General features: G+C 39.4%; 15 protein-coding genes and 2 long non-coding RNA genes across 58 annotated transcripts; 8 read left to right on the top strand and 9 right to left on the bottom strand.

The window, feature by feature from the left end:
* Window positions 1-82,743: 82,743 nt before the first annotated feature.
* SPATA18 (spermatogenesis associated 18) lies at window positions 82,744-100,446 on the bottom strand. 7 transcript variants are annotated; one of them, XM_052683373.1, is made up of 13 exons: window positions 100,078-100,446; window positions 98,033-98,138; window positions 97,811-97,926; window positions 96,825-96,928; window positions 93,453-93,548; window positions 90,031-90,165; window positions 89,144-89,381; window positions 88,034-88,192; window positions 87,337-87,512; window positions 85,397-85,520; window positions 84,909-84,974; window positions 84,649-84,698; window positions 82,744-84,180 (listed from the first exon to the last, which is right to left on the bottom strand). In XM_052683373.1, the coding sequence occupies exons 1-13, from the start codon at window positions 100,162-100,164 to the stop codon at window positions 84,168-84,170; spliced, it is 1,470 nt and encodes a 489-aa protein (XP_052539333.1). In that variant the 5' UTR covers window positions 100,165-100,446; the 3' UTR covers window positions 82,744-84,167. The 7 variants fall into 7 exon arrangements, with proteins under 7 accessions (XP_052539333.1, XP_052539328.1, XP_052539327.1 ...); XM_052683368.1 differs by lacking the exon at window positions 93,453-93,548 and having other exon boundaries at window positions 100,078-100,435; XM_052683367.1 differs by lacking the exon at window positions 93,453-93,548 and having other exon boundaries at window positions 84,653-84,698; window positions 100,078-100,227.
* A 528-nt stretch (window positions 100,447-100,974) lies between these two features.
* SGCB (sarcoglycan beta) lies at window positions 100,975-107,254 on the top strand. Its single transcript, XM_052683384.1, has 6 exons — window positions 100,975-101,112; window positions 102,107-102,316; window positions 102,708-102,893; window positions 102,985-103,176; window positions 104,379-104,510; window positions 105,154-107,254. The coding sequence occupies exons 1-6, from the start codon at window positions 101,089-101,091 to the stop codon at window positions 105,355-105,357; spliced, it is 948 nt and encodes a 315-aa protein (XP_052539344.1). The 5' UTR covers window positions 100,975-101,088; the 3' UTR covers window positions 105,358-107,254.
* Window positions 107,255-107,361: 107 nt separating this feature from the next.
* Window positions 107,362-115,823, top strand: LRRC66 (leucine rich repeat containing 66). Of its 3 annotated transcripts, XM_052683363.1 has the most exons (5): window positions 107,362-107,515; window positions 107,742-108,236; window positions 109,438-109,607; window positions 110,537-110,867; window positions 112,502-115,823. In XM_052683363.1, the coding sequence occupies exons 2-5, from the start codon at window positions 107,747-107,749 to the stop codon at window positions 115,111-115,113; spliced, it is 3,603 nt and encodes a 1,200-aa protein (XP_052539323.1). In that variant the 5' UTR covers window positions 107,362-107,515; window positions 107,742-107,746; the 3' UTR covers window positions 115,114-115,823. The 3 variants fall into 3 exon arrangements, with proteins under 3 accessions (XP_052539323.1, XP_052539324.1, XP_052539325.1); XM_052683364.1 differs by lacking the exon at window positions 107,362-107,515 and having other exon boundaries at window positions 108,115-108,236; window positions 109,530-109,607; XM_052683365.1 differs by lacking the exons at window positions 107,362-107,515; window positions 109,438-109,607 and having other exon boundaries at window positions 108,115-108,236.
* Window positions 115,824-119,440: 3,617 nt separating this feature from the next.
* DCUN1D4 (defective in cullin neddylation 1 domain containing 4) lies at window positions 119,441-156,386 on the bottom strand. Of its 9 annotated transcripts, none has more exons than XM_052683379.1 (12): window positions 156,270-156,386; window positions 147,110-147,180; window positions 146,256-146,295; window positions 140,345-140,374; window positions 138,894-139,008; window positions 131,344-131,435; window positions 129,026-129,096; window positions 127,380-127,471; window positions 126,402-126,510; window positions 124,397-124,501; window positions 123,852-123,957; window positions 119,441-123,741 (listed from the first exon to the last, which is right to left on the bottom strand). In XM_052683379.1, the coding sequence occupies exons 1-12, from the start codon at window positions 156,292-156,294 to the stop codon at window positions 123,686-123,688; spliced, it is 912 nt and encodes a 303-aa protein (XP_052539339.1). In that variant the 5' UTR covers window positions 156,295-156,386; the 3' UTR covers window positions 119,441-123,685. The 9 variants fall into 9 exon arrangements, with proteins under 9 accessions (XP_052539339.1, XP_052539334.1, XP_052539335.1 ...); XM_052683374.1 differs by lacking the exon at window positions 156,270-156,386 and adding an exon at window positions 155,830-155,983; XM_052683375.1 differs by lacking the exon at window positions 156,270-156,386 and adding an exon at window positions 155,830-155,978 and having other exon boundaries at window positions 123,852-123,954.
* A 5,703-nt stretch (window positions 156,387-162,089) lies between these two features.
* CWH43 (cell wall biogenesis 43 C-terminal homolog) lies at window positions 162,090-185,450 on the bottom strand. 2 transcript variants are annotated; one of them, XM_052682442.1, is made up of 16 exons: window positions 185,348-185,450; window positions 184,460-184,651; window positions 180,841-180,961; window positions 180,526-180,680; window positions 179,101-179,302; window positions 177,736-177,824; window positions 175,976-176,230; window positions 172,247-172,372; window positions 170,941-171,020; window positions 170,170-170,275; window positions 169,000-169,135; window positions 167,485-167,634; window positions 165,839-165,983; window positions 165,186-165,247; window positions 163,976-164,131; window positions 162,090-162,489 (listed from the first exon to the last, which is right to left on the bottom strand). In XM_052682442.1, the coding sequence occupies exons 1-16, from the start codon at window positions 185,388-185,390 to the stop codon at window positions 162,399-162,401; spliced, it is 2,109 nt and encodes a 702-aa protein (XP_052538402.1). In that variant the 5' UTR covers window positions 185,391-185,450; the 3' UTR covers window positions 162,090-162,398. The 2 variants fall into 2 exon arrangements, with proteins under 2 accessions (XP_052538402.1, XP_052538403.1); XM_052682443.1 differs by lacking the exon at window positions 167,485-167,634.
* Window positions 185,451-193,179: 7,729 nt separating this feature from the next.
* Window positions 193,180-200,573, bottom strand: LOC128080130 (uncharacterized). 3 transcript variants are annotated; one of them, XR_008206499.1, is made up of 4 exons: window positions 200,429-200,572; window positions 198,866-198,930; window positions 195,986-196,082; window positions 193,180-193,291 (listed from the first exon to the last, which is right to left on the bottom strand). It is a non-coding gene; the product is annotated as an uncharacterized LOC128080130 (long non-coding RNA). The 3 variants fall into 3 exon arrangements; XR_008206500.1 differs by having other exon boundaries at window positions 193,187-193,288; window positions 200,429-200,573; XR_008206498.1 differs by lacking the exon at window positions 193,180-193,291 and adding an exon at window positions 194,971-195,408 and having other exon boundaries at window positions 200,429-200,570.
* Window positions 200,574-206,295: 5,722 nt separating this feature from the next.
* On the bottom strand, window positions 206,296-219,664 carry OCIAD1 (OCIA domain containing 1). The gene is made up of 8 exons (XM_052681956.1): window positions 219,523-219,664; window positions 218,715-218,799; window positions 216,914-216,967; window positions 216,428-216,475; window positions 213,270-213,399; window positions 210,917-211,122; window positions 209,698-209,847; window positions 206,296-206,738 (listed from the first exon to the last, which is right to left on the bottom strand). The coding sequence occupies exons 1-8, from the start codon at window positions 219,571-219,573 to the stop codon at window positions 206,701-206,703; spliced, it is 762 nt and encodes a 253-aa protein (XP_052537916.1). The 5' UTR covers window positions 219,574-219,664; the 3' UTR covers window positions 206,296-206,700.
* Window positions 219,665-220,090: 426 nt separating this feature from the next.
* Window positions 220,091-376,590, top strand: FRYL (FRY like transcription coactivator). Of its 9 annotated transcripts, none has more exons than XM_052681908.1 (64): window positions 220,091-220,106; window positions 235,036-235,243; window positions 286,921-287,120; window positions 293,716-293,769; window positions 296,470-296,609; window positions 297,086-297,182; window positions 299,616-299,695; window positions 300,352-300,432; window positions 300,846-301,014; window positions 301,956-302,048; window positions 304,615-304,713; window positions 305,753-305,854; window positions 308,439-308,483; window positions 310,946-311,049; window positions 311,667-311,775; window positions 313,416-313,502; window positions 314,154-314,325; window positions 314,992-315,124; window positions 315,360-315,467; window positions 316,272-316,509; window positions 317,132-317,317; window positions 317,431-317,517; window positions 318,174-318,442; window positions 318,833-319,028; window positions 320,408-320,532; window positions 321,913-321,970; window positions 322,964-323,055; window positions 323,419-323,591; window positions 324,021-324,181; window positions 324,702-324,812; window positions 325,710-325,864; window positions 326,102-326,201; window positions 327,333-327,501; window positions 328,707-328,966; window positions 330,061-330,201; window positions 331,876-332,044; window positions 333,117-333,201; window positions 334,703-334,815; window positions 335,740-335,890; window positions 336,248-336,351; window positions 337,046-337,231; window positions 338,894-339,095; window positions 339,961-340,082; window positions 340,566-340,756; window positions 341,411-341,505; window positions 343,383-343,990; window positions 344,639-344,736; window positions 345,725-345,895; window positions 346,873-347,013; window positions 349,138-349,335; window positions 350,196-350,357; window positions 350,645-350,719; window positions 351,161-351,337; window positions 353,896-354,099; window positions 354,934-355,101; window positions 358,930-359,183; window positions 360,147-360,354; window positions 362,275-362,424; window positions 365,136-365,234; window positions 368,754-368,822; window positions 371,558-371,575; window positions 372,504-372,614; window positions 373,943-374,139; window positions 374,494-376,590. In XM_052681908.1, exons 3-64 carry the CDS (start codon window positions 287,001-287,003, stop codon window positions 374,750-374,752), a joined length of 9,099 nt encoding a protein of 3,032 aa, XP_052537868.1. In that variant the 5' UTR covers window positions 220,091-220,106; window positions 235,036-235,243; window positions 286,921-287,000; the 3' UTR covers window positions 374,753-376,590. The 9 variants fall into 9 exon arrangements, 8 of the variants coding, with proteins under 8 accessions (XP_052537868.1, XP_052537867.1, XP_052537869.1 ...); XM_052681907.1 differs by lacking the exon at window positions 220,091-220,106 and adding an exon at window positions 222,334-222,484; XM_052681909.1 differs by lacking the exons at window positions 220,091-220,106; window positions 235,036-235,243 and adding an exon at window positions 222,334-222,484.
* A 1,593-nt stretch (window positions 376,591-378,183) lies between these two features.
* ZAR1 (zygote arrest 1) lies at window positions 378,184-380,523 on the bottom strand. The gene is made up of 4 exons (XM_052681955.1): window positions 379,753-380,523; window positions 379,588-379,680; window positions 379,442-379,516; window positions 378,184-379,376 (listed from the first exon to the last, which is right to left on the bottom strand). Exons 1-4 carry the CDS (start codon window positions 380,521-380,523, stop codon window positions 379,233-379,235), a joined length of 1,083 nt encoding a protein of 360 aa, XP_052537915.1. The 3' UTR covers window positions 378,184-379,232.
* Window positions 380,524-380,857: 334 nt separating this feature from the next.
* Window positions 380,858-382,501, bottom strand: SLC10A4 (solute carrier family 10 member 4). Its single transcript, XM_052681953.1, has 3 exons — window positions 382,122-382,501; window positions 381,764-381,974; window positions 380,858-381,628 (listed from the first exon to the last, which is right to left on the bottom strand). The coding sequence occupies exons 1-3, from the start codon at window positions 382,499-382,501 to the stop codon at window positions 381,113-381,115; spliced, it is 1,107 nt and encodes a 368-aa protein (XP_052537913.1). The 3' UTR covers window positions 380,858-381,112.
* Window positions 382,502-393,184: 10,683 nt separating this feature from the next.
* Window positions 393,185-425,759, bottom strand: SLAIN2 (SLAIN motif family member 2). 4 transcript variants are annotated; one of them, XM_052681924.1, is made up of 9 exons: window positions 425,346-425,755; window positions 417,415-417,563; window positions 411,393-411,557; window positions 409,926-410,087; window positions 408,788-409,147; window positions 406,978-407,115; window positions 402,330-402,407; window positions 397,271-397,589; window positions 393,185-395,795 (listed from the first exon to the last, which is right to left on the bottom strand). In XM_052681924.1, the coding sequence occupies exons 1-9, from the start codon at window positions 425,690-425,692 to the stop codon at window positions 395,729-395,731; spliced, it is 1,785 nt and encodes a 594-aa protein (XP_052537884.1). In that variant the 5' UTR covers window positions 425,693-425,755; the 3' UTR covers window positions 393,185-395,728. The 4 variants fall into 4 exon arrangements, with proteins under 4 accessions (XP_052537884.1, XP_052537886.1, XP_052537887.1 ...); XM_052681926.1 differs by lacking the exon at window positions 402,330-402,407; XM_052681927.1 differs by lacking the exons at window positions 393,185-395,795; window positions 397,271-397,589; window positions 402,330-402,407 and adding an exon at window positions 403,595-405,493 and having other exon boundaries at window positions 425,346-425,759.
* Window positions 425,760-425,870: 111 nt separating this feature from the next.
* On the top strand, window positions 425,871-439,940 carry LOC128080097 (uncharacterized). 2 transcript variants are annotated; one of them, XR_008206486.1, is made up of 4 exons: window positions 425,871-426,217; window positions 432,323-432,498; window positions 433,140-433,312; window positions 439,477-439,940. It is a non-coding gene; the product is annotated as an uncharacterized LOC128080097 (long non-coding RNA). The 2 variants fall into 2 exon arrangements; XR_008206487.1 differs by lacking the exon at window positions 439,477-439,940 and adding an exon at window positions 434,930-436,015.
* Window positions 439,941-441,003: 1,063 nt separating this feature from the next.
* Window positions 441,004-483,209, top strand: TEC (tec protein tyrosine kinase). 3 transcript variants are annotated; one of them, XM_052681921.1, is made up of 19 exons: window positions 441,004-441,084; window positions 445,988-446,149; window positions 457,079-457,261; window positions 468,790-468,891; window positions 469,374-469,455; window positions 470,774-470,902; window positions 471,780-471,820; window positions 472,059-472,240; window positions 473,413-473,478; window positions 474,552-474,606; window positions 474,759-474,838; window positions 475,202-475,335; window positions 476,459-476,533; window positions 477,287-477,458; window positions 477,595-477,811; window positions 478,329-478,393; window positions 479,137-479,255; window positions 479,599-479,756; window positions 481,978-483,209. In XM_052681921.1, exons 3-19 carry the CDS (start codon window positions 457,124-457,126, stop codon window positions 482,053-482,055), a joined length of 1,893 nt encoding a protein of 630 aa, XP_052537881.1. In that variant the 5' UTR covers window positions 441,004-441,084; window positions 445,988-446,149; window positions 457,079-457,123; the 3' UTR covers window positions 482,056-483,209. The 3 variants fall into 3 exon arrangements, with proteins under 3 accessions (XP_052537881.1, XP_052537883.1, XP_052537882.1); XM_052681923.1 differs by lacking the exons at window positions 441,004-441,084; window positions 445,988-446,149 and adding an exon at window positions 450,042-450,125; XM_052681922.1 differs by lacking the exons at window positions 441,004-441,084; window positions 445,988-446,149 and adding an exon at window positions 456,910-456,989.
* Window positions 483,210-483,330: 121 nt separating this feature from the next.
* On the top strand, window positions 483,331-503,670 carry LOC128080083 (tyrosine-protein kinase TXK-like). 4 transcript variants are annotated; one of them, XM_052681931.1, is made up of 15 exons: window positions 484,782-484,952; window positions 489,225-489,279; window positions 489,537-489,639; window positions 491,201-491,406; window positions 492,463-492,528; window positions 493,504-493,558; window positions 494,325-494,404; window positions 494,821-494,948; window positions 495,668-495,742; window positions 496,684-496,855; window positions 497,688-497,904; window positions 498,474-498,538; window positions 500,630-500,748; window positions 501,161-501,318; window positions 501,817-503,670. In XM_052681931.1, exons 1-15 carry the CDS (start codon window positions 484,889-484,891, stop codon window positions 501,883-501,885), a joined length of 1,632 nt encoding a protein of 543 aa, XP_052537891.1. In that variant the 5' UTR covers window positions 484,782-484,888; the 3' UTR covers window positions 501,886-503,670. The 4 variants fall into 4 exon arrangements, with proteins under 4 accessions (XP_052537890.1, XP_052537892.1, XP_052537889.1 ...); XM_052681930.1 differs by lacking the exon at window positions 489,225-489,279 and having other exon boundaries at window positions 483,331-484,952; window positions 500,657-500,748; XM_052681932.1 differs by lacking the exon at window positions 489,225-489,279 and having other exon boundaries at window positions 483,331-484,952; window positions 501,161-501,247.
* A 2,543-nt stretch (window positions 503,671-506,213) lies between these two features.
* NIPAL1 (NIPA like domain containing 1) lies at window positions 506,214-515,754 on the bottom strand. Of its 6 annotated transcripts, none has more exons than XM_052681951.1 (6): window positions 515,734-515,754; window positions 511,457-511,708; window positions 510,501-510,557; window positions 510,006-510,096; window positions 508,715-508,875; window positions 506,214-507,921 (listed from the first exon to the last, which is right to left on the bottom strand). In XM_052681951.1, the coding sequence occupies exons 2-6, from the start codon at window positions 511,689-511,691 to the stop codon at window positions 507,317-507,319; spliced, it is 1,149 nt and encodes a 382-aa protein (XP_052537911.1). In that variant the 5' UTR covers window positions 511,692-511,708; window positions 515,734-515,754; the 3' UTR covers window positions 506,214-507,316. The 6 variants fall into 6 exon arrangements, with proteins under 6 accessions (XP_052537911.1, XP_052537908.1, XP_052537909.1 ...); XM_052681948.1 differs by lacking the exon at window positions 515,734-515,754 and adding an exon at window positions 515,436-515,609; XM_052681949.1 differs by lacking the exon at window positions 515,734-515,754 and adding an exon at window positions 515,344-515,422.
* A 9,373-nt stretch (window positions 515,755-525,127) lies between these two features.
* On the top strand, window positions 525,128-530,667 carry CNGA1 (cyclic nucleotide gated channel subunit alpha 1). Its single transcript, XM_052681958.1, has 7 exons — window positions 525,128-525,247; window positions 525,547-525,609; window positions 525,974-526,003; window positions 526,181-526,279; window positions 526,992-527,099; window positions 527,235-527,341; window positions 527,770-530,667. The coding sequence occupies exons 1-7, from the start codon at window positions 525,141-525,143 to the stop codon at window positions 529,185-529,187; spliced, it is 1,932 nt and encodes a 643-aa protein (XP_052537918.1). The 5' UTR covers window positions 525,128-525,140; the 3' UTR covers window positions 529,188-530,667.
* A 773-nt stretch (window positions 530,668-531,440) lies between these two features.
* NFXL1 (nuclear transcription factor, X-box binding like 1) lies at window positions 531,441-574,761 on the top strand. The gene is made up of 22 exons (XM_052681920.1): window positions 531,441-531,707; window positions 532,360-532,530; window positions 532,903-533,012; window positions 534,024-534,157; window positions 535,234-535,412; window positions 535,587-535,748; window positions 535,873-535,973; window positions 536,809-536,923; window positions 537,246-537,370; window positions 538,189-538,311; window positions 538,662-538,752; window positions 541,387-541,507; window positions 542,094-542,250; window positions 543,015-543,106; window positions 544,604-544,625; window positions 549,636-549,776; window positions 552,980-553,146; window positions 553,995-554,064; window positions 561,141-561,245; window positions 564,201-564,287; window positions 567,569-567,622; window positions 571,569-574,761. Exons 1-22 carry the CDS (start codon window positions 531,548-531,550, stop codon window positions 571,740-571,742), a joined length of 2,661 nt encoding a protein of 886 aa, XP_052537880.1. The 5' UTR covers window positions 531,441-531,547; the 3' UTR covers window positions 571,743-574,761.
* The last annotated feature ends 1,955 nt before the right edge of the window (window positions 574,762-576,716 follow it).

Below are 576,716 nucleotides of genomic sequence, written 5' to 3'. Positions count from 1 at the left end.
ATGTCACAGTCTTGTTTACAGCTCAGCCTTCTTTGATTTAAAACACAAATTAATTTGTAAATGAGTGACCTAGTTTCATCTATTGCCCTTCAAAAATGCATATCATGGCATGCAAAGATGATTTCAGCCTACTCAGAAACCCAGTTACTTCCAGTCATTCATCAAAGCGCTAATACTGGTCTTTAATCAGGATTAGAGCAAAGTTGTAAGAGCAAAGCATTAGTTTCATGCACCATTAGCTAGGAGTGCCTCAGGCTGTGCATCACATGCTTAATTAAATAGCATTCATGCTGTTAGGTATACCAGAAAATCAAGGCTTTAAATATTACCTTTCTTAGAGGGAATCTCCAGCACAGTTGACAAGGTCATGCATATTAATATAGTCTATTTGGATTTCTGCAAGGTGTTTGATTTTGGAGCACATGACATTTTGTCTGCAAGTATTTTATGCAGAAATAACAGAGCATACATTAAAATAACTAAGAACTGCCTCATCAGAGAATCTCATCATGTCTTGATAAAGACGTATTTGTGACTGAGGCCATTCCAGCCTGCTTCATGGGAACCAGTCTCTGAGCCAACACTATTATTTTATGAAATAATATTTGGAAACATAAAATTTTATTTAGAAACATAAAATATTTACTCACAGTATCCACTGCAGCTAAGTTTAAGATAGTAGGATAGCAGAATCGTGGAGACAGCAATCCCAATTGTAAGTTGAGATGGTCATCATCCAGCCTGCACCTAGGACTTGGGGACAAAAATTATAGCCACTCTTGAAAGAGATGTGATTCTCTTAAAGATAACTGCCCCATTGCAATACTACTACTAAAGTTTACCATAATCCTTGAATAAATGCAAAGGAAAATAACAGAGGTAGCAAAAATAATCAATTTCGGTACACAGCACCAGTAAAACTACTATGGAGAAGTTCACTCCTTCCCTGTGCGTTGGGAATGATGTGGGAATAAAGGAGCACAAGGTCACAAAAATATTCTGAAATTGCTCAGCTCCTCAAATAGATAGGATATACTATATAACAGATTTATAATGAGCCGCGGGAAGAAAGAGAGTACAGATTTCCTCATACTGGAAATAGCTTACGGTTTATGACTTGTGCTTAGGTATGAAACTTTTTTTATACTCTGAATTGCCTGGAAGGGGAACAGGGAAATCATTACAAAATGCACAAATGAGCTCCCCAAGTTGAGGAAGCCAGTGCCATTCTTTAGGCCTCCAGAAATTCAGCTTCATTCCAAGCTACTGGTTCAAAGGGCTCTGGTGTCCTGCAGCCCCTGTGAACAGAGATCATCTGGCCCTGTTCTTGTTCCAGGTGCCCAAAGACATCTCTGGCAGCATCTCATCCTATTAGAGTTTAATATGAAATCAGACTGATCCAATGGAGGTAGTTCATGGGCTCTGAGATGATGACTGGATGCCAGCATGGCCACCCATAGATTCTTCTCCATGTGACCAGGGTTCTCTGCATCAGACCCCTCCCTATGCTCAGTTTGGGCATTCTCAGCCTAGTCCAGGCATTCCCAGGGATAAACCAGAGCAATGGTCAAAATCAGATCTCAAGGTTTCAAGGCTTCTACTGACCTTCTGCACAGCCCAGGAAGGCATTTTTCTGGTGCTCAATGACTGATCCACTCATTAAAGTGGCCCAAATATGGACCTGGAACTAACCATACTGCCAGAAGTGTCAGCTCTTCCCCTTATGCACAGTTTGAATCATGCATGGAACAAGGGATATGATAAAGTAGCTATAGCAGATAAGAATAATGTTAGGCTTTACTTACTTGCACAGGCTGCAATTGTGTTAGATTTGGGATCAGAAAGGAATTTTCTTCAGCTTACACTGACAAGGATCAGAGATCTCATCTGCTCTCTCCTCAGGGCATGTAATTTAATCTCTGAGTTTCAGTCTAAGGTCTTTGGACTAACATAAAAACAAATGGGTGTAATGTCACTGACATGAGTCATAAACTCAGTTAGTTTTTCTTCTTGACTTTAATCCCTATGGGACCAGTATGTTTCTGGAGCATAACTGAGGTGAGATAGAACAAAAGTAGGAGAGACAAAATAATCAATCCAGACTGTAAAAAGAATAAATGTCAGACATGGATACACCCAAGATGCACAGCAAATATAAAAACATACACTCCTGAATCTTCAACAGGAAGGATGATGGAATGGAAAGCACAGTTCCAATACATCTGAGTCACCCTCAACCAAATACACACTTTCACATGGTCCAGTGAAATGCATCTTCACACTCCCAGAAGAGGATTCACTCAAGCAGTGAGACTGTCAGCAGATGTAAATACAAGGCTTCACAAGCACAAGTGCCAAGTTCAGATCCAAAAGGAGAACTTCCCTTCCTACTTTCAGAAGTGCATAAACACAGAGGTTTGTAAGAGAAATCATCCCACAGCATAACCATACAGCTTTTAAAAATAATTATTTCTATCTTTCGTTCTTATATCAACTACTATCTGCTTCATTCAAAACCACTGACATCAGAAAAACCACCACAATGCATGCTTTGAGATTTTGTTTCTTGCATTCTGCCATTTTCCTTTGGCCCCACACCAGTTGTGGCACAAAAGGGAAGATCTATCTATCATATTGCTGAAGATTGCTCCTCATCTTGCTAAAGAAGTCCAGTCATATGTTAGCATCTCACTGCTCCAGGATCTGCATAAACATGCAGTGAAATATTGATACCTAAACCAGGGTTTGATTGGAAGTTATTTGCAGTCCTGATTGTAAAAGGACTAGCTTCACCTAGGAAGAAACAGTGAACAAAGAATGATGTGAGAGGGATACTTGTGCATTTGTCTCAATGTTATAGAATCAAGGACATTAGAGTAATTGAAAAAAATCTATGAATACATATCAATCTGGACATTACCTTGCCTTATAGCACAGATGGCATGGGGCAAACCCTGTAGCACACCCACAGTTTGTGGTTTGTTTGTTTGTTTGTTTCAGCCAAATCCTGTTTGCATAGTTTCCTACTTTTAATTCAGGATTAGAACTTCTGCTCTCCAGAAAAATAGGAGAAGTAAAAAATCCTAATTCTTTGGATGTGAAATACCTGGTATGCTCCCCATGCTCCTTTCTATGCTGGAATTCTATGCAGGATCCAAAAAGCTTCATCTAAATGCCTCATTAATATTTCAGGGTCTTTATTTCCCAAAATGATGGTCTTGCACCTGAAAGAGCACACTGGGATCAGCCCCACCACTATGGCTTGTTTTGGTAGTACAAAGCAGAGAGCAATAAGTATTCTGAAAGCAAAAAGGGGGAATTCCAATATTTTGTCTTCAGATCTTTCAAAGAGTTCATCAAAAACTTATTTTATCTCAACATGCAGTATGAATGGTGTACATTTTATCACCAGAAAACCAGATTTTCCTAATAGCTTCTGATGTCCTTAAGACCCTGACAAACCAGCAGATGACAAATATTGTAGCCCCATTTTTTGTCCAAGGCATTTAGGGCCCACTGCAATGATTAAAAAACCTAGCTTGGAGATATCCAGGAATTATAGCCTCAATTCTGATCTGCTCATTGGTGCCTATAATATCCACAAAGCAATGTTTGTTGCCCTCAACACTTGATTCAAACTTGCTCATGCTTGAGTAGATGGGATTGGAATATAGGGAAAGAAGGGACTACTATTACAAAGATAGTAAGAAGGTCCAGGAGCCATGAAATTTCTCTTCAGAACCAAGCAGCTGAAACAATACAAGGTTGTTGAAAGCATACTTGCCAGCATTCCTCATAAAGAGGAATTCTGACATTGAATAACTTAAGGAACTGTCATGACTCTTCTTTTGAGGGGTTTCAGTCATCCATGAAGAGAGCTGGAAATACCTGAGAACTAAGGCAGCTAAGACACACCAGACACGAACAGATGTACCATGTTATTCTGTAAAAACATGGAGACTTTTAAGATTAAGGGCTAGCTGTGATTGATATCTGAAAGCCAATGTATTTCTAGTCATATTTTTTTCTTATATGATGGTGACTGTGGAATAGCTTGAGGCTTTTCTATAATACCCATGAAATGCCAAGAAGAATTACACAGTCTAGTACCAAGTCAGTTGTAGAGACTCAGAAATTCAAATAAATCCTTGTTCCCATGGATGAGAAAAAGAAGCAAGATAGAAAGGAAAAGAATGGTGTCCTGGTAAGATGGCACCACTCCAATTTACTCAGGGTTTTTACTGAAGCTGACTTTGCTGTGTAAAGGGGACAACTTTAATCCAAAGATCTGCACATCATGTTTTGAGAGAAATGGGGCAGGATAAGCAGTTTCTTGTTTTGTCTAAATCATTAGTATTTCAGGCTGTTTAAATAAAAACCTGCCTTAGAAATCATTTTTGTCACAAAAAGTATAAATCAAAACCAAACGTTCATTGAAGTGAGTGCATAGGGATGATCAGTGAGAATGCTGGAAAGGCTGAAGATCTTAACAGTGTCTCCTCAGACCAAACAAAACAACAAAACATGGGGTAGGTTCACAGCATTGGCCTCAAATACAGGATCCCAGGTGAGCTTCCATCATCGGGGGAACAAAAAGAATTTTTTGGAAAAAGAATTATTTCCCATTTGGTCCATCCCATGCTCAATTTGCAGGTTCCGTCCACACCAGAAAGTGGCTACCTTCTATAGGGTTCTCCCAACCCTAGAGAACATCACATGGGACTCCATTATCAAGTAAGCACCCACCTGGGACAAAAAAACCATCAACTTTTATGGTATTGGGGTTCTGGGAGCACTTTAAGAATTGCATGTCCAACTGAACAGCCTGCCACACCAGTCGTCTCTCCCTTGCTGTTTCTGAGTTCTTAGGCCTGAAATTCCCTTTGCCTGCTAATAAAAACAAATGTATTAAGTAGTTGAACACGTCCCTTTGTAAAACTTCATTCAAGGATTTTTTCTTTGATTTTAAACAAAACCAGACCAAAACACAGCATAAAGTTGTTAATCCACAAGCAAAATTCTTTGTACTTGACATAGAAACCATTCAGTTGTACTTGTGATGATAAAGTTGCAGAAATTAGCTTAATTCACTGGGAGACAGATCATAGCTTCAGAAAAAAAACAACTGACTGGGCCAGTGAAGATAGTATAAGGAAATAAGCTTTCAGCCTCACTTAGGGAGGATGGATTAACCATGAGTTATGATCTGGTTTCCAAGATACTGCCTGACACTTATAAGTTACACCAACTGCTTCTGCTGAAAGCAGTCTTACACAGAGAGTGCTAAGAGGAAAGAAGTAAAGAGCAACGGCAGGCAAGGTCAAAATTAGGGAACGCTTGAAAACCTTGTCCCAGGTGATATGACCAAGCCTGTGTAGGGAGGGAGTGAGGACAGGATTAAAACTAAAGCTCATGGCTGCCATATGTGCCTCATAGAGACACGCCTGTTGCTGCTTTTACTGACTGATCCATTAAGCTTCACGCCAGAATCTGTCATAAAGACAACTGGGTTTGGGAGGAACCCCAAAGGTTGTGGTACTTACAAGTCCTTTCTTCCTGATGTGGAGAAGAGGCAAGTCCAGTCCCTAATCCACCTTCCAGTGAGGTGTCTTGGTAGAAAAATCAATCACTGTGAAAATCCAGTTGGGGAAAAGGACTTTTTCATGATAACAGGTATTTTGATATCTGGGTGACACGTCCTGGAAATTTACCAAGAAGCAGACTCCTGCTCTAGGTGAGAAGGCAGATTTCAGCAAGTAATCTATAATATATGCCAAGAACAGTGAGAGAAAGAAACACTTTGTAAGCAGCTAATAGCACAAGATGAAGTTGCAGTGTTATGCCTAAAGGCAAAGGTACGCTGCTTTTTCTTCCAGCTCACTAACAGGCACGTAGAGGCTTTCACTGTGCAACGACACTCCAGGGAGGGAAATAATTAAGGAAAATATCTTCAACAGAGAAAGAAGTCAGTTTGGCAAAATACAGCCTGCAGTATATTTCATGGATTTCTACACAATATTAGAATGGATTTAATCCTGAAAATTCGTTTAGGACTTGTTCCTCTGTTTGATAGCAGGACACAGTTAAAATTCCCTACATAGAATCCACTCATATTTTGTTTACCAGATGTGTAATTTAATCTACAAATTTATTACCAGATTTATGAGAAGTATTCACTGTTGTCTGAGATGAAGGAATAGAACTTGCAGTCCATTACCTGTTTTTCACTAGAACTGTTTAATGGTAGAAATTCATATCTAATTTAAAATTATATTTCATTTCCACTCTTTATTTTAGATCCCAGAAGTCTCTTGAAAATCACAACTACAATGGATAATGTAAAATGGAGCATGCTTCCATGATGCAAGCCTTTGATCAATAAGCACTACAACAGAGCTTCAAGACAGTGGGCTGCTCCACAGGGCCACCTCCCTCCCAGCAGCAGCTCCATGGTTTGGGCTGGCTCTTGTCTGCTCCAGAACATCTGATGGCACTGAACCACACGGAGATATTTGGCATGAAATCTGTCCATATTTTTGAACACAGCTCATCATCAAGGAATAGAAGCAGCAACAGCCTCATTTAGCAGACTATTTATTATAGAATCATAGAATAATTAGGGTGGAAAAGACTTCTAAGATCATTTATTCCAGCTGCCAACCCATTCCCACCATGTCCGTTATCCATGCCCCTCAGCACCATATCTATGCATTCCCTGAACATCTCCAGGGACAGTGATTTCACCACCTCCCTAGGCAGTCTGTTCCAAAGTGTAACCATTCTTCTGACAAGAAATTTTTCCTAATGTCCAACAAAAAATAAAGCAGCATTTGGAGAGCATTATGGGAGAACATAAAATCATTTTACTAAATCAGACTGGAGGTGTCTCTTACCTGCTGCACTCACTCAAAATGTGCTCTACCATACTGAGTGCTATCACATTGCATGGGTAAGTCTGTTAAATACCACAGACTCCTCTACTGAGTGTTTGTGTTTAAGTAAAGTTTAAGAATTTAATTCAGTTTGGAGGGATCGTAGAAGCAAAGTTCATCTTGAGAGCCCCTGACCACATGGAACAGTGCCCAGCTGTTGAACCAAGATGTTGCTCAAGGAGCTTGGGGCAGAACCAGAACAGGGCTGTGCTCCCACCAGTGCCCCCACCATCTGCCATCTGGTGCCAGGGCCTGGCCCAGGCTCAGAGCAGAGCAGGCTGCCTGCCAGCAGCCATAAAAATAAAATATAATATCTCAGCACACCTGTGATCGCTTAGAGGGAACAACATTTAGTAGCAGCTAATTTACAAGAATTCAAGCTAGGATGTACTTCTCATGTTTCAGTGAAACTAGATCAGTCAGATTCACTCTGTTACATGCATATACAACAGTGCTCCACACCAGTTTATGAAATTAAAAAGAAATTAAAACCACAAACCAGCTTAAAGCACTCTCTTTATCTAAAATATTATTTTACTACAAGTTAAGGTACTTTTACACTGTTTTTCATGTTCTATTTCCTGCTTCACCACCCCCACGTGCTTCTCAGATCATGTAATCATAGAATGGCTTAGGTTGGAAGGAATCTTAAAGCACATCAAGCTCCCACACCCCAGCATGGGCTGGTTGCTACCCACCAGCTCTGTCTGTCCATTGTCCCATCCAGCCTGGCCTTGGCCACTTCAAGAGATGGGGCATACACAACTTCTGTGGGCAGCCTGTGCCAGTGCCTTACCACTGTCTGAATAAAGAGTTTTTTCCTAATATATAAACTAAATTCCCCCTTTTTTGGCTTAAAGACATAAGCCCTTGTCCCATCACTATCAGGCAGAGTAAAAAGTCTTTCCCCCTCCTGCTTATCAGCTCCATTCGAGGACTGGAAGGTGCAGCACGCACACACAAAATGGAGGATCAAACTGTTGGAAGCCAAGAATGTGGCTGCTCTCTCTCATACAGGAGTGAACGTCCTCAATTATTTTGTTGGCAAAATAAGTCTCTGTAACATGAACATTATGCTGAGTTTCGCAAGTGCTCGTTTAGAAAATAAAAAATTCATCTGAACAAACAAGCATAATGACAGGAAAAATCATGTCAAGAACAACATAGCAGCAGCAACAGCCCCTTTTCTTTGTCCTTCAGTACAATACATTTTCCAAACACCCATTTCTTTTCAGAGAGAGCACAGGAGAGAAAGAATGCAATTCAGCAGCTTTCATGATTGTATTAAAAAAAAATAAATCACTTATTCATAGTCCTAGCAAGTGGTACATTTTGCTGCCCAGTGAATGATAACCAGAGCTAATTTCAGACTCATTACTCTTTAACGTGAGCGTGACAAAATATCATAATGGCACCCTTGTTAACTGGCCAGAGCAGCATGATTTCCCTTCAAATCCACTCAGCAACATACAGCAGGGTGAGGCCAGGTTGCATTTGCCCCAGTGCTGGCCTGTTCACAACCACGGCATCAAAGACATACTAGTCAGAATTTAGGACACAGCCCGGCTTATGAAACCGTCTTTGCTTTCTCTTGCTGCCCTCTGCTGTCTCAAGCCCGAACAGTGCAGAGAAGACTGAAACCCTGGGGAAAAGAAGTAAAACCTATGTTTGAAGTTGAGCCACACATACGGGGGAAGCCAGCTATAGGCTCTGAAAAACCAAATGCTCTTGAGCAACTCTGAGGTTTCTCCCATGTGGAAATTTGCTCAAACTTTTGGTGTGCAACGTCAGGCAATGGATGTGACGAGTGAGCAGTATACAGGCTTGATGTTGTGCAGGGATGCAGGAAGAAGACCACACAGGAGCCAAGAGGCCTGCAGGCTCTTGGCAGCTTGCATCAAATCCTGCATTGCAGCTGTAACTCACTCAAAGGTTTTCAGCACAGAAAATATGGATATATCCAAGAAATAAGTGAATCCAACAAGTTCGAGCCACGTTACTTTCACCCTTAGAAATTGTATTAAATGGCAACCTAACAAGTACATTCTTTCAGCATGTAGAAGTTCCTGGGTCAGCCCCATCTCTTTCTAGAAATGTGCTCTTTCTACATTAAGAAAGTTTCTACCCAGACCAGAGCCATACAACCATTCTTCAAGCACTTTCCAAATGCACTCAGTGGGCTCAGACACTGCTTGTTGAACACCTAAGGACCCTATGTGGGGCTCTCTCACTGTTCCACCCAATGCCCGATACCAACCAAAGTCATTCTTGTGGCACTCAGTGGGCACTTGAAATTCAAAGGAGGCCACCTTGGGGCAACTGCAACCAGAGTTCACTGCAGAAATTTCCCCCTCACCTTTGCTTCAGGCACCACTCGACATTCATTCTCCTCTAGGGAGGAAGTAGAGAGCTTGTGTGAAGAGACACCCACCTCTGCAGGCATTTAAGTTTGGATGGAGCCCTGGGCAGCCTGATCTGATGAGTGGCAACCCTGTCCATAGCAGGAGTTTGGAACTGGATATTCTTTAAGGTCCCTTCCAACATAAGCCATTCTATGATTGTATAAGAGCTGGGGTGCTCCATATCAAGATTTGGTCTTGTTTGAAAGCTCATTTCAATACACACTCTCTTACTGCATTACAAGGCACAGCTGAGCAAATATTGCAGGGAATATTCAAATAACACTAGAATTCTTAGTGTAAATGCAGACCTAATATAATTCTCACCTGTCCATTGACTGAGTCAAGATTTTTCTAAATCAAAAAAAACAACACATAACTTGTTATATCTGGAGTGTAACTCAAGTTACATCATGCCCAGGAAGCTTTAAGACTCTCCCTGAAACACTTCTCAATACAGTTTCTCTATCATGTCTTCTCTCCCATTAGCATTCTTAGTATTGAAATGGCACTGGGAAATAAGCAAGTCTAGAGCAGCACCCAGATCAACAAATACCTAGAATGCTCTCAAAAACAACTGATGAATCACTAATTCTTATGCAATAATCTAAGATGGAGATATTATTCTTCCAGTGTGTCCCTTTCCCCCCTTACCCCCCCCAAAAAAAAAGTCAGCGTAGACTCTGCAGATTATGCAGAGCAGTTCAGGGTAAGCAAGTACTTTTTATTTACAGCAGTGAAAATATACAAGACCTCCTGGCAGTTGGTTCTCAGGCATCTCTCAAATGTGGGAATTTTACAAGAAGAAAAGAATATCTGTAAGAAAGCTATTCTTGCCCTGGAATATGGATGCCAGTGAAAACTACTTTCAGTTCTAGGCCCTAGTTTTAAAAAAACTACAGGAAATCTGGTTTAGTCTTTGAGATCCTGAAACCCTACAGTCCAATTATCAGTCAAGTTTCCTCCTGCAGATGTCAAGGCATCCATGACAATGGATGAGGGAGAGACAGAAACAAGGAAAATTTGTCACTTGGCTTGTGAGCTCAGAGATGAAAGTACAAAAATTGTGAAGGAGATCAGACTGTGATAAAATGTCCAAGCAAAGACTGGGAAAGAAAGCAAAGGGGGGAAACTTAGGGTGGGCCAGTGGTGAGATTGAAGAAGGCCACTAGAAACAATGGGGAGAAGAGTGCTTGAGGACACTCTTGCCTCCACACCCTGAAATCTACCTCAGTTTCTCTGAAGCAAGTAAACACTCACCCAGTGAGACAAGCCTCCCATAGATTTTTTTTAAAAGCAGAATCATCCCCAAGGATTTTCTGAAGAAAAAAAATTATAAATGTACCCAAAACCATAAATACAAAAAAACCCCAAACCCACCACATATCATTAAGAAATTAAATACTGATTTCACCCTGACCTTTGATTGATGAAGGAGCATGCAGCAAGGGAAGTATAGACCATACTTTCAGCCAACTAAAATGGAATGTTGAAGCACTACTCATAGACTTCTCCGACAGCACTGAATGAGGCCAAGGTTGCCAGGGGAGAGGAAAAAAAAATTGTATCATAACATATGCAATACCTAAGAGAACCAAATTGCTATTACATACTTAATTTGGCATTTTCTAGCTTTTGAAGGTAGATTTTTCGCAGCCTCTATTACAATCCTTTCTTGTACCTCATTCAGTAAGCAATACACATATAAGAAAAGATCTGGACTGGAGCTCCAGGGACTTCAGGTCTGACAGGAAAGGATGAGATTTCTTCCAAGGTTTTGGTGTTGCAGACCCAAGCGAGTGATACAGAAACACAAACGTGAGCCCATCTGCCTTTGCAGCTACCCTTGGAGATGAGATTTGTTGTTTTGTCTGCGTGGCAGTGAGCACAAAGTAGCCCTGGCCTTTAAGCACTGTTACAACACAAATAAATATTTGAAGAATAAATACTATCTTGACTTGTTACATACTGTTGGAGTTTATTTTGTGCGGTCTCATTCTTTGCTCTGAGTTTCCTGTTTGCAGTGGAGCTTGCTGTTGTGTTTGCTTATCTCAGACAAGAGGAAATCTATATGAAAATATGCACAAGTAGAGGACTTGCAAAAGAATATCACAAATAGAGCAAGAGTCCTGGGCAGAGCCATTTACATTTGCACATGAATCATTCAGCTCAGAGGCTGACTAGGCCCTGAATGAGCATAAGTAGCTCTGCATTATTCTTGGCCAGCTCTTCTTGGCATATGCACATTAACAAAACAAGAATGAGGCGAGCCAAGGTATCTATGCACAGCACTGCTAAAAGGGTAATACAATATAGAAGATTCAGTAGGCCATTTTTTTTAGTATGTAACTAACTTCTTCAATTATTTCAGATGTAAGGGCACTACAGCTTACATTCCTAATGCCATGGATGGTACTCTAGGCTGCTTTATGATCAACATATCCATTCTGTTGCTTGAGGGAGTTTGGCCAGAAGTCACTTTGGTTTTGTTGTGACTATTTATATATATAAACCTGTGAAGTACATTTCACACTAAAATCAAGGACACAGTTCTTGAAGATTTAAGCCTCAAGGCTTCCATATCACATAAAAAAATTAAAATATAAGAAAATATTTTGGAGTGGAGAGGAATGAGGAAGAATTTGTTCCTTTTTTTATGTGACAGAACAAAACAGAATCTCCTCATTTTTTAAGAAATAAAACAAATCATTAAGGTAGAACACCAAGCTGACTTGCAGCATGCTGGAACTTGTTTAAAAGAGTTGCTAAAATACAAATACTATAGGCTTAAACCGTGCTATTTTTTTTTTTTTTTTTTTACTAAAACAACAGAAAAAGAAAAGTTGATGCAAAAGCACGTAAACTTTATCACACAGATTGTACTGATTAGAACCTCATCATAGTAGGAAAATGGAGTGCTTATTCTTTAAGGAATACAGCAACTGTACCACAATGGAACTCACAGCAATGACAGCATAGCAGCAAAGACCTAGGCTGCAGCAAGTGAGGACAAAACCAAACGCAGCAGCTGTGAATACAGAAACAAAAGAATCTACTTACTCTCAGAGGGCTTCAGGTAGGCAGGAACCTTAAGCAAGATACCCATCCCTCATTACCAACCCTTAAATAAGATCTGGGAAGGGGTGGATTCTGGCTCCACCCTTCTGATCACTCAGGTGCCTTGCATACACCTGATCTCCCTTGTGCTGGCCCTGCCTTCCTACCAGATGCTCAAACTCTATTTCAGGCTGTGACTTACCATTTCTGCTACAAAATAAAAATATTTTTCCTTTTCTCTTCCCACACTGTTCTAAGCTGGGGAACATGTTAAGCACTTCTATTTTCTTGTCCTGGCACTGTTTTGTGCATGGGACTTATGCAATTTTTGCCCTACCTGGGAAAACAGGCAGTGAAGCTCCTGTCCTCTGTTATAAAAATTGATGGTCACTGAGGAGCATCACCCTCTCTATTCTCTATGCAGTGTCTGAGCATGGCATGGGGTAGTGAAATTGGGCTGAGATTTTTGGCCAGTGAGATAATTTTGGTGGTGAATACAAGCTGAAGTTGTATCACACTTTTTCTTGTGGCTCTGTATCTTGCCTCAAGTGTGTCTTCCCAGAGCAGCTCTAACAGCCAGCACATGCCTGCGAGTCAGAGCATAGCTCTGCCTGCAATCATGCCAAGACTACAGCTGTGGGGACATCAGGATGGGTGCTAACACAGAGGAAGATGGGGAGGTACAGGGTTACCTGAGTACTTCCCTTCCAATGCGATTGTGCACTGAAAAAAATTTTAAAAGGAGAGAAAATACTTCCTTAAAGCAGTGTTTCATTCAATGTAGGCTGCAGGTGTTCTCTTTATAGGCAGAATTCTATTATCACTCTCTTTTTTCACATATTCTTTACAACATACTCAAATTGTCCTTTACAGAATTTAACAGAGAAAGAAATGAAAGATGTACTTATTTCCCCAGATTTTGTCTGTTTGATTACCAGTAAAATTCTCCTTTAATATTCAATAGATTTAGAGTGATGGGAAGAAGCTGTTTTGATGGAACCTTAAAATAAGCCCCTAGCACTCCTGTGAAAGCAGATCACTAGTCCAAAATCAGCCCCTTGATCTTGCATACACCAGCTTAAAGCTGGAATTCCTCAAGATTCAAACCAGAATTTCCAAGATCCACGTCTGGCCTTAAAGATTTAAACCATTATATTTTTGGATGCTTGATGCTGATACTGGCCACAGTTTGGTTTAATTTAAAGTAAAAAGATACTGTTTGAACTGCTGGAGAACAAACCCCAGAACAAGCTCACACGATGTTATAATTGCTCCCATTATGCAGTGTAAATAACTGTAATACTGCTCTGGAGGTGAAAATCCACTTTTCCTGGAGTTTTAACTCCGAGGTGCAGCCTTCCACTTTGTCTGTCTTAAAATCAAACAGGGCCAACAAAAATGCCTATATCCATCAGTATCACCAGTACAGGCAGTTAGGGGACATGCTGATCCCAAAGCCAGTGGGCAGGCACCACAGGACAGAGAAAGCCAGGTGAAACTTCTGCACAAACCTTAGCCTTTGGGTGCTAGTGGGCAATGCAGACCCTAAAGGTACTGGCTTCCTAATTGCACCACAGGGATCTGATAGGATGAAGCAGCTGAAAAATTAATTACTGCCTAATAAGAGAGAAGCGGAGTCAATAACCATTTGTCTTCATTTCCTTTCTGTGGTTTTCATGCTCATTAGTTAGATTCTAAATCTTCTTCCCCTTTCAGATTTGTTTACAGCAGCAGAGAGCCAGTAAAACACTGCAGCAGTCATTCAAAAACACGCTTGCCAAAAGCACTCTCACACTAGTAACACACGCATTTTCAGACATGTATTTGCTTTGCCAGGTCCTTAACTCTTGATCTTTGTCCAAAAAGACAGTGGAAAAGCTGAGGATATATCAGGTCTCATCATATGGTGAAAGACCTGGATTCTGTAAAACATTTTATCAAAGCAGAAACTTCATGGAGGTGTCTCTTTCTTTTCACAAACCCATTTGTTTGCAGTGTCATTGTTTAAAGTAAAAGAGAAAATTTTGCACTAGGTATGTCAGAATACACTCTTGTTTCTGAAAGATTCTGAAAGATTCTGTGGAGTTTTCTAAATAGCCATGGACAGCTGGAAAGAACAATAACCATGACTTCTTATTTGATCATCAGCCACAAATACCATTGCTATCTATCAAATCCACACATGCTAATAAGATTTCCATTTACCTCTAACTTGGAATCAAGCAAGAATCTATTTTCTGTACATAGTTTGTACATAGAGTCAAACTGCTGGTGGAAAAGAGGAACAGAAAATGCTGATGTTGCACAAATTCTGCCATTAGGGCTCAGATGGACAAGAAAGCGCTAGTTCTTTCTCTCTTGTAGAATCATTAAGGATAGAAAAGGCTACTAAGATTATCTAGTCCAACTATCAACCCATTACCACCATGTTCACTAACCATGTTGTGATCCCTGAACTGCTTGTTTTTACTGGCAAGTTGAGCATGTCTGCTGGGATATCTCACAGTGCTCAGTTTATGATCAAACTAGTAAAGGTTGCCAGCATTACTCAAGTAGTGGCTCTGCCCAGACTGTGGGAGATGAAGAAGCAAAGCCAGACCAGAAGCTACGTTTGATGTAGGTGAGGAAGCAGCACAATGAGATCAAGAAGCAGAATCTACAGCTGGTGGGGAAGGAGGATGTAGCAATACTACCAAAGCATGGGGAAGCAAGAGGAAAAGCAATGAAGGTAGCAGCAAGAAATTCAGCCTGCAAAAGTTATTGGGAGCCACCTCATTATTTTGATTTTATGCATGGTCAAGGCCAGTGTCTTTATTTGTCATTCCTCTACCCACCTCTATTCACTACTGCTCATTTGCAAGGTTTGGAAGGACATTCACGGTTATCAGTAATGAGGATTTTCATTATGAAAACCCGTACCTGCACTATACCTCACACTGTAATTTCTACCATGAGAGGCACGTACTGTATCTCCAGCAGAATTTTGTCTGGATTTGGATTCCAGAGATGAAGACTACTTGTGCTGTTATAAATCTCGAGTCATCTATTCTCAGAAAAAATAATTTCCTTACATAAGTATTTTGAGACCAAGATAGAAATCTGTTAACTTTTTCTTCAGTCTCATCATGAGGAAAATTTTCCAGACTGAATCATCCCTTCAGTTTTCTTCCAAAAAAAATCTTCCAACTTACTAAAATTATTTTCAAAAAGCATGGATTCTGGAAAAAGTCAAATGGGCTAAACATACATATATATGTACAATATGTACATATATATACAAATTATGCATCAAAAAAGTCCTGATTTTGGCCTAAAAGCTCACTATCCAGCACAATCCTAAGCACCCAGCTTGTAAAACAGTACTGAAGCAAAGAGTTACCTCTGACTGTCACTCTGTTCATACATCAGAAATTGCCTCCTGGTGGGATTAAAGATCTTTTTTAAAAGAGATATTTTGACATCTTCATCATAATTGTGTTTTGGCTTTGTTGTTTCCAGATGAAGATGAGATTTTAATACTGTCAAATGAAAGCCAAAATTGTTTTGGTCTCAAAGGAGGGACCTAAACTTTGCTCCTTGGCACACCACCTATTTAAACTTAAATCAAAAGAAAGAATCAGCTATGTCTTTTTGGATGGAAGTCTTAAATGCTAGGCTCATCCAAAGAAAAAGCTGATTGCTAACAGACTGACTTTTCCAATTTGAGAAGCTGAAGATGACTTAATTTTGGTGATTGCCACCTGATGTTCTATTATAGACCTTCAACAAATTAATTTTTGATATCTTGTCTTTGAAAGGACCTCACATTTTCCTAATATTTTACTATAGAAAACATTACCAGATGAAGGGTGTTTCAGCAGAAGTTTGCACTGACCTTCAGACAAAGCTTTCCTTTGTTCTTTACTTGTCTTCTCTTGTGACCATGGAGAGAATGTATTCATTTCCATGGTGGGATACCATGAGATGACCAATTCCTCAGAGCTCATGAGTGATGAAACTGGCAATATAACAGTGAGCTTGATGACCCACATCCCAAAGCAGCCTTCCTTTGACATCTGCAAGCAAGCATTGAGTAACTGCTTAGGCAGTCCAAACCCAGCAAGAGGTGTGCAACACTTTCACCTTCAGACATCTGTAACATCTCTGCAAGGGTGACGTAGTGCTTGGCTGAGACCAGCTCAGGGCTAAGGGATAGCTGAAGTTGTGCTGGGAGGAAAGAAGCAGCTTTTAAAGCAAGCCAAACCAAACCTCCACCGTCTGAAAATGCATACATATCACTTGGATTACAAGTGCTCCTGCTCTCCATAATCTTTCCCACTGCTTTCTTTTGAGATTCAGAACATTGCAATGGCTGAAAGCCTGAATTTGTTATCTTCTTCACTGCCATTCTCCACCACTGATGGAGAAACTGCCCTCAGTCTCCTCAGTGTCCCATGCCTTTACCTCAACTTCAACTGTCCAGGAACATGAATGTTTCCAGTGCAATCCCAAAGTGCATGAAGCAACGGAAAAACCATACCTAGTAGTTGCCCCAGGAAAACTGTGACAAACCAGGCACAACCAGGCACTGTGAAGTCAGTTTGTAGCAAAGACAGCACTTTTTGCATGGCTATCTGGGAACCGGGAATTTCTCAGAGGCTATCTCTTCTTCAGAAGAGTTACCCTTCTGCCCTCATGAATACATGCTCCTATCTGTATTTTTAAAGATAACAGAACAGTACCAGGCTACTCCACACTTGCCCCAGCAAGGAACTGAGGAAAAATTACCTATGCACAACAGTCACACTGTTAATTACAAACTATGAATGAATAGAGAAAACTCATGCTTAAGAAGTAAGCAACATTGCACACGAAGTGCAGTGACTGAAAAAGAAGTTTGGAAACACTCAAATGCACAAAGTACATTTCTTCAAACTTCTAAGTTACAACAGCCCTGAGGAAGAACATCAAGCTCATGGCTGAATGGAGCACAGAGAATGCATCTGAAAGAAGATAAAAGGTCCTTTGTTGTCTGGTTTTGTTGTCACAGCCACGAGTGCTATGACTTCGGTGTTTCTCGGTGCTACCGAGAAATTGAGAGTCCAATTTTTCATCAGTTTTGTTAGTATTTGGGGTAGAATTTCTGTAAATAAAGGTAAACTTGGCCCTTATAGCCTTGGAAGAAAAAGGAAAGTTTATCATCAGGCCAGGTAACTGAAACTAATGTGGCTTTCCTTCCCATCACCAACACTTGCCACTGTCCGAAACAAGGGCGTGTGAAAGACATGTGGGAGGAAAGGTTTCACTGGCCGTTGTTTTGTGACGAGTTGGGTGTTTGAAAGAGGCACATAAAGATCAAAGGAAGAGACAGACAGTGTCGGAAAAATCTAGTAATGCAGACAATGACAAGGGCCAGGAACATGCCTCCAAAAGAAGATAAGAAAAATGGATAAAAGACTTTAATGCCATTTATTGGAAAATAGATTCGAGCTGTAAACAGAGGCCATGCCCCTTTTGTGATTCTTGCAGTGTTAAGAGGGCTTTGTACTGTCTCTGCAATTAAATAGGATTGCATTAGGGAAATCTCATTTGAGAAAACACTAATTTCTCTTCCCAGCTGGAACCATCTTCCTGACCCACCCATCTTATAAAAGCTCATATCCAGACAGCTAGGAAAGAGATAGTATTGTTCTATTTAATTCCACAACAAAGCACCCAGCTCACAGCAGTTGGTGAGTTGTGCTTATAATATGCCCTATTTTGGGGATACTGGAAGAGCTGTAGTTCAGGAAGGTTTCAGAACAAGCTGCTGATACAGCCAGGTAATCATGCACCTACAAACTGCACAGCAAAGAGTGCTGGTGGGTTTTGAGTACCTCTTTCTCATATTGTTCATCTTGTTTTTTGAGGAAATTCTAGCAACTTCAGACCTACAAATCTACTTTGACTTCTGTGCCATTTTGTATGGAGCCAGGAGCTGGATTCAGTGACCCTTGTGTGTCCTTTTCAATTCAGTATATTCCATTATTCTGTGATTCTGTGATTGTACAGTTCTATGAAAAGTGCAAAGCCCTCTGACTGACAGTCTGATGTCTTGTAATGAAAGAAGAGGAAGGACTCTCTTTCTACTTGGGACACTGAATAAATTCAGAAAATTTTCTTTTTCCTCATTTACGCACACTACTCAATGTCCATGCACTAAAGCTACTGATATGAGAATTTGGGGGAATTTGGTATTGACAGGACACATTCACACTTGCCTTCAGCATGCATACACTGCACAAAAGGGACGCACTTTAATGAAATAAGCAGTTCACTCAGTACTTTCAGAAGCATTTACTTATGCCATGTTTCCTGCATGCTGTTCAGAACCTCCTCTGAAGGCAGTATCCTTCTTTTCCATATGGGGTTTTCTGTGAGTGCACAGCTTCCTTACAGCTGATACCTTCACTTCTACCTTCCTGCACAGCACTGCTTTGAAGTGAGAGGCTGGCAGCATCCCTACATACAGGAAGCTGCTGGGTCTCAGGAAGATTAGGGCTGAACATAACCATGTTGGTCACAAATCTCAATCCTCCAAATCAAATTTTTGGAAGATTATTTTGTGTTCTGAGCACAGCTCCCGCTGACTTCAAGCTGCAGCTGTGAAAGTTCAACGCCTACAAGTTCTGCACCAAGAATAAAACTAATGTAAAACTATTGACAGCTTCTGAATAGATTGGCTCAAATGATTTAGCTGTCATCACACGGAGCTGTGTGACAGGAAAAGAGACTGTATCCAATTCTCCAGGGTAGAACATCATTCCCTTGCCATATTCTCTCTTCCCAAATTCTGCCTTATTCTCTATACTGCCTCATATTTCTTGAGCCAAAGAATTGGGAAGGGGTCCTGCAGTGTCTAACTGTACAGCCATGATCAGCTCCCAGAACTTTCCATACAGCTCACAGAATAATCCCCACTATCTTGTCATGAAAGACAATCTATGTTCACAATCTGCATGCACATAAGTACCGGGCCTTGCAGCTTTAATGATATTTTCCTCAGTTGTTAGGTATTTTTCTTTTATTTCCTAGAAAGCTGAAAGAAATTCCCTTGTGTGGAATTTTGGTGCTACTCATAATCACTACTAGAAAGTAAATCACCGGCATGGATTTTTTCTGTCTAGTTAGTGGTATGACAGAGAATAAAAATAGGTATCAAAGACCACCACTGAGAGCTGGGACATGCAATTTGCATGCCTGCCTCCCTCCTCCTCCGATCTCCTCTCAGTTCCCCCAGCATTGTTGGGTCCTTATTCTCATCTTTTCCCTGAAACAATCTCATTTCTCCTCCTCTGAGTACAGTACCCTACATAGATCTCTCTCAAGTCTCAGATGTGGGCTTTGGTTTGAAATTCCTCAGTTACCTCTGGACATTGGCTCTTTCCCCTTGCAGAGACAGAATTGAATTTCCATATCACTTGAGAGGCACCAAAGGAGTGAGATTTTCCCTGTACCCATTTCTGTGGTCTCCATCATCACACTGGTAAGTGGCAACCTTGCCCATGGCAGTGGACAGGAGCTTGATGGGATCTAAGGTTCCTTTCAACCCAAACCATCCTATGATTCACCACATCTCCCTCATCCTTCACTCTTCACTCAAGAGTTGGACTTGATGCTCCTTCTTGGTCCCTTCCAACTATGTATATTCTGTGATTCTATGACTCTTCTAGTGACAGCACTCCAGTCATTCAGCTGGCCCTCATATTTTCCAGTCCTCTGCTTTTTTCTGTTCCTCTTTTCAGGAGCAATCTCATCCATCATGCCTGTAGTCTACATAACTATAAGATTTTAGGGGAACTCAAGTATTTTCCTAGGAAGTCAAAGCCCCACCACCCAGACATTCAGATTGTAATCTGGTTCATTCATTTTCATGGCAAAAAGCAGAAGGTGCCTTCTGGTTGGAAAGACACCCTCATTTCCTTATTTTCAATTATTCCATTTCAAAACATGGAGCACTAAGGCTACTTTTTAAAAAGCCTAGGAAAATTTTTCATCTGCAAAAGAATCTTTTGTCTCTTGCTTTGTTCTTAGCAGCATGTTGCAAGTTTACAGAAAACTTTCCAGCATAAAAAGAAATCAGTCTAGAACCTAGACCTTTATACTGGAATAGTAAATGTTTGACAAAATTATAAGTGACTGTAAAACAGGCAATATGTTAGGAGACAATAATAGGTCTTTCTGCACTTTGAATAAAAGCTGTCTGTTTGAAACCTTGATTGTATTTCTAACTTCTTGAGCACTCTCTATTTATGATAGCTATGACGATAAGAGGCATTAGGAAAAAAAAATGGCCTAAATAAAGCATTAAAGATTATATTAAAATTCTCACCCAAATTTTTCTTAGTTTGGCCTTAACACTAGAGTAATTGTTGCCTGTAAATATCACATGCAGCTTTACTTCCTGCCCCACAATCCTGAAACATGACCAGAAAAAATGTATCTCTATAGAGTATCTTTCTCTGCCTGAGACAGTTACTTCCAGACACTGTATGGATAACACCCATAATAATCTCACTTCCTTGAGCTGCAAAGAGAGGAAGGAACAACAGTGACAGCAATTTCAACTGCCTCATCAAAGATGGCAAATTGATCCCCATCATTTGCAGAGGATTCTGGCCCTAGTTCTGTGAAAAAGAAGAGGAGGCAAGAAAGCAGACAATTTCAATATGCTGCCGTCCATGCAGGTTAATGTACTTCTTGGAAGGTGCTTGGCATAATGCACCACAAGTGAGATGCAGAGTTTGTGATTAATGTCTTAGAAAGTACCTGAGTAGTACTGTCTCAGCTGTACCTTAAATGCTAAGTGCCTCAGTCAGTCTTTGGGAACATTCTGTAAGACATTATTGATTTTAGGCATCCTTGCTGGTTGCCTGCTGGTAGGCTTTTGTTTGTTTTCAGTGATGAGCACTTGAGACCTGACATTGCATAGCCACACATCTTTCCAGAGACATTATTCCCCAACCTGCAACCCCAGTCTCTTGTTTCCTTATTGCTTTTCTTTCTCTTCATTCAATCTGAGGAAACGCTGAGTAAGAGATGTTTGTTTTGGGAAAAGAAGAGAGAGTATACTCTGGATGAGTTAAAAATGAAAAGATGACTACACAGGTTTCAATAAGGAGCAGCTTAAAAAAAGCTGAAGAGCTCATAGAGGTGTTTTGTTGAGTTTTTTTTTCCCTTCAAAGTTTTTGGAAACAGCTGGAGACTGTAACTGAGAAAACTGAGAAAGTCAGATGAATCAAACTTCCTGTTTTCCTCTCCTATCCCAACCTGCAGGGGACAGGAGCTGTGGATAACCTTCTCAGCTCCTTTTCAAAACAGATGGCGGATTCCCAAAGGGCTCAGATTTGGGCTCTCTTTCAAGCAAAAATGTCAACTGCTCTTTTGAACAGTGCTCTGGTATCTTCAGCTCATACACATAAGTATGTGTAGAAGATTCTGCCACTAAATTCTGATTTTCATACATATACACAGAAAGGAAAAAGATATTAATGAACCTTCATGATTAAGGCTAATGTAAATAGCAATACTTTCAGCTCTCTGCCACAGCAGAACTTTCCTACCTCAGCATCTTGCAATTAGCTCCTGTTACCCTACACACTAGTGCTACAGTTCACTGATGTGGAAACCCAGTTATAAAATTTGCCTCATGAAAGTTATTAAAACAGGTAATAGGGTCTCATTCTGTGTCATTTCCTCATGTTTTTTCAATTAGCCCTTTGGGTGCAGTATCTGAGTCATCTCAAGGCTCAGAAAGATAACAAAAAAAAAAAATATTGAAGTGTTTCAAATAAAGCACTCCAAATTTAAGATTATTTTTGCTTTTATGTTGATTTAAACACAGGTGTGCCACAGTTACAAGGTGGTGCGGAATAAAGGTATCTTGGCTCTTCTCAGAATGTTCCACTGCCATAAAAGCTGTTAGAACATCACTCAGCCCCTCAAAGAAATGGCAACATAGAAATCCATAAAAGTGAGTAGAACCAGAAGATCTCAGTTCTACTCCTAACAGTGTTATTGAACTCTGAGAGCCTGGCTGAATGACTCAACACCCTCACATCCACAGCTGAGAATGGGGAAATATTGACTCTTCTGTTGGACGTTCTGAGGCTCCTTCTCAAAGGTTTTAGGTTTGTTATGAACACAGAATATGGGCCTGAAGTCAGCGTGGAAACAATGAGAGGTTCTTCTCTCAAATCAAATGTTTCAAATATTCATCTCCTCCTGGAGAAAGCTATAACCATTTTATAAAGTAGACTCCCTGCATTATTAACGTTTATGTGGCCTAGGCACACTGTTTAGTCACTGAACTTATGATGGCTTATTTTTACTAATTTTTATTGTGAATGCCTCAGAGATTTGAAAGAAAAAAAAAAAAAAAAAAAAAGAAAAGAAAAGAAAAAAAAAAAGATGTTTGAAAATATCTAACATATTCTGTCACAAGAAGATTTTTGACAGGTTTTCCCCCATAATACCCCCATAATATCAGCTCTGCATCTCATTTTGTAACTCTTATTGAATCGTTTGACACTTGGACAATTAGCATGTTAATTATGTGTTATCCCAGCACATAAGGCCAAACATATGTTCAGAGTAAGAAGAAACTATAAAGTTAATATTTTAATATGGAAAAAAAATACCTCTACCATCACGTAGAAATTGTATCCAGATACAATACTTCAGAGTCGGTATATTCAACCTCACTTTCATAGGCTCTTTTCTTCACTATCTCTCCCAGGATAACGCTGTTTACATTTTTAGGATACAAGACTTCCATGTAGATTACATCTGAGGTTTTATATAAAGTTCTCCTCTAAACCCCGCATATGCACATAAGCTCCTCGATCTGCAAAACACCCAAAAGAGATGAAAAATTCCCAGTAAGTCAGTGACTGGGTTAGCAACCACTAACACCAAGCACATTTGAACACCATTTGTATATGATAGAGCAAGTGCATCACCTGTAGCCACAATCTATAACAGGGAAGACAGAAAATCAGTGCAAGCTGAGGAATGATTCTTTGGGTTTTTCCCATTATCTACCAAGAAAACATTGCTTTTCTGTTTTGTTGCCAGGGATGTCTTCTTGTTTAACTCTGCAGACTGAATCCCCAAGTATATCCATATCTAAAAATGTACGACTGTTATTTGGGCCCTTGGGTCCTAGAATATTTTACTTATGGCCCACAGCCATGCAAATTTTATCCTTATTTCATTCAACCATATATTCTGGCTCACTATTTTTTCCCCATGCTCACAGAGCTCAGCTGGCCTCAGCTTTGGAGCTGGCAGAACATTTCTGCTGATCAGTTGCCAGACACTGTCGATCATGTGCCAATTTCATTTTTCATATGAAAGAGTATGTTAAGAATAAACTTCTCATTCACATTGTTTGTTGTTACATGCACTCAGAGGAGTGAAGGAAATAGCAAAACAGTATCTCTAAACTTCATGCAGTTAAAACCTCTTTTGTACCTGCAGCAAACCGCAGAAACTGCTCTTTGCCTGCTTCTAGTTGTAGGATAGAGTGTGAGATATTACCGACTGACTCAAAGAAGCTTGAGGCTGAAGCCAATTCCTGCAGGACCCAAGGTCCTCACCAAAGCAGCAGCCTGTGACCAAGACTGCAGTATAGCTAGACATGCTCTCTTTGGGCCAGGAACCCCTAGTGACAGTGGCCACTGTTCCTCTTCTCTGCAGGTTCGTGGCACTTACCTCCTTTCCCAGGGAGAGCACCTGGCTCCAAGTTGTTCTCTTCAGGGAAAAAGGAAGTGATTTCATTTAAAATTTTCAAGGACCCCTGCCTGCTGCTGCTCTGCTGAGTGCAGATGAAAGACCAGCACAAACAGACAACATTTGGACTGGCGCTACGTGCACTTCCCCACCCACACCAGGGCTGCCAATGCACTGAGGATGCTCACAGCTCTACTGTGCATCTTTGCATTATTACTGCTTCCCTCAGGACCTGCAGGATACTTTAAGTTGCTCAATGGTAGAGCACGGACTTGCATTTTCTCTCCACATTCAATTTTTTTGTGAATTTTGGAATGGGACCAAGCCTATAATTGGAACCAGATCAAGATTTCACATAAAAAATTAAATTAGAGTATTATTAGAGTATTATACAGACTAAGCACACTTGTCCAGTGATGTTTTTCCACTTTCCTTGAAAGAAAAGAAGAAAACTCTGTACTCTGATAGAGAAGGTAGCCAGTATTTGTAGTACTGCAGCAAAGGTTGCTTGTAACAGCAGCAAGGTGTTTTATCTCTGTGTGGCTCAGGAACGTTGTTTCCTTGATAGCCTTATCAGTTGTGCTGAGCACAGTATAAGAGCATTCATGACATCTCCCAGAAAGTGCACCAGTTTCATCGTGCACCTCATCAATGTGAAATCCTTCCTGTGACAGAGTTCCTATGGAACTTGCAGGCTCACCTCCAATCACAGTCAGAGCTAATGAGGTATCAGCCTGGGGCAGTGCTGAAATGTTGCAGTGGGACTCATCTACTTACTGGGCTCTTCACACCTACAAGTAAGGTGGATTTTGCCCTAATTTATAGCCGTTCATCTGGTTCTGAGCAAAGAAGTTAAACAGCTTCTCATCCTGTTCCACTCTAAGAATATCACAGATGTCCAAAGAAGTAAATTGGGAAGGCTGTTTCTGACTCATTAAAAACTTACATTCTTTGGTAAACCAAGTTTGAGGAAATCTCCTTGTGTTACTATATGTTTACTTCTCCAAAGTCATCACTGGGGGCATTTGTTTGAAGGAAGTTCCCTCTCAGAAGACACAGGAGGGAGTCAGTCCAGGAGGAAGAGCTGTAAACTAGTCAAAGGTTTCCATTTATTTTACACAAACAAAAAATACATCAGACAGGGCCATATTTCTCAAAGGAAAAGTAAAAGCTTATAAACCTAAGGTTAAAATCCAAATTCTGGGGGAAAATGACTTAAGATTTCTATATGACAGCCTGACGAAAAATGCACTGAGCTGAATGCAAATATACTCATCAAATTCAGTAGGCTTTGATAAAACCTTGCATATTATTTTAGATATGGATGCAATTTTTTTCTAATTGAACAAATATTTTTTTCCATTTCAGGACAGAACTTAGCACTGAACTTGAGGAGAGAGAATCACATTATAGAACGGTTTGGGTTGGACGGGACCTTTAAGATCATCTAATTCCAAACCCCCTGCTGTAGTCAGGGACACCTCTCTCTAGACCAGGCTGCTTAAAGCTCCATCCAGCCTGGCCTTGAAGGCTTCTAGGGTGAGAGCATCCACAACTTCTCTGAGCATCCTGTTACAGTGTCTTATCACCTTCACGATAAAGAATTTATTTCTAATATCCAGTCTAAAATCAAACCCTCTTCTAGTTTAAAACCACTTCCCCTCATCCTGTCACTACTGATGCCCTTATAAGAGGATCCAAAACCAGAGGTTGAGACAAGTCTTAGTGTCACATGCGAGGATGTATTACTAAATTGATTCAAAAAGACAAGTTTATTCCTAATAACCAAACAGAAGGATATGATGCTGTGTGAGCCTGAAATAAGTGCAGTTACTCCCAATTTGTATCAGAATTAGGAGGCAGAAACACAGAGAAATTTTTTTGGTGGTCTTGCTGTTTACTGAAAGAACTCCTTCATTTTCTTAAGAGAAAAAAGAAAAAAGTTTTGTCTTTTTCTCTCAAAGGCAAAATTCCCAAAATGCAATTCTAAGATATGAATTATGGTACATCACAATTTCTCCTCATTCCACTCTTAGATTCTATTCCAACAGTATAAACTGCAAAGCAAGTAGGCTTTAACTAATTTTCTGACAATCATGCACAACAACTTGTAGAATACTGGTATATATATGACACATTTTTCTGGGCTTTTCCTATCAGTGGATTCCTTAAAAGAGCACTAGCTCTGGTGAACAATTTGCAGTCTCATTCCAGCAGGAGCCATGCTATTCACAGGTTTTGCTTGGCTTAAAATAGACATTAGGAAACTATTTTCCCTCTTTCCCAGTGCTACTCAATAAGAAATAAATCTGAAAGGAAACCCTATCACCAGCTTTATTGTACATTTTAAACCCACAAGCACCAAGCTATAACAAGGATAATCAACCTTTTCCGTGAGGGTGCAATCCTGACACCCTGTTGAGTTTGTCCTGGTCTAACAACTGCTTCTTAATTCTGCACCAACATAAAAAAATAAAAAAATAAAAAATCAAAACAAAAACAAAACATCAAATAAAACATCAAATAAACATCAAAACAAAAAATCAAAAAAATATCCTCCAGAGAAGCTGTACTTTTCCCATGATTTATTGCACTATTGTTCAAGGCTTTTCCCAGCTGGGAGGTGACTGCTTGTAGAGTTTTGAATTCGGTGGGAGTGAGACATGATACACTTTCTAAGACAAGCACCATCAGTCATCTCAATCAGGCAGATATTTTTAGAACATTAAAGCCTCTGTAAGGTACATTTTCTGAATTGCAATATTATACCATTATCTAGTAAATGGCCACATGCTTTTGATACTATACCATGCAATTTGAATATTTTCAATTTGAAGATATCAAGCGTTTATCAGATGTAAAGGTTTGCTAAAATTGACAGAAGATGAAAGCAGAAAGAATGTGTTTCAAAATAACATAGGAAATAATTCAAGTACGTTGCCCAGAACCCCAAAATCTTCAGCACAAAGAATATCCACAACAACTGGCATCCAAATCCAATGTAATACTAAATTATGAGTAGTGGTTTTAAGGAGACAGTTTTAAGTACTGTAGAAAACTGGATTTCATATTGATTCAGGCCTTAAAATATTTGGTGTCTCATTTAAAATAGAAGATTTCATACTTGAAAATATTCAGCAATTAGTTGTGCTATATCTGTTTATTTTACAAATGCTATCTGCTATGCTCTGTAGAATTATAAGTGGTCATTACAAGATGTTTATCATGTAAACTGTAGAAAATATTGTATACAAACCGAAGTAGTGGAGATAGGTCACCTCGTTGCCCTTCTAAGTCATTCTTATTATTTCAGCCTGGTTTCCTGAGGAATTCTATTTTGTTTACTGGCGTGTATATTTACAGTATGTAACCCTTCCATCTCCCCTCATCCCAACAGCTTTGACCCTGCTATCCAATACAAGAATGAAGTTGCTGGTAGCTGGTGGCAGAAGGTAACCATTCAGAGGACAGCATTCCTCTCTGACCTTACACAGACAGGAAAATGCTGTTAGGACAACCGTCAGCACAATGTGGAACACTCTCTCAGAAGAGGACTGTCAAGACAGACCTAATTCCAGTAAGAACTTCTGTTGGGATATACATTTTATAAATCACGAGAGAATCACAGTAGTTGGATTATGAGCGGATAATGGATTTCCCGGTGTCCAAAGAGCCAGATTGAAGCTTTTCTAACTTATTGCAATATTCATCAGGTCTTGACTGACAGGAACACACTAATGCATGTTCCTGCTACAGTCTTCATTCACAGTCTTCATAATAATTCATTGTTCTTGCACTAGAACAGGAAGAGTGAAGTCTTGGAAGAATAGTTATTGCCAGAAAGGGAGTAGACTGAATATCTAATTTTTAAGGAGTTTGGTGAGACAGATCCTATTATGCAAAAGAGCATGGAAGGAAACACATGCACCTCAAAGGAAGAATGAACAAGCATCAAAAATAGCCTCCATATGGGAAGTGAGGAAAGGACTGGGCATGACATGGGAAGTTGCGCAGTGTGTGGAGCAGAGAGGGGAATTTTGCCAGAAGTTAAAACAGCAAAGAAAATTCAGGGTTATTTTTGATCCTGTCAATAATCTGTACAAGTCCTCATGGAGAAAGACGCCCAAGAGATGACTGAAAATGCAAGACCTAAGAGTGGTGCAGGGAGCAAAATAGCTGTCCTCTCCTAGCAGATTCCTTCACCTTTTTTATATAAGTCAGTCCACCTTGAAAAATTACTTCTCAGGAGAAATCGGGAAGCTCTGAAGCATCAAAATCTATAAATGGCAGAAATCAGAAGCCATCCTCATGTTTCCTTTATGTAGTCATTCTTGCAATTCCACACCAAAGTGGCAAGAAAGATTAACTGGATTAAATGTTGGTGTCACCTAAAATTAAAATGTTTCTCAGCAGTTTTTCTATGCTTTTTCTATGCTATGGTCTAGAGAAAAAACCTTTGCCCAGAGTTGGCATCCTGCAAGGTCAGAAAAATGATGTGGTGAATAGATTTAGGACTTGATGAGGTACATGAAGGCTGACATACTGAGTCATCTTTTCAATAATTACATATATGGGAAGACATTACTTTTTGTTTGTCTGAATCTCCAGATCAAAAGAATAAAGTTGGAATTTTGCACTCACCATTGCTATTTAGCCACACGGATTTTTCCAAATTCTAACAGGAGCTTTGAACATTTTGGATTATCTGTTGAAGTGAGGACATTCTTGCTTTGTCATGCTGTAAAACAAGGAAGGAAACCCCACTCTCCTACGCCCAGGAGCTATCCTTCATGCTGGGAGGGCTGTATGTGGAAGAAACTTGCACCAGAAGCAGCACTGCCAGCAGCAGATTTTCATGGAAAGAAATTAAACAGGTGTCAAAACCAGAATCCCAGAAAGGATAGTAAAACAAGTAGAAGAAATATGGAACATGAGATCTGAACATCACATATCTGATTTACAGTAATCTATCACCTTCTCTTGCCCAAGCCAAGAGTATAGTCTTCCATTATTACCTCCAATGATTTGTAACATATTCACCTTCCCACCACATTAATTTTAAAACGGTCAGCCAACATAAACACATATAGGAAAAAAAAAAAAAAAGACAACAAAGCCCTGTGTTTTTTTTTTAAAGGGTCTTCTGCCTTTTTCATCAGCTTTGCCATTCAAGTGCGCGTGTCAAATGAAATTCCAAGCAATAGACTCCAAGTGTAGAAACTATGAATCAAGCCATTTCCAGGGAAAGGAGCTGCGGTCCAGATGAACATCCCACCTTCTCGCCAAAATCCATCCCACAGCAGAGGCACTTGCTGTAGTCTCACATTGGAGCACTTCCCAGCTCTTTGTAGCAGGAGAGAGAAGCTCTGCAGTGCACCATGCTAATCCTCATAAAATAAAGTAATGGCTACATGAAATTTTTCAAGGAAAAGACAAATCTGTTGCAGCCTTTGGAAGATGGGCCAATACAACAAGTGAAGTTTTGTTTAACTTTGCCAGTATAGCCTAGCACAGACAGTTTTGGAGGTATTTAAGGAATAACAGAAATCTGAGATTCTTTTCATCAGCTCAAGCCCTTTTCTTAATTAAGTGTGATATCCCTTCCCTTCCTTCTCACACCTACAGATATTTCCCATGAAAATCCTTGCTTATGGCTGATAGGAAAAGAACTCTCAGACCTGCTCCTGAGCAAAGTACCACTGCAATGCTGCTGGATCTCAGTAGCAGCAGTGCATGGATTTCACTGAGACCCCTGCAGTGGTGGGAAGAAAACAACAGTGACTACCATCTTGTATGTGGCATATTGATAAGGCTGCGGGCACCCAACATGGAAACGAAGCAAGGACTTTAGGAAGCTTTACAGCCAGTGGTTTGGCAGTGGTAATAGAGAAACAATGAGCAACTCAGCAGGGGAAAAGTCTGTGGTGGTCCTCGGTCTGTTTATAATATAGAAGGCTTGTTGGGTCTTATTTACAGTAAAAGGCTTGTGCACAACCGAGGTTTTATTGGCTTGTATAATTACGCTGACCAAGTTTTTCAGCATAGACTTTATCACAGTACTAATGTTCAGATGAGCATGGCATCCCACCAAAAACTGTGAGGAGATGTAAGAGCTTTTAGAGCTGCACCTGAATAAGCTATTTTATCTACATGCTACTGAGATAAAGCAGCATAAAGTGATCCAAAAGCCTTGGTTTCAGACAAGGAGAACCGAGGGTGGAGGTACAAGGAGACGAATAGGATGGAAATTCCACATGTATATGGAAAAAAGGTTGAAGCTCTTGTGTGCACATTTCTGTACTATCTCTGTCTTGAAGTGATACAAATGTTCACAAGTTAATTCAGATAAGGAAAGGAAAAAGTTCAGATATAAATGCACTATTTTTAATCAGCCCTTTTCCAGTAGTTCCTGACGGTGTTTCAGTAGCTGAAGGAGACTATTAAAAAAGGATCTGGAAAAAAATCTCTCATCCCTCATCTTCTGAACCTACTTTATTTTCTTTACAGATTATTTGTATCACAACTTTTTCTCTGTAATCTCTTTGGACCTCTCTGCTACTGAGTTAGGGTCCTCTGAACTGAAACTGAACAGTGGATTGATTGCTACATGAACGATGAATTTAATGTGCACAAGGAACTACCAATTAGCAGTTGCTTTTACCATTATCATCTTCGCATAACCCTGCTCTCATTTCAGGGGAACAGTACATTTTATAAATGTTTTCAACTTAAGACTGAAAAAAAAATGTCTAAGTTGTGGCTATCCTTATTTCAGTTATGATGAAAGAAGAATCTTTGAATTGAAGCCTAGTTCTCATGAGAAGGACCTGGAACTGTGGAATGTTTCTTTGTACTGTAACATCATCTTTCAAATCAATTCTTAACGTGTATCATTCTAACCACTATGCTAAAGTGTTTCACAAAAATCCTAGAAATACGTGCACAGTTGTGAATACTTGTTTATTTGATTTTAGAAGTAGTTTCCTTTTCTCAGTTTCCATTTGCTACCATATTGGATCTAAGTTTTCCATCTGCACATAGCACTGAAAATTGATCTGATTCAGAGCTTTTATCCTCCTAAACCATAAGCCTGCAGATGACAAATCTGAAAAATAGAACATTTTTCTCTCATAGATCAGAGTAGTAGCTACTTCTAAAAAACAAGAACATTTGCACAGGCACCATCTACCTGGAAAATGAGGTTTTGGGTAGAGAAAACATTCTTTCCATTTTCTTACCATGAAGACAATATCTTCTGCTAATGAGTCTGAAGAGGAAGTGTCTGTAGTAGTTCTCCTTTTCTATTCCTCCCTTAGCTGTTGCTCAGTGTCATATCTGATGCATCCTCTTCAGTAACATAAAACACTAAGTCAAATTCAGAAGGAGGTCTGAATCGGGAGGGGTTTGGATCCTTATCCAATCAAACTCAGTTCACAGAAGCTGGATGGTCACCGACCTGGTGCCTTCTCCTCACTGCTTTCTCACTGCTTATGGAGGCATTCAAAGCCAGTTTGGATGTGGCTCTGGGCAGCCTAGTCTAGTGATTGGCAACCCTGCCTACAAAAGGGGGGTTGAAATTAATGATCTTTGAGATCCTTTTCAGCCCAGGTTATTCTATGATTCTATGTTTAATCCAAAGAAAGGAGACCACAAGGTGTGCCAAGGTTTGCTCTCAGTTGCAATTGCTGCCTGGAAGGCACATTGGCTCCAACAGAACCAGAGGAGAAGGAAAGAGCATACAAATGGATGGAGCACAAAACAGCGTGTTACTCAAAACCCATCTGCTTCCATTGCTTCAAGGAAAGTCATCTATATTGTTCTCACCTCACTCACATCCCTGGAAGCTACTCATAGCCACAAAAATTTGGGAATGAAAGGGTGCTACATCAATATTCCAGATGAATCATCCTTTACTAAAAAAGAGATTTAAAAATTCTAAAATAGAGATCTCATATAAAGCTAGTGATTTAAACCAGAACACCCTTTCCATTCTGTTTCCTGAAGAAATTCTCTCTCTTTATCAAGCACAGGTTGGCTTTGGATATCTGAGTTAATTCACGTCAAGGCTAGAACATAGCCAAGTGCTGTATCCTGGCTGCAGTTCTACTTGGACAACAGTAAGGCATTTTATTGCACTCTGACATTGTTGTACATATCAGCACCTGTTGCATGCTCGTATTTTAATGTTTATAGTTTTATTGCTTCATTGTAAATTTCCTGCTCTTTCTTTATTGAAAGCAGATAGCTGTGATTTTTCACACTCATTTTTAAAATGCATGCCGTGGTTGTCACATTTTCGCACTTCATATGCAAGAAGTTTCAGCTTCCTCTCTAAAAATCGTCCAGAGATTTTATCACCCTGCAATCCTATTTATATATTTAAAACATAAGTCTACACTGAGACTAGTGTGGTTGTTCGTTTCTTATTAGAATTTTTAGAAGAGCTGTTCTTTGAAAATATTCACTATAAGACATCATGGTATATTTTTCCTATTGTTTTTCCTTACATAACTCAATGTTTTTGACAAGAAGAAACTTAAAGGACACAGTTTTGATACCACTGAACAGAAATATTTCTCTAGAACTAATCAGAATCTGTCATTTAGTAAAAAGATCTGTTGTGATTCGTCCCTATTTTGAGATAAGCTGAAATATTAGATTCATGTAATATTTTAATATGTTAAACTGCTAGCTATTTTCTTCACCAAATTCAACACTGATTTTTAGATATTTCAGACAGATGACTGCTTCTATTTAATAGAAGGAGTTGAGCAGATCTAAATTATTGTTAAAAATAAAGGCAAAAAATCTATTTCTCTGGGATGCATCATAGGGCTGTTGATGCATTCCGTGTGCCAGTGACAAGGATCCCTATACCAACATGCAGACATGGTAAAGATAAAATACATGAACTTTCGGTGGTGGATGGAAAACAGCCCCAAAAGCTTAATACTGAATTACCAATACCAAAACATCAAATAGGCTAATGATAATATTTCTAAAACTACCTTCAACTAAAAGTGAACAACATTCAGTTTATCTGAAAGGAGTGTTTTAGAAGGAATAAAGGTCAGAGCTGGATTACAACAAAAAAATTGACCTGCTTTCTCATTGCCTCTCTTTAAGTAAAAATTATCTTTACTGCAACCAAAAACTTTGCATCAAGACTTTTACAGAGGTTAGTGGGCACCACCTCTTGAGCAAAGTGTGCAGCTCTGAGCAGAAGGTAGTATTCCAACAGTACCAGACAGCATTTGCAAGTTCTTCCTGCTGGATGCATCGGTCTCTAAATTGCCATTTAATCTGAAATCATCTTTCCACTGCTATTCTGTTCTAAACTAGGGCTTCTTTCAGCCTTTTCATCAGGAGCAGGTGTACTGTAGGAATAGCATTGCTACAGCTTGGATAGTAACTTGCCAAGCTGAGAATATTCTGGAGAGAGTGGGACCAAAATTCAAGCACATTAACTCCCAAACTCCCAAATTAACTCCCAATGGCACTCTTCTGTCTGTGCCTTCAGTTGGGTACTCGTCTATACAATGTGGATATGAATATTAATGACCACAAGAAACTCTACAAGAAAACCAAGAGTCTTACACTTGGACAAGAACAGTGCTGACTGTCCCAAGCAGCCACTTTGAAATACAATTGGGACAGGAAAGACACAGCGTGAGAGCAGCCTGCCAAGAACAACTCTATTTAATTCAGGGGAAGAACCAAAAATAGAGATTTCTAAAATAGCCTGGTCAGACATCATCTTGCAAAAGAGATCCCACAGTGTGCTCCTGAGATACCCTACACAGCACTCACTGCCAGGGCTGGGGGACATTGCAGCAGGGCAGGGTCTCTGTCTATAGAATAGCAACAGAGCAGGTCTCTGATTATAGAAACTGGATCGACTTACCCAAATCCTGTTCCTGTTCTCAAGAAGAAACACGTTATTTTATTCTGACTTTACAACCTGACCATTCTTCCACATTCATTCATAAAATAGAGGAGGACTTGTGGGGGGGAGGAATGGATGCGGTTTTTTTTCTTAAGCTGGTCTTTGTCTCCTTAATTCCCTTGTTCCCTTTTCAGAAAGAACATTTTCCCCACCTTATTTAAGGCTGAGAAGCGTAGGAAAACTCTGTATTCAAACAATACTTTTGGCTACCATACATATATCCTTGGGCTATTTTCCCCAGTTTTAGCTCCAAAACAAATGATGATTTATTTTCTGGTTGTTACACAAATGCGTATAGATGTGATGTTCGAAGGAGCCTCATTTGTCATTACTCAGGACATTCTGCAATCAGGCATAAGAAACTAATCAGAGTGGCTCAATGATGTCAGCTGACTATGATACTTTTTTCCAGATCTTTAAAGCAGTGCTCTGCAGCTGTGTGTAAGTAACCTTTCCACTGAGAATTGATGTCTTTTCGGGTTTTGCATTTTGGAGAAACATGCGTTCAGGGACCTCACCAGCTGCCTATGGAAAAGCATTTTGCTCCTAAAGCAAAACCATATGTCAGGCCAAGGTAAGGGAAGCATTTGAAAAAAAAAGAAAAATATCTTAAAAAGCGATGCTGAAAACTGTCAGACAGCCAGCCATGCTCTGAGGGAGGTGGTAGCAGATTAGAGTTCTCCCAGAGCTGCAGGAAACCAGGGAGTTCTCTGCAAAGGGTTGAATTTTGATTCCTAATGTGTGAAAGCAGGACGTGGGGAAATAGCTGCAATTAGCTGCTTGGCAGCAGCTCTGTTTTGACTGAACAAGGCCCTGCAGACTCTGTTTGCCCACAGCTTCCCTTGGTGCTGCTGGCATCAGCACTTCACACTTGAAAACCTGAGATGTGGGCAGCTGGTGGCCAGGAGAAGGCTGAAGAAAATTGAAAGAAGTAAAAGTTCATGGTGAAAAAAGAGCAAAGATTAGAGTGGAAGTGTCTGTTCAAAGAGCCAAGTCTGGCATGTTGTTAGCAAAGCCCTGTGACATGGTACTTAGAAGAGTCTGAGCTTGTGACACCCACACAAAACAAACATACCAGCATACAGGTTTCTTCAGCAAATTTTGAGGGGGACAATTCATGCTGATATCAATCTACAAAAGAATTGGCAAGAACATGTTCAATGTCTTCTCTATTCCCGAGCCTGCTTTCCTATGAATTATTCCAGTGTGTGCTTACAAGAACACACAAGATCCAAACAATCCTGTTTATTTGTCATGTGCTTTGGTGACGCTATTGCAACACTGAATGCAACAATTATCAGTGGTTAATTGTAGTTCAGATAAGCTATGTACTTGTAGTCTTCCACTATGCAACATGAGCCAAAAGAAGAGACAGACTTTCAAGTTCATCACATAGGTCATATAGACACGTCAATAGCAGACACAGCAATAAAAATAACACGGCTCCTATATCTTTCTGAATACTTAGAGAACAACAGCCATATGAGAATAATACAAATAGTAATGATATGTTGATATTGCTTTTCATCCTGGTGTCAAACAGCAACAGGAAGGTATTTCTTTCTAGAACAACTTGCTCTGCTGAAGCAATATGTCTTTGTTGTAGCAAAAAATGTAAAAAAAATAAAAAAGACATCTCCCACCAAGACACACTCCAGCACCTGACTTGAAGACCCAGTTCCTCCTCAGCATCCTCACTTCCCAGCATTACATCCTAACCTCCATGCCCAGCCAATCCCTTTCTCACCCTGCACCCTAGCAGTTTGATTCCCATAACCTGGTTTCACAGTCTCTCTAAACAGTGGTTTCTGTCTGACTAAAAGAGAAGACTCAGAAAAGATAGGTATCCAACACCAGCCGTGTCTGACCACACTACAGGCCAAACGGTGGGAAATAGTCATTGCAAACCCTTCTGGCCCCATCCCTGCAGAATGCCATTTGAGGTCAGTCCAGCACAGGAAACTGTGGGAGCTCCAGAACACCACAGAGATTTTAGTTGCTAAATTCTAACAAGTTTCTTCTGAGAATGAATAATTTGCAATATTTTCAACTGTTTGTAACTTGGCAAAGCATTAGTGAATTTTCCCTGAAGGACCAAAAAGCACATCCCTGACAAAAAGGCAGCTCTTGTGCCAAGCCAAGAGCCCCTACTGCAAAGCTTCAAGGAACTCAAATTTCCCAAAGTAAAGGTCACCTAACCTCTTTTAGCATTGGACAGCAATGAATTGTTTACCCTCAGCTTTGTTCTCATAAACGGCAGAACCTCTATCATTTGTATTTTGAGAAAGGAAAAGCCAGCCCAAGGCATGGAAAATGTGCCTAAATTAAGTTTTGGAAAAGTTGTAGCAAACAAAAGCCACGATTTTACTGTGGGAAACAACAAGTAGCTTTGTAAGTGGGAACGCCAGTCTACCTCCTGCCTCTACAACCATAAGTAGATAATTTGTGCTATAGTGATGGCGTAACACTGTTTCCCCTTCCATGGGCTCCCACAGTCCCTGTGCTCAAAGCCACAGCCTGCCCTGCAAGGACACACACAGATGGGTTCTCTGACCCCATCCCAGTCTATCATCAGCTGTGGCAATCAGGGGATGTGGATCAGGGAGACAATGGCTACAAGGTGATCATCATCTGCAGCAGAACATGGTGTCCTCCTCATTAGACACTCAGTGCCACAAGCAACTACGTCCCAACACAGCTCATAGACTAAATAGCTAAATCTCTTTCTTCCTCCAGATCTCCACGGGCTCTCAGGGCCGTAATACACTCCATAATGTATTCCCACAAAGTCTGCAATAATTCACTTGTCATAACACACCAAGCACACAGGCCAAGAAAAGCAGATTTGTGTTTCATCTTACATTCTGATCTCTGAAGTTATGCTAAAAAAAAAATAAAAATTGAAATGCAGAGGCCCTTTTTTTGGAACCTGTTCGTGGTTTATTATTACAATGAGCTAAACAGGCAGAAACCTATGATCTACATTGAGCAGGCTTTCACATTAGCCAAAAGATCACTTCTGCTATTTGAAAGGATGAACAAAGATTGGGTTTGTTCCAGAGGGTGGCAGGAGTAAGGTGTGAAGCCCAAAGAGTAAGAGCCTTTTAGCAAAACCTTTTACAGAAGTAACAGAAGAACCCTTCAATGTGTCCTCTGTGTTTCCACAAAGCACGAAGATCAGTAGATTCCTTTCTCCTTTCTCAGAAATCGTCAGGTCTGAGATTAAAGTCACATACATTAACATAAAAATCAGATCACATCATGAAAAAACATTCCTTCCATTTAAAAAGCACACTCATAAAAACATATGGAGAGAGCAGACTGGCATATCTGTTCTTATTTAACTTACTCTGGCATGAGTGGAAGTAAAATATTTATATTAATTTGTTCTTTATTACAACATTATTTAAACTGGCATCTTTTAACTAGCCATGCATACAGATTCTATTCTGGCAACTTAAGAACTGCAAACACATTTTTTACTGTTCTTCATCCGTGCCACTCTTCAGACAAAAAGTCATGGTAAGAATTCGATCTGTAGCTCAGGATGTGCGGTATGTCTTTCCTAGACATCTTCAGTAGCCCCTAGATATCTTCAGCCCTTTACCTGATATCAGGTAAAGATATCAACCATCCTCTAACTCCTAAGACCTTCTGTTGGATAGTAATACATGAAGAAGTTCATTTCTAGTCTAGTACAATCAATCAATTTTGTCCAGTTAGAAGCCAGCTAGGGAAAAAGGATTTATTTTTTTTTTTAATTTAATGTGCATGTATATGTACACACCTCCTCCATACATTGCTGCATTATGGTTATGGGCATTGATTTATATATATATATTTTGTGTGTGTGTGTGTGTGTGTGTGTGTGTGTGTGTGTGTGTGTGCCTCAATCTTCACATCCCACACAATAATGAAATAGTAAAAACATTCAGAAGAAAATTAGGACTTGTAGAGATAAACACAATTCTGACTTGTCACTGAAGTGACAGTTATGTAAGTTACACTTGGATGTTTACTTGGACGAGTAACAGGAATAACAACCAGCCCACTAATACGCCTGGAAAGAATGAAAGTTAAATGTACTAAACTAAAACTCATCATAGTTCATACATAAGTATCTTATTTAGACTAGTTGTAAAGAAAATTCCATAATTACAGCACCTACTGACTCTTCAAAGTTTTTGAAACGTATTAGGTAGCCCACCACATGAACGGCCCTGCTCTGGTTTGGTCTTCTGCTGCCCATGTGGAAATGGGTCACCAAATTACAGTCCTGCACAAGTGCAATAACTTTTTTGTACTCCATGTGGTTGAGGATACTGATAATGCTATCCTAGAGTGCTGTGGAATTACATAAAATCTTTACAATAACTCCAAAGCTATTAATTTAGTGATGTTCTCAATCTAAAAGCCTACATGAAAAGGATTTTACAAAAAAACAAAACAAAACAAAACAAAACAAAAAAAAAGCACCAACCAAACAATAGAAGTGACAAAAACATTTGTTTCCATTAGAAGTCATCCCCATATACTTATGCCTCATGTCAGAATGTTCACTGTTGTTACTTGAGATGGAGAACTTCATCTTTTTTTTTCCTCTCTCCTTTTGTTTAGCCTTTCACAACTCCTGACCATTTTTAGTTAGAACAGCACAATCTTTTATACATATAAATACACAAATGGATCTTCCAGAAATGTTGTTACAGGCCCAGCATCTCCCATCCTTTGGGAAAACACAAGCAGAAAACAGGATGCTACTCCACCTTCATCAGAGCCACCGTCCCTCCCTGCAGGATCCATTTTTCATGAATCCATATTTAAAGCCAACAAAGCCCAGTCTTTCCTACTGCTCTTCATTTGCTTCAGCTGATTCCTTTCCAGCCTGAACTCAGTCACATTGTGGCTAAATTAAAATCACTTGCTTGTGTTGCACACAGTGACTGGAGGAAAAGTTCAACTGAATCTCTCTCTCTCATCACTACGGCTGGGCCCCATCATTCTTTTGTACACGTGTGCAAGGAGCTTTCTCTAAAATTCATACAAAGTAATACCAGGTTTCTCATATAAATCGCATGGAACATCTCTCTGTATACCCTATATTTTATATTGTATTTGTGATTCCAGGAAGGAAGCATTCACACTGTAAGTTTTTTGGTAGAAGAATCAGGCAAAATTCAAAATGCATGAAGCCTGGAAGCGCAAATGGAAAGCAAGAGGCATTGCCAGAGGCATTTCTGAGAACCCCTATTAGATACTTAAGGTTTGATTGCAAGTTCCCTCCTCAGAAGCTCCTGTGGTAAAACTGTGTTTCTAAATATATTGCTGCAAAGCCAGAACAGGGCTTCTCATAACAAAATCCTAGAACAGTGGGAAGAAATCTTCCTAGCAAAATGTTGTAAGAGGGGTCACAAAGACATTTTTATTTAAATTACATTAAGAAAGTTATTACGTAGGCAAGATGCAAGAAAGAAGCACTGATTGGACGAAGCCATGGCTGTAAATTACCTGTGAGATTTCTTTTTATACACCAGCTTTGTGTAGGAAAGACTGAGACTATCTGGAAATCACAGGAGGTAGAAGACTGAAGTTTTTGCCCTGCATTATTATTGCTTACAGTTTCTGTTCAGAAAGAAAACGTTCTCTATTGAAAATCTTACTCCACCCAAAACATGCTCACAACTTGAGAACGTTCTCCAGCAGCTCCTGAGATTATCACTATGAGGCTAAATAAGAAACATATGGGTATGGCACTGAGAGACATGAATCAATGTGGTTGGGGTGATGGTTGGACTAGATGACCTTAGAGGACTTCCCAATGACTTCTCACGACTTTAAATAAAATGACTTCTGTCACCAGATCAGGACCAGATTTTCTCTTTAAAGGAGTTGCACTGACAACATGTCACAGGTTGACTCACACACAAGGTTTCAGAGAGGGATTAAAGGTGACACCATCCTGCCCGTACTGCAGAACTTCACTGAAGGAAGCCCAAGGAGGAGCCACCAGGGGATAAACCTCAAGGAGACCTCAGAGCAGTTCAGATTTAGCTGGTGATAATCTAAAAGTCGGACCTAGGGAGAATCATCACCTCCAGAATAGAGTTTAAGAAGCTATTTATTCTCCAGCACTCAGCTATAGCAAGTCATGGGCTGTCTCCAGGTCCCTGGGGATAAGACAGTACTGCAGAGGTGTTGGAACTGCACATGCCTCTTGCCTTGCTGTTGTTTCTGATTCCTGAGTATAGAATCATAGAATCATTAAAGTCTGGAAAAGACCTCCAGGATTATTTGATCCAACCATCAGTCCAGTCCATCACCACATGATAGTAACCACATCCCTCAGGGCCTCATCCATGCAGTTCTTAAACACCTCCAGGGATGGTGACTCCACCACCTCCCTGGGCAGCCTGTTCCAATGTCTCACCACGCTTTCTGAGGATAAGTTTTTTCCCAATATCCAACCTGAAACTGGTGCAACTTGAGGCCATTACTTCCTGTCCTATTGTTAGTTTGTTGCAATTATGCCAGATTTACACTTTTTATCTTAAATGCCTGTCCCCAAAACCATGCAACATCCAAGAATCTAAGCAGTCATTATGAAATATAAATCAGTAATCCTCACTAATCCATTTTCAAAAGTTCAAAAATAGAAAGGAAATTATGAAAAACTTTAAAGTCAATTTCAAATACCTGATGTTGACAAAAAGTCTGAATCCTGAAGTCTGAAGAATATTTCCACTCAAATTTCATCTGTGAAACACTACTATATACAGCTATCAATACTGAGTAGAAATACATAATTGCATTTTAAAAATATCCTGTATTCAAATCCAGTTCCACTTTTTAGTACTGCTGTTGGGACATACACGCAGCAATTCATACATAGCAAGGAAGTACAATCATGTAGATAGGAATTCGAGACACTGAGTAAATTAGAAGTGTCTGTATCCATATTCCTCAGACTCACTCTCTCTGGCTTAATATCCCTCTAATTTTCCTGGAAGTGTTCCTGCCAAAGGTCACAGCCTGATTCTTAAACACTGAATGTTACACAAGTCCCTAGCAAGAATCAAATGTTTAGAAACATGGGATTGCTTCAGAAATCTGTTTGATAAGCCATACATTTTTTTTCTTTTGGAATGTGTTTTTTTCCCCAAGGAAGATGAATGCATTAGCATATGAAATCGATGCATTGACTGTGAACTTTTGTGCTGTTTCCAAAAGGGATTTTAATGGCTGCAAATTATTCATCAATGCATAAAAAAGTCGTATGCCTATTTGCATTACATGCATCAAAAACCTTATTTTGACAACTCATTTAAGAGTTGAATTGTAGCCATCTACACAAACCAAGTTCTGCAGCTGCACCAGCAAAGCAGCAGAACCTCAACCATGAAGGACAAATCCTACTCCTAAGACTGAAGCATCCTGTGGAGACTGGGATTCAGCTTTAGGTGAACCTGGAGACATTTCATTGTAAATCTGTAGGAAGTTTTAGGCATTACTATGACAGCCTGTATTGCTTAAAATGAAAATCAACAATTTGCATTGATTTTAACCTACCGAACCAAGAATTAAGGATGCTCCTGCTTACAGAAACCCACAAGCTGACGTTCAGCACATATATACAGGCATGTCCCATCCACAGTGGCTTTCATTTTTGCTGAAGTGGAAGCAGCCCACTCAACTTCTGCAAAATTCCTGCCTAAAACTCAGAGCCCATCTTCATCCAAAGGATACCAAACCATGAAGAGAAGGATTTGCTGATGAGATTAAAGGAGGTTGCTCTTTTCCAGGGTGGCATAACTCCCAACAAAAAGTTTATTTTCATTTTCCTCTGAAGGAAATGAGAGGCAAAGTCTGACCCAACAGCATATTTACTACTTAATGCAAACAAAAATAAACTCCAATCTCCAATTGTTTTCCTTGGGCCCTGTCCAAAGCATTATGCAAGTGCACAAACAGTGAATAAAACCCCACAGCTAAATCTCTCTCTGCAGATGAACGATGGAGTTTCTCTGACATCTAGTGGCATGCAACTGTGAGCTTTTTTCTTCAGGAATGCACTTTTGGAACTGAACTAGTTCTTCCTAGAATTTTTGGCAGTGTGAGGCCTTCAGAAAGTGAACTGGACAACAGGTCAGCAGGTCAGTCTTCAAGTTCCCTGCTGAAGAGTGCATTTGCTGCACTGGGTACTGAAGGCCCACAGGGCACAGCACCAAACGCAGAGGATGCAGGGGAGCCTGCAGGTTTGGTGAATGCTTTGTTTCCAAATGCATCTCTGAGGTGATCCGCAGGCTTCCTCCTTCTTAAGAGCAACTGCAGCTGGCCCTTTCAAGCTCCCCACTTGGAGAACTGCGCTATTGCTCTAGAAAACACTTTCCCACTCATTCATCAGCAGTGGTTGAAAGAGGCAAACCCTTCCCAGAACTGGCTCCATGTGAATTCTGGGCATTCCAAATAAAGAGTGAATGTTACAGAGAATTTGAGTGGATTTTCCTCTCTCCTGAAAGTACACCTTAAGGCAGCATCTACTCAATTTGAAATAGTGCACTTAATTATTCTTTGGTCTCCTAAAGCTCAGTAAATGTCTGGACTTCTTAAAAAATGAAGGATTGAAACGCATCCCACTTGAAGTTCAGGGATTAACACACTGTATCAACAGAAGTTGTATATGGAATGTGAAAGTGACTGCAAAGAAATTTTTCTTCTTTAACATTTTAGCATCCTGTATTCCACATTTCTCATGGTTTGGATCCAACCACTTCCCTGGGACTATGCATACATGAGTAGATAATGTTGCTCTACACAAGCAAATCTGCAAAGCAGAACAGCTGGTGATGAGGATATGACATCTATACAGCTCCCAGCTCCAGGGGATCAGCAAAGAGCAGCTCAATTCAGGTGCATGGACACAGGAGCCACGAGAGGCTGCAGCACCAGCAGTGCTCCTCTGCAGTACATCTTCCAGCTTATCCCCATCCTGGAGGAATGCACTTTGCATACTCTGCATTTAAAACACTAACATGAATGTATTTCAATATAGTTACCTCGTGAATGAGCCATGCTCATCACTCATCTGCCTGCAGCATGCCAGGAGGTTGGGCCAGCTGTGCACATGCCCACCCCTTGTCACACTAGGTACTCACAGCTGCACTGCATTCCCATGCTTCTGCCTTGGTATTGTCCTCCTCTATAAAGTGCTCTGAATTCTACAGGTTAAAAAAAAAAAGTCAGCTGGATCTGTTGTTGTCCAGCATAAACACTCAGCCAAGAATTATCACTTCCATTAGAAAAAAAATAGTGCAGATAATGAGTAACTAAAAAAAAAAAAAAAAAAGTGAGAGAGATACTGATTGCTCCCAGAAAGATGGCCTTCAGTGCATGCACTACTGCCAAGCAATAAGATAAATGGCAACTTTGAATTCCCTTCACTAACCAAAGGAAAAGCATAACCCAGCTTTATATGAAGCTGTGTCTCCACCTGCTCCTGCATGACCGCAGCAGAACTGGTTCCCTGCCCCCTGGCCCTCATCCCTTTCTCCTTGCTCTTTCCTACCAGCTTCACGCTGCTGAGATCTTCTTATACATAACCAAATGGAGAAGCAATCTCCTCTTCCTTATTCCTCTGTCACTGCATATTACTAAGTCTTTTGGGCAGAATTAAAGATAGATTCTGGTTTCCTTACTCATAAGTACCATCCCTCTAATCGACAGAATTGGTAATGCAAAATATTTCAAAGACACAGAGATAGAAATAAAGGCTTACCCTTTAAACAACCTCTGTAACTGACATAGTTTTCCTTTTTCTTTGCTTAAACATACAAATGCACAGCAAATGAATATTGCATTTGTTGTGGTGTTTTTTTTTTTCCCCTAAGACAGTGTTCTGTTCACATTATTACTTTATTTTAATCTGTAACTCATACACAAATGTGGAATGCCTGGCAGACTCCCAACAGTATTTAGAAAGATTTTTCAGGGAAGAAATGCTGATGCAAGGCTTGCAGCAGGATAGAGCATCAAGAATCACCATCCTTGTAAAGAGGTGATGATTTAAAGGCTCTATTCTGGCATATGCAAAGCACAAGAGAGTTTTCATCAGTATCCCAGGCTCCAACAAGATGTACAGATGGTGCAGAGGGAATTACAAAGTTTAGGAATTCAGACAGTGCTGCGCACATGAAATACAGAACCTACAGTACTTCATGATGTGCAGGAGAAGAAATCTTACACATCAAAGAGACTTATCACCTTGACAAAGATGTATTGATGCATCACATAATGTCTGCAACACCACTTAAACACAGAAGGTACAATGAGCCCTGTTGTAGTTCTGAAGGGAACATCCTGCTCTGCCTAGTATCATTGCAAGGCAGGAGTCATTCCTCTGAAGCCTTTGGTGTTAAAGAGATATGTCTCTTTAGAGCCACTATGATTTTCTTCAGAACAAAATCTGCTAACTGCCCAACCTGCAGACCTTGCAGTTCAGCATCCTTTCCATGAGAACTGCAGTTATTACTTGGGCTTAAATATTCTTATAGACAATTACAGAGCTCCTCTTCAGTCACTGCTGCTATTTCAATCATCCACAACTGATTTATGCTTGAAGCTGTGATCAAAGTACATTACAGGCAAATGGGAAAATGAGACCTCCCCACTGTATTGACTATTTCTGTGGCCTTCTAGAAGTGCGCTAGCATTACATCCAGCTAAATCATTTGTAAAAGGATTTGGAAAAAAAAATGTAAAGAAAGGAGGCATGAATGAAAAAGGACACCATTTCTTCCAAACAATGTGTTCCAGAATATGGGACATGGTTCTTCCAAGTCTGTGGTACTCCTAGTGCTGGTTTGGCTGAATGGGTTCAGGCTTTCATGTATGGGTTTTCCCTAATGCAAAAACATCTCTATCAGATTAATCTCTACCAAAAAAAAAGAAAATTAAAGTGCACAGTTGACTGCTAAACCACACTGCCAAGAAATATGCCTCCCATTAAGAGGGACCTTGATAAACTCAAAGGCAGGACTATGTGAGCCTAATGATGTTCAAGAAAGCAAAAAGCAAGGTTCTGAACTTGGTTCAGACTTCTCCCAGATACGTATACAAGCTGGGAGAAAGACTCCTTGAGAGTAGCCCTGCTGAGAAAGACTTAGGGGTCCTGATAGATGAAAAACTTAATATGATCCAGTAACATGTGTGATTGCAACCCAGAAAGCCAATTGTATCCTGGGTTCCAACAGAAGAGTGATGGTCAGAAGTGTGAGGGAGGCGATTGTCCCTTCCTGCTCTGTCCTCATGAGACCTCATGTGGAGTATTTTGTCAAGGTCTGCGGTCCCAAACACGGAAAGATACAGAGCTTTTTGAGAGGGTCCAGAGGCCTTCCTCCAAGAAGATGATCCAAGGGCCTCTCCTATGAAAACAGGCTGAAGGAGCTAGGCTTGTTCAGTCTAGAAAAGAGAAAGCTGCAGGAATATCTCATTATGGCCTTTCAGTATTTAAAAGGGAGAATTTAAACAGGAGGGGAATCAACTTTTACGCATGAAAACAGCGATAGGACAACACTGAACTGTTGTAAGCAAAAGGAGGGGAGAAGTAAATTAGATGTCAGGGGGAAGTTTTTCCAGCAATAGAGTGGTGAGGTGCTGAAACAGATTGCCCAGAGAGACTGTGGATGCCCTGTCCGTGAATGTTCAAGACCAATTTGAATGGGGCCCTGGGTTACCTGATCTAGTACTTGATCCAGCAGTTGGCAATCCTGCCTGTGGCAGAGGGATTGGAACTTGACAATCCTTGAGGTCCTTTCCAACCCAAACCATTCAATGATTCTATGATTAACTCTGGGACTCTGAAATGACACCTATTTGAAACGGACAGGAAATTTAGACTTTTTCCAAGCACTTTTCCTTTTTTTTTCTTTTTTTTTTTTCCAGTCTAGTATCCTACTGAGAACAATTTACCCTCAGATGCTGGAAAATCCATGCTTTATTACAAACTGGGAATTTTCTTTGCATGATGAGTGGCTTTTGCACATATTAACTGAAATTTCATGATTCCCAGAGTAGCAATTGAGCTAAGCAAGCACCTGCAATGCAACATCTCCAAACTTGACCAGATCAAATTATGCTTATTAGTTGGGTATTGACAGCTGAAGTATAAACTGTGGAACAGTCAGTTTCACTTAGTCCTGATGCCACTTTTTAAGGGTCAACGGAGTATTTAAAAGGTGATATTTATGCCACAGTTCTAGAGTTGACTTCTAACCTCCAGATGACAGTTCAAAGTCTTACCACCAGATACAAAATCAACCAGCTGTGCTTCTCAGTAAATTCCTGTAAATACTAGCAAAATAATTTGGAAAAAAAATCACGTACTGCTAAATGTCGACGGTAATGAGAGAGAAAAATACCTGCTTTGGAAGGAAAGCTCTTCTGTGTGTATTACCTATAGCAGTGGAATCGGGTCACAGTTCTCATTGAATGGAAACAAAAACCTCTGCATTTCAATCATTTTTCTGCACTACATATACAACACCGTCAGCATAAGCAAGAGCTGAGAGTAACCCAAAATACTCAATGTCCATTTAAAATATATGACCTGCTGAAGCAAAATACATTCTAACTAAGCAATTCATTGCTCTTCCACAGTTAGATATCAACCATGTAAAATTCACATTTGCTCTTCTTTGCTCATCTGTAGCAGGAATAAAGCCCTGCTAATACCCCAGCTGAGGAAATAATGTTGCTAAAGAGATCTCTGTGGTCAATTGCCAACAGACCGGTGACAACATAACAGTGACTTACATATCCAGTGTGGTTGGTTAACAACAGGGGCAAGAGCCGTTTTCTGGCTAGTCAACTCAACCAAGACACTTTTGTTCTTGTGTTCTTTGACACTTTTAATCCAAAAGACATCTCAGACAATAGCACAAAGATTGTTTTCTATCCTCAGTCTTGTTTTCAGTCTGCTGTATCCCCTGGTAAATAATCCCTCTTTCACCTTCCAAGAAACACAGCTGAATGTTAGACTGAGCTCTGGGTAACAGATTACCTAATGTTGTTCAAGGCTAGGAGAATTACCTGCTGGAAATTATCTGAAAGGTTCTTAATGAATACCACAAGGTTTCTACTAAACAGACGTTCTTAGACAGTCTAGAGAGAATCTACCTTGGAACACGATTAATTACTTGGATTTCATAAGGTGCACCAGATGTCAGGGTCAGCAAGTCCTCTTGCTGCTCCAGGAATATTGCCAAAAATACCAGCTGGCTGTGTTCCAGGGGGCTGATTTCATGCAGCAGCAGGATAGCAGTCACCAGTTGTCCCATAAAGACTGTAATTTCAAGTCCTGATTTTTGAAGGTGAGAACTGTAGATAAACAGGAAGCTGAAGGGTATTTTGTGCCTGGAGGAACACACACCTACCAAAATTAATTCATGCATTGCGAAGGATATTTAGGATCCTTCAGCCAAGATATGGCATAAACACTGCTGGTGAAGAAAAACAGACTGGAAAGACAGGAAGATGTTTTAATTATTCCCAATCACGTATGAATTAGTGCCTTTGACTGTCTTTTCCCCTTCCTGGAGAGTTCATTTTGGGAGCCTCACTATAAATTAATGCAGCCCTCTAGCTGTAAAAACTCTCCTGCTGCCTAGGTTCAAGTCTTGTCAAGCTGATAAGTTTTCGCACACTTTTCTTTCTATTGGAAGTGACTGCAGGACTCTCCCACTCAAATCTAAAATCTAGGAGCATTCAAAGGCCATGAGGCCAAGGCAGATGGCCTTTGTGTTTTTCCCAAGTAAAAGCTGTCCAAGCTGAAGGAAAGGGAAGTCTGTTGGTCCAGGGATCTCAAAGGCTCCCACAGGCAACAGCTGGCCTCAGTAATCCTTCTGTGGGACCGAGCAGAAAATAACTCCTAGGGAGGGCTGGAGAAGCTGCCCACCATTTTCATCTCAGCAAATGGTGGTGACAGCTCAAAGCAGCATGAGGCAGAAAGGCAAGTAGGAACAACCAATTTATTATGACAACAGAAAATTGGAAAGTTTTGTTGTGTTTGTGTTATTCACTCAGTAATAAGGACTTCATTTTTATAGTTCAAAATCTGATGGTCTAAGGCTAAACCTGAACCCATGTTGTTTTTGCTTTTTTTTTTAATTGAAGTTTCTGGAGGAGAGTACAGATGTCATCAGATGAGCCCTTTCTTGCATCAAAGTAAAGTTTCCTGTTACTTTATGTCATTTTTGGAGGGGGAAAAGAGCTTGGAGGAGGTAAGAAAGATTGGCAGGATTAGGTTAGGAAAAAACATAGGTCGCATAAGCATCATCCACAACAGTTGTAGTGAACTAAAGCAGCCAAACAATGAAATTTTTAGCACTGCACTGTCACAGCTACAAGCAACAGTATGAGAGCCTACAAGAGAGAAAAGGTCCCTTCTAGAAGGATGAGATACAGAGGGCTATTTCTATTGCTGCTAAGGCACTTTTTCAGTGATTTAAAACATTCATTGGATTAAAACCAGTGCAAAGAACAACAAGAGACCATGTCCACTGCTACCACATGCACAGCTCTAACAGCAGAACCGCAGCCAGACGGCCAACTGAGACAAAGTATTCATCATATATTTTAGCCATCTATTCCCAGAGAGCATGCCTTAAATGCTCTGGGCTGTTTTGCCCCTGGAGAGCTTCAACTGTCTTTAAGTAAGTTTGTGATTGGATAATTTGCTGTAGGTAAAATAAAGAGAGTAAGATGCTTTAGAAAAAATAGAACTGCCCCCACTGGAGAGTTTACTTTCACTATGGAAAAGTCATTCATTTCCTCCAACATTCATGACTCATTTACGAGACTAAATTATTTTTAGTTTAGGTGGTTGTTAAATATGGAATTATAGGAGGTAAATGTGTGCCTGAGTGCTATTCCAATCACATTTCCTTGACACTGTGAATTGATACTACAGGCATCATTAGATGGTTTGTACTTTAATAGGTAGAAAGCTCTTTTAATAAACATATGCTTAATACTCAGCCTCCTGATAGACTTTTTCTGGCTCATGAATGATTGACTTTAAGCTCCTTGACTCTCTGAAAAGTATTCAAAAACATCCATTGCTTTTTCAAATGAAACAGGAACCTACAATAAATTAAGTCTCTGGAAAGGAAGGAAAGTGCCACGGGAATTGAGTATTTCATTCTATAGCTACCCTGACACATCAAGCCTGTCTGTAAATTTCAGTAGACATCAGCTTATGGGTTAGTACCAAGGGGATATAAAGAATTAAAGCCCATAATCTACTCCATAGAAAGGAAAGGGAAGCAGCACTTATAGTTCTAAAGGATTTCTGTAAGACAGACTCCAAATTTTTAGCCATTTCACAATGGGCTCACTGTAGGTTTTCAATATGTTATTTTAGACTGACAGTCAGAAAAACACGAGAGTGTAGTCTATATACAGCAAAAGTCATGGCAATAAAATTTCACAATCAAATTAGTAGAAATATTCATGTGTATGGCATTAATTTGAAAACTTAACAGCTTGGCTTTCCACTACACCTTACTGTTAATTTCACACTTGTCTGCTACACAATCTGTTGTCATAATGGCATTCAAAATTAAGTTGGAAGACTGTGATTATCCATCTGATCTTTCTGGGAAAACATATAAAAATCATTTAATCAAATTGATTTAATCAACTGATAAATTGATTGGAGGGTGTTTTTGGCTACCTGTCAGGAGAGATAATTATGTGCTAATAAGCTATTTTACTGAGTCAAAGTTACAAATGTATAAATAAAATTACAGTTGCAGCTAAAAACATTTCAACACAACTCTCAAGTCTGTTTGTAATGACTGATAGGGTGAAAAAAATCAACTCATTGTACACCTTTGATACTTCATTAATCACAAGACCATGAGTGACAGTCAATAATTCTCATCAAGTCCATGTTCCTGCCCCAAGAAGAAACCAACGGTATCTGCTTATTTCTAAAATTGGTATAAATAATTGTATTTGCTGGTTGATTATTTCAGGTAAAAATTGTGGAGTAAAAATATTTTTTTAATACCATTTGGAAAAGTGGGATCTCTCCTTCCACAGAGTAGAGTCATGTGTAAGGCATTTAGGTTTGTACATCCTGTTGGATTTCTCAGCAACATCAAGAAGCCTCTGGAGGCATCATTACTTCTTCCTACACAAATCATCTGCTAGACAACCTACTGTTAAGGCTGATACCAATAGTATCTGTTGTGCTATAATTACTTGGGCAGTTAAGCTAAATTTCTGACTGGAACAGAAACATGAAATCATGCATATTTAAGCAACACAGATTATAGAATCATTATGGTTGGAAAAGAGCTCAGGTTCAGAAATATAGCATTAAGACTTCAGCTCTGAGGAATATTTTGTAGAGTGCGTTCAAATTACCACTGCATCTTAGCCTGCAAAACCTGAGCTAGTTTTCATCTGGAAAAAAAAAAAAAGTATTCTTCACATACATAGAGACTCACAGCAGTAAGTTACGTTCAAATTTGCTTTCAAAACATTTCAGTTGGTTGGGTTTTTTTTTTGTTTTTTGGTTTTGGTTTTTTTTTTGTTTGTTTTTTTGTTTTTTTTTTTTTTAATAAACTGAGGTGGGATAGAAGTTATTTTAGCTAAAATCTGATAAAGCCTTGATTTAAGATGCCTGCTACCAAATGACTGGTATCATAATTAGGTGTTCAATGCAGCAATACCCTCTTTCAGTGGCAGCAAAAGTTGAAGATACAGTTTTAAAATGTAATGGAACACTGTCATCTGGTGGCAATTTGAAGAGAGTACAGACTCTGTTTTTTGCTTTACAGGCTTCTTCCATTTGAAAAGCTATGTTTTAATAATCAATTAATTTACTCCTAATGATGTCGATCTCAGCCCAAGGTCTGGATTGTTCACATCATTAACATAATCATAAAGCTTGGCACCACAGATCCTGCTAGTCAAGCCAGAAATAACTCATCACAAATTACAACTCATACTGGAAGCAATACCTTAATATTTTGGTTCTCAGACCATCACAGGCTCTTGCAGCAAGCCAGCCAAGTTTTTCTACTGGGCACAGAATGAATTTGTGCACAAAGTTCAGAGAAAGATGTGGAAATTATTACAAATCCAAAAAAAAAAAAAGAAGAATTTGCATGCTACATGCAGGTTACATCTTACTTAACTAACTGCTGAGCAGGCATCTGTCTTAGCAATTCTTTAAGCTGCATGTACTCTTTGAACTCATGTTTTAACCATGAGAAATCTTGGATCCTTAGGCTTCCCAATGGCAGGGAAACAACATCATTGGAAATATTTCTGGATTTTAATTTCAGAAGTAGATCAGTAAGTATCAGTTAAGAATTCAAATATTAGCAGATAACTTCGTGATCAAGTATGTGCCTGAATATCTGCTGCTGGGAAAACCTGAGGGCTGTACAGTACCCCAATCTACAGCCCAAAATAATAAAATACATGAGTCAGCCAGTTCTAGGCCCATGACATGGACAGAAATGCACAGGAGAATCTTGCTACATTTAGCCACTCATTTTTAGAAGAGAACAAAGCATCATCAGCATGATAGGAGCTAGCAAGACTCGCTATTATCAAATGTTGCCACTATGCAATGCTCTGGAAGCAAGGATGAATTTTAGAATCAGAGAATCATAAAGGTTAGAAGAGGCCACCACAAAGATCTAGTCCAGCCATCAACCAATCACTACCATGACTACTAACCACATCCTCCAGTGTCACATCTACACTTCTTGAACACCTTCATGGACATCGACTTCACCACATCCTGTTGTAATAAAGAAATAAAAGTGCAACAGAAGGAGATACACCAAGAGGTCCTTTGGAAATATAGATTTATACTATGTATTTGGGTGCCCTGAATATGGTCACAGAAACAAAGCCTTCCTGAAATTGGACTGAAAAACTCAGTAGTACATCTCTAGGATAGTGCACATCTCTATGCATGCACGCAGTGGGGACATCTGAACAGGTTGTGACATCTCAAACTGGCTTTCTTCAAGCTGATAAGCAGAAAACTGAACAGCATGGATGATTTCATCAGCAACAACTTGCTGCCAGGATCTTCTGGTCCTGAGTTCCCACCCAAAAAGTGAGGCAGATGCTCTTAGATGCTCCTCTCAGCCTGTTACAGTCCCTGGGGCACACTACTTGGAGACCTGTCCACTAGTTTACTGCCCTCAGGATCACAGCCAAAGCTACAATGCATGCAACCCCCAGAAAGCTATGGGACTGAATTCTATCCTTTATTACATTTACTAAAGGATGTCTGCAAGCAATACAGGGCAAGAGATAGTGGGTGTCACTGGAGGATGCAAGTGCTCAATGTGTTATGACAAAGCATGTTTGCAACATTGACACAAATTCAACCACAAATGAGGGGAGAAGAAATATATATATATATATATATATATATATATATATATTTTTTTTTTTTTTTTTAATGAGTTCCTCAGCACACTCAGAAAAGCATGGAAACCAGGAGGAACAATAAATAGGTCCATACGCTGAGCAGGGAGATGGAAGAGGACAGGTAGCCATAATCCAGCCAATTCTGTAATGCAAAACCACTTGAGGACTTATAAGAATGATACACTATTTCCAGCAGACTTATTAAAAAAGGATTCATTCCTAAGTGTTTGCAGTTCTCCCTTGCCACATCAAGATGAACAAGAAAAACAATTCTGGCAGACTAGAAAAGCATCAAACAGTCTTCAGGTTACAGTTGATGTAGAACTATTGCTGAGATTCTTATTTGGCTTCTAGTCAAGCAAACTTTTGCTGCTAGAGTTTTGCAGGCAGAGAAAAAGAACTAGATAAATTAATCATAGGTTTGTACTTAACATTTCGGGCCTTAGTCATATGTACAGGCTTGTTTGCCGACAACTAAATCCCCTTTGGAGAACTGGGTAGTTATCATTAGCGGTCTGGTCACAGCAGGAACATGGGTTGAGGGAGAGTTATGCAGTTCATCATACAGTGCTGTTCTGTGGCAGGATGACCACACTATTCACTGGCAAGAATAGCTTTAGAAATTCATTTTTAACTTTTCTTACTAGCATTAAAATTGGTAGTTCAAATCAAGGTTTATAGCTCAGTTCTCAGTTCTTATGTACTGCATTCAGCCAGGATTCAAAGCAGGTCAAAGTCTGTTTCTGATCCTGTTTGCTCTCTAAGAACTGGATTCATTCTTTGTCTTCACAGTCAGACTGTCAAGATTGTCTATAAACTAACTTGAGTTGCTGCAAAAGAAAGGGGAAAAAAACGCAGTAGCCACCATATTAAGCTTACAGGAAAGAATTCAGAATGTCTGAATATCAGTCGTGACAGAATGGAATTTAGTTGCCTGTGTTGATGTTATACACAAGATGCTATTTGGTCTATCTGAAAACACCTCTGTAGATAGCACCAGGAGACTCAGTGTCTCTCTAAAAGCTTCCCCACTAAGAAGAGGGTTGTCTAGTTCCTGTCTCCCCCTCTATTCCATCCTCCTTAGCCTTAATCTCCAAAGCTGATGAGTCAGTGCAAATATTAAGGACCAAAGCCAAGCAGATCAGATTCCTTCTATTTCATAGTTTATTACTCTAAGTAAGGTTTGAAATAAACAGTATTCTTTTCATTGTTGTTTCAGCCTCCCTGGTACTGAGTAATCAGCAGGCAGAAGAGAGGAAGAAAGGAAAAGGGGGTTAAGCAAAGTCCTCAGCTGTAATACACTGCTCCTTTCTTTTCAGCATTATGATATTATTCAGTCCTGGTTATTGGTCAGTAATTTGCTCCCAGCTCCTAGGCTTTTTCACCACTGTTATGAATAATGAATTTGTAGTCTCTACTATAAATCAATTAAGGCCAAGGGTCACTTGTTATTCCTCAGGGACAGAATATCTTTAAACTACAAAGCTATTACTTACCTCTTGTTCTTGACCTGAATCATCCCTTCAAGATCGGATCTTCTACCCACAGAGGAGACAAGAGAGCTGACTGACCCTCAAGAGGAGCAGTTCCCTATGCATGTTTATGGAAGGAACAGCAAGCCAGCTCTACTACTCAAGTATTTCCCTTTTCCAAGTGCCTGACAAGCTGGGGGTTAGGAACTGTGCAAGTGTGTTTGTAGGAATACCTTGAGAGGAAGGAATGAAATCCCAGTGCCTCACAGCCTCTTTCTTTTTAGTTTTTGAATTGAATTGAAGAACAGCTTCCTGCAGATAAGTGAAGTTAGAGACTGAGAGTAGAGGAAAAGAACTAAGCCAAAGAAAGAAGCAGAAAATTCAAATCTCCAATAGAGGGAGAGAAATATTTAATAGCTAGTTGTCATTTAGTAGTTGATATGGACATTTCTAAAATACATCAGGTGAAAGAGTGCAGTAACAGCTGCCATGGACAATGATGACCACAGCAGCCAGTTTGTAAACAGTGGGGACAAAACATTCGAGAAAGCTCCAAAAGCTATCACAATCTCACTGATGCATCAGTAATTGTAAGCAAGGTCACACTGACAGGTCCTGTGATTTGTGTAAACTGTGCAAGGCTGCTGCACATGCAGTAGCATTATCTGAAGGCAAAGCTAGTCAGTAACAGAGTGGCATTTGAAAGAAAATACACAGGAGATTAACAAAAACAAAAGGGTACTAGAATAACAGATTGGTAACAGTCCAGAATTTGTTTAAGGCCATACCCCAAACATAGGTGATGATCAGGCAACTTAAGGAAATTGTATTAGTTGAATAAAGAAATCATGTGAGTCATACATAAATTGGCTGAAGGCTTGGAGTTTTATTTTAAACAAACATAGGATAAGCAGAATAAAGGTGAAGGACGCTTTATAAATGAGACATGGGAATTTGTTTAGTAAGCAAGTTTTTCTTGCTGCTAGCAAGACTGTGAGTGGCATTTTATACATCCATAACATTGATGTAGTACACTCAAACAACAAAAGGTATTTATAAAACTTGGAAAAGTATCCTCTATATTTGACAACAGCCTTCAGTCTCATCTGAACATCAAGCTTGCAACAGAACTGGTGGACGTTCTGGGTTACAAAGATTCCATTGGCTTACATTATCAATAAGAAAAAAATTATATAGACTGAAATTCAAGCCAGTATAGACAGTGCACAAGTTCCACTTGTTGATTTAAGACTTAGGTCAAACAAGACCTGTGACAGCAGTGAAAAATACATATATATATATATATGTATATATATATTTCCTATATATATATATAGGAAATTTGCTAAAGCCTATTGAGCCAAGTTATCTTCTAAGGAAACATAGCCAGGTGAGTTAAGCAAGTTACTACCAAGATATTAGCTGCTTTTATACAGTTTATTTCTTAGCATTTTGCTACACAAACTTCTATTGAGGACAGAGACAGCATTTGGACTCCAGGTACCTTTAAATTAACATACCTGTTGCTAGAATCAGTGATTTCTTATTTCTATTTTATGAAGCAAGGTCAAAGTAAGTATGATGCACCAGAGTCCACAATACTAAATAGTAGTTTAACACATATCCCATGAAGGTAATGTTATCTTTTCTTGTCAGGACTATTAACATTATAGCCCAAACAGCCAAATTCTTGGCCATCTCTTCCAGAAAACCACAGGGTAGTTGAATAAAAGTCATACATTAGATGCAAAAACCACTTTAAGCCATGCTAATGAACTTGCACTAAAATAAGATTTTTCTCCTTTCTTGGCTGGGTTATAAGTAATAATAAGAAATATGATAATTGTCATTGCAACTTTTGCCTTCTGGAAAAAAAAAAAAAAAAGCTTTGAGTCAAACCTTTTTTCCCCTGGACATTTAAAGTATTTAATCAGCATGACTTTCTTTGATCACACTGTGCTTTTCACATCAAAGGGGAAAAAAAGCACGATTCTTTCTACAAAAACTATACTCTAGCTTCTCCCCATTCACTGTAGATTACTTGCCTGCAATCAATAGCATTATGTATACACTCACACTGGAAACTACATATACAAATGGCCTACAAGAAGATTCTCCCAGCTGTTGAACTGTAAGACTATCAATTTCCTCTGGCTAGCTAGATTGCACATCTGTCATCCAGCATAGCAAACTGCCATCAACCCAACTGTGGGTGTATATCACATCTGAAAGACTGAAGATCCATCATTTTAATATCTGTCAAAATAACTAAGTGCAGCTCACACAGAGGTGTTGCTGATGTCAGTACACAGTACAGTTTGATCACAGGATTCTGTGGTAGCTCTTGTTGGAAGGGACTACAGGAGGTCTCTAGGCCAGCTGTAGGGTCAGATCTGGCTGCTTCAGGCTTGGTCCAGCTCCATTTTCAAAATCTCCAAGGACAAAGCCTGCAGAAACTCTGGGCTGCCAACTACAATACTGAACTCTCCTCTAGAGGTCCCTTATCTCAAGTTAGATAATAATCCCATGGATATGGATGGCTGCTTTTGGATCCCCTCAAAACCATCTATTCGAAGTCAAGCAAGCTCTCTGTTAACTTCTCCTCATAGCAGTGCTCCTCCTTGAACAGGTTGGTAGACATCCTCAGACTTGATCCCAGTTGTTAAAGTGTTCCTTTTAATGTCCATGGATACACAAGGTGAAGCAAAACTAGATGCACTATTCAGATTTGATCAAACACTGAATGTGGGAATAAATCACTGTCCTACATTCCACTGCTGTTAACGCAGCAAAGAATGCTGCTGCTTCTCTGCTGCCCAGGGTACACTACTGCTTGTGTCCCAACATGTTCCCCATCTAGTCAATATCTTACAAGGTCTTATCTTATAAGGGCTTATTCCTTCCCAAGGTCATTCCTTGGTTTTGTCCTTCTTGTCATACAATTGAGAAAAGTTTTGAGAAAATGATTATCCAGTTAGAGCATTCAGTAGCATTGTTTGCATAAAAGTAAGCCATATTTTTTCAGCAGAAAGACTGCACAGGAGTCATTTATGCAATTATTCCAGGGAATCATGACTCAAAACAGAGGATGCACTTCACTGGAATTTCCCCTCCTTCAGCCAGGCATCCAGCCTCGTTTAGAGCTGCTTTAGTAGGAAATTCTTCCACACATTTGGCAAAAGTGGAACCCAAAAACATCGCCTTCAGAAGTGATAAGTAGAAGTCCAGCACTTCTTCATTTTACACCTCACAAGGCCATACATCCAGAGTACTGGGGATTTTTTTGTTGTTTGTGTTCAATACTAACTATAGCATATTGTATCCAGTCATTCTTCTCTTTCTCAATACCTCGTCTCAGATAGCTGACAGTTGGTCTGTAGTACTTCAGCTACATGGACAATTTGTTCATCAACCCCTAAGCCATGGGGGAGCCTAGACAATAAATCCCCTTCACAGTGAAATGCTACACACGTCATATTTGATTTTGGTTTAGTCTTGCACAGACTCCTCCTTTGGGAGGTAGGACAACAGGAATTATCTCAAAATTCCTTCTGTATGCTTTACCCCATTTAAAACTAAAGTTTCATGTCTGTCATCTTCACAATGGAAAGTATATTATTTGAGTATTTCTTGTTATTGTGTAGCCCTCTATCTCACAATGGATTGGTCTCTCCCCAGAATCCTTTAGAGACAACAAAATGTCTTAGAAAACCATACACAGCTAAACTCAGTGTTGCAAACCTGACTTAACCTGCCGCTCCAGCAGCCTCGTATTACAGATGCTGGGCCCTGCTGTGAGAGTATGCCTCAGCCAGAGGGGACAAGCAGAAGCTCTGCTCTTGCACCTTCATGGCAGCAGGTAATCTGCTGGAAAGCAGTCTGCTCATTCCAGGGACATTTTCCTCACACAGGAATGCAGTCCTTGACTGATGGTGTGATCTCCATCCCCCCCCCCCCCTCCCCCCCCCCTAAACAACAACAACAACAACAACAACAAAAAAGCATTGGTGTTTCCTCAGGCAGGGTAACCACATGTTAAATGTTAACAGGCTGCATCTGCAACAAGGTAACTTTATGGGCTGGCTAGATACACAGGCAGCTGTAGTCAGGCTTTCAAAACAATCCAGAAATTAATGATTAGTGACATTACATAATAATTCACAAAACACTGGATAGAAAGAGTGGACAGGAGTACCGTAACACACAGCAGGTCCTCTGTCTCCACACAGATCCAGAAAAAGGAAGCCTGCCTGGCTCACTATATTTAGGTCTCAAACATATCATGCTTAAACTGCCATATGCTGTGGCTAGCATTGGGAGCTTCCAGAAATCACTTCTAAGCACAAAGAATTTGTGCATGTAATCAGTTCTTCAGTGTCTCCTTCACAACATTGCATAACTCAATTTAGTTTCAACTTTGTGCAGCAATCGATCAAACAAGTCATTGACAAGTTAATAACTTTTTAACTTTCTACTTCTTACCACACCCTGTTTTGAGTGCTTTTTTTTTTTATTATTTTTTAAATTCTTGAGACTAAGCAAATGAGTACCACGATTGTGTTTTGTCCCAGGGAAGTGAACAGCAGCCCCTTCAGACGAGACCCATATGAGATGCTTACAGGATCTTCCGAGAGCTCTGTATCAGAATTAGCTTTCCTATTAGGAAACATTCCTATTAGCACACTGCAAACAACACTTTTCCCTCACTGTAAAACAGAAATGACCTTCTCCAGGAGCTCTTTACAGGCACCACACCACATCCTCACCAGAAGCCACAGGAAGGGTAGGAATAGAAAGGGTCTGAGCAACACTTTCCTTTTCCAAGGGAGAGAAACCCAAGCAGATAGCTTGAGGAACCAATCCCTAGGGAACAAGATCTCACTTACAGATGTTTGTAGTGTAAGTAATATCACCCTGTCTGTTGTAAAGCCAAGTACAATCCCAAAATCCAGTGTGGGAAGATGCAACAATAAGCATTCTGTCAGAAGATCATATGTTTAGTCACTGTAGTATTTCTAAGCAGTAATGAGTAGTTGAGAATGTTGTTCCACATCAGACTTACAGGGAATGTTTATTAATGCCATTAGTCATAAAATCTCCATGGGACCTGCATGTCATTTGACTTTCATCTGAATGTCAGTTGTCATACACAGTCAACAATCTTGTTAAAGCTCCATTAGATTATAGCCACCCTTCTCTCTGCCACTATCTGCTAAGATTAAAGGCAACATCAGATTTAGCTTGCCTACAGAGCCTCATGAGATACTTCCTGCCCTTTCAAATGATAACTGACCTCAGAAAGCAGAATCAGCACAGCAGCTGCAAGTCAGCAACAGGCCTCATCCAGGGATGAGGCAGTGAGCAATATAAACTTCTGGTATCATTTGCTCAGACCTCAAGAACATTCACGATTATAACTTTGCAAATGGGAAAATTAAAGGTACAAAAGTGAAAGCTTCATGCAAACAAGGAAAAAGACACAGGACAAAGGAGTATGCCTTCAAAATTCAACTTTCAGCACTTCTTGAAAATAACTGAAAAGAGCAGTGCTGTGATGAACTTTCCTACAGAAAGCAACAGAATCTACTTCCAACTTGGTCAGATGTCAAAACTCCACAGGTCTTCTTAAATATGAACATATTTTGGTGTGCATTGCTAAAATAGATAATGTTTATTACCCCCTGAGCACTTTGCTTGCTTTTTCCTTCATGTTATTCTTTAAAACAAATTGAAGCACAGACCCAGTTTAAGTATTCCATGCCATAATACAACATTTCTGCCTGTCTTGTCCTTCCAGTAATGCAATGTTAAGGAAATAGACTTTCAAACTTACTGTAAACACAGAGAATATTATGTGAACTTTTTCCTACTTACCATGGGATAAGCAGCAGCAAAATATTCGGCATCCCAAGAGACAAACTTAAGCCTGTTCAATTGACCACACACCCTTTTGCTTGGGCAACCCTACCCCAACCACCTCACCTCAAGTATTTGATTCTTGTCTCACCAATTAAATGATCTCAGACCTCAATTCAGCTGATCGATCTGCACTGCTACTGAATTACAGCTGTGATGACAAGCAGCAAGCACATTTGCTTTTCAGGAACAAATGGTGCCCAGTTGTGGTTAGAAGCAATTGTGGAACCACTGCTAACAAAACTGCTGTTACAGAGGCTTATTTTTCCAGAGAGTTAGGCAGACTTCATCCTCTAGAATTACAGTTCAAAACTCAAGCTCTCAGGCTTGTGAGAAATTATGAACATACTTCAAAATAGATGCTAAATGCTATGCATAAATCATAACATCTTGCCTAGTAGCACCCAGAGAGCTCTCTGCTGACAATAACCTGCAAGAAGAATGGAAACTGAAAGGAGAAATACATCCTAAAGTACATGATGATCAGAACACTGTATTGCTATTGGCAATAGTAAGGAAGATGAACTCATAATGCACAGCTCTTAAAAAGGAATAAGAAAATGAATGAAGCTCTGCAGTGCTTTGAAGACAGCTTCAAAAATGGATAACATCTGACAAACTGCAATTTAGCTTATGGCTTGTTCAGCAGGTGTAAACCATATTTCTTCCCACACATTTTATTGTTTCCATGGAGCTACAGCTGGTTTCTGAAGTCTTCAGATTGATCCAGACAATGAGGATTGAAGTCATTCAAAGTGAAGGTGTATGAACTCAAAGCTTTGATTTCATCTGGCTCAGATCAGTTGTAGTAGAGCAGGTTTAATTAGCATGTGAGTTCCTAAGGGAAATAAGGTGCTCTAGATCTTATTTCACTGAAAACTGCATGCCAGATGCCATGGAAATCCATATGATCCATGCCAAAAATAGGGAAAGAAAGCAGAATAATAATAATTATTACAGAAGATTCAGTGGGATCCTGGAATTTCCTGCTTTTCTGCAATTTCAAATAAATTTGGTATGGAAACTCCCTTTCATAAAAACAACTAGATCAGCTACTTTTCACTGGTCTGAAGTTTCCTTTTTTCCTTAGGGGCTAAGGCTTTGAGATATGTCCCTTACCATACAACCAAGCAAGGAGCCAGACAGCTGTGTGCAGTATGAGCTTTTGGGACACTCTCTCAAGGATCAAAGGTCCCATGTCAGGTTTTGTCATCTGGCTCCATATTCCCACTTTGACTTGCCAAAGACACTGACCATAGCACATCTCCAGATCCCAGGTGCAAGTCAGATCATTCTGTTCGTGATCACAGGGTTCACAGACAGCACATAAGGTGTTACTGTTTGCCTTATTTGAGGGCGTGAGCAGTCATAGAATGATGAAGTCAGAGTAAAGTAAATCTCATCAACAGGATGATTTCTCTCTTCCTTCACTGCCTGCAATAGCAAATGTGTCTGCAGACTTTTAGAGATGCTGACACCCTTAGACTTCCCCTGTCATCCAGCTCTTCACAGCACCCTGTTACAAACCTCAGTACCCTCAGCACTTATATGGGATCCTGACCTTTGCTGAGAGGCCACAGTATACAAGACTGAAAAAAAATGAAGAATGCTTCTTCAAGAACTAAGGATCTTGATTTGTAATAACAGTTTCTCACATTGGAGACTCATTTTCAGTCTCAGATGACCTAACGTAAAAGAAGTTACTGTACTATTACTTTTAAGGTCATTTTCAGACTATTTATGCAAATACTAGTATGATTTCAACAGGAACATTGTATGAAAGAAGAAATAAAGAGACAATGCAATAAATAGTGGTAGTCCGAGGGTACAATAGGAAGAGACAACAGAATTCTTAGCAAGCTTAAAAAATATTACTAAGCTCTCGTCTAGACCACTGCCCTGGAAATGCTGCCACAGCTTAGCAAGAAGCTTCATTGCCATTATTAGGTAGACACAGTGAAAGCACTGCAAATCTTCTTACCAGCTGCTGTACAGGTGTTGCAAGATTTCAGATGCTCACTGCATTCACACCTTTCAGCACATGTTCTTATTTTTATTGCTGTTCCTAGCTTTGTGATCAATTGCAGTTCCTAGATACAGGCAACCCTCTTTATTACACAGTATTTCTGAGCCTCTCTTCATACTCATAGCCAAATATAATTTCATTCCTTCTGATCTCACATTTAACAGCAAGCTCAGCTGCCAGTAGAAGTATATACTGATGTTAAAACAAGTACAGCACTTGAACAGATACAGTGTTCTTTTAGACTTGTGTTGAGATTCACTTTTCCCTACTTTAATTAATTGAAATGATTCTTAAAGATCAAAATATCATCCATAGACTCCACCCTCACTGAAGATTCAGCATAAGGGAAAAAGTCAATATCTATTCTTTATTAGCTCTGATCCAGACAGCACACAGTAAAAATCCTCTTTGTCTCCTTATCAGTACTACCACCATGAACTCTGGAGAAACAAACAGGCTAAAGATTCACAACCTGATACTGACAACACTTCTTCACCTTGTAGTGATCATTAATACCCTCAGTACTTCCTCTCTTTCATCTTTCTCCAATTATTTCCCACAGCCCAGGAGAATTATTTCTGGAGCTCCTAAAACTCCCTACGTATCTATATCCACAAGCAGACCTAGAACCACTCTCCTGCCCACAGCAAGATACCCCCAACTCATCATTTTCCTAGGCCCTCAGCTGCTTTCCACCTCAGACCCATTGCTCCTATTCTCTCTCAGAAATGAGTTTAAACAACACACTTACCTCTAACAAGGCAGACACTACTCTCATGGTCTCCAAACTCACCTCCATGCTTTTTCTAGTAGCCTCTCACCCCAGATTCTCCCCCCAGTTATAAGCAACCAGGCAGACAAATATATAATTCCATCCTTCAAACTACCTTTCTTTTGGGCTCCCAGCTGGCAGCTGCCTCTTATAGCCCTATCATTATGTTAATTAGATCTCTCAGGTGCATGACTGTGGGCTGAGTGATTTTCCAATGTGCTACAGCTGCTTGCTGGATCAAGGCTCTCTCTCTTGCAGTACTACTCAGAGTCATGGGGATCCAAGCAAAAGGGGATGGCTGGTGACGGCAATGTTTGCGGGTGGGATGTCTCCTTCAGTCATCAGTAATCTCAGGTGTTGAAAACTGGCTGTAGAGACTTGGTCCCAGAACTGCTGCAGCTGTCATGCACAAGCACACTCCTTGTCCATTGTTTAAAAAATAATAATTAAATTATTAAGATAAAACAATTCCATTAAATGCAAGTGAGCTTATACCTGTAGAGGAATTACAGTTCACGAGGTTCAGTAGAAACAGGTGAATAAAGGAAAACCGGCTGCTCACCCCTGTAGATCAATGACTGCCACAGTAATGCCAGCATACCATGTTAAATGGTTTATGTCTTGGAACACTAAACAGGAAAAATCTCAGTTCTGTTGCAGCTGTTAATTTCAAAGAGTAAACGAACAGTGTGGTTAAGTACTCTCAGAGCAGTCTGGTAGCACAAGGAATAATGCTTCTGTTTTGTCAGAAAGTCTAGTAATCTTTTAAGTTGTCCTCCCTAACTGTAATGAAGACTCAGAATTTGATTGTTTCCTGCCAAAATGAGGTGTTTTCGAAAGAGCAAAAAAGTTCATGCTGGTTTTCTGAAATCAAACTGAGCCAGCAGTCGCCTTGAGTCCTTGAGACTTCTCTCTGCCAATCACTCAAATAAGCTGTGCTAAGGATGCAAACACGGCTGTGCAATCTGCCCAGCATCCTTGCGTGCATGACCAAGCAAGGGAGGAGGGACAGGGATCTGAAGATAAAGAGTCAGAGGCCAGCTCCCAGCTCTTCTGAATCCCAAACCAGATTCCCTGTCTTCCATGCTTTGAAAGACAGAGAAAGGTCTTTCCCCAGTCTCTCCAAGGTTCCCTGCTTCCTACACAAGCTACCTTATGGCCTCCGGACCCAAAGATCCCCTGCCCACACAGCAGCTAAGAGCAGATAAGTCAAACTGCTACAGTCTGTAGGTGGTAAGGGTATAGCACATCTCAGCACAGGACATTCACCCAAGGGAACAGAGCTGTGATTTAAAACACAGAAATGCCTTGCTGCTGACTGTTATAAAACTTATTATTCTGTCAAAGGAAAGCATCTCTGGGGGCCAGAGGCTGCTGGCAAGATGTGAGCCCAGATCACCAGCTCCACCAAGAGCTTGGAAGTATGGGACGAAGGCCAGCCCCATGATGGGACTCACAGCAAACAGTTGGCCCAGCACACTGAAGCTGGGACACAATGCTCAGAGAGCTCTGAACTAGAACATATTTTCACACAAGCCACATTTGTTCATCACTGCCAGCTTAGATTTGATACAAATTTAAACACTGAGGTTATGTCTACCTAGTTGAACAGATAAGTTCAAGAAAGCTGCACCTTCTCTGCTGGCCAAGAGAAACAAGGGCACAGGGTGATCTAGGGCCCCATTCCTGCAGTACACTCCTATAGACAGACCTCTGCCTCAATGGGGCCACCTGGAACTCCCCTGAGTGTATTGGTCTTTGAGAACCTCCAGGTGAAAAGAGTTTGGTCCAGATAGTTCAGTAAAGGACAGTCTATGTTGTGATGTGGCCTTTAAAGGTCATGAGGACTAGAAAGTGACCTTGTCACAGTGAGACACTGCAGAATTTACAGCACACAGAGAGGAGTCTCAGTTCCTTCAGGCATACCACGCAGCTCTTTGAAAGTCTGCCACAACATAGTGTCACCCATGGGACAGTCCTCAGCTGTGGGTGGCAGCCAGGGGCACACTTGCAGAAAGGGCTCACAGTGCAAATACCAAACCTTCCCAAGTGCTCTTAGGATGAAGGTTGAAATGACACCTTGTGGATGTACAGTTGCAACTGAGGGATGAGTTGAACAAACATTTGAGTGAAACTCAGTTTTGTAGAAATCAGGTCTCCACAGGCACTAACACAGTACAATAAGCATCTTTCTATGGTCTTAAGGCGAGATTTAAGTTTTAAAAAAAGTGAAAGTCTTGAAATAAGTTTTACTATCTTCCTTTTGGCTAGAAATTCAGTTGGCATAAGTTATTCAAAAGAAATATATTTTAGGAAAGGGAACATATGTGCCTAGAAGATAAAAAAAAAAAGAAAGAGAAAGCATAGATTAAAAACTTCATGAACTCATTTGGATCTTCTTATCTCAGTTACTGTTATGGAAAGCTATAGAAAGTCTATGCTACTGAATGCAGAAGAAAAATATCTATGCATTCAGATATAATTAAAAAAAATACAATTGAAAGAAAAAATAGAATTCCTTAAGCTAAAAGTAGCCAGATGCTAAAAACATGTATCCATTGCCTATTTTGTCAATAATTATATAACCAAATACAGAAAACAGAATATTCCTTTATGTACTCTCTTCCATTAAAAAGGGGGAGGATTTGTTCTTGCTTGGATTCCCCAAAAAACATTTGCCATTGTTTACCAAACATCTTTTCAACTGCTTTTGAACAATTAGGCATATCCAAGGCATTTATGCCAAGTTATTCTTGTCAGATCTTGTCTCTAAAATATCTTCCCTCTCCATATGTCTTGTTATGAGAACCATAGTTTTCTTAGACGTCCTCCACACTATTTCACAGGACTGAATTCCCCATAGAGGACAGTTTGGTTTTATGCTCCCTAGATTGATTCCCTGTACTGAGATGCTGGAGATTGCTCCTGCATATGCAGGAAGTATCTCTGTGAACTCCAGACCCAGGGAACAGGAAACCAATAAGTGTATTGCCAGACCAGCCAAACAAGGGAACCAGCACACATCATAGCAGAAAAGAAAAAGATATAATCAGGTTGGGAAAGCAGTGATTTCATTCCAGGTTGTAAGATTTGTGAGGGAATGTCTAATTTGTTTTTGGACTGTAATGATTATTTACAATAATCAATTAAAAACAGTCAAACAATGAAGAGTCATCAAAATATCATCTGGGATGGAATCTCCCTTGCTTTGGGAGCAACTGCGATTTCCCAATTATTTCATTATCCCATTTTCTATATCCCATGTGGCAAAATATCCCACATATATCTGTCAAATATCCCAAAATATCTGTCAAATATCAGCCTTATCATAATTTCAAACACTAAAGACCCTTAACAGGACAGCATTTCTGCTATCAAACTATGTAGTCAAAATGAAACCTGAGCTACCACTTGCTGAAGCTTTCTCTTTTACAGATGAAGATTTCCCTTTTTCAATTCTTATCTCAAAGATCATTAATATCTTACCAGCTTCTATTGCATAAGACTGGAAGATATTTAGCACCTACTCCAATGCATTTTCTTCATCCTCTAAAAGGAGGTCCCAGAGCTTCTGTAAGTCAGTCTGCCTCTATCAAAAGCAGGGGGGCATTTCTTGCCGTGCTCACACCCTCTCCAATCCTTTCTGCATGGCATATTTCTAAGACAATCTCCTAACTGCCTTCAGCTGTAGGCTTGTTTTTAATTTTACATCCACCCAGTGCAAGACTCTCTGTGGATTCCATGGGCAGAACACAACACACATTCCTAAACTTGCTCTGCTGCCCATGTCTGGTAGAGTTGGCCTCAGTTGCTAGCCTCCAGCTTGGGGATATCATCAAAGCAGAACACCCTGGCAAGCATGTTCTGTGCTCCTAGCCTTTCATGACAGGGAGCTGGACACAGCCTATGAGCCAACTAGATATTTCTGAGCTTCAGCTTTGCAGCAATTTGTAGTGGTGATGAACTGTTGCATTTTGCTCCCTCTTTTTGCTTGCTATACTGGTCTTTGGGCTACCCAAAGAATCAATAATCTTATTTTTCATGTACCATGATCCATCCATGGCACTCATGTTGCTCAGCACCACAGAAAATGCAGTTGTTAAAATCTGTGGCGAGTTTTATTCACAATGCTTTTTTCAATATGAAAGTACAAATAACAGCAATTTCTTAAACCCTCTGGTATCCATATGGCTAGAAGCAGCTTAGTCCATCTCGTTCCAAAAGGAGTTATTACTTGTATACACCGTAGGTTTCTGGTAATGGATTGGCCAAATAATTGCTTCCAGTTCACACTTCAGCTAAAAATAAAGGATGTCTGGAACACAGTTCTTGTTCCACTTGGTGGAGATTATTGAGCAGATCAGCTGAGGAATAATCCTTTTCTCCGCAGCATCCACCAGAGCCCCTGTGGATTATATCTTTCAGCCTTGAGAATGATATCACAGGTTTAAATAGCCTGTTGTTCTTAAATGAGTGACGTAAGACTTCCGAACGCCCAGAGCCACCTAACTCCCTGTCTTCTCTTCAGGCACACCTCTTCCTGGGTGGGACAGATTCAAAGTCCTTGGGTGCTAAGCAGAGATAATGCATGTAGAACTAGAGAAAGAGACAGTAAGCTTCTGAATGTGAGGTTTACTTCTCCTTATCAAAAATTCTGTACACAAACCAGATCTATGTCCAGAGCTTCGTCTCAGTTCACAGTAAGCCCTTAAGAAAGGGTATGTGCAGCTAATGGAAAACAAATGTCTATTTTGGCAGGGCTTGCAGCTAATGTCAGTTTTTTTCTCCCCTTTGCTAAAGAAATAAAGAAATTGTCAAAGTAAAAGAGGCTGACTGAAATGGTCTGGTTTTCTCTTAACTGTTTGAGTTCTTTTCTAATATGCAACTTATGCAATGGACCTTATCTTAGTGGTTCATGAAGAGAAAAAAAAATGCTGAAGAAATCATGTTATTTTTCATTAAAACATATAATGTTCTCAGGAAGGAAGTTCAGAGTTGAAAACATAGATATGTCTCACAGCCTGGCAGTTCTCAGTAAGGACTGGTTTAATTATTGTAGCTTCTAGACTTGGTTTAGTTGGAGTCTGGCCAAAAAACCAAACAAGAGTACCAAGCAATCTTGAAACAGTTTTTTAAAGAAAACAAAGCCTAGGGAGAGCAGAATTATTAGCTGTGGCCTCATATCTCCAAGCTAATTAATACAAAGTATAGTCATTGTTTATTATTCGGGAAAGAACAGTACTGCCAATATGAGTTTAGAAAGCTCCAGAAATTAATTCATCATCGTAATTACGGTCGCTATCTGATATAAACCATATTATCACCGGAAAGGGACACTGGGGTGACCATGATTGCATCAGATACGACTGTCGTCTGCTTAGACTGCTCTCCAAATACCAAACTGAAGACTTTCATAATAATAAAAGCCTTCAGTGATGCAGAGGGATAGACAGCACTGAGTAACTCCACGTGCACTTATTTCTTTATTATGACAGTGTCCCATTGTGAAGCTGAAGACAGCTGTAGCCTCTTGGTGTTAAGTCAGAAAGCATTGTTTTATTTTCTGGAAATATGTTGACAATAGAGGTCAGCTGTAGCCTCAGCAAGTGTCCTCAGGCCAATGTAAGGATATAGGAGAAGCTGCTCCCAAATGTAAAGCATATGGACTTAGGGGTTGAGCATTAACGAGGTGTTACATCATCAAGAGAAGAACAACAAGAGAGAAAACAGGCAACAGGCAATGAACTACATTTCAAAGCCAGTTTGGAAGACAGAGGAAAGCCTTCTACTGAGTCAGTAGAAAAGTCTGTGGTCACAGCAGGTCATAGGACACAGATCACTTTCGAATATCAACCAGCTGTTACATGATAGGCCTCTCTAATTATCTTTTATTACATTAAAATTCTCATTCCTAAATAAATAAATAAATCAGAGAAATATAATCAGCAAGGAGGGAATTTCCAGCAATAAAAACAAAATGAAACTACACAGAACTGGCCAAATATCCAGTCATATGGATGTGCACAGCTTTGTAGTGTCATACCATGATAGAAAGCTCATCTGGGATTTTAACAGGATCCTGGAAAAGCTGCATACACATAGTGAAAATGGGAGAGCATTTGTCTGGTCACCAGACTGAGAAAAACATTTCTGTAATTTGGAAAATCCTACATGACCTCTCCTGTCTTGATTTTCTTGTGCCTCACAGCTTCTAATATTGCACCCAGATGCCATCACACGTGGCCTGCGGGCAGTACTATGACACAGTACTATGAGAACAAAAAAACCTTGAGAGAATGGTGGACCATTCTCTCAACATCACCTAGGGCCCCACATTTAAATAACGAAGCCACCCATGAGAGGCAACTCAGTGTACTCTGCTATTGGAACAGCTTGTTTGGGGCAGTCTGATGTTCAGGATAGAGCCCCTTTCTTTCTGAGGGCTCTCAGTCTTCAGAGGTACAAAGGGACAATTTGCAAGCTGCCCAGAAAGCTGAAGCACTGTGATTTTAGAGACACATATAGCTTAGGCATGAGCACGATCAGCCAGACTGCCTTGGCATGAATTGAAAGGGATCTTGCAAGAGGAAAAGACTCGATAGGTTTCTCAAAAGAACGGGTGGGCTTGTGAAGAAATGGTCCTTCCATGCCTTGTCATTATTTGTAGAACAAGAAATTTCTCCTAGCTTCTCTGGCATTTTCTGGCAAGTGTGGGATACAGCAGAAAATAACCTCAGAGAAAACAAGAAGCAAAGACCGAGAGCAGCAGAAGTCCTCATGAATCGATTTTGTACCTCCATGAGGATTTTCTATGCGTTGGCATAGTTTGGCACTTTAACAGGCTCCAGTGACTTACAAAACTCAGGGTAGAGGAGGAACAGATCTCCCACCCAGAGAAGAAAAGTGCTGTGAAGGAACATGCCTACCAGTGTTCTAACTTAGCAAATTTAATTCCTGTGAAAAATAAGAGATGGGAACACTTTTATGGAGAAGACACATGAATGAAAAATAGCATACATCTTCATTCTTATAATCTGGAAAGCTTATGGAAAAGATAAAATCTTTTTTATTCATGTTACTGAAACCAAAAAGTCTTTGTTCCTTCACTCCCCTAGCTAAAGATAGGACAAAATATATCAAAAGATCTCTGCGTGGCCTTCTGTCTCCTACTCCTCCTCTGCCTCTGTCTGCAGCTGCAGGGAATTGTGCTCATCCACCCTTGTACGTAAAAATGAAGAGAGCATTTGTAACAGTGCACTTAGAGCAGCTCTCTATGAGTTTTCCCAGCAAACCATTCTCAGCAGTCCTCTGAAAAAAAGGTATGAAACAATCTCTCCATCTTAGCATTACATTATTTACGCTTCATTCCAGCTATCTCCTTCTTTCCTGTGGACAAGACATTGGTTTATGCAAGCTGTCAGGCAGTTTTCTCTGACCACGTTTCCAGTACAATACTGAAAAGGAGATTGACCCTCCTTTTCCCCATATGTGCAGTTGTTCCAGCTCTGTGGCATCTGTGTCAGTAACAGCAATAAACTTCTGACTTCCAGATTAAATACAGGGAGGTTTTCTTTCTTACCACATGCTCAAGTGCCTTACATCAAAATGCACTGAAGGCATCTTTGTATTTTTTTTGTTAAGAATGTGTTTTGCATGCTGTTCATCAAGGAACTGAGTATCTGCAAATCCAGCCACCGTCAGAGACATGGAACCTTACAGACCCTCTCAGCAGAGGTTGAGGTTGTCATGTTCCCACCAGGGAATATGCCAAAGAAGGGCAGAGGTCTGGGCTGCTCAGGTGTTAAGTGAGACTGCAGCTACACCTGGCTCTGCTGTGAGCACGTCGCTATTATCTCTTCCTTATGAGATAAAGAAGGGTGCTGTCAGAGAGATATACTTACGTATTAGAATATTGGCAAGTTTAATATGCTGTTTAACTAATAGGAACTATTGAAGTGTAAGGTAAAAACAAGAAAAGAAAAAGGGAGAAGCAAAAAAAGGAAAAAGAAAAGAAAACAAGAAGAATGAAGAGAAGGAAAAACGAAACAGGAATAAAAAAGAAGACACTGCTAACTTGATGCCTAGTGATTAATTCCCTGAAGTCAATGATCCTCATTAATATTATATAGGAGTCAAAACAATGCTTCTGTTTAACTCCATACCCCAGAAATGGCCTGGAGGAAGGGCACCAGTGGAGCTCAGCTGCCTTCAGTAAGCAGTGCACCATCTGGAAAACTCTTTTCCACATAAGACATGTTCTGTTCATTACCCTAATGAAATTTTTTGCTCTACTCCCTCATCTTGCACAAAACACACTGTTGTACTTGCACTCACAACTTGCTGAGAGGTAGAGAAAGGGCTGCAAGAGTAAAACCAAATATGGCTGTGCAGGGCATCTGACTTGGCTGGGTGAGGACAAGCAGTCCAGTTCATGCACTTCTGGCTGGGTTTACAAGCTGCCTGAAGAAGGGTTCCTGCCTGGGACATGCTCTGGTTCTCCTGATGCTTCAATGCTAGATTTCTCAAACACAGTAGTGTTTTAATATATGTATGTATAAGTGATGGAGTAGTTCTTCATTAAACCCACAGAGATCACTCCTTTTCAGCTCTGTGTTTAACCCTTGAATTATCAGGACTCACCAGTGAGAGCCAGGAGACTGGTATTACTGCCCTGAATTGGTAACACTGCTGGAAGGAGAAAGCACTGAGCTTACAGACAGCAGAGACCCGCAGGCTTAGTTTGTGCGGCTGTTTCTTGGTTCAGTAACAGCTGATTTCAATCAGTTCTAAACAAACTTCTGAAGTATTTTGCACACTCGGCTAATGTCTCTATAAATATCTTCTGTTTAACTATGGACAAATTTTCTCCCAGCTTGAAAACCAAACAGGGTTTGTTTGGGAGGGGATTGTTTCCTTCATCTGTCTACGACAAATAATTATCCATCAGAGATGAAATGTTGCTTTGGAGCCCACGCACAGCTGAATCCCACCATGTATATATCTATGTAGATATACAGTACAAAACTGCACAGACTTACAAGGCTTTGCAATCCTGGAAAAGCCCAGCAGCTGTACAATCCAACCATCTTTTGGCAGGACTTGCTGTTTGAACTAAACCACACAAGCCAATAGTGTCATAAACTCATGATAAAGAGAAGGTAGACTTTCTGGCCCTGCTTCACTATAGAGGAGAACCCATGGTGTCCTTGGGCCAGAGCAGATCCTTTGCCAGCAGACTACCTGCAGAAGGAACTGCCGATCTGCATCCCATCACAGCCTGGGATGTGCTTCTCTCCAGCAATGTGGTGGGTGAGCCAAGGCGATGTAATACAGGCAGCATCTTCTTGTGACCACTGTGCATCTTGTCTTGTCCCCTTCAATCCCCTCCTGTGGTGTAAGACCAAACAACATATGTTGGACATGCAAGAATTTCCTGACAAGTTTTACTGTAAAAAGGACCTTTAAAGTGATTGTCATAAAAGCTGATTTGGCTGAGTTTGTTGCATATTTTATTTGAGCAAAAATCGAATCTTCAACTTCATAACTTCTGGTAAAGAAAAATCTCCCTATAAATACTGATGGGAACTACTGTAAGGACACTGGTATGTTACACGTACCAGCCAAGGCAGAGAGAGCCTGCATAACTGCAGCCCTGAACAAATGACCCAAATCACAACCCCCTGTCCCAGTGGGAACTGTGGCCATACCAAAGAATGTAATCCCTGACAAAGGATTTCACCACTTTTTAAAAAGAAAGCTTCCAGGGCTAAAATCTGAGATAAAATGAAAGTGGTTATTCCTCTTTCTTAAACTCAAAATACATGCTGTTTCAAATGTGCCATATCCAAATATCAAGGAATTGTTGAAATCTCGATTTATGCCACAGTTAAACCCAGCTTTAGAACATCTGCCTACTGCCATCTCACTATGAGCAGATGCTGCCTTCAAAGGACTAAACTAAATAGTGTGTGTGTACACACATACAGCAGTCAAGGCCAGTCGCATTTGAAGGAAAATATGGAGCTATGCCACAGTACTCTGGCATAATAAACATATATATGAATATAAATATCCAGCACATAAGGGTGCTGTAGCATAGATTCATAACTTAACCACAGTGCAACTCCTCTTAAGATCCTGACGGTCTTAATATGCTTCAGAGAGTTTGGCTTTCACCGTATCCTGCAGCTGAAAGAGCTTGGCAAGAAATAACTCAGCAGAAAACTTCAATTTTCTCCTCCATATACTTTATTTAAAGAGGGAGAGAGAATTTTGGCATACTACCCAGGTTTAAATAATAAAAAATGTAGCAGTAATGAAACCAGCATCTTGCTTTTATCTGCTGGCAATCAGTAGCAAATATGCATTCTGTGTGTCTATTGCTTTCTGTTTTCTTCCTTTTAAGGAGGTGTGGGTAAGGCAATCCTTCTTGTGAGAGAGAAAGCAAAAATGTACCTGGATCCCCTTCCTTTCAAGCTGGATATTGTTGTGTGGAAAGCTGCTGTGCACCACAAGTAGCTGGAATTTTGCTATTATTATTATCACAAAATTATCTGTTGCCAAGCAGCAAGGAACACATCCGGGACATGTCCAGACAGAGTCCAAAAATAATGTACCTGGATGGTCAAAGTCCAGAAGACCTATTGTCACCATTCCATAACAACACCTTTATGAAAGGTGCAGTTGGAAATTTAGCTATTAGGTCTTCGCAAGTTTATGGTTTGCAGAAACCCAAGAAGTGTTTGCATTACCACAAACAGGCAGAGGAACTGATAAGGACTGCCAGCATCATCGTCAAGAAGAATAAGTTTGGATTTTGATGTTCTAATTCAGCTTTGGCATGATAGGAGAGTACTATTGACTTAATAATGGAAAAGCTGACTCTGAATATCAACTTTTCTTTCAAGTGATACAAATAATTTGTCTTTATTGCTGAGAAGGGGCAACTCAAGTGACTGCATCCTCTTGTTGCAGGACCAGGGTTTCTCATGACATTTACCTGGGTAAAAGAACGGTTAAATCCAGACCTTGAGTCTGCTGGTTTTATCAAGCTGATCTTGTGAATTACATCTCCTCTTTCACTAATGAGCTTGCCCTCTCCAAGTGATGCATAATTGCTTTTTGTCAGCATGTTTGGTTTTAAGACGTGTATTCATATCTTGTGCCATGCCATCAATTGCCAAGGAGTTTGTTTTCCAAAAGAAACACTTCCTCATGTGTCCACAGAACTTGAATACTCATCATTAACACCAGTGCACAGGGGAAAGTATTTGTGCATTTGTTTTAATTGTAAAGATACTTTAAGATTGATTTGATAATTTTCCATACGAAAATATCTAATATGGCCCCTTTTTTTGTCTCCCTCTCTCACAAAAAAGGATGAACAGAAATTGGGGGGTCCTCCATGTAGCCATGTGCTCAAGCAAGTGGAATATATTCATAAAATACCTGTGCTTTCAGAGTTGTTCTACCCAGCCAAACTTTAGAAAATGAAACCATTGATACACTGAGTGCCACTCTTTAAACATTGTTAGAAAATGGTTTTCCTCTTATTAAACAAGAATTCTTGCAGCCCATGAGACTGAATGATAAAAGCTGGGTGTGCAGCTGTAGAAACACTCACTGCCCTCTGCACAGCCCTGGGCTCTCCCAGTGGCAAGAAGGCTCCAGCAGTCAGGCAGCAAATCAGCTCTAAGAGAATCTTTTATAATGGGGTGCTGAAAATTAATTGTCACATCTTAGAAAAGAATTGCATTTTATTCCAGTAACTGCCACTAAAATGCTTAAAAGTTAATGCAATCAAGTAAGAAGATCCCTTTTGTCTGCCTCTTGTAAAAAATCCTACTGAAATCTGATGTTTTTCAGTTAGCTATTACCATCACCTTGTCTGTTTATAAAAGTGACAGAAAGAAACAGAAATTCCTGTTTCTGCATCTCCATGACAGCTATAAAACTGGATAGATGGAAAGGTTACAGTGAAAGCCAGAACACATTGCAGAATAAATGGTCCATCCGAAAAGACTTTAAAGGTGGTTTCAGAAAATGTCAACACATCTACATCTTTTAAAATGATAAAAAGCCTAAGTATCTAAAAGCATCTGATTTATGCTGCTTGGGTGTTCTCAAGCCAAAAGGGGATATTACTCATAAAAACAGGAATAAAAGACATTTCTATACTCTTAAAGCAAGATAATAATACACTCTTCTAAAAGCGAGTCATTATGCTGTAATGGATTTTGCTGAGAGATACCAAATCTGGAAAACACATCACATAGCTGGAAAAAAAAAAAGAAAAAAAAAAAAAAAAAAAGATTTTAATGATAATGCTCTACAGAGAATGGTGAAAAATGACTTCAAATAACATGCCTGGTCCATGCACCTGGTGGCATGTGTCTGCGTGCTGGCTTTGTACGAGGTGAAAAGCAACCCAAAAGAAAAAGAATAACATCGTAGAATAAATCCCACCAAAATTTCAGTTGAAGAGACTCTGAATCAAAACTCCTGATCTGAACACCCCCAAAAAGTGTCCCAGGAAAAATTCCAATCTTATCTACACAGATGAAGTTGATTTTCAATTTCCACTCAGCACAAGTCACTACGAAGAACAAACCCAAACCAATTTGTTATCAGTTTCACATCCACCCAAAACACCCTATGAATAAGAGAGGGATCACATAGTCCAACACAATAGGTATCCTCTGCACAAGCACAGCATTTGGAAGAATCTCAGCCCATGAGCTGTCAGAAGACAAGCCACTGTACCATTCCTGATAAAGAAAATGATGCTGAAATCTCCCTTGTAGAGAAATTGCAGCAGGTAATTGCAAATAATGTAGTTTTTCAGGCAAGAGCAAACTTCATCAACCCTAAAGTCACTAAGGAAATGAAAGAATTGCTAAACTTGGTTTCAGCATGGAATATCTGAGCTTTATGTGTTTAAGGAAACCAGGTGGACCATACTACCGAAGTGATGATCAGTGCTGGCTGGCTTTTAACTGGTAAAAACTTCGGTCATGCTGTGCTTTAAGAGGAACTGGAAACACTGATATCTAAATTAGACAGTCAAAAAATACAGTCCAAAGCTTCTTGAAATCTATCCAAATTCAAGCCAACTTTATGCATTTGTTAAAAGCTGGAGGATGGCTCAGCAGCCCAGCATCTCCCTGATATGCACAGGGCTTCTTCATCTCTCCAGGCTGGCCTGACCCTGAAGAGTGTCTTCTGTTCCTTCTTGTTTCATGCAGAATGCCTTCTCTTTTACAGCACCTCACCATCTGATCCAGCCCAGACGTAAGTCCCTGCTTTATCAGCTCAGCATCTTTTTTCACAATTTACTTGAAAATGCACATAAGAGATAAGGAGAAATTAATTCCAGGTGTCAACAATGGAAAACGAACAAATCCTTGTATGGAGAGAGGTGATATTATGCAATGGGAACACTCCAGCATAATTAGAAAGAGAAAAAGGTCTCCTCTCAGAGATCGGTGGTTAAGTTTCCTTGAAAATATTTTAACTATTTCACGTCTCAGCAGGATTTCCAGCACTATCTTACCCAGAATGCATCTAGCCAAAGCACTAAGAACACTTCAGAAATATGGTCTATGTTTTGAAGAATGCCAAAATACAAACACAAGAATGACAACTCAGCCCTAAATCCAGAGTTCCAGAGTGGTCCTGGGGTCTGTGCTGTCCATTCTGTCCTGTCCTAGGCTGAGCCCACTGCAGCTTCTCTAGAGTAACCAGGCATATCACACCTCAACAGGCATCAAATCAGCCTTCACATTACAGGCCAAGGAATGGACATGTAGCTACAAGCTCTCTATTATATGCAGGCCATTTTCCAGACACACGTCCTGTTTACTTGGCTCCTCACCAGCACAACTTTCAGTTTAAAATGGGAACAAAACAAACGCATTGCTTGTTCCAAAATCCTAGCACAGTAAATGCACACAATTGAATAATTGCTACCATGGTAATGGTTTATGACTTACTCTATTTAGCCTGGTTCTTTGTAGCTGCCTGAATATATATTAGTCTGCTTTCTGTGGGTGTAAGTCTGGTTTTGATTAGCCCTGTAGAGAGCTGTCAGAAAGTCAGACTTTAGCAAATAAGCCCCTGTAGGTTCACTTGGAAAAGCCTATAAAATGTCTGCTGTTCATTTAAATTAGGTTCAAAAACACAAGCCTGAAAGCTGCCAGTGTTTATATGTTTGATTATGGGTGCTTTTTCTTGAAGGGTAGAGGAGGCTGGGAGAAGAGTTATTCAGGGAACAAACCTCATTAGGGTGGTGTAGACCGAGCCTCTCACTCCGCATATGGAAGAAGGGACGTAGGTCCAGCTACTCACTCCTATCCATGAAGTGAGGGACACACGAAGTGATGGTTGCATTTGGCTGAGCACACATGCTAATTGGAGGAAACAGTTCACAGGCACCAAGAATCATCTGCAGCTTATCTAATGCTGGCATTTTATTAATTGCTCCCAAAGACTGAGGTTTTTCAGACTTCATTTTAATTAGAAGGAACAGTTGCCAAAAGCAATTTCTCCCAGGCAACTTTCATCATTTGTCAAAGTCTTCATTTATCTCATATTATTACAAGGCCGAACTGAAAAAATAATCCTAAGAAGAGCCCATCTGTTCTGATTCTGAGAAGTCTCTTTGTCAGCAGTTGGAGTGAAAGCTTGTCTTGCGAAGACATTCTGTCCTCGGTTCAAGAACATCTCCCAGGTGGCTTTGTTTACTAAACTCATGTTGCCTGCTTGGCTATTACTTGTTTCATAGTTTGTACATGAACTGATGGCATCAAACCACCCCTTGATGGGGGAAATACCATCTGACCAAGGGAACACAGCCCCCGAAATTATAGCTAGCTTTGGACTTGCAGGAAACAGCACAAACCTGGGAGAGTTGCAGAAAATTTCACAGAGGTTTTTGTTTATAACAGCATACATATACTGCACAGATGGCCACCACATCCCTTGGAGAATTTAAAAGACAGGTAGATATGACTGAGAAAAAAGCATTTCTCAAGAAATTAGAGCCATATTAGAGTCATTCCAGAGTTAAGAAGCAAAAAAAGTGTACTGATGGATTGACTTTCTAGAAAAGAAATGAATCATGAGTTTGAAACAACTGAGGATAATGAAGCTTCATAACTGATCACACATATTGAGACATTAATGTGTGCTGGAAAAGATTAATATTGTCCTTCAGAAATAAGATCCTTTGTGGGATTTCCTGTGGATGCAACAATGCTATAATTAAAATGAAAAACATCATGATCCAAAGCTCTTGTTATGTCTTGTGCACCATTCCTAGTCAGCTGTACTCAGGAGAGATGGATTTAAAGAAGAATATACGCAGGGGCTGTCAAACAGGGTAATCAAGGCAGCAGAGCCTCTTTCTGCCAAGATGAAAAGATTTGGTTTTTTTTAAGCTGAGAGAAACAAACACCAAGCTGAGAGGTGAGCTTGGTCTACAGGAGCACATCTGTAGGGTAAATACCTAAGGCAGGAACAAGGACATCTGTACACAAAGAGCAGTGCTGACAGAAGAACAAAGAGGTACAGCCTGGAAGTGAGCAAATTTGGGCTGGGACTCAGAAGAAAACTTCTAAGCTTCAGAGTAGTGAAATTCTGGAGCAACACTGCAGTGAGACAGGGCATGGCACAAAGCAAACTTATTTTTTGAACAGCAGCTAATCAGTTTGAGAACATAATCATCCAAAGCAGTTACTGTGGTGGCAATCAGGTTCCATACAGTGCTGCTTCTTCCAGCACCACACTGGTGGCTCAGGAGGCACAGCTGATCCTGATTAGAAAATCAACAAGAGATACAACTCTAAAGGAGGGAGTGCGCTGCTGATTTAAAGACTAGCAAAATTTATTAGACAAACACCTCTTTCGATCATAGGGAAGAACAGAAAAGCTTGCCAGACAGCCATCATTGCTCAACAGTCTCTCAAAATATAAGAGTTTGGACACTTCTTTTTTTTTTCTTGAAATAGTTAAGAAATCGAAATAATAAAAAATGGACAAACATTAAAAGCAGTTCAAACAGATTTTCAATGTGATTTTCAGTTGGGGAAGAAGGTACGCTAAAGCACAAATTATTTGAAAAGAGCAGTTTGAATATTATCAGATAAACACCATTTCCTTTGGAGAGCCCATTATTTCCTTTTTAAAACGACCCAAAACAGTATAGACCTAAACCAGCTTCTTCGAATAACAGATTGGTAGTGACGTTCATCAGCCATGTGTCAGGATTTTCCCATTCTTACCCGGCAGCAACCTGCATCAAATCACTCAGCAAGCTAACTCTCTGCTTCACATCTGCTCATACTGCTCCGAGCTGCAACACTCATACACGTACCTGAGAACCTCTTTTGGCAGCCGTCTCTTCCGAGGGCCGGGAGATGCTGTGCCGGTGCATGAGGCAATAGTGCCATCTCGTGGGAAATGCTCCGCTCCATCAGCTCCTCAGCTGGGAGCCTTTCTGCAATCTCCAAGGCTTTCTCCAATAAACCTATATGCAGGTTTTAATTTTTTTTTCAAGTTGACCCCTTAGGGTTAGCACATAAACTTTCATCTAACATGCCTTCTGTCACATTCTGAGTGCTGTGATAAGGTTTCCTATGGTTTTTATTCTGCTCCATGCTAATCTACAAACCTAGCTACACCTGAATGCTTTGCAGGGCACAAGGATGCTTCTGCATCTTTCATTTCTCCCTGTGGAAGGAGAAGCAAGAGATGTGTGCAGGAGCAAGGGCTTTTCTTCTAGCTAGTTCCCAGTGGCTGGCTACTTAGTGAAGGCAGAACTGCCCCGCTGTGTGCTTCAGCCTTTACAGCAAGGTTTCTCTTCCTGCTGCCATGCTTGCCAGCTGTCAAATGCTCTAAGGCCACCCCAGCTAAAATTCCAGCAAGCACTTGAGACCTGGACTTGAGACCTGGACAGCCTATTCCTTTGCAAAGAGGGTCGATTTAGATTGAAGATATGGAAAAATTCTTTTACAGTGAAGCTGATGAAGCATGGGCAGAGGTTGCCCGAAGAGGTGGTGGAAGACCAGTTCCTGGAGACACTCAAAGTCAGGCTGGAAGGGGCTCTGAGCACCTGATCTATCCCTAGGTGTTCCTGTTTGCTGCAGGGGAATTGGACTAGATGTCCCTTCCAACTCTAAGGATTCTATGATTCTATGGTAGGGGGTTACGGAGCTATCTGATAGACATTGACGAAAAATAGGAATTAAACAGGAGCATGCATTCATAGCAAGTTTCTTCCTGCAAGCTGTGCTCAGTGGATCTGAACACAGCCATGCATGAATCTCAGGCACAGACTGGTGGCTCCACAACACTATTAATTCAGCATTACCAATGAAGCCAAATGTCAGAAAAAATTGGAAGAGATGACCTTCACTTACTGCTTGTACACTCTTGCCAGTGTGACAAAATTTGTACTTATATCTCACAATACAATTATATTACAAGTATTATAAAGTACGAAGAAACTGTTCCAATTATCTCTCTTGTCTTCCTGTTCAAGGCTCTGGGGTTTTCTTGCACTGTTGCACATGCACTGTCAGTTAAACACACACTGCCTAACTGAAAACTCCTGTGGACAATCAGTCACAACTCTAGATAAATTATGCCACCCTGGTTCCAGTGATACCAAGAAAACAGAACACATGCTTATGCTGAACAGATGTCACCATGAGGTCTAGCATCAGACATCCATTTGCAGCAGCACCAATTGAGATCTTCCTCATTTTTATTTTCTTATTCTTATTTTAAAATAAATTCAGAGCTGGTCAGGTGGTCTTAGCATTAAAAAATAAATAAATAAATATTTCAGGCTTGATATTTTATTAGTTCTTCATACTAACTAATTAGCAATACAGTTTCGAGCTACCAGTTTAAAACACACTGTTTATCCAGAATAACTGAAGTCGAAATGTTATTTTGATTGCAGTTAGTCATCCTTGAAATTTTGAAATTTCAGTCTGAGTGAGAAAAACGTATGGTACTAACTGGTATTAATCAATTCAAAATGCTGACATTTAAAGTTTCATACACAATTCATTGCTTTAATGGCTGACGAACTTTAGAAAGTACTTCATTTAAACCACACGGTTTTTAGGTCAAGCAATACACCATACACAGATAGACTGGAAATGAAAATATGCATTGCATTTTTATATAAAAGGCTGGTCCAGCTCTATCTGCACCTGATTATAGTTAGGTAGATTCCTGCCCAAATTATAGTTACCTGTAGAAATCATCAAGCTAATCTTTTGTCAACTGAGTCAGCCATAAAGGATACAAACTGTATGAGAAGTCATAGGGCAAAAAGGTTCCTGTGAACAGAGGGTGATTCTTCCAAATAATAAGTGTTACTCTTGTCCATGCTGTTGTCTGTGTGCATGTATCATCAACACAGAGGTAGACTTTCACCGAAGGTCCTGAAAGTAGTTTACAAAGGTAAGAGTTACGTCTGCTATATGTGTTTTGAGTATATTCCCCTAATTGGAAAGACTGAACTTTCAAATTTTCATTTTCAAATACTTAACATTTCTTTGAGAATTGTCTTTCTGCAGTGTATACATGTATTAGAGAATACAGCTGTATTCTCAAAGTACACCACTCACTTCACTTGTGTCATGCTTTCATCTTCTAAAAGTAAAGAAGCATGGTGGGCTCTCTGTTTGTGCTCAGCCTATTGAGTGAAACAGCTTCCATGTAGATAACACACCTGCAGATCAGCACAAGCCTGATAGCATTGCTTACTTGAAGCTATCAGAAAACTGTTTCCAACATTTCAACCATAAAGCAAACTTTTTTTAGTATAAGTGATCAGTACGCTTCATGACTGAAAGAAATACAGTATAGTCCTAAAACTAAAAATGTTCAGTCTGGCACACACCATTAGAGCTCGAGGCCATAACAAACCAATTTTCAATGCTTTAATATAATGCTAGACTACTTAATGCTGCAGTAAGAAAATCATTGTATAATTCACTCATCAAAAGTGACTCATAAAGGTTACATAAAGATGAAGAACAGTATTTCCAATGGCACTGTTACAGGATGACAATTTTTTCTCATATACACAACTTTTTTAATTGGCCACCTATTAAAATCCATCCTAATAGTATTGTTCCTACTTTGCTCTATTTATGAGTGTAGCATTACTCAGGCTTGCAGATGAGAGAAAAGAAAAAAAAATTCTTATGATTTTTAAAGCTCTTATTAAATTACCAAATAATCAACTTGATATTGATAATCCATTCTTTCATAGGGTCTTACAAGCTTTTACAGCAGTCCTTTTTTACATGCTCTTTCATATTTAATGGTTAATTCGACATAAGTTTTATTGTTATGCATTCTCTGCACTGTTGTCATGTGTATAAAAAGAAGCACAGGAGCTATTCATGTCTAACCTGACACGAAAAGCAATCCTGACTGACCTATGGGTTTAATTGTCTGTAAATAAGCTGTGCAGGCAATAAGTACTGTTGTCTCTTTAAAGGAACATACAGGCTACTGAGTGCAATTCAGTACAGTAACCATTGCTTGTAATTAAGTGCTGCCGTGCAGCAGACTGACTTTCTACTTTACTAAGAATTGTTTGCTCTGAAAAAAAAAAAAAAAAAAAAAAGCATATAAGAACTAGAGCTACTTTCTCTAACAGCTCATCAGCTGCTATTTCACTAGGTTGGTTTTTTTTGTTTTTTTTTGGTTTTTTTTTGAGATTACTAGCTCATCCCCATACATGTGGGACAAGATGAGGTTGTCCGCCAAGCAGCGTTAATCTCACTTTTACAGCCTTTTTCAGGTCTTTGGGAATACTTGTTCCTACTGTGATCATAGGTGTGTGCAAGTCTGGAACTATGCTGCCTCTCATGCTTGTCAGAAAGAAACATGTTCTTGATGTCATCTTAATTTTCTCACAGTTGGAAGAGAAACTTACCTCAATTCAAAATAACACATGCAGATGAAAAAATACACTTTCTTATTTAAAAAAACAAACAAACAAACAAACTTGCATTTCTTTAGCCATTGCTAATAAAAAGGTTTTGAGAAATTCTTCATTTTGTTGCTCAAAATCATACTTGGGATACCTAATTATCCTGTTGCCACACAATCTGCAGGTGCTCAGTTTTTTCCACAGCTGTGGTGGTTTGAATTATGAGATCAGTGCAGAAATATGCAGGTTTGCCTCAAGCCCAGATCCGCAATGGCTCTCAGTAGGCTCTTAGAAGAGGACTCATATCACTTTGCATTTTCTCTTGATTTTCTCAGATAAAGCAAAGCACATAAAATCCACACACCTCTCACTTGTGTCTTCTTCATTCATTCGGGGAAACTCTGTGAATGGTCTTTAATGTATGAGACTTCATTCTGCTCTCACTGGCTCCTAACAGGCCTAATTCCAATGAAAATGTATTTGTTGAACAAGAGTACAGCTGATTTATAACTCATGCGGACCAATGCTAAAGGCTGCCTGAAATCTGTGCCAAAGAGTTTAGTGCCAAGGTCTTAAACCACACAAGAAGCAGTGAGAAGGGGTGTGGATATATGAATCTGTACAAGATCTCTGGAAAGAAATCACAGAATTTGTTCATGTAACATAATTTTAAGTACAAAATAATTTCAGAATCATTTAAAATATTTTTGTTCATGCTATTACAGGAACAGCAATGAACTGTCATGTTCCAGTGCACAGGCTATTGCAACAGGAGGCAGAAATAAAGGATTTTTTTTTTTTCCTTCTAATCGTTTACATGCCCAAAACCACAGAGATAAATCTAGGGAAAGCTGTAGACTTAAATATTGACTGGAATGAAACAGTGAACTTGGTGAATTATGTATCAGAATTACTATGACGAATCTTATATTTCTATGTAAAAACTCAAGACCCCAGACAGTCATCCATGTGACAAAGAAGATATTTAAAAGGATGTGTCTGAGAATTTCACATCTCATTTTCTAAAATTGTAAATAAGCACCAGCTAATTAAATCATTTTCAAGAAACAACTAACATCAACATTCCGTAACATCCACCATCTAAGTTATGCTAAAGATTCTATCAAGATAAAATGAAATATTTGGTATCTAGGGAAACCATTCTACAGTTATTGCATCTGTCTCCATCCATAATTACAGCAAGGGTTCCTCAGTGCTCTGTAACCTTTGCAAAATTGATATAACATATATGGCACTTTTTTTTTTTTAATTGGAAGGGCTGAATTAGTGTCATAATAGGTCATAAATAAGACTTCTAAAGTTATAAAAACACACTGAAAAAAAAGCAACATAATACAGTCCTTTTTGAGTTCACAGCCATTCACATTATTGCGACATTTGAGGTATTCCTTGAAGAGGAAAAGGCACAAGCAATGTTGATGGATGCAGATGTACAAAATCACAGGAACTTATCCAGTTATCTTAATGCCCTGTTGAAGAAAAATACGCATTTCAGCACAGTAATTTTTCCTGTATCTCTATATTCTCTGGGCTTCAAGGTGAGTGCAAATTCATATTGCTTCAACTCCTCCCACATCACCCTCCCCACTTAGCTACCTCTTCAGGTTTGTAAAGGCATGGAGCTAGCCAGCATGTAGATAGATAACTGTCAATCTTGTGCAAGGGGGAACAAGTTTTACTTAATAGAGACTAGGCCAAAGCAAAGGCAACCAGCAAAAAGAAAGCATGTGACAGTGGTCTGAGCAGAGTGAAAAGTAATTTCAGATACAGAAATTTCAGCCCCTTTTCATACACAGAAAAAGGGCTACTCATTTTAAGAACAAGACTTGGACAAATATTTAAGAGTCAAAGACATTCAGCATATTTTTTTCATCTCTTTGCTCAGTCTTCCAGGGGCTTAATGTGAAAATCATAAATCATTAAGAACTAATTCCCACCTACTTGGACTTCCACTTCTCCGTGGTGAAGGACTACGGCTTCGAGATAACTGCAAGACAAACAGAATGGAGAATTCAGGTGTGCTAAAGATCAGTAGCCAAGAAAGGCATCTGGGAACCCACCAACATTTGGAAAATTTGCATACTTTACTCTCTAGTGCAGCTCCAGTGGTTCAAAATCAAATTCAGCAAGTCCCTACTATTTCTGAGTTTAAAATATCTGATGTTTTTTAGACTACCAGCATTCAGTTGAGGCTTACGTGAGACAGAAGAGGACTCACGCTACGGCTGCGATTCCGACTTCTACTTCTGCTCCTGTGAGACCACTACGAGAGAAGAGATTAGCAAACCTCTTTTAAGAGAGTGTTTACAAAAAGCAGACTCTGCAAGCAGACTTGTCATGCTGGGACAAGGTGTGAGGACACAGAACAAATACTAAATACAGTGAATTTTCTTCCTATAAAGAGCTCTGTCAGGAGTAGCACAACTTTTATTCCACGACAAATCTACTAAAGTAAATTGAACAATTCATCTTAAATACACTATGAGAATTTAAATCTTACATTTGACATACACCACTCCAGCCATATAGGGAACAACGTAGAATTCATCTTTTTAAATTTAAAAAAAAAAAAAAAAAAAAAAAAAAAAAAGCTTAAATCCAATTACTTCCCTTAAGATGTTGATTTTAAAATAGAGTTTAAACCTAATGACTTCTCTTAATACACTCCTCAAGGAAAGTACATACCAGAGCTCCTCTTTTTGTGACTGCTTCTCCCTTCACAATCACAACATCATTTTCCATTAGAGCAGGCCACACATGATAGGCCACCAATGCAGCTGTATAATCTGAGTCAACGCTACGATGATACCTGTAGTAATACAGTGTACAAGAAATATCTGTGTTTAAGTGTGATATGATTCTTCAAGTAACCAAGGCTGATAAAAAGCCTTGTATTAGTATAATTCATAAGCATCTTTCTTGACATTATTTGCATATCACAAAAATAAGTTTTGTTCAAGTGAATCCATAAAAGAAATCCATTCACAAACCAGCCTTGGTAGAATAGTTCAAATGTCTGGGAGGCCATGTATTTGTATATCCCCCACAGAAGTCAAGGCCCTTGGGTTCACTGACAGATCAAATCTCCAGAGCAGTTTTTTGACAGTCACATTCATCGAATCTTCCTGAAGTATCTTGTCAAAACGAGACCCTTATAAAGGATATTACAGAAATGTTTGGGATACTAGGATGTAAATTTATTATCAAGATTATGTGACATGAGATTTTACTAATTTTACTAATGAGATCCTCAGATACTGATAATGAAACAGTGACTTTCCTAAAAATTATTTGAAAGGGGTGTATTAACGCAGCAGATATATATTACCTCCCAAACTCTGCAAAATTGTCTGAGTAATAAATGCCTGGTTTTGCATATTCAAACTCAAAACAAATACCAAAAAACTGAAACAGAAAGTAGCAACGCATATATACATTACTAAAGTATATACAATAGCAACTCATATAGAAGAACGTCATAAATAAGCAAGAAATTCTGCTGGAGGAAGACATAAGGTAAAATATGGTTTGTTCAATCCTTTTATAGAATGCCATAGCATATATCTATGCTATATATGTAAATGTATTTATGCCATACATATATCTGTACAGGTAGACAGATAGATGTAGGCGTATGTGTTCATACACATCTCCCACAGCCATACACATTAAGCAGGTGTAGAAAACATGTGAAGACTATTCTCTAGCATTGCTGCCTTCATACTTCAGCCAGTTGCTTTGGATATAAAATAGCTAACTGACCAGTATTTGGACAGTTCTAGTCACGTATGACTTAGTACTCTGTTGAAGGGTTACTTTTGTTTTTATTTCTCTTCTTGGCTTTCAAGATCCTCTCATTTGAGCTCCATTCTAATTTATTTTATTATTAGAAGCCTCTCTATTTCTGCAGCATTTCTTGCTTTCAAGAGCAGCTTTGTTTGAGCTACCAATCCCATTAGTTTTCTTGAAGGCTTGGGAATATCCTGTCAGCCAACATAGCAATCAACCCTAAACTCATGGAAAAAAAAAAAAAAAAAAACGATGTTATGGTGTGTATTTTCTTTAAATAAAAAAAGGTGTTTTCCTTTTTTCTCAGCTCTAAACTAGAAGAGACAGGAGCATATTATAATCCATACATCATATATCAGCCACAGCCTGAAAATCACAGTATAGATGTTGATAGATCTTGGTATCAGCCACCAACTGACAGATGTCAGTAAAAATGACTTACCAAATGGACTAGGGAAAACAGAGCAAAGATGCAGGCATTTTATAAACACTGGACAGAGATAGAGATTAAGCAGAGAAAGGAAGAACAATGATTTTCCTCTGAAAAGATAAATTGAATAAAATTAAGAGATTAAAGCTTATCTTGAAAATTGCTATGCTGATCATTAAAAAATAAGCTATAAATGCTGGCCTATGTCCCAGCATTTCTATATAATTATAAACTTCAAAAACATACAGAATTCACCATAGACCAGGAATATTTGCACCAAGTTAGTGTTTTCATCAATCTTAAACCTTTATATTAGTTAGGAAAGAAATAGACTATGCAATCTGATGGATTTTTTCCATCTTTGATTTTTATAACAAGAGTCTCAATGAAAATAGGGCATTCTTACTTGGTCTCACTGAAGAGCTCACCATCCATACCAAAGGCAATATCAAGAGGAGGCGTGAGTGTCTGCATTGAAAAAGCCACACGGCATAGCTCTCGAATAAAACTGCTGATGACAGCAAAATCAAATTCTGGTGTGGATGAAATCTTTGGGTTGATGCTCATGGAGCGAATCACTTCCTGAAAATAAACACAGAGTAATTAGAGCTCACTACTGCTTTTATTCATGGGAAAGTAAGAAAATCCATCTGAAATATGCGTCTCAGCTTCCCACACTTAAAAATCAATATAAAAGGCTCTCAGAATTGTTATCTTAAGTTATTGCAGAAAATATTAGCTTCATAAAGCTAGAGAAACAGAAATAGAGTTGACATCAGTCTTAAGAGGGAGGATACAGTTTTTCAGTACAGAGCTTAAGAAAAATAATAAAATTCACCTTATATTTATGTGATTCATACAGTAACACTGCATCTAATCAACACTATTACTCTGACAGAGATGTTAGAGTTGTAGGCAAATAAAACAAGAGACGATCAGGCCATAACAATATTATTCTGGAAAATAAACTGCTACAGGACATAAAATCCATGCAATAAACTTCTCTTCCTGCTCCAGGGTACACTGCATTTCTAGTTTACACAGTGAATTTATTAGCTACTGAAATTGATCAACACATCCCTTCCCTGCTGCCCTCGACTTACATTGACGCTGGCTTGAACATCGTACAGATCCTCATGGCGAACTATATAATCCATAACAGTGTCCTCCAGTGACTCGGGCCCTGAGTGCCCTATAGACAGTGTCTTTCTTACACGCATTTTGAACTGCCTGTAGGCCATCTTTGCTGCTTGGAAAGACTCCTGGAAATATATAGAAGGTCCAGTTAAATGCAGGAGATTGCAAGGTCAGATTTTTGTCGGTCTGAAAGGATAACTTTAACCCGGTGTTATAGTTTTAAGGAGGAAGATAAAACATTGCTGTAGAGGTGATGGCTGAAAATACCTCTTCTGGAGGGACTTCTCTGATGAAATCAAATTATGATTTATTTTTCAAAGGTGGGATTGAAAAGCTTCACAGGTAACACTCCAACTTGGCATATAGGATATACAGATACACATATACACACAGTAGAAGTACATTCCAAGACATCAAGTACATAATTTAATAATTGCATTTTGGTGCTACAGTCTAACATGTCAGACAGCAGTACTTCTTGTCTGTTGGGAAGAATGTTTGGGTAAAGACAACTGTGGAAAAAGAAATTGCAGTAAGTTAGATGTGCTTGGGATCACACACATTAAAAGATGCACTGCCTCTCTGACACAGGTATGGACTACGTGAATTTCATTAGACAAGAAAATTAAACACAGAAAAAGGAAAACAAATTTCTTCAGGCTGAGCTCACAGTGAACATGAGGTATGTAGGTAATTTCAAGGGACTCACAAAACTAGAAAAACATATAATTACAGGCTAGAAGGAATCATGACACGAAACATTTTCAGCTCTGTATAATGTAATATTTCCAAAAGTATTCATTTAAATGGAACAGTGATGCTTAGTGCAAGAATCATCTGCCTTTCCAGCCATTCTAAATTTTCTTATGAGTCTCTCTTAGCACATGTACTGCAGATCACTGACCCTGTTCTAATGCAAGGGCAAGACAGAGGTAAAAGGACATTAAACTAAGTTTAATGTAGAAGTGGAAGGGAAGGAAAAGTAAAATGAGAAATTTTCTTTTTTGTACTTCACAAACATAACGTAATCCAATCCAGTCATAGTATTTTATGAAATGAGAAATATTTTTTCTTACCACTGCTGCTGTGTATATTATCCTCTGCACCACCTCCATATCACTGATGTACATCCTCAAAATTCTCTCTGCATCAAAGCGATCTTTAGAATAAATGTCCCCAAAGCGAGCAACCAGGAAGGCGTGCCGTGAAGCATTTGTGCTCCTGGCTCGGCCAGGTGAGCAGCTCCTCAGGGGAAGAGGACTAGGTGACCTGCTCCTCATGCGCCTCGGGGAAGGAGAGCGGCTCCTTGCAATCCTAAGTGAGACACACAACAAAACGTGCAGTCACTTCAGCATCTGCAGATGCCTTGGCCTAGCAGCAGCTTTACATCAATTTAATTATCATCAGGAACACTGAGATTTGAAGGCAAAACAATCAAAGTAAAGCTGCAGCTGATTTAGCATGAAGGCATTTGTGTCAGTGTATTTCATGGGCTAGATCCTAACTGATAAAATAAAACAGTTTCCAAAACTGTATAAAGCTATTCACTTTGTTCTGGCTAAACACACATTGAACTATGAAAACTTCAGAGATATATTTCTCTTCCAGTATCACTGGGAAGCTGTGAAGTTGAACAAATGAGAATAATAATTTCTGCCCCATAAGGTACAGTATGCAAAGAGGACTTAGAAACAACAACAAATCATCTGTTTTTATTCTGTACAGTTGTTTTCAATGAATTTTTTTAAAGCTATTCAATTTGTTATGAGCTCAGGATAACTGTAGAAAATTAAAAGTTAACGCACTAGGAGAAACCAGCTTAAAGCTGGTTTATGTTCCTCTGCAGCCAAAGTACAGAAGTTTAACTTCTGTTCATGCTTCACATTAACATGAGGAGCCACCTCATGCCACCTAACCTTTACAATTTCTCCAATCCTGTGACTTCTTTGAAAAATGGCCCTACCTGCTCTGCAAAACAGACTTCTGGGCATCCAGAATAGAAAGCTCATCCCGCAACATTTCAATCTGCTGCTCACAGTCATTCAGATGATCTAATCTCCTCAGAGAGTCCTCCTCCCGGGCACGGGAAGCCTTCAGACTTAACCACATGGAATAAAGTCAGTCATGAGATGCCCTTCCACCAACAATGCAAATCGTCTATCAATTAACCCTTATCAAACACGAACAGGACAGGAGACTCTTTGTGCTGAAATACAATAAGATTAAAAGATTAAAAAAACAATACTCTTAAGTACACTTTAAAGTGCAAAGGTGCCCTGTGGCAGGAGACAGGATACACTGCGCTATGTTACAGCAGAGATGACTGGCTAACTTCTGGTGTCCTTGAACTACCTTAGATCATGAGGTCGAAGAAAACCATTGGTTTCTTTCTCATATTCTGACTCATCTAGAGTCAGAACTTGAAGGAAATTATAGGAAAGAAAACTGAGCTGACAGTTCTTTTCTCACATCAGGTCCTCAGTTACTTTTCTTCAATTATTCTGCTCAAAAGACATCACTAATGCTGTTATTTGAGTAATACCAGAAGCAAATGATTCCTCTTCCACTCCCCCCCCGCTCCGCAAAGAAGTGTTTCTCAAACATCTGCAAGTTTACAGTCTATTGCTTACTCTTACATAATGTTAGGAAGCATCTCAACACCTCCACTTCCCCTGCTAGCACAAACATCACTCTTGTTTTCCTCTTTCTAAAAAAATACCAATGCTTTCTATTCATTTTGGAGGCATTCAGTTTGTCCTCCCTTCTCTTTACTAATGAGCACTGGTCATATTTTCCACAATCTGAACCTGAATGAAAGTTATTACACCTATCAATTGGCAAGCTTTCTGCTCAGGAGAAGTTGCAGGAAAGCTTTAAGGAGCAGGACTGAGAAGATCACAGGTGATAAGATCAGCAAATCTGTCACAACTGTCCTTTTAACCTGGTTAGAAAAAGCTACAGATAGAGAACAGTGTTTTATATCCACTTTTATTTCCAGTTAAGGCTAGAATCCATTCCTTGATGTTTGAAATTCCACCATTCCACTAGGAAAAAATTCAACAGCCTTGAGAAACTGTCAAGAACTCTTTGGATAAGAGCATCTCACTGCTAACCTCCAGTTTAGAACAATTCAGTAGTTACAAGGACTCCCCATTCCACCACTCCTTTAATTAAGCTTGATTCACACAGAAATTCAAGGCAAGAACAACACACTTATGTATTTTTTTCCACACCCATTTTTTTTCTCTATTTCTTTTTAAGAGTCCTCTCTGACAGAGAAAATACAACCTCCTAAAGTCACTGACTTCAGGTACCATAAAGAACGTTAATAATTATAATCACGTTTATCAAAACTTCTTTCTGCTAACCTACATAATATGTCCTCTACAAAGCAGATGAAGACAGAAAAGCCCTCATGACCTTACTTTCTTCAGCAAGTTGTCTGGCTTCACTCAGTTTGATTATACCTTGGCAAAACTCTAAATATCCGAGGAGTGAACTTCCACTTATAATAATACTAATAGGATTTTGTTCAGTCTGCATATGACAGCAGGTTTTCCACGGGAGACCCTGAAAAACTTCCAATTATATTTAAATATTGATTACTATTTATAAAAACAAAACAAAAAAAAAAAAAACAAAACTATTTTTGTTCATAATGCTGCAGTAAAAAACTAAATCCTGCTATAATGCATATCCCAATATAACAAAGACTTACACTGACTCTGCAAGTTAATTATATTGAGCCTAGAACACATTTGCTCTAGCAGCCCAGGAGAAAGAGGTGTCTGGCAAAAAAAACGATTGAAGTATACAAGACAGATAAACTACAGATAAGATAGATGAGTCCAACAGCTATTCCAAAAAGAAAAAAAGAGTCAAAAGCAAAGGAGAGTCCTGGGAAACTGCTATTTCAGTAAAATAGATAAACAGATAGAGACAGATATATAGATAACAAGACAGAAAAATGGATAAACCTGCCCTGGTGTCGCAGGCAGGTGAAGACTCGGCAAATCTGATTTTACTCAGCTGAAATGGTTACAGTTTTTATAGAATCATTTGAGTTGGAAGGGACCCTTAAAGATCATCTAGTCCAACTCTCCTGCGATTCTGAAAAGATGTTTCAAAGAACACAGAAATTGCTTCAATCGGAAGTTCAGAACCCAGACAAAAGACACAAAGACAGAGTTGTCAACTAAACTGAGCGTGAACATGAACAATAAGCGCATGGAGATTCCAGAAATCCTGAATTCACAAAAAGACAGGAATGTTTTATTGTCTGTCACTAGTACAAATGTCGACACGAATTTCCATGCAGTCTGCATTAAGACCTACACACGGAATTTGTGAGAGGCTTTGTTCTCAACGAATTGCTTTCATCTGGAAAACAGTAGTCAGCTTTCATCTAAGAATTAAAATATTAGTATGAGCTACTTTTCAGCTAAAAAAAAAATCAAAAACAGAAACATTTTATGGGAATGCAAGTCTATCTTCTACGTATCCATTCAAAAAGTTAAAGTCTGAAGTGATGAACACCTACCAGGGAAAGTCCACAGATGAAATCCATTAATTTGCATTATTCCAGAAGCAACGATAGGCATTTAGAATCCCTACTACTCTTCCACATTCTTTTCTGATAATATAACCATTAAAAACAAAAACAAAAACTGGGCTATATTTCATAACAGTGAAGAATTACAACTGCTTCTAGAACTGTAGAACCAGCCACAAAAGAAAATTAGTTTTAAAGGCTACCGCACTTAAGTGGAATGGGAAGTCCCCCCAGTTGCTCTATTACTGATCCAAATTAACTCTCCAGATGTGACCAAGACATTAAGGAACTGTAAAAACTTTTAAAGCAGAGACAGCAACATTACTAATACTCATGTACAGTTCTGTGCAGACAGGCAAAAGGATCTGGAAAACACTCTGAAAGAAAAAGCCTAATAAATAACTTCACCTTAAGGCAGAGAAACCAAAATGTTTTCTATCTAACATATATCCTTACTTTCAAGAGCATCATAGCAGGAAATCCACGTCTGTAGTTCACTACATTCCAAATATAGTTCACTCCTACTAATTTCATCTACAAGACTGAATGCTATCAAGCCGATCATTTCGAAGTAACTTTTCCTCTAACCTAAATAGATTAGAGGAACCTAACCTCTTGAAGCAAGAATAAAGTTTCTTCTCACTTGGGTTGATTTGTGCTACTTCTTCCTAGAAAGCAGAGAAAAAAAGCTCCAGGATGTCAAGACATAGACATATTTTCTCTATAGCATAGGACAGTGTAGTAGAATAAACAGCATCCACTCAGGTAGAAGACGGACAGTCTTTGCATGCTGACTTTCTGTCACAAATGCAGCAAGATTAGATTTTTCTTACGCTGCTCTTAGCTGAATAATTTCATCTGCTGCTGTCAAAAGAGTAGTGGCTGATTTGGTCTTTGTGTCTTCAAGAGCCAACTGGGTTTGTGCCAGACTGCAAGAAAAATTAATAACCTTCATGGCAAAGGCAGAGATTCCACCAGAGAATTTAATATAACTGTTTCAGCAGACCATATCTGTACCAATTTAACATATGAAAACCATCACAGTGGTCTTTGTGCAGGCTATCGGCACACAACATAGTTTATAAAAGTCATATCTAACTAAGCAAAAGAATTATTTTGCTACAACTCATGTTTTTTTCATTAAGGCTCAACCAGTTTTTCATCTATTCCAACAATTTACAGTGCTCAGAATGACTTCACTGTCTGTAAATGGGGTATCATGGGACATGAATTCTTTCTTTTGCATTTGTCTCCTGTTATCAATAACTACACAATAACGACCCGTAGCATCATTCATCCTGAAAGGATAAAAGCACAACTTCTCTTCTGCCTGAAATACCTAGAATTACTTCTTTTGAGCTTTCTGCCTTCCGAAGTCCTGCCTTTGTAAAGCACAGCCAGCCCCTCTCTAACTTGACTGCACAAAGAATCCCAGCCCACAAGGCTGTGAAGAATCTTTGCCACTTCTTACAGAACAAGCCTAAACCTGCCTTGTTTTGTCTGCAAACTGCCACATGCTCAATCTCTGTAGTGAATAAATTTCCTTGTATTTCTCAACTTGACCATCCAACACTTCTCCCCAGCTCAGCAAATAAAGTCTATCCACACAGGAGCATAGGATGAAGTGCTTCATGCTTAAATCAACCTTTATATACACAGAACTTCATATGTACATAGAACCACAGAATAGCTGAGGTTGGCAGGGAGCTCTGCAGCTTGACTGGTCCAACCCATGCTAAGTTAAGGACACACAGAGCATGCTGCCCTTTTGAAGGTCTCCAAGGAGACCACAACAGTGCTCAATTGCCTGCACAGTGAAGAAATGCTTCCTGATGTTTAGAGGAAAACTTCTCTGCTTCAGTTTGTGCCCACTGCCTCTTGTCTCCTCCTCCAACACCCAGCACCACTGAGAAGAGAGTGGCTCCATTTTCTTTACACTCTCCCCTCAGGTATTTATTTATATACATTTGTAGTATCCATTAATCATACAACTAAGTCAAGCTCCAAACCCCTGCCATGGGCAGGTTGCCTCCTAGCAGATTAGGCTGCCCAAGGCCCCATCCAACCTGGTCTTGAATGCCTCCAGAGATGGGATTCCACAGTTTCTCCGGGCAGCCAGCACTAGTGCCTCACCACTTTAATTTCCCACTGCTCTTCTCAATGGTCAGAAATATCAACACATGACAACTCCTTTGCTTATTAAATCTTCCAGGCTGGAATTATTTTCGCAAGATTACCTAATTCTGGCAAATTTGTTGGACAAGGGGATTGAATGCAACTTCAGTAAATTTGCAGATGACACCAAGTTGGGAGGAAGTGTGGATCTGCATGAGAGGAGGGAAGCCCAACAGAGGGATTGGCTGAGGCCAATGAGGTGAAGTTCAACAAGACCAAATGCTGGGTCACAACAACCCCATGCAATGCTGCATGCTTGGGAAACTGAAAAGCAGAAAAGGATCTTCTGTGTTAATTGACAGCCAGCTAAACACGAGCAGTGTGCCCAGATGCCGAAAGAGGCCAACAGCATCCTGGCTTGTATCAGAAATAGCACAGCCAGCAGGAGCCTGAAGGATCATCCCTCTGTGTTCAGCACTGGAGAGGCCGCATTTCAAGGACTGCGTTCAGTTTTGGGCCCCTCACTACAAGAAAGACATTGAGGCCCTGGAGATCCAGAGAAGGGCAAGGAAGCCGTGAAGCATTCAGAGCACAAGTCTTACAGGGAGTGGCTAAGGGAACCAGGATTGTTTGCAGTGGAGGAGGCTCAGGGGAGACCTGACCTCTCTACAATGACATGAAAGGAGATTGTGGCAAGGTGGGGGTTGGCTGCTTCTCCCACATAACAGTCACAGGATGGGATAACAGACATAATGGCTTTAAGTTGTGCCAGGGGAGGTTCAGGTTGGATAGTAAGAAAAATTTCTTCTCTGAAAGAGCAGTAATGCATTGGAACAGGCTGCCCAGGGAGGTGGTAGAGTTACCATCCCTGGAGGTTTTCAAGAAAGGCATAGATGCAGCACTGAGGGACACACCTTAGTGAGCATACAGTGATGGGTGGACAGTTGGACTAGATGATCTTAGAGGTCTTTTCCAACCTTAATGATTCTAAAGAATGCAAGAATAAAATAACCCTTTCTTCCAGATGTTGTGCAATCTTTGTTTCACCTCTACACTTCTGATACTTAATATATACTGACTGTAAGACAGTCTTTCTGTTGCCTTATCTTCTTTCCAAGGGGATGCACAGATCTTTAACTCAGAAATGAGAGACTTCCTTGATAGTCAAAAATCAAAATGTCTGCATTTATCCAAAATCCAGATACTTGGGGAGTAGCAGGCATCTGCCAGACTAGGATACATGATGAAATATTCTTTCTACTAAACCGCTTTTTCAATTCTAGCTTATGCAGTTCTCAGACCTGAGAACTTGATGTTCTTAGAATTTCTTAATAAAAGCATTAACTTACACCCCTTTTTGTATTAACCAAATGATCAATGATTTTGTGATCCTGTGATTGTGAACATTCATTTTTCTCACACTAAATAGAATACAGTGGAAAATATCTGCCACTTGGAGTGGCCTCAGAAATGTTCTTGGAAGTGGCACAAACTAGACCAACTTGTTCATGAAGCAGACAAATATTTTGCAACTACAGTGCTCCATAAAATGTGCTTCATGCAATCCAAAAACTGTTCAGTCCCATTGGACTATGTGAAAATCTGCCTTTCTTCTTTCATCTTGCCATAACGGCTTTAGATCTTAGAAAGCCATGTACTAATTACATATTAATTATGATACGCTCTACATCCTTCAATAATGATTGCACTGAAGCTACTTTATTTTTTATCAATGTTTGCTCAGCCTGTAAAAGTCTATGAACTATAATTTAAATGAGATGGTTATGGTCTATACAAGACTCTTGTCTTGAGTACTGCCGTGTTTGCCAACACTTCTTCCAGAAGCAAAACCTATCAGGTCAATCGAGGAATCTAAGTATGACTGTATCACCTGTAGCCCACTTTGAACACAAATGGCATATTTTGAAACACTGATTTTAAGCCAGAAATGAACAATTTTACAAATCTCCCAGTATTTAAGTATCACTAGAAAAAAGTACTGAAGGAAAAAAAAAAAAAAAAAAAAACAGGGAGGAGAGGGGGAAGAGCAGGATTCTTATGGGGAGTTAACTCCCAGTTAATTCCCCTACTCTTGTTGCACATGGTCAAGTTCCAGACGAGTTGATGTCAGTTCTTCCTGCAGCTCCTGCAGCTGAAAAGTCTGCCTCAGTTGTCTCTCTTTCTCAATTGAATCCTACAGTGAAACAAAATAACAGTTTCAACATTCTACCTTACAGAATCCTTCAGTAATTTAGCAATCTTAGCAAGCGTGTTTCCAAAAACTTCAGCAAAGTCCATAGAATCATAGACTTGCTCAGGTTGGAAAGGACCTTAAAGATCATCTAGTCCAACCACAGCCTAACCATACTAACCATAATAACCATAACTAACAACCCTCTGCTAAATCATGTCCCTGAGCACCATATCCAAACAGATTTTAAACGCATGCAGGGATGGTGACTGAACCACCTCCCTGGGGAGCTTGTTCCAGTGCTTATCAACCCTTTCTGTAAAGAAGTTTTTCCTGATATCCAACCTAAACTTACCCTGGTGCAACTTAAGACCATTTCCCCTCGTCCTGTCACCAGTGAGAAGAGACCAAACCCACTCTTGCTGTAAGCACCTTTCAGATACTGGAAGAGCAATAAAGTCTCCCCTCAGCTGCTTTTCCCCAGACTAAACAGCCCCAGTTCCTTCAGTTGCTCCTCGTGGGACATATTCTCCAAGCCTTAACCATTTTAAGGTAACTGAAAGAGTTTTGACTGACTATGCCATCAACAAGAATAGATTTGTGAATTCATGCACACGAAATAGAAGAAATACTCACTAAAACAAGTCAGGTAACCGTTATATTTCAAGAAAGCTGCACGTACAGCAGCGTGCCATGTTTTTAACAACCGATAGATGTGCCTTATGGTACTAAACTGGTAACTGCACAGCAGGCTTTTCTTCAAACTCTGAATGTCACGTGCAGTTGTTACCATGAGCAAAAAACAACATATTTCATTCAGCAAAATGAGAGAGAGAGGCTATTATTCCCTTAAAAAAGTCCCTTAAAAATAGACTTCCTACCTACCTGATTCAAGGAGAGGCTAGTTTCAAAAAGCCTTCCTGAAGTAGCATGGGAAAACCAAGTCCCTAACCACGGCAGGAGACGAGTTTTTATTGTCTCTACACCTGCATAATGCCCACCTGGGAAAATACAAGCATTAGGAAACTGTGAGACACACAGAGAGGCAGAGCTTAAAGAGATGGCACATGTGAAATGTGCCAGTAATAAGGCAAGGCATTGATTTACCATCTTGAGATGTCTCATTGAGGATTGTGAAGAGCTGCCCTTGAATCATAGATGTCATTTCTATTAATTCACAGCACTGGTTCAGATTTTGATCACAGGAATTGATCTGTAAATTAATTGGTATTAATAGACCTGCCTAGAATTTCTTGCTTAGAATGATTCCTGTTGTGATCATGACAGGAAAGGGTTGGCTCTTTATGTGACTTTATTATTATTTCCACAGCTATTTCTTACTGCACCCTTCAGAATAACCATCTTCAGAATGATCATGTTGCTAATAAACACACGGGCTACACATCAGGATTCCATGGCCCCATTAAGTCACCACCAGACAAAACTAACTCCTTTCCCCAGTGACAAACAAGCTGCAACCATAAATAAAAGAATATAAAGATGCATTCAAATCTTCTAAGAGTTTTTTGTTGTTGTTGTTGAGTTTTTTGGTTGTTGTTTTGTTTTGTTTTACATAGTACATTGTGAGACTGTTGGATGAATAAAAATTAATTCAAAGTACAAATTTATGTATTAGTGGAAGTAACACAAAGAAGGCTTTTCTTAAAACAACAACAACAAATAAAACTTTATCAACAACCACAAGAGCTCTTTGTAGTTTCACCTGATTTAAGAGTTATCAGCTGAAACAAGCAATACTCAAGTCTGGGCAAACCCCAGCATTAAGCTAGAAAACAACAGAACAGTAAAATTAAATAACTTTCAACAAATACAATTCCCAAAAGGAAATTATGGAGCTCAACTTCTCAGGACACTCCTGCACCTGCCAGGAAAAAACCACATCCTTTGTACCCACTTCCTTCATCTTTACTTGTAACACAGCTATCATCTTCACCTTGCATTGACCACCAGGTCCTTATGCTTCCATGGCTCCACGTAGTTGGTAGGAGCTGTGAAAACAGGAATGACCCTCACCTGTCCATAGTCGCCTCAAGCAGCAGGTTTCCTCTGTCCTCAAGAAGTACAGTCTCACCCTGCTAACATTCACCAGAACACCACTGCAAATTGCATTTTTCCAGCTCATTACACTGACATGACACCCACAGTGCTCCCATCTGCCAGCTCTGCTCCTCGCAGCAGAGAGCTGCTCGTCTCCATCTCCAGGACCTGTGGACTGCACTCACCCATCTCCTGTGCTGTTGAGCAGCCCCAAGGCCTGCTGCCAGCACTCACATGCAATGTATAAGGTGAGTGCTCCTGTTCCTCCTGGTGCCCCATGCTCTGCAAACATTTACCAGCCTCCTTCAAACTACTCCTTAGGATTGCCCTCGGCCAGGAATCCTGCACAAAGGCTGTAACCCTGCATACAACAAGGCATGCACAAAAGGGTCGCATCTCGGCTCAAGACCTTCACCCACCGGTCACAGCAGCAGGCTGAGGGCAGCCGCAGTGCCCTGAGACACAGGAGTGAGGATGTGGCCATCGTCACTGCTGAGAATATTTACAACTTCCAAGCCTCAGTTCCCTCCATCGCCACACCTTCCCCTCGACGTAACCCTTCCTGTCCTGCTCACACGGTTTCACCCCCTCCACCTCCTGCCCTCTTCTCTCTTCACACAGCCCTGCTGCTGCCTTGCAGGCGAATCCTCCTCCTCCTCCATCCCCTCCCGCCCGCCTCCAGCTTTCTCTTCCCCGTGCAGTTCTCTGCCCCCAGGCCCCTGCGCAGCACTCCCCGAGCACCCTCTGCCCTTCCCTTGGCCGCTGTTTCGCCCCGTGCCTCCTACCACCTGCGCAGCAGAACTCTCTTTGACTTTGTCTCGGTTACTGCAGCGCGCAGATCCCTTCCAGCTTTCCACCCTCGCCACAAGCACAGGAAAACTAACAACGTTGCAGCTGTGCACGCCAGGAGGCAGCAGTGTGTACACGTGCGCGTCCCAAAGCGGCGCTCAGAGGACAGCTGCGATCACCGCGGAATCACAACTCGGCGGGCTCCGGGCAACCGCCGCCTCCCGACGCCCCTGCGGCCCCATGGCCGCGCTGCCCGCGGACCTCGGGGAGAGGCAGCCGATATGGGTTTCCGCGGCTCTCCGCACCTCATAGTCCTTAGACCAGCTCTCTAATTTCTCTTGCATTAGCCGGCAGCTCTCGGCTTTGACAAGCTTCTTCAAGCTGCCAGCCATGCTCGTGGGCAGCTCTCTCACGGGTGGGCGCGTGACCGGGACGGGCTACTGCGGTCTCGTTGTCCTGTCCTGTCCCGTCCACCCGCGAGCCCTCCGATGGTAGCACGGCAGGAGCTGATGCCTCCCGCCGGGGCTCACGGCTGTGGGCGGCGCCACGGCGCCGCTGCCTTTATAGCCGCGATTATAACGTAGGCCGGCCGCGGCGGGTGCCAGGACGACGCAAGCAGGGCGCGCTCTGCTTGTGGCAACGGGGCGGCCACCCCGCGGCGCCATTGCCCTCCCCGGCCGGGCCCGGCCCAGCGCGGCGGGGAGCGCAGGGGCATGCGGTGCGTCCGCCAGGTGGCGCCATAACACTTCTATGCCGTCTGCAGTCGCCCTCGCTGCTGCTGCCTGCCCGGGGCGAGCGGTCGCCCCGCTGCGACGGGCTTGAGGAGGAGGCGGCGATGGAGCAGGAGCGATGTCTCACCGCGCCCCTCGTTTTCATTTCCTAGCGTGGAATAAACAAATAAATAAATAAATAAATACCCCTGTGGCTTAACGCAGAGAAATCCTTGAGTTATTTGCGAAGGGACCTGTGGCTGGGAACGCTCACATATGCGCTATTGAGGGGCTGCTCGCCACGTGCGTGGATAAGCTCCTTATTCCAACAGCCTTTTGCCAGCCTCGAACGCTTCACTGCGGGAAAACCGCTCCGCAACGCGCGGTCACCGCGGGGCCGGTCCCCGCCTGACGTCAGGGCCGTGCGAGTGTGGCGATGGGCTCGGGGACGCGCGTGAGGGTCACGGCGCTGATCCGCAGCGCAGGGCGCCGGGAAGTCGGTCGGCGCCCCTGCGGAGAGCGGCGGGCCGTCGGCGGGCAGCCCCGCCGCCTCTCTCCGGCAGGGGGAGTGCGGAGCTGCCGCAGCAGCGGCGGCACCCGAGGAAGATGGCGGCGGCCGCCTCCGAGCAGGTCAGTGCGCGGGGCGCGGCGCGGGACGGCCGGGCGGGGGGCGCGGCTTTCGCGGTGAGGGTCCGAGCCGCGCTCGGGACGGGGATCCCGGCGGCCAACAGATGTCCCCCTCCGAACATCTGGGGTCGGCGGGAGGCTGACTGCGCGCCGTGGTCGTAACAGCAGCCGGAGTGCCGTGCACGGGCCTGGGGGGGGGCGAGGGGGAGAGCGAGAGGGGAGAGTGCGTTTGGGAAGCGGGGTGTTCTGACGTGCTGGCACGGAGCCGCGGCGGCGCTGCGCGAGTGGGAATGAGACGCTGCTGGGTGGCGGAGCGGCCCGTTATCCGCGCCGTATAAATAGAGCTGCGCCTGAGTCACCGCGCTCGGCTCGGGGCGTGCAGGAGCGCGGGGCGAGCTCGGCTGGCTTCGGCACGTCAGACTGTGCGCAGGTCAGGCGCCTTTCTCGGTACCGTTTCCTGCTCGGCTCCAAAAGAAAACAGAAGGCGTCTTCGCCCCCCGCATCGGTACATCCGCGTGCAGGTACAGGAGCGCACCGCGCAGCTCCGGGATCCAGCCGAACGCACCTTGTGCCGTCAAAAGACTGAACCCCTTTTTGGACCTTTGCACAGCGACCTGAGTCATTCAGTTAAGGTGGAACAAAGCAGTGTACAAAGCTATGGAAATAGCCAGGAAAATCAAGCTTTTTTTCCCTATGAATGTCTATGAGAGTTTCTGATATGCATTAATAGGACTGTTTGCAGGGAAGCACCTTGCAATCCAATCACTGTCAAACAGTAAGTTACAGCCAGCCAGGCCCATTCCCCCTAACAGGTTGGCTGGCAGTGGCTTTATACTGTAAGTACAGAGTGGAGGGCTGTAATAAAACATAATCAACCCTGGGTGGAATATAATATATTCCAATGATCAGTTGTGTATTTTTTTGCATACGTAGACGTGTATCACTTTGGTGGATTTATACACACCTCGCAACAGCTAACCCGTGTTTTGTATCATAGCAAAGTTCCAATGGGCCAGTGAAGAAATCTATGCGTGAGAAGGCTGTAGAACGCAGGAACGTCAATAAGGAGCACAACAGTAACTTCAAAGCTGGGTACATTCCAATTGATGAAGACCGACTCCATAAGACAGGCTTACGTGGCAGGAAAGGCAATTTGGCCATCTGTGTGATCGTCCTTCTTTTTATTTTGGCTGTCATCAATCTGATTGTGAGTATAATAGTTAGGCTGTAAGCAATGTTAGGATGTGTTTTGTTTTGACTGTTTATTAGAGAAAGAATACTTGTACTCCAGTATGGCTGAGAAGGACATAAAAAGTACTGAGGGAGGCACATAATTTTTTCCCTCTCCTTTTTGCTCCTTTGTACTCTGAGCAGAATTAGACAGAAGAATCCTTCCAGTTCAGTCATCCGTATTTCACTGGCACAGGCCCAGCATGAGCCCACAGGAGCAGGAGCCTTGATGCTCTTTCTCCCTTCCAGAAACTCCGCGGCAGAAAATACACGGAATGTTATTAGTGCAGTACAGATGTATCCAGGATTCACTGTTAAGCTACCTGTAATATTGAAGTCATGTCTGACAAGGCGTGTTTCTCTTTCAGATTACACTTGTTATCTGGGCAGTGATTCGAATCGGCCCCAATGGCTGTGACAGCATGGAGTTCCACGAGAGCGGCTTACTGCGGTTTAAACAAGTTTCTGACATGGGGGTGATACATCCGCTGTATAAAAGCACTGTAGGGGGCAGACGGAATGAAGATCTGGTGATCACTGGAAATAATCAGCCTGTAAGTTATATCCTGAGCTGGAATGACACTCGGGTTATTAATAAACGTAATGTTTGAAACGTCATTAACTTAAAGACTCTTGCTTCTGAAGATTGTATTTCAGCAAGGAACAACCAAGCTTAGTGTGGAAAAAGACAAAACTTCCATCACCAGTGATATTGGCATGGAATTTGTTGACCCCCGGACACAAAATACTCTGTTCAGCACAGACTATGAAACTCATGAGTTTCATCTGCCAAATGGAGTTAAAATCTTGAACGTACAAAAGGCCTCTACAGAGAGGGTATGTCTTCTTCAACTTCTAAAAAATTAACTTCCTTAAGTACTCTCTGTAAAGCTAATTACAGAATTGTCTTAGTTGGAGAATACGGAAGAAATTTATTAATTTCATTTTCCAGATCTAGAAATGTGACTGAATATAGCTAAAATTGGCAGCTCTGAAAACCAAACGCGTCCTAAAAATTAGAATAGAAATGAAAACTGACATTATTAAGCAAGTGTAACATCTGGAATACCATGCTGGCTCCATCATCAGGATTAGGAAGCCCTGCGTGACTTTGTGTTAAGCATCTACATACATTAGCTTGTACGTGGAGAGCTGTTTCAGAAATAAAATTCCTATGAAAAGCTTTTCTTTTTTTAGTAACAACTTTCAACGTCGTGCATCGCTTTCGTTCTATTGGTGATAAATGTCAGTACAATCAGAATTTCAAAGAAGCATAGAGAACAATCATGACAGTATGAGTTTTATTAGTTCATGGCTTCCAGGTTGAACATGTTCTTAGTTTGGTTTCTACATTAAATATACTTTATTTATCAGAGAATCAAAAACCTGTATATTTTTGTATGCATAATGTCAGTCTTCATGTCAGACTGAAATTTCTTTCTTGCATATCAGTCATAAGAAAGGTTTTCCAAACACAGTACTGCACACAGTTCTGTTATGAAACACTTAACAGAGTGGTGTCAGTGGATTTATTGAGGGTTGCATGTGTCTCAGGACCAAGAAAAGACAGTGGTTTTCATTTTCTCCCTTATGTTTTCTCTGCTGGCTAGCAATTAAAAAGTGTGCAGCAGGGAGAAAAATAACAAGTAGAACTTTAAATATGTCAGAGCAACAGGTTAAATAAGAACAGAGGAACAAGTTTACATAATTAGTCCTTACATGGAAGGCTGCACTTGCTTGCAGCATTGATTTTGTATCCCATGCAACTGTCAGGTGAGTTATTTTTATCACAATCGAGTGATACACAGACAAACTATGTTACATACCTTCCAAAATTAAGTAAGCCATGCAAATGTAAATGTAGAAGATAACAAACAGGCAAAATCTTCATAGTTATAATGGGAGAAGGGCACAAAACACGTTGAAGTTTTTTTATTAAATTATTGAGCAATGTTTTCAAGATTATTAAAGTTACTCAGATGAACGCAAGTGGCACATTTTCATTGATCTGTAATATTTGTGTTTGTGTACGTTTTTAGATTACTAGCAATGCAACCAGTGACCTAAACATAAAGGTTGATGGCCGTGCTATTGTCCGTGGAAATGAAGGCGTTTTCATCACAGGCAAGACCATTGAGTTTCGAATGGGGGGCAACATGGAGCTTAAAGCAGTAAGTATTTCACAACAGCATTTTCTGAATGTCTTTCTTTCAAGTTGAAGCTGATTAATTCTTTTTGTTTTGTATCGATTCAAATTTTGTATAAAATAATAATTAATAAAAGTTTGGTTGCAGTCAGCATATTTAATTGGATTTTTTTAAAGGTAGATTATTATTACGCTTTTAATTTGCGGCTTAGCAGTGTTCAGGTAATGCTGTTTTAATACTGTAAGACACTAAAATCCCATGAAGAGGTTCAAGGTAAGCTATTGTTTTTTTGCACTGAAATGAACACCAAAAGGAATACATGTTCTTTTCCTGAACCTTTACTGTGGACGGCGACCTTCAACAGAAGCACAGAGACTAAAATTAGTCCATTTCATTTATTTTTAATTCACTGCCTTTGCTTATAGGTCTGTGAAGAATTGTCTAGCATGTTACCACTGCTTTCTAAGTACTGATCTACCACTAGAATAGCAAAGTACCACGGCCGTAATGGAGAAACTGATGGGTGTTATTCATTAATTTAAACAATGAAACCATCTTATGTGTTATGTTATATTCTGTAGATTTCTACAACCTTCCTAGCAACATAATTTGTAGTTAAACTAGCTTGTCCTTCCTAAAAATTCTTTTTTTCCTTCCCTTTTGAAAGGAAAACAGCATTATCCTGAATGGAACTGTGATGGTCAGCCCGTCGCGACTGCCGAGCTCTTCTTACGGGGAGCAGTTTAACAACGGCAACTGGCTGCGATTCAAGCTGTGTATGTGTGCGGATGGAACACTGTTCAAGGTGCAAGTGACAGGTCACAACATGGGTTGTCAGACCTCTGTCAATCCCTGTGGAGCCACACACTGAAACGCAAAGCGCTACCAGAAGAGTTCTCTTATGTGTTTACAAGTATTTGTATGAAGTAACTGCATGCCTTCAAGGATTTCTGTTTCTACAAGAGTTTATACTAACATTTATTACATAATATTTTTAAGCACAGGCTGTTACATTCAGCAGTTTAACGCCATCGTCGTGCTAGCCATAATAGCGACACCGATTCAGCGAGCTTTCAGTTTATGTGCATACTGAAATGCCTTCCTGAATTGGGATCAGCAGAATGTGTTTAAAGAACTGAAATATAACTGTAAGCAGCAGTGTCTTAAGGTCAGGTCACCTTTTTTTTTCCTGTGAATTGTCAGTATTCAATTCTGAAGTTAAAGTGAAGTCTGCAATTCTTTGTGATGGTATTGGATCCCGTGACAGCAGAGTAACCACAGGTTTATCTGAATTTGTCAACAGTGAAACTACATCTATGGTGAGCTGGGGCCTTATAAATAAATTACTGTAGCCTTAGAACTGCTTTTGTAGAGGGATGGTGTTCTGTGCTAAAAAGAGATCAGCTCATTATCCTCATTCTTCCTCCGTGTACTTTTCTTCTGTTTGAAATAGGTTTGCTGTGTGTTTCGTTTTACAGTAGCATCAAGTAATCTAAATAGAGGAGGCCACAGTAGTGACTTTGCAAGTCATTTTGTGACAAGTTTTTTTAGATAAGCACATATTTATCTCCCTAAAAGTTGTGCAGAAATTAAATGTTAACTTCAGAATTGGGCATTTGTTACGGGAATATGAATTACCTACCTTTGTTTTATAGCTCTCAAAGTACGCTGAATTCCAAAAGACAAATCAGCTCCTGCTGCCATTGAATTACATTAAATATTATGGGAAATACAAACATAAAGTATGTTTTGCATACTGACTTCATGAACTTCATAGTTTAACTACATTTAATATGTATTAATCATACTGAAAACATGCATGTTTGTGGCACTAAGCAGTTCCCAATGAGGATGTTTCACCTGAGGAGATAAAACTGTTACATTTTTAGATCTTGCACTCACTTGATAATGGCACAGTTTGTCACTTTATTTACACATATATATATATGTGTATAATGCATAGTTATATGTACATTTTAGAATGCTGCTTATATTCATATATATTACACAAATATGCATATACATGCAAATACTGACATACATAACTGACATTAATACTGGTGTGTGTATTTATATATAAATATAAGCAGCAGTGTTCTCAAAGCTGAAATTATAGAACTTGGTAAATTACAGATACTGCCTTGGTCACGTAGAATACACATGGAGAGCACTTTATAGCTCTTCTCTGCTTGATATCATGCCTACGTTCCAGGATTGGATTCCAGACCTATAATTATCAGGAATTCTTATACTACACACAGCATAGCTGAGAGACGTGTCACAAAGGTACTCTTAAATCATAGTCTGGAGAATTGATTTTGAATTGTGGATTTTTAGTCAAAATGTAGCAAAACCAGTCATATAAATGCCCAGTGATATGAGTTACTGTCTTGCTGGCCACTATTTATGCTTTGGTAAAGTATTTTGTTGCCTTCATTACAGTTTGAGAAATGTTGACATCGCATACCCCGTGTTGTGCAGTTATTTGTTGTTTACCTTCTAACTGCCTGAAGTACATTTTTCTATGCTTATTTAAAACACTGTGTGGCACACTGTTTATTTCAGTCCCACAGAGTCACTTGAAATGCCGTGTTCTACATGCTTCTGTGTAAGATACCTACTGGGGACACCAAAGCAACGCACTTGTGGTGAATTCTCAGCATCTGTAAAAGTGGTGGTTACTTCAGTAGCTGGAAGACAGTTGCATTTCTAATTTTTGTTTTTAAATGAAATTTGTTTTTAAATGAAAAAATAAATTTTAAGACTCAGCTGTGGTTTAGAGTTATTTGTAAAAAATGTTTTTTTCATTAAAACATATTATTGTGTTGACAGTGAAACTGGTACTGTGTTAACTGTAAGTATGAAAATCATTCCACAGCTATTTGTCATAGGTTATATTTGGTGGACTTTGATCAGCAATAGCTGTAAATTATACCTGAAGTCACAGTTCAAAAGTCTCTACTGTGGTTAGTTCACGAGTTCCTGAGAAGCTGTGTTTCTCAACTGAAGGGCTGGAAGAGAAAGAAAAGGTTTGGATTGTCTTTGGGAGAGGGGGAGTGAGGGGGAAGCTCCCCAGCTTATGGAAGTACTTCTTTCAAAAATATCTAACTCTCTAAAGCTGTGGGTTTCAGACAGAACACTGGTAATGGTTGGGTGTTTGTTTAGTGTTGATTTTTTTGAATGCCAAAGTATTTCTTCTTTCTGTTTCGCCTCTTGTTATGCTGAACTTACCGTAATTTTACATCTTACGTACAGCCATTATGGATAACGTTCACCTGAGTGTCACAGCTGTGCTGCTCCTTTACTTTAATCACCCTCGATCAGTGGGAGCCAAGCAGCTTCTTAATACACATCGCCATACAGACTGCTGGTGGGATGAGAAGTTCGTAGTGAATTGCTCTTTCATGGGACTAGGTGCTATTCCAGAAGATATATCACTAACAGCAGTAACAATGGATCTAAGTTACAATAACATCAAAACTTTCCTGTGCACCCCTGGGAGAAATGAAGACTGGATGCTGAAACATCTGAACCTCAGTAACAACCTCATTTCTGACATCTCCGTAACTGCTTTTAGAAATTTACCAATTTTGGAAACTCTAAACCTCAATGGTAACTCTATCAGCATCCTCACACTGCACCCTCCTACACCTGCACATGGGTCTAAAACACTGGGAGAAATCCACCATTTCCTGCCTGCCCTGAAAGTACTGTCAGCTGGAAGGAATAACCTCCATGCAGTTCCAACAGGTGAGCATTTCAAAACATTTAAGGACCTCACTCACAAGGAGTAAATTAGTTTGGGATAAAATTCAGTACATCTTACTAGATTTAGAATGAGACTGTTTTCGTTGGTTATGTGTAAGATGTGGCCAGGTTTCACCTGTGTCCAAATAGAGATTGAAGATTGTTCAGCAACAAATGGGTCGTTTGGGATGCATTTGGTTCTATACAGTCCTTGCAATTGTAATGGTTAATGTCAGTCAAGTATAACTAAAACTTACCCCATGAGAGGCAAGGAAGACCACTAGCCTCTAGATCTCAATTGTGAACATTAATATCTAAGAAAATTACAAAAGCAATTTCATGCTGCTCCTTAGAATAAAGTCAATGCTATTCTAAATAAAACTGGCCCCAAATTCAGCATTTCGCAAAGACAGGAAAATACGTTCAGTTCATTTGAAACAAACTTGCCATCTAGCACCCCAATTGACACCTCCTATTAACAATTATTTAAGACTTTGCTAAACTGGGGCTCTTAGGGGCTCCCTGCACAGTGTGTAAGAAAACAAGACATCTTCAGCATTCCATAGAGCTGCTTATGCAGGGCAGACGCTGTGCTAACGAGGGTTTGCTGAAGGACACACTGTCACACTTCATTCACAGGCACACAGGGATCTGAAAGCAACAACATGCTTTTGATGTCAGTCAGGTGTATGTATGTCCTATGGTTACAGTTCAAATAATTCCCCATCTGAAAAATGTGTGTGAACATGTGGATGGTAGTGAAGAGGAGAAACTGCGTCAGCTTTTGCATCCCCATATTTTATTTGCAATTAAATTTGAAGTAATTAACAGAATACAGTCCATCTCTTCAAACCATTCCTTTGTCACCACTCATTCTCCAGAGAAGCATGCTAAAAGTACAGAGATCAGGATGATTTTCGCAGCATGAAGGAATGTTCCTGCTTTTATGGAGATGCAATTTAAAAAAACAAAAAATCCTTTGATTGTGAATATATGACAATGCCTGCTGATGCCTGCTGTTGATGTAATACAGCTTTCAGGATGGGACAACTATTGTGTGGAAAAGGCACAGTAAGTCAAAGCCTGCAGCCACTAGTTACTGCAGGCAGCAATGGAATTAATTTTGCTGCAAACAATTTTTTAAAACCACCTGACAACTGGGAAAACAAGAACATGAAATGTAAAATAATTCTGCTCTTCCTAGGGCTAGGACTGCTGCAGTCTTTACAAACTGTCCATTTGTCATTCAATGGCATACTACAGATTGACCTGAGTGATTTTCACAACTGTTCGCAGCTGAAAAATATCTACCTGCAAAACAACAAGATAGCAAACATTCATCCTGACGCCTTCAAGGATCTCAACAAACTACAGGTAGCACTACAACAGTTTCAGTGTTTTGTGCTAATCGCCACTAAAAGATTCTTGAATCAGCTATTCAGTAATGATTATATTGGTCTGATTATTAGTACACAATTATAAAAATCTAGGCAAATAATTTAAATAGTCATTACTTGTATACAGCACAACTGCTTTTATACATAGGAACATGTAATTGTAAATATACAAAATACAGCCAAGCAATTACCCATTTAACTATGCCACAAGTCAGCACATAATTCCATGGGCTTCTTTCCCCCATCCCTTCCACGTGTGTTCAGACACACATGCCCTTTCCACTCCTCAAAGAAAGGCAAAACACTAAAATGTTATGATGGGCCTTTTATCAACTTTGGCACAGTCCAGCTGAGAAGGAATTGCACATGAGCTGCAGAAGAAATGAGGCTGAAGAGGCTATTTCTGAGGAGACAAGAGAGTCATAAAAAGACTGAACAGCCCTTGCATTAACTGCAGGCATCCTCTGGCAAGAGCCATGCAGATTCCTAGCCACACAGAAGTAGCCTACAATAAAAGGCTGCCAAACCCCTGTCCTAAAATCAAAAACCTCAGTGCAGTATTTCTGACATCTCTAACACAGATATTGTTCCTGATACTTTAAAAATGCTCTCTTTAATAAAATAAATGTTACAGTTGATGTTGCGATTCAGATTCTGTTCTGTTCTTATCAAATGATTAGTAAAGACTTATTCTTAGAAAGAGTGGTGAGGCAATGGAATGGACTGTCCAGGGAGGTAGTAGTTACCATCCCTGAGGTGTTCAGTAACTGCGTGGTTGTGGCACTGAGGGACCTGGTTAGTGGGCATGGGGTTACTGGCTGGCAGCAAGACACGGAGACCTTATAAGGTCTTTTCCAATCTTAAGAATGCTATGAAATTAATTCTGAATTAATTACTTCCACGTAGGTCGTGGATCTCCGTGAAAACCCTCTGACAACCATTCTACCTCACCTATTAATCAATTTGAACATCTTTCAACTCAAAGTGGATTTGTTCAACAATTCCTGGATATGTAACTGCAGACTTCATGCTTTGAAACATCTACTCCGTTTTTTTTCTGCCTCGATGAGAAAAAAGCTGATTACATCTTGCAGTAAAACTGCCACCAGCTCACAGAAGCCTTTGCTGTACCTTTCAAGTTTCCACCTGAACTGCAGTGACAGTGTTTTGTCCAGGACAGCTGTGGTCCCACCGAGGGAGACGTCAGTGCTGCACTGCAGCGTGGGTAACGCACTGGGTATGTGGAACGAGGCTGTGCCCCATGCACTGCTAAAATCCTATTGCATGCAGAATGCTCACAGAAATCTGGTTAGGAAAGTGGGTTTCTGAAGATGCTGCTTTAAATATAACCAAGTGACAATTTAACATGCTGATTAATAATTATTACACTAAAAAATTTGAAAGTCATATTTCTCAAAAGTGGAATTATAGAATGGAATCACAGAAATCATAGAACAGAATCATAGAATAGCTTGGGTTGGAAAGGACCTCAAAAATCATCTAGTTCCAACCCTCATGCCTTCATCTCATTTCCTGTGTTAACTAAAGAGTGATGCTAAAGTCCAACCATATACAAATTCCAGTATGCAATACGTTGCAAATGTGTAAGTTAATTATTGAATGCAAACAAAGCACAGAATGGGCTTTTCTCTTATTGCAGTTAACAGCTGTGAGGTAGCAGTTCCGGAGGAATGTAGAAAAAGGAGAAGGATACAGCAGAGTGAAATGAATCATAGAACAATGGCCTGGGTTGAAAAGGACCACAGTGATCATCCAGTTTCAACCCCCTGCTATGTGCAGGGTCACCAAAAACCAGACCAGGCTGTCCAGAGCCACATCCATCCTGGCCTTGAACGCCTCTAGGGATGGGGATCCACACCCTCCTTGGGCAACCTATTCCAGTGTGTCAGCACCTCTGTGTGGAAAAACTTCCTCCTAATATCTAACCCCTACATAAGTGCAGCCCCCATGGACTGCAGCTTGCTCAGTGCAGAGTTCAGCAGACATGGGCACAGCGCTTGCAGTACAGGGGACAAAAACCTGCAGAGCTCAGATTTTGCAGAAGGAACACTGCGACGAAATCCAAAGGAGAAGAGGCATTTGGCATCAACCACAATGCAATACAATTTAAAGAACTAATAGTACTTTGGGGTATAAGGCTTTCCCTTTGGAACACTTTATCCCCAAATGAAAATAATTAATCTATCAGAAATACCACCCTTCTGTTCTGCTTTCCAAATAAATCACAGAAAATGTGATCAGGGTTCAAGTCAACAGACTGTATGGCACCTAAACTCAAGTGGAAGCGTAAGCAGTCCGAAAGCAAAGCTGTACATACAACATTGGAATACATTCCAAAAGGCAGAAACCAGCCACATCCTACACTTGCTAGAGGCTGGAACACTTGGGTGCACACAAATTGCCTTGGTTTGCCAACTGTCTTTGCTGCAGCCTGAGCAGTAGCCAGAGGAACAACGCAGCAGTTAAAGCACTGGCAAAGACCTGACAGGTTGCTCTCAGGCACTCTTGGGATGCCAAGTGCATCCTGCACCACGCAGAGACACAGTGGTTTATAGCATGGCAAAGACCAGCCATCAGCCCGGGGTCCTCCTCCCTCATCCACATCATTCTTCTTGTAAAGCCTGCTGTTAACACACTGCACTTTCTGTATTTTAAATGCATAGAAAATAGAAGCCTATTTAACATATATTTGGCACAATTATAAGTGAAAAAAAAATTGATTTTCATAAAAATAACACAAAAATTATCACTGATAGGTCAGAGTATGCCTGTATAGAAATAACCTGACTCCACCAGCCAAGTATACTCTGCTTTTAAGAAAGTTTCAATTTGTGTTTTCTTTCATTTCAGGTAATGGAGTCTCATGGTGGACACCTAAAGGCAAAATTTCAAAGGAAAGCGGTCTTCCTCATCTATACATGTGTACTTTCAATACAACAAGGAAGAAGTATCTCATCTACAATGTACAGGTAAAAGAAAAGGTTCCAGCACCTCTGGTTAGAAAAACTCGGGCCACCAATCCAGGTGTTAGAGCAGGAGGAACACAGCAGGACCTGACGCTGGCCGTATGCCTCTCGGTGTTCATTACATTTCTCTGTGCCTTCTGCCTGGGCGTCCTGGCCAGGCCCTGCCTCACACGCTTGTGGATGCGCATGTGCAGGAACAAAGCCCCGGCTCCAGAGCACATCTATGCTAACCATGCCTTTTCAGGTGAAACCCCAAGCAGAGAGCACTCTGTGAGCAACCCAATGGACACACAGCATAATGAGTTTGTTTTTTATGAGAATTCTTCAAGAAGCACTTATGCTTCTCCTACAGGAACTGCTCGGTTGTATGAAAATGTCATTGGTGGCACTGGACGCACGCCGAGTACTGAGGAGTTCCCAAAAGAAAGCAATAATGAGATTAACATAAAAAAAAATAGCGTGTCTTTCAACACCAAAACTAATAGCAGTGATGCCATGTACGTAAACACTGGACAGCTTACTGCAAGGATGGATTACGAGAACAGCAATGAAGTAACACCAAGGAAATTAATGGGGAACAGCTTGTCAACATGGAAAGACCCAAAGTACGCAAACAGCACAGACTCAGAGCAGAGCAGAGTCCCTCCCGTGCCCAGCAGACACAACACTGGCTCTCACTCAGTTCATACAGATCCTGCAGGCACAGATTTACCCTGCACAGGAGATGCTGGCTTCCCACTTCCCGCAGTACAACCCCAAACCAGTGTGCAATATTCCAGGGACAATGAGGTGGGCAACAGATCTGGTCAGCAGCAGCCAGAGGCAACACCTGAATACAAAGGGAACATTTTACATCATGAACCTACAAGCTCTACAAAATGTATGCCTGGAAGGCAAAGCTATGATAGAGAATTTGGTCTAAATAGCAACGTAAATATGAACAGTGACGTGGCAAATCTTATTTTTCCCAGTAGCTCTAAGAAAGATACAAATACTGAGAACTTAAGCATTCACCAAAAACCTGAAAACACTCCTCATACAGAGCACAGCTGTAAAAGAGATTGTAGAAATGAGCAAGGTAATTTTGCAGATTTCTTTGGTGACAGTTCTTCAGATGAAGGGACTCTGTTCACAATGAGTGACTGCAGCTCCTTAGAAGACTTTGACCTGGAACAAATCAGCGTTAGCAGCAACTTGCCAGCTCCTCTGTCATCACTGGAGAAAGCTGATGCAAATGGAATTGGTAATTTCTCAGCACCGCTAGAATCCCTGAGCATTGCTGCAGAACTTCGGCATATTGGAAAAAATGGAGATAAGCACAATGCATATTTTGGAACCACTACTGATTACGGGTCAGATACCATCATACCTGAAGCAGCATCAGCTCACGCTGCCAAATGCAGTGGTCATGTAAGCACATCAGATTCAGACTCAATTAATTCAAGTCCAGAAGTTCCTGATGCATTTGACTATTTTACCAAGGAGTCAACAGCACAAAACTCAATTTCTGATTCTCCCTACAAGCACAACACAGACTTCAGCAACACACCACTTTCATTAAAACATTCTCCTACATATGCAACAGATACCGAAAATACTCCTGAAGATGCTGAGCTGCAGCCACACCAGTTTTCCTTTCAACAACAGCACCTCCTCAGACACAGTCCCACAGAACAGAAGGAACACGCACCAGAGGTAAGCACAGAGCAGCTCACAGATGAGAGCTCCTCTGAAAGTGACCATTGGGAAGGGGACGCTGCTCTGAGATGGAACACGAATACATCTGAGAACAATCATTTTGTTCGTACTCCTCTCGATACTGGTTTGAATGCAACTGTTAGCAAAGCACCTCTCCCACATGCCAGCACAGCCAGCAACAAGTCACCTCATCCATCCCTATCTGAAAACACAACTGAAAAACCTTCTACGGTTATTATGGAGAAAAAGTCATTACCACAGGGTGAGCACATTAATTCAGCTAGAACTCACGAAGATAAAACACAAAGAGGTTTCAGTGAAGAATGTGATGAATACAGGGAATTACAGGGCAGCAACAACTGTAGCTCTTCTGATGAAATGCAATCCTACAGTGTTATGACAAAATTGCACCTTGAATCTCCAGGGAAAACACAGTCAGTCTTCAACATAGACAATTATTTCCAGTTGGATCCAAGTGAAGAGAATGTGTATTCCTCACTAGTCCCACTCAGCTCCCTGAGCAGAAGCACACAGCACAGCTCAGGTCCGTTCCCACAAAAGACTGCAAGAAACAAAACCTGCCCAACAACTGATCCCAGTGAGCTGGAGGGTGACACCTCTTTGACAGCACCAGAGAGCAGTTCTACAACAGCTGCCAGCCTCCCAGATTCCAGTGAAAAATGCTGTCAAAAAGCTCAGACCAGTTTAGGACAGCGCCAGCTTTTCATTAAGAAGAAAAGAGCATTTGATGGATTTGCTAATATTTTGGAAAGTAGGAGAGCAGACTCCGATGGTTGAGACACAGCAGTGCATTGCTATCCTCCTACAGGTGCAAAGTGACTGCGTCTTAGAATGAAGTTACTGGGTTTTTTGCTTATCTTTGCTTAGTACAGCTATCTGCCTTGAGCTTCAGAAATGCAGGTTATGGAACTAGACCTGCCCTGCGTGATGTGTAAAGCATGGATTCATCTAATTCAGAAAAAAACTTACTCCAGGCTGACACAGATATTTGTGTACATACAAGTCAGATACAATAAAATTGTACTTGCAACTCTATGATACCTGAATGAGCAAACTCCTCAGTAGTTATGTTTGCTAATAAACCTTTAACTGAGGTCTAATAATATACTTGCTTACTGTTGGTACTGAAATATTAGTTTCCTTTGCAAATTCTAACATGCACAGTTATATTTGTCAAAAATAAATGTAACACTGAAATTATTATTACATCATTACTTTACTGCATGTTTGCTACAGGAATCACCCTATAGGTGAAATCAAATATATTACCACCTTCTGCTTTTGTGAAACAAATTTCTGGATTACAATTCTCTGAATTTCCCCAGCTTTGCAATATTACATAAAATCTAAGCAGTATTCAAATGCTGTATTCCTAGAAGTCTCTGGGATTTGAATTCATTGCAAAACACAGAAACAGTACATTTAGGTAGAGGGGCAGAGGTTATCCTCAGTAAAGACAATGAAGACTACTTTACCAATGCTTTTAACTTCTGAGGATTATTAAATAAATGTTCTACATAAAGAGAAAGCACTGCTTGGCTGCTTTCTTCAAGAAAAACTTCAAATTGAAAGTATAAAAAAAAAAAGACATGGATAACAGTTTGGGTAAAGCAAATCACTTATAGGTCACAGAAGGTAACAGTGGCCACAGCAACTTAAAAAATGGAATACGTTAAGACAATGTAGACTTGCTCTTTATGTTATGCACTGACTGACCTTGGGTTGTACTAGCTGCTAACACACTAAGACAGAATCTAACTACACAAGTGAGCCAATTTTGTGGATCATGGCAAAAAAAAGAAAAAAAAAAAAAAGGTGTCTGTGTGACTCTGTTGGTGTCATAGCAACATTTGCTCAGATGCTGCTACTACAGTTCAACAAGCTTTCAAAATATACATTGGCAAAATTGTTTCTCATCTTCTCCAAACACCAGAATGCTGCAGCAGCATTATATACAGTACATTACTTCTGAGGAGCAGCAAGTGTTCCTTTTGTGCAATAACGCTTCAGAAGATTACTTGCTGTTCTCATCAGATCCACAAAAAAAATACATTTGCTCCTTCAAGGAATTTTTAACACGTGCCAAATTATTTCCTTCTACTGTCACAATATTGTTGTGAAACTGTCTGAAACTTACCTTCAGATTTCTGCATAATCTTGCACCCTTGCTTTGCTACTGTTAAAACACAAACATTCCACTTCTCATTCTTAATACTTCCTCACATCATTAGCAACTGCTCTTAGAGATAATGCAAAACCTTTTACATTTTCTGTGGCTTCCAGCCAAAGCTCTTCATATTTTGTGTCCTGTTCTCCATTCACCCTATTTCTCCAGGCCCTCCTCCAGGTACCCAAAGCTACAAACCTCCTGTTTCCTGAATCCCTTTGGGATTCTATTATCATTCACTTTTCTTTACAATTCAATTGTCTGTTTGTTTGTTTTTTTTAAATCAACTACATCTCGTTTGCACAGAAAACATCATTCATTTAATCACTGAGCATTTTCTAGAATACCTATTATTTTTTCCTCCATAGAAGTCATACTTCCTGAAAGGTATAACTCAATTGCTCTAGAGACATTGAAACTTCTATAGCTTCATCACTAACTTCAGGTAAAAGAAAAATAAAAACAAACAAAAAAAAACCCCACCACCCACAATCTGAACAGATACTGTATGAATTCTCAAAGAAAGATTGAAGGTCTGACAGTATGTTGGTAATGGTCTGGGCACACCTTTCTTATATGTGCTAAGCTAAAGGGTTGAAAAGACACTGTATCCCTCAGTCAACAAGTGCAGGAAAAAAACTTAAGTCTTACAAGTTGGTGGAGAAACTCAGAGTGAAACAAAACTTGGATTTTCAACTACTTGTTTCCAACACAGTGATAGTTAACAAGTTGTCTGCCACAGGCACAAAGCATTTCAGTCTTTCCAGAGAACATTAATTACTGGGCTAGAAAACAAACCTCAAATACAAAGACATTCACATTTAATCTACATATGATTAACATCAGAAACTATTTGAACAGCAATATAGAAATTTTCATAATACAGAAGACTGTGACTCACCTAATCATAAATAAAAGGAGGAGACAACATTCTTACGAGTGCTGAAGGCGATTCCAGCTTTGATCATCAACTTGAATTTACTGAAAAACAGCTTCCCAAATATAATCTCCACATGAGAATATTACTTAAAGACATTTACATTAAAATATTGTCAAAAACCTTCAGAGTGATAGCTTTAGTGCACAAAATTTAAAACAAAATCTTGAGGAATGTGCCCAAAATGTATATTTTATTCATTTTGTCAGGCTTTAAGAGACTGTTTCCCATTCAAAATTAGATACGGAACTCTGAAAGAAATATAAAACAGTAAGATTAACTAATGATTCCTTTTAAAACTAAAGCCAAGAATGTGTAACATACATTTAGGCTGCAATTTTCACGTCCTAATGCTAACAACTTTTCTACACTTCTGCTTTACAAAGACCAACTCAAGAGCCCATTGTAAGTCAAATAATCAACAAAGTCTTCTAAAAGATAAGAGAAAGACATGTATTGAACTCACGAACACACTTCCAGAAATAAATACCACTACATTCAAATACTAGTAGACTGGTCTTCTCTTCCAGTGTTACATTTGAATAATACCTGGAGTTTTCTTTAGCATATGCTCCACATCACAGGAAGGGAGGTTGGAAGGGACTTGTGGAGGCCATCTGGTCCAGTATCTCTCTACTCAAGCAGAGCAGGGTGCCCAGGCCCATGTCCAGGAGGCTTTTTTAGATCCCCAAGAGGAGATTCCAGTCTCCCTGGACAACCTCTTCCAGCAGTCCTTCACTTTCACAGCGTAGAAGTGCATCCCAGTGTTTAGAGAGAACGTCCTGCGCTCCAGTTTTTACCCATGGCCTCCTGACTTAGTGCTGGGCACCACTCAGGGCAGTCCAGCTCCCTCTTCTTTGCACCCTCTCCTCACATACTTGTACACACTGATGGGATTCCACACACACTAAATCTTCTCCTTTCCAGACTGTACAATCCCAGCTCTCAAAACCTTCCCTCATACGAGCGGCACTTCTTTCCCTTCATCAACTTTATGGCCCTCCACTGGACTCTGTCCAGGAGATCCATATCTCTCTGGTACTGAGGAGCCCAAATCTGGACAGAGCATTCCAGGTAAGGCCTCACCAGTGTTGAATAAAAGGGAAGGATCACCACCCTCAACCTGATGAAGACACTCCCCCTCATGCACTCCAAACATTAATCTTCTCTACCACAAAAACACATTGCTGACATGGTTCAACCTGGCATCCCGCAGGACCTTCAAATTCCTTTCTGCTAAGCTGCTTCTCAGTCCTTGTATGGCACTTGGGATTATTCCTCCAAGGTGCAGGACTTTGCATTTCCCTTCATTGAACTTAATATGTTTCATACCAGCCCATTTCTCCAGCCTGTCCAGATCCCTTTCAGCGACAGCACAGACCTTTGTTGTTGCTCAGGGTACGCTGTGCCCATCATCCAGGCCGTTAAGGAGAATGCTCAAAAGGACTGAAGGCCAGCCCGGATCTGGGGTACAGCACTAGTTACAGTCCTCTAAATGGGCTCTGTGCCTCTGATCACAATCCTCTTAATGCAGCCTTCAGCCAGTTTCCAACCCATCACATCAGCTGCTCACCCAGACAGCATTTCATCAGCTTCTCTAACAGGATCTAAGGGGAAGACAGTTTCAAAAGCCTACGTCAAAACAAGCAGGTAACAAACATACTACTTTAAGATTCCATCCTATAAAATGACAGGCAATTTCAGCAGCTTGCTGTTTAAAAAAAAAAAAAAAAAAAAAAAAAAAAAAAAAAAACAAAGGTACAACAGCACTGCTTTACATTCACTCACCCCATTTGAAACATACCTGTTTTCAAATGTTTCAGGTATTAATTTGCTGTAAGGTTGTGAATAAGAATCACAAGACTGTGTATATTCTCCTTCAACAGAATTTTGGAGCCCAAGGAAGTTCTGTGCTAGATGATAAAGGTTTCCAGTGGAGGAGAAGCACACTCACATTAGAGAATTTCTGAAGCATGAACCACAGAAAAATCTTAACTCAGTTTCTGAAACCAACACAAATACTCTTTATTTGTGGGATTCCATTTTACATCAACACCAGCAAAAGACCTAAAAATGAACTCGTTAGGTGGCATAACAGCATTTCCACCAGTTTGTAAGTCACAGGAGTTTAGCACACCTTATGCGTGTAATACCCAAATAACTAAGACATAAAGCATTCACAGTTACAGGTTAACTGCTGTTCCAACAGCAGCTTCATTAGGAACTACTTGGTGACAACACACATACATACACACACACGCACATATATAGAGAGGGGAAAAAAATAAAACATATTTTGGTCTCAGTTACAGACAATGACCTATTTAGTTGGTGAGTGGGTTCTATACACTTACATAGCAATTAGAATGGGTAAAACATAAGGCTTATAAAGAGGTATTTCAGCACTTACAATTAAAAGCAGGGCACATGGTAACCTTTAAAGCTGTCTATATGAATTTCAAGAGCATTTAACAACTTGTTAGACTTGTGACTAAGGGTCAACAGAAATCCAGGAGAACTCTCACATAACCCATTTACATAATTCCATTTCTTTCCCTCCAGAAAATGTAATTCAGGAATATTAACCAAGTAACAATGAGATAAAATCAATTTTGATTGTGCAAATATTATTTGTGTTAAAATAAAATGCGTTTAATTGTGATAAAATGGGAGATGCCTCCAGTTCTCTATATATGTCAGAAAAGGCCACATAAAGGTGACTAAAATATTTATTTTAGCTTAAAGACAGCCTTAAACAAGCTTTAACTGAAAGCTCAAATATATAAAGCATTTCAAGAAATTCCATCCTCCTCTACTTGCCTTTCTTGAAAACAAAACCTAACAACAACAACAAAAAATCAATAAGAATTAAAATTAGTATTTTAAGTTACAATATTTTTGCTGTATGATTAGATGTTCCTCAAATTAAATCTATGTATATTTGTTACTAATACTCTCTACAGCTATTGGGACAGTAAAGAGCTCTAAAAAGTTTGTTACCTATCAGCTCCTGTCTAATACTTAGTCTCTGGTTTTCTTTAATTAACTGTCTCTTCATTTTACATCTTCCAAGTACCAGGCAAGAACTGCACATCAATCATCAAGTTTCTGCTACAAATGCAGTTATACTACATCAAAAGGATAAACACACGACCCGTGAACACATCTGCCAGAAAGACCTCCCAGTATTCATGAAATTAGGATATTCTGTACACCACTAAAGTGTGCATGGGGGCGGGGGGAAAGAGGGCAGAGGGGAAGTACATCAACAGTATGATAATATAATGAACTGAAAAGGAAACACCAAACTCGTACTAAAAGCAAGGTAAATTGAGTGGCTTAGTTAAGCTTAAACAAACTCAGTTAAGTTTCTACAATTATTTAAATATGAGAGAATTCCTTCAAAATGCAAAACCTTGCAGTGTTAGGGTTCTCTGGGGGTCAGAAAATACAGCAAAAACAAAAGGATGGATAACAGGGATAGTTATTAGGCCTTTTTTTTTTTTTTTTTTTTTCCAGACCATTTCTTTCCATTCCTGTACATTTTAGTAAAGTTGCCAACAAGCTGTAATTGCATTTGTGGTTTACCTTACTTATGGTCATTATAAATCAGTCACTGAACACAAATTCATCTTGGCTGTGAATGGAAGACAAAATGGGCAATATCTAATCTGTTCCCAAACACATTCTTCCTTTCCATTGCTCCCAATTACTTTTATCCAAAGAGGAAAATTGAAAGTTTACTCACACAGAGTGAGCACTTTGACGTTTCTTTTTCTCTCTTTTCTTTGCTTTCAAACTTTGTATCCTGCAAAACATTACGTAAACCTTGAAAAAGAGCACCCAGTTAAGCTGAACAGATTTCTGCTGACCCTATTATGTGAAAATTACACCTGTAACAGTAATAGATTAAGTGTCTTTGGCTCTTGCTTCCATTACTGGAAGCCAAATTTTTGTGACATACAAAACTTTTAATGCAAACCTTGTATTTTAGCACTTTCATGCTAATTTGTGCTAAATTCTATTGTCAGTAACTAGCCTAACATTTAAGAAAATTACAATATTTCACTTAAGATTTTAGCAAAGACAATGTAGCCTGATGTTACAAGTTATATTGCTTCCAAAGTCATTCTTTAAGAACTAAATCAGCAGTTCCACTGATATTTACTTATAGTTATTCTATGATAATATACACATTTACATCAGAAGTCTTATTAAAATGTGTAAGAGGCTTATTGTAAACATTAAATACCACACTTCACTGAATTAATTTCTTGTGCAAAATTGGCATCAAACATGGAATTAAGATTATGTGTATTAATAAGGAGAAAGCAACGACTATGTATGTTTCACCAATACTAACTTTAAAGGGTGCTATGTATTTATTTAGTGTCATGGAAATCCAAAGGTGACTATTTCATGGGCAATGGTAGTACTTTCTTCTTAGCTTCACGAAATTCCAGGTTTTGTATATGTATACATAGTGTATACTTATGTATATACAAATACACACAAACACACACGAACAATTTTTGTCTTTGGCAGCTTAGTCTGACAAACAAAAACCACCAACTAAACACAGATTTGACCACAATTAAACCACCCATACCAACAGGTACAACATCCCAGACCAGGGCAGTAAACCAATATGCTTCTGCAGAACTAATCCTGAAAGTAGCCGAGTTAGTGACAGTTGTTCCTGACTTTGGTGATATCAGAATGGGACAGCTGGAAATTTCACATTCAACCTAAAAACACACCCTTCCCCTCACATACCCTGGATTGCGTTCTGAGAAATATCTAAACTGCCAATGCCTCATTAAATATTTCTACAGAAAAGTAATGCTGTTCTTCGTGTTGAAGTGTCCACTGGCCCTTTTATGTTACATGTTCCATGAATTAATATGGAACATTTTATTAAATGCTTAGAAAATGAAGTTTAATAGCACCGGATCCTTCAAGAACTGATCTATAAAAGTTAACGCTGACATTTTTTAATAAAGAAGAGTAAGGCAAAGACAAGGCAACAAAAATATAGCAATTAAGCATCATCCCACTCACTCGGTCATTTTTTGCCAAAGTAATCGCTAGAACTGTCCCACACAGATAAAGAAATCAGAGAAGTAGGAAGTGGTCCCTAATAGAAAGTAGTCATTTAATACTGGTGTTTAACGTGCCCATTGCCTGCAATGGACATCCTGCTAGGGAATTCCAATCCCCTGCATGAAAGAAAAAGCAACATTTTGACGATACGTTTAATTACTCAGAAACACAAAGTTAGAGACCACGTGAAAGACCAACGTCACAAATCAGAAAAGAGAAATCTCTATTACCTATTTGCTAGAGGTAAGCAGATTTTATTCCCCAGACCACTATTTTTAGCGAGAACTTTCACTATATTGCAACAAAATCCAAACACTCTTGGTACAACAAAAATTAAAAGGAGTATGCCAAAGGCAATTTACAAAAGTCTAAAACCCATTTTTTAAAAGGTACTTTAATTTGTTCAATTGTACCTGTAACGACTACTGCAGTTTTAACATTAAAAAGTCAGTACTTTTTCTTCAAATGGAAATAAACTGTGGCATGTACAACTACTACAGTGATTTAATATTTATATATGATTTTTGTTGTTGTTTTTAAGACATCAATGCTTCATTCCTATTAAGCAATAGGTCAAGTTTGGCGAATTTCCGTTAAGAAAGTCACTGCATGTCTTCTCCCCTCAGAAATTGGCATCTCAAATAGTAACATGAAAATTGACAATAGTTCTTCATCGTAACTATGTCCGAGCAGTCTGTCCATTTTCTGAAATGCTACATTTGAGACCAAAAGAAAAGCAAAATAACTAAAGTTTCAACAAACATGTAAGTGATGATTAGAAATATGCCACAAAATTATTTTAACAATACATTTCTGCAGAAATAATCCCTAGTTGAAGCTTTTTTTTTTTTTTATACACATATACAAAATTTCGACAGCAATATACACATAATCACAGTGAAGACGCTGGCAAGTCCACCAATTTGTAGTGTAAATACAAAATGCAAAGCAGCCTTCAAAGAGAACAATGCTACACAGCAAGCATAGCTAGCTTGTTAAATGGCAAACACCAAAAGTTCCCTGCAAAAGGAACGCAGTGCAAGAAAAGCAGCATGCACTTTGATACAAATAGCAGTTTATGGCTAATGGTTGACATAACTGTGGTAACAGTGACTCTTGAGTGGCTGTGCATAGTTGAACTCCTACGTCATTTGTTTTCCTTTATACCATTCCACAAACTCATCCAACAATACTGGCCCTGTAGAGAGATCAAATAACTGCATTTTACAAAACTTCATAAAAGAGCACCAAATGACTAAGCTCAGAGAAATAAATTATTTTAAAACACCAACATATGGTAGTACTTACAGGCTCCATCTTCATCATAATTACTGAGGTCAAGGTTGATTGTTCTGCTGAATTCAAGAACGTTACACCATTGGTCCTTATTGATAACTTTGTATTTTGATTGCTGCTTGAGGGAAGAAACAGAAGTTACTGAAACGCATCTTCAACTCCTTCAAATTCAGTTTTCATGCAGGAAATTTAAGCCTTGGAATGAATTATTATTATTTGCATCTTATCTAAAATTAAATAGGATTAAAAAAGCCACTAAACCATCAAATTAGTATTGAATAATGTATGTTTCACTTTAAGCCACCATTTAGTGGACAAATGCATCAAAAAAGAACAGAAGTCAAGAAGTAATCAAAGACATTTTATACTCTGTCTTGCACCAAATAAAGATCAACAGAATAGGGATTTGAAAAACAAAAAGAAAGAAATTATAACCAGTCACAAATGCCATTTTGGGAGTGTTAGTATAATTTAATTCAGAAAAAAAATCTATTCATTCCATATCTAAGTCAAACAGCGTCAGACAAGACAGACAAAGTCTGCTTCAACATCCTTACCTCTAGAAACTGATGAAATACTGGAAAAAGAGACCATGTTTTTCCTAAAAGAAGGCCTAACATACATTTGGCAGTATTTATGTCTAGGCTGCGCTGGTCCTTTTCCTGCATGAAATGGAAAAAAGCCAAAAGGGGGAAAAAAAAAAAAAAAAAAAAAAAAACCATAAGAAACATTTATTTACAGCAATATCAAACACTTTTTTTTTGTTTTTTAATTAAAACCCAACATTCCTCACAGCTAATGGCTTGTTGTAGAGGATGCCTTCCATAGCAGTGACAGTTATTTGAGAAAGTCTTACTGATGAGGCATGTATTTCTGTTTGTGACCTCCCAACTTTCTAGAAAAACAACAGCCATACCCATGTTTGTATGCATGCATCTGCACGGCCATAGGAGTCTTAAAGCAGCATCACTGCACATATTTCCTGAGGTTTTCTTACAACATGAACACGACACGACCTGTCAGAAGGTAACTAAGCAGCTATCAATTGACAACCACTATGTGAAAGTGATCAGAGGAGGTTCCTTGTTCTACTGATCACATTAAATTCAGATTAAATGAATTCTCAAACAAGCACAGGTAACACGATACTGTAACATATAGCAAATGGAGACTTCTCTCAAAACTGTTCCAGCTTTATGCCAATTTAGCAGCAGTTACATTCAGGCTTGCAGGGCCAGGATTTAATTTCTTCTTGTCTGTTCTTGCTTGTGTGTTATTTTGTCTTTTAAAGAAAAAACATCACCATCTGTATCTAGCAGATTCATTACACCTGACTAGTAGGAAAGTTTTAGTAACTTGAAAACATGACTTTGGTACATCTCAGAAGTTCTGTTGATAGGATTTGCAAGTTGCAATCTTATCAACTTGCAAATCTACAGTTTTGTGGTTTTTTGTTTTTTGTTTTTTTCAAAAGAAGTCAGAACATCTGACTGTGTTAGAAACCTTTCTTGAGAGCACTGTTTGTCAGATCCATTTGCACCTCTTGAAAACCATCCACTGACCTCTTCAGAAGTGATTTGATGGCCTGTCATTTATTTTTGATAGGTCACCAGCTGACACAGATTTGCTATTAGTAAACTAACTTTTTTTTTTTTTTTTAATCAATTCAATATATTTCACCAGTATCTTGAACTTCCTTGGCAATGTTAAGTACTTCTAACCTGTGTATTTTATTTTCAGCAGAATTACCAGAATAAGCCTTCACACAACATACTTGGTTCTGGCTGGGACAGAATTAATTTTCTCCAGAGCAACTTGTCTGGTGATGTGTTCTGTGTCTTTGACCAAAATAAAGTTGATAATACAGCAATGTTTTATCCATTGCTAAACTGTGTTTAGCAGTCAACAAGTCCTTTGCTGTTTCTCCCTCTGCCCACCCAGTGAATAGACAGAAGATGAGCAAGAGCTTGGGCAGGCAGATGTAACCAGGCAGAAGACCCAAATCAATCAAAGAGATCCTCCATGCCTTACAGCATCATGCTCAGCAACAAAAGCGAGAGAGCAGATTTAGGGAAGTTATTCATCTGTCTAGGTCTACCTGTGGAAGACAGTGAACAACTGTCTTTGCAGCACTTGCTTTTTTCCATTTTTTTTTTCTATTTCCACTTCTCCTTCACTTAATGAACACTTACCGCAGCTCACACATTTTGCTTGCTTTTACTCTTCGCTCTGCTGATATCAGGACATTGTTTTCATGTTGTTTCATAAATGTTAAGAACATAACTGATGATCGTCCAAGACTTTTTAAAACCAATAGTTATATTATAATCACCTCTCAACATATTTATTATTTTTACCACTTGCAGAAAAGGTTGAAATGCCTTGCTGTTTTGAATGTTTATGCATAGAAAACTCAAACAGTAAGAAAAAAAAAAAGTGATTATAACACAAACATTTGTTAGAGAGAATCTTGATTGATATCTTAAGAGAAACATATTTACTCTTAAGCATTACCTATCAAATAAAGTTTAGTTTTATACATTAGCATTCTCCAGTACTTACCCGTGCAAAGTCAAATGCATATCTATAAATAAGTTTAAAATTGGTAGGCTCATTTAATAAAGATCTCAAGCAATCCAGAGAATTTCTCAATTTTTCTGTAGTATCACATCTGGAAGAAAAGCAAAGAATGAATTAATAGTCTACATTCTTACACAGATGCCTGATGTTCTTAGAAAAAGAATCTTAACATATATCCCCAACACTGCATAAAATACGAAGGCATAAGTTTGCCTGCTTAAGATGCCTTGATTTAACCCACAGGACAAAACACGTAGATAAACTAGCAAAGTCTTATGCTTGTACTGTCATAAAAAATTGTTTGAAGCTGTAGAAAATGCACTTCCCATGAAATTAAACCACAAATTCGCCTACAAAAGGAAACCAACCAACAAACCACAGAAGGGAAACAATACTTCCATAGCTTCAGCAAAGCTATAGAACTTCCTAAAGTTTTGGTGATCTGTAAAGATAAGCCAAAACATAGTTCTTTCCCCCCAGCTCTATGAAATGTAGTTATTCAACTACTTCTACATTAATTATGCCATAAGACCACAACTGGAGAACGCAACTCCTAGAAAGAACACAAAAATGCAGTCACAAAGAACGTTTGCAATGTTTAGCATTTATTTTAAACTGAATATGCTCTAACAACATACCAATATCTAACACTCATACAACGACAGTAAAGCTCAGAAATAAATAGGTCCTACCCAGAGACAAAGACAGATGTCCTTGCAAATGTCCCTCATTGTATTTCTGTTTTCTTGAGGCTGCAGACATTTTAAAAGTATGTCAAGCAAGCAGCAGCCAGGTTTCAAGTTATCTTTGAATGAGCCATATCACCAGAAGTGACAAAGTGACACTGCTTCTGCTCTAAAGTAGAGCACTCTGTTTTAAGTTATGATTAAAACATCAAAGTGCATTTTTTCCACAACAACCTGTATTTACTATTAGAAAGAGTTTTTTCAAAGCACTTACTGTAATGATGTCATTCCTTTTAACCATTCTTGTAATGTAAAGTAGCCCATGTTTTGTGCATCCAACTTCCATGCTAATACAAGCATTACTACCTATTTCAGAGGAAAAAATAGGAAAGCTGAAGAGAATCAACAAAACTATGTGCATATTTTTCAGTTGCTGTTTAGTAGGCTACAAGTACCTTCTGTATTCAAATAAACAAAACATTCAGAACTTTGCTATTGGGCAGCTATTTAAAAGTTAAATCTGAATACAACAAACCTGCACGATTCAAACCATAAGATTCCAGCACGAAGATAGAAAGTCAGTTAGGTTAGTCACATTACTTCAAGGGAGCATGCACAGAATGTCACAGTAGTAAGCTAGTGTGCATTGCAACCATGAGGAAGATGAGCCAGCACAGGCTGCAGAAAATGTTTCCCAAATTTATTAAATCTAAGCACTAACTTGAGACAAGTTACGTTTGTTAAATTCATCTAGGTGAGCATCCATTGCAATCCATAAGCTTTATGAAATTCAATTGTTCTAAAGGTGATAATGATCCCACATGAATCCAGCTACCACAAGGTACTGTCAACTCCACCTAATTCTGCAAGTCTGAACTGAGGTATAATTCAAGTAGACGTTAAGCACACTGAATGAACTAACATTAGCACATATCAATCCACAGGCTGATTCATAATTGCTTCAATTTTGCCCCAAAGGAAACAGAATCCTTTTAATATCTCACATAGAACACAGAAGCAATGAAGAAGCAATAAATTTGGAAAAGGGATTTGGAAAAGGGAAAAAATTTGGAAGATTACTGTCATATTCAGGATACTTAAGACATATGCATGGAAAAAGTGGCAGGCAACTATTCCTGCAGACTAGAAAAAAAAAAGTGTAATCAAGCAATTTCAATTCGCAACTCTGGCTAATACTAGTGCAGCTCTATACTGTTAATGCAAAGTCAGGATATCTACTTATATAACTGAAATGTGTCTATCAATCTCGAGGGTTTACCACACTAATAAATTCCAAGGGTAGCAAATTTCATCTTATATTACCAGCAAAACATTCAACTTAAATCTCATTTTAACCAATGAGAGATGATTTACAAATCTTGCAAAAGATGGGACTTGCACATATGTTTTTAAAAGTATATATTAGACACCAGAAAAATAGCTGCAAAAGGTAGAGCTATTTGTTTCCTAAAATTCCCTCTCTCCTTCATGTATATATAAACATAAAAATAAAATTTCACCTTACTTGGGTTTTGAAACAGCATAATAGGATTGCTAATACTGCTCACAATATTCAAACCACCTTTCTCCCATTGAAAACATTAGCTGGTAGTTGTGTCAAATCTCCAGTGCAGTCTCTTCCTAAACTTTTATTTCTTTCTTTCGGTAGGAGGAGTAAGGGAAAAAATGGGGGGGAAGGTGTGGCAAAGGCAAACTGAGCTTTTAGTGAACTTAACAATTCTAGTTTCAGAACAAAGGCAAGTTGGTTCCAAATGTGCACTTAAACCTCTCTGGTTTATATTTCTTTCTCTCCCAAAAATTCTATTTGAATTTCTTTTATTCTTGATGGAAAACAAGGAGAAGTTAGGTTCATCAACATCGTAACACACTGTGCATCTTCTGAATGGACTTCAAACTTACGTTTTCTGGTTCAACTCCAATGTCCTCACAAAATTTCTCCATACCTTCCGGCCCTACAATGTCATCAGTGCCTGCAAAGAAAATGCACTTTACATATCTCTGAGAATTATAATGGACTGATCTTTAGAGCATAAGAGAAATTTAATCACAGTGATCACAATCTGAACTTTCATAAACTCTAGGTAGGTTTATTTGGCATGCAATAAGTATTTCCCCACTTACACTCAGACGTGGATACACATGTATCTTTATCTCACCTTTGGAAACAAAGACAGAAAAACTATAGAACAAATTTTCACACTTGCTAACATCTTTTATTCCACCCAGTTACCAAGACAATCTTAGAGCAGTACATGAATAAGATCTTTAACAATACAGACTAGCAGAACATCCAGGTAATATCAGCATGGTTAAATGAGTGAACAATGATTACTGAAATGATTACTGAAACTCATTTCTTAGCTTGAATCTCTACTGTTATCATAGCATTGTATCACGTAAGATTACGGTATCTAGATATCTATGACACAAGAGACTCATTCCCAGAATCTTACTCTACTGTTTCATTCACACGCTAACTCTATAAAATGTTACTACCAAAAAGACTCTGAAATAAAAATGTCATGTTCCTATTTATCTATATGGCAGTAATACTACAGCTGCACATTACATGAATTTTAGTTACTGCAGGGGGAAATGAAAATATGAATTACACATAGCTGTATCTTTGCTGACTTAAAATGACTGGCATTCTGGTTCAAAACCAGAAGTCATTAAAATACTCTATTTTTTTAGATGTTTGTAGCATCTACATTACATTGAAAAAAGTTGTAGGCATAATTGTACTGCTTTTTTTTTTTTTTTTTTAATATACTACATATTTGGACTATTTTTTTTAGAATTATTTCATTCACATTAAGAAGGGCTTACTTTGCGAAGAAAAGCATTAGAGGTTGACACCCGTACTTCTATTCAATACAAAGAGTACAAGAAAGAGGTATGAAAAGGAAAATAATTCTAAGTTTTACAATGAGGCCACCTACTATTCTAGAAATAACAAGGTTTTATTAAATATTTTCCATCTTCCTATGACATCCTCCCATTCACACTTCTGACTGTAATCAAACTCCTTCAAAATAAAATTAATTCTGTAATAAAGACACACTAGAGAAAAAAAACAACAAATCCAGTGCTGTCTGCAGATGTAAAGGAGAAGACTTTAAGAAGGGAGCACAGAAGAGATTATAACTAAAAAAAAAAACCTTTCATTTTTTACAATGTTATTCAGTACAATAAACAAGATCATACTCTCCACTTTTCTGTTATAGCTTGGTGCATGCAGGCAATGGAAAAATCAAAAGATCTTTCATACACATCCTTCCTTTCATCCCTTCTCTTCACCAAAGTCGTGATAAAAATGAGTTATTCCTGTTGCTAGAGTAAAAAAAATAAATCAATCAAGATGATCAGAAAGGTGCAGAATCTAACAGGTAAGGTTTGGCTTGAAATTGTCTGAATCTCTTTTCACAGACTGCCACAGATATGTGAGATCTCAAACTACTTAACTTTATTAGAAGAAGAAAAATAATTTATTACATCAAATTAAGTCATTCTTCATTACATATGAGGAAAGACAAAAAAGAACAAACTGTGAGCAATGTTATCCAAAACAACAGCAGAAAGCTTTAAGATGACCTTGTATCCTTTATCAAACACCTATTTCATTTCCTTTTGGTCTTCTTTACAGTCATGAGATTTTTTTTTCCCCATACTTGAAGTTCTCCCCGTCAGAAAAGCACGTGTAAAAACAATGAAAACAAATCATGACCGATGACTTCACTCACTGTTAATGGACGAGCTGTTGTGACCATTGATCATAATCAATAACCCTGCAATACCTGAAGGAAGTTCTCATACATTAAAGCAATAGTAAGTAATTTGGTTGACCCTCTTTGTACCTTCTAATGGAATACTATTCAAAGACTGTTACAGGACGCTTGTGTTTCTTTGTTTCTATGTTCGAAACCAGAACCACCAGATTTAGCAGCAACAGTTAATATTACTACCTCTGCTACCTTTTTATTTAGTTCAGTTATTTTTACATTACAAACGTACCTTCCCTAGGAATGGTTTTACACTACTCAGTGTTAACACAGCAGGTGGAGTAACTTACAGAGACAGAGAGGCAACACTGTACAGAAGTACAATTTTAAGTATAAATTAGAATAGTTAAATATGCTCTTTCATCCAGCTCACTTAATGCAGTTAAGTTTATAGGTTAAATTGTTATTGAGAAGAAACTTGCATTTCACACTTACCTGCATATTCATAGAACCATTCTAAGCATCTTTTACTCGAAAAGACTTCCTCTTCTGCTTTTATTCTAGTTGAATCATATTTTCTATACATTCTTAAAAAAAAAAAAAAAAAGAAAGAAAGAAAGAAAAAAAAAAGAAAAGAAAACAAATAATTAGTACTGCAAAGTTTAAAAAGCAACAGTTTAGTCAACAGCCATTGTAAGCATGAACCATCCTAACCACAAAAATAGCCCGGTCCAGATTCAACCCCAAATATCATATATGCAATATATGCAAGTCCAAGTAAGACTTGTGCATACTACTAGCTACCATATTCAACTGACAGGCTGCAATTTGGTTGTGGGTCTAAACCCACAGTAACTCCATGTTATTGTTAGCTGTAGTCCTACCTGTAGGTGTATGCAGACTTCATGCATTATTTATTAACTATGGAGAACTGAACACTCTTTTTGCCTCTTCAAAAATTCTAGAAAAGGCATAAAGAGCAAAACAGGCATAACCCATAGTAACATTACTCTACAGGCAGTAAGTTGGTAACAAGATAAAACAAAACAAAAAAAAACAAAAAAAATCAAACAACAGAGAGAGGAGGTCACAGGTCCCCACTGACAGTAATTCAAAGAACCCCATTCATCATAGGTTGTATCAACAGTTATCTGAAAATTTAAATCAGTAGTGCTTCCTTCCTCACAGAGATGACCGACAAGGTAATGTACCCCTCAGACAAACCTAAAGAATTTTAACTGCTTTCAAGAAATAACACTGAAACACCAGCCTCCTGAATTGAGTATCTGAATCATATAAAACATACACAATGTGTGACAGAAATTACTCGATCCTCTTTAAGCTTTTCTGGATCAGAAAACACCACTTTGTGGGAGATTGTTAAAGAGATAAACTCAGCAATGCAAGTAGTTGTTCAATGCTGCACAGTCTGATCCATTTCCATCACTCTACAATCGCTTAGGCTAAAAGATGGAAAAGAGCTGAGGAGCAAAGATGAGAGAAGCAAGCCATGAACAGTTCTGTAAGTGCTCCCAACATGCAGCCTTTCCTCTCAAAGTATCAAACCTTGCTGGAGCAGACAACCAAGCTGCTAACTGGTTTCACGATCATTCTGAAACAACTTTGTGAAATTAAATGGATTTGATTTCATCACCATTTTGTCTTTCCAGCCAGACACGTACAAGATCTCTCTACTTACACAACTGAAGTACAATCATTTTCTGCTAGCAGCATTTTCCACCCAGCTGTATGTTTCTATCCAGTAAAAGGTACATATTGCACTGACAGTAGCACAAAGAATTATTTTATGTTTATTGTCATCATTTTTTTTTTAAAGCAACTATTAGAAAAGTAATAATGGTCACAAGAAAATTATAACCTACTAATTAGAAGAAAAAAATAAAGGAAGATCTTTAGAAATTTCAAGATTGAAGGAAAAATCTACATTGCACTAAAACATGCTGACCTTCAAGAAACAAAAACTCAGCAGACAAATGAGCCATGCATCTCAAAAACACATATTGATATACTCAAGACTCAGTTTGCTCTTTATTTGATTTTGGAAACACTTTTTCCTAGTTGAACTACATAATATGCATAACCTTTATTGCAGTTGCAAAAGAACAGGACGACTTTGCTGTCCAATAAGGAATCAACCAAGCCAGAAGGTATTAGGTCAGATAAAAACAAAGCTGGAGCCACCTCCTACCTTGAACTCTCCCCACCTACTTTTTTTTTTTTTTTTTTTTAAGCAGTCTGAAAAAAAAAAAAAAAAAGCTTTCTCATAGTTGCAGAATTAACTATGATTAGGAATGACTCATCCAACATGTTTCAGGATATTCTGAATTCAGAGGAAGCAGAAAAAGAAAGCATAGAGACAAAGAAAGGCATTCTGCTACATTGATAAAAGTTTAATTATTCAATATCCCCTTATTTTTGTTGCAAATATGACAAAACTCTAACTGGAATATAAACTGGAAAATTGATAGCAGCAGGAGTTTAAACATGGAAAGCTAGTGTAGCTCCCTAAGACAGAATGATACTCACTGCAAGACTGGGGCTGATAAGAAAGTGCCTCCCTTGATTCCTCATTTAACTTGTCTACACAGTGGCTATCAGTAAGTGAACAGTGGGTCTGGGAAGGACCCCTCAAGAAACATACACATTGACAGAGCTCTTGATCATCTGAGTATTACAGAAAAAGAATTCCTGCTTTTTCAATTGGCAGAATTAAATACTGTAGCCTGAATCAAGATACCAGTGATGACAGGCAGAGTAAGAGGAACAGAAAATCGAAACATAACAAAATACCTCTTTTTATCCATTCACTGTATCTACATTTAGCAAGTTTTCATAGAACCGATGTGGATTTGCTGTGTTTAAAGCTAAAGTCACTGTTTAGGAACTGAAGGAAACAATGACAATAGTAAGTTCACATGTCCAACATGTGACCAGATAACTCCATACTTGGCCAGTGGAGTCTGACTTCTCAGAACCCAGAACTGATCAGATACCTCAAGCTATGATGCTAATAACTAACTACTTCATAAAATTCAAAAATTAGAAAGGATATCATCTTGGGCTGCTCTCATCTCTGCTGTAAACTACACCCATGCAACAAAGGTGGCTGGATGAATTCCACGTCATTCTCTCAGTCTAAGGGAAGTAACAACACAGCATATATTTTATAAGACATGGATCATTTGAGAAGGAAAATGACAGAAGCAAGTACACCAAAGCAAACCTGATATTAGTTAGCTCTCACATATAGAAATGAAGCTCATCCTCACACCACCTACTGTAAATAGCAAATGGGTTTCTCCTTCCAGTCTAGACAAACCAGCTATTTCTATTAGAGAATCCTAATCCCTAGAGTGCATTGGGAAGTGAGATGAGAGTAAGTTACAAACAAGTAACTGGGTAAGTATCTGAGATCACAGCCCAGGACAGTTCTGTTCAATGTCACTGCAAGCTCAACCTGGTAGCACTGGGTAAGGGTGGTTCCAGAGACTGTGCTCTCTGAACTGACATCAATATAGATTTATGTGCACAGAGGAAAACCACAAACCACCAGAAAAGTCTGGCACTGACTTTGGATAACAGAATATTTATTCTGTCTTCAGAATTTCTCTGCACACACTATAAGACGATGTGTTTTGTGCTAAGGATGGTGCCCATTGCTACACAAATGAATACAAACTGCCGGAGCGCACAGGTTGGATGCCTGAGAACTCTTTGAGAACCAAACATCTACCAAACAGATCTTTGGTTTACTCAAGTCCTCAATGGCTCACAGTTTTCTCACAATGCCAAGCATCAGTACCTTAGAACAGATACACAACAACTACACCAACTACGTCACAGATTAGCAATTTGCTTATGCACTGATGGTCCATAAGAGAAACCTATACAATTTCAGGCACACATCAGAAGCAAAAGAACACACACGTATTCACTCAGACTTCCAATTTTAGCAATTGCCTCATATGTAACATAGTAAACCACGTTTAAAAAAAAAAAAATGTTCTACTATTAACAAGGTGTGACAAAGACTGTCCAGAGCAATACTCAGGATAAATTCACTTGACAGATAATTCTTTCCTATCAATGTGCCACATTCCTCCCTAAATAAAAGGTTCACAGTTATCTCTTAAAACTTAAACTAACATTTTAAATTTAACAAAATTCACTTAAGGAATCATATAAGAGCATATACCCTGACAGTCACACATCTAGTTTCTGCACAACTATTAAGTCCAGCTCAATTAAAAGGTACAGAAACAGAGAAAATTAGACCCACGCCTATTTGAAAAGCTCTACTTCAAGGAATAAAATCTAGACACCTATGATAATTGGCAACACAAGCTGCCTGCCTGCAGTAGAATAAAGAAGCCTATCAACACTACTGATTTTGAAAACTTCCAGGGTTATACCCTCCTGTCTTACTTTCCCACATTAGTAGTACAGCACTGACTGTGTTTTAAAAATTTAAGTTTTTTTCACTACAGAGTATAGAGCTTGCAACTCAAGTAATAAATCTGCTTTTCATATCATCATTTCCTTATGTGGTCCACACACAGCTTTCAGGGAAGCAGTTGTATTTCCCCAGTTTTCAACAGTCTAAGGTCCAAATATACATTACTGTCAGTTTTTTCCCTCAGCATGATTCTGGAGAAAAGAGTAGAAATATTTTTAAATGAGACTATCAGAAAGAAGACATTATGTTACATATCTCTGTTTTTTCCTATGGAGCAGACATTCTTTGCTTAGAGACTGCATAACAGATATGCAGATAGCAGGGACTAAACTCTTACCTAGCAACCATCTTTACATGAAACATTTAACCCTCTGTAAGACCCTTAACATTATGATGAAAGAGCAGCATGCAGAACACATATTTTTAAGTCCAAATTGAGAATACTCTGGAGTGTGAGAATTCGAAGTCCAATACGGTCAAGACTGCCAAACAGAGAAGGAAATAAAATGCCTTCAAGTCATTATGTTCTGATAGGTGTGCACTGAAAGGTCTACTTTCCAATACAATTCTCTAAAATGGGATAAATCTTACTGCAATCTAGAGATGAACACACTGAATAATTTTCACTGTTCATCTTCCAGCAAAAAAAAACAATTCCTCCCACTAAAATATCACATTCATGTTTCAAGGTGAAATTATGAATAATAACTAACAGAATTCAAGCTCTTATTGTGTAAGGATGGGATACTAAAGAAAGAAAGAATCTTTGTTTTCCATAGTTAGTCTACACATGAAATCAGTTCTCCAAATAACCACAATAACATCTAGATTTGTTTCTATAAATGCTTTTCTTCAAAAGGCATCATCATCATTCTACTGGTTATTCCAAAATGAGAGTGTATCCCTAAAAAAGTGAAAATAGAAGTGAAACCAAAAGTGAAAGCTATTATGAGTTCCCTGGTACCACATTTGTTTAGAGTTTATGAAGATAAGAGTCTTTCAAAATCTTTTTTCAGTACAGAACCCTGCTGCAATAAGCTTTCTGCAAAGAATATGCACCTTGAAAGTATTCCTATTAGTACTCCTATAACTGAAGGAAATATAGAAACACAAACAGTGAAGATTGAAAAGATCATCCAACTATTCATGTAAGGATTATATATGTATGCTTGTGTGTGTGTAGAAAAATCAGGTGAAGTTATCAACATTTGGTTTTTGCTTTGCTGACACCCTTAACAATGACAATCCATTGGTAATCTTTAGAGTACCATCCAACATTTTCACACTGAAAGCAAATGGGAGATGAGCAATTACTGAATTCGTTAACATTCCTCTACAACATACAAAACTTAGATAATTCCAAAAACATTTCAAGCAACAAATGCTCTCTCTGATAGGAAATATCATTTCTCCTGTAGATAATACATTTTGCTTTTCATGAAAAGTAGACATTCAGGAAGACCCTGACTACCTTTTTTCACTTAACAGTACAGATTCCATATAGGCTGATGTCCCTTGAAAGCTTATCCTGAGTTATCAGTACGAAGTTTCAAGCAAGTCTGCATCTAAAAAGAGAGCAATGGTAAAGAAGCAGACCTAGAAGCCCCTTAATCTATATACACTGGCATTAAACTGCCTGCACAATTTTTATCATATAAAGCATCCACACATTGTCAGAAGCAATAGCTTTAGAGATAAGTAGGCTCACAAGAGCACACTGCTGCAGAAATTCCTAATTTCATATTGGTTTCTGTCTAACACACTGAAATGTCCAAACTTGGGGGGGGGGAAAAAACAAACAGGAGCTCTATCCAAAAAGCAGAGAAGAAATGACTTGCTCAAAAAACATTAAGCCAGATTTGAAGAAATACTCAAAAGAAAATACAGTTCTAAAATAGAGCTGAACATTCAGGAAATTAATTCATATTGCCAGGTCTGGTGAAACACAAGCTATTTTCTTGAAGATCAAAGCAAGAGAAAGGAAACAAAGGGAAGCTGAGCAAGCCCGAAAACCTTAGAAGTTAAGAAGGAAAACAAAAATTGGAACCACATCAGAGAAGGATATTCCCCTCTGGCCCACAGCTGACAGAATCTGGTTTCACCTGCGCTTCTAAAAGCAGGCAGAGGTTTTCCCCTGAAGTAAACTTTAGATGGCAGTAGAATGAAGACTAGATCCATTAGGTACAAACTGAAAGGCAGACGGAAAAAGCATTCGAATTATGCTTTCAAAAAGCTCTTCGTGATTACATGAACTACTAACAGAGTAAGAAATCAGCTTTTCATCATTTTCTTATATGAATTACACGGATCAGTATCTTCTACTACAGACAATCTTCCTAGGGGTGTTAAATTGTCTTGTTTTGCTGTCAGGGTCTCGCCAAATGGAGGTTATTTAAATTTTGTAAACATCTCTACTTAGATTCTAGAAACATTTAATTCTATTCTTACTTCTAATATTTCTCAAAAACCAGCAAAAAATATTAAGAACATGTAGTGTTTTTCTGCTCTTGCTAGTTTTACATACTCAAAGCAATGAAAGGGAGTTTTAAATCTTTCTTCTGCCTCAGCAGATCACTTAATAAATTCCAGGGCAGCTACAGTTGTGCAACCCTATTGAGCACAATGGAGTTATAGAGGCATAACTAGAGTCTTAATTTGGCTGCTAGCATTTTTATTACTCACACTAGTGAATAAAAAGGAAAGTATGCAGCCTCATTTCAGGTTGACAGGGGAAAGGCATCTTTTCACCTTTCTGAAGGTGCATGTTACAGAAGCTTGAGTAATAAAGCTTACGTTCTATTAGCAGATGCAGCCAAATATTCTGGTAGTACACAACACTTTCCAACACCAAGATACTGTTTAAGTATGCTATAGCCCTCTCCCTAGCATGTGATGGCACCTACAGTGCAGGAGCGCACAGTCTCCCACAAGTTATGATCTTATTTCACATAAGTAATTGCACAAAAGGAGCACACTCAGAGGATGCTGAAGGACTGAGGCTGACTGAACATTCAGAGAAAATCTAGCATTTCCAGAACAGTCAGCTATGCAGCACCTGTGACAAAAGAGCACAATGATCCTCCACAGTTATAACCCGCATGCACTTCCATTGCTCAGAGGGAACAGCACTGCCTCAATCAGTGCTCCACCATTAACCTTGCCCGAGCAATATTCAACTTTCTCTTGCATCATCAGCATAAAACCACCAACACAAAAGGGAAAGATTAGCAGAATTTCAGGTAAGACTGTGGCTGCAAATAGCCCACAACCACATTCACTTTTTTTACATATGAAGACATTACTGTATCTCTTACAAGCCTTTGAACAAGCAAGTACATCTATTTTGACACTGGCAAACAAGAACGTAAGTTCCCTACAAGCCTGTTACACGGCTAGAAAAAGGTGAGAAGCAAACTGAAAATAGATGTTCACATGAATCACAGGCAATGGTTCCACATCAAGAAACCAATCAAATTTGAATATCATTTTGATTAGTATTTAAAAACATGATCAAATCAGCTATTCATCTTTAGATATTCCAGTCTTAGCCCATGGTAAGATGACATACCCATCATGTCTACTTTTCTTAGCAGATAAATCATCTCCTGCTGCAGGTCTCCTCTTTTTCCTTGGAGGCATCACTTTACTAAAGCAGTCTGATGAACTGCAAGACCGGAGACTTCCTACAGAGGGAATTAAAAACACCAGTACAAGAGATGAAACTATTGCAGACCAGTCAAACTGTGTCCACTAATAGGCATATTACAAAGGAAAGGGAAGGGAGGAAGTTAGTGGATTTATAAATTAGAAAAAGCCCCCTTTCCAGAGCAAAATCTGTTTTCCATGGTATTTCTCTGACCAGATTTCAGTTAAAGTCAGTAGCACTATGCCAAAATATAAAATTACACCAATGCCACTTCAGCCTAACAAAAGGCATGAACTAAGTCTATCCTGACATATCTAAGCTTTCAGTCTGACTTTTTTAGTAATTAATTCAGATCAGAACTTCTGAGAGTTGTCCATTACTTTTTGAAATACAGATGCAACCCAAAGATTAGAGCAGCACAGGTCTAGAAAACAGAACCTTTTTATTTTTAATCCACACTTTTTTTGTGATACTGATAGCAAGGAAAGGAGGGCGTTTTTTTCCATTTTTCTTTGATTTGTTGTAGGAGGTGAAGAAAGGGGATTCTTTTCAGGAGCTTTTTGTTGTTGTTGTTGTTGTTGTTGTTGAGGTGGTTGTTTGAGTGGCTGCTTTTTTTATTTGTTGTTTTTTTTTTTTCCTGTTTGTTTTTTTAGAGTTTTTTTTGTTTGTTTGTTTGTTTTTGCAAAGAGATGCTTAACAACCATTAGGAAAAAAATGAGTATCATTTTGCTCAGGTAGTTCTGCAAGTAGAGAATGGCCAATTTAAAAAACTGGTGCTAGCTGCACACTCCTACTTGTTCCTTTTGCCAGTTCTGGAAACTCTTCAGTGTGCTAATCCAGCTCACCAAACCTGTAATTAAACTGAAGGGAAAAAAGAAAAAAACAATCCCCACATAAACCATTCTGTATATTAGTACAGCAAGTTGTTTAAATATCTTTGCTGCCTCATGAAAGCAATAGGCTAAAAAGTCAGGCAAAATTTTGCCTTGCTTTCATATACTGAAGACCACATGGACACCAGAAAAAGGTATGTGTAGGAGCAGCTCAAAGAGCTAACAAAGCTCTAAATGTTACGCAGAGAAATTTTAGAAGGAAAAGAAGGGAGAGGTGAGGTATAAAATTCTGGAAACAAAGCGATGCCAAAGAAACTTGCAAGAAAATATGAAGACCTACAGCATGCCTGAGCTACCTTCTCTTAGCTTCAACAGCATCCAAGTTTAGCTCTGCTTTACTAACACGTTCACAAAATCTTTTATTTTAAATCACAGCACAGAATTAAGCAATAAAACTCGTACTACCATTCGACACCAGGGGAACAGACTGAAATCAGAGGCCCAATACCCAACAAATACTAATGGCAATCTTATGCTTACCTATTCTTCGTATCTTTGAAAGTCTCTCTCCTGTTATAGGAGAAACACATGTAAGGAACCTTACAGCCTCACAGGCTTTGCTACATGTACTTTATTTTAAACATGCACTGAAACTATTAGACATATAAAAGTAAGGATTTTTCTGACAGTAGGCAATATGGTCACACCAGTTATCAACATTAACAAATCTGGTTTCAGCTAACAAAGTTTTAAATTTAGCATGCCTTCTTTGGTCTTACCTTTACACTCACTTCCGTTAAGAAAATTCCTCTCTCTAGTTCAAGAAATACTCTTTCCAATTTATATCCTCTTCCTATACTTTTTTCCCCCCTCCTCTCTTTTGTCCGCTAAGCTCCCCTCCCTGGATATACCTGCACTATCTTTTAGTAAGAAAGCTTTAAGAGTACTGTGCATTTACAATATAATTTAACTAGTTATTAAAAAGAAATCCAGCATTGTACTCAAACTTCTATCATAAGAAAATATAACAGCTATATGTATACAGTAGAATGTACTTCAAAAAGCATTACCCTGAATATATAATAAAAGGATATTAACAATTATCATATTCTCAAAAATAAGTATAGTTGAAACAGATAAGCCAGAGATCACCAAAATTTCACAGTACACCCAAAGCATTTTACTACCCAGGTTAAAGAAACTAATGAACCTCATCTTACGACTGCATTAGTTCCATCTTATTATACCTGCAAATTAACAGTACCACAAAATTCTATTCCCAGAAATTACTCTAAGTATGATGTTTTATGGATTTTTAAATCAAGTTTCTAAATAGTGTTCTGATATTTGAAAACCTACACAAACTAAGGACATTTAAGATGACAGCCAACAGATTCAGAACTACAAACAAACTCAGACACAAACTTAATAAATCAAAGCGTGTGCTAACAAATAGATTATTTTGGAAGGTAAGTATGTACTTGAGTACCTGAACACAACCCACAGTCACCTCATTCCTTTGAAAACTAATTTTTTTTTTTTTGTATGCCTATTTAGAAATCTATTTATGATGCCATAGACACTGGATTCTAGTAACACGTAACCCAAACTACCATACCAAACCCCCTAGAATTTGTCCAGTTTACTCCTGCTAATGCTTGTTATTTTACTGGGAAAAGAAATATGCAAGGCTACTGTGAAGAGAGATGCATAGCAGAAGATGAAAACAAATAAAAGTTACAGAATGGGAAAATCATTTTATCAGCTCTGCAACCCCAGACAAACCAAAAAATTTAATCCAAGAATTCCTGTTTGAAGTCTTAAAATGATAACAGAATTCATCGCACCCCAATTTCTCCAACAACTCATACAAAAAACTTACACCCTTTCTTGGTTTGAATGTACCTAGTTGCAGTTATCAAACTGACAGAAAAGGAAAGAGAAGAGAGCTCAGAAATTGGTAAATGGCTATTAAATGCATAAGACACAATGTGGACAAACATGCTCTACTTGTTTTCAGAGATTAAACGTCTTAATAACTTAGTTTTGGACTAAACCTTCAATATGTTTTAACTGTTGAATGATCTATAAACTACTGAAAACCACACTGCAAAAACATTACTCGAAAAACATTTACTTTTGTCACTAGAATTAGTGTATATTGAATTTGAAGGGTAGTTATAACTTTCTCGCAGTTTCTAAAAGTTAAAAAAGCAGGATATTTCTGTTACTTTCATCTAAAGTTAAAACCTATCCAAACGTAGCTTCATTTAAATTCTTTCAATTTCTTATTTTACAGCGTAGATCACTAAGTAGCATTAATATTAACCTTTTCTATACAGACCTTACTGATATCTGGGTTTTTCCAACTAATTTTGCTTCTCACAGGTCTGATCATCTGCAAACGCGCATGCAGCTCTCTCTGACTTCATGCAAAGTTTGACAGGAACTTTACTTACCAAGTGCAGCTTCTCTGACGTGAATGTGATTATCTTCAAAGTTTCTTACTCCTGGGTCTCAACTCAAGATTGGCAGAACCCTCCTAGTCCTCACTATTTTTTTTTGACACTTGAAGCTAGCATTTGCAAGGTAGAGCCTCCAAATGGCTGCTGAATAGGCCATCACCAGCCAAAAGCCTGCCGAGTATAAATGTTGTTTGCCAAACGTTCTATTCAGTACTTCCAAATTTGCAGGAAACAGTTACCAGAGATGCATCAACTCAAGAGCTAAAACTCACCCCAAGAAATATGAAACAGTATGTAAGATAAGCACCACAAGGGAGAGACACTCCTAGAATAACAACAAAACCAGAAGAAACAAAAAAGAAAGAACAGTGGTCAATTAAAAAGAATACTGCAAGCTGTGTCCCTATAGAAAAGATTTAAAGACGCATCATTTCTCCTACTCTCTAGGTAATGACTGTGAACACTTCTGCTCTTCTGACAGAAGATGGATGTTTCAAAAGAAAAATAATTACAAATTGTGCACGCTGAACTGGAAAAGATAAAGCAACTCAGTGAAGCAACAAGACCACCACAAACACTGTTAACAATCATCATTTTTCAGATATGAGATGAGAAAAAAAACTAAGGTACTCATCAAACCACCAAACCATTTACAGTCTTCTTGTAAAACTAGGAAAAGAAGAAAAAAAAAAAAAAAAAAAATCACCTCCTCTATCTTGAATTCCACAGTACAGAACTGCTTTGGTCTTACAAGGGTTTTCTTTTCTAAAACAACCAAAAAAAAAGGGCAGAAGTAAATAATTTTCCCTCCATCCCCTTCCAAACTTCAAGAAAAGCAATGAAGCCTTTTTTTAAATTTTATTTTATTTTTCCTGAAGTCATTACCTCTTTGTGTTAGAACAGTCAGGAGAAAGCAGGATATGCACTTATACAGACATTTTAGTCTGCATAAGTAAACAAGTCACAATTTAATAATCAAAGTAGGACTTTAATGTTAGTTATTGCTCAATTTATAGGTGGTTCAAAAATGACTAATATTAAATTCAGGAGAGAAATTTCCAAGTTAATACATATAAAAAGGAGGGGGAAAAAAAGAGCAAACAGTTTAATGAATCCAACTGTTTGTGATTCTTACCCTTAGAAACAGCTGATAAGTTAAAGCCCCATGACACATTTACAGTCTACCTTATTTTTCAGATATATATAAACACACTCAATGCTAACACATTTTATGAAACAGTAATTGTAACGTGAGGTGTATTTTGGAATAAAGTTCTGGATAGTTCCCAAATCACTGAAGAAAATCTGAAAAACCCATCCTCCAGCTCTTAGATACTTAAGATACTCAGATACTTAAAAAAAAACAAACAGTAATACTTAGAAAAGGTAGAATTTGTCTAAAATAATTTCAGTGTCCGGCATATTTATATAGCTCAGAAATACATGCTTTGAAAGAATATAGTAAGCATTAAAAGTTTATTATAAATAAAGGGTAACCTAAAATTGAATTCTCCGTTTTCCAAGCAGCTTTAGAAGTCTCAACTCAATTTAGATATAAGTCACTGTTTAAGGTGACTTAATACATGACTCCACTGTAACAACATTAACCAGGATACATGTCAGAAAAATAACAGTAATCTCTAAGGATAAGATATGCTTCAGAAGGCTCAAAGTGTGAAAAACATCTCAAAAAACAAAACAAAACAAATCTCTAGATGGGTCTGATAACACCCAAACAAACCTTCGCAACAGATTTATTAACATGACTGCCAAATGAGTTCTAGACGTAGAATCTCAAATAAACCCACAAGATCTATGCAGTTCTGTAAGCTGCGTAATAAAATGAATAGGTCTTGACATTTCTTACTACCAGAGAACAGAAACTATGTAAAATTAAGCACAATGATATCAAATGATTTGGAAAAGATGGGTTTGATTTTTCCAGACTTAAGTAAGACTTTCCTGTATGACGTTTCACAAGTGTCAAGTCCCCCAACAAGTGGGCACACGAGACATGACTGCACTATATTCACAATGGCCAAAACAGCCCCCTGAACGTCTACTTGTCCTCACATGAGGAAGGACAAATATACTTTTCAACTGAACTCAAGGCTGGAAGTCATGCAAACATTGGAACTTCACCTTTTCGTGCAAAGGGATATAAAACAGGGCAGAAGCATAAGAAACACTAGAATGAAATCTGAATATAAGAATTTGCCAGTAGCAACTTCTACTTTCAGCTCTCATTTCATACTTTTTCCTGGTTTGAAAGGCTCTTTTACAGCTATTACGAAAAAAAAATATATTATTTACTGGGATTTTGTGTCCAAACTCATTCAATGAGTATTGCTTAAGCTTTTAAAAACAGCTTAATTCAGACAAACACAAAGTAGGCAATAACAACAAGTGTCAGAATAAAGCAGTACGTTAAAATCAACAACATACTTAAATATGTTCCCAAGGAGATAATGGGAATGCTAAGGCTGATTTCTTAACTGACCTTTTATGATGGTAGTGCTAAGCAAGAGAGGAGAAATTCTGAACACCTTAAGCACAGCTACTTACTTTTATTGATTAGTAACAGAACTTGACTGCCTCAAAACCAATAGTTGATGCTTCAGAACAGTTTTGCAATCAAAAGTGAGAAAAGACTATAGAACACGTTTTCACGTGCAAAATAAGGATGCATACAGGTTTTGTTCAAGAAACTGGGTCACAAAGGGAAAAATTCCAAGTCTCCATTGGGAGAAAGAAGAGGACTTCAGTTCTAACAAATGGATGGTAACAGGTCTGCCAAAACTACTTGCATCTGACAACCTCTTCTGCAGAGCTTTTATACAATGAGCTAACTTCAGGTAAGAAATCACCAAGCCCACTGACAGAAAACATTTGATAGAAACCTTCTGACAGGGTATGACAGTGCAACTACAAAACAAAATCAGTATGGAGGAGGTGACAAAAGGCACAGGTAAGTTCTGTCAGATCCCATCCCAGTGTATTTTTTCTCATTGCTCTAAGCCAAGAGAGTAGTAGACTTACAAGTTTGCTCCAGAAATCTCCAGGAGAAGCAGACAGCTCTCCTCACTTTCTTAAGCGCTCAGGGTAACATCAGCACACATAGCTAGCACCTCAGGAGAAAGAACAACTTTGAGACATGACAGGACAGATGTGGGCAGTTTTGAAGAACTGCTCTGCTTAATATCAGAGCTCAAAGCCAACAAGTTATTTTCCTTCCTCCTTAAGTTTCATGCTTGAAACACAGAAAGAAATGGAAAAAAAAAGAAATCAAGGAACATGTCAGCTTTAAGGAACAAGCAGAAAAGGAGGTAGCACATGTTAAAAGATATCAAGCCACAAAAAGCAGAAATGCAGATGAATCAAGAATTGGCAACAAGCTAATACCACACGTGAGATGATGGCCTCAAAAACAATGGCATTTTGTAGAGCGGAAAACAGACTGGGAACTAAGAAATTGCCCTTAGATATTTACTGAAAAACTACACGAGAAATAAGAACAAGTTCCATCCAACAAAATCACTTGAAAGAAAAGAGCTGGGTTGTTTGGAGCACAGCATTTAAACTCGGTCACAGGCAACACAATAGCCATGAGAGGCTTTGCTTTTGCTCTGTTCTCACTAATGCAACTTCAAGAGTCAAAACACTCTAAGAACATGGATATTCTGCTAGTCTGATGGGTTGAGTCCAAGGAGTGAGAGGAATTTGTCATAAGGTCTTCTTAAAGAACTTACGCAAAGAAACTGTAAAATAACATACTGCTGAAACCTGTCAGTTCTTCTCAATTGGGGAATTTAAAAGCACAAACATTTTGAAGAAATCTTTAAAAAAAGAAAAACATGATTCTGTAGCTGCTTCCTAAAACTCCATCAGCTTCCTAAAATCTCAGTTTCCATAATGCTAGAGACACTTATTTCACGAATCAAGATTAAATTGTTGTGGTCTATTTCTACTGCATCCTTATTAAATACCTGTCTGGCAATCGTCTTGGCCAACGTCCTCCGTCAGATTCTGCAAGAGAATAGGAATGAATACAGTTTAATAAGATCATAATCTCCATTGTTCAGTAACCTTTTAACCTCTATTCCATATTAATATTCATTTTCACTACTTAAGGAGCATTTAGCTGAAACTGCAGAGGCTTTTTGTTTTGGGTTTGTATTTACCAAAACAACTATACTTGCAAATGTATCTAAAGAGTTCAAGGATAATCTGCAAGTAATTTGAAAAATATTTTTAAACACTTTTTTAAACTCAAAAAAACAAACAACATCTGAAGAGTAGAAGTAACCATGCATTGAATGGGCAATTTTGCAGGGCTTTTTTAAAAAAACTCTATGAATAAATGCCATATTAGAAAATCTGAATTTAGCCTTTACCACAGTAGTGGCACTGCTTACGGCTAAACACACACATGCCAAAAAAAAAAAGCCCGGTTAAAACTCAGCTGGATAACTTGGAAACAAGTTATCTTTTTTTTTCCCCTTAGGAAATGTCTTATCCACCACATTTGCAATGTACAAACGGAAGGCATAAGTGTAAGAAGGATTGTCATCACCTGATCATCAAGGAAAACTTGTTTGGGGAAAAAACTTCAAATCCAGTGTTGCACGGAACGTGGCTAAAACTCCACTCTGAACCCTGGTGTATAACCTGTCAGCAGTAGTTACTGTTTACTGCAGTTCCCAGATTCAAAACCCACAGCCTCTCAGCCAGACAAGCAGCGATAGTTCTTAGAAGTGCAATCACTAAAGGATTTCAACCACAAAAACATTCTGACCTATAGCCCTAGCAATTCCACCAAGAGAAAATGGCAAGTCATTACCAGCCTATTGAGAGTGTGGTAAATCTTGTGAATATTTGCCAGTGTTGATAGGTGAGAATTCAGCTGAAAATCTAGAGGAGGGGAGAAAAAAAAGTTTTAAACTTCTTGGTTTCCAGCTGTAACAATCAAGATCTTCATAAATTCTAGTACTTCAATCAAACCGTGACCTGACTATAAAACAAAAGCCAACCCTTTTTCAGCACCAACATTTTCAACACATAATGGAAAACATTAAGTCAAATCTCCAGAAGAAATCCTATATATGCATTCTTCTTAAGGCATGGATGATATCCAGCAAAGCAGAACTATAGCTAAATATGCAACTATATTAAATGTGATAAATTTAAATCATTTACAACTTTCATCCTCAAGATGAGGAATCATTATATAGTTTCCATGTTACTCAGTCTTCCTCTGCCACCTACTCCAAAAGCAATTTAATTACCACCTAACATTCTAAAATGACCACTGAAAACACTGTTTTTTAAAAGATGATGAAACAAGAAATATACTCATATACTAATATACTCATTTCCTTGTAAAACGAAATTACTGGAACACACACAGCTGAAACATGACTTCTGCATAATGAACCCCAAGTCACTATACAGCAGTTATGACCAAAGCCAATAGAACCTAAAATGTGGAACTCTGACACTTCATGAAAGTAGCCCTAACATAGATACTGACTTTGCTTCCTTGTCTCACAAATGAATACTTGAGTTTGCCTCAGCTGATACAAAGAGACAAGCTGGTCCTTCTCTGTTCCATTAAGTCACCTCTTTTTGCTAGAAACAAGTCCAGAATAAAACTAGGTAAGAATTAATTCACCAAAAAGATCCATTTTGATCCAGTCAGAGAGCATGCAAACCAGCATGAGTCTCAGAAGCTGGGCACAGAGCAGTTGAGAGAGGTATAAGACATCAAATCACTACAAAATACTTCCATTTAAAACAAAAGCAAACTGGCAGCCCCACTGGAACTTGGGCAGAAGAGAACACTGACAACACAGAGACACATCCTATTTGGCAAGCAAAACACTGCAAGCAGAATGTAACTCTGCATGCCTGGTGTCACTGCTGTGTGCTAATGGCTGCAGTGCTTCTGCCAGCAAATGTGGCTTTCTCCAGTTCCTCCTAAAAGATACAAGTAAGGAAAAAATGTAATTCCCACATTTCATTTCAAGAAAATGCTCCCAAAATACACTGAAGATGACCCAGGATCTAAGGATGAACAATCTGCATTAAACAGCAGATCCTTGGGAGAGTGGAAATGACAAATTGAAGGAGCACACTTGCTGCACACATCAGTACAGAATTCTCTCAACGTGCTGAATTAAAAGAGATATTTCAAGGAATCACAGGCTCTATTTATTGTCTTATCTGGAGAATCTCATTTCACCAATAATTGCTTATTTCTTACCCTATACTCTCTCATTCCCCATCACAGCAACACAATTTCTGCAAGTCAGATACACCAGAGATGGAATTTCAAACTTCAGATATATTTATCTACACCAAGACAGAAACAGTCTGTCTCCTCTTACTGGAGAGGAGCTGGGGGTGCAGAGGGGAAGACAGGTTGTTATTCTGAGAAGAGCAAGATTAAAATGAGGAAAGGTGTTTTTGCTAATGCCAGCCCAGACGGAGCTCCTCAGAACACAAACATTACAGTTTCCCCTGTTGCATAGCTTACGACCTACAGAGAATGCAGGTCTTCAGAGAAACCAGTGATATCTGGAGCCATCAAGCATCTAATACTAACCAAATATTTCTTCTAAATTAATACTAGGCAGTAATTTTAGATATTATCTACAACAACAGGAAAAAAAGTATTCTAGAAACTAGGATTAAGTCTACTAGGCACTGCCTTGGAAATAAAGCATTCCTAGGCACTTCAAAACACAGCATTCACACCAGAACGTTTCACACATCCATTGGAAACAGTTTACAACTTTAAGCTTTTACTTCAGAAAACCTTACACAATTATGATGGTCTTGGAGGAGCTGCAGCAATATATTTTAGAGCTCTTACACGACAAGCATCACACCTTGGCTGTGCACAGACTGGTATATCCACATGAATACTAAGGCTTCTAGAACAAAACAGGAATCCAAAGTTTTGTCTCTCCACAGGGGACGCTTCCAAAGTGGGGCTGTGATCCAAAAGCAAAAATAAGCTGCTTTGTCAACTATTGGTATAGAAGCAAACATGAGTGGCAGCCAAAATAATTGAGAAATTTAATTACAGCTCAAGTTCCCTTTTGAACTTGGTCACAGTGTTTGTTGTATCCACACTGCAAAGAACAGGCACAAAACTATTCCACAATACTGAGAAGCTATACATCAAAAAAGCTGCTTTTCAATGAACAGCATCTGAAAAATACTCCCTCTCACACTCTTGTGATACCACTCGGAAAGCCAGCAGAAGGCACAGACACACATTAAGCACTGCTGAGCAGCTAGCTGCAGCCGGGCACCTCAAGGCACTTCATCAGCTGCCCAGCCAGCTGCACCTCCAGGAGCTCCGCACCCAGCAGCAGCTGGTACAGGTTCCATGTGGAGGAACCTGTGTGAAACCATTTGTCATCTGAACACAAGAGTTTCAATGCAGATCAACCAGCCTGGAATGATGAAAATGTAACAGCCTTCAGTTGTGGCAGGGGAGGTTGCAGGTTGGACAGTAGGAAAAATTTGTTCTCGGGAAGAGTGGTGAGGCATTGGATGGGCTGCCCAGGGAGCTGGTGGAGTCACTGTCCTTACAGGTACTCAGGAACTGCACTGATGAGGAATGTGGTTAGTGGGCATGGGGTGATGGATCAATGGTTGGACTAGATGATCATAGTGGTATTTTGCAACTTTAACTATTCCAACCTTCTATGATTCTATTCTGCTTTTATTACTGCAATAAAAGGAAAGGAAAAACAACCTGGGATCAAGTGGAGGAAAGCTGCTTGTTTCAGGAATGCTGAAGAAAAGACATGCTATGTTACAAACCCTACGCTTGCTTTTGTTACAGATGCCAGCCTACCTTTAGCAATGGACTGAAGCAATGGAAATCCCAAATGCTATTAAATAGTTTGACATAATCCACAACACAACAGCTAAGGAAAAAAAAAATCTGGATAAAATAATTGCAAATCCATCCAGAAAGGAAAGAAATGCCAGAACCAGCCTCATAAAATGGAACTTCACCCTTATCCACAGTTCAGTGTTAAGAACAAGTACTAACATCTGGGTTATATAACTAGTCCCAGTCACATACAAATTAATTTTAGAAAACAAAAAGATTTAAAATAACCTTTAAAATACTTTAATATTAAAATTTACAAAATTTAGACCTGACAGTTATGACCTGACCAGGAGAGGCAAAGAAGAGAGCAACTGGTTGGGCATTTTTTTTTTATAAAAGTAGCTCTACATCCTTCATTGAGACAAATGTAAGAAATGCAATGAGACACAACATAGTTTATTTCCCCTTCCCCCCACCCCATTCCCCTCCAAAAAAACCTCTCTATATATTTTAAATATAAGCAAATGACAGAAGTGAATGGAAGCTGCATATTTTCTACCTGAAATGTCAAATTCAAATCCATGAAATCACATTTTCAGAAAAATAAATAAATAAATAAATAAATAGTTTTTATCACAGGAAACCACGTGCTGCCAAACTATTCAAATGAGACCACAAATGAATACCTAAAGAGCATTTCTAACTCTGTGCCCACCCACACATGGCACTTACCTGCCTGACACCTGTAGCTTATTTCCTGCTGTTAAAATTATCACTTCAAAGCTCTGACAAACCACAGCCATTGGGTGCACCATCACCTACCATCAACCTGCACCAGCGCCAGATCAGACCAGCAGTAGGCTCCCAGGCTTCCATTAAAAGCTTCTAGATAATGTCAGCAAATAGGAAATCTCTAGTAGCAGTAGGTCTAAATCTACCAGTCTGTCTAAAAATACGCCAGACAGACGTGACACATGAATGCTACAGATGCAACTCTGCGTTAAGAACTTCAGAGTGGAAGGAGTCATTGCAATTTTTATGACTGTAAAGTTCTATACAACAGTATAAATGCTGTCATTTGCTAAAAGCTTCTCGGAAAACAATTAGACAGAAACATACCGGGCAGACTCATGCCCTGAAAATTAGAATGGAATGTTTCAGCTTTTTTTTTTTTTTTTTTTTAATTTAATACAGTTTCTGGCTTCAAACAGCAGAAATGGAGAAAACTTGTAGCAATAGGAGAAATATTAGTCCAAAGTATCACCTCCCTAACTGATCTTGAATAAACCTTACTTATCCAATAAAAGAATCATGTAATCATTATGAACTACATCATAACACGATGTTATGCTCCCTGATCTGCTTACATAAGTGTCCTAATGGCACAACAATTTATACTGACCAATGAGTTTAGACGTTCAGATCTGACGCCTATGTTTGGTGGAAGCCTCCAGTACTTACATGCAGAAAGTAGAATTTCTATATTTGAGTGTAGAAAACAAATGAAAATGTTTTGTCTTCATTTACAGGAAAACAACACACCTAACGACAGAGATCCCCAATTGCAGCACAATAAGCATATGGAGCAGCCAGGAACTGACACTGCATTCCTGCCCAAGGATGAATGAAGTTGCTTTGTGAGCCCACGGCCGACTCGAGGCCACCTTAAACAAAGCGACTCACAGGGACTCCTCCCTGGCACTTGGGTACAACAGGTGTTGGCTCTACAACTTTTACAAGAGGGTTACAGTACAGTTTTTGTTCTAAGACCTTTGCAAGATTGTTACACTTTTGTTTCACCTCTCTTTACCAATCAAAAAGTGAGAGAGAAGGCACAACCTTACAGATCCTTACAGCCTTGTCACAAAGTCCACGCCAGAAAGAAACATGGCACTTTATTCTCACACAGAGTCTTCCTTGAGTACCACAGAATCATAGAATGGCCCGGGTTGAAAAGGACCAAATGACCATCTAGTTTCAACCCCCTGCTATGTGCAGGATCACCAACCACCAGACCAGGCTGCTTAGAGCCACATCCAGCCTGGCCTTGAATGCCTCCAGGGATGGGGCATCCATGATTCAGAAAGAGAGCTCAAGTGAATTCCTACCCGGAGTGCAAGGGCTCCCGATTGAATGGAAGAGAAGCAGGCTGAGCCCTCCTGGCTGTTGTGCCATGCTGCAGGGCACAACCCCTGCGGGCACGTGTGCACCACAGCTCTGAACTCAACACCCAGCACTGCTGATGCCAGCACAGCACGAATACATGTGTGAAAGCTTGCACGTGTCTTCCAAACCCTACACCCTAAAACATCCTGAAGCAAGACAGTGGTTCATACTATTAAAATAAAGCCCTGACAACAAAATGTGGCTGAAATGACAGCACACTGAACTTAAAGGGTACCATCTTAACACAAATCTTCGCCACAACATTTGGTATTACATCAGCAGTCACTCACAGTACTTGTAGCAAAGCACTGTGAAACTACTGCACGCTCTGCAGATAGGGAAAGGGAAAAGCACTAATCTTTCCTTCATAGGAACCAATCCTTCTTTCACCCAGGTATGTAATAAGCACCCTGATCTGGAGGCTTGTTTACAGAAAGAGCTACTGAGGTTTAAAGTTCACTGAGAATTTCGGAGCAATTTAAGCAGCAGACATGTTACATAGCCATTCCTTTCCTTTGAATGTCCATTAATCTTTAATTTAATTAGAACAAATCAGAGCTACTCTATCATATACACTTTAAAACAAACTCTGTGCACCGGCTCATGTTTTGTTTTGGTTTTTAGCCAAAGATCTAACACTGTGTGCATTTATGGTGTAATACATCTGTTTCTGTTGCTGCAAATACCACAGCCTGCGTGCCCACTAAATGTGCCCGATAAGCATTCCTAGAGGAGATTCTTGTCAGGATATCATAGAAATGGAATGGCCAGGCACAGATGGAAAAGAATGAATAAAGCTGTGGGCAATTACACCTTTTTTAAACCTATTTCTAAAGCATACATTATAAAATCAAACAGTATTTTAGTGGGCTCATGCTCCTGACATCATGAGCAGAACAGAGGAAATGCAGCTATGAGGCATTTAATACAGAGCTAGCCTGCACAGGTTTGCTGTGTGTACTCATCCACTCTCTTACTCTAGCATCAAGTTCATTCCAAAATAAGTCAATGAGTTAACTTTGTATCACTGGATGCTATGGCCACAGCACAGACTGCCAGCACTGCTCCAAACTTCATGCCAGATTAGGTATCATTTGCCATCCTACAAAGGGTATAAAGCTAATAAAAACTTTGTGTCTTGTGCTCCAGCTAATTCAGCAGAAATGAAACCCTGGTATGCACTGCTAGGATGTCCAGCACGACACGTATCAGTACATCAGGATGAAACTGCAGCAGCCTACAAACAGCTACACCAGGAACAAGCACTGCTGTCCCAGCTGCTTGCTTCTCTCTTCTCTGCCAAAAGCTACAGATTCTATGGCTCTGCCAGCAGCACAGGTCATGGGCATGTTCCTTAATCCACTGCAGGCGAAAACCTACCATGTCGGTTGAGCCAATTTAAGGAACTGGCAAGAGTTAACCCAGATACATTTGACTGGTGGATCAGAGAGTGCTCCTCTGTAGCCCTGCACCAACAGAGCCACAGAAGCTGTAAGCTTCAGCTATGAGCTGCAGCAGTGCCTGTGCCCTCACACACCTGCTACAAATGGCACTGGAACATGGCTCTCACAGCAGTGTATATTTTAAAATCAAATAAAAGTCACTGCATGAACTGGATGTTTTTTGTTGCTTTCTCTTTTTTTTAATCTCTTTATGAGCCAAAATGAGAAATTCTGTTTAATCTCGGATTTACATTTTTAAGAAAAATGTCTAAAATGGACAATACACGAAAAGCATTTATACGAGATCTGCAAGTAGGCAGTTTTAAAATAAGGCTTCTGCTTTAAGTCTTTGTGAGCAGCATTACTTCTTGCAGAAAGACACACATCCCCACCATTAAGGTCTCTAATACCTAAATTGAGCGCAAAAGGTGAGCACTTTCCTAAAATTCTTAACCCTATTTCCCAGCTCTTTGCTCTCCATAAAGCACATTATAGAAATCAAGCGTGATTTCCTCTTCTGCTTGAAGAGGCAAATACATGAACTGGGATGTAACGATGGGGGGGGGAACTATTTTCCCGATTCCAAAGCAAGAGGGAAAAAGTAAAGAAGATAGAAAATTAACAACTCGCCTCAAGTTAGCACAAGTTACCCAGACAAAAACAAACCAAGTACTAAAATAATACGAATAAAATCCCATCCTGATACAAAATAATAAAGAGAAACACTGATAGGAAAGCTGTTTTCTTGCCTTACTCAGCTTATTGCCTTTCATTGACTTACTGCATTGCAAACAGAAACCATCTTTGATCACACTGATTGGAGCTGCAAGAAACTTTTAAGAGAAGAGGAGAAACGGAAAGTTGTGCTTCTCATGTAATGTGGAAAAAAATCACTCATAGAAAAATTGAGCAAAAATGTATTAATGGAATACAGAGGAACAACAAGAAGACTCAACAGAAACATTAATTCTAGTTTCAAGCATTTCCACAGTGGAAAAAAAGCAAAAGAAAAGAATAAATAAAAGAAAAAGAAGTATGAATCTACAGGTAATGATACAAGTTAATTTAGGAAAATTCCTATTGAAAATATCACATATACACATATGGGCACTTCAAGGCTTTGCCATATAATGTGGTGGAAGATGGAAATTGGTGCAAGGGACCTTTTGAAGGAGAAGACAGCAACAGCTGAAGCATGAGCAGCAGTACTCAGTGTGTTCTACGCAGAGAAATTAACAACCACAAATCACTGCACCACCTCCAGCACCCTCCGTTAGGGAGTGCTGGAGTAGCGGCAGCTGCAGCCCACAAGTGCGTAATACAGACCTGCACCTTCTGGTTTTTAGACAGAGGATACTGCAAAGGGAGCAAACAAAAGGCACTTTCCAGAAAAAATATCCTTCTATTTCCAACATAAGGTGGCTGTTTCTGCTTCAGCTGGGAGCATTCGATACCACCACATAACGATAAACATTAAGGTAGACTAATCCAGGACTGCTAAAGACATTACATAACGTCACCGTGAACGGGCTCTGCACCTCCCTGCCCAGTTTCCCCCTCTGAGCAGCACCGAGGGCTCGGGGAGCCCAGGCCCGCTGACGCGCTGCCCCTCATAACGCCTGGCGCCCATTGCCCTGCCCGGCAGCGCGGCCCCCTCTTACCGCGCAGGGCCGCAGCCCCCGCTCGCAAAGCCCTGCAGCGAAGAGCGCCCCGGGGCCGCGACTCCCAACACCCCCCCCCCCTCCCAGGAGGCTGCACAGCACCGGGAGCACCTCGGGGAGCGCGGCGAGGGGAGCCATCCCACACACAGACGAGACCCTCCCAATGCCCCGCACCACCCCCAGCGCCACGACCGGGCCCGGCGTCTCCGCTCGGCCCCGGGGCGGCGAAGCAGCTCGCTGGGGGCGGGGCTCAGGGCGCCACGGTGGACGCCGGGAGTTGTAGTCCGAAGGCCCCCCCGCCCCCAGCCCGCCCGCGCGGAGCAGCGACGGAAGAGCCTCCACCTCCCACAATGCGCCGCCCGTTCCCCCCTCGCAGCCCGTTTCTCCCGCACCGGCCCGAAGGAAACGCTCCGCCCACAGCCCCCCTCCGCGCACGCACCTCTCCCGCGGGGCAGCACCGCCGCTGCCCGCCTACCCTCGTTCCCTTCTCCCCTTCGCGCCGCCGCTCCGCTCGGGCGGCCCGCGGCCCCCAGCCCGCCGTTCTCCCAGCCGGGCCGGGGAAACTGCGTCATAGCCTCCGAGAGCCGCACGGCGCCGCTCCTGCCGCCCCCACTGCTGCACGCCCCTCCCCGCCCGGCCCCTCCCGCCCGCCCGGAGCCTGCCGAGGGCCGTCCCCCGGCCCGCCATCCCCGGCCTGCCCGTCGTCGTCCCCGCGCCCGCCGGCCCGGCGCTCTCCCATGCGAATGAGGCGCCGCTCGGCCGCGCCGCCCCAACCAGTTGCGGAGGAGACGAGCGGGCGGCAGGGCCTGGCGGCAGGCCGGTCAGGCAGGGCCGCTGCAGAGCGGGCGAGGGAGCGCGGCGCGGCCCGCCGCTACTCACTGACAGCGCCGGCATCCGAGTGCATTTTCGTGCGGCGCACACACGGCCCTGCCCGGCCCGGCTCCCGCTGCCCCTCTCCCAATCACAGAGCCCAGGCACGGCCGCCCCCGCCCCGCCCACCGGCGGTATCCATTGGCTCGGGCTGCTCAGGGTTCTGCTCCCCTATTGCTTCAGGCTCCCGCCACTCTCCTTCTGCCTGCCCCGTACCGCCTCCCTCCCCGGCTCTCGCCCTCCCATTGGGTTTGCGGCCGAGCCAACCCCGCCTCCCTTTATTACGATTGGACGTTACTGCTGGCAATCTTTTCTGGTCTTGAAAGCGCGTGCAACGAACTCTACTTTGTGTCAGCCGTGCCTCCGATTGGCAGAGGAACAGAAGGGCCGCGCCCACGGCCCCGTGCGATTGGCTCAACAGGGTGGAGGGCAGGGCCTCTGCTGCGAGGGGCAGAGCTTCCTCGGGCACCGCTGGCGAGGTGTTGCAGAGCCGTGGGGAGTGGGAAGGTGGAGGGTTGCTCTCGTGGGTCGCTTTGGTCGCTGGGGGAGGCGGCTTCGGCGAACCGCAACCGCTTTCTCGATCCTTTCCTGCCGGTCCGAGTCCAGGCTCTGCGCCTTTCCGCCATGCCTTAGCTGCGGCGATTGAAAAGCGAGCGCACGTGGTGTGCGGCCCAAGAACCGCCGCGAGTCAGGGAGGATCCGGCTGGGATCCCGCTCCTCGGCGGGCGCTCACCCACCCGCCTCTCCCCGCAGGAACGCCAGGGAGCAGCTCCGGGCGCTGAGCGGGAAGGCAGCCGGAGGGCGCTGCCGTTCAGAGCGAGCACCGCGCTTACGTCCGTCCAGGGACGGCCCGGCTGCACTGCGCTACTCCGTATTGCAGCGCTGCTGAAAGGAGAGTGCTGCGGCACTGCCTCGGCAGGGTAGTATAGAAATTACCCGCCCACAAATATGCGTATGCTTCCGAAAGGTTAAGTTAAAAGAAAGTGAAGGGCTAACCTTAAGGCCGTTGGCACTTAGAGGCAGTGCATGAGCACGCAGCCTTCAGTTCATTGCTCACACACTTGGTTGTTTTGTTTTGTTTTTAAACGACCCTTAACGACTCGGTGAGGCAGTGAGACGCTCATGTCTTACCTCTCACTGAGTAGAAAACTGAGTAAGAGATCTTGAAAGATCGCATACTAAGACATGGAAATGTTTGAAATTTCAAGCAGTTAAAAACAAGAATTATTTCTTTAGACCCTCCTGCCCCTCTCTTAGCAGTATTTTACAGTATAAATATATTTTACATATTTACATATAGAAGAAATGTGTATGGTAGCTTAAAGCAGCCCAAAGCCATAAGCTTTGTATGTCATCCCAAAGGCTTTTACCCAGTAGGAGCACCAAGTTGTAATTCAGCTGATCTGTTCCAATTCTGGTCTGAGGAGCAATTCCTTTAGGAGTACCCATTTGTCACATTGAAGTACATAGACCACCATTGGTTCAGAATAAAACAACATTCTCTCTCATACAGGCACACTAATCTTCTTTTAACTCTCATGCAGCTGTAAACTGATAATATCTAAAGAAAGGCATCTCATACAGAAAGACAAAGTTTCATCTGAGGACATTTTGACCCTAGAAAGTTTCAGGTTTTTTTTTCCCCCTACTTACATTAGTCTAAAATAAAAGGTAGTATTTGGCTTTGCAAATCTTTCCTTAGACTACACAGCTTCCATCACTACTGCTATTCACAGCTGTAAAACAAACAGCATTAAAGTTCAAAATATTTTTGAATACGTGAATGCCCAAGTATAACCTCTGATCCATAAAACTAGATCTGCAAAGAAATCCATAGGGAAAAACAAAAGAGACATTGTTTTCCACTTCTGCCTGCTAAACAATGGAATGTACGCTGCAGCCAGAACAGGCCAGTCCCACAAGAACCAGCCCATTATACCACATACCTTCACTCCAAACTCAAGAAGGTACAAACCTCCCCTTTGTTACCATGCGGTGTAAAAGCCTCCAGGCAGGGAGATATTACGTCAGCAAGCCCATATTTATTTCCAAGTCCAACTCATTTCTTTACGTCTGAGTTTACAAAACAGAAACACTTTACATAAAGCACACCAATTATTTCATGATTCATCCAGCATTCTCCCAAGGACAGAGACAGTTTAAATGAGTTCCTCTTAATTCTAATTCTTAATCCTCCCAGAATCTTTTGTGTCAATACAACCATTTGGACAGTTAGATACCTTGCAACTGCTAGATCAAAGAGTAAGACTGCCTCTGCCCCACAAAAAAGGTTGTCTAGTTGTTTTGGTTTGTTTTTACCACCAGATCTTCAGTCTCACACAGCTCCCCATCTATGCATGCAAATGTTCCTATCAACACCCAAAAGAGAAATACTTAACCAAGAACTGGAGAGAGACAGGAAATGCATCTACCAATTTACATCCTGCTAGGTCAAACTTAAAACTGCATTCACTTTCAAATGCCTTCACAAAGAGAAAGTGCACTTCTTTTTTTCCCCTGAGAAAGACTGTTGTTTACCTTTCTATATTTGTGTTGCTTTTTTTTTTTTTTTCCTTTTACAATTTTTAATGGTAATCACATGAAAAAACACCATGGACTGTGAAAAACACTGACTAATGTGTAGAGAGAAAAAAACAACTCAGTTTTCTTCTTTTCCACGGGTTATCAAGCTCAAACCTGCTCAAGTCACTGTCTCCCAAATACCTGCATTCACCTTACTTAGAAATAAACTTGAAGACTCATGTCAGGCACCACAATCACAAATCACTACGTGTTTTTGAAGTCAGAGAGGGGAAGAGAACTGCATTGAAAATACGAACATTAACTGAACATTAGCTGAACTTGCTAAATGTTAACAAAGCAAATTAAGTATCAGCAAATCACTTTACAGGGCATTGTAAGAGATGAGAAATTGTCAACCAAGAAACCCAGCAATCACAGTTCTAAATCATTCACAGATATGAAAAGGTAACTAATACCCAACTTAATACAATAATGCTTCTGAAAAAAAAATTCATTTTCAAACCTGCAACAAAGCATTTTAACTGTGTGTTATTCTTGTACATACCGTACTCTGTCAACAGGACACTACTGATCAGGGATAAAAGAGGACCTCAGGTGGCAGAAAGCAGCAGCTGCAGATTATATAACTGCTTTCAAGACACTCCTCAAGTAACTCAGCCCACATTAAGCGACTATGTCCCATGAAATCATGCTATGCTCCTTGCTACTTACTCCACAGATGTATGATTTTGACCCTAAGGGCCCTCCTGTTACACCATGCAAACAAATGTGATATTCATTTCTTCAGGGCAGTTAACACCTCATATTTAATATCCTCAAATTGGATTTCTAGTTCCCTTCAACTTCAGTTTGAGATTCTTAAAATGATCTACTTAACTAGTAATTAGAATGTTTAAGCAGCCAAGATTCAGAGAACAGCTCTGAATTTCTGCCTGAACCCTGGAGGCACCTCAAATCAACCAGCACCTCTGTCTGTGACCACAAAGGTCCCTTCCTTTAAGAGGCCTGAATGTTTTCCGCATCTGTTTCAGTGAGCTGCACCTGCCCACTATAGCAGAACCAAACTCATTTGTTTTACTAACAGCAAGTCCAGCTGAAAACTGAAGGGTGCTCACAACTTTGTTTTAGGAAGCTTGTAGCTGCAACGCCCCTGAAAATAGAAAATATAAATTTCAGATCCTTCCTAGCCCAAGAGGTCTGAGCTGATCGCCCAGGTCTCAGGGTGCTCTGTCACAATCCCTGGACTACTGCTTCTGAAGCTGAGCTTGCTGTACACACATTAACATCAAGGGCCCAAAGTGGAAATGTACGTAAGAGGAGTATGGAGCCTCCACTCTGCTGAAGAATCCAGTACAGTTCCACTCAGAATTTTCTCTCTCACACATTAGAGACCTTCTTTCTTATTCTGAGATACAGTTAGGCTTCTGACAAAACACCTCTTCCTGTATATCCCTAGAAACTTTAACCTACACAGAATGTCAGGGAGGATGGAATTAGAAGTACTACCAAACACACTGTTTGGAAATCATAGAATGGCCTGGGTTGAAAAGGACCACAATGACAATCTAGTTTCAGCCCCCCTGCTACGTGCAGGGTCACCAACCACCAGACCAGGCTGCCCAGAGCCACATCCAGCCTGGCCTTGAATGCCTCCAGGGATGGGGCATCCACAACCTCCTTGGACAACCTGCTCCCAGAGCTTTTGCTGACAGGAAGAAAAAAAAAAAAAATCAAGTATTTAGAAAATAAAACATGATTTTATACGCTATCTCTGAAGATACAGTTGAAGACACCCACATACATTTTATTTCGTAACATACTACCTTATGAAAGCTGAGCTGAAAAGAGTATGATTAGAAAACAGCAAGATCAGTCACATGCCCCTGCAGCAGGACCTGTTCTAGCACATTTCTTTCATAGTTTGAAGCATTGATTGCAACTAAGAAACGTGTTCCACATTTTTCTAAACTAATCAGATGAAGGGGATTAGAACAACACAAAGTTTCAAGGACAAATCAAGTATAGCTTTAGCTTCCCAATTCTAAATGCAGAGTAGAAGCGCTACAGCTCATGGTCACTGTTTCTCTCTGTCATTCTGAGATAATAATCCAGCTGTTGATATATAACTGATACACATCACATTTGCATACAGCATGATATTTAGACATTGTGAGGTACGTAAGCATTACATTGCATAAACTGCTCAAAGGAACAGAGTATTTACACCTGAGGTTTTAAGCATGAAGATCTCTAATAAAGAAAATGTTTCTAAATCCTGAGAAAAGCCATTCAAATATGTACACAGACTTTGACTATCACACACAGAGATGACATATAGTCTGATCTGCTATGACAAATCATGCTTTGGAGTCTGGCTTTATGAAAAATGCCCTCATTCTGTTTTTAATAGTTTAAAAAAAAGGAGTTTCAAGCTTTTATGAGTACAATTTCCTTCATCTCACATGAATAAACTGTTCATATTACAAAGTATCTGTAGAGTCAGACTGTGGAAAATAACAAGTAATGTGGTAAGCTAATGTTATGTTTTGTACAGGCTGTGGAAAGGCAAACCTGTGTCTGGACATGAGTCAGAGCTAGCATCAGAGCACACTGCAGAGAAGTGAGCATACTCTGTACTACTGTGCAATGTTGGTGCCAGTGCCTCATGAAGGCTGTGAGAAGGGACAGGCTGCTGACATTTGCAGATGAAAACTACTGTAAGCACAGGGAAAAGCAGTTGCAACACACTTGTCTCCCTTCACAGAAACTGCATTACGGTAACTTCCATGCTGTGTTCACAAATGTCATGGAACAATAGCTATTCAGAGGTACCTCGTGCACTTTGTAAAAACACTGCAGCGTCTAATATCTTGTTAAAGTCTGTAAGAATAACAGTTTTTATCAATACTGTATCAGTCATCTGGAAATTGTCTTAAAACTGCATTTTTTTTTTTAAGAATATAACGTGGAATGAAAGAAGATAGAAGTGAAAAACGTGCACACATTCAAACACAGTTTTTGCATGTCTCCTAATTAAAAATAGTCTCATTTCTGTTTTGGAAAAAAAAAAAAAGAAAAGAAAAGGCAGCCAAGTTTGTTATTGCAATAGCAACAGAGTGCAGCATGTATCAATAGATTTTCTCCACTCCCACATTATTTTGCTTTGTCACCAAAAAAGCGTGGAAGTTTGCTGCAACTCCTTGCTTATGACTGTTCCAAGGAGCTATCAAGAGAGGAAAGGTGTCATATCTTAACACTGAAGAAAAGGATAGATCCATTAAACACTGAAACAGTACAACATATGATACGTTTAATAAAATTGAGTAAATTATTGCCAAAGCAAGTTCCCATTTTTGCTTTCATGCATACAAAACAGATACCTGGCTCAAGAGGATTCCAGTTTATCAAAATATATGCAATTTCCCTCTCACAGCAATGATAAATCAAAAGAGCCACCAACTATTACACAGACGTTCACAGTGCTATTCAGCATGGGACTCCTCATCCTTAAGCAGTGTATTCTTTGTGGCTGCCAGTTCAGTAGCAAACAACAAAACTTTCTTGTTGGTCCCCATGATACATTATTTTCTCACTCTAATTCGTTTGTTTAAAATATTTAGGGGTGCTCATATGAAAGTGATGAATACTCTCATCATAATTATGTCCGTCTTTATAAGATCCAAACCTGAGAAAAAATATTCCATAAGGCAAAAACATTACAACAAAATTTAATTCATGCAATTAAATCATACACTTCTGTAGTATAGTTAATATTTCTTCTTAATGTTCTAGACAGTTGATTTCAGAAACAGGCCTCTATCCAGCTTACACATAAATCACAACCTAAGTCAGCTACCTACTTAGAGGTCTGTGAGGACGGAGACATTTAATTATACTGATTGGATTAATGCCATGGGCACTCTATAAATGGAACACCAACTGACCATGGTGAGAGATACTTTTATACAGTAAAATCCTATGCTCTTTCCCACTGACTTCAGTTGGGATATTATTTCACTCTCCACTGTATGCAAATACTGAGCTCTACTGTTAATATCGCAGATCTCTCAAAAATTATGTCAACACCTGTTTACATTCTGTTTAAGCCTCAAGATTTTGATTATTGCCTATGAGGCAGACAGATTTGAAAAAAGAAAAATACAATGCTAAATAAAAGAAATAGTTGCAATACACTTCAAAAGAAGCGCAATTAATGGGAAAAAGTTAGACCAATTCCTAAATGCTATCGTTTTTTTGGTTTTGTTTTGTTTTCCTGCTTATAGGCAGATGTAAAGGAACTAGACAAAAAGTCTCAACTGAAATCAATATGAAAAGTCTGAAATCGTAGTTCTAACCTTGAGCAAGTTTCATCTAGGCAAATCTCTGCTTAGACAGGAAGCCAGTGATTGAGATATAAACAAAAAAAGTACACCTACTTTAACTGTAGGTGTATATAAAACACGTATCTCCACATGTATTCTGTACTGTGTAAATTACAAATAAGTTAACTTAGTAAGCTTGGCATTCCTGGAAATTGTTCCTCTGTGGCAAGACATTTCTCAAACCTCATGATTCTCCACTGATACTCAATCTAAAATAAACACCCTTCTCCCTATTTCTCTTGGTCATGCAATGCCAAAAGAAAAAAAAAAAAAAAAACAGCAATCAAGAAATAATTTCTCATGTTAAAGTCTTGTCCTTTTTACCTCCTGACACATGTAACAAACTGCATCAGATATCCTCCTTGACATTTGCTCAAGTTACATAATGTATTTTAAAATACTTATACAAAGTGCATTTAACACAGATACTGTATTTTGTGTTCTACCTAACTGTGTGTTAAGATCCTGATACTCAGAGAGCTGAGAAACATAAGAGATTTGCCATCTATAAAATGAATTACCACATCACTTGGCAAACATCCTTATCAAATAATCTCAGAGGTTAATCACCTGGGTGAAATAACCATTACCTTCAATTTATGGTGCAACACGGCAGGCTGATTTTCCCAAGGCACATGCCAAGTCAGTGAAAAAAAGTGGAATCAGAATTCAGAATTTATTGCCTCTTTACCTTCTGCTTGATTTGGTACTGACCACCTTAAGAACAAGCTTTTTCATAGACATTGTGTATATCATCTCCTTAATTTTTTTATAAGATATGATACTGACCTGGGATTGAAATGGATGTCTTCAGGAACTTGGCTGGGATCAATGACAACTCTGTCATTGTCAACATAGTTATCTAAGTTATCTGGGATTCTAAATTTCGCCATTTGGACTTCTGAGTCGCTTAAACCAGCATGAGATATGCGGGCATAGCCCAACCTATCAGATACAAGAAGAGTTAGCTTGAAGAAATAACTCAAGGCAGCTTCATCACACTCTTAATTTATGTTCCTTTTTTTTTTTTTTTTTTTCCTCCCAGGAGACATTTAACCTACCAATACAGTTTGTCATTTCTGACTGTCACCTTAAAAATCTTGAAGTGCACTGTGAATATGAGCATCATTACTCGATGTCACAAGCAGAAAAAAACGAGACATGAACCTATGCTTGACAACAAAAATAAATTAAGTTTCTAGATCTGGGATTTAAGTTTAAAGTTACAGTTTTAGTATATGCATACTGGTGTAAGCTCACCAATGTCACTGAAGAGATTCTGAAATTCAAGAAGGGAACTCAGGTATCAGTGGCATGAATAACTAGAAAAATGAGATTGCAAATGGTGGGGTATTTTTACTCAGTACACTTACTTATAACAGGTATCTAGTTTACTGGGTATGCTTTTATTACCACTGCAGAATTTGCAGTTATTTTGGAATAAGCTGAATTTCATTCTGGCACAAACATCAGCAAAAGAAAGATTTATGAGCAATTTGGTATTACAAAATATGGAGTGCATACATCCCAGGCGGAGGAAAATACTTCAGTATGGGCTTTACACTGTTAAAATTTCCACTAAATCCAGCATAAAGCTTGGCTGGATTAGATCAGCATTTTATTTGAACATATCCTACAATCATAGCTCATAATTTATATCTTCTGTGTCACATACAAATTAGGGCTTAGCCTTCACATTTTAGAATGAAGCTGCAAAGCCAGAGCTTCGATCCTGGAGAAAAGTGCTCTTATATTAACAAACCAGATTAGATCTGATGGTTTTTGACATAGAAGGATGAAACTCCTAACACTGCCTTTGCTAATTATATTTAGAAATACACCAATTCTTCTCAAATTTGATGTTTAATATTACTTCATTGCATACTTAACTGCTCATACACATCTGTTAAGGAATGTAAGAATCTCATACAATTAGCTACAGAAAAGTGTAAAATCTTTTGTCAGAAGTTGAATTTAATACACCTCTTCTTTAACATACCTTATTATTCCACGATACATAATATAGCTACACCACCTGTCACGATCTGTACTGTCAATATCCTATGGGCAAGAGAAAAAAAAAAACAAAAAATCAAACAAGGCAAACCTTCCTTATGACTAGGCTTCAAATCAGTAACAGAACCAATGCAACCAGTGTATAAACCTGCCGCAGAGAAATGTTTTGCCTAAGACATGACTGCAAGGCAGAAAGGGGAAAACAAACACAGTGTCTTTTTGACAAAGTGCAAAACTTAAATTTAAAACAAAATAATCATATAATTTAACATTAGAAGGGGCCTGTGGAGCTCACTCACTTTCAACCCCATGTACAAAGTACTTATAAGTGTGTTGCTCAGTGATTCCACAGCCACGTTTTTAATATCTACGGGGATCACTCTGGGACTCTCAGACTTCAAAATCCTCATTGCAATTTGTTCTTCTGCTAACTATTTGGCATTTCCCTTGTGGCAACTGATGTACTCTGATTGCCTCATCCACTCCATCTACTCTACACATTTCATTAGGTAGCTAAAGACTCTGAAAATGTACATCTCTCTTTGTATGTCTAAGTTACCCATTTACAATCCTGAATTTAATGTTTCAAATACTTATTATCTCTAACTGTTAAAGGAAGCACTGTTTTTACATTACCTGGACATTTCCATTTTCTATTAATTCAGTATAGTCTCTGGATCCAGGAGCTGAAGTGATATATCCTAGAAATACAACTTGCTTAGAGCTTGTCTTCAACAACTTTGAAACAGCTATAGCCTGAAGTTTTCTGTCCAAGTCCTCTCTGAAAGAAGTAGAAAATAATTTAATATACGTTTATTTTAGCTCAGATTCTTTCTGCTATATGACAGTAAAACAGAAATGAGGCTGACGCCTTTTTATTTATTCCTCAGCAAAATGGGCACAGTGTTGAATAAAAGCCACATGGTAGTGGTAGACGTAATCAGGGTTCTCTGCCCAGTTATTATATGAGCAACAAATTTCTAAACCAGAAGTTTTGGTTTTAATACCTATCTCATTACTAGGCGATGTGAGAGTAATTGCCTCTGGTTACCTGAGGCTTTGTCTCTGCCCGCACTTGAAATTTAATTGCGCTACCACAGGCTGTCTGGTGTATAATAGGGACTTGACATGCCAACAAAACCTTTTATACTCTTATGATGGACAAATCATAGCAAAAAGTAGTCTTAAAGTCTGGGTCACATGGTTTATGAAATGTGATTTAAGACCTATGTCATCCCATCAGCATTTACAACATTTGCCAAGTATTCTCCACCTTTTTAACAGATTTACGCAATAGTTCCAACATGACCAAAAGTAATAGTGTAAGTACAGCCTGGTAAAATACTGCCTTGGAAAGCTGCCCTCGTCCTTGTAATAATACCCAAGGCACTTCTCTTCCACTGATTCTTCAAATTAATCACTTTAAACACTTGGTAAATTGGGCTACAGACCACTGATTTTAGAATTTGTAATCCCAAAATAAGATAGGAATTGAAACGCTGCTGTGCTTTCTGAATAGTAGTAATTCTGACTGGAGCAAATGCATTAGGGACAAGGAGCAGACAGAGAGAAGGTGAAGACTATTTAAATAGCAGCCTGACCTAGATATATGAAAAGTTGCCAGCTCACTCAACAGCTCCTTCTAGAAATACACTTCTCAAGAAGTTGGGTTCTTTTAAAGAACACCATTATAGAAATAGTCTTTAAAAATCCCTAGTTGTTCAGTCTCTTAATGCTGATTAGGATGGCACAAACTAATAGATGAAAAAAAGCAGCTGTGCCTGCCATTAATTATGAAATTCACTAATCTCAAAACATAATCTAATTTGTACTTGTTTCTCATGTGTCTCCCCCTATTTTCCTCTTCATCTTTATCTCAGGTCTCTGTGGGGAAGAGCTATTTTCTTCTACTTTCACAGTTTCTCAGAGAGGCAATCATCCGTGTGAGACACAGAAGGGAATTTCTTTCCGGGAGCAGTTTCTGACATACATGCTTAGTAAAAGGGAAATCCGTAAACACACTTGCAGCACAGCTTCTACAATGGGGAAAGGGAAGAAGCTCAATACAGGACAACGGGAGCTCCTACTGCTTTCTGAGCAGCTTCTTTGTGTCGTATAGTCTGTAGCCAATTCACAAATTTATGTTTTCAAAAATTAAAACAAATATTAAGGAATTAACAGAAACAATCTTAGATACTGCCACAAATAGAAAACGCAACAGCATAGAGCATCACAAAAATATCCCTCATTAATATTCACCACATTCAAAAAAGAATACATACTCTTCGTTTCCAAAGTGTGCAACAACAAAATCAACCAGTCTCCCTGTGAAGTTGACAGTCATGGAGATGGCAGGTGCAATCTCTCCCTCTGGAGAAGGGAGAAGGTGATGGGTAGATTTTACAATTGGATATCTTGACAGTGCCATAATCCTGTATGAAAAGATGGAAAGAGTTAAGCTTGCTAGTTTCCTTGCATTGCTAATCTGAACAAAGCAGATAAATGTGACCAGACGTCTAATGGTCCCTAAACTCAAGTATTAGATCAGAATTTATACCATTTCTAGTGGATATTTCTGAACTTCCACATCTGTAAAACACAACTTAAGCATGAGTCTAAAAATGCTTACTAAATTCATTCACAATCCAAAGTTGGTAACAAAGGTATATGAGTAGTTTATAAATAATGCAGAAAGAAGAAGAAAAAGATATACATAAGCTCAGACATCTTTATAGATGAGCTGCGAATGGAGCAGAAAGGAATGTTGCTTTGGTATCTCAGAGGAGCACATATTCAAGCCCAGACTGTCAACAACCAAGGACACACATCCATCTACAAAAGAATGGTGGTCTTCTGATAGGTGTATTTATAACGTAGATGAATTCTTACTTTGAAGCCCTTCAAAATTCACATTCCCAGGCAAAACAAAATAGTTTTATACTACCAGTAATTTAAAAGCATTTTATTTAAAGCAGAAGCAGGTGGAAATACATCTTTAAAGCAGGAGATTTCTCATTCTTTCAGCCTCTGATTAGAATCAACCTTAAAGCCATTCTGCATTAGGTGTTTCAAAATAGGTAATGAAGAAAATTTCAGAGTTACCTGTCTGTCCCATTTTGCATCATTTAAAGGCACAGGCTTTGAGAGAAAAAAGTTTCTGAATTCCCTGCACATACAAGGAAATTTAAATAACCGCTGCAACAACACTAGAAGTTCCACCTGCCATACAGATCCGTAAATCATTGAAACAGAAAAGCACACATCATAAGACACTATTTTTCAGACTGCAGAGATGTTCAAAGACATCCAACTGGTAACTGTTCAAGCATTAACATAAAAATAGACACAAAAAGTTCTGAGCAAATACACACGTGCTCATTTCCCAACTATGCAACCCAACCTGAATTTAATAAACTCAGTGTTTCTAATTACAGTTACATTTTCCAATTACTATCACATTTTTAAGTCTGAAATCTAAAGTTGTAAATGAGAAAGGCCGATCTGATATTTGAAATGTCATACTGCCAAATCTGTACATAAAGGCGCAGGATGCCATTCTCTGCATCACCAATACTGAAGTAGCTTGCAGGTACAGGCATCAAGAATGGGTTGCTGTTAATCTGCATTGCATTGCATTGCATCTGCATTGCATTGTACTGCTTGTGAATCAGCACATGCTCTTGAAGTCAAGCTCCAGCAAGCAACTGTTTTCATAATTATTCCAATTATTCTTTGTCTGTGTTTCGGTGGAGTATTTCCACTTATTTACTTTCCCCATGCACGTAAAGATGACTCACCCCCAAGTGTGATCCCTCGTACTTGGACCAAAATCTGTGTAAAATCCTAGTCTTTCTCCTAGCCACATTGTTGGGTCATTGTTTCCAATGAATGGTTTAGAGGCATCACTTTCCAGAACAGTGATAAAATCTGCACCTAAAATGGGAAAGAAAGAACTAGTAACTGTGATTTGTAAACATCATTTATATGATTACAGAACATAGTTATTTTACTTTTGATTACACGTGGATGGACACAAGTTCTTCAGGAGTCAATCAGGGCCAGTCCTACACTGGTAACAAACTGATGCCCAAACTTTTGGTCACCACAGGCTACAAAGCCTCCAATGGAGACATACTCATGCCTGGATGCCATAGCTCCTCCCTGCCACATGGGCAGGCACACATTAGACTGTGCTGTACACCTGGCCTGCGCATACATAATGTGATGCATTTCAAAAGCATAAGGCATTCATTGTGTACACAGATAAATAACACAGCACCAAACCTACTGCTTTCAACTTAATTAATGTGTGCTTGCTACACAGTACATCTGCACTTACCTCATCTACCAAATCCAATTCCTCTCCAAAGGGTCTTACGCAAGAGGAAGCAGGCTGCTGCTGTCCAAATAATTCATTAGCCTACAGCAATTTCCATCTGCCAACAAGCATAGTGATAGAAGGGTTCCCAGTCCCATTTCCCACAGAAACCTCCCCTTTCCAGGGCACCACAGGCCTACTATATTAACATGTTGAGGAGTAATTTTGTCACATAACAAGTCCTCCTGCAGTTTTGGCGACAACAAACAGGAAGAGCTACCTGGTTCCTAAGGGAAGTAGCCGCTAGGAAAGGCCCGCCCATGCTCAAAGGAAGGTTATTTATTATTTCATTTATGCAAAGGCTTTTTCTATAGATAAGTGACTTTTCAGCAATACAAGAGAAAAAATGATATTGATGATCACAAATATTATTTCCTCCAAACAAAAACCCCTTTAATATCTAAGGAAAAATAACCATCTCTGCAAATGGATTTTTAACTGAAGTGATTGTAGTGGAACAGCTCACAAATTCCAGAAAAGACAATAGATCTTATGTTAAAGCAAGAAAAGACTTAGCAGACATTCCTGCTTCTTTCTCTTTCTCCATATGAAGCCTCTCAAATATAAATGAAGTGGGGAAAAAAGTTACCTGTCTGATTAAGTAAAGTAGCAGATCCCTCCAAATTGGACCACCCTTCATTGTCATATGCAAACCTAAAAGGCCAGATCATAGCAGAGAAATCTCTTTTTGGAACCTCAAAAACAAGATAGAAAAAGAGTCACATTCTACATACTATACCTTTGCATTCAACATCAGATACACAGTGCTGTAAGAGACACCCAGTGGAAATAATTTAACCAGTATGTTTTCCTAAGAAAGCTTTCAGAATCACAAAGCCTTTAGGTATTTTTGGAAGAATCAGCAGTATTATCTGGAGGCAAAAAGTCACTGTAGTTCAAATGAATTTGCAACAATTATAGTAAATACATGAATATGAAAAAGACAAAGAATATTTTTTATCTTTCTAAGAGTAACTAGCTATTTTCTGTACTACACGTCTCAACAAGTTCTAAAAAGAAAGCCAACTGTATATGCATATGCACACACATACTTTCTACTCAGTACTCAATATTTTCTGTATCTTTTCCTGCTTTTGCCATCAGTGTTCTCCCTAGGACAAAATTCACCGACCAGAGAAACATGTCAAGAGCAAGTTTCAGATGGCTATGTCAGGATCAAAGAAAAAAGAAAGCAAGTTTAAGTCATAATTGCAACCATTTGCATCAGAAGTTTAAATTTAGAGGAGTAATCAAGTCACAGATTTATATATGTACTGATATAAAGACTTAAGTCTGAGTTATCAGCTACACATTTCACTGTATATTTGAAAATGACCGCTTTCATACACACACTACTCACCCCTCGGCCCAACTTCTTCTCATAAGTCCTATAACGTAGACCCAATCCTAGCAAACCAACACCAACAAACAGCCACAATACTTGAAACAGAAACACAGAAAAGCTGTTTTTAAAGCAGGAAATAATGCTACTGCAGTTAAACAGAATTGGGTATACTGTCATTCTAAGGTCTGCTACACATACAATGGGGAATTGACGTATTTATATTGCCACATTTGCCAGAAATAACACAATTTCAAAGCAGTGTGTTTAATATCTGTATGCATACAGATACACTCCCATTCTCCAAAAGAAAACAGGCTGAGCAGACACATACACCAACACTCCTTGTAATATTCATGTAAAAAAATATACTTACTGAAGAAGAATACATTACAACACATAAGTAAACATCACATAAACTTCCTCTCCACGCTCCAGATACACATTTGTAGCATGCAATCTTTATTTTGTATTAACATAATGTGTGGAAGAAAACTTAGTTTACTTCTCAAGTCTCCAGATGAGAAAAAGATGTGATCCCTGCCTGACTTTCAGAGTAGTCCTTGTTTAAGTGCACACACTGACAGGTGCTTGGACAAGTACTGCAACTTCACAGAATGCAAATTCAGAGCTCACATAGCCCCCCACATATCCACAATGAACACTTACAAGTTGTCAGGGTTTGGCACATTGTAATTTGATTATCAAATCCCTCTGTGGTTATTTTATTTATACAGTGGCATCCACAATCTACAATGACTTTGGTAATCAATTGCAAGTCCTTCCTCATTGTACTCAGACTTGTATAATCTCTCATCTGATCCTGTAAGCATCTTTGCATCTTATGAAGTTGCTTAACGTTTGCTAACATTAGGAGTACATTCTTTCTTCTGACATCATCTTCCACAATAAAATTTGTATAAATCTTCCATAAATTTTTTTCCAGAAAGCTTGCATGAAAATAATTACATGCAATTAAATACATAGAGGCCTCCTTCTCTTGTACCAAAATGAAACCACAAATGATACCAAATCCTTGTTTACATTTTCTTTTGTCCCCATTTGGTCATCATTTAATATATTCTAAGAGGTAGCATAGCCTCTCTCACCACCATGATCATAGTGAATCAGCTTCTACGTTAGTGTATACCTTAATCAAAACAGGAGCTAGGGCAATACTGGCAATACCAACTACAGGCCTGGCTCTAGAACTAGCACCAAAAAACACTTCTGAAACATCTGAGCAAAACATTGCACTACATTATGCTTTGTCCTCAGAAAGCATCTTACAGTCATAGAAGAAATGAAGTAAAATTATACTTACGTAGTTTAATGTATTTTGTACTCATCTTAAAAAATGACTTTTGGTTGCTTTTCACTTCAAAGATGGAGTTCAGATCTTTCTTGGATCCTGTTAGAAAGTCTAGCCCAATGCATAACATAATAAACCCTGTAAAAACAGTTTATTAGCTTTTTTGTAGAGCTCTAACTTATTAAACATTGCTCATAAATGCATCATTAGTAAACTTCCAGCTACTGTGCAACATTCAAGCTTACAAATCCAACAGCAAAGACAATTCAGTCAGAGCACAAACAGATAAATGCCATAGCAAATGCAGTGATGCAGGCAACATGAGATTAATTAAAGGAGACTATCCTACTTATCACTGTGAGAGTAGTCACCTTAACTGCCTGCAAGGTCTTGTAGGCATACTGCAAAGCAGTAATAGTTTTAATTTACATTGATGACACAGACATTGCTCCCTTTAAAATCAGTTTGTGACATTAAGCACGACACTGATAAGTATTTCAAAATAATTATTTCCAAACAGTAGTACTGCATTTAGAATTCAAAGCCAAAAGATTATTTGAACCCTGAATACACTTTCCACAGAAAAATAATGACAAAAAGATTGTGAAGCTCAAAACTATAATATTTGTTGGGTATTTTTTCAAATAAGTTGCACCTAAGCTTTAATACATGCGAATCAGAGGGATGAACAAACAAATGGGACCTGAGAGACAGACAGCATGCTGCAAACCTATTAAGCCTGCTGATAGCTTTAAGTCTGTTCTAAGTTAACAAAAATACCTAGCCAAAGCCCCTTTCATATCATGAACTCTGTCTTCACTACAGTGAGCTCCAAAACACAGACCATTTTGGGGTTTTTCAGGAGGAGAGCAAGGGGGGCTGCTGACACTGATGCAGCTCAGAACTGTTCTTGTTCTTCCCTTGCTACCCACCAAGATCACAACATCACCAGGTAACATTTTGGTCCCCAGCATTAGACTGCACTGGGTGCAAACTACAAGCTTCAGAGCCTGTCTCATTATTCACTATGGAAACACAGATATTTTAACTCAGCTGGTACTGGTGGGTACCACTGTGGAACATTCTATCAGTCAATGAAATACTTGTTCAAAGCCACATTTCCCCTTCCTCTGTTCATGAATCAGCAGGGATGAACAACATAAAACAATGAACAAACAGGGATGAACAAAATCAAAGGATTTTAATCCTTTGATCTGGAGCAAAGCCATTTCAACAGACCTCTCCACTTCTGTGTATCCTAACACCTACTTCCATAGCTCCCCAAGCACACTCAAGCCAAGATTGACCTTTGTAGCACTGCAGTACCGTTGTAGGGTCAAAAAGGCTTGTACAGGGTGGATTCTGTATGCTAAATACTTCCAGGCTCCCAGTGACAGCTACAACTCTCACATCAGCTCAGTGCTATCAAAGCTTACCAGAATTAACCTGAACAAGAACAATTAAGTTACATTACATGTTATAGATTCTTAACATACGAGCTTGATGAAAAATTACACTGCTGATTTTAGATGTCTGTTAAACTGCAAATGAAGTGCTTCGTCACCAAGATACAATTAACATGTTTCTATATAGGAACTCCAAGAGCAATTGCTCAACAATAATCCATAAACAGTGTAAGCAGACTGCAGCACGATGAGAAGTAACTGCTGCAATATGTTTTCCTTTGGATAGGTACTGCAGATTAAAATAACAAGCTCTTATCTCATCCCTTAGGAGCTTTAGTGTCCCATTATCTGCAAAGAAAATGTGGGAGCGTAATGAACAGGGTAAGAGTTCTGCTGGTGGAAGCACGTCTTCAATATCTTTGTGTCGTAGTTAATTAACTGCAGAATTCATTTTTATTTCACAGTTATAGCTAAAGATAAAATAACTGTTACTCATAATTTTCTTATGGGTCCTACATGCTACATTAGGTGTAAAAGTTGGCAAACAAAGATGGGTGTAGTGTAATACAGAAGTGGGTACACACAAAACCCTTCTCAAAGGGAGCATACTTCAAAGCCATTAAAATTGATGGGCGACCAGAGATTTGACCCCCTAGCATTATGTTACATCACAGTGAAGTAGCACAGAAGTTTTGAATATAATGATCTTACTTTCATTGTCACTTCCCCCAGTGCTGTTCCCTACCCAAAACACGGCAAGAGAAAGGCAGGATATTGGACAGGAGGAGAAAGCAAGAAATAGCACTTGCACCTGAAAGAAACCAGAATTAAAAAAAGTAGTTTGCCAGAAAGCCAGGCTGTAAAGGAAGCACAGCAATAAATACATAGCCTCATAATATAACTTGTACGTCTTTGATAAGCAATGGAATGGCATCAGAAAGCCAAGAATTGCATTTTCACATCACCTGCTATCACCTGACACAGGTTAAGTTCACAACTTTGTTTTTGCCAGAGAGAAAGTTATGATCAGCTCTGTGTTTCTATTCAGTGATCCTGCCGGGTGAATCAATCACAAGAGTATATCAAAGGAAGTGATAGAGAGGGATTCTATATAATAGCTTTTCTTTTCTCAAAGCATTATCCAAAAAAAGCATTTAATACTTCCCCACCATGTGCTTTCTTCCAATAACTCCAAAAAATAAAATTAAATGTACTGGGGTAACAATTTCTGGAGGTCCACTGGATTGCTTACAGAACAAACTACAGTAAATATAATGTAACCCTCCTCAAAATATAACAAAGCAAAATCCTGAGTGATTGCTGAAATATGTAAAGCTCTGTATACAAACTAAGAAACTAGACTGGAGGAAAGTGGCTGAAAGGCATTTCTGAAATTTGAAACCACTGAAGCAACAAGTCAAGCATGGCATTCATTAATCCTTTTGAAGGACAATATAGGATAATGTGTCACATTTTCATATGCACCACACAATTAGCCCAAGTTAATGCTTAGCACTCCTTAAGTGTTATTAGTGAAATATACTATTGAAACACATTAATACCTACTAAGAAAATTATTTCAGAGACAAAACTAGAAAGGGCTGGTTTCATTTCCACCTCCTCACCTATCAATGGATCATTTTGCTAAACCCTTTATATTTGCTCACCTCAATTCTTCCTCATTGGCAAATATCTGACAATTTCTTTTCTTCTCCCATCCCTCTTCTGTACGCATATTTCTGACACTGCAGGCTTATCAACATTCCTCCAAACATGCTGGTATGTCCACAAAATGTAAGGTACAATTATGTGGAAATGAAGCTCAGGTCTCAAGTGCAGACTAGCTAGATGAGCAGGATGCTGCACTTTGGTCCTCGGAGCAGAACTAAATAATGTGTTGAATTACATTACAGTCCCTGAAAGACTTAATAGCCTTCCTATACCAAGTTCCCAGCAAGCACATTATTACCTGAGATACCAAAACACTATCAAAGATAGCTGGCACACAGATGCACTCATACCCTGGATAGCAGTGCAACCATATTTTTGGGATGCCTGATTAACAGCTTTCTTTCTCATGTACTTATTTATCAGGCTTATTTATCCACCTTTTCATTTTCTCTCTACTACATTCCATTTTCTGCCCACATTTTAAAGTATGTCTGACAGTAAAGGTACAAGTAGATTTTTTCCATATTCCACTAACTTTCTCATAGGAACTCTTATCACAGAGCATTTGGAAAAAAAAAAGAAACCCTATACATTATGTATATTTTAAAAATCTGACTGAGGCTGAAACAAGCATATTAATCTTTGTTCACAGTCATACATGTACCTAAAAGAAGATGGGAGCTTTCTCTAGCATAAACTCCTCCAGGTACAAATTTATAAGCTGTACACCACACACAGAAGAATAATTCAAGAACATAGGTGAACATGGCTGTACTCATGGCTTTTCCGGGATGCAGACAGCCAACAAAGCGCCCAGCCAGCTGAGGCCACACACACATAGTAAAGACAGCAAGAATGTTGCCTGCCACAGCAGCACTCCAGGTGTGTAAGTAAAGGAGACCAGCTGAAGATGCTATGCCTGTGAAGAGACAGAAAAAAAACAAGTCAGTCACAGTCAGCTGTTATCTGCCCTCTTCTTTAGAACATTCTCCACCAGGAAGAAAGAAAAAGAGTCCTGGGAAATGTAACTGTGCTTTGCAGTCATGGTACCACTAGAAGGATGGTTACTGTCTAGTTTTCTCAACATCTCATTCTCTTACAGGTTGCTTATTGACTTGAAGGAGTGCAGCAAAAAGACTGCAGAGAGACAATCTAAAGAGCCAAATCCAAACTGCCTTTCTTACGCAAAGCTTTTCCAGCACAACAGTTACTATGCAGTTTATGCATAATAATAGATTATGTAGTTTAAGATGCTTATAGCTCTGCTTGTTATATAATGCTTATCAACTTTGATGTGCTTACATCAAAAAAAATCAAATCTCATACATTACAGTCCGAACACACATTTCTTAAAACTAACACCTGCACCAAGAGGTTAATTATTAGGGCAAATGACAGTTTGAGCATTGCCAACTCTTGTGCTTTTACTGAGACCGTCCTGGTATTTGTTATTTTATTTTGGCTTCTGAAGAGAAGCAGTTCTAGGAGTAACTCAGTTCACGTAAAATTTCCTGTCTTCACAATTGTGAAGAGTAACTTGAAAGCATTGGCTCCTCAATGCTTCAAAAGAGAAGGTAAGAAAAAAGCAGAACAGTGTGCATGTCCTTTGGTTTCCATATTTTGAGGTCCCAATTATTAAACATTTGTGGAAAGTGCTGCTTTCCTGATAAAAACGATCCACAAGCAGCTAGCAAAGACCAAAAAGAAGCAGTTTTGTTTTTGTTTTTTAAACAGCATTTATGCCAGTCAATTTCTCTTAGATGCACCTACAGCCTAAACCAAGCTGCACCTATCCATGCTGAGAAAGTATGGAAAAAACACCTCCTATGAGAAAATTACAGAACAATATTTGTCTCCTCTATGGCTTGCTCCATGGCTTTTATGGCACATCTATAATTTCTCTCTGAAAATGGATGTGCAGATCCAGCACTCAGACCCCTTTTCCCACCAGACTCACTGTACACAGACTGATTCACAAACACATTGCCTCAGCAGAACTGCTTTTGCTTTCTTATTATTTTATTGCCAAGAAATCTTGGCAACTAAGGAAGCAAACCATAACCTTGCCTCTAGGTGAACTTCTCATCACATTACAAGTTACTGTGCCTCCTGCAGAATCCAAGGGCTTGTGTCACCTCAGCCTCATAACTCTAGCTGTAGCCTTGCACAATACAGATGATGAGAACAGAAATGCTGCTCACAGGAACAGAACTTCAACAAGGGATTCTTAAGAGAACAGTGCTGCTCTGCAATTACTTGGAGATTTGGCCAGTAACCCTTAGTCAACTGGTTAGATATGCACATGCTGCAGCCAGTGATAAAGTAGCTCTGATTAACAATTCACTTTTCTCATATGGGAAGTCGGATCCAAAGGCATGACTAAAGGTAATAAAAACAAAAATTCTGCTCCAGACTTGCTCCTACCTATAAGAAACCAGGCAAAACTGGCAACAGAGGACCAACTCCAAAACGAAAGCATCAGTCCATGAGCCAGACCCAACAGAACTGTACCACTAATAAGAAAAAAGAAAAATGGAAGAAGAAATCATACATTACTTTAACTTTATTTTATAAACATCTGGCATTCAGAAATAAACTTTTAGACATAGAAGTAGGGGTGGTTGGTAGTATTTTATAATCCTTTTATTTTAAAGAGTGTTTGACTTCAGTGTAAAGTATCTTTGTTTCACCCCCTGCTACACTCTCTCCTTTACCCAATGTAAAAAACAACCAAGATCCAGCTGCAAATAACAGCTATTCAACACAGTGTATAAAATGAGCTGCATTCAGCAGCACAAGCCTGCCACTGAAGCCATCCTAAAAAGAAGGATTCTGGTCACTTCAGAGAGGCTCCCCAGGGCAGTGGGCACAGCACCAAGCCTGAAGGAGTTCAAGCAGCATTTGAACAACACTTTCAGACATAGGGCCTGAATTTTAGGTGGTCCCCATTTGGAGCCAGGCTCAGTGATCCTTGCAGGTTCCTTCCCACTCAGGATATTGCATGATTCAATGAAATTAAATAGGGACTGAGTAGCATCTAAAACTGCTAACAATCTTGAGTAACTCTAAGTGCTAATTCTAAATTATTAACTAACTCACCTACGGCTACACATAAGTGGCTATCAGTAACTAATCCACTCTCTAGATTTTGGAACTTAGTCTTATGCTGTCAGTTGCTCAACTAAGTTCTTAACACCTAAAATTTATACAGAAGCATATCCTGTAATATTGCACATAGATGTTTAATAATAAAAGAGGGAAGAAAAGCAAGCAGTTTCCAAAGTACACAATTTCTTATTACCTTCTTGATGAAATCAACTGCTAGATTCATTTACTGTCTTTTATAGATGCATCTCATTCACAAGCACTTCAACTTCAGTCCTAATTTTAAAGTAATTTTGCAGTCTGGCTGATCAGGTGTTATTATTACAGACATAAAGATCATTTTTTAACAGAAAAAAAAAATAGGATTTATTTTTGCAGATGCAGTGCTTGGAAATATGAGAAAACAAGTCAGCACTACTTGACCCCTATTCTTAAGCTCTCTGTGAGAAGTATCTTGCACCCAATTTATTCTACACAAACATTCATACCATCAGCCTCTTTCTAGTAACCAAGCTCCGTCCAAGAACACACTAAGTAATGTAACATGTCTGTTCCCTTCCTTTTGGAAAAAATAAGTGAAGTTGAACAAACGTTTCAATTTTCACGGTGACACTGGTTTTTGATTATTGTTTTCAATTATTTGAACAAAACAGAATAACAAACCAACCAACCACAGGCACTTACCCATACGGATTAGGATCTGGACCTGTATGTGGGTGCCCACTTACTGCCCATCTAGAAATTAGCGAGACCTCCCCAAATATCCAAACGGTGAGGAACATGAGGCTGCCAAAAGCAACTCCTGACAAAAGCCAATTAGGCTGTGAGACTGTCTCCTTAACTGTGTTACCAGTAGTGTTTGCTCTTCGCTTCCTCTCGCCTTCAACTAGAATAAGAATAGGAATATAACGGAGCAACGTGTCAAACAGGAACAAAAAGGATTCTTAATAAACAGCCAAGATTACAAAGCTACCAGAACAAGTTAAACAGCCACAAAAGCTAACTTGTTTGATTGCTCATGAAAACTGATAAGACAAAAATCTCTAGTAAGATTCCTAGGTCTACCAGGAAAAGCCATTGGTCTTAAACGTACAAAAATGGCAATCTGCCCATATGATTATTCTTCATCTTATTGGAATGTAAAATATTGAAGAGGCTTTGAAAATCAGCAGAAAAGTTATTGGAATTTGTTCAGAGGATTCTGTTCTCTGAAACTCTAAACTCTGATAAGAACACAACCTGACACTTCCAAAGAAGCCAGAAAAACTCTTCCTTCTCTTCTCCTTTTTCCTCACTTATTTGAGGAGAAGGGAGTGCCTTTAATTGCATTGACACATTGCTTTGTCACATAGGAGGAAAGTAGACTCCATTTCTCATTTCCCACAGTAGATTCCCTTTTAAATTATTATGAAAGTCAAGGCTTAGCTTAAGTCAGAAAACACAACACAAACACACAGTGCCAACTTATACCCACGTACACATAGACAAGGTTTTATCTTTCAATTAATTCATTCATGTTATACTGAGAAGGAAGGAACTTCTCAGGATTTCACATGAGCTGCCCTAACTAACCAAACCAGCCTCATTGTCTTTGGTGATACTCCCTTCACACTTCTAAAGCATGATTACCACTTGCCAGCACCAACTGCCATGCACTCCACCCAGATGCTGCAGCAACTTGTATGAATTTTGACTAACACAATTTGCCCGTTATTCCAACTCTTTTTGTCTGCTTTGCCACATCAGCTGTTCCTTAGCTTTATCTCATTTCCCTTCTCTGTCAAAAAATTTGTACTGATGGAAAGAACTGAAAGAGCAGATGGAATTAGGAAAATAACAGTAACACCACAGATGTTTTCTGCTGCGGGAAGGATAATCCATTCTGGTTTTAATGACATATGTTATTTCTTTATTTCACTGCTGCATTATTGATGCTGCAATTAGTTGGCATGTCTAACTTACTACAGCTTGCAGGGTTTGAAACACAGATTCTGTCTTGTTTTGAGAAAATGAAATATCCCATGGTTTGTAAAGTCTGTAATACTTATACATAGACAGGTACACCTTAGGACACCTTCATAACTGCTTTCTTTGTTATAATGTGTTTACCTGAATAAATTCGCTCCACTGCTGCTACAAAACCAATTGTCAGCATGACAGTATTGGCAGCTCGTGAGCTCCACACTGGGTTCAGTGATGTATACCAGATTCGAAGGACGAGGAGCATCATCTTGCCTAGAATGAAGCCCCATATCCTGATGAACCTGCAAGAATCATTTTTAGATCACTGACACATTTGAAAAGGGGGAAAAAAAAAAAAAAAAAACAATCTTGTTTTCTCCCTCAGAAAACAAAACCATAAATATATATTTTAAGATAGACAGACATCTTTCATAATTCCATCAGTATAAAAAAAAAAAATACCTTTGCAAACTGTTTCCTGACCACCATGTTACTGTTTGAACCAGCAATGAGGAAGAAACACCAGCAGCCAAGATGAACAGTCTAATGGAAGCATTTGGAGCCTGGTATGATGCTAAGCTCCCTACAAACAAACACACGCAGAGGTTGCTTTAGTGGGCAACAGGGAACTGGTAATGAGGATTTCCTGTGCAATAGCTCAATCTTATCTGTAATTCCAATGGCTATGCCATTCATCTGCAAACACAACACTATGCATTTTTTAATAAGCTAAAAAGGTTTGGACAGGGACTGGGGATATATGATATTGCCACAGTTAGCCTCTTCAGGAAAAAAAAAGGAATAAAACATGAAGACGTTACCCAAGATTGCAGCAATTGCCTTAGTTTACACACTTATGGTTATTGATTCCATAAATAAAATATAAATAAAGTATCTAAGCATACAGACATTTCAGAACTGTGCACTTGGCTGAATCAAAATCATAAAAATTGAGATCCATCTTTTTTTTTTTTTTTTAAAGAAAAAAAAAGCAGTCACAATGCTTTGCACAAGGATTAGAAGGCAATTGGTGCGAACAAGACCTGCTTTGGCCCAGCATCTTCCTCCAGAGTCACCAACAGCCTGCTCCATCTTGTTACTGAAAACTGTAACTCCCCCACTTACCGGAAGAGACACTGCGTGCGTCTTCCATTTCTCAAGGCACAGAAATCTCATTTTTATAAGCAGTTTCAAACAGCAGGTTTTCTGTTCAAGTGGGGTCAGTCACATGCTTTCATGTAACTTCAGTCTGCATGGCAAATTGTGACCCAGCACTAGGGACAAACAGGGAGAAGAAGCACTGCTTGCTGGCAGCCCTTTGCTAAGTCAGTATGAGTTAAAGTTGAAAAGATATTAAGCAAGGAAGGGTAGAAATGGAATTGCTGATCCTGGCACTGCCCATTTGCCCATTTTGCTTACAGCAAAAGGCACAAAGATAGCAAAATGAAATCACGGAGTGTAGTGAATGATGTTTGTGCACGGACTTTAGCACAGGTTGCACATACAACACACACAGATTTCTCACTTTCATCATTTGTGCCAGCCAGGTTAGAGTTAGCGTGGGTTTGCCTGTTTACATTAGACACACCTTTGGCTGCTGAGCAAATACACCCAAAATGTAAATATCTAACCAAACATGTAAATCTACTGTATGCGTTGTCTGAAGACAAAGCCTCACAAGTGCACTGCCAGAAGGGTTGTTTGCTGGTTTGTTGTTTTTTTTTTTTTTAAAGAGAACACAAAGTAGCATGAAAGGATATGGAAATCAAAACAAAAGCTTCAGAGAAAATAAAGCTTCCTGGCAGGACAAAAAAAAAAAAAAAGGCAAGTGACAATAATGAAGGAGAAGGGAAGGTGTTTTTTTTTTTCATAAATAATAAAAAAAAACAAATTTTGAGAAGTTCTAAATATTCTGAGTTCAGCTAAGCATGAATAGCTTCCCAAATTTATTTATTAATTAAACACTGTGAAATTAAAGGCTGGCTATTTCCAGTGGAATAGGCTGCAGCAAGCACAGGGTCTTTCCGAGATGATAAAAAAAGATTCAAAGAGAAAGAAGCAAGAAGTGCCTAGCCATGAAGATGGAAAGAAGGCAAAAAATGAGGGGAGGGACAAGAGAGAAAGAGGCACATTATGGTAGGACTGAAATATTTAAAATACAAGTGATGAAAACCAAGTAAAAGAATTGATGCAGATATTCCTAAACCCCAGAGCTGCCTGTGCAAGTGTATTTGGTAACTTAAAGGTGTTTGAGGACCTTGGGAGGCAAGAGTGAGAATCACCACTTGATGCCAAACTCTTTGCTAGGACCAAAGAAGGCGAGCAATGTCCTTTCACATCTTTCCCAAACGTGGATGTTTGCTGAAGAGTACTGAAAGGTGAATACAGTACATCAGAACTGGCAGAGAACATAGTGTACAGCAGCCAAGGGGATACAAAATTAGGAGCGTTTGGAAGGTGAAACTAGCAGCAGACACAATCACTGATAACCTAGGTAGGAATGAAGGGGAGGCCTCACCTATGTACAGCAGTGCTCAGGATACCCTGTCTGAGGATGCTTACAGCCTCAGCCTCCTCAAGCTCTGGAGCCCTCCCGTGAGCATCTTCATTAACACATCCTTTCCCACTTTATTACTGAAGGTGCTGGCTTTTCATTCAGTTAACACCTCCATGATTGTGGTGAGTAAACAAGTATAAACCAAGAGACTTCACAAAGCACAACAAGCCCACCATCGCTCTTTTTATTTAGCAGATAAAGAACTACACAAACTTCAGCAGTTTCCACCTCTTCTGGCAAAGTGAGCTAGTAAATGCAACAAGATGATCCAAATGACTAATCTTCAATAAACACAGCAAATTGTGTATTACTGTGATATCGGAAGGAACACAGAGTGCAGTTTGAAATGCAAGCTCATTTAGAGTGAGCTTGCTCACTCTAAAAGCAAATCTTGTAGAAAGCAATGCACTGAGGAGTGCTGCAGAAAGGTGAAGTGCAACACTCCACTCACTGAAAAGCTTATTAAAAGGTATTAGAAATGATGGTACAGAAAGAGCAGAAAAATAGAAGAACTCCACTTCCTGTGAAGTCATGACACCAATAAGCTGGGTTCAGTTCTAAAGGTAAAAAACAAGGAATCTTAAAAAAAAAGAAAGCACTGCAAACAGAGTAAATAAGATCTTCCTTTTCTGTTCTCTACCAAGAAAAAGAGGAAAGTGATTCCCTGGTTATCATCCTAAACTGATAAATAAGGAGCTAGGAACTGCAAGCAAGAGACAGGAAGCCACCTATCAGCAGCACTCTCCCCCTGTGCAGGATGGATACCCTCATCTCCTCTGACCTCATACAGGTGCTGCAAACTCATCAGTAACAGCCCTGCCTCCCGGCAAACTTCTAGAAAATCAACAAGAAGTAAGACTTGCACTGGTTTGCTGAAGAATGCAAGGGAATCCAGCACGTCCTGGCTTAGGGCAGAACACGTGGGATGGGTAGTGAGAAATTCTATTCTGAATTTATGGTCAAACCCTTTTCTTGTGCAACAGAACGTGAGTCACTTCTCACCCAGGGTGAGCCTATAACCCAGCAATACAATGCATGCATACAGATACACATAATGAAGAAAAAAGTCATTTCAGAATTTCAAAAGTAGATCTACTAAGAAGAACACTTAATTTGTGGCAGATTAGGTTAATACTACCCCCAAATTTATCTGTTGTTAGACACGAAGAAATGCTATAGAAAAAAAAACACTTGCTTTACTGATTTCTGTGCAATACTGAAAACCTTTTTGCTATTGGGCATTTGCACTAATTTAAAAGCTTCTAAAAATAGAGGGTGAAATGAGATTGCATTTAATTATGCAGTACTAACCTAAAAACTACCACAATGGATGCAAAGAATATTCCTTTGAACATACTCAAGAGAAAAATAATGCATGAGTTTGAGAGGAAGAACTTCTTATTCCTACATCATTCCACAATCATTGGAGTCTTGAGGAAATTCACAGTGTTTATTCTTATGCTTTGATAAGAACATGGGGGGGGGGGTGGAGGAAATCTGTAACTCACAGCAGTGCATGCTTACCAACCACAGTCAACCTCAGAAGAGCAAGGATGTACTTATTGTTAGCCAGCCTCCAACAAGGACCAATTACCAGGAATATTGGAGACAAGAAGGCAACTGCAAAAACTTCTAAACCAGTAAGTGCCAGTGTCTGCAGAGGGAAGTAATAAATCATCGGTGGCAGGGCATGGTACAGAGACCAAGAAATGTAGCCTAAAAGAGAAGAAAAATAAATACATATCACACATAGTATGGTTTTATAGCATACTATGTATGGTACCATAAGTAATTTTGAAAGTAATTCGGGTAACAGCAGGCTGTAGTTACCTTCAAAGAAAGCATTTCTTTACAGAAGTATTTGCCATTTCAAGTTAAAAGAACACATCTTCCCACGAAACAGGATAAGAAAACACCTCTTCTCCCGTGTGACGACAGCAGCCGCTGCTTCGGCCCCGAGTGAGGGTCGCCCAGCCCAGGGAAGGGTCAGCTCGCAGAAGGAACAAACACCCCAGTGAGCAACCCGCTACGATCCGGGGCTCCTCAGTGCCGGGCCGGAGACGACGAGCGCTGTGACACACCTCGCTCCGGGCACAGGTTGGGCACTGACCCCCAGCCTGAGGGCTCGTTGGCTCCGCACGCAGAGGCTCGCGGCACGGCGCTGCGACTTTCTGTACTCTTTGTAAGAGGCGCGCCGAGCCCGAGCCCGCTGCCGGCCACAGGCGCGGAGCTCTGCTGACCGCTCAGCGCTGCCGCTCCGGACCTCGGGGCGAGGGCTCGACGGCCCCGGTGCCGCGATCGCCGCGTCTTCTCTCTTGGGGCACGCGACGGGAGCCGGCTGCTCCCGAGACGGCGCCGTCCCCCCCATCTCCGAGGAGCCGTTAGCCGCCCCCCGGCCCGGCCGCCACCTACCGAGGAGGCTCTCCGAGAGAACGGCCCTCCACAGGGGATCCATCGCCCCGCCGCGCCGCCCGCAGGCTTCGCCCCTTTCGGCCGAGAGCCGGCAGGACGCCCCGCCTCGCCCGGCACGCGGCCGCCGCCGAACGGGCACCACAGCGCCGCCTGGCGGAGCACCCGGTCGGGTCCTGCCCTGCCCCGCGGGGCTGCGGGTCGCACCGCCGTCCTGTGGCAGCTACGCAGCGATCATCGCCGCGGTTGCGGGAGCCGCTGCCTCGGCAGAAGTTGCCGCTTTCCCTCTAATGCCCTGTAGAGCACGGACCGCTAAGGCAGGACGGCACTGTGCCATCTTAATTTAGCCGTCCATGGTTTACAGCAGGCTAAGGGCTTCTAATAAGCAGTACCGCCTGCAGCAATCGCTAAAATAAATATTTCTTCTGCTGGGATTTCTCGGTTGAGGTTTAAGCCCCGGTGCTTGTTGATTTTTAGAGGAAGCCCTGTTTATAGGAACCCAGCCACGGTCATTGCTGCCAGCTTCAGGCAGAAGAATTGTATAACAAATGCTGAATTTTTTTAGTATATGTATATGCATAAAATTTAAATTTGTAGCTGTGAATTTTTTGCATCATCTTAAGTTCTATTAATCGTACATTACCCTAGGAAACTGCCAGCTGTATCTTCTCACTTCTACTTACTGCCCCAGCCTACATTAATTTTATAGCAAGCATTTGCTTTGCCTTTCCCATGAATATCCCAGTTTGCTCCTGGGGACTTTAACAGACTCAACACCAGTATTCTGACAGGAAAAAGAAAAAAAAAAAAAGAAAGAAAATGAACCCCTCTGGAGGAGGAAAACTGAGATTCAAAGTTGGAAGGGACCCTTAAAAGCCATCTAACCCAACTCCCCTGCAACAGGCAGGGACAGCTACAGCTCCATCAGATGCTCAGAGCCCCATCCAGCCTGACCTCAAGTGCCTCCAGAGTTAGAGCATCCAACACCTCTGTGGGCAGCCTGTGTCAGTGATCTGCATAGTCTTAACAACCCCCTAATTTTCTCTGCTTCAAGATCCATATCACTAAACGCATCCTTTATTTTCCTCATCTGAGTAAACTTCACTTATAGTTGGTGTAGGACTATGCAAGTGGTGACAACATTTCATCTTGCCAAAAAACCTACCTGGTGTAGGGAACCTGCTTTGGCAGGGGGGTTGGACTCAATGATCTCTGGAGGTCCCTTCCAACCCCTACAATTCTGTGATTCTGTGAAACGGAGCATGTAAGATGAGCTCCTTGGCCAGAGTAAACCAGAACAGCTGCCTCTGTAGCTGCACAGCAGAGGCTGGTGCTCACAGGCCAGGTCCAGACAATAAATGATTTTGCAATACTTTCAGTAATTATTGTATCTTACTTTGTGGTTTAGAGGTGGAGTTCCAATAAAATTAGACATGCCTGGAATCACAAACCTGACATGCTTGTGTGACTTCCATTCAAGTGCCAAATATGTAGCTGATAAATGAAGCAATAGGAATCCAATAACAGCAAACCAGCAAAACCAAGATAGCAAACTACAGTGAGAGCTTTTTCTCACAGAAAGAGCATCTTCCTTCTATATTAGTGTTCAGTATACTCTGAACTTAAGGCAGACATAAAATCCTGAGTTAAGCAGAAGTCGCGGCTGGATGTCTGCGTCAGTACTGACAGGGGCAGACCTCCCTATGGCTAATGACTGTAAAGTCAGTGCCTTATTTGGGTTCAAACTGTAACGTGAGCATGTTTTGAATCCCAAAATAAATTCTTCAGGGTTCTGAAGAACTGTTAGCTACTTGAGAGAAGATGTCTTTGCATACTGCCCAGCAGAGCTGTAGAGCTGTGTCTGGCTAAGCATGACAAAGGTGCAGAAGAAAGAAGAGTAGTGAAGAACAGCATAGAAATACTGGTGCAAGATAGGATTAAGTACACTCTTCTGGAGAAGCACAGGGGTGGGTGAGCTTACTGTTAGGCATCAGCTACAGCTACAGTGGGGGCACAGACTCACAGGTCAGCTGGAGCCCATAAGGGCATATTTGTTCTCATAAACATTAAAGAGATTTGGGTTGTCATTTTCTCAAGGTTACAGTAAGTTGGCTACAACAAGACACCATTCATTTGTTACCTGAGCTGAACCATAACCTCACCTCTTGTAAGTTACTCCCAAAAGCAGTAAGCACCTCCCAAAAGCTGTGGGACATACACTAACCTTGCCCCAGAAGCACTCCACTGATGTACTCACTACAGCATGCCTTGATTTACTTCAGTGTGTGTTAGAAACATCAGTATAACCAAGTCTGACTGCAGTACACAAGCACCTAGAACTGTTGAAGTCTGCTCATGTTGAAGGGCTTACAGTAGAAAGTTCAGACAGTAGGAAGTATGCACATAGCTGTTCAGCTTTAGAGAAGACAGAACTGTGGTCATTGTGCTGCTTTCTTCACACTGAGAAGTGAAATCCTAGATCTCAAATACCTGCTAATTATCTGCCGCTCTTCCCTATTAAACAACAGATCAAGCCAAGAGTAAAATAGAAATTAGTCTATTCAAGAGTCAGATAATAAGCCAGGACATAAAAATCCCTATAACACTTTTTTTTTTTTTTTGTGTGTGTGTGTGTGCATAGTGAGGACAGAGTTTAATGCTTTACTCAGAAATACGTTGACTGTTTCCTGCTGTGACTTTTGATGTCTTTTCATTCACCCTTAACTTCTATTCCAATTAGCATGAGAACAGTGCCCTGTGGTGTAATTCTGATGTGGTTTTCCATACTCTGAATATTTTTATTACTGATATTTATTATTTTAAACCACACTTTCTTACATTACTTCAGGTTTTCTTCTCCCTCACGGATCTCTTTAAAAAGCATTTAACATCATTGACATTCTAACAGACAAACGGACCACGATTTATGACACTTTATGTCAGTTCTTATTTCACGTGCTCTATGAACACACAGTGATTCTATTTAAGACTTTGTTAGGAAGGCTTAGATATTGGTGAATGTGGTCAACCTCAGGGTGTTGGCAATCCTGTAGCATCTTCTAGAAGGTTTTTCAGACAAACAGCCACAGGCCCTAAACATCTCCTAGACTGTAAAGTCTCAGCTCCTCAGCCTCCTTGTAATCTGAGGACTGCAGATCTCATTGGTTGTGACTTAGGCGCTTTGTTTTCTTTTTCCTAAGGCACTAGCATTTATTGCTTTCTGCCTACTGTCTTCTCTACATTATCACAGTTCTAAAGTGCTTTCATGTAAAATCTTAAGGACAAAGTATGTGAGTAACTTAATTACCATAACCAACATTTCCTGTGAAGTTAAAATTATAAAGAAATCTAACCTGGTTGGAATGCTATGACGTAATGGAGATTACAGTGATAGCAGCGGGGTAGCAAAGTCTTTGGCTGTAGCAAATGAGTGCAAACCCAAATGCAGCACCACAAATGAAGAAACAAAGAGATAAAGCTACTCACCTTTACAAGGCCTCAGGCAGGGATCTCCAACAAGCTACCCTTGCTTCCACTGACAGTCCTTAAATGAGGTCTGGGAAGGGATGGATACTGGCTGCATCACTTCTGATCACAGTTTCATTGCTTGCACCTGAGCTCCACTGGGTCAGCCCTGCCTTCCCACCAGGTGTTCAATCACTGCTTCAGGCCATGACTTTGCATTTCTACTGCATTGATTTTTAATAGGCACTGCTGCACAGGAAGGTGCTGTGCTATCCCCAGGAGCACGTTTGCACTATGAGGAAATTATTGTTCCATTGCCCTTTTATTTTGTGACCAGTTTAAGCCAAACCAACTAGGAAATTATTGGGTTTTAGGGTTTCGTGCCACATGGGATTTGCTTGTACATTTCATTTTTCATAATAGCATTTAGTGAGTACCTATAAATCTTTCTTTCATGTGTGATTTCAGGGATATCTCTTAGCTCATAAGAGATGTAGGAGCTGTTTTAGGACATGACCTTTGCAAAACCTGCACACAGAGAGGACATTTAGCAGCTGCAGAGCCAATGGCTGGCTTGGCTGGTAAGATGAGATAATGCTCTGGGGAAAGGGGCTTCAAGCAGCTAAGGATTTCAGAAGATGAAAGGCTTCTTGAACTTAGCAAAATAAACTGTGAGATAACTGTCACACTGATTATGAAATACAGATGCTGAGGTCATACAACAGGAGGAATTACGATGCTGATCTCACCAGCTATTCAGTTCATGGCAAGTGCTGAAGTGCCGTTAGGGCATGCTACCCAAAACGACAGTCTCCGTGTTGGAAAAAGAAAAAAATAACAGCAAAAACAAACAAACAAAAAACAAGAAACCACCCCAAACTGCTTTCATTAAAGACAAAATGCTGCAGGACCCCGCACGGCCCTGCAGGTATGGCCACAAGGTGGCGGTGGAGCCCGGCAGAACGCATGCAAGATCCTCTGGCGGGAGTCCTGTGTGCTCTGCGCTCATACAGCAATTCAGTTTGAGAGTATTTTGCTGATACGGATCCTGTCCCTTCGCCATGTTCTTGCCAGCAAAGCTTTCAGCTTTCATCCCAAGTGGGAAAGCTACCAGGAAGCTGCTTCATGGGCCATCGCCATTCCTTAAGAGTGGCTGAGAACAAAGTAGAGCCAAGTACTGAAAATAGTTACCAGTTCTGCAGGTTAGTGTGAATGCAGAGCTTAACTGACTTTTTACCAAGGTGAGAAAAGGTCGTGTTGCCTCTGCTCCCTCGCTTAAGAAAGCATTGCAGTCTGAATGTCCAGTGTGTGCGAAGCAGACACTGCATGAGCTTAACAGCTGTGTATCTGACCCCAAGATAAGTGCAGGAAATGGTTTATGCTGTAATATTCTGAGTGCCAAAAATCACTCAGGTTATTAAATTGTTGCAAAATGTTTCCTGTTTAACTCTGTCCTTCCCAGTTGCTTTAGCCTTGCTCAGTGCCGCAGTGCTGAGAAGGTACTTTCTGAAAAGCAGCAGTGCTTTGTATGTTGATAAAGAAAGTGCCAGACTGCAGCAAAATGCAAGAACCAAGACTGTTAATTATCTACAATGTGAAATGGGTGGCTGTAAGCAATAAAAGCATCTAATTGTTATGCTTACAAAATTACAGACCAGTCAGGCATAAAACAAGTCAGAGTTCTGTAGCAGACAAATATTTTCTTTTTCCCAAGGCACCTCTTTTTTTATGAAGCTTAAGTATTGACTTTCAGGAACAGATATGATGGTAGTGGTGTGCCCTTACAGAAAAACACAAGCATTGCAGCTAGTTTTAACTCACAGTTGCTGCAGAGTACCCGGAGACCAAATTTCAGATGACAGCTGTCCCATACATTTTAGATGCCCAATAATGATATTGTAGGTATTGACAGAGATCTCTTAGAGAGATGATCTATTGATAATCACATTTTGATACTATGGGTGGTAGAATGGAAGGACAGAACAGTGGTAGAATGCAAGAATATTAATGCTTTTTTCAGCAAGCCAAACCTGATGGCAAGCTAATTATTACGAAGGTGAAGCCCATGCAGATGGAGTCTTTTGATGTCATAGGTATGTTTAAACTGATCAGAGACAAAGTCAGGCAAGTCAGGGCTGAATATTTGCAGTTTTCTTCTCAGAAAGCTGCAGTGGCTCATGAGAATTAAAAGGCTGACAGAAATAAAGCAATGCACTTCAGGGGTAAGGAGCAACTGTGTTGGGTTTGGAAAGTATAGATCAACAGGATGTGCAATTTCAGCCTGGGTAGTTCTTTCTGGTTTTGCATTGGGTATTAAAGTATTAAATCACACTGCTAATGACAAAACGAGGAGTTCTGTTTGTTTGGATGCTGTAGTATTTGTCTACTTTAGTTGATTTACTTATTTCCTCCTGTGAGGTTAAATTCAGAAACCCAACTCAGGTTTATACTTTCAGCCAATGCTCTGTTGTCCCATTTCACAAGCTCACAATGCTGGAGAAATTGCAAGGGTCTATGGAGAATGTAAAAAGGAAAGTTTCTGGTGCAGAGATGAGTGATCCAAACTTTTTCTTAACACACCAAGAGTGATTTCCTGATGTCATTGTGAAAATTGGCTGCAAAATGCCATGCCATTTATTGCAATGCATCATTTCTTGTCAAAATGTTACTGAGTTGACTGTTACCCTAGTTTGAGCTGAGTGGTATATAAGATTATTGGATCAGACTGGATCATCTTATAGCATAATCATTACAGGTAAAGGTGGTAGAATTAAACTCTTGCTTAATGAGAGCTTGAATAATAATAGAGTTGGCAGTATTCATGAAGCCAGTCATTAAAACAACATTAGGAGTTCTTTATCACATTCCTGTGCATTTGAATGAAAGGGAGGCGTGGCTGTATAGCTTGAGATTGTGTAATTCTTTAGATTTTAGAACATCTTAAAGGTTAGATACTCAAGGGTTCAGTGCCTTTTTAGTCCAGTGTCAGGTTGTCTCTAAATTATATATTTTCTGAAAGGAGAAAATTGAATATAATGCATTTGTTCCAGGTGCCACAGAATCTGTCTGGCAGAGCATGAACACATCCTCACCTCAAAGAGATAGTAATCTGAACAAGCAGGTGTAGCAGGTAATTTAAACAGCACACTAAATTAGTTTTTAAAAGATGAGTAATATATTCAGCACTATAATCATATAAAACAAGTGTTTAACATATGGAAGTTAACAAGTGAGTAACAAATTCTGTCTAATACTGTACATTTGTTCTTTTTGTTCTTACTGCTCTTCCTTTGTCTCTTGGGATCGTGCTTGTCACCCAGGGGCTGGTCCTTAAAGGTAAATAGAAAGAATACACGGTGGGCATAAGTTACAGAGTTCAGACTCAAGAGTTAATACTGAACTGCAAATTTCCCTGTAGCCTGCTGTTTTCCAAGATCAGCATTCTTCTCGTTCATCACCATCACTGTTATAACGATTTGATCATTGTGTATTAATTGCTGCATTCGTTCATTTGAAAGAACATGAGCTGTAGAGAGAATTCATGAATTCAAAGACTGGCCACTAGGCCCTGTTGCCATGCTCATGTGTGCTTAGGTTGGGTATTCCCTGGGGCTGCTGGTGGGGCAGAGCACTGCACAGCCTGAGCAGGGCGCCAGCATCTGGTATGCTAACTCCCTTTGTCTATTCTAAAAGGGCAGGCACTGTTCTTACAGTGACCACACACTGATATGAATACAGCTTTGGTGCAGAGAGACAAGGAATCCTGCCAAAGTGAGGACACAGAGAGCTCTTTATAGAGGTGGCTTGCAATCTGCAGGCTAACATAAAAGAAAATTGTATTCTGTTTATGTGTGAGTGAGCCTGCTTCTACACATTGCCCCTTGAGGTTCCCCCTGGGGATCACGGCTAATAAGAAGCTTGAAGATAGCATTTTGGGTAATGGGTGAAGGGCACCCACTCTAAAGTTTGCCATGGTGGGTGCATCCCATTGGAGAAAATGATCTGCTCCTCCAGCCCATGTCAGTAGCTGGTTACAGGAAACCACGGGGCACAAAGCACAAAAGAGAAAGGAGAAAGTGAATAAACATTCTGACTTTTTTCTTTTATTATAGACATTTTTGTTAGCAAACCCAACATTTGGAGCATTACCTAAGACACCAAGTAAGTTGGATCTAATTCTAAAATAAAGGAAAGATTAAATGAAGAGATCTGCAGACCTTCAAAATCTCTTTTCAAAGTCTCTGTTTTTGAAATCTGTGAGATATTACCAAAGTTATTTAGGAAACAAGAATTCTCTTGTGTTTAAAAATAAATATATGAAATGCAGTTAGTTTCATGTAAACATTTTCAATGGTAGCTTATATTTACATACTTATCCTCTGATATTGTTTTAACCTTTGGTTTAGAAGTAATGTCTGCCCAGTTATCATCCATCCTCAGCAGATCATTAAGTTTTGGATATCCGTGGACCATCATAGTCTGCTACAAAAAGGAAGATAGGATTTTCTGTATGTTCATTTGATGCATTGTGTTTAATTTGTAATCACATGATAGAATGCACAATACTGTAATTGGGCTTTTAAGTGGCAAGGAAGGAAATTGACTCCCTTTTCAGCAGACGTTTGGTGAAAAACTGGCCATGCTGAAGTAATTTTTTGTTCTAATTCTGTTCTGGTTTCACAGAAAAACTGAAAATTTAGTGCTACATTGGCAATTGCCAGAAATACCACATCGTGCATACAAGGGTAAGGGAAATTAGTGCTGACATTGTGATTGAATTTCATCACAGACTCTCTATATAATCTGTTTCTCTGAATCTGAAGTCTTGGAACTCAGTTGGCCACTATCAACGTTTCCTGTATGCATTTTTCAGGGAGCAGTTGCTGTGGTTCATCATTGTCAAACACTTTTCTAAAAATCCTCTCTACAAAAATTGATCTCATCTGTCATTTCATATATTTCCCACAGACTTCAATGTGAACTTTTATGCTTATGAAAATGCCTTACTGATAATGGAAAGCTTCTCTGTTTTTGTATCTCTCTCCCACCATTTTTCCTCACACACTGCTACACGGTGGTTATTTGACACTCTTTTATATTATAACCTTTGCTCCTAACTCTGCTTTATCATAGTGATAGGCACAGTGGCAAAGAATGCTTAGAAATTCCTATTATATTTTGGTAATTGCAGGAAATGGTAGGTAGGAGTAATAAGTAATGGAATCACATTGATCAAGACATTTAGATATCATCTTTTGCAGTTTATGTGCAATTAAGTAGTCACAATATTTGGAAAACATAGGGAAGAGATTACTTCCTCAAAATGTCAGTATGCAGTGTGGTTGCATTGGGAGAAATCGAGCAAAATTCTCAAATGCTTTGTTTGCTTTCAATATTGTAGGCATCATACTTGCAAAGAATGAGAAGCAAAATGGAAATGAAAGGAAGAAGGAGGTTCAGTTCCTTCAGTATCTTAGTCTCACACAGACAGCTTTCACATTTAAAATGATTTCATTTTATTTTCCATGCCAGATTTATTTTTCATAGACCCTCATTTCTGAAGAATTTCTCATTTTGCTGTTTAAGAACACCTCACATCCACCCAATTGGAATTAACTTGTATTGACTACAAGCATGAAAACACATAATTCTGTACTATTTCTAACTTCTTAATAATAGAGTAACTACAGATAACGTTGATATTTCAAGAAGCATTCAATCATTAAGATTCTAAAAGCAGACAGAGCTGGAAGTGGGTAGTACATCTCATATCATGGTTCGGCCAGAGCCTCAGCAAGGATGCTACATGAGCAATGCTATCCTGGGAAGACATGGGGGTGAGAAATGAAAGAACCACGTGGTTGGGTGGGGGACATGAGCCATGCAATATTTTCACCCCAAACAGGGGAAAGATCCTTGTGAGGAAAAGTGGGATTACAGGCTGAAAAACAGGGGAGTGGTTAAATGAACTCCCACTCTTTGTCTACAGAAAAAGAGGCCAGCAGCTGGGCTCTCTAAAAACGTTTTCACACATTCTGCTTGTGGTAATCTGTCCTACATTTCTCACAGGCAGGAGAATGTGTGAAAGTGTTTGCAAATAGCTTGGCTGCCTAGAAGAGGGGAGGGCAGAGGCCTCCTTGAAATCCTGCCATTTGAGTTCCTTAAGGCTCCAGCTGCAGCTCAGGGCAGAAGTCTGATGTGGAAATAATTGGATTGAGTCTCTCTAGCCATTATGACATAGGAATTTCGAGAAGAATGTTTATAATGGTCCCTTTCTTGCTCTAAAGCTTATTGCTACAGTCTTGTAAGGAACATCCTAGCAGAACCCACTTAACTACTCAAAAGCAGAGATTTAAATGAACATTACAACAGTAAGGATTGTTTTGAAAGAAGACATTAGAACAAATTCCCAGTTTTAATCAACTTTGCTGTTTGAACATTTTACATCAAGAGTGGCAAGCGCTCAGCAACTGGTAGAAAACGCTTTTTGGCTCAGGGTTACACAATAGGGATGGCTTTCAAAAATCAGCAGTGCTTCTCTTGTGCCAGCTGGAGAGATCCTGAGCAGCGTGGTCAGTCTGATCAGTTTGCTGCTCCAGCTGGAAATGAAGCCCCTAAGGAAAGGGGAAAAAAAAAGCAAAAAAAAAAAATCTTTCTGAGATATATCTTGCTAGTAACAACATGAAGGGAAAGTGCCAGACACAGCTAACTGTGATTGAATGACACCTTGAATCGACCAGCAGTCATGGGCTTCATTAAAGCCTCAGCCAACTGTGCTGATGAAATGCCTTTGAAGATTTTCTCTCAAATTAACGTTTGCTTACATAGGCCAGTATTCCCACCTGTTTCAAATAGACCCCAAAACATATTTAATTGAGGATGGTCAATTACAAGTAATTACCCGAGTAGTGCAATACAGGCTTTGATGGCTGCAATGGGATTTGCCTTCACTGTTTGTCAGAGCCCATGCTTGCTGAACATTAAAGCCAAATACAAGAGACCTTTACTTTTTCAGCCTTTTCACTCTTGCAGATAACCCACGCGCTGTGTGAGAATATTTTCTCCTGTATATTTACCAACTAACTTTTAAAATAATTTTGTCTCAAATACAGAGAAATCTTGCAGCTATGTGAAGGGAATAATGCAGGATATCACAGGTGTCTGTATTTGAGTTACTCTTATAGTGGGTCCTGGAACTTCTGCTGTGTGACCTGCTCCCTCTTCCAGCCCAGACCTTGGCTGCTGCCCTTTTAACCAGGTACTTAGATGGTGTCTGTTTTTCAAGAGGATTAGAAAACTCAATCAGAAATGTACTTATCTTGCAATTGTTCTTAGACAAAATTTTGACCAATTTTTGATTGCTGGAAGGAAAAATACCTCATATTTAGCCAGTAAAGTATTTTGAATTTGCCAGGAATCAGTTTTGATGCACAAATTTTACAGCAGCCCATGTTGAAAGCAAACTACAGTCAGATTTAAGTGATGCGTCCCTTTGTCCAGTTTAAAGATGTAGTGAAGATGACAAAAGTTTTATTGATCAGCTTCTTTCAAGTCTTTACTGCATAGATAAGAAATAAGTAGTTCAGTGTAAATCTGTTTGTCTGAAATAGTTCTGTAATGTTAACATAGTTAACATTAGTGAATAACATAGTGAATAACAGTTTCTTGTCGTGCAATTTTTAATATTTTGTCTGTTTGCTGCATATTATTGGTTTCTTTCTACCTTTGATGCTATTTAGATCTTAGTGCTGAGAAATTAAGTTTGTCTTCAATACTTAGATGCTGGTAGTACTTTGTGTAGCTAGGAAAGTGACATAGGCTGGAAAGTTTGCAGTTAAGCAGCCATTCAGACCCTGAGCTGACTGTTTACAGAGTGGTCTGAAAGTAAGCTATGGGAGTTCATTAGGGTATGATCACACAGCAATTATTGTGCCAAACCAACTTTTGATAGGCATCATATTTAAAAAAGCATCAACAAAACACTTTACCAAGGGTATCAAAGGGATGCCACATTCTTTGTAGACCAAAAAAAAAAAATATTTTGGAACTGTTCATGGTTCACACACAATCCAAGACAGGTTTTCTCCTCAACACCTACCAGAGCGTGCATTCTGTAAATAAACAGCATGACATACAAACTTTCAAGGAGTATCTCAGAAAATCAAGAGCAGACTTTTCACCAAACAGTGATATATTTACTTGGAAACCAAAAGTGCAGCTACTGAGAAGTTTGGGCTTCATGGTCAGTTAGTGAAGCCTGTCTTCTGTGGTTTGGGGCTTTTTTTCTGTTTATGTTATGCCTACAGCTCATTGTGCCTCTAGTTTGTACCCATTTTGATCCATCTGCTTTGGCCATTTCTATCTGGACAAAAAGAGACTCTGCAGTCAAGATATATAGGATGTAAAAGTAGAAAGTAACTACTAATAGGTAACAAACAGAAGACATTCCAGATTTACCAGCCTTCTAGATGTTGTTGGCTATCAAGATAACAGTAACAGGCAGCACCAACTCACACTTGGGTTACCTCAGGCCCTTGTGGCAGATAACATTTCATGGCAGACTCTCAGGGGCTGCTCCTGTGGTCACTGGTGTCTCCGGGGAGTTACTGCATGGGTGAAAATAGCTGAGCAGTAACAGCTGCTTTAAGTGTAACATTGTTTAGGCTTCCTATTACTCTGTTGTAATAAGTCTACTGTTACACAAAGCATGGATGTCTTTTTCTCTAAATTTACTTCCATACTCCATTGCCTATTGAGGCAATAATATTCTGAGGATCTAATCATGTTAGCCTAGGTTAGTGACTTATTGTGCTACAGTTGTGAGAAAAGGCCTTTTACAAATCTAAGCTGCGTTAGCATCAAACTTGTGCTTTTCAAATTAAAACAAGCACAGATTTTGGGAACATTATTTTTAAAGGTGTTCAAAAGTTTGGTTTTTTTTTTGTACCTTAAAGAATACAGCCAAATAATTCTCTAAGCTTGCCAAGTTCCACATAACACTCCTTGGTTTGAGAATTAACAAGGCTATAATCTTTGGTAGGGTTATTATTTAATTTTGTGAAAATAGAGCTCCTCCAGCATTGCAGAATGAACCAATCTAGTCAAGGCTGAAGCTGAGTAACAAGGCTCCATTTTAACGGCATTGCAATATTTCTGAAGTATAACTTCAAAAGTTTGTCACAACATAAATTCTAAGTTAAGTGGCTCTCCAAAAAGCAAGGAATAGAATAAGACAGGGAAAATTCACAACACATTTATATACCATGATAGTTAGTTTGATGAAATGGGAGCCAAGTAGCTTTCACTGTGCTTTGAATTCCAGGTCTGTTGGTGTTTTTCTGATGGGTGAGTGCACATCCTAGGGATGGAATCAGATACTGAATATTTAAATTGAGTTGTTTAGAAGACTTAGCTGAAGTTTTTCAGAGTGCAAGAGTATCTTGTAAGCTGATAGTAAAAATCTGTATAATAAGCAGATGTCTGGAATGTTAGTAGTTACAATGCACGATGCAGAAACACTTCAATGCGTATTGGTTATCCTATGCTAAAGAAAAGAATGACAGGAAGGGCTGGACAAAACCTACTGTGCTTTTATAGTCAGACCCTCCACATTTTTCTACTTGAGCAGATAAATTCCTGATGATAAGTAGAGTACTGTGAGAAGTTATCAGTACAGCTATTTTGTAGCAATTATGCACAACCTCATTAGCTATCCTATGTTAACTGCTGTTACTGGTAGTTTCCATGCAAATTGGTTAAAGAATTTATTTTAACAAAGAGAAAAATGAGTACACTGAACTTAAGGGTTACCTATTAAAAACAAAAACAACAGAGAAAGATTTAAGGTAATCAGTTACTTCCACAAAATGTATTTGTCTAGAGGAAGCCTCCAGGAGAAAAGTAGTTATCAAGTATCGTTTATATAGTGCTAAAACTTTTTATAGTGTTCTCTTGTAGTGTATGTTCTGTATTGGCAGGAAGATGTTTCAGAAAGTTTACAATATCTGATGAACATTGATTCCCATTAACAATTGGTACCTGGAAAGCAGAACTAACTTCATCTGAAGATTAAGGAGTGTAGCTGTGTGTTCAAAGATATCACAGCTTCATGAAGTCTGCAGCTTGGGGAGAAACGAAGCATTATTTATTTGATTAGTAACATCAAGAAAGAAAATACAGCCTTCAGCTGCAATGCATGTAAAGGGATAGCCTTATGTGAACCTCAATCTACTGCATGAAATTATGAATAGAAAAGGATTGAGAGTAGAAGAAAACAATGTATTTTCTTCTTTGGGGAAATTTCTATTGGTTGTTTTAAATAATTTCACTAACTTTATATACAGTTTTAAAAAGTTAAGTTGTATTTTGTAAGTGAACTATAGATTGAAAAGGAAGCAGATTCCTATTAAAACATGAATTTATTTTAACTTTGAGTGAGCTAACTGGACTGCAATTCTTTTTTTAAAACTGAAAATAGAAAGACGAAAGTTGACCAGTCAAGTATTTATAAGTCTATACCAAAAATATTTTGAACTTATCCTATTACTTTTTGAGAGGATGTAGCATTATAATGCCACAGAAAGCAGAGCAGTAATAGTAGGGTAGCAAAGTCCCAGGCTACAGTGAGCAAGGACAAGCCCAAATACAACAGTTACAGAAACAAAGGGGGGAATTTTTATTTATTTTTTTTTTATCCTTGGAAGGCCTCAGGTAAGCAGGGATCTCCAGCAAGGTATCCTTGCCTCCACTGCCAGCCCTTAAATGAGGTCTGGGAAGGGGTGGATCCTGGCTGCTTCCTTTCTGGTACCTCAGGTGTATTGCATGCACCTAAGTTCCCCTGGGTTGGCCTTGCTTTCCCACCAGGTGCTCAGTCACTGCTTCAAGCCATGACTTGCATTTCCACTATAGTGGAGAACAAGATAAGGAGCATACTGAGCCCCCAGAGCTAACAGATGGGCAGAACTGTGGTTGGAAATGTAAGTAGAGCACACACCTGGGACAGGAGCCTGTGGGGCAAGGACAAAGAGGATGGTTGAAGGCACAGCTAGATCGGGTGCTGTTCTGCTGCCTCTAAGAACAGTACTGATTTGGGAACACAAGCTTCTTTGACTTGACTTTCATGACTGAACAGCTGTTGGTTGTTTGCCCCCATAGCTGATTTGCTTATATGGCATTGCTGCCAGAAACTTTGCTTGGGAGAGTGAAAAAAAGGATCCAACTTCTGATGCAAGCATTGCAGCAGGTCCTTGGAGCTAGTAAGCTGCTTTTACTCATGTGCTTGGCTTATATGAAGCATCATTTTCCTAACTGTACTTCATTTGAGGAACTGTCTCCAGCACTGGTAAATCTGTAGAGACTGAAATAATTTCAAACATACCCATGATATTATGATTAACAGTTCTTTGTGATACCTCCTTATTGTGAAAAATCATTACAGCTTTCATAGAAAGGATGTCAGTGTCTTATAAGGCTATCAGATTCTGAAAGAATGGATGTGTGTGAACAAAGGGATCTATTCCTGTACAATCAATGAATATTAAAATGCTATAAGTATGAAATAAACAAGAGAGTTTGACAAAGCAGATTAGGTAACAAAAGGAGAATAAATAGAAGGCTTACCCCTATCCTGGGCTCACTCACAAAACTCCAGCAGAGCAGATCTCCAGAAGAGATCCTTCCCTACTGGTAGCCAGCTCTTAAATAGGTCTAGGAGCAGCACAGGTGAATTGTTGAATTGCCTTCACCTGTGCTCCTCTGGCTGACTGATTGCTCGCCTCAGGTGATCAATCAGAGGTTCAGGCCCTGACTCAGCAGTTCCCATGCAACTCCATACAGTGCTACTACTTTATATAGTCTGCTATATTTACTTTTCACTGATCATATTTTACTTAGTATAGGCTTTTTGTTTGTTTGTTTTGAAAAGGCTTTTAAGAAAATGAGGTTCTCAAGAAATAGTGAGGCAGCTCTTAAGGGCAGTTTAAAATCTAGAAGGCTTGAGAGGGCTTTGGGTCAACATGCTAACATTATCTGGCAAAGGAAAACACAAGCACGTTTGTATATGGAGAACAACTAGAAAAGTCCTTGCTACTGTGAGGCTGAGTGCATGGGAACTGCTGAGTCACGGCCTGAACCTCTGATTGATCACCTGAGGCGAGCAATCAGTCAGCCAGAGGAGCACAGGTGAAGGCAATTCAACAATTCACCTGTGCTGCTCCTAGACCTATTTAAGAGCTGGCTACCAGAGGGGAAGGGTCTCTTCTGGAGATCACCTCTCTTGGTGTTTTGTAGTGTGCCTAGCCAAAGAGTAAGCTCTTCCATCTTCCACTTATTCTCTTTTTGTTATTGTTGTCTACTTTGCTTAACTCTCTTGATTATATTGTCATTATAACATCATGATATCTATTGATTATACAGCTGAGCAATGATCTTCCTTGTCATCAGTAGCACAATACATGGGGGACAGTTCTAACTGCATCACATAGTTGGTTTAAAATCACTCCAACTTTCTCAGTACTGAGCTTTGGGAGTTGTTTTGCCTAGTTTTCTGTAAACAGCAGATCAGTGCTCTATGACATCCAAAAGACAAGTAGAACATCAAGAATGCCTAGGGAAAAAAAAGAGAACTATAATGCAGAGCACTTTTATGGCATCCCCTTTTTGTGAGTAGGAGAAGGAAGAAAAAAAAAATAATCAGAGGTACAAAATACTTTCCTCTCAAAAGACTGAGGAGGTAACTCTCCAGGATGAAATCAACTCAAGGAATGCCATGAAAGATGAAAAAAGAATAAGAAATCGCTGTTTTTTTTCATAAAATGATGACCTGAGATGTTGTTAATATCCCATCATTGGTGTTTAAGTATCAGATACCAAAGCCATCCTTTTCTGTATCACTTACGCTATTGTAAAATGGTAGTGGTCCTTAGTTAAGAGTAGCAATCATACTTAAAATGCACAATTAAACCAAACAAAATTATGTGGCATTAGATTTACATAGAACTTAATTTTAGCTTAAGAATTTAAAAAATGCACCAGAAATGTGCTCCTAGTGAGGATTAGAAACAATAGAAATGAATTTATGTTATTCCATGTAAGGAATGAATTGGCATTTTTTGCCTTTGGGAGCAATTTGTGCCAAGACCATATATCTCAAAGGAATCCCACATCATCACTGAGCTACTGGAAGAACAACAAAAAGGCTTCCCACTAGGGATTTTTAATCCTGTCTAATGTAGTCAGAGTTTTGGCAGAGGAAATTTATCAGTCTTCATTTCCCCTTTATCTTAATGTCTTCTTTGTTACTTCAAGAACAATTTAAAGTTTTACATGATTGAATATCCTTTGTATCAGACGATTACTTAATGTTTTTATTGTGAGCCCTGCTTGTTTTTTTCATGCAGTATCAGATTATGAAAGTGATTCTTGTTTTTCAGTTTGGCAAAACTTTGATTCTGTTATAGAGAAGACACTGCGACTGAAATGATAAATTGCCATTCTGCCACAGATCTTAACATCTCAGGAAATTTGGAATCAGCCAATTAAATAACAGTAGCATAGTAAAAATGAGTAAAGGAGGCAAGTATTACAACACACATAAGAAGCATAGCATCTTTAGCCTTGAAGAGAACAAACAGAATTAAAAGCTCTAAAAGATGGCTATTATTACTGTTTGATTCTGTAAGAATTTACAGTTTTTATTTATCTGAAGTAATTACACAGAAATTAGGCCTCCAAGGAAGTGACATCTACTCTCCCACAGCTTTCTCAATAGCTGTTTTCTCTGTCACATTTTATAATCTGAACATTTATGCCTTCCTAATCTTGCTATACTGCTTCACTTACTTAAATAAAAATACTAGTTGTTTTATTATCTTCATTATTTGGAAAGAAATCATTCCCTTGATGCTTTTAGGAACTGGAAGGTTGTTCATAGCTGAGACATCCTGGTAGTCTCCTGGCTCAAGGTTCTAATGCAGCTACTCAGAAGTGCCCCAGAACTGCTCCGTGGTGCTGGTGATTTACATCTACTTCTTACATTAACAAAGAAAATATTTAAACTGTGGACTCCAGTTATATCAATGTGCTTTGGCTTGCTTTGGCTTAGCTGAACTAGTGCAAACCCATATGAGCAGCTCTGAGGCAAGAGCCTGAAATAATAATGAGATGCAAATTGCCTCATTCGTTTCCTTGAGCCTGAAATCCAAACATGATTTGTTGATTTCTATAAACCATTTAACAAGCAATCAGACTATAAGAAGGGTTATTTATAGTGCTGTTGTGTCATTTAGCAGATAACAGAGATAACTGTGCTGGTTGCACACCGGAAAAATTGCACTGGAAGCAAAGCCTGCTATGGAAGGGCTGAGCTGGCTGCACATCAGAGCTGTGAGCAGGGCCCAACTGAGCTACTCGCTGACAGCAGCCAGCCCAGCAGGGGCAAGACAAACAGGTCCTTGGCTTCCAACAAATAGTGGACAAGTCAGGATTCCCTCTTGAATCACAAGCAGGCAAGAGATTTGTGTGTTCTGTTTGGAATTGAGCGTACTATTTCCCCAACTTCCACACATCTGCTTTGGCTTTCAAGAAGCAAACCACGTTCTTTTGCATTTATGTGTTAATCTTCATTGTAGTTGCATTCCAAACAACTTTAATAGGAACAAATTCCTAAAAACTCTTTGTTCATTCTTCAGCTGATGATGGCATCCCTTGACTTGAGCAGGGACAAAACACACAGGACCAGGGTTTTGGTAGAGCATTACAGTCTGCAAAAGAGCTGAGGAACATTTACTCAATCCTCTCTGTGCTCAGCCACATCAGTAACAACTGGATTTTGGATAATGCTGGTAGCTCCTTTATATTGGCTGTGCATCTGCTGCTTTTTAAGAGTTTTAGGAGACTGTGAGAGCAGTTACTTCAAAGCTTTCTTAGAAGTGTTCCTAGTGAAGCATTCAGACTGATTTGCTGATGTTTGCTGTGGAGTACAACAGTTGATTTTTTTTTTTATGCAGTTTAAATTCAAGCACTAAAAGAAAACCATGAATAGAGTTAATACACATTAATGAACAACGACCCATACAAGAACTTCAATTCTCTTGTCATGCCATCATCTTTATTGTTAGGTCAGACTGTAAATGCAGCCAAGTGAAATTCTTACTGTGATTTTTGAAGAGTAGTAGGGGATCTATATTCAAGTAAAACAGAAAGACTGGTTAATGAATTAAGAAAGAATATGATTTGCATTAGCTGGAAACGTGTTTAAACATACAGCAAGAGGATCCGTCCTGCATTCTTCCTACTGTTCTTATCCTCTATTAGACAGACTGCATACATGTATTCACACTGTGGGTGCAGTATAAATACAGGTAACCAGGTAACTGATAGGACATGATGGAGTGGAAGAGAATACTGAAACTTTGTGGTACTTAATGGAAGAAATGCAGAAGAAAGGAAGGGATAAGGCTCAATTTCTACAGCTGTTCAGTGATTCAGGGGTACAATGCACACCAAAAAGCAAACTGAAAGTGAGCCTGCAATGACAGAATGGAAGTTTTCAATAGGCAATCAAGTTACCATCTATGATTGTGAAAATTCTTGTATTTAATGCTTACTAAGCCAAATACTCAAGTGAGAACAAAGAACTTGAAATTGTTTTTATCGTAATCCCAATTTGTTCCTCCTAACCATCTGCAGCAGAATGAGAACCTGATGATCAATTTAGATACATACAATGTTACATTAAGCACAGACACTTGGTCTTTCTATCAAAATTAATTATACGTGCCTTTTGTTTTTTTCACTAAGGAAAAAAGTCAAATACAATTAACTTAAAATGCCAAATTTGCCCACCTGAAATATTAATTTAAGGCAAGACTAAGTCCCAGTTTTAGAGCAAGGGCTTCTGATCATTGGGTTAACTACTAGTAGTCAGTCACGAGCACATAAGAAGAGTACGCTCCAAACATTACAGTTTGTGAGATCTAGAGGGAGTCTCACTTTCCAGTGGAATGGCTGCACTGCTGAAGTATCTGCATTAACTCATATAGTCAGTGCCTGAGAGGACCATTCCCTTGCATAAATAAACATCTAGTTGTGTAAGGCATTAAGATTCCTGAGTCACACACCAGAAGTTACTCTGTCATTTTATCTTGCTCTTAAGAAAATGCAGTATTGCTCCAAAGTAAAAAAAAAAAAAACAAAAAAAAAAAAAAAAAAAAAACTCACAAATGCTTATTATTTTTGTTGCTGACTTCTTGTTCAAGAGCTGTGTCTTCTAGTGTTGCAGCATTTTTTCCCCCCTCAATGCCATAAGTCTGCTCATAGGTTTTCCCACTTGCAGGCTTTTCATTTGTCCAAAATTTTCATTTTTTCAAGTGAAAATGCATTTCTTATAACTTGCTCTTGTTTTAACACATCAATCTTCTGTCCCTGTTACTTTTTAACTCACAACTCAGAAATTTTGTATTTCCAAGATAAGTCTAATCAGCTTTGGAACAGTGTGCTAAACAAGTAAGAGAAAAAAAGCCAGCAATGTAATTCCAGCAAGCTTCCTTGATTTTCAGATTTAATCACGGCCACTAGAAATATTCTCTGAGTTACATTTCTGATACATCTTGAAACTTACCTGATTAGTGCACTTTAAAAAAAAAAATTAAAAATAACAATGAACTTATCTGAAAGCAATCTTCATGTTTTGATGATTATAAATAGAATTTCTCTCTGAAAGTATTTTCTCATCTTTTCCTCATTTTTTCCCCCTCATTCCAGCTGATGGCTCTTCCCTACCCAAAACAATCTTCTCATGTAGCTCTGCTGTGAGTCCACTAAATCAATGAAATCTTCAATAGTTTCCTTTTCAGTAGGCTATTTTTCATCTCTAATAAAGATGTCAGGAATGCTTTACACTATTAACTTCACCATGGCTTCTGCTCACCTATTGCCAAAGAGCCCAAAGAAACACAGTGCTGTCAGATTAAACAGCATAGCTGAAAATGAGAGAACTCAAATGGACAGAAGATAACATATTAGTATTTTGACTGAGAAACAGCAGATGATGCATACACTAGACAATACTTTTCAGTAGTTTTGCCAATGCAGCTCTGTTCTGACAGCTAACTGCTCCATTGCTCAGGATCAACAGTTTCACATTGGGTTTTTTTTTCATTTAATGACATTCACAAATGGAGAAGTACGATGTAATGCACAAGAATTAACTCTAACAGTCAAGATATCATTTACATTTTTACCAGTCTGTCTGGTTTAGGCTTCCACTTAGATGTGCAACACGTGCAAGTCAGAACAGCAGTCCAAATATAATGCTGCCACCCTGAAACACTTTTGAAAAAGGGAAAGTCCAATTCAGTATGCTTACTCATGTATCTGGCTAGGTTCCTCAGCCTTTTTTCTCCAAATAATTCAGTATTATTCCAAACATTATTAAGTATGATAAAATGTTTCCAACACATCATTTTCAAACACAAGAATGTGAGAGGTTATTTCTACAGGTACCTTTTAATGCAAATCTTGAAAATTTCAGAAGATTTTGACATTTTTCCCATCCCAATACAAGCAATTGCTTTTATTTACATACATTTTACCCTTTCTTATACACTTACATTAGTTATTGCTAGTTACCTTCTTCATTCTTAAATAATAGCACAAATGGTTTACAATCATGACACCTCACAGCAGCCTGGCTCACCATTTTATGCAAAATAAAAAATGACGTTAAGCCTAAATATATTCTTTTGCATCCTCTGGCAAGTCGAGATTTTCTCCTAATTTATGAATAACTTTGATTGGCAGAACACACTAAACGTGCCAGCATCCATGACTAATACAGATGAAACTGAACTGAGCTGACAGAAGAGAATTTTCCTCAGTTCTTCATCCAGTTCTTACTCGTCCCAGGTGTCTCCATATTTATTTACTTTAACTAAAGAAGAGAAAGAAACAGTAACCATGTTATTAGTTTGAAGTGCAAAAATTACAGTGTCAGAAGGTATGGTGCATTGTCATTGAAAGTGCTGAGCGGGGAGAGTGTCAGTCACAGCACAACAGGTATGTAATTAAAGACACTTTTGAATAAATGAGGAGAAGAGCTCATTCGTTATTCTTTAAGAATTTACCCTCAGTCCAGAGGCCCACTGTGCTCATTCCTGCCCTGCAGAACTTGTAACTACTTGGAAACAAATGGAACACGTGGATGAAACAAAGACAATTGGAGGAAACAGGCAAGAAATGTTTTGAGAAGTATGTGGCTACATAATGTAGTTACGTGCACAATCGGATGGATTCAGGATAGTTCAAAACACAAACAAAGTGAAACCAGCACTCCCTACTAGGAAAACACTCAGCCATTACTATTTGGCAGCTTCCTTTAATATATAAGCGAGTCGGGGGGAAAAAAACAGGCTACTGGTCTTGAAGAATTTACTCAGATACATAGTGCTTAACTGAAAAATGGACAGTAAGTGAAAAGATGCTCTCCTGAAAGTGAACTGGAAAGTGTCTGTAACTGTCTGCCATTGCTGACAGTGTAGAGATGGAAGTATAAGAAACAGGAAGAACGCTGATGCTAGTTAGGCACTCTTTATAAACTGACTTGCAGTTTAGTCACCAAGCCCAGCTATTAACACCTATCTACAGTAGAAGCAGTGGAACAGAACAGCGTACTGTCCTTGTTTCAATGAGAAGACAGCAAACTTAGCATAACACACTGACAAATCTGTTTTAAGCAGATTGATATTGCATGTGAGGCACACGAGAAGCTGCCTCCAACTAATGTGATTTCCAGTTCCTTTCACCACAGCTCATTTGTTGACTGGAATGGTCCAGTCCAATTCACTGTGCAGCTACACAAATTCATACTGCTACAACTAAGGGAAAAGAAAAAGCACCAGCAGATGGAAGCTAGAAACTGCTTACAACTGGCTTAAGCATGGTTAGTTTCTTCTTCTGTCCTTGCCACAGAAGACAGAAACCTCTGTCTCCCATTGGCAGTCTGGGTCTGGATACAGATACAGGAGATGAACAAAGGGGTAAGGAATCAGGATGCACAAAGATGTACGTAACAAGCAACGTGTCCCATATGGTACAAGAAGCTTTAACAGATTTTAGCTCACAACATCAGAATCCCTTAACTACAGATTTAAATGCGCCTCCTCTTACAGAACATTTCTCAATTTTTGTACTCCCTTCTTACTTTTTTTCCTAACAATGGAAATAAGGTACTCATAAAAGTTTATTTACAAATCTCAAGCATTGCTCGGTGTAGTTCAGTGTAGTCAAGTAATAAAGAAAGGAAAAAGGCTGTTATTCTCTTAATGATGTAATTCAGTCTTTGCCCAATAATTTTAATTTTATTTCATGACTAGAAGACTTTCTAAAGGCAAACAATCTGGAAAAAGTATTTCACAAGTATATAACAGACTGACACTCCTAAATAACATTGTTCCAAGGTTTACTATTAGTGCTTCAGATCTTTTTGCATTTACACACCTTTTATATATTTATTACAACCTAATATGCCCAATAGGTGACCTTATCTATTCTTACAAATCTTTTTGCATTATCATTGAGAAGACATTTGGTTTTGCTGCATACAAAACCAAATGAGTATACCTTAACAGTCCTGCAGTCTGGTAAAACACTTACACTGGTAATATCTTTTTCCACAGCTGTCACACTAAATAATACAATTCTAGAGCAGGCAAGTATGAACTGCTACTGATGTCTCCTTTTAAAAACAACTGTTCAAGTCAGAAAGTCGATTGGAGTCTTATTCTTCAGTGCACTGCATTCTTATTTTGTTGTGTACACTTTTGTTTCTCGTTGTGGAAACAAATCTCGATACTGTTGCTAAATACTGCTTCCTTCCTTTGCATTTTAATGTAGAATAATGAATCTCTACAAACAATACTGCTATAGAAATGCACTAATTCCACAAGAAACAATTCATAAATACCCCCCACTCCAAAACCATCAACTGTACTCTATTCTTTGAGAACAATGCTATCTGAAACACACAGCCCCCTTCCATAGCTAAAACTCTTCAGTAAAGCTCAGAGAATTCTCTGTTGAAACACATTGCTCAGTGTATTAAAAAAATAAAATAAATACATTTTAAAAAAATAAATAAATAAAAAAAAGAGATTTTCAGAGTCTGGCACCAAGCTAGAGAAAAAGAATTATTATTTGCTATTGGAAGATGGGTATTTCTGATAAGACCCCATTGCATATCACATACCTGGAGACACTGCAACTGTAAGCTTTTCAAAGGGCAGGCAGAATTGAGCTTTGGGTTTGTAACTATGTGTCCAGGTGTGGAGCCCTCAGTACAAGAAAGACATAGAGATTTTGGAAAGGGTCCAGAGGAGGGCGACTAAGATGATCAGGGGGCTGGAGCACCTCCCCTATGAGGACAGGCTGAGGGAGTTGGGCTTGTTCAGCCTGGAGAAGAGAAGGCTGCGGGGTGACCTCATTGCAGCCTATCAATACCTGAAGGGAACCTACACCCAGGAGGGGAGTAAACTCTTCAGAAGGGCTGACAACAGCAGGACTAGGGGAAATGGATCCAAGTTGAAGGAGGGAAGATTTAGGTTGGATGTTAGGAGGAAGTTCTTTACAAGGAGAGTAGTTAGGCCCTGGAACGGGCTGCCCAGGGAGGTTGTGGATGCCCCGTCCTTGGACGTGTTCAAGGCCAGGTTGGACGGGGTCCTGGGCAACCTGATCTGAATGTGTACGTTTGGTGGCCCTGCTAGGCAGGGGGGTTGGAACTACATGATCCTTGAGGTCCCTTCCAACCCGGGTGATTCTGTGATTCTGTGTAACTATCTTTAAAATTATTGCTACTGTTTGAATTTACCACGTATTGGTGTAAATCAGCACAGTACCTTCCTTAACTGGTCTTTCCTGGGGAAATTTGCTTGCAGTTTCTGCCTTCAGTGGTGACATTACTTCATATGTCTCTCTGTGTTTATTCCTTAATTCTTCATATGTGACACTTTTTTTTTTACGACTTTCTTCTGGAATTGGAGGAGCTTCTACAAACACAACAAACACAAAAACACCCGAAATGGCATCACACAACAAAACTTGTCCACAGCCTCTTCCAAACACCAAAAGTGTTTTTGGTAAGCCTTTTAAATTCAAAGGATGAGAACCACAACCATCATACGTCACTTGATTACACTTCAATTTATGTTTGTAATGCAGAATCTTGGTTCTGTAAATTAAGGCTTTACAAATCATTGCTATTTGTGATGAAGTATTATTATAATTCCCTTGACACATCAACATACGAAACTTTTATATAACTAAAAGTGAGTTGCACAAAAAGTTTGCTTTTGTTTTGCGTGTGAAACAAAACATTTTCCATCAAGGAATTGAGAATCCAAACTAATTCAAAATATGCAACTCTGTATTGCGTAGCAACAGACTCCTTTGTGTATCACAGAGGCCAGACTTCAGAACAGCGTTTCCCTTGCAATAGTAAAGCACACAGTTCATACTGGACTGATGGGAACAGCTGCACAGAACACTACTTTAAAACCCTTTTACTTCTCCACGAGAAAATCAGCTGTCACGTGAGAGAACACAATCTGCATTCAGTTCTCAGAGAACTTAAACATTTATCACATTAAAAATAAAAAACAAAAACACAGCTTTAAGTCATGCAACCAGCAGTATACAGTCAAAGCACCATCATTAGTGAAAATTAAATAATTCTGAAAGGCAAGCAGATAAATGGTAGAGACTGTGGCTTATGTAGCACAATGAAAAGGCTGGCATATTCATCTTAATTTAAATAAAAAAGAGCTTCAAGTCAGAACATGTACTTTGAGGTCGAGTTTCCTAAGAGACTAACCCTTGCAAATTCATTTACTTGCAATTAAAGCTACAAAATAGAAAAGCACCTGCAATTGGCTTACAGTTAGAAAACAATACATGTATTTGCCTTCTGTCTCAAAACAATTCTAAGAACTTCAAGGTGTTTCACTGAAAAACGCTATTATGCCATGTATGACTTCATGGGATGAAATCAATTTTACTGAGAGAGCTAAGAGAAAGGCAAGAGTACTGCAAATTGCTAAATATTCAGACAGATCCCACCTTGAACATTATAATCGGTAATTCCTGTAGGTGAAGATTCATTCAGGGAAGCACTGAATGGAACGGGCTCATAACTAGAGAGGGCTCTATCTGTGGAACTGTAATCGTCTGAATAGCCAGAAGACAGTGGGAATCCAGCTTTTGGAGAAGACTCAGTAAATGACTGAGAAGGCATATCTGAAAACTCAGATTTTCGACTGGAATGGCTGAAAAATAATACAAAAAAAACCATTAAATACTGAAAGCTAAAGTTAAAATGAAACTATATGAGTAACATTATGTGCAGCTCAAGAACTTTGAGCTTACCCTGTTTAATGATTTAGTTTTCAATAAAATTAACTGAACTGCCTTAAAAAATGGTATTCTCTTTAAACACTGCAAAAATCTCTATATATCCTTCCCCAACAGTCTTTGATTCTTCCCAAAAACCTAACTCACAGCCCCAAATCAGAAGACAAAAGAGAAAGTGTTTTGCACTTTAAAACATAGAAATGACAATCCTTTTCCTCAGGGACTCTTCAGACAGAAAAAACACAACAGACACAAATAGTACAGGGTGTGTCCTTGTAACAAGCTATAACGTGCAAACAACAGTTATTTCTAAAGATCTTTTAGGAAGAATTTGCAGTTAAAAAGCATTTATTATTACAAATGGTATAACTGATCAATAACACAGAACAAAAGAAAGGGAGAAATGAGATCTGTCTCGGGGAAACAAAACTATAATAGTTTACTGAGCTGCTGAATTAATTTTTCAGAAGAAACATTAATGAATTTCCTCTTGAAAGAAAAAGATCACACAAAAATACTCCTGAAACTGATGTCTGATGCTGCCTACCCAGAATGGCCTGATAAATCACTTCACAGTAATGTGTCAGGTCTATCAATAATGCAGTCCTCTTGGTGCCACTACGGTCTTTCTTTGTTCATTTTTTACTTTACATTTTTGCATAGCTGTACATTTAACTTCATACAAAAAATTGCAGTTAATATTTGTTTTGTTCTCACATGGCATATTGCATAAACATACACAGCTAAGCCATCTTTTTCTCCATTATATTTTTAAAGTATTTGCAAACTCAACATTAAAGAACTGAGATCCTTTAGCTCCCTACTCGTCTTTAACTGCAAAAAGAATTACACGTTAATTAGCACAAGTATAATGGCCACAAACAAGAGGGCAACGATTTCTATCACTGGCTTTAAAAGCTAGGACACGTGGATAACAATGTGATTTGAATGAATTTAAACTCATCTTTCACCAAGGGAAAGAAAAAAAAGTACAGCGTAGCAAATAAAATAGATTTCTCAGCTACTGAAGAAAGGCCAACTAAAAGATCAAGAGGTGTAAGGATGCAGCAGATGATTGATCATCTGGAGTGAGCAGAGCTAACGCTCGTGATAAAGTCTTATTAAAAACTGTGGAATGGTGGGGGAGAGGGTCCAGCTGAACTGATGTATTAAGTGGTCATTGCTAAAACTCATCAGAAATAATTAAAAAAAAAAAAATCAGAATAAAGGTAAACCTTGCAGACAAAACTGATAAATATTAATTGATAAAGTAATCAAGAATTTAATCAAGTCCTACATAAACATGTGACAAATCTTTGCACAGAGAAGCAGCAGGGCTACCACTCCCTGTCCAAAGACTGTACTCTCAATTTTAATTCAAGGGCTTAAGTGAGACATTCAAAAAGCAATTTGTAATTAAAAAACAGTTGAGGTAGAAAACATTCTGGAACAAAACAGGAAATAGTTTTAAGAACTTGATGAGTTTCTCATATGCACAGCATAACCCTGTTACAGATGTAAAGGATTTAAACAAACAGCCACAAGTTTGACCACCACACTTCTTCCTGCACTGATATTGTTTACTGAGCTCTTTCCTTCGATAAACACTGAAATCATTTCCACCCTCTTCCTACTTAAATCAAACTAAACTATGAGATAAGTTTCCAGAAGGTAACACTATTTTATTTCAGTTAACTTAGTTTACTTCTCAATTGAGGAGGGTGACTTCTGATGTCACACTACCACAAGTAAATTCTACAGGAAACCAACATATCTTAATTTACAGGGAATACGTTTTCATAAGTAAAATATTTATTTTTCTATTTGTCAAAGTAATTTACTTTATGTGTTGAGTTCAAAATGTGTGTTTTTATAGCTGGTCAATTGATTGATAGAGATGATACAGCTTCCAGAAAGGGATAGAAAGGGGCAGAAGGGGAAAGAGGGAAGTTACAGATCTGAAGATCTTTGAAAGCTGCCAATGCAGCCTTCATCTCTTTGGTCTTTAAAATATCTTATCCTAGCAAAAAGTGTTACATTGAAAAGAGAATTAAATTCTTACGAATGTGAGCTGTGTCTCTGAGCCTGTCGCAGAACATCTCCGATTGGGGAGTCCTTCAGCCTCTTAAATTTCTCACTACAGATTGGCAAGTAGGATATCTTTCCAGCCAGGTATCCACACATTCCAGCAACTTTATTAAAAGAAGAAAAAAAAGATGTTTTTATACACTGAATAATAATATTCAATGTAGTTTTAAAATAAATAATTCGAAATGAATTCTACAGCATTTTGAATAAGAGAATAAAAACAGTTGGCAATCTGAAACAAACAAACAAAAAAAAAAAGCAGCAATCATCTCTTTACTACTTCTGCATTTGAAGGGTACTAAAAACAAATGCAAGAGCTAAACGAAGACACGTGGCAATGATTTAAACAGGACATGAGCATCAGGTGATTTAAGATAACAATTAATGACTGAAAGGTGACAAGGAATTCTAATCAGCTTTTCCCAAGCTCCAAAAACAATTGACTGTCAAAGATGATAAAAAGGTCAGGAGTAAACAAAGGTAAAATACTGTAAGAATTTAATCCACTGAAACAGAGATCTTGAAAAGCATGAAGAGAAATCTATGATATTTTGTACTAGGCTCTAGTATTAAACTAGTTTTACAACTGAATTGGTGGAAGTGTTGCAATCTTAAGGCAAATGCTTTCGAGTGCATGAGACATTTCATCTGTTAGGCAGGATAAAAGTCTGAACAATCACAGTAGTTTTTTTCAGGAATGAAAGCTGTTGATTTCCATCAGTTGGTCCTTCATGTTTTTTTGAGTGGGCACAAAGAAGCAGAGCTCAGAGGCCACCAAAAGAATCTTTGTTATTTGTAGAAGTGGACTAGATCCCTTCAGATGCAAGGAGCATTTACTAACTATGAAGGCTAAAGACTAAATCATCCTTAAGACAGGTAAGAGTGAATTACCAGTAACGTTAATTCCTCAAGACCCTCACACTGTAGATTATATTACCTGGGAACCAACATAGCAGGGGATTTTACCCTACCATACTGAAATCGTGATCCCTGTTATAAAGCCCGTATTTTCCAAAAAAGATAAAAAATGTTTTCCAAGAGAAAGAAAAGCCACAAGCAAAAGCATAGGTTGCAAATATTTACTGACAAGAAGTGTAGGGGTTTAACTGCTTGGAAGGAAAAGGAAATGCAAGATACATAACATGTATCTTTTCTGTGCAGACAGAAAAATCAAAAGCTCTTAAAATGCTGGAACAAAAAAAGAACTCTTAAACTGTTTTATTGTTGTTTTACATCAACTATAAGCTAGCACCAGTACTCGGAATTGCACATGTTCTTCTTTCAGAGCTCATGGGGGAAAAAGAAAACAAAAATAATTACAGCGGTGCTGCTTCCTTCAAGCAGATTTCACTGCAAGAGGAACATAGAGTAAAACTATGAGACACCATGCGGAGCTGGCAATAATTTCCAGGAAGAACCTGTAGACAGCAGCCACATCTGACTTAAACAATGAAGATGGAATGAGAACTCCTTAACTCAGACCTTTTAAACCACAACTACATCCTCCCAAAATTCCAGTACTGGAACTGTATCTACTAAACCACACATAGCTACCTGCTGAAACACAAGCAACACACTTTTTTTGGAAGCTCTTCTCATTGAAAATGAAAGCCTATGTGTCCATCAGTGTATGCTGAAGATAAGCTAGAAGTACTACAGCTTACAGCCACAGTTTCAAGAACAGCTGGTCTGGCCCATTTCAAAACTTAGTTCTGCTAAATAAATGGAGCACGGTCTTCAGCGACACCTGCATAGTAGGTGTCATGGAAATAGTAATTCCATTATTCATTAGAAATGTTTCTACTGTTTAGTGCTCAAAAAAAGCAAGTAGAACTCCCTATAAACAAATGGCAGCCCTGCTTTCTCACATTCATTTATCTGCCTAAACAGCACTTCCTTCACCACAAACCATGGCTTTTGCCCTCTTCCCACTGAAGTAAACTGTGATAATAACTGGCTGTAACTGGCTGCATCTGGGCAGATTGGCAAGATGGTGAGTTCCTGTTTTACTGTCATGTATTATATTCAAATGGGTAATTTATTATTATTATTATTTTTATTACAGTTAATCCAAATTCATTCATGAGAAACTGCTGTCTTCCCATAATTGTATAACAGAACATCCAGGAAAAAAAAAAAAAAGCACTAAAATAGCATGAATGGGACAAGTGAGGCACATGAATAATGACCTTCAAATTAGGAAGGGAGGGGTGGGTGTACCCTGGCAAAGTCCTTCAAGCCAACTTCAGTGCAGCAGCACTTTTCCGATTTGAGGAGATATTATTTGGACCTACAAACTTTTATACAACGTCGAAGAGCTTTACTTGCCAAAGCAAAAACACTGAACAGATACTGCAAGTACTAAATATTGTCAAACATCATCAAAAATGGCGTTCTGACAGAAGTATCACAAATTGCTAGCAATGCAGGTCAGGTGCAAGCAAAAGAGAATGTTACTGCTTGTGTTTGTTTCTTCCCTCCTGCAAAGTTTACACAGCCATGGAAATAAAAGCTAGGTCAAAAGAGCATTTTTACTTTGTTCTTCTGAGTTGTAATACTCCGAATAAATGCTTAAGAGCAACAGGTTACGTCCCTACACACACTTCTCCTTAAGCATTAATTTATTTCTGATGAATTTCCAATTCATCTTTAAACTTCATCACAGAAAAATATTGATCCCTAACAGACTGTAATGAAAAGGAAAATAAGGAAACTTATACAATGTCTGCTTACAGTGCTTTTATCTTATATTTTCGTATTACACTTGACAAGAATTGTTCCAATCTCACAACTTCATAGAAAGCCTAAAAGAAAACTTGTCCCAAATCTGTTGCACAAATTTGAATATGACAAATTGCTCTGCCTCTTGATACAGTAGAGTTGTTTTTCAATATTATATGCAGTTTTTAAGAAACATCACAACAAAGTTATTTAGAATCAACTGCAGGAGGTGAACTTCACTCATTGGATATATTGGATCATGCAGGCATGATCTTCAAGCAGTTTTACTGATCTAAGCACAGAGTGAAGTACAGTCAGTCAGCCAGCTGGTCTCATGGGAGTAACAGCTGAGTAACAGACTCCAGAACCAAGTCACAAATGTCAGCTAATCTGTACACAGCTTTTACTTACATGCAACTTTAGTAAAGGAGCCAAATCTTGAGCTATCTCTTAGAATGCCTGAAAATGAAAAATCAAAGTAATAAATAACAAGTTATTAAGTTGAAAAAAACATTAACTGTTCTATGAACACAAAATGAAAATTCTATTGCATAATACCAAGTGTGGTAGAGAATGTTTTTACACTTAACATTCAGAAGAATGCAAGAAAACCTAACACTGGAATTCTCCATACAATTCTAACAATCTGAGAATTAGCCCTTTAATGTCTCACAGAGTACCACTACAGTCAGTTTCATAGTCACAGAGATATTGTATTTGTTGAGCAATATAGACAGGAAGAATTTGGCTTTAATTTAAAGTTCTCCTTCTTTAGCTTGCACGCCATATTGCTTAAGATTCTGAACTCTCATGGTTAACATTATTATACCATCCTTATTAAGCAGAAATGTTTTATCTCAGCAAGTAAAAACAAAACCAGGCATATATACAGCTTACCTTTTTTGATTAAGAAACTAGTAGCTAGCATGCTTGCAGCAGCCAAAGGAAAAGCTGTGAAGAAGAGAAGTTACTTCAACACAATTTTCAATGTAATTAACAAAATGTACAACCAAATGAGAAACACTAGGTCTTATTAAATTCATTTATATGAGAATATATATGCGCAATTAATAAACTATAACAACTGTGAAACGTTCTCAATTCCAGCTTTTGAGACCTGCTACAAGTTATGCAATACAGGTTAACGTGTCATCTTGCCCTCGGCCTTCACGCTTCCTAAAATGTAAGAGCCAGTAGCAGCTGGGGTAGAGGGGCAAGGTGCTGACATCTGGCTACAGCTGCTCCAGCATCAAAACGCAACACTTCAAACCTGAAAGCATACACAGACTTTTAGAAGAGATGTTTGAATATGAGAACGTTTAAATAGTTCCAGCTCTCCAAGAGACACAAAATAATTGGATTAAAATGAGATAATTGGAAGAGTCAATCAAATCAAAGAGTCAAGCAGCAATCAAATAACAGAGCAGGTTATTTTTGTAGTTTATGGACCAAGCTACTCAGCTTTGGGGTAGGGTCAAATGCAGAGAAACCAATGAACACAGAACTGCATTACTACCTGTCACAATCTGCTTGACTGTTTGTTTGCAACAGTTTTTATCATACTGAATGACTTCAGATAGCAGGAAGCACTTTGAGATAGCAAGAAGCAAAAAGCTTTCAAGCAATTATAATATTTGGAAGATAACACTGCTTTGAAACTATTTGTAGAACTAAGAATACACAAGATATAATAACACTGAAATAATGAATGTTGACAAAGCAAAAGGTAATGGCAACAGGGACTCATAATGAAATTACATTTTAAGCAAGTCTGCAAATACAGATGTTACAAAAAGACTACACGAATTACATTAACTTGGCCTAGGGAGATCTTTTTTATTGTAAACAGCACTAAGTTCGTAGTGTTTTGAAGCCCATTAAGTTCCTATTAGAGTTCATTAAGTTCCTATATTAAAATAAACAGAATTTCAATTTTTACAACAATGCTAAAATACACATTGCAAACTGCTGCTTTTTCCTTCATAAATTCAGACAGATGTAAACTTGATTAGGAACCCAGTAAGTGCATTAGGGTAAAAATGACCAGATGTCACATGTAAGAACAAGTATGGGCTCCATGGTTTACAAGCAAGGTTAAAGCAACATTTCAAAGAGAACATAACCCTCCAATCCACTGAATATTAAAACCCTATGGTTTTAGAGATGCTAGGGCAGATCTTCTAAAAGTTCAAGTTCTCTGATATACAGAATGCCAGCTTAGATTTGAATCTAAGTTTAAAAAAAGAAAGTTACATTAAAAACCTAGCAGAACTTGTTGCAGGGGAATTCAGGGGAGTTTAACCTTCAGAGCTCAGAAATGATTTATAGGCCCAGCATAAATATTCTGGACATCAAAGACAGGTTACACATTATAGTGGAAACAAATGCTACAATGTGGGTGTACACATGACAAAATGGCAACAAGAAATTAAAACAGCGATTGGTAAACAAAAATTTTGAGTCAAACATAAAATCACCATGAATAACTATGCAGGTGTAGAAATTAAATGGAAGATTAACAAATCAGAGACCATCCTCGATGTTCACTGTGATGTGCAAAAACTACAGTGCTTAAGGAATGAAAGAAATCTTAGAAAAAACACTGGGAAGCTGGAATGTCAACAGCAGGTCATTAGTTAGAGCAGTGTAACACATCCTAGTCAAAATGGGGGAAAAGGTCCTATCAAACCTGACTCACCTCGGTACCGGGCGCTCTCTTCAGCGCACTCCTTGAGGAGCCTCCGTTCCTCTTCTGTAGGCACATAGTGCTTAGGGACTGTGTTCTTTCGTTGGGGAAAGCAATGAAAGAAAGAGCAAAAAGATTTAGGGGGATTCTTCAACTAAAAACTTGTGACTTTCAGACCTCATAGTGCCCATACTTTGACGTAGCTATGATGAAGAAGCTAGCACCTTCCTGCCTATGAACGTCACAAGAAAAAAACAAAAACAGAGAAAAAAAATACTTCTGCAAAACAGATTAAAAGAGAGAAGATTCAGTGTGTGCTCAAACCCAGACCATTCCCTTTTCCTGGGAAAGGCAGCCTTGGACTCTGCAACCTGCCTCCTGATTTAAGGAATTTGGACAGCTCACTGAACATCTTACGTTTTGTCAGGGCTGCAACACGACGACACGGGTGCGTTCGCACTAGCACCCAGCACGACCGGGCCGCAGCTGCGAGATGCCCGATAGAGGTATGCCCTACAGCCAGGGTCTGAGGTAGAGACACCCGCCGTCCCTGCGCGTTCCGCCGAGGCCCGAATCTGCGGCGAGGTGCCAAGGGCGATGACGAGCAGGCCTCAAGGGCACGGCGGGCGGGAGAGCACGGCACGGCTGACCCAGGGGCCGGCCGGAGCCGTACAGGGCCCGCCCGCAGCCTGACCGCCGTGCACGCGTGTGAGCGAGGGGCCGCGGCCTCACGCCTCGCACTTAACGGGAACTCCAGTCCCACAGGACCCCACAGCTCTCGGGGCCTCCGGGACCGGCCCCGCCAGACGCGCTCCCGTACCTCAGGCGGGTCGCCGAGCTCCCTGCCGCCGGGACCCTGCCCGGCCTCCATGACGGGGCGGGGGCAAAGCGAACCCGGACGGGCGGCACCGGGAGAACGGGGACCGGAAGTTCCCTGACGCCCCTCCGCCAGGCGCAGCGGCCGACCCGGAAGTGAATGCGGGACACCGCGCAGGCGCCGCAGGGTCGAGCCCAGTGCAGGGCCTGGAAGCTGCTGGCCTGGGGCGGGTGGCAGGCTGTAGGCTTTGGGAGCTCTTCGGGTCAAGGCTTCCTGCCTCCGGCCTCGCGGTTCTGCTGCGGAAACAGGAAAGGAGGACGGGAGAGCCTCGTGTCGGTGTGGCAGTGCGCTGCCTGTGCCTGCTTCGCAGTTTTCTCGTTATTATTATTTTTTTCCCTTGATGTGACGGCTGGGTGCGGGCGGTGCGGCCGCCTCGCATGAGCAGGCGGGACGCAAAGCATTAATTTCAATAGAGAACATTTCCTTCCTGTGCCTTATCTTGTTTCCTGCCTTCTTAAAGAGTGCCACCCTCTAATAAATGTGAGCAGGCACAGCTCCAGCAGTGGCGAGTCCTGTAGAGGTAATCAGTACGTGGCTGTTCTCCTTTTCACAGTGTCGGTGTTCACGTTATTAGTGCCAGGCTCCTCGCTTGGCTGCATGCAGGGTTCCCCTTTATTTAAACGTAGCCCGAGGAGGAGCCTGGCAGGCAGCTGCCTGAGCTTGGTGGTGATGATGGTGCTGGAGCATGTTTAGAAACAAGAGTCTGCAGGCCTCTTGTTCAAATGGTAGTGATAGTGAGTGAGTGCTGATTATGAGAAATCAGGAAAAGCTGGAGGAGGAGGGGGGAGAAAGATGTTTCTGATAATGTGGTTCGCGCTGAAAAGCTATCTTGTAAACTATCAGTACTGCTGCTCCAATTCTCGGTGCAGTGTTATGCCTCTACTTGCCTGGAATGCACCACTCCCTGCCAGCCATCCCTGCAGCCAGCCCTTGTCTCTGAACCCTGGAATTCAAGTGAAGAGACTTAAATTGCTGCTGCCTGATGACTGTACAGAAAAAGCCTGTGCCTGAAGATAGGAAATCCAAGGTTTAGAGGCTGAAGGTGTTAGAAATCAGCAGGGAATGTGTATGCAAAGTATCTGAAATTAGTACGGAATGTGGCAATGCTTTGTGAGCATGTAAGGACCCAGAATAAATGGGCTGAGGAGTGTGAGAAGTGATAGAAGTGACTGCCTGCAGGGTTCTGAGTGTCATAGCAAAAAAAAAAGCTTTAGAGGAGATGGGTTTCTGAATTTGGATTCTTGAAATAATCTGAGAAGGTGGAGCCAAGGAGCAATGTTTTTAGTTTTCATGCTAGAATAAGTAAATTACCAGTTTGCATGAGGTTTTTCTGCCTGATGACGCAGATTAGTTCCAACCTTTATCTCTGCTTATCACCTGAGCCTGACATTATTAAACACTCATTGACATTGACACCTGAATGTCAGGTATGAATACTGTTCATCCCAAAGCAAAATAACTTCATCTCATGAATTCGCAATATTTTTATTTATTTAATGCATTTCTAAAGGCAATTTATTTAATGCTTCTTCCCATTCTAGGTAAAGATAACAATTTGTTGTTAAAGCTTGCATTTTTTTTTTGTAAGGGAGGATGTGCTTATGGACTGTTCCTTCTCTTGCCATAGAGCTTCAGATGGGGAGGAAATGCCTCCCTGTCTCCTTTGTTAAAGAAAATAATTACACTTTTTTTCTTTTTTTTTTTTGTCTCATAAAATTAATACTTTTTCATTCAATTTCCCCACTTCACTATTCCCAAATTCCTTTATTTTATCTTTGAGTTTTCTGTCTCTCTTCTCATTTTAGATGTAATAGAACTCGCTTATCCATGACTATAAGCTTTTTATCTTTTAGGACTTAATGTTGTCCCAGAGTGATGATACCAGTGATACCAAGAATGAACTTTAGACTAATAAGATTATTTTTAAATGAACTGATTTCTTATGTACTGAGAAGATGGCAGGTGTGAGAATCAGTTGCTTTCTAACTGTGGTACTTTGTAAAACAGAGTTACGGGGCTCAAGCACAGGCACATCACTGTCTGGAGATGCTGCTGTTGCTCAGCTGTGGACAAAAGAGTGGAGCACAACAGCTGGGACTGCTGATTCTTGGTCGCAGGTTTGCGCTGAGAACAGCTGCTCCTAAAGAGGAACGAAGGTTTTTCTATCCAGAGTACTGCTGAGGCCGCTGTGGCTGGTGACAAACGAGTCAGTTTCTTGGTGCTTCACACGCTTCGTTGTGGCACATCAGTGAGAACCGACAGCGGGCGTCTGTAGAGCCGTTACGTACAGCCTCAATTAGTAAGGAGCTTACCCGCGTTGATAATAAGCGGTACTGCAGCGTGCTGCGTAAATCACTCCACAAGCTGATCCTTGGGGTTACATAGTAAAGCAGGCAAGTAATCAGCTGGGAAAGGGGAGAACCTCGCTGCTGAACACGAAGACAGGCGGCTTTCCGAGTGCCGCGGCGGCCGCGGACCCTTTAGCAGCCAGGCCGAGGGCGGCAGTGGGCGCTCGTCGCGGGGCGGGACTGGCCGCCGCCTCAGCCTATCGCCACAGTATGAGGCTGCCGTGCGCGGCATTTTGATTGGCCGAAAGGCACGCCGGGGGGCGGGGCCTCAAGGGCGGGCTCGGCCACACGGAGCCAACGGGGAGGGGGCAGAGGGGCGGTGCCGCGTGAGTGCTGCGCTCGCGCCCCAGTGAGCGGCGGTTCCTGGTGGGGCGCCGCGCGCCAATGGGCGGCGGGGGGGCGGGAGGCCGAGCCGGGCCGTCGAGTTACCGGAGGGGAGCGGCGGCGGCGGGATAAAGCAGGCGGCGTGCCCGGTGGCGCTCGCCTCCCGACGGCGGCGCTTTGTGGGGCGGCGCGGCGCACTCGAGGCGGCGGTACTCGGGCTCGCGGCAGGAGCGGTGAGGTGGCGACGGGACCGCGGGGAAGGGGGGGGAGGGAAGGAAGGAGGGACCGCTCCGACGGAAACGGGGCGCGAGGGCGGGCCGTGCGCCCGGGCCAGGTCGCTTTGTTTACGGCGGGGAGGGGGCGCAGGACGGAGGTGGGCGCGGGACGGAGGCGGGCGGCCCTTGGCGGAGCCGCCGCGGTGTAACGGCGCCCCGCCGCCTCTCTCCGTCCTTCCTTTCTGACCGCGCCGCGCTTTTCCCGCTCGTCTTCCGCTGCCCGGGTGGTGTGGCGGCGGCCCCGGGGCCGGTAGGCGCTCGGCCGGCTTCTCGGGCCGAGGTTCTGCGCTTCGCGGTGACCGTGCGGCGGCGCCGGGGGCATCGGCCCCGAGCCGGGCTTTGTTCCCGGCCCCGCCCCAGCAGGCGGCAGCGGTGCCGGGCCGTGGGCAGCGCGGGCGGAGCTCGCTCCAAATCCCGGTAGCGCGGCGCGGCGGCAGGCCCGAGCCTGGTTCGGACCTCCGGTTCGTTTTCTCTCTCGCGTTGTGCTGCCCGTGTGGCTGTAGGTGCGGCGGGGGCTCGGCCGCATTCCCTGCCCCCGCCCGCTTTCATGTCTGTACTTCCTCTACTTTGGTTCTGTGATAGCTCTGTTCGGCTGTAACAACGCTCGGCAAGCAGCAGCTCGGTTTGTGTTTTAGCCAGAAATCCGTGGTTCAGTAGTTCCTGCTCGGATGGGAGGCAGAAAACGAAACAAAGCAAAAACTGCATTCTGAGGGTCTCTGAAGCTGGGAAGTTGTCAGAGCCGTTTGTTGGCTCTGCTTTGAGCAGCAGTCCAGAGGTGAAAGAGAACCTGGGCTTCTATCTCCTCAGAACCAGAGACCTGAGCGCATGTGGGAGCATGCACAAAAGATGTGGGCTCTTCTGTACTCATGTGCTGACATCCCCCTGAGCTCTGGCTTCACGCATTGCAAAGGATGTATCTATCAGGTGATAAGGCACTGAAATGAGGCTAGAAATAGTGAATTGTCGGTTGGTAGGTTGGTTGCTGACCTGGCCAAAAAGATCCATGTACGTTTGCAAGAACAATGTAGTGTGGAGCATGTGGAGTGCTGTGCTTTGTGAGGTGGTTCACTGAGTGAAGTTACCTGTAGCTATTTAAGAAGTTCCTGCAGTGTGCCTTTTATAGGTTCCCCACTGTTGCTGTGGCACTGAGAATGCACTCCAGCGCTTCAGAAGCACCATGGAAGCATGAACAAGCAGTGGGAAACCACACATTGCTTTGTCTTGTGATATATCACAGGAAGAAAGCAAACCCCAGGTAAAAATGGCATTGCAGGCTTAGTAAGTCGAGTGCTTAGAGGTGAGAACAATGTTCTGTGTCAGAAGCTTGTTTTGTTTGTAGGGGCTCCTGGAGGCTGTTGGCTGGTAGTATGTGATGGCAGTGCCCACTCAGAAAGCAGGGTGGTGGTACATTGCTTTGGGATGCTGTCGCAGAAAAATGCCACTGAGCTTTGTTTAAAAAAAAAATAAAATGTTTGGTTCTTCAGGATGAATTTAAGGTTGAGGTACTGAACTAATTTCACTTCTTTGTTTGACTGAGCTAGAGGAGCACAGTCACAGCTGACGGTCATGTCGTAGCGTTACATCCTTCAGGAAGGAGATGGAGGGCTGCAGTAATACAGGGTAACAATGAAAATGTCTCAGTTGTTCACACTGCAGTATTAACGCCTTGCCAGTGTTGTTCTGCTAGCCCTGAATGACTCAATAGTTGTTCTCAAATGTTTTTTTTTTTTCCCCACTGTAAATGTCTTTCTAATTTTTGGGGTTAAAATTAATTGATGTGCAGAAAGTTTTTGCTAATACAATTGAGAACACCCTGTCTGTATTTACTTTTTCTAAGAACTTAAGAAGATTATAATTAAACCCAGCTCCCATTGGCTACGTATTAAAGAAACCAACTTGGAAAACAGGGTGTTCCACGTTAGAAATTGCCTGTTTTGTATCTACTTTTGTACTTCAGGGAGTTTTATCTTGGTCACTTTGGCTGGTGGCAGCTGGTTCATTATGGCACAAAGGGCTAAATGTTTTTTTTTTTTAATCTGAGCACTGTAAGAGGCATGCAGGCAGACTGTACACTTCAGTGGACTCGTGTAATCCAGATCATGAGTATAGAATGTGCTCCCTCTGGTGTAGAGAGCCATGGGCTTGTGGCAGGTTTTGTATACATTTGAGCCGTAGCTCAAGGGCAACCACAGGTGTCATGTTCCAACAGCCGTGTGAGATGGAGGTGGCTCAGTGTTAGAGATGAGTTGCACAAGTTACTGTGAGAACAGTGAGGATAGCGGTTTGGGGTTGTGACCGCGTGACGAACGTCAGGCCTGCTGTCCTACGAGTGGGAAGTGCAGGGGAGCTCACCCACTGTGGGAGAGCAGCTGCCTCCTGCAGTCTGGCTGTGGCTTACCGCTGTGCAGTGCTTCGGCATGCTTGCACCCAAACAACATTGAACCTTTATGACTTCTGGGTCTGTAATAAACCTCTCAGGAGCGATCACAGGCTGGAGAAGAGCGTGGCAACGTGGGAGGGTTTCGCAGTTCAGTTCCAGCCTCACTCCAAATCCCGGTCAGTTCCAGTAAAAGATGTTAGCCAGAGTGATTCAACTAGGCTTGCTTTGCCTTTTTTTGTCAATTACAGTAGCAGTTCTTTTTGCTAGTCTTTTTCCTAGTATTTAGATCACTTACCCTCAAGTGCTTGGTGATTAAATTTCTGCATGTCATGTGTAACGCTGCGTGGCTTTGTCTCTTCCAAGACTGTTGTCCTTCCTTCCCCTCCCCCAAATCTAGTACAATCCCTAATTCCCTGTGACATGAGCACCTCCCAGGAAGAAAGGCAAGTTGTACCATGGGGGGGGGGAGGGAGGAGAGGAGTCAGTGCTGTCACTGGAAAACATGAAGAAGGAATGAGCTCTTGAGCTAATTGAACAAGAGTATCAGCTCTTGATGTGGCTTCAGTTTTGAGGGAATTTTCTGTTTTATTCCATTTTTGTGCACAAAATGAAATAGCAAGAACTAGGAAGAGGAACAGATTAAAAAAAAAAAAAAAAAAAAAAAAAAAAAAAAAAAAAAAACAACCCCAACACTTGAAAAGTTAAAATTCAGTTTCTCTTACATGTCTAAATATTTGATAGAAGGGCCTAGTGCCCCAGTGCTGCTTTTGTAAACCTTTTTTTCTTGTTTACATATACAGTATGCCACTGTCAGTGTAAATTGTGGGGTTTTTTTGTTTTGTTTTTTGTTTTTGCTTTTTTTTTTTTTTTTTTTTTTTTTTTTTTTTTTTTTTTTTTTTTTTTTAGGAGCAGGTGATAGAAAAGAAAGTCAATCTGTGGAATTCACCAAGCCCCCAGGTGGTACCTATCCTGCACTCCAGCACTTGGTAGGAGTGTAAACAAAACAGGCTTTCTGATAGCTGGGCCTGGTTCTGCCTGAAGCAGCAGCTGGATTTTTGGGGCAGCTTGTGGCAGAAGGCTTGGGTTGCTTGCTGTGCACTCTTTGGTGCTACTGGTCACTGTGGAGTTAGTTTGGTCACCTGTTTCCTTTCTCCCTGTTCTCCAGAGAATGGGAAGACTCTTCTGGCTCGGACCTTTCTCTTTATTTATTTATCTATCTAACTGAAGTTGGCATGAGAAGATAAATAATGAGTTTTGTGTGCCTTGTCACCTTGCTATTGGATGGAACACTGCTTCAGAATGAGATTCCTCTGGTGCTTTGGAGTATTTTTAATTTTCAAGTTGTTTGTTAATAGCAGTCAATCAGTTGCTATTGCCAACATTATTGTTCAGCTTAATAGTGTTTCCTTTTCTAATATCTAGTCCACATACTCCCTGGAAATAGGCTTTTTTTTTTTTTCCCCTGGTGTATTAAAATTATATTGTTACCATCAGGCTCTCTTGTTTGGATGAGATGCTTTCTGTTCACCTGGTGGCTGTGCCATTCCATCGTTGCCTTACTTTGTGTGGAATTTGTCTTTTTAGTGTGTTTGTATTGACCTGACTTGTATAAAGTATTCCAGAGAAGGTTTCTGTTGTACTTGATTTAGGTCTTTTAATGCCTACATGAAAGTATCTTGCCAGTAGATCTTCAGGTTGTGTTTTTTTCTTCACTTCTTTCAAGACTTCTCAGATTTGTCTTCATAAACTACAATTTACAGCGAAAAAATAGTACTACCCAAATGAATTTTCATTGAGTTAAACGGTAAGAGAAGCCATAGGGGTGACAATAGCAGTATTTATCCACACTGGGTTTAAGTGTCCTTGGTCCTACCAAAGTCCAGGCCATAGTGGGAGTGGCGTTGGTTGTGGTCATGAGGAAAGCATTCAGGGAGCTCAAAGGTGCCACTGACAATGTGCAAATACCTGGGGGAGAGAAACTGAGAGGAAACATCCAGTACCACTTTTAGAGGCAAGAATGTGCTAAATGGTCATAGTGAGAAAAAGGATGAGCCCTGTTCTGCAATATTCAATCAGCCTTAGATAGCCTTCATAGAAGACAAACTGCTATTGTTTTTTTCTTCATTATTTGTTATTGCAGTAGTCTCAAAATACAACAATTGTGTGGTTTCTGCCAGTCCTAAGCAGCTAAGTTTGTTTGTTTGGAGTAACTGAATATAATGTTGGAAATATTTATAAAATAAGGGCTGGAAGAGAGTGGTGAAAACTGCATGTACAGATAGTTGTGTCTGACCTGAGAGGTAGGGCTCTGGTGATACAGCGTGGGAGACTTTTAAAAGAGAATAGATATTCATTTAAGAAACAATAACAAATGGCAAGGGAATATTTATAATCTGAGCTTTGAGAATGTTATGATAAATGATAAAACCAGGTCTCTGGAATTCATGTTTTCAGTGAAAATTGTAGAGTGACTTGATTGCTCAGTTGGTGTTGGTGCTCAGTTCCTTAATGTGAGGATGCATCTGCTGCAAACGCTGTGCCCTGGAGGGCACTTGTGGTCAACAGCAGAGCTGGAAAGGGAGACTGACTTTCTTTGGGAAAGCTTCAGCCTGTCTTGAATGAAAATAGAGCAGGAGCACAAGTGTTGATATGGACTAAGTCAGGTAGAACTTTTGGGGCAGCTAGACATCTTTGAGATTGACAGAATGTTCAGGATAGACAGCAAATGGAGCTCATCAGTCTGCCGGTAATGCTGATCACATTATAAAAGACGACTTTGAACAAAAATAGTATGACTTCTTCCTCTGCAGACATAATCTAAAAACAGATGTCATCTGAAAACTGAAAAATGTGCTGCATTGTGCAGATGGACTGCTGTGGCTTACTCCATTCCCGGGGCAGGGAGCTGAGCTGTAGCTGATCCCACAGAGGCCAGTTTGCTGCAGCGGCTCGAGGAGTTGGTGGGTACCCCAGGCCTTAGAGAGAAAGAAGGTGGGAGAGAGTGCTGCTGTTCTTGGGGGAAGTGGCTGCTGACACCTTCACTCTGCTACTGCTAACCTATTCCTTTGTATGTACACACAGATCCTGCTGTCCTTTGCTCTCTTGCTTCTCTTGGTGTGTCCGAATACCTCATGCTGGTGATCCTTCATTCTGTATCCTCACCTCTGCCTCCCTAATAAGATAGATGAGATAGATGTAAATGAGAAGGGTTGGAAAGCAAATTTGGGAATATGTAGAGGGAAGCACAAAATGAACAGAACAGGCTTTTAGGAAAGAATCTTCTTTACCTACCACTGTATGTACTTGTTAACGCTTTAATATAATGCTTTTGGAGGGATGAGACCCAACTATAAAATGTTTGAGAACATTTTCTTTCTGTCTGTCACAATCAACCGCTGATACTATAGTTTGTTGCTAAAAATCCATAACCAAGCCATTAGGTAGGCACTCATTATCCTTGTCTTTCTGTTGGTGGTGGAGGTAAATGGTGTGCAACTGATCTGAACCAACTTGAAGCCCAAACTTTTATTGCCTGGGAGGATATTTACGGACAGTGCTACATAGCACACTCCATATTATGCTGTACTGCAAGTTGTTCTTTTGATTTGCATTTTTAAACTGAGTAAATATTTCTGTTTTCAAGTCTTTCTCAGGCCCTGTAATTTTATAGTACTTTCTACTGCATGCTCTCTCAAAACCAAAATGATTGTAGTTCAGAGTTGCAAGATCTTCACCTGCCTCAGGTAGTGGTGCAAGCACTTTATGTTTAGGAGTTGAAATGTGTTAATGCTAGAAGTCCCTGACAGCTATCTAGCATTCAGCAGATGACTGCAAACCAGTGTGCATTTGTTATGAGAAGGGTAGGATGCTTTGGAGAAGGTATCAGTGGGGCTTTTATAATGCTTTGAGCCTAGAAACAAAAAGAATATTTCAACTACTTTTCTGTTTCTTATTTTTGGTGAATATGGAGTCTGGAGAATGCAGAATGACCTCATTTGGGATCCTGTCAAAATGAAATAGCAAGTTCACATTTCAGCCTGTGTGAGTACAGAATTCAGAGTAAATTCTTTTTAAGAAAAAAGAGTAGATAGGAACAGTCTATGTGGAAGTACAGCAGAGTCCTTGTTCTTCTCATTAATAAGCACTAATGTCTTATTACAGGATGTACATCAGATTCCCAGAGTCCAGAGGATACTGAAATCATTGGGGTCTATCAATTTAAGGATGTTTTTCTGCAACTGCTTACTATAGGAAATCTGACTGTTAACACTCCAGCATGTGCTGGTCGGCCTGTTTGCAGAATGGCTGCTATTTGATATATAGGACCACAGTTCAGCTTCTGTTGAAATTAGTTTTAATTAGGAGCAGGGAATGGCTCCTACTTAAAATAGGGCTTTTTCACTTTAAATCCATACACCTTGCCAAATATGCATACTGTTTGTATTGGTAACTGAAGAAGAGTTCTACTGCTGTGTATTCTTTCTCCTTGTACAAGCACAGTAATGGAACTGGTAGGTGATTTAACACTTTTTGGCAGTTTTTTAAAAATAGAATATATTTTTAGCATTGACGGTCTGCTAAGGGAGGAAAAGTAGCACATAAGCTGTTGATTTTTCATTCAGTGATTCCTAGTGCTTCAACTGTAGTGAATTCCAATTTCTGAAAGCTTCTTGAATTGAGAAGGATTGTTTTTTTTTTTTTTTTTGTTTGCTGTGTTATGCATTGGTTGCTGTTCTGGTGATGGAGCAGGGGTCAGAGTTTTAGGTAGGCTCCTGTGCTTACGCTGCATACTGAGTGGGAGTTCTTGCTTTTCCTATTGCCAGTACTTTGTTACTGCAGGTAGGGTGATTGATGGCACTTGGATCATTGCCTGTAAGACCTTCAGTAGAATCAGCTGCAGTGCGTGGATCTAGACCTGCTCTTCTGCTTTACTGTTGCAGGCAGCAATGCACCTGAGGGAGATAGCTGCTGCCATGGGGCAGGATCTGCCTTTTTTCTTTCCCAGTGTGCAGGAAACAGAAAGGAACAGCAGATGATAAATCTCGAGGTGACATAAAAGTAGGCAAGCTGGAGACAAACTTGTTACTTCTCTTTAAAATACTGGTGTGCAAAGGGCTTACGTACAGTGCTGAGACAGACAGCATTTGAGTTACTGGCATGGTGGAAGCAGCATCTGTTGGAGCTGGTGTTGTTGTGTATGAGTGTACGACCTCGGACGCTGACATAAGGTAACTAACTTCATAGTCAGTACATTGAACACTTGGACACTTATCCTGTAGTTTCTTAGCGGGCAGGCAAACACCTCTCCAGACAGTCTTACCTGGTAAATGGCATAATGGAAAACGATTAATGTCACTTGTTTTGGAGTCTAGTCTTGTGCTAGTAAGTGCAAGTTTTATTAAGAGGCTAAGCTGAGAGACTTGAAAGCTCTTATGCTAAAATACGCTCTGGCTGAAAACCCAGGTTGAATTTTAGCAGATTTCTAGTACTTAGAAATGAATTTCCAGAAGATAAAAAGTTATCACAATTTGAAGAGCAAACAGGTTTTTGGCAGTCTCCCAATGGAGATGATTCATATTCACGTACTTTTTTTTCTGCTAACTGAAGAAAGGATAGTGCAGAAATACATTTTTGAGCTGTTATGGTCAAGTTATTACACATTTGGCACAAAATTTTCCTCTGAACTTTATCTCACAAATGCCTTTCAGCTACAAATTGTGATTATATTGGAGTCTTTTCAATTGAAATTTGTCAGTTTGTGAACGGAGAGCTATTCATAATTCTAATGAAGATTAATTGTTGAACCACTATGATAAATGTAGTTTTCAGGTACAGAAGGTTGGCTTCATTCTGAAGTGTCTGTATGACAGAAGTTCTGCTTTATTCTCTTTTACCATGATCTTCTCAATCCAGGACCTTCTACATAATGTGTTACTCCTCATTTGCACGTTCCTTATGTGGGAGCTGAAACTGCCTCAATTTCCTGCCTTTCAACCATGCTTCTTCCTCTAGCAATATCCATGCTCATGCTTATGACATCCATGTGCCCACATGGTTAATTGGCCTGCAGTCACTCAGCTATGCTGCCTGTGGGCTGGGAGATGAGCTGTTTCTGTAAAGAGCTTGTTGGTGTCAGAAAAGTGTGTGGCCTGAACTTAAACACGTGTGGTCAGTAACTGTAAGCTGAGATACCACTGTATTGTTGGCAGCACGTAGTAATGCTCAATTTGTCATGGGATCATTTTTTTAGTCTGTCATTGAATCTTGTGATATATTTGCTAAATTATTAACTTACCTCAAGCCTTTAAAATGAGCACAAGAACCAGGTTGTTACTAAAGATCTTCTTAGTTGCTAGTTGTTAGGACAACCAATGTCCAGCTTCAGTTTAAAAAAAAAAAAAAGGGACAGATGAGGATGATAGTGATCTAGGAAACAACTTTCCCCCTTTTTGTTCTTTTATAGCCCAGTTTCACGGGGGTGATGAGCTTACAAATGATTGCTGACAAATTCAGAAACTGTTACTTTTGGGGATGCCCTCAATTTTTTTTTATGCTTATGGGGCAGCCATGTATTTGTTAGAGAAACAAACAGACCAAACCAGCTGCAGTGTAAATGTACCTGATGAAGTTGGTAGGATGGAGGAACTGGACAGCCCTTGAAAGTCTTCTGGTGTGCTGTTAGCATCTCTTGGAGCTGTAATGGGAAAGTTGCTTAGTTGACTGTAACAGGCAAGGCTTATCTCTTTGTGTATTGATACACTGTGTGATACAGTGTATGTGTAATGAATCTGATGCTTCTCTATTGCATGGGCTGTTAGTGCATCCCCTGTGACTTTGGGGACTTGTGCTGCCTGCTCCTCTGGTACTGGCCCTATGGACAGTGTGTTGTGTTAGTGCTTGTGATGCCCAGGGCAGCTGAGTACAAATCAGCCACATGTTGAAGTAATCATGGACCATTGTGTTTGCCCAGAAACTGGGTTTCTAGCAACTTGTCAGCATTGCTTACATGATGCCTTTAAAAAGTAATATAATTAATCTTTTACTTTATTCCAACTTTATAAAAACATGCCTAGTGTATGGAAAAAGAGTCTGTAACATGGAAAACACTACTTGCAGCAGTTACTTAAAACATAACATTTCTTGAGTCTTATGTCATTTCATCTTTTGGCCCAGTAACTATAAGAAGTTATAACTTTTAACACTCTAATTTAGTGTGTTATATACATAGCTCCTTATGTGCAGGTGTTGGCATGCTGATTTCCTGCAGCTTTATTTTAAATCCCCACCCCCCTTCTGTGCAGTCATTGAAAGTAGTCTTCTCCATTACCTCCCTAGGTTTAATCAATAGCCTTGTATATAGGAGAATTCATTACTGCTCGAAAGGTGAGGTTGGTTGTTTTTTGTTTTCCAATTCAGCATGTTAAGAAGAGTTCTGAATTTTAAGTATGAAAATTTAATTATCCTTAGATATGTATTTTTAAAATAATTTTTATTATAGCTAATCTCCTACAGTTTGAGCATTCATAGATTCCTAGAATGTCCTGGATTGAAAAGGACCACAATGATCATCGAGTTTCAAGCCCCTGCTATGTGCAGGGCCGCCAACCACCAGACCAGGCTGCCCAGAGCCACATCCAGCCTGGCCTTGAATGCCTCCAGGGATGGGGCATCCACAACCTCCTTGGGCAACCTCTAACACTGTGTCAGCACCCTCTGTGTGAAAAATTTCCTCCTAATATCTAACCTAAACCTCCTGTCTGAGTTTAAAACCATTCCCCCTTATCCTATCACTATCCACCTTTGTAAACAGCCATGCCACATCCTGTTTATACTCTCCCTTCAAGTCATAAGGAAGGCCTTTATGTAGCTTTGTGTTGCTCTGTTATTTTAGCTTTTTGTAAATAAGTTTTTAATAGGTGAACCTCAAAGCTGGAACCTTCTTGTCTACGGCACCTTGCTTTCCCAGTCTGATAAAAGCATAGTTAAAACTTGAGGTTGTGAGCTGCAGTTGGAATGAAGCCCTGTGTTCTTCCCTCCAGCCAGATGTTGTAGTTACTGTAATCCTTCCTCACTCCCTTGGAGACTTTCAACCTTTTGCTGCCTTTACTGGTACTTGCTTCCTTTGTTGACTTAATCAGATTAAGTTGCTTCTGTAGGAAACCTTAGGTTGTACGTAGATACAATCATAGTTGTATTTGAAGTTTTGGACAGCACTGCAATGTGAAGTTTATTGTTACTCGGTATGTACAACTGAAAAACTTGAGACACTTTAAGTGAGTTTTCACAGGCCTGCCACTCTCTGAGTCTCTTTTGGATACTTTGCCAATTAAACTGAAATTGCAGCATCCTGTCCTTATGTTCTGTCGAGTTACTTCTCAGTTTAATTTCATTTCCTCCAGTAAACGGCTGGGCTGTTGGGCAGTCTGCTGGGGAGAGCCTGGGGGGGATGGAGTGCAGAGTAGTGAAGAATGGGTCTGATTGCAAATCACGAACTGGTTTTGTTTTTTCGCTCCACACCGTGTGAAGGAGTGAATTATGTATCTGTGAATGTAAGGTTTGAGGAAGTGAGCTACCATGTCAGTGTAAGCCGTGGTGAATCTCTGTTCTGAAATGCTTTCAGTTTTATCAAGAGTAATGTCGTGTTTCAGTTGTCTTTGGGAGCTGTGAGCATTTGGTTGGTGCAGATGAGGAGGAGTTTAAGGACTGCCAACTGTTCGTTTCAAACTGGAGGGGGCATGTGAGGCTTTGCATGGGTGGATTGAAACTTTTTTTTCTAATAGAGGGGAAAAAAAAATAAAGGGAGGAAAAAGTGAGCAGTAATTAATGGAGACAGATTGACAGGCCCATATGTTTCTGCTGCACAGAAAACAACACTTTATTGCCCTAATAGTCTAATGAGGAAAAAGTGATGTTGATTTTATGGACTGCACTGTCAAACATGCAGACAACACATGTTGTCACTCATTGAAGAGCAGGAGTTTAGCAGGTGAAACTCAGATTTGTATCTGTCTATAAACACATTCCTTTATGACTGCTTACCTCCGTATAAATCATGACAGCTTTTTCAAGGAATGGTGTGTTCCCAGGTTAGAAGAAGTAAGCATCAATTAACTTGCATGCAATTTGCACAAGTTGATCTGTTTTTCCTGCTTTCCTTTAAGTCTCACTTCTTAAGTTGTAAAAGCAAGTTGAACTTCAGTATGGGGCTTTTTAGCTTTAGATCACATTTATGTGAGTCTCTTTAGAAACGGTGATAAAGAATTAGAGGGAACAGTCTCTCAATGGGTGATGATTAAGTAGTTAATGCATCCCTAAAAGAGTCTGGGATGTTCTTGTTGTGCCTGAGCGCTGCTGAAGTCACGTTGGGTGTACAGCCTCTGAATGTACCTGCAGTTCTTCACGCTATGACTTGAAATATTTTTTCCGTACAAACGAGATGATCAGGAGTTGTAGATTGCTGCTGCACGTTTAGACTTGAGTTGTTCAAAGTGCTTGGTCTGCCCCCGGGGTGAAATGCTTTTGCTGTAGTTCGCTGGTGAAGGAGAACAAAAGCGAGCTCGGAGGCTTAGGCAAGTTGTGACAAGTATGCGAGCTGCATGCAAGCCTCTGCCGTAGAGGAATCTCCAGTTCTCAAGGCTTTGTTAGAAGGACTCAGCTGAAGTGCAGCCTGTTTCTTTTTTTCCTGACCGCATCCCTGTGCTAAAGTAGAAGGGAAAGAAAAACAGGAAAGAATCAAAAGGCCCAATATGAAAGGAATGATTTGGAATGATCTTCAGTGGGGAAAGAGTCTGTGTGTGTACAGATATATATTATTAATAAAGCTTGTTCCTAGTTTAAATGTCCATTGAAATGTGTGCATAAAGAGTGGTTGTACATTTTATTTCAGTGTCAGTCCTCTGCCCTTGTCCTCTGCCCTTTTCATCTCTCCTTCCCTCCAAAAAAAAAAAAAACCCCAAACTACTCATGAATTAAAGATCTTTAACCTCTGAGCAGAATAGCAATTTTTAAACACATCATCTAGATCTTAGTGTTGGTGTTTTTTTTTTTTTCCCCAAGTGAAAAGGTTGGAAAATGTTGATATCTGTATTAAAATTGGTGTCTAACTTTTTTTTTTTTTCTTCTTTTTCAGTGTTTTATACTTCATTTGTCTGTACTGTGTTTGGAGATCACTTTCTGGTATTTGGCTACTCACCAACTGACCCGTAGCTGTTTACACCTTTATCTACTCCTCTCATCTCTAAGCACAAGCTGGACTTGAGGGAAAATGTCTTGATGGATACATCCTGAGTGTGACACGTGAGCAGCTCATGTTGGTGGTTAGCAATGGCTTCTAAGTGGTAAGCTCTTCTTCAGAATTCTGCCATAAAGTATATTTTCACATGTCCATCCTTTTTTTTTTTTTGTCTTTTTGCCTTGGTCTTTGTAGTCTCTATTTTACTGTAAATACATAGTAAATACATGTCCAACTTTGCACTAGCACTTCAGATGTCAGTTATCTGAATGGAAATTAATTACTAATTTAAATAAGAATATTTAACCACGTAAAATAAGGAAATTTACTCTGTTACTGTATTGCATTATGGACTGATGTGAGCCTCTGCCAAAGAGGATAAGAACAGAGCAAGCAGCATTCAGCCTTTCATTCATCAGCTTCCCAAGTCAGGCATACTTCCCATACTTTCCCTAAGCTCACGTACACTTATTAGTTTTTATCAAGTAATTTGTGTGTTTGGTAATTCTGTCAAGTAGTCTTTCATGTATTTGTACACAGTGAAAATCTGACTTGGTCAGGTCTCCTAGGATGTGTGGGCAGGTGCCCGAGCTCTGTCCTCTTGTGGAAAAAGCCAGGTAGTGCAGCTAATTAGCAAAGGCCCTTGCAATCCCTTGTATGGATTTTTCTTTTTCCTTACTGGCCTTTGTTTAAGTATTTTATCTCAATTAAGTAGGTCTGTATTGATATCAGCCACGGGGTAATTGTTGCAGATAAAGCACTTCTGAGCTGAAGTGGGTGCAGATAGGTTTAACTAATCTGACATAAATTGTCCTTAGAAAATAATGTGAGATTTTGCTTCCTTATAGTCTAGCAGTAAATCAGGTATGCTTTTTAGCCTCTTTGAGAACAGAGGGTATGTGGGTAAAATACTGAAATGCAGTTGTTGCTACTATATTTATTTAATGATCTTGTGCATTCAGTACCTTAAATATTCTTCAGTGTTTTTAACATGGCTCTGAATTTCCTTTAGTATATTGTCCTTTATGTTCTTCACGCAAGAAGGAAAAAATAAAGTATATTTTCAGTGAATGAGATGGGATTTCCAGTGGCATGGGATCATCTCTGGTGTATTAAATTGCTGTTTGCTTCAGTTGCTGGTTTTTCATTCCTTGTTGCACAACTTTCTGACCTGCCTCACTTTTGTTAGAACTTTATACTATATCTTCTTTTTTCTGATATGTGCATCCCTTCCAACAATAAGAAATTTGTCATTACAGAAGTCTTCTTTGAACATCCTAAGATTCCTGGTGGTCAGGGGAGACAAGTGTACTTTTTAGCTTTAGAACAGACTCCAGGTCAGCTTTTTATTAATGAAGTAAAAAAAATGAGGCAGAAGGCTGGAGGACATTAGTATTGTTTTCGTTGTAACCGGTTCATCTATGAAAGCTTATGCTTCTAGCATCTCCAGTTGTACCTCACTTTAAAACATTTTTAATGATTAGGTGATGTGTTTCTAGATGTTAATTTAAATAATGTGCTCCAGTGTTATTTGAACATTGGTTCTTCTCTGCTTCCCCATTACTGGGTATGTTTCTGCTGAAGAGCTTTGCAGAAAATGCTTGCTTACAGTGACAAATGAGTTGCAGAACTTGGAGCTCTTGATGCCTTACGTTGTTCAAATAATGTGGAACATCTGAGATATCTGTAAGAAAGCAGTTGAGAATGCTGATAGGGACACAGAAGAGCTGCTTAGTTTGTTGAGTGTGAAAGCTGTGTGTCAGATTAGTGGGGGAAAAAGATTAATGGTTGAAACTGTTATAGGATTTTCCTTCTCTGGGATTCTTAGAAGTTCAGAAGGTCAACTATGTGTTATGTTTTTTTTTTTTCTGCTCAGTGACATCCAAAATCTGTCAAGTTCCTTTTTCAGTGTTCTGTAAAGCTCTTTCTTGTTGAACCTATTTTCTCTCGTTGGAGAACAACTTTATCATGAATGATAATTTTGGAGTTCAGTTAATTTTGTTATTGCAGTATATTTATTCTGATATAATCTACTTGTATACTGAACCTCACAGCATAGGATGCTATCAGTGGTGTTCCTGAAATTAAATATATTTGGTATTCAGAAGGACTTGAACTGTTTCTTTTAACAGCCCGCTTAGAAGACTGCATCATTATAAGGTAGTGGAAAAAGAAACTTGTCAGCCAGCTGACTCTGCACTTCTATAGCTCTGAAACTTATTTATAGCATTTTGCATGCATAGACATCTGAATCTTTCTTTTAACACATTTTGGTCAGACAACTGTAACGGGGATGGTGCTCTTCTCCATGAGCAGTCAACAACTGTTTTCTTGAAAAGAAAAATATTGGAGTGTTCTCTAACTTGAAAGAAACAGGATGTAGAGCAACTTGTACAGTTACTGTGTAATAAGAACTCTGTTACAATTAAAGTGTATGATAATATGTGTCTATGGAGAAGTCTTTAGGGAACTGGAAAATCCCTATCCCTTGGCTAGTAGCTAATGAAAGCAAGTACTTCAAAGTCAGGGAGGTGGTGATTAATAGGCAGTTTGTGAGGTTTGGCTTTGCCATCACAGGTGATGCAGCTGTGTACTTCTGATCTCTGCTGTGCAGTTACAGGCCTTTCCTGTGGAAACAGTTCCTCTTGGAATGTGCTTTTGTACAGCAGGGTTTAAAACATCCTACCATTCTTTGCTCAGAGGCACTTGGCACCCCTGGTCTTCAGCAAGGCCTTTCCCTCCATAACTTCATCCTTGCAAGTAAAAAAAATAATAAAAGGTCCTCCTCCTTTGATATGAAACACACCTTACGATTGCAGGTTAAAATGTGTAGCAGAATGGATGGATCAAAAGCTTTGAAGGGTATGCTTAATTTTAACAGCATTTGACTATCTATTTTGCATTAATTAATGAAAGATTCTGCTAGTGTGGACGAGACAAAATGACAGTACCAACACCTCTGTGTTTCCATTTGCAGACAGCTGGCTGACTTGAAACAATCTGACTGTATAAGCAGACCTGCTTGTGTTAATGTGTTGACAAATCTTTTTTTTTTTTTGTTTGATGTAGCAGATGAACTTGGAAATAGGGACTGTTTTTGAGAATTAAGGAATGGAAAGCAGTAAAGTTTGTTTAGCACAATCTTTCTCATAGAAGAAGTAAACCTAACCTTTATTGTTTTTTGAGAAAGAATCCTCTTGCTTTTGACCATGACAACTAGTCTTTTTTTTTTTTTTTTTCTTTTTTTTCCCCCCTACTTAGAAAGCTACAGGTATGGAATGAAAGGCTTCCTTTAGCTTTTCTATTCCAGTCAGCTGACTGGAGCCTGGATTTCTTTTGCAAAAGGAATTCTAGCTTTCCTGAGTGATCATTCTCAGCTGTGTTTTTAAAGTCAGTATTTGCTTCTTTCTGCTCTTTGAAGGTAGCTTTTCTTCCCCTTTGTTGCTTCTTACAGAAACAGGCTTAATCTTTCCTTCAGGTGTAATAGAGCAAATTTGAAAAAACTTTTTTTCCTAGTTTTTCCACAATCACTTGCTAGTCTCTCAATACATCTCAATACATTTACTCTCATTTCTAATACCAGAATAATTATCTGACTCTGGTGCACATCAGTTAAATGTGCACAAACACTCTTTGTTAAAATCCGTATTTCTCGAGATCTCTTTTCATGATGTGTTTATCTTTTCTATGGATTTGTCTTGATTTGTGGTTTGTAAACAGCTAATACTTGCAGTTACTCTGAGCTTTTCTGTTACCACTAGATCAGTGAGCAGTTGAGTCTGTGTGAAGAAGCAATCCTTCATGTTCATTGCTGCCCTTTAAGTAATGACTGTGTTCATCCAGCTTCTGAAGCTGCAGTTAGTGTGCCACGTGTTGCTTGGCATAATTGTTTCATTTACCTTTTGCAATTGTGGAAACTTTACTGTGGTAGTAAATCTAAGGTAGATTTTTATTTTTGTTATCTCAAGCAAACCTGCTTGGGTGTATGTAAATACGGAAGGGTTCCACATATACTTAAAAATGGAAGCTTCTCTTGGAAGGAATTCGACAATTGGTCGTTTTAGGTTCCCTCATCTTCCCACGCATTTGTTTTCCTGGTGACTTTGATATGCTGAGAATTACTTGCATTTAGCAAGTGTTCTCTTATTTGCTGGTAACCCAGAATTGCTGTTTAACTTATTCCCCACTCTGCTTAATAGAAACATCTTTGAACCTTAATTTAGTACCGAGTTTGTAGTCGGATCTCTTTCTTTCATCTCAAAAGTTTTCAGGTTTCTCAAAGGAGCAGAGTAAATGAGACCTCAGCTAGCGTCTTACACTGAAAATTAGTATTTCTTCTCCTGTGCTCAAACCCTGAAACTAAAAACTTTTCCAAATAAACCTATCTTGGATTACTAGAAATTAGGAAAGTGTAAATTCCTTGCTTTTTTCTTTCTTTTTTTTTTTTTTTTTTTTTGCCTGGTAGGAATGGGTGCGGTCTCTTAATCTCTTAAATTACTTCATTTTTACTGTATCTGAATATACATGGGATTCAAAATTAACTCTGTTTTCTGTAAAATGATATTTAAATATAGTTTACAAATGAAGCTATAATGTTGGAGTTTTCATAGGCCCACACAGAGCTCCATTGGGAGCACCCTTTGCTGCATCTGCTGATCTGAGTCTGTGTGGTTTTTAACACCTTTAGGCAGTTGCATTCTGTCCACTTGTCTAAATACAACTGAACTTTAAAACAGAATTCTTTCAATGGAAAAAAATCTATAGATGTTCTATGTTTGGCATAGAGGTCTACATTTTTACTTAGAATTCAAGTGCTGTTGGCTTTACACTGGAAGAAGTGTTTTAAGGTTTAAGGAGAAAAATTGCTACTGCTCTAAAACCTACGTTTATAACATTTCCACTAGAAAAAAGTCTTCTGAAGATTTAGAGGGAGATAAAAAAGGGAAATTTCAAGTTATTTTCCCTACCTACCGGCACGCAAACATTAGATACCTTTTGGATAATATTCCGTTAAGAAAATGAGGCATAAATCTTAGGTGCATATATAGTTAGCTAAGAGTAACCTGCTGAAGTCCCACGTGTGATTGCTTTTTCTGAATCATTCCTAAAGTATTTTTTCCAATTTCAGCTTATCTGCTTAGGATTGATCTGATACATCCTTTTCTCTTATTGCAATTCCTTATCGCTTTTGCTGATCCTTGATTGATATTTACTTCTTAACCAAGGAACTGTGTCTTCCTTTTGCGTCTAAAGCAGTTGAATCACTGATTGTATTTTACGCAGGAGTTTCATTTGGGGGAATACCGGTATTTTGTCTTCTCAGATGGATGAACTTCTGAAGTACGGCTCGTGTTTCTTGGATGGAGAAATTACTTATTTCTTAAATAGCTGAAAAAAACCCAACAACAATATTTGTCTGCTGTCAATGGCTGTCCTTTGCGTCATTAATCTTAGTCACAATATTATTTCGTGGGGGAAGTAATGCAACCACTAGTCGATTTCTTTCAGAGAGAGAACATGCGAGTTGGAAAAAAAATAATAAAAGATGAATATACAAGAAGGGGAGCAGGGAGGACCCGGGGAACTACAGGCCGGTGAGTCTCACCTCCGTGCCTGGGAAGATGATGGAACAGATCCTCCTGGACAACATGCTCGATCACATAAAGAATGAGCATGTGATCCGAGACAGCCAGCACGGCTTCACCAAGGGAAGGTCATGCCTGACTAATCTTGTGGCCTTCTATGATGGAGTGACGGCATTGGTGGACGAAGGGAAGGCGACCGATGTCATTTACCTGGACCTGAGCAAGGCCTTTGACATGGTCCCCCACCACATCCTCATCTCCAAATTGGAGGGAAGTGGATTTGATGGGTGGACGACCCGATGGATAAGCAATTGGTTGAAAGGCCGCAGACAGAGGGTGGTGGTCAATGGCTCTATGTCCAGGTGGAGGCCGGTAACAAGTGGTGTCCCCCAAGGGTCTGTCTTGGGACCGGTGCTCTTTAACATCTTTATTAATGACATCGATGAGGGAATTGAGTGCACCCTCAGCAAGTTTGCTGACGACACCAAGCTGAGTGGTGCGGTTGATACGGTGGAAGGAAGGGATGCCATTCAGAGGGACCTCGACAGGCTTGAGGGCTGGGCTCGGGTGAACCTAATGAGGTTCAACACTGCTAAGTGCAAGGTTTTGCATTTGGGCCGGAAGAACCCCAGGCACCCGTACAGGCTGGGAGGAGTGGGCCTTGAGAGCAGCTCGGCAGAGAAGGACCTCGGGGTCCTGATGGACGAGAGACTTAACATGAGCCAGCAGTGCGCTCTGGCAGCTCGAAAGGCAAATGGGATCCTGGGCTCCATCAGGAGAGGGGTGGTCAGCAGGGAGAGGGAGGTAATTGTCCCTCTCTACTCGGCTCTTGTGAGGCCCCATCTGGAGTACTGTGTCCAGGTGTGGAGCCCTCAGTACAAGAAAGACATAGAGATTTTGGAAAGGGTCCAGAGGAGGGCGACTAAGATGATCAGGGGGCTGGAGCACCTCCCCTATGAGGACAGGCTGAGGGAATTGGGCTTGTTCAGCCTGGAGAAGAGAAGGCTGTGGGGTGACCTCATTGCAGCCTATCAATACCTGAAGGGAACCTACACCCAGGAGGGGAGTAAACTCTTCAGAAGGGCTGACAACAGCAGGACTAGGGGAAATGGATCCAAGTTGAAGGAGGAAAGATTTAGGTTGGATGTTAGGGGGAAGTTCTTCACAAGGAGAGTAGTTAGGCCCTGGAACGGGCTGCCCAGGGAGGTTGTGGATGCCCCGTCCTTGGACGTGTTCAAGGCCAGGTTGGACGGGGTCCTGGGCAACCTGATCTGAATGTGTACGTTTGGTGGCCCTGCTAGGCAGGGGGGTTGGAACTACATGATCCTTGAGGTCCCTTCCAACCCGGGTGATTCTGTGATTCTGTGAATGTCAGTGTAACCAGTTCTTGAAAAGAGTGTGTGGAATTAATGCAAGTTGCTATTTACACCTCTGAAAACTAACTTAATTACCTTTCTAAAGTAAGAGTTACACTCTCGTATATTATTTGTAAGAGCTGCAGTGGGCAGGAACACCATCAGGTGTGTGTATGTATGTATTTTTTCTTTATATTAAAATGCTGATCACTCCTTGTGAAAGTGGGGCAGTTGGAGGCTGTGTGCTAGAAACAACTTGGTGATTCTTAAGTAACTTGAAGCCTCCATCCTGTTTGTGTAATAGAGTGCTTTCAGTGTTCAAACCCTTTCTTAAGAGAAGCTAAGTGACTTCTTTGTATTTCCTATGTATTTTTCTCCTATCATGATTAGTCAGCATAGAATAAATGAGAATGTAATTTGCCCCCAAAATATATGAATGGCAATCCTGCATCTAGCATCCAGAGTACAGATCTAGTATTTGCTGAAAACACTGTCAACACACTGCTGAAATCTCTACATATGCAGAACATTGCTTCATCAGCACAGGGATCCAGATCTTTACAGGTAAGGCTTGACTGATGGTGTTATTGCACCTCAATACCATTTATACAGCGTTTCTTAACAGATGGTATACTGTAATCTCTAATTACAGTCATCAGCATAAAACATCCAGTTCTCTAAACTTGAAACTGGGGATGAGCTTGGAAAGTATTAGCGGCTTCATAATTGGAGAGTTTGGTGGCAATTCTGACTGTCAAATGTAAAACTGATATAAAATCTTAAATAATTATTTTGTTTCTTAGATATGTAATACAACTAAATATGACATTACATATACCAAATACTTAATAGAAGTAAACTTCACTGAGGATATTCCCCATGGCTTAAATTACGTAGATTTCTTGTTGGAAGTCCCTGTTATGCTACAATGCAAGTAAATGTTGGGTTAGTTATGAAAGTATTTAGAGATAATGGCGTGAACTTACAGTTCTGTTCTTTGCAGAAGTTGCATTGCTTTAGCCAGGTTATTCCTTTACAATAACATGCACAAATCTTTTAAGGGCTTTTTTAATATGAAAATTTTACACTGAAGAGTTCAGAGTACATTAGTGAGAATTATCAGAGATCTAGAAAAGATAGGCTAAAATACTTGAATGAAATTTCCACAAGAAGACAGAGACAGACATAAGGTCAGTTTCCAAATACGTGGAAGACTATTGAAATGAAGAGAAGCATCATTGGATATCAGTTTCCATGCTGAATAGGGTGATAACATATGAATTTGAACTGTAGTTGTATGTACTATAAGGTGATAAAGTAATGTAAGTAAGCAGGAAAAATTGTGGACTCATCAGAGCTGCTGGGGGATGCAAAACCTGTGTGTTTGAGTCTCCAGGAGTACAGGGGCTGAGTATGAGCAATAAGTTGAGGAGCCTCTTGAGATCCCATCAGTGTTGTCTTTTCTTATTTGTATTCTGTAATTAGATGTCCTTCGCTGCTGACATGCTCTGTTTTAGCATAAGTGAAAAGCAGTATAGCTCGTAAGGCACGTGATTGTAATGGTTGAATGTCAATTATTTTATAAAGGCATCAAGTATTTGTGTCTTGAATATCAATGTGGTTTCTAGCTTTCTGTTAATTACAAAATACACCCAAACACTCATGAGCTTTCCAACTCCCCCTTCTGATTAGCATTGTGTTCTAAATGGCGCTGGTGTGTCTGTGTGCCTCTGGGGAGACTATTTTCGTGGGTGCTTGTGCTTACACACAGTCTCCTACTTACAGTAACAGTATTCATGGATCTCTTTTTGTCAGTAGAAAAAGAAAAGAGGAATTGGGAATAAAAAAAAAAAAAATTTCCTTTGGGCTGCTGCAAAGTAATCAGTGCCTTCATTTCTACTAAGCTGCTTAAAATTCAGTGCGATAATATCACAACATGTCTTGTCACACTTCAGTGCTGTTTTGACTGTTTTTAAAGCCATATTGTAACTAACTTTGTTATCTGCAAGTGTGACCAGCAGCTTATTTTTGGGATGTAGTGTCTTAAAAGTTTTTTGCATGATTTATTTTAGGAGAATGGAGATCACGTGCAACATGTCATGAAAAGTAATAAAAAATAACTTCTGGTACGAGTAGAAGCAAATTCTGCTCTGCTCTATTCTATATATAGACTTCTTGCTTAGAAAAATGATTTCATTGTTAAAGCTAATTGTCTCAAATGTATGTTTTGGTGGTTTTTTTTTTCTGTAGACAGTTGCAGCAAGTGTACGGTGTGATGCTATCAAAGCTGACAGGATAACTATATTTATATGACATGTGAATTAGGATATATTTAAAAAATCTTATTACAAATATTAGAATTTTATGTGAGAAACAATTCTATGTGTGAGGGAAAACCACGGAAGTGCAACTTTGGTTTACTGTTAATTGCTCAAACACAGCATAACAGTGACTTTTTTGTTCCCTGTGATATGGATGTGTTTGTTCTTGAAGGTGAAAACATTTGTGTGTATACACTCATGCACCTGTTATGTGTATTATATGGAGAAGGAGCTGTGTTTTCATTAGACTGCAGAGCAAACAATTATTTGATGAGTTACTGAGGATGACCTTTAATTACTTTTTGTCGTTTGAACAAGATTTTCTAGAACTGTCCCTGGTGAAGCTAAGTACTCAGCTTGGGCATACGTGATCATTCTTTAAACTTTTCTGCCTAATTGAGGTTAAAAATTATCCTTATCCTTTGTTCTTCCAGTCAGCACTCACTTAAAAAAAACTACTGGCTGAAGTGTTGCACGGTTTTACCTGTTTGATATCAAGGTGCAAACTCTGAATGTGGCAGCAGTTCTCAAAAAGTTGCCCTTAACAAATGGATTGCGGGTGCAGGAGCTGCTGTATATTTTTCATAATCTTTTAAGAACCTTTGGGTAATGGTTTCCTGCTTTTTCTCTGGAGATGCTGCTTCATAGCAGTGCTGCCATTGTTCTGGATTGCTGGTAGTAGTTGTACCACAGAGCCTTTGTTTTTAAATACTGCTTCTTTTAAAATGACCTTTGCATAAATATGGTTTGTCACCGTTCATTGTAATTGTTTCATGTGGGAAAAGATCTGGCCACTTCCATTGCCGTGGAGTAGCTTAAATGACGTGTTTTGTTGCTGACTGAAGTGGTCTTCCTACTCATGTGTGAATGAGTATGAGTCATTGCAAGTGCTGCTCTGGGATTTGCTTTGAAAATGCCAGTTTGTATTTGAATAAAAGTTGCCAGTGGAAGAAATTGATAGGTTTGGAAGATTTTCTGTGAGAGGACAGAAGTCCTAAGAAGCAAGAGGTCAGTGACAGGAAGACCTGATTGTTATCCTGATTAAGGTCTGTAGAAGCTGCAGAATAGATAATTACCTCAAACTTCCCAGGAACTCCTAACACGTTCAGGAAAGCATTGTATCCTTGCATGCTGGTAAGAGCAATTTCTATCTAATGCACAGACATTAAAAATGTTGGGGCTTTTTAATTGAACAGGATAATCTTGCATTCAGTCACTGAACATAACAGTTATTTTAATTATTTTGTATTCCGCTTCTGACTGATTTACTTAGCCAAGTATTTTGTTGCTACTTTTGGGTGTTAATGATAATTCAAAACCAAGCTCATAAAAACAAGTCTCCAGAAATCCCCAACTTTCCAAAGAAAAAACCCTGTAATTCATTGAAAAAGCCCATTCTCATGTGGAGCAAAGTGCAGCTTAGGTCAAGGAAAAGAACTTGAAGCTTTTCTAAAAGCTGGCAGATGGATCTTACATTTTTTTTTTGAAACCTGAAAGCTAGAAATTCTTTCAGAAAAGCATGGGGTCAACTGAAACAATTTTCATGTCTATGTGAATAAAAATCAAACTTACAAATGGTTGAGAAGTTATTTGACTTAGGTTTAAAATAAAAGAAGGCTGGTAAGTTGTAGTTCAAAAGCAAAAAGGTTTTTCCTTTTAAAAGAAAAAAGCCTACATCATAGAGAGAAAGAAATAGGATTTGTCTTCCCCCTACCTACAGACTTCTGTGTGAGATTGCAGCAGTGTCCTGTGAATTGGCTGACATCCATAAAGTAGGCATCCGGTACCTCTCATGAATGTAATACCGGTATGTTAACTTACAGGCTGGAGTGCAGGTTTGATTTCAAGCTGAGCTGTTACATTCTGTGCTCAGTTATGACTTCAATCTTCACTGGAGAAGAGCAGATTGTTTTCATTGCCATAAGACAAATACTTATAGATCAAGCTTCTATTCTGAGATTCAAGGGTGAAAAACTTCCTACATGTGGGTGCTATAGTGGCTGCTCTATTTCTGTAGCAGATTGACTCCCACTTGAAGCAGTGATGCTCAGTTTGAATTGGCAAGTTGAAGGAAATAGTGTGTATCACGTGAGCTTCGCTGCTAGTAGTATGCCCAGCACGGGACCAAGGGTGCATAGCTAAAACCTTTGGCTAGGTAAGAAATATGAATATTATTAGAGACCTGTAGGCTGACTTAGAGACCTCTGAGGTGGGATATGGTGTTAACTAAGGGCAACTCGCATCCTGCGGCAGCCGGACCCTGCCAGCACACCGGGCTTGGCTGCCCTCAGCTGGAAGCGTCCCGTGCGATCAGGCCGGCCGCCGCCGCCAGGGGGCGCTGCCGAGGAGCCGGAGTCCAGCTTAACGTGTTGCCCCCCTGCGTGCTGAGGGTTGGCAGCTGAAGCGTTGTGGCTAACTGAAGTGTCTGAATTTCTCTTTTGTTGCCAGATACTGGAAGCTGCAAATGAGGTTTGTGGCAAGACTTAAAGTCAAACAAAAACAACAACAAAAAACAACAAAACAAAACCAACAAAAAAACAACCCTATAAAAATAATACTATTGAGTTACTGCTTGAGTTTGTAATGACTCAGTCTTTTGTAAGCAACGTTTATCTTTGTGATATCTGATTACTTGTTCTAAAAACATAAAGCACTTCTAAAATGTATTCCTTGCAACTTTTTTGTGTTAATGGAAAAACGTGCATGAAATCATATAAGAACAATTCTTTGCTTCATCTCCGAGATCTTTTGCTGCAGGAAATGATATTTTAGCAATGTATCAAGGTTGGGCCACCCAGAATTCTGCACTCATTTACAAAGGAAATTTAGACTAAGTTGAATATTTGGGGTTTTTAATGCAGATTAGAATGCGAAGATAGCACACATTTTCAGTCTACACTGTTTGAGAATGTGTCTCAGGTGACAATTCCAGTGAAATTGTACTGTGTTTTTTAAGTGGCTCCCAGTCCCTTGGGAGCATCTAACGGATTAAACTGTGTGACCTCCAGCAGATTATGGTGTGTGTACACTTGATAGATTTTAAAGCAATTTTGTTTCTTTTTGAGAAGAGTTGCAGTGGTGGATGTGGCATTAAGTAGTTTCTTTTGAAGTGTATTGTGGTGCTTTGCGCCTAAGTTGGGTAATTGTGTTGAACTTGTTCAGAAACATCGTGGACAGGGAGCTGCTGTCACAGAGGCTGACCCTGACTGTGGAATGAGTGCACGTCAACTTGCTCTGTTTGAGTGATGACTGTAACCTACAGTGGCAAAGTGAGGTGTGGATCTACACTCTACATCTAGTAAATAATAGTTTCAACCATACACATTCCCAAATGTAAAAAGCATTAAAGAACGTTTTTCTATGCTAATGTCTCTCTTCTTTTTCCTTCCCCTTCTCCCATGAGCTTTCTGCTGTAAACACAAGACACCTTTCATAATGGCTTCTCTAGGCTAAATATAGAATGGTGTTTAAACTTTCTTCCAAATAAAAACAAAAAACTCAGTTAAACCATATGGATAAGTAGCTCTAGGGACAGCAAAAGTTTGGTCAGAATGGGACAGCTTATTTCTGTACTTGTTTTATGGAAGGCGGATTGAGTAGTTTAGGTGGTAAATATAGCATCAGAACCACTGGAAAGTGGAACTCAGTGTTTAATGAACGTTAATAACTTAGTGATTAGTACTTAATGCCATGTGAGAATGCAAATGGCTTAAATTGTGGTGCTGCTAGACACTTTGTAAAGCTGGTGAAGAGGCTTTGAGAATGATAAGTGTTATCTTTCAAATGCAGATGAATGCTCTCTGTGCACTTCATGAAAATTAAGAGCTATTGAACTCTGTGAAATATGACTTTGAAATACATGTGCATTTTTTTTTAGTGCTCAAAAGTGTTGGATGCTAAAATGGTGCTTTATCCTAGTCAAGAGTTTAATGTATGTCAGTTGATAGTCTGGCTTGTTGTTGTTTGGTTTTCTTATCAGTCTGTACAGTTAGACTTCTTTAAAATCTGCCTGGGAGCAGCTGGCAGCTGACGTGCTGGGGCTGGCACCACCCAGGTCCAACATATGACATCACTGGGAGAAAGAAGTCGTGTGCGCAGTCAGTCTACCTCTGCCTTCAAGGAAGTTCATGTGAGAGCTGCGATCAGTGAAGTGCAGCTTAAGTAAGTTCTGAGCCTACAGAAGGCAGGTAAAAATGGAATTCCTGAAAAAAATCGTTCCTGCAGTCGCTTCTGGAGATGTTGTGTTGGATGTTGGAGGTTCTGTCCGTGAAAGCTCCCCAAGGCTGCTGAAGATGAGACGTGTCAGTCTGCTCTCCTTAGGACAGACAATAGATGAAGACGAGGAGATACATGTTTCACATCCTCACTTCTGTATGTATTCGTGCCATCCAACTGATAACTAAGCTTTCTGCAGGTCACAATTACTTTGCTGAATAGATGGATTTTGTAATAGTGCTTCTTTATCAGAGTCACTGTGATGATGGTGTTGCTTAGGTTTAGAACTCCTTTAAAAATGACACGCTGTCATGTTGGTGACCTGTTTTGAAGTAGTTTTATAGGATTTTTCATGTGCTTGTTGATAATACTCCCCTGTGATTTTGTGGGCAGGGGGAAATGCGTTTCACTATTCAAGTTGTGAAATTGTAACGTAGCTCTGAGTAGACATTAGGAGGTGTCTAGACAGGTGTGCTGGACAGATATACATCTGCTGTGCAGGATTCAAGTTCTGTGCCAGCTTTTCTCTCCCTGTTTCTGAAATCCCATTTTTTCTGGGGTGTTTCTTTTAAGAGGTTTTTTCTTTTTTTTTTTTTTTTTTACATTTCAAAAATGTTTATGCTTTCCTTTTTTTTAGTGTTTTGAAGATTTCAGACTTGGTATAAATATGTTTATAGAATTTTTGATTAAGGATCATGGGCCGTTTTGCCCATATTAAGTAGTAGTTATTGTATTGTAATTAGTAGGCTTGTAGTATTTAGGCCTTTGCAGGTAGGAAAATGACAGTGAGTTTTAACTCAAAGAATAAGTTAATGTTTCTTTTTCAGACAGTTCAGCTGAGTTGCAGTGGAAGATCTAGTTTTACTTCATTTTTAGCCAAAGGTCAAATGCAAGTAGATTATAGATGCTTTATGGTCTTGGATTCTGATGGCTGTTTTTACCCTTTGTTATATGGTGGCTATTTTTATGAATTAGTATGGCTTGAAACGTTTAGGTGTCTAACTGCAAATATGGGAGGTGGTGGCACTCATCCTGTTGAGTGGTGAACTTTAGTCTAAACTATGGAATTAATTTCCTTACACTTTTCTTAGCTTTTCTGGTTGTAATATAAATGTTATATATGTTTAAATGTGTCAGACACTTAACATCAGCAGTTGAAGAAAGCTGGGACAGTTTTAATTTACAGGCAGGAACAATTTGTGTAGCGTTTTGGAATGAATAATAAATATGTGGACTGTTGAAGGCTTTGTGCAGAACAAGGTCTGTTAAAATGGCTGTAGCCTATATGATTGACAACTCTGATTAGAAACTCGTGTTCTTTTAGTCGTGTTTGAGCCTATGTTTGGCTTTAAATGCTATACAGCAATAAGATTTAAAGTTGTGTATCACTGTGAAGTGCGCATCTTAAATATCTCCATAGTCATATCTTGCCAATTTTGCTTTTATGCTACAGTATGGTATTCTTTGATACTTAAAAGTATGCATTGTATTTTATTTCAAATGTTATAACTTCAGTTATAATTTAAGAACGCTCAGAGTTGTCTTTGTGCCAACCTAAAAGGAAATGCTGTAGCTGAAGCTTGTAGTCAAAACAGATGCTTCCATCTAACCTTGTTCAACAGTTTTCTTGATAGCTGAGTGAATGAGTATAATAAACAACACACCAATCCTACAGTTGAAGGTGACTTTTCCTTTCCTGCTCATTAAGTATTTGTCAAAAGGTCATTCAAGGGAGGAATTTCTACCCATCAGTAGTTTCTGACCACTGTCATCTAATAGCGTGATGTCAACATGTGCAAAATGCAGACTTAGTCTGTCCTGGGATCATGCTTTTACCATAGCAGATAGTAGCTGAATCCTCTTTAAATTATCTGCTTATTTCTATTTTTGTATCTTGGTAATGGAATGAACTGCTCTTCTAGAATAGAGCAAAAGAACTGCAGTGTTTACCAGCTGGGTGTGCAGCAGGCGGCAGGTGGCAACAGAACAGGTAACAAAGCAGGAGAATGATTAAAAAGAAATGAATTGTAAATGGTTGCTTAATGTCAGCAGAGTTGGTGGTTTTGCACCACAGAATTTAGTATATTGGTATTGTTTGGGAGCTTGATTAAAGCTAAATTTTGTTGTTCAGTCGGTACAGTTGAATTTGAGTTTCTTTTGGTGATGGTGGTGTTTTATGCTTTTTTTCCCCCTCTGTACCTTTTGTTTTTTTACTTAGGAATGTTTCTGTATGAATAGGAATCTAGGTGAAATTTGGAGTCTGGTAACTACTCTAGGAGGTTGTTAAAAGCAACAACAGAAGAGCAACAGCAATAACAAAAAAAAAAAACCCAAAAAACAAGACTTGCCAGCGTGTATCTGACTTAAGGATTTTGTATGGAGTTCAAGAGATGAATTCTTTCTTTCTAGATTAAGGCATATTAGTATTGCAGTCCAAAACATGAACTGAATTGGCTTGTACTTCGGCTTATAGCAAAAAGCAAGGGCTTATAAATTTATCTGTGCTCTGTGAATATGTATCTTTTAAAATGATACATAGCATCTGTCAGAATACTTTCAAGAGCTTTTTCAAAACCTTTCATAGCTGTCTTTTGAAATTTGTTGGTTTTGTGGAACTGAAAAAAATTTTACTTGAAGTATTTGCATATGATTGTATGTGTAACAACATGTAAACGGCAGTGGTAAAAGTACAGGCAGTTCTTCTAAATCTGCAGTAGCATTTAAGAGTTCTCCATTTAAAAACTTTGTTGCAATAGTCTCTCTACAGAAAGGTACAATTAGCATCAAACAAAGAGGGGATCTGGAGAATCTAGAGAAGGTATTCTCATATAGATGATTACAAAAAATACATGCAGACATGTACACATGCAGACATGTATCTGTCAACGTTTTCATATTCTCCCTGTTGCAGTGTTAAGGAAGGTGACTGCTCTGGCTGCTCTGTGCAGGTGGGCTCATAACAGCTGTACCTGCAGCATGTGATGTGCTCACTTCAGGGCTGGGTTGTAAGGCAGGGCAGCTGAGGTTGTGGAACAGATGTTATGACAAGCTGCTCAAGTCAAATCTGCAGTAACCACCCCAAAATTTTTGAATTTGTTGGTGAGCAAGTGCTTCGTGTCCGCATCATTTCTGTGTATGGAAAATGTCTCCTGCAAGCATCAATCCTGTTTCCCTTCAAATGCCTCTCCTAAAGAGGCAGAAATAAGCTGTTGGTGGTAAAGAAATGAGCAGCGGAGAGTATCTTCTTCAAGGGACTAACAGCAGCAGCTGGGTAGATGTGGTCTGCCTCTGAGCAGCATCCCGGTGTCGGCTCTCTGGTGATGCCCTGAGCAGTCCCAGACAGCAGAGGATATCTAGGAAGCATCTATCTGGAATAAAAGTTGGGTTTGGGATCCATGTTCTGAATTTCTGTTGGTGCTAGATTGGTTAGGAGGCAACTGAGCACCACTGCTGTTTTGTCCTTCTTCCCTTCATTCTCTGTTTGTGTCTTGTTTACTATGAAACTGTTCAGTAATACTGCTTGGGATCCAGAATGCTATTTACATAAAAATCTCTAAACCTCTCTCCTGTTCTCTTATCGCTGTAGATAGCATTGTTTTACTTGAGTAATGCCCCAGGAAATTCTTCTATGTATATTTTCCATGAGAAGAAATATGGAACATTTCTTAAGGGTCTCTGGAGCCTTGTCTTGAGGCCTTTTGCAGTAAAACAAGGGATTTTTATTTATTTTTAATGTGTCCTGTTGTTTAATATATGTTTTTGAGGTGAATCAACTGATCATAGGCCTCTTTGGTCAGTAGTGGGGACAGCACTGCATGGCTGGCCATTGTAGGTGGCAGTCACCTTCTGGATGCCACCTGTTTTTAATAGATCAATCTGTGGAAAATGAACTTTTAAATATTTTAAATAAGTAGGATCACAAGCATCTCTCCAGAGCTTTGTTTTAGGTGTGGTGATGATCCCTTTTTCATATTAGTACTTAAAAGCAGATACAAACGACTCTGTAATTCCTACCACTGAGTGAATGTTTAAGTAGGGCGTTTGCTTAGGACTGAATCAATAATGGACTGTAATAAAGTTTAGAACTCTACAGCATGCCTTTTAAAACAGACCTGAATCTTTTGTTGCATACTTGGCTGTACACCTAATACACTTTTAGCACAGTTGACTCTGTTTCATCTGAATAATGAGCATGAATGAATTCACAGCGGATAAATAATGGATAATACTCTTCATTTCCTCGAGTGTGTTTTTGTTTTTCTTTGCTTACCAAACTCTTTACATCATTCCAAAGAACAGCACAGTAGTTTTGACTTGCTTCTTCCTTCAAGATCAGTGTCAGAATGACTCAGAAGTATATCTGAAAGGCTGTTTCTTCATACCTAAAGGTCCTTATATAGATTTAATGAGGATGTAATGTTTTCCTCTGACATACAGTGAACAGTGTTTACACGTTTTTTTATATGCTATCATAGATTACCTCTGCATTGTTTTCAATGCAAAGGTAATACCAGTAATACATTGCACTGATCTTATAATAGGTTGTTTTCTGGCCTTGAGGCTTTTAAAAGGTTTTCTGAAGCTTAAGTGTTACTGTAGTTCTATTTGACAGCTGAACCAATGTAATGGCTCACTGCTTTAAAAAGGAGATTGTACTCTTCCATCTGTATAGTTGTACTATATATTCATCTGTGGTGTTCCTGGTGCACACCTAGGTGTGCCTAGGTCTAAGTGGGGGATGGTTCAACTTGCTAAACCAACAGGTAGCCATCCTTCCCTCCCAGTACCAACTGATAGGCACCATACCAGAGTGCTATGAGAATGAACCAACAGCAGGTTTAGGAAATGAAGATCAGCAATCCTGATGTTCAAGCTGTTTTCTTTCCTGCTCTTTTTCTTTCTGTTCTGCAGAAAATATTTAAATTGAAAAAGTAATGAGAAGCCCCTTCAATTGAAGTAAAACAAAACCAAAGCTATGTTATGCTGCAAATATTCTTAAAAATGTTTTCTTTAGACTTGTTCTTCAGGATAATGCAGTTAAAAGGGGAGTTGTTTCAATATAGCAAAAACATCTTTCCCTAATTACTTACTGAAATTGCTTTTCACCAGGATGGTTGAAAGCTACAACAGATACAGATAGCACAATAATACTGCTTGATAGAGCAAATTCTCAGCTGCAAAGCAGATTTTTTTCAAATAGTCCCTACCGTTAGCTGTGCATTTTCACCAAGAATGAACAAGAGCCCACGTGTCATGCTTGTAACAAATGGCACCTAGTGGAGGTGAACCACCACTTCATTGTGCTCACATGCACTGTTTGGTCTTTATAAACATTCAGCAAGTGTTAGTGAACATCAATGGATGCAATTTTTTCTGCGTGAAGTAATTCAGCTTTTGCTTCATATGCGTTTCAGTGTCAGCTGCTGTTTTGTTTGACTGCCCCTCTGCTGCCATTGGTCTCCTGGCAACAGAATGCAATAGGAAGTTGATGGGAAGGTTCAGCCCCTTTTGCCATATCACCTACATCTGCCTCTGGTATCATGGGTCAACATAATAAAGTAATAGGCCTTACTTTTGGAGTAGCTGTTCTGTGTGTCTTCCCAACCCCAGGGTAGAATCTGTAAAGGACAGACAGCGTACGTAATAAAAATTGTATTTTACAGAGGCATTAAATATAAAACAATTTTCCTTTAAAATACATTAAAATTCCACTGTGTTTAAAAATCCAGAACGATGCTCCTATAACTCTCCAAGGTTAATGTAGTATTTACCAGCAGGATAAAATCAGCACTTACCTGTAGAGATTACATAGCAGTGATATCAGCAGTGTAGGCTTAAATTCAGCCCCCGTGAGTAGCCTTCTTGTAGGCCTGCTCCCACAGCACTGCATCTTTCTTGTGCTGGGACCTCCAGACTTGGATGCAGTTCTCCAGATGGGGCCTACAAGGGCAAAGCAGAGGGGACAATTGCATGACTTCCCTGAATAGTACATGGTCCTTCTGGTGGCCCTGGGCCATTTCAGCTGGCTTTACTTCTGCTAGCCTGCTGTCTTGATTTGTAGCCTTCCACATTGCTGGTTTGTTCTTTTTTTAAGCTTTTAAATAATAGAATGCTCTTTGTTCCATAATTGCAAAGTTTATATGTTTTTCCTCTGAAAAGTGTTATGTGGGTCAAAACTAACAGAAAATAATTTAAAGTATTTCATCTGATAAATGGCTGATTTCAAAGGCTTTCCTCTTTCAGTAAATGATGTTCTTCGTGCCTGTGGAAGCACTGGGTTTGGTTGCCCTTGAAGCAAGTCATGAGTACATTTTCCAGTTAGGAGTATATTTTTCTCAATTTTTAAGTGTTAGTGAGGAATACCTGTGATTTGGGAAGTAGTGCTCATGGTCTCATCTGTTTATTCCAAATGCGTCTTGTTGCTCCTTGCCAAGTTACAACAGGTCCCTGTAAACAGAAACCCCTCACAGGTCTATTTTTCTGGGCTGGCTAACTCTAAGTCTAAAGTTTTTGCTGGGTGTGTTCGTAAAGGAAGGATACTTTTAGGAGAAATCCTGGTGCACTGCTGATTTGAGGAGGAAAGCTAACGGGGAGTGGTTTTCAGAAAGCCTGATTCTTTCAGCAATGATACTCTGTGAAGATAGGAAGTTCCTGAGTGCAGCCAGCTCCTGTAAGATGTTGCAGCTGTGCAGGACTTGGCTTACCCTCACTTCATAAGCTCTGGGATGCCCCTTACAGAATGATTCTGTGTAATTAATTTTAATTCTGTAGCCCCTTAATGCTAGCTGCTTACTGACAAGAGCAGTCTGGCAAATTGAGCTTGCAGAAATTTCATCATCATCGTGTTTTGTTGTTGCTGCTTATTTATTTATTTTTAACCAAGAGGATGCTGCTGCACGGTTATGTTAGACACTGACTCCAAACCTCATGTCTGTTTGCATCTTTAAGGTGCACTGGGGTGAACCTTTTTCTGGTTATTTTTTTGGGAATATGACTGGATGAAGAAGAATGCTTTTGATTTTAAAGTATTTTTTAACTTGAAAGCAGGAAAAAGGTAAGCAGGAAGAACAGAGAAATGAGCAGCTGGTAACATGTTCTAAAAACACTGCATTCTCCAGCACGTTGTTTTCTGCTGGTGAGAGATAATTTAAAGATGCTTTTATTTTATGGAAATCTGAGCCGAAGAATAAATTGTTCTGTGGAAGAGGTATTGCAGAAGTGAATATTTTAATTTGCCCAGAAGTTGATGTAATTATGCCACATACATTTATGGGTAGGCTGTGTTTTTAGAAAGCTAACACGTTAATGTCAATTACAAGGTGGTGTTTGGCTAAATCTCCATTGAGAAATAATGCGATTGACAGAGCAGCCAGTTCCATGAATAAAAAACGTCTTCAGGATATTTTCCACTTGTCTTGAACACGTTTTGGCCGCTCAGTGCCAGTTGTGCACTTTCTGTGCACAAGCAGAGATGGCAGTGGGGTGCTGGTGCTGTCCTTTCCCATTTGCTGTGTCACACAGCCACAGGTGAGCACACGGGGAGCAGTGCACAGGGCTCCTGATAAGGCGATAAGCTTCAGAGCTGCCGCGGGGCCTCACCCAGCGTCGGGCACAGGTGCCAGATGCATCTTGCTTATAGAGGCTATATTGTACCGCTCCGTCTGGGGCCCTGCAGAGGACTTTGTGCCGTGGACTGTTTGCACAACTTCCAGACAACAGTGGCTTTGTTGTAAACTTGTAGTGTTTGTTAGGTGAGATTAGGATCCAACTGTTGCGTTCAGCTGTGCTTTCGGGTTTGTTGTTGTTTCCCATTTTCTCCCTTTCTGATTTTTTTTGTTTCTTTTCTTGCTTTTCCATAAAGCAGGAAGGTGAAAAGTATAGAAGTCGTATCTTGTACAAATTCTGTTAATTTTAACTCTCAAATCAGTTTAACTCTCAGATCTGTTAGGTACCTTTTTCTCAGTCCTAAGAGTTTCTGGTTTGTACTGCTGCTTCACACTGCTGCAAGAGCATCTGGTGTTTCAGTGATATGGGAAAGCTATAATAGTTAGCCTTAAAAATGCTTAAATGCTTGAATCCTGCCTTAAAAAATGCACTGTAATTATGCACCGTAATTCAGCAGTGTGCCTTTGGAGTGAGGAAATGCGCTATTTTGGTTTAATTAAGAAGAATGCTGTATTAGTGACTTTATTTATATTTTTATGTAATATTGGCGAGCAGAGCTCCTTATGCTCCTGCCTGGTAATTAAAACATTAATAATGACATTTTCATGGATTTAAAACATGAAGAGAAAACTGGTTGCCTGTGCTTTGGCCTTGCTGTCTCTCTGCTGTTTCCAAGCAGAGCTCCCAAAGCCCTCACCTCGTGTGTGTGGGCACTGCCTCAGCCCTGCCAGCTGTGCAGCCTCCTGGGCCGACGTGCCCTGTGTGGCACTGCCTGGAGCTGGTGAGCTCATACAGGTGAGCAGCCTTAGCAGGGACACCCAGAGCAGCTCTTCAGGGCCTGCCAACTCTCACCTCTGTGGAAAAGGTGGAACAACTTGCTGTATCCTGCAGCCTGCGTTAGAGAACACTGTTGCTCTTGTGAGCCCTTGGAAATTGGGACTTTACTCTGATTACTAATACTTAACCAACAAACAAAAAAGCAAACCACAAAAACTTCTGGATGAGTCCCGAGTTTATTTATATGTTTTTCATTGTTTGTTTGTTTGCTTTTCCCTCAATACTTTCTGTATTTCCATAATGCAAATAAGATGTTTGCTGTAGAAGTGGCACAGACTTTTAGCAGCTTGGGAGGAGCAACAAAAATAGAAACATAACTGATTCCTAGCAGTTGTCCTCAGGCCTTGTAGGGTAACAGAGTTAAGCCTTTCCCTGCTCTATCCATTTAAATGCCCAGCAACTAAGCAGGGATTTTCAGCGTAGTCTCAAAACTGTTCCCAGTTTTCATTTAAAAGGGTTGGTGAAAACTTGAATGCTAGTTCTCCAAAAGCAGTGCATTGGTATACTCCTGCTGAAGCACAGTAAGAAGACTGGCATGTTATAGAACCTTCAGCACATTTTCAGGCAGCTATTTCTGGTGGTTTGATGCAGAACCATACCAGTCTGTACCTTTAAAGTTTATTTTGTGGTTGTGAAAAGTGAAAATTGAGCATCTGGGAGGCAGTAGAACCTCTGGAGTTCTGTACATTTTTAACAGCAAAGATGACCATGAAAATCAAGAAACTTGGATTTGTTAAATATATGAAATATGGTAACAGCTATGGCTTTGTGTATTGCTTCACCTGTTGTGTTTTCTCTTTGAGAGAGATTAGTTAACATCTCAGAACTGCCTGCTGGGTTTTTCTGAAGCGCTGCAACTTTTCATTACTGATTTGCTTCCTTGTTCAGTGATCTGGAAAGCCTGATTTCTCAAGAAGGGCCAGAGTGAAATCTGTTTAGTGAAAGCCTTTGCAAAGTCGGTAAACTCTTTGTTAAACTGCTTGAAAAGCAGTCTGATTTTTCAGGTTTTTTTTTTTTTTTTTTTTTTTTAAGTTTGGAGACAGGGAAGGTTGAAGATAGGATTACTGTAATAAACATAGGTGTTTTACAGTAATGAACATGGACTTCTGCTTTCTGGAAAAGTTAAATATTAACAGTATCCTCTTTGATCTCATTCGACAGCTGTGTTTGGTCAGAAATCTGTGCATCTTCAGTGTCCTTCCTGACCTGGTTGGAAAACTTGTAACTGACTTTAAACTACAAATAGTATTTCCTATTTAGTCTTAATGCATTTTCTGTCAGTCTGTATCATCCTGAAGTTGAATGTAGTAGGGACTGGAAACCTCAAAGAAACTTGGAAGCAACACTGTCTTCTCATTATTTTTTCTTTTTTTAATGCAACTTAAAAGAATGGCTTTAGCTGTATTTTTAAAATGAAATATTTATGCTGGGATGATTAATGCAGGTGACTTTGTGGAAGGGAAAGCAGAGAAATCACATTCTGTTATCTCTGCCATCCTCGTTAATAACAGTATAGGGATGAGGCTGAAGCAATGCTGTAAACCATATAATATTATTGTATACATATATATATTACCTTTATACTAAGAGAACATGTGATTTTTGTCTTGCATCTTGATCTTTACAAGTCAGAGCTTTGACAGCTGCAGAAATAACAACTATTAGATGCTGTGCTTATTTTTTGTATGTTTATGTTATTCAAAATGTTTGCTAGCAATTTTACCAGGTAGCTCCAAGAAAATGGCATAATGCTGCTCTATTAAAGGAAAGCTGTATACCTCCTTTGCATACACGTTTTTAGTAAATGAATTGGTCCCAGAGATGTTTTTATTAAAATTTCGAACTCAATGAATAAAAGAAGTTAGATAACAAAAGTTTCAAACAGTAGCATAAGTGTCTGGTCTGTCATACTGCTTGCATCCTATACTACTTGCAACACCCCAAACAGTTCTACTGTGTTTTAGTACTGGTTGTAAAACACACATACTCTTTTCTTGTTTTGAATAGTACATCTGTAAGGTATACCCTCTTGAAACAGGAATTCAGTTCAGCACTTTGAGTGTGCTGTGCATGAACAGTAGAGTAGTACCACAAATGGATGCTCTAATACTTCATAGACCTTGTGGGCTTACTGCATGGGAACTTCATGATGTATGGATGGGGTTGTTTCCAGCCTGAAGTCAGCAGACTTGTTGCTGAAGTGGCTCAGCTTCTAGCAGTTTGCTTCTAGCCATCCTCTTTGCTGAAAGGTTTTTTTTATCTGAAGAAGAGCAAGGTGTGAACTGATGCTGGCATTAGTTATTCCAGTGGAGTGCAGCTTGTATTGCTGATAGAGTACTTCTGCTTAGCACTTCTGCAGTCATATTCTTCTCCTTTAAAGAACATACTGGCGTCAATGTGCTCATTCAGTGGTATGCCTCACCTTGAGTCTTGAGAAAATATCAGAGACATTTGCTGATTTTATAGTAGTCTGCTCTTCTTTGTAATGAAATTTATGACTTGTGCAGTATCAAATGGTTAGCAAACTTCAGAACCAGTGTATAAACTATGCATTTATTGCAATCATGTGAATTGCTACTTTGTATGGAACTCCTAATTCCAGCCAAGCAATATCCTTATTTTGTTGAGGATTTCTTTTTGATTTGTTTTTCTGACATAAAACAGCTCCAGTTCAAAGCTCTTGCCTCCTAGTTAAATAAAAGTTGCTCTCTTTTTCCATCTTCTCTCTAGGTAATAAAGTAGTGGGCCAAATATCTTATGGAAGACTTCCCATGTATGTATGGCAAAGTGATACATATTTCTAGACACTTCCACAGTAGACATACTTGTTGCTCTCAGTTTTAGACACATTGTAATTTCCTGGCCAGAAGTCTGTTTAATTTTCCTCTTTTTAAAAAAATAAAAAAAAACCATAAAAGGAATTGATGCTGTAAATAACATTTTCTTGCACAGTTTTGAGATGCTGTAAATAACGTTTTCTTGGACAGTTTTGAAATGCATAATGATGATATCTCGTAACTCTACACAATGAGTTTTATTGGGCTCTGTTTAGTGAATTAGCCTTGTCTGTTCTTGGCAAGGTTCAGGGGCTTTTAATACATGTTTTTCTTTGCTTCTACTGTTCTTCATTCGGTTAAAAGCAAAATAAATGTTACATCTTAAATTTTGTAATTTATCTTGAAATCTTATTCTAGTTTATAGTGGGTGTATTAACTCACTGGCTAAACAGAAACCATGAAGTCCAAAATTGCAGTAGTTGTCATCTATACACCTTTGATAATGAAGAACATAGAAGTTGAGGTTGTGAAGAAGAGAAAATGTTAGAAGGCTTGTAAAAGTGATAATGCGATTGTGCTTATCGCAGTGGGTGCTTGTGATATTGCTGATACTGACAGATGTTTCCCCTCTTGTCAAATGTATATGGATATGTCATATGTATATAGCCTTAGACATATTTATTTTCAATATTTTTGTTTCTAATATTGAGTATTCCCAGCGTTCAGTCTATCTGTTGAAGGATCTGGGAAAGCTTATGCTTCTTTGTACGTACAAGTACAAAAGTACTCTTAGCATCTTAGAAGTTCTTAATGGGCTAATGGTGAGCTAGCTGTATTTAAAAGTAATTGTTATTTTCCTTGAGAAGAACACCTACCAGAAGTAATCAGGTGCCATGGGGGAAGGCCATATAACTGGCTTGAGCACACACACTGTTATTGCAGACAAATGCACAATCTTAAATATATTTTCTGACTTCCATTCACTCTTAAAACACCGCTATGCAGAACCACTGGCAGCTCTTCTTAACAGGGCTCTGGGAGGTGGAACACTGGGATTAGTGATTGTTTTTTATGAAGTTTCTGGTGCTAATAATTTACGGAATAAAAGCTTAGTGGTGGTGGTGCAAGTACAAAGAACCCAGAGTGTATTTTAAAAAGTCATTATTTTTGAGGTGCCGGGAGAGTTGGCTCATGATTTTGGAATGTGTGCTGTTAACAAGGCCCTCTTTGAAGAACTCTCTGTAGCCCAGTGTTAAAGGCAGTCAGAGACTAACCATAATTAATACAGCCTTTCAAATTAGTGGTGAAGTTCATCAGCCAGTTCCAAAATTTGACCTTTATATCTCACTAATAATGAAATACAAACTCTTTTTTTCTTATTTAGTAAGAGAAGAATGAAATGCTTGAAGTATAACTCTGAATGCACTCATAAGAGAGGTGGTGAAAAATGAGTATGAGGTAATGGGAGGCACAAGGCTGGATAGTATTACCTGAATTGAGTGGTGAAAGAAAGGTTGATGCAGCGTCCTAAAGTGGTGCTCGCTCTGCATGCAATAAGAAGCAGGCCGCATGGACTGAGCAATTTATATGGCAGATAAAAATGCTTTTAAGTATGGGATGTGCACCATTCTTCCAGACAGCCTTTGAAGGGGGCCGTGTGTGTGACTCCATCCTCGCGGCTGCTTTACTTCTCATACAGCATAGGGGCTGCAGGGTTTTTTTGATGGCTTTAAAGCAGATTTAGTGGAGCGTATGCTGCGCTCCTGTATGATGCATTGTAGCTGGACTGCGGTGTGTGAGTCAACTTCTCGGCCGCGGCCCTCCCGCACCTGCTGCGGGCAGCCGGTGCTGCAGCGATCTGTGCGCGGTGCCGCCGTTCTGCCGGGCTCATCCTGCGCTGTACGGAGCAGTGCTTGGCGCTTAGCGTTTAATGGCATCATATCTAATGCTCCAATTGTCACATCGGTTGGAAGTTGTATTTAAAACTCCGCAGACAGCTTTTCATACTCCCTTATGGTTTGAGGTAGGGTGAGGACGGGCTGGAAAGGGGCCTTTCGTTGGCTGGCCGAAAGCAGCCGCGAGAAGTTACGGCAGCGTGCGCGCGTGGCCCCCGCCTCTCGCCTTCCCTTTCCGAGAAGGGACCGCGGTGGCAGCGCGGTTCCTCTCTGCGGGAGCCGGGCCGGGGGCGGCACGGAGGGGTCCCGCGGTGAGCGCCCCCCGCCGGTGCGTCCGCCCGGCCCCGCCCCCGGCCCGCCGCCCGCCTCCGCAGTCAGCGCGCGCCCCCCGGGCCCTGCGTCAGCAGGAGGGCGCGCGGCGGCGGCGCGGGTGGCGGCGGCGGGTTGGCGGTGCTGCCGCCCGCAGCCGGCACCATGCTCAGCCTGCAGGACTCGCTCTTCTTTGAAATTAGCATCAAGTCCCTGCTCAAGTCGTGGAGCGGCGGCAGCGGTAAGTACGGCGCTGCGCCGGGAGTCGCGGCCCCGCGCTCGGTCGGCTTCTGCGTGTTGCCGCGTGGAGCTGAGCCGAGCCGTGACGGCAGTTTTGGCGGTCCGGGGCGAGGTGTGCGGGTCGTCCGGCCGGCGCGTGGGACGGGGTACGGCGTGCCGGCCCTTACGTAACCGGGCTTTGGAGTTTGGGCATGTGAGGCGCTAATTTGGGCCGCCGTTATCCTGGGCTGGTGAGGCTCCTCGTGTCCTTCGCTGCCCGAGGCGGCAGCCGGCAGGCGCTGGGGTGAATCCTGCCGCGTGTTTCTGAAGCAGGAGCCTCTGTCCCTAGGCTAAGGATGCTGGGGTTGTGCCTCAGGGCGATCGTTGCAGCTGCGGTAAGCGCACGCTGTGCTGTGAGCTGCCCAAGCGGAGCATCTCTCTCTGGGCTCCCACTGAGACGTTCAGGCTGAGGAGGGCCATGGCAGGGGGCAGGAGCAGCCACGCTGCCCTTGTCTCACCCCACCCACAGCCCTCCTGCAGGGTCACTGCTGCCAGAGCATGACTGATACAGAGTGTTGGGTGACAGGCTACACGTTTCCCAATGATCCGTGCCTTGTAACAGCAAAAGAACAGCTGAAGTAGGCGGCATCCTGTGTTTCAGCTGTATGTGAGCTCTGTGAGGTGTTGCCCTCGGCTTGCTCTCACCAGCACTCCTCTGGAGCTGCTGAGGTTTGTGATCCACACGCATTCTGCTCAGTACGACTGGTAAGAAATTAGCGGTTCGTCAGCTGGGAGTATGCAGACACCCGATGTGCCCCAGCAGCACTGGCATGGTTTGCTTCTGGCACTGATGCTGAGATCTGCATTTTGGACTGGCAACCTCTAGGCTGACAGCTCTAACATGAGTGTTTCAAAGCTGACGTCCCTCTGCTGCTTTAGTGCATGTCTTAGGGTTTAGCTGTTCCAGGTTCTGTTTTCTACTCTGCAGTTAACTGATATTCTTGCCTCCTTGTAAATAACTGTAATTTAGGCATATATTTTACAGTATGAGTTGAAGATGTCATGAAAAGGATCATGAATCCCTGAGGTTAATTCTACTAATGTGTGTAATTTCTAACTAGAAGCAGAACATGGGATGTACTCAGTTGCAACAAATTGAATCTGTAGCTGGCTAAATAAGTGCTGTGTCAATAAGGCAAACTGCAGGCTCGTGATCAGACAGCAGTGCTGGCTGTGACGGGGCAATGATGCTAACAAAGGGTACGTGAGGAGAGACTACAGCGTCATGCTCCCCCTGTGCCCTCTGCTGTGTGAGCAGCAGCTCCCCAGCCCTGCCAGGAAGTGGGAAGGGGCTGTGTTGCTGCACTTCAGCCCTCATTCCTCACAGTGGTAGCTCTGCTCATGCGAGTGGGCACAGTTACAGCTGCTGTGGTGTGCAGCTGGGCACAGCCCTGAGCTGTAACTCGCACCCAGGCTGCTTGCTTTCTGTCCCCTAAAACATTTTCCAATCAAGTGATGCAGTGTGTGCACAGCAAGGAGTTACGTAATATTTATGTTGAGCGTGTGCTTGGAAATTCAATAAACTCGCATCTGCTGAGAGATTACATAAGAAAGGTTTCTCTTGTGTTTTCTTAAAGAATTTTTAAGTAACCTGAGAACACTGTATACCGAGGAATATCAGAGCAGGAGTGCACGTGCTTGCACACATTTATATAAGCACTCATAAAGAGCATGTCCTGCTCCCGCAGACCCCGGCTGAGGGCTTGCTTAGCTGGCACAATGCTGCTGCAGTGCTGGCCTGGCCGAGGTTTTATTGTAGTTGATCTTTCTTCTTTCATTGACAACAATGAAGTGACACTTGTATGGCCTAGTTTCAGAATGCTGTCTCTCTGCCAACAATTTTAGGCATTACTTCTTTTTGAAGGGAGTCAGGCGTGGCCTTTTAAACCAGCGCTGTAGGGAGGGTGTTCCTGCCCAAGGATTGTTTGTTGCAGTGATGGATGGAATGGTGACTTCATGTGAGTTGTTTTTGGGTTCTGTATCTAAGGAGTTGTAGTCATAATAATGCATCCGAGTCCTAAAGGTGAAAAAATGCGTGACGTTAAAGTTACAGGTCCTGTTTAGCTTATTGAAGGATGTAGCTGTAGTCTGTGATGCTTCTGAGGTTTCTGGTTCTGCAGCAGAAGGGAATGTAGTTGCAGTTATTTACATCAGCTGGTATGAGCAAGCACTCGTATTTTGTCCACAAACCCTTTGTTTGATGGAGGTGTGGATACTAGGATACTGTGAGCAGTACTTTTGGTAGTACAGTATACATGTTCCAAAGCCAAATGCAGTGCTGCCTACAAGGGTAGCCTTTCTCTGAGATGAGTTGTGTTATTTCCATGACAGCTGTGCATGTATTTCTGGAGCTTGTGGTCAGCTGCCTGGCGAGCACCATCCCTTACTGCTTCCTACAAGCTCTTCCGCGTTCCTAATACCTGCCGCAAGGGTCGTCTTGTCAAATTCGGAAGTAAATAATTATTTCCAGAGAATGAAAATTGAGATATAAAGTATCCATTGTTTTTCTGATAGCAAAGGTGCAGGTTTTTGTTCCTGTGCAGTTGTTGTGGTGCGTCTGTTCAGCAGACAGAGCAGAGTGTCTGCCCTGTGTCTGTCTGACAGTAAGTCCATGCACTCAGAGGGTATCTCTGTGTTGGAGGTGGCTCGTGGGATTCTTGGTGTCAGTTTACTCACTTTGGTTCAGGAGTGAAAGTTCCTGGAACCTGGGAATGTACAAACCACGCTGTGGCATGCATGGATCTGTCCAACAGCTGTGTTTGAAAATGTGTTCTAAAACCAGAAAGAAATGAAAGAAGGCAGAATAGAGGTGAGTTAGCAGAGCTCCATCTGCTGAGCACTGGCAGGTAGCTTGGAGCCATCTGCGTGGTGATGGGGTGAGATAACGTGGGCTCAGGGCTGCTCTCATTCCCAAGGATTGCCTGATTGAAGCGTGCTTTCTCTGCTACCAACAATAAATGGACTTCTGGCTCTCAGGAGAGATACTGCTCCAATAGCTCTCTATTGAACAAGTTTGGTGTTAACAAGCACATTTTTGCCCTGTGGCTTTTCATTTCATGGCGGATGATACGGTGTGCTTTAACTGAGAAGGATGACATCACCTCAAATTGCCTTAACAAGGATATGTGTAGGAAGGGAACGTCTGAGGAACTGTAGGACAAACGTTCTGTTGTTGGCCCTGTCCTTTGGGAGGAGATGGCTGAGGGCTACTGCAGAGCTGGGCATGCGCTTGCCAGGAGTGCAGCTTTGTTGCTTCTGCTGCAGCTTGCTTCTGGATTGAGCTATTTAAAGCAATACATGCACAGTTTGTTAATACTTCAAGAATCATCACTCTGATATATTTTTACTTTCCTCCTCTGTAACTGTTAGACTGCAAAGAAAAATGAAGTACAGGAGGAGAAAGGAATCTTGAGATGCTACATGATTGCTTCTGCTCCAGAATGTCCTTTGGGGCAGTAATGAGCTGCGGTAGCCCAGGAAACCTGCAGGCATTTCTAATGGCAGGTGTATGTTACAATAGCAAAACTTGCTATTTCGCTATCAAGAGAGATCTTATTTTCATGAGATCATTTTTGTTGTCTTTTTAAGTAATACTGAGCAGGTTATTAACTTTATTTGTCCAGCATTGAACATCCCAAATAATAATGCTCAGTCTTCCTGAAGAAAATGTTTTGTTAATTGTCTCTGTGTCTTAAAAAAGTCATGATAGTGAGTACTCATATACTGAAACTCCACAGACTGTGTCTGAGGAATGTACCAATTTCTCCTATCACTGTATCTCCCCGAATGGTTTTGGGATGCTGGAAAGTGATACTTCAAAATAAAATGATGATAAGTTTTGAAAGCAGTACCAGATTTTGTACATTCTGGTTTGTTTCCAATTTAACTGTGTTTTCTGATAGTAAATGTAATTACAGATCTGTTCCCTGTACTGCTTCAGCAGTGAGTTTGTTTACCATAGAGAGAGGCTTACAATGGCTTTGCCACAGGCTGTTAGTTGTCATGGTAAAGCAAAGTTATGGCAGTAGTTAACCACCCAATAAAATGCAAACTGATTTCTGCATTTTGAGTGAAAAGGGATTATGCAATGTAGCCTCAGTATTTGGCCTTGTTTGTGAACTTTGGTGGCCTCTAAGGATGGCCATTTGCACAGCTGGAATATGTTCAATTGAATGGAGTGATACTAATGTGATGTGTAGTAAAATCTTGTATATCAAGAACAAGTACTATTTAAAGGGATTTTTTTTATTTTTTTTTTGAGGTAAATAAACAGGCTGGCAGGAGAGCTAGACTGTAAGATGATTCAAACCAGTCAAATCATCAGTACCACCCACAGCTGAAAAATGGATGCTCCTAAGTGAAAGTCTCCAAGCTGTCAAGCTTCTAATTGTTTTCCGTTAGGTGTTGCAGAGGTGAGCTGGATGAGCAAGGACAGCGTTTCACCCCATGTCTGAACCCGCAAAAGGGGCTTTGGTCCAGCTGTGCAGCCGTGTCACCTTCTGAACTGCCACCTGTGATGCTTGTCTCGTCCTTTTAGTGAGGGGATTTGAGTCATTAGATCAGCAGAAATTTTCTTGGGATGTTGGAGAAAGTTTTTCTTTTATTTAATGAGCCAAACGAGACTTATGTTGAGGCAAAGGATGGAGCATGGGCTGGTGTGCAGGAAGGGCCGGGGCCCATCACATGAATATGATGGTGACTGCCTCTTTCAGCGTCTGGTACATCAGCTCAGCTGGGCTGTGCAGCCTTGCTCCCATGTGGGCTGCTCACAAGCTTCCTTTATATTTGCTCATTTTATTTCTGCATGACTGTGTGAATCTTTTTTTCCGTGACTTTCACTGAACACTTACATCGATGCGTGTTTTTTTTTTCCCTTTGCTGTATCTGTTTGATGCCCACAGTCTGTACTTTAAAACTTGATGGAAATGTGATGTAGATTTGACGTAAGGGTCTGGGGGCTCATCAGAGAAGGGTATGTGACCAGATTTTTAGAAATCAGAAGTAGATGTGGATACGAAATATTTTGGGCCTTAATTTTGACCTTTTAAGAATGGTTTTACGGAAAACCTGGAATTATGATTTCCTTTGAAGATGATCTCATGTGTGGTTCTTCATATAAATTTTTAAGTAAGTTGCTTGCATTGTAGTAAGTACGATATGTGTTGGGCCATGCATTATTTATTTTCATCAGGCATAGATATGCTAGAGTGAGCTTTCCTTTAGGGCATTCTTTCTATTAAAACAATATACTTCTGCTCAACCCATAACTCAACTGGATTTTGTAATGATTCAGATTGCAGAAGAGAATGCTATTGAAAGGAAAAAGTGCCCCACATACAAACCCCTCTGTCAGCTGCTATTGCTGGAATAAACTGCGTGCTCTGCATGAACTTCAGGAAAGCTCCAGATAAACCAACTGCAGCAACCCATATCAAATATCCCATTTCTGCTGAGTTTTTCTTTAAAAAAAAACAAAAAAAAAACAAACAAACAACAAAAAAACCCCTTGCTCTGCTGATTTTGTATTGCAGGGAGAAAGGTTCAGACACTGGAGATTTAATAGTATTTAAGAGATCACTGTATTTATTTAGAAAAGTGGTTGAAATCTTCAGAACGCTATAGAGCGGAAGTATTGTGTTTGCTATATTATGTCCTGTTGGCATATAGTTGCAGTTTTCCCTTGTTTAAAAAAGAAAGCATATATTCTTCCTTATGTGTTAAGAAAGTATAATGGTGGTAGTCAAAGGGAGCTTTTAAATTCAGTTAGATACAGTGCAAAATAAAGTGTAAATATAAACTTCAAGAGGAAAAGGCCATTCTAAATAAAAAAAGGTACCCTAAGCTAAAGTAAATAGAGCCACACTGCTTTAAATAAGAGTTGTCTGAACTCTGACACTCTAAGTGCCTGTGCTACTGTTGTGAGAAAAGATTTACATTTTTGCCTGTGTTTTGGGGAGAAAATGGAGGGAAATTTAATGAAACATAATTTTGGATTATAAACCGCCAGGCTGCAATAACAAGAAAATAGATTGTTAAGGCATAGAATTCCATTGTTTTAATGGCTTAACATTGGAATATTAATTACTGAGGTATTAAGGTATAGAAACAAATTATATCATTGACTTTGTATTGATAAATCTTATTAGGCTAATCCAGAAACTATGGACCAATCAAGAAGTAAATACGGAGATGGTCAAAGTACTGAATTATTTATAACTGGAAAATGCTTCAGTACAGTTACAGAATTGGATTTTTTTTATGACTCTTTAATTATTTACATCACCCTTTAGACTTGGTGCCATAAATTGGTATAGTTAAAAGCAAACAATATGTGTAAGGACAAATTTTCCTCATTTCAGAGTGAATACTGAATAAATAATACTTTAAAGCAGTGCTGGAAAACAACAAGCGTATAACTGAAAACAAAAATCCTCACTCTTTTACCTTTTCTCATTCTTCTCCTAAGAATGAAGAATTTGATAACCTAAACAGGAGGAAGAGTACGTTTTTTCAGATTTATGTAGCTTCAGTGGCATTCACTGTTCAGTAGGCATTTGGGTGATGCCCTCAGTTATGTTCTTTAACTTTTGGTTAGCCCTGAAGTGGTCAGGCAGTTGGACTGGATGATCTTTGAAGGTGGTTCCAACTGAGCTACTCTTATGTGTATATAGAAGTAGGCTGCTCTGAGAGTTTAAATAGAAAGAAGACAATAAATAAACAAACCACACAGCCTTTTGAGCTTCTGAAATATTTTACTGTTGTTAAAAGCAGCAGTATTTACAGCTTTCTTGCTTCAACAATCCGTTCAAGTTCCAGAAGTAGTTAATTGCTCAAATTGATTCTAGGAAAAGGTGTCATAAGTGACTCCTCTGGTTCTGCCCATTGGGCACAGCTGCCATGTGTGTAGGGTATTTTCAACATTACTTGTGAAACATCCGTTGTAGCCTATTGCTACAGAACAGAGTGCTGGTCCAGAAAGATGTGTTAGTGCCTTGAACACTTGGAAGTCAGCTAATTAATGGGTATTACAAAGAAATGTTGCATCACAATCTGTAAAGCAGTGTAAGTAGCTCTATGAATTGTAATTTTCTTCCTTGTTCATCATCCCAATGTTTTTAGTGCTGAGCTAGAACTTGGAGGAATTCCTGATCTGAGACTTGTTTGTGAAGTGCTGGTGCATTTGAGTTACTGTTCAATATCAGTTTAGCTGGTCTTAACTCAGAGCTGGTGTTAGGCTTAGGAAATAGAGCATCTGACATCTCAGTGGAAACCTGTCTCTTTTCTCTCTTTGACATCTTGTTTGTGCCAGCTGTCAGCGGGGCATAGCAGTTGGGCCAAACATCACCAGATTTGTACTGTTCTTTCAGCTACAAATGGGGTCTTGTCCTGGAAAAAAGGCAGGCTGGTAACTGAGGCTTCGTTTTTATGACAGCAAAGAAGAAAAAGGAGGAAGCTAGCCCAGTGGTACTGAGATCTGGCTGAGAAGCTCAAAGTTTTTTGGATAGCTGTTTGGGATAAAAGAACTTGTGACAGACTGAATAGGGATATTAAGGTAGGCTCTTGTGTTGTTCTACTTGCAGGGACATTCTTACCTTTTGAACTCTCTTCAGGAAAAAAAAAAAAGAAAAAAAAAAAGGTAAGAAAAGAAATTTGCTGCCAGAAGTACATGGGTAAGAGGAAGAAAAAGATAAAGACTTCAAGGTCTTTCTTCTTTTTTCTCTTCTTAAATAACCGTAAATTAAACAGACAAAAACAACCAGAAAGCATGCTTGATGCTGTATTCCTTTGCAGGACAGAAAAGGAACTATATCCTAAACTAAAAAAAAAAAATTAAAAAAAAATTACATTAGGTAAAACAGTATAGGCGAGACCAGCTTTCACAAATATGGTGTAAGGTAACCAAAAGGAAAGTGTTTGTACTCTTAGAAGTTTCTATAACATATACCGATGTAGTACTGTTCAAAGGATTATTTGGACATATGTATGTAAGTACAAGACTTTTGCCTTGAAGGGGGGGTACTGCAACTGAAAAGCTGAAGTGTTCACCTTGAAAAAGAGCAAGGGCAGCAAGATGGCAAGCTGTCTTATCCAATAGGGTAGAGGATAGCAGGACTGCTAAGGAGGGTGCAGGCGTATTTTTGGTAGCAACCCTTGTAGGAGTTCACTATCTAAAATGTGGGGTAGGGTGTGAAATAGACAACTGAGCATAAAAACTTTTCGAAGCATATTGAAGTAAGGATGAATCTCATTGGTACCAGATCTCACTGTAGTTGAATGCTGTCTTCCTCTAGTAAACTATGCTGGGCTTGGGTAGAGATTATGCACTTATCCAGAATCAAACATGCATGCACTACTTATTCTGAAGACCCGAAGGGAATCACAGAATCACAGAATTGTAGGGGTTGGAAGGGACCTCCAGAGATCATCGAGTCCAACCGCCCTGCCAAAGCAGGTTCCCTACACCGGCTAGAAGGAAGAAGTTCTGCTTCCTTAGTTGATTTTAATGTAGGTACTGTTTTACTAGGCTTTTATTGCACTTTTTTAGTTCTTTCTCAAGGTTCATTATCTCTTCTTTACTTCTTTTAAGACCATTTACATTAGTGGTGCCAATAGTAATTTGAGTAATTTGGAGTAATTTGGTTTTATATTTACAATTTTAAGGTTATTAAGACTGCCAACAAACGACAATCAATATTGTATAGCTTTAGCTCTTTCAGAGCTAGAGGCCCAAGAAAGGTGCTGAAGAGCATACCAGTCTCATTTGCTGGATAGGATTTTCTCTGTTTCAGTCCTCAGGCATCCAATAGGCTCTCATCATCCGCTTGACTCCTGCCATTTAGATATTTGTGAGCACTGATAAGATTCCCCCCAGCCTTCTCCAGGCTGAACTGCTCCAGTTCTCTTAGCCTTTTCTCATGAGGGAGAAGCTCCAGGCTCCTCACTGTCTTTGTGGCCCTCCAGTGGACTCTCTGGAAGTTCCCTGTCTTCCTTGATTGGGGGAGCCCAAAACTAGACACAGTACTCCAGGTGTGGCCCCAGCAGGGCAGAGTAGAAGGGGAGGATCACCGTCTTCGACCTGCTGGTCATGCTCTTTTTAATGCACCCCAAGATACCATTGGCTGTCTTGGCCACAGGGGCACATTAGTGGCTTATGGACCCACATTGCAGACCTGTTGGCATAAGAGAGCATAATAAGGTGTTGCAAGTTCTCATATGCATCCATAGTTAGAAATAAGTCTTTTTTTCCCTTTTGTTTCTCTAACCTATGCTTCTTATCATATGCAGCTGCTCTAGCAGGTTCTTGGTAACAGATTTCTAGAGGTTAAACGTTGTTCCTCTCTCTCTGTTATTTCTGTGATGTAGCAGTGTGGAAACCACATTGCTGAGCAGACTGCTTCCTGCAGGAAAAACTAATGTCTGTTGTGGGTCTAGGGAGCTTCCAGTCAGCCCTGTAGCAAAGTAGATTTTTATGGTGTGACAAAAAGCATCTCGGTATTTTCTGGTGATATCAATATAGGACTGTGCAAATTTAAATACCATGTCGGGGAGGAAAAGATGAGTGATGAGCTTTGGACATGGAGCTCCAGCTTCTAGGGCACTGACTTGCAGCATAACCGAAGGCTGACCAAGGCTTGTTCCATTTCATGGCTTGAGTTGGTCCCGTTCCAGATGTCAGCGCTGGAGCACTGTTTGTGGCACTGTGGTCAGTCTCCAGCCCTAATCCCTGCTGAAATCCGTAGTCACTGCAGCACAATGTGCTGGCAGCTGCCAAGCACAACTTGTTTTCCTTCCTCTTTGCTTGTGGTCCCCCTCAAGCAGAGTTGTTCTCATCTTATTAATGAAATCTGTATCTTACTACCTAAGAATGATTAAAGAAGTAGTGCATTTTCTTAGAGTACATACAGATTTTCCCTGTGTCTCAAATGCTGTTGAGGCTGCTATTCAAATGCTTCACCAGAAAAGACAATGTTTCCAGCACTGAGTAGGAATATTTGGGCAACATGTTAAAACATTTTTGGTAACACTATAGCAGAACAAGGATGAAACAAACATTGCCTCATTTTTAGGTACGCTAGTATGTTATATGTCATAATTTAGGAGATGGGAGCATTTCCTGGTGATCTGTGCTACTTCTGGTCAGTAACCTGTGTGACGTTTTTTTCCTCCATATAGCGGTAGTCAAGATATTTATGGGTTATACAATTACATTTGTGATGTCCTCTGCTAAGGAATTCCGCCCTCTGTTTCTAAAGAGGACAGCATGTTGGAGAATTTGTAAAGCAGAATCTTAGTTGGGTGATTTTTTTAGAGAGGATTTCTTCTTTTTATGTTTGTAGAAAATTGTAGTCTTCTAAAATATCCCTCAAATATTGTTGCTGCCATTAATGACCATTGGTATCAGTGCATACGGCTCGTATGGCTGAATGCTGAGTAACTTTTCAAGCCTCAAAACCTCATAGTATGCAAATGATTGCAGTTCTGAATGTAGCTGGGATTCACTTGTCCTGCCTCTTTACAGGGTGCTTTTGTTGAGATTTGGATTTAGATATCAACACGTTTATTCCTGTCAATCACATGAATGACTACAGAATAGATGTTACCTGTCTTTTATTATTTTTTCTGATAGAGTGGATGTTTTCTGCTTTGTTGTTGTTATTGTTGTTTTTTCCCCTGAGTCTTCCTACAAAAATGGGAATAATGCTATTAATTTCTGTCAGAAAGCAATGTAGGAAATAGCATCACAACATTGTATAAACCATGTCACAAATGTAAGTATGGGAACTTGTAAGAGGGGAAGATGATGTTTAAAATAAAAACTGAGTTTTTTCTTTTGCCTTTTACTTGCAGTACAGTACAGCTAAAATCTTTTAAACAACCAGTTTAACCATGCATTTTGAAGTTCTGTGGACAAGCATATGATAGCCTATTTTTGTTTCAGATGTCACTAGCCTCCCCAGGATCTGACAAAGAGGCTGTTAACTCTGAAAGCTTGGTGTGTTTACAGTGGCTAAGAATAACTCCGTACCACACTTGGTATTGTCTTCTTACAGAGGTCCAGTTCTAGCACTGGGTGCGGTTTGCATGCCATGTGAGAATTTACAGCTTGCCTTGTGCTGTGCCCTTGCATTGTTACTTTCTCTGAAGACTCAAAGCCCTGAAGCTGGTTGTTTGTTTTCTAAGAAGTTGCAAAACTGCAGATTCTTACTGGCTCAATTTACTTTTATTTGTAATAAGTGTAGAGAAATTTCTTCAGAAGATCCAGGAGGAAGGAGAAGTGTCTCATGCTTACTGATGTAAGAAGATCTTTAAGTGGGGTTTTGTTAGAACTCAGTGCTGCATCATGCTCTTACACCAAGACTGCAGAAGTGCAGAGGAATGTCAAAACACAGTTGCTAATCGTAGAAACAAATTAAGTTTGTATTAGAATCCCAAAGTGCAGTGCTCAGTCATCTAGATATTTCCTAATTTTCACATTCAACACATTTTTTTTCCCACAAAACCAAACATAGAAAACATTCTGGAGCCTCACCAGCTTTGAAGTTGACTTTGCTGTTGTCCTGTGGAGTTCAGTGAATGAAAGGGAGTACATTTGAGAAACAGAAACACAAATACTAGAGCTAATTTGGAAACACTGACTTTACAAAAATCGTGTGAGATCTGCACACATCACTGCAAGGAAGTGTAAGCTGTAGTTTAAAAAGAGCTGCCTTACGGATGTGCTAACCTGCTTGTGTCAGAAACCAAAACTCAGCAAGTGTGCAACTTTCAGAAAAGCTGAAGTTTTCTGCCCTGCTGAACTTTATTTAGAGTGTTATGTTGTTTTTCCTTCTCTTCTTTTTTTGTTTTCCCCCTTCTTTTTTTTTTCTCTTTGGATAGTTAGATAGTTTTAGCTGGTTACCTAGCTGCGCAAAATGTTGTATTTTTTTGCTTTTTCCTTCTCAGTGAACTTAGGAGAATATGCTGTTGTGTTGGTTTCTTTCTCCTTCAACATAGCAGGTTGAGTTAGTCTTCAGTGGCTTACTTCTCTTTCCAGCTTGTGAGCTCACCTGGAGGATTGCAAGGCAAAACTGACAGAAGCAAAACGGAGATGAATTGTTCTTTCCCGAAACTGGTACTTGATGTATGAGTCTTGCCCTAACCCTGATTTGTGTATGCTGGAGCATGTTCTACTGCTCAAATATGTTGACCTGTGTTTTTGTTTTTTTAAGCCAGGAGTGTGTATCTTGCACTTCAATTTTCAAATTGTATCACAATATCAGAAATGCTGTTATAATGTTTCTGGTTGCTTCACTAGGCAGTTACTACAAAAAAAGGGAAAATGTTCTTTAAATGAACAAGGCCAACATAATGTGTCTTCAAGCTTTGTAGGAATAGTTTTCATCTTATAGATAACATACTTACATGGAGCAGTTGAAAAGAAGATCATTCCGTTTCTTTATAGATTGAAAAGAAAGTGTATAATACGTGATATGAAGTTATTGGCTGCTTTACAACTGATGCTCCAGAGTCTTTTTCCCAAATCACTTTTTACAGCAAAGCTGCTAATATTCATTACTTCTAGCATTAACTCAGGAAAGGTGTCAGGTTGACATTAATGAGATTAATTGAGGATAATGAGGAAAAGTCTTTTCCTCTTTCTACAAGAAGCTGCAGTTGCTCTTTTCTCACAAGCAGGGAACGACGAGGAGGAGGAAGAGGAATATAAAACCAATTACCTTGGCCAGGAAAATCCTTACAAGAGCTGCTGGCTTCTGCTGCTGCCCTGAAATCAGACCAAACACAATTTGTCAAGCATTTTGTCACTGTTTTGTCTCAGTACAATGGATCAATAGGATTTTTTTAGTATCCGCTTGTAGATTGGGTTCATAGAGTGTGGTTTGTTTGTTTGTTTATTTAATATCTTTAATCCTGCAGAAGGAGGATGGGGAATTCTGGTTTTCCAGAGAGAAGTGAATGAATTACAAAAACTGAAAAAGGGCATATTTTTTCTCTTCACCTTTTAGCGCAGGCAAGCTTATGGTAACACTGACTTTGTTGCTTGTGGCTTTTCTTTAAATTTTTTTTTTGTGGTATATGTATTTGTATGTCAAAAGGAAACAAAACTTCATGAAGGATATGTGTGTGGGGATGATTGTTAGAAATAAGCTGTCTGTACAGCCATATATATCAGTGTGTTTGTATTCCATCAGTGCTCGTCCACCACTTCCTTTTTTAGGAAGAACCAGATTTCTCTGTTAGCAGCAAGTGTTTCATTCTCTGCACCCCTACAGGCTGAACGTACTTACTGTAGTGAGTGGAAAAGGTGTGGGTGAGAAAGGCAGTGTGTGTAAGTTCACCTGCAAACTTCCCTCTCTCTTTACATGTTAGAAGCTGACCCTCCTTCTGTGATGCTCAAACAGAACTAGAAGAAACCAAACCAACACTGAGAAGCTTACATTTACTCTGTAGGAATCTGCTTCTGGAAACTTTATTTGAAAGAGTCTGCAAGTGGCAAAATGCTGGAGAACACTGATAGAAGTTGTAGGATTATGCATGCATGTTAGGTTCAAGTGGGTATTTAATTTTTGGATTCTTATTGGTGGTTTGGTTAAATGCTGCAACCATAACAATGAACTATGGGATAATATCAAAATATTCGACTTTTACATCATTGAGAAAGTTCTTTTAGCTTGTGTTTGTAGAGAAGAATTTGATGGTGTGATTAGTTGGAATCAATGCCAGATAGCTTGCTACCTGAGCTGACCTCCTTCTTAATTGTGTTCTTGACTACAAGAGTTAGAACGAAGGGAATAAGGACATGTCTGCAGGGCTTTCACAGGCTATGGCCTCTGCTGTTAAGTGTATTCGTAGTGCTGTCTAAAAGCCCTAAAACCACAACTGGTATGGCAATGAACCTGTGCTAATAGTTCCCTTTGAAAGTTAGGGAGTACTGCTAGCTCAGAGCTCTTGGGAGCGCAGTTTATGTTTTCCTGAGGGCAGGAGGATTGGAAGAACCAAGGTAACAAGCCAAAGTTACACCATTCTGTCCCTGCTTTCCTTATTTAAAGGAAAATTGTAATCATTACTGCTGTTGCAGTAGTGATTTTAAAAAAGACATAAACATGAGATACAGCTCTTTTAAATGCCTTAAGCACTTCTGCAGTTTAATCACGTGGGAATAGAATCACTGCTTTGCATTGTTACTGGAAGTGACTTACACTGTAGAAGCCCAGTATTCAGATATAGGAACAATATTAAAAAAAAAAAAAAAGTAGCTTTTTTTAAATTTATTCTTACTTTGTTACTGTTTCGAGAGAATACAAAATTTGTAACTAAGTAGAACTTGGTCAGTTATATGTGCCCAGTTCTTACAGTTTAATATTTTGAAGGAAACTGAGATGTTCGGATATGTTCTTGACACAGAGCGAGTGCATTGCCAGTGCACTTGCATTGCTGCCACTGTGCTACCTCCATAGATGATGGTCTTGTTCTAGATGAGGGGCAGATGAAAGAGACAAGACAAACTATCCTATGCTTTATATATTTTTTAAGCTGATCTTACATGAAAACAACTTTCTTAACAAGCTTGTTAAATATATTGGCGGTTTTGAAGTATAAGATGAAATAATTTTGATGCCTTGATGTGAAGGTTTCTGTGAAATTCAAAATACTTTTTCTTTAATGGAAGTGGTTTATCTGAAGAGGGCTTCTGTTCTGGCAGTTCTTCTAGAAAAGAGGTTATATAAACTGCAATTTTAGTACTCTGACACTTTAATGGTCAGAATTTCCTGATGTCATGCTGTAATCAAGAATGACTGGGCAAGACTTGAGACAACTTAGTTTAAATCAATTTCCTTTTCCTCTGGACAAATCTTTCTGCTTTGTCATGTTGTTTTCAAATTGCGTGTGTATGGTTTGGTCTTTTGGCACCCTATGCTATCCAACTTACCCACAAATATCTTCTTTTTTTTTCCTGTCCAAACTGGCTTGCATACATGGCCTGCCATAGAAGGCTCTGTAAAATGATTGGCATAGTGACTTGTAATTCTTTGTGCGTGTGCTTGTAGCAATCTCCGCAAGCATTTCCTGTCTAGGCTCTAGCTCTTGTGATTTTAAAAAGTGTGAATATGGTAAAATTGGTTTGATGGACATTCTAGTGATATTTTTCTGGGTTTGTTAGATTTTCAGTTTCTTCCTTCCAGAGATAGCTACTTGTATCATAAGCCTCACATTCTCCCGTGCCATCTTCTGCTGATTAGAACTGTGTAGTGTGGGAGGTCAGCTGAGTTGCAGCAGGGGTCTTTGAGACTGCAACTAGTAGCAGCCTTTGCAGCAGTCTGATGTTCTGGGTGGGTGGACTTCCAAAGCCTGGCAACAGCTGTTGCTCCACTCCTTGCTGGCTGCCCTAGAGGTCCAGGAACCGTCCTCATAGCAGAGCTGACCTCTTTTTTCAGCCAGGATATTTCTTAAGAAAAGTATTTGTTTTCTACCTTCCATAGGTAGAAAATACCTGCACATCTGATTCTGGGTGCTTGTAAGCAATGCACGGGAGCCTTCTTTCTGTTGAATCACAATCCCATACTTACTATATGAGGATAACGTGCTACTTTGCTACTAAATTTAAGGAATTGTGGTGCTGTTTTTTTTACCTGAGGGAAAGCTTTCCTTAGGTCTAAACACTCAAATTTGTCTTTTGCAATTGTGCTGCATTCCACAAATGAGAGAGGTTTAGAAAGAAGGTTAAGCCGGGTTGCTGCTTCTCATCTCTGTGCAATGGTAAGGGGAACAACTAGCACAGTGCTTGTGAAGAGGTGGCAAAATCAGCAGCATTTACTTGGGGAAGATAGTAATCCAGTTTCTCTCTTCTCATGTATCTAAATTTAAGGAAAAGAAGTACTTAAAAATAATGTTTCCAATTTGATCTTCGTGATTTATTTTGTCTTCCCATCCTCTGGAGTTTTGGAAAAGAAATAACCATTCTACTTTGATACTTCTCAAAATAAGTTGGGTAAGAGACTGCAAGAGATGAAGTCCAGTACAGGAAACAGAATATTTGCTGGTTAGAATTTGCTCAGCCTTTAAAGAAAGTAGGCAAGAAGAATTTCTTGTTTTCCTCATCATGCTTCCCCAAAGGCAGTCTGTAAATCAGTGCAGAAAGGGCAGAAAGCTGCTATGGGGCAGAGAATATAGCAACAGCTCTCCAGAAGATGTTAGTGAGAATGAGGTTGGAAGGGAGAGAGAGCTTCTGTGATCTGTGTGTGTTTGACCCACAGGAGGCTGACCTTATGCATCTCAGTCACAGATGTGGGAAGGGTAGGAGAATTTTTCTTAATTTAAACTTATTTTTATAAAGAAAAGCAGCACCTTGGAATTTGAAGTAATATTTTGATTTCTGTTCTCCTCTCTCCCTTTTTGGAGACTGTTTCATTAGGTTTCTAGACAACATTATGCCAAGTGAAAATCTAAAAATTACAGTTTCTAAATTAAATTGTCAAGTCTGAACAGTAGTGGAGAAAAAGACTACTTTGGAACAGCAAAGCTGCCTAATTGTGAAGAACTTCAAACATGAGGATCATCAGTAGCAACTTGCATGTGCAATCTGTCGCAGATAGCAGAAAGTCGAATATTGCCTTACAAAGACTTTATGCCTTAGAATTTCTGCTGTGTCTGTGTTGGCTTGTAGTAATATTTCTGGTTCAGTTTTCTAGCAGAGGAGTCTTGTTTTTGGAGAAAGTTAAGATAAAATTTCTTGCAGGTGTTTTCAGAGGCTGCAGGCAGAAATCAAGGTTTGTGTGAGTACCTGTAGCTACAACATTGGCAGCTATTCTTTCAACTGAGTCAAATTTCTGTAGAAAAATGGCTTACATGGTGAAACTTGAGAAGATTGCTGTGAGGTTTTTATTTTGTTTTCTTTGAGTCCACTTGAAAACTCAGCTGTCATAGTACCAGTTTCCACAATACACTCAAAGAGCTTTCCCTATATATTCCCTCTCAGGACATCCTTTTTTTTTTTTTGTCACATGCTTAGTTAGCAACTGCTAGAAATAAATGCATCTTCCACTGATTGATGTAAAATAGATGTATGTTTCTTTTTTCCTGATATCTGGTAGCTGATAGCTGGGATATCTGAAGCTCCTAAGATAAATTGTCAGTAGGGAAATATTTTTTACTGCAGAGGTAAAAGTGCAAGTCCTGATTTGGAAGTGGAGGGGAAGTTATCAATATATGTATAACTTCCTGTCGCTGAAAGATTTGGCTTGGCTTTACAGGCATTACACTGGCTGTATGGCTCAACTGACCAAGTTCCCTCGGGAACTGGAAGTGTTTAAAATTAGTATATATGTATATTTTACAAGTCTGGAATTTCTTCTCTTTCCTTTTGCTGCAATCTGTTATCACAAGTAACGTTTTGCAGGTAAATGAGTATTGATGAAATAAATGGAGCCAACTGGATAAATGCAGCATGATGCCCGATGGGTCACTATAGGTATCTCAGTGCCACTTTCCCTCTGCCTGGAAGGCAGCCGATGCTGCTACACCGCGCTGCACAGCATTTCTCATCCTCGCCAGATGCAGAGGCTTTCTGCTGCAGTGCCCGGCTGGAGCCAGCTCCAGGCTGTGTGGTGCTGCTGAACCGAGGAGCCGCCCAGCACCGCAGATGTGTGCAGATGTGCTGGCTGTGCATGAGGTCAGCCGGGGCTCAGTGCAGCTGGAGCTAATGGGCCAAGATATCCAGCTTAGGAACAGGCTCCATGCAGTAGCAGTAGTGGTGCATGTTCGGACAAAACCAGAGAAGTACCTGTGGCTGTTTCTGCAGCGTCGCACGCTGTGTAACCCAGGTAAACCAGCTGGGTACCCGCTGTGTGCTCCCCTCGCTGCTCTGAAAGCAAATCTACGTGACCGAAGTGAATATATCACTGACAGAGATCATTTAATGTATACTCCAGACTTTTTAATTCATTTTTGTGTCCCCCCGTAACTCAATTTTTTTTGCCTTTTATTTACTGAGTTCTGAAAAAGCACCTCCTTTGAGGGGGTACTGTTTTTCTTTTGTCAGCAAGTTTTGATTGGTTTTAGAATGGCTCTTTATACTTGATCTGTAGACGAGAGGCTGAAGTTTGGAAAGTGCATCTTTTTATTAGAGAACTATGTGCTAAACTTAGTTGTCTTCAGAAAAATGTTTGGCCATTTCTTTTATTGAAATAATGAAGCATGTTCATGGAAGTTTTTTTAATTTTTTTTTGCTGCTATGAGTAAGGACACTTAGGAAATGGAAACTTGGTGGTATAAAAGAATTGGAGAATTGAAAAAAAAATGAGAAGGTTTTTTAAAACTTTGCTGTAGAGAGCAGACTGCTGTTTTGACATGGGAGAATTAATTTTTTGACTCTGCTCATGAAGTGTTGGGGTGACTATTGGGCAGATTGGATTGTCTCTATTGAGCATCAGTGTCCTTATTAGAAAATAAGGAGTTTCTCTGGTTAAGTGAATAAAGAGTTGTTGCTATGAAGCACTCTTAATATTTGTTACAGATATTTTTCCATGTATATTAATTTCACTTCTGTGAGGTAGAGTGAGATAGTCTACATGTTTATCAGAGCAGGAGACAAAGAGTTTAATTAAAATACTATGAAGTCAAAACACAGATAATATTTTCAATCTTTCGAAATTTTCATATTGTCAATTAGACTTTCAAAACCTCTTCTGCAGCAAGTATCACAGGAAGCCTAAAGTAGGTGTGATACTGTCTGTGCTGTGAAAATAATAATAAAATGATGAATCATGAAATGTAAGCTGTATAAAATGGTTTACTATTGTGTATGTATTTGGTTTACTTAGCAATGAGCTAAATGTAGCAACTAAGTTCGTAATCCGTTTGATGAGAATGATGGAGGCCTTCTCAAAAGTGTGTTGAGTATTCTTATTTTATAATTGCATACTGTATTTAAAATTAATAAAAATAGCTTTATACATACTTGCAGCCATTGTAAAAGAGGACAGGTGCTTGGTAGAAGTTTTGCTTCAGTCCAACCAAACATTCCAGCTTTCTCAGCAGCAATAATAACTCAAGAAGAGCAAATTTCAGGTAGATGATGTGAGTCTCCTGGTACTATTTGAAGCAAATAAGAAGGATCATCACTTCACTTAAGTGGAAAGCGGTACCAAAAAAGTATATAAAGCCTAAAAACCATTGTATATTAGCTGTGAAATCAGTTGTGCTCCCACACTGCCACAGGTTGGTGTGCATCGGTTACCTTGGGTACCTGCTTGGTATGTGCGAGTCCTGAATAACCTCATTGGTGTATAAGGGACCCCATTTATATCCTCAGCCACTTGATGTGTTTGGACTATACAAAGAGAAGCAGGATGATAAAAATACCATTCTTTAATATCAACTTCAGTATTAAGTAAACTTTCATAGGTCTGGATGCTTGTGTTTACCATGAAGAAATTTTGTTACTAATTTAACATCCATCAGTGTGCATTGCCTTTTGACCTAGGAGTGCGTTGTCTGTCTAATTATCCTTTGTATTGTTTCAGTGTTCCTTGAAACTATCCAAACAATTTGGTGTGTCCCTAGCAACCAAACAATACTGTTTAACAGATATTTCCTACAGCTCTTCAGGGGCACTTGCTTCCAGATTTCCCACGTAGCACTAGCTCACATTGGAACAAACAAACAGGATATTGTTTCAAGTGAATAGCACCCAGTGTTTCAAGCAGTTTATGAAAGTAGTTTTTTGTTATCGGACTGTTGCTAGTGCTATGGTATGGTTTTTGGTTCCAGATTTTGTCTGAAGTGCTGCAGACTGTTCCTTAATTTTAAGCTTCAAAACAATGTTCGAAACTTACATTTTGTCAGGCAGCAGAGAATGCTTTGGTGGCAGGGAGGAGGAGAAAGAAAATATTTAATCCTATCCTGTAATGAGATTTCTCCATTAAATATGCTGTTTAAAATCCACACAGATCCTTTTTAGAATGTTATCAATTGCGAGTTCATGAATCCCACTGAACATAATTATACCAGATAATTGTGTAGTTAAGAAATCTGTTAATAGATTTTGGCTTTTCTTTACAGAACTACTGTATATATATATCCTTTTATTAAACAGAGATCAACCCCCTCCCTGTTTTCCCTCCTTTGTATTTTTTTTTCCTGTTTATGTTCAGCTTACTTACTGGTTTTACATAGCAGTTGAAACCATAACCGTTGTCAAATACAGAGCAAGAGTTATTAAGAATCTTCAGCAAGTTCACAGATTAAAGTAAATCCTAGTCTTTTATCCAGTTATTTGAGTATGCTGGTCCCTCAAGGAATCTACTGTATTTCTAGCTTTCTCATGACACTGTTTGTAATTGCATTTTTGACTTTTTGGTGGGGAGTGGGGATTCATTACCAACTGAAAGCTTTGTGCATGTTAGCAATACTCCAGGTATTTGTGGCTTTGCTCATCTGACATCTGGTTTTAGATCAACTGTAAATAGTCTTGGGACCTCATCCTGAGTGTGAAATGGTTTGTATCTTTGAAAATTAATGTGTGTTAAGATCAGTGAGATAAGACCTTAGAGACTGGGACATACTGGGAAGAGTTCAGTGGAGGGCTATCAAGATGATGCAGGGCTTGCAGCAGCTGCTCCTGTGGGGAGTGGCTGAAAGCTGGGCCTGCTCAGCATGGGGAAGAGGAGTTCAGGGGAATCTCATTGATGTCCATGGATACCTAAAGGGAGAGTGCAAAGAGGGGTAGAACCAGTAGAGCCAGGCTCTTTTTAGGGGTACTTAGTGCCAGAACAAGAGGCAATGAGCACAAACTGCCCAAAAGCTGAGTGGTCTTCTCCTTGGAGATCTCCAAATGCCCCATGTGCATGGGTCTGGGCATCTGCTCTGGGTGTCCCTGCTTGAACATGGTTTGAGCCAGATGGACCTGGAGGAGATTCTGTGGCCTCTTATTGAAAATTAGTCGACTTTTGTTTGGTTCAGAGTAAGTGAAGTACTGTGAGGATGATCAGATCTCAGCCTTTTCCAGATTCTTTAGTGGCAGGGCTTTTTAGGGTCATCTTTTAAAAGCTGGATACAGAAGTGTACTTTGTAAATACACTTTTAAGACTTGCCTACACAGAACAAAGAATGTTATGGGTTAAGAAGTATGTTACTCTCGCTCAGTTTCCATGCAGAGGCACAAAGTTCCAGCTCTTGTTGAGGAACGTGGGCTGGACAGCAGTGATGGTGATTGCTGCCAAGCTCTGCCCGGTTGTTTGGGCATCGTGGCATGCTCCAGTACACAAGGCTGGAAGGAGCCAGAGCAAATGCTTCAGTAACTTCTTTCTGAGCAGATGCAGCTAGCAATGCTCAAGGGATGGTTTACAATTCTCCCATTTCTTTTAGCCTCCATATGTGATTTAAAACAATGAAGTCAATTAAGTTACTGTTGAGTAGAACAAAGTCTTAGCTTTCTATAAGCAATCATATTTAGGATAGAAAGAATTGCTTACCTAGAAATATGTAATATCTGTTGGATGCTTTAGCTTTTAGGCACCTTAGTACCTGAAACTTTTGGTTTACTTGTCTTTACAAATCTGCAACTTTTTCCAATTTAGGCACTTTTTAAAATAAATTTTGTTGTTTATGTTTGATAAAAATGAGAGTTGTTCTAAATCTCTGTGTATTGCAATATTTTTCTGTTTTGTAAAGCTCAGAAGCTTGGTGTTTCTGCTTTTTACCTGCTGAAGCTACGAAGGATACGTTCCTTCTTTTCTCCTTTTCTGTTCTCATGTCTTTGCACTTTTACTCTTGACCCATAACATATCTGCTTCATTTCCTTTGCTGCCTTTGGTAGCATTGGGGTCTAAGAAAAGCAGGAACATGCATGTTGGAGGAAGCAAAGAGTGCTTGTAGGGAAACAAAAAGGGCTTTTTTGTTGAGAGGGTTTAAAATCCTGTGCTAATGGGTAAGTGGGATAAGAAAAGAGTTTTCCTTTCAAGTTAGGTGTTCTGGATTGTTGTCTTTCTTTGTTGCAGGCACTTTGGTCTCTTCCCAAAAACCTTGGTGTATTTTGCTGTAGTGACTTTCCACCCTGCGGATCTGGAGCCTGGCAGCACTTCCTAGCTCTTGTTGCCTGCACTGTGTGGCACATACATTTCAGTGCCTTTTGTCAGCAAGACCAAAAAGTTAGATTGAAGTCTCACAGGATGTTCTGAAGCACATTATGACATGTGGCAGGTGTGCTTGTGTGCTGGGTGTTCTGGCACATCACCTGCTGTGCCCCCTGATTAATGGCAACAAGACTGTGTGATTTTGGCATTTCCTTCCTGTCTCTAAGAGGACATATGGCAGTTTATAGATGGCAAAATTTACGTATTGCTCAAACTGCACGGCTTATCTTAACAAAAATGGTTTGAGCAGCAAATCTGTGCTAGAAATACTTGGAGGAAAAACACAGATCATACATACTAACAAGCTTAAGCAGAGGAACTTTCCTTTTTCATGAGAGATTGAGGTAATTGGGACCATTCGTGCATTTCCCTTTGTGCTGAGTTGTCAGCTTTAGTAATGCATTTGATACGTGGGTATTTTCTGTGGAAGTTGAGGAAATCTGCATTTTGTCAAACGTAATTTTCTGAAGTTAGAGAAGAAATTCTGAGTGGCTTACAGGCAAACTTGGGAAGGCTGTAAGCAAAGGACTCGTATGACTTGGTTTCCATGATAACCAGTATTTTCACAGACGAGATGAAGAATGAAAAAATGTTGAGTGAAATTTGTGGATAACATTTAGCACATAGGAATTGCATTTGCACAAATTAAAAACAAATGAAAATTTTGGAAATTAAGAAGAATTGGTAAAGTGTATCTCAGCACCTTTTTAATCACAGAAAGCCTACAGAGCTTTACCTGGGCAAATCACAATTAGTAACAAAGTGAAACAGACTGATACTAGACTCCCTGTACAACGATCATAGGAAAAGAAAATCCTACTATGAATAGGAAACACAGAACCATAGGTGTTGAGAGGGACCTCTGGAACTCATCTTGTCCAGCCCCTTTGCTAAAGAAGGTTCCTTCCCTTCAGTAGGTCACACTGGAAATTCTCAGTATCATAAGAAGTCTTAGTATCTATTTCTATTATTTAAAAGAACTTAATAGCCAGTAAGTATTTTGATTTTGTGTGTGCAATATGAGAATTATTGTTGTTTCCCCTAACTGTCGTGGCTGTATTAAGCACTTTGAACAGTGAGTTGTAATACCTGATTTTTGATACTGCAAGTCATGTCAGACAGTAGCTGTAGCAATAGCAAAGAAATGCTTTCAAGTGCTTAGAGGGGAAAAGTGAAATTTAAAGTGGATAAATATTATGCAATTTTAGCCTAGGACAATTTCAGTAAATGAGTGAAAGCTCTGTTGGAGGGAGAGAGAATAATATATTGATCAGTTATTTAATGTGGCTGGCAGGGGGCAAATCTTCAAGATTTTTTGTTAGAGGGATGACCTGGTTTCAGCTGAAATAGAGTTAATTATTTTCCTAGTACAACGCTCTGTTTAGGATTTAGGATGAGAATAATGTTGATAGCACACCGATGTTTTAGTTGTTGCTGAGCAGTGCTTACACAGAGCTAAGGTTATTTCTGCTTCTTGTGCTGCTCTGCCAGCAAGGAGCTGGGGGGGCACAAAGGGCTGGGAGGGGACAGCAGTGGGACAGCTGACCCAGACTGGCCAAAGGCATGTCCTGTACCAACTGGCGTCATGCAGAGAAAGAACTGGCTGGGGGGAGGAAGCTGCTGCTGCTCAGTGCCTGGCTGAGCATCGGACAGCGGGGAGCTGGTGAGCAATTGCATTGTGCGTCGTTTGCTCTCTATGTTCTATTATTGCTGGTGATATTATTATTATTATTACAGCTTCCATTCCTTTCCTGTCTTGATCCCAATCCATAAGTTTTACCTTTTTTCCATTTCTCTCTGCTGTCCCATTTTGGTGGGGGTGGGTGTGAGCAACTACTCTGTGGTGCTTAGCCACTGGCTGGGTTAAACCACCACAAGAGTGGAGAAAAATAGTGAGTGTGACATCTCTGGAAGGAACTTGCATTCTTTTTGGAAAAATCAAATTGCAGACAGAAGTTGCAGAGAGGCATTTCTTGTAGGCCAAGTAGAACCTTGAGCTTGGATGGTTCATAAACATCACCTCTAGAAGATGCATCTCACAATGCAGGGAGGAGGTCCTATAAATTGAACTTTTGATTTTTAGCCATACTTGAACTGAAGACATTGTGTATTAAGTCTGTGTATTTTATCATGGTCATCAACCAGTTATGTTCAGAATGAGGCTGTTCACACACCTTGAGGCAATTTTGCATGTTATCAGTAATAGAGTTTATGCTATACTCCCTTATCTAACCTTAGAGTGGAATTTCCTGTCAAATGCAAAATAACAGTTGAAAAAGACTTCTGGATGTTTCCTTCTGGGATACAGAATGTACTGTGTGGATACGTTTATGTGGTGGATGAGAAAGTATTGAAAAGTGTCATTATTTAGAAGTTCTGCTTTATAGCTCACTTTTTTTTTCTTTTTTTTAATAGCCTCCACGCCACCCAGCAGAGTAAATAAACGCAGAGTTTCTCCAAGTGTTGCTTCCACTTGGGAAAAGAGAGGCATCATCATGTCTAACATTACTATTGATCCAGATGTAAAACCTGGCGAGTATGTCATCAAAAGCCTCTTCGCTGAATTTGCTGTTCAGGCTGAAAAGAAAATTGAAGTTGTAATGGCTGAACCTTTGGTGAGTCCTTTTTGCTATTAATTAATTAATTAATTTATTTATTTTTGGGTAATATCCCTTGAAATGGTTCTGGTTTTGTTTTGTTTTGTTTTCTCTAAAACAAGCTGATATATCATATCTGTGGTAACCAAAAAAAACATCCACAGATACTGTTCAGTTTTTGCAGGGGATTACTTCAATAATAAACGGGCCTCTACAAACAGGATTACTACTTAGATAATATTTTATTGACTTCCTTCAAAACTGTTCTAAGTGGTTACTGGAAGTAAAGCCTCTTAGTATTTGTAAGTTCTGAAAAATTACAAAAGGAAATAGAGACTACAAAAAATGTTCCTACATTACTGCTACAAAAGCATGTTTCCTGTTGATGTTCCTTTGAAATAATATTTTTTTGAAAATAGAATTTCAAAGAAAGATGCATTTGGTGTGTTTGCCAAGTAAGTTAGCACTGACACTAACATGTGAGGAACACAGTGTCCAGTATGTATTGCAGATTAGGTAAAATGCAAAATTCTGTTTGTAACCACAGAATCATAGAATGGTTTGGATTGGAGGGATCTTAAAGCCCATCCAGTTCAGCCCCATGCTGTGGGCAGGGCTGCCCCACACCAGCTCAGGCTGCTCAGGGCCCCATCCAACCTTGCCTTGAGCACCTCCAGGGCTGGGGCACACACAGCTCTCTTGGCAGCTGTGCCAACACCTCACCACCTTCTGAGTAAAGGATTTTCTCCAGTATGTAATCTAAGTCTCACTCCTTTTAGTTTAAAGCCATTCCTATTGTCCTATTATTATTATTTCACATAAGAAGTCATTTCTTCTCCTGCTGATAAGCGCCCTTCAGGTACTAGAAGGCCTCAGTGAAGTCTCCCTGCAGCCATCTCTTCTCCAAGCTGAAGAAGCCCAGGTCCAGTCTCTGCAGGAGAGGTGCTTCAGACCTCTGGTCATCTTCATGGTCTCTTCTGGACCACTTCCAATAGCATGTCTTTGTTGTGTTGGGTGTCCCAGACCTGGATGCAGTACTTAAGGTGGAGCCTCACGAGAGCAGAACACCGCCCTCTCCCTGCTGCCACTCCTCTTGTGCTGCAATCCAGAATACAATTGGCTTTGTGGGCTGCAAGCAAGCACGCACTGCTGTCTCATGTCCAGCTTTGTGTTCACCTGAACTGATACAGATGGCATGCTCTTGAAATTAAATGGATATATACTTTTTTAATTGGAAACTGTGCTCAATTGTGAACTTTACTTTGCATGAACTCTGACTCAGTATCAGTATTCCTTAAAGATGTTTTTTTTTTTTCTTTTTGTTTTTCTTTTTTTTAATATTCAGAAGTGACTTACAATCCTAGAATTAAGTAGGAAATCCAAGACACTTACTAGTCTCCAAATCACACACAATGCATTGCAACTTTCAGAACTTTTTCTAAAATTATATTATTTTTAGAAATGGAAGTTAATATACAGATTATGTCTTCTGTGGCATAATGCAGCACGTATCATTCTTGACATTGCTCAGTTCCTCAGTATTCTTGTCCATACTTGTACTTACTTTTAAAGTTAAATAAATAAAGAAATAAATTGCAAGATCACTAATCTGCTGGATGCAATTGTAAAAATTTAAAATCTTACTTATAACTTTGCGTGCTTGCAAATATGTAACATATTTCCACAGCATGACCGTGTCCTGAATGTTTTCATTAACTGCTGTTATAGGCTGCCTTCTCTCACAACACACCAGTGATCGTGACCATGCTGTGCCAAAGGCATGGGATCAAGATCATGCTGTATTGTGGGCACACTGACAAATAAACCTTTGTTCTAGATGTCCATTTCCTACAAATAGCTTTGAATAGTTATAATATTAAGAGTATCCATCCCATGCTCCCCTGCCCTCTTTCCTGCATATATGCAGTGAGCTACAGTCTCTGTACTAGTATTTATTGGGCAAAACATGACAAGGGAACACAGTAGTTTTGGCACACAATGAATTTGGGTGTTGAAATCTGAAATCCCTTTAGTCCAAAGCTAAAGATAAAAAATATTTTGAAATGTTAATCAGAAAATCAACTAAATTGAAAGTTGTGCAACAGTTGCTTGCAGAAGCATTTTTCATTATAATGAGTAGTCCTATTAAAGTAGAAGGCATGTGTGAGTGCTTGGAGCCCAGTTTTGAAACTATGAAAGATGTTATAAGAGGCAGAAAAAAAAGATAGAAAAAAAGGAACTAAACATATTTTGTGGTACCTCTGACTGAGTTATCTTGAGGTGAAATCAGATGAAAGGCCAAGGAACAGGAAACATTTCGTTACACACACCTATTTAAGTATACATTGTGCGTAAGTATACTTGTGTGTGTACCAGACAAGTGTACAATTTAAACATAACTTTACTGTTTCCTTATCGACATTACAATGATTTAAGAGTTCAGGAGGGTTTGGTAAGAAATTACAGCAGTATTTGCAGAAAAACACACATAAAAATACTCAAGAATGATTTCAGAAGGCACAGAGAGGAGAGGTGTGGACTGGTGATGCTGGCAGCAAACAGGAAGGTAACCAGTGAAAGCCGTCTGAGTATCTTCTGACAACTTGCTTGTTGAATGTAGCATTTGGCCAGAACTCTTGCATCTGTAATTCAAATGAACTGAAGGTAATTGCAAGAATTAATCAAGATCTGTTAATAAGATTGTAATACTGATATTTTGAGTGCCTACAGTGCATATAAAATTCCTTAGGAGAAGATATGAAATGATAATTATTGGTAGAACAGTGGTTTGTGAAAGTTTTTAACAGTTCTGTCTGGCTCATTTGCTACAATTTTAAAATTTACTTGAACAAAATGTATTGTAATATGGTTAGGTTTAAATTTTGGTACATAGACAGCATTCCTGGTTTTATTTTGACAAGAAGGAAAAACTATGCAGGCAAACAGCAATTTAAAGGAGCTGCTAGAAGCTGTGGAAAAGTAAAACAACCTGAGCCCATACAGGGATTGAAGGGAATGCTAAATGAAAGGAAGTACTAAAGTGATCTTATTTTTGTATGTAACATTTGAGATAAATACTGATTGTTCTCTTCTAGTTTTTGACATTTAGGAAAGATGATGAAAGTCTGAAGGGGCAATAGAAAATTGTTGGCTGAGATTGGAGAAAAGATTTTGTAGGAAGAGAAGAAAGCCCGTTGCTATTTGAGTTTGTTTTGGTTTTGTCAGATGATGTGGCTGTGGAGAACATATATATATTTGTTACATAAATCCTTAATGTGTTAGATGGAGACAGGCTGTTGGATAACATTTGGAGCCAGTGAAGTTAGAAACTTTACCGGGCACTTAAAACTTGAAGTTGCCCATGCCAGCAGAGAAGCAGAAGTGAATGGAAAACAGTCACTGTGGGACAGCTGGGGCAGGGAAGGCAGTATGCTGCTCATTCAGGAGCTGATTCCCAAAAGCAATCCAATGGTTTCTCTTGTTGTGAATTTTGTTAGGGTGCTCTGTGTGATGTTGCTTTTCATTGTTTTATGTCTTTTCTGTCAGTATTTCATTTTAAAAGAGAAAGGAGTCAAACAAGATTTGTGCTTTGTTAGTTTTGGTTGTTCTGCGACTGAGAAAAGATAACTGAGAGAACTGAGAGGCATGAGGTACTTGCAAGGGAAGGATGACAAAAGCAAGTGTGCAAACTAACAGTTGTACCTGAGCAGCTCCACTGCCATGCCACCGTGTGCAGGCTTCTGGGGTTGGCACTGGGGAGCTGTGGGAATGAGACCAGTGGGTGGAACTTGTTTCTACCAGCACGACTGTTTGCACAGCGCACACACGTCTACATCCTGGTCATTGCTGCCTGCCGTATGTTGACATTTCTGCTTTCAGCAGATGCAAACTGCTCTTTGGATAATTCAGTAGTGGTTTTTTCATTTCTCTTTTGAAAGATAAATGCAGACCTATTGCTTCCATCTCTCCCTGAACTTCGGAAAGCTTGAAAGATAAATCTTAAATTATGAATTCAGTGAAAGTTCCCAGACCTTTTCTTCATGCTGTTGGGCAGATTTTTGTATTTCGCGTGAGACAGCAGGGTCAATGACAAAGCAGTGTCAGAAAAACTCTTTGAAAGAAAATAAACTTTAAAGCTGTCCAAATAAATCAAAGGCCTTGATAAACCCGTGACTGGGTTAGAGAGTACTATTTGGCCATGTCATGTTTGTTTGATATGCAACTATGGTGATGGAGGGGAATAAAAAAATAAAAAAAGAGCTAAATTTGTAGAAGTACCTTGAAATAGTGTGCTATCTGTTGACATGGCCTTTTTTGTCTCAAGATTTCTGGATGATTTCACTTTTGTATGTGTGTGTTCTTTTGCTTAGCTATTTCTGGTTTTAGACATAAGCAATGGAATGGATGCCTCAGTGTTTATTCACCTTTAATAGTCTTGCAGGACTGTGGTGAAAGCATGGCACACCAGGCGTTGTGTCACAGGCAGGCTGAAGGAGCCTCAGCTCTACCAGTTGTTTTATAGGAAGGTCACCTCTCAACTTGATAGGAAAGTCCACTTTTTCTCAGGAAATAGTTTTCCAGTTAGTTTTCCTTCAGCTCATTCAGCAGTATACAGTGTTTATATTGGGTGGAACACTTCTCTTGCAATCCATGTGATTACAATTATTTGTGCAGTTTATCTGAAAGCACAATATGGGTACATGAATTCATCACTACAGCAGAAAATTTCCTTGCATCAAGAAACAAAACAAAACAAAACAAAAAACGGAGAGGAAGGTGGCTTGTAATTAAAAGGAGATTCTGACGTACCGATTACTCCTTAAAACTTTTAGTACCTGCTGCAAAATGTAAACTCTCGTAACGGTACTTTGAACAGGCATAACACATCAAATTATAAATAATTGTAGCATTCAAAAAAGTGTTTTTTGTCCTTTTTGAAACCTGTTCCTTCCTGCTTCAACATCAGTTCATGAACAAATAGAGTTCTCTACTACTGTAGAGTATTGAATGCATTTTCCTGAAACCGCCTTTTAAAAATGTTTTATTTAAAATGTACTTGAGATGTACATTAAAGATAGTGTTCAATTAAGCAATCAAGAAGTCTGTATTAACAGGGGTTTTCTGAATCAGAGAAAGTGAAATTGGTCTGAATTCTCAGTAGGTGTTCTCAGTGTTCTGTTTCATGTTATGCTTTCAGAATGGGTGAATGCCTTTTGCCCAGGCAATGCTGATTTCAAGTTTTTAGAGAGCTGTAGTAGTGGCAAGATACACTATTTGTAGTTGAAAAAGATACAGCTACAGTTGGAGCAGAAAATGACAGAAACTGTCTCTAATTTTCAAGATCACAATTAAGATGAGGTAAAATAAACAGCTGGCTTGAATGCTGAGCTTGGTACATCCAACCCCAGTCCAGATCCGTTTCCCATGTTGTCTGTCTGCTGTGGTCTTGCAGGAGTTAAAGGCCAAGCGGTGCTGGCTGTGTAAATTTCCGTCAGCAGCCTGGCAGAAGGGTGTTGCCCCATGCCAAGCTGCTGAGCAGTTGCTCTTTGTGAGTGGTGCAGTGCTGCTGAGCTCTGGCAAGGCGCTGAGAGCTGCACGCTGCTGTGCCGTCCCACCTGGCGGCTGCTGCTGGGCTGTGTAATCCCTGGGCTCACCTGCCAAAGGCTCCTCTAGCTTCTTACATCCAGTACTTCTGCTCTCCTTGTCTAAGACAGAGTGGTTTCTGGTTTGTATACAATAAAGTGAAAGTGTGTCTGTAATTAGCTGAGAATGCTCACTGTGTCTTTACATGTCTTACTGCTTTTTAGTGGTACACTTAAGGCTTTATTCTAGCACCTGGGTTTATGGTTTAGCAAGCCAATCTGTACATCACAGGGACTTGGTCTTTTGTTTAAAAGAAAAAAAAAAAAACAAAAAAAACTTCTCAGGTATTCTAGCAAGAGATTTGCAAAAATTGTGTTTCTTGTAGCTGTACCTATTATAGTTCATGAGTGTTTTGTATCATTTCCCACAATGCTTTAATTCACATTGAATTATTTTGTCACGAATTGAATTTTGCTTTTAACAGAGCGGTATGTTTTATGGTTCTGGTAGCAATGAAATATTGTAATTAAATCCCATTAATATTGCATTTTCTGTACCTTATGAAGGAAATTATTATTGCCATACTCCTCTGCCTGGGCTTGGTTTCTAGCTCTTTCCATTTGCTGTTCAGGGAAAGAGCAGACTAGCAGTGGACTGAGCAATTGATCACTTTAGCAAGACTGTGAGCTCAGAGGTGAATGGCAGCCCAGCCCAGCCCACCTTGCCAACTGCCTCCATAGAGCACATTTCTGTGAGGTCTGCTGCTGGCGAGAGGTGTTTGAGGTTTTCTGTTTGCCAGTATTATTAATGATTAGTATTATTACTACTGTGCTGCTGAATTAATTTTGGATCTCTGTTCCGTTTCTTGTGAGCACACTTCATGTCTTCAGAAATAGCTTTAGCTGAAAAATAATGCAAGAATTCACATTAGATGTTATTTCTTTGTTCTGTAATATAACTGAAAAAGAAAGAATCTTATCTTTGGTGAATTGCATTATGAGGTTTATATTTCTTTTTACTTTTCTTCCAGGAAAAGCTCTTGTCCAGATCTCTTCAAAGAGGTGAAGATCTTCAGTTTGATCAGGTAGGAGGCATGCCATGAAAGGAGATTCATGTAGGATTAAAGTGGCCTGTGTTTCTGCTACACAGTGTTGAGGTGGGTTAGAGCATCTCTATTGGAGTGCCTGAGTTGGCTTTGATGACTTAGACCCCTCAAGGTTAGTTACTGGACCAGAGTTGTTAGAAACAAGCACAGAGGAAAAGCAAAATAAAAATAAAAATAAAAATAAAAAAATAAAAAAAATCTAAGAGTTTATTTTCCATGATGATAAGGAACTAGAAGGTTAGTTGTCTGAAAATGACAGTGAAAACTACTGAAGGTAACATGTTGAACATGTTTGGACAAAAAGACTGTGTATTCCTAGCTTTGTGTAGCATATGCCTAAATTACTTTGTGCTTCAGTGTTTGGGGGTTTGGCTTTTACAAGCAAATAATGCTGATTTCAGTTACTTGATGCTTTCTGATTCTATAGTGGAAGGTAGATACAGGGCGTAACTTCATTCTTTCCTGAGTATATTATCTCACTGTAAAGCTATTATGTTTCACTTGGTTAACTGATCTGCTCCTGGAATAACTGCTGAATTTATTTGTGTTTATTGTCTGTGCTTCTTTCATAATTCAGGCATGTTTTGTATTGTAACCTCTTCCTTGCTATGGACGAGCAGCTCCATAGATAGTGCCCCATTAATTACATGTTGCTTTTCTTAACTGTTTTTTAGTAGCCTCTTACTGTATGAATTGCAATATTCTGTTTGTATCTTCTGTTACTGCAGTTTTTTAAGCTTCCATTATTCCTTCGATATAGGTGTTGCACCTAAGTCTGTGGATCTGACTGCTGTTTGGTTAAGAGCCATCCATGCACCTCTTTCTTTTCCTTCCCTCCAAAAGAAAAACAGATACTAGCAAATGACATTTGATGTATAAGTTTTTTTTCCAAGATCCCTTCCCCATTAAATCTTATGTAGGCTTCTAATAAATTCTAATCTAACATGTTCTGAGGCTTTTATCTTCAAAGTGAAGGTTTACTCACAAGCAAGGAAAATGGTTTAGGGAGGACGTAGCTTAAGTTTTTTGATAGCTACAGTATTTTTATTTTGAAACTAACCAAGAGCAAAATTATTTGAATTATTGGGATCATCTGTGGAAATCTATAAATCAGCAGAATTATTTATTTTTTTTACAATTTTCCCTCTAGAAGTTTTTCTCAGGATATTTTTATTAATTGCTAGTATTTGCATATTAAGCTACACATAGATTTTGCAAGTAAGCTGAGTGCGGAAAACTAGAAAAAATATGGCATACAACTTCTGAAATTGTGATATAGAAATAATCTTTCTAAAAATGTAGTACTAATAATAGCAAATTTTGGTTTCGTGTATATGTGTGAATTCTTTTTTGTTCTTTCATTATGTTTCATTGTGTTCATTATGTTTCATTGTCAATAGAACACTGTTGTTATTTTTCTGACAAAAATTTTCTGTTCTCTGTGATAATTTTTTTTTTCAGAGAGTCAGGAATTCTGCTTAATTCCTGTGACATGGATAACTAGTGGAGTAAGGTTTTCTGATAGTTGAAAGCTTGATGTGAGGTTTCCCTGTGGTTAACTTCTCCCCATCCCTTTCCCAAAACTGAAAAAGCGGGATGCCTGAAATGAGGGCAAAGAAACTCTGATACTGACATTATCTTAGGTTTCTGGAGTATTGAACAGTGAGAAATCCGTAAGTTGTAGTAAGAGGATGGCTTCTATCAAAATCTCTCATTTGAAAGTTGCAAGAAGTAATCAGTGTGTGGCATTTGGGAACAATGTGTTTACTTTCCTTTCCCAGCCACAGTTCTAGCAACTGGCTGGCTCGCCTGTCAGTTCTGCAGTCATTCTTCTCCCCTCCACGCTTGGGCACAGAAAAGTTTGGTTAGTTTAAGTTAAAGGAAGTGCAGGTAATTCAAATTTCATATCATTTTAAGGTCTTCCTTCTGTAATGGCTTTTACTGACACTGTTTCATTATGTTTGCTTTCCTGAAAGGGGAGTTAGGCTGAAAATAGCTTGAGATCTAGGCAGACAAGTGTATTAAACATGGTGTTAGAATATTAAAATTAAGTTCATTTTTATTATTCTTGTTTCCATTATAACAAAACAAAAGCATGTTTTTCGCGATTACATACTTGTTCATTTTAGAAAGGTTATCTTTTATCTGTCATAATTTAAAGGTAAGCAAGACAAGGCCGGATGTGGCTCTGGGCAGCCTGGCTTAGTGGTTGGTAACGCTGCTGTAGTAGATGCTCTTTGAGGTCCTTTTCAATCCAGTAGATGATCTTTTGAGGTCCTTTTCAACCCAGGCCATTCTATGGTTCTATGATTCTTCAGGAAAATATGGTAGGATTCAGTGACTTCTGAAAATATCCGTTGTTTTCTCAGTGGTTTCACCTGGGCATTCTGTATAAATTTGGAGTTTTGTGATCCCCATGCGCTTCAGAGTGATTTGCCTACTTATATTTGCCATGTTACTTAACTTTGTGTCATATTTACTATTTATTCTCCAAGATGAAATTATATGTGATGTTGCTGCTTTGTGAAATTTTACTATATCCTTGTATATCCTTACACCCTTTATAAAACAATGTTAAACACATGTCTGAAAAAATGATTATAGATCTATTTAAATAGAACAGGTATATACTTAAGTCTGAGTGCTTTGTTGTGGTAAAGTTTTTCTTATTTTTTTCAGTTGATAAGCTCTATGAGCTCAGTAGCAGAGCACTGTCTCCCCTCCTTGTTACGCACCTTGTTTGACTGGTACAGGCGTCAAAATGGAACAGAAGATGAATCCTATGAGTACAGACCTCGATCTAGCACAAAATCAAAGGGGTAAGAGTTTTCCTTGCAAAAGTCTGCTTAATTTTTGTGGGTCTTGTAAGAAAATGTAACTGCGCTTTGTGTTTGGTGTTTTTTTGTTTGTCTGTTTATTTTTTGACAAACATTTTGTATTTTGATCTATCACTGACTAAATCTGCAGAGGAGGAAGATGTTTTGAGATGTTGCATTTAACTGTGTGATTGATATCCATAAAATGACTTAATAATTTTGTGGGTGATAGAAAGAAGAAGTTTGGACCCTGATTACTTCAAGCTAGTTTGTTTCCTTTGGATTTTTTTTTTTCGGTTGTTGGCAGGTCAAGAGGGCTTGAGATCTTAGTGCTGCATCAAAATATAAAGTATTTCTAAGCACTTATACTTGTGTGTCACTGTAATTGCACGGAAGATATGTGCGCTCCTCTGTGATATTTGTGATTGGTTGTGTATGATATGTATGTTCTTGATTTTGTTTATTTAATTTTGTTTTAGGGATGACCAACAACGTGAAAGAGACTATCTACTTGAAAGGAGGGACTTAGCTGTAGATTTCATTTTTTGTTTAGTTTTAATAGAGGTTCTAAAACAGGTAAGCTTTTTGACGTATTTCTTTTAATTATTTTTTTTTTCATCTCAGTTTCAGTCACCTCCTCTAAAATTTTATGTAGAAAACTGGAGCATATGTATGATCAGCAGATGTAAGGTTGTAATCATGCCCTGCCTTATCTCAGTTCATTTCTTGGATCCGCTAAACCAAAACTGCTAATGCAGTATAAAAAGTAAAGTTGTAAAAATAGCATTTTATTCACATTCAGCACCTTTTGTGTGCTTAGACAATTCTGAAATACAGTGTGAAATTGAATAGTAAGATTAAAATATCACATTTTTTTAAATTGGAAAGGATAAGTAACTGTATTTTGCCTTTTGCTAATGTAGCACATGCACAAGTTTAGTTAATATAAGATTAGCATTGGTATATGCATAAGATCGCGGAGTTTGGCTTCAAGTAACAGCCTTTTCTCTTACATATTTGAGAGAAAAAAAATATTTGAAAGTAGTTGAAGCAGGAAGTTTGCTCATATATTTTGTGTCTTTTGTGTGTAGGTATGTGAAAATTAATTGGCTTTCTGTATTAAGTAAAGGAAAGGATATGGCTTAGTTTGCAGATAATTTGTAGGAAAATTGTGCTTATGTGGTTGTGTATGGCATGTTTGTGGTACAGAGAAAAATGGGAATAGTGAAACACAATTCAGAGCTGTCAATCCTTTGCTGAGAAACCAACGAGTCACCTAAAGGGAAATTCCTATGCTGCAAACATAGCAACACAGTTAAACAACAGTATTAAAATGACTGAACTATTATGTGTTAGTGTTTTACAGGAAGCATATAAATAAATTGTTCATGTTCCCTATCTGCTTCAGTTTTTCTATCAGTGCTGGAAATAAAAGGGAAATGGAATAGATTGTGTGAGCATTTGCTGCATTCTGAACTGGTTTCACTTTTTCTGTAGAGTAGTATGTGTGTTGCTAATGGGTCCAGATTTCAGGAGAGGTGCCACATTTTTGGTCTGAAAAGAGCCTGAGCCACATCTTTCATAGTGACTCTTGTTCTCGGTGCACCTTTTACACATGTAATCCAGATAAGTGTTTTTTCTGGAGTCAATTAATTCAGTGCTTATTCTTCAGTCTTTTGAAGCAGGAAAGAAAGTTCTGAACAGAAATTCTGATGTAGTTTTGATGATTACTTTCGTTTTAGTAGGAATTCTCTACATCTTGAACTTCTCAATGTGGAATTATTTCAGTGTTTTGGCTGTATTTCTTCTATTAGAGAAATTATTTGTCTAAATACCTTTCCTAGTCATCTGAAGAAACCCAGGAAACAGCCGTCTGTGTGTCTAGTGGTCTAGATGCTCCTTATTTTGTATTTCGTATTATTTTGTTTGATCTTTAAATTCTGTAGAAGTTCTCATCCCAAATCACCTCTGCAAGCTAAGAGTCAGGGTTCTCTCTGCATTAAAATGCATTCACAAGTCTCAGTTAGAGGTATTGCCTGCTTTCCACCCACCATGCCCAAATTTTCTTTCTTAAGAGCCCTGGTAAGAATATTTTTCTCTGGGAAAGTACTTCAGTGGGCCACTGAACCAAGCTATCTCACAGAGAATCCTTCATTTACTGTAGTCTTGCGGGTTATCTGAAGGAAGTATGTTCAGCCCGTAATGTATTTTGTATTTAGGCAGTCAAAGTGTCGAAAGGATAGCTATCAATAAACATATTTACATTCACATTTAATCCTGCCTGTCTTCCTGGAAGCCTTGTCATTGTTTAATTCTTGGAAACTGGATATATAGTATGCAAGGGTTATAATCCAGCCTCTTCTGTAATTAGTGCAGAGCAGCTGGAGAGAGGGTTAGGGCACGACCTGTGTAGGAGCAAAAATCTTACTTAAATGACTGCGTATTACTCATTGTATTGTATAGCCATGTAAACAGCCTGTTCCAGTAACCACAAGTTCTTGAATAAATAGCTTTATTTACACAGAAGAGTATGAAATTCTCAAACAATAAATGCTTCATTTTTTGTAGCCAAGAGAGTAATCTTTTCTGTATTTTAAAAATACACTTGTGTTTTTCAGTCAGCTGTTTCCTTTTGAAACTGAGGAAGGTAGTGGTGTTAGAGAACCACTGATTTTTTGTTTTGTTTTGTTTTTAAGAAGGACCTTTTAAACAATGCATGATTTTGTCATCTAATTGTTACTTAATGTTAGGAAGATTTATTGCTTTGTCTATTTGCATTTGCACCAAACCTTATGTGGCCACCAATATTGCTTTAATTTTAAGATCTTATGCTGTGTAAATGTTCATATCTTGTGGCATGAGGTTGGCCTCATATGCCAGCAGAGGATTTGTGCTCTGATGAGAGTAGGAAATATTTCTGCAGGGCACCTCACAGTCCTATTTATGCACTTCATACATCATACACATATGTGCACAGTTACTTACCTATACATAACACTTTTGTTTCAGATACCTGTTCATCCAGTGCCAGATCCCTTAGTACATGAAGTTCTAAACTTGGCTTTTAAGCACTTTAAACATAAGGAAGGGTGAGTTTCATCTGCATTCATCTGCATAAACGATTTGTATATATATTCAGCCTGTGCTTCACTGTGGTAGTTGTTCTCATTTGATTGCTTCACATGTAACACATTGGTGATAATATTGTAAACAAGCAATGATTGATAATTTAAAACTGAACATGTATTTTGAAAGAGCACAGCTTTGTTGGATGTAATAATAATAGAGTTAATTTTGCACAGAATGATTTACATAGCCAACAAGTGCCAGAAAAGAGGATTGAGGTTAGATAACAATAGTATCTACTAACTTCCTGTATAAAGTGCATCTGATCAATGAAACAACACTATTTTACACAGAGTCAAAGAATCATAGGGTTTGGAAGAGACCTATGAATGTCATCTACTCCAACTTGCTGCTAAAGCAGATTCCTTATGGCAGGTTGCACAGGGTAGTGTCCGTGTAGGTTTTAAATATCTCCAGAGAAAGAGACTCCACAACTTCTCTGTGCAGACTGTTCCAGTGCTGTTACTTTCAATGTAGAGAAGTTCTTTCTCATGTTGAGATGAAACTTGTCCAATTTGTGCCCAAATGTCACCTATGCTTTTTATTTATGAATTTCATTGTTTTATGGTTATGTTACAGGATATGGAATGCCATCTTTTTCTTTCTTTCTTTCTTTTAGGTATTCAGGAACCAACACTGGGAATGTGCATATTATTGCAGACTTATATGCAGAAGTGACAGGGGTTCTTGCTCAATCAAAGTAAGTTCAATCTCTGACTCTTCTTGGGGAAAATGATAGTAGAGTTGAAAAGTATTTAATATAGCAGCATTTGTTAGTGGCCTCAATTACAAATAATTTAGGCTGATGTTTGTTCCTCATGTTCCAGCACAATAGATTGAACAAATCGAGGTATAATCTTTACTTTAGTACAACAATGAATCAACTTGAAGATGCAGAGAAAAGAGGCTGGCAGTAGTTGTTCTGTTAACAAGTGTATTCCAATGTGGTAATCACTCTTGAAATGCCTAGCTTTTAAGTATCAGGGTTCATCTTGTTTGTCTTTAATTTACTGTAGAAGCTGATATCAGTTACAGAATAAAGACATCAGTTCCGAGTTAAGGACTTATTGTAAAAGAAAATGCAAATAAATGCAATTTATATCCCTTGTTCAGGTTTCAAGCTGTTAGGAAGAAGTTTGTCACTGAATTAAAAGAACTGCGGCAGAAAGAACAGAGTCCTCATGTAGTGCAAAGCATCATCAGTTTGATTATGGGAATGAAGTTTTTTAGAGTAAAGATGTATCCTGTGGAGGATTTTGAAGCATCATTTCAGTTCATGCAGGTAATCGAATATCACAGCAAACTGATTTAAGCATTATTTTGAATGTTTAGATCATGAAAGTGCAACAGTACTTACTGCAGTCAGTTACCTCAGTTGTGTCATTCTTCATCCTTTTCTGTTAGTTTCAGAGTTCTCAGATGCATGAATCATTTGTTTCTCTATGGTTTATGATTATCTACCATAATGAGAACCCATTCTGAGTTGTCACAGTAATGTGGCTAACCTGTAATACATGAAATTGTTTGAGACTAAATAGAGATAGGTAGCAATCTACTATTTTTATTTCTTTATGAAAGTAGTTTGAAAAAGAAGTTTCTTGAGATATCTTTTTTTAAATGGCTGAGATACCAAGAAGCACTTCTGTTTGAAAAACACTTCATTCTCAGAGAGAATTTGAATCTTTGTTTGCTTCTGTTGACTGTGGATCGAACAATTGTTTTGCTGTTTAACAGCCACTGACCTTGACATTAGTCCTGAGAAATCTACAACTGACTGGATAGTTCAGTTTCTTTCAAGTTTTGTACAGTGAAGCATGCATACAGATTTATGGATATTTGTTCCTCTGTAAAATTGTTTTTGCATCCTTGTGTCAAAGTCACCTTGGAAATTCAAACAAGTACATAAAAATGTAAAATTTAGTTTATAGTGATTTCAGTGTAAGGTAAGCATTTATTTTTGGCAAGTAGAAGAAAAATGTGCATCTTTTTTTATTCTGAATAGAAGAAAAAAAAAAAGAAAAAAAACTTTCAAGTTTTCATTAGTTCCTGGCCAAAAGGCATTTAAAGTTTCCAATCTTTTGTAAAGTTGTTATTGTTACAGAAAGCAACACCAACTGTTTTCAAAATTTGTAATTGGTGTGTTACTGTGAGTAATATTTATGGTACGATATTTCTAAGTCTTTCTTCTTTTTTCAAAACCTTTTTTAATTCTTCATCACAAAGGAATGTGCCCAGTACTTCCTGGAAGTAAAAGATAAAGACATAAAACATGCACTTGCTGGCTTGTTTGTGGAAATTCTTATCCCTGTGGCTGCTGTAAGTATTATTTTTTTCCTCCCGCCATTCTCCTTTTTTCCATTTGCTTCCAATAACCTTCATTATGTTGCATTTTTAGATATTTAAAAATGCTACTAAGTAAGTTACTAATGAGCACCTGTGTAAACTTTTGAAGGGAAGTTTGTTGGTACAGTTTGCAGATTAGATGGTTTTCCCATATATTTTCAGGACTTTTTAACACTCTTATTTTCTTGACTCATATCACAACACTGTGATTATATACTTGTTCTAAAAGACGGAAATTTCATGTATTTAATGTTCTGTTTATTTGGAGATCTCACTGAATTTCTTTATTAGCTGAAATCTCTAAGATCTTTCTAGAATAAACTGATATATATAACATTTTTACAGTCAGGTAGGGAGAGTGTGAGCTCCTATGGAAGAAGAAAAAATCTAGCATTGAAGAATATCTTTGACCTCTACTTTCTCTTTCAAGTGTTTGTCTTGACCTGCAAGGATATGTTCATCTTCTCTAGATTTCTTAACTTTGGAACTTTAAAAAAATATATATTAAAATGGAGGTGATATTTCATTTTAAGGCATGACCACAGAGATGTGGTGTTGATAGTAACTGTTTATTGACTAAAGTTTTAGTCTTACCTGGGCATATTTCTTCTCTTTTCTAGAGAAGAATGACCTAACTTGATGAGAGGTAGATGCATTTTGAATTGCATAATTGCGTGACAGGTCAAGTGAGTAGTGAATAAAGAAAGTACTTAGCATTTAGGTAAATATGACTTTTAGTTTACAAAATTGTAATTTAAATAGTAAAAACCCCACGTTTATTGATTAGACAAAGGCAGCATTAGAATTGGAACTAGTCTGTGGTAGTCACAGAGGCAAGCACATCAGCTGTGCGGTGCGTGTGTCTGTGATGAGCTGTGGATCTCTTCCTACAAATAGTGGCTGAGTCAGTGCTTTCAGCAGTTGGTGAGGCTGTCTTGATCTTTCTTTCTGACTCACTGAATCTTTAATCATTTCGTATAAATGGCACTTCTTAAACAGAAGCTGAGAACCCCATTCCAGGTGGAAATAGAGTTGAGAGGGTTAGTCATTCTCTACGTGAGATGCAAATTCAAATCTTTTCAAGTAGGGGGAAGAACTGAATCTGGATTTGCTGTTATCTTGGGTACAGAAAATCACTAGTGAGTAAGCTGTTGGATTTCAGCATTATGATTTTGTTAGTGTTGTTCTCCTGCTGAGTCATTTAGGCATTTTTAAAAAATACAACCGGATGTGGACCCTCCAGGTATAATGGATGGGTGAATATTTGGCACAGGGGAAGTTAAAGTTGATCTATCAGCTCAAGGTTATATCTGAAAGCAGCAGTGAGGTGTTGGCAACAACTGGCTCCAATCTATGAAGTGTCACTAGGGGAAATACCGAACACCTTAGATCTTAAGAATAGCAAAAGAGAAATACTTTGGACGTATGACAAAAGTCATTTGAAATGTAAAAATTTCTTTTTTACACTTTGAAGTATACAGTATTTTGGTTTTTTTATGTCTCCACACCATGAATGTATTGAGATTGTTCTTAGCAATTTGGACATGATATATCTTTTAATAACTCTTATTTCTGTAATAAAAAACTAAACTAACTAACTAAATAAAAATTTGTGTGTATATATAAAAAAGCTTATGTTGGGAAAACTGGAGAAATGGCGAAATCACTTTCACCTTTCTGGTTCTCTGTTAAAAAATACAAAATGAAAATAAATATGTTTGCTTCTGCAGTGTTGTAAAGAACATGCAATTACCAAACTTACTTTTATAGATAATTTCTTCCAGAAAAGCAAAACAAAACAAAACATACAAAAAACAAACTAAAAAAAACCAAACAAACAAAAAAGCCACAAAACAGGCCAGAATTCAATAAATATGAAAAAAAAAAACCAAATCCAAAGAATAGAGTAGTACATCAAAATTACACTTAAATTGATTATAAGAGGCATCCGGAGAGAAATATAAGAGATGAGGGGAGTGGGGAAAAGGCTGTTTTGAATGCAAGAATGGATTGTGTAATAAAAATGTAGAGGTGTGTTCATCTCCTTCATTAGTTGTGCAAACTGTGCAAGGACCACTTGTGTTGTTGATTGCCTAGTAATCTGTGTGTCATTTCTTTCAAGTTTCCAGTTTTTCATAATTAGGGGATATAAAAGGAAAGGGGAGCACTGAAAAAGGGGAACAATGAAAAAGTAATGGTTGTTATTTTTGAAATACATTAAATCGTACTTTTAAAGGGTTTCAGTGTAGTTTTATTTATTATATGGTGGCTAACTATTTTACATTCTTTTCTTTAAGTATGGAAAACAAACCGTGTTTTTAAAATAATGTTTTGCAGTTGGTTGGTTGTTTTGTTACTTATGTAGCTATGGTGATGGTTCATTATGCTTCTGTTTATATTTCAGACTGTTATCAAATGCTTAGCCAATGTGAGATTTAACTTTTGAATGTTCTTAAATTCCATGAACATTCTAATGCATGTTTTAAATACCTTCTTTATAAAATTTTAAATCAATTTATGTGTGTATTTTTTTTAATAGGCTGTTAAAAATGAAGTGAATGTGCCATGTTTGAAAAATTTTGTGGAGATGCTTTATCAGACTACCTTTGACTTGAGTTCAAGAAAGAAGCATTCGCTGGTATTTTAAAGAAATATTTCAACTTCTGCATTTTGTTCATCATAGGCTTTTAAGCTAATACATTATCTTATGTTAAAAGCTGTATTAATTTCAATCTCAACTCTTCAGTTCAAGTACAATCCAATTAATGCTACATATATTGCATTTGCTTTGATATTTATCTGTTTCTTTGTGCAAGCTGTGGTGCTGTTATCTCATTTGTGAGATTGTTTTTAAATTGATACTTGTTCTTGGTTTAGTTCATTTTAGGACAGTGTTATTTAACTTGATAACTCTTCTGATAAGAACTTACATACAAGGACTATCATGTCTAATTAAAACATGGAAGTGGCAGGCAAGACTTACCAGCAAAATAACAGCCTATTAAGTAGTCTTGTTCTGCTTGTTTTTTTCCCCTCCACGTGTAATCTGTTCTTCTTTTTCCAAAGTATCTTATTACCTCTTTCTGATAGAAATCTCTACAGATTTCTTTCCCCATGACTACATTTTAAGCAAATCTTTATGTTAAAAAAGCAAAGCTAGGTCATCCTAGTTTGCATATTCACAGCCATTATCAAGCCAGTTTTTCTTGATTAATCAAAGTACAGCTTGAGGAGCAGTAAAATCTCTGACAACCTCGAGTCTGCCTCAGTTTATTCTGAGCTGAGAGGTTTTGTTTTTTCTTCAAAGACAGCTCCCTCTCCCACCACAGAAGACCCTGGGAAATGACTCATAAGATTGCAGGGAAAGCGAATATTGTAAGAAGGGCGAGATCTGCCAGCAGCCTTTGCTTGAGATCAGGCCTTGGTAGATGAGCTCCACTGTGGTCCCCTGGTGCTATACTGCGAGCTCTGCAGCACACAGCTTACAACACTCACTCCTGGCTAGCAGACGTGTCCCAGTACAGGGCAAAGGCTACAGCAGAACACTAACCTGGTGACCAGTCCTAGCTGCTGTGAGAGCCTGAGGCAGGAACCAGCTCTATCTCATTCTCGATGTACAAGACTTGGGAGGTCTGCTAAGAGCAATTTGATCGATTCTTTTTCCCCCCTGCTCGTAGGCTTTGTATCCATTGATCACCTGCCTGTTGTGTGTCAGTCAGAAACAGTTTTTTTTAAATAACTGGCACGTTTTCCTGCAGAACTGTTTGTCACATCTAAAGGTAAGAGTCCTTTTCAATTCAGAAACTGTTGCAAATCAGTAGCATTTGTTCCAGTATGTTCTCAGACACCAACTGCCAAATAAATACAAGTACTTAGCTATTTAAAAGGACACTGTCATTTAAAAAAAAAAAAAAGTCTTTAGTCTTCATTAATACTAAACCTTTTATGATGTTATTTAATTCTGGAAATGGATATCTCCCTTATGGGGGCCTTCAGTTTTGTTGAGCGAAATCTACAGAAGTTTCTGCTAATAAATGCTGTCATCTACTAGATAAAGTACAAAGTATAATTTGAAGATTACATTTGAGAAAATAATTTATGTTCATTTACTGAAGGGACAGAAAATGAATCTCTGGTCCTGAAAATAAATAATGTCTACAGCTTGTGATATATATTTTCCATATCAAAATTACAGTGTCCTTTTAACCTTGTGGCTTCAGTTCTTAGCATTGTAAACAAAAGTTGATTGACAAAATGTGGAGATTTTGATGCTTAAAAAGTAGGGATTTCTTTTCATGAGTTACTTACAATATTAATTGTTGTACATATTCTTTCCATAATTTTGATTAACATAGTTCATGATTTTGCCTAAGCATTGATTTTGATAATTTTAATAAATTCTTTGATTGACCTTTACAATATTCATTCTGGTTAGGTATGAGTGGTGATTCCAAAGCTAAAATATATAAACCAGCATGAAGTGTAATGGAAAGAGGGTTAGCTGCTTGGATTGTTAAGGATCATTTTGTTTTCATGACATCTTCCACACTTTTCTGTTGCTTGTTGGGTTTTTGTATATTTTTCACCTAACATTCTCTTGCAATATTTGCCTAGATTTTTTATGTTGTTTATTTTGCTTACAGAGGCTTCTTTTGGTTTTATTTTAAAGCTTTTTAAAAAATTTCTTACAATCTAGGAATTGCACTTTTCTGGCATAATGTCCATTGCTGATAATGGATGTATTAAAACTATAAAAGCCAGTGAATTCAACTGGTAGCATGCATTTTATATATTTTTTTAGTTTTGTTAACTACTAACAGCTTAACACATTTATTGTAAGGCTCTATTCAGCAGAAATTTTATGTATGAATTTCTGCAACTCAGAATTGGCAGTGCCCTGATGCTTTGCCATCAGTGAGTTATTTAGGATGCTTTTGGGGTTGCTTAAATTTGGCCTATCAAATACTACAGGGTTTTTTTTGTGGGGCCAGGGGGGGAGGAGGTGCCTAGCTTATGCAGAAACTTTTCTGAGGTTAATCCTAAAAATTACACCCTTACTGTCCTCCTATGTCTCGTGAATGAATGTGTTCCTTTGTTTCTGAAGCTAATTAAATGCATGCAATCTGTCATAAGTAATCTCATTAATTTACAAATCTGATTTTCACAGCAGCTTAGTCTTTTAGATTTCCCTTTCCCCATTTTATTTCCTCATTTCCTAGTCACCAAAGTTATTTATTTGCAGTTAAGTATGTAAAATGCAATCAGGATTCTAAACCCATCATGTCTAGCATCTTTGATGTTATTTAACGAAGTAATGCTGACAGTTATTGGGAAATAGTTTGGAGTGCTAAGAAGTTCAATCTTAGCCCTGTCACATGGAGAAGTTAAGAATTACAGCAGTCATAACACCAAGGCCTTGTCACAGGAATGCTATACGATGAGCATGGACTGAAGAGGTGACACAGGCTGTGAACTCATGGTGCTCAGTTCATTCCATGATGACTGCCAAGTACATTCTTTTGCCTGGCAAGGAATGTCCTGTGGCCACACTTCAGTGGCGGAAAATTAAGCCCTCTCCTGTTTTGGTGGGGTGAAATCTCACACCTTGACAGTCTCTCTGTAGTAACTGGTGCACTGTGTTCATACCCTGTGGTATTTCAGTGCAGTTACTTCATTTGGCAGCTACACTGTCCTTGATAACATCCCTGAAGGTGCTCTGAATCCTGATCTAGCAAGATTTATTGTCTTTGTAAACTGTTGGTTTCAGTACATGCCTTGTTAGTTATCCTTAGAGTGGCCTTAGCCTGAGGAGAAAACGTCCCAACTTAGGCAGCCTAAGGTGTTAGTTCTTTTTCCTTCCTACTGCTAAGTTGCTAACTGCTATGAGGAAGGCTTAAATAGCTCTGGGTCTGGACCAATGCAAATAGCAGATAAGTGAGTAGGAAGGGATTGGTTCAGACCTAGCGGCTACCAAATAGAGCGCCTTGACATATACTGCTCTCACCTTAATCCACATATTAGCTGGGTTGCCATTGCAGCTTTGAGCTCAGGAGAGCTAAATGTGTTGAATTTCACCAGTCAGTAACATCAGTCTGTATTGGAAAATCATTTTGCCTGCTTTTCTGATTAGTATTTAGACAAAATAATTTTAGCAGGTTTGTCAGAAAATTGATTCTACATCTTACAGGGAGAGGAAGGAATGTACAGGAACATTTTTTTGCCACTATAGAAAAAACTATTTCTACTGAATAGAGTCCTTGGTGTACAGCTATCTGTTGTTTTTGTGCTTTTTTTCATCTAACATGCATGTGCCTCCCATTCTCATGTTTGTTATGTTTTGCTGTCTCACATTGCTTTATTTAGATGCCATCTAACAACAGTATCAGAAAACAAATAGAAACCCTGCAGGTGAGTTAATATGTTGTTATAACTCAGTGAAATGTTGCTTTGTCTCGTGTAAATAATGTATTTTGTACTTTTTTATGTTAATCATTGTATTTTGTACTTTCCTTTCTCTGTAAAAAATGCTCTTGGCGTTGTTAAGAAGCCACAGGACACGGAATGTTTTAAAGGTCTTTTTTTCATGATAGGGAGCAAAGGAGAAAGACAGAAAACTGATATCAGTTTGTCCTAGGGGGTGAGAATGTGAGTGAGAGGTTGCATATCAGTATCACAGCTGGTTTCCCTGACCAACAATGCATGTTTCCACTGGAATTAAACTACATATTCAGATGTATGGGTCTTTTTCTGTTAATTTGTTCCAAAAAATGTCTTGCATGTGAGCAAACTTGAAAGCATTTTCACAGTAAAAAATGTGAAACTGATTTACTGTAACAACTTGCAGTGCACTAACTTGAAAGACTTTTACACTGTTGGTTTTGCAGGTTTTAAAAAGTAGGAAATGTTTTAGTTCAGAACAGAAGAAAAGTTTAACATCAGTATTAAAAAGTACTTTCTTCAGTAAGTGACTACATTTGACTAACATGGAAAAAATGCTGTTTTGTTTCTTGCCTTCATTGAGATATGTTTCATTGACTTGTCTTAATGTGTCATGTTAGACCATTGTAGATTTGCTCTTATTTTTTTGTTTTATAACTGAGATACAGTTCTTTAAAGTTTATTCCATAGTTTTCTGATATCATTTATCCGGGTGAAAAATTCTAGGATTTGGAACAGAACTGTGCTTGGGAAAAAACAAACAACCCACAAAAGAGAATGCTTTAAAATCTGTCAGACATCAGCTAAAAATGCTGAAATGTAGTCAGGTTGTGAGGCTGCATAGACTTGTTTACTGCATTCTAGATGCAGAAATCTCATAGAGGAAAGGAAATACTGGCGTACTAACAGCAGGTATACAACCGTGCTGTAATTAGACCAAAAAAAAAAAAAAAGCCATTTTCTTGTAAAATACTTGTTTTTTTTCTAGTTGTAGTAAGAGGTAATGAAGCTTTTCAGTGCTTAAGTCCAGAAGTACTGCTGTATTTTTAATGTTTTTACACTTTTAAAAAAGTGAATGCCTGTTCACACATTTTGCTTTTCTGACAAAGTTGCAAGCTTCATCATAACCAGTCAGAATGATAAACCTTCTCAGCTATGGAGTGTTGTAAACCAAATTACATAAATATCTGCTACCTAAACTTGTTCTTTTTTTTTTTTTTTTTTTTTTTTTTTTTTAAATTTTGATTTTCTTCTGAACTGTAAATTATTTTCCCCTTTATCAGATATAAGGAAACCAGAGCATTACTCAAGTGTGTTACTACTACTAAGAAAAGTTCTAAATGCTGCATTATGGGTAGTATTTGTTAAAGCATGGACAGATTAATTCATAATCTTACTTGGAACATAAAGAAATGTTGGCCTGTAGATAAGCTATGATAAATAATTATGTAATTGTTATTTTTTTTGGTGGGGGGGGAGAAGGGGCACAGTTTAAGTTGATTGAAATCAAAGCTATCACAGTCTGAATTTACACTCCACTTGTCCTGGAAGTGCTACACTGGACCATTGGTTTGTGATTGAGGCCACAAAAAGTGAAATTTATTGTATTCAAGCCATCAGGCAGAAACATTGTGTCTTGAAACAAGACAACACCACAAGACGAGATGGGAAAGAACATATATATATTTTTTAAACTGAGACAGTGCCTAAAAAGTTCCACCTGGGAGTCATTTATTTCCAGTTTGTAATACTAATGGTGAATTCCAAGAGTCCCACTGAATGCTTCAAGATTATAAATACAGTGAGCATCCTTAGCTAAAAAAAGAGATTACTGGAGTTGATGTGACAAACGTTATTGTCACTCAGTGTTCTGAACAGTGAAAGAGCTAGAAGGAGCAAAGTTAAGCTCCTTGAAGAAGCTTTAGGATGAAAGTGAATTTCATACCATGCATAATTTATTAATGCTTGCCCTGCAATCTTTTTCTTCTGCACCTGCTACTGTCTGCTCTCATAAGCTGAATACTGCGCTTAGATGGACTTTGTGCCTGATCCTAAGCAGCTACTCCCATGTTTTAGATAAAATTACAAGTTAGTTTGCTATAAAGTGGATATCAGTTACTTTCTAAGAAAAGTTCTTTGAGGCAATATGCTCTTGGTGTTCATCCTGAGGGCTGTTAGTTAATGTTCTGCTTTCAGAGTGAAAGGCATATAAAGCACTCTGAAATTACTTGTTAAGTATTTAGATAGTATTGGGAATGTGCAATGCATGCTTGGTTTTAAATATACACAGTAAAACTTATAGTCAGTATTAAACATGTCAGCTTTCTTTCTTAAAAATAGTTGAAAATATTCTCAAAAGTCAGAAGAGTAATAGTATGATTTCCTGAATGTCTTGCAGGCAACAGTAACTGTATTTCTCTTCTATTTTACAGAATAAAGATCCTAAAATGTCCCGAGTTGCACTGGAATCTTTGTATAGGTTGTTGTGGGTTTATGTTATTAGAATAAAATGTGAAAGCAACACTGTAACTCAAAGGTAAGTTCTTTGCACAAGGGATTCTAAGTTCCTTTTTTTCCTTTGTGATGTTAAAAAAGATTCCAAAGTCACCTAGGGCATTGGCTTGTCGGATAAGTAGAGAAACAGAAACTTCATCTTAATAGAGAAAACCAGAGGAACTTGGTTAGTTTGAAGAGGAGAATGAAGAGAGTCCTCACTCTCCTTTTTATATGTGTGTGATGACATAAGTGGATAGAGAGATAAAAAAAAACAGGAAATTTAGTTAGCAGGCTCTACTGATACCATAGCAAATGGGATCTGAAGTGCCCATCACTAAGTATAGGCTGGAAATGAAAAGAATGAAAAGATGTGTTTTTGCAAATTAGCACAGTGAGAATTTGGAATAGTCATTCAGCATTTGCTCCTCCTCCTGACTGAGTAGCTCAAAAGCAGGATTTTGGTCTCCATATAAACTAACTCGTTATAATCCCCTCAACAACAGAGGGCTATATTTTAAATGGAAGGTACTGCCTTCTGTGTTATGCAGTAGTCAATCCTACGTCCTTCTGATTTGAATCTCAACAAATAGGCAATTACAAAAAATTATTCTTAGAACAATTTTTTGACTTCTTACATTTGTTTCTCAATTCCTGTAGTCGTCTCATGAGCATTGTATCAGCACTTTTTCCGAAAGGATCACGTAGTGTGGTCCCACGAGACACACCTCTGAATATATTTGTGAAGATTATTCAGTTCATTGCTCAGGTAAGAATATATCTAGGTAGAGATACAATATTATGAGCATTATTTGTAAGAAATATAAATTATGGGCTGTTTTTTGAAATATTTGGAGAGTTTAATGTATTGAATAAAATTTCCCCAAATAATAATTGAATGACTGGTTCGTTTCTTCAAGTGGCAAAATTATTTTTCTTTGAAGTTCAATAACTATGATTTGTAGATGTTAGTTAGTATTCACATGTGTATTGTTCTGTAACGGATGTGTCTTATACGTATGAAGATAAATGAAGTACAGTGATATACTTACAGTATTCCATTATAATATATTCATAAGGGACAGTGTATCTGAACATTAAAGTCTATTTGTCCACAGTCTACCTCTGTAGACTGGAAAAAAAAAGTTGCAACGTGTATGTTAGTGTGTAGTTCCTACTGCATTACAACGTGTATTGTTTTAGATGCTTCTGTTATCTTAATATCAAAATGCAGGGGGTGATCCCACAGGATACAATACTCATTCATCTTTAACCTTATAAATTAGACTTCTTTTTCCATCTTACAGATAGCTTGTCTGTGCTTCAGTTTCCAAAATGACCTACTTCTGTTTGTACAGAGATAAAACAGGATACAAAATCCTTTATGCTCTCAATTTTATTTCTAGGATTCTTCATTTTAACACTAAGTTTAAATTATTTTTAATTATCAAATATTTGAACCTGTAAAGCAGCCTAACTGTAAAAGCCTGTGCTTTTCTTACTTTATTCTTTTGCCTTTGTATCTGAATACAGTTTCATGGTGAACTCTTCTATTGCCCCCTCACCCTAGTTTCAGAATGCTTTTTAAGAGTTCAGTGTATTTTTTTTTTATACTGTGTTGAACAGATGGAGAACTGAAGTTTCTATTCTTTGGTATAGATTTTCACCAAAGTAGGTACAAGCAGAATTTTCCATTTGACACTTCTACTAATGAGATCCCAGGGTCTGAAATCAGGCATTCTCAGAATGAAGTAGATGTAATTAGTAACCTACTGCGAAGGCTTTATTTAACTAACTCAACTGTCATGAATAATAAGAGCTGCCTAACTGAAGCAGAAATAAAATATGCTTTTTGAAGGACTGTTCAATTGACTCATGTATCAGGCTCATTTGTTCCATTTTTCTTTCTAGCACGTATATTACATTTCTGAACTTGTTCAAGAACTGAGCTGTATTTGTTAAAAAAAAAAGAAAAGAAAACAGAAAAATGCATCTGCTATGCCAATTTGATTTTTTTTTTCTTTTGGCATCTCTTGCACAGATTGAAACTGAAGTCCAATAGTATATGACCATTCAAAGAGAACCTGAATTGTAATCTGAGATTGCAAATGCAACCTTAATTGATTGATTTTCTAACCCACAAGGACTTCACCAGTATATTAATGCCAATGTAGTGTATTTTGACATTTTTAATACATTGCATTAGGAGTGTTGACCTGTATTACTTTTTTGAGAGTGTTATTAATTCATAAGAGTATGTAAGAAAAATTAATCTTTTAAAACTTTTAAAATATTGTCTTTATATTTTTGAACTTCTAAGGCATGATACCTACTGCCTATAAGGAAGAAGTTAAGCTATGCATAGAAAGATAAACAAGAATTTTTGTATAAACCTTTTTTCCTTTATAGGAACGCTTGGATTTTGCAATGAAAGAAATAATATTTGATCTTCTTAGTGTTGGAAAATCACCCAAAACCTTCACAATTAATCCAGAGGTAAAACAAACTTACTACTTGCATGCAGTGAGGACAGGATGTTGGGGTGAAGTTTTTGGAACTGTAGTTAACTATTTTTGAGCTGACATGAAAGCAGATTAATGAATATCAAAAAAGATGTTCTGATAAAGCTAAAGAAATAACTAGTTATTACTAGCTAAAGAAATAAATAGTTGTGTACAATTGCTGTCCCATGTCTGGTGAGTAAGCCAGCAACACTACTGCAGTTTCAGCTCATTGCAACTGTAAACCCAGTATGTGTGCTTTTGTGTATAACCATAAAGCCTTTTCTTCAGGGACATCATACCCAGGTCTTACAAAGCCAGTGTAATAGATGAGATGTAAAAATGTGTTTCTTGCATATATCATTCTTATCATTCATATTAACTCCTTTAATCCTGTTTACTCTGAAACATTAAGTCGATTTGTCCATGCCAGTTTTGTTGACTGGAATCGGAGATGTGAGAAGGCATTCAACACTAAAATTTTGTTCATACTTTCATTACACTAATGGGTAATATTTAAATCATGCCTGTCCTACTAATGCTGTCTGCTTACAGAGGGAAAACGCAGTTTGTGTTTTGTGTTACTTTAATGTTATAATTCCTTTTGTATTCTACTTCTTTTTTCTTCCGTTTGTTGCTTTTGAAGAGGATGAATATAGGCCTCAGAGTCTTCCTTGTCATAGCAGATAGTTTGCAGCAGAAAGATGGTGAACCACCAATGCCAACAACAGGAGTTGTTCTTCCCTCAGGAAATACTCTGCGTGTGAAGAAAATTTTCCTTAATAAAACACTGACAGATGAGGAAGCAAAAGTTATAGGTATGTGCTGGTCTTTTGGAATTTTACATTCCAATACGTACGTAGATGTTCTCAGTTATTCTCAAATAATATGTTTGTGTATCTTTATTTCTATATTGATTTTTATGGAGAATTTAGTTATAGCATGTTTTAACATGATTCTTTAGAGAGAAGCTCTAGATGACATTGAACTTCTTGTGTCCAAGACTGGATCTGTGGCTTTTTTAAAAACTGCTGGATTAGCACACAAAATACTGAGTAGAATTAGTTTGGTAATTAGGATGGAAATTTTTGTTCCTTTGATCCACTCTACAGTGTTCCAAAATACAGCTGCGTTGGAGTGAGACATTTTTTATCCCTTTGTTTGGTTCATGATCTGCAGATGAAATAGTTGTCTCTAAAAGACAGTCTCAAGCTAGAACTAAAATACTCAGAAATGAGAAAAGCAACTAACAATTACTTCTCTGTTTATGTTCTTCCCTGAAGGAAACTTCTACTTTCATATAATACCTCCTACTGCTTGCTTGATATACCTCTTTTTTACACTTAAAATTAGTTTAATGACAGGTTTTGTACAATAAGAAATTTGTCCTTAGCTGAACGTGGTATATATTTTAATAAGAATGTGAAAAGTGAGTGAGAATATGCAATAGTGAAAGAAGTGGTTGGATCTCTGTGCCTTTTCAGGAATGTCAATATACTATCCTCAAGTCAGAAAAGCTCTGGACAGCATACTTAGGCATTTGGACAAAGAAGTTGGAAGGCCCATGTGCATGACTAGCGTGCAGATGTCCAATAAAGAACCTGAAGACATGATTACGTATGTATAAAATCCGCTGTCAAACTTATATTGTATTATTCTTGTGCTGTAATGTTTCACATTGCTACGTTACAAATTTAGGCTTTTTGTTTGAATATTAAATTCATTCTGATTTCATTAATTAATGCTAAAAATTTTCTAGTACCTTCTTAAGTTTTGACCTAAGATTGAAAATCTCTGTGATATACTGATGTGGATTTTCTGTTGTTTTGTTGTTTACAAACTGGTTTTGTAGAGGTGAAAGAAAGCCTAAGATAGATTTATTCAGAACTTGTATTGCTGCTATTCCAAGACTGATTCCAGATGGTATGAGCAGGACTGACCTCATTGAATTGCTTGCAAGGTAAGTGAAATAAAATAACTGTTAGAGAATATTCCTTTTTAAAAGCTCCTTATATAATATAGAGTATGTGAGTCAACTCACTATGAAGTTGAAGTCCACTGTGTACAGATCGATTGCTCTTATTCTTGCCTGCCTTCAGCAGTTGTGTCTGCAGATAGGAGGTCTGAGCATTCAGTGAGAACAGATAGTTGAGGAATGTGCAGGCACTCTTCAGTTATTCCTGGAGCAATGCATTTTTCTTCTGTTTTTCTGTTTGACAAAAACAAAAAAAACATAGAACCATGACATTGTTATGTTTCATTTTTTAATATAAAGATAGTCTTGGTGTGGGAGAACAGTTCAGCTCGTAGTTTTGGAATTACAAGCTCATTTGCATAGAGTGTGTTGAATTATAAATATGTAAATGTTAGTTAAGTGGGCAAGAGTAATTAAGGCTTTTGTAACACTATTTATTCATAGAAGACAGGAAGCATTGAAAAACAATAACCTGCACATCACAAGATACCTCCACGCTGACCTCTAAGATCAGTTGCACTCGGATAAACACATGTACAAAAGACATGATTATCTCTCATGACAATTGTTTTCTTGCACTCAGTTTTTTGAAGTCTTACTTTATTTTGCTATATTTCTAGCAGGATCTTGTCTTAGCTAGTTGCAGATGTATTCAGTGCAGAGAATGCATCTCTGTGGTATTCTGCACTGTACAATAAAGGCAGAAGACAGCACCAAACTTGAATTCATAAAGGCTGGTTAAGAATATGCAATTCTAGAGTTGATGATACTGGTATTTTTTCTAAACAGGCTGACAATTCATATGGATGAAGAACTCCGTGCCTTGGCTTTCAATACACTCCAAGCATTAATGCTTGATTTTCCAGATTGGCGAGAAGATGTTCTTTCAGGATTTGTGTATTTTATTGTGCGTGAAGTGACTGACATCCACCCAACGCTTCTTGACAATGCAGTAAAAATGTTAGTGCAGCTCATAAATCAGTGGAAACAAGCAGCCCAAATGCATAATAAAGCTCAAGATTCTCAGGTATTTTAAATACAATCCTTTTATATCAAAACATAATTTAATCTATATGCAGTTTTGTTAGTATGCTTTTTTTATTAAAGTAATAAAAATTCTGTTTACTTTCTTACAGTGCTGAAGATATTTAGACGTATTGTTTTATTTTTTTCCCAAAATATAATTTAATATTAAGTACTCTCTAAACAGTGATTAATTGCCACATTTTTCTTTACACCAAATTCAACATGTGGAATTGGAAATATTAAATAGCACTTTTAAACAGCAGAGCTAGCAAAACAGCACCATTTTCCACTAACTAATAGAAAAGAGGTACAAGGGTTATGAGAAATCATTTTATGTAATATTAATTATGAGAGAGAGTCATTTACTCTTGTTGAATTTTGCCCTCATTTCATCACTTACGTGAGGAAGTAAAATAAGAAGGACTTCCTTGTGATGTTTGGACTGAATTCAGAGAGAAAAAAATACAAGCTAGCTGATGCTGTGCCATTTTCATAATTTAAAATACGACAAGAAGAGAAGATCTAAATATCTTATGATTAACTGTCATCACTAATAATGAGACTATAATTTGATTGTGTTTACTTTTTCCTTCATTTGTTTAACTTCCTTGCTTATTTCTTAGCGTGGTGTCTCCAGTGGGGCTGCCCATACCCTTCCTCTGGAGAGGACCCTTTATTCCAACGTATTTCACGTGGTGGAAGGCTTTGCTTTGGTCATTCTTTGCAGCACAAGGCCTGCAACGAGAAGATTAGCAGTCAGCGTGCTTAGAGAAATAAGGGCCTTGTTCACTCTTCTAGAAATTTCTAAGGTAAGAGTTGATTATCCATTCATGTAAAAGCTTAATGAAAAAATACTGTTTTTCTTGACTTTGTGATTTTTATGTTTTTTTGTTTTTTGTTTTTTTTTGTTGTTGTTTTTTAGAGTGATGATGAATTGGCTATAGATGTAATGGACAGACAAAGTGCTTCTATCCTGGAGAGTTTCATACATCTTACTGGTGCTGATCAGGTAGGAGAGATTTTATCTTAAACTTGAGTGTAAGATGATGCATTTCTGTAAGCATTTTGGTGTGTCTTTTAAATCGCAGTGTCATTATATTCAAGCTAATTTATCAACAGTTTATCAGCTTAAAAAAAAAAAAAAGGAAAGAAAGAAAAAAACAGCAAAAAAACATCCAGGGCCTCCAAAGCTATTTCTCAGAACAAAAATTGAGGAATGATTTGAGACTGACAACAACATTGTACGGTTTCTGATTGAGCTGAATTCCCTTGTTCTATATTTATCTTTAAACTATTAACGGTTGAAGAGAAGCTTTGCTGTTTTAGGCTTAGGAAATGAGTTGTATTTCATTGTATTTCAGTAGTAAGACTTTAAAAGTCTGGAATCTCTTGGAAGAATAAGTCATCATGAGTCAAATGCCATTTTTTTAAAATAGTTTACTTAATATTTATTTCCTTTCCAACGTGTTTCTATCACTGCTCATATTCAGGAACTTTTCTAAAACAGCATGAATTAAATAATGTGTTTTAACTATACCTAGTAGTTTTGTAGTTTTGATACTCACATTTCACAATGAAAATCTACAAGTGAAAAAGTATAACTTAATATGCATAGAAATTAATTGGGTTTTTTTGTTTGTTTGTTTGCTTTTTTAATGTGTACAGACTACTTTACTATACTGTCCCAGTTCGGTGGATTTACAGACTTTGGCTGACTGGAGTTCCTCTCCAATCAGCCACCAGTTTGATGTGGTCAGTCCATCACATATATGGATATTTGCACATGTGACTCAAGGCCAAGATCCATGGATTATAAGCCTTTCAAGTTTTATGAAGCAGGAAAATCTTCCAAAACACTGCCCAACAGCTGTAAGCTATGCTTGGATGTTTGCTTATACCAGACTCCAGATGCTGTCTCCACAAGTGGATATAAAGTAAGCTCATTTCTAAAGGAATACAGTCTAATTTACTTGTATTCTTTCAAGATTCATCATCATTCTAATGCTGTTATGTTTCGGTGAGGCAGCATGCACTCCTAAAATTTTCTATGGATTTCATTCATTCTTATAAAAAAAGGTAGATCAGTTCTCTTTTGAAAAAAATATTATCTGCTGTAAAGATTGATTCGTGCCTTAGGCAATATTGTAGTTCTACAAGTTTGACTATAAAAACATACATTATTGATGTACAAGTCTGATCTGAATAATTTATTGGGAGTACACTATGTTAACAGAAACAGACACACAATTTAAAAATGAATTCAATAGAGAAACAAAACCTCCTAGGCATTATTTACTATATTGGGCTTTTTTTTCTTTAAATAGCAGCCCTATCAATGCAAAGAAAGTGAATACAACTACAAGCAGTGACTCCTACATTGGGCTCTGGAGAAACTACCTGATTCTTTGCTGCAGTGCAGCGTCTTCTTCAAGCTCCTCTACTTCCACTGGCTCTGTGAGATGTTCCCCTCCTGAGACGCTGGCGTCTACCCCTGACAGTGGCTACAGCATCGATTCAAGAGTAGGTTCTTCTCATGATTGCTGTAAATACTGCAGCTACTACTGAAGTAGAGCCACTTGAGGCTTATGACCACTATCATGATTCTTCGAAGGCTGTGTAATTTATCTGAAAATATGTTTAAAATGCCTTTTTTCATTTGTTTTGGATAAGGTTCAGTTTGTTTCTTCCAAACCATACGATAAAGGCATTTCTACCTGTGGTTTTTCAGACAAAATCTAATCATATAATGGAAACATTAACCCAGTTTCAAAGTCTTATCTGGTGATAATGAGGAAATATTTTGTCTTCCATTGTTGTTTTTTTTTTTTTTTTTTTTTTCCTCCTGTCGGAAGACCTCTGTAATTCTGAGCAAATAGCCTCACACTTCTCCACTAATTGAGGCAGTGTTCTGTTCAGGCACTATACTTTGTTATATTTTTCCTAACCACACTTTTGTCTGCATTACTTCATGTTATCTGCAGACATGGTTGGGTGTTCTTTTTTGTGGTTGTTTTTTTTTTTTAATCTCCTCTTTGGCTTCCTGTGGAAGATGGAGTAAAGGCAGTGAAGATAACTCATAGATTGTACAGCAGATTTTTGGCAGAAGCAGCCTGTTCCAGTTGTTACCAAGATTCTGTCCTTAAATCTGAGAAACTGCAAAATGAAATTTTAACAGGCTTACTTTTCCTCCTAAAGAAACAGAAGATCTTATAATATTTTGTAAGCTCTCCTCTAAACTGAATATGCAAGTATGAATTGGAGAGCTAACAAAATTCTCATTAAGGTTTTTCTCTGAAAATGAAATATGGAAATATTCCTATAATCAGAATATCTTGAAGATAAGCATGGAAGACCCTCAGAAATATATTATTCAAAGATGGCCACACAAACCTCTAAGTCACTGTTTGATTTTCAAACTTTTGGAAATGCCTCTCACATGGAGGCTGTGAAGGTATGTAGTGCCGTTGCCTCTCAGCTGCCTGTAAAGGTCTTGCATAGATGCATACTCAACTCTTTTTGAAGAGTCATTGGCCATGGTAACAATCTATTTCAGCTCTCTTGTGTGCTCAGCACAGTGCCTCAGTAGGTTGCCAAACAGATGGGATGAAGTCTTCCCAGAGGCTTTTTAGGTTCAGTGACAAAACAGAAAAGTTCAGGGCAGATAACTACAGATTTTTTTTCTCAATTATCTTCATCCATGTTGTTCACTACAGGGAAAGGATGTGCATTTTGTACCATTTCTGAAATTTGTTTTCCACGCCAAAGGTCAGAAACCTTGTTTTTATCATGAGTAGTTCAGATCAGTACTTAAGAATCCAGTATTGTAGCAGATGTTTTAATGTTACTACCTGCACGTTGGATAACTGCTTCATTCAGGTTTATTCTGATTTTCTTCTTAGATCATTGGCATTCCATCCCCTTCTTCCTTGTTTAAGCACATAGTTCCAATGATGCGCTCTGAGAGCATGGAAATTACAGAATCCCTTGTGCTAGGACTTGGCAGGACCAACCCAGGAGCTTTTAGGTAATTGCTGTGTTTCATCTGGTTTTATGCTGATGAGTCTAAAGCTGGGGAAACAGAACTCAGAAAAAGGCCTTCTTAAGCAATAAAAAATCTGTGAAAACTGATTATCATTCTTTTCTAGCACTTAGCTCTGTGACAATGATTTTTTAGAAGCTGAACTAATTTTATTGGTTTTATGCCTTTTATTGGTATTAAAGACTGCCCTGTGGAGGAAGAGACTATGGACTGTTGACGTTTACATATTAGTTACAGTCGTGGTTGTAGAGGTACTGAACATAATTGATAACACCACTTAAACCTAGAATACTCATTTTCTCTTTTATTTTCTGTTATTAATCACGTGTCTAGTTTGTTGTGTACTCTCTACCAAAAGCCAACCTTTGAGTGTGTTTTACCAAAAAACCTTATAAATCACAAAAAAAAACAAACACCTGTTTTTTTTTTGTTGTTGTTAATCTGAACAAAAATATGGAACTATCCATCACCATGTTTAAGTCTCATGTAATTTAATGAAAGTTTTTGCAACTTTCTGGACACCTTACCACATTTCCTGAAGGAGGACCCTTGTACCAGGGGAATCAGTCATTTAACATGAAAACTTCAGTGGATGATGCTTTTGGTATGTGTAAATTAGAACAGCACTGAAAGTACACAGTAAAATGTGGGACACAGGGACACACTGCAGCAAACCTAAAACAGAGGAGGTTATTGCTATACTATTGATTGTAAAAGTAGAATTAGTAAGCTTTACCTTAGTGTGCTGTCTGCATAGATCTACACTGCTGATCTCTTTCATGTTCTTTTGCCCCTTTTCATGGAATCATGAGATAATTGGAGTTTGGCAGAAGGAACTGAGAAAAGACTGTGAAGCTTCACTGCCAATTGTAAATGTAACCACAGCATCAAATCATTGCTTTTCAGTTTTCATAGAGGCTGGACTGACTAGTCTGTCAGCATATCATTATTGGCCTTAGAGAAGGAGTGTTTATTAACAAGTAAATGCACAGTGACAGTTGCAAGAAGAGGATATGATTAGCTGCCAACATCGCTTTTATCTGATAGTATCTACTTGCAACATAAGGCTTTGTTAAATCCTGAATGTGAAGGTGAATGAAAATAGTACCTGATAGAAATATAACTTAGAACTCTCTAAATGAAAATTTAGTGTAATTACTGAGAAAGCTATTTGGTGCTTTGTATTTAAATTAGGAAAATCTTCTCAGAAACATCTCTTGTAAATGCTTAGTTATGTCAGAAAGCTATAAGTAAAACCTAAGGGTGTTTTAAATGAAGTTTTAACACTTACTATGAAACATCTTTCAGTTAAGATGATAATTTAATGGTTGTTCATATTCTTTTGATTATTTTATTTTAATTCAGGGAACTAATAGAAGAGCTACATCCTATAATTAAGGAAGCACTTGAAAGAAGGCCAGAGGTAATTAGATGTTTTTCCTATATTTGGCACAGAATTTTAGCTATCTTCTCAAAAATGATAGTAAATAACTGTTAGTTACGCTTCTGCACCTTAAAGCTGTCAAAACACCAGGTAACAAAATGAAACATTCCTTTTCAAATTAGTGTGAGCTGTTTACAGTATAAGAGTTCTGCTTTGAACTCTGTATTATTTTTATATCAAAGGAGTTTAGTTTTGAATGAGTAGAAATTACTGTAAGCTTTTCCACATTCTTTAATTTGTGTTTCTTAAGCATGGTTTAGCATAGTTAAATGCTGCCTGCAATTAGTAGTGCCTAAGATGGCATTGATTTCTACTGTCATCCAGCTTTGTTCAGTTCTTTAAAATGGAAATGGCTGTGAGCTCACCTGGCTGTCTGCACCGAATAAAAGTCTTCTGATGGAGAGGATGTTTTACTGTAGGGTTCAGAAGCCCCTGTAGGTATCCACAGAAATAATACTCTCTGTAAACACAAACACAGATGATTATTCAGAATTTTTTTTATGGTAACTGTTGTAGTCATGTTAATAAACTCATGAACTAATAAATTCATAATTAAATAGAGATGATGAAATGGAACATGACTTTTGTTTCAGAATGTTACTGGAGCATAGTGTGTTTTCTTAGTCTTACACGCAAAAAGATTGGAAAGTCTTACACAGAAAGATTGGTATTGTACTTCAGTTCATTGTTTTACATGTCACATTTCATGACAGGAGAGTGACAAAAAGTGTATTATTTTGTTAATATGTGTAATAATAAACTTGGTGTATCTTGCAGTTACAAAAGGAATAACTTTTCTTCACTGCCTGATCTGTTAAGATAAGTAGGCGTTTTGGTAACCGTTCATAGAAGTTTTGCACTCCTGATAATTGATGCAAGTTGTTGTCTAAATAAAATAATACTTTTTTGTGCCATGCAGTTTTAGGTTTTTTTCCCCACTTCATCTAATTCTGTGTTTCCTCTGTTGCACAGAACATGAAACGGCGCAGGCGTCGAGATATTTTACGTGTACAGCTAGTGCGAATATTTGAACTGTTGGCAGATGCTGGTGTCATTAGTCACAGGTGGGGGCTGCACTGATGAGCAGGATCACTCTGTAATATAGATTTCTACAGTGAAGTATCATTAATTAATTTGTTGTGTTTCTGAAATTGCAATTTTTCATTAACAATTACTCCCAGTGTAAGATCTAATTCTGTAGAAGGATGAGGGAGCTGTGAAAAATAATGCTTGCTTATTTGTTTACTTTCACTGTTTTTTTTTATATAGCAAGGAAACAAGCTTAGGGAAAAGCTGACTTTGAATTCAATGTTTGCAATGGTGAGGACTATTAAAGAGAAGGAGATAAGGATTGGGTTTTTTGGGTTGGTTTTTTTTTTTTTCAAAGATGTATATTTAGCATACAGTTTAATATTTTTATTTTTAAGTGCAAGTGGTGGCCTTGATAATGAAACACATTCCCTCAACAACACTTTACTTGAGTATGTTGATCTAACAAGACAACTCCTAGAAGCAGAAAATGAAAAGGATTCTGATACATTGAAAGATATCCGATGCCATTTTAGTGCCTTAGTGGCAAATATCATTCAAAATGTTCCAGGTATGTAAATAGATCTTGATAACTTCTAATAGAATGTTTTTATTTTTTTTTAAAGCATAAAAAAAATTCTACTTACCTGAATTTGCAGAATACATTAATAAAAATATACCATCTGTTCTGAACACAGCTTCAGCAAATGAGGGTTTTTAAGAGAGGTATCTGATACTGTTTAGAAGCTACAAGTAATTTTCTCATCCAGCAAAAGTCTTCTTGGCTGACAATGCATTTGCATTTTTTTAGATTAATAAATAGCTTATCCTTATACCTCAGTGACATTAAGCATGATAACAGTAAAACTACATCCAGCTATTATGATTTTGAAATAGCGCGTCTTTACTTTTTCCCTTTTATAGCCTGATTCTCTTTTATGTACATTATTTTAAAAAACGATACAAAAAGTGTTTCTAACTTTATTTGCTTTTCTTTCAGTCCACCAGAGAAGAAGTGTCTTTCCACAGCAAAGTCTCCGCCACAGTCTGTTTATGTTGTTCAGTCATTGGGCAGGTCCTTTTAGTATCATGTTTACTCCCCTGGATAGATACAGTGATAGGAACATGCAAATAAACAGACACCAATACTGTGCATTAAAGGTATTTTAATACTTTCTGAACTTTGAAAATAAATTCCCAAGTTGATTTAGCTAATGTGTATTTAACATCTTGGCTTTTTGGGGGTAGTTTTCATATCCTTGTCATTTCTGACTTTATTATTTCTCTGTTCTACCTACTTGCTCAGTTTTGATAATTTTGTTTTTTGCAGTATGCAAATACATTACACTTAGTGAATTACTTAAAATCACTAGTAAGTGTTGACTTCCCATGACTTCTCATCTGCCTAAGGAGAAAGACTTTTATGTAATGTTCGTTAATAATAAAAATGTCTTATAAATTCTTGCATAAGTCAGCTTTTCACTTTTACCTTTTACTTGGGAGTTCAGAACAACCTGTTTTGATTGAAGTATTTCTTTAACAAAATGTTATTTGCTTTTTGTTATCCTTAGTCTTTCTTATCTGTCAGAGTAGACTATTGTTTTCTGGGTTTTTAATGGGCTTGATAAAAACACATCTGCTGTATCTGAGTTATTGAAATGTAGTGTTTTACTTTCTAAAGGCTATGTCTGCTGTACTGTGTTGTGGCCCTGTGGCAGATAATGTTGGGCTCTCATCTGATGGCTATTTATACAAATGGCTGGATAATATTCTGGATTCGCAGGATAAGAAGGTAATGCAGGCAGTGTAAATATTGGTTTGCAACTATCACTACTTTCAACATAAATGCATTCATGAATTATTATGGTCACATTGACCCAAGGGCTTTAGAGTGGCTTACGCCTAAAGCTCTTAGGAGTGTCTAGTTATGCCTTGTCCTTGACACATGCTGTCACCAAGATGAGGAAGGCAGTCAGCAGGCACATTCTGAGCACAGACAAAGCAGAACTAGAGAGGAAAGGACTGAAACAGACTTCTTATAATTTATAAACTAATCAGCTAGATAAAGTTATAGTAATAAGCACAATCTTCAGAAACTTAAAGGAGACAAGATTTTTAACTTGAACTCTGTGAAACTGGAGTCTATTGACAGGGTCCTATGGACTTCTGAAGACCAAGCTTTACAGCTATTTAGTAAGGCAAGCTTTACATCTGAAAAATAGGGCCTTCATTGCACTTATACTGTGATAGCATAGAATTACTGCTCCAGTGGGATAGATTCAAGGGATTATGCAAGTCTCCAGATGGATCAGTCCCTTGTATCCTGCTGTGGAATACCTATCTATATTTAAGTGCTTTTCTATATCTGACTTCAGATCTGTGTTCAGAAAAGAGTAAATAGCACAATACAGGGCTTGGAACTGAGAAAAAGGAATGTTAGAGCTATCTAATTATTTACTTCAGTAATCTTTTACTGTGTGTACAAGTTGGATGTTAAACAGTTTGATAGGATCTGTTGTTATTTTTAAACTGTGGACTTATTATTTTTAGCTGGAATAATTTTTGTGTATTACAGATGTTTTGGATTAAATATCTATTTCCCTCTTTTATGCCATTTTTATAAGTTGGCCCTTTTTTATTTTTTTATTTTATTTTATTTTATTTTTAATTGGTTCATTTCTGAATACAGGTTCACCAGCTGGGCTGCGAGGCAGTTACGCTGCTCTTGGAACTCAACCCTGACCAGAGTAACCTCATGTACTGGGCCGTAGACCGGTGCTATACAGGTTCCAAGCGGGTAGCAGCTGGCTGCTTTAAAGCCATAGCCAGTGTGTTCCAGAACAGGTACTACAGAATTTGTCAAGACTTTCATTTTCCAAGCATAATTTCATTTAGAACATTTTTTCCTCCCATAAAGAGTGGAGATCACTCCTGTTTGTGTGTATGTGTTACTAGAGAAGCTTTCTGAAGTGTTAGGTTATTCCGTCTCATATCCCCTAAGAATTAGCTTTTACTTAATAAATTCAAATTAAAAAAAAATAAATTAATGTTATTTATTTCATGCTTGTGATTTTTCCTTAGGGATTACCAGTGTGATACAGTGATCCTTCTAAATCTGATACTGTTTAAAGCAGCTGATTCCACTAGGGCTATCTATGAAGTAGCTATGCAACTATTACAGGTTTGTAAGCTAATTTTGATTCAATTGGTTTTGTTTTAAAAATTAGAACAATCTCCATGCATGGAAAATAACAGCAACAAAAACCACAAAGATTTTTTTGGTAGTATTTAGTTATTCTTTCAATAAGAAAATTTGATGTATGTTTTTTTTCTCTGTCTTTATAAATCGTTAGCCCAGATCCTTACTTGGCCTAAGATGTCAGCAAAACATGTGTTTTCAAGAGTTAAGCCCCAAAGACTTACATTTTCACAACATATGCTTTTTTAAGATGCGTAACCTAAATGAAGATTTTTCTGATTTGTCACTACAGAAGTGTTGTATAGATCAGTTTTTCTAAAAGCTTCTCAGAGAGGTGTGTTGCTTCTTCTGTTCCTTTGCTCTCTTTACCAATGTAGCTGTCAGTTTCCTGATTTTTGCATTGGTGCCAAATGTTTTCCTTATCCATCAACATGGGGAGGTGTTAGCAGAGTTGTTGTTAGTCATTTATTTCTGTTAATTCCTTTCCAAGGACATTGAGGGGTAATACAGGCCAGCACTAATATTTTAAAAAAATATATATAGATGTACTGCTCATTGCTCATACCAAAAGTCATCTCAGAGGCTTTTCCCAGGATCATTGTCAGCTAAATTAAGCAGTAAAATCCTTTCTGAATTCGTACTGTTGCTGATGTGTCAACACTCACAGCATTCTCCCTTTCAGTCCCATCTTTCTTATCAAGGGAACGCTGCTGCTTAAGATCAGCCAAAATTAATTTTGAAGGTGCTGAGCTGCTTTAGCCTCCCTCTGCATCTCTGGCACATCAAAAATTGCTTTTCTTCTATACTTGTCTCGAGCAGAAATAATATTGTTTGGAAATAAAAGTACTCAATGGTATATTTCAATTTGTTACGGAAAAAAATGTGTTGGACAAGTTATTTTGAGAAAGCAAACCTCAAGAATTTTTCATTGAGAATGCATCAAATGAAGTGAGTGTTAGCTATTCAGTGGAATTGAATGAAGGAGATGTATGGAGACCTATCTGATACGAGCCATTAAATGGGAGTAGATGCATAAATTTTAAAGGTGATTTTTAAATAAAAACTTCTAATATAACTGTACAGAGCTTCAAATCATGAATGTTGCTGTTGTAGATCTTGGAACCAAAGATGTTCCGTTATGCTCACAAACTGGAAGTTCAGAGGACAGATGGAGTTTTGGGTCAGCCTTCTCCTTTACCACATCTGTATTCTGTGTCATACTATCAACTATCAGAAGAATTGGCAAGGACTTATCCTGAGCTAACACTTGCCATCTTCTCAGGTATGATTTAAAATAAATGAATATAAAGATCATCAGGTCTGAAACCTTTTAGAAAATGTATAGTTCATAATTCACTAAAATAAGGAACACAAGAGACTGTCTTCATAGTAAGTGGAGAAAATTGAATTTATTGAGTAAAAATTTTCATTTCTATTTGTAATATATTAAAGAGGAAACAATGAATCAAAAGATATTTTGCTGACTTTCTAATATACTAAAGAGAAATCATGTATTAATAAAATAATTTCCAAATGACTTTCAAAATTATTCTTCTGTTATTCTTTCAAGTATTGTTGTTTACTGTAGATTACTTAAAAATAATATTCTGTAGCATCTTAAATAGCTGCAGAATAATAACCTCTTGTATAATAACTTCTTGTATAAATTAAAAAAAAAGAGCAAATGCAAATGTGAGAAAAGTTTTAAAGTGCTTTTTTGCCAAGTTGGCACATTTGTACATGCTTTAGGTTTTCAGCTATCTCCTCAATTAGAGGAATTTTTTTTTCTAGGCAATAGTTTTTAACACTTACTAAACACCATATGATATATTATAGTGTATTTTTTCCCCTTGGTGACTTGAATTGGTTTGTTCTCACTGTTTATATAGGAAAGGAGCAGTGCTGAAACTCTGCTCATCAGTCTGGTTTGCCATGTTTTTAACCATGTAATGTGCAATGCATACTTTTTTCATCAGGACTCAGTTTTATCCTGGAAAGCATTACTTGTGCTTTCCTTTCCATAGAAGTGAAACTGGTGCATAGAGATTGGATTTTGTTTACCATTTTCAATGAAAAGCTACTAATAGAATAAAACTAGCTTGTATTTTGCAAGAGTTGGTAAGTGAAACAAGCATAAAGTAGAGAAAGAGAATGTTAAGCTTACTTTTCAGAACTTTCAGCAATTAAGAAAACTATCAGAACCTAGTATACACTTTCTTGTTTGTGCATGCAAATCTATGTGTGTGTATGCATACAGCAATTCAGCTTCTTCAACCATGCTGTTTGTCAGAAGAGTCTTCAACTAGCTCTACTGAAGAATAGATGGTGGTTATGAAGTAGCACTAGTCAGTAAAACAAAGTTATGTCAGTATTGGTGTTTTTTTATGCTAGTGTGATGTACTGGATTCATAGTAGTGATTGTTATTGGCAAAGTAATTCCAATTCATGATCCACAATTTATCTATGTATGTAATCTGTGAATCACAGAAGTAAGTCAGAGAATCCAAACGGCTCACCCGGCTGGGAGACAGGTGATGCTGCATTATCTGCTGCCATGGATGAACAATATTGAGCTGGTGGACTTGAAGCCTTTGCCAACCATTCGGCGGCAAGATGAAGATGAAGAAGATTCTTTGAAGGATAGAGAAATAATGGTAAACAGTAGGCGCTGGCTACGAGGAGAAGGCTGGGGATCACCGCAGGCTACAGCCATGGTCCTGAACAACCTTATGTATATGACTGCAAAGGTAAAACCAATTGGTATTCCAGCTGTTGTGTTTAGGGAGAATACTGTTCAGAAATACTGTGTTACAGACTTCCAAGTGTTACTGCTCATATTAGTCTGCTTACTTGTGAATACACAAATTACAGTTTTGAGTTGTTATAAGAAATATGTAATAGAAATAGTTCAGTAGCTATTGCATATAGCAGTTACATATAACTGTTTTTCTAGATAGATGTCTGTTTTAATAGATAATACCTAGTCCACTCTGTACGTGTGATCTCAAAATGGGATTTTGGAAGTAAATCTGCTTGATAGAGCAAATTCTTAGCTACAAAACAATATTTTTCAATATAGGAGCCACCATTAGCTATGCATTTTCACCAGCAATAAACAAGAGCCTGCATAGCATGCTTGTCAAAACCTGCACCAGTGGAAGTGACCCTCTGTTGCCACTTCTGAAACGCACCACTTACTGCCTCGTCATACTCACATGCACTCCATGAATGTTCAGCAAGTGTTGATGAATGTCAATGTGTGCCATTTTTTTTCCACGTGGGGAAATTTGGTGACATACCTTTGCTACATATGCACTTCCATGTCAGATGCCATTTTGTCAGACTGTCCCTCCGTTGCCATCCATCACGCAGCAACAAAATGTAATGGAATATGGGTGGGGAAGTTCAGCCTCCTTTGCCATTCCATCAACACCCACTCCTAATGTCAAAGACCAACATAATAAAAGAGTAGGCATTACTTTTGGAGCAGCTCTTGTAAAATAATATAGTTACTGTATATAAATAACAAAACTTATTTTAGTTTTTAATTTTTATTAAAGCAGTAAAAAAAAAAGCAATGAAAGCATAAAACTAGTAAGATATGGTCTGATGGGATATACAGGAGGGATGTTCTGTCTTGTAAAAGTCTGGTAAAGAGACCCAGTCAGATTTTCTAGTTGAATCTGGCTGCAACTCTATACCTTCCATCTGAAAAATTTATTTATCTTGAATGAAAATGGAGTTGTAAATATATGAAGACACTGATGATTTTTTTTTTTGGCAGTCTTGAAAAAAAAATTCTGCTGGAGTTTTCAGGAAAGATATTTACTTTGTTTTCCAGTATGGTGATGAAGTGGCTTGGTCTGAGATTGAAAATGTCTGGACTACTTTGGCAGACAGCTGGCCAAAGAATCTGAAAATAATTCTGCACTTCCTGATCAGTATCTGTGGCGTTAACAGTGAACCCAGCCTTTTGCCTTATGTAAGTACATTGTATGAGTCTCCTTATTGTCACTGGTGTTTTAGAAATTAACACTAGCAGTAAAGATCACCAAGCAAAAGATATAGTGTAATAGTATCACTCCATGTTTTATGACCAGTGTACACTGTGAATAAATCAAGTGCAAAGTAATAGTTGGCAAAGTATAAACCTGAAGGGAAGGTACAAAGCAAAGAGCCAGACTCTCTTTGGTTGTGCCACAGTGCCAGTGAGGGCACAAATTGAAAAACAGGACGTTCCCTTTCAGCATCAGTGCTTTGAAGGTAAAGACTGAGCATTGGCACAGGTTGCCCGCAGAAGTGATGGAATCTGGGAGATCCCTGTAAGCTGTCTGGACTGTGCTCCTGGGCGGCCTGCTCTGGGTGACTCTTCTTGAGCAGCAGGACCTGCAGAGGTCTCTTGCCAACTTCAACCTTTCTGTGATTAGTGTACTAATTCTAGAAATAGGCTTATAGGATTAAGTGGACACTAGCTGTCCCTGGCAAAGGAAATATTTTGCTATTTCAATGACGAGGCAAGGAATGCTTTTCAGTGTAATAAATATATGGTATGCTGAAAGCCTGTAGAACTTTTGAAATTAAAGAAGCATGCCACTGAAGATGAATGATTCAAGTATTCGTAATATGAAACAAAAGATTTTGAGGAAATAATTTCTCTGATGCTGGTAGTTTTCTGTTTATGAAAGTAGAAGTAATGTACTGCAATTTACTTGGTGATAAGTCTGAAACAAAGCCATCTATCAGTTATGAACTGTCAAAATTCAGGGTGTCCTAGGTGGACCATAGACATTATTTGGTAAGTAAATTTTTTAAAAAGGAAAAGATTTCTTGAACACCTGTTTTTGCGTTTTTGTTCCCTTGTACTAAAAAAAAGAAACTTGATTGATTGCTAGTTTTAGATTGATTTCATTCCATATATGCACTGATTAATTTCTTTCCATCATAATATGTAAATCAACAGCCACAGATAGTTTCTGTTCTCTAGGAGGAAATAAGGTGGCTCCATAACTGTTATTTTCATCAGAGAATTGCAATTGGTTTTGCTAACAGTCCAAAACAGTAGATATGAAGTAAACAAAGAAAGAAAGAGGTATCTGTGATAAGTATGTATTCTTGTATGTATGTGTGCGTGTCTGAGAATATATAGGACTTACAGTATTGTGTTCTTACAAAGGTCATTTTAAGTTCATTGGGTGGCATTTGTTTTTATTGCAAATCAGAAAATCTAGCAGTGAAGGCCCAGATCTTTCCAATATAGTTTGAACCAGGAGACAAAGTAATTTCATGAGTCAAATATCCTAAATTACTTAGCATTTTACTTACCATTTCTTAGAGCCATTGTCCAAATCTTAATCTTAGATGTTGCTAAAACCTTTGTTAGAAAAAGCTACTATGTTTCTTAAACAATGGTTATTGAACTAAGATTAATTTTTATGATGTTTCTGATTCTTGCTGATGGAAAGTGTCTGTGGAAAGTGTTTTTGTTTGCTTTTAGAACTAGAATCAGTTGCAGGTATTCTCACTGGCACTATAGGTAGTGTTTCTAATGAGTTGAGATGATCAAATTTTTTTTTTTCTTTCCTAAATCACTGTGGTAAGAATTGTATTTGTGTGTATTACTATTTTATGTACATGTACTTTTTTTATTTGATGGCAGGTAAAGAAAGTTATTGTTTATTTGGGTAGAGATAAAACAATGCAACTATTGGAAGAGCTGGTGAGTGAACTTCAGCTTACAGATCCTGTCAGTTCAGGAGTCACCCATATGGATAATCCACCATATTACCGCATTACTTCCAGCTATAAAATCCCTTCTGTCACTTCAGGTGAGAATTTATTGAACTTAATCTATTATTGCTGGCAGTGACAAACATGTTTCTATTAATCACTTAAAATACTGGAGTTCATCTGTAAATATTTAGTAGGAGTACAGTGGTCTATTTGTTTTAGCTATAATATGATAGAATTTCTGTTTGATTGGCAGATTGGCAGGTTTTAGATTATCCAGAGTTCTTAGTAAAGAGCATCTGAAAGACTCACAAGAAACAGGATTGTATTGGTATTTATGTTAGACTTTGTCTGCATTCAGATCTTGTGCTGTTTACCCTCAGCATATCACTTTTATGTCTGTTCAGCTAAACAACGAGGACAGTTTACATCTTTAAATACAACTTTAAATCATGTTTTTGGTGAAGCATCTTTCAAAGAGAGCCACATAAGACTTGGATGGGAGTATCTAAGCAAGGATTTAGCTTTTCTGCTACAGAGCTGTCAATGCTCTGAAGCAGAATGCTTTGTTCATGAAAGTGTTTAAAATGTATTAAAAGTAGTATGGAGCACTTATGCTTAAGTGTTCATTGTAAGAAAGTAGGGAGAAGAAGGTGAAAATTTTTTTGCAATTATGATCAGGTAAGTGTGATGGTTGATAGTTTCTCTTAAAAAGAGATTGATATAAGCTTCATTGAACACTGTTAGGTTTTAATCCCTAATCTGTTTGTGTTTTGAATGAACTGCATACCAAAATCCAACTGCATTTTACAGATGAATAGAATAAAGGAAAGAAAGGAGATATCTAGGTCCTGCTTCAAAAACAAGCCTTTCTACTTCATTTACTCTGAAGACTTAGAGATTCCTGGAATTATTTTTTTTGTTGTTTGTTCGTTTTTTTCCAGTTAGTGAGATTACTGTGGCAGTTCAGAATCTTTTAGTCTACACAACATTTTTTTTTCTCCTATGAGAAAGCAATCACTTCTGCTTGGTTTGTATTTGTGCCTGTTGCTATAGCATGTGCCTGTTTAGGAATCTTGGAATGGACAAGTAAATAAGGCTTGTTGTATATAGCTTAAGTCTGCTTTGCTTTTTTATTCAGTTACCAGTGTCTTTGTCCCTAATTCACAGGTACCACCTCTAGTAGCAATACAATGGTAGCTCCCACAGATGGCAACCCTGACAGTAAACATATGAAAGACAGCATTGAAGAGAAGTAAGTATCTCCTCAGAGATCAGTTAATAATTAAAATACAGAAGAATTCCTGGTAGCTTCTATAAATACTTGTGTCTCAATGGCTTTGATAGGTCTGTGCTGCAGGAAATACATGTTGAAGTAAGTGAGTACAATTTGATTTTAAGCAAAAAAACTGGAATACTATTTGGGATTAATGGTCAGGCTTTGCACTGCTGTATCTAAGTGTCTGAATAAGTTGTTTATCACTTATATGCTTACCCAAGAGAAATTATACTGTATGTGTGTATGAATATGTTGAAGGCAAAACAACCCATTTATTAATGTAACAAATTCTGATATCGGTTCCCTAGCTCACAAGAAATCAGAGATATCCAAATGTTGGCAGTTTATTTTCCCATGCACATGTTAATGTCTATGTGTAGCAATAGGAGGATGCCTCCCTCCCTAATTTTTGAGATTCTCTAGAGTCATCTTTTGGAGGAACTTCCCAAATAGCAGTACTGTTGTGAATGGAGTGGAAAGCAAAGAGCTGATGAGAAATTAGTTGGGATGCTCACTCAAAGCTGTTGTGGGCATGCTTTCATTGTGTGTCAAATGTGAGCTAGCTTACAGTGAAAGAGGAGCAAGGATTCCTTGATTAGCATTAGAGAATATGTGTACATAAAAATGTGTGCACAGGCCATTACTGTAGAGTAATGTAGCTGTAATGCAGGTTATTTTGTAATGTCTTGTTTCCAAGCCTTAGAAATATTTCTGCAGCAAATACAATAGTAATTGTATTTCTCTAATTATAGCAATGTAATTTCGCATTTGAACAATTTTCTTCTCCAGGATGATGATACCAATATAATTAGATTGGTAAATGTATTGGCAGATACATGCTTCATACTTCAATTAAAACAAATCATTAAAGATTATGAAATCTGAGGTGTCATTCAGAATTTGTCCTACCCAGGCACAGATAAGTATTTGGCTACTTTTCAGGATTGAGCTGAAGAAGCTTGTAGAGTAACGATGACATGTTTGAAAGTCTGTGGAAATTTTGGCATGTTATAGTGTTGTCTAAAGTCTCTCTAGAGTAAATGCTTTTTGATATGATATAGTGTGTATATCTTGGGCTGGGGAGGAGGAAGGAGTTATAGAAGCTGTGTCAAAAGAGCTTGGAAATCATGCATTTAGCACTTCAGTTTCTCTGACTTCTTCTCGTTTATCAGATTAATGAAGATCAAAGAATCATTTCATCATTAGTGAGAAGAATGTCTAATGGCAACGCGTTAATATTTTAAATCCTAATGGAAATGATTTATCAAATCGATTTGTACTGGATTCCCTCCTCAAATACTCTTATGTAGCATTGCTGCAGGAAGTCCTACACAGCTGAGATGCTTTATATCGTATTGTATAATTGTCCTTGTGAGATGAAACATTTTTGCATCACAGTTTTATTGAAAAACAGAGACCCTAATTGGTTTTTACAACAGAATGTCAATTACTAATGTCTCTTTATTTGTTCCTGCAGTTATGCACATCTGGACATTTACAGCGGGTTGAACAGTAACTTAAACCGTCAGCACCACAGACTAGAATCTCGCTACAGCAGCAGCTCTGGAGGATCATATGAAGAGGAAAAAAGTAATATTTTAATTTATAAATATTTCTGTGTGTAAAATTTTCAAAAATTAATGCTTTTGCTGAAGATTTTGGAACATAAGGAGGTAGTGATAAAGAGGTTTTTGCATGAACTTATTTTAAATTATTATTATTAATTATTATTTTACACTCTCCAGTCTTTGTTCTGCTGTTGAGATCTTGCACATATTTGATTGCAGTACTATGCATAAGGGAGATTAACTTGCCTTCTTTCCTTGCCTTGTAAATCCAGAATGAGTTGTAAACATCATTGCAAGTGAAGCAGTTTCATTCCATTTCTTTGCCTCATCAGCACGAAAGGTAGAACGTTAGGCTGAAGAAATAGAAAAGAGATTTGCAGGTGGAAAATTAAATGAATGAGGAAAAAGATGATAGAAAATAAGTTAAAAAGAAAAAACAAAGACATATAATTAGAAGTGATTATTCCTTCTAAACAGCAGCAGTACTTGTTTAAAAAAGAACATGCTTGTCAAGAATGCTTATCAAAGCAAAGTGTAGCAGGGAAGAAAAATCTTGCAGTGTATTCTAATTAATTTTCAGGCTTGCTTTAATTAATTGATTTATTCTGATTTGTGTCCTGTTTTTTTCTGAGGTGCAGGTGCAAGGATAAAAGTCAGTCTTTTCTAAAACTCCCTTCTACTTTCTAAAGGCATTTCTTTAACAGGGGCTTATTAACTGTCTCTGCTCTTGTACCAAACTCACCTTAATTATTATTGCCTGTGTTCAACTGCTGCATAGAGGCCTCAGTTTGTCAAGAATTTAAAAATGTTCAGAAGACTGTAAAACAGAAACTGACAATTTCTATATTGTATAACAATCTTTAGAAGACTTGCAGAATAAAAAATTACACATATTGAGGGTGTTTGTTTTTATTTTTATGGTTTGTTTTTTCATCTGTTGTGTTAGGTGATTCAATGCCTCTGTATTCAAACTGGCGGTTGAAGGTGATGGAGCACAATCAAGGAGAGCCTCTTCCTTTTCCACCCAATGGAGGTTGCTGGTCACCCTTAGTGGATTATTTGCCTGAAACAACTTCTCCGGGCATGTCTCTGCACAGGTAATTGTTCTGACAGTTGTAAATGCTTGCTGGTGGCAATTCATTACTTTTCAATTTGTGTTGTACAAATATAGGAATTTAAACAGATTTAAAGATAACAGATAAAGATTGTACAATTATTTTCTGTGATTTTGCACATCTGTTTGAGATCTTTAAGCCTTTTTAAGCCTTTTATTTTGGGGAAGTGGAGTTTATCTTCATTGTGAGCATACATATTCCCCTTAAGTTAACCCGCAAGTTTGTGGATGTTTATAACTAGACTTGAGAGAATACTGTTCAGAAGCATTTTAAGCTCTTTGCATCTGTACATAAAAGTTGCATGTTATGTTCTGCTAACAGATTTATTTTTGTTTTTAGATGCAACATAGCAGTGATCCTTTTGACTGACTTGATAGTTGACCACAGCGTGAAGGTGGAATGGGGAGGTTACTTGCATCTTTTGCTTCATGCCATTTTTATAGGTACCAACATTCTTCTAGAAATACTTCCTAAGTACATAGATGTTCTTTTGTCCATTTAAAGTAGTATTTATCATTGTATTTAAATTTCATTAGTATATTCATATTTACAGACAGAGCTTTAACACAAAACATGGGAAGGACTGCTGTATTGCTAAAAATCTGCACTATTTATATACCTGTGATGGCCTATTTGAAAACTTACTTTCAAAAATAAAAATGGCATTCCTTTTCCTTTTGAAAAATATTTCACCTGAATACCTTTCAACTTGGTTAAAATGAATATAATTAAGAGGAATTGCTAGAGTTCAAAAGCAATTTGTTGTACCTCTTTTCCCTCTGTCTTCATGTAGAAGACAAAGTGAAATTCTGCTTATGTTTTCTTTCCGTTTGTCTTTGTTGCAATTTTCATACAGAGAACATACTAATTTCTGACTGCTGTGTAAGAAATGGGGATATCTTTATCTTTGTTAAACTACATGCTTTGCTTTTGTATTTGAACACTGAAAAAACATCTAAGGATGGAAGAAATAGCTTTTGTATCTAGCAGTAACCATGTGTGCCGTTATTTATTTCATTATGTGATTTTCTGATAAGATATAACAATTAAAAACTGCTATTATAATAATTGAATTAAATGTGCTCTCTGCATTTAATAAAACTTTACTTTTTTTTTTTTTTAAAAAATCTGTGATAGGTTTTGACCACTGTCACCCTGAAGTGTATGAGCATTGTAAACGACTGCTTTTGCATCTGCTGATAGTGATGGGATCTGGCAGTAATGTCCAATCTGTTGCTTCTGTCCTGCTCAGAAACAGAGAGTTCAATGAGTCCAGGATGCTCACTGTCAAGCAAACTACACACTTAGATTATACTTTTACAGGTATGCTTTAGACTTGTTAAAATGACATGGGAAGTTTACTTCTAGGCATTATCAAGATCTCTTATACTTAACTACTTTTCAGAGCCCTTGCTAGTAAACTACATTTTATTTCAGCTCTACCTAGCTGGCTAAAAAATATTTTAAGACCAAATGAGTACTGTAAGTACAAAGTACATTTGCACTTTGTGCCCCGTTGTCAGAGCTGAGAGCTCAGTTGAGCAATTAATTAATAATGGAAAAAAAAAAAAGAGGAAATTCTATGCTTTGGATCTGTAATAGCACAGTTTTTAAGATGCTTCTAAAATAAAAAAAAAAAACAACAGGAAAATGTATCTCTTACTTGCGCATAAAAACTTTGAATTTTGGACTTAGGTTTTTTTGTCATTGTTTAGTAACCTAGCAGAATATTCTTGTGAGGTCTGCCTAAACATCACAATATCATAATTATGCAATAAATTCTAATTTTTTTTTTTTTGTGTAACCGTGAATGTAATAGGTGTGAGCCTAAGGTATTTTCTAAAGAAAAGTGAAAAGAGTAATTCATAGGAATTCAGTAGGTGGCAGCACGTTGCTATAAAATCTGTCAGCTCCATCCTGAAATCAGAATTGGTTTTGTTTTTGACCAAAAATATGCATGTTTTCTGCATCTGATAATTCATGGTTATGAGGAATTAAAAAGTGGGTGTAATCAATGAATTATTTTATGTAAACCTATTCACAGAACTTTACTGATGCACCCATGTAATCATTCTGTTCCTAATCTTTGCAGTTTTGAGCAGAACTTTCTAAACGTGACACAATACTATGCTATGGCTACTGAACAAAAATATCTAATGGGGATCTGCAGTATGATCAGTATCAAATATTTCCATCTGGGGATTAAAATAAGATCTTTACATGTATGTATACCTAGCACAAGATCAAGCAAGTTGATTTGAACTTTTCTTTGAAACAGGTACTGAGCCCTGTAGCTCAGTAGATTGATTTTTTGTTTATTTATTTTTTGGTGTTTGTCATTGGGTTTCAAGTTCATGTACAATTGTTACAGCCAGAGATTCATGACTCTTGTCTTTTATCTGTTTGCTTTCTCCTAGCAGCTTGTCATTGTAGACATAATGTGAAGAAACTGTGCGTTTCTCTTTCATGGCCTCATGATTCTTTTCATGGAGAGCAGCCACTGTGTTAACCTAACTTCAGAAGCTGTGCAGCCAGAAAGGCTCTACTTAGAATTGATTCACTAGTTAAAACTTAGTGTTTGCTGATTTTAAAGTGCTGTCAGTTACAGTGGGACTGACTTTTAGCAAAAAAAATAAATAAATTATCTGCATGTTATTTTTAAGCAGTTTGGATCACTTGTCTCAACTTTCTTTACTCTATGATGAGATGCTTCAGAGACTGTTGAGCTGTTGTTTCACTATATCACCAGTACAAAAATCAAATGGCGTCCAGTGATTCAAAAGGAGGAATCTAACTGTTCCTTATTAAGGGTCAACTCATTCTAAGGCTTTGAAAGTTTGTTTGATTTCATTTGAAATTATTGCATCCATGAAATTATTCTCATTATATTTGTTAATTTACTAATTTTTATAGGGCTAATTTTTCTTTTTATTTATTTAGTATTGAACTGTTGAGCTCATAATGGTTTCCTTTTTATTTCAACAGGTGTTCATGATTTTATACCTGATTACCAGCCCTCCCCAATGACTGACTCAGGGCTTAGTTCAAGTTCTACCTCTTCTAGCATCAGTTTAGGAAATACGAGTGCTGCCATGTCTCATATGCACACCACCATCCTCAATGAGGTTGACATTTCAGTAGAGCAGGATGAAAAAGTAAAAACTCTCATAGAATTCATTACCTCAAGGTAAGATTTTAGTTTTCATTTTTGCTAAGAAAAATGCTGTATCAGTAAGAATATTGAGTTTAACCCGGGAAGAGTTTTTATATGGTGCGGTTTATAAACAACCCTAAATCTCCAACTATTTGAAAGAATTTCCTCATCCTGAGTGTTTAAAAGTCTTTCACCATGTTCTACATAGGTTCATTATCATTGCTTTCCACATAATCTCTTCCATCCTGATGAAAAAATACAAAAAAATGATTAGGAAGCTGCAAGATTTGTGGGAAAAGGCTATGGATTGACTTACAGAAAAAAGATGGGAATTGGGGGGGGAGGGAAGAGGAATTAGTGGCAAAGAACATCTGTTTAAAAAAAAAAAAAAAAAAAAAAGAAGCAACACTTCTTCAGTTTATATAATAGGATACATAAAGCTTTCAAGATTGTGTAAGTTGGAAATTCTATTTACTTAATCAAAAGTTATGAGATTTTCATAGCCCTGAAATCACAATAGTGTGGTTTATTGCTGAGAAGAAAAAGATAAGAAAGAATGTGAAGAATGTGGTTTTAACAGTATTATGGTGGTAGCTGTAACCAGCTTGTTGTTAGGTCACTAAATATCAGCTAATGGAGAGCATCTCTGCAGATTTACACTGCTTACTTAGAATTGATACATTGCTTTTCCCTGTTTCTTACTTTTCTGTGTATTATTGTAGCAATATTAAGCTGTTGTCGAAGTTCTATGATTTGTGACTGCAATTCTAAGTGGCTTCATTTATGTGATAGGCAGTAGATTATTTTGCAGTTACGTAAGGCAAAAATAACATTTAACATTAGTGACAAAGGCTGTGATTTTCATTCTGTCATGTTTGCTCTGTTTTTATGGTTTTAGGAAAAGAGGGCCACTTTGGAATCATGAAGATGTTTCGGCTAAGAACCCTAATATAAAGAGTGCTGAACAGTTAACTGTATTTTTAAAGCATGTGGTATCTATATTTAAACAGTCTAGCTCAGGTAAGCTAGAAAACAGTCAAAATATGATAGCATGTTTAAGTCTGCAAACTGCATGATGTTTTTTCAGTGCCAGTAAGTTTACAGATACTCTATGAAATGACTTTATGATAGCTTCCTGCTTCTAAAAAATACTGATTTTTCTTGTGCATCACACATTTCAGTTCATACTTCTGTTGAATCGGATTTGAATATAATATTCTAGGAATGAGATAAAGATCTTACTAGTTGATTGCAGACGTGACATTCAAATCATAAGTGTTTTATTATCAGCAAATCTCTCAAGTGTTAAATATTGTGAAAAACACGTTCATATGCCTGCAAAGATTTTTTCAAGTGAGTATTCCTTGAGAAAAATTGTAGGAGATGGGAATATTTTGTAGTTAAGGATGACTTCGACCGTTATACTGTTTATTAAAATCAGGTATGTTTGTGGGATTTTTTAATGAAGCACTGTGATATCTAAGTATTTATTTTCTTGTGTAGGAGGATTTCAGTTGGAACACTGTCTAAGTGAAGTTGCTTTGCAGACTGCTCTTTCGTGTTCCTCTCGACACTATGCTGGGAGATCCTTTCAGATCTTCAGGGCTCTGAAGCAGCCTCTTACTGCATCTACACTTTCTGATGTTCTCTCCAGATTGGTAGAAACTGTTGGAGATGCAGGAGAAGAAGCTCAGGTATTCGATTTTTTTTTACCCCCTAATTTTATTAGAAAACTGATATCCTTGTCTATTATTTTAATGATGGCCAAATTTAAAAGTTTTGGATTTGGTTACTTCTGTTTTTGAAGATACTTTGTATATCAAAGCAGTTCTAGTCATTACATTTTCTGAATTTTCACCTAATAAAATGAGATTCGCTATGTAAAGTGAACTTTACAAGAGTTTGATGCATCTGTTTCTTACAAATGCAGAATCTTTCATAGTAAAAGATTCCTGAGATCAGCCATATGAAAGATAATTTTGTTTTCTTTATAAGAACTCAGGTAAAGTGTTAAAAACACCAACTTGGTGTCATGTCTAAAGAATTCAGTCTAAGCTTTCAATATTGCAAAATGAGAATCTAAGTAACCAAGGGTAAGACCACACTTAAGAACAGTGTAAATCTGAATGAATTTTTTGAAATTTTAGGAATGCATTGAAGGGCTTGTCATTTGACTTTTTTCCCCGTCTTAAAACTGTAGCCAGCTTGACCTTTCTCTTCAAGGTCATCTTCTAACTGAAGCATAAGAATAATCTAGTTATTGAAGCTGATTTCATATTGCTACTCAATAGTTGTGATTTCCCTTTCAACGTACTGCATAATTTATAATGACCTGTGGCTTTCCCCAGGGTTTTGTCATAGAACTGCTTCTGACTTTAGAATCTGCTATTGATACGTTGGCTGAAACCATGAAGCATTATGATCTGCTTTCTGCTCTTTCTCAGTAAGTTCTTTCACTAGTCAAGCTATATTCTACGTTTTTATACATTTGAATTATTTAAGATCTCTGCTACTTATGTAATGAAATAATTAGTTATCATCTTTGCAGAGTAGTGATATCTCACTAGCAAAATTGCTTCTTCTTTTCTGATGTTTTCAGCATTCTCCCCCAAGCAAAACCCATAAGAGCCTAGATTTGCTGAAGTAGATATCTGCTACCATTCCAAATTAGCCTCTTGGTTCAAAAACTTCCATTTAATTTGTTCTGTCATTTCTTCTGAAATTTCTCAAAAGGGGCACTGTGAATACATTCAGGACTTTATCAAGCCGTAATAAACTTGATTAAATAATATAATTTCATGAGATCATATTTTTCCCCATTTGTGTAATATTTAAGAAGTAATTTAAAGTTTACAGATATAAAATCTTGCTGCAATATATACTTCTATTTCAATCATAGGGTTGTAGAATGGTTTGGGTTGGGTGGGACTTCTAAGATCATCTAGTTCCAACCCCTCTGCTATAGGCAGGGGACCTAGACCAGGTTGCTCAGAGCCTCATCCAGTCTGGCCTTGAATGCTTCCAGGGAAGGGGGCATTCACAGCCTCTCTGAGCAACCTGTTCCTGTGTCTCACCACCCTAATAGAAAATAATGTCTTCCTAATATCTAGTCTAAATCTATCCTCTTCCAGTTTAAAACCATTTCCCCCATCCTGTTGTTACCTGCCCTTATAACAAGTCCCTCCCCGGCTTTCCTGTAGGCTCCCTTCAGGTACTGGAAGGTTGCTATAAGATCCCCCAGAGCCCTCTTTTCTCTGGACTGAAAAGCCCCAACTCTCTCAGCCTGTCTTCATAGTGGAGGTGCTCCTGCCTTCTGATCATCTTTGTGGCCCTTGTCTGGACACACTCCAACAGCTTAATGTCCTTCTTGTGTTGAGATGTCAGAACTGGATCTGGTGGGGTCTCACGAGGGCACAGTAGAGGGGCAGAATCACCTCCTTCCACCTGCTGGTCACATTTCTCTTGATGCAACCCAGGATATGGTTGGCCTTCTGGGCTGCAAGTGCACATTAATGGCTCGTGTTGAATCTTTCGTCAACTGACACTCAAATCCTTCTCCTCAGGGCTCTCAAACCACTTTCTAATCTTACTATAGGAGAAATTTCTTCAGCAGTAGAAAATGCTGTTTTTTCTTAGGCCTTAGATTTTTTGTCCATGTGTGAGAGAAGTCTGAACAGTCTGAGCCCTTTCTTTCTGTGTCTCATTCCAGTTTGAGTGGTTAGCTCAATAACTTTTATCATAATTGAAGAAAATTGCTGAACGTACATTTTCTTTTGTTTGATTGCATACAAAAGGTTTCTGAAAATGTTCACATTTCTAAGAATTTCTTTCATTTCTAAGTATTTTATGAGTGACAACTAGAAGTAGTTGATTTTTTTAGAAGAGAAAAATAAGATAAGCAAAAATTATATATTTATTAATTCACTTATTTCTCTACCTTTATCACATCGATTAAGATAAGTTAGAATGCTAGATCTTCAATTCAAAATCATCTTTTACATGCTTTTTTCCTTCTTTTACTGAGTTGCTGTGTAACTATTAGGGCATTAGGTGATTGTAATGAATATACGTTGTAAAAAAGATAATGGAGTGCTAAAGTCTTATTGTTATGCTGCAAGGATATTATAATACATAGAGAAATATTCTCAATAGAGTATTTTCATATACTGTGATAGTTTTCCATGTATTTCCACATACTGTAGTAATGCTCACCGAGTTGTCTATCTTTGTGATTAGTGTCAGATTTTATTTTTTTTTCCTTTTTCTAAAGGACATTGCTGCATTTTGCATTGAATAACGTTATAATGATTTTTATTTTAGAACCTCATACCATGATTCTGTAATGGGGAACAAGTATGCAGCTAATAGGAAAAGCACTGGACAGATAAATCTAAGCACAAGTCCCATTAACAGTGGCAGTTGTTTGGGATACTACAACAATACAAGAAGTAATTCTTTGAGACTGAATTTGATCAGTGAGAGGAGAGGTGACCGTCGACGGAGCAACACACTGGATATAATGGATGGAAGGATAAATCATGGTGGAAGTTTGGCCAGGACTAGAAGCCTTTCCTCCCTGAGGGAGGGAGGGATGTATGATGTGCAGCCAACTACTGATCCTGTCAATCTGATGGCCACCATATTTTGGATTGCAACTTCATTGCTAGAGTCAGACTATGAGTACGAATACCTTTTGGCTCTCAAGCTGCTGAACAAACTTCTTATTCACTTGCCTCTGGATAAATCGGAGAGTCGGGAAAAGATAGAAAAGGTGCAGAATAAACTGAAATGGAATAACTTCCCAGGCCTTCAGCAGCTTTTCCTAAAAGGCTTTACTTCAGCATCCACACAAGAAATGACAGTTCACCTCCTCAGTAAACTCATCACAATTTCCAGGCATGCTTTGGTGGATCCTTCTCAGCTAGCAGGTATCATTAGTAAATGTATTTGTAATGAAAATGTGATGGTTTTTCTAATCAAGTGAAGTATAATCAAAATCGTTAGAGGTAATGCATTTGTCTTGAAAGGAACTCCCTTCAATCAAATGTTTTTTGTAGCTGTTGATAGTGCAGTGCTAATAAGTGGGAATACATTACTGACAGTCGTTATGTGCCAAAAAAACTGCACAAAAACTTTATGTATTGACATATAAATTACACTTCAAACTTGCTGACAAATAAGTCTGAAGAGTTTATGTATTACTCTTTGTAATCTTGTTCTAAAAAGCTCTGTAATACTATGTCCAACATTTGCAGATTTTATAAATAATTTTCCTTATTGTGTTAAGCTGCTGAGTTTCTTGACAGCTTTGCTTAATTGATCCAGTGATGATTTTAGTTTCATCTGTTTACCTTACACACACATATCATGCATGAATACAGTGTCTATACATATACGATGTATAAGATATAATAATACATGTTTATATGTAATATATATATGTTTGTGAATGTAGGTATATCATACTCTAAGAGTGCTTAAATAGCGGAAAGATACACATACATACACACACAGTTCACATTAAATTATGTTAAAATTATTAGGGCTCATATAACTGTGTTTATGTATGTGTTTAGGATTTCCCCTGAACATCTTGTGCCTACTTCCTCATTTGATCCAACATTTTGATAATCCAACTCAGTTCTGCAAGGAAACAGCTGACAGGATAGCAAAGGTATGTAAAATAAAGCTTGCTGGAATTTACTATTATTACCAGCACTGGTTCAGTATTTTTTCACTCCTTCGTATAATTTATTTATGTGATTCTATGAGTTATAAAGAGATAACTAACTATGAAATGTTTGATTTCAAAAATGTGATCCGGTCTGGTTGGTCTGAATAAGCCCTGAGTTTTCTTTTGTCACTGAAAAAAAAAATATACATTTTGCTTTTTCTATAAACTTTGTAGGTAAAGAAAGAAATTGCATGTTAGCAATGATAGCATATACTTTTTCTTGTTTGATTTTGCTGGTTGTAATATTATGATATTACATTTAAATTTATTAAATTTAGTAATATTTAAACTAACTCAATTCTTATGCACACTTCCTAACTTACGGATGATAAGAGAATCTTATCTTTCATATTTGTGAGTAGGAAGCAAAGATTCTATTTCTTGTACAATGACTAACAGGAAATATCTTTTAAAAAAAAAAAGAGTGATATATTATTACTGTTACTTTTAAGAATGTCTTGGTCCTCAGAACTTTTACTGACTTTGACTCAAATGAGTGTGTGACTTAACCCATTTATGGTTGCTTTATAATATGCAAAGTTTATAGATGTCAGGCATTCATTGAGAAGATCATCTAAGTTTCCTGCTACTGCAGCACAAAGGTAAAGTAAGACTAGTATGAGTAGTGAACAAGCTGGGATTGTGGACACTGCAGTACAAATATTGCAGATACTCCTGGCTTCCTAAGTACTAACTCTCACAGCTCTGATTAGTACCACCATAGTAGAAAATGGCTGGTCAAGATTTATTTAAAAGAAGGATGGTCAGTAATGCTGAAGAGACAGATCATGGCTTATGAATATCAGGGTGTAGTCATCACCCATTCAGGAATGTGGAGCTACATTTTCAGTAATTAAACAGTCTTGTTCCCTGACAGGTTAAAATTTTGTGATCTGTAATGTAATTGTATATACTTTTGGCTTTTCAGGTTTGTGCAGAGGAGAAATCACCAACTCTTGCCAATCTGGCTCATATGATGAGTTTATACAGCACACACAGTTATTCCAGGGACTGTTCTAACTGGATTAACGTTGTGTGTAGATATTTGCATGACTCCTTTTCAGATGCCACCTTTAACCTCGTAACTTATCTTGCAGAGGTAAATTTTTAATGAAGGTGTATTTCATGTTGACTCTCTACCTATTCTTGTTCATATGATTCTGAATATTGGGAGGAAAAGAACATCTTTCATCATGGTCACCATATTTTGGATTGCAACTTCGTTGCTGGAGTCAGGCTATTATAATAATAAAATGTTTTAGGATATGGAAAAGGGATGACTACTGCTTAGGAGTAACTTAGGAGTGCAACAACTGGAGTGTGCCTTGAAATAATAACCACAGGTCCCTTTTTATAATAGTACTGTTTTGTAATGTCAGTTATGCTCTATGTTATATGAGTAAAACATGCACAGTCTTCACTTTAGTAAAATACATGTAATGCATATTTTAAAATATATGTTTTAACTAAGTACACATTTAAAGTTGTCCTTAAGAACCAATTTCAAAGTTTGTTTATAAGTAGCATGTAGTATATCATCAAAAATAATTTAAGGATAGAAATCAATACAATGCTGCCAAGCACTTGTACAGACAAACTATTGTTACCTTTAAAAAAGTTTGTGATGTGAAAAACTTTTAGAGCTTGTCTTTGAAGATTGTTCCTTCAAATTGGTAAGGAAAAAATACTTAAATATTCTTACAAATGAATTCCTATATATTTACTTTATTCATAAGACTGTGTATACACGCATGGATGTAATTGCTTTTCTTGCAGCTTTCAGATTTTTACTTTATTTGAGCACTTTTATTTAGTAAGAAGTATTTTTTATTAGCTGCTTCAGATCTGTGCTAACAAACGTGAGTGATTTTGGGGAAAATGAGAACAGGCAATATTGTTTTATTCCATTTTATTCTCCATTTTTATAATAAAATAAGATTTAGAAAATCATGGAGTGGCACACTAAAATTTATCATAAGGAAAAATAAATAAGTATGGATGTTTGTCTACATTTTAATGTTCATTTTCATTTCTTGCTACCACTAAAGGCATTAATTCTTAAAATCTTTTTCCTAGCTGTTGGAGAAAGGGTTATCCAGTATGCAGCAATCCTTGCTACAGATCATTTACAGTCTTCTGAGTCATATTGACCTATCCACAGCACCAGTGAAGCAGTTTAATTTGGAAATCATTAAAGTTATTGGTAAATATGTTCAGGTATGTACTCTGAGAAGCCTTTCTGCTCGTTACAAAATTGAAAATTACACTTGATTTTCTTTTGGACTTAATATATCTTAAATATAAAAAACCAGTTGCTTAAAGTCAAACTCTATAGTATTTTATTTTTGTGTTCTACATACTGAATTTGTTATAGGCTTATATATTTGTTCAATTGGAGTTGCATCTTTTGGGACAAATTATGTGGATGAGAGTGCATCTGTTTGTAGATGTGGACAGTTCTATGTATGTAGCCATAGCAAATGATCCTTTGACTATTAAAATATAACTCTTTAAATAAGAAATGATTTGCTGTTAAATAAAACTTCTGGGCAGTACTTAAATGTATTCCTTTTCTGAAGGAAGATTTACAGTTAGGTGCATGTTTAAATCTTGCACTAATAAGTCTGTTGAAGTGAGGAACATTAATGTTCACCTTAAGGAATTTGAGCACTTTTTATTAAAGGAAGTCCCCAAAGCAGTGTTTTGCCCCAGGCAATTTGATTCTTTGTGATTGGAACACAATTTACTGCAGAATATTTTGTGGAAGAAAATGTAACATCTTGCTGAAAGATTTTTATGAAAATGCCAGGAGCACAAAGCCATTTCAGTGCACAGCATTCTCATTATTTTTCTTGTTTGTTTTTTTTTTCTTCCTTGAGTTCCATTATTGCCAAATGTAGCTCAGTCAAATGGTTTAATCATAATTAACCAGGAAAGGTAGTGTTCCCTGGATGATTTGTTATTGATGGATGTGTACTTTAGATATTGTGCTCCTGTCCGAATGCATTAGGCAAAATGCAGTGATTGGTATAACAATGGTCCTCGTAGCCTGGCATCTGCTTGCTTTGCCTCTAACCTTTATCTGAGCTTTCTATGCAGGACCACACCACCATGGACTGTAATCACAATTAGAAGATGTTAGCTGTCAAAATACTGGTAGTAGTGAAAGAATATTCCAGAGAAGCATTTGCATTTTTGATAGGATTAAACAATTGGGTAATAAGAGGCCATAAAATAGGACTTCTTGTTTAACTGCGGTGCTACAAAACAGGCTTTTTTAGTCTCCTGTGATCTCAATGCATCTTAATAAATATGAATTACTACAGGATGGTTCAAGTTGAGATGATATTTTTTCTTATGCTTATGATACACAGAAATTAACAAGGTTGTTGAAGGCCATCATTGATTACAAAGAAGCACATGCTAGTTAGAGCCTTGCAAGTGGTGCTTATTTGTTTTAATGCAGTCAATAAAAAGTATTTTAACAAACTTATAGTGGTACTAAAAAAAAATTACTAGTAACTCCAAAGAACTGGAAGATTTAGGTTTCAGTCAGAGTCCTAACATTTTCAGGAGCATAAATCTTAACCCTCAGTAAGTGCTGCTTTTGGTGTGTACCTCTTCTGTTAACCACTCTGCAATCTCTGCAGATGGAATTGCTGAATTATTTACATCACATTAATCATCTGCTTGAAGAGAGAGCACTTAGCTCAGACTCAGCCTCTTATGTTCTCATACTTTTGTCCTTGTTTTTTTTTTTTTGAAGAGCTCCATCAGTTTGATGCAAGATAAAAAATGTTGTAATTTTTTTTTAAACATCTTTCTAATGCCTGAGGAAATACAAAACATGTAATACATTTGTCTGTTTTAAATTCAGTTTATTCGGCCCCTAGGTGTGAAATAATTAAAGATGCCAGGAGGTAGAAATTATTTTGCTTTTAAATGCTACTCAGTTTTGTTTTCTGGGACATGAAGGACAGATGTTCCAGATAATGATAGAAAAGAAAGAGAAAAAAAAAAAAAAAGATGAACACATAAACAAACTGCATAAATACTGGGAGCAAGGGGCATGGAACAGCCCAATGTGCACTGTGATCTGGATCTAGTAAGCCTGCCTGGCTTGTTCTGACAGCTGTGGGATGACCTGATGCTTCACTGCAGCCTTACCAGCATTTTGAGTTCCAAAGCTGCTGCTAGTGCTAATGCCTTGCACTCACCTGTGGATTACAGATTTTGGCTTTGGGAACCTTGAAATGAGTCAAAGAAAAAACCTACTATACGTTAAAAATGGCTGTGTTACTCAATGTGATTGTTTGGTGATTGAGTTATTTTCTTTTTTAGAGTCCATATTGGAAGGAAGCCCTCAATATCTTGAAACTGGTGGTGTCTAGATCAGCAAGCCTTGTTGTACCTAGTGATATTCCAAAATCTTATGGAGGTGACATAGGTTCTCCTGAAATCTCCTTCACAAAAATTTTTAATAATGTTTCCAAGGAGCTACCTGGCAAGACCTTGGATTTTCATTTTGATATATCAGAGGTAATCATTCTGTTTAAATTACAATGCAGTGATTTTCTGTTCCAAACTTGGATTTATTTTGTGTTAGCATCAATGTTTGCAATGATGTCTAAAAATAAACATTATTTTTAAGAGTGCATGTTGAAGTTTTAGACACACGTGAAGTGTAACTAAAGTCGTACTGAAAAGATTTATTAGAGCTCAAAATGATGTATTAATTAATACAGATGACTTGTATGTCTGGAGATAAGAGCATAGCCAACTGACTGCTATATAGGGATGCAGAATCTGGAGAGAACTTTAGAAGGAATCAAAAATCAGGGATTGTGGTTGAAACTGTTCCTAGATAACGATTGGAGATGTGCATGGCATAGGAACATTACTTCAAGTGAATTCAAATAAGCCAAGACACCGGGTAATTCCCACAGAATTCATCAGAACAGCATTTCTTTTTAAAAGGGCTGAATACAATCTTTGATTTTCAGAAGTTGTGTGTGTTCTAGAGAAGTTGCTGAACTGTGGCAATAATTAGTTAATAACTGTGAGGGTATCTACAGAAAAACTTAACAAGTTATTTTAAATGCATTTAAAATTATAACTGGACTGTCAGCATAGAATTTGCATTTTTAAAAAATATTACAAGTTAGTAGAGCAACAGTCTGCTGCTTAAGGTACAAGTATTTAACTTTTTATTTCCAAGTATGCTGTTGCTGTGTAGGTGCTCAATGGATTAGGCACAAACTTCGTAGAATTCTAGAATAAAAACAGCTACAAAGAAAAAGGCCCTCTTTTGTAATGTAATGTAAGACTAATTTCTAAAATCAAATGTGTAGTCTCTACATAGATTTGAATTTTAAGAAAGCACATGTTGTCTTTGGTAGACACCAATTATTGGGAATAAATACGGTGATCAACACAGTGCTGCTGGTAGAAATGGGAAGCCAAAAGTCATTGCTGTCACCCGGAGCACTTCTTCAACTTCATCAGGCTCCAATTCAAATGCATTAGTTCCTGTCAGCTGGAAGAGACCACAGCTATCTCAGGTATGTTGTGTCTCAAGCATGTTATGCACGCAATATAGACAGTGTTTGTGAACGTGTAATAAGAATATTTGTTCAAATGTAGTTTGAAATTGCATTATGTATTGGCAAAGCAATAAACTATAATATAGAGTGAAAGCCAGTACAATTTAAGAGAAAAAGATTCTTTCTCTTTCTAGAGGTTGTCAACAGGTGAGATGACCAGTTGAAAATGCAGACATTACTTTTTTACTTGGACTTCTGGTAGATGCCTTGCTATGTAATTATTATTATTTGGTATATTTTTTCAGAGAAGAACCAGGGAGAAGCTCATGAATGTGCTTTCTCTGTGTGGTCCAGAATCTGGTCTTCCCAAGAATCCCTCAGTAAGTAGTGGTGCTGTTTTATTTTGCTTTTAAAGCTCCATAAATGAGAATGCTGTTGGGTTTTCAGGTACTGGTGAAAGTATGAAGATAGGTTTTAGAAACTGGTTTTCAGTTCAGTAATTCACAAATCCAAGAGGAGATTAAAATTTAAAAAGCAAAGAGAATAGAAATGGAATCATAAATAACAAATTTCTGTTATTCTTCAAGAGATCAGACTTTCACAGCTCTCACAATGGAGAGAATAATGTATCTGCTTTAAAGATGTAATTGGAAGTCCAGCTGGTCTTGAAACAAATTGCATGTTGCACGTGCCCACAGTACAGTGATTAAACTGGCACTCTTAATACTGCTATTGCCACTAAACTGTGTAAAGCAGGATGGATAACTACTGGTGCTACAGAAGTTGAAAGATTTTATTTCTATTCTTACCTATATCTTCAGGTTGTGTTTTCCTCTAATGAAGACTTGGAAGTTGGAGATCAACAAACCAGTCTTATTTCAACAACCGAGGAAGTGATTCAAGAGGAGGAAGTGGCTGTAGAAGACAATACCAGTGAACAACAGTTTGGAGTTTTTAAAGACTTTGACTTTTTAGATGTTGAATTGGAAGATGCAGAGGTGAGACCTTGGGATTTCTTCTGTATATTTCCTTTTGAGAATGTTCTAAAAATTCAGCTTTGTTGGTGCAAGTCTAAGGAATTGGCAGCTCTTTTACCTAATTCAATTGGGAAGAGTTTATAATGTGATTGAATTTAACTTGCACGATAAAGAAATTTGTATCTTAAACTTTGCAGTATTATGTTGTTGCATACTGTGGGGGAAGGGGCTCTTTGACAAGGGAGAGGTGAAGTGACAATCTGAAAGAGAGAGGTGATGTGGCAGCATAAGCCAGTGACAAGATGAACACCTGATTGCAGTGCTATAGAAAACTTCTGTAGCAGTAGCACTATGCAATAGAAACCTCTGAAGCAGTATGCTAGGAAAATATAACCTTTGTTCCTGATACATTTCTGCATTTTGCAAAGATGAAGAACAACTTTCAAAGTTGGAAATTGTACAATATACTAATTATATATGATTGCTTCAGACATCATAATTGCTTGCATTACAACTTTCACATTGTATCTGATTTATTGCAGTTACCTTTCTTCTATTTCTCCCAGTCAAAAAAAAAAAAAAAAAGAGAGAGGAGAGATAAAAACAAAATTGAATTTTTGGAAATAGTAACAATTCCTTTAACAAGTCTCATTTATTTGGGGATAAGTATAAGAGGCTTGAGACCAGAATTTGATGAATTTTAAAGGTATGGCTGAAAGGACTGGGGAGAAGTAGAGAATAAATTGAATGCTTTGTAGTTTCTTCCAGTACTTTTGTTACAGTCTATACAAAGTAGTGAATTATTATTAATGAATCCTGCAGGTCAGAAGTCAACAGACTGCCAAGATATCAGTCTGTATAAATCCTAAAATTGCTCTTTCTCCTGATTTTATCCAGGTCTTTCAAAAGATCTTAGGCTTTTTCCCTTTATACTTTAGTTTTATCTTACTTTCTTAAACTTGCTGATTGCTTCACTTCAAGCCAATATTTGCATCTTCTAGGAGACACGTAGACTCATTATGATATATTGCGTATGTGTGACCACGCTCCATAGAGATGCAGTTTCATACACTGAATGCTAGTTAAATAGATTAAAATCATTAATGCTCAGTAGTAGATGGGGCTTTACAGGTAGGATGCCAGAAATTGAAACTTTGCCAAACTATGCCAATCTTTAACTTTCTGATTACATGCCTGTAAGCAACATCTAATGCTAACATTTAAAAAAAAAAAAAAAAAAAAAAAAAAAGCTTACAAGCTTGCATACAAGTTATGCACTTGACACGAGAGGTGCCCAGGTTTTTACTGGAAAAAACCAAATGTTCTTTGCTCGTGAAACTTAAGTGCTTCTTCCCACGGAAGTCGTACTTTATTGTTGTTGAGATTGTTTTGCTTTGACGTAATTTTTTTGTATCTTTTGTGGAGCAAAACAGATGAGAGAAAGTGGCTAGAAAATGCTCACTTTACTGTGGATACTCATAGTATATTGATCTCTTGTCATGATAAAAGATGCCCTCCCTCTCAGAGCAATTTTGGAACCCCATACTTGCGCACTTGAGGCTGGATACAGTATTTTACTGACTGTAGGCTGACAAAGTGAACTGATCCATATTATTGGTTGTCTTGTTGGAGGTTGACAAAATGCTTGAGAAAATCAAAGATGATTATTGTACTTTTGAGTTTTTAAAAAATGCGGTGTTTAAGATCTGGATTTCATTTAGTAGTTTGGACGTTTACAATCTAAGTGTATCCCAGCTTATAAATATGAAAACAAGAAGGATCTGGCTGTTGATATTTAGGGTACTTTTCATAAAATTGATGTAAAGTATCTGGTGAAATAGTTAATGAAGACATCCATTTTTCTGCAGCTTGGGTGTAATGAATGTCGATGATGCTTTGTCAGTTGAATGTGGTCACTTCAGATTCATGTGTGTTAGTGAAAAGACTTCATCTAATGTTTGTTGCTTTACATGTTACACTAGAGCAAATGTACCATAAGCATGCTGGTTTTGGTGTTTTGTCATCAGTTTATTTTTAATCAGTCTCCCATTAGAAAGATAAATTATTTTAAGTGCTAGCTTTTTGACTTAAGTTTTTTTCCAGAGCTTGAATCAGTCTTTTACTGTTTGCAAATCTTATGTAATAAAACATTTTTCCCTGGTTCTAGAGTATCTTTAAGTGTTCGTCCTCGTTCTTTCTAATTATATGTGTTTTCCTTTTTGCTAACCAGGAGCTGCAGGTAAGTTGCAGCCTGGTGCCCTGGCTTGTTCATCTGTTGTTGTCTGTGGTGTGTTTGTACTTTCTAGTCAGATACATGAAATGGATACCAATATAGTATAGATTGTAGATTGAGCTACTTCCCAAGAAGATAATCAAAAGAATTCTGCTTCTTGTGCCTTTATTTTAATTTCTTTGCAAACATCTTTTAGCAAGGTGTTTAAACTTCCAATAAAATTAAAGGGCTGATTGAAACTCTGTTCATAATGCATTTGATACTGTGTTGTCTATGTTGCATTTGTATGTTAGTTTTAATATGTTAACATTCATACGTGTACGTGTGCAAACTTTTTTTATTACAGGGTGAAAGCATGGACAACTTCAACTGGGGTGTTCGTAGGCGCTCTCTTGACAGTATTGACAAAGGAGACACACCATCTCTTCAAGAATGTCAGTACTCTGGTAGCACACCCAGCTTGAACCTGACCAACCAGGAAGATACTGATGAGTCTTCAGAAGAAGAAGCAGCACTGACTGCAAGTCAGATACTGTCTCGCTCACAGATGGTTAGTTATTTTTTGGTGAAAAGTATCTGTGAGAACTTAAGCTTTTATGTGCATTTTTAATTGCTAAGCATAGCTCACGCTTCTCATCCAGAGAAACAAATGCCTTGAATAAAACTGAAGTGTCTTTGCTACTTTGTCACAGTAACTTCTTGAAGGGAGTTACTTTGCTAGTGGTACAAAATAGATTTATTGTTCTCGAACAACTTTAATGTTTTAAATGCATTTATACTTACTATTGTTGTTCAAATGGAAGTGTAAAATCCCATACATTACTTGCAAAGGGTTTGTGGATTCCTAGCTGTGAAGAAATTCAAAATATTAAATGAGAACAAGAGCAGTAAGTGATCCCAGAGGAGCCTCAGTTGTGTTTAACTACTGAAATTACTAATGTGATTGTGCCTTTTGAAGCTTGTGTAAAATCACTTGTAGGTGATTCAGAAGTCTCTCTACATTGCATTAATTAATTAAGAAAAAAGTGATCTCGGGGGAAAGGGAGCAGCAGAGATAGCATTCCCCTTTTCAGACTTGAGGCAAAGTTTATACTAACATTTCCCATAACAAAGAGATCCACTGGTCAGTGCTTTGCTTTTCCCCCTGCCAGAAACCTTTCAGAGGAAGAAAGGAAATTATTTTCAGGATCCCAAGGATAACTGCCAACTTCTCTTTGAAGTTAAATGTTACAAAAATGTGTGATTTTTTTTTGTGTAGAGCTGTTAATTTTGTGAAAAATTGAAACAGCTAATTAATCGCTCTGAAACAAATTATTTTAAAACTAATGTGTTTTTTCCTGTGTGGTACACTGAAGAATTTCACTTTTTTTCTTTTCTCTTTCAGTTAAACAGTGATTCTGCCATAGATGAAACAATATCAGATCATGCTGGCTTATCACTTCAGTCTCAAGATTCCACTAGCAGTGTGGGAACGGAAGAGGTGCTTCAAATCAGAACTGAGACCCCAAGTTTGGAGGCGTCTCTAGATAACTCTAGCAACCAGCTGCCTGAGGTGGGGAGAAATGTGGGCTGGTGCATGGCTGATCTGGGCTCCTTCTAGTGTTCAGTAGCAACTTTTGCTTTCTTTTTTCATCTGTTACACTGGTTGTTTGATTTGCTTTTAATATTTCTAACCTGTTGGAATGTTTTTATGAAAGGTTCCCTCAGAATGAAAAGTATATGTGATGCACTCAGGGATCTTACCACAGGTTAAAAATATTCTGGAAGGGCTGATAATGAACATTTCATGGTGCCGAATGAAAATAGGCTAATATTTAAGACGCTTTTCCTTGATATGGTTGAAATCCTTCTTGAGCAAAATTTTCTTTCAAATACTTTATTTCCTTTGTTTGCTTTCTTTGGGTTAATGTGATTGGTGCTATGTGGGAATAAAACCTCAGGCCAGCTGTGTTAGCAGTTGGTTCAATTAAATAATCCTTTAAAAAGGACCACAGATGCTAGTGGTGTACTTTTTTGGAAAGGCCTTTGTGGAGTGAGACAGATTTCAAGCTAATGGCTGCCTACAAATCTGTGAGTACTTCAGTTTTTTTGGTTTTTAAAATCTTTTGAATAATTTAAAATAGCGAAACTCATAAAATAAAACTCCTCTGTTACAGTTCCTATGGTTTTTAGCAGTTATAGATAAAAACTCTTTTTTTTTCTTGAATTTGAAGTGGCTTGTTTTAGGTAGGCTTTGTAACTTCAGTTAAAATCAGCAATGAGACGACAATCTTATTTTTGATTGACTTTAACAGAGAACACGTCTTCTACAAGTTTTTCAGAAAATTAAGCTATTCCTCCATACCTTTAAATAACCAGTGGACAGCTGGTATTTACTGAGTCTTCAGCTAACTTGATTTAGACACAATTTCTATGTTTCTGAACAAAGGCTGTATACTATACGTATTTGCTACCTAGAAAATACTCTTTTTAAGAAGTGAACCACCACTTATTTTAATTAAAGTAACTGAAACAACAGAAGACATATTTAGAATTTAACAGGGGAAGTGTGAGTGACTGCAGTCGTGTGGTAAAACCCTCACCTTCTGAATGTGTAACACTGACTCCTGTAAAGCAGCTTTTTCCCACTTTTTTCATATTTTGCCACTGTGATTAACAAGGCATTTTTCTTTGTTTCATTTACTTATTTATTTATGAAAGCATTTGCTTACTTTATAGTTGATAAATTGTGATAAGTTGTCTCAAATTTTTAGGGTGCCTATGCTCAGATTGCCAGTCAAGCTATTATGCTGTGTTTCATCTGCTTATTTACCTACCAGTGGAGTTTTAAGCAATGAAGAACTCTTAATCTGGATGAATCTTTTTTTCTAATATAGGACAGATGTATGTTACTTTAAGATTTGAAATAATTCCTTTAGGAAAGGGAGAAGTGACATTAAAGGTGGATTTTTTTAGAATCACATTCACTGCAATAGAACTTTTCTTTGTTTGCCCATGGTACATCTAAGCTGTAGTTCATTTTTGCATTTTCTTATTTGTTTCTAAGACTGCCTTTGTATTTGGACTTGTTCTTTTACAGCTCCCTTTATGAGATCACTTCATATCTTATAAGTCACATGAAAATAATCATGGAAACAAGTTGCAACGTTTCAGTAAAAATATTGAAAACATTCAAAGTAATGAGTACATTTACATTGGGCTAAAAAGTAATTTCATGACTAACCACCATCTAGCAAAGAGTGCTTTATCAGAAACAACAGCTGATAAGTGAATGAGATTTTTCTTCATCTGTAAATGAAAAGATTGCACTGCCAGTGAAGTTAAAAGTTGGTTTATTTCGTTTATTTCATAAATAAATTACCAGAGAGAGATATATGCCCTTGATGCGGAAATGTACATTTATCAACCAAGATATAGGTCTGTAACTGAAGACTTTATTGCACTTTCCCATGTAGAAGTAACACTATGTATTTACATCACAGTGCACAGTTAGTTAATATAGTCCCTATTTCTATTAATTATTGTTAAAACTGAATGTGGTAGCATTGTGCTTCATGTACGGCATTGTATAAATTTAGGGGTTTTTTTGCCAATACTCTTTGTAGACCTTCAAAATGAACTTTCTAAGTCAGTCCTTCCCTTGAAGTTTCAATTAAAATAATTATATTTTTTTAGTTGTCTTTTAAAACTTTAAGTCTCACATTTTAAAGGTGCTAGACTCCCCAAGAGAAAATTAAAACTTCATGTGGTATTTTGAGTTTGTTCTTGGACCTTATATGGCTGATAGTATTTGATGAAGAGGTTTAGACCATAATAAGTGGTTGGCTTCTGTGTGAAGCTGTTTTTGGGAAGGGGCTCAGCTGTACATACAGATTGATGGCAAAACTGGTGCTGTGCTTAAGGGAAAAATATAGACTGCAATTGCATATAAATGTAATTTCTAAATGTGATGTGATCCAAGCTTATTTTATGCTTGTTAGAATATGGGATTCAGTCAAACGTATACATTTTCATCAGACGCAGTTCAAACATTCCAATTTACCTCACAATAAGTATTAGGTATCTGTCTAGTTTGGCTAAAAGAGAGAGATGTCTTCAGCAGAGTGAGAAAGCGTGTTTGTGCTGATTGGATGCAGCTGAGTTCCTTGTTTCTCATAGGGATGCCAAAGAGTTAAGTAAATAATTTGTTTAAATGTCTTTGATGAATTCCCAGTAATAATATACCTGCAAAAAAGACAAAGCATTTCATGTTCCAATTTGTAATTTATGGTCTAGCTTACAAGAACATTTCAGTTTTGAACGATAAGCTTTGCAAGACGAAGTAGGTGGAATTTTCTTAGTACAATGATACTCTATTCACCTACATTGTGGATTTACAGAGGAATTATTTATATGAAGTAATTTTCCTTAGGTTCTGTGCAGTTGAGAAACTTTATCACCCGCTGACCTTCAGTAATATGCTATTGTCTATAACAGAAATGGACCACCAAGTTTTTGCTGTGCTGTTGTAAAAATGCCTGGTGTTCCCATGTGCTGCATGGTGTGACAAAATGGCTGTTCTGTGCCATAAAGCTCAAGATTCAAAGTGTAAAAAAGAGTCATTAGAAACGAGGTCACTAGCTGTGCCAAAGGGCAGCAGTGTCACATGTAGAAATACCACAGTTAAGGTGAGATAACATTAGGACCACCATGAAAGAAAATTACGTAGCTCTGTTTAAAGTTGAATTGTCTATAGTATGTCTGTAGTTAGTTATTTGTCCAAGATTTGTTTAGGATGATGAAAGCTGTGAAGTGATGTGCATGCTTAGAGGCTGCCCAAAAGTTTGTTGACTGGTTCTGGGCTGCCAAGTAGAGATAAAACAGCACATAATGTCACAAATATTAATGATGTGTGATAATTACTGCCTCTAGGAAAAAGCAGTAGCAGGGTGATACTATATTTTATTCCACGGAAAAATCAAGTAAAAGCTTTCAAATGGGTTAATCATAAATCAACTAAATTCAATATAGTGATTTTAATGAATATAATGATGCTAATAGAAGAAGAGAGAAGGGAGTAAGGGTCAGTCTGATAATACCTACCTGAGATTAACGATCAGCTCTTTGTACAAGCCACTGGTCAAAAATCTTCATTCAGAGGTTCAGAGTTAAGCCTTTGAAGTCACCTTAACCATGCCACAAGAGTTAAAAAGACTGCCCGTCTCTGCTCAAGTAAAACTGAACAATGCAGAGAGCTGAATGTTTCAAGTACAAATGAACCTGTGTTAAGTGCTTTTTTTTTTTTTTTTTAAAGCAAGCTGTTACTTGACCGTAATAAAAAGCTGATAAGATTGCCTAAGCTTTGACAAAAAAAGGTCATAAAAGTATGTTTGATTCACAGGAAGGCAGTTCAGCAGTAAGGGATGAACAGGTCAGCACTGCTAGTGAAGACACTGGGTTGTATCTACTACAAGAACAACAAGACTGTCTGGTCTGTCATGAAGCTCTTGAGTTGGAAGAGACCCCAGAACTGGCAGAGCCTGCAGCTCCAGAGAGCTACTGTGAATCTGTCTGTGAAGAGGATGTCACTCTTGCTTTGAAAGAACTGGATGAGAGATGTGAAGAAGAAGAAGCTGACTTCTCTGGTTTGTCTAGGTCAGATTAATATTGGTTGTAACTAAAAGAAATTACATCAATACATGAACCAATGCAGTCTTTCTTATGACATAGTTTCTTTTGTTAATCCCACAGTACAGGCATTTAAAATGATGTTTTCATATCTGAAATAATGGTTTATGCCTGTTTAGCAAATAAGCTCAGTACTTCTCTCAGATGCTTCTGATGAGAGAAATTTTTCTCTCTGAGAGAGAAGCAGGTATTTTTTGGTACAGGAAAGCAACAGGCATGAAAAGATGTTCTGTTCAAGAAAAGAATTCTTGAATAAAAGAAACGTTAAAATTTTCTATATTACGAGTAATAAACACAACTAAATGGTTGTAATTAGTAACATTGATTAATTGATAGTTTGATATTTTTATTGGTGGTCTAGTGCCTAATGGAAAATATGACTACAGAATGCTCTTCAGACAAAAGCCTATTAAATTGATTGCTCATAAAAATGGAAGTGTTCCCATCTCCATCTTCCCATCCATCTCACTGGTACTACTTAAGACAGTTTTAAGATATTATTAAACTGCCAGATGAGCCTTTCTTCTATTGAAAGCTAGAATTTTTGTTATAGATGCTGTATGTTTAGATGAATAAAAATTGGAAGAATTGAATGTTAGTTCAGTTATAGAGGGCATGAAAGAAATGTCAGTTTCTGAGTGATATGTGTTTATTTATAGTGCTGTATAGAACTATTTATAACCTACAGATAACAGTTTGTAGATGTGCAGAGAAACAGCATGGTTTAGTACACTTTGGAGATATTTGAGTTTATGAGCAACGTTTTAATATGGTAGTAGAAAAAATTTTGAGGTTTTTTTTGTTTGTTTTGGTTCATAGTAAGCTTAGTTGATTAATAAGTAATTTTTTAAAATACAATCCTTAATTGTTTTATTACCAAAATCAAAGATTTTTCCCTGAAAATTAACTTGTTTTGTCTGTTGTTCACAGCCAAGATGAAGAAGAACAGGATGGCTTCCCGGAAGTACAAACCTCCCCACCTCCTTCACCATTTCTTTCTGCCATATTGGCAGCTTTCCAACCAGTGGCATATGATGATGAGGAGGAAGCCTGGCGTTGCCATGTCAATCAAATGCTGTCTGATACAGATGGTTCATGTGCTGTGTATACATTTCATGTCTTCTCAAGATTGTTTCAGGTCAGTGAATGGCCATTGCGTGGCTGTTTGTCTGATATCCATTCCTTCTGCTTTTAAAATTATTCTTTCCCTACGTAGCTGTAGGGTTCTGGTAGCAAAAAGCCTTAGAAAGCAAATCAAAAGCAGACCAAAAGAACCCCGTAACAGAAAACAAAACTATGTTGGTGAAAGAATGGTGTATGTTCATTCACTGCTTTTCCATGGAATACCTGCATCCATTGTCTCTGAGAGAGAGATCCTGCTCAGTGGAAGGGAGGGGATGGGGGGGAAAGCTATTTGGTATTTCTTGTAAGCTTTTAGTTCAGGTTGTGTTTCTTTCTTTTTTATTTTTTTTTCCTGAACATCACCCAAGCTCTGTTCTGATTACAGAATTAATGATTTCCTCCTGGGATTTCTATGGATTTCATTATGATGGGTTCGCAGCATGAAAAACACTAATGAAATTATCTTTCATCTGTCTTGTGAGAAATTGTGGGTTTTTTTAATTGAAACACCAGGAGATCTGTTAAAGCTGGATGTTTCTGAAGTTATATTTACCTCATAGATGTGGCATCCAACATGACATGCCTGTGGCCTAATTTTTCTAGCTGCTTCTTCCCTGTATTTAGGGAATGTGTTTTTCGTGTTTTCTAAGCAGTACCATGTGGACATATATTATTCTTGGCAACTTCTTATGGGATAGAAGGAGTATAATTATTCCATTTTATTTATAGAACGTTCCAAGTGAGCTAATAGCAGATACAGTATTACAAACCAAGACCTTCTGACTCCAACCCTTTCTTATTTCTCCAAAGCTGATTTGCCCTGCTGTTTCGTATGCTGTAATAAGCTTCTCAGTGGAAGGATCATTTTTATTTTTTTTCTATCATGCTACCATAGTACCCTCTTATCCCAGGCGGGCAGGTTTAGGGTTAGTACTATGAAGCAATTAAATTGTAAAGAATTCATACCCTACCTCATTCACAGAATAACTTGTTTGTGCATCCATGCCCATCTTCACTTTTTAATAGAAATATGCATTTTGCTATATTTGCTTTAGATTGTTGTTCTCTTGCTTTGGAAGACATCAGAGCTTTAGTTTATCTGTGTAATACATGCATTTTTTGAAAGTGGCTAAAAGGGAGTGTTACACAGACAGCAATTGATACTCTCCTATGCTCATTAAAGAAGGCACTAGAAGGAAGAGAAAGCCTTAAAAGATTTCAGTGGTAGCCTTCAGTAAGCTGGAACAGCAAATTCCCTGGAAGAATAGGCAGTAGCTGCCCTGGGCTCAAGTCTGGGTAAAGATGTTTTCCTGACAAATTGTTACTGGACACGGGGAAGAGTTAAAATAGTTAGATGAGACCTTGGAGACCTTGTTTGTCTGGACCTTTCCATTGTGACTTCTGTGTTCCATTTTGCAGCCATAAACATCTTCATATAGTTTCATTGTACACGTAACTGTCTAGAATTTATGAAATAGTATATGGCATAGAATCAGATTACACTAAGGTATAGTCTACGTAATAATACATGTAGGACAGATTTTTGAAGGCGACAAATCCTGCGGGTGGCAATTCTGGACACAAGAAATACTATACAGGCTTATCCTGACTCATAAATTTCTGTATGTAGCTTTCTGTAACACGAACAGTTGAAAATGAGTGGAATCTGTATAGCACAGTCATTTGGACATCCTGATTGTAAAGGCCCAGATATGAAAGGAAGTATCGTCTTCATAGTTGCATGCTGTTTTCTTTCACTTAATTATTTCTTACCTTTTTGGAGATAGTTTTAAATAAGCATACAAATTATGTATTAATTTCTAATTTAATAAAAAAATCTATGCTGTTACAATGGAAATTTGCCCTGAAATTTTTAAACTAAAACACCAGGAGGGATTTTGAAATACATTTTTTTTTTTCCTGATTTACTTTCTAGACCATTCAAAGAAAGTTTGTAGCTATAACAAATGACTCAGTCAGCTTTCTTGGAGAAAGTCTACAGCGCATTGGAAAGAAATTTAAGAGTTCCCTGGAAGTGATGATGTTATGTTCAGAATGCCCAACAGTCTTTGTGGATGCAGAAACGGTAAAAATCTTTTACATTTAATGCTGAAGTAGAACTTTACTTACACATTTTTATGTGAGATACAAAATGATGATTAAACAGTTGGCAAATAGCAGTGCTTGAGGAAGGCTTTCAAAGGTTTCAAAAAAAAAAAGTGTTGATTTTTCCCTTTTCAAAGATTGTGCTCGTGTCACTAATTGAAATATCACCTGAGAATTATGAGATGCTTAAAAAAAGCTTTATTACAAATGAAATTAAAAAGGAATTATAAAATATAAAATAAAATGTGAGGTGACTACTATAAATCATAAACTTTTGAAAACACAAGTATGAAAAGCATCTTCTCAAAAAAAAAAAAAAAAAAAAAGCCAATTTTAACAGTGAGTGAACTTATCAGATATCACTTAGATTCCCTTGCTGTCCTGTAACTTCCTCGCTGGTTCATATTTATTCTGTAGTCTTTGGAGAAAGACCTGAAGGAAAAAGAAGGCCGCTTACATTTTTGCTTTTTAAAATTATTTATTGTCTATGTATTTAGTCTATCATGCATGAAAAAAGCTAAAGCAAGAAATGTATAATGAAGGGCTTGAATTGTTTGTTGTTGTGCAAGTTGAAATTTTAGGTTATAATAAATATTGATGTGAGAAATTGACTCAGTGCTTAGGGGCAGTAAAAAAAAATAAGCAGAACTGCTAGAGTAATTATGAAAAGAGAGAGCAAAATCTGAATGCATCATTAAGCTAACATACATATACTCAATAGACCTACATTGTGAACTGTGGGTAGTTCTGGTCCACTGCTCTCAAAGTATATACAATTGAACTCGAAATAGTTCCAAAAGAAGCAACAGGGAGTATGAGATGTGTGGAATGGCTTTCATATAAGACATGAGAATGCAAACTAAGATTTTTCAAATATTTGGGAGATAGCTGTTAGCTGTACAGAAATTTTCAGTATCACGATAAAGAAAGAGGAGTTATTGCATTTTTGTCTGATTTGGCATTAAAGAGATTTGAATTAAGCTAATAGTGACTTAAAAAATATACGGGACCAAAGAGAGGTGATCCTTTGTATGATATATCATCAAGCTGTTAACTCCATACTTTTCACAATTAGTGTTCATGTTTTCGGAAAGCAACTAAACGTTCATGAAAGAAATACCCCTGAATAGATTTTTCATATGCGAAGCAACACAGTGTAAGAGTGCATTCAGGAACAAAAAAGCAAATAGATCTCCGTGTATTTGTCCTGTTTTGCCTTTCCTTAAGTGATATCAGATGGGAAACTGAGATGGATTGGACTTTGGCATGACCCAGTATGAGGCCCTCTTCCTGACCTGCTTTTTTCCTTGTTGCTGAGGGGCATCTCTGCTCTTTCGCTCCTGCTTTGGAATATGGGAACTAAAAAAGCATGATATGGACAGTTTCAAGGGAACCATGTATAATGGTTTTTGTTTAACTTACATCACTTGAAAAGCAGTATAAACTACTCAAAAAACGACATTTATTTTGGATAAGAGGCCACAATAAGAGCTATACCAGTTAGAACAATAGGAGTGTGTAAATGTACATAGATTTATGTATCTATGCATTTATATATATAATGCCATGTGTAAAAGAATAGATACATATATAGCAGTATATGCGAATGTATCAGTGCATCTGTATTCGTGCACGTGTACATACGGTGTTGATATACTGGTAAATATTATTGTACAGATAAATTTTCTCATCCCAAATAATTTAATGGAAGTGGACCTAGTTGTAAATCAGATTAGTTTTCACTAGGAAAGAATGGCTGCTCTGAAGTAACATTAGCACACAAATCTTTGGCTCTCTGGTGTGTACGCGTGCATGCAAGATGGACATTTGATTCGAATTTGATTTCAAATCATTCCCACACGTGCCTGAGTAACTGGGATACTCAGTCACTGTCATTCCCTATGCCACACAGTTTTGAGATCACAGCTTTGCACATGCACTTGCAAGATGACGAAGAGGTGCCGGGTAACAGAGATTAGAGATAAGTGCAGCGCTCTTAATGTTTGCAGGGGGTGGCTGGTGTGAAGGGCAAAGAATCATGTCAGAGGCATGGTTATCGCAGAAATTGGTAAGAGGAGGTTTCATCTGGAAAAAAAACCTGAGTGCAGATACATCTCCAAGGAAAAATGGTCTGGATCAAAGCTGAAGTAGCAGCCTCTGATGGAAGAAGATCTTGAAACCCTTTTGAAAAGGGGAAAATGGTAGAAAGTTCTTTAAATATCCAACACTTCCTGCTTTGACAATTCCTGCATGGAACCAGACCAAAGCCTTTGTTGGTTGCATAGCTTGTATATTGAGAAGAGGAAGTAACCCTCACTGGACATTCCTAGGTTGCTACAAGCCTAGTCCAGAAGTACCTTTTATCCAGTTGCAGGGTATTTTACTTATACTAGCTGTGTGTACATGAAATATTACTCTTATTTTTGAGAGATCTAGAAGTCCCTTTGGAGTCTCTCATTCATCTGTTGAGTAGGTGCTGCCCTTATTTTGGAATTGAAAGCTTGCTGTCTGAGCTGATCCAGTTCTGTGTTAATTTATTAATTCAGAGGTGTCATGATTCATGTGCACATAGCTGTTTTTAATTTGATTGTTTTTTCAAATATGGCCTTGAAATTTCGTGTTACGTAATCACTAATATACTGGACTATGTAGATTATGGTTGGATACTACCTGACTCTTTTTATCTTTCAGCTAATGTCTTGTGGCCTGCTGGAAACATTGAAATTCAGTGTTTTAGAACTCCAAGAACATTTGGATACTTATAATGTCAAAAGAGAGGCTGCAGAACAGGTGAGTGTGTTTTGTATGTCAAATCAAATATACGAGGCTTTCTCTGTACAGAGAAAGGATCCTTAAGAGAGTTAAACATACATTTGAAGGAACGTATTACTGATGCTAGCAGCCTGTCAGGCAGTGGCTGTGGCCACACAGACAAATTTGAGCGATGTGAAACAGAGCCGGAATTCAATCTATGGTATCTTGGCAGAGGACAAGTTTTCCTCTTTCTCTGTTGCACTGAGTTTATTAAGAAATGATGGCCCCTGCATTGCACAATTTGCTGACAGCTGATTTGTTTACTAGAATAGCCACCCACTTTTCAGTGGAAATGAGGTTTCCTCAAAATCAAGGCTGAAACACACTGCACTGTAGGTAAACTATTTTTAGGATGAAAACCAGTATTTCTGCAGAAGAGATGCTGAATTTTTTGTCCTGCTGTGTAGCTATTAACAATTTGTTTGGAAATTAATTCATGAGGTCTAATATAATAAAATACATCTTGTCATTTAGTCTTAATCAGAAACAAAGCACTCATCTAATGACCAGCATTACCTTATTGTTGGTAATGATACTTAATGTCTGACAATCTCCAGTGCATAATGCTATCATCAGTACTGTAAGAAAACTGTGTATTTTATTCTTCATTTTAGAGAGCAAAACTGGGGCACAGAGAGAATAACTGATTCTCCCCAGGGTCAGACAAGAAATTGAGGCAGAGTAGAGAGAGTGCTGGGGTGTGTGGATATGCTTTGAGTAGTAACCATCCAAGAATAGGGGATTCACTTTGTACGTACTCCTCATTTAGTCCAGTTTGTCATAGCAGTAAGATACAGTGTTGTTTGGTTTATAAAATTGTATCCCTTTCAAATGGCAAGAACTTGCTTAACTTCTTTTCAACTAGTTTTCCTCTGTGACTTGTCATACAGATATGAATCCGTGCTGGATATTATAACCTTGTTTGCCTTATTATTTTACTTTGGATATTTGTTTGGTGGTCTCTTTTTGTTACATCGTAGTAAAAGGGTGTTGGTTTTTTTTCCTGTAGTGAAGCTGTCAGAAGGGTGTCTAGTAACATTTCTGTGGTCAGCCTGTCTTCTGCCATAGCGTTTGTGAATGACTGGAGCAGGAAAAAGGTTTCCCTGGATCAATGGAACTGTGAAATAACTGAGAGCATCTTGACAGCTTTTATTTTTCTTTAATAATTCATAAAGAGAATTAAGAGGTACCAAGGAAGATTTATTTCTTCTGGTCTCAGTTCTCCATTTTTGTATTGCACACTATAAGCAGACTTAAGAATCTAATTTAGAATAAATTTCATTTGTTTCCTCTATGCTACTGAACAGAATATAGCGAATGGCAGAAATAAACTTCTTGAAGTCAAATCTTTTTTTCTGTTATTGCAAGCAATACTTACATGTATCCTCTGAAGTCTGAAAGTAAAATACATAATGAGCATGTTGCAGATTCTCACTTTTTTCTTAGAAACATGCAGAAAATGATCAAACTGAGTTAATTAGGATATTGTCTAATCAAGTAAATACAAATTAACGAATACTTCAGCAAATACAATTCACTTCTAGTATCCTCTAGAATTAACCACTGGAAAAATCTGTACATTATCCTCAATGAAAAATTGTTACTTAGAATTTACCCAAATAAACAGATGCTGTTTCTTGCTATCAATGCTATGTACAGCATTAGCATTTCCATTCATGTGAATCCAATTCAAAACAGGGTTGCAGTTGCTTGAAACTCTGCACTGAAATGAGACAGAAGAAAGGTATCTGTACTGTAGGATTTTTGGGGGATGTCTGTTTTAGGGTCATCTGGCAAACCAACCTATACTGTGACCAAGGGCAATCACAAACTTCCCTGTCTTACATTTTTCACCCACATCTTTGTAGGAGATACCTAAGGAAGAGCAAATTGTTGTAAGATAAACATATGAGTATTTTATTACAGAACCTTTTGCTGTTCTCAAAGAGAAAGTTTAGGCCTTTCTGCAGACTTGAACATATATTCTTTGTAAAAATTGTAATTAATTAAGTTTGTCAATCTTTTGGAGTTACTATTCTGTTCTCTTGCAAGGATGCTGTTTGTGACTTCCCTTATATATTAGGGACTGAGATACTGAAATCAGGCACGTGTAATGTAAAATATGATGTTAAATGTATTCCATAAAGTTCTAGGCATGCCCTTTATTCAAACTGGTTTAAGATTTAAAGAAATTCTTAAAGGAAAGCATGTGAAAACAACTGCTGGCTTCCAGTTTTTGTTGGTGTTCATGTCAGTGCAAACCTATTCCATTATTACCGATGAATGCTGTCAGATAAGAAGAAAAATTAGATTTGCTGTGTATGTCGGTATCCATGTCACTAATTGAAGCTGACACCACAGTGTTTAGAGAATTCCATTTCTCCTCTTGATAAGCACACAGGCCTGGTTAATTCACTAAGTAACCTTTATTAAATTGAGCAGATGGGAAATCACATTTTTCTTCTTCTTGCATCAGACAAAGGTTAGGAAAAGGTTACAGAGACTTCCTGTGAGACTTATGATATAAAGCGGTCGGTATGCTGTATTTATTCCTCCATGGATGTACAGAACCTGTTCTTCATTTCTGGAGATAATCTGCACTCTGCATCTCAACATGACGTGTTGCTATTTCAGTAATACCCAAATTACCTCATGCTTGCTGCTGATTTCACTGTACCGAGGAATATGCTGAGCATTCCATAGATGAGATCACCAGGTCACATTATCCAAAAAGAGTGTATTTGATTCCACAAATGCTTGATATTAATACTTTAAAATTTCCTCGCTTTTTTAAGGGTTAAAGAAAGAGATTACCCACTGAAAATAATAAATTTGTTATGCACTACAGAAACTGGAGTTAAATACAGTGCTGTATTATGGAAGAGGGTGGAATCTGTGTTTGCATGGTGTAATGTGAGCATGCTTCATCTCTCTGGCTTGTATGAACCAGAGGTGATACTGAATTCCTACTGAAGATTTTGGATTTTTTTGTTTCTCCCAGTAAATCTGCACATACATCTTGTTACACAGGAGCAACTGCTGTTGCTGAAGTAAAACAGACTTGCCCTTCTTCTATAATTTGCATGATTGGTAGGTTTGAAGTGCTGAGAAATCATGTTGGTGTGCAGAAAGTGAAGAGAAAATATGAACTCATTTAATGAATGTCATTTTTCTTCCCCCTCCCCTTATGTCTCCCTGTAACAATACCCAAGTTCAGTCATGTTAGTATTTGGACTGAAGTGTGCTATCTCCATCTAGGAGAATGAAGCTACATTAAATCTGCAACAAAAAGGATGCAATAAAAACTGCAAAGCTATACTTCATGGCAGAAATCAGTAGTGAAAACAACACTAATAAAAACTGATTTCATATCACGATTTCTTACATAGTCTAAGAATGTAAAAGATGTACTGAGATGTCTTAAGCAGTTTTACTACAGTTTTCAGTTTGCTGTACTTCAAATGATGTTTAATCTTGTTTGTATTTATTTTTCAGTGGCTAGCTGACTGCAAAAGAACATTTGGTACTGATGATGGCATTCATGGCACTAACACAGATGCCCAGGTAGGTACATCTCATTTGTAAGTCTCTGGATATGAGATTTAAAAGCAGATCTGTTGGACAAAAATTCCAATATTTGCAAGAGAGATTAAAAACATATGAAAAGCTTTTCATTTCAGTTATCATGCAATCTTCTGGAAACGCAGTTTCTTATGAAGCAGTGGTCTAATAAAATGGGCTTTTTTTTAATAAAAGCTGGCAACCAGTCCTGGGTTCTAGGCTTAATAACACTGAGTAGATAAGCAGACTAGATACCATCTTTGTACCAGTAAGTCCACTTCTGTGCAGCTTTCTTCTTTTCTAGAAGAAGAAAGATCAGCATTCTGCTTGTATGCTCAGATAAACTGTCTGGCCAAAAATCTCAACTGAATTTAATATAATTAATGTTATATAAATATGTATGACCTTTTCAGAGCCACCATTTGGGTGGGATGGAACAATATAATACAATGGCAAAAATGTAATGAAACTCTTTTGTCAAACTATCATCTAATAACAACAGGTGAAGTAACCTATTAAGATCAGTTTGATATTCTGTATGTACTTGCATGACAGTGTTTTTGTTTAATATTACTAATTGCTAAAGCGAGTGAGAGCTTTTTCCAAAGTGGACTAGGACTGCAGTTCAGTTGGAACTCTTATTTCCTTGATATACTTGGTAATCTTTCTGCTGCTGAAAATGTGGTGTTTAGCAACAGAAATTTCCACTGTGTGCGTGAACTGCTTCTTCCTTAGTTTACATTTAGTCTCATATATACTTTATATAAAATTTGTTTAAATCCAGTCACAAAATGTATATGAATTTTTTAGAGTACAGAAATGTGTTTGTATTACCACACTGAGGTCGAGTATTTTAAAGACATTTAACGTGGTTAAAGCAAAATATAATTATTCACACACTCGCTACCACTTGAGAGGCTTTTTGCTTTGCCTACAAGCACAACATCTGGTATATTTCACACGTGGTTCACTTCTTCGTGTAGTGACTGGCACTATGTAACAACACAGTACTACAGCACACTGAATGCTCTGTGTATCGATTTAAAAAACAGTGTCTGTATATTTCAGTCCATTTTTGGAATGTTGCTTTATGTACACTAAGAAACTGTTTGGACACTACCATGAAGGTAAATATTACTATTGCCATTATACAGCTAGACAAACTAAGAAATGTTGGGAAAGCAGCACACAGACTTCCATTTAACTTGTACGGAGAGAATGCATCAGTCAGAGCAAGGCAGTTTTATTTGTTCTTTTCCAGTTCAGCTGTGTTTGAAGACAATCTCAGAACAGGAGCCGTGCAGCCAGTTCTTAATGATTGTTTGAGGAGACCTGCTCTGGTTGTTGTTTCAGTTCTGGCTTACAAAGCAGGCTGGAAGCTTTTTGTGTGTATGTGTGTATGTATTCCTTGCACTGCAGGCTCAGCTAAAATCATTTTAAGGTGTAGTATCCATTGAGGATGATGAATCTTGTTATTTTGCTTCATAAACATACACAGTTTACATAAGTTACATATTTACTCACTGAAGCTTATAGTGGCTTGATGGAATGGAGATACAGAAGATCATTTTTCTAAAAGTGAGTGGAGTGTAAACTGCTAACTCTATCCAGTCAACTGGTTAATGCTAAAAAGACCTGAGTACTGTCCTGTGCAGAGACACAAGGCTGCAGGGCTGCTTCCACTTCTTATCAATTTTAAGCACTGTGATCAATACAGCTATGGAATAGTGAGAAAATCAAGATGGTCTTGCCAAGCAGACAAGAACACAGGGACTTAATGACTGATTCTTAAATAAGCTGACTCTGCCATTTCTCAAAATCTGAATCTGTGTTCCATTGGAATAATTCTTCTCAAAGTGGGCAGTTCAAGATGTTTGGTGCATTGGAAGCTTTTGCTTATATAACTGTGCTATGTGTGTAACAGCACCAAGTGCACTACAAAACCTCACAATGTTTACAGTCCATTAAGCATGCGGTGCATAACTTATTACACACCTGGTAATTAGCTGTGTGCTTATAACTCTTCACTGCTCCTGCCTCTTAGAATCAGATGCTGGCTCCATCTTCATCCATGTGTCCTCTGAACATGGCTTAATTGTCATCAGCACAGTGCTTTACAAAGCACAGAAGTTTCTTACTTTGTCTAAGGAATGTATTTGTTGTTTTTTTTTTTTCTCTCTTTCAAACATTGTTGGGAGGGAAAAAAAAAAAAAAAAAGCAACTGAATCACAAAACTGTCACAGTGAGGTGTTGAGAACCTGAGGACTGAGTTTAGCAGAAAGAATTTCCTAGCACAAATTCTTAAAAAGTTCAGAATCCACATGCACCTCAAATTTTAAAAAGAATTACCTGTGCTTCAGCAGAAAAGTAAGAAGCATTGTACAGGTTACACAGATGTTCAGACCTGCTTGTGAATTTCTAATTTTGCATACCTTAAAGATCATACAATATGTAAAGACCAGGCAGGGTTGTAAGGTGAAATATGTTACTCATGTACTCATGTTTGTCCAATAAAGTCACTGATTATATTGATAATTACAACAGCAAGTGCGTAGCAATTCAACTTCAGTCTGTGAATTTTTTTTTTCCATTCAGAGTATATTTGGAGCATGTTACTTGTGTTTCATTCTCCATTTTACCTGGGACATCTTTTACCCTAATTCAGATGATTTCCTGCACTAATTCTTGATCTTTTTTCTTTCTTTGTATTTTTGTGACCTGCTCATCTTCTTGCTTAGCAAATGGAAATTCTAGCAGTAAGTGATGGTTCTTGATTTATCGAATATTTAACCATGCCAGTCAACGAGCTGGTCTCCATTTGTCTCATCCATTTGTGACATAGTGGTGTCCTGTCATAGACTATTACAAAAATGCTGTGTGCTTCATTTCTGCATCATCTAACCCAGTGAACTGTTGGTTCTCTGTAGATAACAGAATCCTGTAGTAAGTAGAACCTTATAGAAGATTATTCCATTAGAATTAGCTCTTATGTCTTTATGTAAAGCAGTATTAGCACTGTCTGCACCTCAAACAGTTCCAGAAGCATAAAAATTGAAACAAGACAGTGCACAAGTTAATGCTGCTGTTTAAATTTCTTTAAGATTATGTCACGTGGTATTTTCTAAAATGGAAACAGAGCTACCTTTCACAAAGGAAACATTATTCTTACATTCAAGAATGGAATTATTTTCCTCTTATTCAATCAGGCAGTTATGAGCTAAAGACCAGGTTATATACTATGTTTACATATTCATATTAGTGGTTATGAAAGATGGTGTACTTAGCAATCACAACAGTATTTTTTTTTTGTATTAGTTCTTGAACTCAAAGCAGTATTAATATCAAGTAAACAATCTATGATATTCTGTCTGGGAATGTGACATTTTAAAATGTATTTTGAATCCCTTTGTTTCCTACCATTTGGAAATGTAACTTCTTATTAAAATTTGAACTCTTAACCTGTGTGAGAGTCTACCTATAAATATAGAACTGAATGAAGCTTTCATTTGCTTTTCATTAGCTTCTTGCTGCACTAGCTTGCAAATCTTTTTGGCATTTTCATAACAGTAACCAAATAACTACTTTTACTTTTTGCACATTCTGTATTGAAGCTGTCATGTTTCTTGTATTGGATAGTAGATGTTCAGCACTTTGTGAATCTAATGACGTTGTTTACATTTGTAGGAACTGGAGTTATGTCGGAGGCTGTACAAATTACATTTCCAGTTGTTGCTTCTGTTCCAAGCCTACTGCAAACTTATCAGCCAAGTAAACACAATCAAAAAAGAAGCAGAGGTAATGAAAATCATGCCATTTAGCTACTTGCTGTTGACATTTTAAAGCCAAATCACTTTGAACACATTTTGGTAACGTGTTTTTCAGCAGGACATCTTTTTAAAAACTGCAGGAGGGTACCCTGCTACTCTATAGCTAATTACTGAAAGATCTAAGTAGAACTTGCAGGAATTTTCTGAGATGTGCAATAATCAGCATTGATTTTTGTACAACTTGAAAGCTCTTACACAGGAGGGCAGGGAGTCCAGCGATGAGGACTTGAAATATTTCAGTAGCACTCTTGGCGTTTGCTAATCAAGCTACAACAAATTCAACCAGCAGAGTTCTGTGATGAAGCCCCTTTCCATCACCCCAGTGCTTCCTGTTAGGAACACAGTGACTCACTACCAGTCAATCACTGAACTGCATCATGCCACCTGCCATTCAGTTTCACTGCAACCCTAGTCCCAACCTGTGTGTAGTTAGTCATGCATGCTGGGTGTCTTGTGGCTGAGGTGTACTAACTTTAGAAGCAAAATGCGTCATTCAGCTGTGCACACGTGGCACACGTGGATCTTAATCGAGTTTATCTGAATGAGTTACACTGTTAATAATGTTAATAATCTTCTCAACGTTTTCCCACGGGACTGTAATGCAACAGAGGAAGCATTTTAAAAGAAAAAAGTATTGCTTGATGTAGTGGAGAGGAAAACAAAGAAGAGGAGTGGAAGCCTTTGGTTTAGGAAAAAAATGATGCGTGTTACTTAGATCCCCAGATTTTTGTTGGGGCTGCAAATGAGTGAGTTTGTTTTGTATGAAGAACGTCACGGAAGGTCAGCCTCACACCAGCCTGAGTTCTGAAGTCAGCTGCAGAATCCTGTTTTGAGCATGCTTTTGTCTTTCACTTATATGCTGGAGCTAAAGCAAAAGATTATTATATACATTATCTGAATTAGTTATTCTGCTGGGCTGTGAGTTCTTAGAGATTTTTTCTTTGTGTTGAGGTTGTCATTGTAACAACACAACTCCTGTTGTACTTTCCAAAGCGTTTAATGCTTCATATCAACTTAATTGTTCTTAAGTGATGTGAGAAGAAAAAGGTACTTTTTGGAACAAATTTTAAAGAACTGACAAAGATGGAAATTTCATCAGGGAAAGCTGAAACACCTGATATACTTGGGCCATTAAGCTGGCTGTATGTATAAGGAACTGAAGCAAATAGTTGGATTACTTTTTCTGTATCTTACTTAGGATTGTACCAAGGAGGAAAAATGTGTGTGACCAGCTGAAGCTTAATTTAGCTAAAGATATATTTAAACGAGAAAAGCTTACTGTTGTATTTCTTTTAGGTCATAAACATGTCTGAGGAACTTGCTCTTTTGGAGAGCTGTCTGAAAGAGGCTGAGGCTGCATCTGACAGTGGTATCGAAGAAATTGAAATTGCAGAAGCTTCCCAAGCTAGCACAGAAACAGCGATTCACTCCCTCATTGAAGCCCTGAGAAGCAAGGAGTTTGTGTCAGCTGTAGCACAGGTCAAGGCTTTCAGGTGTGTGCATAAGGATTATGCTTTCAGGCCAGAATTTGCTAATGGGCTGTTTTAAAGACAGGGACAGGCACTATTCCAATTTTTTCAGGTATTGCTAGATACTCTCACTGCAAAAGACAAGCATGGGTGATTAATTATTGCATGTTCATTGGCATTTTTTGATTTAAAAAAAGGCAATTGTAGGAATACTTGTTCTTCAGAATTTGGCTTTGTGAAAAATCACACTGTTCACTATAAGGACTACAGAAAAAACATTCCTCTTGCATCTCCACATCTTCTGTTCAGATCCCCATTTTAAGAATACTTAATTACTTTTTTTTTTTTTTAATGTTTAAATACAAATTGTGTCCACAGATCCATTTGGCCCCACGACATCTTTGGCAGTTCAGAAGATGACCCCATCCAAACACTGCTGCATATATATTTCCGTCATCAGACACTTGGTCAGACTGGGAGCTTTGCAGTAGTGGGCTCCAACCAGGATATGTCTGAGGCCAGCTCAAAGCTGATGGAACTTAATCTAGAAATTCGGGAGTCTCTACGCATGGTGCAATCCTATCACCTTCTAGGGAAAATCAAACCAGGAGTCAGTCTTGTGAGCACTGGATTCTGAACAGCTGTCATTTAGAAGAGAACTGATACTGAAGATGCTTCTGACTATTACTGAGCACCTTTCATTTAAAACAAAAGCAAAGAACACAGAAAAGAAACTGCAGCAATCCTGACAAATGACCCACTTTCATCACAGCTGGAATTTAGTTCTTCAGAAGTAAAGAATCTGAAAATGGAAGTTAACATCTTACTTAACTGCTCTTTCTACACAGTAGCTGTGTGGCAGTAGTATTTTTTTAATTAAATGTATGTATAAAACCTACATGAAAGGAAAAGGGCTTAAATGTAATGCATACATATGCATTATTTTCTGTTGTAACAGAACTATAGATGGTGTTTGCAGTAACAGCCTCTAAATGTTGAATCAATACTGCAGGTGGGATGAGGCTAAAATCAAGGCTGGTTTATTTTGGCTGAAGACCTGCAATGCTCCCTGGCTTTCCAGCAGCAGTAGATATAATCATCAACTGATACCTAATGAGACACTTTGCAGCATCGTGGAGAGTGTGCGGTCGAATATGAGCAGGAGGGCTTCTGACTGCAAAAACCATTGACTTCTCAGTGTTTTATTTTGTTGTCCGTAACGAGGAAACGATGTGTGTGAGTTGGTATGTATGGCTACGTGACAGTTATTTGGAGGTATGGATGATTGTTAAATGAGGTCTCAGAGCATGCTTGTGAGAGCTGCAAGATTATTTTTGAAGAAATTTTATTTTATTAGATCTAATCCTCATAGCGTGTAAATGTTAGGACATTTAATAATATTTTAAACTGGGATTTCCCAGTGTTTCTAAAAGAAATAATATATCTGTTAACTTTATTGGAATGCTGCTCAGTTCTCTGATCAGTGCTTATGTTACAAATATTGATAACAACTAACCAAAAAGTAGCTGCCTGCAGAGACTTTAAAATGTATATTAAAGATATATGCTGCCCATCAGCAATTCTCATTAGAAGTTAACTTATTTTATTCTGTAAATATTCTAGAAACTGTATAGTGCAAAACCAGTATTTTTCTTGTAAATTTGTGCAATGCACTGTTAAGACATTAGTGTATAAAGCTGAGGGGAAGGGGAGTTCTCACTATGGGTAGTCACCTACATGACTTGCAGTCTGAGTAGCCTGCAGGCTTCAAACAGAAAGTCTGAATGCACATACATGGCTCAAGTTAAGCCTAAGGAATTGGGACTATACAGACAAAAGGATTGCCTCCCAAACCACGCAAACAGGCAATATTCTTCTAGTTCAGTGTCAAAGTCTGTAGCATAAAACAAACTGGATTCTGTTGAAACCAACAGCGTTTTGTAAAAAAATAAAAATAAAAAAAATGAAAAAGAAGAAGAAAAAAAAAAAAGAATGTAGTCCCACGATTCCTGTGATTTGAAAGGAACACCCAGTATTTTTATATACATCTCTTACCCACTGTGATTTTTTTTAATGGGCTCTAATTCCAGAGTTTAGAATGTAGAACTGAAATTCTTAGCTCTGCCTTTCTGGGGGAATTCAGCCCCACTAGAAATGTAATTAATTGTACTGAAGCGCATTAACTGAAGGCACTGTGCACACTGTTGGGCTGCTGACAGTGGTTACAATATCCTAACAAGCTCTGTAACCGGTCAAGGCACATCCATAATCACTGTATTTTTTTCCTGACCCTGATAAAATGGAATTATTTTGATGGTTTTGTGGTACTGTAGCTGGTGTTCTTAATTATTTAATAAGTATTTACAGGGGGATAAGTGGTTACATTTAGTGGCGCATTACACTTTTATTTACATCATCTTTTACCAGTTTTTTTTTTTTTTTTTTTGTAAAAATAAAAAGACATTGTATCTGTCATCTCGTGTACTTATACAAGCCAGAAGTTCATATATTTTTAGGAGCATTTAAGTACTTAAGCTAAATGCTGACTACAGAAGAATGGGAATTCCTGTTTGGTTTTTTTTTCCTCGTATCTGGTCCACACATTTTCCCAGGCATCTTCTGAGAACATGAACAGAATTTGTAAGATCCTCAAAACTACATTTCTGCATACCTGCCCTATGGAGCATAAATCATAGTACTTCAATGACTGGGTATTTCTTCTTAGTGCACGCTTCCTCTTTCACTGTGGGTTAAGAACCACCTCCAGACCTCCGCTGTGCCACCTGTTCTGTCTTACAAAGCCCCATCCTTCACTCCTGGCTGCTCACAGCCCCTTCTCCAAGAGGCCATGCCAAGCTCTGCTCTTTTTGCTGATTGCCACTTCCCAAATGACTCATTCTCACCCGGTGCCAGCAGCATGCTAAACACAGCTGTACTGAAGGCTGTCTGAAACCTGGCACATCTGACATCTTTAAGATGCACTGAGTGCAATATTACCAGAGCTAACATCTGCAAAAAGCACCTTTTCATGGAAAAGCTGTGCAGCGCACACTCCAGATATCTTTGAAGAGCTGACAAGTCTGCTCCTTTCTGCTCTGCATAATCACACAGGTCACCATCAGCTTCCCTTCTTTCTGCTGAATTGAGGAACTAGGGCCCACAACACAGCATGTGCTGTCAAAGACATGACAGAGAGTAAAGTGGGAAAGAATGCAGAACTGTACATCAAGCAATAAAAGCAGTGAATATATTTTTGTTGGAGGAGTGACACTCACAGCTACTGCTGCACTAGGAGTCAGCACAGCACAAAGGAAAGCTTGTTTAACACCATTAACAGCACTGCCCTTCCTCCCTTCCTCCACACCCCAGGACCTTGCAGCAGCAGGTAGGGCCAGCCTGTCCCTCTTTCACAACTGAAGGAGCTTTCCTGAAGATCAGCTGGGCTCTCAGCACCAGCTGTGTGCCTTCCAAGGCAGCACAGTTCCCACCTGTATTGCATTTCTACTCTGGCTATTGCTGGTAACTCCACAGCAAGTAGCCCTCAAAGCCATGCTTGTGAGGACAGCTGTGTACATAGGAAGAGCTGAACTGCTATTTCTGTCAGCTGCCTTGATATGGCACAGAACTTGTGTTGCTGTAGGAAAAAAAAAGAAAAAAAAAAGTAGCACTCTGCCTATTCCTAGAACACATCATGCTGATACAGTAATTAGTGAAGCATGCATAAGTGAAGTTACTGAGCAATTAATTGCTGGCAATATATTGTACTCTTACCGCAAAAGATTTAAGTTACAAAACTACAAAGAGTTACTGCAGTAAGTTCAAGGGACACACTTAATGCAGGAACTGACAGCAGGATGAATTACATCTGTTCTAGAGGAGCTGTAGCATTAACACTGCCCCCCCAGCAGGCATTCTCTACTGGCAAGCACAGCAGTTGCCTCCTCACCATACCATGCCTCTACGAGAGCAGCACAGACACAGACTGCTCCCCTTCAGTCACTCCCGATGGAGTAAAATCAGTTCTTCTCTAGAGAAAGACACCTTAGAAGATTTCTCCACAAGACTCAGTCCCGTGTAGTGCTTAATTTCAAAGGTAACAGCTTTATTCACATTCTCAGGAAAGTACATTTCTCCACTGTTTACCCAACTCCTTAGCTATGAGGTAGAATGTAGTGGGACACAGGTTTCCCTGAGTTGTCTGTGCAGGTGGCACTGCTGTAGTGTGCTGACGTGCATAACACCACTGAAACATGCTCATCCCCATGGAGACCTCACCCTAGCAGCAGAAATAGTCCGGGTGCATCACCTCTAGCTGCAAACCCTATCCCAGATGGGCAGTGATCTGCTCCTTCCCTGATAGGAGGCAGATGACCCCAAGCACACACCACCACATGTGCCGCTCTTTGTGCAGCACCTGCAGGTTCAGAGGAAGCTGGGCAGATGCAGGTCACCTAGAGCCTTTCAAGTGCCACTTTTCCCAGTAACCCAAAGTTTCTGTTCACCTGATGTGTGTAACATCAAAAACTCCCTTGCCATCAGCCAGTGATAGCTGCTTCTGAAGACAAATTAACACCACCCCAAGCAGCATGTGGTCCCAGCTTATAACACCAGCTCAGCCAAGCCTGGGCAGCCATACGGGCAGCAGCCTGACTTCTACACAGTCATTCCCAGCCTCTTCCAGAGAGGAAGAGCAGGGCAGGAGCCCTGCAGCACCAATGTGCACAGTGACTGAATACCGCCATGGCCCCCTTCGCGATGTGCTCCACCACCCACGGTGGATGTCAGCCTGATGCACAAGTGGTTGAGCTTCCCATGCAGGATGAGTAACCAGCGTTCTTTCCTGTCTGAGATTCCACACAGCCTTGAGCTGGCTGCAGCCCAGGCTGTCACTAATTCGCAAACCAGTATTTGTGGGCTCTTCCCTTACACAATTACCAAAATCTCAACGCACACCCCCCCAAACCGGGCACAGCCCCACCTGACCAGCAGAGGCTTCACCAAATCTTTACTCGCAGCTTTCCCAGCCACCCTCAACCCAACCAACAACAACGGAAAACAACCTGCCGAGCCTGCAGTTCCCCTGGAAGAGCCCTAAACAAACAAAATCCCCCTCCTCCTCAGATAATGTATTTGAAGCTGAAGGTGCTGTCGCAGGAGAGGCGCTTCCCCTTGCACCTCCCGCACAGGTCCTGGCGGTGCGGCCTCTTGGGGTCCACGTGGCGCAGCTTCACGGGGCAGGTGCAGCGCGTCTGCTTGCAGCTCTGCGGAGAGGCGGCGTCAGCGGGGGAGCGGGGAGCGGCCCGGGGGTGCGGGGGACGGAGGTTACCTGGCAGGTGATGTCCTCCACGCGGTACGGGTTGTAGGACTTCTGGCAGGTGCGGCAGAACTGACGGAAATACACCTGCGGGGCGCGGGGCGGTCAGCGTGCGCGGGACGGGGGGGCGGCGAGGGGCCGGGCGGGACGGGACGTACCTTGTTGGTGCCCTGCACGCACCAGACGTAGGCGCTCTCCCAGCGAATGTTGCAGTCCTTGCAGTGGTAGTAGCCGTACTTCTGCTCCAGGAACTGACGGAGACGGCCGTTACCGAGGGCGACGCGCGGCGCGGCCCGGCCCCCGCCCCAAGCCCCGCTCCTCACCTGGAAGCGCAGACGGGCCTTGCCCGGGGCCGCCTCCTGCTTTTGGGGCGCGGCGGGCGGCTCCTCCCGCGGCTCTGCCCCCTCCCGATCCCCGTCCGGCGCCGCGGCCCCGCGCTGCTCCAGCGGAGCGGCCTCGCGCTCGGGCGGTTTCTCCCAGCTGGCGCGCACCGCCTCCGCCTCGCGCCGCTCCTCCTCGACGGCTGCCGGGGCCGGCGGCGCCTCGGGCTCCCGGGACGCCTCAGGCTCCCGCGACACCTCAGGCTCCCGCGGCGGCGGCTCGGGCTCCTCGGGGAAGGCGGTGAGGCGACGGGACGCCACGGGCGAGTACACGGCGACGGTGCGCGGGAAGCGCACGGCTCGGGTGCCGGTGGTGACCGGGCTGCCCTGCTCCTGCTCCGGCTGCGGGGCCGCCTCGCGGGGTCGCGACGGGGCGAGGCCGGGCCGGCGCCTCAGCAGCGTGCGGGGCCCGAGGGAGCACTGCACCGAGGCGTCCTGCCGCGGGTTGACCTGCACGCCCACCTCCTTGGTGTTGGCCTTGCGGAGCCGCGGGGTCAGGTTGGGGTTCACCTGCGACAGGATGGCCTTCAGCTGCGCACGCTGGTAGTTGTCGAAGTACTCGGCCGCGGCCGCCGCCGCCTCCCCGTAGCCCGCCAAGTAGCCGCCCCGCGGCCGCCAGCCGCCCGACCCGCCTTTGCCCTTGGGCGGTGGGTAGCGGTACGAGTAGGGCGGGTAGGCGGCGTACAGGTAGCTCTCCATCGCGTCCTCCGCCATGGCGCCTCGACGGCCGGCCGGGGGCGGCCTTAAATACCCCCGGGGCGGGGCCCGGCTCCCCACGCCCCGGCGGCGCCCGCCTGAAGCCCGGCCTGGGGCCTCGGGCCGCCCGCGGGGCTCGGTGAGCTGAGGGGAGCGGTGCTCGCGCTGCCTCCACGTGACGAATGGGCCGCAACGCGGGTTTGGTTTGGGCTCGGCCGCGGAGTTGCGGCGAGCGCGGACAGCACGGTGTTTTACGACGGGAGCGTGGAGACACGTGCAAGGTGACAGCCCCTCGGCCCCTCGGAATGCGCTCCTTCTTCCACGCTCGCACGGACGGGAGCCTCACTGCACGGAGAGGAGCCGTCACTGAGTTGTGCGGCAGTGATACTTTCTCCTCTTTTATTATTATTATTATTCTTTTTATTTATATGTACTTTTGAGGAAATACACCAGTGATGGCAATAAACATACGTCACTTTGTACGACGGGAGCAGCTGGAACAACAACAGAGTCCGAGTGAGTGCACCCAGCACAAGCATGGCTTCATGACAAGCACGCCGTCACCTCAACAACAGCACATGGCCCCGGCTGTCACCCCAGCATCTGCCTACAGCGCTGTCTGTGCCGGCTCTGTTGGAGCAGCACCGAGCTCCTCAGTGGTCACCGTGCCGTAGGAGGTATCGGGCACCTCCTCCTCCTTCAGCTTCCTGTAGGAGATGTCTGTGTCCTCCTCCTCGCCCAGCATCTCCTGCTTGGGGCCGTCTCTGCCGTACACCTTGTAGGCCAGCACAAAGAGCCCCGCTTCTGCTGCCTGGAAGAGCGCATAGAGCAGGGGGAACATGTACATGCCGCCCACCAGCTGCGGGGGGAAGGTGAGCTTGAGGATGGCGGTGCAGAGCTGAACGTTCTGGCAGCCAGTCTCCAGAGACACCGTTCTTCGGCAGTGCGGGGGCATTCTGAAGAGAGTGGCCAAACCATAACCCAGGGCGTACCCCGTCAGCGGCATCAGTACGGCGATGGCATAGACAGAGGCAGGGATGTGCGCCAGCAGGTCGGGCCCCAGCATGGTGCCAGTCAGAATGAAGAGGATCACCAGGGTCACTAAGAGGGACCACAGCGAGACCTGGCCACAGACAGCGAGAAAGAGCACAAGGCTGTGAGTTTAACAGCACGAGAACCCCCTCTGCTCTCACTTTGTGCATTCAGAACCTCTGCACTGCACCGATGGCCACTCTGGTGCCCGCTGCCGTGCCCTTACCTTAACCAGGAGGTCGGCAGCGCGGGGATACCGGTAGCGGATGAGCACGCCCAGGCCGATGGGCAGCAGCGTGCTCCCCAGCGTCAGGCTGACGGCTCCCAGGGGCAGCAGCCGCACCAGCGCCGTGTGGATCCAGGGCCGGCTGTACAGCCACAGGCACAGCGGCATCAGGAGCAGAGCCAGCAGCGTGGAGGAGGCGGTCATGATGATGCTGCGGGGGAGCGAAAGGTACAGTGAATCGTATCGGGACAGGAGCTGCCTAAACACACCCCCCTCTCCCGTCCTCCCCGGCCCGTGGTAGGATCGGGGTCCCGGGGCCGAGCCGCACGCTGTTCCCGTCCCGTCGCCCGGTGCCTACCTGAGGGTCATGTCGCCGTCGACGAGCACCGACATGAGATTGGAGAGGTTCCCCCCGGGGCAGCAGCCGCACAGCAGCACCGCCACGGCCGCCACCTCGTCCAGCGCGAAGATGAGGGCGAGAAGGAAGGCGACCAGCGGCATGGCTACGAACTGCCCCAGCAGCGCCAGCAGCACCCCCACGGGGCGCCGCAGCTGCCTCCCCAGCTGCCCCAGCTCCACGGCGCAGCCCAGCCCCAGCATGGTCACGCACAGCGCCAGCCCCACCAGCACGCTCAGCCCCTGGCTCAGCGGCCGCTCCCCCGGAGCCTCGGAGGCTCCCGGCGCCGCTCCGCCGTCGGGGCTGCCGCCCGCCGGCGGCGGCTGCTCCGAGCCGGCCATGGGCGCACCGCGGGGCCGCGGGACCCTCGGGGGTGACGGGCGCCCGCAGCCCGCGCGGAGCTCCGCGCCGTCTGCCGCCGCTCTCGGGGGCGGTGTTTCGCGGCAGCTCCGACGGCCGCCAGCGCCGCCCCCGGCCCCGCCGCCCTCCTCTCGCGGGGGCAGGGCCCGCAACGGCTGCGGGGGGGGCACCGAGCTGCTCGGGGAGCGGCGGTACCGCGCCGCGCTACGGGCGCCCTGGCTGGGGGCACCCCCCGCAGATCTCCCGCTGGTTCCAGGGGAGGAGGGGGGTAGGAGTTCGGGGCGCTGCTGGGCGCTGGGGGTGTCCGGGTGGGACTGGCAGGAGGCGCCCAGGGTTCGGTGCTGCTCCGTCCGTTCTCGTTTCCTTGCCGTTAACTGAAGGAGAGCACGGGATGAGTCATCGGCGCTGGACAGCCCGATGGGACCCAGCTCTCTGCCACTCATTCATTCGTATTTTGTGCTCCACGCTGCCCACAGGTTGGCTTTCTTAAGCCGAATGTTCCAAACTGTGTTTCCGCTGTATGTGCTTCAAGTGTCACACTGCTAAATCTTCTCCTCTCCCTCATGCTGCCAGTGCTTGGCTTCAGTTCCCTTATCACACTGTCCTCCTGCTGCGGTGCCCCATGGTTTGCTGCTGCTGGAGGCATGCAGGCACAGTGCAGCAGCTCACCCAGCAGGTGTGGGTGCTATCTGCCACTGTCACTGCCCAGGCTGGCTGCGGTGGTGGGCAGATATTCTATGTCATAACGTATAGCACATCCCGCGGGCAGCAGCAGCAGGAGGCCACGATAACCCAACTGTCGGCTCCCCCCCTCCTGGCAGCTCTTTGGTATTGTCTCATCAGGAGCAGTGCAAAAATGTTACGCTTGGCACTGAGTGTGGTGGTTATCATCTCTGCAGGTGGCCATGGGCTGGCATGGTGTGTCATCGTGAGGGTGCAGGCTGCAGCCCAGCCCGTGCACGGGGCACTGCAGTGTGCCTCAGTCTGTGCAGATTGCTGCTGTGAGCGGGGCACACACTGCCTGCCCGCAGCGCAAGAAGCGCCGCATCGACTGCTGGCGTGTTAAAGACATGGCAGATAAAAGCCGTCGTCTTTTATTCTCAATTATTCCTCGTTATTCCATCTGCTGAAAATTGGGTGAAAGCAAGGAGTGGGAAAGAGAGCAGCCACTTGTGCACTGTTTGTAACCGTGGGGAATAGTGTTGTCTCACTACAGCTCTCACTACTCACAGAAGGGGCTTGGTTTCTGCAGGGCAACGCGCATGCTGTGAGCAGTGCTGACCGGACGGTAAGGAATGGCCCAGGTCTCCTCACTGCTTGTTCAGCCAGCGAGTTCTCAGCACAGTGCATGGAGCGGTTGTTGAAATGCTCTGCTCCTGGGAGAAGCACTGTGCCCTGCGCCTGTCAGCGCTGGGCAGTCTGCAGAGCAGTGATGGGAGTGTGGAGAGGAGAGGAAAGGCCTCGGGGAGAGACCTCTGGGCCTTGAGAACAGCAAGACCTGTGTGTTCATTGCTACTTATAACATGAATCCAGAGCGGTTATTTCTTGTGGCTTTGGAGAGCTAGGAATCAAAATATGAATATGCAGATTTGCTGGTGATTTTGATGGTTCCTTCATGGCTGTCTTTGTGCTGATAAGGCCATGTTGGCTGGTTCTTGGGCCTTCTCTGAGTGGGTGGCTCTTGTTGCCTCTTTCAAGAGGGAAGGTTGCACCCCCAGGACATTGGTCAGGACGTGCTGACCAGGATCGATGGGCATTACTCCTACCCCAAAGCAGTCAGATTTCAGGCAAAAGCTGAGAGAACCAGATGTGTTGCTTCCTGCCCTCCTTTCTGGGAGCCACTGCAGGGGCATAGTGGCAGGATGATGGCAGCATCCCCTCATGCGCCACAGGGCCATTTGCAGCAGCCAGCAGCATTTGTCCTTGCCCACGTGTCCCAGCCACTGCAGCCTCTTCTGCTGTGGGACTTCCCTTCTTTTGGTTCATCTTGCACTGGTGTCATGGAGCTGCCTGGCCTCTCAACCTGTTTCTTGGGTTTCTGGGTGCAGCACCCATGCTGCTTCCTTGTGCAGATGAGATCCCATGGAAGCGCTTCTCCTCTGCTTGAACTCCCCCATTCATTACAGTTCTGTTCTCTTCTCCCTCAGACTCTTATTTCAAATCATAGAACCATAGACTGGTTTGGGTTGGAAGGGATGCTAACGCCCACCCAGTTCCACCCCCATGCAACCAGCTCAGGCTGCCCAGGGCTTCATCCAACCCGGCCTTGAGTGCCTCCTGGGATGAAGCACCCACAGCTCTCTGGGCAGCTGTGCCAGTGCCTGAATTCTGCCCACAGTCTGCACTCTATTTATTCCCTCCTTGAGAAGTGTTCTGAGATTCGTAACCTCTGAGTGTTGTTACGAAGTTGAGGTGGTGTGGTAGAGAAGAATCTGGCCATGACCTGAATGCAGCAGCGTGAGTCTCACTGCTGTGCTGTCGATCTCCTTTGTGTCCCTGTTGCCTGCTGCATTTCCTCTGCGTGGCTGCGGGCAGCTCCTCCCTTTGAATCACAGACCTGCTGAGCATTTCTATGTTAGCAATCCAGGGCAGAAATTACTGTTGAAATAAACCCCGCTGTTGTACTTGGTGTGCCCCATGGTTATTTTTAAAGCACCTCAAGCCCATTAATCATCAGATGAAGTACTTCAGGACTCAGGTCGCTGTGTTCCAGTATTTCACCATTAGGACTGAGCGTCCTAACTATGTGTGATCCACCTTCCAAAACTGAGAGGCAGATCCCTCTGCCAGCCATCCCATTACAGGCAGGCTCCTGGCCCGTGGGAGAAGGGCTAATCCTGCAAATGGATTGCTGATGGACATCTGCTGAGGCGGTTGTACCCCTGCAGCTGTAAAGCAGGTATTAACAGTGTGTGTTCGGAGGCTGCCTTACTACATTTTTGTTTGCAACTACGAGTTGCATGTTAGATACCTTTACCTGAGTTTAAATAGGAAATCATTCTGCCTCAGGCACTGCTGCCTTCCGTTGCTGTCTGAGATCTTTTTTTTTTTTCGCGTGGGAGCACCATCAGCATCACGATGAAAGGCATAATAAAATAAATGACCGGATGACTAATGCATGTCTCAGTGCAGAGGAGCCGGAATTAGCTTTGTGCCCAGCCAGGCAGGGGCAGGGAACAACGGAGCTGGGGATGGCGGGGCTGCCTCTGAAGCTCACCCCTGAGCTCAGAACCAGGCTACAAGCAGAGCTCTGCATTTGGCAACCCAGGGTTGGAACCCCCTTGGGCACAGGGCTGGTGGAGTTAAAACACAAACGCGTTGTGCTGCAGGTGCTCATGCAGAGTGAGATGACTGCAGCGTGCTGATGATGGGATGTGTGCAAAGAGACAAATGGTGGTGGGCTGGGAGGTGCTGTCCCTGGCCCTGACCCAGCTGGATTAGAAGCTTCTGTTTCCCGTGGAGGCTTGAAGCCCCACTTCATTTCCTATGCAGGAACCCAATCCAGTTAGGGACATAAATCATACGAGGTGAAGCGCGTAAATGTCGTCTTGTGCCTCTAAAATATGGGCTGTGGTTTGGTTTTGTTTTTTTAAAGCCAGGTCAGAGTAAATGACACTGAGACTGCATCTTCCTACAGAACAGTTTGAATGTCAAAAAAACACAGGAGTGAATTTAAAGACTCCTGCAGCATTGTTTGCTACATGGAGTGTTAATTTAATTGAGGAAGGACATCCTAAAGACAAATCCCAGCCTTCTGCTGCTGAAGCTTTCTTCAGATTGGAAATAAGCCCATGGGACAGGTCAACAGCAGCAGTACTGCTCTGCCTCAGCCCTCTACACTCCACTCTCGTTGGCATTGCTGCTCTTACGGCAAAGCTGCATAAACGCGGAATAAGAATGGTCCTTGTCCCACTGCCAGATTTTTACAGAATAATGAAAATGGATATCTGTGGCACTGATCAGCACATGAACAAAGCAAGGCCAGACCGCAAGCCAGGTGTGCTGTTACCTAAATTAAATCTCCATCGATTCACAAAGAAATCTCAGGAGAATGGGAAGAAATAAATCTCACACACAATGGGAAGCTCTTAATACTCCTACTAGAGAGTGTTGTACATTGATCTGATGAAAAAGAGCCCTGACGCACAGCGCCTGTGCTCTTCTAAAACCTCGCTGAGGTGAGGCTTGTTTTAATAATCCAAACAATCTTCATGTTGATCCTGTGATCTTAGTGGGACTGCTGTGTCACTGTGGTCAGGGAAATGCATTCTGGATGTTGTGGCCCTGCTGATTCACTGGGAAGGTGATCTGGGTCAGCAAAGGCTTTTGTTTCTGTGTTGGGGTGCCAGGCAGGTATTGTATAAGAAGCGTGGAGCAGTGTTCCATCCCTGGGCTTGCTGACCCCACTGCTGGCTGCAGGCAGGTGCTGCAGACAGACACACAGCCCCCGTCAGCAGCTATCTGGACAGGTGGGGTGCTTTGTTCACAGCCCAGAAAAAATCTGGGTAGCCAAAATCGTAAGGCCCAGAGAGTGGTGCTGGTGAATGGAGTCAAATCCAGCTGGCAACAGGTCGTGATGGTGTTCCTCAGGGGTCAGTATTGGGGCCAGTCTTGTTTCATGTTTTCACAGATGATCTGGGTGAGGGGATTGAATGCATGCTCAGTAAGTTAGCAGATGTCACCAAAAGATGAGACCAAGGGAGGATCTGCCTGAGAGTAGGAAAGCCTACAGAGGGATTTGGATAGGCTGAAGCCATTTGTATAAGCTTTAGCAATACCAGGTGCCAGGTCTTGTGGGCAGTGTGCCCAAGTGGCCAACGAAGCCAGTGGCGTCCTGGCTTGTATGAGGAACAGCGCAGCCAGCAGGAACAGGGAGGTGATTGTCCCTCTGTACTCCGCATTGGGGAGGCCACATCTTGAGGACAGTTTTGGGCCCCTCAGCACAAGAAAGGCACTGAGGCCCTGGAATGTGTCCAGGGAAGGACAAGGAAGCTGTGAAGAGTCTGGAGCAGAAGTCTTATGGGGAGCAGCTGAGGAAACTGGGATTGTTCAGTCTGGAGCAGGCTCAGAGACTTGAGCTCTCTAGAATGACCTGAAGCAAGGTTGTAGTGAGATGGGAGAAGAATTTCTTCTCCAGAAATGTGGAATGGGCTGCCTAGGGGGGTGGTGGGGTCATTATCACTGGAGGTGTTTAGAGAACATGCAGATGTGGCACTGAGGGACATGGTCAGTGGGCATGGGGTGGTGGGTTGGCAGTTGGACTAATGTTCTTAGTATTCTTTTCCAATCTTAATGATTAAAGATAAAAGGTGAAGTGCAGTGATACCTTGTCTGTTTTGAGTGGAGTCACAGTGTCACAGTGCTGTGTGGGAAGGGCGATTCTCATGCGAAGTGGGGCAGAGAGAAAACAGGAGATCAAAATTAGGAAATTGAGCAGCGCTTGTCGGAGAGACAAAGGCATCAGAGCCAGACAGTGCAATGGAAAGGCTGAGGGCAGAGTGGAGCGGTCTGTAAATGTGATCTCTCTGTTGTTTTAATTTTATCATGCGATTACTGATAGACCAATTTCAGTGATTCACATTGGTAATTAATATTATTTAATTATCTTCATAATGAGAAAAATGCAGGAAGTGGGAACACACTGATAAAGAAGACATTCTGCTAATGTAAAGCTTGGTGGAGGGGAACAGCACAAAATGTGGGATGGGAGTGCTTGCAGTGTGCTGAGATGTGGGCAGTGCCACCCACAAAGGCTATGGGGGTCTAAGCCCAACAGTGAGCATTGCTTTTTATAAGTTCTGCATTCAGCTCAGCTCCTGACCAGGTGGACTGAGCCAGGCCTGGGTGCTGTGCAACAAAGGCTCTGGTGTCCTGCAGTGTTCCTGTGCCTAGAGTGCAGCTAGGCAATGCTGAGCATTGATCCAGGCCTGTGTAAATGGCAATATAAATACAGGAACCAAATCTTTGCTAAGATTTTCACCAATCCACCCCCACAAAAAAAAATTCTATCAACTCTGACATTTACAATAGACATTATCTGCTCTGTGACATTTGGTCTTATAAACAGATGTTGACCAAATTTCCATTTGTAGCTCACCTCACTGCCACAGATGAGAGGATGCCCACAGCTGACCCTTGTCTCTAAATAGCAGAGTGCCCACCCCTCCCTCCCAGCCACAGGGTGCTGACAAAGGACTGAGCCCCCAGGAAAATACATCAACATCACCAGCAGCGTGTGGCAGAGCAGGGAACCAGAGGAGGGTCGCCTGCAGCCCAGTTAATGACTGTTAATGATTCTTTGATCCTGAAGCCAGGTGACAGCAGTGACACAACACTGCTGCCACTGATATCCAGGCACTGCTTGAAATGGAATCAGGGCAAAGGTTTCCTAATTCCTTTGTGTTCAAGTCAGCTAAAGCAGCATTAGCAGGGTTTGCGTCTGTATTAGCCTGGGGGTGGATGAACATAACTTAACCTTGTGCTGGGCTCCACATCAGTGTGTAAGGGAGAGATTCGTGGAAAACTCAGAGGCTAAGGCAGGGGCAGAGGGTTTGCCCAGTGTTCCCCAACTCCTTCATCCCTCGTGAGGCTCTAAATGGCAGCACCTGCTTCAGTGAAACTGCATTTCTCAAGGAGGAGCATCAGGAAGATGTGTCACGAGCAGCACCTGTTCTGCCCAGCTTCATGCTGATAAAGAGAGCTCTTCTCACACAGCAGGTTGTGTGGTGGGCTGGTGTATCCAGCTCTGAGCTGGGAGCTCTCAATTAGAGCTTGGTCTGTTGCTTTCTCCTGTCAGCATTCTGGCTGCTACTGGAGCACACTGTGAGCAGAAGCTGTATTAACTTAGGGTTAAAAGAGAGAGGTGAGTGAAGTTCTGTTAGGTAATGAATTTTTTGTAGTTGGGTGTATGGGTTGGTCTGGTGGTACTCACTGAAGGGAAGTGAAACACCTGGGAGATGTACCTTGAGGAAGGTATCATAGAATCACTTGAGGTGGAAGGGGCCTTCTAAAGCCTTTCTAGTTCAGCTGCCCTGCAATGATTAGGGATGCCTACAGTTCAGTCAGGGTGCTCAGAGCCCTGTCCTGTCTGACCTTCCGTGTAGGGTTACTATGGCCCCTAGTTTAGCCTGGGAGCCTGACTGGGGAAGAGTGATACAGAACTTTAATCCATAGAGACCTTGTAATTAACTGATTGCAACAGAAGTGGAGGGTGCTGAAAACCCCGTTTGCGGGTAGGGAATCACTTCAATTACCTGTGCCTTTAATTGTGCTGAAGAGCTGTAAGTGTAACCACCACAGCTGTGCTCTGTTCCCGCAGCACTCAGCGCGGTCACAGCGGAGCTGTTGTGTAATGGGAAGGCAGTGATGTACAGAATGAGTGAGACACTGGGGCTGGGGATCCCGTTGCAAAGTGAGCAGTTCTAGAGAATGTGAGCCTGAAGGAGGGTTGGCTCCTTTCAGTTCCTGAACTGCAAACCAGGGATTAACGCAAGGCTTTGGGAGGGAACGGTTTCTTCACTGTGCTGAAGTTCTGTGTGAAGCACTGCCCGCATCCCAGCCTCGCCTTCCTAGACCAAAGCTGTGCTCAGACTGCCTGCAGGTGTCAGCCTTGTGCTAGAGGACGGCCAATGCTCAAGAGTAATTCTATGGGTTTTTCTGTCTTGTCTGTTTCTCACTTACAGCAATCTAACTTCACACTTTTTAACTTAATAGGTTTAAAAAAAACCAACAAACTCTTGCTCTTACAGATCAAGAGGCAGAACTAAAAGCACATTGCTGTTGTATTTAATGAAGTTTGCTGCGATTTGTCTTTCTCAGAAGTATTTGTAGTAAAAGTTAGTTTCAGATGATCACAGTGGAGTGCAGTCACTAACACAGCTCTGCAGTCACTAACAGACAGCAGCAGCACAGGCCCCACTCACATTTACTTCCCCAGCTCAGCTCAAGGTGAGTAATGCCCTGTCCTGTAGAACCTGCCCCAATGCTTCTGCACCACCAACATGGGAGCAGTCACACCTTCCTGCAGCATGAGAGGACTGTGGAGAAAAAAAATACTCTCTTCCCTTTGAAATCAAGAGGTGCTGAGGGATGTAGGTTGGTGGGCATGGAATATTGGGTTGGCGTTTGGACTGGATGACCTTAGTGGTCTTTTCCAACCTTAGTGATTGTATTATTCTAAGTGTTGGCAGTATCGTGATGCTCAGTGTTTAATACAGAAGAGTTTATTATAGAAACCTGCTAGGAGAGATGTGGAAAAGGCAACCGAATTGCCTATGATTTTGATGCTGCCCTAGGTTTTCCTGAAGGAGCGTGAAGCAAACCATGTTTGATTGCTGAACCAAAAGGCAAGGGGAGGGAGCAGCTTGCATCCAAGGGGCAGGAGGAGTGAAGTCAGCTCTGCTTTACAAGGTAAGCTGCCTCGGGGAAAACATTCTGATCTGGATGTTTCATTACAAACCAGGGGACTATGCTGGAATACATGGCGAGTCTCACTGGTTGAATTTCACTGTACAAATCACGCTTTGTCTGTTTACCATATAGAAGTAAGTCCAGCTTAACTATTTTAATGCTGCCATGATGAAAGGATGGCATTTGTGTTATGGAAACAGGCTTACTGAATCTGACAGCTGTGCTCTTGCTGTGGATTTGTATGTGGCACCTCCATGAGAACGCTTTAAAGGCCTGTGAAGAGCCTGAACATTGGTTACTGCAGACATCTTGCTCAAAGGGTCATGGATTTCACAGCTATGAAGTTGAATGATTTCCAGCTACTGCAGCAGTAAAAGCAATCAGCCACCTTTAACACAATGGCAGTATTAATGATTCAAGGTGTGGAAGAGCATGCTGGCTATTGCTTATGTTATGCTGTAGCAAAATGCACATTACCAAATTCAAAGCAAACTTCTTGCTGCTGTGTGGACCAAAGCAGGCTACAAAGAACAGAAGATACAGTACAAGCATGCAATATTGCTTGGAAGGAGATAACAGAAAGCAATGGGTTGAAGAATTGTTGGCCTGTACTGCTCTTAATGCATATATCCAGTTTCTTGTCCACATATTATCAGTTGTAACATCAAGGCATTTGTTTTTGAACTAGGTAAATCTTAACAGCTGAACTGAGGCTTGCTGGATACACTTTTTAGGTTGCTCAATTTTCTACATAAATTCCCAAATTTTTGTAATGAGAATTTTTTGTTTCCTCTGCTGAAGTGAGCATGAATTCTATCCTGTAAAGATAGAAGGCAGATTCTGCACTTAAAGACTTACATAAATCACTGGGATGAAAATTCAGAATACAGCTTTTCATGTAATCTGTTTAGGCTTCAGTAAAGCCTTTGACTCTGTCCCTGGAGTGCTCCCCTAGAGAAGCTGGCAGCCCATTCCTTGGATGGGTGCACTCTCTACTGGGTAAAAAACCCTCTGGATGGCTGGATCCAGAGGATGATATAAACTAAATCCATCATGAGCGATGTTCCTCAAGGATCAGTACTAGGGCCAGTCTTGTTTAATGTCTTTACTGATGATCTGGGTGAGGCAATTGAGTACATGCTCAGTTCTCAGACTGGTGCACCCTCAGTTCCCAGACGACACCAAGCTGGGAGGAAGTGAGGATCTGCCTAAGGGTAGGAAGGCCCTACAGAGGGATCTGGATTGATGGGCTGAGGCCAATTGTATGAGCTTCAATAGGGCCGAGTGCTGAGTCCCACCCTTAGGTAGCAACAAGAGTTGCTCAGAGGAAAAACACCTGGTGGTGTTAGCTGACAGCTGCTGAATGTGACCCAGCAGTGTGCCCAGGTGCCCAAGGAGGCCAACAGCGTTCTGGTTTGTATCAGAAATAGCGCAGCCAGTGGGAGCAGGGAGGTGATGGACCCTTTGTACTCAGCCTGGTGAGGCCACATCTTGAGTACTGTTCAGTTTTGGGGCCCCTCAACGGAAGAAAGGCATTGGGGCCCTGGAGTGTGTCCAGAGAAGGGTGAGGAAGCTGTGAGGGGTCTGGGGCACAAGTCTTATGAGGAGTGGCTGAGGGAACTGGAGCTGTTTAGTCTGGAGGAGCTCAGGGGAGACCTGAGTTCTCTACAGTGACCCACAGGAGGTTGTAGTGAGGTGGTAGATCAGCCTCTCCTCTTAGGTGACAGTGATAAGGTGAGAAACAATAGCCTTAAGTTTGCAGCATGGGAAGTTCAGGTTGGATATTAGGAAAAACTTCTTCTCAGTACGAGTGGTGAGGCATTGGAACAGGCTGCCCTGGGAGGTGGTGGAGTCCCCAGCCCTGGAGGTATTTTGAGAACCATGCAGATGTCCTCCAGTGCTGCATGGCTTAGTTGGCAGGGGGTGATGGATAATCTCAGCTGTCTTTTCCAACCTTGAATGTTACTTGAATTGCATGTTGTCCTTATAGAGAGCCTCTGAGAGCAGCAAAAGTACCTCAATTCACTGAGGAAATTGCAGAGGCAAATAACAGCACTGTACTCACTTCATGAACTGCAGGGACAGTAGCTGATGTTCAGGATTGAAGAAGTGAATACAGTTCTCGGAAGGGAACACCCCCTCTCCTTCCCCCTCCCCCCCAAAAAAAATAATCCAACAAGAACCTCTAAAAAAACCGCCCTATAAATACACAAAGACTTCATAAACAGTTTGTTGTAAGAATGATGAAGGCAGTGTTTTGTGGTAAGAATATTTTATATATTTTTACACTTTAACACTTACAAAAACATTCAAACAAAAAAAATTAAATAACTTTGGAAGCAGAATGAGTCTTTCTGCCTACATACATACAACAATTCCGAGCTGTTGGCACAAAAAGTAATCCACGTTCATAAAACCCTTACTACTATATCAAACATAAGTTAAGTAAATCATAGGCACTAGTTTATCAAATCCATATTTCCACACTTCTGCAGTAAATCTCTAAACACAGAGCCCCATGATTTCCTGATATCAATAAACTGGTAATGCACGAAGGCTTTCTAGTAAACAGACAGTCTGTCTTTTCAGGAAGCTGTTTGTTGTATTTCAGGGGGAGTAGAACAGCAGAGAAAAGAATGCTTAAGAACTGAAGCTGAATTTAGCCAAGGAACAAATTGCTTAAGGAAACTTACAAAACAGTTTGATGCAGCCATGGTAAAACCCCAGTATCGTCCTCTAAATGGACTTCTAAAAGTCAACCAAGGTGTTTAATAAAATCCACCAATTAAAAGTAAACTCTTTTTTCAGTGAAGCAGCATTGCTTTGTAAAATGCTGACGTGTTAAAAATTCTGTCTTTGATGGGAACAGGTGCATTTGACCTCTTCTACTTAACAGCCACGTGCGACACTTACTGACATCCGCTGCCTGTGCCAGGAACGCAAGACCAGCTTGTTTCAGCAGGTGACTTCTGCTGCAATCTTACGAATTACAGTATATTTGATACCAATGGCAAAGTCTCAGCACAGATACTGGTCTGGAGCGTGAAGTCACTCATCACTCCATAGCCTGCCTACAGCTGCTTGAGTAATTCAGAGCAAATCAGTCTCTGCTACTTTCTGTTTGGCTTCTTCCAACACAAGTAGCATTGCATGGCTTTTTATCCAGGAATATGCAAACGCCTGCCTAAAACTCAAGTGCATGGATTTCAGGGTTACTTATCCTCTTGGTGGGAGTCAAAATACACCAGCAGTTCCAAACTCGGGGCTGAAGGTTATCTGCTGCCTGATCCAACCTGTAGTGTTTGTCAGTCATTGCACAAAGGATACCACTCACCTTTCATTATTTCACTGACTGTACATCCAACACACTGAAAAAGCCTCAAACAAAATCCCTTCCATTTAACTTGTCCCACCAAACACGACCTTAGTTACAAGTGTTTGTATGATGTCTTCTGAAACAGAAAATGATGGTTCAAATGCTAATTCTATAATGAGTTGTTTTGAGAAAAACATGAGTGTTAGAATACGTCAGAGCCACAGGAGAAATTGAAGAGCTTGTAAACAGACATAGCAGGTTTCATACTCTATTACCAGTAATGTAAGATACACATATGTAAGGCAAAGTACATATTTAAAACACACTTACTTACATGGGAAATATCTTCTGTAAAAATATTTACAATTTAAAATAAACCAATTTAAGAAATGGATGAAAGTAAAAAAATAGGATACAGAAAACTCCCTCATACCATGGAACATCACCTAAATGAATATCATTTGGCATCAAGAGTCAACTCATTACCTTAAAATTTGTATGTTACAAGTGCATAGTTGTGTTTCCTTCTCCTCTACTATCAGCATTTACAGTTGTGTTCCAGGCTGCAAGCATAGTGGTATGGTATGACAATGAATGAACATTACTACTTGCTTGTTCCTTTTTAAGGAAACCTGCTATAAAAAAAGTTTTCCCCAAATAGTGAGTAATGTGTTAAAAATGTGGCTACAACAGCAAAGGCCATCTTTCCTGAGCCAGGAACTTTAAGGTCAGAAAGATTGTACAACTGATGCTAAGCCCTTTTGGCAATCAAGCAGTAAGAGCATGTAAAGCTGATAAATCAACACAGGAAAGATGCAATCTATACTATTGCATTTGTGTACGTCTGCTACATTCAAACCTTTAACATTAATAAAAGCCATGGCTACTCATTACTGTTCTGCCTAATCTTCCAGAGTAGCTTCTGATTCTCCCTGAAGGATATATGTACCACTTTTCCCAATGAGAACCTCATTCAATTGTTAACAGCAATATTTCAGTAGCACTGTAGCAGTCTGCAATCAGAATATCAACGTAGCCTTGTTTAATTAGTACATATTTCCAACCTTTCTGTTGAATTAAAATAGGTTGAAGAGGATGTTTTGGAAAACCTAAGTGATTGTTGTACTTGCTGTTTTCCAAGATGGGCATTTCTTTGGCATTCGTTAGGTTCTTGCCCAGACATTGGCCGCTGTCATAAATGCTCACATTGACCCATTTTAGCAAGCAAGAAAAAAAAAACCCAAAACATAACTGAGAGCAATTTAATGTGAAAGTGATTGTATGACCACCAAACATCTGATGTTAGATGTCATTAAAGTGCTGCTTTATAATCTCTGCCAGCTTGTGCTAATTAGAGACAGAGAGGTCTGGAATTCATACAAATCCCAAAAGTCACATCTGAACAGTCTGTAGAATCAAGCTGTGTGTTAGCCTGGGGAGGAAGCATCCATGAGCACTGGAACTTTGCATTAAGCTCTGCAGTTCAATAGCAGCCATCTTTCCAACTCTCATCTTTCATGTTGCTGTAGGTTTTGGGAGCAGGTAATGATCTGAAAGAAAAGGAGATGTTTTTCAGTTTCATACATAACAGCTGAAGTCTCCATCTACGATAGGTAAGAGCTTAAGCGTTTTTAAAATAAAGTACACACTTCCCTCATTTGCTTCTCTGCAGTACAGTTTTTTTTAACATAAACTCCAAAGTATTTTTCAGTTTATGAACTTAACAATTATCCCATCAGAAAACCATCTAAATAAACAGTCAGAAAACATTTTTTACTGTATTCTACAAGAACACAGATTTAAAAATGAGCTTTTTTTTTTTTTTTTTTTTTCTGTATAAGCAGAGAGGTCCTTTTTAGAGTACTTTCCTTACATCAGAATCTTGGAAGTTCACTGATACTTCACTACTGCACTGCATACAGCTACTGCATGCTGTACCTACAGCATGTACAAGAGCTGTGTAATAACTGAAGCACTCCTAAGGCCAGCTGGGATTTGGACAACTACACTTTGCTTCTCTTAAAAAGCTTCTGTAAAAAAAACCCAACCACCCTTGCTGTTTATAATAGCACATTTCATGCTGCTTATGGAGTATTAAACAGTCAGTACTGCCAGTCACTTCTTGTTCCCTGCCCAACACTCACAGCAGAACTGCTCTTTAAGACTGTTTCACCTTTCCTATGATACTGGAGAGAACTGTTTTTTCTTTCTGCGTAAGGGGATTCTCAATATTCCTCATGGATGACTGCTTCCTTACGTCAGGTGTCTTCCACTTGACACCTTCAGTGAAAACACACACTAGCCTGGCATTAAAAGCACATATTCCAAGTTATGCACCGTTTCCTTCTATTCCCCTGAAGACAAACTGTCCATGTAACCTTCCAGCTGATAATTAGCTTCTCTTGTGGTTGCTTTCCAAAACTCTGACATTAAGCAACTTCTACAGGTGGCTGCTGACACTGAGGTTATGTTTGAGTAGAAAATTTTCTTTCATCCTGTGGCTTAACTGCACTGATATTTACGTTAGGTTAAGAATACCCAATGGATGAGCCCTCTGTTGTTAACGAGCCTTCCTTCCTAACAAAAAACTGTTCTATTGTGGTGCCATTACTTGACACGGTTTACAAAAGGAGCTTCAGTAGTTCTAACAACTTCAGACTGTGTCACTCAGTGGTACAAATAAATTTTCATTTGCCAGCTACATTTTGGTGACTTTTTTTTTAAACCACAGAAGAACAAATCTTTGCCTTCGCAGCCCCATGCTGTGACACTTATTTAGTTCAGTATCTTTCATTATTCATTTCAGCTTCACCCATCTTCCCATCCCAATTCAAGAAGCATTTTCTCTCAGTTTTGCTTCAAACCCCTTTTTGAAAACACAAACACTTGCCGTGGAGGTGTCCATTTCTGTCATTTCTTAAGACCTGGAACCAAACTAAAAACTGCAGTAAGGGACAGCAGAGATATACAACGTACAGAAATCAGCGTGCAAACCAAACATTTGGACTGCCTTTCCCACACTCACCTGCGAACAGGCTGTGCAAGTTTGCTACGAGGCACTGGGATGCCCCCCGTGGAAGGGGCACTGGGTCTGGGCAAACCACTCCTCATCCCCGCTGTCCCCGCCGGCCTGGTGAGGGTGGTGCTGTTAACACCGCTGGCAGGGCTGGGCAAGCCTGAGCTCTGAGCTGCAAGAGGCCCCGGTGAAGAACTGCTGTGTGTCAGCTGCGTGGCTTCCAGAGGAGCAACAGAAGCAGGTCCGTGGTTACCAAACGCTTTCAGCGGCTGCCGCAGAGCGAGGGGAGACGGCGCTGCGGGTGAGCGGAATTTACCTGACGAAGGGACTGGAAAATAGAACGCAGAAGTTACTTGCAAGCATAACTTACAGTGTAACTGACATTAAAAACAGGCAAGGATTCTGTGTGAAAATTCAAACACAATGTATAATGGAGGACAGCCAATCAAGCAGCAATGAGAAACAGGAATTCAGATGTCCTTTTTGTCATGTTTTTGATATAACTCCAATGCTCCCTTTACCTACTATGAATATTTATCTGGATTTTTAAGTAATGCCAATAAGGCTATAACCATTCTATCCATCAAGCCAGAAGAAACAGAAGTGAACATATTTGGTAAGAAGAAATTCGGCTGTTTCAGAAATGTACCTAATTTCCATCTTTAAATGAACACATTAAAGTATATAGGATTCTAGTGTGACATCTGTGCATGTTTGCACTTCCTCGGGTACAAGAATGCAGCTCAGCGCAAGGCATCCTAAAGTTTCTTTTGTGCTGTTCTTCTCAACCAAATCCATTGAGTCAGGATTCATCTTATGACAGGGTCAAGTTCAAAATCTATAGTCCGAAGGCAAAAATATAAAAACAAATAGAGTCAGCCATCTCCCAGCACCAAAGAGATGCAGCTATGAAACTTAAACCAGACCACGCTGACAGTTTATAGCCTTCCTCTTCTTACCAGTTTTACTTACAGCTGAATTCAAATACTTTGTTATCAAAGTTAGTCAGTATGTAAAATGCAGGTCTTTATCAAATCCTCCCTGGGAAATGTTAATAAACCAGTGACAATCTATTTATTGGCTTAGACTTACTTAGAATTTAGCACTCTCTACAAGCCTTTAATTCAAAGCGCACACACAAATGTATGCCTTTTTTTTTTGTTCTATGTATTTATTTTACTCAATGCAATAGGAAGAGTTCTTATTTATTATATACACAAGAATTAATTCTGAATTTTCAAAGACAACTAGCAATTAATGACAATTGATCCTTGCAGCAAAATACTGACAATATTTAAGTCCTTTGGTAATACTAAATCTTAAATTCAATTCCTTATGAGTATCAGAAATATTGTAAAAATATGCATAATGTATCACTGAACAGAATTCTTGAACTAATCAATCTTCTTAATATTTGAATGGAATTTCACCAGCTTCTCAGCTTGATTAGGATGGGATTCAGCAACAGCTGATGTTGGACAATCAATCAGAAAAAAGGAGAAACCACGCTGACGTTTAGTGACCTTGCATGAGCAATTCCTTTTTGACTAAAACATCTCTTTATGCAGAAGAAATTGAGTTCCTCTTTGAGTGATGTTGTACTTGACAAAGATGACCCTTCACACAGCACTCATTATCATTTTACAAGACAGATCCACTATGACTAGAGGAGTAGAGAAGAAACCAGTAATGATAGGAACATGACCTCCTATATGGGGTACAGAGAAAGTGATAATTTCCAGATTGTTCTGCAAAGCTATTCCTGATGGGGCTTGATAGAAAGATTAATATGTACATTATAGATGTGAGTTGGATTCAATTCCTTTGGGATTATGCAAGAGGGCCTTTCTACTGACAGTACAAAGCATGAGGCTGCGGATGGGAAAGGCTGACAAAGGTGGCAGAGATGTCAGCAATACATGACGGTTGGTAAGTAGCAAGGAGAATAAAGAAAAGCCCTTAAAACCTTGGTGTCAAGCCAGACGATGGATTACAGAAAGCATTAACAGCACAATGATGGGACAAGAATGGCAGCAAAGTGCTCCTACAACTACGATAGATGACATATTAGAAGGGTGGGGTTTTTTTGAATGTGAAATTGTCAGTAAGATTGGTGTAATTAAATCAGCAATTACCAACAGATTCTACAGTCCAAACAAAGGGAGCTTTCATCACTAAATTCCTCATCACTGTACTTGGTGGAACTCAAATACAGCACCATGTTAGCAACTGACCTACTGAATAATAATATATAAACAGTATATAAATACTGGGCACAGCCTTAGGGCTGCCAAGGACAGTTTTGGCTGCTAATGCAAGAACGATGGGGAAAAGGTTCAAAGCCTCGAGAGCAACAAAAACTTGTAGCTGAAGAGAGTTTCTCATTTTCCCAGAGATAAGAATCCAGCTGTAGTGGAAATTCAAAGTCATGGCTTGAAACGGTGATTGAGCACCTGGTGGGAAGGCAGGGCCAACCTAGGCACCTCAGGTGTGTGCAATGCTCCTGAGTGGCCAGAAGGGGTGGAGCCAGGATCCACCTTTTCCCAGACCTCATTTAAGGGTTAGCAGTAGGTGAGGGTATCTTGCTGGAGATCCCTGCCTACCTGAGAGCTTCCAAAGGTAAGCAGCTTTTCTCCTTCATTTCTCTATCTGTGGCTGCTGTGTTTGGGCTTGTTCTCGTTTGTTGGAGCCAAAAACTCTGCCATCCTACTTTTATCATCCCATTCTAGCATTGCACCAGCAAATTAGTCTTCTCCATTCCCCATTGTTCTCCCACCCCATTTTGCCACGCTTCCAGCTTGAGCTGTCAATTCACACAGTGATTCTTGTCAGCATGCACATTGCAGATGTTGCTGAGAGCTGTATTTGCTATTTTACATAAAGGAATTAATTGTCTTTCAGTGAGCTATGATCTCTGAAGTAATCACTGGCAAAGCGCCTCACCATTCTGCTCTACATGCAGACTGCTCTACACTTTTGTCTTAGTGCATTTTTGGATATTTAATAAAATTCAGTTTGGCATATTTGTAAGACAGGATTACAAAAAGTGAAGTACTGCCTCATCTATTTGACACTGTATACCCATCTGCAGTAGCAAACTGGTAGATTTTAATGAAAACACATAAGGGCAGTGTTTTAACAACAGCACACAACTCCATCTCCTTAGGCAGCAAACGACTAGAATCAACTACAATCAAAACCTGAGGCAGTAAGGAAAAACAAATGGCATCGTGCATGATGCTGGGAGGGATTTTCCATCCTCTCGGGATTCTGCTCCCCATTCCAGGGCAGGGCAGAAGTCAGCTGCGGTAAGGACTGAACCCCAAGGCCAGCTGCTGCACACCAACTCGAAACTGAACCAATTCAGATGCAGTTAAACTGAAACATCAGTATGAAATAATTCAGACTGATACAGAACAGTCGTATAAACCTTAACAAATCTGCTACTGTGAGGTAAAGACTTTGTTTCTTGAAGGTATTTTGAAATGTTTTTACAGAAAACGATTAAAAAAACCCAAACGTGCCAAAGTGCTTATGCAAAAGCTGTTAAGAGATGTGATGACCAACATTTTAAGAAACTAAGAAGAATTTCTGCCTACAATCATTTATTGTTCTGAAACAAGGGTCTTGTTTCATTGCTGCGTAACACTGCTACGATCCCAAGAATCTCACTTAGGTCACAGACAAGAAAACCAACGCAGCAAAGACCAGAACATTTCTGTGTTTCTGCACACTTCAACAGCTGCAGGCGAGGCCACTGGCCCTGCGAGTGTTCTACGTAATGGGATGAGTGCAAGGCACAGCCTGCTGGAAAGGGCACAGAAAGCTTTGGGAAGGAATAAAAAAGACGGTTGTATGCCAAAGCAGAACACTGAGAGAAGTTTTTTGCATTTGGAAATATCTTAAAGGCCATTAGAAACTTCCTATCAGCCACGTGAATCTGCTTCAAAGTCATGACACTGCTAATTCAAGGGAAGGCAGGACACTAAAACTTTGTGAATGGAATGAAGCTGACTGAAAGAAGTTAGTGTTAAAGCACTGAAAGGCATGCTTATTGTCAACCACCTCCAGGATCTACAAGTATTCCTACCATCCTTAAGAGTTTCTAACATAGAAATATCTAATGAACTGGCAACCGATAAGGTCATCAAACAAAGCTTTCTTGTCTGTAATACACAACAGGACCAACTACATTTGAAGCCAAAACTATATACTTTTGTTTTCATCTTGTAGCAAAATTGGGGCAGTGTCACAGGCAAGGCTGCCCGCATTAGTAAAAAATTAGCTAAAGCTTGCCTAATTGGATTTAGGACTTCTCAAAAATGTCAACTTGAGTCATTAGCCAACTGGAACATTATACACAACAGTCTCTAATTCTTTGAGGGGAAAAAAAAACCCAACACAAACTAAATTACTGTGGGATAATGGTTTGGTTTTGAGAGGAAGGGAGGAAGCACAAGCAACGTGTACTCATGTGCACAAATCTCCAGTTGATGCTGTATGCAGAAGGGTGAAGTTGTTACTGTTTGTTTCCAGAACTAAGTGAAAGACAATGTTTTCACTTGTCTGATTATTTTTCACGTTCAGAAATGTTTACAAAACTCATTTTACAAACTGTATGTTGTAAGAAAAAAATCCCATCCAAGTAAGTGTCACCCCACTAAATATTCATTCAGAAGTCTGCTTTTTAGTGATCAATGCTAGAAGTCACCTAACAATTGGATTTTTGCCTCAAAATCAGATTTAAAGCTATTCTTTCCTTATGTGATACAGGAATGTTATTTTCAATGTTTAGACCAAGAAGTTAGCTACTGGTCTAATATTTAAATGTGGAGGTTGTTGGCCCTGCATATGGCAGGGGGGTTGCAGATTCATGATCCTTGAGGTCTCTTCCAACCCTGGCCATTCTGTGATCCTGTGAAGTTAGATTCTTCGTTACACCAAGAGCTACTCAGTTAATCTCAACATGCAACAGCAACTTCATTAATCTTGAATGTATGAGATTTAATGCAGGTGAACAATTATCCGAGACTTGCTGGAGCTTGATAAGAGCCTATAAGTTAATTACCTCCTTTTGCAGATGGAGTTTGAAGAAACTGTTTGGTTTTGAAGGCAGCGCGAGGCAAATTTTTCTGCCTTTGCAGAGCTGTTGAAAGACAAGAAGTGTTATATTTGTCTAAGATGATAAGTAAGCTAAATTTACCGGGAATTTCAGAATGGCATCTGCTTGTGAAGCATAAAGAATAGAGTGAGTAAAACACTCCAAAAGCTGTTACAACTCCAAAAGTGATGGTTTTTTAAATGGTGCTTGCTCTTAATGGCCAGGAGTTACAAAGAAGCGTGTGAGAAGTTTTGCAGTGCAAAATGCGCAGATTCTGTAAGAGTAAAGCTGCTTGCATGGCAAAATGCCCAGAAAGGCAAAACCAACCAAACAAATAAATACACCAAAGGGAGAACAAGCCGCCTAGCACGCATGCTACAGCAATATGAGTGCAAGATCAGATAAAAAGGTGACAATTTAACTGTCCTATTGGATCAAGCGAGAGTAAACTTTTCATTTTAAAGTAGCTTTCAAGAAAAAAGTTGTAGCCCTACACAAAAGCATCACTTTTGGTATGAGCATCATTTTTGTGCAAAAGTAACCCATTTTCAGAGATGTTTGCTTTTTTTTTTTTTTCTCTGAGGTTACACAAGGGAACTCAGAATGAAGACACAAAACTGAGGATTAGCAGCTGTCAGCAAGCAAACAGCAGCTTTTTCTTTTATGTAGCTCCTATGTCCTGCCTTTTTTCTAGTAGCATGCAGGAGCTAATACTGCCTCGACACATCCTTACTACGTAGCAGATACCAAGAGAGAAGCCTGTGTTCCAGGAGTGGCAGAAACTTGGCAAAGAGAGAATTCTCTGCTGCCAGAAGGAATGCACTGATTCGACACGTTTTCGCCGCAGCATATTTTTGGAGGGAATAAGGAAAGCAGTCAGTGAACTAAAGCTTTGCCTACACAAAGGCTTCTTAAAATGACAACGTATGAAAAAAATGTCTCTGCTCACCTCACTGTGTAGTTCTATGCCAGCATGAAACTGCCTGCACCAGTAAGGCTTATTTCCATAGCAAGAGGGAAGAAAGATGGGGAAACAGTTGTATGTGAAGAGCCTAACCCTGAGAAAGGAAGCTCAGAGCTCACGTCACCAATTCTTGAAAACCACTACAGAAGGCAGGAGGAACAATCAGTACTAATCCTTTACTAAAGGATTTCTTATCCTTCAGTCAATGCAAAATTTGCAGTATTTTGTGAGCTATAAAGGAATTTCATCGTGTGTTTTACCTTCATTCTAAAAATATTAGGTGGTGGTCTATCTTCATTTTGATCTTAATAACTAGCTAATAACTTCGTTTTCAACGGATAGCAAAAATGAATAAACACACTTACAAAACGTGTCTAAAAGAACAAAAAATCCTTCCAACTAGAATCTAATGCAAAAAAGCATGAGGCAATAGACAGTTATTATTCAACTTCTGATACACAGCCTTACTGTGAACTTTTTTCAATACTTCTAAACAGCCAATTAAACACATGAAGATGTTTAAAAATGAGCACAATTCCCAGACTTGTTTTCTTAAAGGAATTTAGTGAAGCCAACCACTGGCCAGAGTGTTTCTGTCCACAAGGATTCCATAATACCACTTTTTGATGAATCAGTGTTTTTGCTCTACCACACAAAATCCAGAGCAACTTCTTCCTTCATATTTATGACCTTGGATGTTGTTTTCCCTTAATCATTCTGCTACATTTAAATTGCCAACTGTACGTGGCAGTAAGTTGCTTCCCCCATCATTACTGCACTACTTGCAAGTCAGAGATGTGAGATGATGTGGAAAGAATTTTAAAAAATAATTTTATGTGTATATCAAATTTCTTCTTTCCTTCTCAGTGGAGACTCCAGGAAAGCTCCCAGCATCTGACAAATAAGAGCACATGCACTGCACCACTGCGCAGAGCTGCAGGCAGGGAACTTGAGCAATGCTGTGGAAACGTGATTTGAGATAAGCAGAGTGCAGGCTCATCCACACTGTTTGCTGCTCTTGGACAGTTCTATATCAACTCTCAGAAACTGTGCAAGCTGAATATATTTAATTATATTTATTTCTCATTAACTGAACTGCAGTACATAGGTTTCCTAAAAATAGACAGGTTCTTTTGCCCTGAACATGCGAAGCGGCCACATCTTGGCAAGCAGACTATGGTCACTAATAATTTGAACAATCTGCAGCTTAGCTCTTTGAAAAAGCATTGTAATCAACTCTGCTTAAAGGTTTCACACCCCTGCATTATTAATGCTGCGTATGTTCAAAAGCATTGTGCATACATGGTCCACATAGCTCCTACGTAGAAACCACCTTGTGCAAAGCTGTACGGTCTCCACAGAGTGCAATCTAAATGCAGACTTCTGCAGCTTGTAACACACTGAAGTCTAGAAGATGCCTGGTCTTTGGAGAATGCAAGTATTACCCCATCTTCCAGTGCTCTACAGTGAAATACTTAACGACTTTCACGTTCAAAAGTCCTTTCTGCATGACAGCACAGTAAACCATGTGTAAATGAAGACTCCAGGAGAATCTTTTCAAAGAGAATTTGGATTTTTCACCAAATTACAACTGAAGTTTATAAAATGCCTTCATTTTGCAATTGTACTTACTGTAATTATCTTCCATCTAGTCCTTAATCAAGCATGTATTAATTTGCCTACGTTATAACCATATCAGGAATTGTCTGTACAGAACCTTACTGGATTCCTAACTCATTTTTGAATGCCAGCAACAATAGCAAGTTCAGTATTTGCAGCCACAGCAAATGTGCAAGTAAATTATGAACAGCAGATCATTGACAAAAAGAAAAGTAGTGATCCCAGGTGGCAAGCCAGCATCCTTGCAAAGGTAAGCTCATGCAAAACTAGCAGGTATGAGGAAGCTTTGAATCCTTAGACCCAGAAGTCATTGCCAAGGGAAAACAAAGCTTTGCTGCAATTTAACAGTGCTTTGTGCAAGGTGACAAAATATAAAACCAATAAAACAAAAAGTGTATAATAAAAAAAGCACAATTCTGGAAATTTTTTATACAATGTACAATTTTGAGGAATTTTTTTTTTAAATCCAGACTAGGCAAAGATACTTACTCATTGACTTCATACACAAACCGTTTTACGATTGTCAATAGCAAGACTCTGAAAACATCTGTAAGAGCAGGGAAACTGTAAAAGCTAGAAATCTGGGCTTTGTTAATGATATTTAACTTACATTTAGATGTAAGTTGGTCTAGAGTGGTTCACATTTGGTGAAAGATTCCCGTAAAAAGCAAACAGATCTACCTAATGCTTTTTATGATTTTCAGTCCATCCAGTAGTTGAAAACAGTTATGTATTATAAATGTCTCACTTCTGCAATGAAATAAATGCTGAAAACAGAGACTTTTTCTATCTCATCTTTTTACAGAGTTTCAGTGCAAATATTGGAAATTAGAAACTAGCTTTCTGACTAGCTAAGCTGCCCTCTCTACTCTCCCCTTTCAAGTTCACTCTATTTTAAAACACCAAATGCAATCTGTATAGATTTGGCTATAGTATCACACAGTTGGGACTAATTGTCCACAGAACCCTTACATCTAGAGTCATTACAAAGACAGAAATCTTGTCTTTGCCAAGTCCATGCTGTTCTGCATGTAACTGTACTTGGTTGTATTAGCAAACTGTTTTGAGAGGCCTATAGTTAAAAAGGCCAATCAGGTATGCTAGCATAGCTTTATTCTTCAGCAGGTAAAAGCGAAATTTGTTTCATTCACAAATACTATTTTACGTTACTTGTCAAATACTTGGATTACTGATGAACTTTTCTAGATCAAAGCTCTGCAAATAATAATATTCATAATGCATTTTTCCTTTGAAAATGTCACACGAGATAATTCATTTTCAAACTTGTTTTAAAATAAAAATGGTCAGGAAACATTTAAGCAAAAGGAACTGTCAATATTGACATATAAAGAAGCGCTGAATATTTGCGTTTCATTTGCTCTGGCTTTAAGGTCACCATTTGTAAGAGACTTGTGAGATCAGCAGTGTTCTCACATCAGTGGTTCACTTCCAGCCAAACCAGCAGGCACTAACCCAGCACTGTGCTTTTTGTTGCACAGGACTCAAGTTCACCTCAACCTTTGCTGAGAAACACTGATGTTTGAAAAAACAGAATCTGCAACTGAATATAAAACTTTCAGGTGACAAAGCAGAGAAAATTAACTGCAAATGAGTTAAAATTGCATGAATGATTTTGTATTAGGTTTCAATAGTTAAAAATAGCAAAACCATCATCAAGATAAGCATTCTGGTAGCATGATGTGTTTTTCTAGTCTGAAATAAAATACAACAGTATGAAGCATTATCCTTTCTGTCTAATGCTACTTCAGTACTTCAGAGTATTTATACCTTATATATGCTTTTAGGATGGTATGAATGTTATTTTAACAGATTAGGAATTTTTTCAGTACGTTCAATACCTGATCTACTTTACAAACAAAAAGAAGCTGTATTTCAGACAGACATGATTAAAATCCAGATTAGCACCTCTAGCGTGGCATGCAGTGTTTCTCTGTGCCATGAAACTGGAAAAAAGCTCAGTGCCATCACTTAATTCTGACATACCCACTAAAATGTCAGGCAAGTACTTACTGGCTGAGGCTTGAGGTTGAATGCGAGGTATTCCTCCATTTGGCACTTGGAAGTTTGAGTCACTTCTGCTGTTTTTCACAGACTCAGCTTGGATGTTAGATGTCCTGGACAAGTTTGGAAGACTACGCCTTAGTTTTTCTGTGTGAAACAACACAAAGATGTCACTACGTGCAGCCCAATGCCTGACAAAGTTCATGTTATTAACCAATAGCTGAACTCAAAATCTAAGTGACACGAACAGTTAGGTATATAACACTAATTTAAACGCATACTTTGCTACATAACAGTTCTTTGATCATCTTGAAATAAAGTTTTATATTTATATACAAAATTGAAGAATATACAATTTTCACTTGTGAAAAAAAATAAGAAATCAAGAATGGGGGTTTTCCAAAATTGAAATGTGTCTAAATTATAATTCCTTGGGTTTTGTTCCTGCATTACAGCAATTGAATACACAAATCTGTCATCCACTGTTGCATACTTTCTGAAGCCTTTATCTAGAAACCTTTACTATACAGTGCTTGGCATAAGATTAAAAACAGTAATTTCTGAAGCATTATTTGTCACCACTCAGTCCCATATCAGCACGCTATGTAACAAACAGGCACTCACTTGGAAAGAAACTCATATCACTTAGCATTCAAAATTACAAAGTGTTACGATTCTTTCACATATGACTCAAGTATTAATTCAGCTCATACTGATTCCTTAAGTAGCTTATCAAATTTGTACAGTTTCTCACAGAAGGTAAAAAGATGCCATTAAATTCTTCTCAATTCTTGTGGCATTCTGCATATGTCCAACCCACACAGAGCTGGGTTGATGATGCTACATGACAGAAGAGCACAGCTGACAAGGCACAATGAATGGCCAACCTAACTATGAAGAGTGATGCAGGGAGGAAGTACTCCAACTACTCTTAGTGGAATTCTTTAAGTGATAGAGATTGCTACTGTATCAGCAGCAGAAAAGAGAAACAGTTAAAAAATATATTTCTACATCAACACAACTTCAGACACTTTACATCTATTTTACCTCGAAGAGAAATAAATAAGCTCAATTCTTTGAATCTAGATGTATTTCTGAATTTAATATTATTTGCCAAATACCTACCTTTTTAAAAATGGGAATATGCCTAATTTCAGCTCCGTTAAAGGAGTTTTCACTGGCTTGCTACCAGGAAGTACATTCAAGAAGCAAAATTGTATCAGAACAGCATTATTATATGACAATACAATTAGTGTATAAGTTTTCTGCAGTTTTACTGTTTGGCAGTTTTCACAGCTTCAACATTGATTTAAAATAGTCAACAAAGACAGTATGAATATTTTAAGGCCATATTCATGGTCAAAGAGCTCACAGTCCTGCAGTGTCAGAAGAAAGCATGCAGCTATCTCACAGGCTAGAGGCATGCCTAAACTGCAATCTTACTCTTATTCTGAGCAGTTATACTCTCTTCATTTTATTCTGCCATCTGCAAGGCCTACTGGTGAACGATAGGTTCCCTTGCGCTCTCCTTTATCGTAGTGCATTTCACTGGTACAGACAGAACTCAGTCACAACAAAACTACACTCACTGACTGGATAACATCTAACACACAGAGGAAGTCTATCAAGTCATCTGACAGCTAGAGCTCCCCAGCAGTATTTAAGCTTTGCTTACTCTTCTTCTTAAAAGCTCTGAGATTAAACCATGGCATTGTGCAAGCGTATAGTTTTCGCACTTCAACCCAGACAAAATCTTGTATGGGAATTACACAGCTACCTTAGCTACTTGTGTAATGAAGTTGAGAACAGAGCTTATTACCTTCGCTTTTGACATTACTGGTCTGCATATCTGTAGGATGGCCTTGAAGTGAAAGACGAGGTTGCTGTAAACGGCTGATCATAGGCTGGGGTGACACTCTACTGTATTCTATACTGCGAGCAGGTGATCGGGAGCGAGGAGAATTCCTTGGAGACTGTTTTGGTGAAGGCCAGGGAGAACTACGAGGTGACGGTGAGAACCTGCTGACGGCAGGGTGCACTGTGTGATGTGTGCCATCTTCTTCATCTTCTAAACTCTGTGCATCGAGCTCCTGGTCACTGAATGTGCCTCGCCTGGTAGAATTGCAAGAAGAACCAGAACTACGCCGAGAAGCCGATGCTGCGTACTCTTGCCGGAGGCCTGGAAACAGTGCGTAAATTGTTACTTTTTATCAGCCCACATATGGTGCAGACTAGAAATCACTTACACAGCTACCTGCCCAGGGCTCAAGCTAACATTTGGCTCATCTTCCCTCTTTTTATTCAAGACATAAAATTATTTCCAGATTCGTATCAAACAAGGTTGTCCAACAGCTGAGTAACCAGATGAGTTTCTTCCTTTCCATACTACAGCAATCATCACTATATCTGCGCTACTCGTTCATCTTCTCTCCTAGACTAGACACCATTTAATTTGGGTATCACGTACCACCCTGTAAGAATTATAGAAGCTGCAATGAAATGCCTCTTGAGATACATTAGTAAATATAACAGAAAGCTACGCCCAGAGAATCTAGAGCTCAGTTAGACCAGTGATCTCCAAAGCTGGGTGCCAAGGAGGCACACAAAACAATTCAATCTGATAAAGGGAAGAAAATTTTTTTGTAACATTAAGAGATAAAACAGTGTTTGTAATTACTGTTTGCTTCACTTTTGCATCATCCTTTTAAAATTTCTACTTTTGCACATGCTTATAATGTACAAAATGTACCAGGGCAGGAGTACGTGTATATAATGGTATACATTTCTTTTCCTTACCCAGGAAACAGAAGTCCATAGCTAATCTTCTCAGGAAAACTACATTTGTACATCCCTGATAGAGACTTCTTTCCCATTCCTGCTAAGGAAGTTCTGCTGCAGTTGTTTAATTAAAAAAAGATCAGTCATCCCACTTGATTTTCAGGATGCAAAATACTTACTTTCTTCCTGCATTCGTGCTAAAATTTGCACATCTGTAACATCGTTTAGCTTGTAATTAGACCCAATAGAGTCTTCATCCATCTCTGATGCACTCAATTCACTGTCCACAGAGGACTGTGGGCTTAGTGGAGGATTCCTATCAGCTGAGCTTTTAAGATGACCTATAGAAAGAACATAAAGTAATAGGAGATGTTAAACAAAATAAAACAAAAGCAAAACAAAACAAAAAAAACCATATCCTGGTAGAAGAACCAACAATCTGAAAACAGATTATGACTTAAAACACTGAGACAGACATTTGAAATATCTGACTGCAAATCTATGCTGAAAATGAGTAAGTTTATAAAAATCATTATAATGGTGACAGATGAAATTAACGACATAAATTTGGTCAATTTCTACCAAGGTTTCAATTGCTATGACATTTGTACAGCTCTTACAGAAAGAGCACTGCATGCCTGTTCCATTTATGGCTTCGTTCTTATTCCTACACCCGATGAGGGCTACTCTGAAAGTAATGCCTTCTATTTGATTATGTTGGCCTGCAATGTCAGAAGTGGATATTGAAGATATGGCAGTAGAGGTTGAACTTTCTCGCCAATATTCCATTACATTTTGTTGCTGTGTGACAGATGGCAACAGGACAGTAGCATATAACAAAGACCAGAGCTAGATAAATGAAAACAAAACTTCAGTAACAACTGGTGAATATATTGCAGAGCAGGATTTTCTTTATAAGTCCACAGCAAACTATGGATAGTGGAACTTTTAATTAAATGTTCTTTTTCTTCCCTGCAAACTAACTTAAGTTAAAGTAAATGCAATGAGCCAACATTCTGTCTTCAGTGTAGAGAGATGTTCCACACATCAATTTTTCTAAAGCGTAGAAAGGTGCCTGTGGCACAGAATAAAGGCAGAGAAGGTTGCCAGAAGTTACTGTTCATACTGATGTCTGCAGAGCCTTAAGGAATAGCTGTAATTGAAATACGTGCTTCTTTCTTAGATTACATTGTTCATATTGCAGCTGTACTGATGGATGCATCACATATCAAATGATTCAGTAAATAAGTAATGCTGCAATTGCAAAGACTTTACAGCCACCACCAGGTAACGTCTAAAGGTACTACACAAGGTCAATTCCAGAAGCTTCTTATGCGCTCTGGGACTTCACAGAAGTAGCAGTAAGAGTTTCGGTCTAGCTGTTAAAATGTAACCAGTTATCTTAGGTAAGTGGGTATCCAAAGAAAACATTGTAAATGTACCTCATGCCAAAAGGTGTGTGTATAACAAAATGTCTTTCCTAAAAAGCTTAAATACCGCATGATGCAAACTTCCTACAAAAACACTGATGAATTGAGGTGTCCTTCTTATTCTAGGTTCCACGCAAACATACAGTATTTGAGCATGTATTTCTGAAAGAAAGGAAGAGGGGGAAGGAAGGGACCCCTTCAAACACACACACTTACCTGAGGCACCTGGAGATATGAACTGTTTCACTAACGCAGATTTCACCGGTGTTGAGGAGGGAGAGTTGAAACCACTACTGTAGGGGCTACTGGTATTTGGACTATAGGAGCTGGCATAGCTGACTGCACTGAAAGGACTATTGTACAAACTCTGTCTCTTCACAGCTGTACGAAAGAGGAGGAAAACTACAAATTATAATACAGAAACAAGCAAGAAAAAATGCATATAATAATATGGTAACTTCAGTGTGATTTAATTGCTATACAATTCAAGCAAAACACTTAAGTCAGCAGGGATTTGTTTTTCAGCTGATTTCTTAGCCTCCTAGATACTAATCGTAGCGCAAGAAAACTACAAGATAGGATAACAAGCACTTTCTTAGTAAAAATCAGGTCTAAAATTGCTACACTCATTTTCTTCTGTTCAGCATGCCCAACCAAGGAGGAGGGAAGTGACTCAAAATGTGACTGCAGTCGCTAAGCGATGCTAACACAGAACCTACGCATTACATACAAAACAGAGACACCATTAAGTATCAAGGGCTACAAAAACCATCCTCTTTGTAATTAGCTGCAACGAAAAGAGACATCCCTACATATATCAAGGTAAGAGCACATGAAACACAGTTGCCCCAATTACAATCTGAATGAGTTCCGGATGCAACCCTGACAGCCTACCTTGGAAAATGACAGATGTTACAGCAATAACAGCAAGTGCTCACTGAAGACAAAGAGTCCTTAGCATGTGTAAGTACTGACAGAAAAAGATTGCTTTTGGCTACTCCTAAGGAGCTGCTGCAACAGTGCAGTCATCCAGACAAAATCCTAACGTGATTTCCACATAGAAAACCAACCAGTAAAATGAAATTTCTGAAGCAGTTGCCTTTGATTTTTAGCCATTTTAAATGTTTTTAAATATCAATTGACAAAGAACAGCCTTGCTCTCATTCCCCCTTGGTTTCATCTCAGCCAGTCTTTGAGAATCACAAGTAATCACAAGTAATCCCTGGGATGGTGTTGATATATATACAGAACTAAACCAGCATTCCTATACCTCCTGCAATAGCCTTTTAGGGTGAAAGAGTAGTTAATATGCATATAAATCATATGGGAAAGCAGTTTAATTCTAGTTCTCCAGAATGCAGAGATTCTGGATTGTGTAGTATTTGAACAGCAACCCCAAGATTAGTAACAGAGAACTAGAAATACTGCATATGAAATTTCCCAAAGCATAAGCCGAAAGAAAAAAATCTAAGTTAAGCATGGCAAATGCTTGTTTATAGTTCTGGATACTCTGAATCTGTTTGGGACTATAAAGCAGAAATGGTCATAGTTTTTACTGCAACCCAAACTTATGCAGTAGATTTATACAGAACTTAAAAGGCTTCTCCAGAAGTCACCAAGACAAGCCATGTGGTGGTTATACTGTTCTACCAGTCTTCAGTTTCCCAAAGAATGTAACTAAAGCAACCAACCATAGGACAGCATCACTTACTCAGAGAATATTTTTGAAGTACACCAGAATGACACAAATCATGACATTGCCAGGCTGGTCAGTAAAAATGCCAGATCTTTACCAGGTTAGACTAAAGCTTCACTGCTTCCCATGCTTCCATTTCTACTAACGCTTTTAGTAAGAGCCACTTCCTATTTTGGTTGCTCTCATCAGCTACTTAAGACTTCAGCCAAATTAATTTCTTAAGGATATGCCAGAAAGTTAGCTACCTTAATGTGAAGTTCATTTCATTAGAATCCATAATCACATTTACTACATCTGGTCAAAAATCCCTTATCAAAATGGAGTCCTTAACGGCTCTTTCAAACTGTAGGATTGTTCCCTACTTTGGGATTCTTCTGCCAGTGGGCTTCAATGCCACATATGAAGTAAGAGCTACAATTTGGCAACTGCCACTGCTATTGGCCTTACATGTTTCAATCCTGAAGTACTTTCAGATGAATTTGAATTAGCAGCATACATTTCCACTATTATACCTCCGCTCCCAAAGCTGCCAGCTTACAATTTATATACCTACTTAAATGTTTTGTTCAGAAATTCAGTTTTCATTTCAAAATAATAGAAAACAGAACTTTGATGGGGAAAGTGGAAACCAAAGGAAATACGATCAGTTTTGGTAAAACAGTTTCTTCATTGCTGAAAGTACTTTATGCCAAACTGACAAAAAATTGTATTTAGATTAGTAGCCAGCAGCTCAGTGAGCTGCAAATTAAACTATAAGGCATGACAGTTTTGAAACTGGCAAGAATAGGCTTCAATGTGTGGCAATATACTCAAGCAGGCTCTAGGGGAAAAAGAAAAAAAAAAACAAAACAGAAATTGAGCTTTTCAAAAGAAAAAAAAAAAAAAAGGCTATTGACAGTAGATGAAAAGATAAAAAATAACTGAATTCCATTGTGCCATGTCAGGCAGTTTGGCATTCACTTGGTTTACTGAAAATTCCTTTATTCTGCTTTTATTTATCTTTTTAACATTAAAAGAAGCCAAATAGAAACAGTTGCATGAAATGCTGCCTTCAGCAGCAAAGCCTGCTTGAGCTTCTCCTCCCACCCCACTCTGCTCTTGGTCACTACTTCCTCACTCACTCAATACAAGCAATAGAGGGGTTGCAGTGTTACCCAGACTACTAAAGCAGTGTCAGTAATAACTGATCTCATCAGAGGACCAGTTTTCAGTAGCACTGCAAGAGGGATTGTGTTACCTCAGCTGAATGGCTAGCAGAGTGCAGCAAAGGCAGAAACGGCAGGAATTAAAGCCAGCCTCACAGCAGATTCCTTAAACTGCTCCGCTTTCACTTTCATTATTTTAGCCTGAAAATGAAAGCTATGTGCTAATTTCACCAGCTATGAAATTGCAATGAATTTTAGTAAATACTCTTGAGCTGCCTCCACTTTATTTTGTGAATGCCACAAAGGAAACCTGAGCTTTATTATCAAGCATAGTCAACAAAGGTTATTAAAAGTGGTTGTATTCTGGTCGACTGATGAGACAACTCAGTGCTATTTTAGTGTTCATGCAACAGCTCCAAAATACCTATTCCAAAAACCCCTAAAATGTAAGGATGCACAACAGTTCTTCATTTTGTATTCATTACACAAACACTAAAACATCAAACACAAATTTGGAAACAACTGTACTACTGTAAAATCTTAGAGACAGGCTCTTTGTACATATCCACAGTGATACTAAGTATTTATGACATGCAGATTTCTTCAGATGAAAGCAAGCATTTCATTATATACAGATAAGCACTCCCTGGTACATCATGAAATTTACATCGTACAACATTTGTCATCCTAGGCAAGTATGAATTTCTACCATCCTCAGCATTGTATTTTTTACAGCAACAACCAAACAAAAAAAAACCAACTGGATTCAAACAATTTTTCCTGGTACAGAATTCCAATAGGGATTTCTATAGCATAGGAAGGCAGTAAGTGTTTTTCAACAACGCAAAACATGGTCCTTCTTAGGAGTGACAATGTTAGTAAGTTGGATAAATTTTAACACGAAAATAATCCTCTATTAGATGAAACATCAGCTTTGATTAGATCATGCATTAGCTTTTAAAACATAGAGGGAAGAGTTAATGAAATGATGAGCATTTTCTTTTATATATATATATGCGTATTTTCTTTTATAAGATTCAGAAACAGCATTCACCACCCAGTTTATTTCAGTCAGCATTTGGTTAAATTTGTCTTCAATTTCTTTTGCTCTAGAATAGAGAGGAATAGTATTTCTGGGCTTCTGCTGTTGATTTCTTCACATCTCATTCATAAAATCCGATCTCGTTTTAGACGCCCTTGTGCTGGAAGTGCTGGTCTCCAGCCAACATGAAATGTGCTTTTTGCACTTTTGACCAGGGACTGGAGGGCAAGGCTCAGAGAAGACTGCACCAGGACACACCTAACATTACCTCTAGTCTGGATTTTCTTCCAACACTAAGCAGTCCTCACCCTGCAACTATAAACCTGAACTCAAGAGCAAACGAGCCCCATGCATTCTGTGTTCCAAGAAACTGTTTGCATGGAGATGAAATTCCCTCTTCCCTTCTTTACCATCACACAATGGAAAAAGATTATTTTATAAGAAGAAAGAAGAAAATCTGGAAAACAAGAGTACGTTTGAAACATAGAAGAGGCAAAAAGATTAGAAACACATAACAGGAACTGCCAAAGAGAAAATAGTCATGGCAAAACAACAGGGATCAAGGAGAGAAAGTAACAGCAGTACGAAAAGCCTCTACGAAGACTGGAACTGAAATTTATTAACTGAATCACTAACTCATAGGTGAAGAGATGGGGATCCTTGAGGCAGAATCAAAGAGAATGTTAAAATACAAAAGCCCAAGATATTCTGGAAATTGTGGGGTAGGAAACACACAGCTTACAAGAGTGGAGCTTCCTGCTACCCTATTTCTGCTGTAGTCTGGTTGGTCTAAAGGACAATCTGATTTTCTGTTACAAATTCACTTTTCCACACAGTCTTCTCCAACTAGCAGTATTAGTGCTCATCTCTTCTACCAGAAATATTTTTCCCTGTTTGTACCATGGGCGAGTTGCTGTACTCTTGCAAGAGTAGCTGCCAGAGGTGGATTGTTGGGGATATGGAAAAAAGACAAAGTTGCCTAGACACAGTTTGAATGGATCAGACTTTCAAGTTCAGCCATCTCATACAGCAACGTCCTGCCATCCTGCTCCCACTACGACTGAACTTCTAAAAATATTCCAAGTGTTACAGAAGCTGTGATACCTGCTGAAATGAAATAACTCATTGTGAAGGCAATTTCAGCACTAGGTTTGCTAGTTTTTGTAACAATAAGAACTGGATTTTTCATATTATCTACTAGCAATGTTTTCAAATTTTATTAAGAACAATCTTAGTACAAATCAGAGTGAAGACTGAATTGCTCCAAACAATCCAAGGAAGGGGAAAATATCATAATAGAACTCAGCAGAATTTATGTATAACCACATGAAGGATGGTAGGGAACATTTGTATTTGGAAATAACTGTTCAGATATTCATAGGTCAAATCCAATCATTCTCTTAATTCCTGCAGATAGTGGTAAGGAAAGAAAAAAGTAGCACAAAGCTGCAAAAAAAGATGGAAATACGAAGCAAGAATAAATATTAACAGTAAGAAAGGTATTTCTCAGTATCACTTTTCTTTCCTCCCATAAAAATAGACTTAAATAAAGAAGTTAAAGCAAGTTTTGGAAAACAGTCAGAGGCTACAGCTGAGTTTAGGGCATTCACAGGGCAAAGTATTACTGGTAAGTTAACAGGAAAAATGATGAAGAAATTAGAGGGACAGAAAATTCTAATCAGACCGTCAGCATTTTGCTGCTAATTGGACATCAGAATGCTGTGAATCAAAGAATGAAGGTGGTAGGCTTTCCTCCTCAAGGACCAGACACTCAGCTCTTCCCCAGTTTGGAATATAACCAACTATGCTGCACCAAGAAGGAAAAAAAAAAAAATATATATATATATATATATATATATTTTTAAAACTCTGGATTTCTGAATCTAATGGTGACATCATCTTACGTCACTGGGGACAGGAGGAAAACAAATCAATATTATCTCCCCATGCTACTCAAGAACTTCATTCTCTTAGAGAAAATAGCTCAGCTAGAAAAAAAAATGTTCTAACGTACTGACAAGCACCTACCAACTAATTAGGTGTAACAATTAGTATAACACAAGCTATTTTAAAATAAGTCCTCCACGTTAATGATGTCGGTCAGGAGCTTTCAGGAAGGAACACATCACAGCTATACAGAGGACCTAAAACTCTGAGATCCTCCCTCACACCTAATGCTTCATTTTATTCACAATATAGAAAATCATGACAATGAATTACTCGTTGCAAACCATGACAACTTCAGGCAGAACTAACTGCTGCACCTCATTCTCTCACAATTATTAGCTAATTCTGATCCCTGTGACTCTGTTTAATAGTACATACCACCCAGTGGTGTTAATATTCAGAACTCACCTGACATCATCTGTTCCAGCCTGTGGATCAGTGACTTTTTACCACATTCAATGTCAGGACTTGGGTAATCCAACACCCGCCTGCACCAAACTAATGGGCTGACACATTTTTGCATTGGAGTCAGTCTCTTCTTTGGAGACGTGTGTAACCTGAAAAGAAGAAAAACATTATGAAGACAAACAAAATGTGGATAAATCAGGCATGTAAAAAAATACCACGCACTAGGCTATTTCTATTCTTATACTATGCATACAGTACAAACCCTAAATATAAAGAAAGCACAAGTTTTAAATTTAAATTAATGATTTTGGATACAGTCTAATACTGATAACGTGGTTATCTAAGGATTTCTGTCAAAAGCTGATGCCTATATTGTTATGCCTTCATAAACCAACTGGTATGCCAAACAAACCCCGATATATGGACAATTTCACTGTTACATAGCCATACAACTGATATATCTGTTACATACAGTATAAGTACAGCTGATACTTGATTTAAGCAACATTCACCTTAAAGAAAAAAATGAAGAATCATGCAATATGCAACTATAGTTTTCCCAAATGCAAAGAAATTGTAAGCAATAACTGCCTTAAGTGCTGAAGTACACAGGACACATCTCCTAATTTTGTATCCTTGAATGATAAATGTTTTCTTTCTACTTATAACTGTACCATGGCACCTGATCCGTTAGTTTTCCTTTGCACCCTGAACAAAGAGACTTCTCTGTCCTAAGGGGTACACAGTCAAGCATTAAAAACAAGGAAGAAGAGATAATGCGTGCAGGGGACTGAAGGGAAACAAAGGGACCATATCATTCTGGAGGACGTGCTGAAAGGCCTTTGCCCATTAGCACTCCCATTTATTTATTCTAAATTCAGTATTTCATAACTGAAGAAACAAGCATTCCATTTTAAAGGCTCTAAAGCTCTAGCTAAAAACGTATCAAAACGTATCACCCCTCAACAAACATTTTAAAGGCAAAACCATATTCAATCACTCACTCAAAATAAGGATACTTAAGCCTTATCTTGGGAACAAAAACAAATCTGGAAATTTGTTTCAGCAAAAGACAAAGTAAACTGCAAGATCTACAGCACTAACCAGACCACTTGCATTTGCAGAGATGGTTAAATGTGTGTCTCTTCTAGGAGCACCTAGAGACAGACCTCCTATTCCAGTAGCTTAGGAACATTTGAGAATCATTTGAGTCAGCATGCTTGCATATAAAACAGCAGAAATTCCTGTTTCCTTGATGCCAATGACATCAGAAGTTCTTTTTCCATAGCCCTAGTAGAAGATTATTAACTAGTCCTTCATCTGTAATTCTAGAACTTGATTTTTTTTTTTTTTTTAATTACTGCCCTTACTGTCTTGGCAAAGTCTGTATCAGAACGGCCGCTTCTTACACAAGCTTCCTAAGAGGAGTATTTAAAAATCACCATAAACATCATGAGCCTCTCATGCAGAACACGAATCACTTTGTTCACAGTACGCTCTAACACATTCTTCCCTCAAACACTGAAACTAAAAGGCTGCATCTACAAATGCAGGAGAGGATTTATTCTCACCTGTCAGGTTTTCATACAAAATCAAAGCGTTTTTAACAGTCCAGTAGCCACTGCTCCATGCAACAGCACACGTGGCTTACACTCTCCCCAGTGTTATGCTGGTCAGTAAAAGTGCTTTTGCAGAGATCCCTACAAGCACTCTGCCCACAAAGGGAAGCTAAGAGCCCATCACACATTTACATCCTTGAAGATTCCTGGAAAGAACAGGATCTGCTTGATTTTCATAGTTCTATTGCAACAATTATACTAATTGCTGTACTTAATGCCATTACCTGCATATAGACAAAGTCAACATTTAACACTTAACAGCACTTGGACGCCTTTTATTCAGTCTTTTTAGCATCTCGTGTACTCTTTTCCATCCTGAGGTAGGGTTACACAACACAAAAGAGTCAAAGGCAGCCAAGCCAACCTTGGTGCTGAGCAAGGAGACTCCCAGCTCCCTGGCAGCTGGCATGCCTTGCCATGTTTGAGAAGTTCCATGCACATTTGAAGTGTTTACAGTAACACCCAACACCATGGGCAAGAAGTGCACATTCTCTTTTTATAGATGCACATGGATCTCGAACAACCTTACAAGACTAATTACAAAGACAAAAGTGATCATTTTATGCAATTTCCAACTGTTGCATTTGTTTGACAAGCAGTTTATTTACTGATACAATCCAGGCTCACACAGTTCCTATTTTTGCACTCACCCTCTAACCAAACCCATACTGCAGATTTCCCACCTATTTCCAGCCAGTTGCTTTTCCTTTGTTTCATTCTACATTTAAAAAAAAAAACAGAACTGTAGAATGTAAAATGTATACTGATGAAACTGATGCAACTCTTGCTTTGCTTAATTCAAGTTTAAAAAATAAAGACCAAGAGCGGGGTGAAGCACTGGAGCAATGCTTCTACTTCTTCCTCTCCTCCCAGTAGCAGAAAGGGAAAAAGGAGCAGAAAGGACACTATGGAATTAAAATAAGGATGTAGATACAACTTCACAGAGCTCTTCTTTGTCCAGTTCTGTTCCAGATCTTCTTTGTCCAGTTGCTGTAGGACTCTAAAGGCACAGGTCCTCTCTAGCGGAAGAGCTTCCCAGAAAAGACTTCTTTCCATCCACGACCATTTACACATTCAACAGCAAAATAACTCCGCTGAATGGCAGCACAGCCACATTAAGACTGAAGATTACCAATGACTTCATACATCTTTAAACACCATTAAATCACCTTCTAAAAACAGGAAATGGAACATGTTTGAGGAAGCAGGCAATTTACAGTTACCACCCAGACTTCAAATATTAACACATCAGAAAAACTACACTCCAACTGATCCACAAGAAAGCAAAGACTCAACTACAGCTTAGTGACACAAGATCAAGTAAATGAAAACAGTACATGAAAAGAAACTTGGGAGCACCAACCTATTTTCTAACAGCTTTAAGAAGCTCAGGCACATGACTGTGCTGCACAGGAACATTTCCTTCCTCCAGCTGTCACTAGCTGGAGTGACAGAGCATTCTCAGAGCAGTGCCAGCCTGAAATGTAAAGCAGTCAGGGGCTCCGCTGATTAGTTCTAGGAAGACGCAGCACAAAAAGGGAAAGGCTTTTGCACAGGGACAATCATCACTAGGCACTCGTAGGACAATGCCAGCCTAATATGGTGAGTTGTAGCATGTTGCACTCGGGCACAGCTGAGCTGGGAAAAGCTTTGAAGTAAGAAGACACGGAGGAAGGAATGGAATTTTGCCGTAAGGATTATCTCACCTGATGAGCACACCTCCCACCACATTAAGATACAAGTGGCTGGTTGCCACGAGCAAGAAGCCAGAAGCCAAGATTCCAACTAGGAAGAAAGGAGGAGTCTTTGTACCAGAACTCTTTTAGAGTTGAAGTGCATGAGAAAAACATGCAGATGAATAACAAGGTGAAGATCTAATTACATGGAATACACCAAGTGCAAGAAACTTGACTTAAAGCTTACTTATTTTAGTCACGTTAAGCAAAAACCAGTACAAGAGAGAATGAAACAAGGGAATGGATAAAGCGTGTTCCAGACAAAAGCAGGATGAAGAAAGCTACTTGATGCCAAAGAAAAATAGATAAGTGGGTACAGATCAGTAAGAAATTCCCCTAAAATATCCAGGAAAAAGCTCATGAGAAAGAGCTACTAAAAGTAAATAAATCTGACAAGAATATAGGGCAGTCTGGGAAACACTGTTCTGGGCACAGCAGTATGAATCTAGAGAAGCTTCAGAACTCTACCAACACCTACAAGGAGGCAGAAATGTAGATCACGCCAAAATAAGATGTGATTATGAGGTAAATTTGGGGAATACCATTAAGACAGTAAAGGAAATCTGTGTCAAAGCTTTCATGATAACCAAATATGAACCATATTTAAAAGCCAGGAATATCACACAAGAAATTAAAAATGGGAAAAGGTTTCTTTTCTTTCTGCAGTACTGGAGCATCCATTCCACAATCAGAAAGATATCTCAAAGACACTGATCTTTGATGTTATGAGTTATTACACCTCAATAACTAATAACTTGCATAACCCTTAGTCAACTTAACATGCTGCTTTCCACATCTTCTTCATAGCTGGAGGAGCTGTTATCAGAATTTGGTTTAAAAAGATAAACTTTACATCCGATTTATACTTAACCTGCCAGTATCACCTTTTCTTTTACTTAAAGCCACAAGCCAGGAGCTGATCAGAACCTGTCCAGGGTCCAAGAGGGCAAGGCAACATTAACACAAGGCGACTTTAGCAGTTGAGCAGAAAACACTGCAATGTAATTCCAGCAGTGGGATTTCGTTCAGGTGCAGCTCTGGACTCAAACACACTACATTTTACTGGTTCACCACAGCAAACTTCAGGGTGTTCAGCAGATATCAAGCAATTAGATGCAAGATGATCACTACAGATGACAATCATATTTTTATCCTCTAACTCTCAAAGCAGCAACTTAGCCAGCTAGCTGGAACAGATGACCAGATCAGAAATGTAAACTATTAAAAATAGGTATTACTTTAACAGAAATAGCTGCTGAATGATGGTGTGTACAGCAAGAAAAGCACTCACTTTCCATTTCAACTAAACAGAATACTTAACTAATACACTGAAAATATCAGTTTTCACTATTAACATAAGCAATCCACCAGTAACTTCACTTTATGCCTTCTGTCTGAAAACAAATTCAGTCATCCATGAGCTATCCCTCAGCCATAATGGTGGGCTTTACATGGGAGTGACAGGCAAACACTGGGATGGGCAGGGTAACTTCTAAAGCAACACCACATGTAGAGGATGCAACTGCTCAGAAGTTCACTGTGCAGTGTGCATAAAAGAGACACACAGCAACCTCTATACAGTGCAGTATTTGCACATCAGAGTAAGTGCTGAAGAAAAATTGCTATGCTTCGCTCTCATATTTAAAAGAAAGTTTTTCAGAAAGCTTAGGAAAGTGTGCGACAAGTTACTGCAAAGTAAGTGACAATGTGGATCCACAGGACGTTAACTCCAGTAATTGCCCACATGTACACACTTATCTTGCAATAAATGAGACAAGTTGCTTTTTAAAAGCAGCATAGCAAACCACCTTGCACACTGTTACCAAGTCATTTTCAGCATGATATACACGCACGCCCAACCTTACCCAGCAAGTGAGGTAAGCAGCTGTATGCTGTGTCCTGTTCCTGTGAACAGAGCAGGCCTGAACAGAACTCTTAAGAGGCCTAGCTGAAGTGCAGTGCTGTGTGCACATGCATACATGCCTAAGGAGAACCTTCGGTTCTGTATCAGAAAGTCTGACCACCGAGACAAGGATTCAGAAGCACTAATCTCACATGAACACTGAAGGTAAAATAAGGCAGTTTTATCAGTTTGTTATTACAAGGCCGGAGACAATTTCATAATGGGGTATGTGAATACAAGGACTGAAAAGTGTCCACATTACACAAAGTTGAAAAAAAGACAAGAGATAACCAGCAGCCTTCACCAGCTATCTCTCACAGCCAGGTCCTCCTGAAATCAACAGCTAAGACAGATCTATACTTCTCCATGCAGACAAACCAACAGACAAATTAACCTTTTAAGCATAAGCTGTGATTTAAATTTAGTTTGTTTCCATCTGAGGTTTCCCCAGTTGGTAATTGGTCATTGATCTATACTGGTGTAATCCCGCAGTTTAAACGGGCTTTCAGGTTTAACAGCAGTGATCCAAATCCATTTGAACCTTGAAGAGTTCACACGAGGTTTAACTGAGTACATTCAGTCGGTTTCAACTACTTGAATGTCCTTGCATAAGCAAGGCCTTATGATCAGGATCTTCATGAAGCGGTTCAAGAGAAATCTACTTACATCATCCCTGCTATTTTTTCACAGCACCATTCCTGTTTGATTGATCCACTGAACGTTTTCTACTTCATTTAGAGCAATAGCTTCCATTTATCAAATGCGTAAAGACTTCCCACCCTTGTAAGAAAATATGTTTTAAATCTGTTCAGTGTCTCAACAGTTGAATTAAGTGTCATTCAGAAATTGCAGGAGTTCAATTTCCATTTTTATAAAATAATCTAGAAAAAGAAAATGTCACAAGCCAACTTTTCATCTAGCCAAACCACACTTATCATTAAGTGCATATTAAATCATAGCATGAAAGGACATATTGATATTTTTTGATGAGTGCTACAAGTAAATTTTTAAAACGACTCTTCTCCAGTTGTATGTTTTTATCTCTCAGTCACGGAGAATGAAATTTGATATGGTAGTCACTATAATAGGAAAGGAACAAAAACTTACACCCTGTTGTCTTTTGAGGACTCGGATTTGCATGGGAACATGTCTGAAGTCAGAACAACAGGCAGCACAATGTGCCAAACACCTGCCACCAGCAAGAGCAGTGCTGAGTGAGTTGTGCCGCCTGCACACGTGTGTCCAGAAGTGCATAAACAAAAACACACAGCATTTATGTTGTCACTGTAAGCTGTGACATTAACTTTCACTGAAGAGGTTCATCAACTTGTCCGCAATTTAAGATTAACATAAAACTAATAGCGCCTATTGCCACTAGAAAATATCACACTCAAAACATTTGCCATATTACTGCGAATTTATTGTGTGAATTCACAATGTTCTATTTCCCCAATGTGCTCTCAACCAGTAGATTACAGGGCATAAGCTGGGAAATAAGAGCAGCTACTCTGCACAGACTCATCCTCTGGAAGATGATGCCTTGTTTTAATTTAGTAAGCTTGTGTTGGATCAGAATAAACTTATGTTCTCATACTTCTCTGTGGCTCAGGCTGGATGTCAAGCAAATGACTCCTGTGAGGCAATACACACATTGTATCCTCCCTGAGCAACTGAAATGATTTCATGCGTGGGCAATGTTTAAGTGTTTTTAATGGTGTCAGTTACTCAAATACTTTTTATTATTATTATTATTTTTATTATTATTTTTTACAATCTACTTGTCTGAGCATTAGTCCTTTAAAAATACTTCCATTAGTCCTAGAAAAATACTTCTGCAGCTGAGCTTGAAAAGCAACTCTGACTCAAATCAAAGTGTTTCTGTTACACTTATCCTCTCAGAACACATTTTTCTTGTGTTTCTGCTAATGCTATGCTCCTCCCCACTGCTTCTCCTGTAACTCCTACACTGCTCTTCTCAACTGGTGTCACGGGAAACTTCAGGCAGCTGCCGAACAGCATGACGCTAAGAGAGGTTTGAAACCTCCCTGGCAGCTAGCAAAAGCTCATCTAAGTGCAATAAGAACAAGATAACAACCTCCAGCTGATGTTTCTGCCGGAGCAGCAGGCAAACCGTCCATTTAAACAGAGAGGGACTGCCTATAGTAAAATGTGGTCCTGCATCGTAGCATGATAGAATTGCAGAGGTTGCAAGGGACTCCGGGGATCACCCAGCCCAACTCTCAGCTAACACAGGCTCCCTACAGCAGATTGCACGGGACAGCCAGCAACAAGTGAAAACGCACAGCGCCGCATTTCTGAGACAGAGCGCGTTACATTTACTGCCTTTACAGCTGAAAGAAATTCAGGTCAGGCGCACATTTAAAGAAGCACAGCAGCAGCTGTGGGCCGGTTCTGCGCTGCCTCACAGAACGCCTCCGCACCGCCTCAGTACAGCACGCTGCATCCGCAGCACAGCCGGAGCCGGTTCCTGATGTCGAGCCGTCACCGCGGCCGAACAAAAGCATGGGGCTGCGGGCCTCGGCGGGGCAAGTGCCACGCGCGAAACCCCCGCAGCCCGAGCCTTAGGGCGAGGCCTCCCCGCGGTACCCCCAGCTGAGGGCCCCGGGCCGAGGCCGGGCCTCTGGCTGCTCCCCGCCTCCCTCTCGTCCTCACCAGCTGGCCTCGTCCTCCTCGCAGCACGCCAGGCGCTCCAGCTCGTCGGGCCGGAGAGGCGCCGCGTCGTCCGGCGGGCCGTCGCTCTCGCCGCCGCCGGGTTCCTCGGGGGGTGGCCGCCGCGCCGCGGCCCTGGGGCTGAGGCAGCGGCCGTCGGACGGAGAGGCGGCGGCGGGGGGCGAAGGGGAGGCCCCGCCGCCGAGGAGGCGCTTGGGGCTGGCGGGGGCGGCGGGCAGAGCGCCGTGGCGACTGCGAAGCTGCTCGTTCTGCTTCTCCAGCTTCTTCACCAGCTCCTGCAGCTTCCGCACCTCCGCGTCCGCGTTCACGCTCGAGCCGACGTCCTCCATGGCGCCTGCCGGCCGCGGAGCGGTCTGCGCGATGAAAGCCGGCCGCGCCGCCCCGTCTACATGGCCGGGCGGCCCGCGGCACGAGAGGGTGGCGGCGAGGCGGGGCGGGGCGGGTGCTGCCGCCTCCTCAGCGGCGCCGGCGGGCGGCGGAGGGCTCGCGTCCGGCCGCCATCTTGCTGCCTCCTCAGCCCGCCCGAGCCACGACGTCACTCGCGTAACCTGGAAGTGCCCGCGTCGGAGCCGGGCGGGTGTTGGCGCGCTGCGCCCCGTGCTGCCTTACCGCCCTCTGGTGCCCTGTGGAGGCTGGGACCTGCGGGCGGCCGTCGTGCTGAGGGAGGGAAGAAGGGAGCGGGGGAGCTGTTGCTGGGGTGGTTATTAGACTGCGGAGGAGCTTTGGCCTGGGAACAGGGACCTTTACTCATCGGTGCCGCATTGATAGCAGCCCTTGGAGGATTGCTCTGTGCGTTGGTTTGTAAATCCAACTCCTCTGCACCGTTTGGTACCAAGTGCCTTAATGAAATCCAGGTAAGTTTTGCGAGCACAGCTGGCTTTGTTAGTAGGGCTTGCAGGCCTCTGTAAGGCAAGAAAAATGATAAGGTTAGTGATAATAAGGACATTTGGTGTCGTGATGACACTGCTGGCAATTCAGTGGTTGGTGAGTGTAAAAGTGGTCTTAACTTCAATAGAGACATTCATTCTAACTGAGAGCATTAATACAGCTTCCTTCTTTTCTTACCCTCAGTCCAGCTGTTGGTGGCAGGACAAAGAGTCACGCTGTTATAATAGTTTGGTCTTTTCTGTCCTGCAGACAATGTGCTGGAAGAGCTGGGCAGGCAGCATTAGGAAGGATTGGGGTCATTGAGCCTTGGGCTCCTTGGGACTGCCCAGTAGAACTGTTAATCCTGCTGCTTTTGGGCCCTCTTCTCTGATACAATGGCACAGCTATGGGTGTGAGAGCTGCTGGTATCCTGCATCTCCCCTCCACCCGTCCTCTCTGCAGTCTCTACCCCCAGGGTTCCTGCCCCACCTTATCATCCCCTGCTGACATTGCTTTGCTTCCAGCAGCACCAGCAACTATTCCTCTCAGCAAGATGCACACTGCAAAAAGACGTGTGGGTAGTGGGGAGGCAAGTGAGGAGAGGAAATAAGGTGTTGCTGAATCATCTGCTATTTTTCCAAAGTGTAAAGGCAACTGAGATGAACAAAGGGAGTTGCTGGTTAATAGTCACCATAGTCAGTGGTTGAATAGCAAGGACTGTGATCCTGCTTTCTCATCATCTTGTGCAGAGGGTTTCCCTGGTCATGTTTTGGGAGGGGAAGTGAGGACCAGGAGCTGATAATGGGCCGCGAGCTTCTCATCAGATTCCAAGCTTGCTCTGGGCAGATGTGACAGGCCACACCTAAGCTGAAGCCTCTGGCTGACTATACAGAATAGTTACAATTGGTAGTAATGCCACAAAAAATGAAATCTTTCCACTCTGTCGCAAGAGCAAGTGAAATTTGTCTGCCTGTGAAATCAGATGTTGTAGATCTTTTAAGTTTTTTTTCTGAGCAGGTTGAGTCTGTGCTGTCTATTTCACATGCGTGGAGAGGAAAGGGAAAATCAGTGTTTCTGCAGAGTCTCATGGACTCTGAAAGCCCCTCTGTGCACAGCCAGTACAGTCAGCATTATGTGCTATTGGAACAGGCAATAGCAAAGCTGAAGAGCAATAGATCTCTACCTGTGTGTGTAACGTAGGTCTAATTCAGGATACGTGTGAGCAGAAGAAATGGGGAGCAATCCCTCCAAAGCACAAGAAGCCTGGGCAAGGCTTGTATGTCACTCAAGTAATGCAATTTGTCTCTCTCTGACAAGTGGTTCCTGAGAAAAAGACCTCCAGGAGCTTTGTTTTGGTGCCCTTTGAGCTTCCAGCATGGACAACTCTATTTTTTATTTTTATTTTATACAGTTGTAATTTGCTAATTTATTTGTAGTGAAAATGTTAAATTCTGACTTCCATACCTTTATTTTGATTGTCACCTGAAATAACAAAAGAATCCTCAAAGGGAGTAGATAAAGACGGACAGTTGCACAGTGGGAAGTTAACATTTATAGCAAATATTTAACTTCAAGCCTGGAAAACTGGATTGCTTTTTAAGCAGATTTGTTTAGTCTCCTGAGGAAGATTGTTGCCTGCCAAAGGAGGTGTTCAGCAGGCCCACACACACTCTTGCTAGGTGGTGTTTAGATAAACCTTTGAAATAAAAGGAATCATTTGTCATTACAGTATCTCATGGCATGCACAAACATTGCGTATGTGGTGGAATTAGTGTCTGTCTCTTTCAAAGCTAGTTTCAAAACCCTAACTGAAAGAACCAACATTGCAACTTTAATTATCTATAAAAGATATCTGAGTATATCTGGTCTCCTCAGTGGTGAGAAAATGTATTTAATCCATTGGCTTAGACTTAGGTTACCTGGAAGCCTAACTATGCTTTAGAAACTGTGAGCATTAGTGAATTTTTCGAAGACATCTGTGGGCAGAAGAGCCTTTACAAATCTTTTTGCAAGCAGTTGGTCTGCTGTATTTTACTACTCATACCTCTTAGTGTGAAAGAAGGACTACATCCATGCACTGTTCTTCCTATGCTGTTAAAAGCCTTTCTGGAGGGCAGCAAGGTTCCAGCTGAGTTCTGCCATTGAGATACACTTATCTGGGGTATTCTCAAGCAGAGTGTATCTGTTTGACGTGAATTAACAGGCTTCTTTTTTTATGCACAGAAAAGTTGTTTAAACCTGCTTTTATCCTCCAAATCTGGAATGACAACAACTCTAGGGTACTGCACAGGTTTTCTAATGAGGCTAGTGTTTATGGCATGCCATGTGGCTAGAAAATGTGGGACTAAATAATCTAATTTAACCTTTAATTTATATTACTAATTCAGAATGATGACTCTTCAAAGATTATCATCAGAGTTGAGCACTGTAATAAAAGTCCCATATCACCACAGGCACCCCAAATGAGATCTGTTCACCTGAGGTTCATCATTGCAGTATTGGAGTTCCTTCTACAGGCTTAGAATCTTTTCTCCTTGAAATTTTAGCATAATCTGCATATAATATTCATTAAAAAATGTAAATTCAGCTTCATCGTGGAGTTAGCTATTTGTATTTCATGCTTATTGATCACTTGGAAATAATAGCTTTTTAGAAATCCACTGAGCTCAGCTTGGTTATGGTGCTGGGATGGGAGCAAGGTGACTCAACACTGGGAAGGAACTTGCTGTTGTCAAGAAGATCCATGACTTATCTTCATTTACAGATGACAGTAATTTTAGGCATGTGGGCATCACTGAGTGAAGTCTTACATGTCTCCACCCATATGAAGCAATCTTCTGTAAAACCATTCCAAAAAGTTTCTGAGTGTATTGAGAACTCTCTCGACATTCCTCTGTTAGTGAGCCAGCTCCACAAGGAAGAATAGCTCACTGCACTCAAGGGACTCTGAAAGCAGTCTCCCCTCTGCAGTTTTTAGCAGGAAAAAGAGCAGAGTCTTCAGTATACACAGTTAGTGACAAGTGAACAATTTCCAGATATGTGACAAGTTTGAAATGCTGTATTTCTACGTGTGATGAAATGCTGTTATGTTTTGAATATCTTATCCATATTTTCATGGCAATTTGTGACAGAGAGAATAGAGCCATGCAAAACAAAATTTGTAGTTAAATTATGTTCATGCTTCATTGATTCATTTCTGCCTTGTATTTAGCTAGGCCGGACTCCTGGCTGGAGACAATATGCTGACACTGATAAAAGCAATTAAGGTTTATGGCCAAGAAAGGCATGATGTGATCAGTTCTAAATGTTGCTGGGAACGCTGCACACAAACAGGAAAATTTCCATTAAACCTGGGATACCGCCCTCGTGCTTGAGCTTGGAGGAACAGTGACGACACTTTATTTGCCGAAGGATTTATGGCATCGTTGTTGAAACCTGCACTGGAATTTAGTACCTCTTCTCCCTCCTGTCGGGCTGCCGTTTCACCTCGGCGCAGTTCGGAAGGCCGCCGCCGCCACCTAGTGACGGCCGTGTACGTAGTGGCAGCCCCTGCACCGGTGGCACAGGGACGTGGTGGGGGGGGCGCGGCGATGCACTGCTCTGGTCCCCGCACGCAGTGTGTGAGCGCCTGGAGAAGACCTCTGCTCCTTCCTCGCCTGTTTGGAGGATGCGCGAATGGAAATCTTCCACTCTAACACACAGTGGTAAAACAGTATCCAAAGCCTAGGATTGAACAAAGCACTTCTGAGATGGGACAAGAGGTAACGACCATACATTGCACCAGGGGAGGTTCATGTTGGATATTGGGAAGCATTTATTCTCAGAAGGAGTGATGAGGCGTTGGAACGGACTGCCCGTGGAGGTGGTGGAGTCACTGTCTCTAGAGGCATTCAGAGAACATGCAGGAGTGGCACTGAGATGTGGTTTATTGGGCATGGGTGAATGGCTGGACTGGATTTGTTTACTGGTCTTTTCCAAATGTAATGTGCAAAGAAAGCCTAAAAGGAATTGAAACCAAACTTAAAAAAAGTAAAAGTCTTTACAGGCAGAAGCATGTGGGAGAGGTGAAAATATAAAAAATCCAGCTTAGAGAACAAGAAATTTAATCAAATAATAAAAGTTGTCTTGGTCATATAAACAAAAATTAAGATAAACAGATGCCTTACATAATGTAAGTGCTGGCATTAAAATGAATCTAGGCACTGCCCAAACTATTTACCTCAGCTTTGGTAATGATAATGGCAGTGTACACAGAAGCAAAATCAAAGCAGTAAATGTGAGTGGGTGTGGAAACACGTTATCACAGGCAGGGTGAAAGCAAAGTGCAAAGAGCTCTGCTCTTTTGGAGGCTCAGAAACAGATAATAAAGCTCTTCATATGAGTTTTGATGCATTTACTAAAACAGATGTAATGCCATGTGAAAAAACATTAGATAATGAAGTAAGTTTCTTTTTCCTAAGGAAAAAAGGAATCCTTAAAAATATGTTATTTTATTGCATACAAGGATTAAATATTGTATGAAAGAAATAGAGATATGAAAGGATACAAAATGGGAGAAACAGTTACTGAAGATAGATTCTGCCAAATTAACTTGGGATTTTCTTTGATTAAATATTAGACTTTTTTTAAAGGAGTGGTGTGTAGTGACAGGACAAGGAACACTGGCCTAAAACTTGAACACAGGAAGTTCCATACTAACACATGGCAGCGCTTCTTTATGGTAAAGGTAATGGAGCATTGGAACAGGTTGCCCAGAGAGGTTGTGGGGTCTTTATGGAGATATTCAAGACCCATCTGGGTATCTACTTGTGCAACTTATTGTAGGATACCTGCTTTAACAGTGGGGGTCTTGAGGATCTCTTGAGATCCCTTCCCATCCCTGTGATTCTGTGATTCTGTCATTCTATGAACTGCAACAAAGCAAATCCATATGGATATCAGTAAAGTGATTGACATGGTGTGTCAGTGTGGTGATACTGGAAAAACAGAGGGAAGAAATCAGCTGAAAAGTTGTACTTACAAGAGAAGGCTCAGGCTGTAGACAGAAGAGTTTTGTGACTATGGAGTGCATAAGGATTGACTGTATTTATCTTCTGTGGAAAGTATTTTGTCCAATAAAGTAATAAATAAAAAGAGAAGTGATTAATGAAATATGCTGGTGACACAAAGAAGATGACTTTAAAGCACAGAAGGACTGAACTGCCATGAAGTGGAGGCGCAAGGAACAGAATTCTAAAATAACAAAGGTGAGGAACTTAGTGACCAGCAAGGCTTTATTCAGCAAGTACAGGGGCATCAGCTGCTGACAAAAAGTGAAGAGCTGGCTGTTTTAGTCAGTTGTCCATTGCGGGATATCTGAAGACTACTACTCATGAAAAGTGAAAACACACCTGTATATCTGAAGACAAGTTCAGTGATCTGAGAAAGATTTTAGTACCGAGTTGCCTTTCCAGCTTCGTCCAAATACTTGCAGTACAGCCCACACATGAACAAGCAATACATTGATGCATATGCTTGCTTTCAAGCAGAAGATTTGTCTCATCAAGTCTTCAGGGTTGGCAGACAGCTTGAACCAGGAGAAAAGAGAGTGTATAATGGAACCTTTCATTTAAATGCAAGCAAAGCAACCCATGCAATGTTAATAAAAAGATTTTGCTGCATTTTGTAAACCAAATTTAACACACTGTAATGTAAACATATCTATCAGAGCATAGACTGAGCGATGTCAATGTAATAACCAACAACTGCTATCAATTTACACCCTTTTGAATCAGCTGGAATGAAAATCTTGTAGTGTCGGGTCCCACCGTGTCCTTTTGTAACTTGGGTAAGCTGCAGCTGTGGCAATCCAGGGTCACTGTTGGCCAAACAGCAGGCTGTTTTTTGTTGAAGCATGTGGTAATAATGAGTGTGCCTGTACATACAGCATGTTTCAAATGTCCACTGACATTTACCTTTTTATATATTTTTGCATATATATGTATATATATATTACACATATATATATATATGTGTAAATTCGAGCAAAATGTTAAAATGAGGTGCTACAGAATAAGTAGAATTGCAGTAAAGCTCTTCTATCTTATTGACAGGTAAAAGATCAAATTTTAATCCCTTCAAACGATCTTATTTCTCTGCCAAAATTGAAATCAAGAATTAATATCTGAACATGGAGTTATCAAGGAAAATCCTCTTTCTTGTGACTGTACCAAGGTCAAAACAACACATCCCTTTCATCAGAAGTGACCTTCTGTACAAATCCTTCTCTGTGAGTATCTTCAGCCACTTACAGCACTGTATTCTGTACATGCACAGTGTAACTGATTTTATGTTTAGCTTGAAACAACCTTTGGAGTATGCCAGTGAGCTGCAGCCTTCTCAATGACTTTATTGCTTGGTGGAAAGCCTGGGTCATATCATAGAATCATAGAATGGTTTGGGTTGAAAAGGACCTCAAAGATCATCTAGTTTCAACCACCTGTCATGGGCAGGGTCGCCAACCACTAGATCAGGCTGCTCAGAGCCACATCCAGCCTGGCCTTGAAAGCCTCCAGGGATGGGGCATCCACAGTCTCCTTGGGCAGCCTGTTCCAGTGTGCCACCACCCTCATCATCATCATGAGCGATTTGTGGAGGCTACAAAATTAAAGGAATAGGTGGGACATGTTTAACCCTGGTGTGGGCTATGAGTGCAGTCGAATGTACTTCAGAGCTATGCATGAACCTCAGGAAGGAAAAGCTGCCTCGAGCAGAGGCTGCAGGGGTAGTACTTCCTTTCCTCCATCAGCACCGACCCGCTGCATTGGGGCTGAGAGGGGTGCTGGGGTCTGATTCCATAAGTCAGATTTTGCCCTTTTGTTATTAGCAGATCTGAGTGTGTTCCAGTGCTGTGTGATTCTTTCAATACAGAAAGCACTACATAAGAGTCAAGCTATATTCAGACCTCAAAAGATGTGCCGAAATGGCTGAAACCAACCTTTGGTGGAAAGTTCAGAGAAGAGAGAATATCAAAGGACCCTTATTTTTAACCAAGAATCCAGCAGTTTATGTCGATTTCCCAGCTCAGACAATGTGGCAGCCTGGTGAGTGCGAGGTATTTTCTATGGGCTCAGTTCCTGCTATTGTTTACAAGCCAAATGTGAGGTTAGATAGTAATAGGTCAGCCCTTCGTAGTCATGGCACAGGCATCTCTTAGCAGTGACATGCCTGTGTGTTAGGACAAAGAAATGTGTGAGGGCAGGAGACCTACAGTTTTCTTTCTTTCACATAAGCATTTTGACAAGACACGTTTAAGAAAAATCATAGAGTTTGCTGTTGATTTTTTTAAAATTACTATTACTATTTTAAAGGAACGCTTTTAACACTCATCACATTTGATTTTCCTAAGAGTTGAGTGTCTAAGTAGAGATAAGTAAATAATTCTCAGAAAATTCTGGGTTTATGGCAGAATCCAATGAAGTTCAGGGGGTGCTAACTTGGGAAAAAATAGCATCAGTGTCAGTTATTCATATTATCCTATTTCTGCAGTGTGAAGTGGTGACCCAAGCTGAATTGTTTCAAGGTGACTTTCAACAGATGTGTAACAAATGGTGTGTGTGTGCATTTGTACACTTGTGTATGCATGTTCATCTTTGTACATTCATGCACACATCTTTTCAGCTGGGTAGCAGCAGACTGCTCCAGATCTAAAGTAATGTTAGAAAGCTGGACATCAAATAGAGAATGAGGTCAGATTGAGACATGAGTTGAAGGAGGCTACAAAACAGTGGGAATTACAGATACAGTGGAAAGGCAGTTATGTTCTCTTTACATCACCTGAGGCTCCCTAACCATCCCTATACCTCAAATTTAAGAGCTTTTTGGAACAAGGCAGCAACATCTGTAAAACTGTTTCCAGCAACACCACAGCTGCAAATACAGTGTTACCAAGGATACAAGGATGCATGTTTATCCCTACTTAGGGTTGCTCAGCAGCAGAATTCAGGTGGATGAATTGGACATGAGGGTTTTGTTGTCAGTCTCTACTTTGTAGCCATGTGTCACTGTTAAGTGTTACTTGAAAAGTGATCATCAGCTACTAAAATGTTTTACACAAAGTTGGCAATTGTTCACTAACAGAGCAAGTGCCATTTGCCATTCTCTTTTAAAAATAAGTAACATTGATTGCTCTCATTGAAGACTAGAAAGTGGGTTTTTAGGATGCCACAGAGTTCACAGAATTGTAAACTGAGGTAAGATTACTGAGATGCCACACACTGTCCTGGTAAAGGCATAGTGAACACTGCTGTCTTACTGCTGATGGAACTTTTTGAAGTGGATTTACACAGGTTTGGTTCTGTATCAGAAATCACAAAGGCATTAAGCACCCATAAACAAAGCTGTAGCTTGTGCTACGTGTAAATTCTCTGGGCATACATCTGAATAACATGGTCACCAGCAGAACCTGAGCTTCTTTTGGGATTAAGGTTTTGGACGCCAACCTTCTAATCACAGGGATTCAGTTACTTTTCCCAATTAGATCAATGTAACAAGGCTGTGTAATGCAATAATAGCACCTCTTCTGACTGGAGGAATGTTAAATCTTGAGAAAGAAAAGCTTTGTTCATTTTAGCATTTTTGCTTTGTGTCTAATGCCTATGTGGAGTCTCACATGAAATTTTACATACACTAAAATTACACACTGACCACCTTTTTTTCAGAAGTATATTCTAGCTAAACAGACCACATCCTGAAACTAAATCTCCTTTCAGTGTTTTTGCTATTCAGTGTTCAGTGGTGCAAGTCCACTGAAGTCAGTCAAGAAATCCCAGTTTTATCAAGCTCAGAGTCTGCTCTGTGGAGACCACCGCTGCTGGTTAAATTCGTGCTGTGCCACCTGCAGCTGAAGTCTACACGTGCTTCGAATCCTTGGGGATAGGTGTCTGCAGGCAGCTTCCCCCGCTTCCTTCACGGCCACAGAAGCGCCTTTAAGCCACGCAGTGCTGTCACTCAGGCTGCCCGCAGTGTCACTTACCGGCATCACCACAGAGGGGGAGCAGCACACCGCAGGTTGGCCCGGGATACGTGCAGAGACGTGCTGCTGCGGGGTGGTGGTTCGCGTTTTAGGATCATGGGGGCTTCTTCACAGCAGAGAGGATCCCAGTGAATGCAGGGTGGCCCTGGGGAGCTACCTGCAATGGTCACTGACAAGCAGTTCCTTGAGCAACAAGGGCTCGATCATGAGCTGAAAACCACCAGAGTGGGGCCACCAACACCCCCGTCCACATCTTTGCCTTTTTAGGTAGTTCTTTGCTTCAGTACCAGTATGAAACTTTAACCTGCTCACCAGTGCTGCTGTGTTGAGTTGGCAAGTGGGGTGAATGGTGATAATAGAAAGTACCCTTTACACTCCCCTCATTTTATGTACATGCGCTTGCTGTTATTTATTATATCATGTCATGCTCAAATAAGGCTGCAGTACTCTGGGGTCTGTTTTTACTGTTTGGTTGCTTGGGCTACAGCAAGTGGCACCACAATATTGCAGCACTTCAGAGAGGAATGGGAAAGAGAATGTGTGTGGATGTATGATTATAGCAATGGTTGTGGTCAGAGAGGCCCACCAAGAATTAAAGATGTCTAGCAAATCCTCCTCCAAATTTATGGATCCAGCTTAACACTCAAATGCATGAATACAAATCCTGTAGCTTTATAGAGACATCTGCCTGTGTTCTGAAGGCTAATTTAACTTGACATATAGTACTTTTACCTGTTGCTCCTTTAATTAATAACTATATTCATGTTCCTTACAGCCTTGTCAGTTTTATTTCTAGTACATATTTATCACCTAAGTGTTGATAGTGCATTTCCTCAGTTTCTTTTTCTCCATGAAGTTAGCTATCAAACCAGACATAGCACACATTTTAATGCACCAGGCACCAGTGTCCCAGCCTGTTGCAAAGATGCTCTTGATTTTTCACATGATGCAAGTCTCTCCAAGAATGTTTGTCAGCTGGGATACACCATCCTCTCATTGAATGCAGTGAAACACAGCCCTGGTGGCTGGCATTGATCTGGCAGCTGTGGGCTACAAGGCAGGAAGAAGAGAAAAGCTGCCAAGCTTGTGGCCACTGGAACCTGCCCAGTGATAGCCAAAAGAGATGTCATTCTGTCTTTCTGGTTACATCTTTTCCTGTTCTGATGTTTGATCATCTCATTTGTGTTTGCTTATAGACTGAAAATGAGTAACATCTAACTAGCAAATGGGTATATCTTCCATGAACTGAGCAAAAAGCTCAATTTTTAATTTCCTGTTCTCCTATGGATGCACATTTAGTGCTTCAGGAATGCTGTTTGTTTCTCAGATCCTTTAAAATTTGCCTCAGAATATGGACTATGTTTACTTTTTTTTTTTTTTTCTTTTTCCTGAGTTATCTGTCATTGGCCATGAAATAGAGAGACCCTGATCTACAAAGGTCTAAATGGACTCCAGAGGAAAGAAGCAGTAGTGGCAGGGAAGCTTGTGCTCCCACGGTGTGGGACAGATGTGTTCAGCCTGATCCAGCCACTGCAAAAAAGGGATATATGGCTGATGTCACCCCAGTTATCATGTGCCTTCCCCACAGCAAGGGATAGTCAGACTTACTAGTACTTTTTTTCCATCTTTCAGTGGAGCACGTTGTCCCCAGAGGGCATTAAGTGAAGCCCATCTTTTAGGGCTTCCTCCAGCAAGCAATTGTTCTACGAATTTGCTTGCCTGCATCTTGACATTGCAAGAAGAACTCTTAACAAAATGCTGCTTCTGTATTATTAATATGTGCTGTATTCTCAGAAGAAAGCTCACAGGACTCTTGGAGGTGTCCAATTCAGTGTTTCCACCATTATAGCAATCCATTCCAAAACCTCAAACCTAGGTGTTGAGTTTATAAAGGAAGGATAACCAGACCTCAGGATAACCTGAGCTTGAAATCAACTCTTCCCCTACTATAACCTATTAGTAGTGAGTCCAGAAGAATTATTTTTTTTTTCCAGATAAGGATGTGTCTTTAACAAAAGAGGGCAGGGAATGTCTTTGTGGTCTAGCTACTGTGGCCAAAATGCTGCCTGTTATTATGACATTAGAGGAAGCATGCTGTCTGCAAAGAGGAAGCAGGGCAATGGGGGCTGTTCAGTTGCTTGAAGTGAAGCAGGTAAAAGCAGTTCTCAGCAACAGAAAGCTGCTTGGTTGTCCTCAGAGCTAGGCAGGAGATTTACTTAAGCACACAGTCATTATGTAACTGTCTGGCATGTTTGGTGCTGGTATAACCTGACTGTGACTGCTGAGTCCTCAGACTGATGGGATTACACAATGGTAGTTATAAACTAACCCTATACTGGATTATAACCTGACCTTATGATTGAAGTCATCAGCCCCTTCAAAGACATTTGTGAGCTTTTAGAAGTCTCAGTTGAATCAGTGGAAGATCCAGCTGCCTCTGTCTCTCTCCATGTTTCTTTTGAATCTCAGCCTATTGCAGAAGTAAAGGCTTCAGTGGAAAAAACAAGATTGACTTTACTGTAGGCTGAGAAGTAGGTCCTGGGCTACGAAGGTGCAGATCAGTTGATGGTGGGGAAAGACCTGGAATGACCTTGGTAAATTACTGTGATATCTTATAGGACAGACAATGAATGTTACAGGCCTGCTGTAAAAATATATTTGTGTCAGTCAAGCATGAGATCCATCCAGCATCCTGCTTTCAGTGCTGACCACAGATGGATGTCCAGGAAAAGCAAGAACAGGGCAAATATATATCACACCTTCATACAAGTGTTCCTCAAGCGTCTTTCTCGAGGCTTCCTGCATCTGAAGGGTTGGGTCTGTCTAGTGATTCTCAATAGATTCCTCTTCCAAGTGCCCACCCAGTCTCTCTTGAAGCTCATTTGATCTGCTCCATCCATAAATGTTGTTTGCAGAGCAGAGAGCTCCACACATCTTCCAAGATGCATAATGAACCATCTTCATCTGTTTTATTTCAGTCTAGCTGTTACTGGCTTCACTGGATAACTTCTAGCTCTTGTATTGGAAGAGAAAATAAACAGCAGATTCTTATTCAGTCCTTTCATCCCATTTAACATTTCTACCATGCTCACTTTGTGCCATCTGTCTTAAATGCTGGAGGTGGTCCATTACACTCCATCCATCAGATGTAGCATTGGGCATCCCATAAATATATTAAATGTTTCCTCAGACTAAGCTTCCAAAAAATGCACAGAAAAAGAAAGCACAGGGCAGCCTGTGAGATAGGTACAATGAAAGACTGAAGAAGTAATGTTCTGTAAACTCGATTCAGTTTATATATAAATAAGGAAGCAGACAAGTGGAGAAAGAAGTAGAGAAGTGGAAGAAACATTGTGATTGAGTAACAAAATATTGCATCATGACGCTTGCCTGCAGGCCTACTGAAATAAAATTACAGAGAGAGAATGAATGGTACACAGCTCCCGGGAGCCTCTGGCCCCTGCCTAGCCCCTTGAAGTCCTGACATGGCCAGTCAGCAAGGGCTGGGATAAATCATTGGCTCTGTCACATGATGTAGTGGAAACTCTGGGCTTATTGTTCCTTTCAATACACATTGCATCTTCTGTGACCCATGCTTGATATTTTCCCCCTAACTCAGCTAGACAGAAGGACAAAATCTTTTTCTCAGTTTCTTAAAGAGGATCAAATAGAAACAAAATGACTTAATGGAACTATCACCTCCCAGATCTCTCAAAAAGAAAAGAAGCTTTGGAGACATGGTAGGCAGAAGAAGCAATACATTTGCTGATATGGAAGCCAGATAATGAGAAATGACGGTTATTTTTCCCTCACTGACACAGTTTACTCCTGGCAATGTGAAAAACTCTTGTTTGTCATTTCTTTCCAAACAAGCGAGGGAAGAGAAATGAAGAGAGGAAATGCCCAGTTACTGCCTTCACAGAAAACTCTGAAAAGTGAAGAACGGTGAAGAGGGCTTAGCAAGCACCAGGGAGAAAGAGGAAGAGCCTCACTGTGATGCGGGGACTGGCAGACATGCTTCTCCACCAGAAAGATTGCACAGATGAGACTTTGAACATGAGAGACTGCCCAAACAGTAGCTTCAAGGACAGAAGTAATATGGGCCATCAGGTGGTAAAGCATATACAAATGTATAACTGCTGGAAATATAGTCTATGTGAGTTGCCATCTAATAAACATCTTTTTCTTTCCCTATTTGGTGCTTCATGCCACTTGTGTGCCTGAAATTTCAAGAACCTCCATGCTTTCTGATGGAGAAACTTCCTCCTAAAGATGGACATTTTGCCACAGAAACTTCACTGCTTCCCTCCTCTTCAGAAGAGCAAAATCAACTGCTTTGAGTGCTGGGTGCCCATAACACAAAGCACAGTGAAATCATTGTGCCACGCATCTCACCAGGTGCCTGAGGCCATACCAAAGGAAAGGCTTGGACAGCATGGGCTCCAATCCCCACAGCCTACAGGTGGGATGGGTGCTGCGCCACCAGCCCTCAGGGTTTCTGAACCTCTAAGAGGGTATGAAGAAAAGATGGAAGCAGCAAGCAGCACTGAGCTCTTCTGGAGCTGAAACAGGTCCAAAGCCCTGAACATCCCCTCCTTTTCTCATTCTCTCTCTGCTGCATAATGTTTGAGCATGTGAAACTTTGGGGAAATGAAATCATTTCTGGTTACAACTTGCTGCTTTTTCTGCACTGGATTTTTTTTTTAATCCTAAAGCCGAAACGAAGGCTGAAGGCTGCTCAGCACGCTCCCATCCCTCAGGACCCAACTTTCAGTTGTTTTTCTTTAATGGCATGGAGCTGTGCCAGGGAGCGTCAGGCTGGGTGATAGGAAAAGGCCCTCATCGGGTGGCATGGGCATGGAAGAGGCTGGAGTTCAAGGAGTTTGTGGACAATGCTGTGAGATAGAGGGTTTGAATTTTGGGTGGTACTGAAGGAGGGCTGTCCAGGCGCCGGATGCAGGGCTGCAGGCCTGGAGGCGGGGCAGAGGAACGTGGGGAGAGGGCTGAGAGGCGGCTACCTGCGCGGTGGCCACACAGTGACTGCCTAGGCGTTCATCACCCCGGAGATGCCCCGTGCACCAGGGATGAAGCCCTACGGCTCTCGGGACTCAGCAGCAGCACGGCTTTGGAGGAAAACCCCCAAGTGAAAACAAAGGCTCTGTAAGTCATTTCCTCTGTGCTGAACAGAAAGACATCTGTGCTGATGTAGCTATTACGCATAGGCACAGCAAAACAATACACTTGTTAGCAGCACAGACCCAGTTTGCTTTCCTCTGGACTCATTCTTTAAAGCATTTAGAGGCTTGTTTTAGCCGAACTTTTCCAGCTTTATCTCTTAACAAAGTTTTGCAGATAGTTTCTATAGATAAAGTTGTGATAATGGAAGGCAGTGAGGAAAAGGGCCTGGATGACAAGTCAGCAAGAAGTCATTGCAGCCGTGGCTGGTGCCCAAAGCTTTGGGGTGGCTACGTGCAACCACAACATCCGGCCTGGGTGCTCTGCCACGGGCATCATGCAGGACACACTGTGGAGCGGATACCAACAGGACCAAAGCACACCGTCAGTTTTCAAGACGCGCGCCGAAAACCGGGATGGGACCTGGCAGCCTCTCTTCACAATTCACCACCTCCTCCTCGCTTGGTTTGTTTCCCCACGAAGCGCGCACGCCACCGAGACGCCTCCGCGCTCCCCGCACCTGCGGCAGCGCCTAGCGCCTCTGCGCCTCCCCGCCGCCCTCACTACACTCCGCCCCACCCCGCCCCCCGAAGCGGAGCCGTGCCTCCCGCCTTACCCCTACTACCGCCTCACGGCCCCTTCCGCGGCGGCGTTCGGGAGCCGCAGGTAAGGCACAGGCGGGGAGCGCGGTGATAAAATACAGCAAGAGAAAGCTCAAACTTTTGCTGAGTTGCTAGTGGGAGCGGGGAGGGATTTGAGCGCAGGTGGTTGCTGCCCGGCAGCTCGGAAGCTGCTGGCCGATGCCATGCGGCAGCTGCAGCTCAGTGCACGGCTTCGAGCGAGCAGCAGGAGTGGCGGCGAGAAATGAAGCGCTGAGCGGTAAACGCTTGGAACTACCGGCAGTAGCGACCGGAGGTCGACCGGACAGTTCGCGTGATAGAAAGTGCGGTAGTGCGGTTCCCATCTACAGCCGAGTGTTGCTCGGTGTTTCCTTGTTTACGTGATGGAGTTTCTCTATGTAGCCGTGTAACTGCTCTGCCTCAGTAAGGCTCCGCGTCTCGGGCCGGGATCAGCTCAGTGTGGGTTTTCAGTACGGCTCCGTGTGCCTTCTGTGCCCTGCGCTGCCGTCCCTCTCGTGGAAGAGCTCCTACAACTGTTGCTCAGCTGCTGCGTGGGGCAGCTAACGCGGTGGCTGCTGTGCGAGCTCCTGCTGTGTTCCTATAAGCTGGAATCGGTCATTAGTGACACACTGAGCTTTTCTGCTGGATTTGGCTACAGACTGCTGATCTGAAGTGTCCAGTATTATTTCATCAAGAGTGCACCTCTTACAGAGATTAAAATAAATAAATAAATAATCAGCGGTAGCAGAAGTGCCCATGTAAATGTGTCTTGGGAGTACTACTTGACTGCTTGTTTTCAGTGCAGACTACATGCTGCTACAGGTGCTCAGATTGACTTTGGTAGAGCGTGGCTCTGGGTGAGGCATCACTTCTTAATTCCTCTCCTAACTCTCCAGTGACTGAAGGATTAATTGTTACATATGGTTGGTATAGAAGTATTTCATAGAAGCATTAAGGCTGGAAAGGACCACTAAGATCACCAGGTCTATCATCTCATCCCCACCATGCCTACTAACCATGTCTGTGTGTGCCACATTGACATGTTTCTTGAACACCTCCTGGGATGGTGACTCCACCACCTCCCTGGGCAGCCCGTTCCAATGCCTCACCGCTCTTTCTGAGAATGTTTCTAACATCCAACCTGAACTTCCCCCGGTGCAACTTAAGACCATTACCTCTCATTCTCTCACTGTTACCTGGGAGAAGAAGCTGACCCCCACTTCACCTCAACCTCCTTTCATGTCTTTGTAGAGAGCAACAAGGTCTCTCCTGTGCCTCCTCTTCTCTAGACTAAACAATCCTGAATTGAGATCATGAATTGAGATCAGACATGTTTAGGCTGTTTTGGGGTGGCAGAGTGCAGAGCCCGTACAGGCAGACTCCCAGTTACCTGTGCCCTCTGCTCCATTCCCACTCTGGTCTCTTCATGGCCTTCATGCTATCTCCCTCAAGTCCTTCCCTGTGGTCCAAAAGGTCTCTTGGGACACTGGAAGGCACTTGTTTGTTTTCTAGGGAGAAGGCAGTGTCCATGCAGGGTGCAATGGAAGGCTGGGAAGGGACTGGTATATGGGGTAGGGGTGGTGGGGAGCTGGTGTGCTGTCTCTTGCTATGTGGGGTCGTGGTGGTGTTCAGTGTCCACTGGCCTGCTATAAGATCTCAGATGGTTACGATCTGTAGGGGGCTAGAGCAGGAAAGCCCATTTGTTGTCACTCTCCTCTGACAGTCTTCATACATCTCAGGTTTATTTATTGTATTTATTTCTAACCAACTTTTTTTTTTTTTTTTTTTTTTTAACATCAAAGCTTGAGGTGAAATAACCCATCTCTACTTCTATTGCTAAATAAAAGGGTGTTTTACATGCCCTGCTAAATTTCAGAAAGAAGCCCGTGGGTGAACCAAAAAGATCTCTGAGTTTGCCTGCCAAAACCACTGAAAACAGAATCAGTGTGGTTATATTGGCCACCTGGGTACTCCCTCTTCTTTTTCCTCTCTCTTTTTTTTAATGTGATCATCTCACAGGTGTGAGAATCAAATCCAAACATGTGGCATTTAGAGATGGCAGACACTGCCAGTTGAGCTGCCTTTTAACCCAAGTTCTCATTTGCCAGAGCTGATTTTATTATCAATTCAAAACTTATAGAAGGAGCACCTTTCTTTTCTTTTTTCCTTTTAGATATTATTTTCGAGTTTGATCTTCTAAAGGCATAGATTGTGAAGCAGCTAGAATTATGTCCTGAGTTATGCTGCATTTCAGCTCCCAGCTGTGTGCTTAGCCCTGTGAATCAACTCTGTGCTGTATCCAATAGCCTGGCTGGCTGCCTGCAATGGCTGCAAATGGAGAAAAATGAAATACAGCTGACATTGTTTTACTGGCTTTATTTCATTTTATCTTGCCCTGAAACAACATTGTATTCAGGAGTGCCGTGATGGTGCAGTATCCTGTAATTAAGATTACAATAGCTGGGAAGTGGTTAATTTCACAGAACTGGTTGGAAGCACCAGGAAAAGTTTCCCCCTGCGCCAGCCATAGACGTAACCTGCCGTAGATTAGTTCCTTCTGTATTGTGTTAGCTAGTAAACTGAGTACACAAGATAAGGCAAAGAATGGTGTGCTTCTTATACAAATGTTTATATCTCAGATATGCAAAATATTTTCTGTTTATCAGATAATGGAATTCTGTGCTTCCTACTGTCAACGCAGATGTCATGGAAAATGCCTTTAGCCTTTGTTAACCATTGACCTCTAAGATGTTTTGCTACTTCTGTATGTTTTGACTTTTTTCGGTACCCGGTTATGTTTTCACTGCTGCAGTTCGAATTGTGCTTTAAAAAAGAGACAAGCTTGTGAGTGCCAAAAAGTGAGTTGCTGTGGTCTGTAGTGGGCCTCCTGCAGCAATAGGATACAAAAATGCCAGTATAAAACTCAGAAGGTATGAGAAGCAGTACTTGGGTGAACAGGGCTATAGTTTGGCATGGAGAAGAAGGCTTGAGGGTGTCTTCTTTCTTTTTTTCTTTTCCTTCCTGTATTTCAAAAAGCATGCATGCTTCTGAAGGACATCTAACATACAGCAAAGAAGGCAGTGTGTAGATGAGGGCGGCACGTGTCTGGGTGGACACATGTGCCCTTTCTATCACAAATGGTAGAAGAGGAACTGGGGTGCAGAGCTGTGTAATGGAGCACTGCCCCGTGGCTATGATGGCTCTGGTAGCTCTCAGTCATCCCCTGCCTCAGCGCTGTGATTCAGAGTCAGGATGCAGAAATGAGAAAAATACCACGAGGCAGAAGCTGGAAAAATAAATAGTCTTCTTCTAGAAATCTGTGGTGAAGGGCCTTGTCATAAGGGATGCTCTGAGAGGGGTAGATGGTAGGATTTCACAATTTCTCGTGTGTGGAGGCATGATAGGTCACTGCCTTGCAAGCACCATAAAGGGCATGCAGTGTTCAAACGGGAGTACAAAACTTGGAGGAGTAATGGAAACCTGCTGGGGAAAAAAAATAAACCCCAGTGTGCTGGGAATGCATGGAGCATGGGCCAAGTGTTTTCTTAGTGGTCCTGCTTTCCCTTATTCACTTTTCTCTTACAGGCAACTGTATGAATGGGTGCTGCTCTGCTATGTGTGAGGTACAACTGCATGGTACTCAAGTAGGTCACAGTAGGGTTTCCTGTCAGGAGGTTTTGCTCAACCCTGTGCCTTTTATGAGCTGTGATCTGATGAAATCATAAGAACACCTTAGATGTAGGCCTTGTTTGCACTTGAATAGGACAGAAAAAGATGGTGCAGTGTTCATCCTTTTGCAGCACGATGTGGGCAGGGCACTGGCAGCCAGCATGGCCCCTTGAATCACAATGCAAAAGAAATCATTTTTCCCTGGTGAAGCAACCACATAATTCAGTATTAGATAGAAATGGTAATTGCCCCTTGCTTGTAGCTGAATGCAGTACTTGCAACTCTCTCCCTGCGCAGAGATCTTTTTGTCATCTTCTCTGCACTAGTCTAAAGTGTGAAATGACAAGAGCACTTAGAATTCTTGGTGTAAGGCAGCTAAACTCCACCAGACCACTTTCACTTCCTCTCCTCAGCGAAAGGAGAGAAAATGCATGGAATAGAGGTCAGGGGTTGAGAGAAGGACAAAGGAGATGACTACCAATTGCTACCATGCACAGACCCAACTCAGTGTAGAGAGATGAACAGATGATGGCTGCTCCAAATGCAATGACTCCTATTTTATTTTGTTAGCCCAAGACGCCAGAGGCAGATGGTGGTGGTATGGCAGTAGAAGTTGAACTTTTCCACAGGTCTCTTAAAACTTGTAGTCTTAAATACACCTTGGGATCTTTTGAAAGCAAAATGGCTATCCAGACTCTATCCAGTAAAGATGATTAAAGGAACATTTTCAAGCGTGGCAGAATGTAGCACTCAGTGTTAAAACTGATTGGTTTACAGACTTCCACTGCAACTTCTCTTCAATCTGCTTATGCATAATGTGTCAGAGGGTAGTGTTCAGTTATGTGGTCACGTGCTGTGGCTCATTTAAAAACAAAATAATGGGCAAGTGGCATGATTCCTCAACTTCCTTCAGTTATTTCTCTAGATCTCTTGAACTGAAACCAACCTGGAAGTCAGTGAGAAGCAGGCAATCCCTGTGAAAACTTAAGATCTAGCTGTAAAATGACTATCTTATCCTACTTTTACAGTCTCTTGTGTTTATCCCATTTAATCTGGACATCAGTGACTCTGGGTGGTGGAAGTGTTGCTTCTAGTGTTGCCTATTCCATGGTATTTTTATGCCTTACCATTAGTGATCAGAGTGGATTAAATGGCATATGATGTTATCACACATTAATGATGGTATCATACAGTATCTCAAAGGGAGTTTAAGTCGAATACAGGTGCTTTAGATCTTAAATGTCTTGTGATGCCTGATGAGTGCTCTTGTCCCTCTTTAGCTCACAACAGCTGAAACATCCTGACATCCAAGAATTTTCATCGAGGGGAGTGGGGTAATGAGCCTCTATGCTAGAGATGCTGACTGCCTCACAGGATTGAGAGCCTGAAAGAAAAGGAATGCACAAGATGACAGCACTACCTCCAGTTGTGTTGATTTTCAGGTATGGTGAGAAATTATTTCCTTGAGATAATACTTAAAATTTAACAGTGGTGAGACTACAGTCCTTTAGTATTCCTTGCTTCTTGGACTGTGTTGTATGTGAAGGAATTCTTCAAGGTTGCATCCTGAGTTTTCAGGCCTGTATTTAGAGACTTTATTAGTAAAAGGCTGAAATGCAAGTGAAAGTTTCTCTGTTTTAAAAAATCTACAAATAAGGTCAGGATAGAACTCTGTTGGATCTGCCTCCAGAACTTCAGGAAAATAGGTCTCACTCTTCCAATTATCCATTCAGAAAGTACCCAGCAGTGTGGATTCTATGTAGAGAGAATATTTTTATTTGCATGTTTTGTTTTGTTTTGTTTTTTAAATTTTCAATCCTTATCGTGTCATAGATTGTTCAAGTACAGAGCAAAGCAGAAACTGAAAGGCTTTGCTAAATTTTGAAAGAAAATGAAAGCTGCTGTAAATAAATGCAGTCCTTCAAGTCATTTGCCACCTAAGCATGCACAAAGCATGACGCTGTACAATTCTCTCTGGTAGCATGACTGTTATGATTTTGAGTGCAAATCAAATGGAAATTCAAGCACAATATGACGGATTATTAATGAAATGAGACATGAGGGTGTGGTGTGATGGTGAGGGAGTTTTGAGTTGAGTTTCATCTGAGGTTCGCTATATGAAGTTTTTCTTGTAACCCATCCGACGGATCAGGGTCAGAAAGGAATCAGAAGGATTCAGGAAGATAAGAATCAGAAGATAAGAATGTAGACCTTACCAACATCTCTGTTTTGGTAAGCACAGCAAATATCACACGGTTTGGGAAGCTGTGAATTGCCAGATGTGGGAAAAGCAGTACAGCATCTCAGCTGAAGTGAAAATGATCATTGATTTGCAATCCCATCTCCTCCATTTGCTTGATGATGTATCCTGATGAAAACAATGCATGGGAAACTTGACACACAGGAACTTGCAGGCTTGCAGTATTTCCTGCCCCCTGCTTGTTGGCTTGTATTTTTCTTGTGCACAGATGATGATTTTGATGAATAACTCTAGATATATCAGCACTGCCTGTATGAGAGAAGGTTTGGGGCAAGTCAGCTATTAAATAGGTGTAAAAAAAACCTAACAGTTGCCAAGTTGCATCACTGTGCTGCCTCAAGAAGATAATCAAGAATTTCAGGGAAGAAGTAGGCTTTTGTTGAGGTCAATTCATCATCTAGTTAATTTCACAATTTTGTTTTCTGCTGAAATTCCCATTACCCATGAACTATTTCTTACCATTTTAGCTTCCTCACCCCATCGTAGGTTCTTGTTTCTGTCTCTAAAACCAATTATTAACACAAGTGTGTATTTTTCATATTAGTTGCCTTATTAACAAATGTGTTGAAAGATAGTGTACTTTCTGGTATATTTTGTTGGAAATAAACAGTTGTCATAATGAGAAATGTATGTTATGTAAATTTCTATAATTAATAACTAACATCTTGTCACATAGCATGTGGTTACCTTGATTATGTACTTTTTCACGTTTTGTTTTGTTAAAATGCTGGTGTATGAACACTGGAACCAGTCCTGGTGCATATAGGGCCTGCCACAGCTGCACTTAGTCTCTGACAGTCTTTGATTCATTTTTGATAAGCAAACTGTGCAGTGAATGCATTAGTTTCAGCATTGGCATCTCACTGTGAAGGTGCTCTTCATAGACCATCTGCCAAAAGCATCTAAAGGGTAATTAAAAATAGGATGTGATTTTATTAAACTGCTTTTATTTTTAGAGGGAGAATGGTCATTTTGTGCCGCAGTAGAGCTGCTAACAGCTACTATTACTGAGAGGACATGAACTTGGCTCATATTTAACCTACGTGTATTACTTAGGAGGGTGGATATCTGATAAAAGATTTAAAAATGATCATGATTTTTAGCAATATGGAGAGTAGTTTGCGTTCTTCCACAACCCAGAGAAAAGGAACACCACACCCCTGGAGCTGGTTCAAGGCTTCCTCATCTTGTTCTGGGAAAATTTGCTTTAAAATGAAAGAAAACAATACAGCAGCCATCATTCCTCCCTAACTCAGCTCCTACCCAGAGGTAGCAGTCTTTTCTGCTAGCTGCATGCTCAAGATTTCCCCCAAATTCCTGGTGAACCAAGTACACATTCGCAGTTCTTCCTGACCTCAAAACTTCCTTGTAACTCTTCCCAACCTACACTCACTTCCATGGTCATGTGTCCTTTGCTGGGAGGTAACCAGTTCAGTGCAGATGGGTCTGGATTAAATTTCCCATAAACTGTCCCTTTGCAACGAGGCTCACGCATGTTTGTGTGGCTGTCACTCTGTAGGTGCTGAAGCGCTCCGCCGGCTGTTTTGTTGCAGGTGCTAACAGTTATCATCCATTTTGGGAAGTGATATAGTTTCCGTATAACTGCATGGGGGAAAGAAAGTATATCGAGGAGCACTGCAGAAGTCATAAATGTCGTTTGGATTCTGATGAGACACTTTCATCACAGACTGAGGAAAATGTGATGTTTGAAACGATAGAAATAATCTTAGTAGACGCACATACAGGCCTGCTGTCAATTTGGGAAGTAGTAGTTTTCCCAGTAGTGTGGAAGAAGAAAGTTCCTTTACATTTCTTATGAATAAAACAAGTACTGAAAGAGGCTGGCAGGTTGCTAGGTGAATAGGTTGCTTCCTTAGCAATAAAACAGCAAGTAGGAGTTGGTGTTTGCAGTGCATTTTAAAAACAAATGCTGTTATGATTCAGTGGAAGATCATCCCGAATTTTAAGGAACATCTCCGAATAACTCATTAATTGTACTGCTGGCATGCAATCGTACTGAACACTGTAAAAGTGAATTATAAACATTTTTACTTCTGTCAGTTCATTATACCTGGGTCTAGTGTGACTGCAAGCTTTGGTGACTTAAAGCTGGCCTTTGAAAGTGGAAGCAGACACAGGTTATCAAATCCAATTACATGGGATGTACCTATTGACTGCTTCTGTGTACTGTTCTTGAGATATGAAGATGTGTTTTTAATTCATAAACCCTTTGTCAAATGTGCAGTCAATACAGTTCATGACATAGTTTGACAACTATATATCAACTGAGAAATGAGTGACTCAGGATGCTCATGCTTGGACTCATCTGTGTCTTTTCAGCAGAGTGCAAGTCAGAGAAGCTAGTGACAAGCTGGCTGGGATCAGAAGCAAGTGTAGCATAATTCACACCTGAGAGAACAATTCCAGAGTAGTGCAAATGAATGGTAGCATTGGTACTGCTTTTTCTGCAGCCAGCATCCCAGCCAGGGTTTCTGTTGCTTCAGCTATGCTACACAGACATACCAGTGACACTTTGCCATGATCCATGATGGCTCTTTGATGCAGAGGACAGCTGCTTAGAAGTATTCCAGGTTTGCTGGCAAAGCCTGTGCAAGGTAGAACTCCTTCAGCTGCTGACTGAGTTTCCAAGATGGTTTAAAACAACACAGATAATGACCCAGAAAACTGGGAGCTGTTTTTTTTGTATGTTGAAATACTGTAGTCTGATATTGTTCCTAGCTATGGAATTAATAGTTTAAGGGCCAGAGGAGGGATGGTGCCAGATGATTAATGTGTGTCTCATGTATCAGTTCAGTGGTGCAAAACAGGACTGTAATTGTGTTGAACTTAATGCAAACTTGTATTGGTGTCAGTCACATGGTATGTACACTGGGTAAGCAGAGAGAATTTACTTTGTAGTCAGAGAAATGGTAGTTTAGTTCATTACTGTATTGGTGTAGTGGAAATGCTAACTCAGGGCTTGAAACAGTGATTGAGCACCTGGTAGGAAGGCAGGGCCAACACAAGGAGCGCAGGTGCACACAATATACCTGAGTGACCAGAAGAGGTGCAGCCAGGATCCACCCCTTCCCAGACCTCATTTAAGGGTTGGCAGTGGAAGCAAGGGTAGATCCCTGCCTAATGGAAACCTCCTGAGGGTAAGCAGGTTCTTTACGCTGTGTCCATGGCTGCCGTGTTGAGCATATGTTCACTATCTGCAGCCTAGGATTTTTGCTATCATTACAGTGCTTTCCATCTTATTGTAGCATTATGGTTGGAAAGAAAAGTTACTTTAGAAATATTAGACATTCATTGTAGAGAAAACAAGGCACCATTTGTATGAGTTATTGTATTTTAGTTAGAACATGTCAAATGAGTGTCTTGACCACTAAAATAAATTGAGGTATTTGTGCTATAATATGCCAACTGCTCACCTGAGATTGTGTGATGTTAGGAAAATCAAATTCAAATTATGAGGGAGTTGAATTAATATTTCTCCTTTAGTGAAACTAAAAAGGTCAGAACTGCCTGAGGCACTGTTGATGTCAGTCTTGTTTGTTTGCTTTTCCCAGTTTTGTGTATAGTTGCAATTCACCTGCTACTTAATGGTGAGCTTTAGAGTCTGTGAACAGAAGAATTAAGTTAAACTTCTGAGCAGAACGTTTAGTTTTTAATCCCTCTTAATCTCCAGCTTCCTGTAAAAGGAAGAAAAGCTTTTCCACCAGCATCACCCATTTCCATTGCCAATCTCACCTCTGCCTGTGTTTTAATAAGTGGGTGTTGCTGTTCCTCCTCCCTCCTTATCAGGAGGGGTGTTTAGGGGGAGGGCTGAGGCAGTGATTCTACTTTGCCAAATGTCTACTCAGCTCTGTGGAGCCATTGAGAACACTGTAGGGGACACAGCTGTGTACAAGTGAAATTAATGCTCTGCTCTCTCTCAGCTTCATCTCTGCTAAGCCAATGCCATGCAGGTTTGGGGGTAGTTCTTCCATTTTCTTCTTTAACTTGCTCTGCAGATGCTTGCCAGAATGAAGAGGACTGTTTCTTTTACATAAAAACATACGAGCTATACTATACATAAAAACATACAAGCAGGGCCAGGATATCACCTAGCTCCTATCAGTTCCAACCCTGACTTGACCCTTTTGTTCATGTGTTCCCACTTCCAGTTACATTTGCACAAGGAAGCTGGACTCCTGTTCTTTACCAGATTTTCAGGCTGCACCCACGAAGAGGCAAATCCTTGTAGTCTCTGCCTCACCTGGCCAGCTGCAGCCCAGCTGATGCATCCTGAAGCCCCACGATACAATCAAATTCATGAGTCAAATGTAGAATAGTTAAAAACGTGCTAATTTTCTCACATGTGCTTCCTCTGACTGTTGCAGGAGGTCTGGTCAGAAGGCCCAACTGGATACTACTTTGTCTTGTTAAAGTTTGATCTGACCGTGTGCTAAGGCAAATGCACAAACTATAGCCAAGCCTGAGTTAGTTAACCTTGCTGACAGGCTATTTTAGTTTGTGTCAGACTGCACATGGCTTCTGGTAAGCCCAAAACCACAGCCTCTCAGTAGAGGCCAGTTCTGCCTACAGAAGACTCGAGATTGAGTTTCTTCTGTGGGAGGTACTGTGCCATTGCGATGTGTTGCCTAGAAGCTTGCCATTGTCTACAGCAAAAATGACATGGTAATTTTGGATGCTGGGTTAGAATTTATTATAGTAGCTAGTGTGAAAAGCAACAGTTATTTATGGAAGTGATAGCAGCCATAAACTGCTAGATATGCTAACTGCTAGAATGAACAGGGGTGATGCAAAGCCACATTATGTTTGTGGTTACAGAATTATTTTCTCAAGCCTAAAAAATCAGACTGACAGATATTTGAGATTCTCTTACTGCTAAAGATTTATTTTGTGTATGTTTTAAATTTTCCATGAATATAATGATTTTAACCACCTTCTGTCTATGTATATACATATAAAGACCCCTTTGTCCAATTACAAAAGCCATCACATTTTCATGTCTTGCTACTATTACTTTGAGATGAAAAGAGGATGGATGAAAGTAGAGGTTAAACTTTACATTGCTGGTGGTGAAAAGCAGCAAAAACTTTTCACAAACATTGAGAGTGGCAAAGAGGCAGGCTTACAGATGTTGCAGCCTTACCATCATCACTTGGCATGCAATAAAAAAGGCGGGGGATTAGGTTCATATTCAAAGAGATTTGAAACTCTAACTCTTGGGCAGTGGGTTTTGCTTTTCCTCAATTCAGAAACGAAGCTGATTTTTACCAGTCTTTAATGAAATTGTAAGACATCCTTATAAAATCCTTTGGCTAATAAACAGGGTAAGTTTCTGTTTGGGAATGGAATATAATGCAAGAGCTAATCTCTTGTTTCATAGCCAGCGCTGTTTCCTGAGGCCGTGACACACTCAAAGGTTTTTATCTTTGAAAAGGACAGGTGGCTGAGAGAGCTTGAGGTCTGTAGGATGAGAAAGCTGCTTGGATTTTGCTACTTTAGCAAATGTTTCATGATCTTTTTTTTTCCTCCTTTTTTTCCTCCATCCCAAACAAAATTTCAGCTTTATTTTCTTCCAGCTAAGAACTTTACAAATGCTAAAGTCTTTTTGATCTGAATAAACTGCGGGCAAAAAATTTACAGGTATTGTAGGGCACTCGTGCAGAAAAAATAGGAAAAACTACAACTAGTTACCTACAGAGCAATAAGTGAAAATTCATGTGGTATCTGGTAGTGCTGCTAATTCGAAATTAGTAGATAATCAAAATAATTTTTAAAAAAGAAAACATTTTCTACATGGATAATAAAGTAGTTTTGTTTCATAAAGCACCACCTCCTTCTAAATACTTTGTAAGGGAATTGATGAAGGTATTTATAGATCTGTGAAAGGATAACATAGTCATTGTAGTGTGCTCCTTACAGGGGGGCATGATCAAAGGGTTTGGAGATACGTATACATTGTTCTCCTAAACCTAAAAGGGAATAATTCCTTTTTCCATGCTTTTCAGTGCTCTTTGGATTTGCCTTCTCTTTTGTGAATAGCCAGCAGTGAATTGGTGCTCCAGTTTGCTGTTCTGAAGCTTCTCTCCTCATTGCCAGCACACCCTATCCAAGAGGGACCAGCACGTTTTCAGTGTTTGCTTACCAACCCAGCTACCTAAGTTATAATGCTAAAAAAAAAACAAACATTTTTAGTTTGTAAAATGTTGTAATCCTGTTTCTAAGGAATTTTGGAAAACCTGTGCAGATTAAAATGAAATTCTCCCAGTGCATATGTGAGTAGCTTGCAGTTAAAAAAAGGGTATTTTGCAACATTGTGTGCTTAACTTAGAGATTGTCAAGTCAAAGGGTTGTCGCTGAGTTACCCCTTAGCCTGTTTAATTCTTTACCTAAACGTGGTGCATGAAAATAGGAATTTTCTTTCCACACGGCCTGATTGCATTTAGAACTAGCCCACTGGTACTTTGACTGACTTTCAAGTAAAGATTAGGGTTTTACAGACATTTAGGTATAATTTTCAAATTTGTTTGAAAACTGCTGCCCAGAATTACATTTCTGTCAGTTAAAAAATAGTTTGCACATGTTAGAGCCACGTGGCTTCTCAGTCTTGCTTTAAGAGGGGAAAAAAAACCCAACCAACCAACCAGTTTCTCCTCTTCTCCTCCCTTCCCTCCCCCCCCCCCCCAAAAAAAAAGCTCGTAAAAAACAACACAGTTGATGAAGAGTTGCAGATTTGCATCAAAATTCCGAAGTACCATCTGTGTACTTAAAATTGACATCTTTATATTTTCTAAACTGAATTGGTGAATATCACAGTGTTCTAATTAATGTGCCGGAGCAGGTGATATGTTTTTGATGTTAAATACAGAGGCCTGAAATTGCTGCCAATTTGAACTGATGCACCCAAAGTGTGAAAAAAGCGTATGTGCAGGATACATAAAACCTAAGCCAGAAAGCTGAGGGTGTCCATTTGTCAGAGAGGTTATCTGTCACGACTGGCAGTCCATCCAGTTAGCATTGAGACTTTGCATGGGAAAACCCAAATTATCAGGTAAATCTCTAAGGAGGGAGGAAACTCGGAAAACAGAGCTCTGACTTGGCTTGATTTTTTTAGATGCAGACAAATGTTTTCTTGGTGTTTGTTTTATGACTGTTGTACTAAGTGTGTTTATAGAATGCTTTTGCTCCTCTAAACAAGTCTGACTCTGATAAAAGGATTTGTGCTGTGAAAAGCAGCAGTTAATTAACACCTCTGGGCTGGAGGAGCTCTAGCCAGATAGTGATGCACTTGTTCCTTTCTAAGTGGAGCTTCTGTTGGGACTTGCATCCATTTATGTGCTCACTGATGGACTTGCAATGATAAATTGTTTCAATAAACGAATACAGGCCAAGAGAGAAACTCCCAAGGGAGTGGGAACAAGTAGTTCCCAACTACAGGAGCAATGTTGCAACTGCTCTGTTTACCTAATCACTTGATGCTTGTTTTCCTAGAGAAACAAGGGAGAGGTGGCATGCATAAGCAACTCTAGTTACAAGGAAAAGCCAGGCTTGATTTTGACCATTATTATTTAATGGATTTATCTTAGAAGCTTTTAAAATTTGTTCTGAGAAAAGTATATGCTGACTTTATGGCCTTATGGCCTTACATCTGAATGCATCCAAATGTGAAGATTGATCAGTGCAAACTGATGCCTGAAGCTGGGAATGTATTTCTTTTTTTATTTTTCCCTAAAAATTTTCGAACACCTGTAATTCTTTCTTATTTCTGTCATGATCTGTAGTACTTGTAAATTAGATTGTATTTGTTATCATGTAACTCAAGTTGGCAGGGAGATGGGCAAGCCCTAGGCAGGAAGTATTATGAAAATTTTAGATGGGTGGCAGCACGAAACTCCCACAGCTGTTTGGAACAAGATAAGAATGTGTCATACGATAGCTTCATGGACTTGGGAATAGTTTGGAAACAATTGAATGTTTGGGAATAAAAGCGTGGAAAAATCATTCTGAAACTGCTGAAGAAAAGAAATGATGTAGATGTTTCACAAGAGGTAAGAGTGGTTGTTACAGCTTCTTCTCTGAGAATTTTGTAGAAGTTGTAGGTGAGAGTTCTGTTATCCTGAGCCTCACTTATGGAAACAGAAATGTGGCTAGAAACACTGATGTGAAAAAGCAGGTCTTGTGACTAGGTGCAGATTCAAAGGCTGATTTTCTGACCTGGGAAACTGGTTCTAATCTGTGGAGATCTCTGCAGCAGCAATAACTCAATGTAGATAAATACCTGTAGCAACAGGTGCAAGCAAAGTGCAGATGTTGACCAATTATATTTTATTTTTTTAACCTGATACTCTTTCAAAAGAATTTTTTTGTTTGTTTCTTGTGTAATGTGAATATCACTGAAGAGGGCTGACTGGGAGATAAAATATTTTAGTGTTATCAATATTGAGATCTGAAATCAGAATTAGTATCAAATTATTCTTGTATCTGTGCTAGACTTCTGATATCACAATTTCCAAGACAGTTTTTTTGTTGTAAGTGCCAACAGAGAGTTTGTACTATGGAGAACACACTAGTTGTGTTTCTCTCCACACTAGCGAGAGAAAGCTTATGATGAACCCTTGTAGTCCGGTGTGTGTTAAGGTGGTCTGAAAGCTAATACTAACCTTTAATTCTTTGAACAGTGTTTGCATTTTCAGTAATATCCTTCTTAATTACCTTTAAGATTGTGAATTTATATTCAGAAGGATAATAAACAGAATGTGGCAGCTTGGATAATTAAATAGTGCACTCAAGATTAATTAAAAAATTCATCTTCCTTTCAATAATGCAGTGTGACAGATGACCAGTGAGTTTATGTGCATAGGTGTATCAGAGGAAGAGGGAAAACAATAAGATTGTTCGTCGTAATTATTTTGTCCAATTTGGTTACCTTTACTTAAGCATCCTATCCTGTAAAGTGTAAACTAGAGACTAATCCTTCAATATTTGCAAGATATATGCCTTAAAAAAAAAAAGGTACTTTTTAATGCAGTGAACAAGAAAATAAATCCAGATGTGTGAAATGGTCAGAGTGTGGAATGTAATGAATTAGTCAGCTAAGACAGTGAGTGAAATGTGGTAACACAGACTGAAAGGCAAAGGGCATCACTGCATGTATTGTCAAAACAAATAATGAAAGGTTTGGGAACAAAGCAAAAGGAGAGGTACTGAAGTGATTGTGTTTACATCTAACTTTATTTAAACACTTCTTCTGTAGGATAATACTGCGAGGTGACCTGCAGCTTTTCAAGCTTTTCTGTATGATACTGTGAAATGTACTGTGTAACTGAGATCTTGATAGCCTGAAATCTTTGGAAGTAGAAGGTGGAAGGCATGTATTCAGCATTTGCTGAGACTTAGGCTTCTTTAATTCTTTGCTTCCGAACTGACATCTTCTAAACCACTGTTTGTGAAAGAAAACTTTCACTGATGTAATAGACAACAATTTTCAAAATGTCTTTTACTGTTGCATGTTCAATTTTTTCAGAGCAAACTTATTTTTGCAGAAGGCATTAAGGCCCACATGTATATGTGTGGGCCTTAATGATTAAAATCTGGTTGCCCGAAAATATCTCACGGGCACCCAGCTCATGCAGAGTCTCCCAGTAGAATGGGAAGGATGGCACTGAGTTCCTGAGCTTCAAGAGTCTTGTTTCATAGGGAATTTTTCAGAAAATTATTCTCTTAAAATGCTTGAAGTCTGGTTGGTACTATGGTGAGGAAGAATAGTCAGATGTGGTCACATATTCTCTCTGGGATAGGATCATAGCATATCCTGAGCTAGAAGGGCCCATAAGGATAATCAAGTCCAACCCACCTAGAGCAAGATAGGCTGCAATGTACTTTATTTCAGCCCAGCCAGATACAGCTTTTGGCAATACCTGAACTTTCTTGTGTAATCGTTAACTTCTGTGAACTTCCGTGTGGTTCAGATGGACTCCAGCTGTCTGTATTTTCAGTTAATTTTGTTTGTAAGTAGCAGTTCTTTTCACTACAGAAATCTGCAGAGCTGTGATCCTTCAAAGACAGAGTAATGACTTTGTTTCTCTCATCTTCACAGGAACTGATATTCAATGGCTAGAAACAGAGGCGACAAGTGGCTGAAATGAATATGACTGCTATTCTCCAAGAGATCTTGATTAAAAGGTCACAACAGAAGAAGAGGACTTCTCCTTTAAACTACAAAGAGAGGCTTTTTGTACTTACAAATTCTATGTTAACATATTATGAAGGTCGAGCAGAGGTAGGAGATACAGATTTATATGATAGGCTGCCTTTGTTTGTTCTTTTGTTTGCTTTTTTTCCCTGTAGGGTATCATACAGTCAGGGAATGGATAAGGTGGATGGCAGTGAACATAAACCACTGATTCTTATTCCTCTTATTTATAATATATGTTTCCTGAAGTGCAGATTATGTATCTGGTAGTGTAAACTAATTCCTAATTGGGGCAGTAGTACATGGCCAGGATGCCAATAACAAAGTAAAAGATGGTTGCTAAGAGCTGCTTTCTTTCTCTCTTATCTTTAATGGTTTTATTTCTGGATCTTTCTGATGGAAGGGTCTTGGCATAATTTTACTGCTGGCATTTGTCACTCGCTGTTAATAATTATTTCCCAAGTGGTTACAGCATCGTTCTTTCTGAATATGGCATATTGGATATTGTGCTAGAAAGGCTTCTGTAAGAAATTTACATTTTCCCTACTAATGGGACGTCCTTTAGTTTTTCAGTTGATTCTCACATAGGATTTTCTGTATGGTATGTTCTCACTGAAGAGTTTGTTGTAACTTTGCTGTTGCCCTTCTTTGGCTTCTATCCATGTGTAACCTTCTTTTACATGAGTTTTGGAAGATTTTTCAAATAGACTTCCTTACACTGCTATGGAAAAAGCCTTGATTGTTTTTCTGCTCCAAATTGGGCTGGCCAGCCCCAACTTGTATGTGGCAGTGAGACTGTGAACTTCCTTCCACATCTGTAAAGTAACTGGCTTCCAAATTCTAACAGGAGCATGAACATGTGGTAGGCACTACAGACCAAGTTCACTAGGGATGGGCTCAATTAGGATGGATCCTGCAGCCTAGCGATTGAAGTGAAGCTGGAAGCAATTTCTTTGGCAGCACTAACAACCCATCTCTATGTAAATTTAATGTAAATTCAGTTACGTGACAAGTCAACAGTGTACACTAGGCAAATCTTCAGACCAGCATTTTTCAGAGGAGATCTGGATTCAGTTTCATCAGGATCATCTGTCTCTGAAGTATCCCATCACGCAGTTAGTGCTGAGGGGTCACACTTTCCATGTAACAGAGCCTGCCTTCCAGATTTGTCATGGTGAAGACAGCAATTAAAATGGCTGCAATATCTAGAAGAGCTTTTGCTACACACGGGATAGCTGTACAATGAATAAAATGTAATGGAGATGTCTCTGCATCTCTTCTGTTAGATGACTTACCTCTGGTGAAGAAGTCTGTTTAAGTGTGGTTCTCTGCTAGAGCCAGGGCTCACCACAGAATTGAGCTTTCTTACTGGAGGACCACAGCAGACTCTTGTAGCTGCCTGTTACATCTCACCCAAACATACCACAGAAAGTGGTTTTTGTTGGTCCTTTACTCTGCCATTTTTCTGCACGTAGCTTGTGTGCGGTCAAGGATTAAAAACAAGAAACAGATTTCTGTATTTTTTTTGTATTTTTCACTGACTGCTGCAATAAAATACGCATTTATTTTAGAATACAACCAATCTTCCTTTCCCTTTCCTTCAAAGAAACCGTAGGAGAAAGCTAAGAAGCCCTCTGGAACATGTCTTGCATGCTTTTTTGTGTGTGTGTATGTATGAGCCTACATTCAGTCCAGGCAGAACTGTTACAAACAGGTTTTTCAGGTCTAGTTGTTATCTTTCAAGAAGTCACCACTTCCAGCTTTATACCACCTTTAAACTGCAGGTTTGCTTGCAGTGAGATGGAGTAGGACATCGTGCCCTCAGCTGTGGGGACAGTAGCTTCTTGAAATGTTCCAGTTTGAGGTCAGGACTGTTGGTATGAAACTACATACTACACCTACACAGCCCAGCTGTGGAAAGAGACAAATCAATTTCCTCCCTGTCCTCACCTTGCAGCACCCTCACCCTACTTGAGTTGGCCCTGGCATTTCTTGGGCTCTGCGATGCTCTGAAGTCATTTTTCATCAGCAGAAGGATGCTTGGTGCGTTTTTGTTTTTGCCAGGTGAGCGTTATGCTGGGTTAGGAAGCTGCATTAGCTCCATGTAGGATCTGATGTGCCAGAGACAATGTCAGGTGGCGGAGGAGGACAGAATGCTCCAGCTGTTGGCATCACAGGTTGTCAGACTGGCTTAGCCACAGCATACAGCTTTACAACCCATGCCTCCAATCCGTTTTCGTCTTCAGTGTGCCTCCCACATTAGGTTCTTTTAAACATTAATCAGCGTTCTGTTTTACAGAGTGTGTCTGAAAATAATGAGTTCTGATCGTAGAGGAGCATGCAGTATCTCATGTCAGCAGTACTTGGGCTGTTTGAGAACTTACTGCATGACTAAGATCTCTGTCATGCAGCAGTAGTTATTCCTTTGTGTCACTGAGCAACTGAAATGGAAAAGGTTGAGGGTTTTATTCATCTATTTTAAGCCAATGTTGGTAGTTGTAAATCTGTATTAACAGTAAGACAGCTGTGTATTTTGGCTGAAGCAGTTTATGTGAAATGAAAAAAGTAATTGGAAATGAAAGTCGTGGTTCCTCTGAATAGTTGGATGTTTATTGCTGAAATGAAATGTGACTTACTGTTTGAACATAAAGGTATGGCAGATAAAGGGTATGTACAGACTAGTCTCTTTTCAGGGCTGACAGTGGACTTACCTTACCAGTCTGACCTGTTGGTCCTTTACAGAAATTCAGACTGTTAAGGTAAGTAAGGAAACCGAGGCCAAGAGAACTTCACAGCATCATTTTGGTCACATTGCTGCAGTGGGAGCAGTCAGTCCAGGGTGCTGAGCTCTGCTCCTCCAGGCAAGGATGTGATTCCCAGCATGGTCTCTGATAACTTTTTCAGTTTTGACTTCTACTGGGTACCTGGCAGAGAGTGTTCAGGAAGAACCCAGGGTTTATGTTCGTGTAAATAGTCATATCACTTATATTATTTATTATTAACGTTTTTTCTTAATTTATTTTATTAAAATTCAATGTTGTTAACCAGATAAGTCAGTACTCAAAGTGTGGGCAACCTGGGATTGTAAACGGAGAAACAGAAGAGGAGACTTGATATATCTGGTGGCAGAAGTGGAACATTTATGACAACAAAAAGCAGTCAACCACAGAAAAACGTTGTTGATGTAAATACTTCTGGGAGATCTCACTGACACCCCCCCTCTCCCAACCCCCCCCATTCTCTGCATCCAGTGGTAGGAGTTCACTTGCTCTTTGGCAACAAACTGCACAATGTATAAGTACTGTTCTCTATTTTTCTTTGTTATGTATTTTCTTTGTTATGTATTGCAAAGTGCTGTATGTCTACTTGGAGCATTAAGTGATTATCTCACAAGCATGACTGCTAGCAACAGGGTAATTGTTTTAGAACTAGTTCATAACCTGTTTAAAACTTAGCTTTTCATGCACTTTAAAGCAACCCAGGCACTCTGTCATTTTTGCACGGTGGTGCAATGTAGCCATATTGAATTTGGAACTGCACTACAGTCTTTAGAGGGAGAAATGGAGCTTCTTTGTCTAGATGTACTGTTGGGACATGAGTCATAGAAGCAGCATATGGGTTATCAAATCAATAAAGCATAGCTACAGAATCAGTGAAGAATATTTGCTTTAAGGCCGTTTAAAAAGATGGACGTTGAAAAGCTTGAGAATAAATATACATGAGGAACAGATTTGCCTGAAATGTCACAGAGATGAATTTTTAATATGTTGCCAGAAGACAGAAGTATTGTTTTCAAGCTAGAGGTGGTTTCTAGTTTTGGCTTTTAGGCCAAAATGGTGAAGTGAAAATGTTGGGGAAACACCATTATTGCAGTATAAAATTGTGCTAAAGTAATGGCAAGGATAGAAAAGGCAGCATTAATGTTGTCTGTTTCATGAAGTCTGCAAGGGTTAATTGGCAGCTCTTGGGGAGAGCATTTTCTGCCCTTTTCTCTTAGCATTGCAAAAGTGGCTAATGAGATCTGAATGAGATTGATTTCATTCGTGGTGAAGTCAAAATTAATCACAGTAAGAAATAACTGAAATGGCCTCTAAGCAGAGAGTACTGATCATGACGTATAAAAATAAGGAGATGTACTGCTGAGTGTTATAAAACTGTTTACCCTACAGTCAGTAAGATTTAAGATATGTACGGTGTTCTCATACATGCATTGTAGACTTTACCAAACCAGTTTTATAAATAGATTTTTTCACACAGTGGTAGTGACATCTGTTAAGAAGTGCATGGCTCTGAGTACCGTTGAACATTTTCTGTCAAGTCTGGCCTCCTTCTTGTGTATTCAACTTCAAATGCACTGGTTCTTGTTTTTGGAAATGTTGTGCATTTGTTCTCCCCACTGGCTGTCTGGAAAATCAAGACTTGGTTCTTATCTAGAAGCCTACCTTATCATAAAAATAGGAAATACTGCTGTAAATATCAGCTGCACGGTTTTAATTGAAAAGAATACTCACTTTACAGCTCCACTGGTGGACAGTGCAAGGACAGGCCAGGTACTCCTTCATGGAGTGATCATCAGCTGCTGTCAGAACAGCATCTTTTTTTCCTCTTGGGCTAGCCAACAGGGCAGACCACACAGAAAGAGCAATTCAAGCTGCTCTAACCCTCAGAATGGTCTACAAGTCCAAGAGCTTATGCTGTTTCTACTTGTATGGCAATAAGCTGTACTACTGTGAATTCTTTCTCAGCGAATGGTCAGAAGATGCATCTGAGCTGGACGATGTTATGGCAGTCAAGTCAGCTTATTTCTGTGTTACAGGACAGCTGTGATAGTAGGTGGTGTGTACTTTGCACAGGTTTTAGCCAGGTTGTGCTGATGAAGCAGCTTGCTTGAACTGAAAGCACCACTGCACCTGAGATTTGCACTATAGATAGCATTTTGGTTGAAGGAAATTCTTTGAGGTGAGGACAAGATGATAACGTAGGTGTTGAACAACTTCTTGCCATTAGAGCAGTTGAAAGAATCTGGCTTGTGCAAGCGAGCTGTCCTGCCAGCTTGCTGATTTGAAAAATTTCCTATTGATGTTGCTCATGGGTTCAGTGCTTCCACAGAGCTGACACAGATCCAGCTGTAGCTTCATCAGGTAACAATGTGCTGATTGCTAGTATCTTTGTACCTGTGGGAGCTGTGGAGTGTTTCCATTTGCTGTGGTGTTTTTTCCCCTCTCAGCCTCCTTTGCAGTGATAGTCTTTAGCTTGGCAGTGTGCTGGTCTGTGTGGTTTATTTGCTCCCTCCCACACACAAGCTCTCGTTAACCTCTCAAGCCCACACTGACTTGCACTGACCTTCAGTGAAGCTTATGAGCATGAGCTTAGGCATGCAGAATTGCTTTAAACCTTAACATATTCAGTGTTCACTCACTTTTGGTGTTTGGGATTGCAGTTTGCAGTAATAGCATGTTCAAATCAACGTTTGCATTTTCAAAAGAGGTAGACCAAATTCTGACAGGGTGCTCTCTTCTTCTCTGGCACTAGTGGTATTTGCCATCAGGATCAGTCCAGGGTGAAAACAGTCTTGCATAAATAGCACAACTATTGCAATGAACAAAACCAACCAGGATTTGTCAAATGCAGAGGGAAGAAACTTAAATGTTCTTGAGAATTCCTAATTTTGAAAGTCTCCTCTAGGGAAAAATGGTTCTTCTGAATGAGTTTTACTTAGTTCTTGTAATTTGAATAGAGAAGAGACAGAAGCTACTGACATGACTGTGGTGATATTTTAAGGAAGGAAAAAATAACCCTAATGCTGTAGGTTTCAGGATAAAATTATGTGGCTGCATTTCAATGCTACTTTTGTGCAAAAGCTTCCTTTGGAACATAACCACAACGTCGAGTTACAAAAGCCTATACTAATTACTTTCCTTTCAGTTTTTAAATAGAGATTAATGTGTATCCATTCTACTGTTGCTTATTCATTTTTGCAAAATCTGTGTTTAAATACAAAGAATGTGAATAATCACTCTTTCTAATTTATTTGTATAATGCCTCTGTAGCAACTACAACCATTGCTTTTACATCTTAGCGCTGTTTGTTAGATAGTTGATTTTAACTTATTTTTGTGCTTAATTAGACAGAAATCAAGGCAGCAAACTAGCATGTGACTTAGCAAGCGTGTAGGTGACTGATCAATGGATATTCTTGAGGTTATAATTTGACAAACAGGCTTACAGTTAGGTATTGCCATATCACAAAGGTGTGTTGCTCCTGTGGGTCCCTATGCTTTGGTAGAATAGCATGTTTGTGAGATAGCCACTTCTGATCAGCCACCAGCTTTATTTTAGGAAATGAGGTAGGGCAAGAAGCAGGAACTAATTGTTCAAAATACAGCTGCATATAAATCTGGACAGCATTTTGAGCTATAGAGGTGAGCAGAAGAGAAGTCTGTGTTCTGGAACAGAGCCCCAGAAACCCCATGTGACAAGCAACAAGGAAGCAGCAGGAAAGTACCTAAGAAGGGAAATGTCACAGAGAGGGTCTGGATAGCCTGATGACTTCAACTCTCTTCCCTTCTTGGCTCAAGTTGCCCAGGTTTAGAGTTCAGACTGCTCTAGGTCTGCTGAAGGATGGCTGAAGGAAAGGTATCACTCTCCAGTGGGACAGAGCAAAAACTCTGTGATCTAAGGGGAGAAAATAGGGCAGAAGTATTACAGCTGAGTTAGCCAGACTCAGAGCTTTGTGAGGATGTCGCAGGAAACAAGGAAGCAAATGCTTGTCTGAAAGAACCTTGAAGCTAAGTGCTGTTTGTTTAGACAGCTGGAAGACTGTATGTAATTTAGGGCCTGATCTGGATGGGGGAATGGCTGATTTATTTTGCTTCCTTCTCTCTTATTTGCACTGCTACCTGATGTGAATACAGCAATATAATAGAGCTGTAATTGTGTATGTTTGACTGACAGATCTCAGTTGCAGGAAAATAATAAATTGCATACAATGTACTGCAGCAATGGCTAGGCAGTTTCATCAGTGCCAGTAGAGAATTTCTTTTTCATTTGTTTGTTTTAGTTTTGGTCTTTGCTGGTGGTTGGCTTCTGCTGCGCAACCAGGCAACTGTAAAGATTTCTCAGTTTCACAGTCTGCAAGACAGGGTTTAAGACTTTCTCCTTCTCACTGAGATTTGTTTGCATTATTTTTTTCCTCTCAAAATTCTTCCCATGAGTCTGATCTTGGATCAGTTCAAGCTATATGAGAACAATAATCACCTCTCACTTTTATCTCAGTTATAACCATTTCAGAAAGGTGGGCAGAATCAGAATCATTTGAGTTGGAAGGGACCTTTAATGGCCATCTAGTCCCACTCCCCTGCAATGATCAGGGACCCGTAGAGCTTGATCAAGTTGCTCAGAGCCCCGTCCAGCCTGACCTTAGATGTCTCCAGAGATAGGGCATCTACTTCCTCTCTGGACAACGTGTTCCAATGCTTCTGCACCCTGGTTATCAACATTTTTTTCTAATATGTAATTGAAATCTCTCTTCTTCTAGTTTGAAACCGTTTCCCTTGTCTTGTCAGTACAAAGAGTCTGTCCCCTTCTTTTTCATAGCTCCCCCTTTATGGTAAAAATACTTGATACGTGCTTTTCCTAGAATAATTTAAAAAAGAAAAAGAAAAACAAAAACCAGTGCGTATTTTAACATGACTAATGTACTGAAAACATAAGAGATAAAAATCTGGCTATCTAAAAACCAGCTACAGTATTACTATATTTATACAACCGGTAATGAGATGACTTGGGTTAAGGTGCCTCTCCTGTTGCAGCTGCAGTCATATCCAGTGCTTATTGTTAATGGCAAGGATATTTAAGATAAATATATAAATTAAAATATGCAAGCATCTTGCATTTGACTTTGGAGAATATTCTACAGAGAAATAGGCTCGGATGACTACTGGAATAATCAGGCTTTCCTGAGGTTTCCCAGCATTGCCAAGCAGCTCCATAAAAGGAGATGTAATGAAGGCAGAGACCTTTGGATACGTTAGGGGTCACAAGTTCCCTAGGTTACACATTGATGGCCTCATGATTTCCTGTGTGAGAATTAGGAAGGAAGAGAGAAATAGTGTGAAGAACAAGAGTAAGAAACAGAAATCATGGGTGAGATAGAAAGTAGATATTTCTTGACAGCAGGATTGACTTCTGTATATTTTTGTGTTTTTTTTGTTTGTTTATTTTCCCAAAGTGTCCTTTGTACTGCTTAAACCCCATCCCAACTTTGCTGAAGATAAACAGCATAATGCCTGCGTAAACAGAGAGGAAGTGCGCTGAAGAACCATTTTCTCTGACAGTGGGAACATGGGTTTCTTAAGAATTTGTAATGCTACTATCTTCAGCCGAGTTGTTGTTTCAAGTGTGTAGAAGATGAATTATCTATGCTTCTTATCTCACAGATATTTGTTGTCTTCCTTTAAGATTTTTTTTTTATAGGAATTTCATAATCATGTACTTTTACCATATCTGATGGTGTACTTCTAGTGTTACAACTTTTGATACTACTGTATTTTATTTAAAAAAATAGGAATGGCTTATTCTTTGCCCTGTGGCAGTAGAGTTGCTTCCCTTTTGTTATTTTCATCAAGCAAATATAATTTTAAAAACAACAAAAAAGACACCACTATCCATTAGGGTGGCTTCGAAACACATGCTTTTATCTGTTTGTTATCCTTATTGGTATACACCATGTGTACCTCTATTACAATTTTAACCATTTTTCCTTTCCTTTTCCTTTCCATTTTTCCTTCAGTAAGCATCCTCTGGAGGTATATACTCTGCTTTGGTTGGTCCCTTGTGTTCACAGACCATTTGATTTTCAAATCCACTGTGAACACTTCTATCCAGAGAGCATGTGTGAATGTACAAGTGAAATACTGCCCCTGCTACAGCAAATCCAACTTTTTCCTACTATGCTGGGCATCTTCCTCTAAGAACAACTGCAAAAAATGGTCCTCTTTACACTGTAGTTTTGCACTGCATTATTATCTCTTACAATTATCCCATCTCTGTCACTTGTTGGAAAGAGTGGCTGTTGGTGGCTCTCTCTTGGCTGGCTCACGTCTGCCCCTCTACTTCCACAATAGGTCAGGGCTCAAGCTCTCACTTGATCACACATTTCTTGACTGCTCATGCCTTGGTCTAGAGCATGCCATTAGGCATTCATAATAAATACATTACAGTGATCGTGTGCAAAAAGTCCCACTGTAAGAGGAAATTGTTAAAATGGGGGTGGAATGCTAATGGTCTTTTTGGCATCTTTCTTGAGTCATTCCTTCTTGCTCATGTGCACAACAGTTTAATTGTGAGAAATGCTAAACTAAATCACAGCTACAGACCAGACAATTTGAAAGCTGGTGGCCATTAATAACTGTTGCTCCTGATGCAATCTGGAGCAGTACACTTGTGTTTAATTTCACATATGCAAGGTTTTTAATTTTTTTAAAATATGCAAAAGTAGAATAATGTGCTTTCACTAGGCTTTATTTGCTGAACTGGATTTTAAAGAGGGTCAGATTTCTATTGGTTTAGTGTAGCACCTTATGGTGATGCAAACCGAGTCTCCCTAAATCATGAAAGTATACAAAGGGATCACTTAAGGAATACCAATATTAGAATGATCTGCTCTGTGTATCAGGAGCTTTGCTTTATTTTAGTTAATATATTTTTCCAAAGTGCTGGTTGGTTTTTCTTGGTTTCCTGTTCTTTATCTTCCTAGCACACATATGCTCTTTTTGAGCACTCATTGGATGCCAGAACTGTCCTGAAAACCTGGGAGCTGTGGAGGAGGAGAGGCTTAAAGTAATACAGCCTGTTCCTCTAATGAAAGTTTGTGACTCCAGACAGGAGAAAAAAAAAGATAACATATAATCTCTTTCTGTCTCACCACCACAGTTAACTGCTAGATGGGATCCACAAAATACATGATAGCGTTGCATGCTATCAGCAATGATGATTTGAATTCTTTTAATGTCTCAGTAGAATGTCTAATGCCTAATTATTGTTGCAGTTTGAAAAAAGCTCCGTTTTCTTTTCTTTTTTTTTTTTTTATCTCTGGTATTGCATGATGGTTACAGCTTTATCTGAATTCAGTTCCTGCCATTCTTCCTGATGCTGACCATCACGAGCCTGAATTTTTCATGAGTGTTTCTCTGTTTTCTTCATAACAAACTTATGAATTGGAATACTAAATATGTTTTAAATGCTGAGGAGGCTCCTCTGTTTTTTCTGGATGGTGCTACGAGGGTGTTGTATTATGAGGGTGGCAGAATCACCATGACTGCACAGGAAGCGGCTCTCCCCTTTTTGTTTTCAGTTGCATGTTATTGTGCCAGAATTCTGCTATTTGGGCTGAAATTCTCATCCTCAGGAGATAGGAGGGGAGCTGAGTGGGGATTAGAGCATCTCCAATAATTCACTAATTACTAATTATTTCCACATTGCCTGAACAGTATTCATCCTTCATAAGCTGCATGTTGGACTGCACTTGTTGGATGTACTTTACAGTGCAAAAGTTTAATGTGCGTTTACGTGGGACCAGCCATGAGTTGCTGGCTTTTTTTTTTATTAATATTTTATTCTTATTTTTGTTCCAGTGGAAACTTCCTCTCCCAAAAGCGAGAGGTGGCCCTTATGTTGTCTGTAGATTTCATCATCTTGATTAAAAAAAATAAAAGTATAATTCATATAATCACTCAGGTTGGAAAAGACCTTACAGATCGAGTCCAACCTGTGTTGTGCTGGCACGCTCAATCTCTTCTACATATAAATAAATTATTTCAGAAAAAGTCAGTTTAAAAACGTCTGCATGTGGGTGGATTTCACTGTTGTTACTTACTGCTTTTACTAGACTGAAGCACAGTACAAGCTACCCCCAGCTGTTGTTTCCCAGAGAATTGTAGAGTCATAGAATCATTTGAGGTAGAAGGGACCTTTAAAAGTCAACTGATCCAACTCCCTTGCGGGGACACCTACAGCTAGATCAAGTTGACCTTGCTTCTTCAAGACTTCTGCCAGCCTTGGTCAAAGAAAGTTCTTTCAGCACAGACCTCAACTTACCCCAAGGACAGTTTCAGCCTATCTTCTCCTTTCTACTCTGTCTGAACTTGTTTTGCCTGTGCATTGCAGTTTCTCTGGAAAGCTGGAGGGACACAGGAGTAGCCACAAAACAGTGGGAGCACATTGGTGTCAGAGCAAGCGAGCAGATTAGGTGGCGTTGGAACCTTTTTCACTCACCCCTTTTAGTCATAGCTTGAGATCAGCAAGCTGTCCTTTGTAAGTTTCTTCGTAAAGAAGAGTAGGCCAGCCTATTATTATTAAAGATAGGGAACTTTATCTTGGAAAATGTAGTGCCTTCTACTAAGCAGTAGAACTTCAGTGTAGATTTTTGTGCTCTCTTTCTCCTGTTTTTGAGTTACTTCTGCAGTTAAGGCTGTATTTCTATTGTAAATGGGAAAGAAAGCGATAAGACTTTGCGAGGGAGGGGAGGGCAGGAAAAGGAAGTTAAATGAGTGCCTGTAAATGAATCAGTCTTCAGCTGTATTTAATATAATATCTTTTTTTACTCTTCTCTTACAGAAAAAGTACAGAAAAGGATCTGTGGATATTTCAAGGATCAAATGTGTGGAAGTTGTACAAAATGATGGTATTATTCCCTGTCAAAATAAATATCCGTTTCAGGTATGCTCCTTTGGTTTATATGAAATACAGCGCTTTTTTCAACATCAGCAAGCTGCTTGAATGCGACTTGCTTGAAATTACTGTTGCTTCTGTCACTGAAACCATTCTGTGGGACTGTAGGAGACAGTTCAGGGTCAGGGTTTGGAAGCCATCCCCCGAAAGCTCTTCTCCCTCTGAACTCCTTGCTCTTCGGAGTTCTGCCTCTGACAGTTGGTCTTTTTCTTTCCCTATCACACTCTGCCTAGGTTTTGATTGGAAAGAGCTGGAGCCTTTGCCTTCTTTTGCATGCATACTGCTTATATCAAGTGTGTGATTACCATTAATTTATATAGGCATAAGAAAATCAAGATAAACCTTATTGTATTTTCTTTCATTGTGATCCAAATGGAAATAAGTGTACTATATGAGTGTATTTATTGGTGTTTTGTTTTTTTGTGTGTTTTGTCTCATTGGTGTTTTGTTTTTTTTTTTTCCCCCCGCAGGTTGTATATGATGCTAATACACTTTATATTTTTGCACCAAGTGCACAAAGCCGGGATCAGTGGGTGAGGAATCTGAAAGAAGGTAATGAAAACTGCTTGCACTTCATATCTGGTATATTTAGATAATTTTGCTAAAGCTGTGTGCTGGGTCTGACTAGGATGGCGTTAACTCAGTACATACTTCTCTTACTAAGCTCTTGCTATCAGCCCACAACTTCTCACTTTTCCTCTTTCTATTATTTTCCCCTGTCACAGTGTTGTGGGTGCTTTGCTGCTGGGTGGGAACAACTCACCACAGGATAGAAAAATAAAATAGTGAAACTTTTTTTTTTTTAATTTCTTTTGAATTGGGCCAGATTGTCATTTGTATATGCAGTATTTGATGATGGGTATTGGGCACACAGAATCGTAGAGTGGCTTATGTTGGAGAGGGACCTTAAAATCATCCAGCTCCAACTCTCTGCAATGGGCAGGGCTGCCACCTACCAAATCAGGCTGCCCAGGACCTCATCCAGCCTGACCTTGAGTGCTTCCAGGGATAAGGCATTCCCAGCTTCACTGGGCAGCCAATGCCAGTGTCTCCAAACACCCAGACTAATTTCATTTATTTTGTGTAGTGTAGTCTCACTGCAATCAGAATTTGAATCTATGCTTTTCTATAACATGTAAAGCATCCAAAAAATTCATCCAAGCTAGTTAATGACATTACTCAAAGGTTTTATTTGAATGTAGCTAGCCAGAATGAGGGACCTATTGATGGTCTAACACTGAGGGGGCATCTCCACTGAGGTATGATTCTGATTATTGCTGCTGTAGTGAATAAAGATCATTTTCTCAAGAGCCTCTTGATTGCTTTCTGCTGCCATCAATCATAGAGTGATTTCTGAAACTCAGCAAGCTTTGAGGATAAGGGTGAGGAGCTTGCTGAACCAACTACAGGCATTGTGCCATGGAATAGTGGTGCACGTCAGCTAACTCTCTCCAGATTGCTAACTGTAGAGGAAATTCTGAGTCATTGGTGGCAGTAACAAAAGGAAAAGAGGCAGCCAGAGCTGCAGCGCCTTCACAGCTACCTGTCTGCATTAGGGGGGCAGGTGGGTGCCTCAGCCTGTTGTGGTGAGCCCTGGCCCTCTGCCCTTTGGAGGGCAACCTGCTGGAGTAGCTGGTGTAGGCAGGGAGTATAGCACTCTCTTCTGTAGTACACAAATTGCACCTGCCATCAGTGTATGTCCTCCATGTAGACTTGTGAAAAGTTCCTCAAGAAAAGCAATGCTACAATAAGGACAGGCAACGAACATTATGCTTAATGTTGAAAGTACTTTAAAAGTTAGGGGCAGTCATGCTTTTTTATTATTATTTTTTGGTTTGTTTGTTTGACCTTTGCTTTTTATTTCCGGTAGGAATAAAGAACAACAGCAATATAATGATAAAATATCATCCTAAATTCTGGACAGAAGGAATTTATCAGTGCTGCAGACAGACAGAAAAATTAGCACCTGGCTGTGAAAAATACAATCTTTTTGAAAATAGTAAGTACATGTGTCCTTACATGAAATGGTTTTGGCATATGATCGTGTCAGCACACTTGAATGCTGTAGGTAATGGGGAAATTTATAGAGCAGGATGAGTCAGTGACACTGTGCCTAGATTAAATCAAAATATTTTTCATCTCCAAGCACTTGTGTTTAAAAAAGAAAAAAAAAAAAGTTGTCCTTCCAAAAAACATTTGGAGACATCTGCAAGGAATTATTGAGAGAAATTACACCAACGTGAAAATGATGCAAGAGGGTAACCAGACTTAATGAATTTGCAGACACGTAGCTTAGATTTCCTAGTAGTTTGCAAATATTCAAATGCTGAACCTGATGAAACATCACTTCCAAATACATATTTGGAAGTGACTCTTCTAGCATGCAAATCACAGCCTTTGCTTATTCCACAGTGTGTGCTGTGGCATATGAAGATGTGGAAACATGACCCTCAGTTCTGCGTAACAATACAGTAATACTTTGTTCTTGAACTTGATTCAAGGAATCCTCCTTAGTAAGAGAAGAAATGGCACCAATGGTCACTACCTGGTGAAATCAGGAGTGCCTGGTTGGTTCCCTTGATCAGAGCCTTGAGTGGCAATGGTTAGGAACTGTGGATTCCATTCCATTCAAAGAGAAATAAAAGATTGCTCCTGGTTGCCTTTATTCTACAAGACTTTTTGAATGGAAAAAAGAAGCACAGGAGACAAAAATACTTTTGGGCCAGAGAAATAATTAAAAACTACCTTTCTATACGACTTTACACATTTCTATACAAAAAGTAGCCATTGATAGGGCTTGCCGTGAACACTGCTTACTCTCTGAGCTAGTCTTTTTTTCATAGGACACTTAATGCTTTTCTGTGCTCTGTTTCTAGGTGTAGTAACGCTGCCCTTGCCAATGCCAGAAAAAAGTATGGTAGGTATCTGTGCTGCTGGTAGAGAGGGTCCAAAAATAAGCACCATGGGGGCTGCGATGCTATGAATGTCTCATGCATGCCTAACCTGACCCCACAGCTGCCTCATGGGACAGTCCGAACCAGCTCAGCCTTTGCCTCTGGGCTGCTCAGCTCATTTACACAGCTGTAATAGCAGAGGTGGGGTGGAGGGAAATCAAAGAACGGAGGGGAATGATGATAATTTTGTGTCGTTTTCAGCGAAGGCCACCACCACCTGTTCCTCCAGCTGAGGAAAATGACAATGAAGAGGAGGAGATAGTGGTTGCGATGTATGACTTCCAGCCCACAGAACGTCATGATTTAAGGTTAGATAAAGGTGAAGAATACACAGTAATCGAGAAGAATGACATTCACTGGTGGAAGGCAAGAGACAAACATGGGTAAACATGAGTTTCTTATTTTTCCTTATGATGTTATTTAGGCTGTTTTCATGTTCTAATAGTTTATATTGATTGTGTGTTAACAAATTGCTGAAATTTGCACCAATTTTTTATTCCCACATAGAATCCAATTTAAAAAAAGTAATTCTCAATAGACTGTGGAGACTGATCACAGAATCACAGAATGGCCAGGGTTGGAAAGGACCTCAAGGACCATGAATCTCCAACCCCCCTGCCACATGCAGGGCCACCAACCTCCCCTTTTAATGCTAGACCAGGCTGCCCAGGGCCCCATCCAGTCTGGCCTTGAACACCTCTAGGGATAGGGTATCCACCAGCTCTCTGGGCAGCCTGTTCCAGCACCTCACCACTGTCTCTGTAAACTTCCCCCGACATCCAACCTAAATCTCTTCTCCCTCTACTTAAAACCATTTCCACTTGTCCTGCAGTTATCTGATGCAGAACTGTAAGCTTTTACAGTGATATCTCCTGTCAGACTCTATGGTTTCTGAGTCATAGTGTCAGCAGGCTGCAAAATCTGATTTGACTGGTCTAGTATTCCTGGTTTTAGGCAATAGGTCATTTGGGAGAATTGTGATCAATGTTCAGATCAACATGCTCTGAGTTCCAAGCTTGAATGATCATTACCTTATTTAAAAGTGGATCATTAAGGGTGATCTTTGAGAGAGCTGAGAGCTGCAGAGAGATGCCTTAATGACCACAATGTCTCGACTTCAGTTCTCCTGTGTTTAAATCTTTTCACCTAATTTTAAAAGTGAAACTAACCAAACTGCAATATTGATCAAGTCAATGTTGTGAGCAGTGAAGGGTAATTGTGAGTTAATAGATACAGCAGGGCTGCTGTGGCAGTCTCCAGTGACCAACTGCAACCTCTGACCACAGAACCAGAGGGTCACTTGTTTCTTTTCCTCTCCTCTTGGCTTTGTTGCACATTTCTGCTGACTGTGTAACTCTTTAGGTGCAGCAAAGGGTGATGTGGAAATGTTGATGTGGAAATTCATTACTCAGTAATGAGTAGCACATTGGATAGCTCAGTAAAAAAAAAGAAGAATGACTGCTAGTGACCTCTGGTAATAGCACAATTAATACTGTCTTCTGGGCATGTAACTTTGCATCTTTTTGCTCAGAGTATGTATTATATGTTCTTTTAGGCATGAAGGATATATTCCAAGCAACTACGTAACAGGAAAGAAGTCCAGCAACCTTGATCAATATGAGTAAGTGAATGTTCTAATTAAAATGTGGAATATCATAAAATAAAAGCTATGCTTTAAGAATTACAATGCATTTTTTTTTAATGTTTTGAAATATTTTTATAAGCATTGAAAATAGTGCTATTTACCGTAACACCTAATTATTTTAAATATGCATATATATGTTCTGATTCTCCTTGCTGATTTTTTGATGTGATGTATAAAATAGACTCAAGACAGAGATGGTCATCAGGCAAGTAGTTTCTAGAAGATTACTATAAAAAGTAAAAAAAAAAAACAAAACAAAAAAACAAAAAAAAAACACCTCACCAAAAATAAACCAAACCACAAAACTCTCAGAATTTCCTGGTTGTCAGAAGGAAATATTAAAGGAAATTTTTTCATTTTAAATGTACTGAATGTCTGAATGTGTTTTAATATTAAAATGTTATCCCTGTCCAGGATGTGGCAGGAAGATAGAGGAGAAAACAGCAGAAATTGTACAAAGTAAACATAACATCAGATATTTTGAATGGAAACTCTCATTTTCAACAAAGTATTTCACTTGGGGCATTTGAAGTCTCAGTGTATTCATGCAATTTATCAGCTGTGAAAGTATAGAGAGTTTTTTTAAATATTTTTATTTTTCCAATTTAATTATGAAGTAGTTATTTAGGAGCACCAGGATAAAATTGGAGACTGATCTCCAAGTCTGTTGTTCCTGAAGGTACTGAATAACAGCTGGCAGTCAGCTTGGCAGATGATCGGGCTGTGTGTAGATAGCTGCTTCAGGGCCACCGCGAGGCTGTTGGCCCGCTTTAGGAAATGTTTTGCTCAAAAATTAGTCAAATTTCCTGCACTTTATTGGTTTGTGTGAGATCAAGGCATTTTTATGGGTAAACTCTACAATGTAATAAGCACTGTTGTTGTTTTTTTTGTTTTTGGTTTTTTTTTTTTACATTTACTCAGGTACAGTTCTTGGCCGTTGGTATAAAAAAATTATCGAAATGGTAACTTTGCAATACTTGATTTTAAGCCTTTTACATAAATCAAGTGTCGCGGAGAACTTTTGGTTAGGTGCTGATGTTGTGTTGCAGGTGGTACAGCAGGAACCTGAACCGCAGCAAGGCAGAGCAGCTCCTTAGAAATGAGGTATGGCAGCCTTGTGTACAAAACACAGCATTTACTTAAACCTATTTAAGCTAACATTTCATTTTGGCATGTGCAAATTACAGAACAATTACGAAGGACATGCAGCTTAAAGTTATTTGTGGTATGAAACTGTCAATTTGTTTGCAATTTAGGACAAAGAAGGTGGTTTTGTGGTGAGAGATTCAAGTCAGCCTGGCCTGTATACGGTTTCCCTTTATACAAAATTTGGAGGGTAAGTTTCTGTGTCCACCCTGCATACATTACCTTGCCTGAATTTGTGTGCATGTACACTGAAACTCTTGGCCTGGAGGCAAGGTCGGGAGAAAGCTCAGCAAAGAGGGGAGGGCTGCCAGTTAGAAAACGTGGGTTGACATAATATCAGCTTCTTGACTATATGCTTAGGCCTCCTTGGTTTTAATCTAGTGTAGATCTGACTGCCACTAAAAGAAGGAGGCTCTGACATGCTTTTGAGTCTTTTCCTTTGTGCCAGCCTATGTGCTCACGAGGGGAGCTGCGTTGAGGAGCAAGCCAAACTGAGAATTAATTCATGTGGTTAATCTTCAACAAATGACATTGTTTTACTTCCTTTTTTCAGAGAAGGTTCATCAGGAATAAGACACTACCATATAAAAGAAACAGTGACATCACCAAAGCAATACTACCTTGCAGAAAAACATCTCTTTAACTCCATTCCAGAAATAATTGAGTATCACAAACATAATGCAGCAGGTAGATGGACTGAAATTTTCCTGTCGTTATGGGCTGTTTTGATAAGGAATCTGAGATTTTCAATGAAGGCTTTTAGAATTTTGTAGATCCTAAATATAGAAGACTGCACTAAACTGCATTTCACATTTTTTCAATATATGTAATCATTTGAAAGATTGTGTGCATATATATATGTGTGTGTGTGTGTGTGTGTGTGTGTGTGTGTGTGTGTGTATAATGTGTATATAGCTTTATATAATTTGTATTTATACCCACACCAGCTTGCTATTCCTATTATCAGCAGAGTGTAGTGGCTACAGACCAGGGCTGAGCTCCTGGTTTTATGAGGACAAGTGGTGTTTTCTTTCCATCAGTACTTTATTTAACACTGTATACGTTGCTCTTTTGCCATTCCTATTTGCTTGTTGTACAGTGAGCAATATCCTTTTTCCCAGCTGATGTCCAAACACAGAGCAAAACAAAAGTGTGGCAAAATTAATTTTTAACAGTTCTAGTGCTATTCAGTGCACACTGATCCACAGCATGACAGAAGAACAGCTTTGTTGGATTAGAAAAATAAAAGCATTCATTTTGTATTGTTTCTAATGCTGGTCTTTAGCCCAGAACAGAGAGGTAGGGATAGTACTTCTTTAAAGTACTCTCTAGGTGCTGGTTTACTAGTGGGTCTCGACAACTTAAAATGATAAAAAGGAAGTAGAAAACACATGTGGATAACAGTATTTTTTCAGGAAATAAGTGTGAAACCGGAGGGGTTTGTACGTGCAAAATAGAAATGATCAAAAGTAACATTGTGAATATGCATTTTGGGCAGTCTTTCTGATCTGGTTTAGGAAAGAGATGGTCTCTGCTCAGTCTTTGCTGGTGCTGGCATAATTGTAAAGCACAAATATTTATGGCTCTCTCTTAACAGTAATGCGGATGCAGCAAGTTAGATTCAGTGAGTGCTCTTGTGTGCTCTTGTAGCCACTTTGAATAGTCAAAGCAATGAGTTAGCAGAGAACGTGGTCAAAACTGTGTATGAGCTTATGAGTCAGTGTTGTAGTCTGCGGTGAACAAATGGCTTATTTGCTATCTGGCACTATTTCAGAAATAAAGTCTCTCTTGAATTACCTTTGATCATCAGGTCTTGTTACCAGGCTGCGTTACCCTGTGACCCCAAAGAAGACAACAGCACCAACAACTGCAGGATTCAGCTATGGTAATTGTGTTGTATTTATCTTACATACCTTTTCTGATGATTTTATATGTGTAAGCAGCCATGATAGTTTCTAAAAATTTTGGAAGTTTTGTACTATCATTGCCTATTCTAACTAACTAGTGGGTTTAAATTGTACCTTACACCACTGCACAGAGAATTGTCATGGAAAGGCTCCAGAGCCAGTAGCATGTGTCAAGTGTCAGTAGCACAGTGCCAAGGGGCACTGTGTAGAGAAACAGAGCCTGTTCAGTATCTTTCTCCATGTTTTTGTGGACACCTTGGGTTCTGCCTTATTAAAGAGCTGTGCCTTTGCCTGCTTAATAAGCCTTCAGACTTCATACTCAAACTTGTTCCTTTGATCTTTACAGAGGTGGATTTGTTAATTTGTTTTTTCATGTTTTTAGTGATCTATTTTTAACCGCAGCAGACCAAGTGACGTGATCAGCTTCTATGCGTTGGCAGAGCTTCGTATGATGGGAGCGTGTTGAATTAAGTCTAATAATATCCATATTTATTTGTTGACTTTGGGAAATTTCGATTTTCACCTTCTGTGTTTGTCAACAGCTGGCTAAAAGCTGTGTCTAGATGAAAAAATATGTATTTTCTTGGTGATACGGGCGTACTACATTTTTGTGTTAATTCTGAAAAGTTTTCTCCCTAATTTTCTAGGAAGAGTTTCCCTCCCTCTTCTCTACCAGTTCAGCACATATCCTAAAATAACAGTCAGTGATTCTTGCTTGTTTTGATTTACAGAAAAATGGGAAATTAATCCATCAGAGCTGACTTTCATGAGGGAGCTGGGGAGCGGCCTGTTTGGAGTAGTGCGCCTTGGGAAATGGAGAGCGCAGTACAAAGTGGCCATCAAAGCGATTCGGGAGGGCGCGATGTATGAGGAGGATTTTATTGAGGAAGCCAAAGTCATGATGTGAGTTGCTACACAGTGCTTGGGACCTTTATTTTTGGTCTCTGATAGCATATACTGGAAAAATTGCTTTAGGCAGGTGTATTTTGGCAGTACTGAGAGGTGGAAAGCAATAACTACATGATGCCAATCTTTTCAGGAAACTAACACATCCTAAGTTAGTTCAGCTGTATGGTGTGTGCACACAACAGAGACCCATCTACATTGTAACCGAGTTCATGGAGCATGGCTGCCTTCTGAATTACCTAAGACAAAAACGTGGGGTTTTGAGTAAAGATGTCCTGCTCACGATGTGCCAAGATGTCTGTGAGGGAATGGAATACCTGGAGAGGAACAGCTTTATCCACAGAGACCTGGTAACATCCTATCATGCAATACACTTCGTAAAATTTCTGTTTTTGACCTTATCTATCCAGTTTTGAAGCAGCATGTTTGTAAATATCAGCTTTTATTCTCACAGAAGACTGCAAGTAATTTAAGTTGACTCTTTAGGTTCTAAGCAAATATGTGAAGCTGCAGTATACAGAAAAAGATGATGTGTCTCTCTCTTGAGAAAATAGAATAAAGTCTCTCAAATGTTTATAGAAAGTTGATAGCTAGTTGTGCTGAAATAACTGTGTATACTTGTTCTATTTTTACCACTCCAAAATGCCTTGAGATCATAATTTTTCCTGGTGGCTTTTTACAAAATGTTTTCGTTGTCAAAACAACGCTTTCAGGAGCCAAATGCACAGGCAGCTTTTCTTCTGGGCCATAGTGTCATATACCAATGTGCTTGGTGAATCAGTGAACTTGCTAACAGACTCATCAGTCTGTTGCAATTTGTCCGAGAGACTGAAAGTTTTAATGTAAATCTAATGATTCTCTTTGCAGGCTGCCAGGAACTGCTTGGTGAATGATATGGGAGTGGTTAAAGTATCTGATTTTGGGATGACAAGGTATGGCTGAGTGTGCAAACATAATTGTAGTGATATTGGAAAATTTACCTAGCCCTTTTTCTTTTCTGTAAGAGAATACACAAAAAACAAGGTTACAGGTAATAATGATCTTTTTTGACCTCTCTAAGGAACATTCTTATATTTATTTTTCCAGTGCCTTTAAAGATTATTTGCTCTGTAGTGATGTGACTTGTTCCTTCTAAATTATGGAAAAATAAAACTGTGTAGTTTATTCTTTAGAGAATTAAGTGTCTCTGCATTGAGAATCACAGAATCTCAGGGATTGGCTCTAAACAGACTCCGTGGTCTGACTGGTCTTTTATTAGCATTTTTCTGTTTAAAAACAAAACAAAAACCTCAGAAAAGCAACACAATAGTTGTTGAACCATGACCTGCTTGACTTTTGCCACTTTTCTGTGCTACTGCTCTTGCATGTCCCTGTGTCTAAGTTTAGACTGACCAGTGAGAAACAGAGCAAGAAATGAAATATTTTGCATTGTTTTTCTTGTAATATGGGCATTTGTCTTGCAAGTGGCTTAGGCTTGAGAAGACTCCAAGGTAATAGAAAAAGAAACAGTGTCTTGACTGAGACCCCAGTGCGAGTCTGATGTAGCTCATTTTCTCATGTGATACTAAGTCATGGCCTTTAGGTGGCAATACGAGCTGCAAATACTCAGTTCCCAATCTAAATAACGATTTGTAGGCTTGGAGGCCAGCTGAAAGGCATGATGTTTTCTTTTTAGGTATGTCCTTGATGATCAATACACAAGTTCCTCAGGGGCTAAATTTCCTGTGAAGTGGTGCCCACCAGAAGTTTTTAATTACAGTCGATTCAGCAGCAAGTCAGATGTCTGGTCATTCGGTAAGGTGTTTATCACTGAAACAAAGCACTATTTTTACATTTTGTCAATTGTGGTTAAATTCTAGTTATCAGGTAGTATCACACATCTAAGAAGGAGGTCACAGAAATCATTTGCTGGGGTTTTATGCTTGCATTCAGCTCCACAGAGGTCATTAGAGCTGTTATGTATTAAAACACATGCTACTAGAATAAAGTTTATTCGGTGATGACATGTAAGTGCTTGTTCTGTAATATGGTTCTCAAACTATTTTTCTTTTAGTAAGCCTGAGTCCAGAGCTCAAAATGAACATTTATTTTAAGAAATTATTTGCTTATTTTCTTAATGTTTATTTAAATTTTTTAGGTGTTTTAATGTGGGAAGTGTTTACAGAAGGAAAAATGCCCTTCGAAAAAAGTTCCAACTATGATGTGGTAACTATGGTTAGCCAAGGACATCGCTTGTACCGCCCCAAACTGGCCTCCAAGCAGGTATATGAAGTCATGATGATGTGCTGGCAGGAGGTAGGCACGTTTTTATTTTTGTCTTTGAGTTGAAAAAAAAGTTAATCCAGCAACAACAATCAATTGCATTCTTCCTATAACCAGGGCATCAAGGCCTGAGATCCCAGAAGACTTATTTCTAAATGAACGGTGCCCATACAAGGATAATGGCTGTTGGCTGCTAGGACAGAAAGGAACAGGGTGTCTTTTCTGTACAGGTGGTGTGAGAGAGGCATAATAAGGAATTCCAGGATAAGAAGGTTCTCCTTTATCTACTGTAGATAGTGCATAGAAAAAATAGCGTGCAGTAGGTGAGATGTAGACCACAGCTGAATGTTTGTAGACAACTTGTAAATTTGCTGCAACAAGAGAGTCAGCTGAGTCAAGTAGAGGGAATTGTTCTGTATAGGGATCAATGTGAGAATGGTTTTAATTCAATGACAAATATATACCTTAGGTGAGAAGAAGGGAGGGAGGGGGAAAGTGGGGCAGAACAGTCAAATATAGTTCTGATACAATTGAGATTAATTGAACGCATGCTTTGCACACAGAATGTGGGTGAGAAAATAAGAAAGTACAAGCCTGTTTTCCTGTGATCTAATAGTTGACAGTCTTGGAGCTATATGTCTCTCTCAGATTTTCAAGTGTACAGCTGTAATGATAACAGCCACTGGAGAAATTTCTGTGAAATAAATGAACTATAAGTTTAGTAATAAAATGAAATAATCACTAAGTCTTAACTGATCATGATTATTTCTGCATACAAGCACTGCTTGCAAAACTGTATTAGTCAAATAGTCCAGAATTGAGGACTTGTTTTGATACTGCCTCACTTTACTAATTATCATGGAAACATGATATTAAAACAGAAGCCATATGAAAAGATTAGTTGCCTCCAGTTTTCAGAGAGCAATCAGAGGAACTAGTGATGAAAAGAGCTAAATGATTGATTTTCTAGTTTGTCTTTTCTGCATTGGCTGTTGAGGAGAGTCTGCTGTTTTCCTGTAAGAAAGATGACATGCTGTCTGACATTTGTCTTGATTGAGAAGGTGCTGGAACAAGTAGTTAGTCACCAAACTGACTGGTGAATATCTAAAGCTTACAAAGCAGTTGGTTTATGAAATGAAAAGCAGATTAAAAACTACAGTGTCCTGGAGGGCTGCAAAATAACAAACATGTCTATGGTCCCAAAAGGCTTTTCACAGGAGCCAGGAAATTATAGATCATTAAGTTTTGTTTGTATTTGATAACCTGCTTGAAATCTCCATTAAAATGGACTAATAAATCACCTATGAGATAACTAAATTATTTGTTAACACTCCTTCAGTATAGATGTATTTTTAGAATTCATATGAACATCAATTAATTGATTAAAAATGCATTGATTTCATGAGAGGTTATTAACAGTAAAACCTAAGCAAACATTGTGTGAAAGAAGGAATCTTTGCAAATCACAAATGGGGCACAGATAATGGCAACATGCAGTCAGTCTTTGTCATAAAATATGATTAACTCTAGATATCTCAGTCCTTGCTTGATCAATTTATTAATTATTTGAGAAGTGTGCAAGGCTTCAAAATCCAGCAGGTAATACAAATTTGTTTAGGTTGGTAAGTAGAGATAAGGTGCAATTTACACTCACATTCAAAAGATGTTACATTAACTCTGTCATTAAGGTCAGTAAAGGGAATCTCAGTGAAAGTAAAGGGAAAGTCTCAGTGTACTGTTTTGGTTAAACAAAACAAAGAGGATATTACAACACGTAGGGAATTATATGGACAAAAGAATAAATGAAGAATAATGTTGCATAAGTCTACAGTGCAGTCTCATTGCATTATATGAAAAATCATATGGAAGTAAAAGATTTTGGAGAATAATGCTCAGAACACTTAGGAGCATGAACAAGTTGCATAAAGGAAGACTGGAATAATATATTGGGGCTGGGGTGGGGATGGGTATGGAGAGAGAAATGAATAAGTGTGGCACTATGCAAAATAATGAATTGCAGGAAAGGTGTAGTCCAGCAGTACATATTATAGTTTTTCACAGCATGGAAATAAAAGTGACACTTTATGAAACTGCAATGCATCCAAAATCTACACGAGAAAATATTTTTTTTTCCACATCACATTTAATAAAGTGGTAAAGTCATTGCTGCAGAATGATGCTAAGACCAAGATTTATCCAAACCAATAAAGCTTTGTTATTTTCTCATCATAGCTGTACATACTTTTGTTTTTAGAAACCGGAGGGACGCCCAACTTTTGAAGACTTGCTCCATATAATCATTGACATTGCGGAGGGTGAAGATGCTTTCTGAGAAAAGGCAATATCAGTACAAGCACAGAAAAGAAACCACTTTCCAGAGATATTTTGTTTTCAAAGGTTTGGTCCTGGATGCTGCTAGATGCTGCTAAACAGTGTGGGGAGCCCGTAGTGTTTAGATCAATACAACGACAGTTTCACATGATTTTGGAAAACAAGCATGGTATCTTCAGCAGTAATAACAGTCTTTGTATTTTCTCTGAAAATTCAGCATTGCGTAGCCAGAAAGTAGTGCTCTTTGTGGAGGAAGAAAGTAAAAATGACCCAAGTCTGGGAGCTTAATTTGCATTTATTGATTTGGGTTCATATACGTATGGTCCATGTTTCTGAATTTCTCTTTACACAGGTAGCAGTAGTAGTCACGTGCATGCTTTAAAAAAATGAAGGTATCTATTTACTGACATACAAATGTTTCTAGGGATTCTCCAGAAACACTATTCATGGATGTTTCATGCCATACCAGGAACGCAAATTTGCCCCTTTTATTTGCACACAGTAAGTTGTTAACAGCACAGTCTTCAGTTTGTTGTAACACTCAAAAGTGTTGCTTCAGGACTGAGCCATGATGTGCCCAGAGCTATTCTAGGCTGTTTGGTGAACCAGAGACCTTCCACAGACATTACTCGTGATCAATCAGTCCAAGATTCAGCTGGCTGTCAACATACCGTAGTACCTTGTTTTAGATTAATTGTAAAATAATTTATATGCTGTAGGTATTGTAAATATATAAATTTCATGCATTTATTTATATAAACTGTTTTCCCCTTGACATTTTCAAATGCAAGCTTGTCCTACCTTGACTTACATACAACTCTCAATGCATGGGGTTGTAAATGAGAGACAATGCACTCAAATGTAGTTAAGGAGGACTTCATTTTTCTGTCTGTCATGTGTATGTACATTGATTTAATCTTTCTATTCTTAACAGACAACACTGTACTACATGTGTATATAAATAAATTGAGTGTTAACTATTATTTGGAACAACATGTACAGAGTTGCCACTGATTTACTGTCAAGACATCGTAAGCCAAACTCATTGTTCGTGTAAATATGGCATTGTGATTGTCCATGTATATACATGCCTGTGTGTACACATGCTTTCTATTAAATGCATATATTTTTAATATGAATATATATTTAATTGGATTTGTCTGTGTTTAGTGCAGAAATGGTTGAACTCCTTAATACCTGCATACTCTTTCCCCTGTGCTGGAGGCTGACATCTCCTCAGCCTTGCTGAAGTTTGTTTCAATTCACCTAACTTTGGACCAAAGCATCTGAAGAGTACTTGCACTTCAAATTTTCTGTACCAACCTTTTGATTAATTCCATTACATGTATGCTTTCTTTTTTTTCTTCTACCACTACCTATAACTTTGTGCTGTGTGTAATGCAGAATAGATTGCCAGTTTGCTTCTCAAAAAACTAGTTTCCATGCAGAAAAGAACATAGCAAAGTTATTTTGAATCAAGTTATTAAAGGTAAGTATAGTTACCTTGACACATTCCATCATTTCTGCATTTCATCATTTCTGTCTTGGAGGGGCTTAGTTTCCTCTCACTGCTTTGTCTAAGCCTTTGTATTTTGAATGAGGAGGAAGTATGAAGAAATGCTTTCTTTTCCTTGTGATATTGCATCAGAAACTTACAGGGTGTCAGGATTTAAATTATTATTATTATTATTTTTTTTAAATGATCAAGTCTCACAGCTATGAGAATGAGTTTGCTGAAGTGTTGAGTCGAAACCACTACCAATTTAATATCAACAGCAAATATTGTTAAAGGGAAAATTCTTGCATTTTCTATCTGGAACAGGAAAAGTAACGTGGATGACCTAATGTAAGCCAGGCTCATCCTTCTTCTAGCTGCTCCTTTGAATTCCAGTTTCTTGGTGGACACATTGCAAGATATGGCATTGCCAACACCTTTGACACTGTAAATAGTTTTACAGGAATAAGTAGTATTTCACTTAAAACATACATGAAGCATTGAATTATCAGGAGAGTAATAATTTCTAGTAAACTTTATGGATGTTTCTTTATTCTACAACAAATATGTGTTGATCTGTATGATAAAGATTACCCTAACTGTACTGGTATTTGGCAGATTTCCTCAGTGAAGATGTGCACTTAAGATGACTCTTGAAATGCTGTACTTCACCTGCCTCTTTATGCTGCACAAGTATAATTTTTACATATCCCTCATTGGGTTTGACTCTTATGTGACCTATCAGGAACTGCGAGGCCACTTCATTTTTAGATGAATGCATTTTTCAGTTGAATATACCCTCAGATGATTACTTTTGGGATGAATCAGAACAGTCTTTGAGGCAGCTCTCTTGGCAACCTTCTCATGTGATCAAAGGCAGGTTAAAATACCATGTCATCGTTTCTTCTGAGTGAGCTCAGTGACTACTTAATCAGCTTCATGTTTTCTCCTCCTTTTTATTAATTTTTTTTTTTTTTCCCCTAAATGTCAGGATCAAAAATTTATGAGAATGGGACCAAATTCTGAGGCATACAGCTGCTGGATGTTTTTACCATTTTCAGTAGTAGTTAGCCTTACTGATTATAGTTCAATATATATATATATTTTTCTGTAAAGTGTATGTTGGATTTTAGAAAGCAGACTTTTTTTCATGATTTCTCCTTTTAAAAAAAAAAAAAAAAAAAAAAAAACCAAAAAAAAAAAAGCCACTTAACGGGCATGAGATTAATATCTAGTAGGTTGTTTTTAAGGAAAGTAGGCGGGGACAGGCTGTATTGGTGTTTTACCTTGCTTCACAGAAGAGCTAAGAGCACTGCTGGGGTATTTACAGGCACAGCTGATGAAGGAAGGTTTGCATTTTCATGTGAATATAAGAAGAGAACCAGATATGATTCTTTCAACCTGTAAGTAAACTGGCCCACATTTTTCTCTTGAAGTATTGTTTCATGCAGCAGTTGTGTGTGCATAGCAAATGAGCTACTTAATTATTGCCATAACGATACCCAACAGTTTTCTCTTGTGCAGCTTGGTTGCAGATTGAGTGATTTGTATTTGGATTCCTTTTCTTGACTTTCAAAATTACTACATAAATATGAATTGAATCCATTATATGACGGATTCAGCAAAGCATCTGTCTTTTCTGATGGAAATTGTAAATGTGGAGATATTCCCATATGCTGTCCTTAGTGGCACATAGAAATTAGATACAAATAAGAAGTTTGGTAGAACTTGAGCCTGCTTTCCTCCAGTGCAGAATTTATACATGGAAAAATACGGAAAGCCTAAGTTTGTACATTTGAAAAGCTGAAAGCTTGTCTTTTGAAGTATTTTTAGCAGCACTGGTATTTTCTACTAGATTACATATCAGATGTAGTTGATTAGGAGGCATATTGAGTGTTATGGTAAAGACTTGGTTTTGCTGGGTGAAGCTGAATTTGAGTTTTTCCTCAGAATAGCTTGTTATATGTTATATGTTATATAATATAATTATATGTTATAATAGTTGTATAGAGTTAACGTATCCCTGCTGAAGCGCAAGAACTCTGCAGAACATACTATAAAAATACATATCCTAGAAATGGACTACGGCACTTTCAAAATCAGTAGCACTTTGAGATGCAGAGAATCAGAAAAGTGATCAAAGTGAATCAGATCAAGAGACTTAAGAAATAATAAAATGCTGATTGTAAGAACTCATCTGCAACCTATTGCTTTTGTCTAATCCTTTGATACTATTTCCCAAAGTCTACAAAATTGAGTGAGGTGTAACTAAAGATGGGGAAGATTGCACATTTGTGACCAATATGCATACTGTCACACAATTTTATCAACATGATGCATTCTGCTTGATGTTCTAGGACTTTTTTAGGCAAACTACTGGTAGCAATGGACCATCTCAGAGAACTTGCATCTTTCCACTGTGTCTTTTCTGTTTTTTTGTTTTTGTTTTTTCTGCTTTGTGAGTATTTGTCAAGTGAGTGTCGGCATCTCATTCCTAGGATTTCTGCTTCTTCCACAGGACTCACTTGTCAATATATCTTCTCTCTTCTCAAAACCAGGCAAGCTAAAAAAAAAAAAAAAAAGTTGATTTTGGGCATCATAGTCCTATAAATAGGTTATCATGGTTTGTGCTGGTGTTAGGTTTCATACTTGCTAATCTGTCATCAGGAAAATGCAACTTTTAAAAAACCAATTTCTAGGAAGAAAAAGATACTGGTAATGAAATGGGCCACATTTTTTGTCCCCATGTTAAACTATTTGTAGAATTGGCTGATCTCTGAGATTGCAAATGTTTGTTGGAAATTAGAAATAGAAAATTCTCCCCACAGCTAAAGAATCCTGGATTCAGTAGCCTAAATTCTCATCTTGTTTGAGTTGAACCTATATTTCAGGTTCTCCACCCAACTGATTTCTTAGAGATCCTTACTTCCTAAGGATCAAAGCCAAATGTATTTTTGTAGCTTATGTTTTGACAGAGCTCAAGGGAACATGGACTGAAAGGACTAGTGGCGCTGTGGGTGCTGGAGAATTTTCTTCTTTCTGAAGTGCTGCATTCACTGATACCATCACTGCTTAATTTTTAAATAATGAACTCTTCAATGATCAGAGGATCAAGGGCTGCTAATCTGTATGCAACTAAACATCTTTGAATCCAGTGTTTTGTTTAAGAAAAAGTCCTTAATTCAAAACAGGGAAATCAGAATTATTCCATTGATTCCTGTAATATGATTTAGGGTGATACGATTTAGCAGAACAGAGATTCAAGAGGAAATGCTAAAAATCCACTTTTAATTTCTTACTTGCTTTTTTTTTATTTAAATATGGAGAGATGTCTATTTAACTTTTTTTAAATTTTGGTTTAAAGCTTTTGAGTAGAAGAAGATAAAGACAAAGGAAGAGCCTCAGTCGTTGGGAGGGTGTGTGCAGCCATAAAAGCCTCAGGCAGGAAGTGCAGGTTTCCTGTAGCTGTGCAGTGAGCATCACAGGGGCATCTGGAGGCGGTTCTACATGTAGAGATCTGCTTGTGTTGCTAGCAAAGATACGGATGTAGGCCACTTTAATCAAATTGTTCAGCATGGCAAAGCTGTCACTATTTGCAGTGTTGGCCAAGTATTTCAAAAAAGTAGGCTGATGTAGGACAGGCTTTTCTGGCTACAGCCATGGTCTAACCTATGCATTGACTTCCAGCTTTGGCTATGTGTTGCCATCTTTAAAATCTTACTCAAACATCAATTTCACGTTATGCTGAAACTCTGAAGTGGTTCTAGTTATTTCTAATAAGCTTCTATGAGGACCACAAATCTAATGAGAAATGACATATTTAATGACTATATGGGGTGTCATCAGAAATAGACAAGTTTTCTTTTCGCACCTCACTTAAATAAGTAATAATTTAACTTCTAGGGTTTTTCGTTTGTTTTTCTTTTCTCTTTTTTTTCTCTTTCTCTTTCTGTCTTTTTGTTTTTGTTTTTGTTTTTTTTTTCCAGGAGCAGAAAAGCAATATAAATGAAACAGAAATATTTCCCAGCTGATTTTTTTGAAAGGATTGTTTGTTCCAAGCTTGATCACACTGAAGACACTAGCAAACTCAATTCTACTGCCCAACAATGCTAGAGACTGTGTTCAAAGTTAAGCTGCTGTAGTTTTAAGCAGCTGAGAGACAGCTTAATACACTTAAGTTGTGCAGCAAATAAATTACATTACCCTCAAGTTTTTAGCCTGGTTTCTTCAAAGAAAATTGCCACTGTCATCTGGTTTGGGTATTTTGCATAGCTGTTAGTGGAAACTTTTATCAAACAGTTGATTGTGTCTTCTGATTAGTGTAGGTCAGCCACCTTCCCACACAGCAGGTTCTTTACAGGATGATGCTCTAAGTCTAAGGGAAATGCCCTACAACTTTCATGACAAATACTCTAATCAAAACACATATAAAATAGGTCTCTTCCACAACTGACTGAGAACTACTTTTTCTTACCTTTCTGACATCTCCTTTTTCTCCATATTTTCTCCTTTTTCTTTTATTACAATGAGATTTACTGAGTCATATTCCTTTATAAAGAAAATAATTGCTTTTTTTGGGGTTACTAAATGTTTTGGTAGCACGTCAGCACAGTGCTGAACTATTGATAAAATACATTGACAAATACTGTCACAGGTTGACAGAAAAACAAAACCTTTTTATTCAAAGACAGGTTGTTAGGATTAACAAGCCAAAAACTGTACGAGGGAGAAACAAGTGAAGACGTGGTATGTGCGAGGATACATCGTGTAAATGATCATAGAGTTATCTAGGTTGGAGAAGACCATGAATATCACCAAGTCCAACTGTCAACAGGCTAAAAGAGCAAAATACCTAGACCTTAGGAACCCTATTTCAAATAACATTCTGAGACCTGTTCTTGTGCTATGACCTCCATACCAGAGCCTGTGTCGAACTGGAATAGTGTGGATGTCAACCTTTTAAAGATTTCAAGTCTTTGTAATGACTTCTAATCCATTTTAAATCAGCTGGAATTATAGTGTATTATCCTTGCTCCTCGTACAAGATATACCACACTAACATTTCTGTAAATGTACAATGTAAGTGATGGTGTTTCTGTTGTATTTATTTCAGAATTATCTACCACCTAGTAAGTAAGTGTAAAGCACGTATTTTGTTAAACCTGAGTTAATGAATATATTATGTGAATGGCTGGAACAGAATCAGGGAAATCAGTATTTAAATAATAAAATATACTGTATATCCTTTGAGTAAGTCTCAGAATAAGAAAATCTAATGCAAATGCTGGTCTGTATTTGGTTCAGGTGATGTAGAAATTCTGATTGCTGAAGAGGATCAGTTCTCTATCTCTTGTCCATAATGATATTCCCATGTCATTCTGTGTACTGGCAGTGTGGTCATTTAGATCAGTACATACCTCACTGATGTCTTTTTTTTTTCTTTCTGATTTAATGAGCAGCCTCGTAACTAAAAGAGATTTTAATGCTGCTAGTGGTAGATACAGGTGGGTTGGGAGGAAAGCTCAGCTCTCTTTGGTGGATGCAAATTCCACCTTAATGTTTTGCTAGATATCTCACAGCAAGAAAGAATTAATAAGAGAGCTAAGTAGTCATTCATTATGTAAATTTCATAAACAAATAATCAGTGCATATGCGGAAAATGTTCTTATTTACAGATCACACCATCCAGTCTGTTTTCTGCTGCTGCTGCTGCTGTGAGGTACAAAAACGGTATGTGAAATCCTTCAGATTTTCAGCAATTGAGACAGTCAAAATGTCTATACATAAAGTCCACCTATTTTAAAAACTGTTGTAAAATTTTTAAAGTCCATCAATCTTCAGTAGAAATACTAATTGTGCAGAAGTTTAAAGAAGCTCTGTCCTGCACATCCCTAATGTGAATGAAGCTTTACATTTCCATAAATATTTTCATGTGGATGTTTATATAAGTGTAATCACAAAAACACTAATTATTTTTTTTAAATTAGAGCAATGAGAACAAAGATAAATGTGGACCCTGACACTGACCTGGAGGCCCAGTACACAGCCTCTCAATCAGAGGATTCCTATGCACCTACTTGGAAGTGTAAGGTAAGTAACATTTTGGCAGATGAAAAAAACTGAGATGATGTGACATCCAGTGGCTCACTGCTGAAACAAGCAGAGGAGTAACTGGCTCTTGAGCACATAGGTTGCTTTGTTGCGTAATTATTTAAAAAACTAGAGTATCGAAAGATTCATTCTGATGGAAAGACAGGATTGTAGTGGGTTCCCAAGTTTGCTGTCATGGATGAGGGTAGTTCATTCTCTAACTTTTGAGTTTGGCTGGTGGAGGTGGGAAAGGTGGGACTACCCTTTAGGAAGGCACAATTTCACCATCACAGAATTGCAGGAGTGAGAAGAGACCTCAAGAGATCATTGAGCCCAGCCCTGTACTAAAGCAGGTGCCCTATAATACGTCCCATAGGTAGGCACCCTGATAGGTCTTGAATATCTCTGTAGAAAGAGACCCTGCAATCTCTCTGTTCAACATATTCCAGTACTCTGTCTTCCTTACTGTAAAGAAGTTTTTCCTCATACTTACATGGAACTTCCTTTGTTCAAGTTTTAAGCCATTACTGCTTGTTCTATCACTACACGCCACCGAGAAGAGCCTGGCCTCATCTATTTGCCTTCCATCTCCTTTTAGATATTTATAAACATTAATGAGATCACCCCCCAGTCTTCCTTTCCCTAGGCTGAACAGACTGATGGTACTCAGCTATTCCTCATACAGGAGATGTTCCAGGCCCTTTGTCATCTTTGTGGCCTTCTGCTGGATTCCTTCCAGGAGATCCCTGCCTGTTTTGAACTGGGGAGCCCAGAACTGGACAATCATCTAAAAATGGCCTCATCAGGGGAGAGTAGAGGGGGAGGATCACTTCCCTTGACCAGCTGGTCACACTTGTTTTAATGCACTCCAGAATATCATTGGCCTTCTTGGCCATCAGGGCTCACTGCTGGCTCATGGTCAACCTATTGTTCACCAGGACACCCAGGTCCTTCTCTGCAGAGTTCCTCTCCAGCAGTTCACCCCCTAACTTGTACTGATGCACACATCCATCCACCTTGCTCAGCTTCACGTGAAAAGTCCACCTCAGTTTTGCTAGATCTAAATTGAATTAATTTGAGTTGTCAGAGCATAACTGAAGGCAAAACTAAAACCTAACCTGATGGGTAAGAAAAAGCTTATGCTCCTGCTCAATTGTTAAAAATGTTTGTAGTGCTCTCCGTGTTAATTCATCAGACAAATTGCCACTGTTTTCAATGCTGCTCTGCTAATTTACACTAACTTGTCCTAGCAATTGTAGCAGTCTGCTATGCAGAATTCTATGTAGCAGTCACCCAAAGAACAGGGGGAAGATTAGATAGATGGCTTGTCTTTTATTTACTTTACTTCTCATTTAAACTTTGACTTTGATACCAAACTATTCAACTGTGAGCTGTACTGTTTTACAAGTAATAATTTTACAAGGTTATTGAGCTGTATGGCATGAATTTATGACCATGATTAGTACCTTTTAGTTACTGAGATGCTATAGAAGTAGGGGAATTATACAAGAAATAGATGAGAGAAAATACTAATTATGGAAAATACTTTCTTTTTCACTAGCATAAGAAGAAATTGCATGTAAAGAACAAGCCTTTACCTCCTCTGCCTGCTGAGGCTTTTGAAGACTACACAAAGAAACTCAAAGTTATTGCACTATATGACTTTTTTGCTAGAGGACCGTCTGATTTAACACTCAAGCAGTCAGAAGAATACATTATTCTTGAACAGTATGATCCTCACTGGTGGAAGGCTAGAGACCAGTATGGGTAAGAGACTGGGCATCGAATTTTAAACCTTCTTCCTACAGAGAAATAAAAAGAACAGCTCTTTGTAGGATTATCTTACAACCCTCTAAGCATGTAGGATGAGGTGCATGTAATTTTAATGGAGGTTTAAAGGTATAGAGAATGTATGTACCAGGGACGCGGGTTAATTGAGAAGAGTTTGGACAGTATCTAGCACTCCAGAAATGAGGTGGCAACTCCTCTCTGCTGGGAATACAAGGTTAAGTCATAGGCTTAGTAACTTCCAAAACAACATAAGTACATCTGAGGACTATGTGAACCACTGAGCTTTGAGCCATGTGAAAATCCAGCTTTATATGCTTCAAGTGCTCTACCATGTGTTGTGTATGTGTAAAGTCTTCATAAAAACCACAGAGACTGGTAAGACATTGAAGTTAAACAAAACCCCTAATCAAAGGTTCTTGGACATTTTAGAGAACTGGATAACTTCTTTTAGGATCCTTGATGAATTTATATATTTTTTCATGATGTTTCTCTTTCTCCACAATTTTTCAGTGTGTCCTGTAATCTGATATGAAGAGTGATTACATGTTATGTATTAACTATCTCCTTTTCATTCACATCCCTCCTTTAAATACTTTTAAACACTTATTCTCAAGTCAGATTTGCCATTAGAGTCCACTCTGTTATTATTTTGTATATGTTCAACCACACACTTTCTATTTCTTCGTATTGAAGATCTGTTACAAGGATAGAGATAAAGCTAGTGACTTCTGATTTGGAAGAAATGTCACTTTTTTTCTAATCTTTCTTTTGATTTTACTTGAAAATTTTCCTTAACATGCTGTTCTTGGCACTCTACTAAGTACCGTCATTTCAGTAGCCATTCACAGACGGGGGCAGAAACACTTTGCCTCAGGTGAAAGGAGTTATATTCTTATTTGATTCTCATGCTGGGATTCAGTATTTAAAGACATATAGTATAAATAACTTCTGTCATTCAGTAAAAGAAGATGTGTATCTTAGTCCTATTAATATTTTACATCTTACTATTATATTATCCTTAATACGTTTCAGGAACGAAGGTCTAATTCCTAGCAACTATGTTACTGAGAACACAAAAAGTAATTTAGAAACATATGAGTAAGTACTCTTGAAGACAATGACTGTACTTTCTTTTCTAAAAATTGAGTGGTAAGTTTTGGCGCTTGATCTTTCAGCTTTTACCAGAAGACTGACTGTGAACAGATGTTCTCTTTGTTCTCTTTATTGAAGCCTTTTTTTTTTGTTGTTGTTGTTACAAAATATCACCCTTAGAATGTGGTAAACGTTTTTATTGTGGTCTGTCTGTTTGGACTGTATAATATGATGATGACACCAAGCTGAGCTGTGCAGTTGATACAGCAGAAGGGAGGGATGCCATCCAGAGGGACCTCGACAAATTCAAAAGATGGGTCCATGTGAACCTAATGAGGTTCAACAAAACAAGGTGCAAGGTTTTGAACCTGGGTCGAGGTAACCTCAGGTGTGTGTGCAAACTTGGAGAAGAACTCCTTGAGAGTAGCCCTGCTTAGAAGAATTTAGGGGTTGTGATTGATGAAATCAATCATAATAATCATATAATTATGATAAATCATAATTACAGAATCTAGATATGTCCTATTTCTGTAGGCTTACTACATAGTATCTCTTTATTCTGATCTCTTCCCTTTGTGAACATCCAGTTGATTATCTAGAATCTATTTTCAGTTTCTTCAGCCTGGTTTCCTGGAGAGAAAAGTAAAATACATCATAACTCTAGAGAAGAGGGGGCTGAAGCAGCTTCACTGTAAAATTCATCAAAATTTAGCATAAATGTTTCCTGTTTTTTTTCCTTTTATTTCACCTCGCGTTTAATTATAGTGAATCACATTCAGTGGGGAAAGTATTTGTCTTATTTACTGTGGTCTAATGAAGTATTTCCACATTAAGAGATGCTTGATATGCAACAGTGGTTAGTTCTATTCAGGTGTTAACATTGGAGACAGAGCAACTATTAAGACTAACCCTTATTTCTGTGAAGCAGAACAAACGTTAATTTGTACTGGCTGAAGTTGATGTGTCATCTCCTTGTTGCAGGTGGTATTGCAAGAGCATCAACAGAAGCCAGGCAGAACTACTTTTGCGACAGAAGGTAATTCAGCCTGTATGTTGAGTTAATAATATCTACAAAGGATTATCAGTAGAGGCATCATGAGAGTTTCAACAGCCAAATCCAACTCTGTTTGACATACAGTAAGAGAAGGTACTTTAAAATAAAAGGATGGCTTTCTGGGGTACAGTGTAGTGCAGACTGTCCAGACATCCCAAAATTTTACATTGTAACCCCAGCAAATTAAGATTTTCCATATTGAATGACATGAGTTACGTGGAGCTTACTGTGCTTGTCTTTGGTGTGAAACACTGAAGACTTAAATCCTTGCAGAAGTTAGTGAGGTGGTAGAGCTTAACAAAACCCCTGATCCTTCCTTATATACAGATCAAACAATCTGCTGTGTTCTATCCTCTATCTCTGATGGGTGTTTAGATGTCATCTAGCTTGTGTAAAATTCAAGGGCTCAAGGGCTAACACAGGGCTTGGGCAAGATAGAGCAGAGAAGAACACCAAAGATTAAATTGTTTTACAGCAATTATCTAGTGACTTGTATAATCCGAATTTTTAATAAATGAAAGAATTTTCACTATTTCACACTGAAGAATATTTAACAAAATATTTAACTCTGGCACTTGATATTTTCCTTTGGTTAATTTTACTCTCCTTTGTTATCAATTCCTGTTCACTGCTGCTGTATCACCCTCCCAAGTAGTCATAGGTACACCAGTGAAATCAGTAATCATCTGCAAGTGCTATTTCAGGAGACTTTTATTCAAGAAAGTAAATGTCTGCATTTCTTTAATAGTCCAAAGAAGGCTCATTTGTTGTCAGAGATTCAAGCCAACAGGGAATCCTTACACTGTCTGTGTATTCACGGTCTAAAGGGTGAGTTGCTCTGATGGTTGTGATTTGATTGAAAATGTGAAGGAAGAGTTTCCCTAAAACTCCTTGGGATGAGGGGCAGGCTGGATATATGGTGCAAGGGAGCAATGAGGCACCAGCACTATTTGTGCAGCACTACAGTCAGTGAATTGCAGCCCATATACTGAAATGCTGGTGCTGGGCTTTTGGGAGTCAGGGTGCCAATATCCTATGATAAGATCAATTGCATTCACAGAAACCCTGAAATACTCTACTCCAAGGACTGATCATCTCAGCAGTGTGGCACAAACAATAAAGCCTTACAATCCCATTTTGCCTGTTTTTACACAAAGTGCTCTGGCTGCCATACCAGTAAAATATAGTTACATTTGTAGTATCAAATATTTTTACTGACAATCATAATCTTTTGTTGATTTCAGAAGTCATGGTGGAGACATTCGACATTATCAAATTAAGAAAAACCACTTGAAACAGTATTATGTAGCAGAAAAATATCTATTCTCCTCTATTCCTGATCTCATTCAATATCATCAACACAATGCTGCAGGTAATGGATGTAAGCTATAAGGTTTTACTACTGATGTCCTGAAGCTCATAAGAGTTTGAGAAATGGGATGTCAGTCTTGAACTAATCCTTCCCTTCCAAAAAGATACACATTTTTTTCTATTGGTAATAAATTCAAGTATACTGTGATCCTTTCTGCTGAAGTTGTAGCTACAATGTGCATATATCCTGGGGGAAATGAAAATACCAAACTCATATATATGAATGAAATTTCATTCATAAAAACGAATGAAACTAGAAGCCTTATGTTCTTACCCGCTCTGTATTCTATTGATTCATATTTCATTGAATGTGACTTGCATTAAATTTGATCATAGTTCTTTCACTGCCTTCAACTCAGCAGCTTGCATGCATGCAATCTGAGGAAAAACAGGAGAAAAACAGGAGCTGTGCTATGCACCAGCAGGCAGCTTTTGCAGATTTTGGCACACACAAACAAAAGGCAGATTTGGGAGGCACAAGGACTCTCTAACACTGACTTGCAGCCTACCCCTACTTGTTGGCTCATGGCAGCCTTTTTTAATTTCTAGCATTCAAAATGCCATTCATTCTTGGTTCTGCCTGTCATTTCAATATGGATTAAAACGTTTTTTTTCCACAAGTGAGTAGAGACAAAAATATTTTTTGAGAGCAAGTATGATGTAGTATACTTAAATATGGAGCAATTTGTCAACTGAATATTGGTGCTTTGTTTCCTGCAGGTCTTATCACCCGTCTCCGACATCCACTCAGATCAATCAGATGTTCCTCACCAGCAACAGCAGGATTTAGTTATGGTAAATTCTTTATCTTGTTTTGGTGGAAACCTGGGTATCTGGGAAAGAGTTGAGATTGCATTCATACAGCTAATAATTGTGTCTGTTAAATTTCCCAGCCATAAGAAACACATAATCAGCTTCATAATCACCAGACTCACACACCTCAGGTGTCAAATCCAAATGAAAGGCCTGGCTCAATTCCTTCAGTTTAGTGAAGTGCTTCTTTCACAACCACTAATGCCTTTCTGGACTTCCATAAGCAGACCAGAAACTCACATATACATTTAACAGACTTGATTTTTTTATTTAAAAGTCTATGAAAATAAAATTAATATTGTCGATGGGGAAGATTTTCTTTTGTCAATTATGGAAGTTTTAGAAATAAGAATGATGTCTTACACAGCGTTAGAAAACAAGCAGTAAATGCTGGTGCTGTGCATGCAGATCAGGAAGTTAATATTAACTGATAGATGTGTATGTATGAATATACACATGTGTATTTGTATGTACGTGTATATATATCTATATGAATTTCCAAAATTTGTACTGTGCATTTTTACTGTGAATCAATATCAAGGCTTAATATTTCTGGAGGGCAGAACTATTGGTAGTTTCAATAGAGACAGTCAGTGACTATTTCTATGGCTATATTAGCCCTTTGGAACTGATTTAAAGTTAAAAACATAGATGACAGTGCCAAAAAAATAATCCTCAGAGGTAATCAAAACCAATTTCTTGCCTTATCTTCAGGCTTCAGGCTTTCCTATGTTAAACAATTTAAACAGCATTCTACAAGCTGTAAAGTACCACTCATGTATGAACACATACATGTGTGGAAAATTCCAGATAATTAAAATCCATGCTATAGCTGATGAGCAGTTGTGATACTTTGCTGTGTACATTAACTGCACATAGGCATGTCTCCTAGACTATTGTAATATACAGGATTGTTTTTATAGAGGAGTGGGAATTGAACCCCTCGGAACTGACGTTTATGAAAGAGCTTGGGCGTGGGCAGTTTGGAATTGTTCATCTGGGTAAATGGAAAGCAACCATCAAGGTTGCCATCAAAAAAATCAACGAAGGTGCCATGTCTGAAGACGATTTCATGGAGGAGGCCAAATTGATGATGTAAGTACAAAGTTATTCTGGCTCACAGATGACACTGAGATGACCAAGAAACAAACATAACCTAAGTCCATTTAAAACAAAGCTATTGTGATGGGAATAGTGGACCAAAAAGCTAGTGTAATGGTTGCTAAATAGCTCACCAGGGCCTTTCTTTAGCATGTGTGCTGCTTTGCACTTGGAGCCTAGCAGGCAATAAATGTGCTGACAGTTACTCCTACAGCCATTCTTTTGTCTATAACTCAGTGCCTCTAGGAGCATGGGCAGAACTAACTAAACCTAACTAAACCTAACTTCTCAGAAGCTGTATTTCCATTCCTGCTAATTTTGAAAATTAGGGAATTATCCGGACCAGGTGTTGGCTCAATGCATAGAAAGAGGTAAAAACAGAGGTGTCATGTCAGGCTGAGCAGAGCCCACAGGGAAAGCCATGGGCTTGCAGCCTCTCATGTCCCCTGCCTGAAAGCCAGACAAAATAAGACCTTTCCGCTTCATATTTCCAAATCAAGGTTTATATTCATTCCACCTGTATAACTGATGGACTATCACAATTTTGCAAAATGAACCTTTTTGAGGAAATTGCTTACAGAAATGCGTTAGGCAGAGGACAACTCCAGGGATAGCTGAATTGCATAATGTTTATAAAACACTGAAGTTGTTTGTCAGAATTATCATGATAATTGATCATGAATGAAAGTTCTAGTTATCTTTTGAGTTGGACTTGATGATCTTTATGAGTCCCTTCCAACTTGGGATATTCTTTGATTTTATGATTCTACCTACCAGAAACAAATGATCTACTAACTGAAATGCAGTTTTAAACAATGTTAAACAGGAAACTATCCCACCCAAAGCTGGTCCAGCTGTACGGGGTGTGCACACGCCAGAAGCCTCTCTATGTGGTGACTGAATTCCTGGAGAATGGCTGCCTGCTCAACTACCTGCGACAGTGGCGGGGGAAGCTCAGCAGAGACATGCTGCTGGGCATGTGCCTGGATGTGTGTGAAGGGATGGAGTATCTGGAGAGAAATAACTTTATTCACCGTGATTTAGTAAGTACAATGGGTTTTCTGAGGTTCACTGAATACTGATGATATAGAACATGCCATTTAAATTTAGGGGTGCTTCTGTGCCCTGCAAGGCTTTAACAAAGCCTTTGTGTATTCACGCTTCTTCTGGTCCCTGCTGCCTTACCTTGGTGCTGGGATATATAGGTGGCTTGTCTGCCCTGCCCTTCAGACACAGGGAATTAAGAGTCACAGAAACGCTTTTTTAATAATTCATATTGAGTGTCCTGATGTTAACATTCAAGAAAATACCTGCTTGGATAACTAAACTCTGCATTTGAAAACTTATTTTAATTGTGCAAGGATACTTGAAATTATTGCAACTCATGATACAAGCATTCATGCAGGTATATGCTATGTGCGTGAAATCACACAACAGTGAAAGGTGTTCACCAGCACTGAGCCAGAATTTTACTTTTTTGTCATCTTTTTGAGCAAGACACACACCTCCTTTCAGGATCTGAAATACATGAGCTGAAAGTAAATTATCTATTGTATTCTTCTTAAAAATGCCTTTGGCCGGATTTCAGATATGTTTTTCTCATTTCTCCTAGGCTGCAAGGAACTGTTTAGTCAATGCTGAATACACTGTTAAAGTATCTGACTTTGGCATGGCAAGGTAGGAGATACAAGCTCAGTGAGTGCCCTATTTTGTGTCAGTTGGGACGAGGCCCATCACCACTTCTTGCTTGCTGGTGTGGGAAATTTCACTGTACACAGCATCTACAATTCTGATCAAATCAATAATATTGCTGTTCATCTGTTGTACTGTGAACAGAGTGTCATATTGTCCTTTTGCTGAGTGCAACAGAGGTGAACAAAATATCTTGTGAATGAAACTACTGAAAGCAGTAGTTTGTGGACATAGAAATGCCCAGTGTGCCCTGGGCTGCCAGAAGCTCACTCTGCTTCCTGGAGAAGGCTGCAGGGTGACCTCATTGCAGCCTTCCAATATTTAAAAAGGGGATTATAATCAGAAGAAAAATCAACTTCTTACAAGGATAGATAATGATAGGACAAGGGGGGAATGGTTTTAAGCTCAAGAAGGGAAGGTTTGTATTAGATGTCAGGGGCAAGTTCTTCGCAGAGGGAGCGGTGAGGTGCTGAAACCTGTTGCCCAGAGAGGCTGTAGATGCCCCGTCCCTGGAGGTGTTCAAGACCAGGTTGGATGGAGCCCTGGGCAGCCTGGTCTAGTACCAGATCTGGAGGTGGTGGCCCTGCATGTGGCAGTGGGTTTGTAACCTGATGATCCTTGGGGTCCCTTCCAACCTGAGCCATTGTATGATTGCGTGGTTCTAGGCTCAGTAAAGTGAGTGCTCCAAATTTCCGAGCCCAGTGAGAGCTGAAAGCCACTGGGAGCAGAGGCAGGTGTTGGCGCTGGCCTTTGGAGCCTCAGCAACAGGGTAGGTGAGGAAGGAAGACATGTGGGCAGGAAGTGTGACGTGTGCTTCTCAGCAGGGAAGTGGTTTTTCTGCTTAGTGAGGGGACCAACCACACATGAAGAGAGAGTGCACACACAGGCCAGGGAAACAAAGCTCTGTCCACTGTTGAGAGGTGATGAGAACACTCCCTAATTAGTCAGAGCTCAGAACAGACCAGTTTAGTACTGTTATTTTGTATGTTCTTTATCCAGTAACCTCTCATCTTTCTGTGCCTGCCCCAGAAATAAGAAAGGGACACAAAGAAGCAATTCCTCATGGCGTCAAGTTGTGCCAGGGAAGGTTTAGGTTGAATATCAGGAAAAACTTTACAGAAAGGGTTGTTAAGCACTGGAATAGGCTCCACAGGGAGGTTTAGGTTGAGTCACCATCCTTGGGTGATGAAATGCTCAGAGACATGATTTAGCAGAGGGTTGTTAGATAGGGTGATATGGTTAGATTGAGGTTGGACATGATGATCTTGAAAGTCTTTTCCAACCTGAGCAATTCTATGATTCTTTCAATGCAAAATCCTTTGAAAGGTGCATTAAAAGATACCGTTATGTCTTCAGTTGTAAGATTTGTGTAGTGCATACCTGTCGTCTTCTCATGAGAATTTACAGAGCTTGTTTGGATATTGGGCTCAGCCTTTTAAAATATTACTGTACAAATGCCCTTGTTGGGCACATAAATTCATAGAATCATTAAGGTTAGGAAAGACACAAAGACCATTTAGTCCAACTACCAACTCATCACTGTATTGCCTACTAAACCATGTCCATTAGTGCTCTATCTATACATTTCTGTAACTCCTCCAGATAGTCACACCACCACCTCCCTGGGCAGCTTGTTATCATACCTCATCACCCGAGGTATGGAGAGAAATTTTTTCCTAATATCCAAACTGAACCTCCCTGGGCACAAATTAAGACCATTCCTTCTCTTCTTAAAAAGTAATAATAATATGTATTGCTGCTGTTTTTCCTGCCTGCAGCATAGGGACTTTTCCCAGGAGGTGATAACAACAGCCATCCTGTGAGCACACAAATAGCACTAAATCTTTTTATTATGACATACCTCTCACAAGCAATCAAATTAGTCATTTAGATTGAAATTTCTTTAACTGCATGTATTCCAGTGTGCATTCTATATTAAATTAATGATATAATTTCTTTTCTTACAAACTGACACAGTGTTTTCATGGAATTGTAAACTACCTGTGCAAGGTGCTGCCAGAACTGCTTTCAGTTTAACTCTCACTAAAATACACGGTATTTGCTGATGTTCTTTAGATACGTCATTGATGATGAATATGTCAGCTCTTCAGGTGCCAAGTTTCCAATCAAGTGGTCATCTCCTGAAGTCTTTCATTTCAAAAAGTACAGCAGTAAATCTGACATCTGGTCATTTGGTAAGTGGGTTAGGTTAATGTGTGACAAGCTGTTTCCCTAAAACTACTGATAAGAACGAGGAAAGAGCAACTTTTCTGGATGTTTCCTATCTTAATCTTTAGTCTATCTCATTTTTCAAATCTTGTCTGTATAGGAAGAGTGTGTGTGGTTTTTTTTAACACACTTTTAATCTAAAAAAATTGGTTGTCAACAGACATATGTCTCCATTAACCAAATGCTTATTAATTTCATTTTCATGAACCATGACCTTAGCTGGCTTCAATATGAGCATAATTACATCAGTTTACTTTTTTTTTCATTCACCTCAGGTTGCCCATATTTTTCATTCATTATTAAATACATAGAAAAGAATGGGACTTCTAGTATTGTTAGACAACTTGCTTTCTCCTACATATTTTGATTCATTTCTAGGTGTACTGATGTGGGAAGTTTTCACAGAAGGCAAAATGCCTTTTGAAAGTAAATCAAATTATGAAGTTGTCCGTGAGATTTCTGCAGGTAACCGACTTTATCGACCACACTTGGCATCGCACGCTGTGTACGAAGTCATGTACAGCTGCTGGCATGAGGTTTGTTGGTCTGTCTTGTGACATTACTTCACTTGCAGTGTGGATCTGAAGGCTATCCTCAAAAACTGGAGCAATAAACCTCTACTTTGTAGAATCCTCAGTAATTTTTGCTGTGCTTTTTCACAAACCACATCTAGTTTAAAAGCCTCTGTTTCTTTTGACTGTTGCATTCAGTAAATACCAAGCATATAACCTACACAATAGGTCTATGCCATCTCTGGTTTTGAATATATATACCCTGTCAATATATCCCCTGTGCTTCCTCCTGTAGTGTGCATAGGAATTTTGCATACAAATGCTTTCTTCTGAAAGTACTTTTTCATTCTATTGATTTCTGGCACATTGATGTGCAGAACAAGATAAACTTGATCTCTTCAATCTGTGTCAACAAAATAAAATATGAATAATAATTTTAAGTGGTTGCTTTAATTGTACTTGTAACCATCTTCTATTAATTTAAGTGTCTCTTCTGCTTTCTTTTTTCTTTTTTTTTTCCAGAAACCTGAAGGACGTCCTACTTTTGCAGAATTAGTAGAAGCCCTCACAGATATAATGGAGATGGGATAATTGGGGATTTTATACAGGTGTGTGTACTGAAAAGTGAGCATTAAGGTGGCCAATGTAGCTTATATTGAAAACGTCAGCCTTTTAGAGCAGTCTTTACTTAAACTATGGTAGCAGCATCCCTGTATTGAAGCTGTTTGGGCTTGGCCTAATTTGGGAAAGATACCCAAGGAGACTGGATTACTGGATTTGTACTCTCAAGCCTTTATTTCCATGAAAAATGTCCTATCTAGAAAGAAGCAACCAAGCTTACTCACTACATAAGCTCTTTTCCTTATTCTTTTTGTCAGAGCTACTCTAATTCCTGTAACAACATTGATAAGAGATGATTTGTTACTTAATATGGTTCATGCACAAGGAAATAGTGATTAGCAGCAGCAAAAGTGGTGGAAGAACCTGTGAAAAAGTTCCAGGACTAAAGGCAGAACCTTTTGCACTGCATAACACTGAAGGAATGGAGCAGTTTCAGAGGTAACTCAGCCACCAGGGCAGCATGCGGATTTTTGCCCGGATACTGCACTGCGTGTTGCTGGGGATCCAGACACACAGAAGGGGTGGAGGCAGCAGTTGTCCTTTGGCAGCTCCTGACCCACACCCCAAACAGCTGGAAGGGCTCAGCACCCCTGAGGAATTTTAATCCTGCTCATAGGTAAAGGCTAATTTTGTGTGAAACAGAGGGAACAAGTATAGATTGTTTTATTCAAGCTTCTCCCTGAACTTTTCACTGTCTTCCATTTCTTGCTTGCTGCAGCTTACTCAAATGCCCATCAAATGCTTTCCTTAGACCTCCTCCTGCCAGTGCCCAGAATGGTGAACAAAGAGAGGCTGGAAATTGGCCATTAAATAAAGTGTTTTATGTTAATTTAGCTCAAATAGAGTTTGTGAGACCTTACTTGCACCATATCTGTAACTGTGCCTGTTAGCTTATTGTTCACTTCTAATTCTTAATTTTGGTTAGTGCAAATGTATTACAGAAAAGGCAAGTGAATTTGGTGATTTTTTTTCAATACAGTCAGGTCATTACAAATAAATAGTAGTTTAAAAATGTGATTGTGCTGTGAATTGTTAATAGGTAAGTACATCGTATTTCATTTTATAGCACATCGTAGACAAAATACTTCCAAGCCAGTAGATGAAGAATGATGGACATCTGAACAGGTTTTTTCATTTCCACATTTTAAAAGTAAATGAAACAATACAATCAATCATTCTGAGTTTTGGATTTCCAGAAGGTGATGACACCTCTGGGCCAAATTCATGGCAATAATAGTTCATTTTTACTGTAATAGCATTCTCATAGTTACCACCCCTTGGGGAAGGGAGTACTTAACTCTACTATTTGGGAGTAACTTCACACACACGCTTTTAAGATCCTTCTGCTCAAGTGAAACATGATATTCTCATCCTTTTGTGTAATCTGCTGAAAGAACTGCCACCAGCATATGGCTCTGTTTACTTTTATAACTGACTTATTCATGAGCATTCAGTTCCATCTCAGCCCTCTAACTGCACACAAACCTATACAATACTGTACAAACCACTGCTTTGAGCTCATTGCAAGTTTATGCCTGTAGTACAGTAATACAGTGCTTTTGAGCTGATGATGCTCTACAAAAAAAAAATAATTCAAACTCTGTCTGAAGTATAAACGCACTCAGGGACTTTTAATAATATAAGAGGAATATTTTACAACAGCTCTTGTAAAACTGGTTTTGCTACATGAATTACTACAAGTTAATATGTAATACCACAGTACCATGCAATTAAAAGGGGCTCTGGTAATTTCAAGTTCTTGAAGCACCCTGCTTTTGTTTGCATTGTTGAGTTGTCCCATAGTGTATCTTTGACACACACTGGTCTCAGATGGAAAGTAATACTTGCCTACCATTCCTTCATTTTCAGAATTCCACCTTTCTGGAGGCTGGGCAAACTGTGAGTGGGCTGATGTCACCACTCTGACGCAGATGAATTTAATAGCTGATGTCACAAGGCTTACAGTAAATAAATTAAAAAGCACTATCATGTGCTTCAGGATCAATGGAATCAGTGTTTAATCAGTAAGAAGGAAGGTCCGGCAGGGCAAGGGTTGTGTGTGTAGGGCATGTTTACTTACTCGAGAAACTACACCCATATAAAGACCAACAGGCCAACTTAGCCTTTGTGGTGGCTCCTAGCATACCTCAAACCCCAGACATATAAAAAGAAAAAAGGAGAAAGAAATGATAGGTGAGCAGTGAGAATCACTCATGCTACTGATAACAGAGGCATATGTGTCTGCGAGCTGTTTTTTTTTTTTCCTGATAAACCTTTGAGTATTTCAAAAGAGATTTTTGATAGAAAATAGGATATCTGAGGAGCAGCCGAGGCTGTTTGATCTGGAGAATAGAAGGCTGAAGGGAGATTTCATGGTTTTGTACAACTGTCTGAAAGGTGGTTGCAGTGAGAAGGATGGCGGTCTCTTTTTCTCAGTGACAAGTTGATAGGATTTGGGTAATTGGTCTCAAGCTGTGCCAGGGGAGGTTTAGATCATACAGAGGTGTTGATTATACAGGTTATACAGGAAGTGTTTGATTATACAGAGGGTGATTAGGCATTGAAATGGCCTGCCTAGAGAAGTGCTGGAGTCTCTGTCCTTGGAGGTATGAAAGAGATGTGTAGATGTGGCACTAAGGGCCATGGTTTGTACTAAAGGGTGGTTGGTTGGATTTGATATTCTTAGGGGACTTTCCAAACTAAATGGTTCTATTAAAAGAGCAGTAAAGATTGGAAGGAAGCACAGTGTCTCCGAAGGGATGTTAAGAGTGCTTAGCAATGGCAAAAATTTGGCCACTGTTTCCTCATTAAATATCATAAAACAGACTACCAGCCAGCTGGTATCATGGGTGAGAGAAAAAAAAAGAAGCTGTTGTCCTAGCTTCTGTGCAGCAACCCCATAGGATGTACCCCTTTTCTATCAAAAGCTGAATTGCTGACAAACTGGAGCATATTTTCAGAACGTGAGATGACTTTCATCCTCAAAAGTACTCCTGGCAAGTAATCACTTGTGTGTTACATGTTTGGGCAAGTTTTTCTACAGTGCCATTTGTTTTTGAGAGCAGCTTTCCCTCCCCACCCCTGCACAGTGAAGTTTCATAAGAAGGTAACAAAGGAACCTAAGCGCCACTCCTCATGCATCATCCAGCCTGGCTTCTGCCTACCTCTCATCCAGTTTAGAAACTTGCCAGAAAGGAGTCAGTTTTGGGAAAAACACTTAAAAGTTTCCTAATGCATTTGCTGGTTTGGTTTTGCTGGAACTTAAATGGTAAGAGGATGACATTTGGCATGAGTATATGTTTAAAGATAGAACTCCAGGCCACAACCATCATGAGTAAAGAAATTCAAGTTCTGAATGAGAATTCTTTGGGAGCAGACCTGACTGGGGCATGGCTGTTTTAAGTGTGGCTGGGAAGGCAGGCTCTTAAAGGGAATAATGACCTATGTGCTTCCTTCCAAATTCCCTGCAGATCATGTAACCTATGCAAGTCTTTTTGATTTACCTACATCTAATCAGCACAGCTGTGTAATTAATTTAATTGCTCGTTTGTCCCAAGTTATGGTATGGCAATGAGTAACTACCAAGATGGTTCCATTTCTGCATTTAAAAGCCCTAATTTGGTTAGTGATGTATTGCCTTTAAGGTTTCCTTTGTTGCAGTCGTTAACCATTCTACCTTCTTTCCAAAAATTTCAGATTACTTTAAAAAATAGCTTTCATTTTGCTGCCATTTTGCTGAAAGTTCACTGAAAAACTGCCCATAAAACATGAGCACAACAAAAAACTCCCTAATATTCAGCTTTGGTTTTCCTTCCCTAGTTCAGAAGGGAAGACATTTCATTTGCCTACCAATCTTATTCCTCAAAATCCTTGTCTTCTGGCAGCTAATATTATCATCAGTATTAAATGCTCCTTGCTGATGTTTTTTGTAGAATATAAGGGTGAAAATAACACATCCAAAAAAATTGAGTAAGACACCAAAACCTCTCGATCTCCCCATACTCTGCCCTCCACCTGCATCAGAATACTGCAGGTTTTTTATTTAAAGGTAGTTTCACATGTGGCCTTTCTAAGAGAGTACAACATTTTCTTTCCTATCGGAAAAAAAGTAGAAGTCAAAGCGACTAAAAGAAGGTCACGATCAAGCCAGATTCACATGAACTGCAGGGACTTCATCCAGATATCTTTCATCTTGAATCTGGGTGTGTGCACAGGATGTGTTACTAAAACTGATTTTATTACTGATTGTAAACTTGGATTACTCTCTTTTTTCTCCCATGCTTACAAAACACCAGTCATTTAATATGTAAACCATGTATAATTTATTACAAGAAAAATAATAGCATAATTTCAGTAAAAATTAAACTTCTTCCAAATCATTTACTAAATATGAACAGTTTCAAAAATAATATCTCTTCTAGCAAAAGCTTTTATACAAAAGATAATAATTTACTTTGTAACATTTTTGAGTTCTTGTACGCCATGGAAATAAGCATCAACTTTGATTTTCTGATATTGCAAGAAAATAACATTATTTTCCTAGTAGATGTTATTTACACATAAAAGTAGATAAGCAGGTCCAGTAGGAAATACAGAATTCCTGCTTCATCTAATCAAGGATTTAGAAATAATGTCTAGGTGATTGGTACAATTACTACTTCCTCCTGTACATATGTCAATTACAAACCTATTCAAGTGGAAAAAAAAGATGCTTGCAGTTTAGAAATAACTTCAAGTATCCCTAGAGCCACTCAGGTTTTCATAGCTTCTAAATCCTCACTAAAATAAAAGTCATTAACAAGTAAGAAGTTTCATGAACACCTTTCAGAAAGGAGGTGCATGGCTTTGGCATCAGGATTAAACTTGGCACAACACAAGGACGTGTGCAAGCGTGCTGCAAGCAGTAGCAACCATTTTGTTCCTACAGAAAAATTGTGAGCTTTCTGTTCACAGAACAATGGAACCTGAAGTGTCAACATTTACTCCACTGCTTGCACATTACACAGCCTGCTTTATGAAGAGATTCTGCTTGGCGTATATATCTCAGCTGATCAGAAGTCATTTTTAATAATCCAGCCCTCTTGCTAAATCTCTGGCAAGCATCACCCTGAACAGCCCAAGATGTGGGAAAAAACCCTTTCTTGCTAAAATTCTCCAACAGGAGATGTTGCATAAAAAATAGACAAAGTTGTTCACTTCTTGACATATTATAACCACCAGGTTTCTGTCCCTCATGTCAATTATTGAACATTTTAATTCATTATTACCAACATCTGGCACACAGAGGAGCGTGCCTTTACAGGCAGTTTTCCAGAGGGTAGCAGTGACGAAGAGTGGTCTGGTAGATACAGGTAAGTCTGCAGTTCATGACAGTGGAACGAGAAACTGTCACTTGAGAGTTTCATTGGCTGAATAAAACATTGTCTTCCCCATATAACACAGCTGGGTCTTCCATGCTTTCCAGTAAAGTGTGAGAGGTTTCATACTCGCAGTGTGGCAATGATGATTCTTTTGTAACACTGGACATCAACTGGCTCCAGGTGATATCAATGTTTTTGAAAGCATGTAATAGAAAAATTCCAATTATTATACTGCAGAATCCACTGAGGGTCCCAAGGATGTCATCCAGGTCCATACCACTCCATTCCTTGAACAGGATGATGGAACATGTCACCACTGTCGTGGTGAAACACACGTAATAAATAGGTGTCACTAGAGATGTGTTAAATGTGTCCAGTGCTTTGTTGAGATAATTGATCTGGGTGCTGACTGAGAGCAATAGGATTCCCACCAAAACATAAACCAGGGGATGTCGATAAACTGGCTTCCACTCCAGCATTTCTTTAATGGCAATGCCCAGGCCTTTGACAGATGACACAGAGAAGGCACCAATAAGTGAACAAATTAAAACGTAGATCAGTATATTTGTTTGACCTCTCCGTGGAGCCGCAATGAAAATCAACACGAGGACAACAGATATTAGGAGAACAGCAAACGCAACAAACACTGTATGAAAGAGGAAAGATGAAAGATCAGACTATGTTCAAACACACGCTAAAAGTCACTCAACTTCAAGTCAATTTCTCTAAGAACTGGAGCACAAACTCAGTGCATTGAAATAAACACAAAACACATGCTTTGTATTTAAAATGCCAACTATATGTTTAATTTTTGATTGTAGGAGCTTTTAAATTATGAGCTGACTCATGAACTAACTTGAATTTAGCTCATTTTGTCCTATGCTACACTCATCCATATGAAATTCTTCCGCTTCTCAAACACACATTCTCTTTGAAGTGTACTCCAGGGCTACCTCAAGGATATTTGTTTGAATTAGTATGAACACCTGCTTACTTAGAGCAAGGTAGTAATTGGGACTTAGAATTGAACAGCATTTCAAATGAAGTAAGAACTGGTTGAAAGTAACCTTATTTAAAGCTGTGATTTATTTTAAGTGGAGGTAACTTGGCGTATAGAGCCTTAGAACTCCTCAACGTGCTGGAGGGCAGGAAGACTCAGTGCATCATTTCTTACTTGAATAATCTGCAAGAAGCCATGTAAGATGAACTGCTTTTAAGCCTGCATCTTTGGGAAATACGGTACGTGTGCAGAAGCCGTTTGTGCTCACACATTTATTAAGGGATTCTGGGTTTCTGGCACAATCAGCTTAAGAAAGTTCTGCAGCCAGGACGTTCTGATTAGTTATCCCAATCCACTCACCAACAGATCCAGAGAAGGGAGAACACATCAAAATCTGTCATGTGTCTGCCTTGACATATGTCAGCTTAAGTGTACAGACCTGGATCTTGCAGTTTTATTTCCATCTCATCCAGTGAGGTGATCTCCTCCTCCTCTGGGGCGTGAATAACCATGACTGTAGAACCCAAAGCACTCAGAACACAGCCCAACTTGCCGTGAATATTCAGCTTCTCCTTCAGAAAGTAGGATGACAATATAGCACTGTTTGACAAAACAAAAATAAAAGGTTCAGGTCCACCAGACATGTGAGGCTTTGCAATATGAGCAACTTGAAGACTCTTGAATTTGGATATAGGGGAAACATGCTTGAAACAACCAAATTACGAGGAGTTTTGCACAACAAAGGTCAATCTGAAGTTTTAGGGGAGTTTAGCAACTCTGATCAGATCCCTCTAGGTTGAAGGGTCTGAATTTCTTAAGGAACTTGTCATTAGTGATTGCCTGGGTCAGAGGTATGGGCTGCTTATACAGAGCCCTCGGACACTCACAGCTGATCATGTGAGCTGTTGTTTTCTCATAAAAATGGTTTAAAGCTCTCCATTTGCCATGAGAACAAACACAAGCAAGTTTAGGTAACAGCTCCTCACCATCTCTGTCTGAGCTCTCCAGAGGATTAAGATTTAACCTAAGGATAACATGACCCAAAAAAAGACAACCAAAGAGTGCCTATGATCAAGAATTACACACAACCTTAGGCACAGCCACATGCGTACTGATGTATTCATGAACAGTTTTTCAACCTGTTGATCAAATTTCAGTTATTTTTTGCATTGGCATTAAGTTCTCACAAGCTTTCTGTGAAAAATTGCCACCTGCATGAAAGGAGAGGCAGCAGCCAGCCAGGTGATTAGTGTGAATCTGCCAAAAATGCATAGTGAGTCTCGATATAAAATTATGCTTCTGTTACAAAAAACGTTTTTGAAAACATTTTAAGGGGAGAATGCCGTATTTTCTTCTAAAGTTTTGTCCATACTGAGAAACAGAATAAGGTGTTTTTCTTTAGGAAAGTGTCATTTCTCTAGGAGGAAATAAGTTGCAGCCTTCTAACACTGTGCATCAGCTGTATACCAGGTATATGCTGGTAAGAAACACACAAGGAATATGTGGAAGGCTGCTGCAAAGACTGGATCAGTCTTTGAGACAAGACTTCATTCCCTCTACCCAGGAAATTAATTTCTAAATAATCAAGGGATCCTCCTTGCTGAGGAACAACAAGCCTTTCTTATCTGTATTTGCCCTTCAGTTTTCTTGTTAAAATTATCTGCTGTTAACCAAAGACATTATTTTCCCTCAGGCAGTGAATGATCAGTTTGCTTCCAGTTTGCACTGACCTTATGAGAACACTCAGTGCACCCAAAGGGGTAACTAAGGTTGCTGGTGCGAAGGCATAAGCAGCAGAGTTTGCAGCTTCTCCCAATCCCACTGCAGAAGAAAAAACATTTGGATGAACACAATGGAAATAAGGACTGGAGAAAGTTATATGCATATCCCCTAAGTACTGTGTGCAGTATAACTACGATGACAAAGCTGAAGGCAGGCATTTACAGAACACAGCCTACACCTTCCTGTAAGGAACAGTGACAGTGCACAAAAGCTGGACAGATTCAACCATATTGTTTCTGACTAGATGATAAAGAAGAGGCTGTTGTTCTGCAAAGAATCCCAAAGAGCAAACAAAATAGATAACAGAATCGTTTCAGTCATAAAGGTGATTGCAAAGATATTTCTTCTAACTGAGGTGGGTGAAAAAATAGAGAATGAATTTGTTAAAAATGAACTGTTCTATGCAGCGTTTATATATAGTTGAGAGATAAAGGGTGACTTACTTGAAAGCAGTCCAGCCCACCAAAGCCATTCTTTCAAGTAGGAATACCCACCATGCCCTGGAAATGGAGAAAAAAAATCTCACCTTAGAAGAGAGAAATCACCTTATTTTAACAAAAAAAACACAGCTTCACATTTGGATCAAATCATATAGAGTATAGAAACATCCTGTTATCTGGATGTGACATTAATATTTTGTCTGAATTTGACTCACATCTTTATTAATCACTCTGCTGCTTTATGACTTGTGAGAAATGGTTTTGACTAATTCACACCGAGGAAAAGTGACAAGAAAAAGTGAAGTGTCAACTAAGATTCTTGATGAGCTTAACAAATGTTTTGAAGTGCCTTCCCAGGTCAGATCCAGTATATTCTTACACAGAGATCTGCCTTTTGACTCTGCTTATGATTTAAATCGAAAGAAATTAGAAAGAAAAATGTCACTGCATGCATTAATTTTTGCACAAAATAGAAGTAAATTGTGCGTTCAGTTACGTCATTTTTTCAAGTGCTGAAATCTCTGGAATAACAGATCTTGCAATAAATGCAACAAACAAAAGAATAACTGCTACCTCTGTGCATGTAAGTGCCGTAAAGGGAATTATCAGGTCAGTCTGAAGAGGTTTTTTTAAACCTCTTGACACGTTTCTAGTTCTGCATCAGCTGCCATCAATGGAAGTTAGTTGTACTATCTGTAGAAGCTCTTATGATAAATACTTCTATAGCTCACTCCACTTTTGGCTTTTAAGAATACAGGAGATCTAATGACCATTTCACAACTTCCCATCTCAAAAGAAACAGAAAAAAATTAAGGAAAAATAATAAAGATTTCTTGAAGATTAGAACAAAGGCAGAACTTCATTTGGTATCTGGCTGCTGTCACGGAGGAGTTGTTTGGCAGTGCTAACATAACTGGTACTGGAACCATCAAGCCATGCCCAGCAGGAATGCTGCTTACCAGCACGGGGAACTCCTTTGGCGGCCAGCTTCAGGAGGCCCTTCTTCTTCAGGATGAAGCTGGATCCAATGAAGATGTTGGAACTGACTGCCAGAGCCAGGCCAATGTAGGGCTGGTACTGGCTTCCTGCAGGTTTAGAAGGCCTCAGGCTCGTTTCATTAAAAGTCCCGTCCATAGGGGAGAAGGGGGAAGGAGGGATTTGGCCCCACTGAAGGCCTGGTAGATATGATGGCATGAGCCCAAAAACAGCACCTGAGGGAGGAAGCAGGGAGAGCTGTTCACTCACCAAGCACAGCTCTGAAAGTGCCTGACCCTGTGCTGCTTGCTCCTTTCCATGTCCCCTCTGGCCCTACGGATAGATCCTGGTGTCAGCACAAAATCCACACAACACATACAGTTCTGTCCCAGCTAACCTGAAACCTCACAATAAAGTGTTCTATTCCATGCACAGATCCCGTCTCCAGAACACAAACCCAGAGCCAAATCCATGAAAAAAGAAAAGAACAAAAGGAGGAATTATTTTGCATGGGGGAGCACCAGTAGTACATCATACAGCAGTTTAGGCAGAAGTTCCAGTTTTTTGTTATTAAAGCACACACGTAGTGGGGATCGTACAATTAGGCTGAAACAGCTTTTGAGGACAGTCTTTTTTTTTTTGAAAGAAAGGTTTTATTGCTAAGATACACATCAGCAGTTTATAGTTTAACATAAGTACAAAAGCTTAGTCTATTGTAATTTACAGAAAGCATTGAATAAAACAAATCATTTTGTTTTCTGTGCTTCCCCTGTAATTAAATGACACATGAAGGAATCCTAATGATCCTACCAATATACTTTTTCTTTTTTTCAACTGAAAAGACCTTTGGATATTTAGTAGAAAAGGACATGCCTCTGTGTCTCCTCCTACCTAAGCTATAGAAGTATTAATGTTGTGTCAGAATTACTTCATTACACTATTAACAATAATTAACTTTGGATAATTCACCTAATACTGCTTAGGAAGGAAAATGTAAAACATCAGAAGAATTAAAAATGGTATGAAGTTTGACAGCTTCTTGGTATCTTCATTTGCAGCTGAGAATGCTGACTCTAAGAGGTACCACCATGTACAAGTAAGGAGTGAAGAACACCTGCTCTAGAGTGTCCTGTGCCACACAGTGAAGCAAACACACTGCTGTAAGATTCCACTTGATTTTCAGGCTCTGCAATCATATTTCCTTGCTTGCCAAGAGAATTTCTATCTAACAGAAGTTGGTTTGAATTGCTAAGTCAGACTTTTTTATAAAAACGGTTGCACAGGATGGATATGCCCATATACTGTAGGTGAAAATTAAAATCCTGCAATTACAATATATTAATTCATAGTATGAGGATACTACTTTTCTGAAATCATGCAATTTCTAGAAATTGCAACTGAATAATCCAAAAGAAATAGGATAGATAGAAGAAAAGAAACAGGAACAAGAAATACAGATTTGCATCTGTACCGGAAAATATCTTTAAATCCCAAAGTATTAGTGTAAAGTATTACCATAGTTTCCCAGCTTGGAGAGCTGCTAGGTCATGTCCTCCTGCCTGCCTCGTGGTCCTCTCTCCTGCTCCCTTACCCCGAGACCTACTGCCTGCCAAGCTAATTTGGGTGGTCTTTGGCTGCAGCACACCCTGCTGAGCACTCCTTTACGGATTTGTTCTCATCTGCTGTGGGATTGTGAAGGCTCAAGAGCAAAGCTATTCAATCTGCTTTGTCACAGAGTGAATTGAATATGTTTTATGAGAGGCGTTAGCTGCTCTGCAGCAAATACTTGTAGATGAACAAGAGGGAAAACAAAGATAATCTGTGACATGACACAGAAGAAAGGTAGCAGAATGTGATTTTAAAACGTGTAACTTTAATCAAACTGGGTGAGCTGATCTACTTAGACAATAGAAATAAAAGTTTCCATTACAGTTTGAGTTTCTTTTGTATCAGTAAAACAAACAAACAAACAAACAAACAACTCAGTGTCAGGTGAGGGCTGATGTATTTTGACAGCCAGGATTTCCCACACAGCTGTTTATATATGTGTTGTCATTGCATACAGCACAAATGCAACATGACCTGAATATGTCACCTGCTCCTGCAAATGGCCGGGTCACCTCTGCAGAATGTGTGCCATAGGCACACTGAAGATTTCCTAAATGTCTGCAATGTGGCCAGAGCTACTCCTCTGCTGAGTGGCCAGAAAACCCAGAAAAGTTTTGGATTTCTCAGCTGCCATCTGGCAAAAAAATGTATATCCAAGAAAACCTGGATATATGGCTAGCTGCTCTTGTACACTCTATGGATTATCTAAAAAAAAAATCCTTCAGGAAAGGAGAATTCACAAATATTACAGTATTTTTTTCCATCTGCAAAGTAACACGGCTTTAGTTTTGTTTCTTAGAGGTACCTGGATCAAAGAAAAAGTTGCAAAGTAAATAACATTAAAAAAGAGAGAGAGAGAGAGAGAGAGAGAGAGAGAAGGAATGAAACATTGAGTGGATTGCTTAACTTCTTACAATGATGCTAAACAGGACTGGCGAAGGCTGTAACACCACTTGGCTACTGCAAGCCTTATGTGAGAGGCAGCAGCAGCCTTTAATTAAAAGAAAGCACAAAAACTCTTCATAAATATGGTCTGTTAACAACCCAAGGTTGTAAATGTTTTTTTTTGTTTGTTTTTTTTTTTTTTTTTTTTTTTTTTTTTTTTTTTTTTTGTGCCAGTGCCTGTGTTTTTACAGGGAAGAAAACAACACTCTTCTCATTTTTTTTTTTTGTGAATGGTGCACTCGTCTACCTGTTGAAAATGGCAGCTTACTCCTTTCTATATGATACTACTACTTGTTCTTCAGTTTTCTGTTCCCCATCAGACCATATGACACTTAACAATGAAAATTTCATCATGACACCTGCAGAACATCACTGAGTGACTGCCACTCCTTTCTGAAACCCAATCATTGCCCACATTTACAAAGAGAGCCTGGATCTTTAGTGTGTCCCCTCTACCAGCTGAGAAGTGCCACTTTGAGCAGCTCTGGCCACTATTTATTATTTATTATCATTTGTCCCACTTGCAAAAGAGTGATGGTATTCTGCAGTTCAAAGAATGGAAGGAGAGGTGGAAAAAGGAGCCTGGTGTGGCTTTGTGGCCCATTGCAAACAACTTAAGGGTTGTTTGGAAAGGCTGCAAGAGTCGATGGGCTCCCAAGGAAAGTGGTTCACGCAGCACCTGGTTTCTGTAGCTAAGCTGGTTTCCCCTCCCCACTCCCAAATCTCCCAAATGTCAACGTGAAACAGTCACCAGGGCTGCTCCTTCAGAAATAAATGCTGGGAGCTCTGACTCAAGACTGATAGCAACAGGAAACCATCCAGAGCTGGAGGTGGCCACCAATTCACCTCTGACTGTTTTCCTGGTAAGGTGTTTCCTCAGCCACCCGAGTGCCATCTGATGACAGGTGGCAGACAGGCAGGGTTCACTGCTCATACCCAGTGTAACTTTCTGCAGTGTTGCAGTCCCACAGAAGCCAGTGACTGCCGTGTCCCACAGGCTGGCAGTTACAGCCTCACTTATCCCCCCCCCCCCCCCCCCCCCCGCCCAGCATGCCGCTCCCACCTCATCCCAACAGCCATTTGCTAATACCAGATGCATCACCGTCCACTTTCGCTGCATTCCCAGGCCGGGTCACGCTGGCAGGAGCCGTGCCAACCTCTCCCACTCGGGGAGATGCCAGCCCATCCCTACTAACCCCCGATCGTGCGGTTTACAGCTTCCCGGCACACCCGCGTTCCCAGAAACACACAAAAGAAACTGAAAAGCGAGTTTACAGCTACAAAACCGCGCCCGAAAGACAAACACGCGAATTATTACCACCATTTCAGCAGACAGGCGCTCCTCGCCCCCCGCTCACACCTCCCACCCACGGCAGGAGCCCTCCCAGCGCCACAGCCCCCGGCCAGCACCTGCGTGACCTCACGGCGGAGTAAAGCAGCCGTCATCGCGGCAGCCCCGTGGTGGGGGGACAGATGCTCATTGCTCACAGCAGCAGAGCTTCCTGCTTCCGAGCCGCTTCCTATTCAGAACTCCGCGCAAAGCGGCGGTCTCGCAGCCGCGCGAAGCCGCGCACCCTCCGCGCAGGACCGAGCGGCGGAGCCCCGCGCAGCACTGACCGATCACGCCCCGCGCCTGCGGGAGCCCCGCGCCGGCTCCGCAGCTGGCGGGAGGAGGTGGCGGCGGCGGAGGCTCCGCCCGGTCCCTTACCTGGCCCTTGTTTGTCCCTTGTCCGTCCCGCCCCGAAGGAGGCGCGTCCGTCGTTTGCGAGCCCAGGTCCTGGCGTGACCGGACCGGTGTCTGCCCGTCCCTGGACAGCTGCTGCATCCGGCCGGCTCTCTCATTTCTGCTACAGCAGGGTGCCCTCGCAACCCAAAAAGCCGACCTTAACCTGCGCCGCATCAAAAGAAGTTTGGCCAGCAGGTCGAGGGAGGTGATCCTGCCCCTCTGCTCTGTGTTGGTGAGGCCTCACCCGGTGCCCTCAGTATAGGAGTGGTACAGACCTACCTGCTGGAGCACTTCCAGAGGTGCATTCACGGTGTGTTGTAGTAAGACTGGAGGAAATGGTTTCAAACCGGAAGAGAGGAGATTGAAAATAAGGAAGAAATTTTTTACAGTAAGGATGGTGAGCCTGTGGAACTGGTTGCCCAGAATGTTGGTGGAAGCCCGTCTCTGGAGACATTGAGGACAGGCCAGATGGGGCTCTGAGCACCTGATTGAGCTGTAGATGTCCATTGCAGGGCAGTTGGGCTAGGTAATCTCTAAGGGTCCCTCCCAGCTCAAATGATTTAACAATGCTCTGATTTTACTTTGTTCCTATTCACTTCTGGGAGAAGAGGTGAGCATTTTGAGCATGCAACTACAAAAAGCATGCAACATGTTGCCCATGCTGTTCTTTGCCACTTGTTCCATAGGCAGGTAGCAGATTCTGGTGCTGTTTGCCCAGAGGTGGGTGAACAGAAGCAATTAGCCCATGGCTCTCTCATGTGTCATGTTCCCAGTTTCCTGCACAGCGACTGAAGCTCGCTAAGTGTTGCTCCTGCAAGCAGCTCAACTGACGATTCTGCAGAGTGCTCACTGTGGTTCTGGTGTTCACTGTGGTCCCCAGAAGAATACTGAGGAACAATGTGGTTAATACTTCTGTAGGTATATTTCTCCATCAGCCAGCTCCTTCAGTAGATGATGGATGTTGAAGTATTTTTAATTAAAGAAGAGAATATTTAATCTGAGATACATTTATTTCTCCATTGAAATATAGATTGTGCCATAGAAGGGCTTGGACTGGAAAAAGTCCACCCAGTTCCAACCCCCTGAGTGTGTAGGGCTGCCACCTATTAGCTCAGGCTGCCCAGGGCCCCATCCAATCTGGTCTTGAGAACTTCCAGGTATGAGACACCCTCAGCTTCTCCGGGTAGCTGTGCCAGTGTCTCATTACCCTCCTAGTGAAGAATTTCTTTCTGAAGTCTAAATAAGTCTCCCCTGTTTTAGTTTAAAATCATTACCTCTTGTTCTGTCAGTATTAGCCCATGTACAGAGTTGGTCTCCATCCTGGAGAGGCTGGATACACAGCTTCCATACTGGAAGGCTATGGTGAGGTCTTCTGGAGCCTTCTCTTCTCCGGACTGAGCAAGCCCAGCTTCTTCAATCTTTCCACACAGAAGAGGTGCTCCAGACCTCTGAACATCATCCAAGCCTCCTCTGGATGAACAGATCTGAATATTCTTTGTGCTGGTGCTTCAGGCCTGGGCACAGTACTCCAGGTGGGGCCTCACGAGGAGAAAATAGGGGGGGGCAATCCCCTCCATCTCCCTACTGGCCACTCTTCTCCTGATGGAGTCCAGAATATTTGATATCTGGGCTGCAGTGCACACACACACACACACACACACACATTTCTTTATATAGCTCCTATTTCATGTTTTAAAATCTGCAATAAATTGTCAAAACACAATAAGAACTCATTTCTGAAAAAAAAAAAAAAAAAAAAAAAAGTTAAAAAAATATAAAAATCCAAGACAGCAGACTGGCAATTTATAACATAATTACAAAAGTTAGCGGGTTCACAGAATCACAGAATCACAGAATTGTAGGGGTTGGAAGGGACCTCCAGAGATCATCGAGTCCAACCCCCCTGCCAAAGCAGGTTCCCTACACCAGGTCGCACAGGTAGGCATCCAGGCAGGTCTTGAACATCTCCAGAGAAGGAGACTCCACCACCTCCCTGGGCAGCCTGTTCCAGTGCTCCGTCACCTCACTGTAAAGAAGTTCTTGCGCACATTTGTGCAGAACTTCCTATGCTGCAGTTTCCAGCCGTTTCCCCTTGACCTGTCTCCATTCACCACTGAAAACAGTCCAGGCTCGCCATTCTGCCCCCCACACCTTAGATATTTATAGACCTGGATCAGGTCCCCTCTCAGTCTTCTTTTCTCAAGGCTAAACAGACCCAGTTCACTCAGCCTTTCTTCATAGGAGAGATGCTCCAGGCTCTTCACCATCTTCATGGCCCTCCGCTGGACTCTTTCCAAGAGATCTGTCTTTTTTGTACTGGGGAGCCCAGAACTGGACACAGTACTCCAGATGAGGCCTTACCAGGGCAGAGTAGAGGGGGAAGATCACCTACCTCGACCTGCTGGCCACACTCTTTTTAATGCACTCCAGAATGCCATTGGCCTTTTTGGCCACAAGGGCACACTGCTGGCTCATGGCCAACCTGTCATCAACCAGGACACCCAGGTCCCTCTCCACAGATCTCCTCTCCAGCAGGTCATCCCCCAACCTGTACTGGTGCATGCAATTATTCCTCCCCAGATGCAAGACTCTATACTTGCTTTTGTTAAACCTCATCCGGTTTTTTACTGCCCAGCTCTCCAGCCTGCCCAGGCCTCGCTGAAATTTCATGCATATATTTTTCATTGATGATTTATAGTACTCTGCATACTCAGCAAGTTTCAAAGAACTTTGAGACAATGCCTGGAAGAAAGAAAGTGCGTAAGATTCATTTATCAACAGTGATATATTTTTTGGATGACGTGTAAAGGTCAAGTGGGAAATTAAGGTCTTGATATACAATCTTATCATATGAGATAAGGAGGAAAATAATGTGAGTTTACCCTTTGGAATGGCACATGTGACTGATCTAGATCAATGCCTGCAGCATCAGCTAATGCAAATAAATCAGTGCCTCTCCTCTTATGCCAGTGGACCTCTGCCAGCTACAGCTAAGAAAAGATCTGTCCTACTGTGTACGAAATAACAGATTTGTGTGTATCAACAGTCAGAGCAATTCTGTGGCAGTTTTCATTTTTTTTCCAAAAGAAAATAAAGGAAAATGCTACAATTGCTTTTTTGTACTGTTTTTCCTTGGAAAATGGAGAAGAAAGTTTGTTAAAATTCTGTAACCTATGCAAAGAATGTTTTCGCTGAAACTGACTGCCAAGCAAACTCTGATCTTAACTGTTAATTTTTGATAAAAATAGAACAACCTAAAGACAACTTTAAAATTTTACATTTATAAGTAAAATTGTCATCAGAAACCTCCTTTTTCTGCCCCACTGATAAAACCTGTGGAGTTCAGACCTGTAGGAACAACGTGCAGAGGAAGTAATCTCAACTGGTACAAGAAACTGTGCTTCTGGATTGTGGTTCAATAGGATCAAAATGCTGTGCTTGCTGTGAAATTACTAGTCCTGTATAAGGTGCCTTAAAAATGCACAGAGAGTGTCTTCTTATCTGCTATACTACAACGAATGGCAATCAAGAATATGTATATCAAGTTTATTTTCACCACAGGGCATTTTCTACCGCTTTTATCAGAGGCAGTATCATGTGTCAATGATTTTCTTTGAAATAAAAAGACTTGATCTCAATGGAATAACTTTTGTCTGTATTTTAGCAAAATTACTCTGAATAATCAGCCCAGCTTTCCCATGTTACGTTAGCCTGAAACAAAATTCTACTAAACTAAACACAAATCCAGCCAGACTATTCAGAGTTAGGGGCACTTTTGTATGGTCGCCATTATCTATTTTCTATACAAGCGAAGAGCTTTGACAGAGGATCCCATCGTGGTGCTATTTCTGTGCTCGTTAGTCCTCATGCTCGCAGGAAGATGAGCTGGAAGTCTGCCCGGTGCTTTCAGATCCCATTCTCATCTCCATCCATGAATGTAACACACTAACGCGCATCTTAAACCGCGTGCAGTCCTTTCCTCTCCACCCAGAACCCTTCTAACGCTAAAGTAAAAACGCAGTGCCACCTACTGTTGGTGACACTGCTTGCACTGCTGGCTTTCCAGTCGCTGAGCTTCTCAGGTGCTGACTGTACTTCTTGATTCTGAATTTCTCATTGTGCATTTACACAAAGTTGTACTAAACTAGCCAGAAGCCTTGGAGCCTTCTCAGCTATGGCCTTTCTGACATTACATCCACTGCATGCTGAAATAGCATCAGCACTAGAAGACACATAATTATTAGCAGAAAATGAGCCTGCCCCAACTGCAGTCCCACCCAATCATTTGTTTGCAGAGCTACAACGTGTGCAGCTGGGACACTGCACTGTTCTGTTAAAATGCATTTATTTATGAATACCTATGTTCCATGTATCAAGTGTGTTGATTATGAGTGTTGGAAACCAGAGACAGCTTTAATAGGATTGAGAAGAATTACAGACACACTGACAAAGCAGGATACAGAAATAGATTAAAGTTGGCCTGGTACAATGATAATCCAATAGTGCAAGCATGCTCCCAACAGTTAAGGTTACTTCACTGAAATACCAAATGGTATGAAAAGTATCCCTGGGAAGAGGTATTGACTCTAAACTAGTCTAATTGTCACCACAGTCAATGGAAACTTGTTAACTGGCTTTTAAAGGGGGATGGAGTTGTCTCAGTTTTGGACAGGGAACTGGCTGGACCCAGTGGAGCTCCACTTCTTATGTTTGAGAGCTGAAAAGCTCTCCTGTAAAGCAGGTAAGAGCAACTTATGGAAGTTTGGATTCCTTTACAGGATTGGTTATATTAAAAGAAAACTCACTGTTCTCCACCAGATTAAAAAGGTGAATTTACTTTGAAGTTTGTGTTTGGATACAGCATAGACATTGTTGAACACCTAAAACTTCTGGGCAAGACATCTGCCAAGTACAGATCTGCTCTCCATGAAGGGCACAATTATAGTTCGGTGCTCAAGAGATTCACAGTCGAGGTGTAAGTTCTGGTCACTCAGTGCCACCACGTTCTGGCCACTCATGAAATAGCTGCTCAGCATTCAACACTGGGATCATTCAGACTGCAGACCAGGCAAAAGACTGTGAGAATGACAGATAAAACCAATCCTGGTTCAATACTAGGCCTTCAGAAATTCTTTTAATGCCTGTGAGTTTGGGATAGGAACTGAATTTCAGCCCTTCAAAAACAACTATGAAACAATGGCTAGAACTATTTCCATCTTACTCCATTTGCTATGTTGATATTTTATTGTAGATTTGTACAGCTGGGTTCCAGTGGACATAATATTACATATTTACTTGTTGTTGAACATTATTTCATTTAAAACTTTTTTTTTTCTTATATCTTTAAATTTCAAATGTGTATTGGATTTATAAAAGAAAATGAACTATCTTCAGGGTTGGAAAGTCATAGCAGCAGATGGTGGCTGAATTGTTCTCCTGCTCAGGAGGCTGATCTGTGGTGCTGAGCATCATTTTGGGTTTGTGATTAAAGCTACGAGTCTTCCTTCCACTCATGAAAGACAACTCAATCATGTGCACTGCAAAGTTTATGGTGGCTTATAGGAATGCTAGCAGTATTGCTTTCTCCTGCTCTTGGTTACAGAAAGATATATGTCTTGAGCCCCTGCAAGTCTGTGATTCAATGATTTTCCACTAAATATATATACACAATTAGTGGTATTATTGTTTTGGTTTATTTGTTTGTTTTTATGTTTTAAAGAACTAGGAATGTAAAAATTATGTTAGATAAGTGAAGAACCTCCAATAGTTTGAAGTTGTTTCTTATTATTCATCAATACGATAAGATCATAAACAGGAAATTTGGATTTATGCTCTTTCTTCTATTCCAGTGAAGGACTGTTGTTACAGTAAAAAACGCATCTGCATTATTAAAAAAATGGGCCAGCAAAGGACAACAAGTATACAGTTATTAACTGGTGTTTGTTTGTTTGTTTGTTTGTTTGAAGACAGAGTATGCTCCAATATTTGCCATTTCTTCAGCGTGTCAAAAGGACTAGTAAGCATCTGCTCAGGAGGAGGATAATAGTGACTGCCACTGTCACTGTCATCTCTCTCTAAATCTCAAAATCCATCACCAGGTCGAGGAAATCCTCCTCTAACAACCATGTCCTTCCCTGGGAATAATTCAGGGAACCACACATGGAGCTGGCTCCTTGAGAAATCAATTAATAAGGGATTTAAGTCTGATATTCTGATATGTTGATGGTATTTAGTTTTTCACGGTGGCTACGCCTATGTAGTAAGGAAACGTGGCTCATTTAGAGGAGTGGAATTGCTACAAGAAGCAGCAGATTACATTGCCAAGGTAAGTGTGCACACTGATGAAAGCTTTTACTACAGAACTGCTAGGGACACTTTTTGCATGTTAGTGCAGATTTATGTTTTGATGGACTTCATGTTTTAAAGCTGCTGCTGATTTTTTTGTGGCTTGGAATGCAGTGGACCAATGACAAGGTGAGAAATGGGAAAATAAGAAAGCAGGAGAGGTGGAAGTTAATCTTCCATTCTCTGCAGTCCTGTAGGATAATGCTGCCTTCATTTTCTTGCAGCCCTAAAGATTTTGACACATAGGAATTACATATTTAATTTTTAGTTCATAAGATTTGACAAGGCAGTGGTTTGTTGCAGTAGTCACGTTTAGAAATTCAAGGGAAAGAAGGCGAACTGTTGGTGATACAGGAAGAAAAAAGAAAAAAAGCAACAAGAAACCTAAAATAATTGCAAAGGAAGCACTTATCTGTGTTACTTTCAAACTTTAGCCTGAATACTACAATGTGGCATTGATTTACCATCAGTGTAACAAGATGTGACAATGTACCAGTTCAAGAAACAATGTGCAACCACAGAATAGGAAACGCGGTGGTGATACAACTTAGCAAAGGCAGCCTGAAGTATTTTGCATGAAAAAGCTCTATAAGGCAGTCAGAAATGCCTTAAGGGAGATCCTGGGTCCAGTGGGCTTAACAGAGAATGTTCTGCTGTTCTTAATGCCAGGTTTTGTGATACAAATGCTGTAACAAAGTGACTACAGTCCCCAGACCAGAAGAAACTGTTGTGTCTGTTCAGCTGGCATGGGGCACACGTTGCATTATTATTTCTGAGCTTTAGACTCAACAGTTTCAAGGTTCCAAGCAGTGTGCGCTGGAGCTAATGGAATTTGAAGATATTCTTGTGCTATTTGTCCTTGACTGTGTGAGAAGGGAGACAACTTAGGGCAGCAACCACCTGAGCTGAGATTTGGATTTAATTCTTTGGGACTACAGGATAGTAAATGCTTCCAGTTTCTATGTGTAGATAGTTTTGAAGCATACTTAATGCCCAGTAAATGCTTTCTGTGCCTCAGAAATATGAAATCTCCAGTCCTGCCCCCAAAAGCTGCTCTTCAGTCCCAGCAAATTCTGCTTTCTCAGGACACAAAGCACCCTACAGTTCTTCTTTTTTTGGTTAGACACTAATGGAGTCAGAGGAATTGGTTTATTTGAAAACAACAACAACAACAACAACAACAAAAACCATTGAAATTCCTATTCACCTGAAGAAGAGGGGAAATGGCAGGACATAGACTTTGCCCAAACTCCAGGCTATGTATTCTGGGTAGGTGTGGTTTTTCTACATGTCCTGTTTCACCACACTTCTCACTGTCTAATTTCTATCTCATGGGCAAATTAATACGTCTCCATATCACAAAGTCTAGGATATCTATTTTGCTGTCATTCTTCTGCAAAGATAAACATGAAAACCAGGTTCCTAGAAAAGCTGTCACTGCGAGTGTTAATGTGGACTGATTTAGTCCACTGACAGGCATGATTTGCCTTGAGATGAGCATTTTTGCAGTTGTTTCATGCCAAGTGATTGGAAGTGGTTGGACACAGCTTTATTTTACACCATTTTCATTTTCTGTGAGTTCTGTGGAGGATATAGGTCAAACCAGCGTGGGGCTTTGTGTGCCAGCATTAGCAGATCTTTCAGAGCACCTGTAAGCAGATACAAAGCTGCTTAATTTAACCTGGTATACTTTCAGTCTCCACACACTCAAGTACTATCTATCCTTGGTGCAAGTCAGTGAAAACTCTGTTACAGCTTTTAGGGTGCTAGTGAATCTGACCTAATGTTTGCTATGTGTTTTCCTGTGACACTTCAGACCTGATGCTTGCTGTTGAGTGTTTAAAGATTGATCAGCAATGCTAGACAATATTTAGGACTATTCTTGAAAGAACAGATGTTAGCCTTCAATTTTCATCTTTCTGTTTTGTAGAGTTATGAATGTTTCTGTATCATTTCTTACACACGTTATTCATGTCTGTCAGCTGCTTGAAACATGGGTTTCCTCCTCTGTTTCTTGTACAGGAATACTTTTTATTTTCATTGGCTAATCAAGGCAGGTAAGACTAGCAGTACTGTTGCAGCTGTAGCACCCTTATTCTCTTTTCCTGTGTACTTCACTACAGAACAGAATTACTTTAAGACTGGCTTATTCCATGGTACTTTACTTCATTTACCAGTGGAACAGCACTTATTTCTCAGTTTGTGGCTTACAGGCATCTCTACAGTCTGATGTCATATACAGAATTGATACTGCAGTGGATAGCATCTATTTTGAAATCCCAACTAAAAGGCCCTTTCAAGAGCAGATCACTTGTAGACATCAGTGATGCTCCAACAATTAGCAGTGCTATTGATATGAAGATATAAGTGACAAAATCATAAGAATAATGGTAGAAAGAGGCAAAGAGGCAGCAGAAGTTAGTTACTTCAGTGATTAGAACTTTATGCAGTACAGGATACAATATATTAATTATGCACTCTACAGCTTTTTTTTTTTTTTTTTTTTTTTTTTTTTTTTTTTTTTAATATATTGAAATGAACAAGCCAGACATAAATAGCTTCTAGCATTTCTTCTTAAGATGTGCTTATCCTACGTGCTACACAAGTAATGAGAACTCTACAGCAGTCTTCAAATACAGAGTTACAGCAGCTATTCTTGCTGTCATCAGATTGTAACTTTCAGATGTCAAACATACTGAAGATTCAGGATGTCACCTGTTCATGAATCTATTTATCCATCTCCATGAAAAAACTTTTGAGTCTTTAGTTCAAAACCAAATGTATAGCAAAAAAGGCTTCAAAAAATTTCCTATTTTTTCAGTTGCCTGATCATTCAGCACACTGCAGCACCCACAGCACCATTTTTATCTGGAGGGAATGTCACGTGAGAGAGGAAACTGGAAAAATTGCTAGGAATTTGGGGGGAAGCAAGGAAATAGGAGATTCATCTTTAGGGGGAAAAAAAAACAAAGGTGTGTTCTGCTAGTTGTGATACTTTCTGAAATTAATCTTCCTCTCTTACCCAAGCTAAGACAATTTTGACCATGAAGGTAGGAGTTATTGAGACCCATCACTCCCATGCAATCATTCCCAGCGTGGTGGTGCAAGACACCAGTGAGGATCCTGGACTGACAGAGAAAGGGGAAAACAGGTGTGCCAGGTTTGCTTCATTCCATTCCATTCTTGTGTGTTTGGTTTATTTTGCTATTATTTAATAATTTGGGAATAATTAAGCATAGATAACTTGCCTTCATCTGATTTTCTTCTTCCTCTATTAATAAATTGATTTTATAATGATGTGATGTACATGTAGATTTTTTTTATAGTAAGTATTTGCATAGATTACTTAGTCCATGATTAAAATTGTGACAAATAGCTTGTGACAATGTAGAGGAATTTTTTTTTTATTTCAGCAGTATAACACGTAACTGTTGTTTTGCTGTTCCCTAGGAAATGGTATCTACCCGGTGCATTTGCACAATACAATGCTAACAACAATAGCAATAAAGACGAGTAAGTACCTTTGCAATCTCAAATAGTGATAGTGCTGCTTTACTGATTGCTTAAGCAGCCATGAAAAGGAATAATCTATACCTAATAGTTTCCTTACAAGCAGTTATGTTGTGCAAGTAATCCCAAAAGAGATTGCATGTGCATTTGAATTTTACAGACATCAAATATTAAGATCACCCCCAATACCAAAGCTATTGCTATTTTATCTATTAATTATGAATATAAATAGTTCTGTATTAATGCCATAAAAAAAACAAATTTTCAAGACCAAGCAGCTAAGCATATTTCTTTGTCCTTAACAAACTCAGATAATTCTAATAATTAAATGAGGAAACAGTAACTGCTGTATTTTCTTTTTCTTAAGAGAGAAGAAAAAGAAAAAAGAAAAGAAGAGGTAAGACAGAAAATCTACTTTAAGGGCTTTTGAGTGTTTCTTTGTGCTTGTTAACTTCTTGATTGGAGCACTGATTTTTGCTACCTGTGATGTCTACTGCTATTCCTAAAGCGTTTAATTTTCCAAGCGTGCTTTAGCTGAATCCGTAATAACTGCAAACGTAAATCTATCTTGTAGCAAGTCAGAAAATAAAAAGGATGGAGAAAGACAAAAGAACAAGGAAAAAAAGGAAAAACACAAAAATAAAGATAAGAAGAAGAAAGAAAAGGATGAAGAGTAAGTATTTTTCATTTAGGTCTTGCTATGTTAGTTTGATAAAATCACTTTTTAAGTACAACTAAAAAAATGCATTGGTGGGCGTGGTGTAAACAAGATGCTTACTCATGAGTGAACTGGTACATGGAATGCTGTTGTTCTCCTAGAACAGAATTGTTCTGATTTATTTTTCTATGTAGAGAATAGAATGAGAGCATAAATGCTGCATGGAAAAAATAAGACATAAAAAAACCCAAGAAAATACAAAAGATCTCGTGTGGATTGTGACTATCTAATATATTTTGGATAATGCTCTGCAGCAAAGGAAGGTCTTCCGCATGTCAGTGTCACCTATAAACAAGTAAATTTTTATGTGACTTAAAAGTTCTTGCTTTTTCTTTTTTTTTTTTTTCATTATGCTTGAAAAAAATCATCATTTCTTGACCAATGAAGAGAAAAGTGTTGTTTTCATGGTCTTTGGTTTCTGTATATAAATCGTGCTGATAATTCATCTTGCTCAGAACCAGATGTTTCACAAGTGAGGAAGGTATAGTTTGTCTCATATAACATGTGTATTCACACAATTGTTTTATTGCATTCATTCAAGGAAGCTTAGCTTCAATGAAGACCTTTTATTTAACGTTAATATTTTCTGGAATTCTTTGTTCCTCAGAATTTATTGCATATATTTTCAGTCTTTTCTCATAGCTCTTTTTCTCTACCTATCACTCAGGAAGAAGAAAGATATTTTCATCATTGATCCAGCAGGAAATATGTATTACAACTGGTTGTTCTGCATCACAATGCCTGTCATGTACAACTGGACTATGATTATTGCTAGGTGAGGTAGTCCTTTAATAAAACTTCTGACAAACTGTAATACATATACCTAGTAGGAAATTCACTTTATTCATTCATTTCATGCAAGTATTTCGTTTTCTTTTCATGGTAATTTACTTTTTCCTTTCCTATTCAGAGCCTGTTTTGATGAGCTTCAGAATGACTACTTACCTGTATGGTTTATTGTTGATTATGTTTCTGATATCATCTATATTGCTGACATGTTTGTAAGGACAAGAACAGGTATGTATACTTGGTAATTCATTCTTTCTATTAGTATGTTCATTTTAAAGTCTTATGCTACACCCAGAGCTAGATACTTCTAATATGGCACAGAAAGTCAGAGGCTCTAACTCCTTCCCTCCATTAAACTTCCTATGGCCTGTTTTGTTGTTGTTTTTTTTTTCTCCCTCCCAAATGTTCATCAGTGAAAGGAAAATGGTCAGAACTAGAATTGTATTCTTTTCAAAGCTGTATACTTTAGCTTAAGCTGAACCATATGGTCCTAAGTTGAATGCTTGAACACACGAGAAATTGCTTTTAAAAAAAAAAAAGTTATGCATGATCTGGAAGTTGCACACAACGTGTCTTTCAACTTGCATTTGGTTTGACACTAAATACAAAAAGTTGAAAATGAAAAAATCTAATACTTACATGCAACTTGATTTTAGGTTACCTGGAACAAGGTCTTCTAGTGAAAGAAGAACAAAAGCTTAAAGAGAAATATAAGAGCTCCCTGCAATTCAAATTAGATTTTTTGTCAATCATACCGACTGACCTCTTATACTTTAAGTTAGGGCTGAATTACCCAGAATTGAGAATAAACCGACTGCTCAGAGTAGCTCGGATGTTTGAATTTTTCCAGCGAACAGAAACAAGGACAAACTACCCAAATATCTTCAGGATCTCTAACCTTGTCATGTACATTGTGATCATTATTCACTGGAATGCCTGTGTGTATTACTCGATCTCAAAAGCCATTGGATTTGGGGCTGACACATGGGTCTACCCCAACACCTCTCATCCTGAATTTGCCCGTTTGACCAGAAAGTACGTCTATAGCCTCTACTGGTCCACTCTGACCCTGACTACTATTGGTGAAACACCCCCTCCTGTACAAGATTCTGAGTATTTCTTTGTGGTTGTTGACTTCTTGGTGGGAGTGTTGATTTTTGCTACCATCGTTGGTAACGTCGGCTCTATGATCTCCAACATGAATGCTGCCAGGGCAGAATTTCAAGCAAAGATTGATGCTATCAAGCAGTATATGCACTTTCGGAATGTAAGTAAAGACATGGAAAAAAGAGTTATAAAGTGGTTTGACTATCTCTGGACAAACAAAAAAGCTGTGGATGAAAGGGAAGTTTTGAAGTATCTGCCAGACAAACTGAGAGCAGAGATTGCAATCAATGTTCACCTGGAAACATTAAAAAAAGTTAGGATTTTTGCAGACTGTGAAGCCGGTTTGTTGGTTGAACTTGTTTTGAAACTCCAGCCCCAAGTATACAGTCCTGGAGACTATATTTGCAGAAAAGGAGATATTGGACGAGAAATGTACATTATCAAAGAAGGCAAACTTGCAGTAGTTGCTGATGATGGAGTGACACAATTCGTAGTCCTAAGTGATGGCAGCTATTTTGGAGAAATCAGCATTCTTAATATCAAAGGTAGCAAAGCTGGCAATCGAAGAACAGCCAATATTAGAAGTATCGGATACTCAGACTTATTCTGTCTGTCTAAAGATGATCTCATGGAGGCTTTAACAGAGTATCCTGATGCAAAGGCAATGCTGGAAGAAAAAGGTAAACAAATCCTCATGAAAGATGGATTGCTGGACATCGAAGTTGCAAATTTAGGAAGTGATCCTAAAGACCTGGAAGAGAAGGTTGCTTATATGGAAGGAACAATGGACAGATTACAAACAAAGTTTGCCAGGTTGCTAGCTGAGTATGATGCTGCACAACAGAAACTGAAAAAAAGACTTACACAAATCGAGAAAATACTGAAGCCAGTTATAGAGCAAGAATTCTTAGACTTTGAAGAAGCAGATCCATCCACAGATAAACCTGGAGTGACAAAAACAGAATAAAAACCTAGCGATTGGCAATAGGACTGAAGGTCCAGTCCTTCTGACTGAATACATTCTTCTCTAGGCTTGTATGACCCAGCAATTACTTACGAAAAATTATCCATTGAGGTAATATCATCAATTCCCTAAAAACAACACATATTTGACATCTTTAGGAAGGAAAGAAGAATCAAGAATGAGGATGGGACATAAAATCTCACTCTTTATGTTACACCTTTGTACGCCTAATGCATTCTACTGGTGTAGGAATATTGAAGGTTTTCCTGACTGCTTTAAAATCATTTCTTCATGTCTTCTTATGGAAAGATAAAAAAAGTTTGGTAACTGTATTAATTATCTTAAGTGAATATAGGCATGAATTGTGATAATAATTTGTGTATAAACAAACACATTTTAATATCTGCTGATTAAAGTACAATTAATTAAATATGGGATATTATTACATATTTCTGTTCCTAAAAAATTAGGTATATCTACAATGCAGATGTGAGCATTGAAGGTTGTAGGCTCTGGAAAATATAATGACTTCATTGGGTCCACCTCAGCTGATTTCTTGAAGTAAGAATGGGCAGTTTTGAAATGGTGGGGTTTTATTTAGGAATATTACAGGAAAAGGCTGGAGTATGGAGGGGAGAAAATCTGGCCTTTTTAATGTATCTGTGTGAGAAGTATAGATGGCTGAAAACCTAGCTATTCTTTCGACAGTGGTAGCAGATACTGAAGAATGCTCTGCTCTGTGCAATCACATGGGTGCTGAGCATGGACTACTCCTCCTCAAATATAACTGCTTAAAAATCTTTATGTCGCTAAAGTAACAGCTATGGATACCAGCAGAATGCAAAAGGAAGAGATGATGGAAGGAGGCCTGACTCTCCCTGCAGCATCTTCTGTAGCTACTTCTGGGGAAAATACTTTTTTTTTCCTTAAATTGTCTGGGTATTTCTTTCTTCTGTTCTTAACTACTAATATAGTTAAATTCACAGGTTTAAGTCTGGTAAGTTTTCAACCCATTTAAAAATTGTCTGCATGGCTTTTCTTTAATTTGTCTTTTTCTCATTGGAAAAATTGTTTTTATTAGTTGTGGTCTCAGACTTGCCTAGGTATTTTCAGTATATTTTTTTCCATAGTCACTTGATGTTGGACTAATTTAGTGACTGTGAGTGAAGAAAGGGAGTGCATGGAGAGAATACATAATTCTGTAATTAGATTATTTTTAATGTCTTGGGCAATTGGACTTCCAGTCTTAAACAGTACATGTGTAAAAACTGTTATCACTTGATAATATATCTATATTTCTATTTTGTTCTGTTCTTTAGTAAGATGGAAATGCTACATATTGGATCTTTTGTTTGAGCAAAGTGTATTCATTTATTTTTATTTTTTAATGCTGACGAGATTCTAGAATGGGAGAAATCTATAAACAACTGATTTCACAGTGAGAATTAAATGTCATGAAGTAATAAACACGTAGATTTTATATGGAATATTTATATGAGATGGCTGTTCATTCACCCTTGATCCTGTGCTTCGAACAACACATTGGAAAATGTGTTGGTGAGGCAAAAGGATATGCATTTAATTCAAACCTATCAATGCAAACAAGAAGTGGCATTTTCTGCACTATGAATGTTGGACTTTGCAACCAGAATTCTTGTTATAACTCACAGTCCACATGGCAGCAGCATCATATAGGGCCTGTGTCATTGCTTACTAGGCACTTAAGAAGCACTTTTCATCTTTGTTGAAGAGTTTAAGGTCTTGTATTAGAGAAATGTTATGGAATTACTAATATTATATAGAGTTTAATAAAGACAGAGGGCTACTGTGCACGTTGTCTCTCTTGGATCTTTCAGTGACGAGTTGTAGCTGCTAGCTGCAACTTTCCTATCAGTAACATTTCAAAACAAGTGAAACCATGATTGACCTGTAGCAGCTTATTTAGCATTTTCAGGCTCCTTATGATATGAAATCTTTTATTAACTGCCATCAATATGTGTTTGCTGGAAGAAACCCTTAAAAACAGAGCTCACGGAGAAAGCACGCGAAGTCCCCGCGTACCCCAGGCACCATCGCTGACCCCAGCCGGCAGCACTTCCGTGCTGCGCAAAGGAGACCCGGACGCCGCACGGCGGTGCACGCTGGGTGCCGTAGTCCTCCGGGCCGCCCCTCGGCCCCGTCCCGCCGCTTCTCGCCTCGCTGCCGAGCGAGGAACGCTGGGAGCTGTAGTCAGACCTCCGCCTGCCGCTTCCGTGCGGAGGGGCCGAGCCGGCGGGGAGGGCGGAGAGCTCGCCTCGGGGCGGCTGCGGCCGGGAGGCGCCGGGCCGTGAGGAGTGCGGCCCTTCTCCGGCTGGCGGGGAGGGATGGAGGCGGCCTGGCGGCAGGGTGGCCGGGGCCGGGGTCGCGCCAGGCTCGGGGATGGGCTCTCCGGCCGTACCGGGGCGGCCGCCCGGCCTCCTGCCGCTGTCGGCCGCGGCGGTGCGTGTGTTCGGGCTGCGGCGAGCGGCGGCGAGGGGACCTGCGGTGAGTGCCCCTGCTTCCCCTCAGCGCTGCGGCGGGGCCCAGCAGCCCGGCCCGGCCTCGGGGAGACCCCAGAACGCGGCCGGGGACCTGGAAGAGCGAGGCGCACCCGTGTGGCGGAGAGCGCGGCCCCGGCCACGCTGCCGGTGGAGCGAGCCGGGGCTCGGCGGGGGCATCGCGGGTCCCTTCTCCCTCTTCGGGAGCCCCGTGTGTGCGCAGTGACCCGGAGCTGAGCCGAGGTGTCCGCAGCAGTCGGTGCCGTTCGAGCGGTGCGGTGAACCTCGGGAATGGCTGCGGGGTGGTTAGCAGCTGATGGGGAGCGCGGTGGGGACCCTGCGCGGCGGCGGGCAGGGATCGGGCGGTAAGATGGGCGTGTAGTCCCGTGTGGGAAACAGCAGCTGCTTTAGGACCTCTGAAGGCCACAGGTAATCGACAGATAGTAATTCCTGTTGTGGATTTTATGGATAACGCCCAGCGAAGGAGGGGAAGTAGTGTATGTTTTCCTGTGTGGTATTGGAAGTGTAACAAAATAGCATCCTCAGAAACGTACGATAAGCAAACTTGCTAAGTAGAAAATGGTTGTAAGGGTGAAGGACTGAATGTGGTGTAGCTATTAATGATGATTAAGATCGCAACAATTGTTTCTTTTGAATAGAATTATCTTCACAGAAGAAATTTGATGAAATTAAGAAAGCAAATCAGGCTGCAGCAAGAAAGCTGGCTGAGGAGCAGTTTAGTTCTTCATCAGAAGATGATGATGAAGATGCTGAAATAAAACAAGGGAAGATTTTGGCAAAAACGTTCACCATTTACACCAATCAAACCGGTAAACTTTTATTGTATATTGACTTTTATTTAAATATGAAAGTGTAGAGGGATGATATTATTGGTTATAACTTAGACTTTTTGCACAATTGGAGGGAAAACAGCTTTTCTGATGTACTTCTTTCTTTCTGATGTATTGAAAATACTTGTTCCCAGCAGTGCATACTTGCTGTGCCTCTTGCCTTGTTCAAGCAGAACCAGTGGTACAGTTTTGCAGTTTTCTTAAGTACTTGTAATAATGTGGTTTTTTATTAATATAACTGGCCTCTGTTCAGAGGAAAAAAAAATACTTCTTACAACAGTCTCAACATGTACAGAATAGCAGATCAAACGTAATTTTAAAAACTGCTTTAAAAATTTTTGTATGTTAAAGATGGAGATGCAAGTGAACTGGAACGTACAAGACAGTACATGAACGAAGCTTTTCAGTCAGGGGCTATGACATGTCTGATCTGCATTGCTTCAGTTAAAAGGAACCAAGCTGTAAGTACTTTACAGTATGCTTTCAAGTATTTTAATTGTAGCAATATCATACATGTTTAAAAAGACAAAGAAATTTCTGCTGCTTATCTTTTGCCGAAAATTTCATTCATTCTAAGCTGCCAATTTAACACATCATGCGAAAGATTCCAAAGGCATTTTTATAACTTGAATTTATTTTCAGCAGCAGGTTGATATTCTAAGCAAAATTGTAATTCCCTCCAGAACTAGCAGTGAGGAGTGCGCTGAAGCCACAGAGGATTAGTAATGGAGAGAAAATACTATCAAAGTCAGCTCTCTTAAGTGTTTGCTGCTGCTTTTGCATTATCCTTCTTTAGCTCTTTGAGAAAAAGACCATATAGTAAGTCATTCTTCTAAAAAAAAAATCCTTTTCTCAATGTTTAGAGACCTAGGGTATGTGATAGTTGGGCTTATTTAGTCTGGCAGACAGGATGCAAGGGAGTGATTTGATTACAGGCTCTGGCCACTTAGAAGCTGTGAAGAAAACTAAAGCCAGTGCTCTCTGTGGTGACAGACGGTGTAATAAAGGGCAGTGGCACAATCTGAGGTTTGAAAGGTGCAAACTAGATGCAGGAAAGGTAGTGCTACACATTGATAGGTTGCCCAAGGTGACTGGAGACTCTATCTTTAAGGGGCCCCCCCAGAACTTAAAGTTAGGTAACTGTTAAGGTGGCTGTAATTGCATTTTGGGCAAGAGGTAGCACTGTATCACCTGCAAAAGTGTGCTTAACTCAGTATTTCTATGGCTACATGGGCTCCATAAGCTTTGGTGAAAACAGCAAGAATAATAGGGATGTGAATCTGTAGCAACAAAACTTTCTCTATTAATCTGGATAACAACAGTTGTAATTTACCTTTGGGAATCTTTTTTTTTTTTTTTTAATGGGAAAATAGCAAGATTGTCTTTCTTTTGATGTGAATTTTCATCAATTGAAACGGGGGAAAAAAATACTCATTAAAAAAAAAAAAAAGTGGCACATATCTACTCTATAGGTCTGGAGCTGTTGTGGATGCTTCTGTATATTTCACCTGGTGTGTATCCAAAAGTGGGCCAAGGACAGTCTTTTCCTTGTGTCGTCTCCCTTGACAGATGATGATTTTGGGAAGAAGGATTATCCATGGCCGTGGTGATGTATTCTTCATAATACATTTACATAGATACTTTTGTTGTGAAACGTGTGTGCACTGGAGTTGCTTTAGGAAGGATTGGTACCCATAAGTGGCATGCAAACACATACATGAAGAAGTTTAGAAGACTTGCTTCTGTATTATTTTTCTGAATTCTTTTCAAGTATTTGCTAATGTGCGTTGATAATATTTCAGTGATATTAAAAAATGTTTTGCTGTATCAAATTCTTTCTAATCTGTAAAAAAGCAAATGATCCATTGTGTCAGCTTTTGGTAATTATTTTTAAATGGTCTTACTTATTTATCTGTGTCTCTGTACGTTTGTTTTGTACCATAATTTTCCCACCTGCTTTTATGTGGGTATATGTAATCTCTCTAAAATAGAATCCTCTGTCAAATTTGATTGAAAGTGTCTGATGGATTCAAAAACTCTAGTGTAGAATCTCAGACAAGCTGGTTTGCTTAGGAAATAAGGCATAGAGTTATTGGCTGGCAGTGTCTCAAGTTCTGTACAAGTTAACAATGCCTGCTTTGTTACAGATTAGTTCTATAAACACTGTGCTTAAAAACAGTACGTTTAAAAATTTTAAGGCAGGTGACATTTATTGTGTGCTTAAATGTTAAGTAAAGTCAATGAAGTCACTTCAGAGAAATGGCATATATGGGCAGATTGAGACTTTCTTTGGCGATGGTAATGACAAAGTCCATTCAAGGACTCTGCTCTTATCTGAGGAGGAGCTGCTTGTCTGTCTTTCCCTGGTAGCTGCTTTGTTCCTTTTGCATTGCCTCCCTTATCAGTGGTTCACACTGGAAAGTGCTTAGGCCCTGTGGAACTGACAAACTCCAGGCCTTTCATACCTACCAATCTTTAGGAATTCTGCATTTTTTTAATATCTGACACCATCAAGGCTGACAAATATATGTATAGCAAGACCTTTACTGTTTATTATAGATACAGTTTTTTTGGTTATACTAGTTGTGAGAATCTTAATTGGTAGGCTGTTAACAAACTTGGGAAACTGAAATAATTACAACTAATGCTTTTCCTTTTCCCGCCCATTTTCCCTTCTTAAAGCCCAAAATGTAGGTTTGAATACAAACGGTCTGAAACTCCCAATAAATATTACTGTTACTGTGGAAAAGTAGAGAATCCAACAGTGGACCCATGGCTGGTACCTCATTCCTGTGGTCAAATATGTGAGAAGGAATTCAAACCTCCTTGTGGGCATAAATGTTTGCTACTTTGTCATCCAGGTAAATTTGTTGTGTCTTTTGATTATTTGACCTCTATTTATGTAATTGTTGCATAATTTTACTTCAAATTGAAGCTGACTGTATTTAAAATTCTCAGAATAAAATAGGTGTTAATTAAGGATGCGTTTGCTGAATAGCTGTTAATGATTTTTTTCTTCTCTTTGCTGGGCATAGGTCCCTGTCCACCTTGCCCAAAGATGGTCACAACATCCTGTCACTGCAGAAAAGCTAAACCAGTGCCCCGAAGGTGCAGTGCCAAGGAGTGGTCATGCCGTCTGCCATGTGGACGAATGTTGCTGTGTGGACAACATACCTGTGAGAATCCCTGTCACTCAGGTAGGCCGCCTCCTGAGGCTTCAAAAAAGCAGCTGTTTTACTTTTTAAGAAATATTTCTATTTTCCAAGCTGAATACAAAAAATCTAATTCCTATGCTCAGTGTAACTTCACGATTTCATGCAGGAGATTGTCAGCCTTGTCCGCGTGTCAGTAAACAACGGTGCATCTGTGGAAGGCAGACAGCAGAAAGGCTTTGTGCAAGTCCTCAGTGGCACTGTGAGCAGGTATGTTCATGAAGACACCTTTCCTCTCCTCATTCGTGTCTTTGTAAAATTTACTCAGTGTATTATGGATTGATAAAACCCAATTCTGTATGAGAATAATAATGAAGGCTCTATGATGTATCAGTTAAAATGGTGTTTATTTGAGGTAACGCTGTATAGAAAAAGAATAGTATAACTAATATTATGACCCTTTAAATGGTGGAAATCCTAAGCCATGCAGCATTTAGTGCACCTGGTATCTATGCTCAGCGTGCTGTGCAGACCCTGTCTGTAGCAGGTGTTACTCTGTTTTGGTCATTCGAACTGTTACAGGATTTTGTTACAAGAAAACAATTCTACTAATCATTGTTACTGCCAAACAGAAAGGATGTTCCTGTGAGAGCTTCTTGCTGTGCTTCTAGATGAAATCAAGGTTGTGTGCTTGGCACAGTCACTGTCACCAAGCAGGAGCTGCCTGTGGGCTTCTCTGTTGCTATTAACTGGCTAGATTTAATCTCTGGCCATGGAATGTGTGCAGCACACGGGCCTCTAACCTACCACACTACAGGCCTGTGTCTGCTCAGGCTGTTTTGTGAATCACTGACCCTTCAGTGTACAGTGGTCTTCCAATCAGGATTGCTGCAGGGGTGATCAGTTTCATTTGGCAAACTCAGCAAATAGAAGGCTTGTTAACAAAGTTATTGGTACAATTAGCTCCTCATTGCTGAGGAAGTTTAATTCCATCCAGATAACAGGCACCCATAGTTTCCTTCTTCTTTTTTTTTTGCTTGGATTGCTTTATCTTAATGTGTCATTTTGTCACACTGCATTCACTTGAGTTCTCTGACTTTTCCAGGTGTGTGGAAAAGCTTTACCTTGTGGTAATCACACATGTGAACGAGTTTGTCATGCTGGTCCCTGTGGAGACTGTCCTCGCTCTGGGAAAAGGTTCTGTCCATGTGGAAAATCAAGTAAGCCTTTTTTTTTTTTTTCCCCAGTAAATTAAATAAATGTCATCCAGCCTTTGACTGTCAGCAGTTTAGGTTACTTAAGCAGCGCAAGGTCCATAAAAAGTTCTTACAGTCAACTGTGAAAGCTGAAACATACCTTTTTGCTTCATTCTTTCAAAGCTTGATTTAGTGGCAGGAGTTTTATTGTCTATGTGATTATTTCTGGGGAAGCTCTTTGCAAAAACGAGAGAGAGAATTTGTGTTTGAAGTCATATTGCAGAATGCATTGTTTTCTAAATTTTGTTCTGCTAATGTTTGCTTGTACTTCTCTCTTTTCCTTCAGAGTTTATGTTGCCTTGCACAGAAGATGTGCCCACCTGCGGTGATAGCTGTGACAAAGCTTTAGAATGTGGCATCCATAAATGTTTGCAGCGCTGTCATCGAGGTCCCTGTGAAATATGCCGACAGGTCGGTCCAGCTGTGTGGCTGTTTCACATACACTGGTGTTATCAAACAGTCTATCTTCAGAACACTGCGAGTCTACTGAGGAAAATGAAATGACATCTGTCACAAAATCTCTGGCTTTTCTGAGATAAAGATGTCTTATTATTGTAACTTACATACACCCTGAAAAAAAACAATTTTTCCCCAGCTCTTTAAACTTCCTTGCTGTTCTGTTTAATATTTCTTCATTCATGAAAGAGAAGATGCTGTTACATACTGGTGTTTTCTTGTTAATAAGCAAATAATGTTTTACTCAGACCTGAGTATCTGTGGAGCCAGGTCTGTGGTGTTAGTATGTGTAGTTAGTGTATTACATCTGGGATGAAGGTCACAGAAAAGCCACTCATCTACTTCTTAAATTGTGTACGCAGAAGATGAATTGACTGTGCTGGTGAGGTAGTTCTTTGCATGAATTCATTTTGCATTTACACTTAATGTTTTGCACTGCATACTCAAGTGGTTCTCTTGAAGTGGCCATCCTGGTGAGACCAAAGCTGAAGTCTTTCCATACCATCTAGAGCACAATGTTTGCAGTACTGACACAAAATCACACGTTGGCTATTGCTCTTACAGCATGAAATACACTATCTGTATTAGAGCATTGTAATATTACTTGGCCATGAATGTTTTTTTTTCCAGCCAGTAGTAGAATATATTTTTTATCACTCCTCTTGCATGGTTTTCTTTTCTTTCCTTTTTTTTTTTTTCTTTTCTTTCTTCTTCTTGGGGTGGGGTTCCTGTGTATTAAAAATACCTTGCTTTTTCCCTACCTTGCTGCCCAGGAAGTTGAAAAACAGTGTCGCTGTGGGAAGCACACTAAACGCATGCCTTGTCATAAGCCTTATTTATGTGAGACAAAGTGTACTAAAATTCGTGATTGCCAAAAGCACCAGTGCAGAAGAAAGGTAAGTGTCTGGAAACAGCCTGTTAGAAATATATTCCTTAGATAATAACATATATGTATTTATAAATTAACTTTTAAGATGTTCTAATGTTTTTTGGAAGCCTTCGGCTTTTTTAGTATCAAAAGATCACTTTAAAATATGTGAGCTTTTTATTAAGTTTTATTTTTTTTTTTTTTAAAAAACAACTTTATTGATATCCTCATTTCTATTTCTAAAATGAATTTGAGGAAATTTGACTAAATTTCATGAATAATATTTCAAGAAGTGTTGGGGACAGGGAAAAAAGATAGTAGAAGAGGACAAATTTAAACCAGAAGTTTGGAGTTACATAGAGTATTTTATTTCAATAGTGCTGTCCTGGAAACTGTCCACCTTGTGATCAAGTCTGTGGACGGACCCTAGGTTGCAGAAATCACAAATGTCCTTCAGGCTGCCACAGAGGTAAGAACAGGTGAAGGATGCCTGTAGTGATAAACAATAATAGTAAACAAAATATGGTTTATTTTAGTGCTTGTATGACTCTGTGTGGTGCTTCATGAGTTCTTCCCCTTTGCATGTGGGCTTTCTGTGGGAGCAATGTGTCTGAAAGACTTTTGGTGCTGGTTGGAGCCTAAGGGCTTACATAATGACAGCCAGGATTTTTGCTTGCCAATTTTACTTAGCAGTGTTCCTTTGAAAATTCTCTATCCTCTTTCCAACTGCTTAATTCAAAATGAGTTGCTTGACTTCTCCCTACATAATTCTGGTCACTAACTATGTGTAATGAAGTCCAACTGCATGTAAAAATGACAATACTGGTCATTCATCATTTTTGAAAATCCTAGAATACAATGTGTGATATGAGTAGTCAGAAAAAAAATGTCGATTGAACTTGAATGTGTCTTACAGATGAGAAAATAAAAATTTGTTACTGAATATATGAAAGGTATCAATAAAAAAAAAGTTTACTACACCATTTAGTGACCTTGGTTAAAAATATCCTGAAGAATACCAAAATTACCTGGCCACTTTTATCCTGACCAACTGCTTTTACATTAATTTGGTAGGAGATTAAATTGGAATGACTGAAAGGGGGCTGTTTTCTCAGCAGTTTTTCTTCTAGAATCTAGTGCCCTGCTGAAGTAGCAGCAGAATAGCCTGTATAATTTACCTTGCTATTCTGAACTATAAATTGCAGCGCCTCAGGAAACAATTCACAACTTGTTCAGTCAATCTTGCTTTTGTGGTAGTGAATCTTAAAGAGGATTATGAAAGGTAAATATGTTAGTTGTCCCATTTAACATCCTATTAAATCTATTACCACAGGCTGCTAGGTTTTTTGTTTCACCTTTCCCCCCCCAGTAATTGTGTTCATTCCCTTCTTGAACTGTCAGGAAAAAAAAAGAAAAAACTGGTTCCTTTTTTCTGCATTAGTTTGAGCTGGTTGATACAGTCATAGAATGGTTTGGGTAGAAAGGTCCCTCAAAAACATAGTGAAGAAATCGTAACTAAATAACAGAACAAAATCCTGGTTGGAAAACTTTAAGGAGCCAACGCTGTGTAACAGGATAAACTTAAATTCAGTAGTTAGCTTATATTTGTTGTTGATTGCATCTTATTACCTGGCTAGAAGTGACATTAATGATTTCTCATAGTTACATTCTTATTAGAAGAAATTATAAAGAAATAAATACTTTAAAGTATTTTAACTAATAAATAAACAAATGATGTTGATTTTGTGAGAATTTGTACCCAGTGAAGCAAATAATTATAGTATCAGATGTAGAAGATTAACTCCTGCGTGCTAACAAATTTTAGCCTATTACAATTTGTGATACTTTATTGTCACAGCGTTTGGAAGTATTTCTAATGGAGGCAGTAAGTTTGACTTTAAAAATACATATTTGTGTGTTTCTTCCTCCTCCTCAATAGTGGTTTTGTTGCTCCTGAAAGTTATGACTGCATATTTTATAGTCAGTTTGTAATCCAGATTACGTTAGCAGTGACCTAATATATATTAGTGACCACTGACTTTAAAGGAAATACTGTACCTCCTAGAAATAGCTTGCCAGGTCAGGTCCTTGAAAAGGTTCCTGTTCTCAGAATTTCTGAGAGATAGCTGCTGATAATAAGCACTTGGCATTTAGCAGTGTACAAGTTGTAAGTGTATCGTAAGTAAATGGTATGCGTGCTAGTCACTCAGGGCAACATAACTTCAGACTCCTTGTTTATTTTATAAAAGCGCCTACTTGTATGTGCTGATTATATATTACAGTTCCATTTATAAAGATTGTGTACTTTCAACCTTTTTTTCTTCAGCAGCTGTCTGTCAGAATTGCTTAAAAACTTGTGCTGTTCATAATGCTTGCAAAGCATTGTTTTCCTTAAAGTTTGAGTGCAACATAGTCAGTAAGATAAAATCCCTCTTTTTTAAGATGCGTATTCTTACTGTTGATCATTCAGTAATGGAACAACAGTTGGCACTTGAAGAAATAGTGTGGGAGAGCTTTAGATTTAAAAACAGATATTTTAGTGATTTTTATCACTAAAATAAAATATATATATATTGCATTAGTAGTATGAATTGCTTTAGAGATGAAGAGGATCTTTTCAAAAGAGCATTAACTATATATAAAGGATGAACATTTCTTAATATTGTCCAAGACAGCATCCTACCATTTTTTCAATGTCTTTTTTTCTTTTGTATTCTGAAGAAAAATGACTTCATACATATATAAGAATGAGATGTATGTGACAGTATTAAGCTTTGTGTTGTCCAAACAGTTGGGTTCTAATGATGCTGGCTTCTTTTTATAAAATGAGTGGGTGGGATTGTTTCAGACTTGGTAGCAGTTAACAAATGGTAGCATAATCAACATTATAATTACAGTTATTTTACGATGATTAAATTGCCTTTCCCAAGAGGGATTTGAAATAAATTAACTGAATAAGCAGAAATAAATTAACAGCCATTTGTTATTTAGATCACTGGAGGAAGATAATGATACCATCTGCAAATTCAGACTTACATTGATTACCATTGTTCATAATCGGCAGTTCCATCAGGTGATCATGCTGTTAATGTATTTATTTTAGGTAGTTGTAATCCGTGTCCAGAGACTGTAGATGTGAAATGCAATTGTGGAAAAACTGTAATTAAAGTGCCCTGTGGCAGAGAGCGCACCATCAAGCCTCCCAAATGTAAACAGCTGTGCAGGTCAGTATAGAAAGTGGGCATGTTTCTAGTTCCGTCACGGAATTTAAAATACCTTCAAAGAAAGTGGTAAAATATAACAGTTTAAAAAGTAAAAATTATATTGCTTGTCAGTTTCTGCATCCTTGACTATGCGGATGGGGAGATAAGTGCTGATTCTTCATTTAAGACAACTCTTAGCTGCTGTGGTTTCATGAGCAGCACGTTACGGGGAGGTTCTGCTCCACTGAACCTTGACTCTGTAATCCATTCCCTTCTTCAGGTCATCTCTGGTACCTTCAGAAGGCAGTTCACGTAAAATCTCAACAGTGAAAACAAAAACAGTATTTTCTGCTGAGCTGCAGCAAGATTACTTAGCTTGCAATTGAGTTGGGTTGTAATAACTGTAATATGCAAAACCAGCTTTGACTTTAATTTCACTTAGAAATCATGTATAATTTTACCATAATATTCACCATGAGGAAAGCGAAAATTAAACGTATTTTTAAAAACAGCATTTGTTTTAATTCTTATATTTGAGCCATAATTGCCATAGTGACAGTGGAGTCTTATTCCCTGCTGCCATATTGATTTCTGCATTTTACTTCAGTCGCCCTCCTACCTGTCATCACCCTACCCAGGAGAAGCACTACTGTCACTTTGGCCGGTGTCCTCCCTGTCGTCAGTCCTGCCAGAAGACGTTAAGGTGCGGTCATTTGTGCCCTGTTTCCTGCCACGATGAAGCACTTGTGAAACAAACCGGCATTGTAAGTAACTAGTGAAAAATGGGGTGTTATTTGTGTGCTGAAGAATAAGAAACAGTTGTTTGGCCTTAATCTTTTGTTGAAGCCTTTTGGAAATCAGAATAAGTAATTGAATACAGAAGTATTCATACTGCTTAATTGAATAGCTAAGTGATTCTAGTTCCTTTGTTGCAATCTCATTTGTAATGTACGTACTTGGGCAGCCTTTAGCAGTTAGGGTAATTCAGGAAATTGTAAGAACTTTACTGGCTGGAATTTCATTACATATGTTTAATTTCATGTATGATCAATTGGTAATTCTTAAGAGAGAAGGAAAAAATTAAGTTTAATTGGTATCTACTAAACCATCAAAGTGTGCAGAAATTAGAAGAAATTGTTTGACATCTTCACATATGATGTGAATTTCAGTATGATGATTTCAAGCTTTTAGTAGGAGTTTTTCTATATATATTTTTATATTTTTTTTCCTCTATTAAATGCTTGCTTTTTTGTTCTTTTTTGTTTGTTTGTTTTTGGCTTTGCATTTTATTTTTAGCAGTAGGGCCACAGGCCTTTTTTATCTGTTGCTATGGTAAAGGTGAAATTGTTGTTCTATCTGGGGAGGTGGTGTTGGGTTTTCTATTCATTTTTTTGTTTGTTTTTTAAATTACTAGAAAGTGGATTTTTTTAATTATTATTATTTTTTTTAGAACTGGAATCTCTTTAGATAATTAGTTTATTTAAGTTTAAGCACGTGGTTCCAATGATGTTTTGTACTTTGCTCTTAGCATCAATTTGCAGGTCCTTGGGAGCAGCCATCTGAGCCAGCTTTTATTCAGACTGTGTTGCCGTGTCCACCCTGTGAAGTTCCCATACCTGTGTAAGTATTAAATAAATAAAGAAAGAAAACAAAGTTTTGGACATGTAGATACTGCTCTCTTCAGATGATGTGAGCTTATGTGAACAACATTCTCATTCATAAACCTGGAAGTATTGGTGATAGTTTAATAGTTCTGGTAGTATGTACTTATTATATGGAAGGAAAATTAAAAGTGGTTGTTTCTAATACAATGCTGCATTAAAAGAAAAGTATTAAAATCTCAAAGACTGACATTGCAAATTGGTAGTCTTTAAGTGACATACACCCATTTTTTCCATGTAGTTTCTTTCTTCTTTAGTTTATTTATATATCAAAAAGATTGTAACTTTTTGTATAACTAACTGCTGTTTTGTTTTTCGGTTGTTCAGTGCATGGATCTTCCATATAATTTATTATATGCTAATGGAAAGTATTCCTACTCAGTACTCCTGATACTTGTGCTCAGAGTTCAAAGCCAGGTTCCCAAAAGGTGAAAAATATAGAGTTCTGGACAGCTTGGTTTGAGTATTTGGGTACATTACTTCAGGAACAGTGTTGTGTAGGTAGGTGTTCAGCAGTGGTCATTGTGTAACATCATGCATTATGTAGGGCACATCTCTTAGTCCTTTTGAGCTCCCATCTTAAAATCACCTCCTTCAGTTCAAAGGCACTTTTCCAGAAGATAGTTTGCTCAGTGAGAAGGAACCTATACTGGGAAAGCTGTATTTGATTTTCTAATAAGAATTGTATTGGGTACATAGCATTTCTATGTTTTATTGTGCTTGGCAAATTGAAGTTCTGTTAGTATTAGGTACCATTAATTCTGGAATACCCAAACTCTTCTGATAGATCGTTGCAACTATAATGTTCTTTTTCTTTGTGAAAGTTGCATAACAGAAATTTCCTGTGCTACGGAGTCCCTGATGCAGAACTTTGTATTTCATGAACTTCCTAACAAAATATTCCTTCAGTCTGTCGAGATGCTTTTGAGTGGCATTGCTATCCTCAAATTAACAAGAATTCCACTTGTAATTGGTTTTCAAGTAGCATGCAGCCAATTTGAACGTGGTGATCCTGCCAGTTTTTCATGCAAGTAATTGCTCATCTGGTACCAGTACATCCCAGCTTGAGTGCAAGGTTGCTGTGTGGGTCCCTTGATCTACAAAAGTCTGATTCTTCTTGCTGATATCCTGTTGTACTAAAGACCTCACGTAGCTATAGGTAGTTGCTTTGTATTAGAAATTCTGGAGTTGCTATCATAAAATAATAGCAAAAATTGTTGAAAAGGTGAAGGCATTGACCTACATAAATAAATAGGCGTTTTATTTTAGTTCATGCTCAAAAGCAGATTAGGTTTTGACCTACTTTTTTTTTTTTTTTAGCTCCATGTGTTGCCTGCACTGGCCTGAATTGCACTTTGTTTCTTTAAAAAATGTATTACTTTCCTGTGAAAGACACTATCACTTATTTACTTAAAGAAATACACGCTTTCTAAATTTTTTTTCTCTTTTTTAACAGGGAGTGTCTTGGACAGCATGAGGTGAGTCTGGAAACTGGCTTTTTAAGTAAAATATGAAGTGTATCTCGCTTTGTCAATCTGCAAGAAAAAGTACTGAGGGAGAAATGTTATGAAGCTTTTTTTCATGTTTCAAAACCAATGAAATAACATCACAAAGGCTTACCTATCAGAGTTGTGTTAGTTCCTTTTAAAATTAGAGTTCTTGGACAGAAATGAAACCTCATATTTATGAAGCTATTTGTGTATTGCATATTTGTTCAAATAGTGTTTAAATTGATTTGTTCTGTCTTCACTATGTAGTTCTGTGGTTTTCTTTCCCGCTTCATTGTATAGTTCTTCTTCTCTCCCTGTTCTATTTCTTCAATTTCTCAGCACCTGATGTGTCTTTGTGTTCATTTCAAAAGGAAAGAGAATATAGTGCTGTACCAGAAAATTCTTAAGTGATTTGATCTAAGCGTAAATGGATAATGTCAGACAACACAGTTGAATTATTAGCTTACCTTTTGAGATTTAGGCTTCTCCATCTCAAATCAAGTCATTGGCTGTTCTGGCTTACATAGTATAATAAGAAAATAGAATAAACACTGAACCTGAGTAATAGTGTCAGTATTCACAATCATTTCTAAAAGTCAAGGAATAGAAGATCAGCATGTTTTTCTCATTTTTCAAAAGATAATTGCTAAATTAATCTTAAAAAAATACTGCTATTTACACCTCGGTTCGGTAAAACCTCTACTGGTAAGTAATGCACTATCAAAGCACAGCTGATACCAGTATAGGAAACCTAATTCTATTTTAATCTCGTGAAAATTTCTAAAAAATAGTAAACTTTAAATATTCAAGATACCCACTTTTTTTCTTCTTTGATCTTCTTTAATGATCTTTTGGTATGAGTTGTAATGGTGGCACAATATGTGGTGGCAATGTCACAGATTTTTTTAACAAAGTTAAAATAGCAGTCTATTTGTGCAATGCATTTATTGATCCAAACATGCTGTGTGAAGACAGTTTCCACAGAGCTGCTTTTCAGCTTGCTAGTTGCCAAAGAAAAGTATGTTCTTGAACTGCATGAAAGGAACAATCATGTCTTTTTGTTTGTAGTTGGAACAGCTGATTTATGTTTTTGCTTTCCACAGCAAAACTTCCAGGTATATCAACTGTATCTTATTTTGAATGAATGACATCTCTTGTGATAGATCATAATAAATCTCATCCTATCTTTAGTGACCTTGCATTAAAACAAAACAAACAAACAAACAAGAAAACAACTTTGTGCAATCAGCCCAACATAAAGTGAGGTAGATAATGTAAGCTGTTTTGGAATTGTTCAGATTTGCAAGGATGTGAACTTCATATACCTCCCTTCTCTTATTAGAGAAAATGATTTAAATTTCAAAGTGTATTTATGACTGCTTATTTCAAAATATCTGAACAAGGAAATCCCCTCTCTGTTGCATAATGCTCTTAGCAGAGTCAGTTAAACCATGACTTTGGGTCATGGTATTGTTACAGCTTACTGTAGAAAAATAAGGAGGAATCTCAGAGTTTATACTTAAGGAATTTATGTTTACTGAGATTAGATGGAACTTTCCATCTTTTGGCCAACAGAGTGCAATGTTTCTTTCCTGCTCAAGTTTGGCAGCCTCTGGAGAGGAATTAAGTGTCCTAATCTTAGAGACTTTGGTAGCAGGAGAAGAAAAGAATGACTTGTTTATTACTGTGTGAGTTCAGTGTGTTTACAGTGTGTTTTCAGTGCCTTGAACATTTAATGTTGCTCTGAGATCTCTAAAAAGAAGGAAAAAAATCCCACAAAACCAATAGTGTTTGCTCAGTGTTTTACGGTCTCATTGGCTCTTAACAAATACTCTCACCTCAAAGTAATTTACTTTTGCTAGAAGGAGAAATTGTTTGTATAGATTTCTGAACAGTTGCTCTATTGCAATAGTTTCCAGCCCCTGAGGGGATTTTCACAGGGAAATCTGAAAGTTTCACAGGTGAGCAGTGTAATGGTTTTCTCAAGGAAAGTTTTCCTATGAAGAGGGGGATTCATTGTTGCACTATGATTTGCTTTTGTTGGACCATTGTTATACAGCCTGCAATGGGTGAGGTAGAAAAAGCAGTTAGCTGAGGATGAAACAGTCTACAAGGGCTCCTTGTGCTTTACCAAGATGCCTGCAGATAATGAATAGAAGAGAGAATGGATACCAGCAGTTTAGGAATTGTATGCTATTACTAGTACAAATTTATTTTCTTTACATTTCCCCTTGGACAATAATTTTAACTAGTGTTGATGCTGCATTGTATCAGTGAAGTTTTTTTTTCTTTTTTAATTTCTCTTTGACATTTTAATTTATTTTAAGGGATAGATTTAGTTCTACTCACATGTCTTTATGTATTTAGGAAAGTGATTTATCACTTGAGATAACAGGCTTAAAACTACTTTTCAGGAAACATAATTTTATCAAATTTGTGTTCACTGAAGTACCATTCTACAAGATATTTAGCCTAAAATAAGATTTTCTGTGGCTACAGCTTGCAGCTTTCTTTTAAGTATTTTTATGGTGTCAATTTCAAGTATCTTTACATGTAATTAGAGCAGTTGTTAATTCTTTTTTCTTATAAATCAAAGTGCTTAAAAGCAGCACCCAATTCTGATTGAACTTGTAGGTGTGAAAATCACCTGTCATCATAATTGTTGCCACCACAAAATAAAACTTGGTGGTTTACTTTTATTTTTGACTTTCACATTTCATAGCAGTAACGTACCTGTGGTCTCTTTAAAATTGAATTCTGAGAGTTGATGTTTATATTCAAAATCTATTTTTATGGAAAAGTTTTAAAGTCCCCGCAGAAGGTTTTAGGAAAATATTCTTGTTTTGGTTATGATGAGTATTTAGAACATACTGGAAAATCGGTTTTGTTTTTAGGAAGAAAGAATACTTATTTTCTTGTTTTTTGGGGGGATGGGAGGGGGTTGAGTATGTGTTTTCTTTGGTAGAAATGTAATGCTGTGTTGTATTATTCTGATTTTTTTGTATGTGTGGATAATTTATAGGAGGAATACTGTTAGTCTGCTGTATTGTGCTTGGTTTTTATTTTTGTATTTCAACTGATGCATCTATTGGTTATGGTTTTTTTTTCCATTTGAAAAATGTCCTGGAAAGCTTCTAAAAGCTGTCATGTCTTTTTTTTTCTTTGCTCTTATTCTTTAGTGAACAGAGAATGGTGCCTCCTTACTGTCTTTTCTTCTTTTACCTTCCAACATCGTTTTTACTATTTACCTTGTTGCTGGAATGAAGTGACTAGGAGAGGGAGGAGGAGGAAGGAGATGGAGAAATGGGAAGGGGCAGGATAATAGAAATGATACAAGCTCAGCTAATCAGTGTATGTTCATTGCACACAGCAGTATTCTCTCTTTTAGGCTCTCTTTCATTAGGCCTGTTGCTGGCTTTTACTCATTTGGCCAACAAAAGCAAAAGCCATTACGGACTGAGCTGTAGTGTGCTTGCAGGAGGCAGTAGGGGCAGGCAGCATTCGGATATGTTTCATAGCTGCAGTAGTGCCTTAGCCAGTGTAATGAGCTGCAGTTCTCATATAAGGATGTAAGAGAAGCCCCCTGCTTTTTTTCCTCTGGAGTTCAGTCTCTCATATGGATTCTTCCTGTTCACAGATTTTCTGTGGGTCAGGATGAGAAGGAATTCAGAAGTTTTGTGAATGAATTCTGTTTTGCAATGGCTTAATGTGAAATCCAGTCTTTTTTCTTTTTTTTTTTTTCTCTGGTATGGGATCAAAAAAGATTTCTATAAGCAAGTGGATTCAAATCCTGCTTTGTGTAGTTTTACTTAGGATTGAAGGAAATCAGCATGTGCACACTGCTGAAGGGAGAATGTTCCTCACCCTAACTTATATGCTTCCATTTTCTTTTACCTTACTCACCTGCTTGTATGGCCAAGCATCTTGTGAGACTCGCAAAATAAAATAACTTGTTTTTCTGTCAATTTATTTTCTTCCATTTTAATTAGCTGCATTGTTTTGCTCTAAAGACAGATGTGTAGTAGAGCTTGTTCAAAGTAAGTGGTAGAAGAGTGCAATTAGGATTGTAGAGTTGGAAGAGAGAAAAAGAAGGGGTGCAGAGTGAAGCTATTCAGTCAACTAAAGCCATAACATAAAATCACAGTCAAAGTGAATTATGTCACATCAGCCTGTTTCGTGGTAACATCAGAAATAGTTTCTCTTTTTCTCTGTATAGTGATCACGATTTTTTAAAAAATGGATTTTGTGACAGAGAAACATTTTTTTTTTCCCATGTGAATGTTATGTAATGGTAGAAAAATAGAAATGAGTGAGTTTCCTTTAATATTTTCTATATTGGAAGGTACTTTTACCATTCAGCTTCAGGGAAGTAACTTAGTTAACAAGGTTAGCTAACAATCTATTTCATTACCAGTGGAAGTTAAAGGTAAAACTGTAAGAATGTTTTGCATCTGTGATGACCATAACACAATTAGCCCCATGGAAACAAACTATAACAAACTATAGACAGCTTTTGTAATAAATATAGAGCATTTTGGGAACCTTTCCTGGTGGACACGGTTGTAAACCAGAAAGAAGGACTAAATGGCACTATGGGGTTTAAGATTGTAGTAGTCTGTTTAGAAAAGGAAAAGGAGATGGGAAAGAAGGGAGCTAGTTTGTGAAAGTTAGCAAGGTTTTTTTTACCAATTAATTAATTAAGTAATTAATCAGCATAAAATAAATGTGTGATTGTAGGGATGAGAGCCTGAAGTGTCTGTGTATATATATTAAAAAAAATAAAGTCAATTGCTTTCTGCTGATTTTGTTCTTTTGCAAAATACTTAAGAACAAAAGTTTCTCTAATGGTGGTGTGTGTTGTATATAAATGTTCATACACACATGACACAGTATACATGTACAATCTTATATACACATGCACATGCTATCTGCCTATAAATATAAACAGATAGATACAAAGTTACCTACTTATAGTAATCTTATATTTTTATCTTCCAGGTTAGTCCATTACCGTGTCACTCTGCAGGTCCCTACTCATGTAAAAGATTTTGTGGGCGACTTCTTAGTTGTCAGAATCACACTTGTATGAAGGAATGTCATCATGTTACTAAAATCAGCAGTAATGCAGATGGAAAGAAGGTAGGTTGATTTCTCTTTTGCTTTAACTTTGTTTTAAATACTGTCTTCAGTTTTAACTGGAAAATAAAGAATTTGCTGCTCGAACACATAGATCTATTACAGATTCCACTGGAAACTGATATATGTGTGCTCTATTCCCACTGATGTTGTGACAGTTACTAGTCTGTACTCCTTAGACAACAAAACTGGGACAGTATTATGTATTTCATAAATGCTGCACATTTTGTTTTTTGTAGGTTAATGTTATGTTGCTTTGTTTTAACAACCTACTGATAATGCCTCTGAGCAAACACACTTTCAGTCTACTGGGAAAGCTGCTTACTGAGAAGAGCTGGATATGGGTTGAGAAGGTCTGACATCTGTGGCAGAGAGCACAGATTGCAGAGCAGGCAAAGACTTTCTGAATCACTGGAGCGATATATTCATGTTTATCAATTTCTTCTAGAAACTGTCACTTATGAGCTATAGATCTTAGTTGCTGAAAATGATGTTGTAAAACAAATGAAAATGCAAAGATGAAAGTTGCTGTAGTTTTGATCAGTCAAGAGCACATAGCTTATGGTTTGAGAGAGTCATAGTTTGGAGGAAAAAGACTTTTTAAGCTTTTAAAGCATTAATTAAAAAAACAAAACAGCATCACCTCTAGTCATCTAGAAAACTGAGCAAGCATTCAATAGAATACAAAACCATTCTGTGATTCTGTGAAAACATATCTATTATATTTTAGCTTATTGTATTTGAATCACAGAATTGTAGGGGTTGGAAGGACCTCCAGAGATCATCGAGTCCAACCCCCCTGCCAAAGCAGGTTCCCTACACCAGGTCACACAGGTAGGCATCCAGGCAGGTCTTGAACATCTCCAGAGAAGGAGACTCCACAACCTCCCTGGGCAGCCTGTTCCAGTGAACTTTAATAGGATTATTAATTTCTGAATTTGAGTCTTAGAAGAGGTGTTGTTTATCTGATAACTAATTATAGTGCAGTTATGATAGTATTTAATTAATGATTGCAGACTTTTTGTCTGAGGAGTTTGAGCTGTTAGGGCAAGCTGTTGTGGACCAACAAAGTCCAGCAATAGAATGACAACAATAAATACCAAGAGTGACAGCACTCTAAGATCTCTAGTTATGAGTGTAAGAGAGTGTCTGCTTATTCCTGCAGTTTAACCAATTGAGGTATGTATGGGTCAGGTTATGCCTGGCTCCATTTTGGATGAGGCAATGCAATCTCAAAAAAGGGATGCTTATGTACATATGAAATCTGAATAAGATCTCATTTCTCAATTTTCTTTGAACGAACTCCAGTTGTTCTTGATATCTTAAAACTTCTGTTGTTTTAATAGACTAAATGGCAAATGTATTCAGAAAAGGGCTGTTTAAATTTCTTGCTGGTGTGTGTAATTATTTTTGTCTGGAATTAAGATTTTTTTCTGCCTGTTAGAAAATGCAGTAGAAAGGCCAGCTGTTTGCATTTACACACAGCTTGCTACGTTTCTTGTCACAAATCTAAAAATGCTTTCATTTGCTGCTATCTTCCTAGGTATTGATTTAGGCACGATGTGTTTTGAAGATGATCATTGTAGAAAGTTTCCTTTTTAAACTTCTGCAGCAAAGATTGTTCAACTGTAAGTGGAAGAAAATAAGAGGAAAAATATTTAAAACTTAAATCCTTATGCCCTTGTATTAAACAGCATAAAACAATGGTTAGATCCGTGGGATAAGGCTGATTGTGTGAGGTTCAAAAAGAGACCAAGTGCTGGGTCTTGCACGTTGGTCACAACAGCCTCATACAGTGCTACAGGCTTGGAAAGCTGTGTGGTGCAAAAGGATCTGTGGAGGTTCTGGTGGGCAGCTGGCTGAAGGTGAGCCAGCAAGTGGCCCATGAGGCCACTGGCATTCTGGTTTCTATCAGAAGTAGCGCAGCCAGCAGGCTTAGGAAAGTGATCGTCCCTCTGTGCTTGGCAGTGATGAGGCTGCACCTCGAGTACTCTGTTCAGTTTTGGGCCCCTCAGTACACAGAAGACATTGAGACCTTGGAGCACGTCCAGAGAAGGGCAACGAAACTTTTGAAGAGCCTGAATGCAAGTTGCATGAGGAGTGGCTGAGAGAACTGGGACTGTTCAGTCTGAAGAAAAGGAAGCTCAGGATAGATCTTGTTGCTCTCTACAACTACCTCAAAGGAGATTGTAGAGAGATAGTGTTCAGCTTCTTTTCTCAGGTGACTAGTGATCATACAAGAGGTAATGGCGTCAGGATGTGCCAGGAAAGGTTCAAGTTGAACATAAGGAAAAATTTCTTCTCAGAAGAGTGGTCAAGCACTGCAACAGGCTGCCCAGGGTTGGTGGAGTCACTGTCCCTGAGGGTGTTCAAGAACTGTGCAGGTGTGGCAGTGAGGGATGTGCTTTAGTGAGCATGGTTTGATGGGTTAACAGTTGGACTGGGTGTTCCTGGAGGTCTTTTCCAACCTTGATGATTTTATGATTTAGTTCTTTTGCAGAAGCATTGTGTAGCCTCATCTTGGGTAAATTGGCTTTACTTTGGTTGGTTCTATGTGAAACTGAGCATTTGAATGTGGTTGTGTGTGTTTTGAATACTGTGCTGAATGGGTTCAGTTATTAAATCACATTGATTTTATCTGTGCATATTTCCAAATTGGAGTTCTGTCTAAGTTATTGGGATAGGAACAAGTAGGAATGAAACATATTTTACCTTAATGTTCATCAAATATTTTCTGGGAGGACTACATGAACAATCATACATGCAGGGAAATTGAATTATTTTGCTTCTTAAACCTCCACACCCTTGTATTGTAGAGCAGTGTATCATGACTGAAGTACTACAATAACACGTTGGGTGGGAAGAGTTAGTTCTGAATATGAAATTCTTTTTCTAATAGTTTTCCATAGAAAATGAACAGACTTCATGGCTCTTTTCCAAAACACTATTATTCAGAGGTTCTTTCATGTCTAAGAGACAAAGTAGAGCTCTTTTTGTCCCATATACACTGACATTTCTTTAAAAGAAAAAGAAAACACATTTTAATATTTTGCTTGAGGGATAAGTTACTGAATAGCTGAGTTCGATGGGAAAAAATGCCCCAACTCCCCAACTCTTTCTTCTGTCTAAAAGCTTGTTAGTGGCATCTAGTAAACAAACGTTTGGCACTTTCTTTAGTGCCACTTACTTTGTTTTTATTTTGTTAGGCAGGTCCAGAATGTTTGCAGTGTGAAGAGGAGTGTACCAAGCCACGGCCATTGGGCTGTCCTCACCGATGTGTTTTACCCTGTCATCCTGGGGATTGTCCATCATGTCTCCAGATGCTTAAAATAAAGTGTCACTGCAAACTGTCAGTACTATATATTGAATGCTTGTAAGTGTCAGAACTGAACCCAACTTTTCATTGGAATGCTTCTGTTTGGAAACCATTTGAAATGTCTGGGGATGGGAGATACTCCCATGGCAAGTTATAAAACATCTTTTCAAGGTTATAATTTGTAATATATTGCGTTGTTCTTATATTTAAATCTTTCCGGTGTTTTTATTTAGTATTACTGCTAAAATAACTACTTGTTATTCTGTTCTCATGAGCAGAATTGATCTTAATGCTTTAATAATAAGGTAATACTTTGAGTTATGCAAGTACATAGTAATCTTATATGATGTTTTTAATCTATCTGCAGTTCTTTTATTACTGTAAATAAAGAAGAATTTTGTAACAAGAATTAGAATTAATGTAGCTATTGTAAAAGATCTTACAGCTAAAACTCTTAGAAAAATGTGGATTTCTGAAACAAAATGTCCTTCAAACCCTATCTGTTTTAGTTGGAAAACATCTTAGTAATCATTTGTGCTCCTTTTTAATTATTTATGAGTGTGTGGGTAGTGGGGGAAGATAAGCTTTACTGGATATAAATTGGAAGTGTGGGTTTGAACAGTATCCTCTGTATGCTTGTTGCTCCAAAAACATTCATCCCACGCACATACGGTTTTTTTTGTGTTCTCTTTAAAGTACTGTAAATCCTCTTAATTTATGTGTTTTTGTCTGATAGAGACCTAGTGTCATTTATATTAGTCCCATGGGATATGGACAAATGACTCCGTTTCTCTTTGCAATGGGATACACTTAAAATACATTCCTAATTGCATTGACTCCTGGTTTTTTTTTTCCTCTTTTTTCTAAATTTGGAATTTACCACAAATACATCTTTTCTTCTATAGAAAACTAACGAGCGCAGATGTAAAAGAAAAAGATCTTCTTACTTCCTGCAAAAATCAGTGTCCAAAACAGGTAAGCCGTGTTAACAAATAAATATTTGATTTGATGAATGTCTGGTGGCTTGCAAGCTTTATGTAGTGTTTTTATACAGTTTCATAGGGCAAGCAAGCTAAAGAAGGTTAATCTGAATGAATGTGCTAAATGATAGATGCAAAGGGTAGTTTGTGAACTGTACCTGTAGGACAGTTATTAATGTCTAGCTCTCAAATTGGAAGGTTGTATCAGAGGATCAAGAACTCTGGAGTTCAATTCAAAAACTGTGGAGATGTGATAATTAGGGATGTGGTATAGTTGGTGTGGTGGCGATAGGTTGATGGTTGGACTTGGTCTTAGAGATCTTTTCCAACCTTAATGATTTTTTGATTCACAGAATCACAGAGTGGCCAGGGTTAGAAGGGACCTCAAAGATCATGAATCTCCAACGCCCCTGCCGCATGCAGGGCCACCAACCTCCCCATTTAATATTAGACCAGGCTGCCCAGGGCCCCATCCAAGCAGGCCTTGAACACCTTTAAGGATGAGGCATCCTCAACCTCTCTGGGCAGCCTGTTCCAGCACCTCACCACTTTCACAATAAAGAACTTAAGATTCTACCAGAGGTATATCAATGAATACTTCATTCATGGCTTGACAGCTGAAGCTTGAAGCTGGTGAGGTTGAATGAGAAAGAGTATGTCCTTTTATGTGGTTGAAAACTGACCTTGAATATCTGTTCTCAGAATAACAGGAGATTCTTTGGTTGGGACAAAAACGAAGGACTGTATTTGTGATTTTTCTTGTGTAGGGTTAGTGATCACTGTCTGCACAACATTTTTAGGAAACAAACAAACAAAAAAACTTGAAAAAGCATTTGGGACCTAAGTAAAATGAATTCTTAATGCCTGAGTGCACTAGTGAAACATGGTAAGTAGTGTGATGCTTAAGACAAGGGAGTTAATTGCTTTACTGTACCTGACTGTATGAAGGGTTGCTGTAAAGAATAATATCCTTGTTATATGACAGACTATGAACTAGTGGCTGTATCATTAGGAAGATTCATGTTAATTACTGTCTTTGAGTAGTAAAGCTTGTAGAGAATGGGAAGAATAGTTTGGAAAAGCTGCAGAATTTTCATCAGTAGCAGCTTAGGCGTGTATTGGGGTTAGTTCAATTATGGATTTTATTGCTTTAAGACATACGGGACAGGTGAAATGACTTCTTTCTAGTCCCTCCCAGTGCTGTTATTCTGTGCTGTTTGTGCATTTTCAAAAATCTATATATTACTTACTATTGTGTCTTTGTTCTTTAGTTGTCATTAGTTGTGATAGGGGTGATAGCCCTTTCTTCACTCTGTTTCCCTACTGTAGAACTGGAAAATTTACAGAGTGGAAAAACTTGAATAGTCAGGGATATTTTGGAAAGTGTTTCCACTGCTAAACACTTCAGAATTTCTCAGAAAATCTGCTTCCTTGCAATAAAGAAAAGGCTTGTGCATATTTTCAAAGCATTGAAAATACTTAATCCCATACTTGTTAATTGCTTTCTTACTCTATTTTGGCCTTGTACTTTGTCTCTAGTGGTATGTAATTGGCACTCAGAAGTAATTTGGTTCAGCTCGTCCTCCACTGGTTGCATTTTGTTCTGCTATGCTGGTTTGCCTGTGGCGTCCTCTAGTCTGAGATCTGTTGTCTTACCTTGTCTGATTTCTGTCTCAACTGAGTAGATGTAGGTTCATAACTTTCATCGCATTATTTTCTGGTTTCAGAAGTGTCCTATCTTTTACTAGATAGACTTTCTGGTTTTGAGTAACTTGCAGAACTGACAGTATTCCTGCCTGCTTCCTAAGAGTCTCTGTTTTTCAGACAAGGTTAACAGATCAGTGAAAGCCCAATAGAAATTCTGAGCTCTTTGATGCATGCCTACTTGCATCTTCTACTTTTTACCCTTGTCTTTGAGATGTCTTCATTTTGCTCATACTTTTTGTGTCTTGCATGAGTAAATGAATGTGTCTGTCACAGTTGTCTCATCTGGATGTCTGAAAATTCTCTCCCCGACAGGGGAGCATTTTAGGATATTATTTCTTTGTCTCTTTACCTCTTACTTTTGTCCTTCCATTTCCCTCTCTGTTACTCTGGTTTTATTTGCTGCAACACTTCCTCCTCTTTATTTTCAATAGTACTTCTAATCTCTTAACATGAACTGTGTGTTCCTGCACTTCAGGTTCTCTTCAAAGATTTTTTTCCATATCTCATCTTTGACCTTGATTAATGTAACTGTTGTGATTTTTCTGGACGTGTTCCTGAGACTCGGTCTGAGGTTTAAAATCCATCCAGTAGTACTATTGAATTTGAGTTTGCAGTTCAGAATTGCATTGTCTGTAGAACCGGATCCTTTTAGAACTGAAATCAGTGGGATGTGAACAGAAAACTTGGGACAACAGAATCTGTTTTAGTTGGATAACACTTTTGCTTAACTCTTAAAATTCTCATTCCTGTAGATATGGATTTATGTAGTTTCATCTACGTGAAAAATTTTGTAGTGTAATCAGTTATATAAAAATGCATACTGTTCCCTTCCTGTGTTTCTACTTCTATATCTTAGTAGTTTTCTTGAAATGTGCTAGTACAGTCTTGCTTCAAACAGTTCCTATCGTTGTTTTTCAGTTCCTCCTACTTTCTCCAATCTGTTTTCATAACCTTTGTTCTTAATTTTTTTTGTCTAAAGAAATTGTTCCCTCAACACCAAATCTGAAAAGCTTTTCTGTTATCTTAGCAGCCTGAAAGTAAATACCAGGTTAGTGTTTATGACAATTTCCTTTTCAATGTCAGAATCTGAACTTGGTTTACCGGAAGAACTCAGTGAAACTAATGTCTGTTAAAAATCAGTGTATTCTGTAACTCCTCCAAGTTCAGCACAGTGCAGTTTAGGTTCAGTAGAACACAGTATTCTACTAAAGTCTTAGTTTTGAAATGTTTGTCTTTTTTGGTTAATGGAAACTGTGGAAAATAGTATGCTTCCATATTTGAATTGCAGGTAGTGTGCTTCTTCGAAGCATCATGAAAATCAGTTGTACTTTTTCCAAGACAGTAAAACAGGAATTGAAAAGTCTTGCCAGGCTTCATGCTTTTGTTTTGGATGTGGTAATAGAAAGCTATTAAAAAAGACTTCAAATATTGTGCGGTACAGCTCGTATTTCCTATCTGCTTTAGGGAGAAGCAAAGTCTTTGATATTGCTACAGCTGTTGGATGGGAAGCTTTAATTAAAAAGTTCTTTGCTTTTTTGTTTGATAGCAATAGCTAAATGTCCCATTGAAGGAAACTTAACTTTTTTTTTTAATCAGTGGTGATTAAATTCTTGTGATCATGTTAGCAGATGTTTTGGAACAGATCTTAAATGCAAGTTTTAACAGTCATAGTTTCCATTGTTTACATATCCGTTACCAGTATTTGTGGGTCTGTTTAACACATTTTTCTTTGCTCTGTGTAATTACTAATTTTTCAACAAAGTAACAGTACTTTGTGCTTTTACTGTGCACTCTGCTATTGTCTTAATGTGAAACATGGGACCCCATTGCAATACATCTACGAGGGCTGCTCTGAAGATAATGCCTCCTATTTTATTATGTTGGCCCACGACATCAGGGCCAGATATTAGTGGGATGGCAGTAGAGGTTGAACTTCCCCACAGTATTCCATTACATTTTGTTGTTTCTGTGCAACAGAAGATTTGCTTCTATCATAAGCACGTTCTCTTCCACGTCTAGCTTAAGCAGCAGAGGTTTTCACAAAGCTTTGAGAGCAGAGCTGCACTTAAAACTGCTGAGTGGGTTGGAAATGATAAACTCAACTTTTGTTTATAATTTTTGAGACAGCTGCTCAAGAGTGGGGTGGTTCTTATGTGTGTATTAAGATCTAACGGGATACACACATTATATTTTAGCACTATATAATAGCTCAACGTTTGCAAAAAAAAAAAAAAAAAAAAAAAAAGGACAAAAACTCCTCCCTTCCAACTACAGCATTTATCTGGTGGAAGTGGTAGGATTGCTTCTGTTCTCTTAGCTGAGGGGGGTGTTGTTTTACCACTCATCAGACTGCTTCCCTTGATTTTATATGTTGTGTTTGCATTGGAGGGGGTGAGAAGCAACTGAAACTGTCAGCATCATTCTTGTCCTGCATCCTTCAGAGTGTGAACTGTGTGACGGTATGCTCTAGATGAGCAAATATGATTTCAGTATTGGATTAAGTATATTCCTGTGCTGTGCTCTGGTGGTATGTAACATGAAAATTTCTACTGTAGTAGCACACGGAGATTATCTAGAATTTGCAGCTCTGACATGTGAGTTATAAAACTGTTTGTTTGGGCTTTGACATGGTTACTGAAAATGTGCCTAATGAGTATGGAAGAGGAATCTGAAATGGTAGGTTCTAGTTTAGGATGTCTGGCAGATGAGACTTCATAGCTGTTTCAGTGTGTAATGCTGTTGGGCAGGGGGGCAGAAGGAGTCTGTCTCCCTTACTGTGCAGAGGCTGTGTGGAGCAGCATTCATGTTAGGACTCTGTGTCCGTGGTCTGTACTCTGACTTCAGCATGTACAAGGCTTAATCATGAGCTTCTAACCCATGTTTTGAAAATGAGATAGAGTTCAAGTAGATTTGCAGGTGATTGGTTCTGCTAGACAAAACCGAATTTCCTCTTTGACAGTATGACCAATTTCTTTTTTCCTCCAGACAAAGAGAAGAGATGAGGTTCCTTACATGCTTCAGTTGGGCACAGTTGGGCTGTGCCAGGTAGTAGGCAGCTAATTCATGTAAAGCTGAGAGGATCGATGCCAAGATTAGGGTTTACTGAAGGAAACAACAACTGCTTGTGGTTCATGATTTTTTTTTTTTTTTTAAGCAATCACCTGAGAAATTTGTAAGACACAACAAAAATTCCTACATGAGTGGTTGGAGTGAGCAATGTTGGCAATAAGGGGATTTTCCCAGGGCTCAAACTGAGGGTTATTCGTGCGCTGGTTTTGGTAATGACTTGGCACCAGAAGCTCATTGGGATTTTCTTATGAACATTTGTGGTGTGTTGTGAATAGATGACAGCCGAGGAAATGCATGTGCAGCAGAACACAGGCATTTGGGACATGATTCAGATACTGAAAAAACAGAAAGACTATGCGTGTCAAGACCAATAATAAGCCTCCTGGAGACAGCAGAAATTCTTATTGTCACATCATGAGTAATTGAAGAGAAAAGCACGAGAGAGGAAGATGTATAGGGAAAGATATTCTGTTAAGAATAAGCTGCAATTAAGGCATTGTATGTTATTCCAGCTGAAATATTGCTTGCAGTTCTGGCTACTATGTTCAAGAAACATTGATTAAAGCTGCATGGAATTCAATGAAGGGAATATTATGGGATTAAAGAGCCTGTTATGAAAGGACAGTAGATAAGTATTTCAGTTTGAGGATAAGAGCTAATGGCTGGATAAAATAAATGTAAATGAAAGAAAAAGCACTTGCCTCTTAAAGTGGGATCCTGAAAAAGCCTCTGTGGTGGTCCAGTGTGTTCCCCCCAACTCCTTCTGGAGTGATGCAACACTCCAGACTCAACAAGGAGTGATGCAGTCATACAGGGATTGTAGTGGGGGCCTTGGACTCAGTGACTGAGACATTCCTCCTGGTACTGTGTGGAATATTCTGGGACAGTGACTGAGAGCACAATGCCCAACCTGTAGAATATCTGTCAGTGTAGTAAGTCACTGGGACTGACATGAAAACAGATATACTTGTTCTGTGATTTCAAGCTGGAAAGTTATATGTTCTATTTTATGTATGGTTTTCTTGCTTTGAAGTTTACTGAGCTGTGCTGTACTTCTAAGAATCCAAATTTACTCATCAACAAAAAGTGCATACACCTGCATTTTATTATATATATGCATATGTGTATATATATATTTAGTGTTCTCATTCTTGTGGAACAGGTGATGTGGCATATGAAGCTCTTCAATTACTAATAAATTTTAAAAATACGTATTTTAAAGCTGCAGACATTATAGCATTTTCCAAGCTGTGCTAATCGCTAGGTTGCAGTTAACAGTTGAAATCCCATTTTTTATTAAAAAAAAAAAAAAAAAAAAAAAGCCAGCCTCTAATATAATTTTCAATAATTTTATTATTTAAACCTACCTTTAGAAATGAATCAGTTGGGTATATTTCATGAATTATCACCTTTGGTTATCAACAGTATTGAACAGTATTGATTTATGTAATTAAAAATGAAAAAATGATCATTGTGAAGATTTTGTATGGGAGCTGAGCAAGGTCAGTTGAGCTCCTAAAAGCCAGTGGAAGAAAACTTGTTTTACTCCTGTGAATTTTTTTTTTTTTTTTTTAATATCGAACATTCTGGGAATGCTGTTGCATTCCTAAGAGGCTGCAGCATATTTAAATTACTATCTGAGTTCTTAATACAGTAATGAATAATAATAGTTTCAGTGCAAGTGTTAAAAAATTTCACTGACAGTTAAAAACAAAACAAAACAAAGCTATTTATCAGATGTCAAAAACAGCATTTACCAAATGCAGAAATTTAGGATTTTGTGAAATTAATTCAGATGTAAGTATATTGGTGGATTGTATTTGACTCTTGCATAGTTCATAAGGTTCTTGCACATAGCACCTAGTTTTGTAGTATTTTTGCTTCTAATTCTGCCCTCTTGTTAGCAATATGTAGGTCAGGCTGAGTCACAACACACTTCATTTCAGTTCTCAGTTTCTTCTCACCTCACCTACTTTTATTCCGCTAGCATACAGATAGTTAGGGTAGTCCTGAGTCATTGTGGAGATGACTGTTACTGTTACTGTTACATTTGAAAGAAAAAACTGGTTTTTGATCAAGCTGTCCCAATAAAAGAAATAATTCTATGTGAACTGAAAAACTGTGAAATAGTGAAATAAGTTGACTTTTTCCTTTCAAATTTTGCAAGTAGAACAAATCTGATAAGCTGAATGAGTTTTCTGTTTAGCTGCTGTGTCTGAAATAAAGCTAGTTAATAGATTGCATGTAATTATAGTTATTTATTGTTGAGGGTATTTCTTCTTTTACTGTTTGTAGCTGCCTTGTGGTCACCGGTGTAAAGAGATTTGCCATTCAGGCGATTGTCCTCTGAACTGCAGCCAGAAGGTTAAACTCAGGTGTCCTTGTAAGAGACTGAAAAAGGTAAGTTTTGAAGTTACAGTTCTGAGAATGATGTATTTTCTTTGTATGTTCCTAGGCTTGTGAACATGAATTGTCTCTGGTGCAGATTGGAACAGAATCAGTTACTTCAGCAGAGCAATAGTAGCAATAGTAGCAATAGTAGCAGCTGACTGTCTGGGTGGAACAGTGAAAATATTTGCTAAGGAACATAAAATTTATTTTGAAACATGTTAGCTACCAGGCTCACAATATCTTTATCTTCAAGCACACTTCAATTTTTATACTTCCATTAGGAAAATAATCAGATGATCCGGAGTGATTTAAGAAGTCAAAGCACATTTTCCTAATGATAAGGAGGAAGTTTACAATTACATAAATTGGAACAATCACAGATGTTTTGAATCCCTAATTGACATTTTTGGTTTTGTTTGTCCGCAGCCCTTAAAGCAAACAGACACATCAGCATCCTTAGCTTTTAATAGAGAAAAAGGACAAAGCTTGTTATGGCTATCAAGTATTATGAGGGGAAGAACAGAGGCTTATGGGAACTCTTGGCAAGTGTTAATAACTTAATGAAAAAATCACTATCTGGCTTAAATAAAGTATGCTTAAATTATTTTCAAGAACCAGTTTACTTCTGAGCTTTCCACAGAGACTGTAGTTTCACCAGAGTTCTTAGCTTCTCCAAGAAATGTCTTCTCCAATCCAGAATGTTGCAGGGGGCATGTTCAAGGGAAAGGATGGTAATACCCACAGTGAGTGCTTCAGATTGAACAGTCTCTGCTTATGGATAGTGAGCTTTTATTTATTTACAAGTGATCCATGGTACAAAGAAATGTTGACTTTTGCTGTGGATAAATTATTTTGTTGTGACTAAGTGCTCTTATTAATTTCAGTCTTTCAGTGCTGTATTCCGTGAAATCAATAATATCATTGGTTGAGTATTTATTTGTACTTCTGCTTCTTCCTCCATAAGATACAGGTTGACAGTTGGACTTGATCTTTGAGGTCTTCTCCAACCTTAATTAATCAATTATGATTCTATTCTATATACCTGTTAAAAAGTATGCCTGCTTCTTATGCCAGTCTTAGTTGAATAAGGAAAATGGGTATTTCCATGACAGCTCTGTTACATCTAGTTGTTACTGTCCTTAATATTCATAATGTTTTTGGAAAAGCGAAATGTGATACCATCTTCTGTTGAGTTCTGACACTGTATGCTATTTGTGTTTAGACCAGCTCAGACTTTATTGTCTCAGGATGTGTTCAGTGTTTATGTGGATGTCCAACTAAAGTGTGGTAGCAAGAAGCAGTGAAATTAATTTTTAGGATGCTCACTTTTTCGCTTGTAGACTGGCCAGAAATGGAACATTCCGAATCTGCTATTCTGAAAGTTTTATGTTCTTTAAATCTGATAACAGTTAATTTTTTTTTTAGTCTTGTAAATTTGATTATAATAAGGTGGAGAGGTTGTTATGAGTGATTATTAGTTCTTGTTTAAAGAATAAATAGCCACTCATTTAAATAGCCATGAAGTGATCCTTCTGATTCCTAATGAAATGGTGTTTCCCTTCAGAAAGAGAATTAAAAACTATCCCCACCTTAAATATCATCTCACTGTTTCCAGATCAAGCCCCAAATTCATGCTCTTGTTTGTATAGAGAACTGTAGTATAGAGGGTAAATGATGATAGAACCAATAAGCCACTGATAATTGGACCATGTATTAGTTGCAGCTATGAAATCTGGCCCATTTCTGTAGTGTAAAAGATGATATTTTTTAAAGTTTGTCTTACGCATCTGCCCTTGCCAGTGAATATATCTGTTCACTCCAGAAGTTCCTTATGCATATTTGCTTAGAGCAGATAGTGAACTTCTTTCTTAGCTTTTTGGATAGGATAGTGTACCTCTATATTTGCTCTTTGTGCCTGTGGCCTTCCATGTGATCTTGAAGATAAGGAGAAACAGAATTCAGTATCTAATATTTACAGTTGAATTCTCCTCTACGGAAGTACTAGTCTTCTGTCTGTATATACTACTGGTGTAGTTGGTAGGACACTTATTCCAAGCTCCCTATAAACATGCCTCATCTGAACAATCACAACTAATATCAAATGTAGGGGTTCATAATTTGAGTGCAGAACGGGAGGATTTTTTCTTCTTTTTCTGGTGTTGAAGTTAACTGTTGCATCATGAGGCTATGTATGTAAACATACAAGCTCATATAAATCACTTGAATTTGTAGCCATAGTAGTGGACCATATTCTTAACCATCTAGGCAGGTGGTTTTTCTTAACCTGCTTGAATTGCTCTGACAGAAAGTCAGTTTTTGGATTTTGTTATATATTACGACAATTGAAAACTTGCACTAAATATCGTCAGTGTTATGAAAACCAGAATAACTTCTGGTTATGTTACTGTGCTTTCCTGACAAAATTCTTCATAGGCTAGTAGTATAAATAACAACTTTCTGTCTGTGGTAGTATTCTCTTTTGTTTTGTTTTGTTTTGTTTTGTTTTTTGTTTTTGTTTTTTTGGCCTTCAATGTAAGGGGGAGGAAGGAGAGGAAGTAAAGGAGATCTTCCCATGACCAGACCTTGCCCTGTAATCTCAGCCAGTTGTGAGAATTGGTATGAAGTTACATAAGAGTTACTTTTTAGTTACTCTGCATGGTATCTTTTTTAACAGAGTTCACAAGGTTATATTGCTTTGTCGTAAATAAACAAGTGGAAAAAAAAGACAAGAAAAATTAAACTGATGTATTGATTTATTCTTGCTTTCAGGAGCTTATCAGAAAGAAGGAAAATAGAAAAGGATGCCTGAATACAATAACGGTTTCAAATAATATTTATTGATTAGCTTCATTCTGTAATTATGCCAAATAAGAATGTTTTATAATTTTCTTAACGAAATGAACATTATAATTCAATTTTTATGTAGGGAAATGAATTACAAACAACTCAATTTATACTTAACAGGAAGTACAGTGCAGCAAGATACAAGAAGACCAAGTTTCACTGGAGTGTGATGCTTTATGCAAGGAAATGAAACGGAAGGCGTCTGAGGTAGTGTATCCATTTTAGTTATAATTTATCCTTGTTGCCTTAAGAAAAGTTGGAAAAAACAAGCAGATCATTATTTTTCAAGATGATAACAGCAAGAAATGTGATGTAAGTCAGTATACGGTTTAATTGCACATTTAATTTTTGGACTATTGAATCTGGCTTATTCTTGAGAATTGCACTACTTGTAGATAGCACTTCATTGAGTTAGTTAATACTATGTTAAGATAAAACTCTATTTCTTCTTTATTTTTAATGTACCTTATAACTGGAGTTTTCCTCTTCAGCCAAGTAGTGCTAATCATAAAATCATTGCTGCTAATAAGAGCTATAGAAGCACTTCACTTCATTTAGGCCTTACTTTTACTTTGAAGATTGGTTAAGTGTGATCTTTAAATTGTGTGACACACAATTGGCTGTCTCACAGTATTAGGTGTCTGCCTCAGGCATAGAGAGCTTTCAGTAATTGCATGTGCTTTTCAGCCTGTTGTAAACATAAATGCTCTCCAGTAGTTTTGTTTGAAGTGAAGAAACTGCTGCATAATCTCATCTAAAGAGACAGAATATCCACATTGTTTTTATAGGCCTTTTTTGAAAACACGAGGAAGTGGTGCATGAATTGGTTGACTTTCATCAACTTAATAGTACATGTAATTAAGCATTCAATCTAAAACCTCACTGTGTAAAAACAACGTCTGTCTGTTTCTGCTCAGAATTTCAGGATTGACAGGCAAGTTCTAGCACGTACTCTATAAGCCAAATTCTACAACTTTGCAGTCAGCTTGAACACTAAGATTCTTGGAATATACTTATAGAAAAGCCAGCAATAACAAACCATTCTAGTGAAAGTGTGGAAGTGAGTTTGTAGGGCATGGAGTGCACTGAAGTGGGGTGAATTCATGGAAGACTGCATCAACAAAGGAGCACTTTTCGATGGGGTGCAGTGTCAGCTGCGGTTTTACTTCAGCAGATAATATTTCCTATTTTTTACCTGTGCCATTGCCTTCAACTAGGAGGAATATTCTAATGCAACAAGCAAATGACTACAGGTTGCTATGATAAGCAGTGCCACAGATGTACTTTCTGGCATAAACTAGCTTTGTGTTAATTTCTCAGAGAAGAATGTGGATTTCTCTGTTTTGGGTTTGTATGATGCAACCTATGTTGACTTGCAAGTGACATTTTAGAATGATATTCTATTATATGCACATTGCAAAATTATATTGTTATGTCAATTGCTTTTTAATGTGTTGAGACTGGAAAAAATAGCTTTGTTAAAAGTGCAGATATATACAAAGAGAGCTTAGTTTTTGCACCATTTGCAAAGTGACCATCCAAAATGAAATTTTTTCCAAGAATGAAGTGTGTTTTATTATTAACTCTTAATATACGGCACAGTGGGCATGTGCATCTGAGAAATTCAGTGTTGTTTACTGTTGATTTTACTCAAAGTAGTTCTAAATTTATTTTTTCCACACTGGTTATAATAATTAAGCTGCCTGCTATACCTGTGTATCTTACACAAATATGACCACAGCAGTGTACAAAAGAAGCTCTTCTGTTGCTTCATTCTATGTTCATGGGCTGATTTTTCTTTTGGAACTGGTGTTCTGCCATTAGATGGCAGTGAAATACCAGGAGGATAGTGGTGCAGTTTTTTGCAAACCAAACTTTCCTATTTCAGGTATGCATGACTGAGAAGATCTTTGTACATTTTCCTGATGAGGGATTCTGCCATTGTCTAGGTTAAATGAAGTTGTTAATAATATTTCATATATGGTTTAACAGTTTTTAAAAAGTCATCTGAAAATCCACAAATGTAACTGCTTGCATAATGCTTGACTGCTTGAGCTGCTGTGTTCTAAAGCATGAGCTGGTATGCCTTCTGCTTAGTCTTTGAGAGCTCTTATGTTGTAAACTGATTGGAACAAATTCCACCTGTGCATACCTTATTTGGTTAATTACCATTTTTAGTATGCAAATTATGATATTGGCAACGGTATATATATATATATGTATGTATGTACACACACAGACTGATTATTGGGATCAAGATGGTTTTTAATATCAAGTTGTCAATCATATTATTACATCTTAGGACATTCTACAATTCTGTGATCTGTTTTACTTAGGTACTGTTAAGTGGATACAGAGTTGAAGGTCCAGGAAACACACACAAGCAGCAGACACACATACACTGACTCAGCATACTGCTACTGCTGTCACTGTACTGATCCCTGCCTGAGGGAATTTCAGAGACAGAGCTGGTGTCTTAATGTTTGATGGCTTTGATGCATCTATATTCAGTTTGCTAGTATGTCCAATTCCTTTTCAGCTGCCATAAATTTTTGACATATATATCATGTGGCGCTTGATTTCTAGGTTTAGCCGAGTGTAAAGCTGAAATAGAATATTTTATGTCCCGTCAATCACCTGCTTTTTACCTGATGAATTCAAGTTAAGCAGCTCTTATCTAGGCAGGAGCCACTCCATCCCATTGTTCTTCATGTATGTTCAGGCTTCACGTCCTTTTGTTATTGTAGGATCAAAATAATGCAGGAACTACGATTCAAGTGCATTGTATGTTTATATTTTAATATTTTCTGTGCCATTCTTTTTCCTTGTAATTTCTGGCATTTAATTTGCTGCCTTGAATGCCACGTAAGAGTTCTATAGAATGATCAGGTTTTATTTTCCATATAACTTTCTGATGGTGAAGCAAATGTAATTACACTGACAGTTTGCATTACGCCAAGGGCGTTAAAGCATTTTGAGTGTGCATTATCCAGTATGTCATTCAGTACAAATGTGGAGCTGTCCTTCTGCTCTAGCAGTCAGGGTGTATTTGAATTACTTAGAAAGAAGTGCGTGTGTACGTGTGTAAATTATGTACATATGTAGGAATTACCTGTCAGTGTACAATGTGCTGAATTGAGCACTGAATTACTGAAAGCTCTCAGTGAATTTCTTAAGGAATTTTCCCTGGCATTAATGAATAAACTTTTTTTTCCCCAGGTTTTGTATTTGTTAGTTGAATTTTCCAGTTAGTCAGAAGTTTGGTTTTGTAACATGGTAGCATCTCTTATGTTCCATGTTTTTCAAACATGAATTGATAGAGCTTTTTCACAGAATGTTTTAGAATCTGAGTAAGCTCATAGCTCAGTTAGTGGAAGTTTTGCTCACTTTTCTGAGAACTGCTCTATATAGAGTAATTATGGCTCTGTAAGAGAATAAGTTTTACCTGCTTTTATAACAGTTGCTTATCACTTTGTATGTCTGAACAGATAAAAGAGGCAGAAGCCAAAGCTGCTATTGAAGAAGAGAAGCGAAGACAACAGGTATCAAACTTAATTCTTCTCCAGCCCCCCATTCCCCTCGACCTTGTTGTGTTAATAAATCATTTGATGCATGTGCAGCCCAAGTTGTCTACTTTGTACAGTGGTGTTCCCAGTTGCTGCTTTCAGCTGTTATGTCGCCCTTAGGTGTGTGCCATGAGTGATCTACAGTGGTTAAAAGCAAGCATATTTTCTCTAACAATTCTCATACTTATGGGCAAAATGGTAATCAGTTTGATGTCTCATAAGAATAACTATTATATACATATATTTTTATATGAAATACTTCTGATTTTTATCCATCATTTTATAATGCATAAAACTCACAGAATTAATAAGTAGCTTCTGTAGGGATTTGAACTATTGAATGAAACTTCTCCCCTTCATGAGAATGAAGAAACCTAAGTTGGTCTCTGTCCTTCAAGGTCTGGTGGGGTGGAGAATTTTTTTGTAATTGCTGGCTCTAGTGAATGTATGTTGTTGGCACTGTAATCTGAGAAGCTTCTGTGCCAACTGCATGGAAACACTATCGCTAATCTTGTTTCAGAAATTAACTGTAAGCTTGGTTGCTGGTGACAGCTAGCTCAGGTTTATCATCTGGAGGCTTCAGCCTCAATGTACTCCTACCAACTGGCTTTTATGCCTGTGCCAGCGCATTTGACACGTTGTGTTCTATGTCTGGTGTGTGGTTTCTGACTTTTATTCATTTATCAAAACAGTTCTGTATTAGATTATGCTCGAGTTTTCAACTGGATTGCACATTCCATTCTTATCTCAGCAGTGGCTCACTGCTTGGACTTGCTTACATGGCTGATCGTCTTGTACCATTCTCCCAATCTCATTAGGACATTCTTGGGTAGGGAGCTTCTCTGCTGGGTACAACTTCAATTAATTGCCTAGGAGGCTCTAAGTACTGTGTCTGTTAACTGGTGCTCCACCAAGGCCTACTTTTGTTTCTCTTACAGGATTTTCTGTACTTACCATTGTGCCTGGTGTCCAGGGGGACAGGCATTGCATCATGTAGTGTTTATTATTACAGTCATGCCTTAGCTGTTAACAATATTGATTATACATTCCCTCATATGTTTCATAGACAGTTCGTCTAATTCTTTTGTTCTCTAAGCTGCAGGACAGAGGCCAGGAAGTGTAGCCCATAGAAAGCATTTGAAACATGTTGGGGAGAGGTAGTCTGTAAATGACAGAGCTGGAAGTTAAGTACTGAAATATACAAATAGACTTGCATTCATATAAACAATATGCTTACAATTGCTGAGCAAGAAATTCAAAGTTGCTGGTGCTTGTATTGCACGGATTGTGTTTTTATGCCTTCCAGAAGGCATTCTAGTCACTAATGATTTCTGCATCAAAGCCACTTATTTATGATCCTTCCAGTGTAACAGAATTGCTCCACCAGCAGTGTGTTCGTTATTGTCTTAATTGTTCAGCAGAGTCTGTTTCTCCCTCCAGTCACTTCTCCATTGCTTTCTACTTGTGCTTTCAGAGCTACAGTCCAGCAGCATGCTGTGCAGTGTACAGCAAACACTTCTGTATGCACATTTTTGTGATGGACTGTGACTTCAGGGATGGAAGACTTCACCCATATGTAATCAAGCCTATTAATTAATAGATTAATTAATAAAGGCCAGTTGTATAGCGTAACAAAGATTATTCAAGTACAAATGTAGCTAATAAATAGTCTTTAGAACTGCACTAAATTACTGCTACCAGGTAGCTAACACTGGTTCCTTTCCAATTTGATCTCATTATCTACCATCTGGTGATGTGACTTGAAGCACATCACTGTCATAGGGTGCTGCTTCATATATGTGTATATACATATATGTGTGTATGTATATATGTTCTTACTACCTTCTGTAAAGGTTTGCATCTTGTACCTTCTTTCTGATGTCATTAGTACCTTTTTGCATAGTTTGTTGCTTGCAGCTTCTTGAGACTTGTTTTTATTAATGCTGTAAGCTAGTTAGTGCTTTGGTAAGTCTGCAAACTTGCATTTTGGTGTTTGCTGTACTTCTATAACGACACAGATGGAATCGCTTGTTTAGTTAGAAAAAATAAGGTGATCTGAAGGCTGGGCACAACTGTTCCCTGGTACTTGTTCAGAGATGGATGAAATTTGTGGTATGATGACAACTATATAAAAGCAGTATGTAGCTGTAAGGATAGAGATTGCATCTTTCTCATTCTAGATCTATGAATCTTTGTTCTTTTTTTTTTTAACAACGTTTTCATTTTTAGCTGGGTTTTAATGAAAATCTCTAGGAAGGCAATTAAGTACCTGTCACATAATCATTCAAGCCCTATACTTTAATTCATATTACTGCAGTTCATGAGGCATTGGATGTTCATGTGTACCTATTAACTGCAGAAGCCCCAGATTTTATTTAGCTTTTGTTTTTGTAAAATATTGACATATGTAAAATCTTACGAACTCTGCACTTACCTCCACGGATTGGATTTTGAAAAACTGCTTCATTAAGATACTTCTCAGAGGGAAGATTAGTTAGTTGAAAGTAATTTGTTCTGAGTAGCAGTTTGTAGAACTTTGAATTTTTCTCCTGTATTGTCAGGAAAGTGCAAGTTTCTTCCTTTATTAGGTACAAAGTAACAGACATTGAAACAGGCCCCTCAATTCTGCTTCTGATAGTATCTGGCACAGGAAGGGAAGTAAGATGTAGCTTTATGAAGCTGACAAGGATTTGCTGTCAGTAGAGGAAGACCAGACAATCTTGAGCTCCAATTTAAAATTATATTTACTGGAGTGCTTCTCTGCCCATTTCCCAAAACGCTCTGGTTCTTTTTTCTTTAATGGACCTATTTTATTGTCTAAGTTCCATTTTTCCTGGCATCTACGTGAAGTTGTGTAAATCTACATGAAGTCATGTAGATTTATTTTGTTTCATATCCAGTCTTTGCTCTGTTCACTGTCCACACTTCCTCTGCTGAAACTCAGTCTTGTGCCTTTTGCCCTGCCAGTCCTGGCTTGCTGTGCTGTGCCTCTCTGATCTCTATTCTCTCTTTTAGTGCATGTAATGTCTGCTCCCTAACTCCTTCAACCCTACTAAAAATCCATATACTTGTCAGAGCTCTTCTGTTTCTAATCTGTGGTGGCTCACCCCTACAGCATCTTTTGTGGCATTCCTAGCAGTCAGATGGCTCCAATGGAGGCTCATCACTGGAGTCCTGTCCCACTCTTAAACTCTTCCATCCAAGCTGCATAGTTCCAGTTTTATTCCAGCTTTGCACCCTAAGAAGAGTTTTGCCTTGAGCTGATATCCTTTTAAGAGGAGGTGTCTTCCTGGAGTGTGGTGAGGGGAGGAAGAGGGATCAGAGGATCCTATTGTGTCTATTCCAGAATGACCCTGAAACTGCTGTTCAGGATAGTAGCTTGACATTCTTTTTCCAGTTGCTTTGCTTCTTTTCTGAACATAAGGGCTTTCTTTGAAGAGTGGCACATGTCTATTTTTTAAATTAAAAAAAAAAAAAAAAAAGTACTTCCTCATTACAGGAAGGTCATCTTTTAAAATTCTAGCCAGTACTTTTCTATGTGTTATTTTAACGGTTTAAATACTTACGAGTGCTTTTCTTTAATGGGAAAGTATTTTTTCCCCTATTTTTAACCAATAATGTGAAAATAGCAATCTACTGGCTTAGTATATTTAAGTTGAGGTAGAAATCATATGTAAAACTTCATTTGTTTGCATTTTTGGCAATGCTTTGTAGGAAGCTAAACAGTGGTTTAACACTTGAAAGCAAAGTGCTTTGTAAGCATGAGAGATATGGTGCTACATTTTATCTCTACGAGTTGTATAACTTTCTTGGCCTGCTAGTTATTTTTATAAGTGGTTTTGGGAAATGTTATTTAAAATCTCCATGTTTTCTTGCTTTTACTCCTGATGCAATATCAACAACTTCTGGTTTTCTCTTCTAGGCTGAACTGGAAGCTTTTGAAAACAGATTAAAAGGACGAAGAAAGAATAAGAGGAGAAAGGATGAAGTAGAAATTGAACAATCATTGTGGCAAAAATATAAAAACCTCATTATGCTGCCCGTGTTCGGAGTTGCTGTTGTGATGGTTGCATGGCTCATGGTCTACAATGACTGAATCATCTCAGTATTCAATATACCTCAGTTGGGCTTTAGGTAGCTATTATTCTTAGAATGTTTAGTTTGTATGCAACAGAAATTAATATGCATAAACTGTGTATGTACACTATTTGCAAGAAAAGTGAAGAGGAGGGAAGAAATGTCACCTTTTGTGTTGTTACATTCACAGCACAAAACTAAATTCACACACTGAAGATAATGAAATAGTAAATCTTAGTTGACACTGAAGTGCTGATGTAGTTTGTCTGAGATATGTTAACATCTGTCCTATTAATATTATTACTTTTCCTTGTCTCTATTTCACAATATTAAAAGTAGCTTAGTATAAAATGCTTTCTTGAATATTTGTTTCTCAAATACTTAGTATATGATTAAGTATTAGTATTTATAAGTTAGTCCCTTTGTTACATCACACAACAATTTCTGTCCTTCACACCAGTTTTTCTTGTAACAAGTGAGGCACTTCAGATCATTTAAGTTTTGAGCATTCTGTGGCCTCTCACATCAAAACTTTCTTTAGAGAAAAGAAATGTGAAATGTCTCTCAATTCAACTATAATGCAAATAATAAAATGGGTCCCCTTGTAGACTATTTTTTTAAAAATTGTTGCTGTTTTTCAGTGCTCGGTTCCTCAAAATCAAATCAACTGAAAACTTCATTTAGTGGATGGATGCATACACTGAACATAGGTGTGAAGTACTTTCAGCATAGAGGGATTCGTTCTCATTGTTTTTCATGTAGCCAAGGGCAGAAAAGTAAATTGAAATTAAACTTAGAGCATTGCTTCTATATTTTTATAGAGAACTGTCACGTTTGAGTATTTGCCTAGATGTACACAAATGTAAAGTAGTTGAATAGTGTGCTGGTGCAACTGGATGGTGTTTTCCAGTAGTGTGTGAAGTATCTAGATAATCTTTTAAATATTTGAGTATTGCTGACAGTTTCAAATGCCTTGCTTTGGGAAATTGAGTGATTGGTAGAAGTGCAAGGTTTACATGGCTTTGAGATTACAAGAAAAGTTATATTGTCTCAGCTGAAGGGCTGCAAGTTAAGTTTGGGATGTAAGGGAAGAATCAGAAAAATGATTTTATCTTTTTTAATCTCTGCTGGAAATGTTATGCTGATACTTGAGCATCATGTGTATCCAAAGAGTGCTTTACAAGATCCTTTGAAAGAGGAGGTACAAAGCTTGCAGTTCTTGGAGTTCTGACTGTGGGATGTTTGTTTTCCTTGCAAAGCAATTGTAATTTTAGCATATAGTTTCTTTGCAAATGCTTGCAAAAGCAGTGGGACCATTTGAGGGAAGGAGTAGAGAAAATTGCAGTTTGTTTGAGAGCTCTTTTGGTCAGATATAACCTACATGTAAAAGGAGTTGAAATGAGCTAACATCCAAGTGTGTGATTACAGTTCAGCAGCAGGAAAAGCAAGAAAAGCTGCAAAAGGCAGTAGATCCTGGGGAAACAGTTTCTTCTGATTTTTTTTCACCCAAGTTTAGTGGAAGAGAGATGAGGAAAAATTGGCAATTTTTAGCAAGAATGAGTGCTGTTTGGGAGTATTAGATATATACCTCTGTATTTTAAACTGACGTTAAAACTGACTTACTGATTCTGTCATGGTTTTCTTAGGCTGTTTAGTATCTAAAGCTGTGGAATTAAAATTAGTGTAGAACTGAAATTCCATCAGGTAATCAAAGTTATATCTGTTGAATTCTCTTATTTCCTAGTGTAAGGAGTGAATAATTTCCATTTTGTTGCTTTAGCTCTTTTCTATAATGCTGATGCCTGCGAGATAATTGCATAGGTAGGTGTTGTTTCTTTAACCAAGTGAGGTGATGCCATTATTCTCCCATCACTGAGAAAAAAAGGAGGGAGATTTTTTTGTTTGACTGAAGTAAGACGTGATCTATTGTCCAAAACTACAAAGAGAAGCTTTTGTAGGTGGAATATTTAGGTTAAGGTGAATGAGAACATTGTGAAAAACAGCTCTTATTTTATGTGAATCTAAGCCATTTTTTTAATGTAGTGTAAGCTATTTATTTGAAACAAGTACAAAGTAAAGTTTCTCCTTGCCTCTGTAGCAAAGAGAAGAAATCTCTACAGAGCTGTAATAATGAACTACACTCGAGTTACATGTTCGAAGTGGTTCTAAATGTACTTTTCTGCATATTTTGCAATATTTGTGTGACATACTGGAAACAAAAAGATTTGCTTCTGATTGATCATCTTTATTAAAATAGGAAAGCATACCAAACCCTAAAATTCATTCCATTCATAATGTGTGAATGTAAGCATATTCTCTTGAGAGATTCATCTTTCTTCTAAATCTTGCATATGTGGAAAAACTCCTATTTTTGAAATTGTATTGAAAATAGTTCTGCCTGCTAAACCAGATAGATGCCCATTGGCATTAAAAGAAAAGCATGTGGGCTCGAGCAAACTGCAGTTGAATAAATCACTTTCTTCTATTTGTTGTTTTAAAATTATTTTTACAATTCTTTTTTTTTTTTCCTCTTGCCTTTTGTCTTTGATTGAAGCTCCACATGTTGCGAAGCGCAACAACTGTGAAGTAAAAGTTACAGATGAAATCATTTGGTATTCAGTATATATGAAATATTTAGATTACAAAACATGTTTTGAATGTTAACAACTTACAACAAATAAAAAATAAAAAGCGCACTGAGAGATACACATTAGAACAAATGATATAATGTGACCTGGTGTTGGAGGGATATCAGAGATGAGCCGGATGATGGGCGTGCTTCAAAATATTGAGATACATGTAAAATAAAGAAAACAAAAACAAACTTCTGAGAGCTTTTTTTGTTGTTGTTGTTGTTCTGATTCCAAACACATTCTGGTTAGCGTTAATCTCTGTGCTGAATCAGGGTGCTTACAGGTTGTTAGTATTTTGGACTGGAAACTCTTTGGGTGAGTTTGTTCCCTGTAACAGTAATGAGACTTTTGTGTATGTTAATTTAATGTAAAAACCAAGTCATACAATAAACACATCCAAAACTACTTGCACTACTTGGTTTGTTTTCAAGGACTATTATCAAAAAGCACCAACCTTCTCCCAGGTAATAACAGCTGAGGTGCTGGAATGGAAGTTCTAGTCGTGCTTTTTCCCCTCCTTTGGCAGCAGTAGTTCTCACTGCTCAGAATAATACTGAAGTTACATAATCACGTTCCTTCATGGCTGTGCTGACAACAGGTTGGGAAGCCGATTAAGATGAAACAAATGGGAGTGGATTTACTGGATTATTGCTTTGGCCTCATAAATAAATGGGCGCATAAGTGATTTATGAGACATTTGCTCTGAGAGTACTCCTGGAGAGGGAAATGTCACTATGCAGATACCAAAATTTGTTCTTGAAAGCTTCTATGCATGATTATGGCTTTAAAGCACTGAACTCTGAGTGCTTGCCGTCTCAGCAGTTCTGGTTCCAAAATGTATCAGCACTGCATGCCAGCTGCTCTGCAGGTGATGTCTGGGTTGGAGTGCTCAGCCTGAGGATGTTCCTGTGCCAGGCAGAAGAAGTTGGAGCCTCGTCGAAGCTGCTCTGGGGTGTGATTTAGGGGGAGAGGGTGTTGTTGGGTGGGCAGGCTGTGTGACCCTCACAGCAGTTCCTCTCCCAGTATCCCTCTTCTATTCTGATTTCATCTTAGTTGTTGGGCATGGGTGTTTAAAAGTCAAATTATATGGTAATATACTTCTTCATTTCCACTAAAGGTAATGTTACTGAGCTATTTATACTCTGTGTTGACATGTTCATATATTGTTCTACCAGAAAACAAGTTCCTACCAGGACTGCTGTATCAATATTGAATCACAGAATAGAAATGTAGAATCCCTAGTGTTGGAAGGGACCTTTAGAAGTCGTCTAGTTCAACTTCTCTGGAACAAATACGGAATGTGAATATGGGCCATGCTCTTGAGGGTACTCAACCAAGTATTATTTAATCTAAATAATTTTCCTCAGGCAGTATTTCCCATAAAACTGCTAAAAGCAGAGCTCAGCTTAGGCTTTCTCTGTGTGCTGTACATTGGCTGAATCTTGTTAGCTATGAAACAGCATCAGAGTGGCTCTCCAGCTTGAGTGAGTTGCCATGAGGTTGCAAGTAAAGTTTGGCTTAAGGTTTGGAATTCATTATTTCTGCTGAGAGAATGCAACCTCCCACCAAGGCCACACTGGCCATGGACCTTACCTTTTCATTTTCGGTTTTCATTTGCTCTCACTGTGTTGCATGTTTTTTTGTTTGTTTGTTTGTTTGTTTGTTTTTTCCTCCACAGGGCTAATGAATCTAATGAATCTCTGTAGAATGCTATAACAATAAATTTTGGCTCAATTCTTTTTTTTTTTTTTTTTTTCCCCCAATATGGCCTTTATTATTACTTTTATTTTACATAATGTCCGAATTGTCTAATGCATAAATGCTCTTGCTTTTGTCTTCTGCCCTCCTTTTCCTACTATTTGTGCAGGTATTTAAAAAGAAAGAAGAAAAGCAAAAAAAACAACACTATTTTCCCTTCAGAGTAGGCTTAGGTTGGGTAAAGGAATGCAGGACTGAGAAATGGTGGTCTGGAGCACTTCAGAAGCACAAAATGCCCCAACTTTACACACGAATGAGAAGTGACGCACCCTACAGCCGAATATGAAGTAACAGATACCTGGAACAGAAGCCGGCTAGGAGCTGAGAGCACGTTTTTGACTTAAGGTTTGCTTATAGATATGTCTGTGTCTGAATGGTGTCATCCTGACAGCCACAGTCGTGATTAGGAATAGAAGCTATTCTCATGTCGAACTATTTTAACACATTTCTTGGGTGCTTTCTGACCTGCGTTTTGAAGGACTACTTAGTGTGTGTGACACTGAGAACTGGGAGCCTTTCTGCTTGCACATGTAATTCCAGAACTCGGCCCTGGCGATGCTATTTTGTGGCTGCCGGAAGGGTCCCAGACTGCTCCAGTGTTT

The sequence above is a fragment of the Tympanuchus pallidicinctus genome, unplaced genomic scaffold, assembly GCF_026119805.1.
Source record: "Tympanuchus pallidicinctus isolate F22 unplaced genomic scaffold, pur_lepc_1.0 scaffold2, whole genome shotgun sequence".
NCBI classification, from domain to species: domain Eukaryota; kingdom Metazoa; phylum Chordata; class Aves; order Galliformes; family Phasianidae; genus Tympanuchus; species Tympanuchus pallidicinctus.
This window is presented reverse-complemented; position numbering and strand designations above follow the sequence as displayed.

Coding starts and splice junctions, on each gene's coding strand:
- SPATA18 (XM_052683373.1), bottom strand. CDS start 100,164: ATGGCTGGCAGCTTGAAGAAGCTTGTCAAAGCCGAGAGCTGCCGGCTA. Junction 97,927..98,032: donor CAATGAGACATCTCAAGATG/GTAAATCAATGC, acceptor GTATTTTCCCAG/GTGGGCATTATGCAGGTGTA. Junction 90,166..93,452: donor ATTATTCAGCTAAGAGCAGC/GTAAGAAAAATC, acceptor CATGTGGTTAAG/TCTGAAGGCTTCCCGTGCCC.
- SGCB (XM_052683384.1), top strand. CDS start 101,089: ATGGCGGCGGCCGCCTCCGAGCAG. Junction 101,113..102,106: donor CGGCGGCCGCCTCCGAGCAG/GTCAGTGCGCGG, acceptor TTTGTATCATAG/CAAAGTTCCAATGGGCCAGT. Junction 102,894..102,984: donor TCACTGGAAATAATCAGCCT/GTAAGTTATATC, acceptor TTGCTTCTGAAG/ATTGTATTTCAGCAAGGAAC.
- LRRC66 (XM_052683363.1), top strand. CDS start 107,747: ATGGATAACGTTCACCTGAGTGTCACAGCTGTGCTGCTCCTTTACTTT. Junction 109,608..110,536: donor AGGATCTCAACAAACTACAG/GTAGCACTACAA, acceptor ACTTCCACGTAG/GTCGTGGATCTCCGTGAAAA. Junction 110,868..112,501: donor CAGCGTGGGTAACGCACTGG/GTATGTGGAACG, acceptor CTTTCATTTCAG/GTAATGGAGTCTCATGGTGG.
- DCUN1D4 (XM_052683374.1), bottom strand. CDS start 155,962: ATGACGCAGTTTCCCCGGCCCGGCTGGGAGAACGGCGGGCTGGGGGCC. Junction 147,181..155,829: donor GGTGCTGCCCCGCGGGAGAG/GTGCGTGCGCGG, acceptor CCCCTCCTCTAG/ATTTTCAGCTGAATTCTCAC. Junction 127,472..129,025: donor TTGGAGTTGAACCAGAAAAC/GTAAGTTTGAAG, acceptor CCTCTGAAATAG/GTAGTAATGCTTGTATTAGC.
- CWH43 (XM_052682442.1), bottom strand. CDS start 185,390: ATGGATCCCCTGTGGAGGGCCGTTCTCTCGGAGAGCCTCCTCG. Junction 177,825..179,100: donor CCAGATCCTAATCCGTATGG/GTAAGTGCCTGT, acceptor TTTTCTTATTAG/TGGTACAGTTCTGTTGGGTC. Junction 164,132..165,185: donor ATGTATCGTGGAATAATAAG/GTATGTTAAAGA, acceptor TGTATCTGATAG/GTTGGGCTATGCCCGCATAT.
- OCIAD1 (XM_052681956.1), bottom strand. CDS start 219,573: ATGGAGGCCGGGCAGGGTCCCGGCGGCAGGGAGCTCGGCGACCCGCCT. Junction 218,800..219,522: donor AGCTCGGCGACCCGCCTGAG/GTACGGGAGCGC, acceptor CCCCAACGAAAG/AACACAGTCCCTAAGCACTA. Junction 209,848..210,916: donor TACCGATTATAATGTTCAAG/GTGGGATCTGTC, acceptor TTGTGTTTGTAG/AAGCTCCTCCAATTCCAGAA.
- FRYL (XM_052681901.1), top strand. CDS start 248,592: ATGGAATTCCTGAAAAAAATCGTTCCTGCAGTCGCTTCTGGAGATGTT. Junction 336,352..337,045: donor GCTTCATGCCATTTTTATAG/GTACCAACATTC, acceptor AATCTGTGATAG/GTTTTGACCACTGTCACCCT. Junction 345,896..346,872: donor TCGTAACTTATCTTGCAGAG/GTAAATTTTTAA, acceptor TCTTTTTCCTAG/CTGTTGGAGAAAGGGTTATC.
- ZAR1 (XM_052681955.1), bottom strand. CDS start 380,523: ATGGCGGAGGACGCGATGGAGAGCTACCTGTACGCCGCCTACCCGCCC. Junction 379,681..379,752: donor AGGCCCGTCTGCGCTTCCAG/GTGAGGAGCGGG, acceptor CGTCTCCGTCAG/TTCCTGGAGCAGAAGTACGG. Junction 379,517..379,587: donor GCGTGCAGGGCACCAACAAG/GTACGTCCCGTC, acceptor CGCGCCCCGCAG/GTGTATTTCCGTCAGTTCTG.
- SLC10A4 (XM_052681953.1), bottom strand. CDS start 382,501: ATGGCCGGCTCGGAGCAGCCGCCGCCGGCGGGCGGCAGCCCCGACGGC. Junction 381,975..382,121: donor GACGGCGACATGACCCTCAG/GTAGGCACCGGG, acceptor GCTCCCCCGCAG/CATCATCATGACCGCCTCCT. Junction 381,629..381,763: donor CTGCCGACCTCCTGGTTAAG/GTAAGGGCACGG, acceptor GTCTGTGGCCAG/GTCTCGCTGTGGTCCCTCTT.
- SLAIN2 (XM_052681924.1), bottom strand. CDS start 425,692: ATGGAGGACGTCGGCTCGAGCGTGAACGCGGACGCGGAGGTGCGGAAG. Junction 409,148..409,925: donor AGCACGAATGCAGGAAGAAA/GTAAGTATTTTG, acceptor CACTGTTTCCAG/GCCTCCGGCAAGAGTACGCA. Junction 407,116..408,787: donor CAGTAATGTCAAAAGCGAAG/GTAATAAGCTCT, acceptor TGTTTCACACAG/AAAAACTAAGGCGTAGTCTT.
- TEC (XM_052681921.1), top strand. CDS start 457,124: ATGAATATGACTGCTATTCTCCAAGAGATCTTGATTAAAAGGTCACAA. Junction 474,607..474,758: donor AGCAGCTCCTTAGAAATGAG/GTATGGCAGCCT, acceptor TTTGCAATTTAG/GACAAAGAAGGTGGTTTTGT. Junction 475,336..476,458: donor TCACAAACATAATGCAGCAG/GTAGATGGACTG, acceptor TTTGATCATCAG/GTCTTGTTACCAGGCTGCGT.
- LOC128080083 (XM_052681929.1), top strand. CDS start 484,768: ATGAGATTAATATCTAGTAGGTTGTTTTTAAGGAAAGTAGGCGGGGAC. Junction 496,856..497,687: donor GAGGAGGCCAAATTGATGAT/GTAAGTACAAAG, acceptor AATGTTAAACAG/GAAACTATCCCACCCAAAGC. Junction 501,319..501,816: donor TGTACAGCTGCTGGCATGAG/GTTTGTTGGTCT, acceptor TTTTTTTTCCAG/AAACCTGAAGGACGTCCTAC.
- NIPAL1 (XM_052681947.1), bottom strand. CDS start 511,945: ATGGATTTGGCTCTGGGTTTGTGTTCTGGAGACGGGATCTGTGCATGG. Junction 510,558..511,456: donor CAAAGGAGTTCCCCGTGCTG/GTAAGCAGCATT, acceptor CTCCATTTCCAG/GGCATGGTGGGTATTCCTAC. Junction 507,922..508,714: donor AATAAAACTGCAAGATCCAG/GTCTGTACACTT, acceptor TCTTTCATACAG/TGTTTGTTGCGTTTGCTGTT.
- CNGA1 (XM_052681958.1), top strand. CDS start 525,141: ATGAAGGTAGGAGTTATTGAGACCCATCACTCCCATGCAATCATTCCC. Junction 525,610..525,973: donor AACAATAGCAATAAAGACGA/GTAAGTACCTTT, acceptor CTTTTTCTTAAG/AGAGAAGAAAAAGAAAAAAG. Junction 527,342..527,769: donor GTTTGTAAGGACAAGAACAG/GTATGTATACTT, acceptor ACTTGATTTTAG/GTTACCTGGAACAAGGTCTT.
- NFXL1 (XM_052681920.1), top strand. CDS start 531,548: ATGGAGGCGGCCTGGCGGCAGGGTGGCCGGGGCCGGGGTCGCGCCAGG. Junction 537,371..538,188: donor CCTGTGAAATATGCCGACAG/GTCGGTCCAGCT, acceptor CTTGCTGCCCAG/GAAGTTGAAAAACAGTGTCG. Junction 564,288..567,568: donor TGAAACGGAAGGCGTCTGAG/GTAGTGTATCCA, acceptor ATGTCTGAACAG/ATAAAAGAGGCAGAAGCCAA.